Raw genomic sequence first — 565,894 nt, 5'->3', positions numbered from 1 at the left:
TTAAAACTCTCCACAGTGAAACATAAAGAAAAGATCCTAAAATGTGCAAGAGAGAAACGTCAGATTACTCTCAGAGGATCTCCAATCAGACTCACAGCTGACTTCTCATCAGAAACTCTACAAGCTAGGAGGGAATGGCGAGATATAGCCCAGGTACTAAGAGAGAACAACTGCCAGCCCAGAATATTATATCCTGCAAAGCTATCATTTGTGAATGAAGGTAACACAAAGACCTTTCATAGCAAACAGAAATTGAAAGAATTTGTTGCCACTCGTCCAGCCCTGCAAAAGATGCTTAAAGATGTGTTACACACAGAAACACAGAAACACGGTCATCAATATGAAAGAAGGTAAAGGAAGGAAACCAAGGAAGGAAAGCTCACAGCAAAAGATCACAGGGAATTCAAAGCATATATTAGAACTTATCTTTGGCAAATGGCAGGGCAAAGTTACCACTTATCATTAGTCACATTGAACGTGAATGGCCTGAACTGTCCAGTTAAAAGACACCGTTTGGCTGATTGGGTTAAAAAACAAAAGCCATCTATTTGCTGCTTACAAGAAACACATCTTTCCAACAAAGATCCATACAGACTGAAAGTGAAAGGCTGGAAAAAGATATACCATGCCAACAGAAATGAAAAAAGAGCAGGCGTAGCCATCTTAATATCAGACACCATAAACTTTACCACAAAAACCGTTAAGAGAGACAAAGAGGGACACTACATAATGATTAAGGGATCAATTCAACAGGAAGATATAACAATTATCAATGTATATGCACCTAACTACAGGGCACCGGTTTATCTAAAAGATTTGTTAACGGACTTAAAGGGAGACTTAGACCCCAATACAATAGTACTGGGGGACTTCAATACTCCACTCTCAGAAATAGACAGATCAATAGGACAGAAGATCAACAAGGATACAGTAGATTTAAACGACACTATAGCCCAAATGGATCTAACAGATATATACAGAACTTTCAATCCTACAGCTAAAGATTATACATTCTTCTCAGCAGTACATGGAACCTTCTCTAGGATTGACCACATACTAGGCCATAAAGCAAGTCTCAGCAAATTCAAAAGAATTAGAATCATACCATGCAGCTTCTCAGACCATAAAGGAATGAAGTTGGAAATGAACAACTCAGGAATCCCTAGAGCATACGCAAACACATGGAGATTGAACAACATGCTCCTGAATGAACAACGGGTCATAGAAGAAATCAAAAGAGAAATCAAAAACTTTCTGGAAGTAAATGAGGATAACAGCACAACATACCAAAACTTATGGGATGCAGCAAAAGCAGTGTTAAGAGGAAAGTTTATATCAATAGGTGCCTACATCAAGAAATTGGAAAGGCACCAAATAGATGAGCTTTCTATTCACCTCAAGGATCTAGAAAACCTACAGCAAACCAGACCCAAATCTAGTAGGAGAAGAGAAATAATTAAAATCAGAGAAGAAATCAACAGGATTGAATCAAGAAAAACATTACAAAAAATCAGCCAAACGAGGAGCTGGTTTTTTGAAAAAATAAACAAAATTGACACCCCATTGGCCCAACTAACTAAAAAAAGAAGAGAAAAGACCCAAATCAATAAAATCAGAGATGAAAAAGGAAATGTAACAACAGACACCACAGAAATAAAAAGAATCATCAGAAATTACTACAAGGACTTGTATGCCAGCAAACAGGGAAACCTATCAGAAATGGATAGATTCCTGGACACATGCAACCTACCTAAATTGAACCAGGAAGACATCGAAAACCTAAACAGACCCATAACTGAGACAGAAATTGAAACAGTAATAAAGGCCCTCCCAACAAAGAAAAGCCCAGGACCAGATGGATTCACTGCTGAATTCTACCAGACATTTAAAGAAGAACTAACTCCAATTCTTCTCAAACTATTCAGAACAATTGAAGAAGAGGGAATCCTCCCAAATTCTTTCTATGAAGCCAGCATCACCTTAATTCCTAAGCCGGAAAAAGATGCAGCACTGAAAGAGAATTACAGACCAATATCCCTGATGAACATAGATGCAAAAATCCTCAATAGAATTCTCGCCAATAGAATGCAACAACACATCAGAAAGATCATCCACCCAGACCAAGTGGGATTTATCCCTGGTATGCAGGGATGGTTTAATGTGCGCAAGACAATCAATGTGATACACCACATTAACAGACTGCAGAAGAAAAACCATATGATTCTCTCAATAGATGCCGAGAAAGCATTTGATAAAATACAACACCCGTTCATGATGAAAACTCTAAGCAAACTGGGTTTGGAAGGAACATTCCTCAATACAATCAAAGCAATCTATGAAAAACCCACAGCCAACATCCTATTGAATGGGGAAAAGTTGGAAGCATTTCCACTGAGATCTGGTACCAGACAGGGATGTCCACTCTCACCACTGCTATTCAATATAGTTCTGGATGTTCTAGCCAGAGCTATTAGGCAAGAAAAAGAAATTAAAGGGATACAAATTGGGAAGGAAGAACTCAAACTATCCCTCTTTGCAGATGATATGATTCTTTATTTAGGGGACCCAAAGAACTCTACCAAGAGACTATTGGAACTCATAGAAGAGTTTGGCAAAGTAGCAGGGTATAAAATCAATGCACAAAAATCAACAGCCTTTGTATACACAGACAATGCCATGGCTGAGGAAGAACTTCTAAGATCAATCCCATTCACAATAGCTACAAAAACAATCAAATACCTTGGAATAAACTTAACTAAGGACATTAAAGATCTCTACGATGAAAATTACAAAACCTTAAAAGAAAGAAATAGAAGAGGATACCAAGAAATGGAAAAATCTTCAATGCTCATGGATTGGAAGAATCAACATCATCAAAATGTCCATTCTCCCAAAAGCAATTTATAGATTCAATGCAATACCAATCAAGATACCGAAGACCTTCTTCTCAGATCTGGAAAAATTGGTGCTGAAATTTATATGGAGGCACAAGAGACCTCGAATAGCTAAAGCAATCTTGTACAACAAAAACAAAGCCGGAGGCATCACAATACCAGATTTCAGGACATACTACAGGGCAGTTGTAATCAAAACAGCATGGTACTGGTACAGAAACAGATGGATAGACCAATGGAACAGAATTGAAATACCAGAAATCAACCCAAACATCTACAGCCAACTTATATTTGATCAAGGATCTAAAACTAATTCCTGGAGCAAGGACAGTCTATTCAATAAATGGTGCTGGGAAATTTGGATTTCCACGTGCAGAATCATGAAGCAAGACCCCTACCTTACACCTTACACAAAAATCCACTCAACATGGATTAAAGACCTAAATCTACGACCTGACACCATCAAGTTACTAGAGAACATTGGAGAAACCCTTCAAGATATTGGCACAGGCAAAGAGTTTCTGGAAAAGACCCGGGAGGCACAGGCAGTCAAAGCCAAAATCAACTATTGGGATTGCATCAAATTGAGAAGTTTCTGTACTGCAAAAGAAACAGTCAGGAGAGTGAAGAGACAACCGTCAGAATGGGAAAAAATATTTGCAAACTATGCAACAGATAAAGGGTTAATAACCAGAATCTACAAAGAGATCAAGAAACTCCACAAAAACAAAACCAACAACCCACTTAAGAGATAGGCCAAGGACATCAATAGACATTTTTCAAAAGAGGAAATCCAAATGGCCAACAGGCACATGAAAAAATGTTCAAGGTCATTAGCAATCAGAGAAATGCAAATCAAAACCACAATGAGGTTTCACCTCACCCCGGTTAGAATGGCTCACATTCAGAAATCTACCAACAACAGATGCTGGCGAGGATGTGGGGAAAAAGGGACACTAACCCACTGTTGGTGGGAATGCAAACTGGTCAAGCCACTATGGAAGTCAGTCTGGAGATTCCTCAGAAACCTGAAGATAACCCTACTGTTCGACCCAGCCATCCCACTCCTTGGAATTTACCCAAAGGAATTTAAATTGGCAAACAAAAAAGCGGTCTGCAGCCTAATGTTTATTGCAGCTCAATTCACAATAGCTAAGACCTGGAACCAACCTAAATGCCCATCAACGGTAGACTGGGTAAAGAAATTATGGGATATGTACTCTTTAGAATACTATACCGCAGTAAGAAACAACGAAATCCAGTCATTTGCAACAAAATGGAGGAATCTGGAACACATCATGCTGAGTGAAATAAGCCAGTCCCAAAGGGACAAATACCATATGTTCTCCCTGATCGGTGACAACTGACTGAACACCAAAAAGGAAACCTTTTGAAGTGGAATGGACACTATGGGAAACGGTGACTTGATCAGCATAGCCCTGTTAATGAACAACTTAATACATTATCCCTCTTAGTAGTTTTTTTGTCTGTTCTACTTAATATGACTGGTTTAATTCTGTAATTAATACACAGTTATTCTTAAGTGTTGAAATTTAACTGAAATGTGATCCCTGTTAAACATAAGAGTAGGAATAAGAGAGGGAAGAGATATATAATTTGGGACATGCTCAAGCTGACTTGCCCCAAATGGTAGAGTTAGAAACATACCAGGGGACTCCAATTTAATCCCATCAAGGTGGCATGTACCAATGCCATCTCACTAGTCCAAGTGATCAATTTCAGTTCACAATTGATCATAATGAAAGGACTAAGAGTCAAAGGGAGCACATAAGCAAGTCTAGTACCTGCTAACACTAACCGATAGAATAAATAAAGGGGAGAGTGATCCAACATGGGAAGTGAGATACTCAGCAGACTCATAGAATGGCAGATGCCCTAAATAGCACTCTGGCCTCAGAATCAGCCCTAAAGGCATTCGGATCTGGCTGAAAAGCCCATGAGAGTATTTCAGGCATGGAAAGCCAAGACACTCTGGCAAAAGATCTCAGTGAGTGAGATCTCAGTGGAAAGAACAGGTCTTCAAAGAAGGAGGTACTTTTCTCTGAAGGGAGGAGAGAACCTCCACTTTGACTATGACCTTGTCTAAACAAGATAAGAGTCGGAGAACTCAAGGGGCTTCCATAGCCTTGGAAACTCATGACTGGAGCATAGGGAGATTACTGATGCCATAGACAGGAGTGTCAATTGGTAAAGTCAACAACAGGAGTCACTGTGCACTTACTCCTCATGTAGGATCTCTGTCCTTAATGTGCTGTGCATTGAGATTTAATGCTATAACGAGTACTCAAACAATATATTTCACTTCGTGTTTCTATGGGGGTGCAAACTGTTGAAATCTTTACTTAATGCATACTAAACTGATCCTCTGTAAAAAAAAAAAAAAAAAAGAAAAGAAACTATCAACTCCCAACTTGACTCTCACTGGGATTAAACATGACAATAGGTCTGATCTGATTTCATCATCATTAAAAAAAAATCATCTATTATTTTTCACTTTATGTTTCTGTGTGGGAGCAAACTGTTGAAATCCTTACTTAATGTATACTAAGCTGATCTTCTGTATATTAAGATAATCTAAAATGAAGCTTGATGTGAATGGAAGGGGAGAGGGAGTGGGAAAGGGGAGGGTTGTGGGTGGGAGGGACGGTATGGGGGGGGAAGCCATAGTAATCCATTATTCGTACTTTGGAAACGTATATTCATTAAATAAAAGTTAAAAAAAAAAAAGAAAAGAAAACAGAAGCTATTGGCAACACATATAACTGGTTTCAGTTACATGCTGTATATATACAAAAAAATCTAGTAAAAAATGCAAAAGTGCACTAACTGGGCACTTCAAAACAACAACAAAGAACATAAAATATCTAATTAGTATATGCAATGTGAATGTAACATTAGCAAAATAGGCAAAAGCATTATTAGGAAAAGGCAAAATAAAACTATAGTTATATTACATACACACAGTACTCTGGCAAAAAGCAAAGAAAAGTATGTGATAATGTCAAGTTTTCATGAGAATTAAGAGAAGAAAAGTATGCAATCAGACTAATACAATTTAACTTCCTTTTTTCTACAATTTTTTTTTAATTTATTTGACACGTAGAGTTATAGACAGAGAGAGAGACAGAGAGAAAGGTCTTCCTTCCTTTGGTTCACTCCCCAAATGGCTGCTACGGACAGCACTGTGCCAATCCGAAGCCCGAGCCAGGTGCTTCTTCCTGGTCTCTCATGCGGGTGCAGGGCCCAAGAACTTGGGCCATCCTCCACTGCCCTCCTGGGCCACAGCAGAGAGCTGGACTGGAAGAGGAGCAACCGGGACCAGAACTTGGTGCCCATATGGGATGCTGCCACAGGCGGAGGATTAACCAAGTGAGCCATAGCACCAGCCCCCTACAATTTGGTTTTATCTAGTAAGGATGAAATAGTGCATGTTCTATGACAAAATTTTATTTCTGAGTTATTCCAGGGAAACTCTTGTACTTCGTACTGGAAGACATACACAACATGGTTATGGTAGCAAATAGACTTGAAATGAAAGCAATCAAATATGTTTCAATTGCAACATAAATGAACTGAATGTGTTATATGTATAACTGGAATATGAGGAAGAAATCAAAACGAACTATAGTTCTATGCATCAACACAAATGAACTTCACAATCATGACATTTTATGTAAAAAGGAAGTCATAAAAGATTACACAAAATATAACCTTATCTTTTTATAAAGTTCAGAATCAGTTCAAACAAAGTATATTGTTCAATGTTGTGTACTTAGATAGTACAACTGTAAAGGAAACAAAGGAAGGATAACAAAATATTGTTAGTGTGCTATCTGGCATTAGGAGATGGCCTATGTTTTGTAAGGACACAAGGAAGGAGTCTTCAATTATTGGCAACATTCTATTTACTATTCTGAAACGGGTCTGATGGTTAACTTTACAGTTGTTGCTTAAGCTGTGCCTATGTTTTGGGTACATTTTTGTGAACATGACATATTTCATAAGAAAAATAACATTGTTGGCTTGCATGTGTGACTCTAAAATGCTCAGCTTTAGTGATTAGAATACATTATAATCTGTGTAGGAACACTGACAATATTATGGAGAAAAATGTGTTATTTTCACTTATGGCAAGAAAAGTTAAACTTACGCCTTCTTCTTTCCTCAACTTTCCTGACACTGTCACTGTAAACATTCGCTGTGTTTCCTCCTTGTTTGTTGTTTAAAAGCCTATATTCCAGCTCCCAACATCTCCTCCAGTATTTTAATATCTCTGAAGCAATTTTAAGAGCTTGGAATAATTTTGGTAGGAGATAATAATATCTCAAATTAATTTAAATAATTTTCTGTCTTCAAGTCAGAGCTTTTTAAACCAAGGAGTCTGGCTTCAAGAGAAAGAAAAATAGGGTTGAATATCCTCCAATGGCATCCATTGGAGGGGTGTCTATTTCTGGCTGAATATAGGATTTGGATCTAACTAGAAGACTTTTGCTAATTTGCCTCTCAGGACAACCACCTATTCACATTCAGAAATAAATTTCCTGCCAGCTAAAGAGGAACTAGGGCTCCCAGTGTTATAATATCTTTAAGAAAGGTGTCTACTGCATGATTTTGCTTAACATCTTTAAACTACATCTAGATGTATATACACACATATTTTATTGGTGTCAATTTATGAAACTAAAATTTTTAATTTTTAAAATTTTTTTTTAACTTTTATTTAATGAATATAAGTTTCCAAAGTACGAATAATGGATTACTATGGCTTCCCCCCCATACCGTCCCTCCCACCCACAACCCTCCCCTTTCCCACTCCCTCTCCCCTTCCATTCACATCAAGATTCATTTTCGATTATCTTAATATACAGAAGATCAGCTTAGTATACATTAAGTAAGGATTTCAACAGTTTGCTCCCACACAGAAACATAAAGTGAAAAATAATGGATGATTTTTTTTAATGATGATGAAATCAGATCAGACCTATTGTCATGTTTAATCCCAGTGAGAGTCAAGTTGGGAGTTGATAGTTTCTTTTTTTTTTTTTTTTTTACAGAGGATCAGTTTAGTATGCATTAAGTAAAGATTTCAACAGTTTGCACCCCCATAGAAACACGAAGTGAAATATATTGTTTGAGTACTCGTTATAGCATTAAATCTCAATGCACAGCACATTAAGGACAGAGATCCTACATGAGGAGTAAGTGCACAGTGACTCCTGTTGTTGACTTTACCAATTGACACTCCTGTCTATGGCATCAGTAATCCCCCTATGCTCCAGTCATGAGTTTCCAAGGCTATGGAAGCCCCTTGAGTTCTCCGACTCTTATCTTGTTTAGACAAGGTCATAGTCAAAGTGGAGGTTCTCTCCTCCCTTCAGAGAAAAGTACCTCCTTCTTTGAAGACCTGTTCTTTCCACTGAGATCTCACTCACTGAGATCTTTTGCCAGAGTGTCTTGGCTTTCCATGCCTGAAATACTCTCATGGGCTTTTCAGCCAGATCCGAATGCCTTTAGGGCTTACACAAAAATCCACTCCACATGGATTAAAGACCTAAATCTACGACCTGACACCATCAAGTTACTAGAGAACATTGGAGAAACCCTTCAAGATATTGGCACAGGCAAAGAGTTTCTGGAAAAGACCCGGGAGGCACAGGCAGTCAAAGCCAAAATCAACTATTGGGATTGCATCAAATTGAGAAGTTTCTGTACTGCAAAAGAAACAGTCAGGAGAGTGAAGAGACAACCGTCAGAATGGGAAAAAATATTTGCAAACTATGCAACAGATAAAGGGTTAATAACCAGAATCTACAAAGAGATCAAGAAACTCCACAAAAACAAAACCAACAACCCACTTAAGAGATGGGCCAAGGACCTCAATAGACATTTTTCAAAAGAGGAAATCCAAATGGCCAACAGGCACATGAAAAAATGTTCAAGGTCATTAGCAATCAGGGAAATGCAAATCAAAACCACAATGAGGTTCCACCTCACCCCGGTTAGAATGGCTCACATTCAGAAATCTACCAACAACAGATGCTGGCGAGGATGTGGGGAAAAAGGGACACTAACCCACTGTTGGTGGGAATGCAAACTGGTCAAGCCACTATGGAAGTCAGTCTGGAGATTCCTCAGAAACCTGAAGATAACCCTACTGTTCGACCCAGCCATCCCACTCCTTGGAATTTACCCAAAGGAATTTAAATTGGCAAACAAAAAAGCGGTCTGCAGCCTAATGTTTATTGCAGCTCAATTCACAATAGCTAAGACCTGGAACCAACCTAAATGCCCATCAACGGTAGACTGGGTAAAGAAATTATGGGATATGTACTCTTTAGAATACTATACCGCAGTAAGAAACAACGAAATCCAGTCATTTGCAACAAAATGGAGGAATCTGGAACACATCATGCTGAGTGAAATAAGCCAGTCCCAAAGGGACAAATACCATATGTTCTCCCTGATCGGTGACAACTGACTGAACACCAAAAAGGAAACCTGTTGAAGTGGAATGGACACTATGGGAAACGGTGACTTGATCAGCATAGCCCTGACTGTTAATGAACAACTTAATACATTATCCCTCTTAGTAGTTTTTTTGTCTGTTCTACTTAATATGACTGGTTTAATTCTGTAATTAATACACAGTTATTCTTAAGTGTTGAAATTTAACTGAAATGTGATCCCTGTTAAACATAAGAGTAGGAATAAGAGAGGGAAGAGATATATAATTTGGGACATGCTCAAGCTGACTTGCCCCAAATGGTAGAGTTAAAAACATACCAGGGGACTCCAATTTAATCCCATCAAGGTGGCATGTACCAATGCCATCTCACTAGTCCAAGTGATCAATTTCAGTTCACAATTGATCATAATGAAAGGACTAAGAGTCAAAGGGAGCACATAAGCAAGTCTAGTACCTGCTAACACTAACCGATAGAATAAATAAAGGGGAGAGTGATCCAACATGGGAAGTGAGATACTCAGCAGACTCATAGAATGGCAGATGCCCTAAATAGCACTCTGGCCTCAGAATTTTTAAAAATTTAACTTAACTTTTGTACCTGTTCATGGAGTACAGTATAATAACTCCATATATTTATACAATGTATATTTGTAATAATCAAACCAGGGTAATTAACATTTCCATTTCATCCAATGTTTGTCATTTTTGTGTTAGGAACTTTTGATTCTTCTTTTCAGACATTTTGAAACATATTAAAATTATATTAGACCTTCCAATTCAATCCCATCAAGGCGGCATGTACCAATGCCATCTCACTAGTCCAAGTGATCAATTTCAGTTCACAATTGATCATAATGATAGGACTAAGAGTCAAAAGGATCACATAAACAAGAATAGTGTCTGCAAATACTAACTGATAGAATAAAAAAGGGAGAGAACAATCCAACATGGGAAGCGGGGCACACAGCAGACTCAGAATGGCAGATGTCCTAAACAGCACTCTGGCCTCAGAATCAGCCCTTAAGGCATGCAGATCTAGCTAAAAAGCCCATGAGAGTATTACAGGCATGGAAAGCCAAGACTCTGGCAAAAAAAATGACCGAAATGAGAGATCTCTGTGAGTGAGATCCCAGCGGAAAGAATGGGCCATCAAAGAAGGAGTTACCTTTCTCTGAAGGGAAGAGGGAACTTCCACTTGGACTATGACCTTGTCTACATAAGATTGGAGTTGCCGAACTCAAGAGGCTTCCATTGCCTTGGCAACTCATGACAAGAGCCTTGAGTGATTACTGACGTGATAAATAAGAGTGTCAATTGTTAAATCAACAACAGGAATCACTGTGCACTTACTCCCCATGTAGAATCTCTGTTCTTAATGTGTTGTATTATGTGAATTAATGGTATAACTAGTACTCAAACAGTACTTTATACTTTGTGTTTCTATGTGGGTGCAAACTGTTGAAATCTTTATTTAGTATATACTAAATTGATCTACTGTATATAAAGATAATTGAAAATGAATCTTGATGTGAAAGGAATGGGAGCGGGAGATGGGATGGTTGCGGGTGAGAGGGAGGTAATGGGGGGAAAAAGCTGCTATAATCCAAAAGTTGTACTTTGGAAACTTATATTTATTAAGTAAAATTTAAAAAAATTTAAAAAATATATTAGACCTCAGTTACCCTACTGAGATATAGAATATTAGAACTGCTTCTTTCTATCAAACCGTATTATGATCCCATCTATCTCCCTCCTCACCGCTCCCTTTCTTAGTCTCTCATGATGACTGTTATTTAACTCTATTCTTTTGCTAGGTCACACTTTTTTTTGCTTGCACAAATGAGTGAGAACATGCAGCATTTGTCAATCTAAGCCTAGGATATTTCACTTAACAGTCCCATTCATGTGCAGCAAATGATAGGACTTCATTATATTTTGGTGGCTGAATAATATTCCCTTGTGTATTCATACCACCTTTTCTTCATCTATTATTTTTTAAATGAAGGCCTTGGTTATTTTCATTTATTGTCTATTGTGCTGAAACATACCCAGAAGTGTAGGTATTTCTTTGATAAGATGATTGCATTTTTTTGGACATATACTCAGTATTGGGATTATTGGATCATAAGGAAGCTCCATTTCTAGTTTTTTGAGAAAACTCTGCACTGGTTTCCATAATGGTTCTACTCATTTTATTTTCTTGGTGATAAAATTTTCTCTTTATTTGTAATTTTGGTTGATTGAATTTTTGCTATATGAGTTTGGATACAATACTCCAGCTGTCTGTGTGCTAGGGTTCAATCTCAGAGTCAAGACTATTAGAGGTATTATAGGAATTCTATAGGTACCTAAGCATTTTGTATTGGAGTCTATCAAAAACTCTATCAAAGACTTAAATGTTGTTTGTAGTGCTGGAAAGTTAGGCATAGGCCCTCATCTTCTAGTTGTAAAAGGGGTTAAGGTAGTGCTTATATAAAAACATGCCTTGGTAGTAAGTGTGAGAAGGGAGATTTAAAACAAGAAAAGCGCATTATATGAGAGATTGTGGTTTTAATTGTATAGCCAGAATTCTTTCATCCTGGATCTCATTTGATTCAGGATTAGTGACTCAGATACATAGAAAATTTCCAAAGAACTGAGTTTTATTTTATTTCCTATTATAATATTTGCATTTTTCGACAAAGCTTTTATTAACCTTAGACACCTTGAGATGGGGAATCCTACTATAGTTTATTTACGGTCAGTAGTTTGTAGCCCTTGATGTACTTCTGTGACTAGTACTTTTTTTTCCTTTTTAAATTTAATAAATGCATTTTTACATAGATACAACTTTAGGAATACAATGGTTCTTTCCCCCATGCCCTCCACCCCACTCCCTTCCCGCCTCCCATTCCCTTTCCCATCTCCTTCATTATGGATCATTTTTAATATGACTTTATATATACAGGACCATCTCTATGTTAATCATAGATTTCAATAATTTGCTCCAAGGCCCACAGACAACATATAGAGTACAGTTTGGGGAGAGAATTTGCAGTCGAGTGAATAGTACTTTTTAAAAAGTTTTATTTGAGATATGAAAATCTCATATATTTCATATGTACATATTTAGGAACATTGTGATACTTCCCACCCCACTCTTCCTCCCACCTACAATCCCACCCTTTGACCTCCTTTCTCTCCCACTCCCACTCTTAATTTTTACAAAGATCTATTTTCAGTTTACTTTATACTAATAAAATTAAACCAATATTAAGTAATGAGTTCAACAAAAAATGTGAAGAAAAAAGCACTTTTCAACAGTAGGATACAAGGGCTGCAATCAATTACTGAAACTCAAAATGTCAATATCACTCCTATACATTACATTTTTGGCTTTCTGTTAGTAACCATAGATCTGGAAGACATATGATACCTATATTTTGGAGACTGGCTTATTTTGCTAAATATAATGGTTTCCTGTTGCATCCATTTTGTTACAAAAGGCAGGATTTCTTTGTTTTTTTTTTTTAACCACCAAGTAATATTCCATAGTGTATATACACCATAATGTTTTACTCCAGTCCTCAATTGATGTACATCTAGGTTGATTCCATATCTTAGCTATTGGGAATTGAGCTGCAATAAGCAAGGGAGTACAAATCACTCTTTCATATGCTTATTTCATTTCCCTTGGGTAAATTTCCAGGAGTGGCATGGCTGGATCTTATTCAGATTTCCAGGATATCTCCATCTATCTTTTTTTAACTTTTATTTAATAAATATAAATTTCCAAAGTACAGCTTTTGGATTACAGTGGCTTTTCCCCCCCATAACGTCCCTCCTCCCCGCAACCCTTCCATCTCCCGTTCCCTCTCCCATCTCATTCACATCAAGATTAATTTTCAATTATCTTTATTTTTTAAATTTTATTTAATAAATATAAATTTCCAAAGTACAGCTTATGGATTACAATGGCTTTTTCTCTCCCATAACTTCCCTCTCACCCGCAACCCTCCCCTCTCCCACTCTCATTCCTTTCACATCAAGATTCATTTACAATTATCTTTATATACGTAGATCTTGTCTTGTTTGTGTGTTCCCTTTGGCTCTTAGTCCTATCATTATGATCAATTGTGAACAGAAATTGATCACTGGGACTAGTGAGATGGCATTGGTACATGCCACCTTGATGGGATTGAATTGGAATCCCCTGGTATGTTTCTAACTCTACCGTTTGAGGTAAGTCAGCTTGAGCATGTCCCGAATTGCACATCTCTTCCCTCTCTTATTACCACTCTTATATTTAACAGAGATCACTTTTCAGTTAAGTTTCAACACTTGAGAATAACTGTGTATTGATTACAGTATTCAACCAAAAGTATTAAGTAGAACAAAAAAAGTACTGAGACAGATAACATATTAAGTTGTTCATCAACAGTCAGAGCAACAGTCAGGGCTGATCAAGTCACCATTTCTCATAGTATTCATTTCACTTCACCAGGTTTCCCCTTTGGTGCTCAGTTAGTTGTCGCCGATCAGGGAGAACATATGATATTTGTCCCTTTGGGACTGGCTCAATTCACTCAGCATGATGTTTTCCAAATTCCTCCATCTTTTTGCAAATGACCGGGTATCACTGTTTTTGACTGCTGTATAGTATTCTATAGAGTACATGTCCCATAATTTCTATATCCAGTCTACTGTTGATGGGCATTTGGGTTGGTTCCAGGTCTTAGCTATTGTGAATTGAGCTGCAATAAACATTAATGTGCAGACTGCTTTTTTGTTTACCAATTTCATTTCCTTTGGGTAAATTCCAAGGCGTGGGATGGCTGGGTTGAATGGTAGGGTTATATTCAGGTTTCTGAGGAATCTCCAGACTGATTTCCATAGTGGCTTAACCAGTTTGCATTCCCACCAACAGTGGGTTAGTGTCCCTTTTTCCCCACATCCTCTCCAGCATCTATTGTTGGTAGATTTCTGAATGTGAGCCATTCTAACCGGGGTGAGGTGAAACCTCATTGTAGTTTTGATTTGCATTTCCCTGGTTGCTAGTGATCTTGAACATTTTTCCACGTGCATGTTGGCCATTTGGATTTCCTCTTTTGAAAAATGTCTCTTGAGGTCCTTGGCCCATCTCTTAAGTGGGTTGTTTGATTTGATGTTGTGGAGTTTTTTGACTTGTTTGTATATTCTGGTTATTAACCCTTTATCTGTTGCATAGTTTGCAAATATTTTTTCCCATTCTGTCAGTTGCCTCTACACTTTCCTGACTGTTTCTTTTGCAGTACAGAAACTTCTCAATTTGATGCAATCCCAAATGTTAATTTTGGCTTTGACTGCCTATGCTTCTGGGGTATTTTCCAAGAAGTCTTTGCTGGTATCTATATCTTGCAGGGTTTCTTCAATGTTCTCTAACAATATGATGGTGTTGGGTCGTATACTTAGATCTTTAATCCATGTTGAGTGGATTTTTTGTAAGGTGTAAGGTAGGGGTCTTGCTTCATGCTTCTGCATGTGGAAATCCAGTTTTCCTAGCACAATTTATTGAATAGACTGTCCTTGCTCCAGGAATTGGTTTTAGATCCTTGATCAAATGTAAGTTGGCTGTAGATGTTTGGATTGATGTCTGGTGTTTCTATTCTTTTCCATTGGTCTGTCCATCTGTTTCTGTACCAGTACCATGCTGTTTTGATTACAACCTCCCTGTAGTATGTCCTGAAATCTGGTATTGAGATGCCTCTGGCTTTGTTTTTGTTGTACAAGATTATTTTAGCTATTGGAGGTCTCCTGTGTCTCCATATGAATTTCAGCACCATTTTTTCCAGATCTGAGAAAAAGGTCTTTGGTATCCTGATTGGAATTGCATTGAATCTATAAATTGCTTTTGGGAGAATGGACATTGTGATGATGTTGATTCTTCCAATCCATGAGCATGGAAGATTTTTCCATTTTTTGGTATCCTCTTCTATCTCTTTCTTTAAGGTTTTGTAATTCTCATTGTAGAGATCTTTAACGTCCTTGGTTAAGTTTATTCCAAGGTATTTGATTGTTTTTGTAGCTATTGTGAATGGGATTGATCTTAGAAGGTCTTCCTCAGCCATGGCATTGTCTGTGTATACAAAGGCTGTTGATTTTTGTGCATTGGTTTTATATCCTGTTACTTTGCCAAACTCTTCTATGAGTTCCAATAGCCTCTTCATAGAGTTCTTTGGATCCCCTAAATAAAGAATCATATCATCTGCAAAGAGGGATAGTTTCACTTCTTCCTTCCCAATTCATATCCCTTTAATTTCTTTTTCTTGCCTAATAGCTCTGGCTAGAACATCCAGAACTATATTGAATAGCAGTGGTGAGAGTGGACATCCCTGTCTGGTACCAGATCTCAGTGGAAATGCTTCCAACTTTTCCCCATTCAATAGGATGCTGGCCGTGGGTTCTTCATAAATTGCTTTGATTTTATTGAGGAATGTTCCTTCCAAACCCAGTTTGCTGAGAGTTTTCATCATGAACTGGTGTTGTATTTTATCAAATGCTTTCTCAGCATCTATTGAGATAATCATATGGGTTTTCTTCTGCAGTCTGTTAATGTGGTGCTTCACATTGATTGATTTGTGAATGTTGAACCATCCCTGCATACTAGGGGTAAATCCCACTTGGTCTGGGTGGATGATCTTTCTGATGTGTTTTTGTATTCTATTGGCCAGAATTTTATTGAAGATTTTTGCATCCATGTTCATCATGGATATTGTTCTGTAATTCTCTTTCAATGCTGCATGTTTTTCCAGCTTAGGGAATTTTTTTTTGGCAGAATGCTAAGTTATTATTTTTATTAAATCTTAACCTTGAGTACATATCTTTTTTTTACTTTTATTTAATGAATATAAATTTCCAAAGTACAGAATATGGATTACAATGGCTTCCCCCCCATAACGTCCCTCCAACCCGCAACCCTCCCCTTATCCACTCCCTATCCCCTTCCATTCACATCAAGACTTGTTGAAGTGAAATGGACACTATGAGAAACAGAGACTTGATCAGCTCTTGTCCTGACGATTGATGTACAATGTCATACTTTATCCATTTTAGTATTTTCTTTTTTGTTCTAGTACCATTGGTTGAACTCTGTAATTAACACACAATTATTCTTAGGTGTTTAAATTTTAACTGAAAAGTGATCCCTCTTAGGAATTGGAAAACATTATGTTGAGTGAAATAAGCCAATCCCAAAGGGACAAATACCGGCTTAGGGATTAAGGTGATGCTGGCTTCATAGAAAGAATTTGGGAGGATTCCCTCTTCTTTGATTGTTCTGAATAGTTTGAGAAGAATTGGAGTTAGTTATTCTTTAAATGTCTGGTAGAATTCAGCAGTGAATCCATCTGGTCCTGGGCTTTTCTTTGTTGGGAGGGCCTACATTACTGTTTCAATTTCTGTCTCAGTTATGGGTCTGTTTAGGTTTTCGATGTCTTCCTGGTTCAATTTAGGTAGGTTGCATGTGTCCAGGAATCTATCCATTTCTGATAGGTTTCCCTGTTTGCTGGCATACAAGTCCTTGTAGTAATTTCTGATGATTCTTTTTATTTCTGTGGTGTCTGTTGTTACATTTCCTTTTTCATCTCTGATTTTATTGATTTGGGTCTTTTCTCTTTTTTTTTTTTTGAGTTAGTTGGGCCAATGGGGTGTCAATTTTGTTTATTTTTTCAAAAAACCAGCTCCTCGTTTGGCTGATTTTTTGTAATGTTTTTCTTGATTCAATCCTGTTGATTTCTTCTCTGATTCTAATTATTTCTCTTATACTGCATTTGGGTCTGGTGTGCTGCAGATTTTCTAGATCCTTGAGATGCATTGAAAGCTCATCTATTTGGTGCCTTTCCAATTTCTTGATGTAGGCACCTATTGATATAAACTTTCCTCTTAACACTGCTTTTGCTGTATCCCATAAGTTTTGGTATGTTGTGCTGTTATCCTCATTTACTTCCAGAAAATTTTTGATTTCTCTTTTGATTTCTTCTATGACCCATTGTTCATTCAGGAGCATGTTGTTCAATCTCCATGTGTTTGCATATGTTCTAGGGATTCCTGAGTTGCTAATTTCCAACTTCATTCCTTTATGGTCTGAGAAGCTGCATGGTATGATTCTAATTCTTTTGAATTTGCTGAGACTTGCTTTATGGCCTAGTATGTGGTCAATCCTAGAGAGGGTTCCATGTACTGCTGAGAAGAATGTAAACGCTTTCTGTGTAGGACGAAAAGTTCTGTATATATCTGTTAGGTCCATTTGGGCTATAGTGTCATTTAAATCTACTGTCTCCTAGTTGATCTTCTGTCCTGTTGATCTGTCTATTTCTGAGAGTGGAGTATTGAAGTCCCCCAGTACTATTGTATTGGGGTCTAAGTCTCCCTTTAAGTCCCTTCACAAATCTTTTAAATAAACCGGTGCCCTGTAATTAGGTGCATATACATTGATAATTGTTATATCTTCCTGTTGAATTGATCCCTTAATCATTATGTAGTGTCCCTCTTTGTCTCTCCTAACAGTTTTTGTGGTAAAGTGTATGTTGTCCGATATTAAGATGGCTACGCCCACTCTTTTTTCATTTCTGTTGGCATGGTATATCTTTTTCCAGCCTTTCACTTTCAGTCTGTATGGATCTTTGTTGGAAAGATGTGTTTCTTGTAAGCAGCAAGATGGGTCTTGTTCCTTAACCCAATCAGCCAATCGGTGTCTTTTAACTGGACAGTTCAGGCAATTAATGTTCAATGTGACTATTGATAAGTAGTAACTTTGCCCTGCCATTTCCCAAAGATATTTTCTAATATATGTTTTGAACTTCCTGTGATCTTTTGCTGTGAGTTTTCCTTCGTTTACCTTCTTTCATATTGATGACCGTGTTTCTGTGTTTCTGTGTGTAACACATCTTTAAGCATCTTTTGCAGGGCTGGACGAGTGGCAACAAATTCTTTCAATTTCTGTTTGCTATGAAAGGTCTTTGTGTTACCTTCATTCACAAATGAGAGCTTTGCAGGATATAATATTCTGGGCTGGCAGTTTTTCTCTCTTAGTACCTGGGCTGTATCTCACCATTCCCTCCTAGCTTGTAGGGTTTCTGATGAGAAGTCAGCTGTGAGTCTGATTGAGATCCTCTGAGAGTAATCTGACATTTCTCTCTTTCACATTTTAGGATCTTTTTTTTATCTTTCACTGTGGTGAGTTTAATTACAACGTGTCGTGGTGAGGATCTCTTTTGGTCATGTTTATTAGGGGTTCTATGAGCTTCCTGTATAGAATGTCTCTGTCCTTCTCCAAACCTGGGAAATTTTCTGCTAGTATCTCACTAAAAAGGCATTCTAATCCTTTCTCCCTCTCCATGCCTTCAGGAACTCCTAGAACCCAAATGTTGGTTTTTTTTTTTACCTTTTATTTAATGAATATAAATTTCCAAAGTACGACTTATGGATTACAATGGCTTCCCCCCCATACCGTCCCTCCCACCCACAACCCTCCCCTTTCCCACTCCCTCTCCCCTTCCATTCACATCAAGATTCATTTTTGATTATCTTAATATACAGAAGATCAGCTTAGTATACATTAAGTAAGGATTTCAACAGTTTGCTCCCACACAGAAACATAAAGTGAAAAATAATAGATGATTTTTTTTAAATGATGATGAAATCAGATCAGACCTATTGTCATGTTTAATCCCAGTGAGAGTCAAGTTGGGAATTGATAATTTCTTTTTCTTTTTTTTTTTTAACAGAAGATCAGTTTAGTATGCATTAAGTAAAGATTTCAACAGTTTGCACACCCATAGAAACACAAAGTGAAATATATTGTTTGAGTACTCGTTATAGCATTAAATCTCAATGCACAGCACATTAAGGACAGAGATCCTACATGAGGAGTAAGTGCACAGTGACTCCTGTTGTTGACTTTACCAATTGACACTCCTGTCTTCAAAGAAGGAGGTACCTTTCTCTGAAGGGAGGAGAGAACCTCCACTTTGACTATGACCTTGTCTAAACAAGATAAGAGTGGGAGAACTCAGAGGGCTTCCATAGCCTTGGAAACTCATGACTGGAGCATAGGTAAATGTTGGGTTTTTTAATAGTATCCTAAAGATTCCCGACAATATTTTTTAGATTTCTAATTTCCTCTTCTTTTCTTTGGTCTGACTGTATATTTTCCTGTTCTCTGTCTTCTTCTTTTCTTTTTTTTTTACATTTTTTTAACTTTTATTTAATGAATATAAATTTCCAAAGTACGATTTATGGATTACAATGGCTTCCCCCCCATACCGTCCCTCCCACCCACAACCCTCCCCTTTCCCACTCCCTCTCCCCTTCCATTCACATCAAGATTCATTTTCGATTATCTTAATATACAGAAGATCAGCTTAGTATACATTAAGTAAGGATTTCAACAGTTTGCTTCCACACAGAAACATAAAGTGAAAAATAATAGATGATTTTTTTTAAATGATGATGAAATCAGATCAGACCTATTGTCATGTTTAATCCCAGTGAGAGTAAAGTTGGGAGTTGATAATTTCTTTTCTTTTCTTTTTTTTTTTTTACAGAGGATCAGTTTAGTACGCATTAAGTAAAGATTTCAACAGTTTTCACCCCCATAGAAACACGAAGTGAAATATATTGTTTGAGTATTCGTTATAGCATTAAATCTCAATGCACAGCACATTAAGGACAGAGATCCTACATGAGGAGTAAGTGCACAGTGACTCCTGTTGTTGACTTTACCAATTGACACTCCTGTCTATGGCATTAGTAATCTCCCTATGCTCCAGTCATGAGTTTCCAAGGCTATGGAAGCCCTCTGAGTTCTCCGACTCTTATCTTGTTTAGACAAGGTCATAGTCAAAGTGGAGGTTCTCTCCTCCCTTCAGAGAAAGGCACCTCCTTCTTTGAAGACCTGTTCTTTCCACTGAGATCTCACTCACAGAGATCTTTTGACAGAGTGTCTTGGCTTTCCATGCCTGAAATACTCTCATGGGCTTTTCAGCCAGATCCGAGTGCCTTTAGGGCTGATTCTGAGGCCAGAGTGCTATTTAGGACATCTGCCATTCTATGAGTCTGCTGAGTATCTCACTTCCCATGTTGGATCACTCTCCCCTTTATTTATTCCATCGGTTAGTGTTAGCAGGTACTAGACTTGTTTATGTGCTCCCTTTTTTTTTTAACTTTTATTTAATGAATATACGTTTCCAAAGTACGAATAATGGATTACTATGGCTTCCCCCCCATACCGTCCCTCCCACCCACAACCCTCCCCTTTCCCACTCCCTCTCCCCTTCCATTCACATCAAGATTCATTTTCGATTATCTTAATATACAGAAGATCAGCTTAGTATACATTAAGTAAGGATTTCAACAGTTTGCTCCCACACAGAAACATAAAGTGAAAAATAATAGATGATTTTTTTTAATGATGATGAAATCAGATCAGACCTATTGTCATGTTTAATCCCAGTGAGAGTCAAGTTGGGAGTTGATAGTTTCTTTTCTTTTCTTTCTTTCTTTTTTTTTTTTTTTTTTTTTTTTTACAGAGGATCAGTTTAGTATGCATTAAGTAAAGATTTCAACAGTTTGCACCCCCATAGAAACACAAAGTGAAATATATTATTTGAGTACTCGTTATAGCATTAAATCTCAATGCACAGCACATTAAGGACAGAGATCCTACATGAGGAGTAAGTGCACAGTGACTCCTGTTGTTGACTTTACCAATTGACACTCCTGTCTATGGCATCAGTAATCTCCCTATGCTCCAGTCATGAGTTTCCAAGGCTATGGAAGCCCTCTGAGTTCTCCGACTCTTATCTTGTTTAGACAAGGTCATAGTCAAAGTGGAGGTTCTCTCCTCCCTTCAGAGAAAGGTACCTCCTTCTTTGAAGACCTGTTCTTTCCACTGAGATCTCACTCACAGAGATCTTTTGCCAGAGTGTCTTGGCTTTCCATGCCTGAAATACTCTCATGGGCTTTTCAGCCAGATCCGAGTGCCTTTAGGGCTGATTCTGAGGCCAGAGTGCTATTTAGGGCATCTGCCATTCTATGAGTCTGCTGAGTATCTCACTTCCCATGTTGGATCACTCTCCCCTTTATTTATTCTATTGGTTAGTGTTAGCAGGTACTAGACTTGCTTATGTGCTCCCTTTGACTCTTAGTCCTTTCATTATGATCAATTGCGAACTGAAATTGATCACTTGGACTAGTGAGATGGCATTGGTACATGCCACCTTGATGGGATTAAATTGGAGTCCCCTGGTATGTTTCTAACTCTACCATTTGGGGCAAGTCAGCTTGAGCATGTCCTAAATTATATATCTCTTCCCTCTCTTATTCCTACTCTTATGTTTAACAGGGATCACATTTCAGTTAAATTTCAACACTTAAGAATAACTGTGTATTAATTACAGAATTAAACCAGTCATATTAAGTAGAACAGACAAAAAAACTACTAAGAGGGATAATGTATTAAGTTGTTCATTAACAGTCAGGGCTATGCTGATCAAGTCACCGTTTCCCATAGTGTCCATTCCACTTCAACAGGTTTCCTTTTTGGTGTTCAGTCAGTTGTCACCGATCAGAGAGAACATATGGTATTTGTCCCTTTGGGACGGGCTTATTTCACTCAGCATGATGTGTTCCAGATTCCTCCATTATGTTGCAAATGACTGGATTTCATTGTTTCTTACTGCGGTATAGTATTCTAAAGAGTACATATCCCATAATTTCTTTACCCAGTCTACCGTTGATGGGCATTTAGGTTGGTTCCAGGTCTTAGCTATTGTGAATTGAGCTGCAATAAACATTAGGCTGCAGACCGCTTTTTTGTTTGCCAATTTAAATTCCTTTGGGTAAATTCCAAGGAGTGGGATGGCTGGGTTGTATGGTAGGGTTATCTTCAGGTTTCTGAGGAATCTCCAGACTGACTTCCATAGTGGCTTGACCAGTTTGCATTCCCACCAACAGTGGGTTAGTGTCCCTTTTTCCCCACATCCTCGCCAGCATCTGTTGTTGGTAGATTTCTGCATGTGAGCCATTCTAACCGGGGTGAGGTGAAACCTCATTGTGGTTTTGATTTGCATTTCCCTGATTACTAATGACCTTGAACATTTTTTCATGTGCCTGTTGGCCATTTGGATTTCCTCTTTTGAAAAATGTCTCTTGAGGTCCTTGGCCCATCTCTTAAGTGGGTTGTTGGTTTTGTTTTTGTGGAGTTTCTTGATCTCTTTGTAGATTCTGGTTATTAACCCTTTATCTGTTGCATAGTTTGCAAATATTTTTTCCCATTCTGTCGGTTGTCTCTTCACTCTCCTGACTGTTTCTTTTGCAGTACAGAAACTTCTCAATTTGATGCAATCCCAATAGTTAATTTTGGCTTTGACTGCCTGTGCTTCCCGGGTCTTTTCCAGAAACTCTTTGCCTGTGCCAATATCTTGAAGGGTTTCTCCAATGTTCTCTAGTAACTTGATGGTGTCAGGTCGTAGATTTAGGTCTTTAATCCATGTTGAGTGGATTTTTGTGTAAGGTGTAAGGTAGGGGTCTTGCTTCATGCTTCTGCATGTGGAATCCAATTTTCCCAGCACCATTTATTGAATAGACTGTCCTTGCTCCAGGAATTAGTTTTAGATCCTTGATCAAATATAAGTTGGCTGTAGATGTTTGGGTTGATTTCTGGTGTTTCACTTCTGTTCCATTGGTCTATCCATCTGTTTCTGTACCAGTACCATGCTGTTTTGATAACAACTGCCCTGTAGTATATCCTGAAATCTGGTATTGTGATGCCTCCGGCTTTGTTTTTGTTGTACAAGATTGCTTTAGCTATTCGAGGTCTCTTGTGCCTCCATATAAATTTCAGCACCAATTTTTCCAGATCTGAGAAGAAGGTCTTCGGTATCTTGATTGGTATTGCATTGAATCTATAAATTGCTTTTGGGAGAATGGACATTTTGATGATATCGATTCTTCCAATCCATGAGCATGGAAGATTTTTCCATTTTTTGGTATCCTCTTCTATTTCTTTCTTTAAGGTTTTGTAATTTTCATCGTAGAGATCTTTAACGTCCTTGGTTAAGTTTATTCCAAGGTATTTGATTGTTTTTGTAGCTATTGTGAATGGGATTGATCTTAGAAGTTCTTCCTCAGCCATGGCATTGTCTGTGTATACAAAGGCTGTTGATTTTTGTGCATTGATTTTATACCCTGCTACTTTGCCAAACTCTTCTATGAGTTCCAATAGTCTCTTGGTAGAGTTCTTTGGGTCCCCTAAATAAAGAATCATATCATCTGCAAAGAGGGATAGTTTGAGTTCTTCCTTTCCAATTTGTATCCCTTTAATTTCTTTTTCTTGCCTAATAGCTCTGGCTAGAACATCCAGAACTATATTGAATAGCAGTGGTGAGAGTGGACATCCCTGTCTGGTCCCAGATCTCAGTGGAAATGCTTCCAATTTTTCCCCATTCAATAGGATGTTGGCTGTGGGTTTTTCATAGATTGCTTTGATTGTATTGAGGAATGTTCCTTCCAAACCCAGTTTGCTGAGAGTTTTCATCATGAACTGGTGTTGTATTTTATCAAATGCTTTCTCGGCATCTATTGAGATAATCATATGGTGTATCACATTGATTGTCTTTGCACATTAAACCATCCCTGCATACCAGGGATAAATCCCACTTGGTCTGGGTGGATGATCTTTCTGATGTGTTGTTGCATTCTATTGGCGAGAATTCTATTGAGGATTTTTGCATCTATGTTCATCAGGGATATTGGTCTGTAATTCTCTTTCAGTGCTGCATCTTTTTCCGGCTTAGGAATTAAGGTGATGCTGGCTTCATAGAAAGAATTTGGGAGGATTCCCTCTTCTTCAATTGTTCTGAATAGTTTGAGAAGAATTGGAGTTAGTTCTTCTTTAAATGTCTGGTAGAATTCAGCAGTGAATCCATCTGGTCCTGGGCTTTTCTTTGTTGGGAGGGCCTTTATTACTGTTTCAATTTCTGTCTCAGTTATGGGTCTGTTTAGGTTTTCGATGTCTTCCTGGTTCAATTTAGGTAGGTTGCATATGTCCAGGAATCTATCCATTTCTGATAGGTTTCCCTGTTTGCTGGCATACAAGTCCTTGTAGTAATTTCTGATGATTCTTATTATTTCTGTGGTGTCTGTTGTTACGTTTCCTTTTTCATCTCTGATTTTATTGATTTGGGTCTTTTCTCTTCTTTTTTTAGTTAGTTGGGCCAATGGGGTGTCAATTTTGTTTATTTTTTCAAAAAACCAGCTCCTCGTTTGGCTGATTTTTTTGTAATGTTTTTCTTGATTCAATCCTGTTGATTTCTTCTCTGATTTTAATTATTTCTCTTCTCCTACTAGATTTGCGTCTGGTTTGCTGTAGGTTTTCTAGATCCTTGAGGTGAATAGAAAGCTCATCTATTTGGTGCCTTTCCAATTTCTTGATGTAGGCACCTATTGATATAAACTTCCCTCTTAACACTGCTTTTGCTGTATCCCATAAGTTTTGGTATGTTGTGCTGTTATCCTCATTTACTTCCAGAAAATTTTTGATTTCTCTTTTGATTTCTTCTATGACCCGTTGTTCATTCAGGAGCATGTTGTTCAATCTCCATGTGTTTGCATATGTTCTAGGGATTCCTGAGTTGCTAATTTCCAACTTCATTCCTTTATGGTCTGAGAAGCTGCATGGTATGATTCTAATTCTTTTGAATTTGCTGAGACTTGCTTTATGGCCTAGAATGTGGTCAATCCTAGAGAAGGTTCCATGTACTGCTGAGAAGAATGTAAAATCTTTAGCTGTAGGATTGAAAGTTCTGTATATATCTGTTAGGTCCATTTGGGCTATAGTGTCGTTTAAATCTACTGTATCCTTGTTGATCTTCTGTCCTATTGATCTGTCTATTTCTGAGAGTGGAGTATTGAAGTCCCCCAGTACTATTGTATTGGGGTCTAAGTCTCCCTTTAAGTCCGTTAACAAATCTTTTAGATAAACCGGTGCCCTGTAGTTAGGTGCATATACATTGATAATTGTTATATCTTCCTGTTGAATTGATCCCTTAATCATTATGTAGTGTCCCTCTTTGTCTCTCTTAACGGTTTTTGTGGTAAAGTTTATGGTGTCTGATATTAAGATGGCTATGCCCGCTCTTTTTTCATTTCTGTTGGCATGGTATATCTTTTTCCAGCCTTTCACTTTCAGTCTGTATGGATCTTTGTTGGAAAGATGTGTTTCTTGTAAGCAGCAAATAGATGGGTTTTGTTCCTTAACCCAATCAGCCAATCTGTGTCTTTTAACTGGACAGTTCAGGCCATTCACGTTCAATGTGACTAATGATAAGTGGTAACTTTGCCCTGCCATTTGCCAAAGATAAGTTCTAATATATGCTTTGAATTCCCTGTGATCTTTTGCTGTGAGCTTTCCTTCCTTGGTTTCCTTCTTTTACCTTCTTTCATATTGATGACCGTGTTTCTGTGTTTCTGTGTGTAACACATCTTTAAGCATCTTTTGCAGGGCTGGACGAGTGGCAACAAATTCTTTCAATTTCTGTTTGCTATGAAAGGTCTTTGTGTTACCTTCATTCACAAATGATAGCTTTGCAGGATATAATATTCTGGGCTGGCAGTTGTTCTCTCTTAATACCTGGGCTATATCTCGCCATTCCCTCCTAGCTTGTAGAGTTTCTGATGAGAAGTCATCTGTGAGTCTCATTGGAGATCCTCTGAGAGTAATCTGACGTTTCTCTCTTGCACATTTTAGGATCTTTTCTTTATGTTTCACTGTGGAGAGTTTAATTACAACGTGTCGTGGTGAGGATCTCTTTTGGTCGTGTTTATTAGGGGTTCTGTGAGCTTCCTGTACTAGTATTTCTCTGTCCTTCTCCAAACCTGGGAAAATTTCTGCTAATATCTCACTAAAAAGGCCTTCTAATCCTTTCTCCCTCTCCATGCCTTCAGGAACTCCTAGAACCCGAATGTTGGGTTTTTTAATAGTATCCTGAAGATTCCCGACAATATGTTTTAGATTCCTAATTTCCTCTTCTTTTCTTTGGTCTGACTGTATCCTTTCCTGTTCTCTGTCTTCTAAGTCCGATATTCTCTCTTCTGCTTCACCCATTCTGTTTGTAAGGCTCTCTATTGTGTTTTTCATTTGATCTATTGAATTCTTCATCTGATTATGATTTCTTGTCACTATAACAGTTTCATGTTCTACTAGTTGTTTCATTTCATTTTGATTTCTCCTTAATATTTCATTTTTGTGAGAGAGATTTTCTATCTTGTCCATTAAGGATTTCTGTAGTTCAAGAATTTGTTTTTGAGAACTTCTTAATGTTCTTATCAATTTTTTTAATCTTTTATTTAATGAATATAAATTTCCAAAGTACGACTCATGTGTTACAATGGCTTTCCCCCCATACCGTCCCTCCCACCCACAACCCTCCCCTTTCCCACTCCCTCTCCCCTTCCATTCACATCAAGATTCATTTTCGATTATCTTAATATACAGAATATCAGCTTAGTATACCTTAAGTAAGGATTTCAACAGTTTGCTCCCACACAGAAACATAAAGTGAAAAATAATAGATGATTTTTTTTTAATGATGATGAAATCAGATCAGACCTATTGTCATGTTTAATCCCAGTGAGAGTCAAGTTGGGAATTGATAATTTCTTTCTTTTTTTTTTTTTTTTTTACAGAAGATCAGTTTAGTGTACATTAAGTAAAGATTTCAGTCGTTTGCACCCCCATAGAAACACAAAGTGAAATATACTGTTTGAGTACTCGTTATAGCATTAAGCCTCAGTGTACAGCACGTTAAGGACAGAGATCCTACATGAGGAGTAAGTGCACAGTGACTCCTGTTGTTGACTTTACCAATTGACACTCCTGTTTATGGCATCAGTAATCTCCCTATGCACCAGTTATGAGTTTCCAAGGCTATGGAAGCCCCTTGAGTTCTCCGACTCTTATCTTGTTTAGACACGGTCATAGTCAAAGTGGAGGTTCTCTCCTCCCTTCAGAGAAAGGCACCTCCCTCTTTGAAGACCTGTTCTTTCCACTGGGATCTCACTCACAGAGATCTTTTTGCCAGAGTGTCTTGGCTTTCCATGCCTGAAATACTCTCATGGGCTTTTCAGCCAGATCCGAGTGCCTTTAGGGCTGATTCCGAGGCCAGAGTGCTATTTAGGACATCCGCCATTCTATGAGTCTGCTGAGTATCTCACTTCCCATGTTGGATCACTCTCCCCTTTATTTATTCTATCGGTTGGTGTTAGCAGATACTAGACTTGTTTATGTGCTCCCTTTGACTCTTAGTCCTTTCATTATGATCAATTGTGAACTGAAATTGATCACTTGCAGTAGTGAGATGGCATTGGCACATGCCACCTTGATGGGATTATCAATTTTTTGAGATTCGCTTCTTGCATTTTTTCTATCTCATCATCTTCATAATCTTGAATTGGGGTGTCTATTTCATTTGGGGGCGTCATAGTGTCTTCTTTGTTCTTGTTACCTCGGTTTCTGCGTTTATTGTTTGGCATATTGGAGATATTGTTTGGTTTCTTCGCTGTGGTGTTTTTTCTTGTTATACTGTGACTCTAGATTAAGTGGACTGTCAGCTTTTGATGCATCCTTAGAGGCTGTGATTGGTGTGGCTAGAGAGCTCTGTTTGGTTCTTCAGGGTTAAGGGTGTGCCAAAGGTGATTCACCCTGATTGTTCTCTTGCTCTCTCTCTCTCTCTCTCTTTTGACTCAGTTGGGAAGTAATTCCACACAGCAGAGTGGAATTGAGGGTAGTTGATGTATGAAATCTGGCCCCTGTGGGTATTCGTCTGCTTACCCCTGGGACCACCGAAATAGTTTATGCCGCCCTCAGTGTGCTCTCAAATTTCTCCCCAGCCTCTCACCAGGTTGCCCAGGTTGCCAAGTTTGTGTAATCACTGAGTTCTCTCGTCCCCTCCCTCAGATTTTCACAGTCTCAGTTCATTAGCTCCACACTTTCACTAGGTCTTATCCTCCTGTTATTTCTCCCCACCAGAGTCAGGTTTTTCTCCTTGGCTAATGGCAGATGCCACTTTACATACGTATAATGGTGCCTGCTCTTTGTCTTGCTTGGCTTTGTAAAGTGAGTGGAGAGAGAGGCTAATGTCCATACTGGTTCCCCTTATTTATTTGTTTTTTTTTCTCTCCTCCAGTCAGCCTGGTGAACTTTCCCCAGTGGGGCTTCAGGCCTCATTCCCTGTAGACTCTTTCTGTCTTTCCCTGCCAATGTCTCGAGTTACTGGGGTTTTTGTCTCACCTCCCCTTCCAGCGCTGGCATGCAGACTCTGCAGCTCAGCTTCTGTGGCGGCTCGGCTCCCACGGCTCAGCTTCCACGTGGTGAGCGACCTTGCTCTCCCCATAGGTCCTCCGTGTCCCATCCACTAGATCCGGAAGAGTTTCCTCTGCAATTTTTTCCTGAGCCTTTTCCTGAGGCTACAGTAACTCCACTTTTATTAAACTATCTTTTGCTGGACTGTTGGTGCGTGCCCTCATTATTCTACCATCTTGGCTCTGCCCCCGGTGTTTTTTTCTTGTTATACTATGACTATATTAAGTGGACTGTCTGCTTTTGGTGGAGGCTTAGAGGCTTGTGATGGGTGTGGCCTGAGAGCTCTGTTTGGTTTCTCAGGGTTAAGGGTGTGCCAAAGGTGACACTCCCAGGTTAGCCATGGTAAATCTCTTTCTTTCTTTCTTTCTTTCTTTCTTTCTTTCTTTCTTTCTTTCTTTCTTTCTTTCTTTCTTTCTTCAGAAGGGAAGTAATTCCACACAGCTGAGCGGAATTGAAGGTAGTTAGGTGAATGATATACCCACAGGAGCCAGAGGTCGGAAGCTCTTTCCCAAGGACCACACAGGGAATCTGTTCTGCCCTCAGTGTGGGCTCAAATTCTCCTGCAGTCTCCCACTGGGTTGCCAAGGTTACTGAATTGTAGCATCTCTGGAGAGTATTCTCCTCCACCGTCTCTTTTTTCACAGTCTCAGTTCATTAGCAACACACATCTACTAGGTCCTAATCTCCTGATTTCACCCCCGACACCAGAGTCAGGTTTTTCTGCTTGGCTGAGGGCGGGTGCAGTGCTGAGGTCACGCCACTTATTATGTATGTCCAAAATGGCGCCTGCTCTTTGTCTTGCTTGCCTTTGAGAGGTGAGCAGAGAGAGAGAAACTCGTGTCCATACGAGTCACTGTTTTTTTTTTTTTCCCTCTCTCTTCTAGTTAGCCTGGTGAACTTTTCCCCATGGGGTTTCAAGCCTTGTTCCCTCTAGTCTCCTCTTTCCGCTTTCCTGCTGGTGTCTCAGGCTATTGAGGTTCTGCTCACCTCGTGTTCCAGTGCTGGTGCGTTGATTCTGCCGCTGTGTCCCGAGCCGTGGGCTCCCACGCCTTCCACGCAGGTCCACTGTGAAACACTAGTTCCAGAAGAGTTTCCTCTGCTGTTTCTTCCCCTACTCTTCCGTGAACCTGCAGTACCTCCACTTTTATTAAACTGTCTCTTCCTGGACTATCAGTGTGCTCCCTTCCTATTTGCCATCTTGCTGCTCTCTAAGATTTATTTATTAAGTCAGAGTACACAGAGAGAGGAGAGGCAGAGAGAGAGAGAGAGAGAGAGAGAGAGAGGTCTTCCGTCAGATGGTTCACTCCCCAATTGGCCGCAACAACCAGACCTATACTCATCGGAAGCCAGGAGCCGGGGCTTCCTCCAGGTCTCCCATGTGTGTGCAGGGACTGAAGGACTTGGGCCATCTTCTACTGCTTTCCTAGGCCATAGCAGAGAGTTGGATCGGAAGTGGAGCAGCCAGGTCTTGAACTGGTGCCCATATGGGATGCCAGCGCTTCAGGCCAGGGCGTTAACCTGCTGTGCCACAGCGCCAGCCGCTATTGCGTCTTCTAATCCATTCTGTCTTTCTACACCTTCAGGAACTTCTAACATGATATGTTGGGTTGTTTGATAGTATCCCATAAATCTTGAACACTATTTTCAGTTTTTTCCCTTTTTTTGTCTATTTCTAAAGATTTATCTTTTAGCTCAGATATTCTTTCTTCTACTTTGCTGAATCTTTTGTTAAGTCTTTCCATTGTATTTTTTAATTGACATATTGAATTATTCATTTCTAATATTTCAGTGTCGCTCCCCCATTCGCGGAGGAATGACACAGGACCCTGCGCTGTTCTTTCGTCCACTTGGCCCTTCCCGGGTCTGCTGCTGGTCCCTCCCGGGTTGGCTGCCGACCCCTCCACCTCCATGGAGGGGCGGCACCCCCTGCCACTTTCCCCGCTTCCGCAGAGGAGCGGCACACCACGGGCCGGCTCTCTCGGGGGCTGCTCAGGTGTTCCTTCAGATGTTCCTGGTGAATGTTGTCTCTCTCCTCCTTTATAGTCCTCTTCCACCAACCCCAACTCTGCTACCCACACGCCAAGCACGCTGCTCTCCTACAATCAGGAGCAGGATCAGCTCCTGCAACTCATCAGTCAAATTGGTGAGAGGCAGCTGCGTAGAAGTTTACTCCTCCCCAGCGCCATATTGTGGGAGAGCAGATGCATAGAATAAGTCTTAATTCCAGTAACTTAGTCTAGTCTCAGTTGCTCCCCACATCTCAGTTTGATTTCTCTTCAATATATATTTCCCAGCATAATTTCTCACTCATATCATGTATAGATTTCTGTAAGTAATATCTTTGCTTCTGTATGTTTTGGGGGTAATCGTCTAGTTATTCTTTTTAATTCCCTTTTAGGCATTTCATCAATCTCTTTCTCTTCACATTCTAATATTAGAGTGTTGTTGTATTCCTTGCAGGAGTCATATTGTCTTCCTTGTTTGCGTTTCTTGTATTTCTATTTCTATTTTAAGGCATCTGTGGAAACACTTGTTGGGGTTCTCCTCTAAGGGCTTTTATCTTTGAAGTGCGTCTCTAATGTGCCTCTACTTCAGGGGATATCCAGGGGCATGTGCTGGATGGTGCAGGGAGATCTGCCCAGTGCCTGAGACTGGGGCAAGAGTCCACAGTGATATTCAAGCTGGGCATGGTAGATCTCCTCTACCATTAGTAGGGGTATGATAACATCAGCTGGCGTGTTTACAATCACAGTCCCTCTCTGCCACGGTGAATCAAATGCCCAGGGTGAACCCAAGGTGCCTTCATACCCCACTCACTCAGAAGCATGAACCATACAAAGAGTCCATATGCCCCTCAGTGTGAGTACAGAACCCTCTGGGATGATACATCCCAGCTCTCAGTTAACTCAGGGCTGGAGCCAGATCCAGTGTTTGCTCAAAGACCCAGCCACACCCCATGCCCTACAATGGGTGCAGTGCTACCATAGTTGCAGAGAGCAGGGGATCCACTCACAGCTCTGCACACCTTCCATCCATGGAGAGATCTGCTGTATTCCTGGAGCTTCTGCCTGCCTGACAGAGATTGTTTGGTGCTCCACCTTGACAAGTGAAGTCTGGGCCCCTCGATAGAGTGAGGGTAGGGGAATGCTTCACATGACTAAGAGGGCGCCCTGCCCTCTGTCAACCCTGTAGGTCAGACTTAAAGTCAATGGGGGCTGCAGATTTAAACCTCTGATAGAATCACCCAGTTGCCCATGGGCTGCCTCCACTCTGCTTATTCAGATGGCATATCCTCCCTGCTGGTTTCCAGACATATTAGTTAGGGAGGGGAAGAAAGCAATGCATTCTCCTTTCATAGGATTAGGTGGTCAGCTGTACCCCAATAACACTTCAGTCTGACTCAGAGTCCGTGGGGACCATGAGCTTCTCCATCAGGCAATATTCCCAGTGGCATGGGCTGCCACAGATTCCTCTCACCTTGCTCCAATAGTGTCTCCTCCAAAACTTTATCTTAAAGAGCACACTTTAGTATTTTTAAAAAGTAGAATATTAATGTGGTTTGGGGAGTAGTGTGAGAGATGGGTGGCAGGGGAATGAGGCAAGGTCCGGGAGCAATTTAAGAGGCTACTAAAGTAGACTGAGGGTAGAATAATGAAGCCTGTGCTAAAACAATCATAGAAAAATGATGACAAGAGGGTCTCTGTTAAGAAAGGACTCACAAGGTACCTGTGTGTCCCAAGATCTAGTCTCAGAATCCAATATGATGGACATTTCCATAATGTTCAGAGTTCCACAGTGAGTGGGTTGGTTGGTAGCACCATATTAAGGCTGTGACTTGTACTGTAGTGGTCCCTACCATTAAAATCTGTTGTCCTTATATCCTCATAATATTGCTTTACTATCTTATTTTCATATTTCTTTTAACTTATGGTTATTTTTACAGGAGTTTATTAATACATTAGATCATCAAGGTCACAACAAATGCACGATAATTACCACAACACAATTCTCATATTGATGTGATATTAATACAAACGGAACAGATGCAATGCAGTTCATAGATAAATTCTAAGAATATGACACCCCTCCTTCCCTCTCTACTTCTCTCTCTCTCTCTTTCTTTCTTTCTTTCTTTCTTTCTTTCTTTCTTTCTTTCTTTCTTTCTAAATTTGTGACAAAACATATTTTTAATTTACATGATAGTCAAAGGATTAATGCTCCAGGAAATAAGAGTTCAACAAGTAAAAATAAAAAGACCATAGTTTGTACATTGAGATTTAATGCTATAACTAGTACTCAAACAGTATTTTTCACTTTATGTTTCTGTGTGGGAGCAAACTGTTGAAATCTTTGCTTAATGTATGCAAACTGATCTTCTGTATATAAAGAGAATCGAAAATGAATCTTGATGTGAATGGAAGGGGAGAGGGAATGGGAAACGGGAGGGTTGCGGGTGGGAGGGACGTTATGGGGGGAAGCCATTGTAATCCATAAGCTGTACTTTGGAAATTTATATTCATTAAATAAAAGTTAAAAAAAAAAAGACCATAGTTCATCAGGAATGTATGAAGGGCTATAAACAATAACCAAATGAAATAATTCTATTTCATTTATATATGGTAAATTTTAAAATAATTTCAGGTCATTAAACTATAGTAGATAATCATTTTATTTTATTTTTAACTTTTATTTAATAAATATAAAATTACAAAGTACAACTTTTGGTTTATTGTGGCTTTTCCCCCCCTTAACCTCCCTTCCACCCACAACCATCCCATCTCCCACTCCCTCTCCCATCCCATTCACATCAAGATTCATTTTCAATTATCTTTATATACAGAAGATCAATTTACTATATACTAAGTAAAGATTTCAACAGTTTACAACCACACAAAACACAAAATATAAAGTACTGTTTGAGTACTAGTTATACTGTTAATTCACATAGTACAACACATTGAGGACAGAGATCCTACGTGGGGAGTAAGTGCACAGTGACTCCTGTTGTTACTTTAAAATTTGACACTCTTATTTATCACGTCAGTAATCACTCGAGGCTCTTGTCATGAGTTGCCAAGGTTATGGAAGCCTCTTGAGTTTGGCAACTCCGATCTTCTTTAGACAAGGTCATAGTCAAAGTGGAAGTTCTCTCCTTCCTTCAGAGAAAGGCACCTCCTTCTCTGATGGCCCTTTCTTTCCACTGGGATCTCACTCACAGAGATCTTTCATTTAGGTCATTCATTTTTTTTTTTTTTTTGGCCAGAGTGTCTTGGCTTTCCATGCCTGAAATAGTCTCATGGGCTTTTTAGCCAGATCCAAATGCCTTAAGGGCTGATTCTGAGGCCAAAATGCTGTTTGGGACATCTGTCATTCAATGAGTCTGCTGTGTATCCCACTTCCCATGTTGGATCGTTCTCTCCATTTTAATTCTATCAGTTGGTATTAGCAGACACTAGTAGACCATCATTTTAAACATTTGGTTTGAAAAGGACATATAATACAATTTGACAAAACTGTATTTGCAGCAATACTGATATATAAGGTACTTCTTTATTTTTTTAATTTTTTAATGTACTGCCATTTTCAATTTTATTTGTACTATCCCTGCTTTGAAAAACTAGACATTTTCACAGTATCATGTGAATCTACATTTTGCTTTAGAGATAGTTAAAATCACAAAGTGTCAAAGCAAATGCTATGACACAAAATATTTCATGGTATTTTTAAAAATTTTTATTTAAGTTATATAAATTTCATGTATTTCATTTATATAGAATTAGGAACATATTGACACTCTCCTTACCCATCCCTCCTACCCACATCCCAACCCTTCTCCCTCCTCTCTCTCACATTCCCACTCTTAATTTTTATAAAGATCTATTTTCTTTTTTTAGGATTTCTTATTTGCTTGAAAGTCAGTTACACTAAGAGAGAAGGAGAGGCAGAGGTGGGGGGGTCCTTCCATCTGCTGGTTCTCTCCCCAGTTGGCTGCAATGGCTGGAGCTGCGCTGATCTGGGTCTCCCACGTGGGTGCAGGGGCCCAATTACTTGGGCTAACAAAGATCTATTTTCAATTTACTTAAAGATGTATAGTTAACCCTACACTAAGAAAAAGAGTTCAACAAATAGGATGATGAGACAGAATATGTAGCTACCACCTATAAAAGAGAACATGTTTTTCTCTTTCTGTGTTTAGCTTGTTTCACTCAAGATGTCCTGTAGTTGCATTGATTTTGATATTAATAGTAGAATTTCATTCTTTTTTATAGCCAAGTAATATCCCATTGTATATATACACCACATTTTCATTATTCATTCATCTGATTATGGACACCTTGGTTGATTCCATATTGTGGTATTGTGAACGGTGCTACTATAAGCAGAGTGGTGCAGGTATCTCTTTGATACAATGTGTTCATTTCTTTTGGGCATATACCCAGTAGCGGGAATAATGGATCATATGGCAAGTCCATTTCTAGACTTTCAAGAAATTTCCATACTGTTTTCCAGAGTTCCTGCATTAATTTACAATAATTTACATTTCTGCTAACATCCTTGCCAGCATTTGTTACCCTAATTTGGTATTTGGATAATAGCCATCCTGATCAGAGTGAGGTTTTATCTCATTGTGGTTTTGATTTGCATTTACCTGATGGCTAATGTTGGGCTTTTTTCCTATATATTTATTGGCCATTTATATTTCTTCTTTTGAGGACTTTTGATTGGGGTTCTTTGCCCATTTCTTAAAGAGATTGGTTAGTTTGTTTTTCTTGTTGAGTTATCTTAATTGCCAATATTAATCTTTTGTTGAATAGGTAGTCTGAAGATATTTTTCACCATTTTGTCTGAAGCCATTCACTCTATTGATTGTTTCCTTTGCTATGCAGAAACTTCTGAGTTTGATATAATTCCATTTGCCTGGTTTTGCTTTTGTTGCCTGTGTTTTGGGAGTCTTAACCAAGAACTCAACACCTATAACATTATCTTGATGTGTTTTCCCTACATTTTCTTCCAGCAACTTCATAGTCTCAGGTCTTAAATTTAAGTCTTTTATCTATCCTGAATTCATTTTTTGTATATGACGAGAGATAGGCATCTAATTTCTTTTTTTTCTTTCTTTTCTTTTCTTTTCTTTTCTTTTCTTTTCTTTTCTTTTCTTTCTTTCTTTTTTTTTTACAGGAAGAGTGGACAGTGAGAGAGAGAGAGACAGAGAGAAAGGTCTTCCTTTGCCATTGGTTCACCCTCCAATGGCTGCCACAGCCAGTGCACTGCAGCCGGCACATTGTGCTGATCCAAAGGCAGGAGCCAGGTACTTCTCCTGGTCTCCCATGGGGTGCAGGGCCCAAGCACTTGGGCCATCCTCCACTGCACTCCCAGGCCACAGCAGAGAGCTGGCCTGGAAGAGGGGCAACCAGGAAAGAATCCGGCGCACTGACCGAGACTAGAACCCGATGTGCCAGCGCCGCTAGGCGGAGGATTAGCCTAGTGAGCCGTGGCACCGGCCAGACATCTAATTTCAACATATGGTGTGGGCATTTTTGTCAAAAATCGGCTGGCTATATGTATATGGATTAATTTCTGGGCTCTCTATATTTGTTCTAATGCTCTATGTGTTGGTTTTTATGGCAGTACCATGCTGTTTTAATTTTTTCATTTCTTCTTGGTTTTCCAATTTGTTAGCATATAATTTTCCATAGCAGTTTCTGTGATCCTTTGTATCTCAGTGGTGTCAACTGTAATGTCTCCTGTTTCATCTCTAATTTTATTTATTTGTTTCCTCTCAATTTTCCTTTGTTTTTCAATATAAAGATTTTTTTCTATTCTATTCGTCTTCTCAAAAGCCAGCTTTTTTGTTGATTTTTTGTGTTTTTTTTTTTTTGTTTCAATTTCATTTATTGCTGCTTGCACTCCTATTATTTCTTGTCTCTTGCTCTTTTGGGTTTGGTTTGTCCTTCTGTTTAAGTCTTCAAGATACTTCATTAGACCATTTGCTTATTTAGTGTAAGCACTTCATGCTATAAACGTCCCTCTGCATACCATTTTTGCCATATTCCACAGACTTTAATGTATTGCATCTTCATTTTCGCTTATTTCAAGAAAGGTGTAAATTTCCTTTTTAATTCCCCCAGTAGACAATTAGTCGTTCAATAGCACATCATTTAATTTTCCTGTGTTTGTGAGTGTTCTATTGTTCTTATTGTGGGTGATTTCTAGTTTTATTCCTTTGTGGTCTGAGATGATACATGGTATGATTTCAGTCTTTGAAAATTTACTGCAACTAGATTTGTGGCCTAATATATGGTCTATGCTAGGAAATGTTGCATGGTCTTATGAGAAGAATGTTTACTTTGTAGCTGAAGGGTGAAATGTCCTATTCGTGTCTGTTAAGTTTATTGGCTCAATAGTATGGTTCAATTCCAGTGAATCTTTGCTGATATTCTGTCTGGTGATCTGTCCTGTGATGTCAGTGGAGTGTTGAAATCACCCATTATTGTAATGAAGTCTATGTCTCCCTTTATGTCTAATAGTATTTGTTGTATATAACTAGGTGGTTTGGTGTCAGATGTGTATATATTTATGATTGTTAATGTATTGCTGAAATTATCCTTTCAGCAAAATACAATCACCTTCTTTTAATTTTTTATAGCTTTTAATTTTCAATTATGTTTGTTTTGTTGTTGAATTTCTTGAGCTTTATATAGATTCTGAGTGTTAATTCTTTATCAGTCGCAAAGTTTGCAAATATCTTCTATTCTGTCAATTGCCGCTTCACTTGCTGAGTGATTCTCTTGCAGTGCAGAAGATTTCGTTCTTTTTTTTATAAAACTTTTATTCAATAAATATAAATTTTGAAAGTACAACTTTGGGGCCGGCGCCACGCCTCAATAGGCTTATCCTCTGCCTGTGCAGCCGGCACACTGGGTTCTAGTCCCAGTCGGGGCGCTGGATTCTGTCCCGGTTGTCCCTCTTCCAGACTAGCACTCTGCTGTGGCCCAGGAAGGCAGTGGAGGATGGCCCAACTCCTTGGGCCCATGGGAGACCAGGAGAAGCACCTGGCTCCTGCCTTTGGATCAGCGCGGTGTGCCAGCCACAGTGCTATGGCCACAGTGCACTGGCCGCGGCGGCCATTGGAGGTTGAACCAATGGCAAAGGTAGACCTTTCTCTTTGTCTCGCTCTCTCACTGTCCGCTCTGCTTGTCAAAAAATAAAAAAACGAAAGTACAACTTTGAGATTATAACAGTTTTTCCCCCCATAATTACCCTCCCATCTGCAAAACATCCCATCTCCTTCTCCCTCTCCCATCCCATTCTTCATTAAGATTCAATTTTAATTATCCTTATATACAGAAGATCAACACTATAGCAAGTAAAGATTTCAACAGTTTGTACCCACACAGATACACAAAGTATAAAGAACTATTTGAAGACTAGTTTTACCATTAATACTCATAGCACAACACATTAAGGACAGAGATCCTACATGGGGAGTAAATGCACAGTGACTCCTGTTGCTGATTTAACAATTGACACTCTTATTATTCATGATATCAGTGATCACCCCAGGCTCTTGTCATGAACTACCAACGCTATGGAAACCTCTTGAGTTCACAAACTCTACCTTATTTAGACAAGGCCTTAATCAAAGTGGAAGTTCTCTCCTCCGTTCAGAGAAAGGCACCTCATTCTCTGATGGCCCATTCTTTCCACTGGGATCACACTCACCGAGATCTTTCATTTAGGTCATTTTTTGCCACAGTGTCTTAGCTTTCCATGCCTGAGAAACTCTCATGGGGTTTTTAGCCAGAACTGAATGCCTTAAGGGCTGATTCTGAGGCCAGAGTGCTGTTTAGGGCATTTGCCATTCTATGAGTCTACAGTGCAGAAGACTTCAATGTGATATAATCCCATTTTTCAATTTTGGCTTTGATTGCCTATGCTTCTGGGGTCCTTTCCAAAAAGTCTTTGCCTATGCCAATATCGTGCAGAGTTTCCCCAATGTTTTCTAGAAATTTGATGGTATTGGGTCATAGATTTAGGTTTTTGGTCCATTTTTGTGGATATTTGTTCAAAGTGTAACATAGGACTTTTGCTTCATACTTCTTCATGCTGAGATCCAGTTTTCCTAGCACCATTTGTTGAAGAGACTTTTCTTGCTTTAAGGATTGATTTTAGCTCCTTTATCAAGGATTAGTTGGTTGTAGATGCATGGGTTGTTTTCTCAAGTTTCTATTCCATTCTATTTGTCTACAAGCCTATTTTTGTGCCAGAACCAGGCTGTTTTGACTATAACTATAGCTTGTTTGAAATCAAGTATTGTGATGCCACCAGCTTTAACTCTTTGGGGACTCTTATGTTTCCTATGAACTTTATTAAACTTTTCTAGAACTGTGAAGAATGTCATTGGTATTTTGATTGAAATTGTATTGAATCTGTAAATTGCTTTTTGCATTATGGGCATTTTGGCGATGTTGATTATTCCAATCCATGAACATGGAAGAACTTCATTTTTAATGAAGTTCCATTTTTAATGTCTTCTTTTATTTCTTTCTTTTGTGCTTTGCAATTTTCATCCTAGAAATCTTTGATATCCTTAGTTAGATTTATTCACCTATATGTAGCAACATGTCATCTGCAAATAGGGATGGTTTGATTTCCTCCTATCCAATTTGTATTCCTTTGAATTTTTTCTTGCCTAATGGCACTAGCTAAAATTACAGGACTATATTGAATCGCAATGGTGAGAATTGGCATCGTTGCCTGGTTCCAGATCTTAGGAGGGATGATTTCAGCTTTTCCCCATTCAATAGGATGTTGGCCATGGGTTTCCCATAAATTGCCTTGGTTGTGTTGAGAAGTGTTCCCTCTATAACCAATTTGCTAAAGATTTTCATCATGAAAGGATGTTGTATTTTATCAAATTCTTTCTCTGCATCTATTGAGATAACCATATGGTTTTTGTTCTTCAATTTGTTAATGTGATGTATCACATTTATTGATTGGCAATTGTGGAACCACCCCTACATACCAGGGATAAATCCTACTTGGTCTGGGTGAATGATCTTTCTCATGTGTTGTTACATTCAATTAGCTAATATTTTGTTGAAGATTTTTGCATCTATGTTCATCAGGGATATTGGTGTCTAGTTCTCTTCTGTTGTATCTTTTTCAGGTTTAGGAATTAAGGTGATGCAGTCTTCATAGTGGAGGTTGGGAGGATTCCTTATCTTTCACTTATTTTGAATGGCTTCAGATGATTTGGAGTTAGTTCTTTAAATGTCTGGTAGAATTCAGCAGTGAACCTGTGTGGTCCTGAGCTTTTCTTTGTTGGGAGAGCCTTTATTACTGATTCAATTTCTGTCTCAGTTATTGGTCTGTAGGATTTATGTTTCTTCATGACTCAATTTTGATAGGTTACATGTGTCTATGATTCTGACCATTTCTTTTACGTTTCCCAAATTGTTGGTCTGTAGCTCTTTGTGGTAATGTCTTATGATTCTTTTGTTTTCTGTGATATTGTTACATTTCCTTTTTCATCTCTGATTTTTATTTGTTTTGGTCTTCTTCCTATTTTCTTTTTTGGTTAGTTGGGTCAATGCTATATCAATTTTACTTATTTTTTTCCAAATCCAGCTCTTCATTGCACTGAGTTTTATATTTTTTTGTTTCAATTTTTTGTTTATTTCTTCTGTTAATCATTTCTTTCCTCCCACTAATCTTGGGTTTGGCTTATTGTTTTTCTAGATCCTTGAGGTGCATTGATAGCTCATATACTTGGTACCTTTCCCATTTCTTGGTGTAGGCACTGATTGCAGTAAACTTCCCTGTTAACATCGCTTTTGCTGTATTCCATAGTTTTAATATGATTTATCATCCTCATTCATTTTAGAAATTTTTATTTCTCTTTTGATTTCATCTATATGGCTGATGTATAAATACAGACATTCCCTTCAAGTTACCCAAATATAAAATATTTAAATTCTGAACAAAAGGAGATATTTTCATAAAGTTATAGAATTATGTCATGACTGTACAGTCTCATTAAGACTTTTTTTAAAATTTATTTATTTATTTGAAAGTCAGAATTACACAGAGAGAGGAAAGAGAGAAATTACAAAGAGAGAGAGGTCTTCCATCCAATGGTTCACTCCCCAGTAGTCCTCAATTGCTGGAGCTGTGCCGATCCAAAACTAGGAGCCAGGAGCTTCTTCTGGGTCTCCCACATGGGTGCAGGGGCCCTAGGACCTGGGCCATCCTCTACTGCTTTCCCAGGTTGTAGCAGAGCGCTGGACTGGAGGTGGAGCAGCCAGGTCTTGAACTGGCACTAGCATGGGATGCTGGGATTTATACCAGAGTGTTAACCCATTATGTCAAAATGCTGGTCCCTCATTAAGACTATTAGTTGTAAAAATAGAAGGATGTTTCTAAGCAGAATACAAAACAGCAGTATGTAATCCAATTAAGAAAAATGATGTATTATGTTAAAAGATATGTAAAGGTAACATTTGTTAGGGTCATATGGAAGTGACAGAAATTTTAATGTCCTAATGATTTTTCAATAAAATTTTACAAATATGAAAAATAACAATGTGAAATTATTTTTATACAGTGTTACATAAACATTCACCAAAATTCAATTAGTCATTGAATTACTGAATAGTATAGAATTATTTATTTTTTCTTATTATCAGTTTGTGAATGATAGAGGAGCCACAGATGTAAGCCTCTGGCCTCCAGCCATGTGTTTCCCTCTGCCCATTGCATGGCCAACTGATTTTTTAGATGTATTTATGGGGTCAGTGTTGTGGTGAAACAAGCAGAGCTTCTGCCTGTGATGCTTCCATCCCCTGTGAGTGCCAGCTCAGAAGCATATTCACTGAAGTCTATTTGTGGTAGTAAAGACACTTGCAGAATACATACTGGAAACTTGAATGTCTATCAGTAAGGTATTTATTGAATAAACTATTATATCTATAAATTGCAGTATAATAGAGAGTATCGCACATGTCCATATGATATTATGGAGCCACATCCACTAAATAAGCAGAAAAAAATGGGGAAGGAAATATGTATAGAATGTGTTTTTCCTTGCCTAAGAAAAAGAGGGCTACTAATATTTGTGTGTTTCTATAAACAAACAATGGAGCATTAATTCATAGAGGAGAAATAAGGCAATTGTACAAATGAGACAGGGACACAAAAAAATTTCTTATGATTGTATTTTTGATTCATATGACTATTAAACAAAATTGAATTCTTAAACAATTTCAAAAATCAAAAGTAGAGTAACAAAATGAATTAACATACATGACTACTTAGTTGTATAACCATAGGGGAAGAGCTATTTTATTGGACTTCAAGCAAATGAGATTGTCTTTATATACTTAATAAAATATATCATGAGGACAAAATAAACTGAAAATGATCATCAACTGTGACAGTAGCATACTGTTTGTATTTGCATTACAATTTATGTTTTGTAACTGTTTTGTGTGTGTGTGCGTGTGTGTGTGTGAATAGATATAAGAAAATGGATCATTGTCTTAGTGTCTTAGGGAACTGGGATTTTTCATCATGGGAAAAATGAGTTACATATTTTTGAAATTAAATAAAATCTCTGTGTCCCAAATTAGAATTTCAAGTATCTGTATGACCACCTACACATTATAAACCACCTAGCCAGAAGATATTTTTAAAGCATATGAAATAATTTTGGGTTTAGAGAAAAAGGCTCTAAATGGATTCAGAGAAAGACATTCTTTGGGTTAGTTCTCTGTACCTGAGCCGTTCTTCACATCCAAAACAACAAATGCAAAATTGATAAACAAATAAATCAAAAAGCAAAATACTAACTTGTTAAAAAATTACACTAGGGAAAAACTGATTCAACTATATGTATGACTTATCTTGAAAATCGGCTAATTTGGCCGGCGCTGTAGCTCATTAGGCTAGTTCTCTACCTGCGGCGCCGGCACCCCAGGTTCCAGTCCCGGTTGGGGCACCGGATTCTGTCCCGGTTGCTCCTCTTCCAGTCCAGCTCTCTGCTGTGGCCTGGGAAGGCAGTGGAGGATGGCCCATGTGCTTAGGCCCTGCACCCGCATGGGAGACCAGGAGGAAGCGCCTGGCTCCTGGCTTCGGATTGCCGTGGCATGACAGCTGCAGCACACCGGCTATAGAGGCCATTTGGTGGGTGAACGAATGGAAAAGGAAGACCTTTCTCTCTCTCTCTCTCTCTCTCTCTAACTCTGCCTGTCAAAAAAAAAAAAAAAAAGAAAGAAAATCAGCTACTTTAAATTTTTATTTATTTCAAAGATAAACTATCTAATCTCAATCTTGAAAAAGGATGATTAGGAAAATATGGGAAAAATTTGAAATTAAGATTAGTTTGTCGCATCCAATGAATGATGCTTTTCATTCATTCAGAGGATGAATGTTCAGAGGTGTCTCTGACATATTCTTTCATGGGATTTTCCTCCCACTCTGGCAGGGAGGCCAGGCTATTAGTCACTTCCTCCTGGATTGGCCAGCCCCAGGCTTTAAAGAAAGGAACCAGATTCTTCTGCACTATTTCAGAGAACTTCTTCATCCATAGGTTCATCTTTCCAGCGTTGTCACTGGGATACTTGGTGATGACCTGGTAGTCAGCAAAGAGCTGGATGAATGGGTCCCACCCAAAGGCCTCCTGGAGCTGGAAAGAGAAGGACCAGGCAGAATGAAGGGTCACTAGACTTACAAAAGTCACCTCCCACCCACCACCCATGTTATATGACATGGTGATGCTTAATTATTAACCACCTATTAATATCTCTTTCATTTTAATCAGTGATTCTGTCTCTCCATCCCTTACAGCCCATTCCAGTGGCTGGCACCATGCACTAGTCTACCGCTCAGAGATGCAATTTGTGCTTGCACATTACCTGCTTTGTAGGAGGCTCCCAACAAATGCTAGTTATTTGGGGTTTTATTATTTTTCTCATTCCTAATATTAATGGTACATATAAAGATTTAAATCTGACTGAGGCTTGAATACTCTCTCATATTTTGTGGCCAAAAGATGGAAATGCATATCCAGGACTCTGGAGGTTTAGGGTTAGAAGGAGCAGATTTCTGGACCGTATTCTAAGAGAGTATGACACTGAGGAATAACAACCTTGAGAACAAAGTCAAGTGGAGTGTTCCAAATGGCACCACCACAGTTCTTTCATTCTTACTCAGTTTAGGCTATTAGAAGATGTGTAATACTAAGTATAAGCAATCGTTTATTTAAGGAGTACATTGCTAAACAGCAGGGTTACAGATATGAACAAAGAAAGTAATAACTGAAGCAAAACCACGTAAGGACATGAGGGTCCTTATCATGGGGAAGGAAATAAATGTGAGAGGTCTTTAAAAGTTCATGGTAAATGTATATTAGTGAAAGTAGGCTTAAGTTCCGAATTTTCTGTACCAAAATTCTCATACTGAAATCCAGGCCTTTCTGTTTGTTATTATTTGTAATGTCAGGGAAAAGCTCTTTTTGTTCTTTAACCTTAGTTTATAAATCTGTAACTGGGAGATCATGAAGATACTTGCTACATGCATTCCACCAGGTTAGTAAGAAATGCAGAGGAAGGTTTTCAAAAAATTATGAGGCACTGAGCATGTATTACTTATTTTGTAATGAAAACAAAACTCATCCAAATTTATAATTTGTATAGGAAGATGTCATTTGAGAAACTTACTTCCCGGTCTTCCACCTACAATACCCCTTCAACATATTGATAGAATAAGGTGATACTGTCTGCTCAGTTAAAACGATGACTCAGGAGAAACAGGCAAAGCTATGATTCTGTCACAAGCTTGCTTAACAGAGCTAAGATAGGATGATATCTCTTTCACAATGATTCAGGCTGCAAATTTATGAGGTGGAGGAGAGGAGAGGGACATGTTTCATTATCTGTGCAATATCATTTTTAGTAGTAAAACATGAGCCACAGAGCAGCGCCACCATGCAGTGCTAGAATCCTGGGTTCAGGGTATAGAGTGCAATGTGACAAGGGAGTGAGATGTGCAGCTCGTGGGATCATCAGATGTTACAGGACTTTGGGTCCCAGTGGTCCCCACCTCCCTGCATTTGTGCTCAGTACCTGAAGATATGTTTCCAGAGCTGTCCAGGTTTCCCAGTTACTCAGAGGGGCTCCCTTATCCATGTGCATTTTGATCCTCTGCTTCCGATTTTCTGGCCTCAGAGCTTGGTGAGCCCTGTCTCTGGAGATGCCTAGAATCTCCTCATGCACATAGATAGTCCAGAGATTACAGTCGGCATCCACAGTGTGGGGATAGAACACCCACGGGGATCGCTGGAAGTTGTGGCCCACCTCATGGAGGGGAGCCCAAACACCAGACCTCCTTATTCTCTCCTCATCAATGACCCCAGGCACTCCTTCCAGTAGGCCCATGATGGGGTACCCAGCATGCATTAAACCTGAAGAAAGCAATAGAGTAGAAGATATGAGGTCATGTATGATATTCTTTGTAGACACACACATATAAATATACCCCATTGTCCCTAGGAACTGCAATATGTTGAATAATTCCAGATTATTCAGAAGAGTATTTGACTACGCAAAACCCAAGCTTATGACAGGTTAGTGGTCTCCTCAGGTTATCACATGAAGTTGAGCATTCTCTTCTACACTTGACCCTGAAGGATTGGTGGATGTGAAATATGACTGTGAGGATAATCATTCATTTTTTAATTTAGCTGGGTGTTATATGTCAGTGCCTTGAGGTCTTGGGTCTTAGGAGAAAACAGTAAGATTCTCCATCCTTGAATGTAGTCTTAATCCATTTTATGGGGTCATTTTAAGATCCTGAAGATAGCAATGGGGCTCTCATTTTTTTTCAAAGCATCTAGATTTTCTCAAAAAATTTAAGATTTTTTGACTCTGCTTTAAATTACTGTGCACCCACCCACTACCACTTCTCATGGCAAACTCTGACCCCATTCAATTCTTGTATCTTCCTGAAGCCACAATTGTTTGTTCTGCACTTGGTTCATTTCACCCTACCTCTGACACCTCTCTTTTGGAAGATCTAGGTTATAATTCACTGTTTACATTGGAAAATGGTTCACAGGCTCCTAAGGATCTTCACACAGTGTTTCCTCCACTGGTCCCAGTGGTAATTCAACTCCATGTCTTCAGTTGGAAGAGAAAGTCTCAGCGCATTCCCCTAGAACACTCACCTGATGAGATCTGCACGTCAGCAACAATCCTCTCTGGCCTGCGGTAGGGGAAAGGCTCTGCCCCCAACTTGGCTGCAGCCTGCATCATCTCATCCCACAGCCGCAGCAGAGACTCTGGGTTCTTTACAGACTTGAGGTTTTCAGTCGGCACTGTCAGGATGATGTTGTCTGTGGCCAGCTCGCCCCAGGGTGCCGGATTTCCTTGCAGAGAGCGCTTCCACTCCTCCTGGGACGTCTTCCCTGGAAAAAAGTTTCCATAGCCTGCTCCACTCCACTTTCCTAGGCTTCATGATAGCCCTCTGCCTTGCTGAGGGACAGCCTGGTAACTCATTAACTGTTCCTTATTACATTCAGCTTTCTTAGTCCATTGTTTCTTATTACATTGCAGCTCTACAGCCTCAGCCCCTTCTTCCTCTCAGTCCCCACCCTGCTTCCCAACCAGCCCACTCTCCATCCCACACCTGCCTCTGCCCCGAGTCCCCACCTGAACTGGAACCCCCTACTCACCCAGCTTGAAGTATGGAGCCCGCACTGCCCCACTGATGGTGACCTGCACAGTGCCCAGGTCGTAGTTTGGGGGCACAAGGATGTAGAGGAGGCCTCCCCAGAGCCAGGAGATGCTTTCGTTTGTTTCGTTTAAGTAGTACTGGTATGTCATCAGAGGGGGGCGGTAGTAGGTGCTCGCTGCACCTATGTCATCCGTGTGGCAGCCAATCTGTACCTGTCAGTGAGAGCCCACCAAGGGTGGAGGAAAGGGGTCATGATGGTGAGGATTGGCAGTGTGTCTGTGTTTTAGTGTCACGTGTGTTGTCCTGCCTTGCCCGGAGCATGGAGGGCAGAGAGAAGCTCCACAGAATGAGCGATCTAATGCAGGATTCACTCAGCCACTTCCGCAGGGCATTCCCTAAAGACCATCATTTTTCCTTGTTCTCTATAGAATTCAGGATTCTTCTCTTTGATTTAAACAAAGTGAGTCCCCAGGTAAATGTTGACCCAATGCAGATACTGATTATGCCTCAGGTATTTCCTGTAGGTCTGCAACCTCTCTCTGTGTCCGATAAGTAATTTCTATATCTATAATAGGGTTGTGGCTTGTTCAACGTCTGGATCCTGTTTCAGATCCTACAGAAAGGACTAAAGGAAAAGGCTTGATATTGGATCAAAAGAAGAGAAAAGGAAGCACTCTTGAACCTTTGTTATGCATGAGGTTCTGCTTGGTATTACGGATTCTGCACCCCACCTGCTGCTCATAGCAAGTCTCTGCTTTGCTGAGACAAATTTCTTCATATGTAGAATGAAAGTGGCACCTGCTCTCTGTTTGGTGTTTTTGTTAGAGAATTGAAAAGAACTTATTTCAAGTAGAAGTCAACATGCTGAGGACATGGCAAAAATTAATGTCCTGGAGGGCGGAATGCCTTACCTTCAGTTTTGCAGCAACAGCATTCTCGGGCACTGTCACTTTTGCAGTTCGTCCCTCAGGTAAGTAGAGTCCGGTGCTTACCCAGGAATCTCTGTTGTCTGGTAAGAATCATGGGAAAGGTTGAGCTCTTCCCATCTCCCTTGTCTCCATCTTGACCCAGAATCCCACAGTCCCTCCCAGAGCTATTGCATCTATAGGGCACACTTTAAAAGTTCCTAGGAAATGACATAGGTGGTTTTCCTGTGGGGAGTAACTTCTGGAATGCTGCCGAACCAGCCAGCCACCATCCACATGCCCCCTTACCCAGCCCCAGCTCTGCTGTCCTCCATTCCATACCTGTGGTGATCTCAATGCTGACAGGAGATTCCGTGGAAGGGAGGGGGGAGTTATCACCAACCAAGAGAGAGATGGGCGTTCCAGATTTGAAGAGCTCTCGGGCCCAGGCTGTCAGGAGATCCTGAGGGCTGGCCCTGCTGATGGGGTTTCCTTTATCCACAGTGGGCAAGCCCTTTTGTTTGATCATTTTCAGGATGATTTGGTGCATGGACTCATAGATGGGAATCCCATTGTGTGGGATTCGAAACATATTGGAGATATCTTTTTTTAGCTTCTCCAGCCAGGTCTTCTCTAACACCTTTCCATTGTTGAACAGCATGGATTCAAATTGGGGTAGAACTTTTCGGATGTGGTAATTCAACATCTCTGGCTTAGGGACTGGGAAGCAGCCTTTATTGCCTGACTCAATTAAAATGCCAAGACCAACACGTTTAAGGAACCTGTTACTTGGATACTCAGTCATATAGTTGGAATCTGGGTTATCATAACTCCAGTACCAGGCCTGGCTGCCTATCAGTATCCCTCCACCTTCTGCAACAAAGTCCTCCACCTTCCTGGCATTCATGTCGTGGAGTGAGGCACAGCAGTAGACGCTCAAGTCATGGGTTGGAAGGGTGGTGCTGGTCCACTCCACGTTGTGTTTTGTTAACAAGTTGCCCAAAGCTTTCACTTGTGGACTCACCCCAACCTTCCCCTTCTGCTGCCCTTTCAGCCAGCGTACAGCGTTGATCAAAAACTTTTCCATGCTGCTTTCATATACCATGCTCTCATGGCCACACAGCACCACACGACCATGGCCATAGCTGGCAGCTGCTAGAAAGCAGTTTAGAGAGCTGTCCAGCCCCAGGGGAAAGGCCAGGGGCCCGTGCACCAGCAGGTATGAGGGGATTCCCCCTCTGTCGAGGTCCAGTTCCGTGATGCCTTCCAGGAGCTGCTTCTGATCCTGCCTGAAGTTCTCCCCGCACCTGCAAAAGAGACATTTCCCGTGTTAGTGGCCTTTGGAGAGGTGAGTGTAGAAAAGTGCAGAAGAGAGCACCGAAAACCTGAGCTCATATAGTAGAAAACATCAAAGAGGAAGCTCAGGAAATTGATATTTAAATTTTACTAGTTGTTGCTTATTCTCCAATAATTTCCATTTTACACATAACTCTGTCCCAGATCTCAATATGTTTAAAACAATCTAGATAAATAGACTCAATAGTTTAATCTTTAGATATTGGTGGCCCAAAATACACAAGAATGTTTTGAAAATGTTAAGTGATTTAACATGTCAATGTGGAGATGAGTTTGTTTTCTCAGTTATCAAAACTCATTCCAAAGCTGCAGTAACAAGAGCAGCTGGGTTGATGGAGAATTACACAAATAGACCAGTACTTCAGTGGAGAGAGTTGTAAAACAATTGCATACACATAAGGAAACTTATGTGGAAAAATACGCTTTAAAATTAGTGAGGAAAAATATTGATTTTTCAATAACTTGTGCTGTAATAATTGACCATACATTTGTTAAAATCTATGTGATTTATGGAAAATAGCTATTGCATTAAATATGTCAATATGTCATCCAACAATTAAAGTACTAGAAGAAACTTAGGAAAATTCTGTAAGAAATTTGTAATGAGAAAAGATTTTCTAAACAATAAAAAATATGGGGTAGGCACTGTGGCATGCCAGGTACAGCCGCCGCCTGCAGTGCCGGCATCCCATATGGGCACTGGTTTCAGTCCTGGCTGCTCCACTTCCGATCCAGCTCTCTGCTATGGCCTGGGGAAGCAGTGGTAGATGGCTCCAGTCCTTGGGCCCCCGCACCCATGTGGGAGACCTGGAGGAAGCTCCTATCTCATGGCTTTGGATTCGCACAGCTCCACCATTGTGGCCATCTTGGGGAGTGAACCATTGGATTGAAGACTTCCCTCTCTCTACTTCTGCCTCACTGTAGCTCTGCCTTTCAAATGGATAGATGAATCTTTGAACAAATGTTATGAAGGAAAAAGATGGACAAGTTGAATCAAAACAGATATAAAACATATGCAAAACCAAAAACAAAGTTAACAAGTGATGGAAGGAGACACATTTGCAACATGTGAAACAGGAAAAGAAGAGTAACTTACAGAGGTTCTTCAAAATTGTTCATGTAAAATCTGTAGTTTTAAAAAACTATGCATGAGGCCAGCCCTGCGGCTCAATAGGCTAAAATTCGCCTTGCGGTACTGGCACACTGGGTTCTAGTCCCTGTCGGGGTGCCATTTTCTATCCCGGTTTCCCCTCTTCCAGTCCAGCTCTCTGCTATGGCCCGGGAGTGCAGAGGAGGATGGCCCAAGTCCTTTGGCCCTGCACCCACATGGGAGACCAGGAAAAGCACCTGGCTCCTGGCTTCGGATCAGCACAGAGCGCAGGCCACAGCAGCCATTGGAAGGTGGGCCAACAGTAAAGGAAGACGTTTCTCTCTGTCTCTCTCTCTCACTGTACACTCGGCCTCTTAAAAAAAAATTAAATTAAATTAAAAAAACTATGCATGAGTACAAAAAATTTCGTACCAACATAAAGTCATATCTTAATTCTATTTTCCACAAACGTTTCAAACTATCTTTATATAAGATAGAAATAGAACTAATTAATCCATAAGAAAAAGAAAAAAAATAAATAGAAAAAAGATAAAGGACACAAACATTTTAAGATGAAACATAAATGACCAAAAATATGTAAAAATGCCCTGTGCCTTTAAATCAGAGAAATAGAAATCAAATAATATTTTCACATTCCATATTGAAAAAGTATTAAACATAAATTCATAATGTTGAGTATTAGCTGTGCCCTGGGGTATTGTTTTGGTAAGAGTGTCATTTTGTACAACCTTCTAACTAACAATTTGTCATTATCATTCACTTCAGGAGCAAATTTTTTGAACTAGCTACACATCTTTTTGGAACTGTATGTCAAAACACTCTAGAACTTGTATGGAATAACATGTAACTATGTTAATTTTGGAACTTTCAATACCAACAAATGACTATGTGTGCCAAAGATAAGACGAATTGCTGTGTAGAGGAGACTTAGGGAAATACCAAGAACTTTCATGTGCTAGCTTGTGATTCAAATCTGAGATGGTGCAGTTCATTTAAGCTAATTTTTTTGTCTAATTTTTCTCTAATCTTTACAGACAAAAGTAATCTATGAACCTTCCCTTGACCTTTTTACAATAAATCTTCTCCATTTCAATTTAAAGAAAACTCTCCTCCCAATAGTTACTGGGGAGAGAAGGTCCTGATGTGCACCTGTGTACTATGAAGTGTTGCATTTTTCCTGATGTTGCCAGAACACACACCCTCAATTTCATTCACTCATTAATTGAGTGTTTATTTAGCACCTACCACGTCAGGTATTGCACTGTGTGATAGTGATATTATATCAAGCAAAACAGAAATTTCTTTTCTTCCATGAACATTGTAGACTTGTTCCCTTTCTACCAGTGTCTTTCTGAGACTGAATCTAGGGGAATAACAGGATGTGAACCAAAAAGTATACCCTACATTCTAAGTACTTAATACTCAAGCCATAATAGAGAGCGAGCAAGCATACTGATCCTTGACAAACACAGGTCATTTTTATGCTTGTGTTTGTAGTTTATAGCGATCCTGTTTCATAGTGCCATTTTCTCCTCTGCAAGACTGAAAGCTCTTAAAAATGGGGGACAAGCCTGCTTTTCAACTTGGATCAGACTTCCCTTATAAGAATCATCACTCACGTGACATGGAATGAGATGGTGGGCACCGTCTCAGAGACAACCCACTGCCTTCTGTCCACACTGGAGTCTGTGAAGTACACGCCAGCCACGCTTGTCACCCGGTTTCCAGGGAACTCAGAGAGCACCTTATCACTGCCATGCTTCTCAACCCAACTCTGGGCATGACCCCCGATGAGCAGGCCCCCTCCTCGTTTTACAAACTGGATCAGCTTCTCAGTCATGCTGTCATCGTAGCCATTGGTGCAGTAAACCCCCATGGACTCTCCCGGCTCCGGTTCAACCTGTGCCTTAACCCCAGCATCCTGCAAGAGTTTTACTAGTGATTCCAGGGAGGGGTTCACTCCAATGGAGGCTTCAGGGGAGGAACAGAGCCAGGACACAACATTGACAAGAAATGGAGCCAAGGGAGCGTGAATCAGGTACTCCTCATGGGCCACCACCACGAGGCGGCCTTGGCCAAAGGAGGAGGCAGCAATGACCACACGGCCCTCCTCATTCACCATCACTGGGAAGGTGGCTTCTCCAATGAGAAGGAGTTCAGAAGGGAGGGGCTCTGGGGGGATATTCCAGCTTCTCACTCCATTCACAAGGACCTGAAAGGCAGCAGCAGGAGTGGTTGCCATGATCTTCCAGGTTCTGCAAGGAAAGCAAAGACTAAGGATGGTCAACACATCAAAAAGTGAATAAAACAAGAGTTCACGTCTTTTCGGTAGTGGCTTGCCCAGTAGTGCCTATAGAAATTCTCATGTAATATATAGTAACCTCTCCATTCATTTTTCAAGCTCTAGAATTATATTCCCTTCCATGGATGCTTCATATTCACCAACCCAAATCTTCTCCATTGCTCTGTCCTCCACTGGCTATGCCTTCTTCTCCATGGACCTCCCTGCTGCATATCAGAGAGTGCATTTGCACTTGTCCTGCATTTCTAACAGCTATAATTGATCCCAGTTGTTTATTGCTGGCCTAGACTTCCCTAATGGGCATAAATCCTTTATTTTGATCAGAATGTGGAATATTACAGTAGCAGCTGTCTCTCTCTGGAGGAAACTGAACTTTGCCTCCTCAGTGTTTACTCTTCGAGAAAATATTCAAGCTTCCATTTCCCATTTGTATAGGGAACATACTCTAAACCTCCAAGGGGTTTCATGTGAAGATGGACAGAATTAACACAGGCCAAAGTTTGCTCTGAGATTGGCACCTTATGATATCAGAATAGAATTATTGCACTTTATCATTCCTATTGATTTCTCAGAAGAATAGAGGACATTATAGGCTGAGAATCATGATTGTTTTTCTCCTCCCTCCTCTTGGAATACCCATTTTTCATAAAGTTTGTCCAGTATCTTTGGTTTCTGTTCATATTGTCATTAAGCAGGCTCAGGATCTAGGTGCTGCATGCTTAGGCTAAATCATTCTGGAATCCTCAATTCTCCCATTAACACTCTTGAAGAGAAAACCACAAAGCTTTGCCACAAGTGAAGATGAGCCCCTCTTTCAGCCTGGTGGTAGAGATTTGGGATCAGAGTCTTTTCCACTCTCTCTTTTATTAGCTCTCTACATAAAGGCTCTGTTCTATTGGAAATCAGAGCAGGACTTACAGTTTTCGTCTCTGTGAGGTTATCTTCTATAGAATTCCATGCTTTCCCTCCCTTACCTTTTGCTAACTCTCATTACTAAAACTGTAAATATCTAGAAGAAGGCACATGAAGCAGTTTCTGTGTTTATTTTGAAGACGTAGTCTCTTTTGGAGAAGGTTTGAGCATGAAGCACAGTCTGGTCCATTTTGAGGCCCACAAGTGGGGGAGTGTACCATTGAGAAGCAGCTCTGCTGACTCGGTGATCTGACCCAACAGCACCTTTCCAACTCCTGAGGTTGATGATGACAGGAGAGAATGCAAACTTGCTTTTGACAAGCAAGAGGACTAGGTAAGGTGTTCTAATTTCAGTGCTAACCTAGTCTCAGTGAGCTAGAGTGGGTGATTGGTTTTCCAGTTAAGGAATCTGGTTACTTCTCTGCAAATGTCCTCATTTTGGTGGGAAGGCATGAAGAATGGGTGTTCAGGGGGGGACACTAGAAAAGTCTGGGTACTCCAAATAGAAAAACTAGATCCAGACACCAGAGACCCCTTCCCAGCACGGTTGTCCTAGCTGAAGGAAGCAGCAGAGACACCAGACATCAATGGACCATGGTTTTTCAAAATGTGGACATCTCAGCTGCCAGGCAGTCTGGGCCAGGGACCAGAGGAGCCGTAGGAACTACAGCAAAACTCTGAGGTGGGATTGAAGGATCTCCACGGATTAGCAGACAGTGATTTTCCTGCTGGTTCAAGAGCAAGTAGCAGTAGAATTGCTTTGGTTGAAGCAGATATGCTATGTGACATTTCTTTCCCTCTGTAGGATGTAGAATAAAGTTCATGAGAACAAAGTTGTGCTCCTTGAACTCTGTGAGCCAACTGAATGATGTTGTAGCCACAAAGCCTGAACAGAGAGTCCTCTCCAGTATTCCATATGTAATTAAAATGCAAACTGTGGACTAAATAGAAAAGCAATAAAAAACACACTTATGATTTTTCCAGTTAGTGACTTATTTTTTAGGCAACATCAATGTGTAAATCCTTATGGGAAATTTTCTTACGTTGTTTTGGATGCCTCTTTGCTGCTGCATTGGATATAAAGCTTTCGTGCCGTAACAGCTAGTTCTTCCACTTCTTGGCTCATAATATTCTCACCACTGGACAACAGACATGGTCTCATGAGATCCCCTGCAGCCCTGAATCTCTAACTACTTCTGAGAGTAAAACACATGAATTTAACCTCTTTGTGTGGTATGACCTATGGAGGACCCACTGGGCATGAACAAAAGAGAGAACCAGATACAAAGAAAACCAAGAACCAATGAGACAAACAGCGAGGGATCGCTGCTTATGCAATCTCTTCCCCAGGGCTCAAGGCAAGGCCGTGCACTATGTCTTTCACAAGTGAAAGAACTCAATAGCTCACATACCTTCCATGGAATGCAATTTGAAAGTTTGAAGACTGATTGTCAACTCTGAGTCTCAGGTTGAATTGTGATTCCCAATACTACATTATTGAGAGCAGGAGGGGTCTTTGAGAGCCAATTATGTCCCAATAACAATTAATGCCTTTCTCAGAGTCCTGGCGAGTCTTGTTCTTCTGGGACTGGATTAATTATTGAGAGCAGATTTCCATCAAGCAGGTCCTCTCCTCCTGATCTCTCCTCTGTGCACACTAGTCAACATTCCATCTTTTCCACAGAAGGTCAAATAGCATGTGGCCCCTATTAGCTGGGCCACCCAACTTTGAACTTTGTAGCCTCAAAAACTGGGGGCTTACAGAAACCTCTTTTCTACATAAATAGCCTGGGAATCTTGTTATAGCTATAGAAAACAGACTAAGAAACCCTGTTGCTACAAGCCCTTGGCACCCAACTCCCAGCTCCTTACATAAGGAAAGGGGTCTACTAACATCTCCCACGGTCTGTCCATGCTATGTAGTGGGAAACTCACCTTCTGTTCACAGTCAGAGCAGCTCACCAGGACGTCTCCAGATATGGCTCAGGTCTTCTTGCAGGGAGCGAGATGTCTGCAGAATGCATGTATGGATTGTCTACAGGCCTTATTTAAAGGAAGACAGTGAGATTATCTTTCAGTATATCAGGCTTTTGCTTCCTTTGGGGAGGGTGGGGCTTGATTGCGAGACTTCCTTGAATACTGAAGGACACTCCAGTGGTACTTGTTAAAAACATTATGTAATTTCATTTCTCTGTATTTTTGAATAAGAGTGTCATATCTAAAAGGGTCACAATTTTTAAATTTTTAATAAATGTAAAATGGAAAATCAGATAAAAGATCATTTTTTGCCCTGTGTTGTAATTATTTTGCAAAATGGAAATATATATGCTTTAATTTCTGGGAGCAGCATGTGTGTGAGTTAATGGGATGTGTTTCACCTTATGATACCTTTGAGTTTCTAAGTGGTCTTCTTGTAATGAATTCTGGACAGCTCTTTCAGGGTCTGGTGTGTAACCCAGACTTCAGTGATTTAGACCCTAAGATCTTCCCAGGCCCTTCTAGTGCTCTCCAGGTGTCTGCTTTATGCTGTGCAGGAGGGTATTGCCCTGTGGTTAGCAAGGGGTCATCACAGTCATGACAAATCTTCTGTCACATTAAGTGGGAGCCATGGATAAATGTTAATAGCATAGGCATTAACAAAATGAGCAAAAGCAGTGAGGTCTGCAATCATTCTGGGCTGGTTCCTCAAGAGAGGGTCCTTGGAGGAGGCTCATTCGCTAGGCTCTCATCTTGGCTTTGATCCTGGGATGGGAAATTGGAATGTTGCTACTGGCTAGATAGAGCTGGACTGGACGTGATGAGTTGGACTCCCTGTTGTGGAGTAATGCAAGCTACCGTTGTGATCTTGCACAGGTGGCTGGTGTCAGTGCTGGTTATTTGAGAAAAGTTCTAATTCTAAAGGTCAATTCATCAAGACTTGCATTTTCAATTTCCATCCACTTTTCACTTTGATCCATTCATTAGTTCATAGACAGTGTGCCTAGTGGTTAACTTGATTAATGAATGTTTTCCTCTTAGCTATTTGTATGATATTAAGCACACAAGGTTTATGAAGATAGCTGTTAAGTTTTCATTAGTGTGCTTTTGAATTGATGACAACATCTGGAAGAATTTTTGATAGTTCTTTTCTCTAAAGACTGTCTACTGTAGGACAAGGTCATGGTAAGAATTAAACTCTCTTCTTGAGTAAATATAGAAGGAAGATTTACTGCTTGAAAGTGCACATCCGTGAAAGTTAGTATTAGAGAAAAAGAAAAAGGACTGATAGTAAGTGGAGCTGAACATTATCTTAGGAAAACAGTAGTAGCATAATACATCCGCCCTAAAGGTGAGGAATGAAAAGATGAAGCTAAGTTTAGATATTGTTTAAATTTAAAGAACATGGAAATGCACAAACTCAAAACTGGTTTTTTGAAAAGACAAACTTCTGATGAGTTTGGTCAAGGGAAAAAAAGGTGTGAGAGAAGAAACACATATCTAATACCAGGAATGCAGGAAGAAGAAAATGACACAATACAGTGATTAAATAATAATGCAAGGGTGCTATAAACACTAAGTTGCTACATTTAAAAATTCAGATGAAAATAGATTATAGAAAAGTATAACTTTCCAAACTGAATTGAGAAGAAAGTTAAATGTAAATTGTGTGACTACCAAGAATATAGTATAGGTAAAAGAATAAATCCCTCTCATAAAAAATCTGAGACACAATTTCTGATGAGATTTTTTTTCTGGTTCCTTCAATGTTGCCACAAATGACAAAATTCTTTCTTTTTAAGACCAACATCTATTCCATTATGTATGTATACCACAATCTATTTATCCAATCTAGCTTGATTCCATATATTGGCTATTGTGAACAGTTCTTCAGTAATCATTTTAGTGCAGATATCCCTTTGACATGCTACTTTTAAATCCTTTGACTATACACCCAGGAATGGAATTGTTGTATCCCTTCTTAATAGTATTTCTAGTTTTTGGATGAAACTCTACAATTTTCTGTAATGACTCTGTAATTGAAATCTTATCAACAGTGTATTAGATTTCTTTCTCCATATCCATATCAGCATTTGCTGTTTTTTGTCTTTCTGATTAAAACAATTCTAACTGCAGAGAGATACCACATGATCATATTGATGTACATTTCTGAGGATTAAAGATTTTGAGAAAATCTGCATGTACCTGTTGGACCTTTGCATATCTTCTTTAGAGATATGTCTAATACAGGTGACTTCTTCATTTTTTCATTGTATTTTTTCTATTGATTTAGTTTCTAGCATATTCTGGATATTAATCTCTTTTTTGGTTAAAACAGTTTGCCAATGTCTTCTTCAATTCTGTTGGTGGCCTCTTAATTCTGTTGACTGTGTATAAGTTTGTTAGTTTGATATAATTCCATTTGTCCGTTTTTGCTTTTGTTGCCTGTTGTTTGAGGGTTGTATCCAAACAATCTTTGCCCAGACCAGTGTCCTCAAGCACTTATCCTAGGTTTGCTTCAAGCAGTTGCACAGTTTCAGATCTTACATTTATGACTTTGTTCCTTCTTTGACTTGAGTGTTGCAGATGGTGAGAAATGTGTGTGTGTGTGTGTGTGTGTGGGTAGGGGGTGTCCTTGTTTCATAGTATTGTATGTGGATATCCAATTTGTCCAGAACAAATTACTGAAGAATTTTTTGTACAATGTGTGTTCTTGCTGCCTTCATTCACTGTTCTGTTTCATTGATCTATGTGTTGCTTTTTATGCCACAATTATGCTCTTTTGTTTACTATTACTTTGCCATATGTTTTGATGTCAGTTATTATAAAATCTCCTGCTTTGTTCTTTTTGCCCAGAATTGGTTTGACTACCTGTGGTCTTTTAGTAAGGTGTTTTCAATTTCTGTGAAGAATGTCATTATTATCTTCATGGATATTGCATTGAATCTTTAGATTAATTTGGGTGCAATCGGCATTTTGGCAATAATAATTCTTTGAATTCACAAACATGGAATGTCTCTCCAATGTCTTCCTTCAATGCTTTGTAATTTTCACTGTAGAGACCATTTACTTCCTTAAATTTATTTCTGATATTTAATTTTAGCTTTTGTATTTATTGTGAAAGTGTTTGCTTTGTTGATTTCTTTCTCAGCAATTTCTTTATCAGAGTATAAAAAAGCCACTGAATTTTGTACATAAATTTTGTTTCCTGCTACCTTATGAAATTTATTCATCAGATCTGTCTTTTGTTGGAGCCTTTTTTTTCTATGTGCAAATCATGTCATCTGCAGTGAATAATTTGTTCTTTATTCTGATTTGCTTGTGCTTAATTTCTCGTCTTCCTGCTCAAGGATATGCAATATGATATTGGCTAAAAGTGGTGAATGTGAACACCCTTGACTTCTTCATTATCTTAGAGGAAATAATTTCAGTCTTTCCTTCTTTAGTATGATGTTGGCTATGGGTTCCCATAGGTAGCCTTTATCGTTTTAAGGTGTGTTTTTTCTACACCTAATATTTTTAAGCTTTTTCCCCAAAAAGTATTCATCTTTTGAGTTCTCACGTATTTTTGGATGATTCATATTGTCTGTGTTAATATGATGTATTGCATTTAGTGATTTGCATATGGCAGATATCTGTTGTATCACTGAAACAAATCCCCCTCGATCGTAGTGTGTAAGTTGGAATTGACTTACTAGTATTTTGTTCAAAATTTTTGCATCTATATTCATCGGGAATATTGGTCTGTAGTGTGTGTGTGTGTGTGTGTGTGTGTGTGTTTGGTTTTGGTAACAGGGTATTTCTGACTTGGCAGGATGAATTTTTAAGGGTTCCTTCCCTTTCAATACTTCAGACTAGTTAGAGAAAAATTGGTGCAGGGCCAATTTTGTTGCACAGCATGCTAAGCCACTGCTTGTGATGCTGTCATCCAGCTGATTCAAGTTCTGGCTGTTCCACTTCTAATCCAGACCCCTGCTTCTGTGCCTAGAAAAAGCAGAGGATGGTCCAAGTATTTGGGACTCTGTCACACACATTGGAGACCTGGATGGAGTTCTGGACTCTGGGCTTTGGCCAAGTCCATTCCCAGCATTTGTGACCATTTAGGTAGTGAAACAAATGGACTATCTCTCTCTTTTTTTTTTTTTTTGACAGGCAGAGTGGACAGTGAGAGAGAGAGACAGAGAGAAAGGTCTTCCTTTGCCGTTGGTTCACCCTCCAATGGCCGCCGCGGCTGGCACGCTGTGGCCGGCGCACCGGGCTGATCCGATGGCAGGAGCCAGGTGCTTCTCCTGGTCTCCCGTGGGGTGCAGGGCCCAAGGACTTGGGCCATCCTCCACTGCACTCCCTGGCCACAGCAGAGAGCTGCCCTGGAAGAGGGGCAACCGGACAGAATCTGGCGCCCCGACCGGGACTAGAACGCGGCGTGCTGGCGCCGCAAGGCGGAGGATTAACCTAGTGAGCCGCGGCGCCAGCCAGGACTATCTCTTACTTTCTGTATTTCCCTCTGTCTATTGCTCTGTCTTTTAAACAAATATATCTTTTTAAAAATAGGATAATTAGTGTAAGTTATTTAAAATGTTAATAAAATGAGCAGTGAAGCCATCCAGTTCTGGGCTTTTCTTTGTTGGGAGTCTTTGTTATTGATTCAATCTTGTTACTTGTTACTGGCATTTTCAGGTTTTCTATGTCTTTGTGGCTTAACTTTGGTGAGTTAGATGTGACCACAAATCTATCCATTTTCTTTGGATTTCCCATATACAGCCTATATCTTGTAATTTAAGTAGCACATACTTAGCTGTCTTAGGGATATTAAGGCAGCTGGAAGACAGTGGTATTTTTGTTGTTAATTTTCCCCTTCCATCATATAAAAATTAGATTTCCTCAGGTTATTCTTCATTTAATACCAATAATTAAAGCAGCTTTTATAAATTTGTGGGAAGACTAGAAAAAAATAGAAGGCCAGCGCCAAGGTTCACTAGACTAATCCTCTGCCTGTGGCGCTGGCACACGGGGTTCTAGTCCTGGTTGGGGCGCCGGTTTCTGTCCCAGTTGCTCTTCTTCCAGTCTAGCTCTCTGCTGTGACCCGGGAAGGCAGTGGAGGATGGCCCAAGTGCTTGGGCCCTGCACCCGCATGGGAAGGAGGCAGTAGATATTTGATGTGGTGCCGAGAATCTGAATCCTCAGAACAAGTTCATGGATACTCCCTGAGGTAAGAACATTTTTGTTAAGATTTATTTATTTTTTAAAGGGAGAGAGAGAGATTTTTCTATTCTGCTTCTCTCCACAAATTCCCACAGCAGCCAGTGTTTGGCCAGACCAAGACTGGAGCCAGAAATACCATTCAGATATGCAGTGGAGGCTGTTGAATCAAGTACGTCACAGGACTTTAAAAGTCATACAGCTGTAGCCCCTCCTCTGGCACATAGGGGCCCCGAAGGCCCCAGCTCTGCACCCAGCCAGGGAGGCCAGGCTGCAGCCTCCACACCCACAGAGCTCTTGGGCTGTCACCATACCATCACGTTTCATGAGCTTTCTTTGTGCTTAATAGAAGACCTCACATTCACAGATGATAGCTCTTTGTTTTGACCAGATATGAAGCTTTTTCTAAGTAAATGTAGCATGTATCTAAAAATTATGACAATTTTGTAAAACTGTTATTTTGCATTTTTATTTCAAAATATAAATTAAAACTGAAGATTACTGACATATTACAAAAAAAAAAAGAATCAAGTACGTGAGTCAAAATCTGCTTCTTCTCAGGGTGACAACAGCAGAAAGTTGCACTCTGATATGGGATACTTCTCTTGGATTGAAAAAATACAACCTGGACTCCAGAAGGAGAACACTGAAACAATGAACTGCTATCACAGGGGAATCCACCAGTGAATAAAGGACAGGCTTGCAGCCCTTCTCCCTGTTCTGCCCTGAAGTCTCCATGGTCAGGCGTGTTGCTTATCTCCTCTGACAGATCTTCCTTCCTCTCATAACTGATCCTTATCCTTCTCTGCCTTAGCAACCAGCCCAGAGTCACGACAGCATCCACAGGTCCCTCTCTTATCTCAAATCTCAGCCCTCTCACTGGGTTTGTAGTATGGGGCAGGCATAGCCCTTGTGATGGTCACAGACATGGGGCTGAGTCAGCTGTCCTTGGGCACATTGACATAGAGGAGGTCACCACCGTGACTGCTGACTAACTGCTTGGTTCTGTCCATGCATCATTGGTGAGAATACCATCAGGGCTTATGACGGCTTGTTGTCTTGGTCAGGTTATTATTATGGCAGCCAGGAGCTTCTTCTGGGTCTTCTCACATGGGTGCAGGGGCACTAGGACTTGGGACATCTTTTACTGTTTTTCCAGACCATAGAAGAGAGCTGAATCGGAAGTGGAGCATCCAGGACTCAAATTGGCACCCATATGAGATGCTGGCACCACAGGCAGCAGCTTTACCAGATACAGCGCAGCGCCTGCCCCCAAAACTTTTACTATTAAGTCTCATAATACAACTCTTTGAGGACAGAGGTCCTGCATGGGAAGTTAGTGCCCAGTGACTCCTGTTGTTAATTTAACAATTAACACTCTGATGTGTGATGTCAATGATCACCTGAGGCTCTTGACATGAGCTGCCTAGGCTATGGAAGCCTTTTGAATCCACAAACTCCATCAGTATTTAGACAAGGCCATATGCAAAGTGGAGGTTCTCTCCTCCCTTCAGAGAAAAGTACATCCTTCTTTGGTGGCCACTTCTTTCCACTTGGGTCTTACCCACAGAGGTCCTTCATGTAGAACATTGTTTTTTGCCACAGTATCTTGGCTTTCCATGCCCGAAATGCTCCCTTGGGCTTTTTAGCCAGACCAAAATGCTTTCAGGGTTGATTCTGAGATTAGAGTGCTACTTAAAGGTGATTGTCATTCTGTGTGTGTGCTGTATGGACTGCTTCCCATGTTGGAGCATTTGCTCCTTTTTAATTCTATCTATTATAATTACCAGACACTTATATCATCACTTTAACACTTAGTCTTATCTATATGATCTCTATAACACTTAAAATGCTATTTTTACCACTGAGCTTAAGGAGATTTGGGGTTCCATGGCAAGTTTTTAAACTGAGCCCTTTGAAGTAAGACCATAGGAATGTACACAGAACTATACAGCTTCATAGTTATAAACTTCATACATTTCACAAATTTAGTATCATGGTGATTCTTCCCATTGTGCTTGCCCTACTAACCACACTCCCACCCCCTTCCTCTTCCCGCTCTTATTCTCTTATTTTTTACTAGGATAAATTTTCAATTAACTTTTTACACATATGTTTAACTCTTTGTTGAGTAAAGAGTTCAATGATTAGTATGAAAGAAAAAAAATACGTAAAGTAAAAGAGAAGAAAAACAAAAACAAAAAACCCTCTTCCTTAATAGCAGACAAGGGATGTTCAAAGCCATTGCTTCTCAAAGTGTCAATTTTCCTTCTACATATTGCCTTTTAGGAGCTCTGTTGGTTATCACAGGTCAGGGAGAAAATTTGGTATTTGTCCATTTGGGATTGCCTTATTTCACAGAGTATGATGTTTTCAGCTTCCTCCATTTTGTTGCAAATGACTGGATTTCATTCTTTTAAACTGCTGTGTAGTATTGAATACTTTCTTTTTTTAAAACTTTTATTTAATAAATATAAATTTCCAAAGTACAACTTTTGGATAACAATGGCTTCCCCCCCATAACTGTCCTCCCACCTGCAACCCTCCCCTTTCCAGCTCTTTCTCCCATTCCTTTCACATCAAGATTAATTTTAATTATCTTTATATATACAGAAGATCAATTTAGTATATTTTAAGTAAAGATTTCAACAGTTTGCACCCACACAGAAACACAAAATGTAACGTACTGTTTGAGTTCTTGTTATAGCATTAATTTGCGTTGTACAACACGTTAAGGACAGAGATCCTACATGGGGAGTAAGTGCACAGTGACTCCTGTTGTTGACGTAACAATTTGACACTCTTTTTTATGGCGTCAGTAATCACCCTAAGCTCTTGTCATGGCTTGCCAAGGCTATGGAAGCCTTTTATGTTTGCCAACACTGATCTTTAGACAAGTTCATAGTCAAAGTGGAAGTTCTCTCCTTCCATCAGAGAAAGGTACCTCCTTCTTTGATGGCCCGTTCCTTTCACTGGGATCTCAAAAACAGAGATCTTTCATTTAGTTTGTTCTTTTTTGTGCCAGAGTGTCTTGGCTTTCCATGTCTAAAATACTCTCATGGGATTTTTAGCTGGATCCGAATGCCTTAAGTGCTGATTCTGAGGCCAGAGTGCTGTTTAGCACATCCGCCATTCTATGAATCTGCTGTGTATCCCGATTCCCATTTTGGATCATTCTCTCCTTTTTTATTCATTCAGTTAGTATTAGCAGACATTAGTTTTGTTTATATGATCCCTTAGTCTCTTAGTCCTATCATTATGATCAATTGTGAACTGAAATTGATCACTTGGACTAGTGAGATGGCATTGGTACATGCCACCTTGATGGGATTGAATTGGAATCCCCTGGCATGTTTCTAACTCCACCATTTGGAGCAAGTCCGATTGAGCATGTCCCAAACTGTACATCTTCTCCCTCTCTTATTCCCACTCTTATATTAAACAGAGATCACTTTTCAGTTAAATTTAAACACCTAAGAATAATTGTGTGTTAACTAAAGAGTTCAACCAATAGTATTAAGTAGAACAAAAAAATACTAAAAAGGATAAAGTATTAAGTTGTTCATCGATAGTCAGGACAAAGGCTGATGAAGTCACTGTTTCTCATAGTGTTCATTTCACTTCAACAGGTTTCCTTCTTGGTGCTTACTTAGTTGTCACTGATCAGGGAGAACGTATGATATTTGTCCCTTTGGGACTGGCTTATTTCACTCAGCATGATGTTTTCCAGATTCCTCCATTTTGTTGCAAATGACCGGATTTCATTGTTTTTTTTGCTGCTGTATGGTACTCTATAGAGTACATGTCCCATAATTTCTTTATCCAGTCTACTGTTGATGGGCATTCAGGTTGATTCCAGGTCTTAGCTATTGTGAATTGAGCTGCAGTAAACTTTAAGTACAGACCACTTTTTTGTTTGCCAATTTAATTTCCTTTGGGTAAATTCCAAGGCTATCCAAGGGATAGCTGAGTTGTATGGTAGGGTTATATTCAGGTTTCTGAGGAATCTCCAGACTAACTTGCATAGTGGCTTTACCAGTTTGCATTCCTAGCATCGGTGGGTTAGTGTCCCTTTTTCCCTAAATCCACGCCAGCATCTATTATTGGTAGATTTCTGAATGTGAGCCATTCTCACTGGGGTGAGGTGAAACCTCATTGTGGTTTTGATTTGCATTTCCCTGATTGCTATGATCTTGAACATTTTTTCATGTGCCTGTTGGCTATTTGGATTTCCTCTTTTGAAAAACATCTGTTTAAGTCCTTTGCCCATCTCTTAAGTGGGTTGTTGGTTTTGTTTTTGTGGAGTTTCTTGATATCTTTGTAGATTCTAGTTATTAATCCTTTATCTGTTGCATAGTTTGCAAATATTTTTTCCCACTCTGTTGGTTGCCTCTTCACTTTCCTGACTGTTTCTTTTGCAGTACAGCAACTTCTCAATTTGATGCAATCCCAATTGTTAATTGTGGCTTTGACTGCCGGTGCCTCTGGGGTCTTTTCCAAGAAGTCTTTGCCTGTGCCTATATCTTGCAGGGTTTCTCCAATGTTGTCTAATAATTTGATAGTGTCGGCTCGTATACTTAGATCCTTAATCTATGTTGACTGGATTTTTGTGTAAGTTGTAAGGTAGGGGTCTTGCTTCATCCTTCTGCACGTGAAAATCCAGTTTTCCTAGCACCATTTATTGAATAGACTTTCCTTACTCCAGGGACTGGTTTTGGATCCTTGATCAAATATAAGTTGGCTGTAGATGTTTGGATTGATTTCTGGTGGTTTATTTTGGTTCCATTAGTCCATCCATCTGTTTCTGAACCAGTACCACGCTGTTTTGATTACAACTGCCCTGTAGTATGTCTTGAAATCTAGTATTGTGATGCCTCTGGCTTTGTTTTTGTTGTACAAGATTGCTTTAGCTATTCGAGGTTTCCTGTGTCTCCATATAAATTTCAGCTTCATTTTTCAAGGTCTGAGAAGAATGTCTTTGGTATTTTGATTGGTATCGCATTGATGATATTGATTCTCCCAATCCGTGAGTATGGAAGATTTTTTTCCATTTCTTGGTATCCTCTTCTATTTCTTTCTTTAAGATTTTGTAATTCTCATTGTAGAGATCTTTAACATCCTTGGTTAAGTTTGTTCCAAGTTATTTGATAGTTGCTGTGGCTATTGTGAATGAGATTGATCTTAGAAGTTCTTTCTCAGCCGTGGCATTGCTTGTGTATACAAAGGCTGTTGATCTTTGTCTATTGATTTTATATCCTGCTACTTTTCCAAACTCTTCTATGAGTTCCAATAGTCTCTTTCTAAAAAAATTATTTATTTATTTATTTATTTATTTATTTATTTATTTATTTTATTTTTTTGACAGGCAGAGTTAGAGAGAGAGAGAGAGAGACAGAGAGACAGAGAGAAAGATCTGCCTTCCGATGGTTCACAACCAAAATGGCCGCTACGGCTGGCACTGTGCGAATCCGGAGCCAGGAGCCAGTTGCTTCCTCCTGGTCTCCCATGTGGGTGCAGGGCCCAAGCACTTACATCATCCTCCACTGCCTTCCCAGGCCACAGCAGAGAGTCGGACTGGAAGAGGAGCAACTGGGACAGAATCTGGTGCCCCAACTGGGACTAGAACCCGGGTGCCAGTGCCTCATGTGGGGGATTAGGCTAGTGAGCCAAGGCACTGGCAAGTTTCAGTAGTCTCTTCGTAGAGTTCTTTGGATCCCCTAAATGAAGAATCACATCATCTGCAAAGAGGGATAGTTTGACTTCTTCCTTCCCAATTCGTATCCCTTTCTTTCTTTCTTTCTTTCTTTCTTTCTTTCTTTCTTTCTTTTCTTTCTTTCTTTCTTTCTTTCTTTCTTTCTTTCTTTCTTTCTTTCCTTCTTTCCTTCTTTCCTTCTTTCCTTCTTTCCTTCTTTCTTTCTTTCCTTCTTTCCTTCTTTCCTTCCTTCTTTCTTTCCTTCCTTCCTTCCTTCCTTCCTTCCTTCCTTCCTTCCTTCCTTCCTTCCTTTCTTCCTTTCTTCCTTTCTTCCTTTCTTCCTTCCTTTCTTCCTTTCTTTTCTTTCTTTTCTTTCTTTCTTTCTTTCTTTCTTTCTTTCTTTCTTTCTTTCTTTCTTTCTTTCTTTCTTTCTTTCTTTCTTTCTTTCTTTCTTTCTTTCTTTCTTTCTTTCTTTCTTTCTTTCTTTCTTTCTTTCTTTCTTTCTTTCTTTCTTTCTTTCTTTCTTTCTTTCTTTCTTTCTTTCTTTCTTTCTTTCTTTCTTTCTTTCTTTCTTTCTTTCTTTCTTTCTTTCTTTCGCCTAATAGCTCTGGCTAAAACTTCCAGAACTATATTGAATAGCAGTGGTGAGAGTGGGCATCCCTGTCTGGTACCAGATCTCAGTGGAAATGCTTCCAACATTTCCCCATTCAATAGGATGCTGGCCGTAGGTTTTTCATAAATTGCTTTGATTGTATTGAGGAATGTTCCTTCTATACCAAATTTGCATAGAGTTTTCATCATGAAAGGGTGTTGTATTTTATTGAATGCTTTCTCTGCATCTATTGAGATAATCATATGGTTTTTCTTCTGCAGTCTGTTAATGTGGTGTATCACAATGATTGATTTGTGAAAGTTGAACCATCCCTGCATACCAGGGATAAATCCCAGTTGGTCTGGGTGGGTGATCTTTCTGATGTGTTGTTGCATTCTATTGGCCAGAATTTTATTGAGGATTTTTGCGTCTATGCTCATCAGGGATATTGGTCTGTAATTTTCTTTCAATGCTGCATCTTTTTCCGGCTTAGGGATTGTCGCTCCCCGTCTTCATGGGGGAACGACACTAAGCCCTGCCTAGGCTTCATATCCGAGTCACGGCACCATTATGTCACTCCCCCTCTTCGTGGAGGAACGACACAGGACCCTGCGCTGTTCTTTCATCTGCTCGGCCCTCCCCGGGTTTGCTGCTGGTTCTTCCCGGGTTGGCTACTATCCCTTCCACCTCCGTGGAAGGGCAGTTCCCCCTGGCCACATTCCCCACTTCCGCAGGGGAGCGGCACACCGCTGGCCGGCTTTCTGGGGGGCTGCACAGGTTCCCTTAGATGTTCCCCTTAGATGTTCCCCATAGATGTTCCCTGTGCATGCCATCTCTCTCCTCCTTTATAGTCCTCCTCCGCCAATCCCAACTCGGCTGCCCACACGCCGAGTATGCTGCTCTCCAATCAGGAGCAAGTCCTACAGTTTATTGGTTGAACTGGAGGCAGCTGTGCGGAAGCTGTTTACTTCTCTCCCAGCGCCATATTGTGGGAGAGCAGATGCATAGAATAAGTCTTAATTCCAGTAACTCAGTCCAGTCCGGGCTGCTCCCCACAGATCCCCCTTTCTTTTTATTTTTTGGCGTTGATACGCGCCTGTCTTCGGTGTCCCACGGCACACACTCTGCTCTACTTGCTAGAGTTGCCACAGTTTCTTACAAGTCCTATCAATCAGGCAAACCGAATCCGGGTCCTCTCTTCGCCATGTTGTGAGGAGGTTTTTAGGCGCTGATGCGTGCCTGTGTTCGGTGCCCTGCAGCGCATGCTCTGCTCTGCCTGCAGGGGCTTACAAGCCCTATCAGGCAAACCGAATCCAAGCCTTCTCATTGCCTTTTTGTGGGGAGGCCTTACTGATGTTAATTCGTGCCTGTCTTCGGTGACCTGCGGCGCATAAGCTGCTAGCCGCCGCAGGTGCTCATCGTGCTCATCGCCTCACTTAATCAGGCAGACCGAATCCAAGCTCTCACAGTGCAGTGTTGTAGGGAGGCCTTTCTATTTCTCTATTTCTCTATCTCCGGGCATTCCTATTTCTCCCATTTTACTTCTATCTTCCAGCATTCCTATTTCTCTCATCTTACTTCTAAACTTCTGTTTCTCTTATCCCCGCAGCCTCCCGGTCTCATTCTTATCCCCGCGGCTTCCCGGCTGCACCCGCCCCGAGGCTGCTTCTCGGCAGCTTTCCGGCTCTGAGCCGCTTCAGCCCGCGCCTCTCTCATCTGCGAGGCTTCGCGGCTCTGCGCGGCTTGGCTTCGCGCGCTCCGCGGTCTCCACGCCCTTCGCGTCTGCACCACGGCCTCACGCCAGCCCCGTTCCCTATCTATTCACGCCCCGTGCTCTCTGCACGCGGCGGCTTCCGCGAGTAACACAGCGTAGCTTACGTGTCCGCCACTAGCATTCAATCTAAGTTCCCCGGGCTAGCCTGGCGAATTCAACCCAGCATACGTCTCCGCCCCACGGTTTGGCTTTCCGTCCTTTGCTCCCCGGGCTAATCAGACGGATCCCAATCTGGCTTACGTTTCAGCTTCTGGTTTCAACTTTTCGCCCCCTATTCCCGGGCTAACTTGAGAACCCCAAAGTGGCTTTCGTATCCGCCTCGGCCTGCCTCCCGCGGCTTCAATTTCCCTAACATTTTTTCTCTACCCGGTATGTTTCCCCAAGCTTTCCTCCAACGATATTCCTCCCTCATTTCTCCTGGCCTCTCCCCACAGTCCGCGTCCGAGTCTGTTTGTTCTAGCGTTCACTTTCGCTTTCGACCTTAGAGATTTCTCCCAGCTTCCCCCCGTAGTCCGTATCCGAGTCTATGCCTAGGCTTTCAATAGCTTCTTCCGGCACCTTTCTCGTCCGGCTTTTCCCTAGGCTGTTTGCTAGTCTCTCTCTCCGATATTTTCCCTAGGCTGTTTGCTAGTCTCTCTCTCCGATATTTTCCCTAGGCTGTTTGCTAGTCTCTCTCTCCGATATTTTCCCAGTTCTTCCCGTTTCTTCCCTCCTAAGTTTCATATCCGTCCTAAGTTTCCTATCCGAGCTAGGTTTCCTATCCGAGTCACGGCACCATTATGTCGCTCCCCCTCTTCGTGGAGGAACGACACAGGACCCTGCGCTGTTCTTTTCGTCTGCTCGGCCCTCCCCGGGTTTGCTGCTGGTTCTTCCCGGGTTGGCTACTATCCCTTCCACCTCCGTGGAAGGGCGGTTCCCCCTGGCCGCTTTCCCCACTTCCGCAGGGGAGCGGCACACCGCCGGCCGGTTCTCTGGGGGGCTGCACAGGTGTTCCTCTTAGATATTCCCCTTAGATGTTCCCCATAGATGTTCCTGGTGAATGCCGTCTCTCTCCTCCTTTATAGTCCTCCTCCGCCAATCCCAACTCCGCTGCCCACACGCCGAGCACGCCGCTCTCCTCCAATCAGGAGCGGCTCCTGCAGCTTGTCAAGTTGGTGAGAGGCAGCTGGGTAGAAGCTGTTTACTCCTCTCCCAGCGCCATATTGTGGGAGAGCAGATGCATAGAATAAGTCTTAATTCCAGTAACAGTCTAGTCCGAGTTGCTCCCCACAAGGGATTAAGGTGATGCTGGCTTCATAGAAAGAATTTGGGAGGATTCCATCTTTTTCGATTGTTCTGAATAGTTTGAGAAGAATTGGAGTTAGTTCTTCTTTAAGTGTCTGGTAGAATTCAGCAGTGAATCCATCTTGTCCTGGGCTTTTCTTTGTTGGGAGGACCTTTATTACTGTTTCAATTTCTGTCTCAGTTATGGGTCTGTTTAGGTTTTCTATGTCTTCCTGGTCCAATTTAGGTAGGTTGCATGTGTCTAAGAATCTATCCATTTCTGATAGATTTCCCTTTGCTGGCATACAACTCTGTGTAGTAATTTCTGATGATTCTTTTTATTTCTGTGGTGTCTGTTGTTACATTTCCTTTTTTTGTCTCTGATTTTATTGATTTGGGTCTTTTCTTTTTTAGTTAGTTGGGCCAATGGTGTGCCACTTTTGTTTATTTTTTGAAAAAAAAAACAGTTCTTTGTTTGGCTGATCTTTTGTAATATTTTTGTTTTGTTTTGTTTTGTTTTTTTTTGGATTCAATCCTGTTGATTTCTTCTCTTATTTTAATTATTTCTCTTCTCCTACTAGTTTTGGGTCTGGTTTGCTGCGGTTTTTCTAGATCCTTGAGATGCATTGAAAGCTCATTTATTTGGAACCTTTTCAGTTTCTTGATGTAGGCACCTATTGGTATAAACTTTCCACTTCATGCTGCTTTTGCTGGTATCCTATAAGTTTTGATATGTTGTGTTGTTATCCTCATTTACTTCCAGAAAGTTTTTGATTTTTCTTTTGATTTCTTCTATGACCCATTGTTCATTCAGGAGCATGTTGTTCCATCTCCATGTGTTTGCATATGCTCTAGGGATTCCTGAGTTGCTAATTTCCAGATTCATTCCACTGTGGTGTGAGAAGCTGCATCGTATAATTCTAATTCTTTTGAATTTGCTGAGACTTGCTTTATGGCCTAGTATGTGGTCAATCGTAGAGTAGGTTCCATCTCCACACTATCTTACAATGTCTATACTAGTTTACATTCCCATCAATAGTGGATTATGATACCTTTTTCCCCACATCCTCAGATTCCTTTACTGGAAAACCAATCACCCACTCTAGCTCACTGAGACTAGGTTAGCACTGAAATTAGAACACCTTACCTAGTCCTCTTGCTTGTCAAAAGCAAGTTTGCATTCTCTCCTGTCATCATCAACCTCAGGAGTTGGAAAGGTGCTGTTGGGTCAGATCACCGAGTCAGCAGAGCTGCTTCTCAATGGTACACTCCCCCACTTGTGGGCCTCAAAATGGACCAGACTGTGCTTCATGCTCAAACCTTCTCCAAAAGAGACTACGTCTTCAAAATAAACACAGAAACTGCTTCATGTGCCTTCTTCTAGATATTTACAGTTTTAGTAATGAGAGTTAGCAAAAGGTAAGGGAGGGAAAGCATGGAATTCTATAGAAGATAACCTCACAGAGACGAAAACTGTAAGTCCTGCTCTGATTTCCAATAGAACAGAGCCTTTATGTAGAGAGCTAATAAAAGAGAGAGTGGAAAAGACTCTGATCCCAAATCTCTACCACCAGGCTGAAAGAGGGGCTCATCTTCACTTGTGGCAAAGCTTTGTGGTTTTCTCTTCAAGAGTGTTAATGGGAGAATTGAGGATTCCAGAATGATTTAGCCTAAGCATGCAGCACCTAGATCCTGAGCCTGCTTAATGACAATATGAACAGAAACCAAAGATACTGGACAAACTTTATGAAAAATGGGTATTCCAAGAGGAGGGAGGAGAAAAACAATCATGATTCTCAGCCTATAATGTCCTCTATTCTTCTGAGAAATCAATAGGAATGATAAAGTGCAATAATTCTATTCTGATATCATAAGGTGCCAATCTCAGAGCAAACTTTGGCCTGTGTTAATTCTGTCCATCTTCACATGAAACCCCTTGGAGGTTTAGAGTATGTTCCCTATACAAATGGGAAATGGAAGCTTGAATATTTTCTCGAAGAGTAAACACTGAGGAGGCAAAGTTCAGTTTCCTCCAGAGAGAGACAGCTGCTACTGTAATATTCCACATTCTGATCAAAATAAAGGATTTATGCCCATTAGGGAAGTCTAGGCCAGCAATAAACAACTGGGATCAATTATAGCTGTTAGAAATGCAGGACAAGTGCAAATGCACTCTCTGATATGCAGCAGGGAGGTCCATGGAGAAGAAGGCATAGCCAGTGGAGGACAGAGCAATGGAGAAGATTTGGGTTGGTGAATATGAAGCATCCATGGAAGGGAATATAATTCTAGAGCTTGAAAAATGAATGGAGAGGTTACTATATATTACATGAGAATTTCTATAGGCACTACTGGGCAAGCCACTACCGAAAAGACGTGAACTCTTGTTTTATTCACTTTTTGATGTGTTGACCATCCTTAGTCTTTGCTTTCCTTGCAGAACCTGGAAGATCATGGCAACCACTCCTGCTGCTGCCTTTCAGGTCCTTGTGAATGGAGTGAGAAGCTGGAATATCCCCCCAGAGCCCCTCCCTTCTGAACTCCTTCTCATTGGAGAAGCCACCTTCCCAGTGATGGTGAATGAGGAGGGCCGTGTGGTCATTGCTGCCTCCTCCTTTGGCCAAGGCCGCCTCGTGGTGGTGGCCCATGAGGAGTACCTGATTCACGCTCCCTTGGCTCCATTTCTTGTCAATGTTGTGTCCTGGCTCTGTTCCTCCCCTGAAGCCTCCATTGGAGTGAACCCCTCCCTGGAATCACTAGTAAAACTCTTGCAGGATGCTGGGGTTAAGGCACGGGTTCAGTCGGAACCAGGAGAGTCCATGGGGGTTTACTGCACCAATGGCTACGATGACAGCATGACTGAGAAGCTGATCCAGTTTGTAAAACGAGGAGGGGGCCTGCTCATCGGGGGTCATGCCCAGAGTTGGGTTGAGAAGCATGGCAGTGATAAGGTGCTCTCTGAGTTCCCTGGAAACCGGGTGACAAGCGTGGCTGGCGTGTACTTCACAGACTCCAGTGTGGACAGAAGGCAGTGGGTTGTCTCTGAGACGGTGCCCACCATCTCATTCCATGTCACGTGAGTGATGATTCTTATAAGGGAAGTCTGATCCAAGTTGAAAAGCAGGCTTGTCCCCCATTTTTAAGAGCTTTCAGTCTTGCAGAGGAGAAAATGGCCACTATGAAACAGGATCGCTACAAACTACAAACACAAGCATAAAAATGACCTGTGTTTGTCAAGGATCAGTATGCTTGCTCGCTCTCTATTATGGCTTGAGTATTAAGTACTTAGAATGTAGGGTATACTTTTTGGTTCACATCCTGTTATTCCCCTAGATTCAGTCTCAGAAAGACACTGGTAGAAAGGGAACAAGTCTACAATGTTCATGGAAGAAAAGAAATTTCTGTTTTGCTTGATATAATATCACTATCACACAGTGCAATACCTGACGTGGTAGGTGCTAAATAAACACTCAATTAATGAGTGAATGAAATTGAGGGTGTGTGTTCTGGCAACATCAGGAAAAATGCAACACTTCATAGTACACAGGTGCACATCAGGACCTTCTCTCCCCAGTAACTATTGGGAGGAGAGTTTTCTTTAAATTGAAATGGAGAAGATTTATTGTAAAAAGGCCAAGGGAAGGTTCATAGATTACTTTTGTCTGTAAAGATTAGAGAAAAATTAGACAAAAAAATTGGCTTAAATGAACTGCACCATCTCAGATTTGAATCACAAGCTAGCACATGAAAGTTCTTGGTATTTCCCTAAGTCTCCTCTACACAGCAATTCGTCTTATCTTTGGCACACATAGTCATTTGTTGGTATTGAAAGTTCCAAAATTAACATAGTTACATGTTATTCCATACAAGTTCTAGAGTGTTTTGACATACAGTTCCAAAAAGATGTGTAGCTAGTTCAAAAAATTTGCTCCTGAAGTGAATGATAATGACAAATTGTTAGTTAGAAGGTTGTACAAAATGACACTCTTACCAAAACAATACCCCAGGGCACAGCTAATACTCAACATTATGAATTTATGTTTAATACTTTTTCAATATGGAATGTGAAAATATTATTTGATTTCTATTTCTCTGATTTAAAGGCACAGGGCATTTTTACATATTTTTGGTCATTTATGTTTCATCTTAAAATGTTTGTGTCCTTTATCTTTTTTTCTATTTATTTTTTTTCTTTTTCTTATGGATTAATTAGTTCTATTTCTATCTTATATAAAGATAGTTTGAAACGTTTGTGGAAAATAGAATTAAGATATGACTTTATGTTGGTACGAAATTTTTTGTACTCATGCATAGTTTTTTTAATTTAATTTAATTTTTTTTTAAGAGGCCGAGTGTACAGTGAGAGAGAGAGACAGAGAGAAACGTCTTCCTTTACTGTTGGCCCACCTTCCAATGGCTGCTGTGGCCTGCGCTCTGTGCTGATCCGAAGCCAGGAGCCAGGTGCTTTTCCTGGTCTCCCATGTGGGTGCAGGGCCAAAGGACTTGGGCCATCCTCCTCTGCACTCCCGGGCCATAGCAGAGAGCTGGACTGGAAGAGGGGAAACCGGGATAGAAAATGGCACCCCGACAGGGACTAGAACCCAGTGTGCCAGTACCGCAAGGCGAATTTTAGCCTATTGAGCCGCAGGGCTGGCCTCATGCATAGTTTTTTAAAACTACAGATTTTACATGAACAATTTTGAAGAACCTCTGTAAGTTACTCTTCTTTTCCTGTTTCACATGTTGCAAATGTGTCTCCTTCCATCACTTGTTAACTTTGTTTTTGGTTTTGCATATGTTTTATATCTGTTTTGATTCAACTTGTCCATCTTTTTCCTTCATAACATTTGTTCAAAGATTCATCTATCCATTTGAAAGGCAGAGCTACAGTGAGGCAGAAGTAGAGAGAGGGAAGTCTTCAATCCAACGGTTCACTCCCCAAGATGGCCACAATGGTGGAGCTGTGCGAATCCAAAGCCACGAGATAGGAGCTTCCTCCAGGTCTCCCACATGGGTGCGGGGGCCCAAGGACTGGAGCCATCTACCACTGCTTCCCCAGGCCATAGCAGAGAGCTGGATCGGAAGTGGAGCAGCCAGGACTGAAACCAGTGCCCATATGGGATGCCGGCACTGCAGGCGGCGGCTGTACCTGGCATGCCACAGTGCCTACCCCATATTTTTTATTGTTTAGAAAATCTTTTCTCATTACAAATTTCTTACAGAATTTTCCTAAGTTTCTTCTAGTACTTTAATTGTTGGATGACATATTGACATATTTAATGCAATAGCTATTTTCCATAAATCACATAGATTTTAACAAATGTATGGTCAATTATTACAGCACAAGTTATTGAAAAATCAATATTTTTCCTCACTAATTTTAAAGCGTATTTTTCCACATAAGTTTCCTTATGTGTATGCAATTGTTTTACAACTCTCTCCACTGAAGTACTGGTCTATTTGTGCAATTCTCCATCAACCCAGCTGCTCTTGTTACTGCAGCTTTGGAATGAGTTTTGATAACTGAGAAAACAAACTCATCTCCACATTGACATGTTAAATCACTTAACATTTTCAAAACATTCTTGTGTATTTTGGGCCACCAATATCTAAAGATTAAACTATTGAGTCTATTTATCTAGATTGTTTTAAACATATTGAGATCTGGGACAGAGTTATGTGTAAAATGGAAATTATTGGAGAATAAGCAACAACTAGTAAAATTTAAATATCAATCTCCTGAGCTTCTTCTTTGGTGTTTTCTACTATATGAGCTCAGGTTTTCGGTGCTCTCTTCTGCACTTTTCTACACTCACCTCTCCAAAGGCCACTAACACGGGAAATGTCTCTTTTGCAGGTGCAGGGAGAACTTCAGGCAGGATCAGAAGCAGCTCCTGGAAGGCATCACGGAACTGGACCTCGACAGAGGGGGAATCCCCTCATACCTGCTGGTGCACGGGCCCCTGGCCTTTCCCCTGGGGCTGGACAGCTCTCTAAACTGCTTTCTAGCAGCTGCCAGCTATGGCCATGGTCGTGTGGTGCTGTGTGGCCATGAGAGCATGGTATATGAAAGCAGCATGGAAAAGTTTTTGATCAACGCTGTACGCTGGCTGAAAGGGCAGCAGAAGGGGAAGGTTGGGGTGAGTCCACAAGTGAAAGCTTTGGGCAACTTGTTAACAAAACACAACGTGGAGTGGACCAGCACCACCCTTCCAACCCATGACTTGAGCGTCTACTGCTGTGCCTCACTCCACGACATGAATGCCAGGAAGGTGGAGGACTTTGTTGCAGAAGGTGGAGGGATACTGATAGGCAGCCAGGCCTGGTACTGGAGTTATGATAACCCAGATTCCAACTATATGACTGAGTATCCAAGTAACGGGTTCCTTAAACGTGTTGGTCTTGGCATTTTAATTGAGTCAGGCAATAAAGGGCGCTTCCCAGTCCCTAAGCCAGAGATGTTGAATTACCACATCCGAAAAGTTCTACCCCAATTTGAATCCATGCTGTTCAACAAGGGAAAGGTGTTAGAGAAGACCTGGCTGGAGAAGCTAAAAAAAGATATCTCCAATATGTTTCGAATCCCACACAATGGGATTCCCATCTATGAGTCCGTGCACCAAATCATCCTGAAAATGATCAAACAAAAGGGCTTGCCCACTGTGGATAAAGGAAACCCCATCAGCAGGGCCAGCCATCAGGATGGGGCCGAGAACTCTTCAAATCTGGAAAAACAATAGAAGTTCTGGAAAAAAATAGAAGTTCTTCTTACAGAATTCTAATATGCAAGGGCTCATCAACCTGCTCCACTGGGGCTGGCTTTGGTTTTATCCCCTGGGAAGGAGGCAGTAGACATTTGATGTGGTGGTCGAGAATCTGAATCCTCAGAATAAGTTCATGAATACTCCCTGAGGTGAAACATTTTTATTAAGATTTATTTATTTTTTAAAGGGAGGGAGGGGGGGAGAGAGAGAGAGAGAGAGAGAGAGAGAATTTTTCTATTCTGCTTCTCTTCCCAAATTCCCACAGCAGCCAGTGTGAAACCAGACCAAGCCTGGAGCCAGAAATACCATTCAGATCTGCAGTGGAGGTTGTTGGATCAAGTACGTGAGTCAAAATCTACTTCTTCCCAGAATGTGCAACAGCAGAAAGTTGCACTCTGATATGGGATACTGGTACCCCAGGAAACTGCTTACCCTGTTCACCACCATTTCTTCTCTCCTCAACTGTCTCTATATGGGAATTTCACTCAAATTCTTTGTATTCTAAATCTCTGCATCGAGAGCTCATTTTTAATCTCAATTCCATTTTTTAATCTTTCTCATATTTTTAACTATCCTGTTCTGCTGACTCATGGTGGGCCCAATCTGGAGGGTGGTGGAGGATTCAGGGAGCTCCAGGGAGTCAAGATGTTGCAATACTGTGTGTCTCCCAGCAGCTCACCCCGAATTTCTGCTCCTGCATGTAGATGTGTTTTCAGAGAGGTCCACATATTCCACTCACACAGGATGTGCTTTAATTCTCTTCTCATTCAGGAAGGCTCAGAGCAGGGTGGGCCCCTGCCCTGGGCATCCCCTGCACTGCCTCATGCATCAGACCAACCAGAGGCTGCTCGTGGTCTCTGAGGTCTGTGAGGAGAACTGCCAGCCATGCCACTGCTGGTTGTGGCCCAGCTGGTGGATGGTTCCCTACAGACTTCTGCTTCTCATTCCTGACTCATTAATGAGCTCCTGCACTGACTCCAGGTGGCAGATGATAGGGTATCCTGAGTGCATCCAGCCTAGAGGGCCAGAAAGAAGACACAGGACATGAAAAGTGGGTTCCACCCCAATGCCCTCCATCTGTCACTATTGTAGAACTTTTCCTCTCCATCTTGGATGTCCCCAGTAATTGCAGCATGTCCACACTGATTGGAAAATAGTCTGCTTCCTCGACTTGGGCAGAGCCTGAACAGTATTCACCCCTTCCCAGCCTTCTGCTTTGAGTGACACCCTGCTCCTCAGCCTGGCCCTGAGCATGTGAGTGCACTTCCCCTCTCATCCTTGCTGCAGCTCAGTGCTTCATTTTGCTGTCAGCCTCCTCTTCTGCATGCAGGTCTGTGACATGATGTCCTGTTCCTGGACTAAGATCCTGTGGCTAGGGCTGTGTCATTTTTATTCCTCCCTGTTAAACCACAGCTATGCAGATTTACCTCTATTATGGAGATGAATGTCTTTTTTAAAACGTAATTTGAACTCTGACTCTTGTTTGAATAAACTGATTTATGTGGTATACTCTCCTAGAAAGATCCTTCATTGCAATATAGGAACTCCTAGCAGCAATATGCCTGAGATTATCTATTATCCTATGAAATCCCTCCTAGTGAATATAAACAGTTTTCATGTGTAAACATCTTTTATATTTTCATGGTCCATGTCTAATATGTCTTTCCCCCTTACTCTACTAATAAAATTATTTTTCACATAACTTGCACATTTAAAGAAGGTAAAATTATACATAAAAGATGTACACCGACTGAAGCACCCACCAGCTGAGATCTGCATGTTGCTGGAAACCCCCTTGGATCTGTGGAAAGGGAAAGCCTTGGTGGCCAGGCTGGCTACAGCTTGCATCATCTCAACCCAGAGATCTAGCAGAGGCTCGGGGTCTTCCTGGTCTTGGAGCTCTGAAGTTGGTACAAGAAGGATGATGTTGTCTGTGACCAACTCTCCCCAGGAGACAGGTTCCACTGGACAGCACCTCCACTCCTTGGCTGTCTTAGCTGGTGATAAGTACCATGGAACCTGCCACCCACTTCACCAACTTCTCTTGGATTGAAAAAATACAACCTGGACTCCAGAAGGAGAACACTGAAACAATGAACTGCTATCACAGGGGAATCCACCACTGAATAAAGGACAGGCTTCCAGCCCTTCTCCCTGTTCTGCCCTGAAGTCTCCATGGTCAGGCGTGTTGCTTATCTCCTCTGACAGCTCGCTCTTCCTCTCATAACTGATCCTTATCCTTCTCTGCCTTAGCAACCAGCCCAGAGTCACGACGGCATCCACAGGTCCCTCTCTTATCTCAAATCTCAGCCCTCTCACTGGGTTTGTAGTATGGGGCAGGCATAGCCCTTGTGATGGTCACAGACATGGGGCTGAGTCAGCTGCCCTTGGGCACATTGACACAGAGGAGGTTACCACAGGGACAGCAGACTAACTGCTTGGTTCTGTCCATGCATCATTGGTGAGAATACCATCAGGGCTTATGACAGCTTGTTGGCTTGGTCAGGTTATTATTATGGCAGCCAGGAGCTTCTTCTGGGTCTTCTCACATGGGTTCAGGGGCGCTAGGACTTGGGACATCTTTTACTGCTTTTCCAGACCATAGAAGAGAGCTGAATCGGAAGTGGAGCATCCAGGACTCAAATTGGCACCCATATGAGATGCTGGCACTACAGGCAGCAGCTTTACCAGATACAGCGCAGCGCCTGCCCCCAAAACTTTTACTATTAAGTCTCATAATACAACTCTTTGAGGACAGAGGTCCTGCATGGGAAGTTAGTGCCCAGTGACTCCTGTTGTTAATTTAACAATTAACACTCTGATGTGTGATGTCAATGATCACCTGAGGCTCTTGACATGAGCTGCCTAGGCTATGGAAGCCTTTTGAATCCACAAACTCCATCAGTATTTAGACAAGGCCATATGCAAAGTGGAAGTTCTCTCCTCCCTTCAGAGAAAAGTACATCCTTCTTTGGTGGCCACTTCTTTCCACTTGGGTCTTACCCACAGAGGTCCTTCATGTAGAACATTGTTTTTTGCCACAGTATCTTGGCTTTCCATGCCCGAAATGCTCCCTTGGGCTTTTTAGCCAGACCAAAATGCTTTCAGGGTTGATTCTGAGATCAGAGTGCTACTTAAAGGTGATTGTCATTCTGTGTGTGTGCTGTATGGACTGCTTCCCATGTTGGAGCATTTGCTCCTTTTTAATTCTATCTATTATAATTACCAGACACTTATATCATCACTTTAACACTTAATCTTATCTATATGATCTCTATAACACGTAAAATGCTATTTTTACCACTGAGCTTAAGGAGATTTGGGGTTCCATGGCAATTTTTTAAACTGAGCCCTTTGAAGTAAGTCCATAGGAATGTATACAGAACTATACAGCTTCATAGTTATAAACTTCATACATTTCACAAATTTAGTATCATGGTGATTCTTCCCATTGTGCTTGCCCTACTAACCACACTCCCACCCCCTTCCTCTTCCCGCTCTTATTCTCTTATTTTTTACTAGGGTAAATTTTCAATTAACTTTTTACACATATGTTTAACTCTTTGTTAAGTAAAGAGTTCAATGATTAGTATGAAAGAACAAAAATAAGTAAAGTAAAAGAGAAGAAAAACAAAAACAAAAAACCCTCTTCCTTAATAGCAGACAAGGGATGTTCAATGCCATTGCTTCTCAAAGTGTCAATTTCCCTTCTACATATTGCCTTTTAGGTGCTCTGTTGGTTATCACAGGTTAGAGAGAAAATTTGGTATTTGTCAATTTGGGATTGTCTTATTTCACAGAGTATGATGTTTTCAGCTTCCTCCATTTTGTTGCAAATGACTGGATAAAACTTCCAGAACTATATTGAATAGCAGTGGTGAGAGGGGGCATCCCTGTCTGGTACCAGATCTCAGTGGAAATGCTTCCAACTTTTCCCCATTCAATAGGATGCTGGCCGTGGGTTTTTCATAAACTGATCTGATTGTACTGAGGAATGTTCCTTCTATACCAAATTTGCTTAGTTTTCATCATGAAAGGGTGTTGTATTTTATTGAATGCTTTCTCTGCATCAATTGAGATAATCATATGGTTTTTCTTCTGCAGTCTGTTAATGTGGTGTATCACATTGATTGATTTGTGAATGTTGAACCATCCCTGCATACCAGGGATAAATCCCAGTTGGTCTGGGTGGATGATCTTTCTGATGTGTGGTTACATTCTATTGGCGAGTATTTTATTGAGGATTTTTGCGTCTATGTTCATCAGGGATATTGGTCTGTAATTTTCTTTCAATGCTGCATGTATTTCCAGCTTAGGGATTAAGATGATGCTGACTTCATAGAAAGAATTTGGGAGGATTCCCTCTTTTTCGATTGTTCTGAATAGTTTGAGAAGTTGAGTTAATTCTACTTTAAATGTCTGGTAGAATTCAGCAGTGAATCCATCTTGTCCTGGGCTTTTCTTTGTTGGGAGGGACTTTATTGCTGTTTCAATTTCTGTCTCAGTTATGGGTCTGTTTAGGTTTCTTATGTTTTCATGGTTCAATTAAGGTAGGTTGCATGTGTCTAAGAATCTATCCATTTCTACTAAGAGTCAAAGGGAGCACATAAACAAGTCTAGTACCTGCTAATACTAACCGATAGAATAAATAAAGGGGAGAGTGATCCAACATGGGAAGCGAGATATTCAGCAGATTCATAGAATGGCGGATGTCCTAAACAGCACTCTGGCCTCAGAATCAACCCTAAAGTATGTGGTCAATCGTAGAGTAGGTTCCATCTCCACACTATGTTACAATGTCTATACTAGTTTACATTCCCATCAATAGTGGATTATGATACCTTTTTCCCCACATCCTCACTAGCATTTGTTAATTTCTGTGTGAGAGCCCTTCTAACTGGAGTGAGGTGAAACCTCGTTGTGGTTTTGATTTGAGTTTTTCTGATAGTTAGTGATTGTGAGCATTTTTTCATGTATCTGTTGACCATTTGAATTTCTTTTCTTGACAAATGCCTGTTAAAATCCTTTGCCCATTTGTTAACTGGATTGTTTTTTTGTTGCTGTCGAGTTTCTAAAGTTCTTTGTAGCTTCTAGATATTAATCAGTTTCATAGTTTGCAAATATTTTCTCACATTTTGTAAGTTGCCTCTTCTATTTGCTATATTTTTTCCTTTGCAGTTCAGAAGATTTTCAGCTTATTGTCTATTTTGGTTGTTTTTGCCTGTGCTTCTGGGTCTTTTCCAAGAAGTCTTTGCTATATCAGTGTCTTATTTTCTCTAATAATTTGATGGTTTTAGGTTGTGGATTTAGATGCTTGATTTATTTTGAGTTGATTTTTGTATAAGGTGGAAGTTAGGACTCTTGCTTCATACTTATGCATGTGCAGATTTAATTTTCCCAATAGCATTTGTTGAAGAGAGTGTCCTTGCTCCAGGGAGTGATTTTAGCTCCTTTGTCAAAGATTAATTGGTTGTAGATGGATGGATTGATTTCTGGACTGTCTATTCTGTTCCATTGGGATACATATCTATTTTTGTACCAGTATCAGGCCGTTTTGATTATAACTGCCATGTAGTATCTATTGAAATCTGGTATTGTGATGACACCAGCTTTGGTATGTTTTTAAGATTTATTTATTTATTTGAAAATCAGAGTTACACAGAGAGAGAAGGAGAGGCAGAGAGAGAGAAAGGTCTTCTATATGCTGGTTCATTCCCTAAATGGCTGCAACAGCCTGAGCTGTGCCAATCTGAAGCCAGGAGCCAGGAGCTTCTTCTGGGTCTCCCATGTGGGTGCAGGGGCCCAGGGACTTAGGCTTTCTTCTACTGCTTTCCTAGACCATAGCAAAGAGCTGGATCAGAAGTGGAGCAGTCATGACTCAAACCATCACCCATATGAGGTGCTGGCACTGCAGGTGGCAGCTTTACCTGTTGTGACACAGCACTGGCCCCTCTAGCTTTGTTTTTGTTGTATATGATTGCTTTAGCTATTCGAAGTCTCATATGTTTCTATGTGAATTTCAGCATCTTTTTTTTAGATCTGAGAAGAATGTCATTGGTATTTTGACTGAGTTCATGTTGAATCTGTAAATTGCTTTCAGTAAAATGGGCATTTTGATGAAGAACATGAAGGGCTTTTTAAATTTTGGGGTCTTCTTCTATTTGTTTCTTTAATGTTTTCTAATTTTTATCATAGAGATATTATACCTCTTGGTTAAATGCATTCCATGGTATCTACATTTTTTACAGCTATTGTGAGTTGATTTATTTATTAGCCATTGAGGAGCATGTTGGTCAGTCTCCAGTGTGTCTCCGTAAGTTATAGAGATTCTTGAGTTGTTGATTTCCAGTTTTATTGTGATCAGAGAAGATGCATGATGTTTTCAAGTTTTTTGAATTTGCTGAGACTTGCTTTATGGCCTATTTAATGGTCTATCCTAGAGAAAGTTCCATGCACTGCTGAGAAGAATGTGTATTATTCAACTGTGGGATGAAATGTTCTGTGGGTATCAGTTCAATCCTTTTTGTCCATAGAGTTAATTAGCCCTATTGTTTCTCTGTTGATTTTCCATCTAGCTTATCTGACCATTGATGAAAGTGAGGTATTGTAGTTCCCCATTACTATTGTATTGGAGTTTATGTCTCCCTTTAGATCCATTAACATTTGCATTAAATATCCAGGCATCCTGGAATTGATTGTATACACATTTATTCATTTATTTATTTGAAAGGCAGACTTACCAAGAGGCAGAGAGAGAGAGAGAATATGTCTTCCATCTGCTGGTTCACTTCCATAGCCAGGAGCCAGGAGGTTCTTCCTAGTCTTCCACATGGGTGCAGGGGCCCAAGGACTTGGGACATCTTCTACTGCTCTCCCAGGTTATAGCAGAGAGCTGGATCAGAAGTAGGGCAGCTGGGACTTGAACCAACACCCATATAGGAAACTGACTCTGCAGGTGGCAGCTTTACCCACTACGCCACAGCACTGGCCCCACATATACATTTATTATAGTCTCATATGCCTGCTGAATTGATCCCTTAATCATTACATGGTGCACTTCTTTGTCTTTTTTTCTTTTATTTTTTAAAAATTTTTTTATCTGATTTTGTGTTTAAGATTATTTTGTCTGATATTACTATGGCTAGACTTGCTCATTTTCACTTTCCATTAGAATGGAATGTCTTTTTATAAAATATTTATTTATTTTGACTTGAAAGTCACAGTTACACAGAGAGAGAAGGAGAGGCAGGGAGAGAGAGAGAGAGAGAGGTCTTCCATCCACTGGTTCACTCCTCAATAGGCCGCAACAGCTGGAGCTGCACCGATCCGAAGCCAGGAGCCAGGTGCTTCTTCCTGGTCTCCCATGCGGGTGCAGGGACCGAAACACTTGTGCCACCCTCCACTGCCTTCCCAGGCCACAGCAGAAAGCTGGACTGGAAGAGGAGCAACCGGAACTAGAACCTGGCACCGAAATGGGATGCCAGCACCACAGGTGGAGGATTAACCAAGTGAGCCACAGCGCTGGCCCCTTGTTTTTAATCCAATCAGTCTGTATCTTTTAATTGGAGAATTTAGCCCATTTACATTCAAGGTTACTATCAATAGTTGACGACTTGGCTCTGCTATTTTTCGAATATTTCTATTGCTTGCTTTGAATTTTCTCTGTACTTACTGGAAGATTTTCTGCCTTCACATTCTTTTATAATGATGACTATCTTTCTGTGTTTCTGTGTGTTGCACACCCTCAAGCATCTTTTGTAAGCCTGGACATGTAGTGACAAGTTGTTTCACTTACTGTTTAGTGTGGAAGGACTTTATTTCACCTTCGTCCATAAATGATGGCTTTGCAGGATACAAGATTCTGGCTTGACTTTTTTTTTCCTTTGAAGACTTGGACTACGTCTCTCCATTGACTCCTAGCTTGTAGGGTTTCTGATTAAAAGTAAGCTGTGAGTCTAGTTGGAGATCCTCTGAAAATAATCTAGTGTTTCTCTTTCCTGTACTTTTTCAATCTTTCTTTATGTTTTACTGTTGAAAGCTTGACTACAATGTGTTGAGTGAACATTTTTTTGGTCATGACTATTAGGAATTGTATGTGCTTTGTGTACTGGAATGTTCCTTTCTTTCTCCAAGTTAGGGAAGTTTTCTGTAATTATTTCACTGATTGGACCTTCTAACCCATTTCTCTCTTTCCACACCTTCAGGAACTCCCATATGTTGAGTTTCCAAAATTATTTTTAATTTTTCTGATTCCCTTCCCTTCCCTTCCCTTCCCTTCCCTTCCCTTCCCTTCCCTTCCCTTCCCTTCCCTTCCCTTCCCTCTCTTCTCTCCTGAGAAATTTCCAAAGATTTGTCCCTAGCTCAGATATTCTTTCTTCTGCCTCACCAAGACTGTTGTTAAGGCTTTCCATTGTATTTTTATTTCACATATTAAGCTCTTCATTTCTAGTATTTCAGCTTGATTTTTCTTCAAAATCTCAATTTCATGGGAGAATTTTTCTTACATATCATTTATTGATTTCTTTAACTCGTGAATTTGCTTCTCATTGCTTCCCATGATTAATCTTTTGATATTTTGTAATCCCGTGATTAATCTTTTGAATTCATTTTCAGGCATTTTGTCAATCTCTGTCTTCTATACATTCTATACTGAAGTGTTGGTTTGTTCGTTTAGGAGCAGTCATGTCATCTTCCTTATTCTTGTTTCTTGGTTTCTGCATTTATTTTTAAGCATTGGTTGAATTGCCTGTTGATTTTTTCCTGTTATGGATTTTGTCTTTGAACTATGCCTCTGTTGCTTAGTGAAGTGTCTGCTCTTTCAGTGAATATGAAGAGGGATGTACTTGATTTGCCATGATGCTCTGGTCAGTGCTTGAGGGTGTTGTGAGTATGCAGGGTGACAGCCAAGTTGGGTGCAGTATATCTCCTCTTGGCCATAGGAATGCAAGTATGATCACCTCTGTTGATGTAATCTCACCATCACCTGCTCTCTTCCAAGGTGATTAATGCCTGAAATTAGCTCACAGTGGGTACAACACTCACCTGTGCTGCCATGTGACCCACACAAATGATCTGTGCAGTCCTTGTGTGAACATGGATCCCGCTACGATGACACACCCTTGGCAATCAGGGAGCTCATTTGGTGCCACACACAGTGATTGGCCAGATACTCAGCTATACCCTGAATACAATCATGAAGTCACAGAGTCTCAGTCTCAGCACACAAGGATCCCTCAGCCACAGTGTGCAGAGAATCTACTCTGCCCTGTTAGCTTATCTCATCCATGGAGAAGCAGAGATGTTCCCAGAGCCAGCTTTCTGTGGGTGCTCCACCTTGGTGGTTTGAACTCTAGAACTTGTGATATGTTCAGAGGCTGGGGGCACCAAACAGTCCTATGTGGCTGCACAATCTCCTTTTAGTCCTCCCAGATAGACTCAAATTCAGTGGAGAACATGAATTTTTCCCTCTAGTAAAATCCCTAGGTCACACATGTGCATAAGAACTGCTGCAACCATTACTTATTTCAAAATAGTGTTTTCTCCTGGCCAGCTGCTGGGTATGCACGAGAGCTGGTGCAGCCTCTACTGATTTCAGAATGGTGGCTTTTCCCTGATGCTGGGAGGATGGAGAGAGAGAGAAACATGCCCTGTTATTCACTGGTTTGGAGAGGTATGCTGTCCCTCTTCGAGTTCCAGGGTGGACAATGACAGACTCTCACTCTGGCTATATCATCAGTGGCATAGTCTGCTGCTGTTTGTTCTCACCTCGATGTTACAAGCTGGCACTTTCTCTGGCTCTCGGCTGTGAGGGTCATGTGTTGTGTCCATGCTCATTGCTACATATCTGTACCTCCCATGCTTATCCACAGTAGAATTTTCATTGCAGATTTTTCTCCGACTCTCCCCTGGTAATGCCCTTCCTCCATTTTTTTTTCACGACTGTTTTCCCCTAGCCTAAAGCTGTGTGTCCATTCTCTAGTCTGTCAACTTGAGGTTTGGCTTGTTTTGTTTTTATGCAGGATCTGGAGGCGTGTCCAAGTGGCCATGTATATGACTGGTCTGAGCCAGATGAAAATGCCACTTGTCCTATGGCCAAAGAGCTTTCAGGCATCTTATAACTTCTTTCCTTCAGTTTTAGGTTACTAATTTATGCATGTTCAAGAGTATTAGGTTGTATAAGTCATTCAGATGTTGTGTGGGCTACCTCTTCTGGTCGCAAAAGTGTCCTGATCTTTGCATCTCTTTCTTAGAAGAGGAGATTTAAGTGACTAGAAGGGAATGTTCACTTGGGGAGGATATTTCTTTGCAGTCTTTTGATCTCTGAGGCAAAAATGGTTTCAGTTTTATACTTATGCTATTTTATGAAGCTAATAAATTTTTAAAGCTTTTTATTTAATTAATGCAAATTTCATAGGTACAACTTTAGAAATATAGTGGTTCTCCCCCCACACCCACCCTCCCACCTCTACTCCCATCCCATCTCCTACTCACTCTCCCATCCCATTCCTCATTAAGATTAATTTTTAATTAACTATATACAGAAGAACAACTCTATACTAAGTAAAGCTTTCAACAATTTGCACACCCCAACACACACAATGTATAAAGTACTGTTTGAGAACAAGTTCAGCAGTTAATTCTCATAGTACAACTCATTAGGACAGAGATCCTATATGGGGAGTAAGTACACCGTGACTTCTGTTGTTAATTTAACAATTAACACTCTTATTTATGATGTCAGTGATCACCCGAGCCTCTTTCCATGAGCTGCCAAGGCTATGGAAGCTTTCTGTGAACACAAACTATGTCGGTATTTAGACAAGGCCATAAGCAAAGTGGAAGTTTTTTCCTCCCTTCAGCGAAAAGTGCATTTTTCTTTGGTGGCCACTTCTTCCCACTGGGGTCTCACAGAGATCCTTCATGTAGGATATTTTTGCCACAGTATCTTAGCCTTCCATGCCTGAACTGCTCTCGTGGGCTTTTCAGCCACAACCGAAGGCCTTAAGGGCTGATTCTGAGGTCAGAATGTTACATAAAGTGCTTGTTATTCTATGAGACTGCTGTGTGGATTGCTTCCCATGTTGGACATTCCTTCCTTTTTAATTCTATTATTATTACCAGTTACTTGATGCTATTTATATGATCTCTTTAACACTTAATACTATCGATACGTTCACCTTAACACTTAATAAGATCACTTTAACAATTCAGATGGGATTTTTACCACCAGTTTTAATGGGATTTGGAGTCCCATGACACTTTTTAAACTGTATTCTTGGAAGTAAGTCCATAGGACTGTATGCAGAACTGTACAGCTTTAAAGTTACAAACTGCCTCCTCTGTCTCTTATTCCCCCTCTTACTTTTTACTGAGATCTATTTTCAATTGATTTTATATACATATGATTAACTCTATGTTAAGAAAAGAGTTAATATATAATGCAGAAGAGAAAAAAATTTAAAAATAATAAAAAGCTGTTCAGTCAGACAAGGATTGTTTAAGTCATTGCTTCTCCAAGTGTCAATTTCACTTCTACAGCTTTTGTTTTAGGTGCTCTATTAGTTCTCACAGATCAGGGAGAACATATAGTATTTTTCCCTTTGGGACTGGCTTATTTCACTAAGTATGAAGTTTTCCAGATTGATCCATTTTGTTGCAAGTGACTGGATTTCATTTTTTTTTACTGCTATGTAGTATTCCATATTGTATATGTCCCATAATTTCTTTATCTAGTCTTTGGTTGATGGGCATTTAGGTTGATTCCAGGTCTTAGCTATTGTGAATTGAGCTGCAATACACGTTAAGGTGCAGCTAGCTCTTTTGTTTACTGATTTTATTTCCCTTTGATAAATATCCAGGAGTCAGATGGCTGGGTCATATCGTAGGTCTATATTCAGATTTTTGAAGTATCTCCATACTGTCTTCCATAGTGGCTTTACCAGTTTGCATTCCCACCAACAGTGGGTTAGTGTCCCTTTTTCCCAAAACATCCTCTCCAGCATTTGTTGTTTGTTGATTTCTGAATAAGAGCCATTCTAACTAGGGTGAGGTGAAACCTCATTGTGGTTTTGATTTGCATTTGCCTGACAGCTAGTGATCTGGAATATTTTTTCATGTGTCTGTTGGCCATTTGGATTTCCTCTTTTGAAAACCGTCTGTTTAAGTCCTTCAGCCATCTCTTAAGTGGGTTCTTTGTTTTGTTGTTGTGGAGTTTCTTTTTTTTTTAACTTTTATTTAATGAATATAAATTTCCAAAGTACGACTTATGGATTACAATGGCTTCCCCCCCATACCGTCCCTCCCACCCACTACCCTCCCCTTTCCCACTCCCATTCCCCTTCCATTCACATCAAGATTCATTTTTGATTCTCTTAATATACAGAAGATCAGCTTAGTATACATTAAGTAAAGATTTCAACAGTTTGCTCCCACACAGAAACATAAAGTGAAAAATAATAGATGATTTTTTTATTTTTTTATTTTTTTATTAAATGTATATAAATTTCCAAAGTACGATTTATGGATTACAATGGCTTCCCCCACATACCGTCCCTCCCACCCACTACCCTCCCCTTTCCCACTCCCTCTCCCCTTCCATTCACATCAAGATTCATTTTTGATTATCTTAATATACAGAAGATCAGCTTAGTATACATTAAGTATGGATTTCAACAGTTTGCTCCCACACAGAAACATAAAGTGAAAAATAATAGATGATTTTTTTTTAAATGATGATGAAATCAGATGAGACCTATTTTCATGTTTAATCCCAGTGAGAGTCAAGTTGGGAGTTGATAATTGCTTTTTTTTTTTTTTTTTTTTTTTTTTTTTACAGAGGATCAGTTTAGTATACATTAAGTAAAGATTTTAACAGTTTGCACCCCCATAGAAACACAAAGTGAAATATATTGTTTGGGTACTCGTTATAGCATTAAATCTCAATGCACAGCACATTAAGGACAGAGATCCTACATGAGGAGTAAGTGCACAGTGACTCCTGTTGTTGACTTTACCAATTGACACTCCTGTCTATGGCATCAGTAGTCTCCCTATGCTCCAGTCATGAGTTTCCAAGGCTATGGAAGCCCTCTGAGTTCTCCGATTCTTATCTTGTTTAGACAAGGTCATAGTCAAAGTGGAGGTTCTCTCCTCCCTTCAGAGAAAGGTACCTCCTTCTTTGAAGACCTGTTCTTTCCACTGGGATCTCACTCACAGAGATCTTTTGCCAGAGTGTCTTGGCTTTCCATGCCTGAAATACTCTCATGGGCTTTTCAGCCAGATCCGAGTGCCTTTAGGACTGATTCTGAGGCCAGAGTGCTATTTAGGACATCTCCATTCTATGAGTCTGCTGAGTATCTCACTTCCCATGTTGGATCACTCTCCCCTTTATTTATTCCATCGGTTAGTGTTAGCAGGTACTAGACTTGTTTATGTGCTCCCTTTGACTCTTAGTCCTTTCATTACAATCAATTGTGAACTGAAATTGATCACTTGGAATAGTGAGATGGCATTGGTACATGCCACCTTGATGGGATTGAATTGGAATCCCCTGGTATGTTTCTAACTCTACCATTTGAGGCAAGTCAGCTTGAGCATGTCCCAAATTATACATCTCTTCCCTCTCTTATTCCCACTCTTATGTTTAACAGGGATCACATTTCAGTTAATTTTCAACACTTAAGAATAACTGTGTATTAATTACAGAATTAAAGCAGTCATATTAAGTAGAACAGACAAAAAAACTACTAAGAGGGATAATGTATTAAGTTGTTCATTAACAGTCAGGGCTATGCTGATCAAGTCACCGTTTCTCTTAGTGTCCATTTCACTTCAACAGGTTTCCTTTTTGGTGTTCAGTCAGTTGTCACCAAAAAGGGAGAACATATGGTATTTGTCCCTTTGGGACTTGCTTACTTCACTCAGCATGATGTGTTCCAGATTCCTCCATTTTGTTGCAAATGACTGGATTTCGTTGTTTCTTACTGCGGTATAGTACTCTAAAGAGTACATATCCCATAATTTCTTTATCCAGTCTACCCTTGATGGGCATTTAGGTTGGTTCCAGGTCTTGGCTATTGTGAATTGTGCTACAATAAACATTAATGTGCAGACAGCTTGTTTGTTTGCCAATTTAAATTCCTTTGGGTAAATTCCAAGGAGTGGGAGGGCTGGGTTGTATGGTAGGGTTATCTTCAGGTTTCTGAGGAATCTCCAGACTGACTTCCATAGTGGCTTGACCAGTTTGCATTCCCACCAACAGTGGGTAGTGTACCTTTTTCTCCACATCCTCGCCAGCATCTGTTGTTGGTAGATTTATGTATGTGAGCCATTCTAAACGGGGTGAGGTGAAACCTCATTGTGGTTTTGATTTGCATTTCCCTGATTGCTAGTGATCTTGAACATTTTTTCATGTGCCTGTTGGCCATTTGGATTTCTTCTTTTGAAAAATGTCTCTTGAGGTCCTTGGCCCATCTCTTAAGTGGGTTGTTGGTTTTGTTTTTGTGGAGTTTCTTGATCTCTTTGTAGATTCTGGTTATTAACCCTTTACCTGTTGCATAGTTTCCAAATATTTTTTCCCATTCTGACGGTTGTCTCTTCACTCTCCTGACTGTTTCTTTTGCAGTACAGAAACTTCTCAACTTGATGCAATCCCAATAGTTGATTTTGGCTTTGACTGCCTGTGCCTCCTGGGTCTTTTCCAGAAACTCTTTGCCTGTGCCAATATCTTGAAGGGTTTCTCCAATGTTCTCTAATAACTTGATGGTGTCAGGTCATAGATTTAGGTCTTTAATCCATGTTGAGTGGATTTTTGTGTAAGGTGTAAGGTAGGGGTCTTGCTTCATGCTTCTGCATGTGGAAATCCAGTTTTCCCAGCACCATTTATTGAATAGACTGTCCTTGCTCCAGGAATTGGTTTTAGATTCTTGATCAAATATAAGTTGGCTGTAGATGTTTGGGTTGATTTCTGGTGTTTTAATTCTGTTCCATTGGTCTATCCATCTGTTTCTTTACCAGTACCATGCTGATTTGATTACAACTGCCCTATAGTATGTCCTGAAATCTGGTATTGTGATGCCTCTGGCTTTGTTTTTGTTGTACAAGATTGCTTTAGCTATTCGAGGTCTCTTTTGCCTCCATATGAATTTCAGCATCATTTTTTCTAGATCTGAGAAGAATGTCTTTGGTATCCTGATTGGAATTGCATTGAATCTATAAATTGCTTTTGGGAGAATGGACATTTTGATGATGTTGATTCTTCCATTCCATGAGCATTGAAGATTTTTCCATTTCTTGGTATCCTCTTCTATTTCTTTCTTTTAAGATTTTGTAATTCTCATTGTAGAGATCTTTAACGTCCTTGGTTAAGTTTATTCCAAGGTATTTGATTGTTTTTGTAGCTATTGTGAATGGGATTGATCTTAGCAGTTCTTTCTCAGCCTTGGCATTGCTTGTATATACAAAGGCTGTTGATTTTTGTGCATTGATTTTATATCCTTCCACTTTGCCAAACTCCTCTATGAGTTCCAATAGTCTCTTAGTAGAGTTCTTTGGATCCCCTAAGTAAAGAATCATATCGTCCGCAAAGAGGGATAGTTTGACTTCTTCCTTCTCAATTTGTATTCCTTTAATTTCTTTTTCTTGTCTGATGGCTCTGGCTAAAACTTCCAGAACTATGTTGAATAGCAGTGGTGATAGTGGGCATCCCTGCCTGGTGCCAGATCTCAGTGGAAATGCTTCCAACTTTTCCCCATTCAATAGGATGCTGGCTGTGGGTTTTTCATAAATTGCTTTGATTGTATTGAGGAATGTTCCTTCTATACCCAATTTGCTTAGGGTTTTCATCATGAAAGGGTGTTGAATTTTATCGAATGCTTTCTCTGCATCTATTGAGATAATCATATGGTTTTTCTTTTGCAGTCTGTTAATGTGGTGAATCACATTGATTGATTTGCGAATGTTGAACCATCCCTGCATACCAGGGATGAATCCCACTTGGTCTGGGTGGATGATTTTCCTGATGTGTTGTTGTATTCTATTGGCCAGAATTTTATTGAGAATTTTTGCATCTATGTTCATCAGGGATATTGGTCTATAATTTTCTTTCATTGCTGCATCTTTCTCTGGCTTAGGGATTAAGGTGATGCTGGCTTCATAGAAAGAATTTGGGAGGACTCCCTCTTTTTCGATTGTTCTGAATAGTTTGAGAAGAAATGAGATTAGTTCTTCTTTAAATGTCTGGTAGAATTCAGCAGTGAATCCATCTGGTCCTGGGCTTTTCTTTGTTGGGAGGGCCTTTATTACTGTTTCAATTTCTGTCTCAGTTATGGGTCTATTTAGGTTTTTTATGTCTTCCTGGTTCAATTTTGGTAGATTGCATGTGTCCAGGAATCTATCCATTTCTGATAGATTTCCCTGTTTGCTGGCATACAGGTCCTTGTAGTAATTTCTGATGATTCTTTATATTTCTGTGGTGTCTGTTGTTACGTTTCCTTTTTCATCTCTGATTTTATTGATTTGGGTCTTTTCTTTTTTTAGTTAGTTGGGCCAATGGGGTGTCAATTTTGTTTATTTTTTCAAAAAACCAGCTTCTCGCTTGGCTGATTTTTTGTAATTTTTTTTTTGGATTCAATCCTGTTGATTTCTTCTCTGATTTTAATTATTTCTCTTCTCCTTCTAGATTTGTGTTTGGTTTGCTGCAGTTTTTCTAGGTCCTTGAGATGCGCTGAAAGCTCATTTATTTGGTACCTTTCCAATTTCTTGATATAGGCACCTATTGCTATAAATTTGCCTCTCAATACTGCTTTTGCTGTATCCCATAAGTTCTGATATGTTGTGTTGTTATCTTTATTTACTTCCAGAAAGTTTTTGATTTCTCTTTTGATTTCTTAATGACCCAGTGTTCATTCAGGAGCATGTTGTTCAGTCTCCATGTGTTTGCATACTTTCTGGGGTTTCCTGAGTTGCTAATTTCCAGCTTCATTCCGCTGTGGTCTGAAAAGCTGCATGGTATGATTCTAATTCTTTTAAATTTGCTGAGATTTGCTTTATGGCCTAGTATGTGATCAATCCTAGAGAAGGTTCCATGTACTGCTGAGAAGAATGTGAAGTCTGTAGATGTAGGGTTGAAAGTTCTGTAGATATCTGTTAGATCCATTTGGGCAATAGTGTCGATTAAATCTGCTGTTTCCTTGTTGATCTTCTGTCTGGATGATGTATCTATTTCTGAGAGTGGAGTATTGAAGTCCCCTAGTACTATTGTATTGGAATCTAAGTCTCCCTTTAAGTCCTTAACATATCTTCTAAATAGACCGGTGCCCTGTAATTAGGTACAGATACATTTATAATAGTTACATCTTCCTGTTGAATTGAACCCTTAATCATTATATAGTGTCCCTCTTTGTCTCTCTTAACAGTTTTTGTATTAAAGTTTATTTTGTCTGATATTAATATGGCTAGACCTGCTTTTTTTTGGTTTCTGTTGGCATGGAATATCTTTTTCCAACCTTTCACTTTCAGTGTGCATGCATCTTTGTTAGAGAGATGTGTTTCTTGTAGGCAACAAATAGTTGGGTTGTGTTCTTTGAGCCAGTCAGCCAATCGGTGTCTTTTAACTGAAGAATTCAGACCATTAATGTTTAATGTGACTATTGATACGTAGTGACTTTGCCCTGCCATTTTCCCGGAGATATTTTCTAGTATATGCTTTGAGCTTCCCATGCTCTTTTACTGGTAGGTGTTCTTCCTTTCCCTTCTTTCATATTGATGGCCGTGTTTCTGTGTTTCTGAGTGTAGCACATCTTTAAGTATTTTTTGCAGGGCCGGACGAGTGCCCACAAAGTCTTTCAATTTCTGTTTGCCATGAAAGGTCTTTATTTCACCTTCATTCACAAATGAGAGCTTAGCAGGATATAATATTCTGGGCTGGCAATTTTTCTCTCTTAGCACCTGTGCCATGTCTCGCCATTCCCTCCTAGCCTGTAGTGTTTCTGATGAGAAGTCAGCTGTGAGTCTAATTGGAGATCCTCTGAGAGTAATCTGACGTTTCTCTCTTGCACATTTTAGGATCTTTTCTTTATGTTTCACTGTGGAGAGTTTAATTACCACGTGTCGTGGTGAGGATCTCTTTTGGTCATGTTTATTGGGGGTTCTATGAGCTTCCTGTACTAGGATGTCTCTGTCCTTCTCCAAATCTGAAAAGTTCTCTGCTAGTATCTCACTAAAAAGACCTTCTAATCCTTTCTCTCTCTCCATGCCTTCAGGAACTCCTAGAACTCGAATGTTGGTTTTTTTTTAATAGTATCCTGTAGATTCCCAACAATATTTTTTAGATTTCTAATTTCCTCTTCTTTTCTTTGGTTTGACTGTATGTTTTCCTGTGCTCTATCTTCTAAGTCTGATATTCTCTCTTCTGCTTCACCCATTCTGTTTTTAAGGCTTTCTAATGTGTCTGTCATTTGATATATTGAGCCCTTCATTTCATTTTGATTTCTCTTCACTATCACACTTTCCTGTTCTACTAGTTTCTGCGTTTCATTTTGATTCTTCCTTAAAATTTCATTTTCACAAGAGAGATTTTCAATCCTGTCCAATAAGGATTTCTGTAGTTCAAGGATTTGCTTTTGAAAACTTCTTAATGATCTTATCATAAATTTTTTGAAATCCATATCTTGCATTTCTTCTATCTCATCATCTTCATAATCTTGGCTTGGGGTATTTTGTTTATTTGGAGGCATCATAGTGTCATTGTTGATCTTGTTCCCTCGATTTCTGTGTTTGTTGCTTGGCATAGTTAATTCTTCTTTCGTCACTGTGCGTTTTTTTTTTAATTTTTTTTTTTAATTTTATACTATGTCTGTGTTAAGTGGACTGCCTGCTGTAGGAGGAGCCTTGGAGGCTTGAGATGGGTGTGGCCTGAGAGCTCTGCTTGGTTCTTCCGGGTTACGGGTGTGCAAAGGTGACACCCTCAGGTTATGCGTGGTAAATCTCTCTCTCTCTTTTATTTATTTATTTATTTATTTATTTATTTTATTTATTCATGGGGTAAGTAATACCGCACGGCACAGCTGTGCAGAATTGATGGTATTTAGCTTCCAATCTCTGGCTTCTACCCAAAGAGTCTATGCAGGCTCTGTTTCTCCTCTGGACTCCCACTGGGTTGCCTAGGCTACTGAATTGTAGTGACTCAGTTCCTTAGCTCTCCCCTGTTGATATGTAAATCCAGAGAGGGGGCCTGCTCTTTGTCTCTTGCAAACTCTTGGAAACTCTTTCAAGCCTTGCAGCCTTGCAACCTTTGCAAGGTTGTTGGAGAGAGAAACCCCCCACCTTTTTTTTCCTTCTCTCCTGTAGTGAGTCTGGTGCACTTTCCGGCTCCCCTCTAGATTCTGACCCCCGTTTCCCCGCCAATGTCTCGGGTTATTGAGCTCACCTCCCCTTCCAGCGCCGATGTGTGGACTCGGAGCCCTGGGCGTCCCAACTCTCCCCGCTGGTGTCTGTGTGACATGCACTCCCCTTCCTGCACTGGTGCGCAGACCCTGCGGCTCCCACGGCTCGGCTTCCGCGCAGTGGGCGACCTTGTTCTCCCAGTAGGTCCTCCGATTCACAGCCACTAGATCCAGAAGCGTTTCCTCTGCAATATTTTCCTGGTCCTTTTTCTGAGGCTACTGTAACTCCCCTTTTATTAAAGTAAATTTTCCTGGACTATCAGTGCTCGCCCTCACTATTCCACCATCTTGGCTCCACCCCCCGAGTTTCTTGATCTCTTTATAAATTCTGGTTATTAGTCCTTTATCAGTTGCATAGATTTCTAATAATTTCTTCCATTCTGTCAGTTGCCTCTTCACTTTCCTGACTATTTCTTTTGCCATACAGAAACTTCTCCATTTGAAGTAATCTCATTTGTTAATTTTGATTTTATTGCCTGTGCCTCTGGGGTCTTTTCCAAGAAGTCTTTGCCTGTGCCAATATCTTGCAGGGTTTCACTAATGTTCTCTAATAATTTGATGGTGTCAGGTCATAGACTTGGATCTCTAATCCACGTTGAGTGGATTTTTGTGTAAGGCATAAGGTAGGGATCTTGCTTCATACTTCTGCACGTGGAAATCCAATTTCCCAGCACCGTTTGTTGAAGAGACTGTTATTGCTCCAGGGATTGGTTTTAGCTCCTTTTCAAATATAAGTTTGTTGTAGATGTTTGTATTGATTTCTGGTGTTTCTATTCTGTTCCATTGGTCCATCCATCTATTTTTGTACCAGTACCAGGTTGTTTTGATAATAACTTCCTTGTAGTATGTCTTGAAATCTGGTATTGTGCCGGGGTTGGCTCTATGGCATAGTGGGTAAAGTTGGCACCTGCTGTGCTGGCATTCCATAATGGGCATTGCTTCAAGTCTCAGCTGCTCCACTTCCAATCCAGCTCTCTGCCATGGCCTGGGGAAGCAGTAGAAGATGGCCTAAGTCCTTGGGCTCCTGCACCCACATGGGAGACCCAGAAGTTCCTGGCCCCTGACTTCAGATTGGTGCAGCTCTGGATGGTGCGGCCAACTGGGGAGTGAACCAGCAGATGGAAGACCTCTCTCTCTCTCTCTCTTTCTCCTTCTATCAGCCTCTCTGTGTAACTCTGACTTTCAAATAAATAAATAATCTTACAAAAAAATAAATCTGGTATTGTGATGCCTCTGGCTTTGTTTTTGTTGTATAAGATTGCTTTAGCTATTTGAGTTCTCCTGTGCCTCTATATGAATTTCAGCATCATTTTTTTCTATATCTAAGAAGAATGTCTTTGGTATTTTGATTCATATTGCATTGAATCTGTAAATTGCTTTTGGAAGAATGGACATCTGAATGTTAGATTCTTCCAATCCATGAACATGGAAGATAATTTTTTTCCATTTTTTGTATCTTCTTCTATTTCTTTCTTTAATATTTTGTAATTCTTATCATAGAGATCGTTGACATTCTTGGTTAAGTTTATTCCAAGGTATTTGATTTTTTTTTTTTTGGAGCTATTGTGAATGGGATTGAACTTAACAGTTCTTTCTCAGCCATTGCATTGCTGTGTATATGAAGGCTGTTGATTTTTGTGTTTTGACATTATATCCTGCTACTTAACTAAACTCTTTCATGAGTTCCAGTAGTCTTTTGGTCAAGTATTTTGGATCCCTATATATAGAATCATGTCATCTGCAAATAGGGATAGTTTGACTTCCTCCTTCCCAATTTGTATCCCTTTGATTATTTTTCTTGCTTAGTGGCTGTGGCTAAATCTCCAGGAGTATATTGAATAGAGGTGGTAAGAATGGGCATTCCTGTCTTGTACTGGATCTTGTGGGAATCCTTCCAATTTTCCCCATTCAATAGGATGGTGGCCATGGGTTTTTCATAAATTGCCTTGATTGTGTTGGGAAGTGTTCCTTCTAAACCCAATTTGCTTCGAGTTGTCATTATGAAAGGGTGTTGTATTTTATCAAATGCTTTCTGTGCATCTGTTGAGATAATCATATTTCTTCTGCAGTTTGTTAATGTGGTGTATCACATTGATTGATTTCTGAATGTTGAACCATCCCTACATACCAGGGATAAAACCCACTTGGTCCAGGCAAATGATCTTTCTGATATGTTTTTGGATTTGATTGACCAGAATTTTGTTGAGGGTTTTTGTGTCTATATTCATCAGGAAAATTAGTCTGTAATTCTCTTTCTCTGTTGCGTGTTTTCTGGGTTTAGGAATTAAGGTAATGCTGGTTTCATAGAAAAAATTTGGGAGGATTCCTTCCCTTTCAATTGTTTTGAATAACTTGAGAAGAATTGAAGTTAGTTCTTCTTTAAATGTCTGTTATAATTCAGCATGAAGTCATCCAGTCCTGGGCTTTTCTTTGTTGGGACGGTCTTTATTACCGATTAAATTTTTGCCTTGATTGTGGGTCTGTTTAGGTTTTCTATGTCTTCATGGCTCAATTTAGGTAGGCTGTATGTGTCCAGGAATCTATCCATTTCTTATAGGTTTCCCAGTTAGTTTTTATACAACTCTTTGTAGTGGCTTCTGATGATATTTATTCGGTGTCTATTGTTACAGTTACTTTTCATCTCTAATTTTATTGATTTGGGTCTTCCTTCTCCTTTTTTTGGTTAGTTGGACCAATGTTGCATCTTTTTTTTTTTTAATCCTCTTTGTTTTTCTGATCTTTTGTATCTTTTTGGTTTCAATTTTGTTGATTTCATCTCTAATTTTAGTTATTTCTTTTCTTCTACATTTTTTGGATTTGGTTTGCTGTTGTTTTTCTACATCCTCGAGGTGCATAGATAGTTCATTTATTTGGTGCCTTTCCAATTTCTTGATGTAGGCACCAATTGCTCTAAACTTTCCTCTTAATACTGCTTTTGCTGTATCCCACTAATTTTGGTTATATTGTTGTCTTCATTTGTTTCCAGAAATTTTTTGTTTTCTCTTGATTTCTTCTGTGACCCACTGTTCATTCAGAAACATGTTGTTCATTCTCTATGTGTTTGCATATAATGTAGAGATTCTTGAGTTGTTGATTTCCAGTTTCATTGCATTGTGGTCTGAGAAGTTGCATGGTATAATTTTGATTTTTTAAAATTTGCTGAGACTCACTTTATGGCCTAGCATATGGACAATCCTAGAGAAAGTTCCATGCACTAAAAAAAATTTGTACTCTGTGGCTGTGGGTGTAACGCTTGTAGATAGCTGCTAGGTCTATTTGTTCTATGGTGCTGATTAATTCTGTTGTTTCCTTGTTGATTTTCTTCCTGGTTGATCTGTCCATTGCTGAAAATGGGTATTGGAGTCCTCCATTACTATTATATTTGAGTCTATATCTGCCTTTAAATCCATTAACAATTCTTGGTGCCCTGTAATTAGGTGAATATACATTTATAATAGTCACATCTTTCTTTTGAATTGATTCTTTAAACATTATATAGTGTCCTTGTCTCTTTTAATAGTTTCTGTGTTGAAGTCTATTTTGTCTGATATTAGGATGGCCACTCCAGCTGTTTCTTGGTTTCTGTTAGCATGGATTATCTTTTTCTGTCCTTTCATTTTCTTTTTTTTTTTTTTTTTTAGTTGACAGAGTTATAGACAGTGAGAGAGAGACAGAAAGATCTTCCTTCTGTTGGTTCACTCCCCTAATGGCCACTACAGCTGGCGCTATGCCAATCCAAAGCCAGGAGCCAGATGCTTACTCCCAGTCTCCCATGCGGCTGCAGGGGCCCAAGCACTTGGGCCATCCTCCACTGCCTTGCTAGGCCACAGCAGAGAGCTGGACTGGAAGAGGAGCAACCGGGATTAGTACCCAGTGCCCCAACCAGGACTAGAATCCATGGTGCTGGTGCCGCAGGTGGAGGATTAGCCAAGTGAGCCATGGCACCAACCCTGTCCTTTCATTTTCAATCTGTGTGCATGTTTGTTGGTAAGATGTGTTTCTTGTAGGCAACAATAGGTGGGTTTTCTTTTTCAATGCATTCAGTTACTATGTGTCTTCTAACTGGGGATTTGAGACCATTTACATTCAGTGTGACTATTGTTAAATACTGTCTTTGCCCTGCCATGTTTCCTTAAATAGTCTTGTTTATGTATTTCGGATTTCATTTGTACTTTTGCTGGGTCATTTTCTGTGTTCATCTTCTTTTGTAGTGATGTTCCTGTTTCTGTGTTTCCGTGTGTAGCACATCCTTGAGCATCTTTTGTAGGGCTGGGCAAGTAGTTACAAATCTTTCAATTTCTGTTTGTTGTGGAAGATCCTTATTTCTCCTTCATTGATAAATGAGTTTTGCATGGTACAGTATTCTGGGTTGAATTTTTTTCTCTTAGAATTTGGAATATGTCTTGCTATTATTTCCTTGCCTGTAAGGTTTGGAATGAGAATTGGTTTTCCTCTAAATGTGATTCATCCTTTCTCTCATGCACATTTTAAGATCTGTTCTTTGTATTTCACTGAGGTGAGTCTTGCTACACAATGTGTTGTGAAGTTCTTTTCTGGTCCTGTCTTTTGGGAGTTTTGTGTATTTCTTGTACCTGGATGTCTCTTTCTTTCTCCAGATTGGGGGAAGTTCTCTGTTATTATTTCATTAAGAAGGCCTTCTAATCCTTTCTCTTTTTTCACACCTTCTGGAATTCCTAGGGTTTGTAAGTTGGGTCATTCGATAGAATCTTGTAAATCTCCAACTGTGATTTTTAATTTTCTAATTTCTTCTTGTATTTGGTCTGACTGTATTATTTCTAGAAATTTTTCTTCTTATTCTGATATTCTTTCTTCTGTCTCATCTATTCTATTGCTAAGACTTTCCACTGAATTTTCATTTGATCTATTGAATTCTTCATTTCCAGTATTTCATTCTGTCTTCTCTTTAAAATTTCAGTTTCTTAGGAGCACTTTTCATTTAGATCATGAATTTGTTTCTGATTGCTTCTAAATAATCTATTAATTTTCTGAATTATTTTTTCTGGCATATCCTTCATTTCTTCTTCTTCAGCCTCCATTATTGATGAGTTGTATTGTTTCTTTGAGGAGTTCATAGAGTCTTCCTTATTCTTTTTTTTTTTTTCACTAGGCAGAGTTAGACAGTGAGAGAGAGAGAGACAGAGAGACAGAGAGAAAGGTCTTCCTTCCATTGTTTCACCCCCAAAATGGCCGCCATGGCTGGCGCACTGTGCCGATCAGAAGCCAGGAGCCAGGGGCTTCCTCCTGGTCTCCCATGCGGGTGCAGGGGCCCAAGCACTTGGGCCATCCTCCACTGCCTTCCCGGGCCACAGCAGAGAGATGGATTGGAAGAGGAGCAGCCGGGACAGAATCCGGCACCCAACTGGGACTAGAACCCAGGATGCTGGCGCCGCAGGTGGAGGACTAGCCAAGTGAGCCATGGCGCCAACCCTTCCTTATTCTTATTCAGGATTTTTCCTTTGTTCTTCATCATTTCTTGTTGATTTTGTCTTTAATTTGTGACTTTGTGCCTGTGGTGCGATCTCCCTCTGCTATGAGCTGCTGTGTGTCTACATTGCAAGTGGAAGCACGCAGCTCTGCTTCCTGGAGCCCTGCCTACTTCTAGATCATGATGGAGGCACATGCCAGAGCTTTGGTGCACTAAGCCCCACTTACTGGGGCCGGGCTTGCTTTTCACTGGTGTGTGGAACGAGCTTGGGTTTTCAGTGTTTAGGACTACTTCTTGTTGTACAGTGTGAATGGTGGGGAGGCAATCATTCTTAAATGTTGTGATGCTCATTCTCATGTTAGGGGGTGTTTTGTGGTTGCTCCTGCTGTTGATGGTATGTGCATGGGAGGCAAAAGCAGCAGCCCCCTGCTTACACTCCAAAATGTAAACAATCAATATGGCTTCTCCCCACTGGCTGTAGGTCAGGTTAGAGGGTGAGGGGAGACATAGGTGGACCCTGGTGTGCCCAATAATGTCTTAGTGGAGTCTTTTGATTCACCCAAGTGTAGTATCTTATAATTTAAAAACTGGGATAATTTGACTTTCTCCTTTCCAATTGGTATTTGATTTCTTTTTCTTGTCTGATGGCTCTCTGGCTGAAACTTCTAGAAGTGTATCGAATAATAATAGTGACAGTGGGCATCCTTGTTCGGTGTCATACATTAGTGGAATTGCTTCCATCTTTTCTTCATTCAATATGATGCTGGCTGTGATTTTGTCATCTATGTTCTTGATTGTGTTGAGGTACGTTCCTTTTATACTCAATTTGATTTAAGGTTTTTTTTTAATTGTGAAAGCATGTTATATTTTTCAAATACTTCCTCTGCATCTATTAAGACAATCATATGATTTTTGTCTTCAAATTGTTAATGTAATAGGTCACATTTATTGAGTTGTATATGTTGAATCACACCTGCATACCAGGAATCAATATGGTATGGTCCAGGTAATGGTCTTTTTTTTTTTTTTTTTTTTAACAGGCAGAGTGGATAGTGAGAGAGAGAGACAGAGAGAAAGGTCTTCCTTTGCCATTGGTTCACCCTCCAATGGCCGCCATGACCAGCGCACTGCAGCCAGCGCACCGCGCTGATCCGAAGGCAGGAGCCAGGTGCTTCTCCTGGTCTCCCATGGGGTGCAGGGCCCAAGCACTTGGGCCATCCTCCACTGCACTCCCGGGCCACAGCAGAGAGCTGGCCTGGAAGAGGGGCAACCGGGACAGAATCCAGCGCACCGACCAGGACTAGAACTTGGTGTGCCGGTGCTGCTAGGTGGAGGATTAGCCTGTTGAGCCACAGCGCCGGCGAGTCTTTTTGATGTATTGTTGCATTCAGCTAGCTAGAATTTTTTTTAAGGGTTTTTGCATCTATGTTCATCAGAGTTATTGGACTATAGCTGTCTATTATCTTTTCTCTGAAGTGGAATTGAATTGATGCTAGTCTCATAAAAGGAGATTGGGAGGATTCCCTCCATTTTACTTGTTTTGATTTCTTCAGAAGAATTGGAATTAGCTCTTCTTTAAAAGTCTGGTAGAATTCAGCAGTGAAGCCAGCTTATCCTGGGCTTTTCTTTGTTGAGAGGGTCTTTATTACTGATTCAATCTCTATCTTGGTTATTTGTCTATTTAGATTTTCTATGGCTTCATGAATTAATATTGGATGATTGTATGTGTCCAGAAACTTACTCATTTCTTCTAGATTTTTCAGTTGGTTGGTAAATAGCTATTTGTAAGTAATTACTAGTGATTCTTTTAATTTCTTTGGTATCTGTTGCAATACTTCCTTTTCATCTCTGATTTTATTAATTTGGGTCCTCTCTCCTTTTTTTTTTTTTTTTTTTTGATTGGGCCAATGGTGCATCAATTTCATTTTTTTTTTTGCTTTCAAACTTTTATTTAATGAATATAAATTTCCAAAGTACAGCTTATGGATTACAATGGCTTCCCCCCCAATAACGTCCCTCCCACCCGCAACCCTCCCCTTTCCCACTCCCTCTCCCCTTCCATTCATATCAAGATTCATTTTCGTTTCTCTTTATATACAGAAGATCAGTTTAGCATACATTAAGTAAAGATTTCAACAGTTTGCTCCCACACAGAAACATAAAGTGAAATATACTGTTTGAGTACTAGTTATATTTTTTCTTTTTTTTCTTTATATATATACATATTTATGTATTTAAGCATTTTATTTATTTTTTTAATTTTTATTTAATGAATATAAATTTCCAAAGTATGGCTTATGGATTACAATGGCTTCCCCCCCATATCAAAAAACAGCCCTTATGTATCTTTTTTGTTTCAATTTGATTTATTTATTGTTAAGTTTTTATTATTTGCTTCCCCCTACTAGTTTTGGGTTTGATTTGTTCTTGTTTCCCCTTTCTTTGAGATGCATTGTTAGATCATGAATTTGATACCTTTCCAATTTTTTGATGTGGGCACTAATTGCTATAAACTTTCCTATTAACACTGGTTTTTGCTGTATCCCATAGGTTTTGATATACTTTGTTGTCATTTTCATGAGTTCCAGGAATTTTTTGATTTTCCTTTTGTTTTCTTCTCTGATCCACTGTTTATTCAGGAGCATGGTGTTCATTCTCCATGTGTTCACATATTTTCTAGAGTTTCTCAAATTATTAATTCCTAGCTTCATTCCATTGTAGTCAGAAAATATACATGGTACGATTTCAATTTTTTGAATTTGTTGATACTTGTTTTGTGGCCTAGCATATGGTCTATCATAGAGAATTTTTTGAACTGAAGAAAAGAATGTGTATTTTGCAGTTGTTGGATGAAATGTTCTGTAGATATCAATTAGGTCCTTTTGGCCCATAGTGTAGATTAACTCTATTGTTTCTTTCCTGATCTTTTGTCTAGTTGATCTATGGATGAAAGTGGGGTATTGAAGGCCATTATTATTATTGTATGTGGAGCCTATGTCTCCTTTCATCTATTAATATTTTTTAAAATAGTTAGGTCCCCTATCATTGAGTGCCTGTATGTTTACTCTAGTCACTTTTCCCTGTTGAATTGATCCCTAATTCCGTACATTTTTTTTCTGATATTATCATGGCTATTCCTGCTCATTTTTGGTTTCTGTTAGCATGGAATATCCTTTACCTTCTTTTCAGTTTCCATCTGTGTGTATCTTTGTTGGTGAGGTGTGTTTCTATAGATAACAAATAGGTTTTCAAATCAATTCAAAATCAAATCAAATCAAAAATCAATTCAAATCAATTCAAATCAAAAATTGTTTTCAAATCAATTCAGGCAGTATCTTTTAGTTGAAGAAATTAGGCCATTTAGATTCAAGTTTATTATTGGTAAGTGATGACTTGTTACTTATATTTTCTCATCAATATTCCTATTGTTTGTGTTGAGTTTCTTTTGCACTTTTACTAGGAGATTTTCTCCTTTCACATTCTTTCATGATGCTATGTTTCTAGTTTCTGTGTGTGACATATCATCTTCATTTGTAAGCCTGTACAAATGGTGACAAATTCCTTTAATTTCTGTCCTTTTGGAAAGTCTTTATTTCACCTCCACTTACAAATAAGGGCTTCTTTGGATCCAGTATTCTTGGTTGATGGTTCTTTCCTTTAGGATTGGTCTGTGTCTGCCCCATCACTCCTGGCTTACAGGGTTTTATATGAGAAATCTGTCAGTCTAACTGGAGATTCTTTGAAGTTTAACTGGAATTTTTCATGTGCACATTTTAGAGTTCTTTTTTTTTTACTAAAATATGTTGGGGTGTAGAACTTTTCTGAACAAGTCTATTATGAGTTTTATGGATTTCCTGTACTTGGCTGTTCATATCTTTCTACAAATTAGGGAAATTTTCTGCTATTGTTTTATTTATTACATCTTCCTTTTTTAAGATTTATTTATTAAGTCAGAGCACACAGAGAGAGGAGAGGCAGAGAGAGAGAGAGAGAGAGAGAGAGAGAGAGGTCTTCCGTCAGATGGTTCACTCCCCAATTGGCCGCAACAGCCAGACCTGTGCTGATCCGAAGCCAGGAGCCGGGAGCTTCCTCTGGGTCTCCCATATGTGTGCAGCGACTGAAGGACTTGGGCCATCTTCTACTGCTTTCCTAGGCCATAGCAGAGAGCTGGATCAGAAGTGGAGCAGCCAGCCAGGTCTTGAACCGGTGCCCATATGGGATGCCAGTGCTTCAGGCCAGGGCGTTAACCCGCTATGCCACAGCGCCAGCCGCTATTGCGTCTTCTAATCCATTCTGTCTTTCTACACCTTCAGGAACTTCTAACATGATATGTTGGGTTGTTTGATAGTATCCCATAAATCTTGAACACTATTTTCAGTTTTTTTCCCTTTTTTTTAATCTATTTCTAAAGATTTACCTTTTAGCTCAGATATTCTTTCTTCTACTTTGCTGAATCTTTTGTTAAGGTTCCACTGTATTTTTTAATTGACATATTGAATTATTCATTTCTAATATTTCAGTTTGATTTCTCTTCAATATATATTTCCCAGCATAATTTCTCACTCATATCATGTATAGATTTCTGTAAGTAATATCTTTACTTCTATATGTTTTGGGGGTAATCTTCTAGTCATTCTTTTGAATTCCCTTTTAGGCATTTCATCAATCTCTTTTTCTTCACATTCTAATATTAGAGTGTTGTTGTATTCCTTTGCAGGAGTCATATTGTCTTCCTTGTTTGCGTTTCTTGTATTTCTATTTCTATTTTAAGGCATCTGTGGAAACACTTGTTGGGGTTCTCCTCTAAGGGCTTTTATCTCTGAAGTGCGTCTCTAATGTGCCTCTACTTCAGGGGATATCCAGGGGCATGTGCTGGATGGTGCAGGGAGATCTGCCCAGTGCCTGAGACTGGGGCAAGAGTCCACAGTGATATTCAAGCTGGGCATGGTAGATCTCCTCTACCATTAGTAGGGGTATGATAACATCAGCTGGCATGTTTAAATCACAGTCCCTCTCTGCCACAGTGAATCAAATGCCCAGCGTGAACCCAAGGTGCCTTCATACCCCACTCACTCAGAAGCATGAACCATACAAAGAGTCCATATGCCCCTCAGTGTGAGTACAGAACCCTCTGGGATGATACATCCCAGCTCTCAGTTAACTCAGGGCTGGAGCCAGATCCAGTGTTTGCTCAAAGACCCAGCCACACCCCATGCCCTACAATGGGTGCAGGGCTGCCATAGTTGCAGAGAGCAGGGGATCCACTCACAGCTCTGCACACCTTCCATCCATGGAGAGATCTGCTATATTCCTGGAGCTGCTGCCTGCCTGACAGAGATTGTTTGGTGCTCCACCTTGACAAGGGAAGTCTGGGCCCCTCGATAGAGTGAGGGTAGGGGAATGCTTCACATGACTAAGAGGGCACCCTGCCCTCTGTCAACCCTGTAGGTCAGACTTAAAGTCAATGGGGGCTGCAGATTTAAACCTCTGATAGAATCACCCAGTTGCCCATGGGCTGCCTCCACTCTGCTTATTCAGATGGCATATCCTCCCTGCTGGTTTCCAGACATATTAGTTAGGGAGGGGAAGAAAGCAATGCATTCTCCTTTCATAGGATTAGGTGGTCAGCTGTACCCCAATAACACTTCAGTCTGACTCAGAGTCCGTGGGGACCATGAGCTTCTCCATCAGGCAATATTCCCAGTGGCATGGGCTGCCACAGATTCCTCTCACCTTGCTCCAATAGTGTCTCCTCCAAAACTTTATCTTAAAGAGCACACTTTAGTATTTTTAAAAAGTAGAATATTAATGTGGTTTGGGGAGTAGTGTGAGAGATGGGTGGCAGGGGAATGAGGCAAGGTCCGGGAGCAATTTAAGAGGCTACTAAAGTAGACTGAGGGTAGAATAATGAAGCCTGTGCTAAAACAATCATAGAAAAATGATGACAAGAGGGTCTCTGTTAAGAAAGGACTCACAAGGTACCTGTGTGTCCCAAGATCTAGTCTCAGAATCCAATATGATGGACATTTCCATAATGTTCAGAGTTCCACAGTGAGTGGGTTGGTTGGTAGCACCATATTAAGGCTGTGACTTATACTGTAGTGGTCCCTACCATTAAAATCTGTTGTCCTTATATCCTCATAATATTGCTTTACTATCTTATTTTCATATTTCTTTTAACTTATGGTTATTTTTACAGGAGTTTATTAATACATTAGATCACCAAGGTCACAACAAATGCATGATAATTACAACACAATTCTCATATTAATGTGATATTAATACAAACGGAACAGATGCAATGCAGTTCATAGATAAATTCTAAGAATATGACACCCCTCCTTCCCTCTCTACTTCCCTCCTTCCTTCCTTCCTTCCTTCCTTTCTTTCTTTCCCTCCCTCCCTCCCTCCCTCCCTCCCTCCCTCCCTCCCTCCCTCCCTCTCTCTCTCTCTCTCTCTCTCTTCTTTCTTTCTTTCTTTCTTTCTTTCTTTCTTTCTTTCTTTCTTTCTAAATTTGTGACAAAACATATTTTTAATTTACATGATAGTCAAAGGATTAATGCTCCAGGAAATAAGAGTTCAACAAGTAAAAATAAAAAGAATGGAGTTCATCAGGAATGTATGAAGGGCTATAAACAATAACCAAATGAAATAATTCTATTTCATTTATATATGGTAAATTTTAAAATAATTTCAGGTCATTAAACTATAGTAGATAATCATTTTATTTTATTTTTTAACTTTTATTTAATAAATATAAATTTACAAAGTACAACTTTTGGTTTATTGTGGCTTTTTCCCCCCTTAACCTCCCTTCCACCCACAACTATCCCATCTCCCACTCCCTCTCCCATCCCATTCACATCAAGATTCATTTTCAATTATCTTTATATACAGAAGATCAATTTACTATATACTAAGTAAAGATTTCAACAGTTTACAACCACACAAAACACAAAATATAAAGTACTGTTTGAGTACTAGTTATACTGTTAATTCACATAGTACAACACATTGAGGACAGAGATCCTACGTGGGGAGTAAGTGCACAGTGACTCCTGTTGTTAATTTAAAATTTGACACTCTTATTTATCACGTCAGTAATCACTCGAGGCTCTTGTCATGAGTTGCCAAGGCTATGGAAGCCTCTTGAGTTTGGCAACTCCGATCTTGTTTAACAAGGTCATAGTCAAAGTGGAAGTTCTCTCCTTCCTTCAGAGAAAGGCACCTCCTTCTCTGATGGCCCTTTCTTTCCACTGGGATCTCACTCACAGAGATCTTTCATTTAGGTCATTCATTTTTTTTTTTTTTTGGCCAGAGTGTCTTGGCTTTCCATGCCTGAAATAGTCTCATGGGCTTTTTAGCCAGATCCGAATGCCTTAAGGGCTGATTCCGAGGCCAGAATGCTGTTTGGAACATCTGTCATTCAATGAGTCTGCTGTGTATCCCACTTCCCATGTTGGATCGTTCTCTCCATTTTAATTCTATCAGTTGGTATTAGCAGACACTAGTAGACCATCATTTTAAACATTTGGTTTGAAAAGGACATATAATACAATTTGACAAAACTGTATTTGCAGCAATACTGAAATACAAGGTACTTCTTTATTTTTTTAAATTTTTTAATGTACTGCCATTTTCAATATTAATTGTACTATCCCTGCTTTCAAAACTTGACATTTTCACAGTATCATGTGAATCTACATTTTGCATTAGAGATAGTTAAAATTCACAAAATGTCATAGCAAATGCTATGACACAAAATATTTCATGGTATTTTAAAAAATTTTTATTTTAGTTATATAAATTCCATGTATTTCATTTATATAGAATTAGGAACATATTGAAACTCTCCTTACCCCTCCCTCCTACCCACATCCCAACCCTTCTCCCTCTCTCTCACATTCCCACTCTTTTATTTTTTAAACTTTTATTTAATGAATATAAATTTCCAAAGTACAGCTTATGGATTACAATGGCTTCCCCCCATAACTTCCCTCCCACCCGCAACTCTCCCCTTATCCACTCCCTCTCCCCTTCCATTCACATCAAGATTCATTTTCATTTCTCTTTATATACAAAAGATCAGTTTAGCATACATTAAGTAAAGATTTCAACAGTTTGCTCCCACACAGAGACATAAAGTGAAAAATACTATTTGAGTACTAGTTATAGCATTAAATCTCAATGTGCAGCACACTAAGGACAAAGATCCTACATGCGGAGTAAGTGCACAGTGACTCCTGTTGTTGACTTAACAAATTGACACTCTTGTTTATGGCATCAGTAATCACCCTAGGCTCTTGTCATGAGCTGCCAAGGCTATGGAAGTCCCCTGAGTTCCCTGACTCTGAGAATTTTTAGACAAGGCCATGGTCAAAGTGGAAGTTCTTTCTTCCCTTCAGAGAAAGGTACCTCCTTCTTTGATGACCCATTCTTTCCACTGGGATCTCACCCGTGGAGATCTTTCTTTTAGATTTTTTTTCCCAGAGTGTCTTGGCTTTCCATGCCTGAAATACTCTCATGGGCTTTTCAGCCGGATTCACATGTCTTAAGGGCTGATTCTGAGGCCAGAGTGCTGTTTAGGACATCTGCCATTCTATGGGTCTGCTGTGTATCTCACTTCCCATGTTGGATCATTCTCTCCCTTTTTTATTCTATCAGCTAGTATTTGCAGACACTATTCTTGTTTCTGTGATCCCTTTGGTTCTTAGTCCTATCATTGTGGTCAATTGTGAACAGAAATTGATCACTGGGACTAGTGAGATGGCATTGGTACATGCCACCTTGATGGGATTGAATTGGAATCCCCTGGTATGTTTCTAACTGTACCGTTTGAGGTAAGTCAGCTTGAGCATGTCCCGAATAGCACATCTCTTCCCTCTCTTATTCCCACTCTTACATTTAACAGCGATCATTTTTCAGTTAAGTTTCAGCACTTAAGAAGAATTGTGTATTGATTACAGTATTCAACCAAAAGTATTAAGTAGAACAGACAAAAAAACTACTAAGAGGGATAACATATTAAGCTGTTCATCAACAGTCAGGGTGAGGGCTGATCAAGTCACCGTTTCTCATAGTGTTCATTTCACTTTAACAAGTTTCCTTTTTGGTACTCAGTTACTTGTCACCTATCAAGGAGAACAAGTGTATTTGTCCCTTTGGGATTGGCTTATTTCACTCAGCATAATGTTTTCCAAATTCCTAAGAGGGATCACTTTTCAGTTAAAATATAAACACCTAAGAATAATTGTGTATTAATTACAGAGTTCAACCAACGGTACTAGAACAAAAAAAATACTAAAATGGATAAAGTATTACATTGTACATCAACCATCAGGACAAGAGCTGATCAAGTCACTGTTTCTCATAGTGTCCATTTCACTTCAACAAGTTTCCCCTTTGGTGCTCAGTTAGTTGTTGCTGATCAGGGAGAACATATGATATTTGTCCCTTTGGTACTGGCTCAATTCACTCAGCATGATGTTTTCCAAATTCCTCGATCTTGTTGCAAATGACTGGGTTTCATTGTTTTTGACTGCTGTATAGTATTCTATAGAGTACATATCCCATAATTTCTTTATCCAGTCTACCCTTGATGGGCATTTGGGTTGGTTCCAGGTCTTAGCTATTGTGAATTGAGCTGCAATAAACATTAATGTGCAGACAGCTTGTTTGTTTGCCAATTTCATTTACTTTGGGTAAATTCCAAGGAGTGGGATGGCTGGGTTGAATGGTAGGATTATATTCAGGTTTCTGAGGAATCTCCAGACTAACTTCCATAGTGGCTTAACCAATTTGCATTCCCACCAACAGTGGGTTAGTGTCCCTTTTTCTCCACATCCTCTCCAGCAACTATTTTTGGTAGATTTCTGAATGTGAGCCATTCTAACTGGAGTGAGGTGAAACCTCATTGTGGTTTTGATTTGCATTTCCCTGATTGCTAGTGACCTTGAACATTTTTTCATGTGCCTGTTGGCCATTTGGATTTCCTCTTTTGAAAAATGTCTATTGAGGTCCTTGGCCCATCTCTTAAGTGGGTTGTTTGATTTGATGTTGTGGAGTTTTTTGACTTCTTTGTATATTCTGGTTATGAACCCTTTATCAGTTGCATAATTTGCAAATATTTTTTCCCATTCTGTTGGTTGTCTCTTCACTTCCCTGACTGTTTCTTTTGCAGTACAGAAACTTCTCAATTTGATGCAATCCCAAATGTTAATTTTGGCTTTGACTGCCTGTGCTTCTGGGGTGTTTTCCAAGAAGACATTGCCGGTACCTATATCTTGCAGGGTTTCTCCAATGCTCTCTAATAATTTGATGGTGTCAGGTCGTAGATTTAAGTCTTTAATCCATGTTGAGTGAATTTTTGTGTAAGGTGAAAGGTTGGGGTCTTGCTTCATGATTCTACATGTGGAAATCCAATTTTCCCAGCACCATTTATTGAATAGACTGTCCTTACTCCAGGGATTGGTTTTGGATCCTTGATCAAATATGAGTTGGCTGTAGATGTTTGGATTGATTTCTGGTGTTTCAATTCTGTTCCATTGGTCTATCCATCTGTTTCTTTACCAGTACCATGCTGTTTTGATTACAACTGCCCTATAGTATGTCCTGAAATCTGGTATTGTGATGCCTCTGGCTTTGTTTTTGTTGTCCAAGATTGCTTTAGCTATTCGAGGTCTCTTTTGCCTCCATATGAATTTCAGCATCATTTTTTCTAGATCTGAGAAGAATGTCTTTGGTATCCTGATTGGAATTGCATTGAATCTATAAATTGCTTTTGGGAGAATGGACATTTTGATGATGTTGATTCTTCCAATCCATGAGCATTGAAGATTTTTCCATTTCTTGGTATCCTCTTCTATTTCTTTCTTTTAAGGTTTTGTAATTTTCATCGTAGAGATCTTTAATGTCCTTAGTTAAGTTTATTCCAAGGTATTTGATTCTTTTTGTAGCTATTGTGAATGGGATTGATCTTAGAAGTTCTTTCTCAGCTGTGGCATTGCCTGTGGATACAAAGGCTGTTGATTTTTGTGCATTGATTTTATACCCTGCTACTTTGCCAAAATCTTCTATGAGTTCCAATAGTCTCTTAGCAGAGTTCTTTGGATCCCCTAAATAAAGAATCATATCATCTGCAAAGAGGGATAGTTTGAGTTCTTCCTTCCCAATTTGTATCCCTTTAATTTCTTTTTCTTGCCTAATAGCTCTGGCTAGAACTTCCAGAACTATATTGAATAGCAGTGGTGAGAGTGGGCATCCCTGCCTGGTGCCAGATCTCAGTGGAAATGCTTCCAACTTTTCCCCATTCAATAGGATGTTGGCTGTGGTTTTTTCATAGATTGCTTTGATTGTATTGAGGAATGTTCCTTCCATAACCAGTTTGCTTAGACTTTTCATCATGAAAGGGTGCTGAATTTTATTGAATGCTTTCTCTGCATCTATTGAGATAATCATATGGTTTTTCTTCTGCAGTCTGTTAATGTGGTGTATCACATTGATTTTCTTGCACACATTAAACCATCCCTGCATACCAGGGATAAATCCCACTTGGTCTGGGTGGATGATCTTTCTGATGTGTTGTTGCATTCTATTGGCGATAACTTTATTGAGGATTTTTGCATCTATGTTCATCAGGGTTATTGCTCTGTAATTCTCTTTCAATGCAGCATCTTTTTCCGGCTTAGGGATTAAGGTTATGCTGGCTTCTAAGAAAGAATTTGGGAGGACTCCCTCTTTTTCGATTGTTCTGAATAGTGAGAAGAAATGGGATTAGTTCTTCTTTAAATGTCTGGTAGAATTCAGCAGTGAATCCATCTGGTCCTGGGCTTTTCTTTGTTGGGAGAGCCTTCATTACTGATTCAATTTCTGTCTCAGTTATGGGTCTGTTTAGGTTTTCTATATCTTACTGGTTTAATATAGGTAGGTTGCATGTGTCCAGGAATCTATCCATTTCTGATAGGTTTCCCTGTTTGCTGGCATACAAGTCCTTGTAGTAATTTCTGATGATTCTTTTGATTTCTGTGGTGTCTGTTGTTACGTTTCCTTTTTCATCTCTGATTTTATTGATTTGGGTCTTTTCTTTTTTTAGTTAGTTGGGCCAATGGGGTGTCAATTTTGTTTATTTTTTCAAAAAATCTGCTCTTCGCTTGGCTGATTTTTTGTAATGTTTTTTTGGATTCAATCCTGTTGATTTCTTCTCTGATTTTAATTATTTCTCTTCCTCCACTAGATTTGTATCTGGTTTGCTGTAGGTTTTCTAAATCCTTGAGGTGAATTGAAAGCTCATCAATTTGTGCCTTTCCAATTTCTTGATGTAGGCACCTATTGATATAAACTTTCCTCTTAACACTGCTTTTGCTGCGTCCCATAAATTTTGGTATGTTGTGCTGTTATCCTCATTTACTTCCAGAAAATTTTTGATTTCTCATTTAATTTCTTCTATGACCCATTGTTCATTCAGGAGCATGTTGTTCAGTCTCCATGTGTTTGCGTATGCTCTTGGGATTCCTGAGTTTCTAATTTCCAACTTCATTCCTTTATGGTCTGAGAAGCTGCATGGTATGATTCTAATTCTTTTGAATTTGCTGAGACTTGCTTTATGGCCTAGAATGTGGTCAATCCTAGAGAAGGTTCCATGTACTGCTGAGAAGAATGTAAAATCTTTAGCTGTAGGATTGAAAGTTCTGTATATATCTGTTAGTTCCATTTGGGCTATAGTGTTGTTTAAATCTACTGTATCCTTGTTGATATTCTGTCCTGTTTATCTGTCTATTTCTGAGAGTGGAGTATTGAAGTCCCCTAGTACTATTGTATTGGAGTCTAAGTCTCCCTTTAAGTCCGTTAACAAATCTTTTAGATAAACCGGTGCCCTGTGGTTAGGTGCATATACATTGATAATTGTTATATCTTCCTGTTGAATTGATCCCTTAATCATTATATAATGTCCCACTTTGTCTCTCTTAATAGTTTTTGTGGTAAAGTTTATGTTGTTCAATATTAAGATAGCTATGCCCGCTCTTTTTTCATTTCTGTTGGCATGGTATATCTTTTTCCAGCCTTTCACTTTCAGTCTCTATGGATCTTTGTTGGAAGGATGTGTTTCTTGTAAGCAGCAAATAAATGGGGTTTGTTCCTTAACCCAATCAGCCAATCTGTGTCTTTTAACTGGACAGTTCAGGCCATTAACGTTCAATGTGACTATTGATAAGTGGTAACTTTGCCCTGCCATTTGCCAAAGGTAAGTTCTAATATATGCTTTGAATTCCCTGTGATCTTTTGCTGTGAGCTTTCCTTCCTTTACTTTCTTTCATATTGATGACCGTGTTTCTGTGTTTCTGTGTGTAACACATCTTTAAGCATCTTTTGCAGGGCTGGACGAGTGGCAACAAATTCTTTCAATTTCTGTTTGCTATGAAAGGTCTTTGTGTTACCTTCATTCACAAATGATAGCTTTGCAGGATATAATAATCTGGGCTGGTAGTTTTTCTCTCTTAGTACCTGGGCAATATCTCTCCATTCCCTCATAGCTTGCAGGGTTTCTGATGAGAAGTCAGCTGTGAGTCTGATTGGAGATCCTCTGAGAGTAATCTGACATTTCTCTCTTGCACATTGTAGGATCTTTTCTTTATGTTTCACTGTGGAGAGTTTAATTACAACGTGTCGTGGTGAGGATCTCTTTTGGTGGTGTTTATTAGGGGTTCTGTGAGCTTCCTGTACTAGGATTTCTCTGTCCTTCTCCAAACCTGGAAATTTTCTGCTAATATCTCACTAAAAAGGCCTTCTAATCCTTTCTCCCTCTCCATGCCTTCAAGAACTCCTAGAACCTGAATGTTGGGTTTTTTAATAGTATCCTGAAGATTCCCGAAAATATGTTTTAGATTTCTTTTTTTTAACATTTATTTAATGAATATAAATTTCCAAAGTACAGAATATGGATTACAATGGCTTCCCCCCCATAACGTCCCTCCAACCCACAACCCTCCCCTTATCCACTCCCTCTCCCCTTCCATGCACATCAAGATTCATTTTCGATTCTCTTTATATACAGAAGATCAGTTTAGCATACATTAAGTAAAGATTTCAACAGTTTGCTCCCACACAGAGACATAAAGTGAAAAATACTATTTGAGTACTAGTTATAGCATTAAATCTCAATGTACAGCACACTAAGGACAAAGATCCTACATGAGGAGTAAGTGCACAGTGACTCCTGTTGTTGACTTAACAAATTGACACTCTTGTTTATGGCATCAGTAATCACCCTAGGCTCTTGTCATGAGCTGCCAAGGCTTTGGAAGCCCCCTGAGTTCACTGACTTTGATATTTAGACAAGGCCATGGTCAAAGTGGAAGTTCTTTCTTCCCTTCAGAGAAAGGTACCTCCTTCTTTGATGACCCATTCTTTCCACTGGGATCTCACTCGTGGAGATCTTTCTTTTAGGTTTTTTCCCCCATTCTGATTGTATCCTTTCCTGTTCTCTTTCTTCTAAGTCCGATATTCTCTCTTCTGCTTCACCCATTCTGTTTTTAAGGCTCTCTAATGTGTTTGTCATTTGTTCTATTGAATTCTTCACTTCATTATGATTTCTCGTCACTATCACAGTTTCCTGTTGTACTAGTTGTTTCATTTCATTTTGATTCCTCCTTAATATTTCATTTTCACTAGAGAGATTTTCTATCTTGTCCATTAAGGATTTCTGTAGTTCAAGAATTTGTTTTTGAGAACTCCTTAATGTTCTTATCAATTTTTTGAGATCTGCTTCTTGCATTTCTTCTATCTCATCATATTCATAATCTTGAATTGGGGTGTCTTTTTCATTTGGGGGCGTCATAGTGACTTCCTTGTTTTTATTACCTCAGTTTTTGCATTTGTTATTTGGCATATTGGAGATATTTGGTTTCTTCACTGTGGTTCTTTTTCTTGTTATACTATGACTCTAGATTAAGTGGACTGTCTGTTTTTAATGGAGCCTTAGAGGCTTGAGGTGGGTGTGGCCTGAGAGCCAAAGTGACACTCCCAGGTTAGGCGTGGTAGATCTCTCTCTCTCTCTTTCTTTCTTTTTTTGATTCAAAAGGGATGCATTTCCACACACCTGAACGAAGTTGGAGGTAGTTAGCAGGCAAATGATATACCCACAGGAGCCAGAGATCGGAAGCTCTTTCCCAAGGACCCCACAGGGAATCTGTTCTGCCCTCAGAGTGGGCTCAAATTCTCCTTCAGTCTCCCACTGGGTTGCCAAAGTTACGGAATTTTAGTGTCTCTGGAGAGTACTCACATGAATTCCGTGAGTTCTCTCCTCCACCGTCTCTTTTTTCACAGTCTCAGTTCAGTAGCGCCACAAATTTACTAGGTCCTAATCACCTGTTAATTCGCCCCACCCAGAGTCAGGTTTTTCTGCTAGGCTCAGGGCCGGTGCAGACCTGAGGTCGCTCTGCTTATGACGTATGTCCAAGATGGCGCCTGCTCTTTGTCTTGCTCGCCCTTGAGAGGTGAGCGGAGAGAGAGAAACCCGTGTCTGTATCAGTCAATTTTTTTTCTCTCTCTCTCTCTCTTCCAGTTAGCTTCGTGAACTTTTCCCCCCAGGGTCATTCCCTCTAGTCTCGTCTTTCCGCTTTCCTGCCGGTGTCTCGGGCTATCGAGGTTCGGCTCACCTCGCGTTCCAGCGCTGGTGTGTTGAGTCTGCTGCTGGTGTCCCGAAATATGGGCTCCCACACTCTCCACGCAGGTCCATTGTGAATCACGCGTTCCGGAAGAGTTTCTTCTGCTGTTTCCTCCCCTACCCTTCCTTGAACCTGCAGTATCTCCACTTTTATTAAACTGTCCCTCCCCGGACTATCAGTGTGCTCCCTTCCTATTCCGCCATCTTGCCACCTCCCTCACATTCCCACTCTTAATTTTTACAAAGATCTATTTTCTTTTTTTAAGATTTCTTTATTTGCTTGAAAGTCAGAGTTACACTGAGAGAGAAGAGGCAGAGAGGGGGGGGGTCTTCCATCTGCTGGTTCACTCCCCAGTTGGCTGCAATGGCTGGAGCTGCACTGATCTGGGTCTCCCACATGGGTGCAGGGGCCCAAGGACTTGGGCTAACAAAGATCTATTTTCAATTTACTTAAAGATGTATAGTTAACCCTACACTAAGAAAAAGAGTTCAACAAATAGGATGATGAGACAGAATATGTAGCTACCACCTATAAAAGAGAACATGTTTTTCTCTTTCTGTGTTTAGCTTGTTTCACTCAAGGTGTCCTCTAGTTGCATCCATTTTGATATTAATAGTAGAATTTCATTCTTTTTTATAGCCAAATAAAAACCCATTTTATATATACACCACATTTTCATTATTCATTCATCTGATTATGGACACCTTGGTTGATTCCATATTGTGGTATTGTGAACAGTGCTACTATAAGCAGAGTGGTGCAGGTATCTCTTTGATACAATGTGTTCATTTCTTTTGGGCATATACCCAGTAGTGGGAATAATGGATCATATGGCAAGTCCATTTCTAGACTTTCAAGAAATTTCCATACTGTTTTCCAGAGTTCCTGCATTAATTTACAATAATTTACATTTCTACTAACATCCTTGCCAGCATTTGTTACCCTAATTTGGTATTTGGATAATAGCCATCCTGATCAGAGTGAGGTTTTATCTCATTGTGGTTTTGATTTGCATTTACCTGATGGCTAATGTTGGGCTTTTTTTCTATATATTTATTGGCCATTTATATTTCTTCTTTTGAGGACTTTTGATTGGGGTTCTTTGCCCATTTCTTAAAGAGATTGGTTGGTTTGTTTTTCTTGAGTTATTTGAGTTGCCAATGTATTCTCAATATTAATCTTTTGTTGAATAGGTAGTCTGAAGATATTTTTAACCATTTTGTCTGAAGCCATTCACTCTATTGATTGTTTCCTTTGCTATGCAGAAACTTCTGAGTTTGATATAATTCCTTTTGCCTGGTTTTGCTTTTGTTGCCTGTGTTTTGGGAGTCTTAACCAAGAACTCAACACTTATAACATTATCTTGATGTGTTTTCCCTACATTTTCTTCCAGCAACTTCATAGTCTCAGGTCTTAAGTCTTTTATCTATCCTGAATTCATTTTTTGTATATGATGAGAGATAGGCATCTAATTTCTTTTTTTCTTTCTTTTCTTTTCTTTTCTTTTCTTCCTTTCTTTCTTTCTTTTTTTTTTTTTACAGGAAGAGTGGACAGTGAGAGAGAGAGAGAGACAGAGAGAAAGGTCTTCCCTTGCCGTTGGTTCACCCTCCAATGGCTGCCGCAGCTGGTGCACTGCAGCCGGCACATTGTGCTGATCCAAAGGCAGGAGCCAGGTACTTCTCCTGGTCTCCCATGGGGTTCAGGGCCCAAGCACTTGGGCCATCCTCCACTGCACTCCCAGGCCACAGCAGAGAGCTGGCCTGGAAGAGGGGCAACCAGGAAAGAATCCGGCACACCGACCGGGACTAGAACCTTGTGTGCCAGTGCCGCTAGGCAGAGGATTAGCCTAGTGAGCCGCGGCACCGGCCAGACATCTAATTTCAACATATGGTGTGGGCATTTTTGTCAAAAATCGGCTGGCTATATGTATATGGATTAATTTCTGGGCTCTCTATATTTGTTCTAATGCTCTATATGTTGGTTTTTATGGCAGTACCATGCTGTTTTAATTTTTTCATTTCTTCTTGGTTTTCCAATTTGTTAGCATATAATTTTCCATAGTAGTTTCTGTGATCCTTTGTATCTCAGTGGTGTCAACTGTAATGTCTCCTGTTTCATCTCTAATTTTATTTATTTGTTTCCTCTCAATTTTCCTTTGTTTTTCAATATAAAGCTTTTTTTCTATTCTATTTGTCTTCTCAAAAGCCAGCTTTTTTGTTGATTTTTTGTGGGTTTTTTAGTTTCAATTTCATTTATTGCTGCTTTCACTCCTATTATTTCTTGTCTCTTGCTCTTTTGGGTTTGGTTTGTCCTTCTGTATACGTCTTCAAGATACTTCATTAGACCATTTGCTTATTTAGTGTAAGCACTTCATGCTATAAACGTCCCTCTGCATACCATTTTTGCCATATTCCACAGACTTTGATATATTGCATCTTCATTTTCACTTATTTCAAGTAAGGTGTAGATTTCTTTTTAATACCCCCAGTAGACCATTAGTCGTTCAATAGCACATCATTTAATTTTCCTGTGTTTATGAGTGTTCTATTGTTCTTATTGTGGGTGATTTCTAGTTTTATTCCTTTGTGGTCTGAGATGATACATGGTATGATTTCAGTCTTTGAAAATTTACTGCAACTAGATTTGTGGCCTAATATATGGTCTATGCTAGGAAATGTTGCATGGTCTTATGAGAAGAATGTTTACATTGTAGCTGAAGGGTGAAATGTCCTATTCGTGTCTGTTAAGTTTATTGGCTCAATAGTATGGTTCAATGCCAGTGGATCTTTGTTGATATTCTGTCTGGTGATCTGTCCTCTGATGTCAGTGGAGTGTTGAAATATCCCACCATTATTGTAATGAAGTCTATGTCTCCCTTTATGTCTAATAGTATTTGTTGTATATAACTAGGTGGTTTGGTGTCAGATGTGTATATATTTATGATTGTTAATGTCTTGCTGAAATCATCCTTTCAGCAAAATACAATCACCTTCTTTTAATTTTTTATAGCATTTAATTTTCAATTATGTTTGTTTTGTTATTGAATTTCTTGAGCTTTATGTAGATTCTGGGTGTTAATTCTTTATCTTTCCCACAGTTTGCAAATATCTTCTATTTGTCGATTGCCTCTTCACTTGCTGAGTGTTTCTCTTGCAGTGAAGATTTCTTTCTTTCTTTTTTTTTTTTTGAAAGCTTTTATTTGATAAATATAAATTTCGTAGGTACAACTTTGGGATTATAGCAGTTTTTCCCCCATAATCACCCTCCCATCTACAAAACATCCCATCTTCTACTCCCTCTCCCATCCCATTCTTCATTAAGATTCATTTTTAATTATCTTTATGTACAGAACATCAACTCTATACTAAGTAAAGATTTCAACAGTTTGTACACACAGACACACAAAGTATAAAGAACTATTTGAAGACTGGTTTTACCATTAATCCTCATAGCACAACACATTAAGGACAGAGATCCTACATGGGGAGTAAATGCACAGTGACTCCTGTTGCTGATTTAACAATTGACACTCTTATTATTCATGATATCAGTGATCACCCCAGGCTCTTGTCATGAACTACCAACGCTATGGAAACCTCTTGAGTTCACAAACTCTACCTTATTTAGACAAGGCCTTAATCAAAGTGGAAGTTCTGTTAATTTTATTGGCTCAATAGTATGGTTCAATTCCAGTGAATCTTTGCTGATATTCTGTCTGGTGATCTGTCCTCTGATGTCAGTGGAGTGTCGAAATCACCCACCATTATTGTAATGAAGTCTATGTCTCCCTTTATGTCTAATAGTATTTGTTGTATATAACTAGGTGGTTTGGTGTCAGATGTGTATATATTTATGATTGTTAATGTATTGCTGAAATTATCCTTTCAGCAAAATACAATCACCTTCTTTTAATTTTTTATAGCTTTTAATTTTCAATTATGTTTGTTTTGTTGTTGAATTTCTTGAGCTTTATATAGATTCTGAGTGTTAATTCATTATCAGTCGCAAAGTTTGCAAATATCTTCTATTCTGTCAATTGCCTCTTCACTTGCCGAGTGATTCTCTTGCAGTGCAGAAGATTTCGTTCTTTTTTTTATATAAAACTTTTATTTAATAAATATAAATTTTGAAAGTACAACTTTGGGGCCGGCGCCAAGCCTCAATAGGCTTATCCTCTGCCTGTGCAGCCGGCACACTGGGTTCTAGTCCCGGTCGGGGCGCTGGATTCTGTCCCGGTTGTCCCTCTTCCAGACTAGCACTCTGCTGTGGCCCAGGAAGGCAGTGGAGGATGGCCCAACTCCTTGGGCCCATGGGAGACCAGGAGAAGCACCTGGCTCCTGCCTTTGGATCAGCGCGGTGTGCCAGCCACAGTGCTACGGCCACGGTGCACTGGCCGCGGCGGCCATTGGAGGTTGAACCAACGGCAAAGGTAGACCTTTCTCTTTGTCTCGCTCTCCCACTGTCCGCTCTGCCTGTCAAAAAATAAAAAAACGAAAGTACAACTTTGAGATTATAACAGTTTTTCCCCCCATAATTACCCTCCTATCTGCAAAACATCCCATCTCCTACTCCCTCTCCCATCCCATTCTTCATTAAGATTCAATTTTAATTATCCTTATATACAGAAGATCAACACTATAGCAAGTAAAGATTTCAACAGTTTGTACACACAGACACACAAAGTATAAAGAACTATTTGAAGACTAGTTTTACCATTAATCCTCATAGCACAACACATTAAGGACAGAGATCCTACATGGGGAGTAAATGCACAGTGACTCCTGTTGCTGATTTAACAATTGACACTCTTATTATTCATGATATCAGTGATCACCCCAGGCTCTTGTCATGAACTACCAACGCTATGGAAACCTCTTGAGTTCACAAACTCTACCTTATTTAGACAAGGCCTTAATCAAAGTGGAAGTTCTCTCCTCCGTTCAGAGAAAGGCACCTCCTTCTCTGATGGCCCATTCTTTCCACTGGGATTACACTCACCGAGATCTTTCATTTAGGTCATTTTTTGCCACAGTGTCTTAGCTTTCCATGCCTGAGAAACTCTCATGGGCTTTTTAGCCAGAACTGAATGCCTTAAGGGCTGATTCTGAGGCCAGAGTGCTGTTTAGGGCATTTGCCATTCTATGAGTCTACAGTGCAGAAGACTTCGATGTAATATAATCCCATTTTTCAATTTTGGCTTTGATTGCCTATGCTTCTGGGGTCCTTTCCAAAAAGTCTTTGCCTATGCCAATATCTTGCAGAGTTTCCCCAATGTTTTCTAGAAATTTGATGGTATTGGGTCATAGATTTAGGTTTTTGGTCCATTTTTGTGGATATTTGTTCAAAGTGTAACATAGGGCTTTTGCTTCATACTTCTTCATGCTGAGATCCAGTTTTCCTAGCACCATTTGTTGAAGAGACTTTTCTTGCTTTAAGGATTGATTTTAGCTCCTTTATCAAGGATTAGTTGGTTGTAGATGCATGGGTTGTTTTCTCAAGTTTCTATTCCATTCTATTGGTCTACAAGCCTATTTTTGTGCCAGAACCAGGCTGTTTTGACTATAATTATAGCTTGTTTGAAATCAAGTATTGTGATGCCACCGCTTTAACTCTTTGGGGACTCTTATGTTTCCTATGAACTTTATTAAACTTTTCTAGAACTGTGAAGAATGTCATTGGTATTTTGATTGAAATTGCATTGAATCTGTAAATTGCTTTTTGCATTATGGGCATTTTGGCGGTGTTGATTATTCCAATCCATGAACATGGAAGAACTTCATTTTTAATGAAGTTCCATTTTTAATGTCTTCTTTTATTTCTTTCTTTTGTGCTTTGCAATTTTCATCCTAGAAATCTTTGATATCCTTAGTTAGATTTATTCACCTATATGTAGCAACATGTCATCTGCAAATAGGGATGGTTTGATTTCCTCCTATCCAATTTGTATTCCTTTGAATTTTTTCTTGCCTAATGGCACTAGCTAAAATTACAGGACTATATTGAATCGCAATGGTGAGAATTGGCATCGTTGCCTGGTTCCAGATCTTAGGAGGGATGATTTCAGCTTTTCCCCATTCAATAGGATGTTGGCCATGGGTTTCCCATAAATTGCCTTGGTTGTGTTGAGAAGTGTTCCCTCTATAACCAATTTGCTAAAGATTTTCATCATGAAAGGATGTTGTATTTTATCAAATTCTTTCTCTGCATCTATTGAGATAACCATATGGTTTTTGTTCTTCAATTTGTTAATGTGATGTATCACATTTATTGATTGGCAATTGTGGAACCACCCCTACATACCAGGGATAAATCCTACTTGGTCTGGGTGAATGATCTTTCTCATGTGTTGTTACATTCAATTAGCTAATATTTTGTTGAAGATTTTTGCATCTATGTTCATCAGGGATATTGGTGTCTAGTTCTCTTCTGTTGTATCTTTTTCAGGTTTAGGAATTAAGGTGATGCAGTCTTCATAGTGGAGGTTGGGAGGATTCCTTATCTTTCACTTATTTTGAATGGCTTCAGATGATTTGGAGTTAGTTCTTTAAATGTCTGGTAGAATTCAGCAGTGAACCTGTGTGGTCCTGAGCTTTTCTTTGTTGGGAGAGCCTTTATTACTGATTCAATTTCTGTCTCAGTTATTGGTCTGTAGGATTTATGTTTCTTCATGACTCAATTTTGATAGGTTACATGTGTCTATGATTCTGACCATTTCTTTTACGTTTCCCAAATTGTTGGTCTACAGCTCTTTGTGGTAATGTCTTATGATTCTTTTATTTTCTGTGATATTGTTATATTTCCTTTTTCATCTCTGATTTTTATTTGTTTTGGTCTTCTTCCTATTTTATTTTTGGTTAGTTGGGCCAATGCTATATCAATTTTACTTATTTTTTTCCAAATCCAGCTCTTCATTTCACTGATGTTTTGTATTTTTTTGTTTCAATTTTTTGTTTATTTCTTCTGTGAATTATTTCTTTCCTCCCACTAATCTTGGGTTTGGCTTATTGTTTTTCTAGATCCTTGAGATGCATTGATAGCTCATATACTTGGTACCTTTCCCATTTCTTGGTGTAGGCACTGATTGCTGTAAACTTCCCTGTTAATATTGCTTTTGCTGTATTCCATAGTTTTAATATGATTTATCATCCTCATTCATTTAGAAATTTTTATTTCTCTTTTGATTTCATCTATATGGCTGATGTATAAATACAGACTTTCCCTTCAAGTTACCCAGATATAAAATATTTAAATTCTGAACAAAAGGAGATATTTTCATAAAGTTATAGAATTATGTCATGACTGCACAGTCTCATTAAGACTATTTTTTTTTAAAGGTTTCCTTATTTATTTGAAAGTCAGAATTACACAGAGAGAGGAAAGAGAAATTACAAAGAGAGAGAGAGTGGTCTTCCATCTAATGGTTCACTCCCCAGTAGGCCTCAATGGCTGGAGCTGTGCCGATCCAAAACTAGGAGACAAGAGCTTCTTCTGGGTCTCCCACATGGGTGTGGGGGCCCTAGGACCTGGGCCATCCTCTACTGCTTTCCCAGGTCGTAGCAGAGAGCTGGACTGGAGGTGGAGCAGCCAGGTCTTGATCCGGCACTCACAGGGGATGCTGGGATTTTAGGCCAGAGTATCAACCCATTATGCCAAAGCGCTGGGCCCACATTAAGACTATTAGTTGTAAAAATAGAAGGATGTTTCTAAGCAGAATACAAAACAGCAGTATGTAATCTAATTAAGAAAAATGATGTATTATGTTAAAAGATATGTAAAGGTAACATTTGTTAGGGTCATATGGAAGTGATAGAAATTTTAATGTCCTAATGATTTTTCAATAAAATGTTACAAATATGAAAAATAACAATGTGAAATTATTTTTATACAGTGTTGCATAAACATTCACCAAAATTCAATTAGTCATTGAATTACTTAATAGTATAGAATTATTTATCATTTATTTTTTTTTCTTATTATCAGTTTGTGAATGATAGAGGAGCCACAGATGTAAGCCTCTGGCCTCCAGCCATGTGTTTCCCTCTGCCCATTGCCTGGCCAACTGATTTTTTAGATGTATTTATGGGGTCAGTGTTGTGGTGAAACAAGCAGAGCTTCTGCCTGTGATGCTGCCATCCCCTATGAGTGCTGGCTCGAGATCTGGCTGCTCCACTTCTGATCCAGTTCCCTGCTGATGCTCCTTGGAGCGCAGCAGAGGATGGCCCACATGCTTGGGGCCCTGCACCTATGTGTGAGACACAGATGGAGCTCGTTACTCCCGGCTTTGGTGTGGTCCAGCCCCGGACATTGCAGCCATTTGGAGAGTGAACCAGTGGAAGGAGAAGCTCTCCCTATCTCTGTAACTCTTTTATATGAATAAATAAATCTTTTTTTAAGATATGTATTTTTATTTAGTTATTTGAAAGGCAGAGTTACAGAGGGAGGGAGAGACAAAAAGGGAGAAAATATACACAGAAGCATATTCACTGAAGTCTATTTGTGGTAGTAAAGACACTTGCAGAATACATACTGGAAACTTGAATGTCTGTCAGCAAAGTATTTATTGAATAAACTATTATATCTATAAATTGCAGTATAATAGAGAGTATCGCACATGATATTATAGAGCCACATACAGTAAATAAGCAGAAAAACATGGGGAAGGAAATATGTATAGAATGTGTTTTTCCTTGCCTAAGAAAAAGAGGGCTACTAATATCTGTGTGTTTCTATAAACAAACAATGGAGCATTAATTCACAGACAGAGGAGAAATAAGGCAATTGTACAAATGAGACAGGGACACAAACAAAATTTTTAATGATTGTATTTTTGATTCATATGAATATTAAAATTGAATTCTAAAACAATTTCAAAAATCAAAAGTAGAATAACAAAATGAATTAACATATATGACTACTTAGTTGTATAACCATAGGGGAAGAGCTATTTTATTGGACTTCAAGGAAATGAGATTGTCTTTATATACTTAATAAAATATATCATGAGGACAAAATAAACTGAAAATGATCATCAACTGTGACAGTAGCATACTGTTTGTATTTGCATTACGATTTAAGTTTTGCAACTGTTTGTGTGTGTGTGTGTGTGTGTGTGTGAATAGATATAAGAAAATGGATCACTGTGTTAGTGTCTTATGGAACTGGGATTTTTCATCATGGGAAAAATGAGTTACATATTTTTGAAATTAAATAAAATCTCTGTGTCCCAAATTTGAGTTTCAAGTATCTGTATGACCACCTACACATTATAAACCACCTAGCCAGAAGATATTTTTAAAGCATATGAAATAATTTTGGGTTTAGAGAAAAAGGCTCTAAATGGATTCAGAGAAAGACATTCTTTGGGTTAGTTCTCTGTACCTAAGCCGCTCTTGACATCCAACACAGCAAATGCAAAATTGATAAACAAATAAATCAAAAAGCAAAATACTAACTTGTTAAAAAATTACACTAGGGAAAAACTGATTCAACTATATGTATGACTTATCTTGAAAATCAGCTAATTTGGCCGGTGCCGCAGCTCACTAGGCTAGTTCTCCACCTGCGGCGCCGGCACCCCAGGTTCCAGTCCCGGTTGGGGCACCGGATTCTGTCCCGGTTGCTCCTCTTCCAGTCCAGCTCTCTGCTGTGGCCTGGGAAGGCAGTGGAGGATGGCCCAAGTGCTTGGGCCCTGCACCCGCATGGGAGACCAGGAGGAAGCACCTGGCTCCTGGCTTCGGATTGGTATGGCGCGCCGGCTGCAGCACACCGGCTATAGAGGCCATTTGGTGGGTGAACGAATGGAAAAGGAAGACCTTTCTCTCTCTCTCTCTCTCTTTCTCTCTCTCTCTAACTCTGCCTGTCAAAAAAAAAAAAAAAGAAAATCAGCTACTTTAAATTTTTATTTATTTCAAAGATAAACTATCTAATCTCAATCTTGAAAAAGCATGATTAGGAAAGTATTGGGAAAAATTTGAAATTAAGATTAGTTTGTCGCATCCAATGAATGATGCTTTTCATTCATTTAGAGGATGAATGTTCAGAGGTGTCTCTGACATATTCTTTCATGGGATTTTCCTCCCACTCTGGCAGGGAGGCCAGGCTATTAGCCACTTCCTTCTGGATTGGCCAGCCCCAGGCTTTAAAGAAAGGAACCAGATTCTTCTGCACTATTTCAGAAAACTTCTTCATCCATAGGTTCATCTTTCCAGCGTTGTCATTGGGATACTTGGTGATGACCTGGTAGTCAGCAAAGAGCTGGATGAATGGGTCCCACCCAAAGGCCTCCTGGAGCTGGAAAGAGAAGGACCAGGCAGAATGAAGGGTCACTAGACTTACAAAAGTCACCTCCCACCCACCACCCACGTAATATGACATGGTGATGCTTAATTATTAGCCACCTATTAATATCTCTTTCATTTTAATCAGTGATTCTGTCTCTCCATCCCTTACAGCCCATTCCAGTGGCTGGCACCATGCACTAGTCTACCGCTCAGAGATGCAATTTGTGCTTGCACATTACCTGCTTTGTAGGAGGCTCCCAACAAATGCTAGTTATTTGGGGTTTTATTATTTTTCTCATTCCTAATATTAATGGTACATATAAAGATTTAAATCTGACTGAGGCTTGAATACTCTCTCATATTTTGTGGCCAAAAGATGGAAATGCATATCCAGGACTCTGGAGGTTTAGGGTTAGAAGGAGCAGATTTCTGGACCGTATTCTAAGAGAGTATGACACTGAGGAATAACAACCTTGAGAGCAAAGTCAAGTGGAGTGTTCCAAATGGCACCACCACAGTTCTTTCATTCTTTCTCAGTTTAGGCTATTAGAAGATGTGTAATACTAAGTATAAGCAATCGTTTATTTAAGGAGTACATTGCTAAACAGCAGGGTTACAGATATGAACAAAGAAAGTAATAACTGAAGCAAAACCACGTAAGGACATGAGGGTCCTTATCATGGGGAAGGAAATAAATGTGAGAGGTCTTTAAAAGTTCATGGTAGGCTGGCGCCGCGGCTTAATATGCTAACCCTCCACCTAGCGGCGCTGGCACCCCAGGTTCCAGTCCCGGTTGGGGCACCGGATTCTGTCCCGGTTGCCCCTCTTCCAGGCCAGCTCTCTGCTGTGGCCCGGGAAGGCAGTGGAGGATGACCCAAGTGCTTGGGCCCTGCACTCCATGGGAGACCAGGAGAAGCACCTGGCTCCTTGCTTCGGATCAGCGCAGTGCGCTGCCACAGTGCGCCAGCCGTGGCAGCCATTGGAGGGTGAACCAACGGCAAAAGGAAGACCTTTCTCTCTGTCTCTCTCTCTCACTATCTACTCTGACTGTCAAACAAAAAAAAGTTCATGGTAAATGTGTATTAGGAAAAGTAGGCTTAAGTTCCGAATTTTCTGTACCAAAATTCTCATACTGAAATCCAGGCCTTTATTATTATTTGTAATGTCAGGGGAAAGCTCTTTTTGTTCTTTAACGTTAGTTTATAAATCTGTAACTGGGAGATCATGAAGATACTTGCTAAATGCATTCCACCAGGTTAGTAAGAAACGCAGAGGAAGGTTTTCAAAAAATTATGAGGCACTGTGTACGTATTACTTATTTTATAATGAAAACAAAACTCATCCAAATTTAGAATTTGTATAGGAAGATGTCATTTGAGAATCTTACTTCCCGGTCTTCCACCTACAATACCCTTTCAACATATTGAAAGAATAAGGTGATACTGTCTGCTCAGTTAAAACGATGACTCAGGAGAAACAGGCAAAGCTATGATTCTGTCACAAGCTTGCTTAACAGAGCTAAGATAGGATGATATCTCTTTCACAATGATTCAGGCTGCAAATTTATGAGGTGGAGGAGAGGAGAGGGACATGTTTCATTATCTGTGCAATATCATTTTTAGTAGTAAAACATGAGCCACAGAGCAGCGCCACCATGTAGTGCTAGAATCCTGGGTTCAGGGTATAGAGTGCAATGTGACAAGGGAGTGAGATGTGCAGCTCGTGGGATCATCAGATGTTACAGGACTTTGGGTCCCGGTGGTCCCCACCTCCCTGCATTTGTGCTCAGTACCTGAAGATATGTTTCCAGAGCTGTCCAGGTTTCCCAGTTACTCAGAGGGGCTCCCTTATCCATGTGGGTTTTGATCCTCTGCTTCCGATTTGCAGGCCTCAGAGCTTGGTGAGCCCTGTCTCTGGAGATGCCTAGAATCCCCTCATGCACATAGATAGTCCAGAGATTACAGTCGGCTTCCAGAGTGTGGGGATAGAACACCCACGGGGATCGCTGGAAGTTGTGGCCCACCTCATGGAGGGGACCCCAAACACCAGACCTTCTTATTCTCTTCTCATCAATGACCTCAGGCACTACTGCCAGTAGGCCCATTATGGGGTACCCAGCATGCATTAAACCTGAAGAAAGCAATAGAGTAGAAATATGAGGTCAGGTATGATGTTCTTTGTAGACACACACATATAAATATACCCCATTGTCCCTAGGAACTGCAATATGTTGAATAATTCTAGATTATTCAGAAGAGTATTTGACTACACAAAACCCAAGCTTATGGCAGGTTAGTGGTCTCCTCAGGTTATCACATGAAGTTGAGCAGTCTCTTCTACACTTGACCCTGAAGGACTGGTGTATGTGAAATATGACTGTGAGGATAACCATTCATTTTTTAATTTAGCTGGGTGTTATGTGTCAGTGCCTTGAGGTCTTGGGTCTTAGGAGAAAACAGTAAGATTCTCCATCCTTGAATGTAGTCTTAATCCATTTTATGGGGTCATTTTAAGATCCTGAAGATAGCAATGGGGCTCTCATTTTTTTTTTCAAAGCATCTAGGTTTTCTCAAAAAATTTAAGATTTTTTGACTCTGCTTTAAATTACTGTGCACCCACCCACTACCACTTCTCATGGCAAACTCTGACCCCATTCAATTCTTGTATCTTCCTGAAGCCACAATTGTTTGTTCTGCACTTGGTTCATTTCACCCTACCTCTGACACCTCTCTTTTGGAAGATCTAGGTTATAATTCACTGTTTACATTGGAAAATGGTTCACAGGCTCCTAAGGATCTTCACGCAGTGTTTCCTCCACTGGTCCCAGTGGTAATTCAACTCCATGTCTTCAGTTGGAAGAGAAAGTCTCAGCGCATTCCCCTAGAACACTCACCTATTGAGATCTGCACGTCAGTAACAATCCTCTCTGGCCTGCGGTAGGGGAAAGGCTCAGAGGCCAACTTGGCTGCAGCCTGCATCATCTCATCCCAGAGCCGCAGCAGAGACTCTGGATTATTTACAGACTTGAGGTTTTCAGTCGGCACCGTCAGGATGATGTTGTCTGTGGCCAGCTCGCCCCAGGGAGCCGGATTTCCTTGCAGAGAGCGCTTCCACTCCTCCTGGGACGTCTTCCCTGGAAAAAAGTTTCCATAGCCTGCTCCACTCCACTTTCCTAGGCTTCATGATAGTCTCTGCCTTGCTGAGGGACAGCCTGGTAACTCATTAACTTTCTTGTTGCATCCTCCTCTCAAGTCCTTGACTTGCCCACTCCGCCTGGGAAATCTCCCAAAGTAGTGTGTCCACATTGCCCAGCCCGCTTGCAGCCCTCCAGCCTCAGCCCCTTCTTCCTCTCAGTCCCCACCCTCCTTCCCAACCAGCCCACTCTCCATCCCACACCTGCCTCTGCCCCGAGTCCCCACCTGAACTGGAACCCCCTACTCACCCAGCTTGAAGTATGGAGCCCGCACTGCCCCACTGATGGTGACCCGCACAGTGCCCAGGTTGTACTTCCGTGGCACAAGGATGTAGAGGAGGCCTCCCCAGAGCCAGGAGATGCTTTTGTTTGTTTCGTTTAAGTAGTACTGGTATGTCATCAGAGGGGGGCGGTAGTAGGTGCTCGCTGCACCTATGTCATCCATGTGGCAGCCAATCTGTACCTGTCAGTGAGAGCCCACCAAGGGTGGAGGAAAGGGGTCATGATGGTGAGGATTGGCAGTGTGTCTGTGTTTTAGTGTCACGTGTGTTGTCCTCCCTTGCCCAGAGCATGGAGGGCAGAGAGAAGCTCCACAGAATGAGTAATGTGAGTAATGCAGGATTCACTCAGCCACTTCTGCAGGGCATTCCCTAAAGACCATCATTTTTCCTTGTTCTCTATAGAATTCAGGAGTCTTCTCTTTGATTTAAACAAAGTGAGTCCCCAGGTAAATGTTGACCCAACGCAGATACTGATTATGCCTCAGGTATTTCCTGTAGGTCTGCAACCTCTCTCTGTGATTTCTATATCTATAATAGGGTTGTGGCTTGTTCAACATCTAGATCCTGTTTCAGATCCTAAAGAAAGGACTAAAGGAAAAGGCTTGATATTGGATCAAAAGAAGAGAAAAGCAAGCACTTCTTGAACCTTTGTTATGCGTGAGGTTCTGCTTGGTATTAAGGATTCTGCACCCCACCTGCTGCTCATAGCAAGTCTCTGCTTTGCTGAGACAAATTTCTTCATATGTAGAATGAAAGTGGCACCTGCTCTCTGTTTGGTGTTTTTGTTAGAGAATTGAAAAGAACTTACTTCAAGTAGAAGTCAACATGCTGAGGACCTGGCAAAAATTAATGTCCTGGAGGGCGGAATGCCTTACCTTCAGTTTTGCAGCAACAGCGTTCTCAGGCACTGTCACTTTTGCAGTTCGTCCCTCAGGTAAGTAGAGTCCGGTGCTTACCCAGGAATCTCTGTTGTCTGGTAAGAATCATGGGAAAGGTTGAGCTCTTCCCATCTCCCTTGTCTCCATCTTGACCCAGAATCCCACAGTCCCTCCCAGAGCTATTGCATCTATAGGGCACACTTTAAAAGTTCCTAGGAAATGACATAGGTGGTTATCCTGAGGGGAGTAACTTCTGGAATGCTGCCGAACCAGCCAGCCACCATCCACATGCCCCCTTACCCAGCCCCAGCTCTGCTGTCCTCCATTCCATACCTGTGGTGATCTCAATGCTGACAGGAGATTCCGTGGAAGGGAGGGGGGAGTTATCACCAACCAAGAGAGAGATGGGCGTTCCAGATTTGAAGAGCTCTCGGGCCCAGGCTGTCAGGAGATCCTGAGGGCTGGCCCTGCTGATGGGGTTTCCTTTATTCACAGTGGGCAAGCCCTTTTGTTTGATCATTTTCAGGATGATTTGGTGCACGGACTCATAGATGGGAATCCCATTGTGTGGGATTCGAAACATATTGGAGATATCTTTTTTTAGCTTCTCCAGCCAGGTCTTCTCTAACACCTTTCCCTTGTTGAACAGCATGGATTCAAATTGGGGTAGAACTTTTCGGATGTGGTAATTCAACATCTCTGGCTTAGGGACTGGGAAGCGGCCTTTATTGCCTGACTCAATTAAAATACCAAGACCAACACGCTTAAGGAACCTGTTACTTGGATACTGAATCATATAGTTGGAATCTGGGTTCTGATAACTCCAGTACCAGGCCTGGCTGCCTATCAGTATCCCTCCACCTTCTGCAACAAAGTCCTCCACCTTCCTGGCATTCACGTTGTGGAGTGAGGCACAGCAGTAGACGCTCAGGTCGTGGGTTGGAAGGGTGGTGCTGGTCCACGCCACGTCGTGTTTTGTTAACAAGTTGCCCAAAGCTTTCACTTGTGGACTCACCCCAACCTTCCCCTTCTGCTGCCCTTTCAGCCAGCGTACAGCATTGATCAAAAACTTTGCCATGTTGCTTTCAAATACCATGCTCTCATGGCCACACAGCACCACACGACCATGGCCATAGCGGGCAGCTGCTAGAAAGCAGTTTAGAGAGCTGTCCAGCCCCAGGGGAAAGGCCAGGGGCCCGTGCACCAGCAGGTATGAGGGGATTCCCCCTCTGTTGAGGTCCAGTTCTGTGATGCCTTCCAGGAGCTGCTTCTGATCCTGCCTGAAGTTCTCCCCGCACCTGCAAAAGAGACATTTCCCGTGTTAGTGGCCTTTGGAGAGGTGAGTGTAGAAAAGTGCAGAAGAGAGCACCGAAAACCTGAGCTCATATAGTAGAAAACATCAAAGAGGAAGCTCAGGAAATTGATATTTAAATTTTACTAGTTGTTGCTTATTCTCCAATAATTTCCATTTTACACATAACTCTGTCCCAGATCTCAATATGTTTAAAACAATCTAGATAAATAGACTCAATAGTTTAATCTTTAGATATTGGTGGCCCAAAATACACAAGAATGTTTTGAAAATGTTAAGTGATTTAACATGTCAATGTGGAGATGAGTTTGTTTTCTCAGTTATCAAAACTCATTCCAAAGCTGCAGTAACAAGAGCAGCTGGGTTGATGGAGAATTACACAAATAGACCAGTACTTCAGTGGAGAGAGTTGTAAAACAATTGCATACACATAAGGAAACTTATGTGGAAAAATACGCTTTAAAATTAGTGAGGAAAAATATTGATTTTTCAATAACTTGTGCTGTAATAATTGACCATACATTTGTTAAAATCTATGTGATTTATGGAAAATAGCTATTGCATTAAATATGTCAATATGTCATCCAACAATTAAAGTACTAGAAGAAACTTAGGAAAATTCTGTAAGAAATTTGTAATGAGAAAAGATTTTCTAAACAATAAAAAATATGGGGTAGGCACTGTGGCATGCCAGGTACAGCCGCCGCCTGCAGTGCCGGCATCCCATATGGGCACTGGTTTCAGTCCTGGCTGCTCCACTTCCGATCCAGCTCTCTGCTAGGGGCTGGGGAAGCAGTGGTAGATGGCTCCAGTCCTTGGGCCCCCGCACCCATGTGGGAGACCTGGAGGAAGCTCCTATCTCGTGGCTTTGGATTTGCACAGCTCCAGCCGTTGTGGCCATCTTGGGGAGTGAACCGTTGGACTGAAGACTTCCCTCTCTCTCTACCTCTGCCTCATTGTAGCTCTGCCTTTCAAATGGATAGAAGAATCTTTAAAAAATGTTATGAAGGAAAAAGATGGACAAGTTGAATCAAAACAGATATAAAACATATGCAAAACCAAAACAAAGTTAACAAGTGATGGAAGGAGACACATTTGCAACATGTTCTTCAAAATTGTTCATGTAAAATCTGTATTTTTAAAAATTATGCGTGAGTACAAAAAAATTTTGTACCATGATAAAGTCATACCTTAATTCTATTTTCCAGAAATGTTTTGAACTATCTTTATATAAGATAGTAATAGAACTTAATAATCCATAAGAAAAAGGTGAAAGCTAAATAGAAAAAAAGATAAAGGACACAGACATTTTAAGACGAAACATAAATGACCAAAAACATGTAAAAATGCCCTGTGCCTTTAAATCAGAGAAATAGAAATCAAATGATATTTTCATATTCCATATTGAAAAAGTATTAAACATAAATTCATAATGTTTAGTATTAGCCATGGCCTGGAGGTATTGTTTTGGTAAGAGTGCCATTTTGTACAACATTCTAACTAACAATTTGTCATTATCATTCACTTCAGGAGCAAATTTTTTGAACTAGCTACACATCTTTTTGGAACTGTATGTTCAAACACTCTAGAACTTGTATGGAATAACATGTAACTATGTAAATTTTGAACTTTCAATAACAACAAATGTCTATGTGTGCCAAAGAATAAGGCAAATTCCTGTGTACAGGACACTTAGGGAAATACCAAGAACTTTCATGTGCTACCTTGTGATTCAAATCTGAGAGGTTGCAGTTCATTTAAGCCAATGTTTTTGTCTTATTTTTCTCTAATCTTTACAGAGAAAAGGTATCCTTCTCTACTTTGGATGGAGAATTATGAGTCTTACCTTGACCTTTTTACCATAAAATTTTTCCATTTCAATTTAAGAAAACCCTACTCCCGATGGTTCCTGGGGAGAGAAGGTCCTGATGTGCACCTGTATACTATGAGTGTTGCATTTTTCCTGATGTTGCCAGAACACACACCCTCAATTTCATTCACTCATTAATTGAGTGTTTATTTAGCACCTACCACGTCAGGTATTGCACTGTGTGTTAGTAATAAGATATCAAGCAAAACAGAAATTTCTTTTCTTCCATGAACATTGTAGACTTGTTCCCTTTCTACCAGTGTCTTTCTGAGACTGAATCTAGGGGAATAACAGGATGTGAACCAAAAAGTATACCCTACATTCTAAGTACTTAATACTTAAGCCATAATAGAGAGTGAGCAAGCATACTGATCCTTGACAAACACAGGTCATTTTTATGCTTGTGTTTGTAGTTTGTAGCGATCCTGTTTCATAGTGGCCATTTTCTCCTCTGCAAGACTGAAAGCTCTTAAAAATGGGGGACAAGCCTGCTTTTTAACTTGGATCAGACTTCCCTTATAAGAATCATCACTCACGTGACATGGAATGAGATGGTGGGCACCGTCTCAGAGACAACCCACTGCCTTCTGTCCACACTGGAGTCTGTGAAGTACACGCCAGCCACGCTTGTCACCCTGTTTCCAGGGAACTCAGAGAGCACCTTATCACTGCCATGCTTCTCAACCCAACTCTGGGCATGACCCCCGATGAGCAGGCCCCCTCCTCGTTTTACAAACTGGATCAGCTTCTCAGTCATGCTGTCATCGTAGCCATTGGTGCAGTAAACCCCCATGGACTCTCCTGGTTCCGACTGAACCCGTGCCTTAACCCCAGCATCCTGCAAGAGTTTTACTAGTGATTCCAGGGAGGGGTTCACTCCAGTGGAGGCTTCAGGGGAGGGACAGAGCCAGGACACAACATTGACAAGAAATGGAGCCAAGGGAGCGTGAATCAGGTACTCCTCATGGGCCACCACCACGAGGCGGCCTTGGCCAAAGGAGGAGGCAGCAATGACCACACGGCCCTCCTCATTCACCATCACCGGGAAGGTGGCTTCTCCAATGAGAAGGAGTTCAGAAGGGAGGGGCTCTGGGGGGATATTCCAGTTTCTCACTCCATTCACAAGGACCTGAAAGGCAGCAGCAGGAGTGGTTGCCATGATCTTCCAGGTTCTGCAAGGAAAGCAAAGACTAAGGATGGTCAACACATCAAAAAGTGAATAAAACAAGAGTTCACGTCTTTTCGGTAGTGGCTTGCCCAGTAGTGCCTATAGAAATTCTCATGTAATATATAGTAACCTCTCCATTCATTTTTCAAGCTCTAGAATTATATTCCCTTCCATGGATGCTTCATATTCACCAACCCAAATCTTCTCCATTGCTCTGTCCTCCACTGGCTATGCCTTCTTCTCCATGGACCTCCCTGCTGCATATCAGAGAGTGCATTTGCACTTGTCCTGCATTTCTAACAGCTATAATTGATCCCAGTTGTTTATTGCTGGCCTAGACTTCCCTAATGGGCATAAATCCTTTATTTTGATCAGAATGTGGAATATTACAGTAGCAGCTGTCTCTCTCTGGAGGAAACTGAACTTTGCCTCCTCAGTGTTTACTCTTCGAGAAAATATTCAAGCTTCCATTTCCCATTTGTATAGGGAACATACTCTAAACCTCCAAGGGGTTTCATGTGAAGATGGACAGAATTAACACAGGCCAAAGTTTGCTCTGAGATTGGCACTTTATGATATCAGAATAGAATTATTGCACTTTATCATTCCTATTGATTTCTCAGAAGAATAGAGGACATTATAGGCTGAGAATCATGATTGTTTTTCTCCTCCCTCCTCTTGGAATACCCATTTTTCATAAAGTTTGTCCAGTATCTTTGGTTTCTGTTCATATTGTCATTAAGCAGGCTCAGGATCTAGGTGCTGCATGCTTAGGCTAAATCATTCTGGAATCCTCAATTCTCCCATTAACACTCTTGAAGAGAAAACCACAAAGCTTTGCCACAAGTGAAGATGAGCCCCTCTTTCAGCCTGGTGGTAGAGATTCAGGATCAGAGTCTTTTCCACTCTCTCTTTTATTAGCTCTCTAAATAAAGGCTCTGTTCTATTGGAAATCAGAGCAGGACTTACAGTTTTCGTCTCTGTGAGGTTATCTTCTATATATTTCTATGCTTTCCCTCCCTTACCTTTTGCTAACTCTCATTACTAAAACTGTAAATATCTAGAAGAAGGCACATTAAGCAGTTTCTGTGTTTATTTTGAAGACGTAGTCTCTTTTGGAGAAGGTTTGAGCATGAAGCACAGTCTGGTCCATTTTGAGGCCCAGAAGTGGGGGAGTGTACCATTGAGAAGCAACTCTGCTGACTCGGTGATCTGACCCAACAGCACCTTTCCAACTCCTGAGGTTGATGATGACAGGAGAGAATGCAAACTTGCTTTTGACAAGCAAGAGGACTAGGCAAGTTGTTCTAATTTCAGTGCTAACCTAGTCTCAGTGAGCTAGAGTGGGTGATTGTTTTTCCAGTTAAGGAATCTGGTTACTTCTCTGCAAATGTCCTCATTAAGGTGGGAAGGCATGTTCTGGGGGTGACACTAGAAAAGTCTGTGTACTCCAAATAGAAAACCTAGATCCAGACACCAGAGACCCCTTCCCAGCACGGTTGTCCTAGCTTAAGGTAGCAGCAGAGACACCAGACATCAATGAACCATGGTTTTTCAAAATGTGGACATCTCAGCTGCCAGGCAGTCTGGGCCAGGGACCAGAGGAGCCGTAGGAACTACAGCAAAACTCTTAGGTGGGATTGAAGGATCTCCAGGGATTAGCAGACAGTGATTTTCCTGCTGGTTCAAGAGCAAGTAGCAGTAGAATTGCTTTGGTTGAAGCAGATATGCTATGTGACATTTCTTTCCCTCTGGAGGATGTAGAATAAAGTTCATGAGAACAAAGTTGTGCTCCTTGACACTCTGTGAGCCAACTGAATGATGTTGTAGCCACAAAGCCTGAACAGAGAGTCCTCTCCAGTATTCCATATGTAATTAAAAGGCAAACTGTGGACTAAATAGAAAAGCAATACAAACATACTGCATCCCTGAATCTCTAGCTACTTCTGAGAGTAAATCACATGAAATTAAACTCTTTGTGTGATATGACCTAAGGAGCACACACTGGGCATGAACAAAAGAGAGAACCAGATACAAAGAAAACCAAGAACCAAAGAGACAAACAGCGAGGGATCACTGCTTATGCAGTCTCTTCCCCAGGGCTCAAGGCAAGGCCATTCACTATGTCTTTCACAAGTGAAAGAACTCAATAGCTCACATACCTTCCATGGAATGCAATTTGAAAGTTTGAAGACTGATTGTCAACTCTGAGTCTCAGGTTGAATTGTGATTCCCAATACTACATTATTGAGAGCAGGAGGGGTCTTTGAGAGGCAATTATGTCCCAATAACAATTAATGCCTTTCTCAGAGTCCTGGCGAGTCTTGTTCTACTGGGACTGGATTAATTATTGAGAGCAGATTTCCATCAAGCAGGTCCTCTCCTCCTGATCTCTCTGTGCACACTAGTCAACATTCCATCTTTTCCACAGAAGGTCAAATAGCATGTGGCCCCTATTAGCTGGGCCACCCAACTTTGAACTTTGTAGCCTCAAAAACTGGGGGCTTACAGAAACCTCTTTTCTACATAAATAGCCTGGGAATCTTGTTATAGCTATAGAAAACAGACTAAGAAACCCTGTTGCTACAAGCCCTTGGCACCCAACTCCCAGCTCCTTACATAAGGAGAGGGGTCTACTAACATCTCCCACACTCTGTCCATGCTACGTAGTGGGAAACTCACCTTCTGTTCACAGTCAGAGCAGCTCACCAGGACGTCTCCAGATATGGCTCAGGTCTTCTTGCAGGGAGCGAGATGTCTGCAGAATGCATGTGTGGATTGTCTACAGGCCTTATTTTAGGGAAGACAGTGAGATTATCTTTCAGTATATCCTTCTTCCTGCTTCCTTTTGGGAGGGTGGGGCTTGGTTGGGAGACTTCCTTGAATACTGAAGGACACTCCAGTGGTGCTTGTTAAAAAACATTATGTAATTTCATTTCTCTGTATTTTGAATAAGAGTGTCATATCTAAAAGGGTCACAATTTTTAAATTTTTAATGATTTAAAATGGAATATCAAATAAAAGATCATTTTTTGCCCTGTGTTGTAATTATTTTGCAAAATTGAAGTATATATGCTTTAATTTCTGGGAGCAGCATGTGTGTGAGTTAATGGGATGTGTTTCACCTTATGATACCTTTGAGTTTCTAAGTAGTCTTCTTGTAATGAATTCTGGGCAGCTCTTTCAGGGTCTGGTGTGTAACCCAGACTTCAGTGATTTAGACCCTAAGATCTTCCCAGGCCCTTCCAGTGCTCTCCAGGTGTCTGCTTTATGCTGTGCAGGAGGGTATTGCCCTGTGGTTAGCAAGGGGTCATCACAGTCATGACAAATCTTCTGTCACATTAAGTGGGAGCCATGGATAAATGTTAATAGCATAGGCATTAACAAAATGAGCAAAAGCAGTGAGGTCTGCAATCATTCTGGGCTGGTTCCTCAAGAGAGGGTCCTTGGAGGAGGCTCATTCGCTAGGCTCTCATCTTGGCTTTGATCCTGGGATGGGAAATTGGAATGTTGCTACTGGCTAGATAGAGCTGGACTGGATGTGATGAGTTGGACGACTTTCTCTCTGGTGAGAGTCACAAAGTCATGGACCCTGTTGTGGAGTAATGCAAGCTACCGTTGTGATCTTGCTCAGGTGGCTGGTGTCAGTGCTGGTTATTTGAGTAAAGTTCTAATTCTAAAGGTCAATTCATCAAGACTTGCATTTTCAATTTCCATCCACTTTTCGCTTTGATCCATTCATTAGTTCATAGACAGTGTGCCTAGTGGTTAACTTGATTAATGAATGTTTTCCTCTTAGCTATTTGTATGATATTAAGCACACAAGGTTTATGAAGATATCTGTTAAGTTTTCATTAGTGTGCTTTTGAATTGATGACAACATCTGGAAAAGTTTTTGATAGTTCTTTTCTCTAAAGACTGTCTACTGTAGGACGAGGTCATAGTAAGAATTAAACCCTCTTCTTGAGTAAATATGGAAGGAAGATTTACTGCTGGAAAGTGCACATCCGTGAAAGTTAGTATTAGAGAAAAAGAAAAAGGACTGATAGTAAGTGGAGCTGAACATCATCTTAGGAAAATAGTAGTAGCATAATACATCCGCCCAAAAGGTGAGGAATGAAAAGATGAAGCTAAGTTTAGATATTGTTTAAATTTAAAGAAAGTGGAAATGCACAAACTCAAAACAGGTTTTTTGAAAAGACAAACTTCTGATGAGTTTGGTCAAGGGGAAAAAAAGGTTTGAGAGAAGAAACACATATCTAATACCAGGAATGCAGGAAGAAGAAAATGACACAATACAGTGATTAAATAATAATGCAAGGGTGCTATAAACACTAAGCTGCTACATTTAAAAATTCAGATGAAAATAGAGTATGGAAAAGTATAACTTTCCAAACTGAACTGGGAAGAAAGTTAAATGAAAATTCTGTGACTACCAATAATATATTATCAGTAAATACAATAAATCTCTCTCATAAAAAATCTGAGACACAATGTCTGATGAGATTTTTTTCCTAATATTCAAGGAACAAATAATTTCATTCTTCTGAGATGCTTCCAAAGCAAGTAAAAAGATGGAAGGCTAAATAACATCTTATGAAAAAGGATGTGACTTTCGTTTCCATACAAGACAAGGATACTAAAAAGGAAAACTACAGGACAGTCTAATCCATAAACGTAGCTGTGAAAAGCCCAAGAACAAAACAATGCTGCATTCATAAACCATATCATTTTTTGTATCGTAAAGTGCATGACTAGTTGGGTTACTACCCTGACTCAATATTTGTTTAACATTAGAATGACTTCATAATGTTAATAGATTAAAGAAGAAAAATCATGATCATTTCAGTAGCTGAACCAATGCTTTTTATTAAACCCAATGTTTATTGAAAAAAGTTAGAAAATAAAAAATGAAACAAACTTTCCTGGGTGATAATGAATATCCGATGTTATGTATCATAATTCAATAATGAAATGTGTGCAGTGTTACCACGTTTTAAAAATCTATTTTAATTTTTGAATATTTAAGCACATAATTTATTTTTCATGTCTTTGTAAGAGTGAGGGATAGAGACAGAGATATTCCATCCTCTAATTAACACCCCATGTGCCTGCAATGACTGGGACTGGGACAGGTGAAAGCCATGAAATGAAAAAATCAACCTGGTTCTCCCATGTGCTTAGCAGGGGCCCAAGTTCTTGAGCTATAACTTGCTGCCAATTAGGGTGTTCATTAGCAGAAAGCTAGAATCAGAGGCAGAGCTTGGACATGAACCCAGGCACTCTGAGATTGGATACCACTGTTCTAATTGGTGTCTCAGTGGCTGCTCCAAATGCTTGCCCCTAGTTTTATTAATTCACACATAGTAACTGCACTTACTTATGAGGCTCATGGTGATACTGCAATGTATGCATACAATGTGCAATAATCATATAGGGTAAGTGGCATATCTATCATCTCAAACATTTGGAAGCATTCAAAATTCTTTCTACAATTTTTACTATTTTGAAATGTTGAATTAATTGTTGTCAACCATAGTTATCCCATTGTGATATAGAACATTATAAGTTCTTTATTCTGTCCAACTGGCACTTTATACTATTTTTTTGAAGGTTTGTTTTATTTATTTAAAAGGCAGAGTTACGGAGAAGCAGAGGCAGAGAGGGAGAGAGAGAGAGAGAGGGAGAGGGAGAGGGAGAGAGAAAGACTGACTTCCATCCACTGGTTCACTCCTCAGATGGCCGCAGCAGCCAAATCTGCACAGATCTGAAGCCAGGAGCCATGAGCTTCTTCCAGGTCTCCCAAGTGGGTGCAGGAGCTCAAGTGTCTGGACCATCTTCTACTGCTTTCCCAGGCCATAGCAAAGAGCTGGATCAGAAGTGTAGCAGTGAGACTCAAACCGGTGCCCATTTGGGATGCCAGCACTGCAGGTGATTGCCTTACCTGCTATGCTGCAACACTGGCCCCACCTTATACTCTTTAGCCATTGTCTCTCCTCCCCTCCCATCCCCTGTACCCATACTGTACTTGTATGACATACATTTTTATGTTCCACATACTAGTGAAAGCATGTGGTATTTGTCCTTCTGCACCTGACTTGTTTCTTTTTTTAAAGATTTATTTATTTTACTTGAAAGTTAGAGTTACACAGAGAGAGAAGGAGAGGCAGAGAGAGAGAGAGAGGTCTTCCATCCACTTGTTCACTCCCCAATGGACCACAACGGCTAGAGCTGCACTGATCAGAAGCCAGGAGCTTCTTCCAGGTCTCCTACGTGGGTGCAGGGGCCCAAGGACTTTGGCCATCTGCTGCTGCTTTCCCAGGCCACAGCAGAGAGCTGGATAGGAAGTGGAGCAGCTGGAACTCGAACCAGCACCGATATGGGATGCCAGAACTGCAGGTGGCGGCTTTACCCACTATGCCACAGCACCTGCCCCAACACCTGACTTGTTTCAGTTAACATTGTGACCTCTGGTTCCTTAAATGTTGCCACAAATGACAAAATTCTTTCTTTTTAAGACCAACTGCTATTCCATTATGTATGTATACCACAATCTATTTATCCAATCTAGCTTGATTCCATACATTGGCTATTGTGAACAGTTCTTCAGTAATCATTTTAGTCAGATATCCCTTTGACATGCTACTTTTAGATCCTTTGGCTATACACCCAGGAATGGAATTGTTGTATCCCTTCTTAATAGTATTTCTAGTTTTTGGATGAAACTCTACAATTTTCTGTAATGACTCTGTAATTGAAATCTTATCAACAGTGTATTAGATTTCTTTCTCCATATCCATATCAGCATTTGCTGTTTTTTGTCTTTCTGATTAAAACCATTCTAACTGGAGAGAGATACCACATGATCATACTGATGTACATTTCTGAGGATTAAAGATTTTGAGAAAATCTGCATGTACCTGTTGGACCTTTGCATATCTTCTTTAGAGATATGTCTAATACAGGTGACTTCTTCAGTTTTTCATTGTATTTTTTCTATTGATTTAGTTTCTAGCATATTCTGGATATTAATCTCTTTTTTGGTTAAACAGTTTGCCAATGTCTTCTTCAATTCTGTTGGTGGCCTCTTAATTCTGTTGACTGTGTATAAGTTTGTTAGTTTGATATAATTCCATTTGTCCGTTTTTGCTTTTGTTGCCTGTTGTTTGAGGGTTGTATCCAAACAATCTTTGCCCAGACCAGTGTCCTCAAGCACTTATCCTAGGTTTTCTTCAAGCAGTTGCACAGTTTCAGATCTTACATTTATGACTTTGTTCCTTCTTTGACTTGAGTGTTGCAGATGGTGAGAAATGTGTGTGTGTGTGTGTGTGTGTGTGTGTGTGTGTGGGTAGGGGGTGTCCTTGTTTCATAGTATTGTATGTGGATATCCAATTTGTCCAGAACAAATTACTGAAGAATTTTTTGTACAATGCATGTTCTTGCTGCCTTCATTCACTGTTCTGTTTCATTGATCTATGTGTTGCTTTTTATGCCACAATTATGCTCTTTTGTTTACTTTTACTTTGCCATATGTTTTGATGTCAGTTATTATAAAATCTCCTGCTTTGTTCTTTTTGCCCAGAATTGGTTTGACTACTTGTGGTCTTTTAGTAAGGTGTTTTCAATTTCTGTGAAGAATGTCATTATTATCTTCATGGATATTGCATTGAATCTTTAGATTAATTTGGGTATAATGGGAATGGGCATTTTGGCAATAATAATTCTTTGAATTCACAAACATGGAATGTCTCTCCAATGTCTTCCTTCAGTGCTTTGTAATTTTCACTGTAGAGACCATTTACTTCCTTAAATTTATTTCTGATATTTAATTTTAGCTTATGTAGTTATTGTGAAAGTGTTTGCTTTGTTGATTTCTTTCTCAGCAATTTCTTTATCAGAGTATAAAAAAGCCACTGAATTTTGTACATGAATTTTGTTTCCTGCTACCTTATGAAATTTATTCATCAATCTGTCTTTTGTTGGAGCCTTTTTTTTCTATGTGCAAATCATGTCATCTGCAGTGAATAATTTGTTCTTTATTCTGATTTGCTTGTGCTTAATTTCTCTTGTCTTCCTGCTCAAGGATATGCAATATGATATTGGCTAAAAGTGGTGAATGTGAACACCCTTGACTTCTTCATTATCTTAGAGGAAATAATTTCAGTCTTTCCTTCTTTAGTATGATGTTGGCTATGGGTTCCCATAGGTAGCCTTTATCGTTTTAAGGTGTGTTTTTTCTACACCTAATATTTTTAAGCTTTTTCCCCAAAAAGTATTCATCTTTTGAGTTCTCACGTATTTTTGGATGATTCATATTGTCTGTGTTAATATGATGTATTGCATTTAGTGATTTGCATATGGCAGATAGCTGTTGTATCACTGAAACAAATCCCCCTCGATCGTAGTGTGTAAGTTGGAATTGACTTACTAGTATTTTGTTCAAAATTTTTGCATCTATATTCATCGGGAATATTGGTCTGTAGTGTGTGTGTGTGTGTGTGTGTGTGTGTTTGGTTTTGGTAACAGGGTATTTCTGACTTGGCAGGATGAATTTTTAAGGGTTCCTTCCTTTTCAATACTTCAGACTAGTTAGAGAAAAATTGGTGCAGGGCCAATTTTGTTGCACAGCATGCTAAGCCACTGCTTGTGATGCTGTCATCCAGCTGATTCAAGTTCTGGCTGTTCCATTTCTAATCCAGACCCCTGCTTCTGTGCCTAGAAAAAGCAGAGGATGGTCCAAGTATTTGGGACTCTGTCACACACATTGGAGACCTGGATGGAGTTCTGGACTCTGGGTTTTGGCCAAGTCCAGTACCAGCATTTGTGACCATTTAGGTAGTGAAACAAATGGACTATCTCTTTTTTTTTTTTTTTTGACAGGCAGAGTGGACAGTGAGAGAGAGAGACAGAGAGAAAGGTCTTCCTTTGCCGTTGGTTCACCCTCCAATGGCCGCCGCGGCCGGCGCACTGCGGCCGGCGCACCGGGCTGATCCGATGGCAGGAGCCAGGTGCTTCTCCTGGTCTCTCGTGGGGTGCAGGGCCCAAGTACTTGGACCATCCTCCACTGCACTCCCTGGCCACAGCAGAGAGCTGCCCTGGAAGAGGGGCAACCGGACAGAATCCGGCGCCCCGACCGGGACTATAACCCGCTGTGCCGGCTCCGCAAGGTGGAGGATTAGCCTAGTGAGCCGCGGCGCCAGCCAGGACTATCTCTTTCTTTCTATATTTTCCTCTGTCTATTGCTCTGTCTTTTAAACAAATATATCTTTTTAAAAATAGGATAATTAGTGTAAGTTATTTAAAATGTTAATAAAACGAGCAGTGAAGCCATCCAGTTCTGGGCTTTTCTTTGTTGGGAGTCTTTGTTATTGATTCAATCTTGTTACTTGTTACTGGCATTTTCAGGTTTTCTATGTCTTTGTGGCTTAACTTTGGTGAGTTAGATGTGACCACAAATCTATCCATTTTCTTTGGATTTCCCATATACAGCCTATATCTTGTAATTTAAGTAGCACATACTTAGCTGTCTTAGGGATATTAAGGCAGCTGGAAGACAGTGGTATTTTTGTTGTTAATTTTCCCCTTCCACCATATAAAAAATTAGATTTCTTCAGATTATTCTTCATTTAATACCAATATTGGCCGGCGCCGCGGCTCACTAGGCTAATCCTCCACCTTGCGGCTCCAGCACAGCGGGTTCTAGTCCCGGTCGGGTAGCCGGATTCTGTCCCGGTTGCCCCTCTTCCAGGCCAGCTCTCTGCTATGGCCCGGGAGTGCAGTGGAGGATGGCCCAAGTCCTTGGGCCCTGCACCCCATGGGAGACCAGGAGAAACACCTGGCTCCTGCCATCGGATCAGCGTGGTGCGCCGGCCACAGCACGCCAGCCGCGGCGGCCCTTGGAGGGTGAACCAACGACAAAAGGAAGACCTTTCTCTCTGTCTCTCTCTCTCACTCTCCACTCTGCCTGTCAAAAAAAAAAACAATAATTAAAGCAGTTTTATAAATTTGTGGGAAGACTAGAAAAAAATAGAAGGCCAGCGCTGGGGCTCACTAGGCTAATCCTCTGCCTGCGCCTGCACACCGGGTTCTAGTCCTGGTTGGGGTGCTGGTTTCTGTCCCGGTTGCTCCTCTTCCAGTCCAGCTCTCTGCTGTGGCCTGGGAAGGCACTGGAGGATGGCCCAAGTGCTTGGGCCCTGCACCCGCATGGGAGACCAGGAGGAAGCACCTTGCTCCTAGCTTCGGATCAGCACAGCGGGCTGGCCACAACACGCCAGCTGTAGCGGCCACTTGGGGTTGAACCAATGGAAAAAAAAGGAAGACCTTCCTCTCTGTCTCTCTCTCTCTCTGAATCCTCAGAATAAGTTCATGAATACTCCCTGACGTGAAACATTTTTATTAAGATTTATTTATATTTAGAGAGAGAGAGAGAGAGATTTTTTTTTTGCTTTCAAACTTTTATTTAATGAATATAAATTTCCAAAGTACAGCTTATGGATTACAATGGCTTCCCCCCATAACGTCCCTCCCACCCGCAACCTCCCCTTTCCCACTCCCTCTCCCCTTCCATTCACATCAAGATTCATTTTCATTTCTCTTTATATACAGAAGATCAGTTTAGCATACATTAAGCAAAGATTTCAACAGTTTGCTCCCACACAGAAACATAAAGTGAAAAATACTGTTTGAGTACTAGTTATAGCATTAAATCTCAATGTGCAGCACACTAAGGACAAAGATCCTACATGAGGAGTAAGTGCACTGTGACTCCTGTTGTTGACTTAACAAATTGACACTCTTGTTTATGGCATCAGTAATCACCCTAGGCTCTTGTCATGAGCTGCCAAGGCTATGGAAGCCCCCTGAGTTCACTGACTCTGATCATATTTAGACAAGGCCATGGTCAAAGTGGAAATTCTCTCCTCCTTTCAGAGAAAGGTACCTCCTTCTTTGATGATCCATTCTTTCCACTGGGATCTCACTCACAGAGATCTTTCATTTAGGTTTTTTTTTTTTCCCAGAGTGTCTTGGCTTTCCATGCCTGAAATACTCTCATGGGCTTTTCAGCCGGATATGCATGCCTTAAGGGCTGATTCTGAGGCCAGAGTGTTGTTTAGGACATCTGCCATTCTATGGGTGAGAGAGATATTTTTCTATTCTGCTTCTCTTCCCAAATTCCCACAGCAGCCAGTATTTGGCCAGACCAAGCCTGGAGCCAGAAATACCATTCAGATCTGCAGTGGAGGTTGTTGGATCAAGTACGTGAGTCAAAATCTACTTCTTCCCAGGATGTGCAACAGCAGAAAGTTGCACTCTGATATGGGATACTGGTACCCCAGGCAACTGCTTAGCCTGTTCACTACCATTTCTTCTCTCCTCAACTGTCTCTATATGGGAATTTCACTCAAATTCTTTGTATTCTAAATCTCTGCGTCGAGAGCTCATTTTTAATTTCAATTCCATTTTTTAATCTTTCTCATATTTTTAACTATCCTGTTCTGCTGACTCATGGTGGGCCCAATCTGGAGGGTGGTGGAGGATTCGGGGAGCTCCAGGGAGTCAAGATGTTGCAAGACTGTGTGTCTCCCAGCAGCTCACCCCGAATTTCTGCTCCTGCATGTAGATGTGTTTTCAGAGAGGTCCACATATTCCACTCACACAGGATGTACTTTAATTCTCTTCTCATTCAGGAAGGCTCAGAGCAGGGTGGGCCCGAGCCCTGGGCATCCCCTGCACTGCCTCATGCATCAGACCAACCAGAGGCTGCTTGTGGTCTCTGAGGTCTGTGAGGAGAACTGCCAGCCATGCCGCTGCTGGTTGTGGCCCAGCTCGTGGATGGCTCCCCACAGACCTTTGCTTCTCATTCCTGACTCATTAATGAGCTCCTGCACTGACTCCAGGTGGCACATGATAGGGTATCCTGAGTGCATCCAGCCTAGAGGGCCAGAAGGAAGACACAGGACATGAAAAGTGGGTTCCACCCCAATGCCCTCCATCTGTCACTATTGTAGAACTTTTCCTCTCCATCTTGGATGCCCCCAGTAATTGCAGCATGTCCACACTGATTGGAAAATAGTCTGCTTCCTCGACTTGGGCAGAGCCTGAACAGTACTCACCCCTTCCCAGCCTTCTGCTTTGAGTGACACCCTGCTCCTCAGCCTGGCCCTGAGCATGTGAGTGCACTTCCCCTCTCATCCTTGCTGCAGCTCAGTGCTTCATTTTGCTGTCAGCCTCCTCTTCTGCATGCAGGTCTGTGACATGATGTCCTGTTCCTGGACTAAGATCCTGTGGCTAGGGCTGTGCCATTTTTATTCCTCCCAGTTAAACCACAGCTATGCAGGTTTACCTCTACTATGGAGATGCATGTCTTTTTTAAAAGATAATTTGAACTCTGATTCTTGCTTGAATAAACTGATTTATGTGGTATACTCTCCTAGAAAGATCCTTCATTGCAATATAGGAACTCCTAGCAGCAATATGCCTGAGATTATCTATTATCCTATGAAATCCCTCCTAGTGAATATAAACAGTGTAAACATCTTTCATGTTTTCATGGTCCATGTCTAATATGTCTTTCCCCCTTACTCTACTAATAAAATTATTTTTCACATAACTTGCACATTTAAAGAAGGTAAAATTATACATAAAAGATGTACACCGACTGAAGCACCCACCAGCTGAGATCTGCATGTTGCTGACAACCCCCTTGGATCTGTGGAAAGGGAAAGCCTTGGCCTGGGTGGCTACAGCTTGCATCATCTCGAGAATCTGAGAGATCTAGCAGAGGCTCGGGGTCTTCCCGGTCTTGGAGCTCTGCAGTTGGTACAAGAAGGATGATGTTGTCTGTGACCAACTCTCCCCAGGAGGCAGGTTCCACTGGACAGCACCTCCACTCCTTGGCTGTCTTAGCTGATGATAAGTACCATGGAACCTGCCACCCACTTCCCCAACTTCTCTTGGATTGAAAAAAATACAACCTGGACTCCAGAAGGAGAACACTGAAACAATGAACTGCTATCACAGGGGAATCCACCAGTGAATAAAGGACAGGCTTGCAGCCCTTCTCCCTGTTCTGCCCTGAAGTCTCCGTGGTCAGGCGTGTTGCTTATCTCCTCTGACAGATCTTTCTTCCTCTCATAACTGATCCTTATCCTTCTCTGCCTTAGCAACCAGCCCAGAGTCACGACGGCATCCACAGGTCCCTCTCTTATCTGAAATCTCTGTCCTCTCACTGGGTTTGTAGTATGGGGCAGGGATAGCCCTTGTGATGGTCACAGACATGGGGCTGAGTCAGCTGCCCTTGGGCACAATGACATAGAGGAGGTCACCACCGTGACTGCTGACTAACTGCTTGGTTCTGTCCATGCATCATTGGTGAGAATACCATCAGGGCTTATGACAGCTTGTTGGCTTGGTCAGGTTATTATTATGGCAGCCAGGAGCTTCTTCTGGGTCTTCCCACATGGGTGTAGGAGCGCTAGGACTTGGGACATCTTTTACTGCTTTTCCAGACCATAGAAGAGAGCTGAATCGGAAGTGGAGCATCCAGGACTCAAATTGGCACCCATATGAGATGCTGGCACTACAGGCAGCAGCTTTACCAGATACAGCACAGCGCCTGTCCCCAAAACTTTTACTATTAAGTCTCATAATACAACTCTTTGAGGACAGAGGTCCTGCATGGGAAGTTAGTGCCCAGTGACTCCTGCTGTTAATTTAACAATTAACACTCTTACGTATGATGTCAATGATCACCTGAGGCTCTTGACATGAGCTGCCTAGGCTATGGAAGCCTTTTGAATCCACAAACTCCATCAGTATTTAGACAAGTCCATATGCAAAGTGGAAGTTCTCTCCTCCCTTCAGAGAAAAGTATATCCTTCTTTGGTGGCCACTTCTTTCCACTTGGGTCTTACCCACAGAGGTCCTTCATGTAGAACATTGTTTTTTGCCACAGTATCTTGGCTTTCCATGCCCGAAATGCTCCCTTGGGCTTTTTAGCCAGACCAAAATGCTTTCAGGGTTGATTCTGAGATCAGAGTGCTACTTAAAGGTGATTGTCATTCTGTGTGTGTGCTGTATGGACTGCTTCCCATGTTGGAGCATTTGCTCCTTTTTAAATCTATCTATTATAATTACCAGACACTTATATCATCACTTTAACACTTAATCCCATCCATATGATCTCTATAACACTTAAAATGCTATTTTTACCACTGAGCTTAAGGAGATTTGGGGTTCCATGGCAAGTTTTTAAACTGAGCCCTTTGAAGTAAGTCCACAGGAATGTATACAGAACTATACAGCTTCATAGTTATAAACTTCATACATTTCCCAAATTTAGTATCATTGTGATTCTTCCCATTGTGCTTGCCCTACTAACTACACTCCTACCCCCTTCCTCTTCCCTCTCTTATTCTCTTATTTTTTGCTAGGATAAATTTTCAATTAACTTTATCACATATGGTGAACTCTTTGTTAAGTAGAGTTCAATGATTAGTATGAAAGAAAAAAACTTAAGTAAAGTAAAAGAAAAGAAAAAGAAAAAAACCCTCTTCCTTAATAGTAAAGAAAGGGATGTTCAAAGCCATTGCTTCTCAAATTGTCAATATCCCTTCTACATATTGCCTTTTAGGTGCTCTGTTGGTTATCACAGGTCAGGGAGAAAATTTGGTATTTGTCCATTTGGGATTGTCTTATTTCACAGATTATGATGTTTTCCAACTTCATCCATTTTGTGGCAAATGACTGGATTTCATTTTTAACTGCTATGTAGTATTCCATACTATCTTTTTTTTTTTTTATCTTTTATTTAATGAATATAAATTTCCAAAGTACATCTCATGGGTTACAATGGCTTTCCTCCCCATACCGTCCCTCCCACCCACCACTCCCTCTTTCCCACTCCCTCTCCCCTTCCATTCACATCAAGATTCATTTTCGATTATCTTAGTATACAGAAGATCAGCTTAGTATACCTTAAGTAAGGATTTCAACAGTTTGTTCCCACACAGAAACATAAAGTGAAAAATAATAGATGATTTTTTTTAAATGATGATGAAATCAGATCAGACCTATTGTCATGTTTAATCCCAGTGAGAGTCAAGTTGGGAATTGATAGTTTCTTTTCTTTTTTTTTTTTTTTAACAGAAGATCAGTTTAGTGTACATTAAGTAAAGATTTCAACAGTTTGCACCCCCATAAAAACACAAAGTGAAATATACTGTTTGAGTACTCTTTTTTTAAAAAAATCTTTTATTTAAAAAATATAAATTTCCAAAGTACAGCTTTTGGATTACAGTGGATTTTTCTCCCCCATAGATTTCCTCCCACCCACAACCCTCCCATCTCCTGCTCCCTCTCCCATTCCAGTCACATCAAGATTCATTTTCAATTCTCTTTTTATACAAAAGATCAATTTATTATATATTAAGTAAAGATTTCAATGGTTTGCACCCACACCAAAACACAAAGTGTAAAGTACTGTTTGAGTACTAGTTATAGCATTAATTTACATTGTACAACACATTAAGGATAGAGATCCTACATGGGGAGTAAGTACAAGTGATTCCTGTTGTTGTCTTAACAAGTGACACTCTTATTTATGCTGTCAGTAATCTCCCTAGGATCTTGTCATGGCTTGCCAAGGCTATGGAAGCCTTTTAGGTTTGCCAACACCAATGTTTAGACAAGTTCATAGTAAAAGTGGAAGCTCCCTCCATCCTTCAGAGAAAGGTACCTACTTCTTTGGTGGCCCATTCCTTTCACTGGGATCTCACAGAGATCTTTCACTTAGTTGTTTTGTTTTGTTTTTTTGTTTGTTTGTTTTGTTTTGTTTTTGCCAGAGGATCTTGGCTTTCCATGCCTGAAATACTCTCATGGACTTTTCAGCTGGATCCGCGTGCCTTAAGGGCTGATTCTGAGGCCAGAGTGCTGTTTAGGGCATCTGCCATTCTATGAGTCTGCTGTGTATCCCCCTTCCCATCGTGGATCCTTTTTAATTCTTTCAGTTAGTATTAGCAGACACTAGTCTTGTTTAGGTGATCCCTTTGACTCTTAATCCTATCATTATGATCAATTGTAAACTGAAACTGATCACTTGGACTAGTGAGATGGCATTGGTACATGCCACCTTGATGGGATTGAATTGGAATTCCCTGGCACTTTTCTAACTCCACCATTTGGGGCAAGTCTGATTGAGGATGTCCCAAACTGTACATCTCCTCCTTCTCTTATTCCCACTCTTATATTAAACAGAGATCACTTTTCAGTTAAATTTAAACACCTAAGAATAATTGTGTGTTAACTAAAGAGTTCAACCAATAGTATTAAGTAGAACAAAAAATATTAAAGGGATAAAGCATTAAATTGTTCATCAACAGTCAGGACAAGTGCTGATCAAGTCACTGTTTCTCATAGTGTCCACTTCATTCAACAGGTTTCCTTTTTGGTGCTCAGTTAGTTGTCACCGATCAGGGAGCACATATGATATTTGTCCCTTTGGGACTGGCTTATTTCACTCAGTATTGTCGCTCCCCGTCTTCGTGGGGGAACGACACAAGACCCTGCGCTGTTCTTTCGTCTGCTCGGCCCTCCCCGGGTTTGCTGCTGGTTCTTCCCGGGTTGGCTACTATCCCTTCCACCTCCGTGGAAGGGCAGTTCCCCCTGGCCGCATTCCCCACTTCCGCAGGGGAGCGGCACACCACCGGCCGGCTTTCTCGGGGGCTGCACGGGTTCCCTTAGATGTTCCCCATAGATGTTTCCGGTGCATGCCATCTCTCTCCTCCTTTATAGTCCTCCTCCGCCAATCCCAACTCGGCTGCCCACACGCCGAGCACGCTGCTCTCCAATCAGGAGCAAGTCCTACAGTTAATTGGTTGAACTGGAGGCAGCTGTGCGGAAGCTGTTTACTTCTCTCCCAGCGCCATATTGTGGGAGAGCAGATGCATAGAATAAGTCCTAATTCGAGTAACTTAGTCTAGTCCGGATTGCTCCCCACAAGTATGATGTTTTCCAGATTCCTCCATTTTGTTGCAAATGACCGGATTTCATTTTTTTTTTGCTGCTGTATGGTACTAAATAGAGTACATGTCCCATAATTTCTTTATCCAGTCTACTGTTGATGGGCATTTAGGTTGATTCCAGGTCTAAGCTATTGTGAATTGAGCTGCAATAAACATGGAGTTGCAGACAGCTTTTGTTTTTGCCAATTTAATTTACTTTGGGTAAATTCCAAGGAGTGGGAGGGCTGGGTTGTATGGTAGGGTTATATTCAGGTTTCTGAGGAATCTCCAAACTGACTTCCATAGTGGCTTTACCCGTTTGCATTCCCACCAACAGTGGGTTAGTGTCCATTTTTCCCCACATCCTCTCCAGCATCTATTGTTGGTAGATTTCTGTATGTTAGCCAATCTCACCTGGTTGAGGTGAAACCTCATTGTGGTTTTGATTTGCATTTCCCTGATTGCTAATGATCCTGAACATTTTTTCATGTGTCTTTGGCCATTTGGATTTTCTCTTCTGAAAAATGTCTATTGAGGTCCTTTGCTCATCTCTTAAGTGGGGTTTTTTGTTGTTGTTGTTGTGAGTTTCTTGATCTCTTTGTAGATTCTGGTTAATCCCTTATCTGTTGCATAGTTTGCAAATATTTTTTCCCATTCTGTCAGTTGCCTCTACACTTTCCTATTTCTTTTGCCATATAGAAACTTCTCAGTTTGATGCAATCCCAAATGCTAATTTTGGCTTTGACTGCCTCTGCCTCCAGGGTCTTTTCCAGGAAATCTTGGCCTGTGCCTATATCTTGCAGGGTTTCTTCAATGTTATCTAATAATTTGATGGTGTCAGGTCATAGATTTAAGTCTTTATCCATGTTGAGTGGATTTTTGTGTAAGGTGTAAGGTAGGGGTCTTGCTTCATGCTTCTGCACATGAAAATCCAGTTTTCCCAGCACCATTTGTTGAATAGACTGTCCTTATGCCAGGAATTGGTTTTAGATCCTTGATCAAATATAAGTTGGCTGTAGATGTTTGGGTTGATTTCTGGTGTTTCTATTCCTTTCCATTGGTCTATCCATCTGTTTCTGTACCAGTACCATGCTGTTTTGATTACAACTGCCCTGTTGTATGTCCTGAAATCTGGTATTGAGATGCCTCTGGTTTTGTTTTTGTTGTACAAGATTGCTTTAGCTATTCGAGGTCTCTTTTGCCTCCATATGAATTTCAGCATCATTTTTTCAAGATCTGAGAAGAATGTCTTTGGTATTTTGATTGGTATCGCATTGAGTCTATAAATTGCTTTTGGGAGAATGGACATTTTGATGATATTGATTCTCCCAATCCATGAACATGGAATATTTTTCCATTTTTTGGTATTCTCTTGTATTTCTTTCTTTAAGATTTTGTAATTTTCATCATAGAGATCTTTAACGTCCTTGGTTAAGTTTATTCCAAGTTATTTTATTGTTTTGTAGCTATTGTGAATTGGATTTATCTTAGCAGTTCTTTCTCAGCTGTGACATTGCTTGTGTATACAAAGGCTGTTGATTTTTGTGCATTGATTTTATATCCTGTTACTTTGCCAAACTCTTCTATGAATTCCAGCAGTCTCTTAGTAGAGTTCTTTTGATCCCCTAAATAAAGAATCATATCATCTGCAAAGAGGGATAGTTTGACTTCTTCCTTCCCAATTTGTATCCGTTAATTTCTTTTCCTTGCCTAATGGCTCTTGCTAAAACTTCCAGGACTATATTGAATAGCAGTGGTGAGAGTGGGCATCCATGTCTTGTGCCAGATCTCAGTGGAAATGCTTCCATCTTTTCCCCATTCAATAGGATGCTGGCCGTGGGTTTTTCATAAAGTGCTTTGATTGTATTGAGGAATGTTCCTTCTATACCAAATTTGTTTAGAGTTTTCATCATGAAAGGGTGTTGAATGTTATCAAATGCTTTCTCGGCATCTATTGAGATAATCATATGGTTTTTCTTCTGCAGTCTGTTAATGTGGTTTATCACATTGATTGTTTTGTGCACATTAAACCATCCCTGCATACCAGGGATAAATCCCACTTGGTCTGGGTGGATGATCTTTCTGATGTGTTGTTGCATTCTATTGGCCAGAATTTTATTGAGGATTTTTGCATCTATGTTCATCAGGGATATTGGTCTGTAATTTTCTTTCAGTGCTATGTGTTTTCCAGCTTAGGGATTAAGGTGATGCTGCCTTCATAGAAAGAATTTTGCAGGATTCCCTCTTTTTCAATTGTTTCAATAGTTACATCTTCCTGTTGAATTGATCCCTTAATCATTATATAGTGCTCCTCTTTGTCTCAACAGTTTTGTGTTAAAGTTTATTTTGTCTGTTATTAAGATGTCTATGCCAGCTCTTTTTTGTTTTTCGTTGGCATGGAATATCTTTTTCCAACCTTTCACTTTCAGTTTGCATGCATCTTTGTTGGAAAAATGTGTTTCTTGTAGGCAGCAAATAGATGGGTTTTGTTCCTTAATCTATTCAGCCAGTCTGTGTCTTTTAACTGGAGAGTTGAGGCCATTAATGTTCAATGTGACTATTTATAAGTAGTAACTTTGCCCTGCCATTTCCCCAAAGATGTTTCTAATATGTGCTTTGAACTTTCTGTGATCTTTTACCTTCATATTGATAGCCGTGTTTTTGTGTTTCTGTGTGTAACACATCTTTAAGCATCTTCTGCAGGGCTGGACGAGTGGTGACAAATCTGTTTGCTATGAAAGGTCTTTGTGTTACCTTCATTCACAAATGAGAGCTTGGCAGGATATAATATTCTGGGCTGGCAGTTTTTTTTCTCTTAGTACCTGGGCTATATCTCACCATTCCCTCCTAGCCTATAGGGTTTCTGATAAGTCTGCTGTGGGTCTAATTGGAGATCCTCTGAGAGTAATCTGACATTTCTCTCTTGCACATTTTAGGATCTTTTCTTTATGTTTCACTGTGGTGAGTTTGATTACAACGTGTCGTGGTGAGGATCTCTTTTGGTCATGTTTACAAGGGGTTCTGTGAGCTTCCTGTACTAGGATGTCTCTGTCCTTCTCCAAACCCAGGTAGTTCTCTGCTAGTATCTCACTAAAAAGGCCTTCTAATCCTTTCTCCCTCTCCATGCCTTCAGGAACTCCTTGAACCTTAATGTTGGGTTTTTCAATGGTATCCTGTAGATTCACAACAATATTTTTTAGATTCCTCATTTCTTCTTCTTTTCTTTGGTTTGACTGTATACTTTCCTGTGCTCTGTCTTCTAAGTTCAATATTCTCTCTTCTGTTTCACTGACTCTGTTTTTAAGGCTCTCAAATGTGTTTGTCATTTCATCTATTGAGTTCTTCATTTCATTTTGATTTCTCTTCACTATCACACTTTACTGTTCTACTAGTTTCTGTGTCATTTTCATTCCTCCTTAGGATTTCATTTTCACGAGAGAGATTTTCAATCCTGTCCAGTAAGGATTTCTGTAGTTCAAGGATTTGCTTTTGAAAACTTCTAAATGTTCTTATCATAAATTTTTTGAAATCCGTATCTTGCATTTCTTCTATCTCATCATCTTCATAATCTTGAATTGGAGTGTCATGTTCATTTGGGGGAGTTATAATGTCTTCCTTGTTCTTGTTTCCTCGGTTTCTGCATTTGTTGCTTGGCATTGTGGAGATATTCTTTGGTTTCTTTTTCTTTTTTTTCCTCACTGTGGTGGCTTTTCTCATTATACTGTGACTCTAGATTAAGTGGACTGTCTGCTTTTGGTGGATCTTTAGAGGCTTGTGATGGTTTTGGCCAGAGAGATCTGTTCAGTTCTTCAGGGTTAAGGGTGTGCCAAAGGTGACACACCCAGGTTAGGTATGGTAAATCTCTCTCTCTCTCTCTCTCTCCCTTTCTCTTTTTTATTCCGAAGGGAAGTAAGTCTGCACAGCTGAGCTATTGTCCTTGAAGGCACTCAGTGTCTGTGCACTGGCTCCACCCTTTCCAGCGCTGGTGCGTAGACTCGGCAGCTGGGGTCCTGAGCCGTTTGCGTCCATGCCCTCCACGTAGGTCTACCATGTCCCACTAATTCTGGAGAGTTTTCTCTGAAGTTTTTTCCCTAACTCTTCCCTGAAACAACAGTATCTCCACTTTTATTAAACTATCTTTTCCCCGACTATCAGTGCACTCACTCCCTGTTCCACCATCTTGGAGGACTCCCCATACTTTTTTTTTTTTTTTAAAGATTTATTCATTTATTTGAAAGGCAGAGTTACAGAGAGGCAGAGAGAGAGAGAGAGAGAAGTCTTCCATCAACTGTTACTCCCAAGATGGTCACAACGGCTGGAGCTGGACTGATCTAAAGGAGCCAGAAGCTTTCTCTGGGTCTCACATGTGGGTGTAGGGGCCCACACACTTGGGCCATCTTCTACTGCTTTCCCAGGGCACAGCAGAGAGCAGGATCGGAAGTGGATCAGCCAGGACTCGAAACGGTGCCCATATGGCATGCTGACACTGTAGGTGGCAATTTACTCACTATGCCACAGTGCCAGCCGCCCATAATTTCTTTATCCAGTTTTCAGTTGATCAACATTTGGGTTGATTCCATATCTTATCTGAGCTGCAATAAACATGGGGGTGCAGATAACTTTTTCACATGATTTCATTTCCCTTGGGTAAATTCCCAGGAATGGGATGGCTGGGTTATATGGTAGTTCTAGATTCAGATTTCTGAGGTATCTCCATACTGTCTTCCATAATGGCTTTTCCAGTTTGCATTACCATCAACAGTGGATTAGGGTACCTTTTTCCCCACATCCTTGTCAGCATTTGTTGTTTATTGTTTTCTGTATGAAAGCCATTCTAACTGGGCTGAGGTGACACCTCATTGTGGTTTTGATTTGCATTTCTCTGACAGCTAGTGATCCTGAGCATTTTTTCATGTGTCTGTTGGCCATTTGGATGTCCTCTTTTGAAAAATGTTTTGTTTAAGTCGTTTTCCCATTTCTTAACTGAATTGTTTATTTTTTGTTGTTGTGTTTCTTGATTTCGTTATATATTTTGGTTTTTAATCATTTATCAATTGTATTGTTTGCAAATAGTTTCTCCCATTATGTTGGTTGCCTCTTCACTTTGCTGATTTTTTTTTTGTAGTGAAGAAGCGTCTCAATTTGATGTAATCCTATTTGTCAATTTTGGCTTGGATTGCCTGTGCCTCTGATTTTTTTTTCCAAGAACTCTTTGTCTATACCAATGTCTTGTAGGGTTTCCCCATTGTTCTCAAATAATTTGATGGTATTGAGTTGTAGATTTAGGTCTTTAGCCCCTTTTGAGTGGATTTTAATGAAAGGTGTAAGGTAGGGGTCTTGCTTCATGCTTCTGCATGTGACGAACTAGTTTCCCCAGACCATTTGTTGAAGAGATTGTCCTTGCTCCAGAGATTAATTTTAGCTCCTTTGTTAAAAACAAGGCAGTTATAGATGCTTGGATTGTTTTCTGGCATTTCTATTCTGTTCCATTGGTTTATCCATCATCTGCTTTTGTACCGGTACCAGGCTGTTTTGATTATGATTGCCCTGTACTATGACTTGAAATCTGATATTGTGATGCCTGTATCTTTGTTTTGTTGTATAAGATTACTTTAGCTATTAGGGGTCTCTTGTGTTTACATATGAATTTCAGCATAATTTTTTCTATATCTCAGAAGGATTTCTTTAGTATTTTAATTGGTATCACATTGAATCTGTAAATTGCTTTTGGTAGTATGGACATTTTGATGTTATTGATTCTTCCAATCCATGAACATGGAAGACTTTTCCATTTTTTGGATCTTCTTTTATTTCATTCTTTAATGTTTTGCAATTCTCATGTTAGAGATCTTTGACTTCCTTGGTTAAATTTATTCCAAGCTATTTTATTTTTGGGTAGCTATTGTGAATGGGATTGATTTATTAGCTCTTTCTCAGCTGTGGCATTGTCTGTGTGAACAGAATTTTCTGTTTTACTGTATGCTATTGGACACAGTGCAAAATTTCAGTAGATGCCTATTTTTTCACTTCTCTTTTAAATATATCTTTTATTAACATGCAATGATTATATGCATTTATGGAGTAGAGTATGACATTACATAGGTAATTTGCATTTCAGTTTCTTTTATTACTCAAAGCACAAGTTATTTAACACATTTAATTCATCAGATTTTAGAAAATAGAATACTTTCCTTTGTAATTAGTTGCAGGCCCATAAACCACTAATTTTTAAATCTGTCCAAAAACAGATTTAAGCCATTTGTGGGCACAGATATATTTATTTTTCTAGGTCAAAACTAAATTGTACCTGAAAATATAAACATTTTAAATAAATGTCACAGTGTTCACTGGTTATCTTAGCTTTGTGGATGGTACTTCCAATCCCTGAGAAGGTTATCATTAGGTTAAAGGAGACAGCCTATGTGAAGGCATACCGACCACATGACTGGTACAGTGCAGATACTTTAAAATTAGCTTCTTTATATTTGTGTAATTATTTTAGTTCTTACAGTGGCTAAATATGAAATTTTCAGAGAAAAGAGGAGTATGATAGGTTGTTATAGATGTTAAAAAATATCAGAAAAAGATAATTAGAAAAGAAAAATTTAAATTAAGCTAGTTTAAAAATAAAAATGAATAGAGGATGGCTAGGATTTTTTCCATCTTTCATTTGTGTATTACTGTGTCTCTGGGGTAACTGAATGGAAAAAAATAATGTCTGCATAAAAATTATACATGAATTATTAATTATTGATATAATACAAATAGATACACAAAAGTATAAAACATATATAGACATGGATGGACAGACAGCAGGGTGGTTTTATGGATGGATAAATAAAGAAGAAGAATTATATATTTTGCATTGATGTCTGCTTTGTATTCAAATGGAGTATTAAATATAACTAAGTTGTAGATGCTTACAAGTTCCAATAATAATCCAGACATCCTTGTTGGTTTCAGATGGACAAAACCAGTGTTAGAATAATAGCAAGCACAAAAACTGTCTGGCATATAGCACAGAGGTGTTTTGACCTTAACCTGTAGAGAATCTGGTCATGGAAGAGAAGTGCCCTAATGGCTTTGATGGGAGAAGAAGCAAGTGTTAGACTCCAGTTCCCACCATCATACTTTCCAAGGAAAGTACTTGTCTTTTGCCCCAAAAGGGCTACATTTGGGGGAAAAAGACTGTAGGTTGCTCCATTTTTTCAGCCCTTTGCTCCCTGGCTGAATCATCCCACAAGATGTCAAGCATCCACTGGGCTATTAAGTTTCACAGAACATAGCCTAACCATGGATGAGCAGATGGATCAGTGTTCAGATAAATACTCTTGATCTGATAATCTGCTAGGAAGAACTTTGTTATAGCTTAGTTTCTGATAAAAATCATAAAGACAGAGAACATGTTTCAGCATGTGGCTTTATACTCTTATCAGATCATTTCTATAATATCCAACTTCCTGGATTTTTCTAGATCTGTACCAGACACCTAAACCTGTGTTATGATTTATATATGACAAGGTCATAAATATGCCAAAAGTGTATATAGTCCATTCTAGTCAGAAATGTTTAAACTCAGTCTGCTAGAATTTACTTGTGAGAATTTGTTACTTCCAAGGTATGACAGGTCCATGCTTGGTGGTATTAAATTAAATGATTTCATTTAAAATGCTTCAGTGGCACTTTCGTAAATGATTTTAGAGCATTAAGAACCTAGCCAAAAACTGATCTGCTTAGATTTGTAGTTTAATCATATTCTAGATTTGTGAATTAAGTGACAAAGCACTTTGAGAATTTCTTTATATGTCTTAGCGATAAAAATGAGAAAGTTTCAGTTGGTTTTAAAGTCTGGTGACTTCATGATGAAGAGTAATTTATTTTATAAGTGTTAAGACTCTAACAATCTATTCATTTGATAGAAAATAATGGAACCGTGAAGCATTTGACAATTCAGTTTTAAAGTTTGTGACTAATTTTACTTGAATCTCAAGTAGACAAGAAAATCAACTAAAACTGAAGGAGCCCAAGCTCTGCTTCCCAATTTTAGCTTCCCACTAGTGTAGACCTTGCGAGAAATCAGTTGCTAGTTTAGGTAACTGGGTCCCGCCACCAGTTCCTGGGTTTGACCTCGCCTGCCTGCCTGCCTATCCCCAGGCATTTGGGGAACAAACCAGGGGGTGGGAGACTCTCTGTCTCTTTCTGTGTGTGTATGTCTTTCAAATGAATAAAAAGAAAGCAGCAAAATTATTTCAGGTAGGGAAAACATCTGTAAAGGAACAGAATATGAAAACTATAAGAGAATTAATAAGCAGAAGGAATGTGAGGCAGAGTAATATGTTTAAGAGCTTGGCACTCTACTGAAGGCTGCATGGGTTTGCTGAAGGGTTTTAAGCTTAAATGTGTGGTTTATTCAGCAGCATTCTGGAAGACAGTTTAGTAGCATTTGTGGCTAGAGGTAGGGAGATTAGTGAGAAAGCTAAAGCTATTGTAGCAGTTGTGTGGAGTTCTTGGGAGCAGAATCTTGGTCACAGTGAGGAATCTGGGGGTGTCTGTCTGGTCTGGACTTGAATTTTAGACCCCAGAGTAAAGGAAACCTACGCAGACAGTGGGGAAGAAAGTTTGTCTCTAGCGGCTTTGAATTGAACTTGAATGTCAAGCTTTTGGCTGATATTATGACTGCCAAAAGTAGAAGAACACATAGATTATTTATTAATAAGGAAATTGGTATAATCCAAAAGTTAGCTTAGTAAGTAGGCAGAATGCTTTACTTTCAATTGAGCACCAACAGCTTCATCAGGCAGTGTCACTTTAAAAAAATATTTATTTGAGAGGCTGAAGCACAGAGGGAGAGACAGAGAGAGTGGTCTTCCATCCGCTGGTTCACTCCCCAGATAGCCACAAGGGCTGGAGCTGGCCTGATCTGAAGCCAGGAGCCAGGAGTCTCCTCTGGGTCTCCCACGCTGCTGCAGGGGCCCATAGCCTTCTGTCCATACTGGAGTCTGTGAAGTATACTCCAACCATATCACTAGAAAGCTGGCCTCCCCAATAAGAAGTTGGAGAAGGTACTTTTGGGGATATTTCAGCTTGTTACTCCATTCATGAGGACCTGAAAGTGAGCAACAGCAGTGGTCACCATGTTCTACCAGCTACTCCAAGTAAAGACAAGACTGAGGATGGTAAATTGATGAACAAAATGGATAAAAGCAGCACCTACCATCTCTTCCATAGTGTCCTGCCCAATAGAGCCTATAGCCAGACTCATGAAGTGTATGTAGTTACCTTTCATTGTTTTTTCAGGCTCTAGAATACTTCACATATCCCACTCCCTGACGTATTTTCATTACTCAAACATCACCTTCCACCCCTCCCTACACCAACCCAGATGTTCTCCGTTGCACTATCTTCCACTGACTCCACTCTTCACCCTGAGCCCCACGCTGTCCATCCGAGAGCACATTTACACTTGTCCTACATTTATAACAGCTGCAATTGATCCTCATTGTTTATTCCTAGCCTGGACTTCCCTAATGGACATGAGTCCTTTCTTTTGACCAGCATGTGGAGCATTATAATATGAGTTCAGACTCTGTAAGAAAATGAACACTATCACCTCAGAAGTTACTCTTAGAGCTAATACTCTTACATTTCCCACGAGTATAGGGCACACACTATTAACTTCAAAGAGGATTCATGTGAAAATTGACAGAATTTACCTATACCTAAAGTTTGCCCATGGATTGGCAACAATTGTTTCAAAACCAAATTCCTGCACTTCTATTTTCATACTGGTTTCTCAGAAGAATAGGGGAGACTAGAGCCTAAAAATCATGATTTCTGTATCCTCTCTCCTCTTTGAATGCCCCTTTATTCACCAAATTTGTCCTGTATCTTTGGTTTCTATTCCTATTGCCACTAAGCTGGTTCAGGATCTAGGTGCTGCATGCTTAGGCTAAATCGCTCTGGAAACTTCAATTCTCACATTAACACTATTGAGGAGAAAACCACAAAACTTCACCACATGTTCATTTTCTGTGAGCATTTCTGTCAGCCTGATGGTATAAATTCAGTATCTGCCTCCTCAGAGTCTTTTCCACTTTATCTTGTATTACCTTTCTCAATAAAGACTCTGTTCTTTTGGAACGTGGAGCAGAACCTACAGTTTCTAGTTTCTGTCAGGTTATTTTCTGTAGAATTCCATGGTTCCCCTCCCTCACCTTTTGCCAACTCTCATTACTAAAATTGTAAATATCCAGAAGAAAACAGATGAAATAGCTTCTGTATTTAATCTGAGGATAGAGCCCTTTTTTTTAAAAAAAAAAGATTTGTTTATTTATTTGAAAGTCAGAGTTACACAGAGAGAGAAGAGACAAACAGAGAGAGAGGTCTTCCATCCGATAGTTCACGCCCCAGATGCCTGCAATGGCCAGTACTGCGCCGATCCGAAGCCAGGAGCAAGAAGCTTCTTCCAGGTCTCCCATGTGGGTGCAGGAGCTCAAGGGCTTGGGGCATCTTCTACTTCTATCCCAGGCTATAGCAGAGAGCTGGTTTAGAAGTGGAGCATCCGGGACTTGAACTGGCACCCATATGGGATGCCAGTGCTTCAGGCCAGGGCATTAACCCGCTGCACCACAACACTGGCCCCAAGATAGAGTCTTTGTAGAAGGAACTGACTGGAGATCTTTTGAGTATAAAACGGAATTCTGGTCTATTTCGACAGGTCTTCAGCTGTCTGCATCATGCTGTACATGAGTGTATTGCACTGTGGTTAGTAAGGGGGTCATCACAAACCTGTCACATTAAGTGGGAACCAAGTATAATATTAATGTCATTTTAACAAAATGGACAAAAGCAGTGAGGTCCGCAATGATTTTGGGTGTGTGCCTTAAGATAGTGCCTTGGAAGAGCCTCATTCTTTGAACTTTTGTCTTGGCTTTGATTTTATGTTAGAAAGTTGGAATATTGCTACTGGTCAGATAGGGGTAGATTGGACACCGCAAGTTGGGTGGCTTCCTTTAGTGAGTGGCATAAAGCAATGCACCCTCTAATGAGGCAATGATCTATCACAAAATTCCTGGGGTCAGTGCTGGTCATTAGAGAAGTGCCCTAATTCTAAAAATCAATTCATCAAGACTTGCATTTTAAATTTCCTTCCAGTCTGACCTATTCTTGAGTCTTTAAAGTGTGTCTAGGGATTAACTTGATAAATCCATTTGTTCCTTTTAGTAATTTGTAAGATGTCTAGCACGTAGGAATTATGAAGATATATGTCTAGTTTAAGTTTTGATTAGTTAGGTTTTGAACTGATGACAGCATTTGAATTTTTGATTGATCTTTTCTCCAAAGACATGCTTCTCTAACAGGAGGCCATAGAAAGAATAAAGTTTCTGCTTAGGTAAAGATGTAAGGAACAGTTACTGCTGAACCTTAGAGGTTAATACTGTTGCATAATAGGCTAAGCTTCAGCCTGTGGTGCTGGTATCCCATGTGGGTGCTGGTTCTAGTTCTGGCTACTCCTCTTCCAATACAGCTCTCTGCTATAGACTAGGAAAGCAGTAGAATATGGCCTAAGCGCTTGAGCTGCTGCACCTACATAGGAGTTCCAGAAGAAGCTCCTGGCTCCTGGCTTTGGATCAGCCCAGCTCTGGCCAATATGGCCATTTGTGGAGTGAATCAGTGGATAGAAGACCTCTCTCTCTTCCTCTGCTTCTCTGTAACTCTACCTCTCAGATAAATAAAATATTTTTTAAAATAAAATAGCAATTAATATTAGAGAAGAAAAAGGACTTGAAATAAATTGAGATAAACATCATCTTTAGAAAACGATTGTAAAATAATACCTTCCCCCCAAGAAAAAAGCTGAAGAAGGGAAGTCAACGCTAAGAGCAACTATTATTTAAGTATAAAGAAGATGGAAACGAAAAAACTCAAAGCTGGTTATTTCATATGACAAATTTTTCATGCATTTCATCAAGGAAAAAAAATGAGTGAGAGAGGAACAGATACCTAACATCAGGAATCAAAGGAGAACAAAATTATAGACAATGAAGGGATTAAATAATGATGCAAGGATGATATAAACATTAAGGTAGCACATTTGAAAATTCAGATATTAATAGGTCTTTGAAATGTACAACTTTCGAAACGGAACTGAGAAGGAAGTTAAGTAATGATTCAGTATCTATCAAGGAAATAATATGAGTAGATACAAACAATCTTATAAAAATTCAAGACACAATGTCTGATGAATTTTTCTGATATTCAAGGAACAAATAATTTCTGTCATGTGAAACTCTTCCAAAGAAAGCAAAGATGGAACATTCAATAACTATTTTATGAAGATGGATGGAACTTTGATTTCCAGACAGAGCGAGTACACTATAAAAGAAAAACTATAAGCCAATCAAATCCATAAATACAGCTATAAAAAGCCAAAGAACAATATCATGCTTATAAATAGTATCTTATATGTACCATAATGTTAGAGAGTTCCCCAATACAGTATTGGTTTAACATTAGAAAAGCAATGAATGAATCCTTGATGATAATAGATTTAAGTAAAATCATGATTATTTCAGTAGTTGAACAAATACTTTTTACAAAATTCAATGTTTGGTCAATAACATAATTTAGAAGATAAAAGTTGAGGCCGGCGCCATGGCTCACTTGGCTAATCCTCCGCCTGCGGCACCAGCACACCGGGTTCTAGTCCCTGTCGGGGCGCCGGATTCTGTCCCGGTTGCCCCTCTTCCAATCCAGCTCTCTGCTGTGGCCTGGGAGTGCAGTGGAGGATGGCCCAAGTGCTTGGGCCCTGCACCCACATGAGAGACCAGGAGAAGCACCTGGCTCTTGGCTTTGGATCGGCACAGTGCACCAGCTACAGTGCGTTGGTCATGGCGGCCATTTGGGGAGGGTGAACCAATGGAAAAAGGAAGACCTTTCTCTCTGTCTCTTTCTGTCTAATTCTGCATGTAAAAAAAAAAAAAAGATAAAAGTTGAAAGCAAATTTTCCCAACCTAGTGACTGATATGTACAAAAATCTATGTTAAACATCATAATTAAAGAATGAAATGTGCAAATGTTTCCCTTTATCTGCAAAAAGTGAAGATGTGCACAGTTACCATTTTAAAAACATATTCTAATCTTTAAAATGAAATAATTTAATTTATTTTTATTTATTTGAAAGGCAGATGGAACAAGAGTTAGAGAGAGAGATAGACAGAAATCTTCCATCTCCTGGTTCATTACCCAAAGGCCTGCAACATCCAGGACTGGTCCAGGATAAGCCAGGAGCCTGGAACTCAATACAGGTCTCCCATGTGGGTGACAGGACTGGAGCACTTGAGCCATAACCTGTTGCCTTAGCAGGAAGGGTGTGCCTTAGCAGGAAGCTGAAATCAGAAGCAGAGCTGGGGATGGCACTGTGGTGCAGTGCATTAAGCAGCTGCCTGCAAGCACCACCATCACACAGTGCTGGTTCAACTTCCTGTCTAGCTTCCTGCTAATGCACTTGGGAAAGTAACTCAAGTCCTTGGGTTCCTGTACCCACGTAGGAGACCTGGATGAATCTCCTGACTCCTGGCTTCAACCTGGTCCACCCCTGGCCATTGTGGCCATTTTGGGGTGTGAACCAGCAGATGCAAGAAATCTCTCTCTCTCTTGTTCTTTCCCTCTCCCTTCCCCCTCCCTCTCTGTAACTGTGCCTTTCAATTAAATACATACATCTTAAAAATGAAATAAAAAGAACCAAAGCTGTAACTTGATCCCAGGTGCTCTGAAAAGGGATGTCTGTGTTCCATGGGCATCTCAATCTCAGCTTCAAATGCTGACCCCAGTTTTATTCATTGACACATAAAAGTTATACAAATGTCTCTTTTAACATACTACTTTCAAATACCTTGGATGTACTCCCAAGAGTGAGGTTGTTGTTTCACATCTTAATATTTTTACTATTTTTTGAGGAACTTCTGTACTGTTTTACTTATTGGCTATACTAGTTAAAATCTCACCAGCAGTGTGTAAGGGTTATGCTTTTTCATATCCTTACCAGAATTCCACATTTTTGTCTTTTTTATTACAACCATTCTAACCAAATGGATAGGATACCTCATTATGCTTTTGATGTATAGTTTACATTATGATTGAAGATGCTTAGCAATTTTTTATATACTTATTGGGCCTTTGTATATCTTGTTTTGAGAATTGACTATATAGGTTATTCTTCCATTTTAAGTTGAATTTGATTTTTCCAGAGTTAGAGTTTCTTTATCTTTTTTTTTTTTATTTTTTTGACAGAGTTATAGACAGTGAGATAGAGAGAGAGAGAAAGGTCTTCCTTTCCAGACACCAGGAACTCAAATCAGGTCTAATGTGCCATCACCTGGTATGCACATTAGAAGGAGGCCGGAATCAGAAACGGAGCTGGGACTTGAACCCTGGACTTTGACATGAGATATGAGAATCCCATGTGGTGTCTTAACTGCTGTGCCAAACCCCTGGCCTTTTTCAGAACTTTGTTAATTTGTTTCCTTCTACTACATTTTTATTTGTTCTTGTTTTGTTCTTATCTTTTCTAGGTCCTTGAGCTGCATTGTATGGCTGTTCATTTGAAATTCATTTGTGTTTTAGATGTAGGCATTTACTGTTTTTGCTATATTTGATGGGATTTGGTTTGTCGTGCTTTTATTTTTTTAATTTTGTGGCATTTTGCTCTTTTTATTTATTTTTTAACTTTTGTTTAATAAATATAAATTTCCAAACTACAGCTTATGGATTACAATGGCTCCCCCCCCCATAACTTCCCTCCCACCCACAACCTTCCCATCTTCCGCTCCCTCTCCCATTCCATTCGCATCAAGATTCATTTTCAATTCTCTTTATATACAGATTAATTTAGTATAAATTAAGCAAAGATTTCAACAGTTTGCACCCATACCAAAACACAAAGTGTAAAGTACTGTTTGAGTACTAGTTATAGCATTAATTCACATTGTACAACACCTTAAGGACAGAGATCCTACATGAGGAGAAAGTGCAGTGACTCCTGTTGTTGACTTAACAATTGACACTCTTGTTTATGGCGTCAGTAATCATCCTAAGCTCCTGTCATGAGTTTCCAGGGCTATGGAAGCATTTTGAGTTTGCTGACTTCGATCTTATTTAGACAAGGTCATAGTCAAAGTGGAAGTTCCCTCCTCCCTTCAGAGAAAGGTACCTCCTTCTTTGAAGGCCTGTTCTTTCCACTGGGATCTCACTCACAGAGATCTTTCATTTAGGTGTTGTTGTTGTGTTTTTTGGTTTTTTTTTTTTTTTTTTTTTTTTTTTGCCAGAGTGTCTTGGCTTTCCATGCCTGAAATACTCTCATGGACTCTTCAGCCAGATCTGAATGCCTTAAGGGCTGATTCTGAGGCCAGAGTGCTGTTTAGGGCATCTGCCATTCTATGAGTCTGCTGTGTATCCCGCTTCCCATGTTGGATTGTTCTCTCCTCTTTAATTCTATCAGTTGGTATTAGCAGACACTAGTCTTGTTTATGTGATCTCTTTGACTCTTAGTCCTATCATTATGATCAATTGTGAACTGAAATTGATCACTTGGACTAGTAGGATGGCATTGGTACATGCCACCTTGATGGGATTGAATTGGAATTCCCTGGCAAGTTTCCAACTCTACTGTTTGGGGCAAGTCCGATTGAGCATATCCCAAATTGTACATCTCCTCCTTCTCTTATTCCCACTCTTATATTAAACAGGGATCACTTTTCAGTTAAATTTCAACACCTAAGAATAATTGTGTGTTAATTACAGAGTTCAACCAATAATCCTCCGCAGGCAGAGGATTAGCCAAGTGAGCCACGGCGCCGGCCATGTGCTTTCATTTTTATTTCAAGAATTTCCTTCTAAATTTCTCTTTTGAGTTCTTCACTGACTTATCCATTATTCAATAAAATAATGTTTAATTTCCATGTATAGTGGAATTTCACAAACTACATGTAAAAAGAATGACATCATAAACACAATTTTGTTGCAAAATAATTGAAAGCTATTTATAGTTCTTTATAATATGCATTTTCCCATGAGTCTTTGAAGACACACATAGTATATAATTTCTAAAATTCCCTTTTTTTTCACTTAGTTTTATTCCAGTCTGGTCAGAGAAGACACACGATTACATTTTAATTGTTTTAAAGATTTATTTATTCAAAAGGCAGAGTTACACAGAGAGAAAGAAGGAGAAGGAGAGAGATGGGGGGCGGTGTCTTCCATCTTCTGGTTCACTCCCCAATTGGCTGCAATGGCTGGAGTTGTGCTGATCCAAAGACAGAAGCCAGGAGCTTCTTCCACGTCTCCCACGCAGGTGCAGGGGCCCAAGGACTTGGGCCATCTTCTACTGCTTTCCCAGACCATAGCAGGGAATTGGATAGGAAGTGGAGCAGCTGAGACTTAAACCGGCACCCATATGGGATGCTGGCACTGTAGGCAGCGGCTTTACCTGCTACACCACAGCACGGTCCCCACCGTTTCAATTTTTTGATTCATTGACAGTTTTTGTGTGTGTGTGTGTGGTCTAACAAATGATCTAACCTGGAGATGGACTGTATTCTTTTGTATCTTGCTGAGTTTCCTCAACAATTCTTTTGAATTCTTTTTCATGCAATTCATCAATTTCCTTCTCTTGGTGTTTGGTGCTGGAAAGTTACTATGTTCCTTTCAGCTTGCAACACCACTTTGTGTCTTCATTCTTCTTGTATCTATATATTGATATTTGTGCATTGATAGATTAATTGCTTTTACCAACCCTGTAGAGTGGATTCTGAAGTAAAAGAATTTCTCCTAGTGATATGGTTTGAAAGAAATTGGCTTGGGTTCCATGTGGGTGCTTTAGGACAATGTCCTTGTCACTTTTTCAGCAGCAAATAATGTTGACAGTGTCTGCAGCTGTATCGGTGACCTAGGTTGCAGAGATTGTAGGGTTGCACCGCCAGCTGGGAAGTAGCTTCTTTAGGCAGGATGTTCTCCAATGGCATTGGGTGTGCTGTATCCAGCTGAAGCTGTGAACTGCTTTCAGTTTCCTGGGGTTACTTGGGTTTGGGGCCATGCCAGTGAATTCAAGTGAGTGTGAAGCAGCATGCCTTGTTGCAGTGTTGTATGTCGGTCAGTGTCTGAGGGCTGCATCGTGGCCCCGCCTCACCAATGGAACTAAATGAAGTGCTTCGAAGTTTTTAAGGACTATATGAGTGACTTTGTGGCGCCACTGGGTGACCTGCTCAAGGTATGCTGCTCGGTTGCATCCTGGGATCAACAGTGGGTGAGCAGGGCCACTCATCTGCTGCTCAGCACTTTGAAAGTCAAATCATTAGGAAAGGCTGCTCAGCTGCCTCTTGAAGTCATGATCTGGGATGTTAATCTGATTCCTACACCCTCTGCAAGCCAAGAAACCCAGATCTGGCTTCATAGCTGCTTCCTGGGGCACAGGAGTATGGTTGGGTTGCTTGGCTGCTTCTTAGGGCCAAGAATGATTGAACAAAGCTACCTAGTTTCTTCTTGGTGGCCTCAGCAGAGCCACCAAACTGGGGTGAGCTCTTCAGCTGCTTCTTCAGGTCTTCAGGTTGTGTGAAGATGGCAGGGCTAATGTCTTTTGTACAGGTCTGGGTTAGCTGACCTGCTGCAGGCAACAACCCAGTTGCTTCATAGGACACTGGGTGGGATAGTTCGCAAGGTGGCATCCTGTAGCAGTAACCTGGATGGGAGGAGAATGGAATAGCATAGCACTGTGGTGGCTTGGCATCTCCCCAAACTTGGATTATGGCATGCAAGAGCCACACACTTTGTCTATGTTTATTATTTATTATATGTTTGTGTTTATTGTCTATGCTTTTGAGACTTATTCAAAATTTCTGCCTATGCTGATGTCTTTCCATATTTTTTCTTCTAATAGTTTTATAGTTTCAGATTGTACATTTAGGTCTCTGATCTACTTTGAGTTGATTTTTCTCATACATGGTGAAAGGTGGAGGGGATCTAATTGTATTTGCATATAAATATCTAGTTTCCCCAGCATCACTTGTTGAAGATACTTTCTTTTCTCCGACATATATGCTTGGTACCTTTCTCAAAAATCAGTTGACTGGGGCTGGCATTGTGGCACAGCAGGTAAAGCCACCACTGCAATGGCAGATTCCATATCCAAGCATCAATTTCAGTCCCAGATGTTCTGCTTTTGATCCAGCTGTCTGCTAAAGCACTAGTGAAGGCAGCAGAGCCTGGCCCAACTGGCATTGTGGAACAGCAGGTTAAACTACCGCTTGTGACTCTGGGCTTCCCATATGGATGCTCTTTCCAGTCCCGGCTACTCCACTTCCCATCCAATTCCAAGCTAATGCACCTGGGAAAGCAGGAGATAATGGTCCAAATACTTGGGCCCTGCCACACATGTGGGAGATCTAGATGAAGCTCCAGGCTTCTAATTTCAACCTTAACTGGATTTGGCTGTTGTGTCCATTTGGAGAGTGATACAATGGGTAGAAGATCTCTCTCTCTCTCTCTCTCTCTCTCTCTCTCTCTCTCTCTCTGTGTGTGTGTGTGTGTGTGTGTCTGTCTCACTCCCTCTGTAACTCTGCCTTTCAAAAACTCTGCCTTTCAAATGAGAGGGAGAGCTACAGACAGAGCAAGGGAGAGACAGAGATAGAGGGCCTCCATCTGCTCATTCTCTCCCCAAATGGCCTCAATGGCTGGAGCTGAGCCAATTTGATCCGAAGCCAGGAGCCAGGAGCTTCTTCTGGATCTCCCAATGGGTGCCAGGGACCAAGGATTTCGGCCATCTTCCACTACTTTCCCAGGCCATAGCAGACAACTGCATCAGAAATGGAGTGGCTGGGTCTTGAACCGGCACCTATATGGGATGCTGGCACTGCAGCCAGTGGCTTTACCTGCTATTCCATAGCACAGGCCTCTGTAGTAATTTCTGATGACTTTTTATTTCTGTGGTGCCTGTTGTAACATTTTCTTTTTAATTTCTAATTTTATTAATTTCGGTCTTCTTCCTCTTTTTTTTCTTTTTTTTTTCTTTTTTTGGGGGGGGGCAATGGTGTGTCAATTTTGTTCATTTTTTCAAAAACACCAGTTTTTCATTTCACTGATGTTTTGTATTTTTTGTTTCAATTTCATTTATTCTCTAATTATTTCCTTTCTCCTACTAATTTTGGGTTGTTTTGCTTTGTTTTTCTAGATCCTTGAAAATAAGCTATCCTTGATAGCTCATTTATTTGGTGCCTTTCCAATTTCTTGATGTAGGTACCAGTTACGATTGACTTTTTTCCTTAACACTGCTTTTGCTGTATCCCATAAATTATGATATGCTATATTGTTGTCTTCATTCATTTCCAGAAATTTATTGATTTCTTCATTGACCCACTGTTCATTCAGGAGCATGTTGTTCAGTCTCCATGTGTTTGCATAAATTCTAGAGATTCTTGAGTTGCTGATTTCCAGCTTCTTCCACTGTGGTCAGATAAATGCTTGGTATTATTTTGATTTTTTTAACTTGCTGAGACTAGTTTTATGGCCTAGCATGTGGTCTATCCTAGAGAAAGTTCCATGTACTTGTGAGAAGAATGTGTATTCTGCAACTATAGGATAAAAAGTTCCGTAGATATCTGTTAGATCCATTTGTTCTATAGTGTTGATTAGCCATCTTGCTTTGTTGTTGATTTTCTGTCTGGTTGGTCTGTCCATTGCTGAAAGAGGGGTAGTGAAGTCCCCCATTAGTATTGTATTAGAGTGTATGTCTTCCTTTAGATCCACTAACATTTGTTTTAAATAGTCAGGTGCCCTGTAATTAGGTGCATCTGTGTTTATTATAGTCACATATTCCTGTTGAATTGATCCCTTAATGATTACATAGTGACCTTTTTTGTCTCTTTGAATAGTTTTGTGTTAAAGTGTATTTTGTCTGATAGTATGATGGCCACATGAGCTCTTTTTTCGTTTCCGTTAGCATGGAAAATCTTTTTCCATCCTTTTAATTTCAGTCTGCATGTATCTTTGTTGGTGAGATGTGTTTCTTGTAGGCAGCAAATAGATGGGTTTTGTTTTTAAATCCATTCAGCCAGTCTGTATCTTTTAACTAGAGAATTGAGGCCACTTACATTCAAGGTGACCATTGATAGGTAACGATTTTGCCCTGCTATTTTCCCATAAATATTCCTATTGTTTACTTTCAATTACCTTTGCATGTTTACTGCGAGATTTTCTGCCTTCACCTTCCTTCATAGTGATGACCATCTTTCTGTGTTTCTGTGTGTTGTACATCCTGAAGCATCTTTTGTAAGGCTGGACAAGTGGTGACAAATCCTTTCTATTTCTGTTTGTTATAGAAGGTCTTTATTTCACCTTCATTCATAAATGAGAGCCTTGCAGGCTACAGTATTCTGGGTTAACTATTTTTTTCTCTTAAGACTTAGAATATATCCTACCTTTCTCTCTTAGCCTGTGGAATTTCTGAGAGAAGTCAGCTGTGATTCTAATTACTCTGAAAGTAATCTGGCATTTCTCTATGTTTTACTGTGGGGAGTTTGACTACAATGTGTCGTGATGAAGATCTTTTCTGGTCATGTCTATTAGGAGTTCTGTGTGCTTCTCTACTTGGACGTCCCTTTTTCCAAATCAGGGAAGTTTTTTGTAATTATTTCACTAAAAAGGTCATCTAATCCATTGTCTCTTTCCATGTCTTCAGGAACTCCTAAGACACATGTATTGGGTCATTTGATAGTATCCCATAAATCTCCAACACTATTCTTTTATGTTTTCTAGTTTCTTCTTCTTCTTTTTGTTCTGATTCTAAAATTCCCAGAGATTTGTCTTCTAACTCAGATATTCTTTCTTCTGCATTATCAAGTCTATTGTTAAGGCTTTCCACAACATTTTTTTTTTGACAGGCAGAGTGGACAGTGAGAGAGAGAGAGACAGAGAGAAAGGTCTTCCTTTGCCGTTGGTTCACCCTCCAATGGCCGCCGTGGCCAGCGCGCTGCGGCCGGCATACCACGCCGATCTGATGGCAGGAGCCAGGTGCTTCTCCTGGTCTCCCATGAGGGTGCAGGGCCCAAGCACTTGGGCCATCCTCCACTGCACTCCCTGGCCACAGCAGAGAGCTGGCCTGGAAGAGGGGTAACTGGGACAGAATCCGGCGCCCCGACCGGGACTAGAACCTGGTGTGCTGGCGCCGCAAGGCGGAGGATTAGCCTACTGAGCCACGGCGCCTTCCCACAACATTTTTATTTGATCTATTGAATACTTTGTTTCCAATATTTCACTTTGATTTCTCTTTAAAATCTCTATTTCATGAGAAAAAGTTTCATTCATGTCATGTATGGATTTCTTTAGTTCATGGATTTGCTTCTGATTACTTCTGGTTTTTTTTTTTCAGAAAGCTTTTATTTAATAAATATAAATTTCATAGGTACAGTTTTTGGATTATAGTTGTTCCTCCCCCCATACCTGCCCTCCCACCCCAAACTGTCCCACCTCCTACTCCCTCTCCCATCCCATTCTTCATTAAGATTTATTTTTAATTATATTTATATACAGAAGAGCAACTCTATATTAAGTAAAGATTTCAACAGTTTGCACCCATACAGACACACAAAGTATAAAGTACTCTTTGAAGACTAGTTTTTCCTTTAATTCTCAGTACAACTCATTAAGGACAGAGGTCCTACATGGGGAGCAAGTGCACAATGACTCCTGTTGTTGACTTAACAATTGACACTCTTATTTATGATGTCAGTGATCACCCGAGGCTCTTGTCATGAGCCTCCAAGGCTATGGAAGCCTTAGACAGGGCCATAATCAAAGTGGAAGTTCTCTCCTCCCTTCAGAGAAAGGTACCTCCTACTTTGATGGCCCATTGTTTCCACCAGGGTCTCACTCACAGAAATCTTTCATTTAGGTCAATTTTTTTTTGCTACAGTGTCTTGGTTTTCCATACCTGAAATGCTCTCATAGGCTTTTTAGCTGGATCTGAATGCCTTAAGGACTGATTCTGAGGCCAGAGTGCTGTTTAGGGCATCTGCCATTCTATGAGTATGTTATGTGTCCTGCTTCCCATGTTGGATCATTCTCTCCTTTTTAATTCTATCTCTTAATATTAGCAGACACTTGGTCTTATTTATGTGATCCCTTTGACACTTATTCCTATCTTTATGATCAGTTATGAACTTAAACTGATCACTTTAACTAGTAAGATAGCATTGATACCTGCCAACCTAATGGGATTTGGAGTCCCATGGCAAATTTTTAGCTTCACCCTTAGGGGTAAGTCTGAGGGAATGTGTGCTGAACTGTACATATCCTCCCTCTCTTTTTCTGAGTAATCCTGCAATCAATTTTTTGAATTCCATTTCTGGCAGGTCTTCAATTTCTTCATCTTCAGATTTCAATCTGAAGTGTTATCATGTTCTTTGTGGGGCATAATGTTGTTTTCCCTATTCTTGTTTCTTGAATTGCTGCACTTGTTTTTAGGCATTTTGTGGAGATACTTTCTTACCCCTGTGATGGCTTTTATCTTTGGACTATGCCTCTCTGTCTTAGTGGAGTGTCCACTCTTTCAGTGAAATTCAGAGGCTTGCTCTGGGTGTGATCAAGGAGCTCTGTTCAGTGCTCCAGTGTGAGGGGAGTGTTCAAGGTGACACCCTGGTTGGGCGTGGTAAATCTCCTTTTTTTTGTATCAAAGGGGAAGTTTATTCAGCTCTGTTAGTATAGTCTCATGTTCAACTCTTCTCCCCCAAGGAGACCAATGCCTGAGTGCTAGCCCCAGTGGGTGCAATATTCATCCATGTTGCCACAAGAACCACACAAAGGATCTGAGCAGTCCTCAGTGTGAGCACAGATCCCACAGCAATGGCCCTCACCAAGGCATCAGGGAGCCCCTAGCATGTGGAGCTGCCCACAGTGACTGCCCAAAGACCCAGCCACACCCTGTGCTCTGCCATGCAACCACAGTGTTTTCACAGTCCCAGCACACAAGCCTCCCACAGTCATGAGCACCCAGCCCCCGTCAAGTCTCCCAGAAAGACTTAGGCATCTCCTCTTGTCTGGTTGCTAGGCACACGGACGTAAGCTGGCACCATTGTTACTAATGTCTAAAATGGTACCTGTCCTTTTCAGCTAGTTACAGAATGCCAGTGCTAGTGGTTGGGGAGAGAGAAATGTGCTCCCCTTTTCCCCCTCTAGGTTGACAGGTATAGTGACCCCCGCCCAAGGCCATAAGCCAGGTTCACACCAGGCTCTTCCCAGAGCTTTATCTTCATTGGCTTGGGCTGCAGCCATCTTTTCTCATCTCACTCCTAGGCTGTTGCTGGGGTTCTTGGCTTCTGCAGTCCTGAGTTGTGCACATCCATACCCTCTACATAGGTCCACAGTGTCCCTCTAATTTGCATAGAGTTTCCTCTGCAGTTTTTCCCTTAAAAAGTGGTTGCACTCTCCACTTTTTGTAACTATCTTCCCCTAGACTAGAGCAGTAAGCCCCTTCCTGATTCCACCATGCAAAGAGCAGGATTTAAAAAATTTATCAGTAGATGTGGAATAGGGTCTCAGTATTAAAAATCAGTTATATACCCTAGGAATGAATAGGTAAGATGAATGATCTTAGAGCTAAGTAATTGGTTTTTTGATATGATTTGTATGATCTTTTAGCACTTTGGATTTGGCCATTTTGTGATTCAAAAACCATACACATAGTTCAGCACAAGTGGAATTGTAGGCTATGGCAGATCCAACAACTGTATAGGACAGTACATTGGCTACAACTTTCAGGGTTGGAATGTGGCTTTGGCGCTTTCCAGCTCTGCATCTCTGTTTTCATTTTTGCAGTGCATGTATGATACTAGAGTCTCTTTTTTTGTCTCCCTCTTTCTCTGTCTCTCTGATTTTCAAATAATAGATAAATTTAAAGAGAGGGAGGGAGGAATGAAGAGAGGGACGAGAGAGAGAGAGAGAGAGAGAGAGAGAGAGAGGAGAGATTTTGTCTTCATTTCTCAGGCAACCTACTAAATCCAGGATTATCTGCTGAGGTAGCCCTCACTAATATTTTAGCAAGAACATAATCTCTGGAGGTTTTGCTGCTAGGGTTCAAATGCATTCTTTCCTGAATACTGGATTACTAAAAGGTGGACTAATCACTAGGTTAGGCAACCAGACAATCAAATGCCAATTCCCTTTTTGGAAGCTAGCACTTAGTAAAATTAAATAGTGAACCTGGGAAAAACAAAAGATTTATTGACATTCCTCTCATCTCCTTTTGGTCAATTTTTTTTAAAGGCAGAGTGGACAGTGAGAGAGAGAGAGACAGAGAGAAAGGTCTTCCTTTGCCTTTGGTCCACCCTCCAATGGCCACCGCGGCCGACACCTTTTGGCCAATTTTTTAAAATTCTGAAGCCTTCATGGAGATCATTGGCAACCAATTCCACAGTTTTTTCATTTCAATGTTTCCAGGCCTGTACTGGACAGGCCTGAAAGGGTCTGGTAGTCAGTCAGGCCCTGACTCTTCCTTTTATTTCCATTGGGACTTCAGAAAAGTTCTTTAATATCCAGAAATGTCAATTTTCTCATCTTTGAAATAGGGATAGCATAGTACCTACCGTAGAGGTTTGCTGGGTATTTTACATACAATAACTCTTTCTAGGAAATACCACACAATGCCTGGTGGAAGAGGACTGCTCATATAGGTTAGGTGGCACTATGCTCTTTCATTTCGGAAGGAGTTCCATACACAAAGCACCTATAGATGATTCTAATGAAATACAAGGAAATTAACCTCAAGACAACCAGGATGTGTTGATGGGATTCACCAAAAGACATTCCCTAGGCTCATGTCCTCCATTAGGAGCCACTGTACTCAACAAAGCCTGTGAAATGATTAAAAAAATAAAACTCTGGCTTGAAAGTAAATCAGAGAAAAATAGCCATGCAGATATTCCATTAATACTGGAGATGGTACTCCAACCAGGAGTCCAGCTAAACAAAGAGTGAGCGTGGGTCAAAATATGATTCTATTAGAAAGCTCAGAGGTACCGGCTTTGAGTTATTGAGGATTTGGCCTTGGAAGCCAGTAATTCCATTCCACAATAAAGCTCACTATGAGTGAAACTGTCCTTGTATACAGTGCCTTGGTTCCATGGTGACTACAGCAGCCAAATGCCTGATTTTTACTAAGACCAAAAGGTGTGTAGAATTGGTAGGGTTGAATTTAATTTGGTATTGAAAAATGGAACTAAACAGAAAGACCAAACTGCAATAGCTGTGGAACACTCGGTTTTCAATTAACCATTTCTCCTTAGTTAGGTTATCACAGAATTATTTCAAAGCTGAGAGTAAAATATAGGACGGGTTAGGATATCACCATCAACTATCCTTGTTGACACCATGTCTGGAGCAACACTTACATTCTCTAGAGACCTTCACACTGACCTCCAGGTGAGAGTCAGTGTGCAGGATGTCCACATTAAACTGAACACTCTGACAAGCCACTTTGGGACCAGGTGAAAGGTAACAGATTCCTGTATATGTGTATGCATGTGGTGCTGCACAAACATGTTGACCATTGTCAAACAAATTTTACCCACATGTTTTGGGTAAAAAAATACAAAACACAGAGAGTTTAAGTGATTTTCCATAGAACCAAGGCTGATTAAGGGCTGACTCCACTTCACGGGTACTTCAGAAAGTTTGCAGAAAATGAAGCTAAAAGATTATAAAGTTTGCAGCAAAAGGAGCTAAAAGATTACATTTATTTTTGCACAAAATTTTGAAACCTATGTGTAGATTTTTCATAGTACATGTTTTCCATGCAGTTTTTGAAGACCCCTCCATATAAAGAGAAACCCATAAGCAGAAGCACAAAGACACATTCCTGAGAAAGTTGGTTCTGTCTTGTTTTAGGACCTTGACTGCTGTCCTGAAGTCTGGCTAGCAATCAGGATTGAGGTTCAAGGTGCTCAACATCCCAGTCAAATCAGAATGGTGGTGCTGATGGCATGATCAGTTCCCTTCTCCGTCCCTCTTTACTCCTCAGAACCTAATGGGGTACCCTTGTGGGGTTTCCCTGCCATGGAGGCAGGTGGGCCAGGCCATCAGCCACTTCCTTCTGGATCGGCCAGCCCCAGGTCTCAAAGAAAGGAACGAGATTCTTCTGCACTTTTTCGGAGAACTTTTTCATCCATAGGTTCATCTTGCCAGCTTTGTCTTTGGGGAGGCCTGAGAGGGTCTGGTAGTCAGCAAACAGTTGGGTGAATGGCTCCCACCCAAAGGCTTCCTGGAGCTGCAGAGAAACAAGGGGCAGAATGAGGAGTCTGGTTTCCCATTGCAGCTGGAACAGCAGTGGTCACAAGCACATTGCCTCTACAGGGATCACTTCTTCATTGTTAATTTCTTCCCTGTCCCCCACCCAGCCCTGCCGGCTCCACCACTTGGCCATGAAACTCTAGGCCAGGGGCTCACAGGAAATGTTTGAAAAGAGGTCAGTATTCCACATTTGGCAGTTATTATTACCTTGAATACAAATTATATCCTCAGATCTTAAGTGTTTCCCTCTGTATCGGGACAGGTTTGAGCCTGACTGAGATGAGAAACCCAAACAATCAACCTATTAGGGGTCCTGAAAGCTGGAGACTTCCAGCACTTCCAGACACAATGATAATAATCATTACTTGTTTTACTGCCTGCTCAGACTTATGACTGTGCAAGGCTACCATACTGCCCTGTGGGACACTGCCTCTGGGGAAGAAAAGGAAAGAGCCAGGCATGTCAAAGATAGAATGACTCATATTTTATAGAACTGTAAGTGCTTGCGACTAAGGCTATAGAAATTTGGAATTGGGAATCTGGGGGTTTCGTAGTCCCATTCCCTTTATGGATAAGGATCCTCTGCATCTGGGATACTGAAGCTCAAGGTCAGATGACATCGATCACAATGTGCATCCCCTGGAGTCAGTCTCACTATTATATTCTCATCATTGCTCATCTCTCTTCACTGCCTTGGCCTTTGGCCAACTTCTGACATAATTTATCAATCAGTACATTAATAAATAGTTATTAAAGTATAACATTTATTAGATGCATACAACATGGCAGGTACTGTATTAGCAATGCTGAAGGGTCTCACCCTCATAGAAGGGACAGGTCAGTGGGAGAGGCAGATGCACAAATAGACTAAGGATTAAACATGCTGGCTAATGAAGGAGGTGATGTCGGTGAAGGGGACGTTAGAGATGAGTGAAGGCTGACTAGGTAGGTAATGGACAAGGTGTCCAAGCACACTGCAACAGCAGAGACGAAGCCTGTGGAGGCACAGGAGCTGGAAATAGCAAGGTGTGTTCATGACTGTGAGCAGCATGGTGCCCTGGAGGGTAAATTCAGAGGTCAGGAAACCAGGAGATGTAGCTGGAGGTGTTGGCAAAATCTGATAAAGAAGGACCCTGTATACCCTGCTCAGCAGCTTCATCTCTAAAGAGCACACATTAAGATTTTAAAGGTAGAATATTAATGTTACTTTGGGAGTAGTATGAAAGATGGGTGGTAGAAGACTGAGGCAACTGGGACAGACTGAGAGCAGAAAAAATGGGGCCTTCGTTAAAGCACCCATAGGAGGAATGACCAGGAGGAGACCTCTGGAAGGGGAGGAATCCTGAGGCACCTGTACATCCCACAACCCAGCATCAGACTCCAGGTTGATGGAGGTGCCTGTGCTACTGAGAGCACCACAGTGAGTGTGCAGGTGGGAGCAAGAATGAGGGCTTTAACTTACACTATAGTGACCCCACCACTAAAGTCTGTACACCCTCCAAGTAACTGCACAGCCTGCAAAACATTTGTGTAAAGTGAATTAAGAGCTTATGTTGGTGAAAACAAAACACGTGGTAGCCAGGTAAATGAGAGGATCTTCAAAAAGTTCCTGAAAAGGCACAGTATGAAAAAGCTATGCATAGATCTCATTTATTTCTGCATCCAAATTAACTTATTTTCATATTCTATTTTCCATGAAATGTTTGAAGTCCCATTGTAAAAAAATATGAAAAGTGAGGCAGAGGAAAATAATCTCACTGACTGGGACTATCTCACATTCACTCACTAGAACATTAGTGACAGAAAAAAATCAGAGAGGGTAAAGGGTAAAATTTGGGGCTGGTCATTAACTCCTGATTTTAAATTCTAGATCCATTTAATAAGCGGGTGCTCTTGGGCAGGCTGCTTAAATTCTCTTAGTAGTTGTCTCCATGAAAATTGGGTCAGCCAAATCCTACCTACAGGGCTGTGTGAGACAAGAGATCGGCACAGGAAACAACTCTGACACCCTGAAAACATCTAAACTCAAAGACTGGAGAAAGGGGCCAGGGATTGCTGTGCTTCACATGAAGTAGATGTTCTTTCAACATTTCATGTTCTCCTGTTGGATCAGCCATTTACTGACTCATTATAAAAAAAGCATTTTCAGTTCAAGTGGGGTGATGGAAATGAGAGCCTTTCTCACAGACTCGTCCCTAAGATGCCATCTTGGAGTGCAGTTGTTCTGTAAACATGTTCCTGTGATTTTAAAGGGATGTAACACTAACTAGCTAACCTAAGGGAGGAAAAACAACATGTGACACAGCAAAACAAGGACCAAATAGAAAATACTTAGTAGGGGGTCAAAGGCAGAATCAGTGAGTGCAAGAGCTGTGATTCAACTTTCGGAATAGCTACCATATTGTCTGCTGGGTATCAGAATGCTATATTTCTGCTTTTCACATAATCCTTCTGGAGGTGAGTGGGAGAGGTGTCATTGTCTCCATCTTAGACAAGTATAAGCTGGGAGGCACCACACTGGCCCAGTCTCCTGTGTCTGCTGAGGGGTGGATCCAGGCTGGAGCATGGTGATGGGTTTGGAGGGCTCCTACAGGTCAGGACATAACCCACATAACTGAGGGGTTCATGTCCCTAAGCCCGTCTCCCTGCATTTCTGCTCATACCTGTAGATATGTTTCCAGAGCGGTCCACACACTCCAGTCACTCAGAGGGGCTCCCTTTCCCAGGTGTGCTTTAATTCTCTTCTCTCGTTCAGGGGGGCTCAGAGCAGGGTGGGCCCGAGCCCTGGGGATGCCCAGCACCGTCTCATGCACGTAGACTGACCAGAGGTTGCACGTGGCCTCTGTGGTGTGTGGGGGGAATTCCCAGCCATGCCGCTGCTGGTTGTGGCCCAGCTCGTGGATGGCTCCCCACAGACCTTTGCTTCTCATGCCTGACTCATTAATGAGCTCCTGCACTGACTCCAGGTGGCACATGATAGGGTATCCTGAGTGCATCCAGCCTAGACGGGCAGAAGGAAGACACGGGACATGAAAAGTGGATTCCAGCCAAATGCTTCACTATCGTAGAACTTTCCCTCTCCATCCTGTTGTCCCCACTAATTCCATCATGTCCACAGTGATTGGCTTCCCTTCTTCAACTTGAGCAGAGACTGAATAGTACCCATCCCCTTCCCAGCCTCTCCACCCTGTGTTATACTCTGCTGTTCACCCTGGCCGTGATGCACTTCCCCTAGGTATCCTGATGCAACTCAGTGCTTCATTGTCTTGTGAGCTTCTCGTGAGTGCAAGCCTGACATTACACCATGTGTCTGGACTGAGATCCTGGTGGCTGGGATATTGTCATTTTTTTTACTCCCCCCACACCATGTTAACCACTGCTGTCCAGATTTGTACTCTGTGACATAGATCATTGTGTGTTTTTGAAAGATAATTGAGCCCTAAAGGAATTTTCCTTATGTAAGGATCAGAATTCCTTACTTTTTTCCCATGTTCCTCTTTCCTCTAAATCACACAGTACTCAACCTCTCATGAATCTTTTCTGTTTTTCATTTTCAACTCTGACTCTTTTTAAAGAAAGTCGTTCATTTTGTGTGCTGTCCTCACAAGGTCACTTGTTGCCTTCGAAGAGGTCCTTGCGCCACTTTTCCTGAGATTGTTCTATTATCCTATGAAACCTTACTTGGTAAATGTAAGTGGTTTTCATCTGCACACATCTTTCACATCCATCATGGTCCGTGTCTTTTATGTCTTTTCCCCTTTACTAATAGAATTTTGTTTCACACATCTTGCACAAAAATGATACGTAACAATATACACCTACAGAAATACTCACCAGCTGAGATCTGCACGTCGGCCACAATCCTCTCAGGTCTGCAGAAAGGGAAAGGCTGGGCTGCCAGCCTGGCTACAGCCTGCATCATCTCATCCCAGAGGCGGAGAAGAGGCTCAGGGTCCTCCAGGGCCTGGAGCTTCGCAGTTGGCACCGTCAGGATGATATTGTCCGTGGCCAGCTCTCCCCAGGGAGCTGGGTTCCCCTGGAGACAGCGCCTCCACTCCTCCTTGGATGTTTTACCTGGGAATAAATATGGAACCTACCACCCACTTCCCCATCTTCCTGTGAACTCAGAACAATATGGCTTAAACCCCAGAAGCAGAACACTGAAACAATGAACTGCTCTCATGAGGGTCTCTGGCTGTGAAGTAGACAGGCTTCCAGGCCTTCTCCCTACTCTGCCCTGTTCCCTGGCTCCTGCCTCAGACAGCTCTTTCTCCTCTCCACTGAGCCTTATCACCCTCCCCCTTAGCAACCACCTCACTGTCACAGCGACATCCACAGCTCGCTCTCCTCCTTCAACTTCCAGCTCACTTACCCAGCTTGTAGTATGGGGCCGGCACTGCTCTCCTGATGGTCACAGACACAGGGCCAAGTTGGCTGCCCTTGGGCACAATGACATAGAGGAGGCCACCCCAGAGGCAGGAGAGTGACTTCTCGGTCCTGTCCATACAGCACTGGTGAGTCACCACAGGAGCTCGGGATAGCTTTTTGGCGTTGGTCAGGTTATCAGTATGGCAGCCGATCTGTACCTGGACAGGTAATTCCAACAGGTGTCAGGGACGGGAGTCCCTGTGATGTGGGTGTAGAGTTGTGTATTAGACAAACATGTCCCTGGAACAGCAGGCTCCCTTTCCTATGAGCTTTGCATGGATACCCATGAAATTCTAGCACTCCGAAGACATAAGGATTAAAGAATACAAATGATTGTTCTCTCAGGGATTTAAGTAGCTTCTCTTTAAACTCCCTGAGACTTGAGCTGGAAAGAAACCAGGCATAAGCTCAAGACTGGGTCTGAGATCTTGAGCCTTTTATAGGTGGAGCCATGGGCTCTTACACCAGTACCTATGTCTGTGTGCTGATTCTGATTCGGGGAATAAGTTGGGGGTTTTGTTCTGCCCTTTCTGTATAGACAGGAGGTCCATTGAGAAGCAGCAGGATCTGGCCTGGGGAGCACAGTAATACTCTCTCTCCCCCAGTACTTGGGGGAATCGATGAAGGCCACTTGTGGGGATTCCTGGAGTTTCTTTTATTAGATTTGATGAAATCAAGCTCTAAAACATATGCTGACATAAAAACATCCTAACTGGGGTAGGAAATGACTTTCAGTGGAAGCTGATCAAATTTAAATTCTGCACGAAGGTCATATTTTTGTAAGTAAAGAGATTAGACATACCCTCCAGGTGTCAAAGAAATTGGTAAAATTCAGAGAAACCTTGTGCTATTGGGAGAATGGATGAGGTGCTGGTAGGTAATAAGAACTCCTTCTCACATTTGGTAACGCTCCACTCCTCTGTCGGTAGGTGCAAATCACCATATGTGGAAATCATGCAGTTAGGTTTCAGTACAGGATCTGATACTACTAACTTGATTTGGTAACTCTCCACTTCTCTGTTGGTAGGTGCAAATCACCTTATGTGGAGGTCGGGGTTTCAATACAGGATCTGATACTAGTAACTCGATTTGGTATCTCTCCACTTCTCTGTCGGTAGGTACAAATCACCATATGTGGAGGTCGGGGTTTCAATACAGGATCTGATACTAGTAACTCGATTTGGTAACTCTCCACTCCTCTGTCGGTAGGTACAAATCACCATATGTGGAAATCAGGCAGTTAGGTTTCAGTACAGGATCTGATCTGAGCAACTCAGGCTCCCTGAAATGTAGCTGCTTCATTTGTAAGATCTGTAAGACGTGGGGAAGCATTCCTCCCTGTACTCTTGTTTTAGCATCGCCATGAGCTGGAACAAGACAGTGGGTAAGAATGCAGTGGCTTCATGGCGTGGAGAGATGTTGGCTGCAGGTGTTCTGGTTTTACCTTCAAGCCAGCAGAGGCAGCAGCTTCAGACAGTGAGACTTCTGCGTTTTGTCCTTCCAGGAGATACAGCCCAGTACTCAGCCAGGAATCACCATTGCCTGACAAAGAAAAGACCAAGTTCTTTTTTTTCCTACTTGACTCCATCTCCATCTGAAGTTTTCCAGCCCCTTCTAGAGGTACAGCTTCTCTCCTGTGTACCCCCAACTTGTCCATGCTTCGTGGACTTTCCTTAAGTAGAACCCTATCCTCCATCTTCTTGAAAGCACCCCAAAAAGCGCATAACCAGACTTTCTAAGGGTCAGTGCCTGCCAGATTCTGTTTAGGCCATCAACCCCATCTTCCCCCGAGGGTGATATGTGCATGTCTCTGCTAACACCATACCTGGGTTGGTTCCATTGATCTCCACAGTGATGGAGTGTTCCAAAGGTTGCAGACTGGAGGCGCAGGTGCCAAGCCTCTGGACCAGCTGGGAGCAGTCAGTTCCAGAGTGTGCCAGCTCTGTGGCCAGGCACAGCATCGTGGCCTCACAAGAGTCCCTGGCAACTGGATTTTCCTTGCTCACAGCTGGAAGGCCCGAGCGAAGCAGCATCTTTCTCAGAAGCCGGTGAAAGGATGCGTAAGCAGGGACTCCCTCGGCAGGAATCTGTAGGAAAGCTGCACCGTCTTCTCGCAACTTGGCCAGGCAGCTCTTTTCTAAGTCCTTGCCCCCATGGCTCAGTGCAGCCTGAAATTCAGAGAGAGCCTTTCGGAAGTGATAACTCCTCATTTCAGGAGTTGGGGTGGGGAAACAGCCTGGGTTGAGAGTCCGAGCCAGGATGCTGAGGCCAAAGCAGTTGAGGATGATGTTACCAGGGAAATTGGCCAAAGCAGACTGACCTGGGTTCTGGGAAGCCCACCACCAGGCCTGGCCCCCGATCAGCAAACCCCCACCCTCGGCCACAAACTCCTGCAGCTCCTTAGCCTCCTTGTCGGTGTAAGCCACACAGCAGTAGACGCTCACGTCCCTGGTCAGATGGGGCTCCAGGGCACATTCCAAGCCATGTCCTGACAGTAGTGGACAAAGATTTTTTAGCCTTGTGTTTACCCCAACTTTGCCTGTTTGGCCTCTGGCCAGCCAGCTCACAGCATTGAGAAGAAAGGGCCCCATCTTGGGAGCACAGAGCAAACCCTCATGGGCAGCCAGGACCACCCGGCCACGGCCATAGTGGGCAGCAGCAAGGAAGCAACCAAGGGAATCATTGAGTCCCAGAGGGAAGGCCAGGGCCCCGTGCACCAGCAGCTGGGAAGGGACTCCCCCAGTCCTGATGTCCAGTTCTGAGATCCCTTCTAGGAGTTGCTCCTGGTCTTTTCTGAGATCCTCCCCACACCTGCAAAAGACACAAGGGACAGGAAGGCTGGAGTCACTTAACGACTGTGTTTGAGCTTTCTCAGCGATACAAAAACTAATGGCAATAGTTGTCAAACACTGAGTGAAATACTGTGTAGGAGCTGGTGGCCTTATTTGCATATTTAAGAATCTACATTCTCTGAATGAAAACTTCCAAGTAAATCTGAAGTATTCTAGCTTGAATTTTATATCTTTTAAAATAATGAAGTATGTAAGGGAATTAAGTTAGAAAGACTCATTTATTATGCCTGGAGAAAGTAGTTCTGGATGTCAATCTCTCAGAGCTAATTCTCTGTGAAGGCAGGCAATGAAAAACTTCAACTTGCACTTTCCATGGGCTACAAATGGAAACACATCACAAGTATCATTTAATACTATACTACATGCCACCATTTGTTAGTATTTAATTTTTTTTTCATTTATTTCAAAGACAGAAAGAGATAGAGAGAGCAGCCATTGAAACACACAGGCTTTTAAAACTTTTTAAAGATCACTTTATATGATGAAAATATTTACTATTTTTATAGAGAAATGGTCAAATAATGAATTCAGAGAAAGCTTCTAATTTCAAGATTTTTTTCTCATTGATTTGTAGTAACTGTAAATGCCAAATAATAAGACATTGGCTAAATAAATTATGGTTAACTATAAATAATAAAACTTATAGTTCTTAAATTAATTACTTGAATTTTGGAAAACACTAAATGGGAAAAATTTGAAAATTAGATTATAAGATAGTGTGTCCTATATTGGCCAGCTTTTGCACAAACACAAAAAACACCAAAAAGTCATCAAACCAGACCTAACAATGGGATCTAAAATATTGCCATTAAAATGTCTTCAGTGGTCATCTTGCCTAGTAAAATTACAGGTAATTCAAATTAACCTTATAAAATTTATTGTCTCAATTTTTAAAATTAACATCTGTCTATTTCATAACAATCAAATAATGTTTTTGAAAAACAAAAATGGTTTACTTATTGTAGTACAAGACGAGAGTGAAGAAAGTGCTGCCAGTACAGGTGGTTTGTCCCTCATTTCTCCTCAGCAGGAACACGGGGAGCTATCACATCCTAGTTTGTCATCCCATTTTCAAATTAGCCAGAAAATGTCATGAGTGTTATCAGTTTTGCCTGTGGCTTTATTTCACCTCTTGTGACTTAAGACTTGATTTGGGACATAGAAAATTGAATTACAGGACTTCACAAAATATTTGAGAGGGAAGAAAGGAAAGTGAGTAAGCCCAGCAGTTGGGAAGCCAAGAAAACCTCAACAGAAGACCTGACTATTATAAGGCAAGGTCTTGCATACTATCTATTTGCAATGTTTAAGTGTGGAGACAAACAATGAAAGTGGCCATTAATTAAGGACATTTAATATGAGGGGGCCTCAAAATTTCATTGAAAAAAATCAAGTTAAAAAGTATGAATTTTCTGGAGCAAAAATGAATTTCAAATGTATGTAAATTTGTATTATGGAAAAGTATACATAGATTTAAAAATGTTTTTGCACCAAAATAAACTCATGCTTTTAATTCTGATTTCCATGGACTTTTTGCATAAGCCATACATTAAACATATGGATTCTCTTAATCAATGTAATGAACCTAAAACTTAACAATACTGCTTTATGGATAATGTTTGGAAAGGCTAAGCAATTTTGCCCTGCCTGTTGACTAATAATTGACATGGACAAGAAGCAAACCAAGCTGGCCTGGAAGCCATCATTGTTTTCTATGTACCAGAAATCTCTTACTCAATTACTACGGCTCTGGACATACAATGAGAGTTGTATGATATTGAGCAAGGAGGTTTTAATTAGATGTGAGGGTGTGAATATTGCTGCATTTATAAAAAGGAAAAGCACACATTACTTCAGAGATGAGAGTGCAGGGGAAACTATTGAAAAGAAAGGAAAGGGGGCCGGTGCCGCGGCTCAATAGGCTAATCCTCCGCCTGTGGCACTGGCACACCGGGTTCTAGTCCCGGTCAGGGCACTGGATTCTGTCCTGGTTGCCCCTCTTCAGGCCAGCTCTCTGCTGTGGCCCAGGAGAGCAGTGGAGGATGGCCCAAGTACTTGGGCCTTGCACCCGCATGGGAGACCAGGAGAAGCACCTGGCTCCTGGCTTCAGATTAGTGTGGTGCGCCGGCTGCAGCATGCCAGCCACAGCGGCCATTGGGGGGTGAACCAACGGCAAAGGAAGACCTTTCTGTCTCTCTGTCTCACTGTCCACTCTGCCTGTCAAAAAAAAAAAAAGAAAGAAAGAAAGAAAGAAAGGAAGGAAAGGGAAGGGAAGGGAAGGGAAGGGAAGGGAAGGGAAGGGAAGGGAAGGGAAGGGAAGGGAAGGGAAGGGAAGGGAAGGGAAGGGAAGGGAAGGGAAGGGAAGGGAAGGGAAGGGAAGGGAAGGGAAGGGAAGGGAAGGGAGGGATGATGTTTAAGGAATGATCAAAGCCCATCTAAGCAGACAGGTAATAGGAGTGATTGGACTCTTAGTGACAGAGGTAAGATAAATAAAAAAGAAATCCTTTTATTTGCAACAAAATGATTGCAACTGGAAGCCATTATACTTAGTGAAATAAGCAAGTCCCAAAAAGACAAATACTGTATGATCTACCTAGTAGATTATCTAAAAGGTCATCTATAGGAGTGAAATTGACACTTTGAGATGCAATGATTTTGAATAGCTCTTGTCTCTACTATTGAGGAACAGTGTTTTCTTTTTTTCCCTTCATACTGTTTGTTGAACTCTTTCTTTAGTGTAGGGTTAATCTTATGAGTATAAAGATAGCTGAAAATAGATCTTTGTAAAAAAAATAAGATGGGAATAGGAGAGGGAGGAGGAAGAAGGGTGAGCAAGTGCCTGAGAGAGCGTAGGATGGAAAGTATCACTAAGTTCCTGAATCTGTATATATGAAATACATGAAGTTTGTATACCTTAAATAATGTTTTTCAAAAAAGGAAAAAAAACCTGCCATGGTTGGAAGCACAGTGGTGATTAGAAAGTTCAGTGTGGAGTGAGCTGTTGTCATTTTCCATATACAAAACGTAAGCCTCAAACTTTGTGTACTTCTTATGGAACATGACTGTAAGGAGGCCTCTTGGTAGGAACAGGTACAGGTTAACTGTTTCTCTGCTCAGACAGAATGGGATACAAGCATCCTCCTCTGGATTTAAGTCACTCTGTGGTAAACCTGAGGATACAACACTGGCACCAGCAGGAATGTTTCTTGGGATCTACCACGTCAAGTAAAGGACTAGAGGAACCAAGTTGACAGGATGTTTCCACCCTCACTGCGAGCTTTTGTACTTTTCTGTGTTTTTTCCCTTCTAAGTACAGGTAAACAGTAAATCAACAAACAGTCTGGATCATTATTGAGCAAGACGGATATTTTCTCTGGGCCATCTTGAAGTTGTGGACATAGTTTTCTATCTTATTGTAAGCCTGTAGGCACAGGGGAAAAATTGCTGAGGTCCCAATCATGCCTAGTTTTAAAGTTCTCTTTTAAAAAAGTTTGACTAGCATGCAATAACTGTATACTTTTATAGTGTACAGTTTTACATAGTGTGTACTGAGAACATCAGGGTAATTAGCATTCAATTTCCTTTTAAAAACACAATTTCAGTTAACCCACTTAATTCATTAGATTTAAGGAAATAAATTGGAACACTGACTTTTGTAAAAAAAATGCAGTTATATTAATTACTCATTTTGAATAGTTAAAAAACAGATGTCATTCACTTATGGGCACAGATATATTTATTTTTCTAGGTCACACCTAAATTCTACTAAAAATATAAACATTTCAACCATGTCACAGTGTTGAATGTTCATCTAAGCGTTATTATTGTGCTCCCAATCCCAGTGAAGAGCTTTGCTAGGATCAAAGGAGATAGGCTATGCGAAGGCATACATAGCACATAACCTGTACGCAGTCGACACTTCAATCTGTTTGTGTGTCTACTTTAACTCTGAAGGTGACTAAATCTGAAAACTTCAGAGAAAATAGGGGCATAATTTATGATTACAGATTTTAAAAGGAAAATTTTTAGAAAAGGGTAATCAGAAAAAAAGAGGATTAAAATAGTTTAAGCATAAGAATGAAAGAGGAAGGCTAGAATGTTCTGTTTTTCATGTGTGTATTACTGAGACACTAGAGCAAATGAATAGAAAATAATAATAATGTCTTCATAAAGTTTTAAATGTGAATTAATTATTCAGGTAATTCAAGCAAGTACAAGAAGGAGGAACAAACTCTCAGTAATAAATAGCACATCTAGACATAGGTAAATCAACAGCAAGCTGGGTTTATGGGTGGATAGAGAAAGAGGAATTATCTAGGAATGGAACCATTTTTCCAATTAAAAATCTTGGCATTTGATTTTACTTGAATTAATAGGTGAACAAGAAAACCAAATAAAAGTGAAGGAACCTGCAGCAAGATACTTCTTTAGCACTTGAGAGGATCATTGCTTAAGCTTACCGTCCTGCCTAAGAAGAAAGAGTATGAATTTCAACATCAGGCTGGAGCCACTGAAACAATGCCTTAGCTGAGAAAGTACTCTGACTCCACACTGGGGAAGGGCTCCACAGGGCCACTTCAGGCAAAGTCTGAGGGGTAACAACTCCTCGCAATGCCACTGGGAGGCATGCATGCCTGCAGATAAACAGGGCCCCCTGCTGCTGTGTACTGGGCACTGCTCCGAGGATGTCCCCAGCAGTCGGTCCCTGGTTGTTACTGTGCACCTGTGTTCCATTAGGGACGGGGAGCCAGGTGTTTCAGAATGTTGTCTTTACAGCTCCTGCCCCCTGGGTCTGGTTATGTCAGCTCCTCTCCTTACCCCCATCTAGGAATGACAGAACACGGTTCTAGCCTCTTTTTGTTACTCTCACATCCCCTGACTGGTCCTTCTGTTCCTTGATAATCTGTGTAGTCATCTCTGTGTGTGCTTCGTAATTCCTGCATTCCAATACAGAGCTGGTTTGTTTTCTGGTTACATCCCGACAGAGAGAAGACTTGTCTCTCCTATTCTGTGTTGTGGCTAATTTACTAATCTTACCTGAAGTGTTTGCCTCTTAATTCATTTTCTTCATTCTGAAACCATCTTTTACATCTTGCTATGTTTCTCATTTTATTTAATACACAGTTTTCAACAGTTCTTTTAGAGCTTGGAGCATTCTCAGGGTATGTGCTTTGTTTATTGGGTCATATTTTCCTTCTAGGCATGTCTGTTTCTGTTAATATCTGGAATAAATTTGCATTGTCATTTGTAATTTATACTGTTACCACATGTTTACAGTTATTACATGGATTTTTTCTAGGTTAGTGTGGAGAGCTCTGTTGTGGGTTCTGATAAAGTGTGGGTGAATTCTCCTGCATACCCTTTCCAGTCTCCTAAGGGCAATTTGTTTCTTCATGCACCACATCCATCCACCTTTTAAAATCATACTGCCTACTTATTAGTTTTCCCCATTTATTACTTAAGGTTGTTAATGACTCACTGAAGGGCAAAGAACAAGTAGGGGCCACAAGTGTCCTTGTTGTGGTCCTGGTAGGCTTCATCCACTTAACCACAGATGAAACTGGCTTAGCAGGCTCAGCTCACAACCATGCTTGGAAGATGGAAGCCTCTAGCGTCCATTTCTGCTTCCACCAGGTCCTGAAGTATCTCTGTTGCTTTTACACTTGAGGGATCATTGTTGCAGTTAAGAATCTACTCATCCTGATTTGTTCATTTTCCCACAAATGAGGGCATTAATGATGAGAGCTGAACAGTCCTAATCTAAAATTCTCCAAAATAAAAAACTTTTAATACCAACATCATGCCATAAATGGAAAATTCCATATCTGATTTCATGTTATGGGTCATAATCAAAACACAGGCACACCAAAAACACTGCACACTTTACCTTCAGGCTATGTGTACAGGTGCAAATGAATTTTACATTTAACTTAGGTCTCATTCCCATGACATCTAATTATATATATATGCCAAAAATCTGGAAAAAATCAAAATCTGAAATACAGTCATCCTAATATCCTAAGAATTTTGGATATAAGATAATCTATATACAATTATTTTAATGGGAATTTAGACAACAGCTATAAACTATAATTGAATGGAAAAATGACCATTTCAACCATAAAAAAACTTTTTGCTAGTCACTCATTTCGTTCAATGAAATACAACCAGTAACAATGTAACATCTAAATATTTCCTGTGTTGTTACAAGAAAATAATTAAGTTCATTTTGACTAAAAGCCAATTCCTCTCAACAGTTTATGCACAGTAATAATTTTAATGCAGATTACAATGAGAATATTTACATATTACATTTATTGTACTCTATTAGTTATCACAGATCAGGGAGAACATATGGTATTTGTCTTTTTGTGACTGGTTTATTTCATTAAGTATAGTCATGTCCAGTTGTATGCATGCTGTTGTAAAAGACAGGATTTCATTCTTTTTTATGGCTGTGTAATATGCCATAGCACACATATAACACATTTTCTTTATCCAGTCATTTTATGTTGGACATCTGGATGATTCCATATCTTAGCTTTTGTGAACTGAGCTGCAGTAAACATGGGGGTACAGATAACTCTTTCAAATGCTGATTTCATTTCATTTTGGTGAATTCCTAGGAGTGAGATGGCTGTATCATAAAGAAGATCTATATTCAGATTTCTGAGGTCTCTCCATACTGTATTCCACAATGGCTGCACTGGTTTACTGTCCCACTAACAGTGGTTTAGGGTACCTTTTTACTCACATCCTCGCCAGCATTTGTTGTTTGTTGATTTCAGTATGAGAACCATTCTAACTGGAGGTAGGTGAAACCTCATTGTGTATTTAGTTGCATTCCCCTGATGGCTTGTGATCCTGAGCATTTTTTCATATGTCTGCTAGCCATTTGAATTTCCTCTTTTGAAAAATGCCTGTTCAAGTATTTTGCCCATTTCTTAACTAGATTGTTTGTTTTGTTGCTAATGAATTTCTTGAGCTCATTATAGATTCTGTATATTAAGCCTTTATCAGTTGCATATTATGCAAATAATTTCTACTGTTGGTTACTTCTTCACTCTGTTAAGTGTTTATTTTGTAGTGTAGAAGCTTCCTTTTAAAAAGATTTTATTTATTTATCTGAGAGGTAGAGTTACAGACAGTAAGAGGGAGAGACAGAGAGAAAGGTCTCCTTCTGTTGATTCACTCCCCAAATGGCCACAATGGCTGGAGCTGAGCTGATCTGAAGCCAAGAGCCAGGCACTTCTTCTGGGTCTCCCATGTGGTTACAGGGGCCCAAGTACTTGGGCCATCTTGCACTGCTTTCCCAGGCCATAGCAGAGAGCTGGATTGGAAGTGGAGCATCTAGGAATAGAACAAGCACCCATATGGGATGCCTGCATTGCAGGCAGAAGATTAACTTATTGCATCATGGCACTGGTCCTAGTGCAGAAGCTTGTTAGCTTGCTTGATGTAATTCCATTTGTCGTTTTTTGCTTGATTGCCTAGGCTTCTGGGGTCTTTTCAAGAAGTCTTTGCCTATGCCAATGTATTTCAGTTTCCCCAATGATCTCCACAAGTAGCTTGATGGAGTCAGGTCATAGATTTAGATCTTTGATCCATTTTGAGTCGATTTTTGTATAGGGTATAAGGTAGGGGTCTTGTTTCATACTCCTTCATGTGGACAGCAGAGATCCAATTTTCCCAGCACCACTTGTTGAAGATAGTATGCTTTTTCCAGGGATAGATTTTAGCTCCTTTATCAAAGATGAGTTGTTATAGACACATGAATTCATTTCTGGGGTTTCTACTCTATTTCATTGATGCCATATCTATTTTTGTTCCAGTGTCAGGCTATTTGGATTTATTTTTCAAAAAGATTTATTTTATTTATTTGAAATACAGTTACAGAGAGAGGTAGAGACAGAGAGAGAGGTCTTCCATCTGCTGGTTCATTCCCTAGAAGGCCACAATGGCCAGAGCTGTGCCAATCAGAAGCCAGGAGCCATGAGCTTCTTCCAAGTCTCCCACGTGGGTGCAGGGGCCCAAGGACTTGGGCCATCTTCTACTGCTTTCCCTGGCGATAGCAGAGAGCTGGATTAAAAAAGGAACAGCTGGCACTAGAACCGGTGCCCATATGGGATGCCAGCGCTTCAGGCCAGAGTTTTAACCCACTGTGCCACAGCACCAGCCCCAGGCTATTTGGATTTATCTCACAGGTTTGCATTCTCACTGCTTATGATTGCTATTTTTAATTACTTTTCAGGTGTTTCATCAACCTCTTAATCTTCACATTCTAATACTGAAGTGTTGTTTTGTTCCTTTGGGGAAGTCATGTTGCCTTCCTGGTTCTTTTGTCTTGTATTTCCGTGTTTATTTTTAGGCATTTGTGGAAACACTTGTTGGTTTTCTCCACTGATGAGTTTTACCTTTGAACTACACTTCTGTGGCTTAGTGGAGTGTCTGTCCCCTTAATGAATACCCAGAGGTGTGTGCTGGGTGGGGTCAGGGAATCTCTGGTTAGTGCTCAAGAATGGGGCAAGAATCCAGGGTGACACCAAGTTGGGCATTGTAGATCTCTATTGTTAGTAAGGTAGAGGGTGTGATCATGCCTGTTGGTGGAATCACAACCTTACCTCCTCTCTTCCAAGGTTATAAATGCCTAGGGTTAGCATACAATGGGTACAATCCTCACCCATGCTGGTGCATGAACCACTCAAAGGTTCTGTTCAGTCCTCAGTGTGAGCATGGGTCACTCAGCAATGACCCAACACATGCACTCAGGAAGCTCTGACCCTCTTACACAGTGACACAGTGATTGCCCAGAGACCCAGATACATTCCACACCCTATTGTGCAGTCAGAGGATTCACACAGTCACAGAGCACAAGGCTCCCTGATGTCACAGGGTGCTGAGGATCCTTTCTCTCCCCTGCAAACTTGCCCCATCCACAGAGAGAGCGGAGTCGTTTCCAGAGCAAGCTGCCTGTGCATGCTCTGTCTTGGCTGTTGGAATCCCCAAGCTTGTGACTGGCTGAGAGGATAGAGGCTCTCACAATCCTAAGTGGGTATGAATCCCTCGTCAACATTTCCAGGAGACTCAGTCAGTGGGAAACACAAATTTTTTCCTCTGATAAAGAACCCTGGTCCGCACACGCGAGCTGCCACAGCCTCTATTTTTGTCAAAATGGCACCTTCTCCCCGTGGGTTGCCAGCTGCCCTTGTGGGACAATGGGGAGAAATAAATGTACTTGTCCTTCACTGGATTAGAGGGGTACTCTGCATCCACCTCCAACTAGTGTTTCAGGCTGTACTCCAAGTCATTGTGGTCCACAACGTTCTCCCTCATGCAATATCCCCGGTGGCACGGGCTGCTGCACGCTCTCACCTCCCACTCAGAACCTGGCATCTCCTCCAGCCTCCAGCCATGGAATTCGCGTTTGGTGTCCCCACCCTCTGCCGCACATCTGCATTTTCCACTCTGCTCCTCAGCATTTCTTTCCTTTCTGTAGAGTTTCCACTGCAAACTTCCCTCCAACTCCCCATTGGGAGCACACTTCCTTTGCTTTTCTTCTACTGTCTTTCCCTAGTCAGAATCCTATATGCAATTCTTGACTTTGTGGTCTCAACTATTTTCTTTCCATTATATATCTGTGGTTGGGTGGTACTGGGAGATATTCCACATTTCATTCACCTATTCCTGTCTCTGGTCAGTGCCTAGCCACATATACCACTATTATCAAAAAAACTCATATTCAGCTGTTTTTGTGCTATTTTCCATTTAAAAATTGTTTCTTAAGTTGTTTTATTTGAAAGTTAGAAAGACAGAAAAAGAGATTTACCATTCTCTGCTTCCCTCTCCATTTAGCTATAATGCTTGGGGCTGGGCCAGGCGATTGCCAGGAACCAGGAATCAATCCAGATCTCCCTCCTGTGGGGCAGGACCCAACTACTAGAACCACCATCTGGTAACGCCCCCTTCCCCAAGTGGGCATTGGCAGAAAGCTAGAACCGGGAACAATGTCAGACCTTGAACCTGGATACTCCATGTGGGGTGTGGGTGTCTGCAGCAGTATCTTAACTGCTATGACATTCATGCTCCTACCCAATTTTTTTGTTTTATTAGATTCCTCCACTCATTTTATCAGATTTTGTTGGCAGGCCAATTCCAGGAGCTAACCTTATTTCACAGAATGTTTACTTGTAACTCTTTACATTTTGGATTTGAATATCCTAACAGAAGTATGCCCCTTAAAACCTGGAAGCCCTTGGTCAGTGACCTTCCAACTCTACAGGATTGTGGTGAGGGTAGATTGAGGTAACATATAATCCTCGAGGTGCACACACCCAAGCTACCAATGTGTAGTCACTTTCGTATGAGTAGCGCCTGAGAGGCTCTGAACCTTGTAGCACACACAATACACAGGTGCAATGAACTGTGGATGATCTGAGGTGGATGTCTTCCTCTATTCTTTGGTGCTGATGTAAAGGGAACAAGTACCTTTGTTTCTGCTTTGAATATTAAAGTAAAGTAACTGCAGTGTCCTCCTGGTTATACAACATAGATGTGCAACCGTAGCCCTCAGGAATAGGGCTCCAAAGGATCCTGTGTTGGTTTGTGGTTTCAGCCTATCCACCAGGCAGACAGAGTCAGGGTGGGGCAGAGCTCAACTCCCTTAAGGAGCTCAGAGCCTTACAGCAGGGATTTCAAGGTAAAGAGCCTGCTGGGTCAGTCCAGGCCTTTGGCCAAAATGTGTTGCCAGGAAAGTTCACTGCAAACCTCAAAGGGGAGTATCTCTAGGAGGGAGGCACGCCAGGTATCCTGTTGGTACTGAGCTTATACAGGGAGAAATGGCAAAGTGAAGCTGGGATAGTCCTCGTTTCTACAGAGCTGATTGGGAAGACGTCTCTGAGGAGGGTGTCTAATTGAACCTGAATAAATAACACATCGGTTTTTCAATAGCTGAGAGAAGATCTAGAATAGGAAGAGAAATTTGAAAACGAAGTTTTTCAGTGCTGAACTACCAGTGTTATTATCTTTCTACCAATTAGATTTTCATATGTTTTGATATTTATAAAACAAGAGCTGCAAAGTTACACATTGTGATCTCCTCACGGTAGGAAGAGTTCTGAAGTATTTAAAAGACATGTATGTCTAGTGTATAATTATGGCTCTCCCACAAAATAGTGAAATCAGGAAATATTTAAATATCTAACAAAAAGAAGTACTTTCACAATGATCTGGAACTTATGATCATGCATTCTCATTAAGGATTTGGTTTATAATAGAATGTTGTTTTTAAGCAGAACACAAGATATTAGTGTAGTCATGAACAGCAAAAATGTTGTATTATGATAGAATATATGTAAAGGTAAACATTTTTAGGGCCATAATAGAAACTACAAAAAACACAAATACTTTAACATCCTTTTTTTTTTTCAATAAAAGTCTTACAAGTATGAAGACTAGCAATGTGAAATACTCAAACATGCAAAGGGTTACCTGGTAATGCTTAGCAAAATTACATTTGTATTTCCCTGTGATTCAGCAACTCACTTCTATCAATATGGAAACAAAAAGAAGATATATACATAGGGTATTCACTGAAGCCTAGTTGTAATAGTAAATCTAGTATTTACTAAATATAGTAAATTTACTATACACTAAATACAGTACCTACTAGAAACTCAAATGACTGTTAGCAAGGCAATTACTGAATAGACTATATTACTATATCTATACACTGTCGTATAACAGAGTGTGTATGCATCTCCATTCACTATTATGGAGCAACATCCATAAAATAAGTAGAAAAATAAAGGGGAAGAAACAATGAATACAGTGTGCTTCGCCTTCTCCAAGAAAAAGATGGCTATTAATGCATGTGTGTATATTCATATCTAAACCAATAATGGGGCATTAAATAATAGAAATAGAGGAAAGAATTGCATTGTACAGAGGACAGGGACAGAAAATAGGTTCTTAAGATTTGACTTTGAATCAGCATGACTACTTTTCCTAATTATAAAATAAAATTAAATTATAAAAACAATTCCCAAAATCAAAAGTAGAATAACCAAATTAGTCAACATATATTCTTACTTAGATGTATAACTGCACAGGAAGGAACTATTCTAAGGGACTTTAAAAGATGGTAGTTGGACTTTATTTACCTAATAAAATACATCACAAGGACAAAAGGAAGTAAAAATCACCTTCAACTGTGACAGTAATCATACTGCTGGAAGTCGCGTTATTCATATTTCTTAACTGTTGAGTGTGTATCATGTTATAAATGAACCATTATGCTGGTGTCTTACAGAACTGGAATTTTTTTAAGATTATTTATTTATTTATTTGAAAGTCAGAGTTACACACAGAGAGAAGGAAAGGCAAAGAGGGAGAGAGAGAGAGGTCTTCCATCTGCTGGTTCACTCCCCAATGGGCCACAATGGCAGGAGCTGTGCCGTTCCAAATCCAGGAGCCAGGAGTTTCCTCTAGGTCTCCCATGTGGGTGCAGGAGCTCAAGGACTTGGGCCATCTTCTACTGCTTTCCAAGGCCATAGCAGAGAGCTGGATCGGAAGTGGAGCAGCCAGGTTTCAAACCAGCGCCCATATGGGATGCCAGCACTGCAGGCCACAGCCTAACCCACTATGCCACAGGAGTGGCCCCTGGAATTTTTTATCATGGGAAAAAATAAGCTATCAATGTAAGGCTGTTGAAATTAAAGAAAAAACACATAATCTCAAAGGTGAATTTAACTATCAGTATGAACCTTTGTGTTTATCTTAGGAAAAAACCCTATCTCTGAGTTTTGCCTATTCAGAATTCCTAGAAACAATGAATACTTCTAACATCCATATTGTGGTTTCTAAATACCACTTCCCACTAAAATACACAGAGCTCCTTGGAGAAATGGCTACTCCTGGGCATGGGCAGGAAATAAATATTGCAAAACAGAAATTTCTTGTTATTCCAAACTGGAAGGAAGCCTCACCACGAATCAGGAGTCAACCTGAGTTGGCTCACAATGGTCAAAGAACAATTTTAGTATAAAGATAATAAATGAAACACCATGTGTTCAAATCCATGATTTCATCATTATTCCAAACAAACTTAAAACATATTGGTGACCTTTGGGAGATACTAGGAAATGAGTGTTTTGAAAACTGATTTCTAAATGAGAGAAGAAAATTAAGTACTTATCTCTCTTACATAAGCTGTATCACTACTCAGATAAAATAGAAAAGAAATGTTAGAATTTTGAAGCTACCTTTTTATAATCTCTAATAGATTCAAGGCTGTAGTGATGATGATTCATGACAGATAACATCATAGCAGACAGAAATTCAGATGGTATGTTCTACTTGACGGAAGTACACACCACCACCTACAAAACTGTCAGGCCAAAAATTCAAACAGGAATCTGATACAGCCTCCAGATCAGGAGCTGGGAAACTTCGTCATTCAGGGCCAAACATTTTAGGTTTGTGATCTCTGCTGAAACTATGTAACTATTCAATTCTGTAATTCTTGTGTGATGGGAACCACAGAGCAATCTGTAAATAAAGGGGCATAGTTGTGCTGTAATAAAACTTTATTTACAAAAAACAGGGGGCTGCCTCATGAGGTTTAGTTTATTAATTCTGCTGTAGAATCTGGATCTAACTTCAAATTCACAGTCAATATGGGAAATGGGGGATACATTAAATGATATCATAGGTACACAAACAGCAGAACTCAGACCAAAGAAAACTACTAACAACAAAACTACAACAACAAAACCTGCAAGAAGGGGCTGGTGCTGTGGCATAGTGGATAAAGCTGCCCCCGGCAGTGCCGGCATCCCATATGGTCACTGCTTCAAGTCCTGGCTGCTCCACTTCCGATCCAGCTCTCTGCTATGGTCTGGGAAAGCAGCAGAAGATGGCCCAAGTCCTTGGGCCCCTATACCCACATGGGAGATTGGGAAGAAGCTCCTGGCTCCTGGATTTGGATCGGCCCAGCTCCAGCTGTTGCGGCCAATTGGAGAGTGAACCAGCAGATGGAAGACCTCTCTTTCTCTCTCTGCCTCTTTTCTCTCTGTGTAACTTTGACTTTCAAATAAATAAATAAATATTTATTAAAAAAGAAATCCAAATATTTGGAATTTGTTTAAATACCAATGTCTACAAATTTTGAGTAAATAATATGAAACAATGATGGAAATGAGTAATGATATTAAGAAGTTATTCTTTCCCGGTGTGATAATGGTACCTTGTGATTGTTTTCAAAAGAGTGCATATCTTTAGTGATTTTTAGAGAAATACAGGTTGAATGATATCTCCTATGTGTTTCAAAAAACTCTGGGGGTCTTATAAATGAAATACTATTGACTATGCATAGACTGTTGCTGAGGGGTTAGGCTGCAGCTGGATGGGAATTCATTATATTATTCTCTACTTTTATACAATTTTAAAGATTTCATGATCAGAATTTTAAAGATAACCACAAAATGTATCTCTGAGTCCAGTAGCAGAGATGAAAAATGTAGGTACAGATGAAGAAAAACAGGTTTAGTTTACTGAAGAAGAGTCTTTCGGTACAATTAAGAGGATTTGTGATGATTGAATTTTACGCATTTATCCCTTAGAGTATTAGAATCAAAAACAAGTTGTGGCAAGTCAGATCCACCCTCACATTTCTGAGTAACCCTATCGCCTCTCCAGATCTCTCAGAAGAGAAGGGATTGCAGCTGTTCCAGGGCACGGGGCTGAGGGTTGAGGGCACTGATAGTTCATTCAGTATCGGTAGGTCCCAGGCCCCTTCTTCCTTGTAGCAGAATACTCATATTTTCAGAGATGCCAGTGTCCTCTTAAAAATATTCATCCCTTCAGATTCCCTGACAACTAGAATTGGCCATATGATCTAGTAATGGCCAAATATAAACAGGAGTGTGATGAAACAGCTCCAGGGTGTGGCCCAGGCCCATCAGGACCACCTGGAAAGCTCCGTATACCTGACCTTCAAGCTGACTGGAGAAGCATAGTGGCGCCAATATTGGCTTTATGCTATGGAATTAGCATTGCCCTGAACTAGCTATGCCCCCCCGCCTGCCCTTTAAAGCTTGTGCTTGATCGTTAATAAACGGACTGTTCACCAAAACTTGTCCCTGGTGCTTCTTGTTGAAGAAAGCTGCTGCCCCACCCTCCCGACAGGAAGAGTCCACAACAATGAATCAGAACGTGTCAGTCCTCTGTATATAATCCAAAATATCTTCCCGTCTCATTACAAATAAGATCTACGGTTCTACCCATGGACCTCACTTCTTACTGCTGTAGCCCTCGTTCACTCAGCTCCAGTCACTCTAACTTTCCTGATGCTCCTGAAGCAGACCACACAGGGTTGTTTCAGGTTTTCCTGTTCTACTGTTCTCATAGAGGTCCACTCAGCTTGTTCCTTCACTTCCTTCAAATCTCTTTTCAACTGTCACTTACCTGAGAAGCCTTCCAAGCTGGCCATTTGCTTGTTTGCACTCAAGACCATTCCCCACTCTTCTTAGTCATCCTCCGTGTTGCACTGCCTGGGCTCCCTTTTCCCCTGGATCCTGGTGGGTTCAGCCCATAGGAGGTAGAGAGAGAAGATGGAAGGAAGGAGGGAAGGAGGGAAGGAGAGAGGGAGGGAGGGAGGGAGGGAGGGAGGGAGGAAGGGAGGGGGTAGGAAGAGCTGAGCTACATGTTTCTTTGAGGACATGTCTCTGATAACCACAATGTCTTCTCCAAGACTCCAGCTCCCACCAGCTCCCATCTATAGTTGCAACTCCTGCTGGCATGGTTTCAACTTCTGCCAGGTGGCCACAGCACCTGGGTTCCAGCAATAACACCACCTCTCTCTGTGGATCCTATAAATACTTAAGTTACCTGTGTGAGTTTTTTGCACTTCTATCACCTGCATATTCAATTTCCTATACCAGCACCCACATATCCTAACTCAGCCCAAAGACCCTAAATAAAATGGCCTGAACTCCCTTCCTCACCTCAGTATCCATAAAGTGCTTTATTCATATTTCCCCTTACCAATAGTTCATGAAATCTATTTGCTTCCTCAGTTCCTAAGTTGTCTCAGTTGCTTCTCCACCGGAATACAGGCTCATGACAGCATTGTCGGCTTTGATCTCTGCTGGACCCCCAGTGTCCAGAAGAGGGCCCCTGTCCTTTCATTTATTTGAGATATTGATAAACATTCTTTTTATTCTAGCATTAGACAGAGACAGAGTGGTGAAAAATAGAATGAGTGTGATTCTTGTTCTGGCCATAGGAGGGAGTGACAGGGACAGCTCTGCATTTGTCTTCGTGAGTTTTAATTATTTTGTATTTGACTTGTGGTTGTCGCAACAAGGAATCACTTGTACTGAAACTGGACTTCATTGAACAAGGGACTCTGTTGCTTAACATTAGATGGACTTTCCATGGGGTGAGAGGCTGGGCAGGCACTCACCTGACATGCAGAGGGATCTTGGGCACTTGCTTAGAGACCTTGAAGTGGCTTCTGTCTCCATAGGTGTCAGTGAAGTACACTCCAGCCACACTTGTCACTCGGTTCCCAGGGAACTTGGACAGCACATTATCATGGCCATGCTGGCTGGCCCAGTACCAGGCCTGGCCCCCGATGAGCAGGCCCCCTCCTCGTTTTACAAACTGGATCAGCTTCTCAGTCATGCTGTCATTGTAGGCATTGATGCAGTAAACCCCCAGGGACTCTCCCGGCTCCGACTCAACCTGTGCCTTAACCCCAGTGTCCTGCAGGAGTTTCACTAGTGATTCCAGGGAGGGGTTCACTCCAATGCAGGCCCCCAGGAAGGGGCAGAGCCAGTGCACGGCATTGGCAAGAAATGGAGCCAAGGGAGCATGCATCAGGTACGCCTCGTGGGCCACAACCACAAGGCGGCCGTGGCCATAGGAGGAGGCAGCGATGATCACCTGGCCCTTGTCATTCACCATCACTGGGAAGGCAGCTTCTCCAATAAGAAGGAGTTCACTGGGGACTGGACCTGTGGGGGTATCCCAGGTTGTCACCCCATTCATGAGGGCTTGGAAAGCAGCAGCTGGAGTGGTGGCCATGATCTACTGGCTGCTGCAGAGGAAAGCAAAGCAAAAAGTTAGTGACCAGAACCAAAAAAAAAAAAAAAAAAAAAAAAAAAAAAAAAAAAAAGAAAGAAAGAAAAGAAAAGCAAACAACTAAATGCATGCAGTCCCAATATATTACTGAGTTCCCCATACTGTGCTCCTCATACCGTCTTCTAGCGCTGGGGCTGCAAGCCAGAAACAAAAGAGACACTTCCACAGATACATTTTGTAAGAGGAAAAACAATAAATACTGCAGGCGCGCAGATAAATGAAATGCAACAATCAGCGACTGCTGTGGTCAAAACAGAACGAGGTGATGCGACAGGAATTGACTGGAAAGCCACTTTGGAATGGGTGACAGAAAGGCCCCTTCGAGAAAGTGGTCTTGAAGCTGATACCAGAAATGCCTTGGGAGACCAGGGTTCCGGCACAGAGAAGCCCCAGCTGGCTGGCGGGCCGGGCCTGAGCATTTCCGTATCTCAGGATGTGGACTCTGTCTTCTCGCTCTCATTTCGCTCCTTCGTAATGTCAGTGGTAAGAAACTGTATTCACGTAACAGTTCAGGAATGGAAAAAAGGCGGAGAAAGACCAGGAACCCGAATTCAAGATCCTCGCAACTACTCTGGGGAGACAACCAAAGTCTTTCACTTCTAGGGACTCCCTCGTTTATCGGAAAAACAACAAAACATGTAAAAATCCCCTGATGAACAATCCGTCTCAGAACGCCCATCCCGCCCTCCAGAGTCAACGCGCACGCGCAGGTCCCCCCAACCCCGCCCCGCGACGCAGCCTTGTCAAACTGCTCAAGTTCAAAGAGCGGAGAGAAATGCGATTTGTGATTTGAGTATCTGAGACAAACAGCCATAGCCCTAGACTAGGGAGGCGAATCGGGACGAAAGCCCTGGGTCCACGCCGAGACGCCACACCTCGCGGGCCGGGAACGGCCCGGGAAGGGCGCCTGGTCACCCCGGGGCACCCCGCGCCCCCGCGTCCTCGGCCGCCCGCCCCCGCGCGCCCCAGGACGCGCTCGCACTGAAGCTCACCCTCGGCGGTCGGGAACCCTGGAGGCCGCTCTGCCGAGGCTCCGCGAGGCCGTGCGGGAGGCTGGGTCGTCCCGGGAGGCGGGGCGCGCCGCGGGGAGCCACCGCCCCGCGGTCCCGCCCGCCTCCCCAGACCTGCGCCGCCCGGGGCGGCGCGGCGAGGTCGCGGGCGTGGGGATGTGTCCGGCTGCGGGGGTGCAGGACGCCAAGCCCCCTCCCGCCCACCCTCCGGGGTCCTCGGATGGGAGAGCGAGCTCGGCAAAGCGTCTGGCGCCTGTGGCAGGAAAAGCAAACAGCAAAAACCACAGTGGGGCGGACAGCTTCCCAACCACAGCGTCCCCCCGTGCAAAGACCCGTCGGCTCTCCGACTGGGGGGCGCCGCTCTGGGGAGGACCCCTGTTCCGCGCCGCCGGGCTCTGCCGGTCCCTGCGTCCTCACGCTGCCCTCTGGTGCTCAAGCCGGAACCGTCCCGCGGTTGGCGGCCACGCGGGTCACGGGGCTACGCGGGCAGAGGACTGGCTGGCACACGCGGAAATCTTGCCCCGTGAAGCTCTTGCTGGGAAGGAAACGCGCCGGTTGCAGCGCCAAAGCGTGCGCGGCTGCAGAAGTGAAGCTAATGCTTTGGCGTGGCTGGTGCTTGAACCGCTGCCTAAACGGAGGAGGCCGGAAGGTGGAAATCAAGGGGGAAGCATGCGCGGGGGTGGCCGTAAAGCTGGTTTTGCACAACTTTCCGCTGCAGATACGCTGCTTCCACTTTGAGGGAGCTTTGCTTTGTGTTTGAGCCAGAGTGCAGACACGGGAGAGGAGAGACACTAGTCCCAGTGTACCGGGACCTGAGAAAGATTATGGAGAGGGGACTTCAGATGTCTTTTTCCTAAGCTCTCTTTTGGGGCTGCCACTGGCTGGACTCCTACGTGTCAGTCATCGCACGTGCCAATCACCCCGTGGTTTATAAAGTTGTCAGATGTGTGTGATTTTTATTAGCGCACAAGATGGTCTCTTTATTTAAAAGCAGGCATTCATTCCCTTGAATTTTCTCTTATTGTTTGTCTTCTGTCCCAAGAAACAGTGTGACCCTCCAGCCTGCCAAGGCCAAACCCACGCTTTATAAAACAGGTTGCATCTCCTCTAGAACCTCGCTGTCCCGTCACCCTCCTTTTCGTCTTCAGATTTCTTTCCTAGACTGAAAATATAATTGGTTAAGAGGCCATTTCTTTCCTGCCCTGCCTAGGACGAACCAACATGGACTTCTGCCACCCCCTTGGACTTCTTCCCGGGTCCGGTTCCATCCTTCCCTCCTCCCCTTCAGCTCACATCTGAGGATGCTGACTGACCCTTTTGTTTCCCTCTTTCACATGAACATAATGATACATTATTGCTGTGTCTCTTCTTTGACCTTTCCTAAAATATATGTTCAGCTCCGGAGGGAGCTGCGCCGGGACTTACTAGGAAACAAACTGCAGCTATGTTTCTACGGCTGTTAACAAGCAGCTGAGTCTCAGCCAAGCTTCAGCCAATCACAGGATGCCAGCTGCTCAGACTCTGTCTAACACAAATAGGAGCTGTAGAAAACCGAGCTGTTTCTGAATGCGGCTGCCTTTCCCCACTAACAGCACCGCCTGCCCTTGTTGCTGGGGAGGTTTCCTGAACTCCTGCTGCTGAGTGCTGTCCAATCCATGGATTGTTCTTTGCTCAAGCAAACCTTTTAAGTTTAATTTGTCTAGCATTTTTCAGTTAGCACAGCACGTTAAAGCACTTTTTAGTTTTCTGTAAGAGTGGGTGAAACAAGTGAAATTCTCATATGCTGTGAAGTGTTTCTCATTATGGGTAGAATTGTGTCAGCTACCTTCCTAATTCATGTTTCTCAGTCCCAATCTTCAGTACTAAAGAATGTAACTGTATTGGGAGAGAAAGTCTTTGAAAAAGGTTATGTTAAAATGAAGATGTTAAGGAGCCGGTGCTGTGGCACACCAGGTTAAAACCCTGGACTTAAGCACCGACATCCCATATGGGCACTGATTCTAGTACTGGCTGCTCCTCTTCCAATCCAGCTCTCTGCTATGGCCTGGGAAAGCCAGTAGAAGTAGTAGATGGCCCAAGTCCTTGGGCCCCTGCACCCGCATGGGAGACCTGGAAGAAGCACCTGGCTCCTGGCTTCGTATCAGTGCAGCTCCGGCCATTTCGGCCATCTGGGGAGTGAACCAGCGGATGGAAGACCTCTCTCTCTGTCTGTACCTTTCTCTGTAACTCTGTCTTTAAAAAAAAAAAATGAAGATGTTAAAATAGGCCCCAATCCAATATGACTGTTGTAATTATAGGAAGAGAAAAAGTAACCAGGGCTCTGTGCACAGAGGAAAGAGCATGGTGATATATAAAAAAATTAGTTCACTGAAAAATACTTTAAGTAGAAAGACAACCTAAAATTACCTAATCAAAGTTCAAACTACCAAAAAATTAATGGTTAAATTAAAATATACTCTAAAGTGGAACTCTTTCCAACTATTAAAAGGAATGAAGTAGATCCATAAGTACTAATATACAACTGTTTAAAAATTGGTTACTGTGTGTGATATGATTTTGTTAACATGGAAGAATATTATTAGAACACAATTATGTGGTTTTGTTATAAAAGTTATAAGCCAAAAGTAATCACAGTTGCTGTAAGCTCACTGAGTGACGGCTACCCCAAAGTCACGTTGTTAACATCTGGAACATTTTCTACATGACATGATAGTTCTTTGTAAGCACATCTGTATAGTGGAGTCTTTTCCTAAATTGCCAGCTGCAAGAAAATGTGGCTTTCACTACCATTGATAAATCCAGATCCTCCAATGATGGAAGCATAAAACAAATCTCCAGGAATCTCCACATGGCACCGGGCAGCTGAGTCTTTAAACTCTTGTTTCCAGGAATGTCTTCCTTTCAGATCTGTCACTGCCACCTGCATGCTGATGGCCAGGGGACGTTACTTCCCACTCAAAGCGCTCTTGGCCTCTGGTTTTAATATCCCAACTTAGCCCAGCTGGGTCATCTGGAGCATGAAATCAAGGTTTGCAACACCAGGGGTTAGCAGAAGGGAATTTAACACGGAGACCTATTGGAAATGTCACCAACTGGATCTGGAAGTCAGTCCTGGAATCAGCTCTCAGGCAGTCTCCCTGAGAGTGACTCCCGGTAGCACCTCCTTGTTCCTTATCATTATTTTTTATTTTAACTCCCATAAGGAGAGAACATGCCATGTTTGTCTTTCTGTGTATGGCTTATTTCAGTTAACATGATGTCCTCTAGATACAACCATTTTGCTGCAAATGAATATTTTATAAATGTGTGTGTGTGTGTAATGCATGGGAATGTCTTGCTGTTTTAAAGGATTCCAGAAGAACTTAGTAACCATGGTTACCTTTAATAAATGACTTAATGGTATTTAAGAATGGTATTTAGGAATGTAGAGGAACATTTTTCCTTCTTACTTACTGTAGCCTTTTATCAAATTGTTTGAATCATAAAAAGACAACATTAAAAACAAAGAATACATATATATATATGTATTTGAGAGAAGAAATGGCAGTGTATAATTTTGGTAACTTGAGAGTCACAAAGACTTCTGAGGATTTTTCATGGTTAGCTTGTCGAATTTAACAATATCAGTAGTTAAAATCACTAAAATTGTACCCTAGCTTATTAGGTTGGAGAACTGTATGAGTAAATAGCACACTGAGGGCTGCAGCACAGAGCTGATCCATGGAATGGCGTTGAGAACACCCGCCTGAGAACACCCACCGGACACACAGTCTGTATGTGGCTCCTGCCTAGTTCTGCAGCCCTAGGGGATGCATATTGGCTTTGCTTTCACTTGTATTTTAGCCCTGCGGATTTTATTCTTTTTTAATATTTAAAAAACCTGACATATAGTCTTGTACATATTTATGGAGTATAGTATGCTATGTCAATACATTTATAGAATGTGTAATGATTACAGCAGCATAATTAGCACATCTGTGCATCAGATATTTATCATTTGTTTGTGTTGGACACATCCCAAATCTTCTATATTAGCTATTTTGAAATATTCCATTAAGTTTTGTCAACCATAGTCAGCCTATTTTTCTATAGAATATTAGAAGTCATTACACTTATCCAATGCACCCCTACACATAGTATCCATCCTCTCTCCATCGTTCCCTTCCCCACACTCTTCTCAGGATCTAACATGTCTTTTGAGTTCAACTTTAAACCTTCTGCCTACAAGTAAGAAGCCCTGGCCTGAGGCGCCGGCATCCCATATGGGCACTGGTTCTAGTACCAGCTGCTCCACTTCTAATCCTGCTCTCTGCTATGGCTTGGGAAAGCAGTAGAAGATGGCCCACATCCTTGGGCCCCTGCATGGGAGACCCGGAAGAAGCTCCTGGCTCCTGGCTTCGTATCGGTGCAGCTCCAGCCATTGCGGCCATCTGGGGAGTGAACCAGCAGATGGAAGACCTCTCTCTCTGTGTCTCTACCTCTCTCTGTAACTCTGTCTTTCAAATAAATAAAATAAATCTTTTTTTAAAAAAAGAACATATTATTTGTCTTTCTCTGCCAGACTTATTCCATTTTAACATGAAACTAGACCCCTACCTTATACCGTATACAAAAATCCACTCAAAATGCATCAAAGACCTGAATCTATGACCCAATACCATCAAGCTATTAGAGAACATTGGGGGAACCATGCAAGACATTGGCATAGCCAAAGAGCTCTTGGAAAAGACCCCAGAGGCACAGGCAATCAAAGACAAAGTTGACAAATGGGATTATATCAAACTGAGAAGCTTCTGAACTGCAAAAGAAAAATTCAACAACGTGAAGAGGAAACTGACAGAATGAGAGAAATTATTTGCAAACTATGTAACTAATAAAGGATTAATATCCAGAATCTATAAAGAGCTCAAGAAACTCAACAACAGTAAAACAAACAATCCAGTTAAGAAACAGGAAACAAACTTTAACAGGCAGTTTTTGAAAGAGGAAATCCAATAGCCAACAGTTATGAAAAAGTGCTCAGGATCACTGGCCATGAGGGAAATGCAAATCAAAACAACGAGGTTTCACCTCACCCCCATTAGAATGGCTTTCATACAGAAATCAACAAACAACAAATGCTGGTGAGGATGTGTGGAAAAAGGTACCCTGATCCACTGTTGGTGGGAATGTAAACTGATACAGCTTTTCATTTTGTGGAATACAGTATGGAGATACCTCAGAAACCTGAATATAGATCTACCATATGATCCAGCCATCCCACTCCTGAGACTCTACCCAAGGACAATGAAAACAACATATGAAAGAGTTAGCTGAACCTCCATGTTTATTGCAGCTCAATTCACAATAGCTAAGATATGGCATCAACCCAAGTGTCCGCCAACTGAAGACTGATAAAGAAATCATGGGATACTACCCAGCAGTAAAAAATGAAATCCTATCATTTGCAACAAAATGGATGCAACTGGAAAACATTTTACTCATGAAATAAGGCAGTCCCAGAAGGACAAATACCATATGTTCCCCCTGATCTGGTATCTATAAGAGCACCTATAAGGTAATCTATAGAAGTAAAATTGACACTTTGAGATGCAGTGACTTTGAACAGCTTCTGTTTTCATTATATTTGTTGAACTCTTCACTTAGTACAGGGTTAATTTTAAGTGTATAAAGCTAATTGAAACTAGAGCTTAGTAAAAAATAAGAGTGGGAATGGGAGAGGGAGGAGGAAGAAGGATAAGAGTGAGAGTGAGAGGGCAGTTAGGGTGGGAAGAATCACTATGTTCTTAAAGCGATAATTATGAAATGCATGAAGTTTGTATACCTTACATAAAAGGTTTTGGGAGAAAAAAGAGATGGAAGAGTAGATGAACTGTTCCTAGTCCCTCTTTTTAAGGCCAGCTTGTATCTTCATGCTCCATGTGTGGATGTATTTCCATGTTCCTCTGTGTCAAACACTCCAGTTAAACAACTTTTGTTCTTTGCTTTGGTCCTTTGTTTTGAAGGGATGTATGCCAGTACTTCTAGCAGGTCATTTATAGCTTCCACCTGTCCTGATCCTCAAGCCTCCCATGGGTTTTCTTTAAGCTCATATAATGTGCAGCGCTCCATCCTATCAAAGTCAAGTTTCCATTTCCTAGAAAATTACTCTTTTTTCTTAGTTCAGTCATCACTTTTTTTTTTTTTAACAGGCAGAGTGGACAGTGAGAGAGAGAGACAGAAAGAAAGGTCTTCCTTTGCCGATAGTTCACCCTCCAATGGCCACCGCGGCCGGCGCGCTGCAGCCAGCACACCGCGCTGATCCGATGGCAGGAGCCAGGAGCCAGGTGCTTTTCCTGGTCTCCCATGGGGTGCAGGGCCCAAGCACCTGGGCCATCCTCCACTGCACTCCCTGGCCACAGCAGAGAGCTGGCCTGGAAGAGGGGCAACCGGGACAGAATCCGGTGCCCCGACCGGGACTAGAACCCGGTGTGCCGGCGCCGCTAGGCGGAGGATTAGCCTAGTGAGCCGCGGCGCCGGCCTTCTGTCATCACTTTCTAAGACCCTCCCCCAGACTAAAGGATGTTCTCCTCCTGACTACATCAAGTGCCCTGATACTTCGTTCTTATCTCAGTTGCAAATTTGCATTTCTTTGTATGACTATTTGATTGACACTGGTTTCTTTCATTAGGGCATAGTGCAAGGATTGCAGTCTACATGTGTTGTCTACCACTGGATCCTCGTTGCCTGGCTCCATTACTGATATGTAGTAGGCCTTAGAGTCTTCATAAATAAGTGAATTTACATTTAATAAATAGATGTTTAAATTCTTAATAAATACATATATAGCTGATGTCAAAAAAAAAGGTTCTGCTTCATTCATAAGTAAATAAGAGACTGGAAGATGAGTGGAAATCTGGGAGAGAAGCAAATACATTTAGGTTTCAGGAAGAAAGAATAGGAAAAACTTACGAAAGGAAGACAATTTAGATAAGACCTGCTGGAATTTCAGCATTATTTGGGATGGAAACTTAATGTGGGGTGAAGTACATTGAGCTCTTTGACTTCATACCTGGAAACAACTGAACTTTGGCAACTGAAGTGGGAGATGACTAGCTGAAGAGGAGGGCCAGTAATGTTCTATGTCAAAGGCCTCACTACCTCTTTTATGTGCTTGTGCTCTAAGGTTTAAACCAGTATTTACTTACATCAACCTCATTCTGTATGGCCAGGTACTGCTATTGTTCTGAAAAAGAATCTTGAAAATGTCTTGGTGGTTCTCTAGCGGAAGAAAAACACTGAACATTGTTGATTTTTTTCTAGAGTCAAAGAGCAGAAGCTAGCCTCATATTGTTAAGGTGCGTGCTACTTGGGAGTAGGAGCTGCTCAAGGAATGGAATTAAAACAATCCACTGAATAAGTAAGAGGCAATAGATGCTTACCATCATGGCTTCTAATTAAAGAGGTGCTGTTCATGTGAAGGGATGGACCTCCAGAACATCCTATCCACATATGATAAAACAGAGTCTATTCCATAAAGTTGACAGGTTTTCACTGACACACACTCTGTGAGACAGAGATGATGCTACAGTTAAGTATCCTGTGGATAAAAGCATCCACAGGAGAGAAGACATGAAAACAGCTATAATATTGCATTGATTTATCTAAGTGCCAAAACTGGCTGCAAATTAAGTGCAAGGGAACAGAAAAGGAGAAGCAATGTTTTTCAAGGGATCATAGAAGAACTTGCAGAGAAGGCTATGCAAAACCTTAGCTAAATGTATGCACATACATTTGTAGGGAAGAGACATGGCAGGCATTGCAATATGAGGCTGTATCATTCAGAGCATGGAAGTATGGATGTGAAAAATTTTATTTGAGAAAGACAGAAACGTTCATCATGCCTGAAACTTGTTAACAGGACCTGCAAAGTGCTGGTTCTATACATCCATTTAACTCATATCATGAGGAAATATGTTGTTAAACTAAGGAGTTTGGTTTGAGTTCTATGGTCCAGAGGAAAGTTTGTTTGAAAGATTTATTTGTCTTATTTGAAAGGCAGAGTTATAGAGAGAGAGGGAGAGACGGAGACTGAGAGATCTCCCATACGCTGGTTCACTCCCCAAATGACCACCATGGCTGGAGCTGGGCTTATCTGAAGCCAGGAAGCAGGAGCTTCCTTTGGGTCTCCCATATGGATGTAGAGGGCCAAGCGTTTGGGCCATAATACACTGCCTTCCCAGGCTATTAGCAGGGAGATGGATTGGAAGTGGAGCAGCTGGGATTTGAACTGGTGCCCAAATGGGATGCCAGTGACACAGATGGAGGCTTAACCTACTATGGCACAGTGCCAGCTCACAGAGGAGCTTTAACCGAATTTCATGTTGTAAATGCTGTGGCTTCCTTTTCACCATATATTCCCCACCCCACCCCTATTGTCCTTTATAACCAAATAGCAATTGTGTTCAGATACTCCTCTCCTTTTTGAGAATCAGGGGGAAATGAAGCCACTTCTGGTTTCAAAGGTAAATAAGTATCAGCTTCAAGCAAGCAGAATAATCTATACCCTTTGCACTGCCACAAATGGTTCTTTCTGAGTTATGTATGGGAAATATATCTAAACAATGATATATTCAATTGTCCAACAGGTGCAGATGCTTACACAAATCAGAACTGTGATCCTTATCAGTGGTACATCAGTCCATCTGTTCATTATAGTCAAATAAAGGGAATTTGCTGCATAATTCCTTTTCATCAGTAAGCCAAATGCAAGGGTTACTTAATCCATGTGCTTTCTAATTGTGAGATAGCATTAGTAGTCACTGGCCTCCTTCAGTTATTTTTAGTCATGAGTGTAATTTTATGAGGTCTTGCATATTCTCTTCCTTATGGGCCTTAAGAATCTGGCACGGATTATCCACATTCTAATTTAGGAATAGAAATGGGTGAATCCATCTAGGTCCACTTATTTGTATGACTCACTGGGGAGGTTTATTAAGTCACTATTTAAGATGATCCAGAACAGGTGTCTACAGCTATTTCAGAAATAAGTAGCGTGGTGTCCATGAAAGTGCTCTCGGATTTCCAACCACAGAGGGTGGATAGGTGATTGCCAGACAGTCCCAGCTGGTGTGCCCTGATACCTTTGGCGCCAAGGCTATGCTGCCTAAGAGCTTTTCCTGGCCAGTGATTAAGTGTGGTGCCAAGGCACAGGCAGGCCCATTTCTGGGAAACATAGGAATATTCTGATAGGTGACTTTGGCTCAAGGACTCTCCATTTGACTTTAAGAAACTTTCAGAGACCTGGAAGACAGTGTAAGCCCTTCCATCCTTTGATCTCTGCTTCCTGAGTGCTCAGTCTACAGTACAATCTCTTGGCTCTTCCAGCTTTCTCCGGCTCCCTCTCCATTTTGTCCACAGACATTTCTCTTAGTAAATTGCTTGTATATCTGATCCTATCTTGGCTTTTGTCTCCTGGAGGTCTCAGCATAACACAAGTACTGTTATAATTATATCCCCTCACATGTAATGCTCAAACATATTTATTTAAATTATGTTGTAGTGGGTAGAAAGCACAAAATTACTAACAAGTGTATTTATCAGGGACTCACCCATTACATTTTTCATTCTTTTGTACATTTATGATAATTAATTCAAATTATAGCATTGTCTATATCCAAAGGCAAGTTTCTCCCTGCTTCTTCCTGAAAGAAATAAAGCTGGAGTTTGTTGCTTCTCTTGACAGGTTGTCAGTACTCACCCAGAGTTATAAAATCTTTCATGTTATCTTTTAGTGTATTTGTGAAAACAACATAGGCCTACCTTTTTTCTCTATTTTCATCCTGAGTGAATGGAATACGCATGGTAAGGGGCAGTAACATTCAGGACATACAGGACATCTTGGAACATGTCACTGCCACTCCACAGTTTCTTTCCCCAGTTAGGGACAAGGAGGGAGGCGTTTTCGTACATTCTCAGACTCTTTCCCCCAACTCCAGGCATAAAGTTTGGTTTTGTATGAATGATTTCAACTGTCTGGGAGCCTGAGGAACTGAGTTATCCTAAGGCAGAGTGGTTTTGAAATACCATATTCATTGTGTAGGTACATAACAGATATTTTGTTTTATTCCAGCAATACCAGTGTGATGTATGTGTCTTTATGCATAATCCCACAAGAATTACAGGTATCATGATGCTAGAGGATAGCGTGTGGGTCATACATGATCCATAACATACAAGAAAATGCCTAACAAGAAAGAGTGAAGCAAAGTTCCTGGTCCTGCAAAGCTAGCACCTATTATTTGTTTGCTCAAATGTAAATAACTATTGAGTTATTCAAAGCTCCTATGAAAACGAGGTCATTGCTTTTTTTTTTTTTTTTTTACAGATTTACTTATCTATTTGAAAGTCAGAGTTACACACACACACACACACACACACAGAGAGAGAGAGAGAGAGAGAGAGAGAGGTCTTCCATCTGCTGGTTTCCTCCCCAGTTGGCTGCAATGGCTGGAGCTGTGCCGATTTGAAGCCAGGAGCCAGGAATTTCCTCCAGGTCTTCCCATGCGGGTGCAGGGGCCCACAGACTTGGGCCATCCTCCTCTGTCCTGCCAGGCCACAGCAGAGATCTGGCTGAGAAGTGGAGCGGCCAGGTCTCGAACCTGGTGCCTATATGGGATGTCGGCACGCAGGCGATGGCTTTACCCGCTACTCCACAGTGCTGGCCCTGAGGTCATTGCTTCTTAAAGCATTCCATTATATATTGTGACCTGTGACCCAAAGTGTCTTTAATTTTAACTGGGACCACATAAGTAGCATCCAAATGAATGAGAGGAAAATGTAGATATGAAAAAATCAAGAATAAGAGTCTGATTTCCAGTACTCTACATATTTGTCCTAATGGACGTCAGTATGAAGAGCTGAGAGAGAGAGAGAGAGAGAGAGAAAGAATCTTCCATCCACTGGTTCACTCTGTAAATGACAACAGCCAACTAGGTGTGGCCAGGCTAAAGCCAGGACCTAGGAACTCCATCCTGATATCCTACATGGGTGGCAGGGACCCAGATACCTGGGCCATCTTCCACTGCTTTTCCAGGTGCACTAGCATGAAACAGGAATATGGATTGGAAGTGGAGCAGCCAGGAGTCAATCCCACACTCGGAAATGGTATGTCAGCACTGCAAGCAGCAGCTCAGGCAGCGGAGCCACAATAGGGGCACCTGAACTCATAATTATTGACTTACAACCCGTTTTATTTTGGTTTACCCCAAGATGTGCAGCCAATCTGAGCGCTCTATAGGGAATCATCCTTTTCCTCTTGCATATACTATATTTTTACTCCAATTTTCTGTTCATGTGCAGTCAAAAGAGATACAGACTTGAATTTCCATAAATGGAGCAAAGGCTCTTGCCTTTTGCATCAAGGACAAGCAGCTGCTGACATCCAGGAACTTCTCTGGCACTCAAGGCTAGACCATGTGCTCCTGTTGTGCATGGCTAATTTCACAGAATGTCAACATCAGACAAGGCTAACTCTGAGACCATAAAGTAATTCAAAGACTGTGCAAAGCCCAAAATACTGAACACCCTCCCTCTTGTCTAAAACGAGTAGTTGCTACTTAAAAAAAGAGAGATTTAGGCTCACTTTAATCATCCCTCCTAATAAGACATTTCTGGGTATTCAACCATAGACTTGTCCCTGCTTCTCAACAGTACTCAATCCCATACGGCTTCCTTTAGACCCTCCCTAAAATTATCCAACCAAATCCCAAATCAGGTTCTTTCTAATACCCTTTGCCTGAGATGCTCACCATTCTCTTCCAGGTGCATTTCCCCAGCTGCAATGAGTGACAGCTCCAGCTTTGGTCTTTGGCTGGAGGGCATTAACATCATCACCTGCAACACCTGAGGGCATTTCCTCCTCTTTACCCCACTACTAGTCCTTCTTTTTCCATACTAGAAATCCAGTCGGCTTTATACTAAAGGTCACCCTAACGTTAGTGACATTTGTCAGGTATTTGGTTTTTTTGGTTGATCTCAAAGCTTCCAGTGAGGATCAGAGATTTAGGTATGCTTTCTGTACTGGGAGCAACAAATAAACAAGCTCACAGTGCTGGTTGTCTTATGATTGAATGCCAACAACCTTATTAAGGTTGATTATTGGGGTTGATTCCAAGGCCACACAGACAGGAAGAGCAAAGAGAGAAACTTAAAAAAAAATAAAATAAAACACAAAGCTGGAATGGCCTCCCTCTTTGCTACTTACCTGGGTGAAAAGGGAAGACTTTATGGTTTCTTTTTCAGGTTCTTGGCTTCGGCTTAAAGCAGACATCTCATGGAAAGCAAGGATGGGCACAGATATGACCTGCTGTTTCTATGTGGTCCCTGGGCTACAAGATCTGTTCAAGAAGAGGTGGGGTCTTAGTTCTATGTCTCTGGGTACTCCCTGGTGACATATGTTTTTATATTGTATATTCTTTTTTTTTTTTTTTTTTTGACAGGCAGAGTGGACAGTGAGAGAGAGAGACAGAGAGAAAGGTCTTCCTTTTGCCGTTGGTTCACCCTCCAATGGCCACCGCGGCTGGCGCGCTGCGGCCGGCGCACTGCGCTGATCCAAAGCCAGGAGCCAGGTGCTTCTCCTGGTCTCCCATGCAGGTGCAGGGCCCAAGCACCTGGGCCATCCTCCACTGCACTCCCGGGCCACAGCAGAGAGCTGGCCTGGAAGAGGGACAACCGGGACAGAATCCGGTGCCCCGACTGGGACTAGAACCCGGTGTGCCAGCGCCGCAAGGCGGAGGATTAGCCTACTGAGCCATGATGCCGGCCCTATATTGTGTATTCTAGCATTTTGCCCACATCCCCCACACTTTGAGCACTATCTCAGACTTCACACTATACTGAATACTTTTGGCAGTCTATGTAAATGAATTTTATGTCAGAATTTAGGCAGTTCATGGAAACACACTTGTACTGCTTACATGCACATATTTCTTTTCTTTTTTAAAAAAGATTTATTTATTTGAAAGGCAGAGATACATAGGAGAGAGAGAGAGAGAAAGAAAGAATATTTTCCATCCACTGGTTCACTCCCTAAATGGTTGTAATGGCCGGAGCTGGGTTGATCTGAAGCCAGGAGCCAGGAGCTTCTTTTTGTCTGCCATTTGGGAGCAGGGGCCCAAGGACTTGGGCCATCTTCCACTGCTTTCTCAGGTGCATTAGCAGGGAGCTGGATCAGAAATGGAGCAGTTGGGATTTGAACCAGTGTCCATATGGGATGCCTGTGCTGCAGGTGGAGGTTTAACCTTCTACACCACAGTGCCAGCCCCAACATGTGCGTATTTCATAAGCAATTATTTGTGTTTGAGTTCCAAAAAAGTTCATATGAACAGTAGTAACATATTTGTATTAACATAAATCTTGGTTCCCAACATAGTCACCACAGACATCACTGTCAACACACAGCTCTTTTTATATATAAAGCTGGAGTTACATCACCTACCTTTATTCCCCCATTCATTTATTCCATTAATTTCTAAGATAATGAGTGCCTACAAAACACCCAATTTGAGGTTGGAATATTGACAATAACTGAAGATACAAATTTACTGCCTGGGTTTGGGTATTGGCTCCTCTCTTGATTCCAGGTTCCTGCAGATGTGTATCCTATAGGATAGCGGTGGTGATTGAGGTGGTTGGTTTCCGGCCAACCATGTGGAGGACCTGGATTGAGTATGCAGCTCCCAGCTTTGGCCTGGTCCAGATCCGGCCATTGTGAACATTTGGGGAGTGAACCAGTGGATGGCAGTTCTGGCTGTCTGCCTCTCAAATACCTTGTTAATTAAAACTTATTAAAGTTACCAAATGATTAAGAGTATAGGAAACTTATAGTCCCATATGGTCTTGGAAATATTTCCCAGAATATGGGCAAATATCTTAGGCTTTTTGGAAAAAAATATAGTTGTCAATCATCATCTGATGCTCTGTTGGGTGTTCCTTCATTTAACAAACATTGAAAACCTCCTAGACAGTAAACATATCATAAGACATTATTAATGGCTGGTGCCGTGGCTCAATAGGCTAATCCTCCGCCTTGTGGTGCCGGCACACTGGGTTCTAGTCCTGGTCGGGGCACCGGATTCTGTCCTGGTTGCCCCTCTTCCAGGCTGGTTCTCTGCTGTGGCCCGGGAGTGCAGTGGAGGATGGCCCAAGTGCTTGGGCCCTGCACCTGCATGGGAGACCAGGATAAGTACCTGGCTCCTGGCTTTGGATCAGCGCGGTGCGCCGGCCACAGCACACCGGCTGCAGCACACAGGCCGCGGTGGCCATTGGAGGGTGACCCAATGGCAAAAAGGAGGACCTTTCTCTCTCTCTCTCTCACTGTCCACTCTGTCAAAAAAAAAAAAAAAAGGCATTATTAAGAGACCAACGGTAGTGGGTTTTGCCTGTTTCTTTTTTTTAATGTAACAGCTATAAAAACAAGAGAAGGTGAAGTGTGCTTGGAAGATGTGTTGTGTGGGTAGAACTAGAGAGTAATGGGGATGTAACAATGAGCCAAGACACATCAGCTGGATCCTAATACATGAGGACCCTGCAAGCAATGTCAAGGTGTTGTTTTTATTGCATCTTAGTCAATGTGAAGTCACTGAAGGATTTTTATTTGATTTTATTAAAAATTTTTCAAAGTAATACATGCACAAGGTAAAAAAATTAAATAGTACAGAAGAACTTAAAATGAAAACACAGTTTCCCACCCCAAACTTCTTTTACCTAGTCCCATTCTCTAGAGGCAATTCTTTTAACAATATCTATTTTTAGAACTTCTGGTAAATAACTTCCTAAATTTAAATAACATGTTTGAACAACAATTTCTTCCATTAACTTTAGACACTCTTTAATAATTTCCCAATACAAAAGATAAGGATTTAACTTACAGTATCCCCACCTTTCATTTGCTATTGTTCTTGAAATGTTTTATAGATGTGTCATTTTTAATACTTACATTGGCTTAATTTTTAGCTTTGAGTATCACACTAATTAATAGTTGTTTTATTAATTGAAGACCTTATCTGTCATCCCCATTTTGGATGCATAAGTAGTACAATTCTTCTTTCCATCGCTGTTCCCACAACTGATTCTCAACTTCTTGATTTCATTGTTCCTTAACTTGTCAGCATTACTTACTTACAACTTCATATATGAATAAAAAACTAAGCCTTTCATGTTTGTTGATAGGCTGGTCAGAACACAGAATAAATGTCATGTACATCATTTTGGCAATGTAAATACTTTTTAATGACCGTCAGGTAGCAGTTAGGATATTTTCTTCTCTACACACACAGTATTGTGATGCCTATACCATGGGAGGGGAATTTTACCCACTGCCAGTGACCAGCTGAGTTTCTTCTTACATTCCATAGCAAATCAAAATCACAGCTCATTTTATTTTGCTTCATAATTGGACCTGAATTTCTTGACATAGCTTTGATTTGTCTTTCTTATTGACAAAGAATGGGGGTCCTCCTTATTCTCTAATATTGCGACTTCTCAGTGATAGTATTCATGGCAGAGAATGCCGTTGCCTGGAGAGCCCGAGACTGTATGCTTTCATCCCAAAAGGATCTGCTGGATAACTGTCTGCAGTGAGATCTCTTTATGGAAAACTCACTCTACAGTGAGACATTCAGGGGGATGCCCATTGTTTTCTGAATGCCATTTCTTCCTCATTTTGGGTTTTAATCCCCATTTTGCTGAACTTCTTCAAGGTACTTCCTCAGAAAGGGTGCACAAAGGGGTAGACTTTGCAAAAACATTTTGCATCAGAAAATGTCTTTATTTTAATGGTGCTCTTGACTGTTGGTCTTGCTGTGGAATTCTGGGTACAAAAAATTTCCATAAACTATGTTGGAGACATTGCTCCACTAACTACTAGCATTCAGTGTTGTTGATGAAAAAACTGCTGCCAGTATTTTTCTCATTTCTTTTTAGTTGACACAATTATGACGATCTGATGTACTTTCCCCTCCCCACCAGTTGTCACTTATATACCTCCCCTCTATCTTTAATATTTCCAAATTTTCCAAGATTGTATTAAGATATAGATTAAATTGGGCCCTCTCAGTCTGAAACCTTCATTTGTTCTGTTCTCCAATTTTTTCTTTATATTTCCTTATATGTTTTCTAAATTCTGTCTTCTAGAAACTCCTAAAAAAGGACACTGATTTGATTGTCTATAACTTTTTTTCTTTTCTTCATAGTTTTTTTTTCTTTAGAGGGGGTGCTTTATATTTTGGGAGATTTCCTTAACTTTATTTTCTAGCTTGTCTACTGAATACACTTGGAAATATTATTTCATTTTCAGAGAGTTATTCTCAGAATTCTTTTCTTTGTAGTATCTTGCTTTCATCTTAGAAACACAACTCTAACTTCTCTGAAGGTACAGCTAAATTTTCAAATTGTTTTTCCCACAGTAACTTTATTTCCTCCAGAATTTGCAATATTTTTCAAATCTCCCAATTCTACCTATTTATTTATCATATGCTTCTACCCTGTTCTTCACTCCCCACTCCCAGGTCTGGAATTTCCCACACTTAAGAATGCACTTAACCGCTTATAGGAGCTTATAGGAGTTGGTATGCATTTCCTCTGCTCTTGTATGAAGAAGGCTGTTTCCCTAGGTCTTCTGTGTACTGGAGTAGGGCGTCTGAATTGTCAGTAAAGAATTGGCTGACAGGTTAGGGGGACCCACCTATTTCAACAAAAGAGGAATTTACTCTTGAGTATTAACTCTCACTTTCCCTTAGGTGGTTTATTCAATTTCTTTATACAAACAACAACAACAAAAACAACAAAATTTTTACTGGTATCAACAAGTTACCTGTGTTTTGTGCACAAGGGTGGGAGCAGAGTAAGATGGGGTTCAATTATACAACTGGAATAATTCTTTAGTAGATAGATTTTTCAGGTGCCCAAGTCTCTTTGGGATTGTGTTGTTCAGATCAGCTAACATTCTGTCTGAAAGGTATCTTCACTCTTTTATTCATAATCCTGCTTTATCCACTTTCTCTCTTCCAGAAATGTGTTGAGATCTCCACTTACAACCAAATCCCTTCAGTTTTCATTGCTGTGATGTGTCAATTCCATTTCTCACTTCTTGACTTCAATTTCAGTGGGGCCTGGAGGAAGAGGAGAGGTTAACTTGTATGTTTAGTCTCTCACTTTAAATTGGAAGTCTCACTGGAGAATTTTACGTAAGGAACATGTATAACTTCCTATTTTTTAAAAATTCCCAGGTTGTACTGATAAAAGGTGGATCAACAAGGACAAGACTGGATACAAGTATTATAAAAGACTGAAAACCTAATTTCTTCTCTAGAATATGGAGTGTTTGGTATTTTGGGAATCAGATACTTTACCAAAACACCCCATCTTTCAGAATCCACTAAGCTAGAGAATGCTTTCATTGTGCCCTAGAAAGACAGAACCCTGAGGAACTCAGAGCCTAACGGATGACTGATGCAACAGTCCCCACCCCAGCATCACCTACTGGGAAGCACTTCAGAAACCTTCCTTACGTTCTACTTTGATCTGACATTGAAAATAAACAGAGGAACTTTTTGGTCCTGATAAAACAGATTAGGGGTAAGAATAAGCAGCCAATGGCAAGTAGGAACATAAAGGCCTTCTATTTGCTTGTTGTTATTTTTATTTACACATTCATTTGGACATCCAAAACACTGTGGTTAAGAACTCCAATTCTATCATAAGAATACCTGGGTTCAAATTGCAGTTCTACCACCTATTAGCAATAAAGCTTTAGATAATCTACTTAATTTCCATAAAATTCAATTCTCTCATACACAAAATGGGAGTGACTACTGTTTCCATCTCAGAAGATTAATGTGAAGATTAAATGAAGACTAAATATATATATAGAAACCAGTAGAATACCTGGTACATACTCAACATCCTGTAGTTGATACTGATTTTTTAAATAATGAGCAAATTTTTAGTACCCATGTCCAAAGAACCTAGACAATATAAATTCATTAAATAAGAGAAAATAATTCTAGGATTGAGAAATTACAGAGTAAATAAATCCAAAGAAAAACATTATATGGCACAAATCTTTCTGTGTACCATGCACGCAATTAGCAAGTAAGCAAGTAAAATGGTGTACTGAAGTACATGAAAAGCAGTGAATTAAAGGAAAATTGCCTTGATAACCACAACATCCATCCTACAGACCCAACTCTAGTTAAAAGTACAAAGAAATGGAATAACACCAGAAGAAAACTTAAGAGACTATTTGAATGTATGGCAATTTAATGAAGTTTGGGTCAGCTCTATACAGTTGTCTTGCTTCAATATAGTTATTTGTATGTGTGTGGACTTTGTCTGCCAGCCTTGTAAACAACTCTTGATGGTGATTATGTCACAAATCTGCTACCACAAAAATATAAACCTCATCACAAAGTTGGGTGCTTGCTGTTTGTTAAAGACAATCACCATCATGAAATTGTTCCGGTCAAGATGTCCACTCTTAATCTAATCAGAGAAGGAATTTGACCTAAAATATAGACCTGGTAAAAAGGCCAAGGCCCAAATTGCTTTACAGTTTGAATTCTGAGTCCTATTTTCAGATCAGAAATCACCGCATCAGAATTCTTTCAGGGATGAGTGCCTCAAGTGTAGCTTGGAACAGATTTAACAACAACTGCATTTGTAAATGCCATCTAAAATAAAGTCTAGCTCAAAAATCATATTGAGTTAATCAGATAACAGTAGTGGCAGACGACATTTTCTTGACACCTAGTAACTCCCAGGTACTGTTCTAATCACTATTAGAGGTAATATAAAATTTAATCCTCACATTTAATCCTACAAAGTAGATAAGGAAACTGAGTCACAGGGCAGTTAAGAAAAATGTCAGGCTCTGACAAGTAATAGGTGAAAGAATCAGGATTTGGATGTAGGGAGACTATTAGCAGATCTAACGCACAAGGAAAGGGAAAAGAATGGAAAGAAGTTAGCTCAGTTTTCTGTGGGCCAGTATCAACAAAAATATTCCCTGGGTGGAATGCACTGCATAGTTCACCAACTTCTCTAGAATTATCAACTGAATCTTGAAGACAACTCTGTGAGGTAGGTATTTTTGTCTGCATTTCACAAACAAGAAAATGGGAGTAGAGAAACAAAATGATTCAGGAGCTATAACCCTAGTTCTGGGCTCTTCCCAACATGCAAGACTGCTTTTTAAGTGCTTTTGAAAAGTACCAAAGAAACAAAACTATGAGTTATCAGGGAGCTTTCTGGTCAACATGGTAAATTTCTATTGAGTTCTTGGCTTAGGTTTTTGGAAAAACCAATCAAAACTAAAAGCTCAGAGAGAGCTCTTAGGTCATCAAAATTAGAACTATGCTCCATAGGCTATGGCCAATAATGATGAACCCAGGGACTGCTATAGAAACAGGTGCCCAGGATCTTAGACCTGGGCCGATACAGGAATCTGATAGCTGAAAGAAAGGGGAACAAGATTCATAAACAGAAGGGCTTTGTTCCTGGGAAATTCTGACTCCACTTTTTGTGGTATTCTTAACCCACTTCTGGAGATGGACGTCGATAACACAATGCAGGGGCATGAACTAACAGGACAAGGTCAGAACCCTAGAGGACAGAGGCAGAGGAGTGAATCCCCACCTCTGCCTACCTCCCCAAACCTCTCTACCTGCCACCTCGATGGGCACTCCTTACATCTGTGTGAGGAGGTACAATTTCATAATATTTTCCTTCCATTCAGGCAGATAGGCCAGGCTGGTAGCCACTTCTTTCTGGATGGGCCAGGCCCAGGCCTCAAAGAATGGAGCCAGGTTCTTCTGCACTTGGTGGGAGAACATCTTGACCCACAGATTCATTTTGTCAACATTGTCTGTGGGCAAGTTGGTCTGGTTCCTATACTCAGTGAACAGACGGATGAATGGCTCCCAGCCAAAGGCTTCCTGTAGCTGGAAAGAGAAAGAAGGGGCAGAATGAGACTTTTAACATATAAAACAAGGGTTCATCAAACACCCGAAGTGGACTGAAAGTAAATCCCTTAAAAGTTAGCTTCACATCACTGATCTTTCCTCTGTTTTTGCCTGCAAATCTTATGCCATAGCCCTCCATTTTCTAGTCAAAGGAAGGAATTCAGGGTTAGTCCAGGGCTTGCCACAAAGCAGAGTCAATTAGTGATGGCTGGGGTAATCACTGACTTGATTAATATCAATCTTTACTACTGATGTTATTATTCATATAGTTCATGGGAAACTATACAAGGACTCAAAGTTGCCTGCTGTGGTACAATCCTTGAACAGTTGCGAAGTGAAACCCCAATAACTGGGAAACTCCCACTCCTATCCTGACAACAAAACCTCTTTAATCACAAGTCTGTCAATTTACAAGGATGCTATAAATGGGCTTTGGGGAAAAAACTGAGTCAGGTAGAAGTGGACTTTAGATAGTCCAGGTAACTAACAGTAAAGGTTGTGATTTTAAAAAGAAGCAGCCATCCTGGAGATAGATGCTGGTGGCCACTGTTGCAAGAACTTCTGAGTTGTGAGACACCTGAGGAGGTTCTTAGACTACTCCCAAGTTTATTTCATTGACGAAGAACATCTTTTCCTTGGGGCAAAGCAGCTCCAATGACAAGGTTAAAACAGAGCTTTCCTTGCTACGTCCCACCATTCTCATGGCAGTGGGAATGAGCAGAGGCACTCAGCAGGTAGAAGAACCTGCATATAGCATTTGTGGCCTGAGACTGAGTTCCGGAGCTCGAGGTGCTGACTCTCCACAGCAAGCTGGGAAATGACCCAGTCACTGCAGAGAGGGAACTACGGCATCAAACAGTACTGCAAAGGCAAAGGTAACCTTCATGCCAGGGCACTGAGGGGTCTTGGATTCCCTGCAAAGGTAGAATTTGAGGCACAGCTAAGTCATACTGAAGAGACAGGCTGCTCAGTTAAGGAAAAAATGGGTCATATCCCATGTTTTATGTGTGTATGATTGCTTGATTTTTAGATAGCTATTAAGTAGGAGAGTCTGACTTTACAGCCAGACTTCTTAAGTATATTTATAGCACTAGGTTTGCCTCTGCCAAGTTTAAATTTTCTCAGTGTTTTCTATCTACTCTCTTGTATCTCTAAGCTGTGGAAGGTGAGGCTAAGGCTATTTATTGTATATGCTTTAGAGTCATGCAAAACAATGCACTGAGAGGCATCATCAAATAGGACTGTCACGACTGGCCTCAGCCAGGACTGGGCCAGGATGGCCCAGTGCAGGAGACAGACGCAGTGGGGGCCCCTTTTGGATGACCAGAATATCATCTAACAGTGTGGCCTTAGGGGTCCCTGCAGGGGTCTCCAATCACCCTTTGCCCAGTACCTGCAGATATGTTTCCAGGGCAGTCCATGCATTCCAGTTTTTCACATTAGGTCCCTTGCTCAGGTAGATTCGGACTCTCTTTTCCCGAACTGGGGGCCACAGGGCAATGTTGGCACGGCCTCGAGGAATGCCCAAGACTGTTTCATGCACGTAAACACACCACAGGTTGCAGGTGGCTTCGGTGGTGTGTGGTGGGAATTCCCATTCCTGTCGCTGCTGGTTGCGGCCCAGCTCATGGACAGGGCCCCACAGCCCCTTGGTTCTGATGAGCTTCTCATTGATGAGCTCCTGCACGGACTCCAGATGGCACATGATGGGGTATCCTGCATGCATCCAGCCTGGAAAATGCAGGGGGTAGAAGAGAGGGCTGAGATCCTCCCCACTTTTCTCACAAAGTTCATCTCTGTATTATTTCTCTTCCAAAATACCCAGGTACCTTTTTAATCCCCATTTCACACACAAGAAAACGGGAGTACAGAGAAAAAATGACTTTCTCAAGAGTTAACCGTATGGTCACAGGGGCCTATAATTATCACAAGGACAATACAAAGCAGGATCATTCTAGGGCTTGCTACTTACTCTCCCCTTTCGTAACAATGCCTTTATCTTCACTCTGACCTGAAGAAACATGGCTGTAGGAGGAGAAGCAGGTTACAGCCATCCATACCACTATTTTATCTTGTTTCTGTGATGGTACCTATCCACACCAACCTATGTCATATCCTTTCTCAATATCTAGAGCTTTTTGAGTGTGGCTCCGTCTCATTATCTAGACATGGAATTGCTTATACTGACACAATCATCTTTGAAAGCCAAGACAATGAGGGTCTAGTGAATTCTCTGTGGTTCTTGAATGTCTATATTCCCAATTTTTAGGCTGCTTGAGTTAGGCAATGACCTCTACTCAGTGGCTTCTCAAGGTAGTAAAATTGTCTCTCCCAGTAACTCTGACCTAAGTTGAAGTCCTCTACCATCTTTACCAACACTCCTTCAAGTCCCCAGAGTGACATCCGAAATCTCAGCTGACATCTCTTGATGTCTTTGATGACACTCCTTGACATGCTGATTTAAATTGTTCTTTTTTTTTTATTTTAAAGGCAGAGAGAGAGAGGGAGAGAGAGAGAGAGAAAGGGAGAGAAAGAAACATAGAGAAATAGAGACAGAGAGAGACAGACAAAGAGAGATCTTCCATCTTCTGGTTCACTCTTCAAATGGCCACAATGGCCAGATCTGGGCCAATCTGAAGCCAGGAGCTTCTGGGTCTCCCACATGGGTGCTGGGGTCCAAGCACATGGTCCCTCTTCCGTTGATTTCCCAGGTGCACTATCAGGGAGTTGGATTGGAAAGCAGAGCAGCTGGTACTCAAACCAGCACCCATGTGGGATGGGTGCTTAACCAGTGACACCACAACACAGGCCCCCTTTATTTCTTATTTACATTGTTTCCTTTCCATTTGGATAGAAAAGATTCCATCTATGCTTGGCTAGTACAACATTTTTACCCTGCTGGCTGTCCACATGTAGTTGTTGAGCATTAAACAGAAGGCAGGTAGAGGCAAAAGGCACAGATGGCTCGCTCAGAGCACCCACCGACAGATATCTGCACATCAGCTACAATCCTCTGAGGCAGACGCAGAGGGAAGGGCTCAGCTCCCAGTCGTGCCACAGCCTGCATCACCTCGTCCCAGAGGCGGAGCAGTGGCTCAGGGTTCTCCAGAGTGCGAAGATTCGCAGTTGGCACCGTCAGGATGATATTGTCTGTGGCCAGCTCTCCCCAGGGGCCTGGGTTCTCCTGGATACGCCTCTTCCACTCCTCCTGGGATGTCTCCCCTAGGAAGAGAGACCAAGTGGGCTTGAAACACATCTTCCTGAATCCCTAAAGCTAAAACATACAGCTTGGACTCTCCCAGGAGAAAAGTGGCAAGATCATGACCATGAACAACCAGTCCTTCTATGGATGTGATTTGCTCTGATGCTGTAGTCAAGGAAGCCCACCTGCCTTCCCTCTGCTAGTCCATGTCTCTCTCCCCCTATAGCAGTCACCTCCTATCCCTGCTCCACTCTTTCCCTCAGGGTGCATCCATGGTTTCCACTCACCCAGCTTGTAGTATGGAGCATGCACAGCCCCCTTAACGGTGATGGGCACAGAACCCAGTTTGCTGCTCTGAGGCACGATGATATAGAGGAGGCCACCCCAAAGGCAGGTGATGGATTTCGTGGGTTTGTCCAAGCAGCACCGGTTAATCACAAGTGGGCCTCGGAACAGCTTGCTGGCCCTTGTGAGGTCATCGGTGTGACAGCCGATCTGTATCTGGAGCAGAGAGATCCCCACAGAGTCAGCACGGACCATGAGTGGGTGGAAGAAAACAGCCCAGGATGTGAGCACTCAGGAAGGGGCCATTAGGCAATGGCCCCATGCATGCCCAGCCTTCCCATCATTGATCAAATGCAGGTGTTAAACCCATTAACTTGCAGCATTTCTCCTGGTCACATGGCACAAACTATGTGTGAATATTCTCCCAAGGATTCAAAAACCTTCACAGTGGGTCATGTTGAGACACTAACATGATGAGCACCAGGTGTAACCCATCAGGCTAATTCTATGTGGGCTCAGCTCCCACAAATGGTCCCTTGGTGTCTGTCTATCTGTCTGTCTCTCTCTCCCCCTCCCTCCCTCTCCCATTCTCTCCCTCTCTCTCCTTCCCCTTCTTGCTGTCTCTTTCTCAGAGAGGTGAAGTTAGAGAGAGGGAAAGAGCCAGATAGGCAGAGATCTCCCTTCCACTGGCTTACTCCCCAGATGGCTGCATGGCTGGAGCTGGGCAAGCACTGGGGCGAGGCTCTGGGAACAATCTAGATCTCCCATGTGCTGGCAGGAACTCAGCTACTAGAGTCATCACTGCTGCCTCCTAAGGTCTGCACTGACATGAGGCTGAATCAGGAGGCAAAGGTGGGAACTGAACACAGACACTCCAGGGTGAGGCACAGGCCTCTCAACCGCTAGGCCAAAACCCCACTTCCCCCAAGTATCTCTTAGCACCCAGATTTATCGGTTACTTTTTCTGTAATGGTGATGCTGCATTTTGCTAGTTAGGGAGGGGGCCCAGCGTGAGGCAGTGTGATCTGGCTGATACAGTGGAGGGCTGATTCAGCTCCTTCCCTTTCTCAAGCTCCCCTTCCTGGGCAAGCTGAATGAATCATCTACCTGGTAGTTCTGGGACTGCCTGCCTTGGCTTTTTTCCAAACAAGTTCCAGGACAGATAAAGGCACAGAACAGATCCTCACCATCTCAAGGGCCCTCAAGAAGGTTAGAGCAGGAAGACTAATTTTTTACATGAGGATTGTATATGTGGGATGACAGAGTAGAGATGGACTGAGAATTAAGGACAGTATTTGGTGTCACAGGGAAGAAACTAGAGTCAGAAACACTTTGTGGGACCGTGGGAAAGGTGGATGGGGAGGGACATGAACTAAGATTTACTGGATACCAACTGTGTACCAGGGGACCTTCTATTTGGTATCTTTTTTGGTTCTTACTCTATGACTTAGGTCAAAAGCACAAAACTTAAGAGCCAGAAGCTGGATTAGGTTTGAGTTCTAGACTCTAACTTGTCTTGGTCCCATACAAGTAAATAAATCATTAGCTTTTTAGTACATTGCCTCATCCTTAAAATAGAAGCAAAGCACCTGCCTCCTATTGACAGTATATTTTGTGAGAACCAAATGAGCTACCAACTGTGAAGGCAATAGAATCTGGGTTCTATGTTAGGGGGAGACTGGGGCATGGCCTCACCTTCAGGTCAGCAGAGGCAGCAGCTTCAGGTAGTGAGACTTCTATGATTTGCCTTGCGGGTATGTACAGCCCAGTACTCATCCAGCAGTATCTGGTTCCTGCCAAAAGCACAGACGCGTGGGCTGCATCACTGCTTCTTGACTGCATCCCACCCAGTGTTTCCACATACCCATCGTGAGCTCTGCCCCTCTGTTCTCCTCCAGGCTGCCCTCACTACGGTCTTCCAAACAGCACTTACAATCCCACCCTCTGTCTTCTCTGTAGCAGGAGACAAAGGATGGAGGTGGCCCTCTGGAGGTGGTCAGATGCCACCAATTAACTGCTGTGGTCACCATGCCCTGCTCCACCAGTCCCCATAACACTGGGCTCTCACCCCTCATTCCTCACCTGGGTTGGTACAGTTGACCTCAACGGTGATAGGAGATTCCGAAGGGCGCAGATAGGGGCTGCTGTACATATCCTCAATTTCCGGGACTAACAGAGAGAGGTCACTTCCAGAGTGGGCCAGACCCGTGGCCAGGGAAAGCATCGCACCCCTGCAGCAGTCATTGATAACGGGGTTCTCTCGGGTCGCCACAGGGAGCCGATAGCGACTTAGCAGTTTCCTCAGGAGTCGATGCACGGACATATATGCAGGGGTCTCTTCTGCGGGAATCTGGAGGAAAGCTGCACCGTCTGGTCCCAGCTTTGCCAGCCAACCCTTTTCCACATTCCCTCGCTTCCTGCCCATGATAACCTGGAACTCAGCCAGAGTCGAGCGGAAATGGTAGGTCCTGATGCCAGCTTTAGGAGTACGGAAGGGCCCTGGGTTGAGGCTTTGGCTTGTGATGCTGATGCCAAAGGGGTTGAGGAGGAGGTTTCCTGGGAACCGGGCCAGAGGAGACACTCCCGGGTTCTTGAAGGCCCACCACCAGGCTTGCGCTCCAACGAACAGCCCGCCACCCTCTGCTACAAACTCCTGCAGCTCTTTGACCCCCACTTCACTCGTGGGTTCAAAGCAATAGACACTGGCATCACTGGTCAGATGGGGCTCAATGCTGGTGTCTATGCCGCCCACTGCGAGTAAGCCGCTCAGTGTTCTCAGCTCTGTCTGCACCACAATCTTGCCTCTGCGTCCCCCATCCAGCCACCGGACAGCGTTGAGCAGAAAGGGGCCCAGTTTGCCAACGGTGAATAATACCTTATGGCCAGTGACTACCACCCGGCCCCGGCCATAGCGGGCAGCCGCTATAACACAGCCATGGTAGGAATCTAACCCCAGAGGAAAGGCTAAAGCCCCATGCACTAGCAGCTGGGATGGGAAACAATCCGAGTTGCTGATGTCCAGCTCCGAAATCCCGTGCAGGAGCTCCTCTCTGTCCTCGGAGAGGTCATCTTCACAGCTGCAAAAGACACACACATTCTCTGTTAGAAGAACGGCTCTTAGAGCAGTGCCCCGCAAGCAAGTGCGATCAATCGAAGTGTCAGCTTTGCTAATACTGTTACTTTAGCTCTTACAGAAGAGTTGGGCGACTGGCTGGGGCAGGTCTGACCTTATTGCATCTGGAAGCAGGGAGGGAAGACAGAAAAGCTCAGTATCAATTCTGTTCTCATTCTCAGAGCACCAATTCTCTGAAGGACACTGCAAAGGAAGTCCTGCTGTTTTACTCACTACTCTATCTTTGATGTTCTAGATTTAAGTTCACGTTTATTTCAGCCATTTAAACACTGTATAAATAACTGAATGAGGAATCCTGTGTTTATTCTGATCAGGAATTTTGTTCATAAGCTTTATTAAGATAATTCCTACAAATAAAGTCTATGGAGAGCCAAGTTTAGCTGGAGCTTAGTGGAAAATTATTCTCATCTCAAAAGTAGAGCAAAGGAGCTGACAGGCCTTAGCTCTAGTGAGACCCTCTGGCTAACTGAACTTGAGAAAACTTCACTGTCTGCATGTAGAACTCCCCTCATTCATGCCTACCCACGCCCTCAGGTTTTGCTGAGATCATGTTACTTACTGTCTATGAATAAGCCAGTTCTAGAAGACCTAAGACACACAGAAGACAAAAACAGGATATGAAGTCCTAGATATCTAGTGGGGTTGTTGAGGGTTAGGGGTAGAGGCCTCTTTCAGCTTGAGATTCCAAAGCAGATTCTGACACTTTTGTTAGACAAAGCTCTAGCAGCTCTAGGATCAGAAGGCACTGTAAGGAGATACTGAAAAACGGGGGTCAGGAAGACTTCTGGAACTTGTCCTGTACTCTCTGCTGCTGGCAGAATAACTAACTGTTGGGAAACTGTGGTCCTCTTAGCAAGTATAACCCTTACTTAAAGTGTCACCCTACTGCTTAGAGATGACTCCCCAACTCTTTGAAGTATTAACTTTTTTTTTTTTTTTTTTTTGGACAGGCAGAGTTAGACAGTGAGAGAGAAGAGACAGAGAACGGTCTTCCTTCCGTTGGTTCACCCCACAGATGGCTGCTACAGCCAGCGCGCCGTGCCAATCTGAAGCCAGCAGCCAGGTGCTTCCTCCTGGTCTTCCATGAGGGTGCAGGGCCCAAGCACCTGGGCCATCCTCCACTGCCTTCCCGGGCCACAGCAGAGAGCTGGACTGGAAGAGGAGCAACCGGGGCAGAATCCGGCACCCCAACGGGGACTAGAACCCTGAGTGCCGGCGCCGCAGGCTGAGGATTAGCCTAGTGAGCCATGGTGCAGGCCTTAAGTATTAACTTTTTTTTTTTTTTTTTTTTTTTGACAGGCAGAGTGGATAGTGAGAGAGAGAGACAGAGAGAAAGGTCTTCCTTTTGCCGTTGGTTCACCCTCCAATGGCCGCCACGGCTAGTGCGCTGCGGCCAGCGCACCGTGCTGATCCGAAGGCAGGAGCCAGGTACTTCTCCTGGTCTCCCATGGGTGCAGGGCCCAAGCACTTGGGCCATCCTCCACTGCACTCCCTGGCCACAGCAGAGAGCTGGCCTGGAAGAGGGGCAACCAGGAAAGAATCCGGCACCCCGACCGGGACTAGAACCCGGTGTGCCGGCGCCGCTAGGTGGAGGATTAGCCTATTGAGCCGCAGTGCCGGCCAAGTATTAACTTTTAAAACTGTGCATCTAGTATTTCCTGCTCTGATTCTAGGGTTACCTGATAACCTTATGCTTATAATCCTCCTTCCCATTGCTCTTTGCCTAGACAAAGAAGTTATTGATCAGGCCAACCAGTTTGTTCTGGTATTGCAACATTTAGTTTTCTCAAGCACCATGTTGGAAAGAAGACAATCTTTAATTTGGCATTCTAATATAATTTTTTTTTTACTTTAGTACTTGAAGCATATATAAAATTAAATGAAAAAGGTTTTAATTATTTTAGTAAGGATTTGTATTATGAATTTCATAGATTTTTTTTACAAAGTTCATGGATAAGTGGGTTACTGCATTAGGATTTAATGTATCAATATCAATATTTCTCCTCTTGAGATGGGCATTTGATATAGAGTTTAGGGCACCCGTATCCCATATCGCAGTGCCTAGGTTAAAGTCCTGGCTCTGCTTCCAGGTCCAGCTTCCTGCTGATATGGTTCCTGAGAGGCAGCAGGTGATGGCCCAAATAATTGGGTCCCTGCCACCCATGTGAGAGATACACACTGAGTTCCAGAGTCCTAGCTTTGGCCTGACTCAGCCCTGGCCCCTGTAGGCATCTGGAGAGTGAACCAATGGATGGGAGCCCTCTCTCTCTCTCTCTGCCTCTGAAACAGATAAAATGAAATGATTTTTTTGAAAAAAGATTTATCTTCTAGCCTACTGTGACAAGATGCAAAAATACCAAACCATCAAAGCTGAGGCTCTTCAGAGACTGAGTTCCTAGAACTTCACCTAGACAATGCCACTATACAAGGCCCAAGTCATTGCTGAGCCAGGGGCATTCTGAGAGAGATCATGAGATCTCTCACCATGACTTACATGAAATCACATCAAAAAGTGTGGGAAAAACAGTTTTTGTTTAATTAGTCACCAGCTCATGGACACTTGGCTAGCTGCCATGAACATGCATGCACAAGTATTTATGTGGACACAGTTTCATTTCTCTTGGACAAACATTTATGGATCAAAAGGTTGATTTGTATGGCAAACATATATTAACTTTATAAGAAACTGCTGAAGTGTTTTCCAAAGTTGTTAAGTCATGTATGTTCTCATTGGTAATGTATGAAAGTTCTGGTTGCTCACATTCTTGCCAACACTTGGTATAGTAGGTCTTTAATTTCAGCCATTCTAGTGAGCATGAAGGATATTTGGTTTTGATTTTAATTTGTGTCTTTCTGATGACTAATGATGTGAAGATCATTTCATAGGCATTTTGTTCCTTCATACGGAAGGAACCTTCAAGAAAAGGTATGGAAAATAGGAATTAAAAGGTAATTAAGTTGTATAATAATATAACATTATGATATAACTAAATAATATACAAATAACTGAAAAATCCATGAACCTTTGAAGATTTCTATTTCATTTTTTGTGAAGCACATTAAAATGATTTTTAAAAAATCTGTCTTATTATTGGGATGTAAGAGTTCTCTGTGTGCTCTAAATGCGAGTTTACTATCAGATATAAGTCTTGTATTTTCTTTTTTTACGACCTGTGGCTTGCCTTTTTGTTTCATAATACTGTCTATTGACCTGCAGAAGGTACTCGTTATAAAAATAAAGCTTAATTTATCTATATTTTCTCTTACAGTTCATGCACTTTTTGTGTCCTATGGTTGCAGACACTTCTTACCATGCTTTCACTGAGACATTTTTTGAATTGCAGGTTTTGCATTTAGATCAGGATCTATTTTTAAGCATCTGTTTTGTATGCACTGGGGTAGGGGTTATGATTCATTCTTTTTCCATGGGGGCATTCAGTTGCTTAAAAGCAATTTGTTGAAAAGATTGCATTTTCCTCACTGAATTACCTTGGCAACTTTGTTAAAAACACACACACACGCACGCACAACTAATCATAAACCCATGTCTATTTTTCAATGATATGGCCTATTTCATTTAATATTTATTTATTTAAAGGCTATCACAGAAAACGAGAGAGAGAGAAAGAGAGAGAGAGAGAGAGAGAGAGAGAAATCTTCCATCCACTAGTTCGCTCCCCAGACAGCCTCAACAGCCAGGGCTAAGCCAGGCTGACTCAGGAACTAGGAGCTTCACCCAGGTCTCCCACATGACAGAAAAGGGGCCCAAGCACCTGGGCCACATTCTACTTCTTTTCAGTCCATTAGCAGAGAGCTGGATTGGAAGCGGAGTAGTCAGAACATGAACTGGGCCGGTGCCGTGGCTCAGTAGGCTAATCCTCTGCCTGTGGCGCCAGCACACTGGTTCTAGTCCCGGTTGGGGCGCCAGTTCTGTCCCGGTTGCCCCTCTTCCAGGCCAGCTCTCTGCTGTGGCCAGGGAGTACAGTGGAGGATGGCCCAAGTGCTTGGGCCCTGCACCCCATGGGAGACCAGGAGAAGCACCTGGCTCCTGCCTTTGGATAAGCGCAGTGTGCCAGCCGTGGCAGCCATTGGAGGGTGAACCAATGGCAAAAAGGAAGACCTTTCTCTTTGTCTCTCTCTCACTGTCCACTAAAAAAAAAAAAAAAAAAAAAAAAAATAGAACATGATCCAGACCCCATATGGGATGCCAGTGTTGCAGGGGGCAGCTTTACCTATTATGTTACAATGCTGGCCCCTGGTCTATTTTATTGATCTGTATGTTTATCCTTATACAAGTGTCATGGGGCTCTACTTCAGCTTTCTACAGTCTTGAAATTAGGTTAATATAGGTCCTCTATCTTCACTCTTTTTCAAAATAGTTTTGACCATATGTCAGTTCCTTTTTATTTTTATATTAATTTTGTATAATATATAACTTGAACGTTGATTGGGATTGCATTGAGTCTACAAGTTGTTTTGGGGAAAACTGACACCTTAAATATTTTGAACGTTCTAATTCACAGTATAGCTCTCAATTGTATTCAGTTCCAGCACAATGTTTTTCAGTTTCTTTAAGCTTTATTTAATTTCTCTCAGTGATATTTTGTAAGTTTCAACATACAGGTCTTGTGGCTTATTTTATTCAATTTAACCTTAGTATTTTGTAATTTGAGGTCCTATTTTAACTTATGTTATTTTTATTTCAATTACTTTTTTTTTTTTTTGGCCAGGCAGAGTTAGACAGCGAGAGAGAGACAGAGAGAAAGGTCTTCCTTCTGTTGGTTCATTCTCCTAATGGCCACTATAGCCGGCGCTGCACTGATCTGAAGCCAGGAGCCAGGTACTTCCTCCCGGTCTCCCACACAGGTACAGGGACCTAAGTACTTGGGCCATACTCTGCTGCCTTCCTGGGCCATAGCAGAGAGCTGGACTGGAAGAGGAGTAGCCAGGACTAGTACCTGGTGCCCCAGCTGGGACTAGAACCCAGGGTGCCGGTGCTGCAGGTGGAGGATTAGCCATTATTTTTTAAAAATATTTTTATTTATTTGTAAGTAGAATTACAGAGAGGGAAAGACAGAGAGGGGGATCTTTTGTCCACTGGTTCACTCTTCTAAATGGCCACAATGTTGGAGCTGGGCCAGGCCAAAGCCAGGAGCCAGTAATATCATATGGGTCTCCCACGTGGGTAGTAAGGGCCCAAGCACTTGGGCCATGTTCCTCTACTTTCTCATGTGCAATAGCAGGGAGCAGGACTGGAAGTAGAGGAGCCAGGACTTGAACTAGCACTCATATGAGATGCCAGAGTTGCAGGCAGAGGCTTAACCTACTGTGCAACAGTACTGGCTCCTCGATTACCAATTGTTCATTGCAGGTACCAAAAAATGTAATTGATTTTTGTATCCTGCAACCTTGCTAAAGTCAATTTTATAGTAGTTTTAGAGCTTTTTACATATATGACATTATTTTCTGTAAATACTTCTTGGGATAAAATAATTCTATTCTAGGAAATGCTCTGCTGACTTTATGATCAATTGTTTTGTCATTAAATGTCGCTCCCCGTCTTCGTGGAGGAACGACACAGGACCCTGCGCTGTTCTTTCATCTGCTCGGCCCTCCCCGGGTTTGCTGCTGGTTCTTCCCTGGTTGGCTACCGTCCCTTCCACCTCCGTGGAAGGGCGGTTCCCCCTGCCGCTTTCCCCACTTCCACGGGGGAGCGGCACACCGCCGGCCGGCTCTCTCGGGGGCTGCACAGGTGTTCCTTCAGATAGATGTTCCCGGTGCATGTTGTCTCTCTCCTCCTTTATAGTCCTCTTCCACCAATCCCAACTCTGCTACCCACACGCCGAGTACGCTGCTCTCCTCCACAGGAGTAGGTCCTACAGTTTATTGGTTGAACTGGAGGCAGCTGGGTAGAAGCTGTTTGCTCCTCTCCCAGCGCCATATTGTGGGAGAGCAGATGCATAGAATAAGTCTTAATTCGAGTAACAGTCTAGTCTGAGTTGCTCCCCACAATTAAAAAATCTTCTAAATGTTGAAAATGCTATTTTTATTGCCTTTGTATCTATTTTCACACAATCAAGATGCAAACCTTTCCTCTCTCTTTTGCTCAGTGTTCTAGAAAATATACACAATAGTCCCTTTTATGTGCAGTTTTGCTTCCTGTGGTTTCACTTTTTCACAGTTAGCTGTGGTCCAAAAATATTAAACAAAAAGCTTCAGAAACAGATGATTCACAAGTTTTAAACTGTGCACTTTCTGAGTAGCAAGATGAACTCTCCCTCCATCCCACTCTATGTGGAAGGCTGGTGGTCCAGTGCATCCACTCTGTATACTATCAGCCAGTTAGTCACTCAGTAGCTGTCTTGGTTATCTGGCCAGCTGTCTTACTGCAGTGCTTGTGTTCAATTAACCCTTACACAGCAGCTCAGCACCACGTAAAAATGCAATGGTCACTTACCTTATTTCATCTCGTATGAGCATCTTATCATCACAGGAAGGATGGGTAGAGTACAATATTTTACGAGACCATATTCACATAACCTTCAGTGTAGCATATTGTTTATTTGTTCTATTTTAGTATTACTGTTCATCTCTAACTGTGCCAAATTTATAAACTAAACTTTACCATATGTATTTATGTGAGGAGAAAACATAGCTTTGAGTTCCACGCTATCCCTGGTTTCAGGCATCCACTGAGGGGCCTGGAAGGTATTTCCCCTGGATAATGGGTAACAACTGGAGTATGAAATAAAACAAGAACATACGTGCAAGTTTACTTCTTAACGCCAAATCTCTATGTCCTCTGTTCTTGTCATACTGCACTGGCCAGGACCTTCAGTACAACGCTGAACAGAAGGAATGACAGCAGCTACTCTTCCTTGCTTTATTTTTAATCTCAGGGGAAAAACTTTCAGAGTTTCATTTTTAAGACTGATTTTAGGTATAGGTTTCTCATGGATGCTTCTTCTCAGTTTGAAGAAGTTCCTTTTTATTTCTAGCTTGCTGAAATTTTATCATAATTTTGTCAAAAATGCTTTTGGTCCATCTTCTGAGCTATATGGCTTTTCCCACTCATTGTTAATATGGTGAATTAATTTGATTTCTGAATTTTAAATCAGTCATGCATACCTAGGATAACCATACCTTGTTATGATATATCATTCTTTTAACACAACGCTGCAGTCTGTTTGCTAGTGTTTTATTAAGAAGTTTTTCACTTATGGTCATGAAGGACATCATGCTGTTGCTTTTTTACAATGTCTTTCTTTGTTTTTTGTAATGGAGAAATGCTGGTTTAATAAATGAAGTTGGAAAAATTTATTTCCTCTTCTTATTTTCTGGAGAACTTCATGTAGGGTTAGTGTTATCTGTTTCTTGACCATTGGATAAAATTAATCAGTGAAGCTATCAGGACCTGAAATTGTCTTTGTGTTGATGATTTTAAATGATTTTTTCCTTTGAAATTCAAAAAACCTTGAAAAGTTGCAAACATAGTACAGAGACTTTCTATATGTATGCACCTTTGACCTAGTTTCCCCTAGTTTAATACAGTATACAACCATGGCACATTCATCAACATTAACAAGTTAATTTTGATTAAATAATCTTAAAACATCTTATAAATTTATCAGTTCTGCTGAAGTCTTCTAAGATCCAACTGCATTTAGTGTTTGGATGTTTTAATTACAATTCAACTTATTTAGCACATTTTATAATTTTTTCTTGTGAAATTTTTGTAATTTGTGCCTGAAAAAATCTGTTCCTTTCATCTGAGTTATCAATTTCTGGCATAAATTTTTTGTAATATTTCATTATTACCTTTTAATATCTGTAGAATCTGTATTAATATCCCTTTTCCTATTCCTGAAGTTTATAATTTATATTATCTCTATCATTGTGATCAGTCTGTCTAGTGGTTTACTACAACCTGTTGATTTTTTTTTTCAAATAACCAACTGTTTGATTTACTCAATTCAATATATAGTTAACATACGAAGAATCTTCAAAAAGATCATGGAAAAAAAGCACCATGAGAAAGCTTTGCATGAATTTCAACAAATTTTTGCAACAAAATAAGCATCTTTTGACTTCACTCTCCATGTAAAAGTAGCAATGATCTCCAAAGATGTGTGAATCCTTGATATAAATAAACTTATTAATAGCTACTCAGATATTATTTTCATTTTCCAAACTACTTGAACAATCATATTCATTTATCTTCGGTAATTTGGCAGTTTATTATTTCATTTGAAACAATTTCAAGTAAATACTCAGTTTTCAAAATACTTCAATCTCTTTAGAAATCAGGAAATCAAATATTGTTTGCAGTTTATGTCCCTTTACTGGTTTTCAAACTGAAGGGGACACATATTAACTTCAATTTATAATGTCTGTAGATTCATATTTCACAGAGGGTGTTTTCAAGCCAAGATTCTTGAAACACTGAGCATTCAAAGTATGACCATCTGTAAAATGGATTCTTGTTTCTGCATTCTGATGACTTTATGAACCTACAGAGATCACTACAGACTGAAAATCCATAGCTTCAAGGGAGTAAACGTCAAAGGGAGCTTCTATGTGGTAGCTTTGGGATCCACAAGGAGGAAAGGCCTACACTTCCGGGAATGCAGAGTCCCTACCTGTACTTCCGGGGAAGAAAGTCCTTGTCAAGGTCCCTGTGGGTGCCTGAAGGTCAACCAATGAGGATCAGACCCGCCTCAACCTTTAACCCCCATGCCCTGAATCTATAAAAGGAGCTCTCCCAATCTCTGACGTGCGACTTCCCCGGCCCCCGCTCTGTTGCTCTGTTGGGACTGGGGAACCTCGCCCGGGAGCGGAACCCCAATAAAAGCCTATGAATTAATTGATTCGTCTGCCTGGGAAGATCTGTTACGCACTGGACACCTTACACTATGCCAACCCTTCCTTACCAGAGGGGAATAAAGGAACTGAAAGGACATATGAAGGTCCCACTGTGCACCTTCTGCACACACAGGTTTCTAGGTTGCACTGAACCAAGTCAGCAGAGCTCTCTTCCTACAACATTTGCCTTTTGACATTTCCTCCAGGTCTGGTTATTGGAGATGCTTGTGTCCCTAATACTCAGCTCTTTGTAAATTACATTCTTGAAATAAGACATCATGTCTGGGAAATAGAGTCTATTCAATTAACTATAGGTGAATGAATGAGTATTTCATATACTCAATAACACAAATTTGAGCTCCATCGTACAATCTTGAGATCTTAGATAAAATGAGACAAAGGAACTTATTAAGCAAAAGACCGAGAAAACAAACTATATAAAAAAAACTAGTTGATGTTCCTGAAACTTGCTTAAGACTTTTATGCCAAGCAGAAGTCACAACTGATTCCCCACATCTCTAAGTACCCTTGGTGTGCCTTCCTCATGAAATCCTACTTACCTGGCTCTACCAGAAACTCCAGTGCTCTTTGTTCCAAGGACACTCCGAGTTTTATATACGAGATAGCAAGTGGCCTAGTGTTCTCTTTCTGCTCATGGTACTACTCCAGTTTCTAATCCCTCTCACTCTTCCATCCAATCCAATTCAGACTGAGCACATACTAATGTGGGATAGTGTCTGGTACTGCATGCAGTGAGCAGAACAGACGGAGCAATGCTCTCAAACAACTTTCAGTGCAGCCTGTCTTGGTTCTTAACATCTGCCTCCTTCATTCCTGATCATGTGGTATCTGCTCTGCCCTCAGAGATAAAACTACTCCCCTCAATTCTAGATGGAGTACTCATAATTCACATCATCTTTTGTGTTATCTTGGATTCTGGACTTCTCATTTCCATCCTAACCCCCTCTGGCTGGACATTTAAAACCTTTTCTGCACTCTCTAGATTTGGCTTATGAGATTCTTCTTGTCTGTTTTCCTTTTTTTTTTTTTTTTTCCCCCACAGTCAGGTTGAAAGCCACCTTCTACTATGAGTCTTCCTGGATTCATCATGCCAACTCTTGGGTGAGGAGTATATTTCATTTTGCTAGACACAAGAGGATATAAAGGTCATTACATTCCTCCCCTAAAAGAGCTAAATCTTCTGGAAAGACAGCAACAATAAGACCTTGCTCCTCCTGTACCTCATGGCATTTTAAAAATCTAGCTGATGGACAGTGCGAAATTCCCTTCTGTTAGTCTGCTAACATCCTAAATGTAAGAACCATGTCTGATTTTTAACCTGGGGCCAATGCCACATAGGGTAAGGTACTCACGAAACTAAGACCGGGATCTTGGGCATCTTCTTAGAGACTTTAAAGAAACTTGTGTCCCCTTTGTTGTCAGTGAAGTACACGCCTGCCACACTGGTCACAAGGTTGCCAGGGAACGTGAACAGAACCCTCTCATCTTCGCCCTGGTTGGCCCAATCCCAGGCTTGGCCTCCTATGAGCAAGCCCCCTCCGCGTTTCATAAATTGGACCAGTTTCTCGATCATGGTTTCATTGTAGGCATCAATACAGTAAACCCCCAGGGAGTCTTTCACTTCTGGCTCAATCTTTGCCTCCACTCCAGAGCCTTCGAGGATTTTGACCAAAGGTGCCACAGAAGGGTGCACACCAATGGGAGCCCCGGGGGAAGAATTTAGCCATCCCATGGCATTAAGGAGAAAGGTACTGAGATGGGCTTCCACCATGTAGTCTTCATGGGATAAGACGACCAGGCGGCCTCGGCCGTAGGAGGAGGCAGCAATGAGGACCTGACCCATGTCATTCACCATCACAGGAAATGAGGCCTCTCCAATAAGAAGCAGTTCACTTGGCGTGGGTTCATCAGGGAGATCCCAGCTTATCACTCCATTCATAAGGGCCTCAAAGGCAGCAGAGGGAGTCGCCATGGCTCTAGTGGTTTCTGCAGAGAAAATAATTATGGTTTAGTTTGGTGAAGAATGTATAAACCAAGAGAGAAACAAGCGGAATACCTCACTGTTCTGACAGTTGGGGTAAGTCCTCCTACAATTGCACCTTACAGACAATATGACAACATGAAGCGACTCAAGCTCCCCAAAGCAGCATCTGCAGTCCAGGTGACCCCATCGTGCTGTCCTTGGAAACTCTTGAGGTCAAACTTGCAGAGCTTGACACTTCTGTGTCACAAAAGGAGGCTAAGGGTGTCCCCAAAGAGATATTTTGAAGTACAAAGCCTTAGTACCTATGAATATGATTTTATTTAGAAATGGGTTCTTTGTAATCAAGTTAAGATGAGATCATACTGGATTTGGATGACATCTCTCATAAGAAACTTAGAGACAAAAAGACACAGATATTTGGGGGAGCAGAAGATGGTGGAAGTGATTGGAATGATGCATCTACAAGCCAAAAGACACCAAAGGTTGCTAGCGCACACCAGAAGCTAGAAGAGAGGAGAGGCACAAGACAGATTCTGCCTCCGAATGGCAGAAATGAACAGTACTGCTGTCACCTAGATTCCCAAGCCTCTGGATCTAGGAAAGAATAATTTCCCATTGCTGTCACCCACTGTAGTAATCAGTAATCAGCATGCTAGCCCCCTGTTGCCTGTTCCAGCCCTTTTGGCTCCCACAACGATTAATTCCAGTTTGGTAAGTACACAACTTTAGTCTGAATGTTCTGGGCTCTTGGAGAATGTTCTTTGGTTAAAGTGATAGAATAGGTAAGGGGAAATGGAAGTTCTCTGTCCCAGACAGCCAGGAGCAGAAGGTTAACAAGTTGTGAAATGACGGCACACTCTTATTGGCACCTAAGAGATAGCTGAGAAAGCTGTGCCTGTCTGCAGATCTGAACTCACAGATACCCTCTGCTCCTTCACTCACGAGCTCTCTCATTAAGCATGCCTTACATTCTAACCTCTGCTACATGCACTTAACTGAAACAGGTCCTCCCAAGCCAGAGAGTTTTCATAATGAGGACAACCAGGGCTTCTTGTCCTCACTGACCAGCCCTGGGCATGAATGCTCTTCCAGTCCAGGAGGCTCACCTCTAACAGTGTGGCCACAGAAGTCTCTTTGATCCTCAGTCTCTGGAACCACTTATTTTCAGTTCTTGCCTTAGTTCTTGCAAAATGCAAACAATTCCTAAGTTTTTAATCTTTGGTCCTTATCTCTTCTCTAGTTCTCTCATCAGAGAATATGTTCCCTGTCTTCTTCCATTTGGTGCTGCTGTAACAGAATACCTGAGAATGGGTAATTTATCCAGAACAAAAATTTTTTACAGTTCTGGAAGCTGGGAAATCTAAGACTGAGTGGGGCCCTAGGGTGGTGAGGGCCTTCATGTGGCATCATTCCATGACAGAAGGTGTAAGAGTGAGAAAACATACATGAGAGAGAGTGAGGAAGGGGGTTAAACTCACCCTTTTATCAGAAACCCACTCCCATGATAACTAATCCACCACTGCAGTGATCACATTAATCCACTCAAATCATTTCTTGAAGATCCCATCTCTCAACGCTATTGCGCACGTTGCCATCACATGAATTTTGGAGCACACGTTCAAACCACAGCACTCACTCTCAAGGTAATGTGCAAAATGATCATAAGCTTGGACCCTGCAGTTCATGCTGTCTGGTTCTGAATCTAGGCTCTTCTGTTTCCTAACTGTGAGACTTCGACAACACATCTCAGACTTAGCTTCCTTATTCATTATATATTTAGCCATGTACCTCAAGTCACTGTTAAGGAGGTATAATCAATTAATACTTGATCAACAAAAGTCTTGTCCCTACCCTACCCTCCTTGTGTCCACAAATAACCAGGACAGTAAATCACACAGACTCACACATCCCTTCTCCCTCTTGTTCTCACATTCAGCTGCTCATAGCCTTGTCAACTCCTTGTTCATGGTCCCCAATAACTCATCCACTCACCTTGACTAGATCCTTAATGGGTTGTGCCTGGATTAAACTGATTTGATTCCTAAGCATCAGAATCTGTTCCTATCTATATTCTTTCTAAAACCACTTCAATTCCATTAATTCCCTGAAGAGAAAGCGACATAGCTTCCCTTTCATCCACAGGAAAAAAATCTGATGACTTCTTCCCAGGACCTAAGACCTCCAGGGCTGGCCACTCCTTAGATTCTCCAGTCTCCTGCTCCCTCCCCCTGCAGCTTCTAGTCCCCAGAGGCATGCTTTCATTTCACATTCCCTTTCCTTCCCCCACATATTTCTATCTAAGGAATTTCTATCTTTCTAAGATAAGATATGCACAGAAGAAGAAACTCAAATGGCCACTTCCCTGAAAAGCTCAGTCTCACAAGTCATCAGGAAATGTAAAATTCATATATGTTGTATAAAAGAGTGTCAAAAAGAAAAACTAGGAGGATGAGGAGGAAGAGGAGAAAGAGAGGAAGATGAGGAAGATAAAGAAAATGAGTGCAGCTAATAATGCCCCTTGCTGGAAAGTCCACTATCAATCTCCTGGAGGGACTGAGAATGTAGTCTGGTTTGGAAGGACTCTGACAGTGGCAATTAGGTTTCAAAGTCCCTCTTCCAACAGCCTATCCTAAGAATGAAAGCAGCAGTATTAAAGATACATTTGTAAGGATGTTGACGGTGACACAAAACCACAAATGGAGATAAATAAATAAAAATACAGAAATGGAGACAGAAAGACCAAGACAATGAGTGCTCTGCAGTATCCAGTTTTGCCTCTTGGGGTGCAGAATCTCTACCCTAAAACCACTCTGTGTAACTTCCACATATCCTCCAGATACCCTACTATACACATCACAGCTCCCAGCCGCCCACCTGATTTTCCCTAAGGAGTTGCCCAGCAGACCAAAGGGTCCAGAGCTGATGCACCAAGCCCACCAGGGCAGGGAACTCACAATTCTTTCTCATTCATTGTTCTCTAAGTAACTCAATGATAAATTAAATCTACATTGCATCTACCTCGAAGAATGTTCCAGATATATCTGTATTTCAAGTGAAAATTTCAAGTCGTCACATGTAGACATGAACAATTTTCATATGAATAAAGATAGAGATAACAGTAGTAGTGATAACAATACCAGCTTACCAGGTTCCTGACATTATCATAGTGATTCATGTCACTTACTTAGTCCTGACAAAATTATGAGGGGCATACTACCACTATTCTCATTTTATAGATGAGCAAAATCCAAACCACCACCAAACCCTGATGTCCAGAGAATGTTCTAACTTGCTCAAAGTCACATAGGTGACGGTAGATCAAGTATTCAAACCCAGGAAATGTAAAGATGGAGCCTACGTTCTGAATCACCAGAAACATGAAAGTACCTGTTACAAACTAAGATTCTGCATGCATACAAAAATCTGTGGAGGCCACGTTTCAACCTGCTAGCATTGGCTACACTGAGAAGGGAAGAAGTGAAGTCTTTATACAAGTCTGCATCCTTTGAACTGTTGCCTGTCACACTATTACCATTAAAAACAACACTGAGGCTGTATTAATTCAGCCAAGCAAATGCTCACTACAAGGCTGAAATAATACATGATTGGATTTACCAGCTGCTATTATCTCACTGGCCCTGAGAAGTCTCTCTTCACCTCCCAGCAGGTTGTGCATCCGCTCACCTATAGATTTCATTCTCTCCTCTGTGAGGGCTCCTTGAACTCTGTGGCTGTTTCTCTTTCCACTTTAACCTAGCTCTCGCTGATTCAAACGCTTGACTTCTGAACCCACTGCTACCTCTCTATACTGAAACACCTGTTTGTTCTCTTAGCTTGGTGAGTTAAGAGCGACATGACCTGGGGGAAACGCCCTTTCATTTCTCTCAATCTTCTCCATGGTTCGTTCTATCAGCTGGGCCCGTTCTGGCTCCTTTAACTTTCTCGAACCAAAGTCGCCTGCAAAGCAGAGGGTACCTCAGGTGCAACCTGTGACTCAGGAAGGGAGCAGCTCATGGGACCTGGAAGGGAAGGTGGGTTGACGGCCGTTTCGGTACTGCACTACCCACATGTGTTTCTCGGGGGGGAGATACATTCTAAGCCCTGGTATAAGCCTGAAATTGAAGCTGGCACTCAACTTTATATATACTATGTTTTGTTGCTACACATACATAGCTAAGATAAAGCTTAATTTATAAATTAAACACTGAGAAATTTAAAAAATTAATCATGAAAATATAATTATTATAACACTGTCTTACAATAAAATTAAGTGAATGTGGCCCATCCCTGTCTCTCCCTCAAAACATCTTAATGTACTCCATGTAGATCTTAGCAAATATCGCATACGATTTTTCCCTATCTTTGTTGAGAACTTCTTTTTCATATGAAGGAAGAACCTTACAATTTCTCTTCAGCCTACTGGAACTGCCAGCATCCATATTCTTCACTTTGGAGTTTAAATCAAGCAAAATAAGGGATACTTGCACAAGCACAGGGATGCTCAGACAGCTGACCCATAACCCTGGGGCCACTAAGTGATGATGTGGGTAACATGAGGACTGATTCATGATCAGGGCGGGGCAGTGCTGGCCATCAAAAAACTTCCGTTATGCTGTGCTGAAGACCAGAGTTGACTGCGGGTAACCGAAAACTGTGGCAAGTGAAACTGTGGATAAGCCTGGGTTACTCTGTAGTTTGACTTCAAATCCTGAAACTGCAGTGTCTGAGGTCAGAGAATGTTGTTTTCTTTGGATACCCCAGGAAAGTGCATGGGCATTCCAAAGACGGGAGACTGATGGACGGATGGGCAAACCTTCAGCCAACAGCTAGCCTGACCCTGGAAACTCCCTAGTAACACCGACATCCAATTGCACAGGTCTTCTCTGCACGCTGTACTCTTCCTTGAGCCCCCTTTGCTTTCTGTTCTCTTACACATCCAATATTTGTTCCATTGTCCATCAACTTCTAAGCCAGAGCTGGGGCTGGGCCAAACCCTGCTTTTGCATTCTGTCACATTCCTAGATTAGGCTTTTTTAGTTTTCACTTAAAATGGTTTAATTTTCAAACATACAAAAGAATATGTAAAGCATAAGGAATGATATGGATAGTAAAATATAAAATAATTCTTAAAATCCCATGGATTCCCATACACCTACCAGTCACCTTAAAGTAACAGATCTTTCCCAGCCTGAAGCCCCTCTCCTGGTCCCTGCTGGTCAACCCTCCCCATCCCATGGGAGTAAGCAGGTTTGAAAGCCAGTTTCTGTTTCCCTCTTGCATTTCACCACACTGAGTCTTCCTGGGACTAGTCTCTCTCACTCATACTTGTCTTAGGTCTGGAGTGAGAAGAGCTGTATGTTTTAAGTCCAGTTGCTGCCTCCTCCTAGCTGTCCGTCTGCTTGCCCCAGAGGGGGTTCCATCAAATGGTCAGGGTATGAGACATGTCGTGGTACACTCCCAGGGGCTGCGAAATTTCCTTCGCTCCCCAGGCCCAATGCCAGCCCTCAGAGAGCACGACGGTGACGTCATGAGCGGAGTGGGACGGGAGGGTGGGATCCGAACCCAGCAACGCCGAGAAGCGCGACGCGGGTTGGCAGGGAAGATCGCTGGCCCTGGGGTCTGTGCGTGAGGTGGGGCAGCACCACCGGTCTCCTGGGGACAGTTCAAGTGGGCGGGCGGGGACCTCAGACCCCGGAGCCTGTGTTTGCAAAGATCAAAGGGCAATAGTGCAGGAGTGATGCTCTGTCGCCAGCCACCTGTGCGACCCTGAGCCAGCCCGCCCCGTGCCCTGAGCTGCGACATCCCCTCGGGAAGGCAGCGGAGGGGACAGGCCGGCTGGCACCCGACCGCACGAAGGGGGAGCACGCACGCCTCGATGTCTGAACCCTGGCGGCACCGGGATGCCGAGCCCGCAGCAGAGAAAGCACCCTCTGGAGCGCCGATAAAAAGCGCGGGGGTCTCTGCCCCAGGCTCGGGCACACCCAGGCCGGCCGCGCGCCGCGCCCCCGCAGACCGGCCGGCGCCCCCGGCGCGCCCCTCGCCCTCCAGCCCCGCCTGCGGCGGCCCCCGGGCCGCCCCGCCGTCACCCGCCCCTCCCGCGGCCACTCATCAGCTCACCCTGCAGTTTTCACCCCGGTGGCTGGGCCTGACTGGGCAGGGCCCGGCGCTCGGCGCGGCGCAAGGTCCGGCCGGGAAGGGCTTCTCCGCAGAGCAGCGACCCGGAGACCCAGCCCGGAGCTGGGAGCGGGCAGGCGGGAGGGACCCAGCCGGGGAGGGGAGGGGCTCCCGAGGAGTCTCCTCCTCCCCACTTCCTCTCCGGCTGGAGCAGGGGCCCGAGGGGGCGGCGCTTGGCGGGGGACAGCGCTTCTTTGTGTCCAGGGCCCCTGGGCACTGAGAGGCGTAGGGACGCCGGGTGGTCCCAGCCTGGCAGTTTGGACGGCTGGTTCATACACAAACCCACGTATCAGCAAGGAACAATCTGCACAAGTTATGGGAAGCACTTCGCAGGAAGAGCGTGTAAATCCTTATTTAGGTAGGAAAGGTGCCTTGATATATTTCCAACCGAAAAGTACAAAAATTGCAGATACTGCTGGATATGCTTTCGTCTTTATAAGAAACAACAATTCCGTTTGTGTACTTGTAACGGTGGGAGAAGGGAAGGGCACATCTCTACCTGGTAATCCTGCAGACCCGAACCAGACACAACTCTATAAACCGTCCCTGTTTGCATTGTTACTGTGTTACATTGGAGATCATGTTTCAGACAATAGGTAGTTACATGTGTTCTTAAGTTTGCAGTTCAAATCCCATCTCTTTCCCTTCTGATATTCAGTTGAGAGTCTCCTTCCACTATGAATTCCCTGTCCCGACTGCGTGTTGACTTTCCCATGACTGTGACACATAGGGGCACAGCTGGGCTGTAGCCAGGTGGCTGCAACTCAAATCTCTGTGCCACACTTCACCTGCTCTGTGACTCTGTGCCAGTTACCTTGTTCCACTGTGCCTCAGTGTTACTACCCGTAATAAGGGGATGATAAAAAGAATACCTTTATTCCAGACTTACTGTAATACTTAAGTTAGATGAGCTCACACTCATAAAGTTCTCAGATCAACTGCTTGGCATACAGTTAAAGGTGTGAGTGTTTGTTAATTAAAATAACTATTCAAGTCATCCTAGGATTCATATTTCATGTTTCAGGAAAAGGCATATCTTTCGATACTGACTGGGGCTTTGGTCCAAATCCAGGCCCATCTCCCTTAGACACCCTTTTTCCAAATTGAGTCACATTGATGACAACCAGCAGGACAATGTGGGTTGGTAAGGTCAGAGGCAGGGTTTGAGTAGAGGGAATGGCAGAACAGCAGTGGAGAGACCAGAATTCAGGATCCGGGCCTGGTGAAGGATGCCTGGCAGCCAGTGAGCGCATCTTTATCTTCTCTTGGTTTCAAGTTCATCAGCTCAAGGATGCGGGTTGCTGACCTGCCCACTAAGCCCGTGTCAGGGCTAACAGTAGTGCAAATTAAAACCCTGTAACGCTGCATTTCATGAAAAAATTTAAATTCGGAACAAAAAGGCATGCGTTGCTTATATGAAAACCAACAATAAAGGATGAAATAGAGGTGGGAAGGATGCAACCAGCTCTAAGGATGAGGACAGGAGACTTGGTGTGGAACGGGGTTTGAACTGTTTTATTTCTGAGAAAGGAGAGGGAAAGAAGGAGAGGGAAGGGGAGGAAGCGGGGGTGGGCGCTGAAGCAACAGCCATGAGTAAATGTTAGCATTTGATTGATCTGTGTTCCGTAGGTAGCTCTGAAACCTTTCGCAATGGAGAAAGCTGGAAGGGGCAGACGCATTACACACTTGATGGTGGGATTTGCGGAGGAGAAAGCAGCAGAAAGAAGATCCAGGGTGGCCGGAGGAGGCGGCAGCAGAGACCGAGGGGCCGCAGGGAGCCCTCTGCCTCCTTGCGCCCGAGCGGCCTCGGGCCCCAGATCCGAGCCCTCGCGTAGCTCCCCAGGGACCTCGAACAGGGCGTCCTCTCCCACCCGGGCCGCTGGGGACCCGCGCCCGGAGCCACCCCTCGCTCGGTCAGTGCGCTAGGGCCTGTCCGGGTACCGGAAACCATCTCTGGTCGAGACTCACCGCTGCTCCAGCAGTCTCCACCCCAGCTCCTCCGGAGGGGGAAGGGTGTCCTCCGCAGAGGCGCGACCAGCAGATCAGCAGCGGCCTGGGTTTGAAAACCGGTGGTGGGAGAGAGCGAGGGAGGTGGGGTGCACTGCAGAAGTGGCGAGCTGGGGGCCGCCCCCGGACGCTGATTGGCCGCCGTGGCGAGAGGGCGGAGCCTGGCCGGCCACCCCGGACCGCCGAGGCTCTGCTTTGTGTCAGGTTCTCCCCCAAATGCGGCCTCAAACCCTGGCTGGCGGCGCAGGAGCCCTCCCTGGGAGTGCATAGGGCTGTCTGTTCAAAAGTTAAGTCGGTCAGACTATTTATTAATGAGAGAGTGGTGGTTTTTTGGTTGTTTTTTTGGTTTTAATGTTGGAATAAAAAAGAATTTTTTTGGAAAAAAAATTTAAAATGTTTTATATATTTATATAAACACAGAAATGGAAGCTGTACACCAAACTGTTAGAATCAGCTCCTGCAGACAAGAAATGGGTTACTTACAAGTATTCATATGAATATTATTTGTAAGTGCATTACATCTAAGTATGTTTCCTTCATATACTTTACTGATGTTTCAATAGTTACACCTGGTATTTCTTAATACAAATAAATGAGCTAAAAAAAACTAGATAAAGTATCCTTGCTAAGTTAGCTGGTAGGGACTTCGCTATAAATATGATTTCTGAGAACATTGCATGGAGGTTTCTAGAACTTTGCTCCCAGTCCTGCATCATTTTAATTAAGAGTAGGATACAACACTTTTATTTTGAAGCTAGGGCCTGGCTTTGTGCCTGGCCAGATCCTACCTTGAATCTTGTCTAGGTTGATGAGCTCAACTGTAAAATCTCAGAAGCAGCGGCTAACCCCTTACTGCCCTAGCCCCTGTTTATTTATCTGTCTGTTCATTATCATTTTATTTGGAAGGCAGAGAGACAGAGATTCTCCACCCACTGGTTCACTCCCCAAACTGCTTGGGCCATCACCTGCTGCTCTCCCAAGATGCCCATCAGCAGGAAGCTTGACCAGAATAGGAGCCAGGACTCAACCAGGTGGTCCCTCATGGGATGCAGGTGCCCCAAGGGGCATCTTAAGCACATGGGCCATGGGCCCAATCCAAGGAAGGAGGATTCAATGGGAAAGGGGCAGAGTATGACATCCTGTATTATTTAAGGGTTTCAGAAAACTAGAGGTCAAGAGCTGTGTTTTATTCATATTCAGTTACCCTCTTCAGTCATAAACAGGTGCTCTCTAATGTTCACAGATGGACATAGGTAAGAAACGAAGTCCCTAGGATCATTCCCCAGATAGCAGCAGCCTGATGTAAAATACAGATCAAATTATCAATTTCCTGTGCTATGAGTTTTCTCTTCTCCCTCTTCTTTTAGTTTGTCCCCTAAGTCTTTGGTTTTCATTCTGTGTCTCCCAACACCTTTCTCAATGTCTGAGCTGGTTCTACATTCTCTTTCTCTCTCTCAAACTATTTTACTAGTTCAGTTTTAAGTCATATATCCTTTCTTATTTCTACTTTCCCTTGAGTTTCTTTTTTTCTAATGTCCTGAATATTCCTGAGAAATGTAGTCTACCATGAAATCCTAAGAACACTGAAAAAAATTTTGAGATATTAAGTTCTGACAGTGAGTGAACAGTTTATTAAAAAAACTCCATTACAAAATAGGATATAGTTCTTGAAAAGGGTGAGCTCAACCCACGCTTCAAAGAATGCTCTTAATATGCATGTTCAGGCAGGCGCCTCGGCTCACTAGGCTAATCCTCCACCTGCGGTGCCGGCACACCGGGTTCTAGTCCCAGTCGGGGCACCGGATTCTGTCCCGGTTGCTCCTCTTTCAGTCCAGCTCTCTGCTGTGGCCTGGGAAGGCAGTGGAGGATGGCCCAGGTGCTTGGGCCCTGCACCTGCATGGGAGACCAGGAGAAGCACCTGGCTCCTGGCTTCAGATCAGCGTGATGCGCCAGCCGCAGCAGGCCGGCCGCGGCGGCCATTGGAGGGTGAACCAACGGCAAAAGGAAGACCTTTCTCTCTCTCTCTCTCTCTCTCTCTCTCTCACTGTCCACTCTGCTTGTCAAAAAAAAAAAAAAAATATATATATATATATATATTGATATATATGCATGTTCAGTGAAAATCTATGATCCTATTTTTTTCAGAGCAAAACTACGACCATGCAGTTTTATGTTTATCCAAGCACAGAAAAAAAAAGTACATAGTCGGCTACCTCATGAAGTGGGGAGGTTGACTAGTAATAATTTTCTTTGGAACCTTGTGTTTTAAAAATGTTTCTAGTATCATTCTAAAATTAAGACTATCAATGTCATACCACTCTTAAGTATATACCCAATAGAAATGCACAGACGTTCAACAAAAACCGTGTACTAGAAACTTCACAGCAGCACCATCCACTATAATCTAAGACTGGAAGCCACCCAAGTCTATCCTTCCTGCCTTGTCAACCCTAGTTCCACCCTGGTCTCTATTAGGGCACCATGACAGTAGAATGTTTAAATAAATTCACAGTGAAATACTGTACAATAATCAGAATGATTTATATTATATCCAATATGGCTGAATCTCATCAACAGACTGAGGATGAAAGAAGCCAGAAAAAGCTTAGGTGTTGGACGATTATGTTCACATAAATACAAAACAATTAAACCAACTTTCATATTAAAACTCAGAATAATATTTGCCTCTGGGCAAAGCAGTGACTGGAAACAAGCTTGGGGAGAATTTTTGGTAATGGTTTTATTGGTAATGTTCTCTTAATGGATTTAAGCACAGGTCCAATGATTTGTTCTGTTTGTGAAAGTTGATTGAACTGTACATTTATGATTTATAAGCATACCTACAAACATTATACTTTAAGAAAGTATTTGATTATATTTAAGAAAGTATTTGATTTCTAGAAATGTAGTTGAAAAGATACTCTGAATCAAACTATTGATATTCTACATATTATTGATACTACATATAGGGGTCAGCCTTGTGGTACAGCAGTTAAGCTTCTGCCCATGACACCAGCATCCCATAGGGGTACCAGTTCATGTCCCAGCTGCTCAATTTTGATCCAGCTCCCTGCTAAATGCATCTGGGAAAGCAGGGGAGGATGACTGACATGCTTGGGTCCCTGCCACCCCCATGGGAGACCTGGAAGAAGCTCCTGGCTCTTGGCTTCAGCCTGGCCCCACACTGGCCATTGTGGGTACTCAGCAAGTGAACCAATGGATGGAAGATATCTCTTTCTCTCCCTCTTTCTCTGTAGCTCTGCCTTTCAAATAAATAAATAAATCTCTTAAACGTACTATATATATCACATATATATTAATGTAATATGCATTGATATGTTGATGTGAAAGTAACGACTCTGCAAAGCCAAAACCAAACAAAAGTGAGGGAATATTGAAGGAGCCAACCACAAACCTGCCTTTCACATGATGTTTTTGCAAAATCCTAGGGAATTTATGACTCTGAAATTTCAAGTCTAGGATATTAAAACCAGGCTCACACAAAGTATATAATGTAAAGGACATCCCTATACAAATCTGACACCAAAGGGGTGCTTCTACATGGAAAATGTACATAAGAAATAAATTGCATGACACAGTAGAAATCAATGCAACTGTCTTAACCTTGATGAAAGGCTAATGGGGGTAAATCTCTAAGAATAAGTAACCACAAAGCAGTTCCTCACGGAGATTTGTAATCTGAATTCATTCACTTCTGTGGATTGAAAAACCCTAAGCAAATAATTTAACAGGAAGTGGTCCTGGTTAGGTAGTGTTTTGAATAACTGAAGCAAAGACAGAAACATTTACATTCAATACATCTACAAAGAATGTCTACAAAAAATAAAAATTCCAACACAAAAGAATTAGCTCATAAATATAATTTTAAAAATTATACAACACTCAGGGAAACAGAGCATGATGAAAGAGAACCTACATAGGCAAAAGATACCAGAGGGAGGCAGAATTTAGATACTAGAATCACTAGGCACAGAACACTAAATAATACACTTAATACACTGAAAAATAAAAAGGAAACATGGAAACCTGAACAGAAATTAAGTATAATTTTAAAAGAATCAAATGGAATTTAAAATGAAAAATTACAATAGTCAAAAGAGAAGGATGCAAATAAAAATTTATTGAAGAAATTAACTGGAACACTAAACAAAATTGAAGAAAGAATCTCTAGAGTAGAAGAAATTATTCATATTCAGTCTCAAAATGGAAAATGTGAAAGGGATAGAAGTCATGAAAGATACAGAAAGAAGATGCAACGTATATGTGATCTGGCCTCCAAATTGATATAATGGAAACATTGTAGAAGAGTTTATTATTGAGAAAAAGTATTACTATGAATTTCCCAGAGTTCTTTCCTTAGATCCAGGAAACTAACAAATCCAAGTAAGATAGATATAAAGAAATACTTGGAGTGCCACTGCTTGTGATGTCGGCATCCCATATGAGTGCTGGTTAGAGTGCTGGCTGCTCTGCTTCCGATCCAGCTCCATACTAAGGTTCCTGGGAAAGCAATGAAAGATAGCCCAAGTACTTAGGCTCCTGCCACCAGTGTGGGAGACCCAGATGGAATTCTAGGTTCCTGGCTTTGGCCTGGCTCTGTGCCAGCCATTTTGGGGAGTGAACCAGTAGTTGAAAGGATTCTCTCACCATTTTGGGGAGTGAACCAGTAGTTGAAAGGTCTCCCTCTCTCTCTCTCTCTCTAACTCTGCCTTTCAAGTAAATAAATGTTAAAAATAAAATAAAAAGAAATACTTGAGAAGATGTTTGGAATAGAGATTAAGATACTGCTTGGGATGCCCACATTCCATATTGGAGTGCATGGGCTGAAGGTCTGACTCTGCTTCTGATTCCAGTTTCCTGCTAAAATGCATCCAGGAGGCAGCAGGTGGCAGGTCAAGTACGTGGGCCCCTGCCACCCACATGGGAGAGCTGGACTAAGTCAGAGCTCTGGACTTTGTCTTAGCCCAGTTCTGGTTGTAGCATTCAATTGGGGAGTGAAACACTTCACGGGAGATAGCTGTCAGTCTGTATGTCTATCGTTCTCTCTTGTTTCTCCAACTTTCAAATTAAGAGAATAAGAAATACTCACGTGGATATATCATAGCGAATTCAGGATCAGAGGACATTTAAGGGAAGAAAGGAAATTAAAAGTAGTCTGAAGGGGAGAGAAAGAACAGATCATTTATAAATGACTGATGATTAAGCTCTCCATTGTCTCAGGAAAAAAAAACCATAATAAAATAATATTTTCAAAAATAGTGATAAAATAATCAACCTATAATTCTATATCTACCAATCTATATTCTATAAAAGTACTTTAAAATACACATTTTGAAATAACAAATACTGACAATTTATTATCAAAAGCCTTGCATTAAGGGAAATACTAAAGCATGTATCTCAAGAAGAAAGTAAGTGATCTTATCAACTGAAACTCAAAGAGCAGTTTCAGAAAAGAAGAAGCTTCACGGAAGGGAATCTAAAAAATCTATGTATAGGGCTGGGCCTTGTGGTGCAACAGGTTATGTTGCTGCTTGGTGTGCCCACATCCCATTTCAGAGCACTGGTTCAAGTCCCTGCTGCTCCACTTCTGATCCAGCTCCCTGTCAATGCATCTGGGAAGCACTGAATGTTGTCTCACATACTCGAGTGCCTGCCACCCATGTGGGAGACCTGAATGAAGTTTCTGGCTCCTGGTTTCAGTCTGACCCAGTCCTGGCTATTGCAGCCATTCAGGGCCTGAATCAGCAGATGAAAGATCTCTTTGTTTCTCTACCACTCTACCTGCGATAGATAGATAGATAGATAGATAGATAGATAGGCAAATCTTTTAAATCTTTTAAAAATGAATAGAAATCTACTACAGATTCCACTTAAGTGACTAAATGATGTTTAATCTATGCATACACAAGGGAGACTCCATGATACTTGCAGAAAATAGTGGCTACAAGAGTAAACAGCTTAATAGTCATTTCAGTGCCTCTACTGATCTGGGAATAAAGTCATGTGGTTAAAGTCTCAACAAATATTCACACTATGATTTAAATTGACACATTAAAAAAACTCATGGCATATATATAATAACTACGCCTGAAAAGTAAAGACTAAATTTTTGGAGAAAATGGACCAGTCCTAACAAAGCCTTCCATAGTGGGAAAGTAATTTCCTGGAACTTTATTTGCCCACTCCACCAACAACTCCTCTTAATAAATATTAACATCAATCAGAACATTTATAATTTTAAACCATAATATCTTGTATCCAAGCAAAATTAAAAAGGAGGCTAAAAAGAAGGATAAATTGCTTGGAACTCAAGAGAAACAAAAAAATAACAGAAACAAGCTCATCAGTGGTTCATACGTTTGAGATCTTAGACAAAGAACTTAAATCACCTCTGATTAAATATGTTAAAAATTTTACATAAAAGGCTGGAGAATTTCAGCATGGAGCTAAAAGTCATAATAGATAAAAATTTAAATTTCAGAAAAAATGAAATTAGTAATTTAATAGGTAGATTTAATAGCATATTAGAAACCAAAGACCAGAAAATCGATGAACCATAGCAAAAGTCAGTAGAAAGCATCCAAAATAACATGAGGGAAGAAAGAATGATATATAAAAAGATGAAAAGGCATGGAAAGAGTATAATTGAATCATGAGACCTGGAGAAAAGTTAAAACATATTTGAAATCAGAGTTCCAGAAGAAGAGAGCAAATGGAATGGAAGCAATATTTTAATTATTCATGTCTGAAAATTACCTAAGGAAGACAAAGAAATCACCTACAAATTGAAGAAAATCTACTTTCTTCAAGCAAGATAAATACAAAGAAAATTACAAATATTTTTATATTATAAATATAAATACATATTATTATAAATATTATGAATATAAATACAAAATATATTACAAATACAAATAATACACATAATACAAAAAATACAAACAATATTACAAATAAATACAAAGAAAATTGGGAACATCATAATCAAACTGCTGAAAAACAAATTCATAGAGGAAATTTGAAAAGCACACAAGAAAAAAGGCACTTTCTACTCAAAGGAATATGGTACAGCAGATATTTCAGAAGTAATTATGAAAACAAGAACACAATGGAATTGTTAAAAAAATAAAATTTGCCAACCCAAAATTTTATGCATGGCAAAATATTACTGAAAAATAAGGGCAAAATAAAGAGTATTATAATCATAAAGCTGAGTACAGATTAAAAATTCTAAGGGATAAGGAATTCTTCAGGTTTAAGAAAAACTGTTCCAGACAGGAGCACAATACCATGGGCAGGAACAAAGTATCCTGGAAACAGCAAATACATGGGCAAACACAAATACATATCCATTATTTAAATCAGACAATATAATGTCTTGTGGTATATAACAGTGAAAATATAAAATATACTATGGTAGCACTATTGCATGAATGGGGTTAATGGAGATAAACTGTTAAAGTCTTGCATGCTTGAACACAGGTGAAAGTACTAATTTAAGGTAGATTGCAATGACTGATAGGCAAATTATACTACCTATAGTAACGTTAAAATTATAATTTTATAACAACAGAATAAAAGAAAAATAATATAAAATGTGTGTGTCAAGAGCAAAATAAATAAAAGAACAAAAACAGATGTAAATTTGTAGACTTAAACCTAACTATTAGAGACTGCATACTTATGTCCTCCAACACATGGGATGGTATGAGGGGGTGCTTCCTGGAGGTAATTGGGTTCAGTCAGGGTCATGCATGTGGAGCACCAATTATGGGATTTGTGTCCTTGCAAGAAGAGTAAGGGAATGAAGATTCCTCTCTCAGCCACATGAACATACAGTGAGAAAGTGGCTGTCTACATGCCAGAAATCTGGCCCACACCAGGCACTGCATATGCCAGTATCTTTACTTTGGACTTCCCAGCATACAGAACTATAGGAAATAATTGTTCATAGTTTAAGCTATCAAGTTGAATGGCATTTTTGTGATAGTAGCCTGAACTAAGGCACCAATTATACCAATAGTTTATTATGTAAAAATAGATTTTAAAACCAATTAGAAGAAAACATTTGTTTAAAAGAGAAATACTTTAAATATAAGTACCCAGACATTGAAGGTAAAAGGATGGAAAAGATACCGCACAAGCACTAACAGAAAGAAAACTGGTGTGATTGTGTTTCTAACAAGGAAAGTAAATATCACTGAAATAGTGTTACTTTACAGAGATAAAAGAGACTTTTCATGAGGCTAAAAGGACCAATTTGGGGCTAGCACTGTGGAGTAACAGGTAAAACTGCCACCTGCAGAGTCAGCATTTTATACGGGCCCTGGTTCAAGTCCCAGCTGCTCCACTTCTGATCCAGCTCCCTGCAAATGTGCCTAGGAAAGCAGTGGAAGATGCTTTGGGTCCTTTTACCCCTGTGGGAGACCTGGAAGATGCTGTTGGCTCCTGGCTTCAGATTAGCCCAACTCTGGCCATTGCGGCCATTTGGGGAATGAACCAGTAGATGGAAGATCTCTCTCTCTCTCTCTCTTTCTTTCTCTCTCTCTCTTTCTCTCCCCCTCTGACACTGCCTCTCTGTAACTCTACCTTTCAAATAAACAAATATGTATTAAAAATAAAATAAAAATAAAAGGACCAATCCAATAAAACAATATGGTAGTCCTAAATATGTATACTTAATAACATAACTTCAAAATTCATCAAGCTAAATAGTAATAAAGGAAGTAAGACAATCCACATAGTTGAAGGTTTAAATATGTCTTCAATAATCATATAAAAAGTACATTCAAAATCAGTAATTAAATATTGCGGTTTCTCATCTGGTTTCTGTAGGCATTTTCTGTGAAGGTGACTTGATGTGTAAATAACTTAAATTGGTTTCTTTGTGGGGATGTAGTCTCTGGAGTGTCTTAGTCGGTTACTATCTTGCTTCCTCTCCAACAACTTTTCTTATTCCACCTAGAAATTGATGTTACGTTGTTAATCTCACATGGATAATCTATTGTCCCATCACCAGAGATCTGTATGAGTCAAGTTTTCAAAATATACAGGAATTAGTTTTATACTCACTATTCTCCTTATCTTTTTGCATAACTCTTACCAATACCACATAATGTTTAACTACTACAGTTGTGACATAAATATTGAAATGCGATAGGAAAAAATTTCCCACCTATTTATACTTCTTCAGATTGTTTTAACTATTCTTAGGGCCAGCTTGGTAAAACTCAACACTGAGAGATTCTAACAGTTCCTGTCTCCAGGCCAGTGCCTGCAAACACAGCCTCTCCATCAGCTGAGTGCCAGGTGGAGTCTGATGGCTCCGGCTTATCATTCTTATAGTCCAGCCAGGATCAACAGTTGCTGACAGGGGCAACATCAGGTATTTGGTCCACTTCAGCAGCAAGCAGACCACAGCAGGGTGGGTTTCAGTTCCACTCCAAGCTACATTGGTCTCAAATGGGCTTTGGGCTCCATATGTGATCTAGCACCATGACATTGATGGGCACAAGAGTAGGAATCTGAGACTACCCCAGCCAAGAAATAGGCTTGTGGGATAGACTACGGTTTTTTAGGCATTTCCCCCATTCATAATGAACAACATAACAACTGTAGACTTTGAACAAATCTGAGCTTGAGGAGTGTTATACACCTGAAACAGTGAAAAAACACCATCAGCAGACTGGGGTAACCTCGACTTCAGGTGCTATCCATTACTGAAATAGCAGAAGTGTTCAAAGGCTCAGAGAAAATAAACAGACTGCTTAGAGTTTCTAGAAGGACAGACACAAACAAAGCCTTCAAAATGCAGATGATGTCATACACCAATAAACATCAAGAACATTGAGTGAACCTGACTTCAACTAAAGAAGAAAATAGAGGGCCAGAAACCAACAATCTCAGAACTGAAATTTTCTTTTCCTTATTTCTTTTAGTTATTTTGAAAGGCAGAGTTGAGAGAGAGATAGAGATAGAGAGAGAGAGAGAGAGAGAGAGAGAGAGGGAGATTTTCTATCAACTGGTTCACCCTCCAAATGGCCACAAGAGCCAGGCCAAAGTCAGGAGCCTGGAACTCCACTCAGGTATCCAACATGGGTGGCAAGAGCCCAAGTACTTGGGCCATTTCTGTTGTTTTCCCTGCACATTAGCAGGGAGCTGGATTGGAAGTGGAGCAGCCGGGACGCAAACCAATGCTCTGATAAGGGATGAGGGCGTTGCAGGCAGCAGCTTAACCTGCTGAGTCACAACACCAGCCCCAGAACTGAAATTTTCAAATGCTTGGATAAAGATTTTAAAGTAACTGTTTTAGGGCCAGGGCTAGTAGGCTAAGCCTCTGCCTGAGGCACCAGCATCCCATATAGGCACCAGTTGGTGTCCCGGGTGCTCCTCTTCTGATCCAGCTCTCTGCTCATGGCCTTGGAAATCAGTGGAAGATGGCCCAAGTGTTTGGACCCCTGTACCTGCATAGGAGACCCTGAAGATGCTCCTGGTTCCTGGTTTATGATTGGCCCAGCTCTGGCCATTAGGGCCATTTGGGGAGTGAAACAGTAGATGGAAGACCTTTCTCTCTCTCTCTCTCTGTAAGTCTGTCTCTCAAATAAATGAATAAAATCTTTTAAAAAATGTGATAGCATTTTAAAAAATAATTGTTTTAAGGCAATTGAACCAATTTCAAGGGAACACAGATAACTTATTTCATATTCTAATGATTTGATAGATGGAAATAAAGGAGCAAAACCAAGCAGAAACCCTTCTAGTGAAAAGTGCACTAAGCAATATTAAAAGTGCCACAGAAGGCATTAATAGAAGAACAGATCAAGCAAAAGAGGGAATCAATAAGCTAATAGAAAGGCTATTTTAAAATGCACAGTTAGAAGAGAGAAAAGAAAAAAGTGTCAAGAGGGATGAAGATAGGTTCCAAGAACTTTGGGGCAGAATGAAAAGAGTATACATCTATGGCATTGGGATTCAAGAAGGACGTGAGAATGCCTATGGAGTAGATAAAATATTAAAAGAGATAATAACAGAAAACTTTCAAAACCTAGAAAAAGATAAAAGTATCCAGGAACCAGAAGGTCAGTGGTTAATAGTCAGATTGAACCCAATGAAGTCTACCCCCCAAATATATGTGTGTGTATGTATCTGTGTGTGTGTGTGTGTGTGTGTGTATGTACAAGTTTTCCAAGGTTAAAGGTGAGAGGATTCTCAAAAGCAAAAGAAAATAACCACATAATATATAACAGGGGTCCCAATCCATCTGGCTGCAGATTTCTCAATAGAAACCTGACAGACCAGGAGGGAGTGCGATGAGAAATTCATAGCACTGACAGGGGAAACTGCCAGCCCAGAACACCTTCCTTGACAAAGGTATTCATCAGACTTGAGGGAGAGGTAAAGATGCTCCAAAAGAAAACCTGAGAGGAGTAATCACCACCAGACCTGTCTTACAAGAAATGTGATACAAAGTTCTTTAAAGTGAAAGAATGAAATGGTAATGGGTAAGAAAAAACATTAGGAGATAAAAACTCATGGTAAAAGTTACTTTACAAAATCAAAATACAGTACTATTTATTTTTTATTTTTTATTTTATTTTTTGACAGGCAGAGTGGACAGTGAGAGAGAGAGACAGAGAGAAAGGTCTTCCTTTGCCGTTGGTTCACCCTCCAATGGCCGCCGCGGTTGGTGCGCTGCAGCCGGCGCACCGTGCTGATCCGATGGCAGGAGCCAGGTACTTATCCTGGTCTCCCATGGGGTGCAGGGCCTCCACTGAACTCCCTGGCCACAGCAGAGAGCTAGCCTGGAAGAGGGGCAACCGGGACAGAATCCGGCGCCCCGACTGGGGCTAGAACCCTGTGTGCTGGCGCTGCAAGGTGGAGGATTAGCCTAGTGAGCAGCGGTGCCGGCCCAAAATACAGTACTATTTTGAATATGGTATATGAACCATTCATATCTTTAATGTGAAGAATAAAAAAACTATAATAAAACGACTATCAACAGATAGCCATATAGAAAGAGGTAAAATGGAACATCAAAAAGTGAAAATGTGGGAAGGAATGAAGTTCAACTGTATAGTTCTTTATTAATATTTCTTATCTCTGTGTTTGGTTTGTTTCTTTCCCTATTTTATAATCAATATGAAGTTTCTATTATTTCAAAGTAGCTTACTATAATCAAAAGTTTTTTAGGGGGCTGGCACTGTGGCACACTGGGTTAACACCCTGGCCTGAAGTGCCGGCATCCCATATGGGTGCCGGTTCTAGTCCCAGCTGCTCCTCTTCTGATCCAGCTCTCTACTGTAGCCTGGGAAAGCAGTGTAAGATGGCCCAAGTTCTTGAGGCCCTGCACCCACATGAGAAACCTGGAAGAAGCTGCTGGCTCCTGGCTTCGGATCAGTGCAGCTCTGGTCAGTTGGGGCCAGTTGGGGAGTGAACCATCGGATGGAGGACCTCTCTCTCTCTCTCTCTCTCTCTGCCTCTCTTTTCTCTGTGTAACTCTGATTTTCTAATAAATGACTTTCTAATAAATAAATAAATAAATCTTTTAAAAAAAGTGTTTTAGTAAGCTTCATGGTAACCACAAAGAAAACAAATCTATAATACCTTTACCAAAAATAATAAGCCAAGAATTAAAAGTATACTACTATGGAAAATCATTTTATCACAAATAAAGATTGTAAGCAGGGAGAAAGAATAAAACAACAATAATAAAACTAGAAAATGAGTATCAAAATGGCAGTAGTAAGACTTTAATCTATGACCAATTAGCTGAAATGTGAATGGATTAAATTTTCCAATTGACTGATTAAATTTAAAAAAAATAGGACTCAACCATAAGGTGCTTAGAAGAAACTCAACTTCGCCTCTAAGGACACACATAGACTGTAAGTGAAGGAATGGAAGAAGATATTCCATGTAAATGAAATACAAAAGAAAGTAGGAGTAAAAATATTTCTCTCAGAAAATAAATCTTAAATCAAAAGTGGTTAAAGAGGCAAGAAAAGTCATATAATGATAAAGAATTCATCCTAGCAAGAGGAAATAACAATTGTAAATATATATGCACCTAATATCAGAGTACACCCAAATACACAAAGCCAATATTAATAGACCCACATGAAAGACAGATTTCTTTTTTAAAAAAAGATTTATTTATTTATTTGAAAGGCAGAGTTAGAGGGGCAGAGGCAGAGAGGGAGAGAGAGAAAGAGAGGGAGAGAAGGAAAAAGGGAGAGAGAGAGAAAGTCTTCCATCCATTGGTTCACTCCCCCAAATGGCTGCAATGTTCAAGGCTGGGCAAGACCGAAGCCAGGAGCCAGGATCTTCTTCTGGATCTCCCATGTGGGTGAAGGGGCCTGAGAACTTGGGCCATCTTTTGCTGCTTTCCCAGGTGCATTAGCAGAAAGCTGGATCAGAAGTGGAACAGCCAGGAATTGAACTGGTGTCCATATGGGATGAGGTGCTGCAGGAGGTGACTTTTACCTGCTATGCCACAGCACCAGCCCCAAAAGATAAAATTTAAATATAATAGTAGTAGTGGAGTTCAACACCTCAGTTTCAGAAGTGAGAAGATCATCCAGACAGAAAATCAACACTGAACAGCAGAGGTAAATTATACTCTAGATGATGTGGACCTAACAGACATCTATAGAACATTCCACCTAACAGCTGCAGAATACACATTCTTAATAGCACATGGAACACCCTTAGGATTCATGGTAGCTCACAAAATAAGTCTCAATGATTTTAAATAAATTATATATATTCAATAAAATCCCTATAACAATTTCATGACTTTTTTTTTAAATAGAACTAGAAAAAAATTACTAATATTTGTAATGGAATGACAAAAGACCCTAAACAACAAAAGTAATGTTGAGAAAAAGAATAAAGCAGGATACACTATCTAAATTTTAAATATATTACAAAGCTACAGAAATTAAAACAGCTTAGTATTGGTATAAAAACAAATCCATGGAACAATGGAACAAAATAAAGACCCTAGAAATAAACCCATAAATCTACAATAAGCTGATCTTTTTCAGAAGTGCTAAGAAAGTGCACTAGAAAAAGTATTGTCTTTTCACTAGATGGTACTGAGAAAATGAGACACCCACAAACAGAAGAATGAAACTAGATCCTTGTCTCTCACTGTATACAAAAATCAACTCAAAATGGATTAAAGAATTAATGTGAGACTTGAAACTTTGAAGTTCCTAGAATCAAAAATAGGGGAAACACTTCAATGATTTAGAACAGGCAAGGGTTTTTCAATCAGTCCCCCAAAGCACAAGAAACAAAGGAAAAATTGACAAATCAGATTTTATTCAATTAAAGAGCTTCTGCAAGGAAACTATCAACAGAGTGGAGACACAACCAACCAAATGTGAGAAAATATCTTTCTAAGCTCTACATCTGACAAGTCATTAATATCCAGAATACACAAAGAATAAAACAGCTCAATAATGAAATAAGCAATCTAATTTAAGAATAGGCAATAGGACTAAATAGACATTTCTCAAAGGAAGACCTGCAAATGGCCATCAGGTACATGAAAAAACAATCCTCAATGTGATTAATAATCAGAGAAAACAAATCAAAACTGTAATGAGATACCATCTCACTCCAATTACATTGATTATTATCAAAAAGACAAAGATAACAAATATACATGAGGATGTGGAGAAAAATGAACTATTGCCCACTACTGGTAAGAAAGTAAATCAGTACAGTCATTGTGGAAAATACTACAGAAGTTCCTCAAACAACTAAAAATAGAACTAGCATATGATCCAGAAACCCCACTACTGGGTAATGCATAAATCCCAGGGAAATGAAATCAGTCTGTCAAAGTGATATGTGTACTCCCATGTTTACTGCAGCACTATTCACAACAGCTAAGAAATGGAAGCAACCTAAGTGGCTATCCACTCATGAATGGATAAAGGAAATGAGGTACACATTGGAATATTACTTGGCCATAAAAATGAAGCCTTGTCATTCATAACATGGATGTTAAAAGTATAATGGTGATTTCCTGAGGCTGCAGATGGAAGGATTTGGAAAAGTTGATTGATAGGTATCAGGTCACAGCTAGATAGGAACAGGAAGTTCTGGAGTTCTGTTCCACAGTAGTTGACTATACACAACCTTAATGCACTTTACATTTCTCTAGATAAAAGAAAAAAAATTGGAAGATATGATTCAAGATATTTTCATCATAAAGAAATGATAAATGAGGAGATAGATTTTAGTTTGATTGGACTTTATACCATGTATAAATATATAGAAACATCATATGGTACTCCATAAATATCTACAATTTTTATACAGTTGCTAATAATTATTTCTACTTGTTAAAATTATAAAAAACAATTCACAAATACTAAACTATTAGAAATCATTAGAACACAATATAGTAATATTAATTATCATCTTGATGAGCAAACAAAACAGACTACAAAACAAGTACAGGTAACTTGAAATTAAAATTCAAAACTGCATTCATTGAGAGAGACAAAAGAAATAGATACACAGAAAGGAAACTTCAGACACAAGCTGGATGTAGATATTTGCGGCATATAATCCTAACAAAGGATTGATCAGTACCCAGATTATATAAAGGTAACATTCCAATAAGTCAATAAAAAAAAGACAAACAACCCATTATGAAATCAAGTAGAAGACCCAAAAATTAACAGAGAAAAAGCACAATAACCAATCAACAGATAAAAAGTTAGCCTCATTTGTTATGGGGAAATGGTAATTAAAATCACAGTGGAATGTTATCTCATACCTGCCTGAATGACTGAATGTGAAATCTGACAAGGCCAAGTTATGACAAGTATGTGGAGCAACAAGTACTCTTACCCTTGCTGGATAGAGTGCAGCTGGTTCAACACTTTGGAAGCAGCTTGGGAACAACCTAATAAAGCCAAATATACACAAGTCTTACAACTCTATGTGTATATTTCTATGTGTATACTCTACTTCTATGTGTATACTCTAGGGAAACTCATGCACCTGAGAACGTGAATGTTAGAGGACATATTATTCCTTCATATGACCAGAGAAGGCAGCCCTTACAATGTCCCCTAACAACTTTGCTTCTGAGTATTCACACCCCTGTGAAATCCCCTTCCCCACTCTTCACAGACACAAGATGACAAAAATGATGGCATATCATTTTTAAGGTTAGGTACTAGGTTGCAAAAAGAATCTGGCTTCTGCCTTCCTGCCTCTTCCCAGGAGCTTAGGGGACACAAGCCGCCATGTTGTTGGGATTTGCTACACAGAGGCCCAGTGACAAAGAACTGACAAGTCCAGCCAAAGTCAGTGCGGCCAGAAAGTGAGTCAGCTTGGAAGGGGTCTCTGATGATTCCCAGCCTGGAGATGGCTGCAGCCCAGTTAATAACTTGACTCCCCAACAACAATCTGAGAAACTCAGTCAGAGACCCCTAGCTAGACATGTCCTGGATTCCTGACCCAGAAATTGTGCGATAATAGGCCTTGTTTAGTATGTTTGCTTTTAAGGTGGTAGGTGTTGGGATAATTTATTACACAACTATAGATAATTAATACAATTAATATATCTCCCAAACTAGAAACAACCAAAATGTGCACCGAAGTTGAATGCATAAATTATAGTACATTCATACCATACACACAAAAATTCCAGGAAACAACAACAGGACTGCATCTCAAAAATTTAAGAATACGTACAGGATAATGTTGTTAATATGAGAGCTAAAACAGGGAAAATCAACAAATACGTTTTTGGAATACATAACACAATACGGGAAAACTGAAGAAAACCAAGAGAATGATTGAAACAAAACTCTTGACAAATGTCACGTCTCAGGGAAGGGAGGCAAGTTAGCATGAGGCACCGCCCTCATCCCCAACACACACACACACACACACACACACACACACACAGGGCTTCTAAGACAGGACAGTGCCCTCTCGTTGACCTGGCAGACTGTCAGGCATTCATTTCATTGTTTTTTATCTCACTCTTTGATGTTTTCTGCACTTCTTATTCATAACTGTTTTTTTAAATCAAAACAATCCAAAAAAGAAAGCAAGCAGGCCAAGTATTGAAATGCAATCAATCCACCATCAGTTTGGAGGATGAAGGGATGGATGGATGTTAGCTGGCAGCTGGGCAGATACATTCTGTTCCTTATGTCTAGTTGGAGCTGTACTTCTTCCAAGTTTCCATGATTCTCCAATTGGCAAAGATCATCTTTCCTCCTATACTGCCTGAGTTACGGCCTTCTCGCTCCCTTTGCAGGATGAGCCAGCTCAGCTGTGGATCTGGGAAGAGCACAGCTCAGCCGCTGCAGGGCCAGAGGCATTCCAGGCTGACGGAGGAGACTCCCGCAGCCACCCTCCCCGCGGCAAAGGCGCGCAGAACCTCAGCCCTGGGGCCCAGCTGAGGCAAGCTTCCCCGAAACCAGTGCCTAGCCTACAGGTGAGAGAACGTGCCTCCGCGGCTCCTTTCAGCTCCAATCTCAATGGCTCCTGCTGGAGCGCAAAACAAATCCCCAGAAAACAGGTCACGCGCCCCCTGACAAGCAGAGGGAGGTAACTACGCGGCGAGAACGTCAGCGGGGCCCCAGCTGCAGGGGACGCAGAGGAACGAGGCCACCCAGCACCAGCCGCCACCTGGGGACCAAGCCCCACCCTGCCCGGACCCTCGCGCCCAGGACACCCCGCCCTTCGGGACGTGGCCTTTGTCTCCGCGGGCCTCTCCTGGCCCAGGGCGCAGGGATGACCCCTACTCACCGTCCGCCCCGCTGTGCCCTGCAGCGCGGGTTGGGGCAGGAAGGACCGGCTAGCCGCGGGGAAGAGGCTGTTCCCGAGCGGAAGGACCGTCTCAGGCGGGAAGGGACCGCGCGACGGTTGCCAGGCCCGGGGACGTGGAAAGTCGCAGGCGGAGAGTGGGTGGCGAGCGGCGCGCCTTCCCCGGGAGCTGATTGGCCGCCGCGGCGGGGAGGCGGAGGTTGGCCTGCCGCCCCCAACCCAAGAAGCCCCGCTTTGTGTCAGCTTCTGGCCAGTATGTGGCCTCACGTTTGAGACAGTGACCCTGGCACCCACCTCAGCAGTGCGAAGGGCAATTTGTTTAAACCAAACCCAAAGCCACCTAGGACTGTGCACAAATAAGGGGTCGATCAATAGTTACATCTTTGTATAAAATAATGCACAACTGACTTGGAGAACCTGGACGCATTTAGAATTTTTTAAAGGTCGTTTTCAAATGGACAGTATGATTACATTCTTGGTTTAATTTTCATTTTATTTGAGAGAGAGAGAGATCGATCTTCCATCCACTGGTTCAGTCCCCAGATGCCTGTTAACAGCCAGGGGAAGCCAGGAGCCTGTCACTCCATTCAAGTCTCCTGCATGGGTGGCAACAGTCCAAATACTTGGACCATCATCTGCACACCAGCAGGAAGCTGGATCAGAAGTACAGGAGCCAGGACTGCAGTCAGGAGCCGGGATGCAACTGAAGAGCTTGGGTAAAATTGCATACTCATAGGTTCTGGGCATTAGGACATGGACATCTTTAGGGGACCATTTTTCTGCCTATCACAGAGGGTTCGTTAACTTCTGTCTCAGTATCCTCATCTATAACATCGGGGATAGTGATTCTGTCTACCTCCCGGGCAGTTGGGATTAAATTAGTTAGTACAGACAAAACACTTACATATGACCTGGCATATTTGAACATGACCAGACAGACAGATCTTCCTGCGTGAGTCTGAATCACAGCATTGCCAGCGACCCCAGTCTACTATAAATGAGACCTATCCCTGCATTGTGGGTCCTTTTACAGCCACTGCTAGTTCTCTGCCCAGCCCTTCTATGCCCTTTCTCAAAAGCAAACCCCAGTGCCTTCAGAGGGAGTTTGATCAGTTCCCTTTCTCTTCCAAAAGGCCTCCCTCCATCCTAAATCTTGATTCCCTTTTAATGTTCATCTCCCTTAAGTCATTCTCTTCATTTTTCTCTCTCCAGTATAGTTCATCTTTGTCCTCAGATAATGCAGTTTCTTACATGTAAAAAGAGAAGTGGGTAAAAGATCTAATCAGCAAGACACTTGCCTTACCTTCTTACTGTCACTTACTGGCCATAAGTCTGCTGCTTTTCACAACTGTTGTCACATATGCCCATAACCTGTGAGAAAGGTGGCCCTAACCCCCAGCGAGTGTTAACAGGTAGCTTGGAGGACAGTGTGGACTCCTTGCTCTCTTCTTTCCTTCCCAGGCCCAGAGTCAGTTGGAAATGAGCACACCAGTGACTTCAGAGTGCAGTGGGTCTGGGGAATGGGGGGAGCTGAAAAAGCATGACCTAGCTTGGAGGGGTCCTCATTGGCCAAAGGTCACTGAAGTTGGCCAGTGCTTGTTGCTGTGTGGAAGAGGCTGCCCCACTGCACTGTCTCATCCCAGCCCCCAGTACACACAGACATACACACACACACATGAGGAGCCTGGAGGACTGCCCAGTGATCTCAGGGATTTTGTACTGAAAGCATGAGCATCTGAATTTTCAAGTCATTCTCCATCTCTGCAGAATCTTCTCTGCTGCCTGCATTTTCCAGGTCCTTTTTTGTTTTTCAGAAATATATGGAAATATTTTATTTATTAATTTTTTACCTAGAAACATTTTATTTAAGGTATACAAACTTCATGCATTTCATGAATACAAATTTAGGAACACAGTGATTCTTCCCACCCTTCCCTCCCTCCCACTTGCACTCTGACCCTTCTTTCTCCTCCCTCTCCTAGTCTCATTCTTATTTTTTCAAAGATCTATTTTCACTTTGAGATGCAATGATTTTGAATAGCCCTTGTCTAGACTGTTGAAGAACAAGTTTGTTTTTTTTTTCCTTGATAATATTTGTTGAACTCTTTACTTAGTGTAGGGCTAATCTCATGTGTATCAAGTTAATTAGAAATAGATTTTTCCAGTTCCTTTTGCGATACTGGAAGCAACTGGACAAGATGTTTTAGCCCTGAAACTGTGATCAATTGCACAGCAAAAACAACAGTAACTAAATAGGTGGGCTTTGTATATGTGTGTCTGGGGAGAGAGGGAGACTGGGGTGGACAGGGGTGTGTCCTGCTGATTGTCAGCTTCTGAGAAGGGGAGGATATGGGAAGCGAGAAATGCAGACGTCTTGGAAGAGAAGAGTAACAGCTCAACTGCAAGGAACTCTGGATTTAGAAACACCCATTTTTCAATCCTCACACACCCAGCTGGCTTCATAGGTCCCCCCTGACACCAGACATCAATCAGCTTTCCCTTCCTCCGGAGTAGTCAGAAACCAGCCCTATGTGCTGGTAGCTGGACTTGTTCACCCCTAGAAGCCTCTGAGAAGCCGCCACCCCTGTCTACCCTCCTACCTCAGGGTAGATGTGGCCGGGTGTCACTCCCCGTCTTCGTGGAGGAACGACACAGGACCCTGCGTTGTTCTTTCGTCTGCTCGGCCCTCCCCGGGTTTGCTGCTGGTTCTTCCCGGGTTGGCTACCGTCCCTTCCACCTCCCGTGGAAGGGCGGTTCCCCCTGCCACTTTTCCCCACTTCTGCGGGGGAGCGGCACACCGCCGGCCGGCTCTCTCGGGGGCTGCACAGGTGTTCCTTCAGATAGATGTTCCTGGTGCATATTGTCTCTCTCCTCCTTTATAGTCCTCTTCCACCAATCCCAACTCTACTACCCACACGCCGAGTATGCTGCTCTCCTCCAATCAGGAGCAGGTCCTGCTGCTTATTGGTTGAACTGCAGGCAGCTGCGTAGAAGCTGTTTCCTCCTCTCCCAGCGCCATATTGTGGTAGAGCAGATGCATAGAATAAGTCTTAATTCCAGTAACTTAGTCTAGTCCGAGTTGCTCCCAGTTGCTCCCCACAGCCGGGGAGCTCTGAGGGAGACCAGAGGTGCAGAGGAGTCGGGGGGTACCTGCACCTTGGGGGTTTAGAGAGCAAAGGAGGCAGGGAGAAGGGAGTCTAGAGATCCCTTTGATTCCCTCAAACCATACCAGACCGGGATACGGAGGAACTCTGTGCTCGCTGAGATAAGATGCACTTCCTAGAATGCTCTTAGTGAAGAGACAGTGGGGGGATGGGAGGGAGAAGATTAGAAGACCTATATGATTCCCCTTCTCCTGGACTGGAAGCAAGAAAGGATGAGTAAGAGTGATGTGGGTGCTGAATTCTGGAACCTGCCCTTGGTGACTTGCCCATCTTGGCCTGAAAAGTGCTCTCCATCCTAAGAAATGTGTAGGCTTATGTATAGTTTAGCAAGTCTAAGCCTGAACCCACTCTTGAAAATATGGCAAGGTTATTTTTCCAGATACATACTAAATTTCACAGTGCTTTTTCATTTTCTATTCTTTTTATAAAAAGTTGTATTTATTTATTTGAGAGGCCTCTCTTCCCCCCTCTGTTAGGTAAATCCTCCCCTCAGACACTTCACTAATGCAGAAAGCAAGAAATGTGGGTCACTTCATGGGTATGCAGCCACTACAGTCACACAAGGCCTCACACTAGGGAAAACCCCTTGCCCAGGAGGGCCCTGCATTTGCTTTTATGCTCCACTGTTGCCACCTTGAAATGCTTAGTACATTTTGAGTAAGAAATCTTACCTTTTCATCTTATGCTGGGCCCCCAATTATGTGGCAGGTCATGCAAAGCATGCAGAAAATGCTAGTCATTAGTAAAGCCCTGAGCCACTGAACAGGTTGTTCAAGGTGCTTATGAAGTAGGTAACAGAGTGGATATGTTGCAAACCAGCAAAGTAGAAAGAAAGGAATTTAGAAACAGGGCATGAAGTCTGTGGTCCCAGGAGACTGATGATGGGCATGGCATATGCAGGCTGTATCATGGTACCCCAAGGAAGGGCCCAATCTCAGAGATAATAGCTAGGATCCTGGCAATGCCTACAATGGAATTTTGTGGTAATTTGGTAGAGAATGCTAATGTCACAATTAAGTTTATTAACAAACAAAAAATTCTTTTTTCTTTTATATACTTGAAGTTTTTAACTCAGAATGACACACATCAAATAAGCAAGCAAAAAGACCCCAGAAGAGGTCAAAAACAAGCTTTCCAGGATTATGCCTAGTCCCTAAAAGTGTGTGTAGGAGGTCTCATTCTTCCTAAAAATTTTCAACACTTAAGAAATTAGGAAGTTCTGCTTAAGGATCCAGACTTCTGGGTTCTTTAATAATCTGAAATTGATCATCAGAGATCCTACATGCTCCTGACACAACAAGCTAAGGATTCTTTTTTTGAAGATTTATTTATTTATTTGAAAGTCAGAGTCACAGAGAGAAAGGGAGAGACAGAGAGACAGGTCTTCCATCTACTGGTTCACCCCCTGGGTGGCCACAACAGCCAGGGCTGAGCCAGGCCAAAGCCAGGAGTTTCTTCTGGGTTTCCCATGTGTGTGTAGGGTCATCTGAGGCTGCTATTCCCAGGGAGCTAAGGCTCCTTTAAATGAGTTTTCTGTTTGGCACATCCCCCATCACTTCCGAACATCCACACCAGGCCCACTTTGCTCATGTTCAATGCTGCCTGACCTTTGTGGGCATTTGGATTGGTAACCATATTCTAAAAGTTTCCCAACCTTTCCCTTTCACTGCTTGAGAGTCCCTAGGGTGGGTAAAAGTTAATTGCTGTAGCAGTGCAACTTGAGTTGAAAAGTGAATGCAGAGCAGAGTCTTAATAAGATCTGATAGGCCTTTGGAAATACCCTAAGAGAAAAGTTTAAAGGATGGGTGCCATGTGGCTTCTCTAGGTCTTTAATATTAGAGGAGTCCTCCTTAGTGGGAGCTTCATTCTCCAGTCTTCGATTGTAAGAGGGGGCATAGGGGAGCCCGTTACTTAGTTCTGACATTGTGAATTTAGTGACTGTCCCCTGATATTAAAAAAGAGGGTTGGCTGGCGCCCCGGCTCAATAGGCTAATCCTCTGCCCAGCGGTGACGGCACACCAGGTTCTAGTCCCGGTTGGGGCGCCGGATTCTGTCCCAGTTGCCCCTCTTCCAGGCCAGCTCTCTGCTGTGGCCAGGGAGTGCAGTGGAGGATGGCCCAAGTCCTTGGGCCCTGCACCCCATGGGAGACCAGGAGAAGCACCTGGCTCCTGGCTTCGAGTCAGCGCAGTGTGCCAGCCACAGCGCATGGCCACGGCGGCCATTGGAGGGTGAACCAACAGCAAAGGAAGACCTTTCTCTCTGTCTCTCTCTCTCTCACTGTCCACTCTGCCTGTCAAAAAAAAAAAAATAAATAAATAAAATTAAATAAAAAAAAAGAAAGGGTCGCAGGCTATGAATGAGCACTGTCTCAGTAAGCACCAGTGTACTGGTATTCTGCGTTCAGAGCTACCTGTGTCAGTGATGCAAGTGAGGATGCTAGTACACTTCCTAAGGGTTGGCTCTATCTGCTACATAACCGTGGTGGTTAATTTTATGTACCTACATATCTGGGTCATATGGTGCTCAGATACGTGATCAAGCATTGTTCCGGGTGTTTCTCTGGGGGTGGTTTTGGATGAAAGCAAACTGCCCTCCTAAATGAAGGCCTGAATGGAACAGAAATGCTGACCATCCTGTAGTAAGAGAGAGTCCTTGTTCAACTGCCTTCAAGCCAGGAATTGGCTTTTTTGTTGCCTTTGAACAGAAACCTTGTCTCTTTCTGGGTCTCAAGCCTGCAGGCCTGCAGACTGGAGCTATCCGGATCATCTCTCTTGTTACTTAGGCCTTTGGACTCTTACAGGAACTAAGCCATTGTCTCTCTTGGATCTTCCTGTTGCTCACTCATCCTGCAGGTCTTCAGACTTGGCCAGCTTCTATAATTACATAAGCCAATTCCTTACATAAAAAACCTCTTTATCTGGAATTTGTATTTGCTCTAGATGGAATATTCATCTCCCTAAATTCATGCAGAAGTACAGCCCCCAAAGTTTTACTTTAAAGGTACTAAGTGGGGGAGGAGAGGGGGTACTGTGGCACAGTGGGTAAAGCTGTCACTTGCAGTGCTAGCATCCCATATGGGTGCCAGTTGGAGTCTCAGCTGCTCCACTTCCTATCCAGCTCTCTGCTATAACCTGGGAAAACAGTAGAAGATGGCCCAAGTCCTTGGACCCCTATGCGGGAGACCTGGAAATGAAGAAGCTCATGGCTCCTGTCTTCGGATCTTCCCAGCTCCTGCTGTTGCAGTCATCTGGGAAGTGAACCAGCAGATGGAAGACCTGTTTCTCTCGGCCCCTGCCTCTGTGTAACTCTGCCTTTCAAATAAATAAATAAATCTTTAAAATAAATAAATAAATATAGGTACTAAGAGGGTGGAAATTCAGTCCAATTGTGGTGTCTAGAGGGGGGTGCTTTAGAAAGATCATGTCATTGGGGAGGAGTCTCCATGATCTAATCTGGGTGGCTTCAAAGGGAGAGAGAAGGGGGGGAGAGATAACAGACTGATAGATATGGACAGATATGCATACTCTCTGCCTAATCTTGGACTGCAAATCCCCAGAGCTGTGAGCCAAATAAACCTCTCTCCCTTTCAAATTTTGCCTGTCTCAAGTATATTGTATATGGAGAAAGAGCTGACAAATACATATTAATTTGGAAATTCAATACAAATTTAAATTAATATACTTATTCAAAATTGACTCTAACAGCAATATGTATAAAGGCAATTTAGTGATAATTAGACTTCCGAATTAAATTTAAAATTCAACTGGTTATGTTAGAGTTTTTGTGGGCAACTCAATCAAGATGACAAGATGATTAAAGATCACCTTTCTGTGTAAATTCAAACATGCTCAGGAAACAAAGAGTCTGTAACAGTTTACTCATCTGCCTAAAACTCAGCATGCTATTTGGATGTTTATTATATGGAACATTCTAGTTTTGAATACTTTATTTTTTTTAAAGATTTACTTCTTTATTTGAAAGGCAGAGTGAGAGGGAGAAAGAGAGAGATGGAGGGAGTGGGGGGAAATGGGGGGGGGAGAGAGAGAGAGAGAGAGAGAGAAATCCTCTATCTGCTGATTCACTCCCCAAATGGCAGCGACAGCTAGGGCTGCACCAGGCAGAAACCAGGAGCCAGGAGCTTCATCAGGGTCTCCCACGTGGGTACAGGGGCCCGAGTATTGGGCATCTTCTACTGTTTTCCCAGGCACTTTAGCAAGGAGCTGGATCAGAAGTGGAGCAGCTGAGATTTGAACCAGTGCCCATATGATGCCAGCATGCAGGCAATGGCTTAACCAGTTATATCACTACACTGGCCCTGAGTTTTGAATACTTAAAAAGTGGAGAAAATCAACTACCATAATTAAGAGTATAGAGGACAAAGAATTATTTAAAATGGCACAATGGAGATGAAATTAACATTCAAATTGTTGAACCTCTAGAGGAGTTCAAAGTACAGACAGTATTCTTTTCCTAACTAAGAGTAATTTGCTAAAATCATTCCTCAATCACCTGAAAATACTAAGCAGATTGTTCTATAAAAGCACCATACAACCATCACAGAAAACCTGCCATTGATTTATCATTACAATGTAATCTTCAGTCACCATTTGAATTTTCCAGTTTCCCCAGTAATGGCATTTATAGCAAATATGGACATGTCTAGAGTCACATCACACATTTGGTTGTCACATCTCCTTAGTCTTCAGCTTGGAATAATTGCTCAGTCTTTCTTCCTTCCTTCCTTCCTTTCCTTTTTTTTTTTTTTTTTTGGACAGGCAGAGTTAGTCAGAGAGAAAGGTCTTCCTTCCGTTGGTTCACCCCCCAAATGGCCTCCACAGCAGGCGCGCCGTGTCAATCCAAAGCCAGGAGCCAGGTGCCTCCCCCTGGTCTCCCATGTGGGTGCAGAGCCCAAGGACTTGGGCCATCTTCCACCGCCTTCCTGGGCCACAGCAGAGAGCAGGACTGGAAGAGGAGCAGCTGGGACAGAATCCGGCACCCCAACCGGGACAAGAACCCAGGGTGCCGGCACCACAGGTGGAGGATTAGCCAAGTGAGCCGAGGCGCCGGCCTGCTCAGTCTTTCTTAAACTTGTAATATCAGCACTTTTGAACAAGACCACAGGCCTGTTGTTTTATATATATTCAATTTTGGTTTTCCTGATGCACCCCTTGATTAGTTTCAGTTTATGTCTTTTGGTCAGAATACCACAGAAATGACACTGGATGTCACATGATCTCTACTTATCTGAGTACTAATGATGTTCATGCTCTGGTTGTTTAAGTTGTGCCTGGCAGGTGGCTGAGGTGTCGTTTCTGTAGCAAAGTTTCTCATTTCTCTCTCTGATAATATAGTCAGTCCTCTAGCCTATCTGAATTTATCATAACTAATCATGCAGCCCCACAAACTCACTTTTTCCAAATGTGTTGGCAATGGCATCACTAAGCCATACATGTGGGCTTATTTGTATTTATACAATGTTTGTATCATATTAGCCTTTAATTTAATCTTTGGAATATTTCTCTACCTTTTATTTTGATAGGGACTATCACTTACCTCTAATTTATATTAGGAACATGACATCATTGGTTTCCAACATCTCACTTTTATTGTACACATTAATGTGCAGGAAGTTTATTTCTTCAAGCTAATATGATCCTTTCTGTGGCAGACTAGCCAGAAAGCCTTCTACTCTGTGTGAAAACAAAAATATGCACAGACACCCCATATCTATCTGCATATATATATATATATATAATTATTTGTCTAGATATTAGGTTGTTGGGAAATGAAATGTAAAATATAATTTTGATTTTCAAAAGGAGGTGGGAGAGGAGTTGAAGCTGAAGGAAGGGTTGGGAGAAGGTAATGGGAAATGCAGGCCTGAGAGGAAGAGTTGTGTCCTTCTCAGACTGCCTCAGGGATGGAGCCTGCACTCAGGTCTGTGTGCCAACAGTGAGTGCTGGGTGGAGGATCATTGCCACTTCCTGTATCCCCAATGCAGGGAATCCGTGGGTGAGCACACTCAGCCCCAAAGGTAGGCAGGGAGAGCAAGCTGAAGGGAGTGAGCTTGGATAATTCATTAAATGAACAATCCTTTATTTTCTTGGTAATTCCACATTCATGGGGCAGAAATAAGGAGGGAGCACAAGATAAAAGGAATAGACGAGGAACATGGGATTGAGACAGAAAAAAAAACACACAAGGACCAGAAAATAGCTCCCACTTTGGGTTCCCAGCCTCTAACCTATAGAAGCACCTTCCTGTGGCACACAGGTCTACACAGCTCCAGCCATACACCCATTGTGAAAGCTTCCATCTATTATCTCAGCATTATATCCTGTTAAACTTCCCAGATTCCAGAGACTCTTAGAAGAAAAAAATTCCTCTTTTGTGCTACTCTTGCAACTCAGAATGTACTTAGATTGAGATTCATCTTCTGAGAAGTGATGAGCAGACTGGCAGCCTAGAGGTTTAAAAAGCAGAGAGGGGGATCATGTGACACAGCACTTACGACGTCTCTTGGGATGCCCATGTCCGATACTGAAGTGCCTGGGTCCCCTACCAATCTCCTGACTCCAGCTTCTTGTCAGTATAAACCTCAGGAAGCAGCAGGTGATGGTGCAAGTAGTTAGCTCCCTTCCATTCACGTGGGAGATCTGAATTGAATTTACAGCTCCCAGCTCAGGCTCCAGCCTGCGTATTTGTCTCTCTGCCTTTTGAAAAAATAAAAATAGAGAAAGGGCCTGAGAGGAGAATTATAGTTCATAAAGTCGTCTGGACTTGACTGGAAGCCAGAGGGATGGGGGCTACTGTGGAAGTTCTCCTTCTACAGTAAGGTTACAGATACAGATTTTGGGTTTCTACTCTTTGGGAAATCATAGATGTGTAAAAAGAAATAACAAACAATTTAGAATTTTTGGGTCTTACTGACGTGTGTGTAAGGCCACCACAAAACATACTGAACACTGGAGTAAGGGTAAAGGGTTTATTGGTGGGGAAACCTGACAGACTGGAGGGAAGGGGTGAAGAAGGAAAAGAGGGAGAAGGAGGGCATAAAAGAGAGCGAGAGAGAGGAGAAAGGAGAGAGAGACAGAGAGAGAGAGATCGAGAGAGAGGAGAAAGGAGAGACAGAGAGAGAGAGAGATAGAGAGAGCCCTGTGTTCAGGAACAGGTCCTGCTAAATCTTTGGGTGGGGGCAGGGAAGTAGGAGCAGCAAATTCCATTAGGGTGGGGGTGGAGCCTAGGATGGTGTGGGGCATAGATGGCGCCATAGATAAGACCGGGCCATTTTACTAGCAGTGTGCTCTCTTCTTTTCCTTCATCCCTCCCTCCCTCCCTCCCTCCCTTTCTTTCTTCCTCTCTTTTTTAGATCAAGTTCTGTCTTGAGCATTGATTCAGACACAGCCATTCCCCTGAAATACTATCGGAGACATTCTGCACAGTTCGAAGTTGCTAGTTGCAACAGGCTTTTGCAAAATTTCATCAAGGGGCTTCCAGGTGAAAAAGTACAAAGAAGAGAGGAGGTTGTTTTGCACTAAAATAAGTACTTGAACAAATACAATTTTAACTGAGCTGCCTTCTAGGAATGGAAAGAAACAGTCATGGGCCTGGGATTTGGGATGGGATTAGGAATTCATGCCCTCTCTTGCTCACACAGCATCTTCTCTGTTTCAGTAGGTGGGGCTAAGAGAAAATATTCCCTCTGGGCAAAATAGCTAACAGCAGCAACAACCCAAATCTGTTCTTTCAAGGAGCTTTCAGATGTTATGCAAGAAGATTGCAGGAGCAGAAGGCAGCAAGCAGTTCAGAGACGCTTTCAAGAGACTGTAGGTGTCAGAAAGCCACAAAACAGCTTCCCGAGTCATCCTCGTGGTTCTCTCTGCTCCATGGACATTCTCTCACCTTAGTGCAAGTGGAGGGCTCAGCTCGGGGTGCTGGGTTTGAGGGCGAATTGACGCCTTTATATTTCAAAGACTAATGGTGACTACAGGGAAAACAAAGGAACAAACAAAAGTAAGACCCAATGTTACATTTTCTCATTAAGAATTTAAACAGAATGCTAAATCTCCCCTCATTATAAGATCCAAAGTAAGCTACTCTTAACATGATTAAACATTGGTTTCTTTCTTTTAAATTTTTATTTTAAAAGCATAGCCAAACATCATAGACGGATACCATATGAAGTGAAAGAAGTCAGGCATGGAAAGACAAATACTGCAAGTATGTGGAAGCTAAAAAGTCTATTTCGAATAAGTAGAGAATAGAATAGTGGTTATGAGAGCCTGGCAAGGGTATGAGAGAGGGAGAATGGAGAGGATGATTAATGGGTTTAGGGATGCAGGTGCAGTTGGGTAGGAGGAATAATTTTTAACATTCGATGGCATAGTGGGATCACTATGTTGACAATGATTAATTAAAGATTTAAAAATAACTAATAGAGAATACTCTGAATGTTTTCAACATTTCAACATATAGAAATGATAAATATGTGAAGTGATATGCCAGTTACCCTGAATTGATCGTATATATTATATATATGTGAATGTATATATATGTATATATATACACAAAGTCACGCCATGCCTTGTTAATATGTATAATTATGTTGGGTAATTAAAATAAAATATATATGTATGAAGCTAGCTGCAGCTTGTGCTTAATTTGTTCATTCAACAATATTTAAACTTCTTTTCTTATTTGAAAGGCAGAGCAACAGAAATAGAGAGAGAGAGAGACAGAGAGCGAGAATCTTCTATCTGCTGGTTCATTCCCCATATGCCATGATAACCAGGTTTGGGCAGAAACCTGATAAACAGAACCTCAGGGCTCATACAGAGATGAAAATTCACATATTTCAAAGCCCATTTAATAATTGAATTTTATCTTAAAAGCACTCCTGTCCTAAATTTTGCAAGAAAGGCTAGCAGATTAATTTTTGTTGGTGTTAATTCAAGCAGTATCAATGGAGTGTCTACTGCATGTCAATGATAATAAGTGTTCTGGAAACTCGATAGTTAATGTGATACAATCCTGACAATTAAGGACATAGTTGTGTAGCAAGTATATAATGGATGACAAATCAACTATAAAGCAATGCCGTAAATATTTCAGATAGAAAAAGTGCATATAGAGTTATTGCAGAAGTCTTGTATGAAGGGAGCAGAAAATGTCCATTTGAGGACAAGAAAAGTGAGAACAAATTACCCAGATGACAAACAATCTGAGCAGAGTTAAAACCAGTGCCACAATACAGAGGTGGCAGAGAATACTGGAATCCAAAAATATACAGAAGCCATGCTTGCATGGCAGAGGAATAAGAAAAAAATGAGAAGGGAGCCAATGTATATATAGGGATCATATGAGGAAAGAAATTGAATACCACTTTATTTTTTAGCTATTGTGATAACAGGGAGCTAGTAGTGAGTTTTTAATAAAAGTGCAGCTTGAAAATTTTGAAATAAAACTGACAAACAGGAGAGAAGTAGAAAATAGTAGAATAAAAGAGTAAAGCTAGTGAATTGTTCCAGTAATTCTATTGAGACATTACCGGAATCTGAATTAAAATATTTGTAATGGAAGGGCTAAATATAAAGTCACGCCAAATCACCTAAAAATAGATTTCAGGAGAACACAATTACCTAGATTGAAATTCCCATATGAATTCTATTCAACCTCTAACATGTCTTAATCTTGTCTGAATATTCTATGAATTGTCAAATAATGGAGAAATTGACAAACATGAACACATTCCCCATAAAATGGTAAGAAAAATGATCAAAGAACAAAATTAGTCAAAATATGGTCTACAGATGACTCATCAGGAATAAAAGTGAAGGTTCTTTGTGAAGGGACTGTGGAAGGTTCATAGAAAAAATGGGCTTAAAGAAAATTTTTTTAAGATTATTTATTTATTTATTTGACAGGTAGAGTTACAGACAGTGAGAGAGAGAGAGACAGAGAGAAAGGTCTTCCTTCCATTGGTTTACCCCCCAAATGGCCGCTGTGGCCGGCGCTGCGCCCATCCGAAGCCAGGAGCCAGGTACTTCCTCCTGGTCTTCCATGCGGGTACAGAGGTCCAAGCACTTGGGCCATCCGCCACTGCTCTCCTGGGCCACAGCAGAGAGCTGGACTGGAAGAGGAGCAGCCGGGACTAGAACCTGGTGCCCATATGGGATGACAGTGCCGCAGGCAGAGTATTAGCCAAGTGAGCCAAGGCGCAGGGCCCCAAAGAAAAAATATAAAACAATTTCTCAACATAAACTCCATCAAATTAAAACACTATTTAGTTTATTTTTAAAGAACTGAGGGTCTTTGGAATTTAACCATGTAATTGTAGTCTTTCTCACATTATTAGCTGAAGAATAGTGGATGTCCTTTAGCTACTCTTCTTTTTAACATTAAAAAACAAAATCAAGAGCGTAAGATGGAGGTCTAATGCTTTCCCATCAAAACTCTGGCAAAATCACCCTTGTTTTATAAGAATGAGCAGGACCATTACCACAGTGGGGGAAATACTCTAGTGAAGCTTACCTGGGGATTTTTCTACTAACCCTCTGGCTAATTCTCATAATAAGCAGATGTTATCATTCTTTGTACCTTCAGAAAGTTAACAAGGAAACTGCCTTGAGCATCCTAGAAAGTTGTTTGATTTTGACTGGGTCCACTTTTACTGTACCACTTCTACTTCTTGGTAGCATTGCTTTGATTGTACTTTGTCTTTCAGAATCAAATGGACTCCTGGCAAAGCCAGTTTTCATCTTCTGTTCCAATTCTTTGAGGAGTTGCTTCAGGATCTTGATCTCATTTGTTTAAAGTTCCATCAAAAGCTCTGCTATTGTCTGTAGCTGGTCTGGGTTAAAATCTTTTGGTACTCCTTGAGCAGAAAATTTGTTTAATAATTTTTTGATCATAATTGTGCAAGATGAGCAAATTGATATGTGTATTATATTGGCTATTATTTCTGCTGTTAATTATTGGTCCTCTTCAATTCATTTTTCTTCCAAATTGATGTGGGTGGTCTGCCACTGCAGGATTCAACTTTAATATTGTCTCAACTCTTCTTTCAATGACTTAACTATCCCAAAATGATGAATTCTTTGAGGGCATTGCTCTCATAAACTTTTCATAAAGCATTGATGATGTCACCATTCTTCTGTCCAAGCTTCACCATCAATTTGATTATTGTTTCTATTTTATCAAAATTCATATTGCTCTGATAGAAATTTTTTCAAACTAATATATTATCATTCCTAATGCCTTAGAATAAATTCTATTTAATATTATACAAGTTAGTACAAATTTCTTTTGGCGTAAAAATATTTTGAAATTCATGCATAGTTATTTTCATATATGCATTTTCCATGAACTTTTTTGAAGAAGCTTGTAAATGCAGAAATATGTGCTAATTTTCAACTAAGTAAGCTGTAACAACAGAAAATAATGCTTTACAGGGCCACATGGCACAGTGGGTTAATACCCTGGCCTAAAGTGCTGGCATCCCATATGGGTGCCAGTTCAAGACTCGGCTGCTCCACTTCCAATCCAGCTCTCTGCTATGACCTGCGAAGAAGGTAGAAGATGGCCCAAGTCCTTGGGTCCCTGCACCCACGTGGGAGACCCAGAAGAAGCTCCTGGCTCCTGGCTCCTGGCTTCAGATGGGCATAGCTCCAGCCACTGCGGCTAATTGGGGAGTGAACTAGCAGATGGAAGACCTCTCTCTCTCTCTGCCTCTCCTCTCTGTGTAACTCTGACTTTCAATTAAATAAATAAATATTTAAAAAAGAGAAAATAATTCTTTACTTATCCAGAAGTTGCTAACTCAAATTATATGTATAATTCTTAGCAGGAGTAATTTTTTATATTTAACTCATATTTGTAAGACCAAGGATATGAATTGCTGGTAAATATTAGCTTGTCTTCCACATATTTTCCTTGAAGGAGCTATCTCAATTTCTAGGTAGATGACTATGAAGTGACCTACCTGTGTAGAAGACAGAATTTCTTGTTTGGAAAACAGCAAGGATTATGGGATGTGGATTCTCATTTGGGAGAGAAATGGGGAAAATCTTAGATTGTGGTTGATTCTGAAGATCTTTAGTTAAGATTTGGTATTAAAGTCATTGAAGACTTTTGCTATAATATTTGTAAGTTGGATAATGTTGCAAAAAAGTACACTGAAAGGTGAATGTGACTGTGTTCCAGGAGTTCTCAAATTTTATTTCATAAAGATCACTTGAACATTTCTTTAAAACAAAGTTTTCTGGGGCCAGCGCGTTGGTGCACTAGGTTATTCCTCTGCTTGCGGTGCTGGCATCCCATATGGGCGCCGATTCTAGTCCTGGTAGCTCCTCTTCCAGTCCAGCTCTCTGCTGTGGCCTGGGAAAGTAGCAGAAGATTGCCCAATTGCTTAGGCCCCTGAACCCGCATGGGAGACCAGGAAGAAGCACCTGGCTCCTGCTTCAAATCAGTGTAGCTCCAACTGTTGCGTTTATTTGGGGGGTGAACCAATGGAAGGAATACCTTTCTCTCTGTCCTCTCACTGTCTTTAACTCTACCTGTCAAATAAATAAATAAATAAAATCTTTAAAAAAAGTTTTCTGGATTCTGGATACATATGTTCAAATTTGGTAAATCTGGATTGAAGGAAACATGTCATATTTGAAAAGTACTGAGTTACTTGTCTCTTGGGCAAAAACATGCTAAAATTAAAGACCTGAACTATTAAAAATGGAAAGGAAGGATCTATGCAGTTAAGTTTCCAAAATAGTTGATACAAATATGCTGAATGACAGCATTTGAATGAGAAGAAATTTTTCCAATCTGAATGACTGGCATATAGTATTATTTAAAAAAAATAACCAATAAATAATAATTATACATTTATGGGGTATAATGTAAAGTTTTGATAGATGTATACAATGTAGAAATATTAAATCAAACCAATTAACATTCATCATTTGATTTACTCATTCTTTTTGAGGGGAGAATGTTTAATGCCTAGCATTTTACTAAGTTTGAAATATATATTATTAGTAACTGTGGTCAACATACTGTGCAATACATCACTAAAACCTATGTTACTGGTCTAACTGAAACTTTGTACCCCTTAACTATCATCTCCCTTGCCCAATCCTCCATTAATTGCCCAGCTTTTTGTAACCATCATTCTGCTTTATGTTTCTATGATTTCAACTTTTTTGGATTGAAATCTTGGAATTTTGGAGTTTACATTTGATGTCTATACACAGATGGAGAAAAACAGCAACAATGTGAACTTCTGGATGCTGTGCCCCTGTGCCCTCACAGCCAAGAAATTATTCCAACATGCCTTGGAGAAAATATCCAATCAATTCTTCAAATTCTATGGAAGTTTAGAAGTTGGAGGAAAGAATGGGAAGGATCTCTGATCTCTATTTTCTCTTTGCATTGTCTGGAATATCACAAAACCTTTCTCAAAATAATCCAGTGCTCTAAAATCAGAAACCATGGCAACATAGTGGGATGCATTAAAGGATAGGCAGATGTATGATACATTGGGTGTGCATAAAAAGTTAGCGAAATAAATGAGTTGGCATGTGAATAATACAATACATTAGTGGGAGGATAAGCAAATGAGCAAACCAATTAGTGATTACTGAGTTAATAATAGTTGGATAAAAGAACATACAGGTAGATGCCAGTGCTGAGGAATTACTGAGTAGTTGATTTTGTTTATGAATAATTAATAGATACATGCACTTAAAAATACATGAGACATAAAGAATAAATCATAGAACGGTAACATGATTGTATTCTTTTGAGATGATATTGAATTTCCTCACAAATATTAAAAATTCAAAGAAGTACAGAAAAGTTAAACATTCTGTTTTAAGAATTTTGGGTGACCATTTCATTTTCCCCTTCTTTCCACTGTAAATTTTATGGCTTTTTAAATATACACATTGTTTTAAGTCTTAAGTCAACTAAAATTTTAAAATAACATGTGATTATTTTTGGAATTTAAATAACACCAAGAAAATATACTTGGATGTCCATCAACACAGGTAATGCTCAGAGATACTCTTTGAACATATAATTTTTAGGTTTGAAGCATAACTCTCCTCTGTAGAGAGGAAGAGGTCAGAGCATCCTAGCACCAAAGATGAGAATTGATTTGGTTCACCAGGTGTGAATGCAAGTCCATCCACTGGCAATAGGGGCATGAAGGAAAAAGTCAGATTTGCACTATAGAACATCTTGCATTCCCAGAAAGCTGGCTTCTACAAAGTTTCAGAATGACCCAAGACTTCCGTGATGCTGTTAGGTGGGAGAAAGATTTAGAAGAATGCCTTCCACAGGGAAAGGAAGGACAGAATGGAGACCCTGCCCTGGAGATGTGGGGGAGATGACAGCAATTAACACTCCAATGCATGAATCTCCAGAGGGGAATCAGTCATCCCTTCCTTGCTAATTTAGCCCCTGCCATACTTGTTAGGTCTGAAGATGAGCCAACATAGGGGAACAATGAATTTCCTCCCAGTAGTTCCTCTCATAAACTAAGCTAGTCCCATGAGATTTATTTCTGAGCCACAAAGCCTAGAAGTCTGGGATTATTAAATTCTGTTTCACAGCACTTTTTTGTGGGGGAAGGCTACATTTTAGAAGCCAACTTAATCCTGGGCTGAAGTAATCCACTTTGTCATATTCTGATTAATATTTGAGAAATCTTAATAGAGATGCTTGCAGGGGATGGATATAAACCGAGATTTATAGAGTGCTAGAAAGAGTACTGATCTAATTTGTTAGGGACTTTGAAAGAACTATGAATGGTAAAATCTTCTTACCTAAGTATTATAACTGATATGGGAAAATAATTTTGATTTTAGAAGCTGGGAAGGTAGACCCATTTCATGCTGGTGGAGAGACAGAGAGCACTATGGATGAGGAAAGAGAGAGAAAGAGGGAAAGAGAGGGAGAGAAAGGGAGAGAGGGAGAGAGAGGGAGGGAGGGAAAAAAAGGAGGGGGGAGGAAGGGAGGGAGATTAATAAAAGAGAAAGATTTTAAATAAAATTGGAGAAATTATGGAAGAATTATTCATCATTTTCAGGAAAGACATTTAGAGAGGAATACCAGATGTATGAAACTTTTATTTAGGTATTACTTAATATTCATGAATTTGTAGTTTATTCCATTTTCAGAAAAAATTGAATTTTCAATGCTTTGAAGTCTCTTAATTGTTTTTCTAAGAACACATATATAAAGTATTTTGATTATTGCCTTAATGTTAGAAATCTGAAATATAAAATGTTTAAATAGATTGATCCAAGTCCTGTGACTCAGAGATTATGGCCTGGGCTAGAATTGAGGCCTCCTGAGTCTCATTCCAGGGCTGGTTCACACTAGAATAAGCTATAGGTAGTACACTCTAGATATTTTCCAGAATAAGGGAATGATACTTTAAAGGAATCCTTATGAGATACAGTTGACAAAAGAGATACAAAGGTGAGCACTGGCAGAATGAAATCATATAAAATATATCACTCAAAGTGAATTTTAGGTTTTCGTTTGTTTGAGAAATTGATTCTCAGAATTATACTCAGATTATGTGAAAAGTAAAGACAACTAAAGTAGATAACAGGACTCCAAAGAAGAAAAACTAATTGTCTTCTCAGAGTCTAAAACCATCAGGGAGGTGCCACCCACCCACTGACAATGGTGCTATCTGTGTTCAAATGCCAGGATGTCGAAAACATTCCTGATCAGAAGATGGATGCAGTCAACGTGCCACAACCCAGCCTACAACTGCAGCGCAAATGAACCATTTTTAAAATGGAAATGTCGTTTCTGTTTACTCATCATCTCTGTAAAAGTATGGTTCTTAATTATTTTTCACCAGCAAGAAAAATGTCTGAAGATGGTGGGATTTACCTTCGTGGGCTCTGCTTCTGTATTTAGCACTCTTTGCCTCAGCTGAGATTGTGGAGGACTCTAGCAGGACAAATATGATTAAGACTCAATGCAGTGTTTTAAAAAGATGATTCACAAAACAATTTCTGTGCTTTAGTTGTAAGAAATCATTAATGTAATGAATGAAAGATAATGTTGGTAATGTGCTCACCACTAAGCCCACCTATATTTTAGATTAGATTTTCAATGTTGTTCCAAAGTTTTATCCAACCATGGTCTTTTTAAAATTGAATGCATAGTTGCAGACATTATTCTTCTGAAGATATGCCTAACGATGAAACTCTGAGGCATTGTTTTATAGTATGCATTCTTTCTCAGTGTTTCCAAATCAGTATGTTCTTGTCCTAATGTGGAGGTAAAGGAGAAGATCCCCTTTCTAAAGCAGCTAGTGAATAGAAATACACTATGTTGTCAGGAAGTTTTAACTTTATAATACACTCACGGGGATAATATTACAGAATGTGGCACTGAATGTTGCGAATGGAAAAATGACCTCAGTGTTAAGCCCTGGACACTTGCTTTCTTGCAAAGGTAATGTGAGTATTTTAGAATGTTGTTCAAAGAGTAGCAAGGGAAACTAAATGAAATTAAAACTGAGAAAAAAAAATGTGAACATCATAATGTACATATTTTTAAATAACTGCCAGTAGTGATCCTGTCTGCATGGAACCAACACAGTGAAAGGGCCTGTTGAGTTTTGTTGATTTACCTAAGGATCGTATGTCGTGCCTCTTTCTTGATGAACAGTTGCTCAGAGTTCCTTCAAGGTCACAGAACTTTTCTATTAGAGGAAGAACAGGCGGAGAGTGTGGTGACAGGCAGAAGGGTAGCTCATGTTGGAAGTCATATTGTTAATACCCTTTCCTCTCAGGATTTCTGCAGAGATGTAGGGAGCTTGGCTTAGATGGAACTTCTATATGGAGGATACATGTTTGGAGTTTAAATAAATTATAAAAACCAAGTTGGGGGATGCTTGATTTCCATGATTAAAAAATACTGTATATTTACAACAAATATAACCAAAAATCTCTCCCTGAGAATTTACCAAGAGATGTGTTTAATTTGACTTAAGATCTTGACTTCCCTTGTTCTCCTTTTAAAATAGAGAGAGGAAAAGGCAAGGGCAGGCCCTGATATGGAAATGTCAGATTTCTTATCTTTTCTTGATAAACAGCTGCTATGGTTCCTTCAAGGTCTCATCATTTTTATTAGAACAGAGAACGGCATGAGCTATTAGGCTCACAGATGAATGGTTGGAAATCTGACTCAGGAGAACAGAATCAAGGATATTTCAAGCCACATTTTATTTACTCCTTCCAGATAAAGGGTAGTCTGAGTCATATATCAATTGAGATAATTTAAGAAATTTTTACTTCATATATTTTAAGCTGAAGATGTTACTGTGTAGTAGGATAGTGAAATGATAAGGAAAAGAATAGGAGTGAATTTATCAAGGAAGAACAGACTAGAAATAGCATTTCATTTGTTAAAATCTAGACTCAAATTTTACAATAAAGGAAATATAATAGTTTCCATGGATTCAATGAAAAGATTTGATCTATTTAAATGCAAAAGTCATGGTTGATTGAAATTTAACTTTTAAATTAGATTGTTTTTGCCATGTGTAATGAATTTCATGAAGAATCTGAACACTTATTTTTTTTGTCTTTATTTCTTTGTCATGCAGAGAAGAACATTTTAGTCTTGATGAATGCTGTAACTAATCATTATATTGGATAAGCAAGAGAAGACACAGAGCGGTAGTTTTAACTGGGGAATAACAAAGGTAATACACATTTTTTCTTTTTTATCTTATTGACAAATAAAATCGTATATGTATTTTGTATATTTTAAGTGTTCACACCAGAAAAGAAAGATAAGTATGTGTGGTAATGCATATGTTAATTAACTAAATCTGTCCCTTAAAATAAAGACAATATTTTAAACTTCACAGAAAGGACAATGCTCACAGAAACATAGTGAATTCAGTCATTAATGATAGGACTTTAAGGACGTAATGTTTCATGACATATTTGAATGACACCTGTCTTATTATATATAATTTGTATTTCAGTTGTTAAGGTCATAGTAATTACCCTACATTTATTACAACTCATAAAACAGGAGGGAGGAAGTCCTCCCATTTTAGTTTTTTTTTTTTTTTTTTTTTTTTTTTTTTCCTAAAGAGGCAAACCACAGAGCTATGGCATTCTCTGATACTGTGCTCTGAGCAGGCAGCGTAAATTGTGTACTTTTGAATAGACTAAGATATTTCAAAATGTATACAGAGAGGTATGGTTTGAGGTTTGTTGAGCAGGAGGATTATAGGACCCAAAGAATGCAAAATAGAGTTTTATTGTTGATTAAAAGAGCATGAGGTGACTGGCAAAGAGGTAAAGTAGCTAGAGTGGACAAATACTGAGAAATAATATCACCAGATATCAGGGAAATACAAGTTAAAACCACAATGAGATACCATCCCACCCATGTCAGGATAGCTATTATCCAAAAGGCAGAACCTAACAGACACTAGTAAAAAAGTGAAAAAAGTGAAAACTTGTCGAGATTTAAATGGAACTGATTCTGAACTGTACTCATTATTCAATACTGGCTTTGAACATCAACTGCACATTTAATACTGTACTAAAAGATTTTTGTTGTCTCTTTCACACAGAAAAATAGAGCAATTATTCTCAGCACTTTCCTTTAGTTATTTGACCTTGATGCAAACCAAAAGTTTGTGGAGAGCTTTAACATCTCCAAATTAGTCAGAACTAAATGTAGCAAGCTCTGGCTTCCTCAAAGAGTGGTTAGATACAATATCTGGCACCTAGGTCATCTACTCTGAAATAAGAGTAGGTATCCCATTTAATTTAGCTGAAAAGTAAGCCCAAGCTAAAAAGAAGATGGAATTAATTGATAATGTGTTATTTTCATCCAGCCAATATATGTCTCCCTAAGTGCAAATGATATATATAGTTTGTCTACCATGAGTCAAAAGGGTGAGGACAAAATATATATTTGGATTTACATATTTTGAACCCAAGGCAATTGCCTTTGTAAATAAACTATTACATCAGTAAAAGTTATTTGAACATTAGAGTGATAGTTTACATCACAGTGCTGGCCCAAATAGTATAACATTCTTAACCATTGGTTTGACAAATAAATAAAACATAGTTTGACAAAGCTTTATTTGCAGCTATAATGATACACACAGGCATTTCTTTTTTTTATGACTTTTTTTTCTTTTCTAATATAAGGGAGAATACATGGTGTTTTTCTTTCTGTGTCTGGCTTATCTCATTCAACATGATGTCCTTCAATTGAGTCCATTTTGATGAAAATGGTAGAATTTCATTCCTTTTATAGCAGAATATTCCATTGTATATATATATATATACATATATTAATATATATTATGCATATATATTAATATATATATTATACATATATATACACATATATATTATATATATATATTAGGATAGTTATCCTTCCCTGTGCTCAAAGAAATGACATAAAAAGTGGACAAAAAGACACAGGAGAGATTGTTTTCACACCAACTGCTGCTCTGTGCTGGTTGTCTGGAGAAAATACAATTCGGTGTATATATATATATATATATATATATGTATAAATATATAATATGTTATATATTAATATATACACATATATATATGTACACACCATATTTTCTTTATCTTTCAAGTGACTATGGATACCTTGGTTGATTCCATATTGTGGCTATTGTGAACAGTGGTGCTATAAACATGGTGGCCTAGGTATCTCTTTGATATAACATGTCCCAGTCTTTGGAGTATATATCCAGTAATGAGATTGCTGGACCAGATGGCAAGTTTATTTCTAGTTTTTAAAAAAATTTCCATAACAGCTGCTCTAATTTACATTCCTACCAGCAGTGTATAGGCGTTCCCCGTTTTTCACTTCTTCACCAGTGTTTGTTAGGTTCTGTCTTTGGATAATAGCTTTCCAACATGGGTGGGATGGTATCTCATTGTGGTTTTAACTTGTATTTCCCTGATAGCTGGTGATATTGAGTATTTCTCATATATCTGTTGACAATGTGTATTTCTTTTTTGATAACTGTCTGTTGAGATCCTTTGCCCATTTCTCAATTGGACTGGGTGTGTTGTTGTTGTTGTTGTTGTTGAGTTTTTTGAATAGCTGATATATTCTAATATGAATGCTTTGTTGGATAAGTAGCTTGCAAATATTTTTTTTCATTCTATGGAGTGTCTCTTAACTCTATTGATTGTTTTCCTTTTATGTGCAGAAGCTTCTGAGTTTGAAATAATTTCCATTTGTCAGTTTTGATTTTGTTGCCTGTGGTTTGGGGGTTTATCCAAGAAGGCATCACCTATACTGATATCTTGAAAGTGACAAACTTTAATTTTCAACTCTTAATTTACCAATGAATCTTTCAGTTGACAAATATTATGCACATTTTTCAGCTCAAAAACCTGAGACTAAACAGCTTGTGCCATGCTCCAGGAAACAGAAAACATATAGATTCAAAGTCGAGGAGTACTGATTCTGAAGTTGATTCTTTCTGCAGGATGTGACACTGTCACTCATTTTTAATGAGACAAGAGTGGTGATATAGAGATGTGCAGGGTGGAGAAGCGGAGTGCAGTGGGTCACCGAATTGTATTTTCTCCAGATAACCAGCACAGAGCAGCAGTTGGTGTGAAAACAATCTCTCCTGTGTCTTTTTGTCCACTTTTTATGTCATTTCTTTGAGCACAGGGAAGGATAACTATCCTAAAATATTAGCTTCTGGTACAGATGACATTTCATGTATGTTTCAAATTAACAGAAAGTGGAATGTTTACTTTGGATGCAGATGTGCTAATAAGTATTCAATAATGGTTCATACTTTCTAAAAATGAAATATTTTATTTAAATCTGAATGTCTTTTGAGGCACATGGATTTTATTCTTTCATTTTTTTAGATCAATCCTAATAGTAGAAAAGCAATATGTGCATGTGTTGGGGGTGAGGTGGGGTGGGCATATCAGGGTAGAGCAATAAAAGAGGAACTGTTAAAAGGCAAGATCGGATTTTCAGGAGACTTTGGGGAAGTTTATGAAAATTGTATGTGACTAAGTCTTGATTAGGTGACCATTTCTGGAATTACTTACTTGTTTTGTTTTGCCTTCAATCTGGTAAGAGAACTGAAGCATTACCACTTTTCTCCCTTTCATCTCAGAGATCCTCATCTGATTAAGAGCCTCTGTCTCATATTTAAATCTCTCCTGCCTCTTTCTCTCCTAATTTCCTTGTTTAATACAGTGGAATAAAATGAAAATTAGTAGATATGAACAATGAGTTCCCAAATTATTTAAATGTAATGTCTTCTGTTTGATTTCCAAAATTGGTTTTATGACACATTAATTTTACTTAAAAAAGTACTTACTGAACAAAAATAAGCAAAAGAGAATCTCCATTTGAATACAAAACTGTATGGATGCATGTATCTTATTCTCTCTCTTGGAAAGTGAAGATGAGTTCTAAACGTTCTCTTCCTCCCTTTTATGTGGACAAGCTAAGCATCTGTCTTCTTATTTTTTTTCTTTGGAGGCCAGACCCATAGAATAGATTCTTAGGAGAAGCAAGTTGTAGAGAGAAAAATCAAAAAGAGCAACATTTACAATCATCTACTCCATCCCCTAGTGGCTAAAAGGACCAAATGTTATCAAAAAGACCGATGACCCCTAGTATCCTCAAAGTGACCAAGGCATTCTTAAGCCTTCATATATATTAAAAGAGTCATCCAGTTTTACTTATGTCTGAATTTATGGAGGGAGACAGAGAAAATCATGTTTGTTATTTGTCTATCCCAAAACAGAGGTCATGTTACCAACAACACCTCTATTACTATAGTAGCGTTACCAATAACAATTCAAAAGTACTTTTCCCATATGTTATCTAAGTGTAAGTTTATTTGTATGTGTGAGTTATTTAATCTCAAAATATTTATATAAAATATTTTATCACTAAACCAACATCATGCAGATGCTTAATAAAATCAGATTTGAAATTAGGTTCTGTGATTTCAGATCTTTCCACAAGGTGTTCCTCCTCCAAATATTTCCATTAACTGTATATTCATGCATTTTATCATGACGGATCTAATTCTAGTTAATATAGTGAAGGCACTTATTCACTTGTCCAACACATTGCCTTCAATACTCATCGTTTTACTTGCCATTGTTTCATACAATTTGCTGATTATCCTGGAATCTGAGATATCTTGGTAAACATGCAGAGCTCTTGAAATCACAGTGCATATCTACATGTTTTCACCTTATTGACACCACACTGTGTTTTCCTGAATGCACTAGATTGTATCTCTAATGCAAAAGTTATACTGCATATTGAGATCAGTTGTATTATCTTGACAAATATGTATAGGATCTGAAGTACCTGGATGAAGGTGCCTAAAGTTTACAGTAAAAAATGTCTAAAGCACAGATTAAAAATGATTCTTAGAATTTTTATTTTTCTTATTATTTCTGCAGAGTAATAATTTTCACACTTTTTGATGGGAACATATAACCAGACGTGGGTGAGTGAATTTATTCTCCTCGGCCTATCCAGTGACTGGGACATTCAAGTCTCCCTCTATGCCCTGTTCTTGGTCATGTACCTGGTCACGGTGCTGGGGAACTTTCTCATTGTTCTTCTGATCAGACTGGACAGCCAACTCCACACTCCCATGTATTTCTTTCTCACCAATCTCTCCCTTGTTGATGTCTCTTATGCTACAAGCATAGTCCCTCAGATGCTGGTGCATTTTCTTGCAGAACATAAAGCAATCCCATTTCTGAGTTGTGCAGCTCAACTATTTTTCTCCCTGGCCTTGGGTGGCATTGAATTTGTTCTACTGGCAGTGATGGCTTATGACCGCTATGTGGCTGTGTGTGACCCTCTGCGATATTCAGCCATCATGCATGGAAGACTGTGTAGCAGTTTGGCCATCACATCCTGGGTCAGTGGATCCATCAACTCCCTCATGCAGACTGCCATCACGTTTCAGCTGCCCATGTGCAATAACAAGTTTATTGATCACATATCATGTGAACTTCTAGCAGTGGTCAGACTGGCCTGTGTGGACACCTCTGCCAATGAAGTTGCCATCATGGTCTCCAGCATTGTCCTGCTTATGACTCCTTTTTTCCTGGTTCTTTTGTCCTACATCCAGATCATCTCCACCATCCTAAAGATCCAGTCCACAGAAGGAAGGAAGAAAGCCTTCCACACCTGTGCTTCCCACCTCACAGTGGTTGCCCTGTGCTACGGCATGGCCATTTTCACCTACATCCAGCCCCATTCTGAGCCTTCCGTTCTTCAAGAGAAGCTGATCTCTCTTTTCTATGCCATTCTGACACCCATGCTGAACCCCATGATTTACAGTCTGAGGAATAAGGAGGTGAAGGGGGCCTGGCAGAAACTTTTGGGGCAATTCTCTGGATTAACATCAAAACTGGCAACCTGATGACTCATGAGCATCACTTAGAGACATGAGCTTTGCTTCAGTGTTCTCCACCCAACTCAGATGTGATAAGAATCAGATGAATTGCCTTGGCAACCAGGGAGAGGATGATATACTGGTGAACTTAGGTAGGAGGCTGAGTGACTGTATTGGGAGGTGGATGTGGATGTATTTTTATGTCATAGCAGCCTCTTTCATGGAGTGAAGCACTGCTGTAATAAAACTTCCCACATTTATGCACTCTCCATTTCTATGACCTGACATTATTAGAAAAAATATTACTGCTTTGATTTGTCATGTTGTACGTGATCATGGAAATCTTCATGTATATTACTTTGGAATATACATGGCTTATTCCTTGTACATTGGAATATATCTGCTACTAATACATCCACGTTTTGGAAAAGCTTCTGGAGTCTCCACTGGCATTCGAATGCATTTCCACATAATTTGTGGAGTATGTAACCACCTCCAGTAACTGTGTGTAGTCAATATTTGTACGAGAGTGTTTGTTGTCAATGCTGATTAAAATGTTTTTGAGGTGGATCTTCAAAATGTGGACATCATGACTTTCTTTGAGTGCTTGCATTAATTCAGCAGAGAAATTCAATTAAAGAATTTTCTTACCCTGACTGTGTTATAATCAGTGATTTATTTTTGTACTTAAGGCTATTATTATTATTTGCCAAGGAAAAGTGAACTTTCTGGCACTGTTCGTTACCAATCAGAGATTGAACGGAATTTTACTGTATACAGAAAGGCTATCATTTAAATTGTTAAAGCCGTAAAATCTCGAAAAAAATAAACTCTGCAATTTCAGACAAAAAATGAACATGCAAATATGAGATAATGTGTAAAGTATCCACCAAAGAAGTTAATCTAAGAAAGGAGAGATATTTGAATCATAGCCAGTGAAAGTTAAGAAAATTTAAATATGGATTTGTGAGTACCAGGATAAGTGACTCAGCTGTGCAAATGTTACTCTCAAGTTTCCGTATCAAGTACTTTGCCCAACTTCCTCACATATACACAACAGGACCCTAGTGAACTTAAAGGTCTAGGCTTGCCTGGGATTGAAACTTACCTCTTTGGTAATGCCTGCATAATGCATAATATAAAGAGGAAATAACTGAAAAAGTGATAAGGAAGAGGAAAGAGGAGAAAGAAAGTAATAGGTAGTCTTCTCACTCCTTTGAAGGGGTCTGAGTTTCCCTTTCTCTCTTTACTCCCCAAAGAGCCACAATGGCTAGAGCTGGGCCAGGCCAAATCCAGGAGCCAGGAGCTTCACCTGGGTCTCCCACATAGTTGTAGGGGTCTAAATATTTGGGTCATCCTCTATGCTTTCCCTAGGGGCCCTCTTAGAGAGTTGGATGGCAAGTGGAGCAGCTGGGATCTATATGGTGCCCATATAGGATGACTCCTTTTGCAAGTCACAATGACCAACCCAAGACTGACTTTCCAATAAATGGTAACGAACAATTAGATGTCCATAAGCAAAAAGGAATTTTGAATCCAGACCTTGAACCATATTCAAAAATTAAAATGGGTCTTAGAATCAAATGACATGCTCAATTGGACTTGCCCCAAATGGGAGAGTTAGAAATGAGCTAGGGGATTCCAATTCAATCTCATCAAGGTGGCATGTACCAATGACATCTCACTAACCAAAGTCATCAGTTTCAGTTCACAATTGATCATAATGATAGGATTAAGAGTCAAAGGGATCACAAAAACAAGACTAGTGTCTGCTAATACTAACTGATAGAATTAAAAAAGAGAGAACGATCCAACATGGGAAGCAGGATACACAGCAGACTCATAGAATGCCAGATGTCCTAAACAGCACTCTGGCCTCAGAATCAGCCTTTAAGGCATTCAGATCTGGCTGAATTTTCCATGAGAGTATTTCAGGCATGGAAAGCCAAGACACTCTGACAAAAAAAAAAAAAAAAAAAAAAAAAAAAAAAAAAAAACACAACAACAACTAAATGAAAGATCTCTGCGAGTGAGATCCCAGTGGAAAGAACAGGCCATCAAAGAAGGAGGTAACTTTCTCTGAAGGGAGGAGAGAACTTCCACTTTGACTATGGCTTTGTCTAAATAAGATCAGAGTTGGCAAATTCAAGAGGCTTCCAAAGCCTTGGAAATTCATGACAAGAGCCTTGGGTGATTACCGATGCCATAAACAAGAGTGTCAATTGTTAAGTCAACAACAGGAATCATTGTGCAGTTACTCCCCATGTAGGATCTCTGTCCTTAAGGTGTTGTACAATGTGAATTAATGGTATAACTAGTACTCAAACAGTACTTTACACTTTGTGTTTCTGTGTGGGTGCAAACTGTTGAAATCTTTATTTAATATATACTAAATTGATCTTCTGTATATAGAGATAATTTAAAATTAATCTTGATGTGAATGGGATGGGAGAGGGAGCGGGAGATGGGAGGGCTGCAGGTGGGAGGGAAATTATGGGGTGAAGAGGCCACTGTAATCCAAAAGCTGTGCTTTGGAAATTTATATTTATTAAATAAAAGTTTAAAAAATCAAATGTAATAAGTTATAGACTTAAATATAATGGATCAGAGATTTATATACAATGAATGAAAGACTTAAGCTAATGGAGCAGAGACTTAAAATCTGATGAAAAATCATTGCGATCTTGGGTTTGGCAAAGATTTTCCAGATAAGGGGCCAATGCTGTGGTGTAACAGGTTAAGCCGCTACCTGCAATAGCCCAATCCCATATGTGCTCCAGTTCAAGTCATAGCTGCTCCACTTCTGATCCAGGTCCCTGCTAATGTGCCTCGGAAAGGAGTGGAAGATGGCCCAAGTCCTTTGGATCCTGCACCCACATGGGAGACCCAGAAGGGCTCCTGGCTTCAGCTTGGCCCATTCCTGGCCATTGTAACCATTTGGGGAGTTAATCAGCTGATGGAAGATTGATTTCTCCCCCGCCTTTGCTGCAACTCTTCCTTTCAAATAAAAATATAATAATTCAAGAATAGACACTAAAATATGTTCTATAAATGGAAAAAAATTGATAAATTTAGTTTCCTCAAAATTAAAAAATCTGCTTCTTGAAATACAATATTTAAGAAAATGAAAACACAAGCCACTTATTGGGGGGAGATGTTTGCATAAGACAAATATAAAATTTTCTACCTAGAATATTTAACAAAGCCTCAGAACTCAGAGGTAAGAAAATAAAAAACCCCGATGTAAACTGGTTAACATATTTGAATAGATACCCCATTTATTTATTTGAGATGCAATGTTACAGAAATGGAGTGAAGGTGGGAGAGAGATACTGATCTCCCATCCACTGGTTCAATCCCCAAATGGTTGCAATGGCAGGAATTGGGCTTATCCGAAACCAGGAGCCAGGAGCCGGGAGCTTCTTCTGGATCTCCCATGTGGGTGCAGAAGCCCAAGGACTTGGGCCATCTCCCACTGCTTTCCGAGGCACATTAGCAGGGACCTGGATCAGAAGTGGAACAGCCAGGATACCAGCCAGCATCCACGTGAGATGCCGGTGCCACAGGAGGCAGCTTTGCTGGCTATGAGACAATGCCAGACCCAAATGATGCATTTTTAAGCTGAAATTTCTGTCATTGCTGTATCACATGGCCAACCCACTTGTATCAATACACATTACCAGCAGATCATTCCCCTCTGGGCCACTCAGGCTCACACAAAAATATCCTCTGGAAACACCCACACAATCACAGCCAACACAGTGCTTTACCAAGTTTCTAGGTGTTTGTTCCACTTAACACAATACGACATCCTCCATACAACCAACTCTGTCCTAGCCCTTTCCCCAAAATTTGACTTTCTAGGCCTCTAATGTAACCTTTTCTATATGTGGAAATGGAAGTTTTAAGAATTTTGACTTTCAGAATTCAATATTCAGGATTTTAAACTTTTGGAGTTGTGGTTTCTAGGATTATAAACTTTAGAGATCTAGATTTTTTGGGATTTCTGAATAGGAATTGTGTCATTTGGGACTATGATCACTCCAGAAATATACATTTTTAATGAATTCTAATCTAAATAATTATTACTCCATGTTGTGGCACAGAAACCTTCAGGAGCACATTACTGTTTGCAACTCTGTATTTTGTAGTATTATTGTTGAAGTTTTTTAACATTCATAAACTAAATATACAAATAATTGCAACTATTTTTGTATTAATCAGATATCTTGTAGTTTGTTAAACATTTAAAAATGTGTTTATGTTAAGGTTATATTTTGCCACTTTCAGATTGATCCCTTCTTCCTTTCCTTCCTTTCCGCCTCCCTTCCTTCCTCCCCTCCATCTTTTCATAGTGTGTGTGGAGCCATTTTTCTGTCTAGCATTATTTTCCTTTGCCTGAAGAATTTGCTCAAGTTCTGCTGAAAATCTATTCAATAAGTTCTTGTTTGTTTGAAGAGAATTCACTTCTTCTTTGTTCTCAAAGTGCATTTTCTCTGTATACATTACTTCTACTTGTTAGTTACACCCCTGTCTCGGTGCTTAAATGATGTAATTCCATGTTTCTTGGTGGCTAGCTTAGTTTCTGACAAGAACTCCGCTTTGGTTTGGATCTTTTTTTTTTGTATATGATGTATCTTTTCTTTTTTCCCTTCAAGCTGCCTTCAAGATTTTCACTTTATTTTTGGCTTTTTGACAGCTTGAATACCAAGCACCCAAATTTTGTTGGCTTATTTTCAGTTATCATATCCAGCTGAGGATTTGTGCACAGATTTCTTTCACTAATTTTCTCAGTGACTAGCTCCTCACATAGTCCTTTTGTCCTGCTTTCTCCATTTCTCTATCTGGAATTTTAGAATTTTACATATGTTATATTATTCAAAATTATTCTACAACCCTAGACATGAGAGTTATTTTAAATTCCTGAATGATAGCTTCTACATGCAAGTCACATTTGCTCCTGGATTTGTTCATTTCTTTACTCCTCACATTGTTCTTGTTTTTGTTGTGTTTTGGCTCTTCCCTTTGATTGCTACTGTTGGTGGGTTCCACACATTCTGTATGTAGGATAACAGATGTTCAAGAAAAGAACAATATGCCTTGAAGTGAGCTTGTCTCTTTTGTCTGCCCTTAGTCTGGTGCTGTGTGTGGGAAGGGGATGAGGAGGCAGGTAGGATGTGAGAATCAGTGCAATCAAGGGTTGAGCTGACTTAAATGCATTGTTCCTGTGAATATTAGCGTACCAACAAATCCAAGTTCCTCTAGTATTACCTGTGTTTAGGGTTTTGTTCAGTTCAGTTTTTTGCAGGATTTTTTCCAGTGTTGCCATTCCCCCTCCATTTAAAGTTGTCCCTGTGAAGTTACACATCAGAGAGTTCAGCTTTCCGCCTCTGGCCTCTTTCCTGTGAAACTGTGATTACCTGCTCTTCCATTCATGACCACTGGAAGCAGAAGAGGAGGGTTCATTCTTTGTTGTTCTGCTTCCATCTAAATCTTAGATTCATCTTCTGTCTCTGCATTTCAGGTTTGGGGATTTCTTAGTGACCCTGTAACTGCTTCCAGCCTTAGGAAATTGCTCATGGTTTGGGCCCAGAGTGATTTCCTGGCCACAGAAATTCCATGTTTACAACGTTTTACTTATCTTTTCCTGTCCCCTTCCCTTAGCAGTTAAGTATTCATCTTTGTAGGATAAAGGTCTGCTGCCTCTCCTCTGCTACTCAGGTTTTGTCTCAGGAGGGAGGCAGTCTTGTAGAAGGGAGGTACCTTCTCCCCGACTGCAGCCACTCTGGCTGCCTTCACCCCTGCCTGCATCAGGAAGAAGGCTCCTTCTTTTCCACTCCCCCAGACATCCTCCTGCCCAGTGTCTGTAGTCTCAGGGGGAAATGTTGAGTCATTTATCTAGGACTCCTCAGTACCTCAGACGCAGCCTTTAGCAATTTGGGCAGGCAATCCTTACAAGCTCATAGAGAGGGCCAATTTTCCGCCCATGCTCTGGTCCAGGAGAGGCAGTGCACAGGTGCCATGTCTCACTAGAGACACCATCTTTCCTCAGAGTTCATGCTACTTAGTTTTCCTGAAACCTCAGCTCTCTGATCGATTCAAGAATAATTAGCATTTTGTTATCATCAAACTTCTTCTCATTTTAGGATGGAAGCAATACTCTTTCCAACTTTCCACAACCTAAGTGGAAGCTAGGACATGCTCAGTTGTTTTTATTTCCTTTTAAGTGCGTGTTATTTTTAAAGCAGTTATGCATTCACAGCAGAATTGATCAGAAAGTACAGACAGTTCACATGTATTCCGAATCTCTACATCCCCCCCAAAACCTAGGTACAATCTCCGCTTCTACTGATATTCATTACTAGAATGCTGCATTTTTCAGTTATCTTTCAAAGTTAATTTGAACACACAAAATATAAATGGGGGTTAAGGAGGGTGTGCACTAATTTTCAGCTAAGTAAAGCTGTAATGGTGGCAAATAATGTCTTTTGGCCAAATAATTGTAAAGAAAAGGAGCTTCTCTGGAAGTAGCTTATGCAAATAACATGCACAATTCCTAACAGGACATAATTGGCTATATTCATGCTCTTTAAAAAAAAAAAAAACTATACCAAGGCTATGAATTGAGAGTAAATGTAAGTGTGTGTGCCATGAAGTCTTCTTGATGGAACTAATTCAATTTCTAGGTGGACATCTATAAGGTGATTTACCTGTGCAAAAGAGAAAACTTTTATTGTTTGGGGGACAGAAAGTGTTACAAGATGGCTGGGGCTTATATAAGAGAGAAACTAGGAAAAACATGGATTGTGGTTGATTTTGAAGATCTATACTTTACTATCAGGACACTGAATATTTTAGATCAAATAGTTGTGAGCTGGATAATGTTAGAATAAAATGTTTTTCTGAAAAATGAATGTGACAGTAGTCTACAGAATGAGTTGTTCCAGGAGTTCTCCAATTTTATTCTATGAGAAATACCTAAAAGGCTCATTTAAACAGCATTTGCTGGGGCCTATCTGAATAACTTCTGTTTGAGTAAGCCTGGATTAAAGGATTGAAGGGCACTGTGTTACTTGGCTCTTACGGAAAAAATGCTGAAATAAAAGAGGACAGAAGTAGCAATAATGGAAAGGAAGTTCTGAGAGTTGTTTAAAAGTAAGACCTGACTTAGAGGTTGAATGAGAAGGAAAATTTTCCCAGGTTTTTGAGTAATAGTGACAGAGAATGCTGTGGAAGAGAATTCGTGAGTTTATCTTTGTGGTCTGCAGAAGAATGGAGATAAACTGTGGTAATATGAACTTCCAGGTTCTGCGAATACATCCCTCAGAGCCATGAAATTTTACCAATATAACTGTACAGAAAATCTCAACCATTTCTTTCAATTCTACTGGAGTTCAGAATTTTGGATGCAGAATGAAAACAATCTCTCCTTTTTCCTATTTCCTAGACTATTCCAGAAACTTTGTCAAAGACATTGTATGCCGCAACATCAGAAATGGTTAGGGGCCAGCATTGTGGAGTAGCATGTAAAAGTTTCCACCTCTGATGGCAGCATTCCACATGGGTGCCAATTCATGTTCCAGCTGCTCCACTTCTGATCCGGCATTCTGCCAATGGCCAAGGAAAGCAGTAAATAAGAGCCCAAGTACCTAATCCCTGCCACTCATGTGGGAGACCTGGATGAATCTCTTGGCTCCTGTCTTTGGCCTGGCCCTGCCCTAGATGGCTGTGGCCAGTGGATGGAGGATTTTCTCTCTCTCTCTGTCTCTGTGTATAGTGTGTGTGTCTGTGTCTGTGTGTGTGTGTGTGTAACTTTGGCTTTCAAACTAAATCTTTAAAAAGAAAAAAAAGAAGGAATGGCTACACAGGTGAATAAATTAGTGAATAGATAATGGGTGCTATATAGGATGAGTAGAAATAATTTGGTCGGTAATTTATGGACATTAGGTAAATAATGAGTTGGGAGTGGATGAAAGACTGCATCAAGGGGAGGATGAGCAGAAAAGCAAATGAATGAAGACAGTTGATACTGTGATAGGTACATAAGTAGTTACATACAGCGGTGCAGAGGGATAGGCAGGCATTCCACTTTGTAGATGAATAAATAAATGGATAACTGATTCAGTTGAGTGCATGATGCATAAAGAATATATCAGAGAATGCAGCGATACTTGTGTTCTCTCAATTTTATTGAATATCTTCATACAAATATGAATTTGAAGAAGTAAACAAAATTTACTGTTTTGTGTTAATTAAAGGATCTTCTTCCTTTGTGAGTTTCTTCCTATAAATAATAAGACTCTGTTTTTGCAAATTTTATGTGGAGTCTTACATCTTCTTAGGCAATGTTATTATTTTGGGGTTGAAGAATACCACAACACTTCAACTGGGTGCTGTAAATACCTGTAGTGATCATAGCAGCCCCTTATATTATGTGCATGTATCTCAGCAGAATTAAGCACAGCATTCTTATCTCCAAAGGAGAAATAAGAACATCCTGGAACTAACGTGGAAGGGACTTTTTTTTCAAGTAGCTACAGATACAGGCCCAGTGACTGACTGCTAATTAGTAGGGGTATGTGTGGGTATGTGTGGGGTGGAGATTGAGGGCTGAAAATGTGGTTTAGGCTATAGGAGAATATCCTATAACCTCACCAACCTACCTCCTAAGATTTTTTTTGAATGATATAAGGTTTCAGTAGCATTTTGTAAGGGAGCAGGACGGAGAACAGTCTTCTACAGGGAGAGGCAGGGCAATGTGCAGGCCCTGCCTTTGAGGTTTCAGAGTAGTGACAGTAATTAACACTCTAAAGCATGAAGCTCCTGTGGGAATCTGTGAGCCCCACATTGCCAGTGCAGCCACTATTTCACCTCATTAGTTCAGTGTTGGATGAGCCAACTTGGGAGCACCTGTGAACTTCCTTCCTTTCAAGTCAAAACCAGTCCCACATGATTTTGGGGCAACAGAGGGCAAGGAATCAGGGACATTTAAACTCTACAGTCCACCGTTTTGTTGTTAGGGAGCACCCTTTAGAAATCAGTTTAATCCTAAAGTCATCATGCCCATTTTGTCAGATTTGAATTAATAGAACAGAGCTCTTCACTGAGCTGTCCATAGAGGTTGGTTATAAACAGAAATTAATACAGGGGTAGAAAGAGCACTGATCTGATTTGCTAAGGACTTTGGATCAGGGATATGAACTATGAATGGTGAAATCTTCTCACCTAAATATTGTAACTGATATAGGAAAATAATTAAGTTTTCAGAATCTGAGAGCTTAGGCCAATATCATGGAATAAGTTTTTCAATTCCAAACTACATAACTGGCAGAAAGAAAGAAACAGAGTGTGTAAAGCAGAGGCTGAGGAAAGAGAATGGCTATTAAATAAAACTTGGAGATATCATGGAAGAATTCTGCATCATATGGGGAAAATATACGTAGAGAGTAAACCAAGATGAATGAAACCTTCATTTAGGTATTGATTTATATCCGTGAACTTGTAAGGGTTTATTCCATTTACAGAAAATATATACTGTCAATTGCTTCAATGTCTCTTATCCAAATTATGACCCTAACCATGTGTATATAAAATGATTTGATGATCATTTTAATGATAGAAATTTGAAGTGTAAGATTAATTAAAGTCATGTGGCTCTTAGATCATGAACTGAAACATGGATTAAGGTCTCCTGACTCTCATTTCAGGAATGGTTCCTCTTGCATGAGCTGTGGGAATTTCACCACAGAAACTTGCTAGAGTGAGAGGACTGTACTGCAAAATAATACTCTAGCCTTTACTACAGGGAATGAGAGATATAGAGATGGTGATCGTTTACAGAATGAGAACATAATAAAGCATATCACTAAAAGTAAGCTTTGGTATTACACGGTTTGAGAAACTGAGTCTTAATAATTGGAATCATATTATATAAAAAGTCAGGCAATAAAATCAAGACAGGAAAGAAAACAAAGCCATAAAGATGAAAAGCTAATTGCCTTCTCAGGACCTTTAAACATCTTTGATATATCACCCACACAATTGGCCATATAGTTATCTGTTTCCAAAAGTTAGGATGATGAAAATCTCTCTGTCAATGATGGATCCATTCAGTCTGCACATTAAACAGGTATTCAGCTCTACGGCAGATGAATCATCTTCTAAATGAAAATGTCATTTCCACTGACAGCTCAACCATGTAAAGGTATGATTCTGATTTATCTTTGACCAGCATGATTGAAAAATATATGAAGATGGCTGGACTTATTTTCATGTACTCTGCTTCTGTGTTTAGCACTCTATTTGTCTCAGATGAGATCGTACAGGTCTCCAATGAGAAGGCAAAATATGATTGAATTAATGACAGGTTACCAAAGGTGATGCATGAACATATTAAAAAAAAACAAAACAAAAAGCCTTTGGAATTTCATTCCTTTGCTGTAGGTCATCATCTATGTTATGATAAAGGGCATCCTCTCTGTAATATAGAGTGTTTCAAAAATTTCAGGGAAAAATGGAATCAAAATATGTTTGTTTTATACAAAAAAATGAAATCCATGCAAGGCTTTTTCATAATATGTATTTTTTATAAATCTTTAAAAATTCCCTCCTATGCATAATGGATTCATGATTTCTGAGTTTGGATTCTTGAGGTAAATCTGAAATTGTATCCAATCAAGCACTCTTGAATTGACATGAATACTATAAATAAATACCATTATGAAATGTATTTCTGAAGGTTTAGACATGGAGGAAAATTTCTATAGTGTACATACCTCCGCAGTCTTTCCAAATCATTAATTCTGTCTTTCCAATAAGAGAAAAATGGACAATATAATTTATTGAATAACTCAGCTAATACAAGTAGAAAATAATTTTACATTATTTTAAATTCATAATATACTTTCTGGGTGAAGATAAGAAAATATAGCCCTGAAAACTTGTTTTCTCGAAATTGTAAATGGAACATTTTAAAATGTTTGTCCATGGAATATCAATGAAATCTACATGCAATTAAAAAATAATAAGAGAAATGTGAACAGCATCATATGAAGATACTTCCAAAGAAATACAAGTAATGTATTGAAAATTTCTATCAATGTTTGTTGATTTGTCTATGGATCAGATTTGCCATCTTTTCTTGATGAACAGAGTTCATTCAGAGTATCACAATTTTTATTAGAGCTAAAATATGGGAAGGTATGGTGTAAAGCTGAAAGGATAGTTTATGTTCTACAGTCATATTGTTAATTGTGGTTATATCCTTTCCTCTTGGGATTTCTGCAGAGATGTAGGGAGTTCATCATAGATGGGACTCCCATCTGGGAAAATCAACTGTTTAGAATTTAAATAAATTTTAACAGATGAGTTGGGAAATGCCCAATTTCCATGTTTCAAGGATACCTAATTTTTACAACAAATGTTGCTAAAAATTATTGTCAGAAAATTTGCCATTAGAAATATGTTTAAATTGGGATGAGGGTTTGTGTCTAGCTTAGAAGTTAAGACACTGCGTACCACAAAAGAGTGCTGGAGTTCAATACCTGGCTCTACTCTTGACTACAGTTTCCTACTTGTACACTCAAGAAGGCAGTGATGCTGGCTCAAGTGACTGGTTCCTGTCACTCACATGGGAGACTTAGACCGAGTTCCCAGTTCCCGGCTTTGGTTCCATCCTAAAAGTGGGCTATTGCAAGTATTTTGGGACAGGGGTGTGCCAGTGAATGGGAGTTCTTTGTTTATCTACCTCTCTATGAGGTGTTAACGTCAGCTAGGATGGTTATCTGAATGTTATAATGTAATAAGATATTGAAATAGTCAGAAAAATAATACTGGGTGAATTTATCAAAGTAGACTAGGTTGAAAAATAACATTTAATTTGCTATACTTAGACTGTCTTTCAAATAATATACAAATACAAACAAAAAAAAGAAATATGCTTACATAAGATTTTTACTTCTCTGATGTTGCTTCAAAAGGGGGAGAGAGAAAATACAGTTTTAGAGCAGTCTATGATGTATGGAAGGAGCTATTTGGCTCACAGATGAATGACCAGAAACCCAACTCAGGAAAATCCAAATTTTTACTTACCCCAACCAGATATGGGCTAGTCTTGGAGTTAACATCAGCCTGGATGGTTCTCAGAGTTTTACAATTCTCATCTTGTCAAGTGACATATGTTTTAAGTTGAAGATGGTGTAATATAAAAGGATGCTGAAATAGTAAGAAGAATAATAGTGGGTTAATTCATCAAGGTAGAATACAATGGAAACAACATTTAATATGGTTTAATTTAAACTCATTTTCACAGTAAAGAAAACACAATTATTTCCATGGAGTTAATGAATAGATCTGATTTATTTAAAAAAGATTATTGACTATAATTTAACTTTTAAATTAGATACATTATGTCATATGAAAAGAACTGCATGAGGAATCCAAACACCTATTTTTTGTCTTATTTCTTTGTCATACAGAAAAGAACATTTCAGTCATGATGAATGCTGTGACTAACCATTGCTGGACAACAGGAAAAGGCAAAGAGAGGTAGTTTTAACTAGGGTAGATTTTAGCTAGTGTAGATTTTAACTGTCCTCAGCAGAAAAAAATGTTAAGTATGTGAAGTAATACGTGTGTTAGTCAACTTGACTTTGCCAGTCCAATAGAAATTTTTTAACTGTGAAAACTTTATCTTTTCTGCCCATACTTCTTCTGTGACTTTTCCTACAATTTCCACATCATTTTCATCTGAAACTTGTTTCCTACTTGTATGTGAACTAGTTTAAAGTTTTAATGTAAGTTGATGTACTAGTTCATAATAAGATTATAATTTATATTATGATCTTCCATTTAGCATTGTTTCATATTTAAACATTTCACAAAGGCAATGCTTAACATAACTATAATAAATTCTAAGCATTAACTATAGGGCATTAAGGAATATTTCCATGAAATCGTGTTTTTTTGTATGTTATGGCCACAGCAATTGCCTCACGTTCACACAGTTCACAAAGCAAAAGCAGGAGGTCAGCACTCTTTCATGGTGTTCATGTTGAAGGAGATGAATCACAGGGCTATGTCATCCCTCAATGCTATGTTCTGAGAAAGCATTCTCAGATTCTCTGGATTATTATTTTTAAGGAGACCAAGAAATCTTAAAACAAATTAGAGAGATGTTGTTTGAGATCTGTTAAGTGTGAGGATGACAGGATCCAAAGAATGTAAAATAGAAATAGACTTGTACTGTTGATTAAAGGAGCATTAAGTACTTGAAAGCAGAGCCTAGTGGCTGCAGTTGGACAAATACAAGATGAGAATGTGAGTCACACTAGAACAAGAGGAAGAGCTAAATAGAATCGATTCTTAGCTATATTCATTGCTCATCATTAGTTTTGCACAGCTAGTGCAGACCTAACTCTATATCAACAGGTTTTTGTTGTCTTTTGCACCGAAAAAATGAAACACATATTCTCACCATTTTCCTTTAGTTATTTGACTTTGATGAAAAACAGAAGTTTAAGGACAGTTATAGAACCTACAAATCAGAGTTAAGATTAATTTCTGGTTTCCTAGTAGATAGGTAGATATGAAATGTGTTATCTGGCACCTGGGCCTTTCTTTAATCTTAAATGAGAACAGAAATCGAGTTCTATTTAGATGGAAATCCAATCAATATGGAGAAAATATTAACTCTAGGTACATTAAAGTCATTTGCATTGCACAACTTTCCTCTTCCATTTGGCTTCTGCACACCACACTTCTATTTTCTTTATCCGTTAAGAGTACACAGAGGGACTATGTAAGTGTATACAAAAGGTATGCTTGAATACTAATTACTCAGAATAAAACAGCAGTCTTGGAAATAAATAGCAACCTCAATAGGTTAAAAGTAACTGACTTGCTGGCGCGCGGCTCACTAGGCTAATCCTCCGCCTGCAGTGCCGGTACTCCAGTTTCTAGTCCCGGTTGGGGCGCCGGTTCTGTCCTGGTTGCTCCTCTTCCAGTCCAGCTCTCTGCTGTGGCCCAGGAAGTCAGTGGAGGATGGCCCAAGTGTTTGGGCCCTGCACCCGCATAGGGAGACCAGGAGGAAGGACCTGGCTCCTGGCTTTGGATCGGCACTGCACGCCGGCCATAGTGGCTATTTGGGGGGTGAACCAATGGCAAAGGAAGACCTTTCTCTCTGTCTCTCTCTCTCACTAACTCTGCCTTGTCAAAAAAAAAAAAAAAAAGTAACTGACTAATATATCAGTGAAAGGTATTTACTTATTAGCAAATGGTTTTAATAAAATTCTTTGCTTTAAAACACTCAGCATGGTGATGAATACTGCATTTCATAAAATATAAATTAGAAATAGGACAAGACTAGAATTTAGGTTGTGTGGAATCGCTCTGCTTATGATAAGCTTAATTTTATAAACTCAGAGACATTATAGATGTCTGTGCATGGAAACTAAATCTATTTGCTGAGCAAAACTAAGAATAAAGCAATCTTCATTTCAATGGTCATCTGCATGAATTTATGCCTTATTCCGAGGAAGATGAGTCCTGAAATATCTACATTGCCTTCATCCCTGGCATCCAAAAAAATTGAAGAATCTGTATTCTTATTTGCTTCCCTTTAAACTCATATCTAAAGGACAGACTCTTAAGCAGCAACTTGAAAAGAGAAAAATACAAGGAAATGCATACCAATAAAATGTCTTCACCCCATCCCACCAGTGGATGAAGACAGCAAAGTCTATCAGAAAGACCAGTGGATATGCAAAGAGGTCAAGCCCTCTGATATAGGGAAGGTTACCACCAGTTGTTTATGTCTACTTTTGTGAAAGTGGTGTGAAAATAAATTACATTAGCTACTTTATCATAAGACAGAACTCATCTTACTAAACACCCATAGTACTATAATAATACTGCCTATAACAGTACACATGATATTCTACAATAAATTATGTACATTTAAGCTTAAATGTATTTGTGAGTTATTTAATGTTAGCCTGTTTTATATGAAATCTACCATTAAACAAAAATCATATACCTTCTAGATAAAATATGATTTCAAACTTAGGTTTTCTGATTCTAGATCTTTCCACAAGATCCCCTCACCTTTGTGAACAATTCTTTTTGTAATTGAATAATGTGGTCCATATAGATGGATCTAGTTGATATATTTAAGGTAGTTTTTAAACTTTCCAACTCTGTCATCTTCATTGGTTACCATTCTACCTACTGTTGTCAACAACCACACTTGTCTTGCCTGGGAACAGAGGTAATTGGTAAGGAGGCAGAACTCCTATTATTTCAGTATCTTTCCTACACACATTCCTGACATCACCGAGACACATCAAACTCTTCTGAAGTCACTAGCTTTCTCTCAAGAAGACAGCAGATATAAAGCATATTGAGATCAAGGCTGTCAACTTGGCCTCATGTATGATCTAGTGATAGACGAGAGGGCTGTCTAGTGTGTACAGTATGTCTTCTTCTGAAGTTATTCTTATGATTCTTTAATAGCTCTTGGTTTTTTTCTGATTCCTTCTTCAGATAATAATCCTCACATTTTTAATGGGAACATATAACCAGACGTGGGTGAGTGAATTTATTCTCCTCGGCCTATCCAGTGACTGGGACATTCAAGTCTCCCTCTATGCCCTGTTCTTGGTCATGTACCTGGTCACAGTGCTGGGGAACTTTCTCATTGTTCTTCTGATCAGACTGGACAGCCAACTCCACACTCCCATGTATTTCTTTCTCACCAATCTCTCCCTTGTTGATGTCTCTTATGCTACAAGCATAGTCCCTCAGATGCTGGTGCATTTTCTTGCAGAACATAAAGCAATCCCATTTCTGAGTTGTGCAGCTCAACTATTTTTCTCCCTGGCCTTGGGTGGCATTGAATTTGTTCTACTGGCAGTGATGGCTTATGACCGCTATGTGGCTGTGTGTGACCCTCTGCGATATTCAGCCATCATGCATGGAAGACTGTGTAGCAGTTTGGCCATCACATCCTGGGTCAGTGGCTCCATCAACTCTCTTGTGCATACGATCATTACCTTTCAGCTGCCCATGTGCAATAACAAGTTTATTGATCACATATCATGTGAAATCTTAGCAGTGGTCAGACTGGCCTGTGTGGACACCTCCGCCAATGAACTCATAATCATGGTTTCTAGCATTGTCCTGCTTATGACTCCTTTTTTCCTGGTTCTTTTGTCCTACATCCAGATCATCTCCACCATCCTAAAGATCCGGTCCACAGAAGGAAGGAAGAAAGCCTTCCACACCTGTGCTTCCCACCTCACAGTGGTTGCCCTGTGCTACGGCATGGCCATTTTCACCTACATCCAGCCCCATTCTGAGCCTTCCGTTCTTCAAGAGAAGCTGATCTCTCTTTTCTATGCCATTCTGACACCCATGCTGAACCCCATGATTTACAGTCTGAGGAATAAGGAGGTGAAGGGGGCCTGGCAGAAACTTTTGGGGCAATTCTCTGGATTAACATCAAAACTGGCAACCTGATGACTCATGAGCATCACTTAGAGACATGAGCTTTACCTCCATGGTGTCCACCCAACCCAGATATGACAGGCATTATCTGTATTGCCTGGCAACCAGGAAGGAGATGATGTAACATGTACTAGAGAAGTTAGGTAGGAGGCTGAGTCGTTTTTGCGGTGTGGGTGTATTTTTATGTCATAGCAACCTCTTTGTGGAGTTAAGCACTGCTGTAATAGAACTTCCCATACTTAATTCATATTTCTATGACTTTTGTGTTGTTTTGGAAGTTGGGTATATTAAATATGTTTTGGAGTCATGATATTTTCAATTTGTGATGGGTTTATTAGGATGTTAGTTGAAAAGCATCTGTTATTGAGACAAATGAAACATTATTTCACTGTTTTTGTTTTTGTAACTTTTTGTATGCATTGGCTCATTCCTACACTGAAAACTGATTTTTGTTTATATGCATTTTGAAAAGGGTTTTGATGTTCCCTGAAACACATTTGAAAATTTCACAGCAAAGTGTATTAACTGAATTCAATAATTTTGTGATTCAATGTACATATATAAAATGAAGAGAATGTTGTTATCAAGACTCATTAAATGTTAATGTGCATGATTTACTACTTGGCTATACAAATTTTGAGTGATGAAGTTCATTGTAGAAACATCAACTAATGATCTTGGTTTACTCTAGTAAGTATATAAACATAGTTATTTATCTACAATGACATTATGGCTAATAAAACTTGAGATTCAATCATTGCTGAATACTGAATAGAGAATTTTACAAGAAAATTATTGTGTATGCATGGGGTCTTATATAAATGTCTAAAAGCTGTTTAATTTCTAGAAATTTCAGGAAATTTCTAGAAAGTAAACAAATAAATGCAACAAAGTTATCTCCAAAAATCAGAATCCTTGGATTAAACCAATGAAAGATAATATACTTTAATATAAATTTTAGAAAAATAAGCTCTGTTTTCTATGTAGATGTTACCCTCATGTCCATTTTAAGGACCTTCTATTATCCCATCTCAGAAACATGCAACAGGTCTTATTCAACCTCTGTAAATCTAGTGATCTAGGTTTTTCTGAAAGGATATAGTGCACCTTTGGTGGAAAACCTAAATATGGTTAAATATGGTAAAGAAGCAATTGAGTAGAGGTTAGGGAAAGAACAAAGGAATATGACATCAGTGGATTTTCTCACCCACTTCCAAAAGTCTCAGAGGAGGACCACTCACCCCCTCTTGCCTGTTTGTCCTCAATAGCTCAGCTGATTTGCAAATTTTTTCATTTATAAAAATGTTATCACAGAATTGTATGGGTCAACAAATTTGGAGGCTCCTATATTCCAAAGCACACATATGACATCTCGATTTTATCTCAAAATTTATATAATACTAAATTTTGTGTGATGGGCAGATGTCCCCAAAAGTGTCAGTGCTGAATTTTTGTTAATTAATATTAAAACAGAGTATTTTTTATGTGCCAGTGACAATGAAAAGTTGGTGAGACATTGCTGTCAATAAGATACGGTCCTGGCAATCAAGACTATGACTGACTAGTAGAGAAAGACAGATAATAAAATAATTATACTGCAGTGAGATAGACACTACAGTGGAAACAGGACCAGGGATCTATCGGCGTGATTGCAGATAATTTGCTATATGATTAGATGCTTAGATTGGGACCCAAAGGTTGAAAACGTTACTCAGAGGACAAAAAAGCTGACCAAAGAACAACTTGTAGAAATATAGCTGGGAAAGAACATGAAAGCACAGGAAAGTCTGGAACTTGTCATTGAGGGGTAGAGGAGAGAGGGAGCAGTGAGACTGAAGTGCAGGTAGGTGACAAATCACTTAGGCTTTGAAAGTCAACTTAATGTTTCAACTTTTCTTGGTAACCAAAAGGAGATATTAAAGGACTTTAAATAGGTGAATGGCTTGATATAATTTAATTTTTTGAAAAAAAAACACTAATAAATTGATGAGAGGAAGAAAAGATTAGAGGCAGGGAGATCAGTAGATGGTGGCAATGAAAAGATAAATAATAATTTAAAAGAATATTCAAGAAGACATGTAGAAAGAACTTAGTCTTGAACACGAAGCATAAGAGACAAAAGGAATAAAACTTAGTTCTCTTCTTAATTAAGTGTATTGTCAGACGGTGCATCCACTTCTGAGATAAAAATCTTAGTCAAAGCTGGCGCTGCAGCTCAATAGGCTAATCCTCCACCTGCAGCACTGGCACACTGGGTTCTAGTCCCAGTCGGGGCACTGGATTCTGGCCCGGTTGCCCCTTTTCCAGGCCAGCTCTCTGCTATGGCCCGGGAGTGCAGTGGAGGATAGCCCAAGTACTTGGGCCCTGCACCCCATGGGAGACCAGGAGAAGCACCTGGCTCCTGTCTTTGGATCAGCACGGTGCGCGGGCCGCAGCGCGCCGGCCGTGGCGGCCATTGGAGGGTGAACCAACGGCAAAGGAAGACCTTCCTCTCTGTCTCTCTATCTCACTGTCCACTCTGCCTGAAAAAAAAATCTTAGTCAAAAGTCCTAATGTGGATGGAAAGTTGAGTACAGCTTCGAGGTGACCAATAGGTAAATCTACAACTCTGGCTATGTATATAGAGGAACTCAAGTTCTGAGATCATTTAGGTGGGTTTTGGATACAAAAGATTTAGAGGCCTGTGCAGTATGGCACCTAGGGGGAAAGTGAGAGGGAGACAGACATTGAGAGAACCAGGAGAAAGGGGAGTAAATGGCGTCCACAGATTATAGTACCTGCAGCCAAGCTGCAGCCCAGCAGGGCTACAGTGCTTACACTGCCCAGTCCACTCAAGAATATGCACAGACCAGCCAGGCACATGGGCAACAAAGCTATGAAATCTATGGACAGCCCACTGATGTCAGCTATAGCCAGGCTCAGACCACTGAGACCTATGGGCAGATGGCCTATGCAACTTCTTACAGACAGCCTCCCACTGGTTATACTACTCCAACTGCCCCCCAAGCATACAGCCAGTCTGTCCTGTGCTTACGATACTACCACTGCTACAGTCACCACCATCCAGGCCTGCTATGCAGCCCAGTCTGCATATGGCACTCAGCCCGCTTACCCAGCCTATGAGCAGCAACCCACATACACTGCACCTGCAAGACCACAGGATTGTAACAAGCCAGCAGAGACTAGTCAATCCCAAACTACTAGCACTGGGGGTTACAACCAGCCCAGCCTAGGATATGGACAGAGTAACTACAACTATCCCCAGGTACCTGGGAGCTACCCCATGCAGCCAGTCACCGTACCACCATCCTATCCTTCTACCAGCTACTCCTCTTCCCAGCCAACTAGTTACAATCAGAGCAGTTACTCTCAGCAGAACACCTACAGGCAGCCGAACAGCTATAGACAGCAGAGTAGCTATGGTCAACAAAGCAGCTATGGGCAGCAGCCTCCCACTAGTTACCCCCCCCCCCCAAACTGGATCCTACAGCCAGGCTCCAAATCAATATAGCCAACAAAGCAGCAGCTATGGGCAGCAGGGTTCATTCTGACAGGACCACCCCAGTAGCATGGGTGTTTATGGGCAGGAGTCTGGAGGATTTTCTGGACCAGGAGAGAACCGGAGCATGAGTGGCCCTGATAACTGGGGCATGTGAAGAGGGGGATTTGATCGTGGAGGCATGAGCAAAGGTGGGTGGGGAGGAGGACGCGGTGGAATGGGCAGTGCTGGAGAGCAAGGTGGCTTCAATAAGCCTGGTGGACCCATGGATGAAGAACCAGATCTTGATCTAGGCCCACCTGTAGATCTGGTTGAAGACTCTGACAACAGTGTGATTTATGTGCAAGGATTAAATGATAATGTGACTGTGGATGATCTAGCAGACTTCTTAAGGCAGTGTGGGGCTGTTAAGATGAACAAGATAACTGGGCAACCCATGATCCACGTATACCTGGACAAGGAGACAGAAAAGCCCAAACGTGATGCCACAGTGTCCTATGAAGACCCCCCAACCACCAAGGCTGCTGTGGAATGGTTTGATGGGAAGATTTTCAAGGGAGCAAACTGAAAGTGTCTCTGGCACAGAAGAAGCCTCCAATGAGCAGCATGTGGGGTGGTGTGCTGCCCCAGGAGGGCCGAGGGATGCCACCGCTCTCTGTGGAGGTCCAAGTGGCCCTGGAGGTCCTGGTGGACCCATGGGTCGCATGGGAGGTCATGGAGGAGAATGAGGCGGCTTCCCCCCGGGAGGGCCAGGGGTTCCCAAGGGAACCTTTCTAGAGGAGGGAACGTCCAGCACCGAGCTGGAGACTGGCAGTGGCCCAACCTGGGCTATGAAACCAGAACTTTGCCTGGAGAACAAAACACAACCAGTGTAAGGCGCCAAAGCCCGAGGGATTCCTGCTACCACCCTTCCTACCCCCGGATGGAGATCATGGCAGAGGCAGCCGTGGTGGCATGAGGGGTAGAAAAGGTGGCCTCGTGGACCATGGTGCGCCTGGTGGAATGTTCAGAGTGGGCTGTGGTGGAGACAGAGGTGGCTTCCATGGTGGCTGGGGCATGGACCGAGGTGGCTTTGGTGGAGGAAGATGAGTTGGCCCAGGGGGTCCACCCAGACCTTTGATGGTACAGATGCGAGGAAGAAGAGGTGGCCATGGAGGACCTGGAAAAATGGATAAAGGTGAGCACCGCCAGGAGCATAGAGACTGGCCCTACTAGACACCGATGCCCACAGAGCTGCACTGACTACCAGATTTATTCTTTAAACCAGAAATGTTTTAAATTTATAATTCCATATTTATGAGTCCTCCAAGATGGCTGAATAGGAAGGGAACACACTGATAGTCCAGGAAAAGACAGTGTAATAAAAGTGGAGATACTGCAGTTTCAGGGAAGAGTTAGGGAAAAAACTGCAGAGGAAACGCTTTTGGAACAAGTAGGACATGGTGGACCTACGTGGAGGTCCACGTAGGTGCCCATGGCTCAGGACCCCAGCAGCTGAGTCTATGTACCGGTGCTGGAAAGAGAGGTGAGGCAAAACCTCAGTAGCCCAAGACACTGGCGGGGAAGTGGCAGGTAGAGCCTAGAGGGAACGAGGCTTGAAGCCCGGTGGGGGAAAATTCACCAGGCTAATTAGAGGAGAGAAAAATAAATAAATAAAAGAGACTGGTATGGACACAATTCTCTCTCTCCACTCACCTTACAAAGGTGAGCAAGACAAAGAGCAGGCACCATTTTGACATACGTAAAAGCTACACAACCTCAGGGCTGTGCCTGCCCTCAGCCAAGCAGAAAAACCTGACTCTGGTGAGCAGATATAACAGGAAGTTAAGACCTAGTGAATGTGTGGAGCTTATTTACTCAGACTGTGAAAAAAAAAAAAAAACTGAGGGTGTGTGAGAGAACTCACGGAGTGCCTGAGACGTGAGTACTCTCAGGAGATGCCACAAACTCGGAAACTTTGGCAACCCGGTGGGAGACTAAAGGGGAATCTGAGCTTACACTGAGGACTGCACAAATCCTTTGTGTGGTCCTTGGGACAGAGCAGACGAATATTATACCCACAGGGGCCAGAGCTCAGACACTGACTGACTTAAATTTTGCTCAGCTGTGTTGAATTACTTCCCTTCTGAATAAAAAAAAAAAAAAAAAAAAAAAAAAACAGAGAGAGAGAGGAGATTTACTATGCCTAACCTGGTTGTGTCATCTTTGGCACACCCTTACCCCTGAAGAACTGGACAGAGCTCTCTGGCCACACCCATCACAAGCCTCTAAGGATTCATCAAAAGCAGACAGTCTACTTAATCTAGAGTCATAGTATAACGAGAAAAGCCACCAAAGAAGAAATCAAAGAATATCTCCACAATGCCAAGCAACAAACGCAGAAATCGAGGAAACAAGAACAAGGAAGACATTATAACGCCCCCAAATGAACAAGACACTCCAATTCAAGATTATGAAGATGATGAGATAGAGGAAATGCAAGATATGGATTTCAAAAAATTTATAAGAACATTTAGAAGTTCTCAAAAACAAATTCTTGAACTACAGAAATCCTTATTGGACAGGGTAGGAAATCTCTCTGGCGAAAATTAAATCTTAAGGAGGAATCAAAATGAAATGAAGAAATTAGTAGAACAGGAAAGTGTGATAGTGAAGAGAAATCAAAATGAAATGAAGAATTCAATAGATCAAATGACCAATGCATTTGAGAGCCTTAAAACAGAGTCAGTGAAGCAGAAGAGAGAATGTTGGACTTAGAAGACAGAGCACAGGAAAGTATACCGTCAACCAAAGAAAAGAAGAGGAAATTAGAAATCTAAAAATTATTGTTGGGAATCTACAGGATACTATTAAAAAAACCCAACATTCAGGTTCTAGGAGTTCCTGAAGGCATGGAGAGAAAGGATTAGAAGGCCCTTTTAGTGAGATACTAGCAGAAAATTTCCCAGGTTTGGAGAAGGACAGAGAAATCCTAGTACAGGAAGCTCTTAGAACCCCTAATAAACATGACCAAAAGAGATCCTCACCACAACACGTTGTAATCAAACTCACCACAATGAAACATAAAGAAAAGATTCTAAAACGTGCAAGAGAGAAACATCAGATTACTCTCAGAGGATCTCCAATCAGACTCACAGCTGACTTCTCATCAGAAACCCCACAGGCTATGAGGGAATGGCTAGACATAGCCCAGGTACTAAGATAGAAAAACTGCCAGCCCATAATATTATATATATCCTGCAAAGCTCTCATTTGTGAATGAAGGTGAAATAAAGACCTTTCATAGCAAACAGAAATTGAAAGAATTTGTTGCCACTTGCCAAGCCCTTCAAAAGATGCTTAAAGATGTGTTATACACAGAAACACAGAAACATGGCCATCAATATGAAAGAAGGTAAAGGAAAAAAACCTCCCAGTAAAAGATCACATGAAGTTCAAAGCATATATTAGAAATGGCTTTGGGAAAATGGCAGGGCAGTTACTGCTTATTAATAGTCACGTTGAATGTTAATGGCCCCAATTCTCCAGTTAAAAGACACAGACTGGCTGAATGGATTAAGCAACAAAACCCATCTATTTGCTGCTTTCAAGTAACACATCTTTCCAACAAAGATGCCTGCCAACTGAAAGTGAAAGGCTGGAAAAAGATAAACCATGCCAACAGAAATGAAAAAAGAGCGGGCGCAGCCATCTTAATATCAGACAAAATAAACTTCAACACAAAAATTGTTAGGAGAGACAAAGAGGGGCACTATATGATGATTAAGGGATCAATTCAACAGGAAGATGTAACTATTATAAATGTATATGCACCTAATTACAGGGTACCAGGTTATTTAAAAGATATGTTAAGAGACTTAAAGGGAGACTTAGAATCCAGTACAAAAGTACTGGAGGACTTCAATACTCCACTCTCAGAAATAGACAGATCAACTGGCAGAAGATCAACAAGGAAACAGCAGATTTAATCGACACTATAGTCCAAATGGATGTAACAGATATATACAGAACTTTTCATCCTACACATAAAGCATTTACATTCTTCTCAGCAGTGCATGAAACATACTCTAGGATTGACCACATACTAGGCCATAAAGCAAGTCTCAGCAAATTCAAAAGAATTAGAATCATACCATGCAGCTTCTCAGACCATAAAGGAATGAAGTTGGAAATTAGCAACTCAGGAATCCCTAGAACATATGCAAACACATGTAGATTGAACAACATGCTCCTGAATGAACACTGGGTCACAGAAGAAATCAAAAGAGGAATCAAAAAATTTCTGTAAGTAAATGAAGATAACAGCACAACATATCTAAACTTATGGGATACAGCCAAAGCAGTGTTAAGAGGCAAGTTTATAGCAATAGGTGCCTACATCAAGAAATTGGAAAGGCACCAAATAGATGAGCCTTCAATGCATCTCAAGGATCTAGAAACACTGCAGCAAACCAGACCCAAATCTAGTAGGAGAAGAGAAATAATTAAAATCAGGGAAGAAATCAACAGGATTGAATAAAAAAAAAAATTACAAAAAATCAGCCAAACGAGGAGCTGGTTTTTTGAAAAAATAAACAAAATTGACACACCATTGGCCCAACTAACTAAAAAAGGAAGAGAAAAGACCCAAATCAATAAAATCAGAGATGAAAAAGGGAATGTAACAACAGACACCACAGAAATCAAAAGAATCATCAGAAATTACTACAAGGACTTGTATGCCAGCAAACAGGGAAATCCATCAGAAATGGATAGATTCTTGGACACATGCAACCTACCTAAATTGAAGCATGTAGCCATAGAAAACCTAAATAGACCCATAACTGAAACAGAAATTGAAACCGTAATAAAGGTCCTCCCAACAAAGAAAAGCCCAGGACCAATGGATTCACTGCTGAATTCTACCAGACATTTAAAGAAGAACTAACTCCAATTCTTCCCAAACTATTCAGAACAATCGAAAAAGAGGTAATCCTACCAAATTCTTTCTATGAAACCAGCAACACCTTAATCCCTAAGCCAGAGAAAGATGCAGCACTGAAAGAAAATTACAGACCAATATCCCTGATGAACATAGATGCAAAAATCCTCAATAAAATTCTCGCCTATAGAATAAAACTACACATCAGAAAAATCATCCACCCAGACCAAGTGGGATTTATCCCTGGTATGCAGGGATGGTTCAGTGTTTGCAAATCAATCAATGTGATACACCACATTAACAAACTGCAGAAGAAAAACCATATGATTATCTCAGTAGATGCAGAGAAAGCATCTGATAAAAAACAATAACCTTTCATGATGAAAACTCTGAGCAAATTGGGTATAGAAGGAATATTCCTCAATACAATCAAAGCAATTTATGAAAAACCCATGGCCAGCATCCTATTGAATGGGGAAAAGTTGGAAGCATTTCCACTGAGATCTGGTACCAGACATGGATGACCACTCTCACCAATGCTATTCAATATAGTTCTGGAAGTTTTAGCCAGAGCCATTAGACAAAAAAGAGAAATTAAAGGGATACAAATTGGGAAGGAAGAAGTCAAACTATCCCTCTTTGAAGATATATAATTCTTTATTTAGGGGATTCAAAGATCTCTACTAAGAGACTACTGGAACGCATTGAAGAGATTGGCAAAGTAGCAGGATATAAAATCAATGCACAAAAATCAACAGCCTTTGTATACACAAGCAATGCCACAGCTGAGAAAGAACTGCCAAGATCAATCCCATTCACAGTAGCCACAAAAACAATCAAATACCTTGGAATAAACTTAACCTAGTACGTTAAAGATCTCTATAAGAGAACTACAAAATCTTAAAGAAAGAAACAGAAGAGGATACCAAAAAATGCAAAAATCTTCCATGCTCATGGATTGGAAGAATCAATATCATCAAAATGCCCATTCTCCCAAAAGCAATTTATAGATTCAATACAATACCAATCAAAATACCAAAGACATTCTTCTCAGATCTGGAAAAAATGATGCTGAAATTCATATGGAGACACAGGAGACCTTGAATAGCTAAAGCAATCTTGGACAATAAAAACAAAGCTGGAGGCATCACAATACAAGATTTCAGGACACCTACAGCGCAGTGGTAATCAAAACAGCATGTTACTGGTACAGAAACAAATGGATAGGCCAATGGAACAGAATAGAAACACCAGACATCAATCCAAACATCTACAGCCAACTTATATTTGATCAAGGATCTAAAACCAATTCCTGGCATAAGGACAGTCTATTCAACAAATGGTGCTGGGAAAACTGGATTTCCACATGCAGAAGCATGAACAAAGGCCCCTACCTTTCACCTTACACAAAAATCCATTCAGCATCGATTAAAGATTTAAATCTAAGACCTGACACCATCAAATTATTAGAGAATATGGGAGAAACCCTGCAAGATATAGGCACAGGCAAAGACTTCTTGGAAAAGGCCCCAGAGGCACAGGCAGTCAAAGCCAAAATTAACATTTGGGATTGCACCAAATTGAGAAGTTTCTGTACTGCAAAAGAAACAGTCAAGAAAGTGAAGAGACAACCGACAGAATGGGAAAAAATATTTGCAAACTATGCAACAGATAAAGGATTAATAACCAGAATCTACAAATGGATCAGGAAACTGAAACAACAAAACAAACAACCCACTTAATGATTGGCCAATGACCTCAATAGACGTTTTTCAAAAGAGGAAATCCAAATGGCCAACAGGCACATGAAAAAATATTCAAGGTCACTAGCAATCAGGGAAATGCAGATCAAAACCACAATGAGGTTTCACCTCACCCCGGTGAGAATGGCTCACATTCAGAAATCTACCAACAACAGATGCTGGCGAGGATGTGGGGAAAAAGGGACACTAACCCATTGTTGGTGGGAATGCAAACTGGTTAAGCCACTATGGAAGTCAGTGTGGAGATTTCTCAGAAACCTGAAGATAACCCTACCGTTCGACCCAGCCATCCCACTCCTTGGAATTTACCCAAAGTAAATTAAATTGGCAAATAAAAGAGCTGTCTGCAACTCAATGTTTATCGCAGCTCAATTCACAATAGCTAAGACCTGGAACCAACCCAAATGCCCCTCAACAGTAGACTGGATAAAGAAATTATGGGACATGTACTCTATAGAATACTATACAGCAGTAAAAAACCAATGAATTCCGGTCATTTGCAACAAAATGGAGGAATCTAGAAAACATCATACTGAGTGAAATAAGCCAGTCCCAAAGGGACAAATATCATATGTTCTCCCTGATGGGTGACAACTAACTAAGCACCAAAAAGGAAGCCTGTTGAAGTGAAGTAACACTATGAGAAACAGTGACTTGATCAGCCCTTGTCCTACTGTCAAGGAACAACTTACTACTTTATTCCTTTTAGTACTTTTTTGTTCTCTTAATACCATTGGTTGAACTCTTTAATTAACACACAATTGTTCTTAGGTGTTTAAATTTAACTGAAAAGTGATCCCTGTTAAATGTAAGAGTGGGAATAAGAGAAGGAGGAGATTACAGTTTGGGACATGCTCAATCGGAGTTGCCCCAAATGGGAGAGTTAGAAATGTGCCAGGGTATTCTAATTCAATCCCATCATGGTGGCATGCACCAATGCCATCCCACTAGTCAAAAGTGATCAGTTTCAGTTCATAATTGACCATAATAATAGTATTAAGAGTCAAAGGGATCATATAAACAAGACTAGTGTCTGCTAATACTAACTGATAGAATTAAAAAGAAGAGAGCAATGCAACATGGGAAGGGGGATACACAGCAGACTCATAGAATGCCAGATGTGCTAAACAGCACTCTGGCCTCAGAATCAGCCTTTAAGGCATTCAGATCTGGCTGAATTTTCCATGAGAGTATTTCAGGCATGGAAAGCCAAGACACTCTGGAAAAAAAAAAGAAGACCTAAATGAAAGATCTCTGCAAGTGAGATCCCAGTGGAAAGAACGGGCCATCAAAAAGGAGGTATGTTTCTCTGAAGGGAGGAGAGAACTTCCACTTTGACTATGACCTTGTCTAAATAAGATTGGAGGTGGCGAACTCAAGAGGCTTCCATAGCCTTGGAAATTCATGACAAGAGCCTAGGGTGATTACTGACTCCATAAACAAGAGTGCCAATTGTTAAATCAACAACAGGAGTCACTGTGAACTTACTCCTTATGTAGGATCTCTGCTCTTAATGTGTTGTACAATGTAAATTAATGGTATTACTAGTACTGAAACAGTATTTTACACTTTGTGTTTCTGTGTGGGTGCAAACTGTTGAAATCTTTTTTTTTAATATATACTAAATTGATCTTCTGTATATAAAGATAATTGAAAATGAATCTTGATGCGAATGGGATGGGGAGGGAGCGGGAGATGGGAGGGTTGCAGGTGGGAGGAAAGTTATGGGGGGAATAAGGCACTGTAATCCAAAAGCTGTACTTTGGAGATTTATATTTATTAAATAAATGTTTAAAAATAATTCTATATTTATAATGTTGGCCACAACATTTTGATTATTCCTTGTCTGTACTTTAGTATTTTTCAGCATTTGTGAAGAAACATTAAACAAGTTAAACGGTAGTGTGCTGAGTTTTCTTTTTCCTTCTTTTAATGATGGTTGTTTAAGACTTAACAATCGGAACGCCTTGTGAACATGCTCAGTATCATTGTGGAGAACCAAAGAGTTTGAGTTGTAACAGTGTTCATGGTTGTGATTTTTTTAAAATAAAATTCTGAATGTTTATAAACAGTAACAAAAATATTTAGAACAGACTGCATTTTAGAAAAAATAAAATGTCATTGTCCCTGTTCCATCCACAGAAATTCCAGTTCGACAGGTTTGTGACACAACTAATATTTTCCTCTAAGAACTCACCTGTAATCTTGCATTCTCTAGGTCAGTGATTTCAAAACTTCAGTATGAATCAGTGTTCATGTATAAAAACACATTTTTTTTGTATATTTATCTTGTATTTAATTTTACTTCTATCAATATTATATGGACACTAAAATAAAATAACATGTACTGGGTATCTTGAACAATTAGAATTTATTTTATCAAAATGTTGAAGGCTGGATACCCAGGAACAAGATGTTTATGGAGTGGGTTTCTCCTGAGGCCTCTGTTGTTAGCTTGCTGATGACTGCCATCCCATTGTTAACATATGTGGTGTTTTCTCTGTAAATGTGCATCTTAAGGTCTCACTGTGTGTCCTAATCTCCTCTTAATTTATAAGAGGCTACTTTATAAGGACACCATTCATACTGGATTGGAGTATACCTAAACAACCACATTTTAACTCAATTACCTCTTTAAAAGTTGTATCTACTGTTACGGTCACATCATGGGTAATGGATGTTAACACTTCAACATAGGAACTTTGAGGGAACACAATTCAATCTATAACATCACTGAAGTTGTTAATTAGTTCCAATGGCATTTTATTAATTCCTTAATATTTTGTGTATACAAGATCTTATAATCTGTGAATGAAAATAGCTTAATTCTTCTTTTCTTGTATGGATGTCTTATGTATTAATTAAGTTATTTATTTTTATTGTCCTGGTTAGAATTTCCAGAATAATGTTGAACAGAAGTGCTATGAATGGAAGCATCCAGTGTTTTACTCTCAAGGATAATGTTAGCTGTGGACTTTCCATGAAAGTTAAACCACATAGCTTTCACATCTTTTTCAAGTTTGGGAATTTTTCTTGTTCAATTTGTGACTTTGACATGAAAGGGCATTGCTTTTTGTCAAATGTTTTTTTCTGTCTCTTTTAGAATCATTGAGTTGGTTTTTTGGCCCTTTATTGATTTAATGTAGTACATTGATTGATTTCCATATGTTAAAATAAACTCACGTTCTTGGGATAAGACTCACTTGGCCATGGTGTATAATCCTTTCTGTATATATTGTATTTGGCATGCTAATGTTTTATTAAAGGTTCCTCAGTCTATGTTCATAAAAAATATTTATCATCAATGTTTTTCTTTCTTCAAGATAATTTTTTCAGCTGACACCACAGCTCACTAGGCTAATCCTCTGCCTGTGGCGCCAGTACCCCAGGTTCTAGTCCCGGTTGGGGCGCTGGGTTCTGTCCTGGTTGCTCCTCTTCTAGTCCAGCTCTCTGCTGTGGCCCGGGAAGACAGTGGAGGATGGCCCAAGTGCTTGGGCCCTGCACCTGCATGGGAGACCAGGAGGAAACACCTGGCTCCTGGCTTCGAATTGGTGGTGCAGCATGCCGGCCGAAGTGGCCATTTGGGGGGTGAACAATCGGAAGGAAGACCTTTCTCTCTGTCTCTCTCTCTCTCACTGTCTAACTCTGCCTGTCAAAAAAAATTTTTTTTCATTTGAAATTCTGAACAACAGAGAGAGACAGAGAGATCATCCATCCACTGCTTCACTCCTCAGTGGATGCAACAGCTAGAGCTGGGATTGGCTGAAATCAGGAACCAGGAAATCCACTAGGGCCTTCCATGTGTGTGGCAGGGGCTCAGCTAATTGAACCATCTTCTACAGCCTTCCCAGGCATATTAGTAAGGAACTGAATTGGAAGCAGTGCCTATGGGACTCAAATCAGCACTCTGATATGGGAGGCTAGCAGTGCAAGTGTCAGCTTAACCCACACGACACAACACTGGCTCCAAGGTCTTTGTTTTGTTTTGTGATGTTTACATGTGGTATTGTGAACAGAGCAAGACCAATTTCATAATATGGATTGTATAGTGTTTCCTCTTTGTCTATTTAAAACAAGTCTCAGTACCTCATAACCCAAACTAGGACCAAAATCTTCTCACTTCTTTTGGTAGGAACTAGGCTGTCCTCCTGTAGGACACTTTGGAATCCTTGTCTCACACTGCTTTTAAAAAGATTAACTTCTATGGGACCAGCACTGTGGCATAGTAGGCAAAGCCCCAACCTGTGGTGCTGGTATCCCCTATAGGCACCAATTCGTGTCTCAGGTGCTCCTCTTCTGATCCAGCTCTCTGCTTATGGCCTGGGAAGGCAGTAGAAGATGGCCCAAGTGCTTGGGCCCCTACACCCATGTGGCAGACTTGGAATAAGTTCCTAGCTCCTGGCTTTGGATCAGCTCAGCTCTGGCTGTTGTAGCCCTTTGGGGAGTGAACCAGTGGATAGAAGACCTTTCTGTGTCAATCTCTCTCTCTCTCTCTCTGTAACTCTGCCTTTGAAATAAATTAATAAAATCTTACAGTAGATTCATTTCTAGCAACGAGAACACTGAGACTTAGAATTTTTACTTCTACAGCTTCCTATACAAACCACACTCGAGATTTTTCACCTTCCTTGAAGGTGAGGTACAGCTAGTTGAGAAGCACTTCCATGCAGCTCTGTCGCTGCAGGACTTAGCAATTCCTATCTTCTGAGGAAGACAAACAACAGAGGAGGTTATTCGAGAATGTTTACCATTATTTTCCTTTTTTTAATCCTTTATCATTGATAAATTAGTTAATTTACTTATTTGAGACAGAGAGAGCTCCTATCTGCTGGTTCACCCCAAATGTCTACAATGGCTTGATCTAGGCCAGGCCAAAACCAGGAGCTGGAAACTCAATCCACTTCTCCTCTGTGAATGTCAGCTACCCAACCACTTAGAGCCATCACCTACTACCTCCCAGGGTGTGCAACAGCAGGAAGCAGGGCCAGGACTTGAATCCAGGCACTCTGATTTGGGATGTAGCATCTCTACTGGTGGCTTAACTGCTAGACAACATACCCACTCGAAAATACATTATTTTATTATGATTTTTTTATAAATCAAAACTTTTTTTTTTTTTTGACAGGCAGAGTGGACAGTGAGAGAGAGAGACAGATAGAAAGGTCTTCCTTTGCTGTTGGTTCACCCTCCAATGGCCGCTGCGGCCGGTGCACTTTGCTGATCCGAAGCCAGGAGCCAGGTGCTTCTCCTGGTCTCCCATGGGGTGCAGGGCCCAAGCACTTGGGCCATCCTCCACTGCACTCCCTGGCCACAGCAGAGAGCTGGCCTGGAAGAGGGGCAACCAGGACAGGATCCGGCGCCCCAACCGGGACTAGAACCCGGTGTGCCGGCACTGCTAGGCGGATGATTAGCCTATTGAGCCGCAGCGCCGGCCTAAATCAAAACTTTTAACTGTAAAAATAAAGAACTTAAGAGAATAATGCTTTTAGATATGTATATCAGTATTATTTTTATACACTTTGGACTATTTATATTTGAATGGCTTTAATTTTTCAAATGTTTTTACATCTATAACCTCATTTCTATTATTTTATTATTAATTCACTATAAGGACTGTCTTAACAGTATTATTGCATGGGGGCCTAAACAATAGAAATTTATTTTTTCAGAATTCTGAAGTCTAGAAATTTGAGTAAAAAATGTTGGCAGGGCTGGCAACTTCTGATGTCTCTGTTGATTTGCAGGTGGCCTTCTTTCTCTTCTGTCTTCATATGATCTTCATGTGTCCTAATCTCTTCTTGTATGAGTAAATGCACTAGTCATATTAAATTGGCCTACCCACCCAAATGACCTATCTTTAGCTTAATTATCACTTTAAAGCCCATATCCTCAATACTATCACAGTTTGATGTACTGTGGGTAAAAACTTCAACATGTGAGTTAGAGGGAGACACAATTATCCAATAAACATTATCTCTGTGATTATTATATCTCTATTTCATAAGCCTTATGTGGTGAGGAAACCAATGTCAGAAGAGAATTTGAAAGGCTTATTGTAACATTACAAAAAGTCTTTAAATTTTCCTTGAAGTTAACTAACTTCACAGAGATGCAATTTTGCTAAGAGCTGTCACAAAGACTAACTGCTGTTAATTGTCATTTAAATACTGCATGAGTAGGATATAATAACTCTCTAGTTGCATTCACTAAATGCTAAGTGCTATCTAAGTACTGTTGCTCCAGATGAAGTCAAAGTCAAGTTTGTGTTAATCTATGAGTGTTTAGACAAAGGGAAGAAAAGTGTGAATTTCAACAATCTCTTGCACTTTCTTGAGTTATTCTATTTTTTTAATGAAAAGACATGATCTTACCACATATTCAATTTAGGAAATCCTAAAAAGGGGGGCTGGTGCTGTGACGCAGTGTGTTAAAGCCCTGGCCTGAAGCACTGGCATCCCATGTGGGCGCCAGATCTAGTCCTGGAAGCTCCCCTTCTGATCCAGCTCTCTGCTGTGGCCTGGGAAAGCAATAGAAGATGGCCCAAATCCTTGGGCCCCTGCACCTGTATGGGAGACCTGGAAGAAGCTCCTGGCTCCTGGCTTTGGATCAGCACAGCTCTGGCTGTTGCAGCCAATTGGGGAGTGAACCAGCAGATGGAAGACACCTCTCTCTCTCTCTCTCTCTCTCTCTCTGCCTCTCCCCTCTCTGTGTAACTCTGTCTTTCAAATAAATAAATAAATCTTTACAAAAAGGAAGCCAGCTTGTAAAACATTGATAATTTTGCTTTAGGATAAATTTTCACTAACTTACGTAATGTAGACATGGAATAAATATAAAGATTATCTGACAGAAGTTCCTAATGTCAGTAGAAGACTAACAACTGGGCTTACAAGATAGCCTGGTCTTTGTCCTAGCCAGAAAAAGGTGCCCCTGCCTTTTCAAAAAAAAGTATAATGTCAGAGCATTTCTGTTGCCAAATGAAACATGGGCTTGGCTATATTGCCTCACCTCACTTCTCAACAGTTCCATAATGCACAATCACACACTTCAGCTCCAAAAAGTGTAAACTTGAAATAATTCCATTTCATAAATCACTGGTCTCATTTCTGTGCATGTTCTACCCTTTCCAGTATGTTAAATAAATGTAATTATACTGAATGCAGCCTTTGACTCTACCTTCTTTTGTGTGTAATGGTATCATTGAGATTAATATGGATTGTTGTATATAACAGTAGTTCGTTTCTTTTTGAGGCTGAGTGGTTTTCTGTATCATGTATTGCAAATTGTTAACACATTCACCAATTGATAGATGGTTGTTTCTGGACTTTGGCAATTATAAATTAAGCTAATATAATCATCAGAGTGTGAGGATGTGTGTGTGTGTATGTGTGTGTGAACATATGCTTTTATTTTTCTTGGGTAAATACTTAGGATAGGAATTTCTGGAAGATAAAAAAGATTTAAAAACTTAATTCTTTCTTAAGTGGCTATACAATTTTATTTTGCCACCAGCAGTGCATGAAAGTTTCAGTTTTCTCACATTGTCATCAGAGACTGGTATTGGTAGTTCTTTTCATTCTAGTCTCTCAATGGATGTGTGATAGACTCTCATTATCATTTGACTTTGCTTTCCTAATATTAGTGATATCAAACATTTCTTAATTTGCATATTCACCATATATTATCTTTTTAATAGGTGAAAATGTGACTCATGTCTATTTTAAATGAGTTTTCTTTCTTAAGTTTCAATGTTTATACATGTTAGATAAAGGTTCTCTATCAAATGAGTATTTTGTAAATATTTTCTCCAAGTATATGCTGTTTTTTGAATGTATGGTCTTATTTTTAAACATTTCTTATGTTTTTTATTTATTTGAAAGGTAGAAACAGAGAGACATATATATAGAGAAAGAGAGATCTTCCATCTGCTGGTTCAGTCTCCAACTGCCTGCAACAGGCAGAGCTGGTCCAGATCTGAGTCAAGAGCCAAGAATTCAATATAGGTCTCCCACATAGGTGGTAGAGACTCAAGTACTTGGACCATCATCTTACACATTAGCAGGAAGCTGGAACTGGAAGCAGAGTGGACTTATTGAAACAAAACACTTCATTTGGGATATGAGCAACCCATGTGGCACCTTAAACACTCACCAAAACCCACCACCATATACTGTTGTTTAAATGAGAAAGTAAACATTTGTATATGCTGTGAATAACCATAATATTTTTATATATGTACACATTATAGAATGGCTAAATCAAGCTGATTAATATATGTGTTGTATTACATACCATTTTTGTTGTGAAAACACAAAATCTATTTTATCAAATTTCAAATATAAAAGACATCTATTATTATCCATAGTCACCATGCCATACAACAGATCTCTGTAATTTACTCCTCTGAAATTTTGTCTTTTGGCAAAACTTCACCACAATGTCTCCACCCCAGCCTTTGCCAACCAACATTCCACTCCTGTTCCTGTGAGTTCTACGTCATTAGATTTCACATAAAGATGACATCCTGCAGGATTTCTTATTCTGTACCTGTCTTACTATACTATCAATGCAGCATCCTTGGATTCACCCATGTTCTTGCAAACGACAGGATTTTCTTCCCCTTTAAGGCTGAGGGTATCCCATTGTTCTTATAACACCCATTTTAAAGAGTTTTTTTTTTTTAAAGAAATTCAATCACTTGTTGATGGACACAGAGGTTGATTCATTATCTTGGTAACTGTAGATAACACTGCAGTGAACATGTGAATGCAGGGATCTCTTTGGCATACTGGTTTCAATTCCTTTGGATATGTGAAAAAACTTGAAACAGTGCATGGAAAAGTGGAGTTAATAATACATTATCCCTCTTAGTAGTTTTTTTTATCTGTTCTACTTAATATGACTGGTTTAATTCTGCAATTAATACACAGTTATTCTTAAGTGTTGAAAATTAACTGAAATGTGATCCCTGTTAAACATAAGAGTGGGAATAAGAGAGGCAAGAGACGTGCAATTTGGGACATGCTCAAGCTGACTTGCCCCAAATGGTAGAGTTAGAAACATACCAGGGGATTCCAATTCAATCCCATCAAGGTGGCATGTACCAATGCCATCTCACTATTCCAAGTGATCAATTTCAGTTCACAATTGATCATAATGAAAGGACTAAGAGTCAAAGGGAGCACATAAACAAGTCTAGTACCTGCTAACACTAACCGATAGAATAAATAAAGGGGAGAGTGATCCAACATGGGAAGTGAGATACTCAGCAGACTCATAGAATGGCAGATGTCCTAAATAGCACTCTGGCCTCAGAATCAGCCCTAAAGGCATTCGGATCTGGCTGAAAAGCCCATGAGAGTATTTCAGGCATGGAAAGCCAAGACACTCTGGCAAAAGATCTCTGTGAGTGAGATCCCAGTGGAAAGAACAGGTCATCAAAGAAGGAGGTACCTTTCTCTGAAGGGAGGAGAGAACCTCCACTTTGACTATGACCTTGTCTAAACAAGATAAGAGTCGGAGAACTCAGAGGGCTTCCATAGCCTTGGAAACTCATGACTGGAGCATAGGGAGATTACTGATGCCATAGACAGGAGTGTCAATTTGTAAAGTCAACAACAGGAGTCACTGTGCACTTACTCCTCATGTAGGATCTCTGTCCTTAATGTGCTGTGCATTGAGATTTAATGCTATAACGAGTACTCAAACAATGTATTTCACTTTGTGTTTCTATGGGGGTGCAAACTGTTGAAATCTTTACTTAATGCATACTAAACTGATCTTCTGTAAAAAAGAAAAAAAAAAGAAAGAAATTATCAATTCCCAACTTGACTCTCACTGGGATTAAACATGACAATAGGTCTGCTCTGATTTCATCATCATTTAAAAAAAATCATCTATTATTTTTCACTTTATGTTTCTGTGTGGGAGCAAACTGTTGAAATCCTTACTTAATGTATACTAAGCTGATCTTCTGTATATAAAGAGAATTGAAAATTAATCCTGATGTGAATGGAAGGGGAGAGGGAGTGGGAAAGGGGAGGGTTGTGGGTGGGAGGGACGGTATGGGGGGGAAGCCATTGTAATCCATAAGTCGTACTTTGGAAATTTATATTCATTAAATAAAAGTTAAAAATAAAAGAAAATTAAATTTAAAAAAAGAAAAGTGGAGTTAAACCTAGTACATGCTTTCCACACACTTTTTAAAAACCTCTCCTATACCAAGAAGTAGAATCTTTGGATTATTTGGTTAATATGGTGGTTCTATTTTAAATTTTTTTTGAGGAAACTCTATACTGTTGTCCATAATGGCTATAACAAGTTGCATTACCACCGTAGCTTACCAGCTCACCGTAGCTTCCACATTCCCACCGACACTTGGTATCTTTGTCTTTTTCATAATAGCTATTCTAACAGGTGCTAGGGGCTATTGCGGTTTTGATTTGTAGTCCTCTGATGATTGATGATGTTTAGTGTCTCTTCATACATCTGTTGATTGTTTTTTTTTTTTACTTCTTTGGGGAAAAAACACCTATTCAACTTATTTGCCATTTTTTAAATTGAATTTTAAAGTTTTTTTTTTCTTTTTTGCCATTGAGTTGTTTGAGTCCATTCCTTACATATTTTGAATATTAACTACTTATCACAAACATGAATTGCAGATATTTCTCCCTTTGCACAAGTTGCCTTTTCATTTTCAGTTTGTTGTACACAAACCTCTTTGCTGATGTAGCCCCACTTATTTATTTATTTATTTTTTGCCTGTGTTTTAGTGTAATATCCTCTTGGGAATCTTTTTCTCCTTGCATAAAATGATATTAAAAGATGTTCTAGGAAAATCTTATTCCTCTTAAGTTTTGTGTTTTTTGGTCAAACTTTGGCCTATAATTTACTGTCGAGATGAAAGAAAGAACATACATTAAAATATTTTTGTGTTTTTGGCCTATAATCTATTTTCCTGGTGAAAGAAAGAGAGTGAGGTGCAGGGACAGAAGGAAGAGAGAAAGAATGGAAGAGAGAAAAGGAGGAAATAAGAAACGTCAGGAAAGGAAAAAGACATTATTAAAGATTCTATGCATAAGAAAAATATAAAGTTAGTTTAGAGAAAATTTTAGTATAACTTTTGCTATCTATGTAAAATGAAGTCTGTAAGTAATGCTATTGATCTGTTTAAGAGAAATAAGGGTATAATTTTCCAGTTCAATGATCTTCAAAAAGTCATGAAGGGGATTGCTGGGTCTCCTAGAGTGATAAACATTTAAGAAGTGCAGGGTGGGAAGTGGAGTTGGGGCCATGGTATGGCCTCTGTGTTACAAAATGAAGCCCTGAATATCCTCAAATAAAAAACATTCTATGCATAAAAACATACAGGGATATATTATCAAATTTAGTTTCATTGATTTAGCTGAAATCTAGCTGAAATGAACAAATTCTTCTAAAAAATGACCTTGACAAAATGGACATGTGAACAATTAGCACAGTATTATAGACCAAGAAGTTTATTTTTAAGAATTTTCCACCAGGGTTGGCGCCGTGGCTCACTAGGCTAATCTTCCACCCGCGGCGCAGGCACCCTGGGCCGCAGTCCCAGTTGGAGTGCTGGGTACTAGTCCCGGTTACTCCTCTTCCAGTCCAGCTCTCTGCTGTGGCCTGGGAAGGCAGTGGAGGATGGCCCAAGCGCATGGGTCCCTGCACCCACATGAGAGACAGGAGGAAGTACCCGGCTCCTGGCTTCGGATTGGCACAGTGCCGGCCGTAGCGGCCATTAGAGGAGTGAACCAATGGAAGGAAGACCTTTCCCTCTGTCTCTCTATCACTGTCTATAACTCTCTCTCTGTCTCTCTCACTGTCTAACTCTGCCTGGCAAAAAAAAAAAAAAAAAAGAATTTTCCACCAAAGAACACTGCAGGCCAGATGACTTCACCAGAGAATTCTAATTAAACACATAAGGAAAAAATGACACCCTTCACCAACAAAAGTTACATATGTATATTCAATATATAAAGCCAATCATATTTTTACATAATTGAAGAGATACTATTTAAAGTAACATTCCAAAATTTTAAACCTGGGAACAAATCTAGTGACACATCTATAACACCTACATAGAAATCTAAAAATATATTGATACTAAATAAATGGAATATGTCTTTCACATGGACTGAAAGACTCAGTAGACAGAAATGTCACTTCTCCCAGAGCAATTTTTAAAAAAAACTTATGGTAACATGAACAGTAGTGAGGAAAGAATGGACTCACAAAAAAGTGTGCTCAATCAATTGTATATCCACATCAAAATATTAAATCTGGGCTGCTATTTCGTATCATGCACATAAATAAATTCATTTATAAAGCTGATTTGTGAAAATTCACTTAATTTTAAAATTGATTTAATTATGAAAACTCCCAGAACATAACATTGAAGAATAATTTCATGATTTGTGGTAGACAAGATTTCTCAATTAGGATATAGAAAGTGGTAACTATACAAGAAACAATATATAATTTCATCAAAGCTACACTTCAGAGAGTAAAGAGGGTAGCCACACTTTGAAGAAAATATCTATGATGGAGATAAATGACAACTAATTCATATTAAAATAAAGAACTAAAATCAATAAGAAAAACTGAGATAACCTAATATAAAATTGGAAAAATATTGAATATGAATTTCAGAAAATGGAATATCCAAATGACCAGAAAATATTTGCAAATTGAAGAACTGTGTTATTCATCAGAAACATATAAAACAAGATCTTAGTGAAATACTACTATGTATCCATCAGAATGGTCAAAATAAAAAAACACTAAAATATCAAGGGTAGGGAAAGATGCAGACATCTTCATTTACAGTTGGTGGAAACTGGTACCACTGTTTTGATAAACTGACAATATACCAAAGCTGGTCATGCATTTCAACCTGTAATGTAGTTACTAGCATGGAAAAGGGTATGTAGCAAAAGGGTGAGTGTGTGTATGAATGTGCAGTACTGAAAAATCAGTCCATTAAGACCAACAGTCATAAGCTAGAAACAACCCAAATTCTATCAATAACATTAGGTTTTACATTTTGTTGTTTTTCTATGGAAGTTTTTATATATATTTTTTCATGTTTCATAGATGTAATTCTAAGATAACCATTCTTCCCTACCTCCCTCCTATAAGTATTGAGATCCTTAAAATGGGTAATAAATTTCTGTAGTATTTGTAGAAATACTCTTTATCCATAATATCATTGTCAGTCATAACATTGAGACTTGAGTTTTGAAAATATGTTTTAAACATTTATTTATCTATGATTTTTTTTAAAGATTTATTTTATTTATTTAAAAGACAGAGTTACAGAGAGGTAGAGACAGAGAGAGAGGTCTTCCATCTGCTGGATGGCTGCAACGGCTGGAGCTGTGCCAATCCAAAGTCAGGAGCCAGGAACTTCTTCTGGGTCTCCCATGTGGGTTCAGGGGCCCAAGGACTTGGGCCATCTTCTACTGTTTCCCAGGCCATAGCAGAGAGCTGGATCGGAAGAGGAGCTGCCAAGACTAGAACTGGCGACGCCCATATGGGATGCTGATGCTTCAGGCCAGGGCTTTAACTCGCTGTGCCACAGCGCCGGCCCCTATTTATGACATTTTTCATAAGTGTTTCAAACAGTTTCACATTACTCTACTTTTACCTTTTTTCCTTAAATATCATTTTTCTACTATTATTGTTAGTTATATCTTCTATTGGTATTATATGTGCTTACCTCTAGTTACAAAAATTTTCAAGTAATTTGATAGTCCTTAGCTGAGTCTTTCACTAGTGAGGCAGAATTGGGAAAATCTCACAAAACAGTTGCACCTGTTCTGAGAATATTTGGTCATAAATTATAAATACCTTAAGTGTTGTCTTAGAAGAGTTAATATTCAAGGGTCTCATCAATGACCCATGAATAACAGAACACTTCAGGTCAAATATTTTAGATCAGAAGTGCGTGGAGAGAAAGTCAAGGGTAGGTTATAACTTTCTAAAAGTGAAATTTCCACTAAGACTTGGGAGATTGTCTCCTAGAAAACTGGAATTTTGGGGGCCAGTGTTGTGGTGGTCCAGTGATTTAAGCAACTTGCTATAATGGTGGCATCCCATATGAACACCAGTTCAAGTCCCAGCTACTCCACTTCCAATTCAGTTCCCTGCTAATGCACCTGAGAGAGCAGTGGAAGATGGCCCAAGTACTTCGGCCCTTGCCACTCACGTGGGAGAAATGGATGAAGCTCTTGGCTCCTCGACTTCAGTCTGGCCCAGCCCCAACCACTGTAGCCATTTGGGGAGTGATCCAGCAGATGGAAACTTGTGTCCTCTCTCTCTCTCTTTTTGCCTTTCAAATAAAATAAATAAATCTTTTTTAAAAATTGAAAACTGGGATTTTGAATTCTACTCATGATTTTTGTCAGGAAAAATTCATATTTGTGAAGTCTATAAATTTAGGTCAGAGTTTAAGGTGAGGAATGGCCAACAACAAATTCTTGAACAATGAGGGATGAATGGAGAAAAAAATTAAAATGATGGCAAAAAAGTAACAGAAACCTAACAAGCACAGCATAATTGGTCTGTGGAGATTTTCTCTCTGAGGGAAAGAAAGTTACTTCTTCCAAATCCCACATCTTTCCCAGTCCTCCTACCTTCCCGGGGCCATGCTGGCCTGAGGTCCTGTGGGCAACTCAGTCACATGCAGAGGCTGTCTGGTGCGTATGTAGGACCATGAGCCATGAATCTAGGGTCTCTGTAACACACAGTCTCTTTCTAAATTTTTAAGCCTCATGAGAGTTGGACTGAATGTGGTTTCTGAATATTAAAGGCCCCCTTTTAGCATTGGGTACTAAGAAAAAAATATGTTGGGTGACCAAACTGAGGAGGGAGTTCTGAGAGGAGAAGCACTCAACTTTTGGCTTGGACTGCTTTCTCAGGAATCACCAGCTCTAAATGTCACAGGTTGTTTCTTGTGCTACCAAAGAAAGTGTACTTTCTCATGTGTATTCTATTTTTTTTTCTGGAGTGGGAGGCAAAGAAGGGATTACATTTTTCTTTGTCAATTTCTGAAAAAAAAAAAAAAACAGGAGGATGCAACAAGATATATCAGTACTTGCTAACTCTAGGAAATACAGTCCAGAGCATAGATTTGTGCTGAAAAACTCATTCTTAAATGATGATGGTCAGAAGCTAACATCTTCTGAAAGACTGAATTTAAACATTCTGTGGCTGGAAGCAAGTTAGGTATGTACCAGGAGATTTCAAAAAGTTCATGGAAGTGGAATTACAAGATGATTTATTTTGGTGCAAAAATTTTTTAAATCCAAGCCTAGTCTTTTTTTCATAATATCCAACTTTCATGAATTTTTTGAAGAGTCCCAATATAAGTATGAATAGGGAATGAAAAAACAACTTAGGGCCGGCACCGTGGCTCAATAGGCTAATCCTACGCCTAGCGGCGCCGGCATACCGGGTTCTAGTCCCGGTCGGGGCACCAGATTATGTCCCGGTTCCCCTCTTATAGGCCAGCTGTCTGCTATGGCCCGGGAGTGCAGTGGAGGATGGCCCAAGTCCTTGGACCCTGCACCTGCATGGGAAACCAGGAAAAGCACCTGGCTCCTGGCTTCAGATCAGCGTGGTGTGCCGGCCACAGTGCGCTGGCCACAGCACCATTGGAGGGTGAACCAATGGCAAAAGGAAGACCTTTCTCTCTGTCTCTCTCTCTCACTGTCCACTCTGGCTGTCAAAAAAAAAAAAAAAAGGCAACTTAGCCAATTAACACTCTTGAGAAAACTCAAGCTTTCCATGGGCTTTGTTTTTTGAGATGAACACTGATGCATAACTCTTGGAAACTTGAATCATACTTTCAGGGAGAAAAGATAGTACAGGAACATTCTACTATTATTGTAAGTTAATATTGTCAACTTACTTATGAAAATCTGTTTTTAGCTTTTATTTACATATCAAATTTTAAAAAAAGTCTTCAACTCTTAATGGTATTTCATTTGAACCTTTGTTCTTAAAGACAATTATTTCTGCTATATTATAATATATGTATCATTTTATCCCCCTTCCCTTCCTCCAATTAATTATAACATACTTGGATAGATGCTCTTTTTACAGATCAAAAAATGATGTAATTAAACCAGGAAATGGAAGTTTACTGGCATAGTAGATTATTCACTCCTGCAGAGAAACATTTAGAAAAGAAAACATGAAGAGGATGTAGAAATATGATATGCTAGCCAGGTGTGTCTCTGGTTTATATCTGATTAATACCTTCATAGGCCTTGAAGAGAAATTACTGTCAAAGATCGAGGATTATGTTTTGTCAAATCCTCAACTAATGCTAAATTTTTTAAAAAGTGAAAGACTCAAAACACTAAGAGATTAATTTTTTTCCAACAAAGTCTTCATATTTGGAACCTGAGATACATTATGCAATCATCACATATCCCCCACCTGTCATCTTCAGTCCTCTGCTGGTCACATGCCCTTACGTGATTTGGTTCACATGCAACAGAACTATGGGCCACCCGACTCATATCCCAGTAGTGGCAGTTTTTGGCCAAGTTCTGAGGATGAGTTGCAGACATCGATTTTCCTCTTTGAGGTGACTCATCTTTCTTTTATATTTGCAGTGTTTGACAGTGATGCCTTCACATATCAACCTTTCCTTTTTTCATCAGGGATAAAAAATGTAGGCTTCCTCTTTCCCTGACAGAAATGACACAAAATGACTTGCTAAACTCCTGAGGCTCTAGAATAAATTATTAGGAATTATAGAACATTAATTCCTTTTATTGCCTCCCCCTTGTAACTTACATTAATTATTTGGTAGGAGTTGTTTTTAAAACTTAATTTACTCATAGATGAATCAAAGATTCATATGCAAATGTCCATAGACTTTTTATCTGCTGGTGAATCCCAATTTCAGCAACACTCAATTTGCGGTCAGCTGCCCTGTAGTGAATACATTAAATACAAAGCACGATTTTTAGCGCATATTTAATGGCACTACCTGAACACAGACAGCAAGCTGATATCTAGTTGGGACAGGTGCCATTAGTTTTATTGTCTCTCCTTAAAAGGCAGAATTAGAGAAACAGAGTGTGTGAGATATTGAGAGTACTCTTTACTAAGTCTAGAACCCAGAGAGGTACACCTGCTACCTGATGCACTCAAAAAGCCATCAGTGCCACGAGTCGTTCATGGGAAAGATGGGGAGTGGGACTTTACTTGCAGACCAGCGGAGGATACTGGAGGCTAGGACACTCTGGTCTGGACAGAGTGGTAGGCCGAAAGGCTGGAGAGGCAAGCTCTGATTGGAACGGGTTGGACACGGACCTGCGCAGTGAAATGAGCTTTAATTCAAGGTATCTTTTTTCCCAGACCTTTCTCCTGACAGCGCTCCAGCGCTGTTAAATTCCGGTTTCACTCGGTCTCGTAGGGTCCGCAGATTAGATTTTCCTTCTGCGCGTGCCCAGGTTGCATGAATTACTGCGTGGGGCGCTGTTTCCTTGGCGCATGCATGGCCGCGCCCAAAACCGGGCTCCTATGAAAGAACTTTAGAAGTGTGTGATGAGATTGTTAAAGCATGCAATGGGTAATTTTCTGGAAAGGGATGGGGAAATATAATATGAGAGTCTGAATTTTGGGGGCATCAGAGGGTAACTTGATAAAGGGGCAATCTGATACTAAATCCGTAAGTTTTTTGGAAATCACTTGTGATTTGAATTAAGTGCAAACAAGATTACTAACAGTTTCAAAGAGCACTCTTGAGTCCTTGACATTTCCAAAGTAATAGTCTATACGCAGAAGATGCGGTATTGATCAGACTACAGTGCTGCCTTCTGGTTATGGGACTTGAGGTAGAAAGAAATCAACACCAAGAGAGAAGACAAGAGTTTCCTAAGGGGACTAAGCAGACAGATTTGAGATGCGGGAAGAGTAAAGGGAGTTAAGAGATAATCAACAACTATTTCAATAAGTTAGTTCCAATTAATTATTTCTCATCACATTCCAGTCTGCAGACGATAATAATCTCTGTTCAGAACACATACAAATAGAATCAGTGGGAATGTGCAGCTACATAACCATTCACTATTTCTTAGTTAACAGACTAAATTCTATGGTGAGTATTTGAATTCTTATTCGTTAAAGAAAATAGTTAATGCATCAATGATTTTGATTTGCTTTTTGATAGTCATATTCGGCGGTTGACACATCCTCTGCCACTTTTCTAAAGAAGAAAGAAAATAATATTGGGATTCTTTCCTGTCTCTCCCCTGAAGAAGAGACAAATGTGGAGATTTTTCAGAACTGTGCCTAATAACTCAGGTCTTCATTTTTTACCTTACTGACTCTGAAATATAATTTTGTTGACTTCTTTTGCCTCTTAAAATCTGTTTTATGTTTGCTACTTTCTAAGTTGAAACCTAAAATTTCTAATTATAAAAGGTTGAAAATTGAACATCGCATTTTCATAGTTTGAGAATCACAGAAGTTAAAAAAGTAAATTTTAAAAAGGTGCTCATAATTGTTAGCTTATTTGCTATAGATTCCTTTTCATCCTCATCAGACTGGACAGCAGGCATCCTGTGCCCATAGTCAAGAGGGAAAAACTGGTGGTACCCAACAAAGAACTGAAGCAACTCCATGGTTAGGAATCTGGACCCAAAAGAGAGAGTTCAAGTTTTACCATTAAGCTTTCTAACTCAAGTGCCTAAGCTTTTTAATAAATATTTCCCATGTAGGGAAGGAGAAGCGTTTTTGGTTTGGTTACATTCTGGTATTTATTGATTTGTAATTTGGGATTGGTCCTCCAAGGCTCATGGGCAGGGAAAACCAGACCTGGATGAGTGAGTTTATTCTCCTGGGGCTGTCCAGTGACTGGGGTACCCAGGTATCCCTCTTTGTCCTATTCCTGGCCATGTATGTGATGACTGTGGTAGGAAATTTCCTCATCATCCTCCTCATCACACTGGACAGCAGGCTTCATATGCCCATGTACTTTTTCCTCAGTGTCTTGTCATTTGTGGACATCTGTTACACCAACAGCACTGTACCCCAGATGCTTGTTCACTTCCTGTCAGCATGGAAGTCCATCCCATTTCACAGCTGTGTCTTCCAGCTGTATATTTCTCTAGCAATGGGCGGCACCGAGTTCTTCCTGCTGGGAGCCATGGCCTATGACCGATACGTGGCGGTGTGCCACCCACTGCACTACACAGTCATCATGCATGGAGGACTGTGCCTGGGGCTGGCTGTTGGCTGTGTGATGGCAGGATTCACAAATTCAGTGATGCAGGCAGTCATCATCTTCCAGTTACCCTTGTGTCGCAATGTCATTAATCACTTTGCCTGTGAGATGTTGGCTGTGCTGAGGTTGGCCTGTGTGGACATCTCCTTCAACAAGGTCATGGTGGCCATCTCAGGATTTCTTGTGATCATGCTTCCCTGCTGTATGGTTTTATTCTCCTATAGTCATATAGTTGCTGCCATTCTGCGCATTCGCTCTGTGCAGGGACGTAGCAAAGCCTTTGGGACCTGTGCCTCACACCTCACTGTGGTGTCCCTGTGCTTTGGAACAGCTATCTTCACATATATGAGACCTGTGGGTGCCTCCTCAGCAGAACAGGAGAAGATGGTTGCCCTCTTCTATGCCGTAGTGACACCAATGCTTAATCCCTTAATCTACAGCTTGAGGAACAAGGATGTGATGAGTGCTTTTCAGAGAGTATTGGAAAAGTTTGTTGAAACAAAAAGAAAGATTTGAAGAATTCATTCTTCCCTCCAACATTCCAAAGACAGCACCATAGACAATGAGGAAACTATGGATCTACAAGAGTTTCTGACATGGTGAATCACACTTTCATAAATTGGATCTCTACACTGTAGTTTTAACATAGTGTTACCACCATATTATAAATGTGGTAAAACAAAACAAAAAAATTCCTTCAGTTGTTAAACTGGGGATCTGCTTGGGAATATGTCCTCCTTGACTCTGCACCCCTCTAGGTTTCAAGAAATGCAGTGTGGACAAAATGAGGAGCTTCAGAGTGAGAACAGCCACACTTTGCTGAGCCCACCTCTCACCAGCAAGATGGCTTTGAAAAATGTACTTAATACCTCTGAACTCTAGTTTCCTCAATTATAAAAAAGCAATAAAATTTAGTATGTGTGATTATTTTTAAAGTTATAATTTTGTAAAATGTCTATCAGAAGGTTAGGCATACAGTATTTATTCAACTATTCTTTAACATTTGTGTTTATTGGAGGTAGCATTGTGGCATAGTGGGTAAAACCCCTGCCTGCAACACAGGCATCAAATATAAGAACTTGTTCAAGTCCTGGCTACTCCACTTCCCATCCATCTCCATGTTAATGGCCTGAGGAAAGCAGAGGAAGATGGCCCAAGTTCTTGGGCCCCTGAAACCCATGTGGGAGACATAGATGAACCTCTTGGCTCCTGGTTTTGGCCTGGCCCACCTCCAGCTTTGCAGCCATCTGAGGAGTGAAACAGTTGACTTAGGATTTCCTTCTCCACACTCAACCCCGTAACTCGAACTTTCAATTAAATAAATAAATCTTTAAAATTGTATTTGTTAATGTTTTTGTGTATTTGAAAGGCAGGGACACACACACACACACAGAGAAAGGTGGGGGGGACATATATTGGTGGTTGGGATAGAGATCTCCCATTCATGGGTTTACTACACAAATGCCCATAACAGCCTGACTAGGCCAAGCCAGGAACCGAAACCCAATCTGGGTATTCCACATTGGTTGCAGGTACTCAGGTACTTTAGCTATCACTTTCTGCCTCCCAGGGTATACAATACCAGGAGGCTGGAATCTGGGGAGCAGAGCTGGGACTCAAACTCAGACCCTCTGATATGTGATGTGGGTGTCTCAAGCAACATCTTAATCATCGGGTCAAAATTCTGCCCCGAGTAGGTTAATCCTCCACCTGCAGTGCTGGCATCCCAATATGGGTACCAGTTTGAGTCTGGGCTGCTCCTCTTCAGATCCAGCTCTCTGCTATGGCCTGGGAAATCAGTTCCTGGCTTGGCCTAGTCAGGAAAATGGCCCAAGTGCTTGGGCCCCTGCAGCCACATGGGAGACCCAGAAGAAGCTCCTGGCTTGGGATCAGCTCAGCTCTGGCCATTGTGGCCATTTGGGGAGTGAACCAGTGGATGGAAGACCTCTCTTTGTGACTCTCTCTCTTACTGTCTGTAACTCTACCTCTCAAAAAAAAAAAATCTTAAGAAGTCTGCCCCATCAAGTATTAAAAAATTGTTTTACGAAAAAATTGTTGGACTAAGCATTATGCAACCTTCTCTTTCCCATATAATTATTTGAGTTTTTCTTCTGTTTCTGTGGCCATTGTGGATCAATGTTCTTTGTCTACTATAGGTGATCTAACCTAAAACATGGCATCTGTATCTATTTTTCTGTATGTCTATCCATCATTCTATTTTTAAGTAAATTTTTCTACCCAAGACAGACAAGAGCTTTCTCACAAACTCCAAACAAATGTTCCCAATTGGTTGCTTAATAGCACTTATATAATATGAATCTCCTTTTTAACATAGCTAAAATAGAACTGGTGTGCTTGTTTCCTCTATCTCAAACTACTCATAGTACACTATCATTATATTTTTTAAAGGAATCCTCATTAATTAGATGAGGAAATTGGTTTCACAGATAAGTTTATGCCTATTCCCTCCTTTACCTGTATAAATAGTGGTCTAAGGGAAGGAATGGAATCCCCAAAGTACAGGGGAGAGAAAATAAGAGAAAAATATTTATGAGAAATGTCAGCAACATCTTGGAAGCTACAAATCAACATATCCTTCCTCTTCCTTTCCGCCCCATGCCTCTTCTTCCCTTCCCTCTCCTTTTTCTCCCCTTTCCTACTCTCCTCTCTTGTAAGATGCAGAGCTAATTTGCGATTTATTGAATTTCTCTTTCCAGCTCTAGCACTCATAAAGATAGTCCTTTCTATGTAAATGGTATATTGTAGTCAGCTCTAGAATGAGCCAGGAATTGGCCTGTTTTTATAGAATAATGCCATATAGCTGAGCAGAGGATGGGCTTTCATATGATCAATGAACACAGCTGAAAACCTCTCACTTTTTATGAAGGGGAGAGAGAAATGTATTGTAGCTCTACAGCTTTCACAGCACAAAGCCTAGCATCTTATCTGGAGATTGTCTGATTTAAACTGAACACTATCATATTTAAGCACAAAACAGAGTAAGATCTGTGTTTGGTAAAGAAAAGAAAGGGCACAAGTTCTAAGAGAGTTACAGGTTGCAGAGGTAGATTTCCAAACACAGCATCCCAGTAAAAAGCAACGTCTCACCAAAGACTGGAATCTCCCTGCACATATACAGATAGAATTGTGTGCACAGGCTCCAGAGCTGTCTGGACCAGGAGTTACTGCTCAGTGGGATGTGGGGATTAGTGAATTGGATTGAGGATGTAGATTTAATCACATCATCATGCTCACAATGGAAGATAAACGTCCCTACCATTCCAAAGTATTACCAAAGACTCAGATGTACTTCCCTTGAGAAATTAAAGTTTGCCAAGTTCTATCCCCTACTCCAGGGACAAGGAAATGAAACTTCGATTTGCAAAGTTGAAGCAGAGGTTTAGGTGTTGGGTGTAGAAGTGGCCATACAGAGGGGGAGGGGATCTAAATGAAATTTGATAAACAAAACATAATTAGCCCCTTGAGATTTCTTCCCTAAAGTTTGAGAAAGTCACTTGTTCCAAATGCATTTTCAAATTCCACAACTTTCACAGCCCTACCACCCTTCCAAGATATTTTCCATAATAAGCACCCTTAGTTTTTCTTACAAGGGAACAAAGGTCTTTCAATCATGTGTCCACCATATGCTGTTGTGTTCATTTCTTTATCAGACACATAAGTGTAAGCATGATGACCTTTTCAAGTTTACAAAAGAGGCTGATGATATGATGCAGAACATAGACCCCAACTAGGAATGATAAGAAATACTTCTCCCCTTCCATCTGTTGTCTGGGTGGCTTGAAGGCCGTATTTCACCTTTATAGGTAAGTGGGCAAGAACCTACTCTATTCCAAAATGACCACTGTGTCAGTCTCTGAAGTGAATCAGTTCTGAAGTAGGAATTCTGTTAGTCCTCTTGATATATTTCCTGATTTTTCCGTGCAGTTAATTCTAGCCTTTCAACAGTAATACAGCATTACACAGCACTACACTTATGGGCAGCATAATGGATAATTCCCAGGTTATCAGATAATCCTTGTTTACCTACTGACTCTTCCCCCATGTAGTCACATCACCTCTTTTTTCCATATGCAAAATATAGATCATAAGCCAAAGTTCTGAATGCTATTATTATATTTATTATATTAATAGATGTATAAGATATTTAGTATAATGTCTGTGTAATGTGTGCTCAGAAAATAAAAAGTAAAAGCTTATACCAATGTGACCTAGAGATAAGTACAATCACAATTTAATTCTTCTTGTAACATTCATTCTGCTTCCAAGAGTTTTTGCATTTGGTTGGCCTATGATGCTTCAAGACTTTGCTTGTTTTTCTTCCCAACTTCTGCCACTAAAATAATAGAGGAGACAGTTTTTCTAAACCCAAAATTGACCATTCAGTGATTCACTGTGCAATTGATTTTGCATAAGTTTTGTTTAACAAATTCCATTAAAGAACAGATCACAGAGGAAACACTTCTTGGAAATTATCTCACTTTGGTATATTTTCATTTTTATTTGTGACTTACATAGTTATTAAGTTCACTTGTTTAAATCCTATAACAAAACAGGAAGTCTAAAATAACTGTTAATTCCTTTAATATCTTTACTGCAGAAATTCTTGAAGTGTGTGTGTGTGTGTGTGTGTATGGAGAGTCAGAGAGAGGCAATTCTCTGTCTTCTAAAACAGCAGATATTCCAGCCTTCATGACATTATGTGGGAAGGAGAAAATAAAGAAAAGGAAAAAGGAAACAGTCTCACATAGAGGAAATATAATTTATTCTTTAGATTTCAAATAATATCCCTAGAAAAGGTGGCTGTAATGAACTTTCTAGAAAACTCCCTTGCCCATGAAACTAGACCTAATGATTCTCTTAATCCAAATATTCTGAAAAGCATAAGTGCAGGAAAGCTTATTGGGAGCAAAGCAGTGGAATGAGAAGGAATGGATAGGTCTTACATTATCTATATTCTGTAGAATTGTCCCTTTTGCTGTTGGTGAATCTCTGAAAAGCACTGTAGTATCAGAAGTACATTTATGTGGGGCTGTGGTAGGAAACCTATCCAGCTCATATTTGTATTTGTATTTGCTTTTTTTTTTCCCCACAGGCAGAGTGGATAGTGAGAGAGAGAGAGAGACAGAGAGGTCTTCCTTTGCCATTGGTTCACCCTCCAACGGCCGCTGCTGCTGGTGTGCTGCGGCCGGCGCATCGCGCTGATCTGAAACCAAGTGCTTCTCCTGGTCTCCCATGGGGTGCAGGGCCCAAGCACTTGGGCCATCCTCCACTGCACTCCCGGGCCATAGCAGAGAGCTGGCCTGGAAGAGGGGCAACTGGGACAGAATCTGGCGCCCCGACTGGGACTAGAACCTGGTGTGCCGGCACCGCAAGGCGGAGGATTAGCCTATTGAGCCACAGCGCCGGCTGTATTTGCTTTTATGACTTGGAAAATTTTCCAACAAGTATAATGATTCTAGTACAAACATCTTTTAAGCCAATGCAAGATGTGGCAGAATAAAAAGAAACTGAGGTAATACAGAATAATAGAAAAGCGCAAGGAAGAGAGCATAAAGAAAACAATGCTATTGCGTTTTAGTTATGAAAGCTTAAAAATTGTTATTTTTGAACATTGTATCAAAATATAGCTCTTGATTATAAATTACCTAGTTTTTAACTTTGAGAGGCAGACACCTCCACACCCACACTCACACACCTACACACACATGGCAGGGAGGAGAGCACTCCCAAAATGCCTGCAATGACTGAGGCTAGACTCAAGCCTGGAGCCAGCAATGCAACCCAGGTCTGGCCTGTGAGTGAAAGGAACCCAACCGCTTGAACATCACTGCTGCCTTCCAGACTCTTAGCAAGAAGATAGAGACAAGAGACAGAGCTGAGAATTGCACTCAGGCTCTTTGATGTGACTCATAGGTACTTTAACTGCTAGGTTCAATGCCCACTTCAATTGCCTATTTCTGATGCAGATTTTGAATCTTTTTTCTTTTCATGTGGTGAAGAATCTTACCATATGTAAGCACTGTACATTTGTTTGCTGTTCTTACAGCTGAGTATGTTGTCCAGTTGATTTTGGCATGGGGGATTAAAATTTTCTATATAAGGTGTTGAATTAGTGTCTGACATGATCCTTTCCACTAAATTCTGTTTAGTTATCAGTTTATGAAAACTCTGTTTTTAATAAGCTCCTTGGCATCTAGGAGCTTATTCAAAACAATACTAAATCCTAAGTACTGTGTAATTAACCATCTGAATATGGTCATCTTCATGATGATGACCTTTAATCCTAAGTACCCCAACCACCTGTGTTAATTACTCATGTAATGATATGATCTCTACTAACAATTCCTCAAGTTTTCAGGCTGAGACTAGAAGCTTTCAATAAATGAAATAGTAGTCTAATTTCTCTCTGTAGTTGGATACCAATATTTTGTATAGACCATTCATAAACTGTCAGTATTCTCTGCAAGACTACATACCCCCAAAATGTAATATTTTATGAATAGCTTCCTTCTTTCTATAAGTAATTAAAGATAAAATAAATCTTATTTTGGGGTTAAAAATTACTTTGTGTGAGATAATATATCATTGTAGTCTTGATATTCATTTCCTTGATGTATAGTTGTTTTTGAGAATCTTTTAATACAGCTATTGGCTATATATGTGTGTTCTTTTTTGAAATATTTCTTCAAGAACTCAACCATTTTAAAATCTATGCTTATTTTTTTTTTCCTACTGATTTGCTGGAGTCCCCTATATGGATATTAACACCTTATACAGAATGTACTTTGCAATTTTTTATTTCATAAAATTTTCATTTTAATTATTTCCATGCTGTATAAAGCTTAATTAAATATGTTTTTAAAAAGAAAAACATATCAGTACTACTACATTATATAACCAAGTCTTTATCCTCTATCCTTCAATTTTCACTGATAAAAACTAACGCATTTTCCACAGAAAGTGGATGAACTACACCTTCCCCAAGAAAACATTGTTGGCAAGTAATAAAGTAACATCATTAAGCAGTTTGTTAAATTAACCTTGAGGGCCTGAGAGATTAATTGTGGTAGTTATGTATACCTTCACATCATTCAACACCTGATCTTTGAGGTTGATGTCACCCAACTGGGCAAACAGTATGAGGTAGGTAGGGAGTAAGCCTTCCTCTTGAAACTCTAAAAGTAAGAGGGAAAACTACAGAAAAAAATTCAAAAAGTATTTAGTGATAAATGTATATAAACATTGTATGTAGAACATGTAATGTCTCATGGGTGCATTCTACTGAAGATGGGTGAGTAGGGATGTGATTTAAGACTTTTAGAGGAGAAATATAGGAAGCAAAAAGTACTGAATATCATTCACAATTCAAAAATATCTTTCCTCTGGACTAAAATATGCTCACCAGAAAGACAAGAATTATCTCCTATAATAACTAATAAATTTATATTTTAAGTATAAATTCTTTACCAATATTCTTTCTCCAAATAAGAGACTATTTTTAGGAAAAGAAATCATGTTCCAATAAACTGAATTCCCAAAATGTAACTTCTTTTCTGCTTACTCTCCAGCTGCAGAGGTGTTCCACTGTGTTCTTCATCCATGGATGTGTTCAGGCAGAGTTTCAATGATGATTTGGCTGAGATATCCTGGGTAATTTTTAAGTTCAGATTGGTATCCTCTTAATATCATCTAAAAACTGCCCTTCCAATCCTAGGTTTCTCTGATTTGTTCTGTCTACACTTTAGTTTTGTCCTCAGAAGTTCATGGGCCAGGAAAGCAAAAACCAGACATGGGTGAGCGAGTTCATTCTGCTGGGGCTATCCAGTGACCGGGGCACACGGGTATTCCTTTTTGTCCTGATCCTGATCATGTACATGGTGACTATTGGGGGAAATTCCCTCATTCTCCTTCTGATCAGACTGGACAGCAGGCTTCATAACCCCATGTACTTTTTCCTTAGTGTCCTGTCCTTTGTCGACCTTTGTTATGCAAACAGTTTGGCTCCACAAATGCTATATCACTTGCTCTCACCCCAAATGCCCATCCCTTTCCACAGCTGCGTGCTCCAGCTCTATACTTCCCTGGCACTGGGTGGGTCTGAGTTCTTCCTGCTGGGAGCCATGGCCTATGACCGCTACGTGGCAGTGTGCCATCCATTGCACTACACAGTCATCATGCATGGAAGGCTGTGCCTGGGACTTGCTGCTGGCTGCTGGTTTCACAAACTCACTAATGGAAACAATCATAACCTTCCGCCTTCCTCTGTGTCACACTATTATTAATCACTTTGCCTGTGAGACCCTAGCGGTGCTACGGCTGGCTTGTGTGGACATCTCCTTCAACCAGGTCATGGTGTCCATCTCAGGATTTCTGGTGATTGTGCTTCCCTGCTCCCTGGTTTTATTCTCTTATGCTCGAATAGTTGCTGCCATTCTACAAATTAGTTCTGCCCAAGGACGTAGCAAAGCCTTTGGCACCTGTGCCTCTCACCTCACTGTGGTTTGCATGTGCTTTGGCGCCACCATCTTTACCTACCTAGGCCCACAGTCTGCATCCTCAGAAGAAAAAGAGAAGATGATTGCTCTGTTCTATGCTGTGATAGCGCCCATGTTGAACCCTTTGATCTACAGCTTAAGGAACAGAGAAGTTATGGCTGCATTACAGAGAGTTCTAGAAAAAGTCAGATAAAGGATCAAGAATCTTAAGAACTTCTTGTTATCTGTCATCAAAAAAAGATAGTGTTGAGAGGACTCACATAGTTACACTAAAAATTATTATGGCCTGATCCATGCAAAAAATAATGTAGTCCTCTGCATGCTTAATGAATTTCCTTTTATAGATCAATATTTGATAAGTTACATGTTAGTGATTCATGAGAGCCCTCTTTTTTAGAGCATATTTTCTCAGAGGTCCAGGGTTCTTTGCACTTTGTCTGCCCATGCTTTGGATTTTGTCACTGTATCATTGTATAAAGAATGATGCCTAGCTCCATCAAAGATAACTGGTTTGAAATCCTTGTTCTGACTTTCACCAGCGATACCATCTGGCCAGTTAGTTAACATTTTATGGCTTAACTTGTCTTCTTTGTTAAAAAAATAGCACTTACCTTCTAGAATGGTTGTAAATACTAGAGATAATTTGTGTAAAATGCCTACATTACAGTTGACAGTTTCAAGTAATCTGTTATCTTTAGCCAGGTCAGTGTTCCAAATTGTCAACAAATATGCAAACATTACTAGAATATATAGCGAATGAATGCTGTCATTCTTGGAAATAACTTCCAGAAATTAAAGGTACAATCACTTTAGACATTTTGGGATATCTCTTGAACTCTGACCCTTTCTGACAAAGAAGACAATTTTATACTAACCGTAAATAAACCAGGTAAACTGTAATATTTGTTTTATTTTCATAACTATGATGCTTTATGGATGTTTTAAATGACCTAGGTTCTCAAAATTTGAAATTAAGATATTCTTTATATAGCTTTGCAACTGTGATGTAACTAAGGACATTTCTGATAAATTTCATTACCCGAAATAAACTTACCTATAATTCCATATTTACAAGAAATTTTTGAATTTCTGTCATAAATGGTAACCCCACATTCTGAGCTATTAATTCAAACCTAACCAAAACTATCTATATGTGTTGTTGCCTCCTCTTCTCTCAAATTCTTTTTAGTAAATATACCAACCTGTCAATATAGAAAGCAAATTCCATACATCATTAACGAACTCTAGTTTCTAGAGTTCCTAGTGAATATTAAGTCACTAAATTCTCTCAACTGATAATTAATAATCTATCACAGAATTTTTCCCAAATGCTAAAATCTGTGTTTTCAGATCCTTTTTCCTTATTTTGCAAATTTAAGGGGTAAAAAGCCCACATTTGTTTGTCCTCATATTTATGATATAGATTACAAAAGCTACCTTGTGTGCGTGTATATTATAAAAAGAAATACTTTCCTGTGTGGCTTTTTCTTAATTTCATCACGCGAAGATAATTTCATTTGATGAAAAGATTCATTTAATCTTTTTTCCATACGTTAACATAAAATCAAATTTTATAAAGGTAGTTAGTCCTTTTCTATCCCTTTACTTCAAATATTACTATTATTCAAATTTTTCACTTTTTCTTCAACACTTTAGGTTATATCAGAATATTTACTAATTGGATATTTAATGCTTTTGTTATTTTTGCAGATTCATGTCTATCCCTTGTATCCACCTAATGCAGCATAGCTATCACTATAAAAACATTTTCTCACAATATATAATATTGGTTGAAAATAGATAAGCAATAGGCCAGCGCCGCGGCTCACTAGGCTAATCCTCCGCCTAGCGGCGCCGGCACACCGGGTTCTAGTCCCGGTCGGGGCGCCGGATTCTGTCCCGGTTGCCCCTCTTCCAGGCCAGCTCTCTGCTGCGGCTAGGGAGTGCAGTGGAGGATGGCCCAGGTGCTTGGGCCCTGCACCCCATGGGAGACCAGGAAAAGCACCTGGCTCCTGGCTCCTGCCATCGGATCAGCGCAGTGCGCCGGCCGCAGCGCGCCGGCCTCAGCGGCCATTGGAGGGTGAACCAACGGCAAAGGAAGACCTTTCTCTCTGTCTCTCTCTCTCACTGTTCACTCTGCCTGTCAAAAAAAAAAAAAAAAAAAAAGAAAAAGAAAAAAAAGAAAAAAGAAAAAAAGAAAAGAAAATAGATAAGTAATTAATTTAGTTTCCTTATTTTCTCCTTTTACTTCACATTAGAATTTTTCTTGATGATACACAATCAGAATACTTTCAACTACTCAGTTCTTGCAAAATAATTTAAAAAGAGACACCTTCACTTCAGGAAAAGATAGTGTAAGAATAAGCACCTAGCCACTCTCCCACCCCCCCCATCTCAAGAAACCACTAGCATGTTCATAAAAAAATGAAAAATACACTGATACTGAAAGGAAGGGTATTTTCAACCAAAAAATTTTAAGAATCCCCACCAGAATCACCAATAATGTGAAATTAAAGGAAACATCATGAAGAAACAAAAAAATGAGTAGAAAGAATTCCCCAAAATGCACTGATTTTTCCTAATCTAGAGATAAAAGAACTGTATGTGTTGGCAGATGATGGGTAAAATGGAGTCAAAGCACTGAGAATCATCTATCTTCCCCACAGTACAGTATTCTAAGTTCATAAAGAAAAGGACCACAAGAGAAAGATCTTTTATGGTGTTAAATTGACCCCCTAATTGCAGCATGAGCTCACTCAGATGTAGACAAAAGCCATTTTAGCTTGGTGGAGACAAAATTAAAAATAACTATGCACCATAGAAAAAGCAGGGATCTCTAGTAGAAATGAAGTCTATCACATTTCACTTTTAATACTTTGAGTCAAGAACAGTAGGGGCTAGTAAACTACAAACTGAAACTCTTCGGATGACAGGGTTTTTTTCCGACTCTAATCAGTTTCATATCACTTAATAGCAGCAGGAAATTACTTTCTGGAAAAAGAAAATTAGAATCAAATATTGGGGGAAAAAGACTCACAATATCCTAACTCTGTGATCATAAATCCAGGTAATGTTCTCTATTTCATCTTTGCACTGCTGAAACAACCAAGCTAAGCAAGAACAGCTGTGAAATGACTTATTTTGGTGGAACAGATTATACAGCACTGAGGAAAATCATACAGAGATCTTTGCTTCCTCTAAGACTTCGATGCTTCTTTCTTCACTTGGCAGCCTACTGAATGCCAAACCAATGATTTAAGTCTAAATCCTTAGATATCCACTTTCAATTTTAAGCATACAAGTCTAATGACCAAATAAATATACTGCACTTGTGGAAAGGTGATCAGAGGCTGGGAAGCCACATTTGCTATGATACTGATTTGAATAACATTCCTCATGAAATAAATAATAGGGTCTGGTGCTGTGGCACAGTAGGTTAACCTTCTGCCAACCAGACTGGCATCCCATATGGGTGCCGGTTCTGTCCCAGCTGCTCCTCTTCCAATCCAGTTCTCTACTATGGCCTTGGAAAGCAGAAGATGGCCCAAGTGCTTGGGCCCCTGCGCCTGTGAGGGAGACCAGGAAGAAGCTCCTGGCTCCTGGCTTCAGATCAGATCGGATTGGCTCAGCTCCAGCTGTTGCAGCCATTTAGGGAGTGAACCAGAGGAAGAAAGATCTCTCTCGTCTCTCCTTCTCACTGTCTGTAACTCTATGTTTCAAATAAATAAATAAAATTTTTTCTTAAAAAAGAAACAAATAATAAGTGTAGACAACAAATATTAGTGCATTTTTTATCAGTGGAATTACGTTAAATAGTGTTAGTAGAAAACCTAAAGAAATACTAGCTTAAATACAATGGAAATTAGTCTTAAGCAAAGCAAGACTGCCTGACTTTCAAAGGTACAGGAACTGAACCTCCTTTTGTGTTTCTGATGCATCATTCTAGGCACATAACTTCTATCTTGTGTTCTAAAATATGACTTGAGATCCAGTCAACACACTCCCATTTGCGCCATCAAAAATAAAAGAGAAAAGAGCATCCTATTGCCATTGGGGACACTTTTAAAAGTCATACATAAAACTGCTGCTTACTTTCTACTGACTAGATCATAGTCACTTGACCATATGTACTTGTATATTCACAGGTGACAAAGGTAATTATTAGTGATTATGTACTTACCTTAAAGTGAGAAAATTTTCTGATATTAAGAAACAAGACCAGAATGAATATCAAAGGATCTAGTAATCTCTGGTGGTATTACTCAAAAGAAATTTAAACATATCAACTTGTTGAAAGTAAGGTGATAGGCAATAAAATGAAATACGAAAGAAGCTAAGAGGATTACAGTAATGTACAGATATAAAGAAAGCTAGATCATACTTTATGAATGACATTAAAAGCAAACTTAACAGTGTAGAAAAATGTATCTTTGATATGAAATCAAAACGAAGATGACAGATATAATACAGACTAAAAAGATACAACATATGGATAACTGGTATTTCTGATGGAAAAGACATTGAATAAAAATGATTTTCTGTTTTCAATTATAATTAATTAAAACTTCACTTCAATAAAAGGTTTTATCCTTCAGAATAAAGCTCACCATTTTCCTTCATATTAAAGTGACATAATAAACCTGCATATACGTTGGTGAAATTACTGAATTTCGGGTATAATTATAGGATCCTAAAGATCTAGAAAGCAATCAAAAAAGTTACTTAGAAACATATTAAATTAATGTATTAGTTTTTCATTGATTTGTGATACTTGCATATTTATAGATTAAAAGAACAGAAATTTATCATCATAAATATTATTGATATATCAGAAGTCCAGGCATTATATATACCCAAGTTCTGAACTGAGGGTCTAACAAGGCTGAAATTAAGGTGTCAGCTGGAGCAACCATCTTATCTGAGGCTCAAGGTCCTCTCCCAAACTCACTAGTTATTGAAAGAGCTCATTTCCTTGCATTCTCATGACAGGTAACCATAATACCATTTTGTTGTTGCTGCTAGCTCCTGGGGACCAATCTCAAATCTCTATACATGGCCTACTCCTCTCACAGCAGCAGCTTTCATCTTCAAGACTCTACTGTTCCAAATCTCTGACATCTGGGAAAGCCTGAAACTTTTTATGGGTTTCACATGATTGGGTCAGTATCAGTCAGGATAGTCTATTTCAAGGAAATAAAATCAAGTGATCAATTACATCTTTAAAAATCTCAATTTTCTAGGTAGTGTAACATTATTACTGGAGTGAAGTCTCATTATGTATTGCCCTGCTCATAGTGAAAGGGAAAGGCCTGCACAGGTTATGTACACAAAAAACTGAAGATCATGGGTCAAATTATCATTCTGTCTATGGCATCTAGAATCAGCCTTTGCAATATTAGATTAAAGAAGACAATGTAATTATAGCTATCTACAGAATATCGGGTTTACATACTGCAAAATAAAAATACTATGCCAATTTAAATTATTGTTTGCTTTTATTAATGACAAATACATATTTATATGTGCAAAAAAATTCAATACAATTATTACCCATTCATTCTTCATGAAGACTATAACAATTACAACAAAAATGTGACAACTTCATCAATGAAAGATAACCTATAATAAAGTACTAAGAGATGTAAAACTTAAGCTGTTACAAGACAGGCAATATGTTAACATCTCTAAAGTATAAAATTAAGTTTTTTTTTTTTTTTTTTTTTTTTGACAGGCAGAGTGGACAGTGAGAGAGAGAGACAGAGAGAGAAAGGTCTTCCTTTGCCGCTGGTTCACCCTCCAATGGCCGCCGCTGCAGCCGGCGCACCGCGCTGATCCTGGCAGGAGCCAGGAGCCAGGTGCTTTTCCTGGTCTCCCATGGGGTGCAGGGCCCAAGCACCTGGGCCATCCTCCACTGCACTCCCTGGCCATAGCAGAGAGCTGGCCTGGAAGAGGGGCAACCGGGACAGAATCCGGCGCCCCGACCGGGACTAGAACCCGGTGTGCCGGCGCCGCAAGGTGGAGGATTAGCCTATTGAGCCACGGCGCCGGCTAAAATTAAGTTTTAAATGCTGTAAACTTCTATGTGTTAAAAGTGAAGAAGAAAGTATGAGAGTAGAAAGTAAAAAATGAAGCTGCTATAATCCACAGGCAAGGAGGAATTGAATGGATCCTAATGTCAAAAAAGAGGTTTTCATTAGATCTCATTAATGAGTTTTCCTAACAGACAAAACCAAGCATTTCCTCCCCGCTTCACATGCTTATTTATTTGAAGCTTAGTCAGGAGTCCACACTTTGCAGTTGGTCTTTCTTCATCTTGGCCTTTATCTCCATTTGGCCTACATATCTGACCAAATTAGTAACCTCCTTTGATTCCAAGATTCTGAAATGGTTATTATGAAAATACAATCAAATGATATATAGTCAAAGCAGTAGACATGTATTAGACACCAGAACACATATCTGTTGTTAACTAGCAGATAAAATAACTATTTATAAGTTTTTAATATATAAGGTATTTTCAACCTCTCAAAATTTTCAGTTACTCTTGATTTTGAATTCTAGATAAATGTTCATCTTAATGCAAATTTATTTTCATTACTTCATATTCTTTTTTTTAAAAAATGTCTGATAAATTATCTGTTTCAGACCCCACAAAATCTGAATAGATCCTTGACTGAATTTCTGTCGCTCCCCGTCTTCGTGGAGGAACGACACTAAACCCTGCGCTGTTCTTTCATCTGCTCGGCCCTCCCCGGGTTTGCTGCTGGTTCTTCCCGGGTTGGCTACTATCCCTTCCACCTCCGTGGAAGGGCAGTTCCCCCTGGCCACATTCCCCACTTCCGCAGGGGAGCGGCACACCGCCGGCCGGCTCTCTCGGGGGCTGCACAGGTGTTATTCGGATAGATGTTCCCCTTAGATGTTCCCTGGTGCATGCCGTCTCTCTCCTCCTTTATAGTCCTCCTCCGCCAATCCTAACTCGGCTGCCCACGTGCCGAGTACGCTGCTCTCCAATCAGGAGCAAGTCCTACAGTTTATTGGTTGAACTGGAGGCAGCTGTGCGGAAGCTGTTTACTTCTCTCCCAGCGCCATATTGTGGGAGAGCAGATGCATAGAATAAGTCTTAATTCCAGCAACTCAGTCTAGTCCGGTTTGCTCCCCACAGATCCCCCTTTCTTTTTATTTTTTGGCATTGATACGTGCCTGTCTTCGGTGTCCCGCGGCACACACTCTGCTCTACTTGCTAGAGTTGCCACAGGCTCTTACAAGTCCTATCAATCAGGCAAACCGAATCCGGGTCCTCTCTTCGCCATGTTGTGAGGAGGTTTTTAGGCGCTGATGCATGCCTGTGTTCGGTGCCCTGCAGCGCATGCTCTGCTCTGCCTGCAGGGGCTTACAAGCTCTATCAGGCAAACCGAATCCAAGCCTTCTCATTGCCTTTTTGTGGGGAGGCCTTACTGATGTTAATTCGTGCCTGTCTTCGGTGACCTGCGGCGCATAAGCTGCTAGCCGCTGCAGGTGCTCATCGTGCTCATCGCCTCACTTAATCAGGCAGACCGAATCCAAGCTCTCACATTGCAGTGTTGTAGGGAGGCCTTTCTATTTCTCTATTTCTCTATCTCCGGGCATTCCCATTTCTCCCATTTTACTTCTATCTTCCAGCATTCCTATTTCTCTTTTACTTCTAAACTTCTGTTTCTCTTATCCCCGCAGCTTCCCGCTGCCCGCCCCGAGGCTACTTCTCGGCGGCTTCCCGGCTGAGCCGCTTCAGCCCGCGCCTCTCTCATCTGCGCAGCTTCCCGGCTTTGCGCGGCTTGGCTTCGCGCGCTCCGCGGTCTCCACGCCCTTCGCATCTGCACCACGGCCCCGCGCCAGCCCTGTTCCCTATCTATTCACGCCCCGTGCTCTCTCTGCATGCGGCGGCTTCCGCGAGTCACACAGCGTAGCTTGCGTCTCCACCACTAGCATTCAATCTAAGTTCCCCGGGCTAGCCTGGCGAATTCAACCCAGCTTACGTCTCCGCCCCACGGTTTGGCTTCCCGTCCTTTGCTCCCCGGGCTAATCAGACGGACCCCAATCTGGCTTACGTTTCAGCTTCTGGTTTCAACTTTTCGCCCCCTATTCCCGGGCTAACTTGAGAATCCCAAAGTGGCTTTCGTGTCCGCCTTGGCCTGCCCCCCACGGCTTCAATTTCCCTAACACTTTTCTCTACCCGGTATGTTTCCCTAAGTTTTCCTCCAACAATACTCCTCCCTCATTTCTCCTGGTCTCTCCCCACAGTCCGCATCCGAGTCTGTTTGTTCTAGCTTTCACTTTCGCTTTCGACCTTAGAGATTTCTCCCAGCTTCCCCCCGTAGTCCGTATCTGAGTCTATGCCTAGGCTTTCAATAGCTTCTTCCGGCACCTTTTTCGTCCGGCTTTTCCTAGGCTGTTTGCTAGTCTCTCTCTCTCCGGTATTTTCCCATTTCTTCCCGTTTCTTCCCTCCTAAGTTTCCTATCCGAGTCACGGCACCATTATGTCGCTCCCCGTCTTCGTGGAGGAACGACACTAAACCCTGCGCTGTTCTTTCATCTGCTCGGCCCTCCCCGGGTTTGCTGCTGGTTCTTCCCGGGTTGGCTACTATCCCTTCCACCTCCGTGGAAGGGCAGTTCCCCCTGGCCACATTCCCCACTTCCGCAGGGGAGCGGCACACTGCCGGCCGGCTCTCTCGGGGGCTGCACAGGTGTTATTCGGATAGATGTTCCCCTTAGATGTTCCCTGGTGCATGCCGTCTCTCTCCTCCTTTATAGTCCTCCTCCGCCAATCCTAACTCAGCTGCCCACATGCCGAGTACGCTGCTCTCCAATCAGGAGCAAGTCCTACAGTTTATTGGTTGAACTGGAGGCAGCTGTGCGGAAGCTGTTTACTTCTCTCCCAGCGCCATATTGTGGGAGAGCAGATGCATAGAATAAGTCTTAATTCCAGCAACTCAGTCTAGTCCGGTTTGCTCCCCACAAATTTCTTTGTTCATAAACTTCTCATTTTGTACTAGGTCATTCCCTTTATCAAAATTTGATGTAACATTGCCAATTTTAAGAAATAAAGAGAAGCCTCCTTGAGACCACATTACATATCACCTTCCAGATAATGGGCCTTTTACATATGGATTCCTTGAAGGACTTGGAGGCACTTTGCATATCAATTTCCTCTTCCTTCTATCACTCTTTGATCCAAACTAAAATTTTGCTCCTACCATTCTTAAGAAACCACTGGTGTAAACGTCACTAAAATCTTTCATGTTGCTAAAATCAAACAACTTCCTTATGTCACTCAGCTACTCTTGCAGCATTATCATAGAGTGGATTCAACCTTCCTTGAAATTCACTTAGCTCACTGCAAGCATCTCAGACTCCTTTGCAAAATTCATATCCTCCTTCAAATGACTACATGTAAGAGGATGCAAGATTCAAATTTATTCTTATCTCCAAGTACACTAATACCAAACTGATCTTACTTAACTTCATAACAGCTAAACACTGACGGCTCCCAAATTTACACATTCAGTTCTACTCCAGTATTTGACAATTCTACTGGTTTTCACATGTCCAAGTGCAATCTATACTTGGACTATCTTCATCAAAATATTCCTTTCACATAGCTCCTTATCTCAATATTTGTCATAACTATACATTTAGAGCCTTCCTGGTTTCTTCTGTTTCCTCATAATAAATATTCAGCCCATCAGCAGCCAATTCTTTTGGCTCTAGAGTAAAAACATACATCCATTTTAGGACTTCCACATCTCGTTATAGTGTCATTTTATGTCAGATTATCTCTCCTACTGAAGATGATCAGAAAACCTGAAGAGGATTATAAGAAGAATACTGACCCTGGAGAATTAGAAAACTCCCTGGACAAAGCACTTGAGGGCCAAGATCACAAAGACAAGGAAGGGGAAAAAGGAAGGCCAAACACTCAATAACACTTTGTTCTCCAGGCATTTTTAAAACTTTTAACCAGGGGCAAAGATACTCAGAAAAATGAGCAAAACTTACGTAGATTCAAAGAGCTTAGAAAGCGATATTTGCGCCCAGCACTGTGGCACAGCAGGTTAAGCCGTTGTCTGTGGCACCGGCATCCCATATAAGTGGCAGTTCGAGTCCTGACTGCTCACAGTTCCAATCTACGTCCCTGCTAATATGCCTGGGAAAGCAGCAGAAAATGACCCAAGTACTTGAGCACTTGCCACCCATGTTGGATGGAACTCCAGGCTTCTGATTTCGGCATGGCCCAGTCCTGGTTGTTGCAGCCATTTGGGGAGTGAACCAGTGGATAAAAAATCAATCTCTCCCTGCCCCTCTCTGTAACTCTTTCAAATAAATAAGTCTTCTTTTTACAAAAGCAATATTTACATTTCAGGGTCCATCAAAAGCCAGTATCTTTCACCAACATACACATGTTAAGAATTATATGTTATTATATGTAAAATATATTCTTCAGGAATAAGGACGAATTGTAAAATTAAAACTTCCCATATTCTGGTCATTCAACAAAGGTAATATGTGCCTAAGATAACTGCCTGTCAGAAGCCAAATAAATATACCTTTGATGAGGGTAGCATTATATAGATGTTATCAAATTACATTTACAAGTCTCCATTCATATTTTTCAACATTCAGTCAAAAAATGACCTATCATAGAAGACTAAAACATTAAAAATGAGGGGAAAATAGTAGCAAAAATATTATCAGATAAATGAAAATGTTAGTGCTATCAGATGAAATTTTAACATGACATGTTAATAACATGTTTGAGAACAGAGGCCTGTGTTGTGGTATAGTGAATTAGGCCATTGCCTGTGATACCAGTATCCAATATGAGTTCTGGCTGGAGTCCTGGCTGCTCCACTTCAGATAGGCTCCCTGCTTATAAATATACCTGGGAAAACAGCAGAAGATTTCCAGAGTTTTTGGATCCTTGCACTCATGTGGGAGAACCAGATGAAGCACCTGCCTTCAGGCTTTGTCCTGACCCAAACCTGTCTCTTCTGGCATTTGGGGAGTTAATCAATGGATGGAATCTCTCTCTTTTTTTGTCTGTCTCTATCTTCACTCTCTCTCTCTGTAACTCTGCCTTTCAAATAAATAAATGAATCTTGCTTTAAAAAATGATGTTTAAGGAAAGAGAAGGTATGTTAGATAACAGTATCAAAACCTTGGAGTCAAATATGTTTCTACAACTAAGAAATGCAATTATTAAAAGTAAAAAAGGTTAATATGTTCAATATCAGGTTAGAAAGAATAGATGGGAACCTGAGCAGTACAAAGTAAGGCAAGAGAAAACAACAAGAGTCCATGGAGAAATAAAATGAATGACAATTTAAAAGGATATTAGTGATACAAAGGATATGATGGAAAATGTCCACTATTTCAAACACTGAGAAGATCTAAAATGCATATAATTGAAGTCTCATAATGCGAGAAGAAAGAGAAAGGGAAAAATGAAGAAATAAATGATAACAGAGGCCATTTTTTAAAAAACTGAATATTAAGATATCAAGGCAATTTATGAAAAACCAACGGCCAGCATCCTACTGAATGGGGAAAACTCAGAAACATTTCCACTGAGATCTGGTACCAGACAGGGATGCCCACTCTCACCAATGCTATTCAATATAGTTCTGGAAGTTTTAGCCAGAGCCATTAGGCGAGAAAAAGAAATTAAAGGGATACAAATTGGGAAGGAAGAAGTCAAACTATCCCTCTTTACAGATGATATGATTCTTTATATAGGGGGTCCAAAGAACTCTACTAAGACACTATTGGAACTCATAGAAGATTTTGGCAAAGTAGCAAGATATAAAATCAATGCACAAAAATCAACAGCTTTGTATACACAGGCAATGCCATGGCTGAGAAAGAACTTCTAAGATCAACCCCATTCACAATAGCTACAAAAACAATCAAATACCTTGGAATAAACTTAACCAAGGACGTTAAAGATCTCTATGATGAGAACTACAAAATATTAAAAAAAGAAATACCATTCAGGCATGGAAAGCCAAGACACTCTGGAAAAAAAAATGACCTAAATGAAAGACCTCCGCAAGTGAATTCCCAGTGGAAAGAACAGGTCATCAAAGAAGGAGGTACCTTTCTCTGAAGGGAGGAGAGAACTTCCACTTTGACTACGACCTTGTCTAAATATGATTTGAGTTGGCGAACTCAAGAGGCTTCCATAGCCTTGGCAGCTCATGACAAGAGCCTCAGGTGATTACTGACGCCATACATAAGAGTGCCAATTTGTTAAGTCAACAACAGGAGTCACTGTGCACTTACTCCTCATGTAGCATCTCTGTCTTTAATGTGCTGTACATTGTGATTTAATGCTATAACTAGTATTCAAACAGTATTTTTACTTTGTGTTTCTATGTGGGTGTAAACTGTTGAAATCTTTACTTAATATATGCTAAACTGATCTTCTGTATATAAAGAGAATTGAAAATGAATCCTGATGTGAATGGAAGGGGAGAGGGAGCGGGAAAGGGGAGGGTTGAGGTTGGGAGGGAAGTTATGGGGGGGGGAAGCCATTATAATTCATAAGCTGTACTTTGGAAATTTATATTCATTAAATAAAAGTTAAAAAAAAACCACAAATAAAAAGAAATACCAAAAAAAATGGAAAAATCTTCCATGCTCATGGATTGGAAGAATCAATATCATCAAAATGTCCATTCTCCCAAAAGCAATTTATAGGTTCAATGCAATACCAATCAAAATACCGAAGACCTTCTTATCAGATCTGGAAAAAATGATGGTAAAATTCATATGGAGACACAGGAGACCTTGAATAGCCAAAGCAATCTTGGACAACAAAAACAAAGCTGGAGGCATCACAATACCAGATTTCAGGACATACTACAGGGCAGTTGTAATCAACAGAGCATGGTACTGGTACAGAAACAAATGGATAGGCCAATGGAACAGAATAGAAACACCAGAAATCAACCCAAACATCTACAGCCAACTTATATTTGATCAAGGATCTAAAACCAATTCCTGGAGCAAGGATAGTCTATTCAATAAATGGTGCTGGGAAAACTGGATTTCCACATGCAGAAGCATGAACAAAGGCCCCTACCTTACACCTTACACAAAAATCCACTCAACATGGATTAAAGATTTAAATCTAAGACCTGACACCATCAAATTATTAGAGAACATTGGAGAAACCCTGCAAGATATAGGCACAGGCAAAGACTTCTTGGAAAAGACCCTGGAGGCACAGGCTGTCAAAGCCAAAATTAACAATTGGGATTGCATCAAATTGAGAAGTTTCTGTACTGCAAAAGAAACAGTCAGGAGAGTGAAGAGACAACCGACAGAATGGGAAAAATATTTGCAAACTATGCAACAGATAAAGGATTAATAACCAGAATCTACAAAGGGATCAGGAAACTCAAAACAACAAAACAAACATCCCACTTAAGAGATGGGCCAAGGACCTCAATAGACACTTTTCAAAAGAGGAAATCCAAATGGCCAACAGGCACATGAAAAAATGTTCAAGATCACTAGCAATCAGGGAAACACAAATCAAAACCACAATGAGGTTTCACCTCACCCCTGTTAGAATGGCTCACATTCAGAAATCTACCAACAACTGTTGCTAGAGAGGATGTGGGGAAAAAGGGAAACTAACCCAGTGTTGGTGGGAATGCAAACTGGTTAAGCCACTATGGAAGTCAGTGTGGAGATTCCTCAGAAACCTGAATATAACTGTACCATACAACCCAGCCATCCTACTCCTTGAAATTTACCCAAAGGAAATTAAATTGGCAAATAAAAGAGCTGTCTGCAACTCAAAATTTATCGCAGCTCAATTCACAATAGCTAGGAGCTAGAATCAACCTAAATGCCTTTCAGCATTAGACTGGATAAAGAAATTATGGGACATGTACTCTATAGAATACTATACAGCAGTAAAAAACAAACAAACAAACAAACACCGAAATCTTGTCATTTGCAACACAATGGAGAACTCTGGAAAACATCATGCTGAGTGAAATAAGCCAGTCCCAAAGGACAAATATCATATGTTCTCCCTAATCAGTGACAACTAACTGAGCACAAAAAAGGAAACCTGTTGAAGTGAAATGGACACTATGAGAAACAGTGACTTGATCAGCCCTTGTCCTACTGTCAAGGAACAACTTACTACTTTATTCCTTTTAGTATTTTTTTGTTCTCTTAATACCATTGGTTGAACTCTTTAATTAATACACAATAGTTCTTAGGTGTTTAAATTTAATTGAAAAGTGATCCCCATTAAATTGAGTGGGAATAAGAGTGGGAGAGAAGTACAGTATGGGACATGCTCAATTCGACTTACCCCTATTGGGAGAATTAGAAATGTGCCAGGGGATTCCAATTCAATCCCATCAAGGTGGCATGTACCAATGCCATCTCACTAGTCAAAGTCATAAGTTTCAGTTCATAATTGACCATAATGATAGGGTTAAGAGTCAAAGGGATCATATAAACAAGACTAGTGTCTGCTAATACTAATTGATAGAATTAAAAAGGAGAGAACAATCCAACATGGGAAGTGGGATACACAGCCGACTCAGAATGACAGATGTCCTAAACAGCACTCTGGCCTCAGAATCAGCCCTAAAGGCATTCGGATCTGGCTGAATTTTCCATGAGAGTATTTCAGGCATGCAAAGCCAAGACACTCTGGAAAAAAAAATGACCTAAATTAAAGATCTCTGTTAGTGAGATCCCAGCGGAAAGAACAGGCCATCAAAGAAGGAGGTACCTTTCTCTGAAGGGAGGAGAGAACTTCCACTTTGACTATGACCGTGTCTAAATAAGATTTGAGTTGGCGAACTCAAGAGGCTTCCATAGCCTTGGCAGCTCATGACAACAGCCTCAGGTGATTACTGACGCCATACATAAGAGTGCCAATTGTTAAATCAACAACAGGAGTCACTGTGAACTTACTCCACATGTAGGATCTCTGTCCTTAAGGTGTTGTACTATGTGAATTAATGGTATAACTAGTACTCAAACAGTACTTTCACTTTGTGTTTCTTTGTGGGTGCAAACTGTTGAAATCTTTACTTAGTATATACTAAATTGATCTCCCGTATATAGTGATAATTGAAAATAAATCTTGATGTGAATGGAATGGGAGAGGGAGTGGGAGATAGGATGGTTGCGGGTGGGAGGGAGGTTATGGGAGGAAAAAAACCACTATAATCCAAAAGTTGTACTTTGGAAATTTATATTTGTTAAATAAAAGTTTAAAAAAAGAAAAAAAGATATCAAGCCAAAGATGCAAACATATTACATAGCTCAAAAGGAAGAAATACAATTGAACCATATCTATATTAGGGTGAAACTTCTACAAACTAAGGAAAATATTTTTAAAACTATCCAATAAAAATATAAAATTATACTTAAGGAATCCAGACTGAAATATAGAAACTTTTTTTAAATCAGAAATCATTTGCCCCCAAGCACGATCTTGCAAGCATAATCAATATTAAGTCACTGTAAGGAAAGGCTAGAAAACTTCTCTGCCACCTGTTAAGATAAAATGCATTACTACTGAGGGAAAAGAAATAAAAGTAATCTGCACTTAGAGAAGTGGTAGAAATCCATTCAGGCCAGGATCCTGAACTGACAGAAATGGGGGTCCACTAGAAAAGAAGAAGAAATCCCAACCCATGACCAGCCTCAGATATGAAGCAGAGATTTGCTGCCATGTTGGGTGAGGTAAAAAGGAGCAATGAAGTTTACATGGCTTAAGATTGAGGCTGGTCAGGGAAATAGAGTATTCCTGCCTTTACCACAAGCCTCACATAAAGTGAAAATCAGCAGCATCCATTTTTGAGGGAGGGGCAAAATCACAGTTGAAATACTCTGTACTACAAAGGCAAGATTATGGATACAGAAAAGAGCACTGAAGGAAAGTGTCTATTCTTTAGGCCCAACAAAGTAACAACGGTCTACTGCTTAAGGTACTTGAAATTCCTTAACCATGTGGTTAAGATGCTGGTTAAGACATCCATGTCCAATTTCAAAGTATCTGGGTTCAATGCTTAGCTCTAGCTTTAGACTCTACTTCCTGCTAGTGTGTATCTTGAGAGGCAGAGGTGATGGCTCAAGAAATTGCATCCCTGCTACTCTGTGGTATGCCTGGGTTGAGTTCCCAGCTCCTATCTTTGGCATTGCCCAGCCCAGGTCATTGTAAACATTTAAATAGTGACAGGAGTACTCCATCTCTCTCTTTCAAATGAATTTTAAAAATGGAATGATTTTTAAAAATTATGAACAATTCACTAAATAAAGAAAAGATAGAAACATGCATTGTGAAATTTGTAACATTTAGAAATAGGTGCATAACAACAAAATGACAAAAATGAGGGAGGGTAACACTGACGTCAACTCTTGTGGCATTCTTGCATTCTTTTTACAAGGGCATAACTTTATTTGACAATAGACTATATTTCTAGCTTTTTAACTGCTTTTCCACAGCAGCTACACTAATTTATATTCCTACCAACAGTATATAAGAGTTCCCTTTTCTCCATACGCTAATCTGCATTTGTTACTCTCTGTCTTTTGGACAATGGCCATTCTGACAGGAGTGAGGTGATATCTCATTGTGGCTTTGCATTTCTCTGATGGCTAGTGATGTTGGGAGTTTTTTCTTTACAGTTTTCTTCTCCTTTTCAAAGGATTAGTTATTTACCTGAGAGGCAGAACTACAGACAGAGAGAGGGAGAGACAGAGAGTCCTTCCATCCACTAGCTCACTCCCAACATTGCTGCAACGGTCAGAGCTGGGCTAATCTGAAGCCAAGAGCCAGGATCAAGGAACTTCCTCCAGGTCCTCAGTGTGGATGCAGGGGCCCAACCACTTGGGCAATCCTCTGCTGCTCTCCTAGGCCACCAATAGGGAGTTGGATCAGAAGTGGAGCTAGTAGGGGCCTGGAATCAGCATGCATATGCAATGCTGGTGGCACCACAGGTGGAGTCTTAACCTACTATGCCACAGCACCGGCACTGGGCACTTTTCCATATATTTATTGATCATTTGTATTTTTTCATCTGAGAACTGTCTGTTGAGATTCTTTTTTTCCCCATTAGGTTGATTACTTTCTATTGTTGAATTTTTTGAATTGCTGTAATCTTTATATTAATCCTTTGTCAGATAAGTAATTCCCATAATTGTTTTCACATTATATGGGATGTCTCTTTACCCTTATGACTATATTTTTTGATGTACACAAGCTTCTGAGTTTGTTATAATTCCATTTGTCTAGATTTACATTTTTCTGTCTATGCTTTGGTGATATTATCCAAAGAGTCATGACCTAAACCAATATCTTGAAGTGTTTCCACTACATTTTCTTTCAGCAACTTCAGGTCTTCAATTTAGATCTTTGATCCATCTTGAAATGATCTGTGTATATGAAGAGAAGTACAGATTTAATTTCATTCATATATATATTTCAATTTATATATAAATATAAATTATATATATATATATATATCTTCAGTTTTTCCAGCACCCTTTATTGAAGAGGTTATCCTTTCTGCAATGTATAGTCTGGGAACTTTTGTCAAAAATCAGTTGGCTGTATGTATGTGGATAAATTTCTAGGCTCTCTATTCTGCTTCACTGGTCTATTTGTCAGTTTTTATGCCAGGACCATACTTTTTAAACTATTATAGCTTTGTAGTATGCTTTGAAGTCAGGTATTGTGATGCCTCCATCTTTATTTATTTATTTATATTTTGCTCATGATTGCTTTGGCTAATCTGGGTCATTTGTGATTTGATAGGAACTTTAGGTTTGTTTTTGTAATTGTGTAAAGAATGCCATTGGTATTTTACAGGGCTTGCACTGAATCTGTAGATTGCTTTAGATGGTATAGACATTTTATTATGTTAATCATTCCAATCCATGAATAAGATATATCATCCCTTTTTGTGTCCTTGATGATTTCTTTCTTTTTTTTTAACTTTTATTTATGAATATAAATTTCCAAAGTACGGCTTATGGATTACAATGGCTTCCCCCCATAACGTCCCTCCCACCCGCAACCCTCCCCTTTCCCATTCCCTCTCCCCTTCCATTCACATCAGGATTAATTTTCAATTATCTTTATATACAGAAGATCAGTTTAGTATACATTAAGTAAAGATTTCAACAGTTTGCTCCCACACAGAAACATAAAGTGAAAAATAATAGACGCTTTTTTAAATGATGATGAAATCAGATCATACCTATTGTCATGTTTAATCCCAATGAGAGTCAAGTTGGGAATTGCTAATTTCTTTTTTTTTTTTAACAGAAGATCAGTTTAGTATACATTAAGTAAAGATTTCAGTCGTTTGCACCCCCATAGAAACACAAAGTGAAATATACTGTTTGAGTACTCATTATAGCATTAAGCCTCAATGTACAGCACATTAAGGACAGAGATCCTACATGAGGAGTAAGTGCACAGTGACTCCTGTTGTTGACTTTACAAATTGACACTCCTGTTTATGGCATCAGTAATCTCCCTATGCACCAGTCATGAGTTTCCAAGGCTATGGAAGCCCTCTGAGTTCTCCGACTCTTATCTTGTTTAGACAAGGTCATAGTCAAAGTGGAGGTTCTCTCCTCCCTTCAGAGAAAGGTACCTCCTTCTTTGAAGACCTGTTCTTTCCACTGGGATCTCACACACAGAGATCTTTCATTTAGGTTTTGTTGTTGTTGTTTTTATTTTTTTATTTTTTTTTTTTTGCCAGAGTGTCTTGGCTTTCCATGCCTGAAATACTCTCATGGGTTTTTCAGCCAGATCCGAATGCCTTTAGGGCTGATTCTGAGGCCAGAGTGCTGTTTAGGACATCCGCCATTCTATGAGTCTGCTGAGTATCTCGCTTGCCATGTTGGATCACTCTCCCCTTTATTTATTCTATCGGTTAGTATTAGCAGGTACTAGACTTGTTTATGTGCTCCCTTTGACTCTTAGTCCTTTCATTATGATCAATTATGAACTGAAATTGATCACTTGGACTAGTGAGATGGCATTGGTACATGCCACCTTGATGGGATTGAATTGGAGTCCCCTGGTATGTTTCTAACTCTACCATTTGGGGCAAGTCAGCCTGAGCATGTCCCAAATTGTACATCTCTTCCCTCTCTTATCCTCACTCTTATGTTTAACAGGGATCACATTTCAGTTAATTTTCAACACTTAAGAATAACTGTGTATTAATTACAGAACTAAACCAGTCATATTAAGTAGAACAGACAAAAAAACTACTAAGAAGGATAATGTATTAAGTTGTTCATTAACAGTCAGGGCTATGCTGATCAAGTCACTGTTTCTCATGGTGTCGATTTCACTTCAACAGGTTTCCTTTTTGGTGTTCAGTCAGTTGTCACCGATCAGGGAGAACATATGGTATTTGTCCCTTTGGGACTGGCTTACTTCACTCAGCATGATGTGTTCCAGATTCCTCCATTTTGTTGCAAATGACTGGATTTCGTTGTTTCTTACTGCGGTATAGTATTCTAAAGAGTACATATCCCATAATTTCTTTATCCAGTCTACCGTTGTTGGGCATTTAGGTTGGTTCCAGGTCTTGGCTATTGTGAATTGTGCTGCAATAAACATTAGGGTGCAGACCGCTTTTTTGTTTGCCAATTTAATTTCCTTTGGGAAAATTCCAAGGAGTGGGATGGCTGGGTCGAACAGTAGGGTTATATTCAGGTTTCTGAGAAATCTCCAGACTGACTTCCATAGTGGCTTGACCAGTTTGCATTCCCACCAACAGTGGGTTAGTGTCCCTTTTTCCCCGCATCCTCGCCAGCATCTGTTGTTGGTAGATTTCTGCATGTGAGCCATTCTAACCGGGGTGAGGTGAAACCTCATCGTGGTTTTGATTTGCATTTCCCTGATTCCTAGTGATCTTGAACATTTTTTCATGTGCCTGTTGGCCATTTGGATTTCCTCTTTTGAAAAATGTCTCTTGAGGTCCTTGGCCCATCTCTTAAGTGGGTTGTTGGTTTTGTGTTTGTGGAGTTTCTTGATCTCTTTGTAGATTCTGGTTATTAATCCTTTATCTGTTGCATAGTTTGCAAATATTTTTTCCCATTCTGTCGGTTGTCTCTTCACTCTCCTGACTGTTTCTTTTGCAGTACAGAAACTTCTCAATTTGATGCAATCCCAATAGTTGATTTTGGCTTTGACAGCCTGTGCCTCCAGGGTCTTTTCCAGAAACTCTTTTCCTGTGCCAATATCTTGAAGGGTTTCTCCAATGTTCTCTAATAATTTGATGGTGTCAGGTCGTAGATTTAGGTTTTTAATCCATGTTGAGTGGATTTTTGTGTAAGGTGTAAGGTAGGGGTCTTGCTTCATGCTTCTGCACGTGGAAATCCAGTTTTCCCAGCACCATTTATTGAATAGACTGTCCTTGCTCCAGGAATTGGTTTTAGATCCTTGATCAAATATAAGTTGGCTGTAGATGTTTGGGTTGATTTCTGGTGTTTCTATTCTGTTCCATTGGCCTATCCATCTTTTTCTGTACCAGTACCATGCTGTTTTGATTATAACTGCCCTGTAGCATGTCCTGAAATCTGGTATTGTGATGCCTCCGGCTTTGTTTTTGTTGTACAAGATTGCTTTAGCTATTCGAGGTCTCTTGTGCCGCCATATAAATTTCAGCACCATTTTTTCCAGATCTGATAAGAAGGTCTTCGGTATCTTGATTGGTATTGCATTGAATCTATAAATTGCTTTTGTGAGAATGGACATTTTGGTGATATTGATTCTTCCAATCCATGAGCATGGAAGATTTTTCCATTTCTTGGTATCCTCTTCTATTTCTTTAAGGTTTTGTAATTTTCATCGTAGAGATCTTTAACGTCCTTGGTTAAGTTTATTCCAAGGTATTTGATTGTTTTTGTAGCTATTGTGAATGGGATTGATCTTAGAAGTTCTTCCTCAGCCATGGCATTGTCTGTGTATACAAAGGCTGTTGATTTTTGTGCATTGATTTTATACCCTGCTACTTTGCCAAAATCTTCTATGAGTTCCAATAGTCTCTTAGTAGAGTTCTTTGGGTCCCCTAAATAAAGAATCATATCATCTGTAAAGAGGGATAGTTTGAGTTCTTCCTTCCCAATTTGTATCCCTTTAATTTCTTTTTCTTGCCTAATAGCTCTGGCTAGAACTTCCAGAACTATATTGAATAGCAGTGGTGAGAGTGGGCATCCCTGTCTGGTACCAGATCTCAGTGGAAATGCTTCCAACTTTTACCATTTAATAGGATGTTGGCTGTGGGTTTTTCATAGATTGCTTTGATTGTATTGAGGAATGTTCCTTCCAAACCCAGCTTGCTAAGAGTTTTCATCATGAACGGGTGTTGTATTTTATCAAATGCTTTCTCTGCATCTATTGAGATAATCATATGGTTTTTCTTCTGCAGTCTGTTAATGTGGTGTATCACACGGATTGATTTGCGAATGTTGAACCATCCCTGCATACCAGGGATAAATCCCACTTGGTCTGGGTGGATGATCTTTCTGATGTGTTGTTGCATTCTATTGGCCAGAATTTTATTGAGGATTTTTGCATCTATGTTCATCAGGGATATTGGTCTGTACTTCTCTTTCAATGCTGCATCTTTTTCCGGCTTAGGAATTAACGTGATGCTGGCTTCATAAAAAGAATTTGGGAGGACTCCCTCTTTTTCGATTGTTCTGAATAGTTTGAGAAGAATTGGAGTCAGTTCTTCTTTAAATGTCTGGTAGAATTCAGCAGTGAATCCATCTGGTCCTGGGCTTTTCTTTGTTGGGAGGGACTTTATTACTGTTTCAATTTCTGTCTCAGTTATGGGTCTGTTTAGGTTTTCGATGTCTTCCTGGTTCAATTTCGGTAGGCTGCATGTGTCCAGGAATCTATCCATTTCTGATAGGTTTCCCTGTTTGCTGGCATACAATTCCTTGTAGTAATTTCTGATGATTCTTTTTATTTCTGTGGTGTCTGTTGTTACGTTTCCTTTTTCATCTCTGATTTTATTGATTTGGGTCTTTTCTTTTCTTAGTTAGGTGGGCCAATGGGGTGTCAATTTTGTTTATTTTTTCAAAAAACCAGCTCTTCGCTTGGCTGATTTTTTGTAATGTTTTTTTTTTTTTTTTTTTGGATTCAATCCTGTTGATTTCTTCTCTGATTTTAATTATTTCTCTTCTCCTACTAGATTTGGGTCTGGTTTGCTGTAGGTTTTCTAGATCCTTGAGGTGAATTGAAAGCTCATCTATTTGGTGCCTTTCCAATTTCTTGATGTAGGCACCTATTGATATAAACTTTCCTCTTAACACTGCTTTTGCTGCGTCGCATAAGTTTTGGTATGTTGTGCTGTTATCCTCATTTACTTCCAGAAAGTTTTTGATTTCTCTTTTGATTTCTTCTATGACCCATTGTTCATTCAGGAGCATGTTGTTCAATCTCCATGTGTTTGCGTATGCTCTAGGGATTCCTGAGTTGCTAATTTCCAACTTCATTCCTTTATGGTCTGAGAAGCTGCATGGTATGATTCTAATTCTTTTGAATTTGCTGAGACTTGCTTTATGGCCTAGTATGTGGTCAATCCTATAGAAGATTCCATGTACTGCTGAGAAGAATGTAAAATCTTTAGCTGTAGGATTGAAAGTTCTTTATATATCTTTTAGATCCATTTGGGCTATAGTGTCGTTTAAATCTACTGTATCCTTGTTGATCTTCTGTCCTGTTGATCCGTCTATTTCTGAGAGTGGAGTATTGAAGTCCCCCAGTACTATTGTATTGGGGTCTAAGTCTCCCTTTAAGTCTGTTAACAAATTTTTTAGATAAACCGGTGCCCTGTAGTTAGGTGCATATACATTGATAATTGTTATATCTTCTTGTTGTATTGATCCCTTAATCATTATATAGTGTCCCTCTTTGTCACTCTTAACAGTTTTTGTGGTAAAGTTTATGTTGTCCGATATTAAGATGGCTACGCCCGGTCTTTTTTCATTTCTGTTGGCATGGTATATCTTTTTCCAGCCTTTCACTTTCAGTCTGTATGGATCTTTGTTGGAAAGATACGTTTCTTGTAAGCAGCAAATAAATGGGTTTTGTTTCTTAACCCAATCAGCCAATCGGTGTTTTTTTAACTGGACAGTTCAGACCATTAACGTTCAATGTGACTAATGATAAGTGGTAACTTTGCCCTGCCATTTGCCAAAGATAAGTTCTAATATATGCTTTGAATTCCCTGTGATCTTTTGCTGTGAGGTTTCCTTCCTTTACCTTCTTTCATATTGATGACCGTGTTTCTGTGTGTAACACATCTTTAAGCATCTTTTGCAGGGCTGGAGGAGTGGCAACAAATTCTTTCAATTTCTGTTTGCTATGAAAAGTCTTTATTTCACCTTCATTCACAAATGAGAGCTTTGCAGGATATAATATTCTGGGCTGGCAGTTTTTCTCTCTTAGTACCTGGGCTATATCTCGCCATTCCCTCCTAGCTTGTAGGGTTTCTGATGAGAAGTCAGCTGTGAGTCTGATTGGAGATCCTCTGAGAGTAATCTGACGTTTCTCTCTTGCACATTTTAGGATCTTTTCTTTATGTTTCACTGTGGAGAGTTTAATTACAACGTGTTGTGGTGAGGATCTCTTTTGGTCGTGTTTATTAGGGGTTCTGTGAGCTTCCTGTACTAGGATTTCTCTGTCCTTCTCCAAACCTGGGAAATTTTCTGCTAATATCTCACTAAAAAGGCCTTCTAATTCTTTCTCCCTCTCCATGCCTTCAGGAACTCCTAGAACCCGAATGTTGGGTTTTTTAATAGTATCCTGAAGATTCCCGACAATATGTTTTAGATTTCTAATTTCCTCTTCTTTTCTTTGGTCTGACTGTATTCTTTCCTGTTCTCTGTCTTCTAAGTCCTATATTCTCTCTTCTGCTTCACCCATTCTGTTTTTAAGGCTCTCTATTGTGTTTTTCATTTGATCTACTGAATTCTTCACTTCATTATGATTTCTCGTCACTATCACAGTTTCCTGTTGTACTAGTTGTTTCGTTTCATTTTGATTCCTCCTTAATATTTCATTTTCACGAGAGAGATGTTCTACCTTGTCCATTAAGGATTTCTGTAGTTAAAGAATTTGTTTTTGAGACCTTCTTGAAGTTCTTATCAATTTTTTGAGATCTGCTTCTTGCATTTCTTCTATCTCATCATCTTCATAATCTTGAATTGGGGTGTCTTTTTCATTTGGGGGCGTCATGGTGACTTCCTTGTTTCTATTATCTTGGTTTTTGCGTTTGTTATTTGGCATATTGGAGATATTTGGTTTCTTCACTGTGGTGCTTTTTCTTGTTATACTATGACTCTAGATTAAGTGGACTGTCTGTTTTTGATGGAGCCTTAGAGGCTTGAGATGGGTGTGGCCTGAGCTGTCTGTTTGGTGTGCCAAAGGTGACACTCCCAGGTTAGGCGTGATAGATCTCTCTCTCTCTCTTTTTTTTTTTTTTTTTTTTGGTTCAAAAGGGAAGTAATTCCGCACAGCTGAATGAAGTTGGAGGTAGTTAGCAGGCAAATGATATACCCACAGGAGCCAGAGATCGGAAGCTCTTTCCCAAGGACCACACAGGGAATCTGTTCGGCCCTCAGAGTGGGCTCAAATTCTCCTTCAGTCTCCCACTGGGTTGCCAAAGTTACGGAATTGTAGCGTCTCTGGAGAGTACTCACGTGAATTCTGCGAGTTCTCTCCCCCACCGTCTCTTTTTTCACAGTCTCAGTTTAGTAGCACCACAAATTTACTAGGTCCTAATCTCCTGTTAGTTCGCCCCGCCCAGAGTCAGGTTTTTCTGCTAGGCTCAGGGCCGGTGCAGACCTGAGGTCGCTCTGCTTATGACGTATGTCCAAGATGGCGCCTGCTCTTTGTCTTGCTCGCCCTTGAGAGGTGAGCGGAGAGAGAGAAACCCGTGTCTGTACCAGTTACCTTTTTTTCTCTCTCTCTCTCTCTTCCAGTTAGCCTGTTGAACTCCCCCCCCCCCCGGGGGTCGTTCCCTCTAGTCTCCTCTCTCCGCTTGCCTGCCAGTGTCTCGGGCTATTGAGGTTCGGCTCACCTCGCTTTCCAGCGCTGGTGTGTTGAGTCTCACGCTGGTATCCCGAGCTGTGGGCTCCCACGCTCTCCACGCAGGTCCACTGTGAATCACGCGTTCCAGAAGAGTTTCTTCTGCTGTTTTCTCCCCTACTTTTCCTTGAACCTGCAGTATCTCCACTGTTATTAAACTGTCTCTCCCCGGACTATCAGTGTGCTCCCTTCCTATTCCGCCATCTTGCCTCCTCCTGATGATTTCTTTCATCATCAATGTTTAAACTGTAGAGATCTTTAATTTCTTTTGTTAAATATATTCCTAAATATTTGATTTCTGCAGCTGCTGTGAATGGGGATTTCTTTTTTTAATTTCTCTTTTGGCAAGTTCATCATCAATGTATAAAAAAGCTACTGTTGGAGCCTGCATTGTTGTATAGTGGATAAAGTAGCCACCTGTGATGCCAGTGATCCAACTCCCTCTAATGGCCTAGGATAAACAGAGGAGGATGACACAAGTGCTTGGATCCCTGCCACCTATGTGGGAGTCCCAGAAGTCCCTGGCTCCTGGCTTTGGCATGACTCAGCTGCAGTGTTGCAGTCATCTGGGGAGGGAATTGACAGATTGAAGTGCTCTCTCTCTTCTTCCCTCTTCCATAACTCTTTCAGGCACATAAATAAAGAAATTTTTTTTTTAGACAGGCTTAGTGGATAGTAAGAGAGACAGAGAGAAAGGTCTTCCTTTTGCCGTTGGTTCACCCTCCAATGGCCGCCACGGCCGGCACGCTGCGGCCAGTGCACCACGCTGATCTGAAGGCAGGAGCCAGGTGCTTCTCCTGGTCTCCCATGGGGTGCAGGGCCCAAGCACTTGGGCCATCCTCCACTGCCTTCCCAGGCCATAGCAGAGAGCTGGCCTGGAAGAGGGGCAACTGGGAAAGAATCCGGCGCCCCGACCGGGACTAGAACCCGGTGTGCCGGCGAAGAAATCTTTTTTAAATTAAAAAGTTACTGTTTTTCTATGTTTATTTTGTGCCCTGCAACTTTGCCAAATTGGCTTATCAATTCTAATAGCTTTCTGGAGCAGTATTTAGGTTTTTTCATGTACAACATCATGTAATCTGTGAACATGGATATTCTGATTCACTCCTTTCCAATTTTGATGCCTTTCTCCTCCTTAATTGCTCTTGCTAATAATTCTAATACTGTACTGAATCAGTCATGAAGGTAGACATCCTTGTCTTGTTCTAGACTTGAGCGGAAGTGCTTTTAGCTTTTTACCATACAGCAAGATATTGGCTATTAGTTTATCACATATAGCCTTTATAATTTTGAGGCATGTCTTTATAAACCCAAACCCAATTTGTGGAGGTTTTTTTTTTTTTTTTTTAGGAAAGGATGTTGAATATTATTAAGTGCTTTTTCCACATCTATTAAGATGATCATATGGTTTTGGTTTTGGATTCTGCTGATGTGAATTTTGACATTTATTGATTTGTGAATGTTGAAGCACCTTGGAGTTTCTAGGATAAATCCTACTTGTTTGTGATGTAAGATCTTTTTGATGTGGTTTTGGATTCAGTTTTCTAGTATTTTCTTGAGAATTTTTGCTCCTATGGTCATCAAGGACATGGATCTGTAGTTTTCTTTCCATGTTGTGTATTTGCTTGATTTTGGTATCAAAATGATGCTGGTCTCATAAAGAGTTTGGTAGAGTACCATCCTGTTCAATATTTTGGAATACTTAAAAAGTATTGGGGGTAAAGCATCTTCAAATGTTTTGTAGAATTCAGTGGTATATCTAAATCTTAGAGATGCATCATTAGATCATTTATTTGAGACCTTTCTATTTTTTCAATATAAGCTCTTTTTTATATATTTATTTATTTGAAAGTCAGAGTTACACAGAGAGAGGAGAGGCAGAGAAAGAGAGAAAGAGATTGATTGATTCAATATAATCTCTTAATAGAAGTTGTGGACTTTTCCTTTATGGGAGACTTTTACTTTCTGCTTCAATATCATTGCTTGTGTTGGGTCCGTTTAGATGTTCTGTATCTTCTTGATTTAATATTGGTAGGTTATTCATTTACAGAAATTTATTCATTTCTTCCAGATATCTTGTTAGCAAATAGTTGTTCATAGTGGTTTCTCTTGTCCATTGTATTTCCATGTTGTCAACTGTAATATCTTATTTTTAATTTCTAATTTTATTTGAGTTTTTTCTCTTTGATAATCTGGATAAAGATTTATCTCTTTTTTATCTTCTCAAAAACACAGCTTTTTTGTTTTGTTGATCTCTTGTATTGTTCTCTAAGTTTCTATTTCATCTATCTCTGCTCTGAAGCTTACTATTTCTTGCCTCCTGGTACTTTGGAGTTTATTTGTTCTTGCTTTTCTAAATATTGGAGATGCATCATTAGATCATTTATTTGAAACTTTTCTCTTTTTTCAATATAAGCTCTTAATAAACTTCCCTGTCAATATTGATTTTATGTATCATACAAGCTTTGATATATTGTTTTCATTTTCACTAATTTTAAGAAAGTTTATTTCCTTTTAAATTTATTCAATGACCTTCGATCATTCACTAGCATGTTGTTTAATTTCCATGTATTTGTAAACATTCTGTTGTTCTTGTTGATTTCTAGTTCTACTCCTTTGGGGTTTCATAGGATACATGGTATGGTTTCAGTCTTAAAATTCACGAAGACTTGATTTGTGGCATAACATGTGGTCTATCCTAAAGAATATTCCATGTGGTAATTATAAGAATGTGTATTCTGTAGCTGTTGGGTGAAATGTTCTGTAATCCTCTGTAAGGTCCATTTGCCCAATAGTATAGGTCAATTCCAGTGTATCTTTGTTGATTTTCTGCCAGGATAATCTGTCTATTACTCACAGTGGGATGTTGAAGGACCCAACTATTACTGTAACAGAGTCTACCCTCTCCCTTTAAGTCTAATAGTACTTGCTATATGTATCTGGGTGGTCTTATGTTCAGTGATTTTATATATATATATATATATATATATATATGATTGTTACATCTTCTTGCAGAATCTATCATTTAATCAATATAGAATTTTCTTCGTTTACAGTATATATATTTGATATATATATATATATATATATCTACTCATGTTTATTTGGTTTCCATTTGTCTGGTATATCTTTTTCCAGCTCTTTACTTTAAATTTAAGTATATCTTTATTTGTGAAATGAGTTTCTTGTCAGCAGCATACAGTGGGGTCTTGGTCTTTTTTTACTCATTTAGCCAAATTAAATCTTTTGGCTGGGGAATTTGATCCACCTACATTGTAGGTTAGTAGTGATAGATAAGAACTAACACCTGTCATTCTGTTGATAGGATACAGATTATACATACTCTGTTAGAGAATTTGGTAATAGCATGTGTTTTCATGACGTTTACTTCTAATAGAGGACTCCCTTCGGAATTTTTTGTAAGGCTGGTCTGATGCTGGTGAATTCTCTCAGTTTACCCTCATCTAAGAGATTCTTTCTTTCTCCTTAACTTCCTTTCTATAAAGATTTATTTATTTGAAAGTCAGAGTTACCAAAAGGGAGAGGTAGAGAGAGAGAGATATCTTCCATCTGCTGGTTCACTCCCCAATTGGCTGCAATGACCAGAGCTGCACCAATTTGAAGCCAGGAGACAAGAGCTTCCTCTGGGTCTCCCATGCGGGTGCAGGGGCCCAAGTACTTTGGCCATCCTCCACTGCTTTTCTAGGCCACAGAAGAGAGCCGGATTGGAAGTGGAGCAGCCGGGACTTGAACTGGCACCTATATAGGATGCCGGTGCTGCAAGCAGTGTCCTCACCCGCTACGCCACAGCACTGGTACCTCTCCTTAACTTCTAAAGAACAAAATCACTGGCTATAATACTCTTGGTTGGAAATTTTTCCTTTTAAGACCTTGAATATATCATACCACTGTCTGCAGGATTTCTGCTTAGAAGTCTTCTGTTAGTTTAATTGGTTTTCCTTTACATGTAACTTGATGTTTCATCTTAATGTCTTTTTTTTAAAGTCAAAATGTACTTTACTGCAAAATATAAAAGTTTTAAAATTGCATATGACATTGTATACCATTTCACCAACAGGCCAAGGCCAGCACATAACTTACCAAGCCAGAAGAGCTTTAAAACAAGAATGATTACAATACTACTATACAGAATGAGTTATAAAAAGGAACCTGACACCATGCCTCACAGCATGATTCCTGCCAAGGTCCCTCTCACATGGGCACAGTCTTATATGACATCATGAAGAAGTCAAACACATATCATCCACGGTAACATATTTTAATTATCTTCTTAAACACACATACTTTTAATGTATTACAATCATTTGAATAAATCTCTCAGTCAAGTAATTTTGTGGAGTAGAAAGTCATTTTACCAATATGTTGGGGTTTTTTTTTTTTATGAACTACTCTTTAGAAAGTGATGTTAAAGCCTACTGACTATTAGGTCACTACGGTGTACTGATACCTCGTAAATGTTAAAAAAAAAAAAAAAGGAAAAAACCTGAAACCACAGAAAATGCTTGGCATCTAGACAAACACATCCTCAGTGCACTAACCAATACTGTGTCACTTTGTCATTATAGGTCTTCTTGTTCCATACTTCCGCTTCATGCAGTAGGTTCAACAATATCCATGTTTGTTCCAAGCAGCGCCACTAACTGCTCTTCATACGTGGCTATGTTCCTTTTCATGATCTCCATGCAAGGTCCCAAGAGCCTCTCAAACACTTTCACATCCATGGCCAGGCATTTGACGGTCCCAATGGCGTGCGCCAAGGCTGCTCAAGGCTTGTTCGTCACCAGGGAGAGCTCTCCAAAGTACTGTCCCCGGGAGCAGCCAGCGATTTCCACCACGCCCTTCTCTTCCACTTCGGACTTGCCCTTTCTCTTCATGGTAATTTTCACCTCTCCAGATTCTACAATGAAAAAAGAATCCGCAAGATCTCCCTGAGCAATGATCTGTTCTCCATCATTGTATACTTTGGTGCCAATCACATCTACCACTTTTGGGCATTCAGGAACCTCCAGGAATTTGAAGAACGGCAGTGACTCGATAAAGCTTTCATACATTTTCCTCTTTTTGGCATTATTTTTCACAATTATCCTCCTGAAGGTTACCCTGTCCGGGCCCCATAGAGTACCAGGAGAGGTAGCAGTGATTGTAGCTGCTCTGGGTGTGTTGTACATTAAGGCCAGCTCGCCGAAACTCCCACAGTTATCGTGGTTGCCAACACATCTTCCCACACCGTCACACTACGTAAATGTCAGATGTTCCTCTGTCGATGACGTAAAGGTTGTCCCCATCGTCACCTTGGTCGATGACATGCTCCCCTTCCTTGACCAGTTTTTCAAACATGGCGGGCGTCTAACACTTGAGACATCTGCTCCGGATCCAGGTTCTTAAAGAGCAGGATGTCTTTGCAAGCCTCTTGCAATCTATTTCTTTGGTAATCAGTTTTGGGATGTATGATCCTGGACTCAACATCATCCTTTTCCTCATCAGGATTGTAAGCTTCCGCACATACTGAGGCACGCCTTGTGAATCGGTTTATTACTGGAGCACTGAACGCCCCTGTATCCGCGGCCTCCTCTTCCTCCTCCTCCTCCTCCCCGTTCTCGGAGTCGGAGTGCGCCCTTATTGTCTTTAGATTCTCTCCTTGTCCTTAACTTTTGCCAGTGTAATTACAATGTGCCTTGCAGAAGAACTTTTTTTTGTTGAGTTGTCTCGGGTTCTTTTACACTTCTTGTATCTTGATATCCATGTCTTCTTCAAGACTTGGGACATTTTTAACTATTATTTCATTTAGCAGGTTCTCAATGCCTTTTTCCTTCTCCTTCAGGAATTGCTATAATATGAGTATTTGGCTGCTTAATGATATTCTATATTTTGCATAGACTTTCTTCATTCTTTTTATCTTTGTCATATAGAGTTATTTCAAAATCTGACCCTCAGATCAGAAACTCTTTCTTCATTTGTTCTATTCTACTGTTGAAGCTCTCAGTCATATTTTTATATCATCAATTGAAATTTCAATCTTCAAAATTTCTGTTTGGTACTTCTTAATGATTTTTATCTCCTTTAGTGAAATTTTCATTCATGTCACCTATGGATTTCCTTATTTATTCAAGCTATCTGTATTTTATTGCACTGCATTGAGTTTCCTTACAATTATATTTTAAATTCTATTTCAGATATTTCAAATATCTTCAGATTAGGATCTAGTTCTAGAGAATTACTGTGCTCTGTAGCACAGTAATGCTATGCTGCTTTTTCATATTTCCTATGTCTCTACATTGACATCTACATATCTGGTGTGACAGTCCTATCTTCTTTACTGAGGAGGTTTTATGGGCAGAGTTTATCATTTATATAGAATGATGGTTATCACTTGATTTGTTGCTTTGGCTTTGGTTCTAGGTATAAACTCTGAGTAACCTTCAGTGTAACTTCTGAGAGATTCTTTGTTTTAATCAGTGTCAGCTGTGTGTATAAGTGGTGCTGGGGTATAGTCTACAGCAGTTTGTAAAGGTAGAAGTCAGTTTGTGATAAATGTGTGCTTCTAAGGCTATGTAACTTCAGTCCCAGTTACACCAGGGATTGTGATAGCTGTGGCCTTGTTCTTTGTGCTAAGGATATAAAGGAGGTGTTCCCTTGCCTTACTTGCAAGTCTGAGTGATGCTGGGGTTTGTGACACCAATAACTCTTTGTGACACTAATAACTGTACCTTTGTGGCTACATGACTTGGATGGGCCCTTTTCCAGGTTCTGAGGAGATAAAACAACTGGTGCTGGGGCTCATCACACCTAAAACTCTAGTCCCAGCACTGAAACATGTGAACTGAACCCTATTCCAGTCCTACAGGAGAAAGGGTAGGGCGGGAAGTATCATTATGTTCTTAAAACTGTATATATGAAATACATGAAATTTGTTCCCTCTTTATAAATAAAAAATGCTTAAAAAATTAAATTTCATGAAAGTCAAAAGCTACCAAAACCCACATAAGAAGAAATAGGTAACCTAAAATTTCCCTATGTAGGAATTTATACTCAATATAGTTAGCTGTATAGTTAATATAGTTAAATTCCGTATCTTGACTTTATAGTTAAAAATCTTCCCATTAAAAGCTACAGGCTCAGATGACTGCACTAATGAATTCTATTAATTATATAAGGGTTATATAGTATTAGTTGTAAACAAACTCTTCCAAAAATAGAAAAGACCACTTAGTCCATCATTCTACAAGGCCAGAATTACCCTTATGCACAGACTAAAGATACAAGCACAGACCAATAATGTTCATGAACACACATAAATAATCTTAATTAAATATTAGCAAAATATTTTACAAAAATATAATAGATCACAGTCATGAGGGATGGTTATTCAGGACATGCAAGCTTAGTTCAACATCCAGAAAGAAATCAAATCAATCTATTTTTCATGCCAATAGACTGAAAGAAAAAAAACAATTATCACAATAGCTGAATAAAAAGATAGTATATATAATTCAAATTCAGTTATGATGAAGGCTTGAAAGCATTATCATAGAAGGTAACGTAACCAATAAAGGGTATCTACAATAATTTTCAGGTAAAGTCATCTTTAGTGGTAACATACTAAATGATTCCCCTCTAAGACTAAAAACATTACCTGCATGTTCATGCTCATCTTTTCTTTTTAATTGGAAGTCCTAGCCAAAGTGATAAGGTCAGAAAATAAACTCTTAATATCTCCATTTATCATTCATGAAACCATAGTGAATATGACAGCTGATACATCAGGCACACATGTAGTCTTTCTTCATGTGAGGGTTACTTAGTTCTACACAATATAGAGAAGTGATAGCCAACTAGAGCTTTGTCCCAGAATGTGAAATATTGGTCAAGTGGTACAAGGAAGCTCACAAAATGTGACAATGACCCCATCATGATAAATTATTTATTAAATATTTAAGGCATAACCATTAAAATATTTTTATTTAAACTTTTACCAAAATGTAGCAATATTAATTGATTTCTGGTATCAATATCTGCCTTGGAGCATGGAAATGATCATTCTGTTTCAGACAAGCCAAAGACTTAATAATAACTGAAAATAGAGATTTAAATGCAGAAGAGTTTATTGCATTGATCCATCTTTCAGATTGAAAGGAAACTAACATATGGTGCTTTTCAATGTATGTGGTCATCAGTGGATTTTTTTCCCCATGGAACTAATATCATGTGAAACAAATAAGATCACCACACTTAGACAAATGAAAAATTTCTCTGGAATCCCACAAGAGACCTGAACTGCTATCGTCAAGGTTGTTTTCTCTTGGGTACTGACAGAGAGTAGAAGTCTTGTAGCATATAATGCCCTCAGAATCTAAAGATCATTACAATTCGGCTTGCCTGAGAACACTGCAGTGTTCCCTAAGAAAGTGATGGGTGTTCTGGTACCAGGGTGCTGGAAGAGCCAGCTTGATGCCACATCAGGCACACACATAGTCTTAGCACGCAGGACTCTCCTCTCAACTTGTTCTGCCTATCAGCTTGGAAACAGAGGGGTAATTTGTGCCCATTCACTCCTCCTAGGTTTAGGGAGCGGGTTCCTCATATCTACTCAACACCTGAATCTTTTTTTTCTGCTTCTTCTTATTGTAGAATCAGTGAAGAGTTTCTTTTCACACCTCAACCCATCAGAAGCCACTGCACCAAGGTGAGTGCCCCTTTTCAGAACATGACTTTCTAACCATGCAAGCAGCACTCTTCAAGGCCTCTAAATCTGAATGCTTAATGCCCTTTCATTCTGCCCACTCTCTATTCCCAGTAATCAGTATGGCTGACAGTATCTGAAATCAAAATGCAGCTGGTTATGCAATGAGCTAAGGAAACAGTCTCCTCCTGTTGTTTTTAACAGACTTTTCCTGGTGTTGGAGCAGAAACAAATGCCCCGAAGTGTGATCCCGGCCATTAGGTCCATTCCATGTCCCCTGACAGGCCCATACTGCACACTGCACATCTCCTGCTTGTGGTTGCAGCACAAAAGTGGCTCCTTCTTGGTGGGGAAGGAGGTTGCATTTTCATTAAATTTAAATTACTTGGAACCTAATTTGTACAGAATCCAAAACAAACTAGAGGAAAGTGCACACATAGCAGGTGCCAGAATGGAGAGAAGATGAGATGTTTGATTCTAGATCAATGGTAACATCTGTCATGATGTAGCATATTTTTTGAGTACTCTGAAATTGAATAAAAGCTATTATGGGTAAAAATAGGTCTACAGATTTTATAGTAAAATAATAAGGTAGCAACACCATATTGTCTTCCATTAGCATGCAGTAGAACTTTCAGTTAGTTAATGAGAAATAGGGAAGTCTTTTTTTTTTTTTTTTTGACGGAGAAGTTGTATACATTCCCCTAGAAGTACAAAGTTGCTTGTGTGAGCAGGTACAGCTAAAAATTTTCATCTTTGTGTCTTTAACAAATCTTATTAGCTGCAGTGATTTTTCTCTTTTTGTGTGTGTTTTTAAGAGTCTGCTAAGAAGGGATCTTCCAACTGGTCTACCAATTTCTGACTTGGCAACCCTATACATTCCAAAACAATTCTTCCACATCAAAAGCTAGGGTACAATAGTACAATATGAGTATGTTATTATCTGGTCTTGATAATTTATATTCTCTCTCTCCCTTCTCCTTTCTCTCCTAATCCATCACTTTTCTACTCATTCACTCACTCATAATTTGCTAACTTGCATGGCAGCTGGGCCATAGTGTGTTGCTTCCCTGAAACAGCCAAGCAGTTTCAGATCTCCTTGCCTTGGTCCATCTTCCTAAATCATCTCTTCTTCTCTATTTATATTTCAAAACTTAGTCACTGGCTATCTCTTCTCTGATATACATACTAAGATATCAAGCATTTCTATGTATTCATTTCTGTTTTGTGCACTAGACTGAATCGTACTTTCATTATACTGTATTGTTTTTAAATTTGATTTAATCTCTAATAGCTTGTGACTGGAAAAAAATTTTCAGTAGGATTAGATAACACTTCCTAAAGGTTTCAAGAATTTTAAATGTATAAAAGTGGTGGCAAATCCAAGCACTGGCCAACTACCTCATCTGGGAGTGATTCAGTCTTCTGTTTAAAGGCCTGCCTCTGCAGGCAGAAAGCCCTAGGTCTTAGAATAATCCTGACTTCATCATTCTCTGATTTGGAAATCTTAATCTATCTAAACCACAGGGTCGTCTGTGAAATGAGATTCATAATGTCTCACTAGTTTTATTTTGTGAATTAAATGCCATATTTTATGTAAGGTACTTAGCAAGCTTCCTAGCACCAAGTAAGTACTCATATTACAAGGAAATATTTTGGACTGCTAAAATCTAATCAAATCATAACCTACCAAATTCTTAACAATTTCTCTCTTCAACTGTGAGGAAAATGCCTGCAAGCATCCCAAGTTTTCCTCTCTAAGTAAATGGCAGCACTCGTGTGTAATAAGTATTCATTCAAAATTTCTCCTTCATTCTTTCTCCCTTTGCCTTCAACTACTGTTAAAAGATTCTGCTTCTTAAGTGTATCTTAAACCCAGCCACTTCTCTAAACCACAGTGTTCACAGTCACTGTCACCTTCCCTGCAAAGCCTCCAGTTAGTCTCCCGTTATTCTTGCCTGCCTAGAGTCCATTTTGAAATGATAAAGTTATTTTTCCATATCATCAAGTCATAACAGGCCCCACTAACATTTAATCCTCTAATTGCTTCCCCTGTGTTCACACCAGTTCACTATCTAATCTATATGTCATTAATAAATAACACCTGTTACTGTTATTGATCGCCAGAGAAGGTAAAGACAAAATATTTTCACTGGACCAGAGTCTGATCAAGTGATTTTGTTTTTTCCCCCCTAGGAGATCCAAGCCCTGTGTCTCCAACATGGAAGTGGAGAATCAGACACGGGTCACCAAGTTCATTCTAGTGGGGTTCCCTGGGAACTTGAGCATGCGTGCAGCAGTGTTCCTGATGTTCCTTATGGCTTATATCCTGACAATGACTGAAAATGTGATCATCATCCTGTTGGTGCAGCAGAACAGGCCACTGCACAAGCCCATGTACTTCTTCCTGGCCAACCTATCCTTTCTGGAGACCTGGTACATCTCTGTGACTGTGCCTAAGCTGTTGTTTAGTTTTTGGTCCATGAGCAACAGCATCTCATTCACTCACTGTATGATCCAACTCTATTTCTTCATAGCACTCATGTGCACAGAATGTGTGCTCCTGGCTGCCATGGCCTATGACCGTTATGTGGCTATCTGCCGCCCACTCCACTACCCCACTATCATGAGTCATGGGCTCTGCTTCCGCCTGGCTCTGGGTTCCTGGACCATTGGCTTCGGCATCTCCTTGGCAAAAATCTACTTCATTTCCCGCCTCAGTTTCTGTGGCCCTAATGTCATCAATCATTTCTTCTGTGACATCTCTCCAGTACTTAACCTCTCCTGCACAGATATGTCCATGGCTGAGTTGGTAGACTTTGTCTTGGCACTGATCATCTTTCTCTTCCCACTCTCTATCACTGTCCTGTCCTATGGGTGTATTCTGGCCACTGTTTTACGTATGCCCACAGGAAAACAGAAAGCCTTTTCTACTTGTGCCTCCCACCTTGTGGTGGTCACTATCTTCTATTCAGCCACAATTTTCATGTATGCCCGACCCCGAGCCATCCATGCTTTCAACATGAACAAAATTATTTCCATCTTTTATGCCATTGTCACCCCTGCTCTCAACCCTTTCATTTATTGCCTAAGGAATCGAGAGGTCAAGGAAGCTCTGAAGAAACTGGCCCATTGCCAGACCATCAGATCTGACTAGTCTATTACAATTGACCAGAAGGAAAGGACTATTGACTGCTTGGTCTACCTTCCTAAATCCTTCTTATTCAATGCTTCAGCTGCACATTACTCATGTTCACAGCACATTCCTATGTTCACATAGATCACGAGCTCTTGGAGGTGGGCATCTCTGCAGGTGGTCAGTGCTCCAAAGGCACACTCCTTATGCAGAGAACTAGAGGAAATAAATTCTCTTCATGACACAAAATGGACTTTCTAAAACTGTGAGCAAATTCATATGTGAACTGAGTGAGAAGAGAGATGGTGGTATATGAATTAGCTGTTGTTGGATCTAGCAAACATTAACAACCCTGGGACCAGCCGATTTTGTGATGGTTTCCTTATTTCCAATCTCACTGACTGTAACAGAGGCAGCAGTTCTTTCGGCAATTCCATTCTCATTGTTGTGCAGGGCATTGGTCTTGGTGAGAGCAACCAGAGATTGCTCCTTTGGTCTCTCCAAGACTTTTGCATACACCTACTTACTTGTATTAAATTTCTTTCTGCTTCAAATAGAGTGTTTTCTTTCACATGTGAGTGAATTGTACTTTATACGGTTATGTTTTGTCTTCTGATGTAACTAGAAAATTTTTTACTTTATTGAATTTGGTATTTCCCTTCTAGATGTCACAATTTGTTACTATGCTCTAGTAGGTAAAGCATAAAATTGATGATAAATAACTATCACCATTTGCTAAATGAAACTTGCCCTCATCTTTCCTCTTTTCTTTTAATATTAACTTTCTCTCATTGCTCTTCAATTTTTCTTTAACTGATCCTGTCACTCATTCTCTACACACTCATCTTGATGCAAGAAACCAGCCCAATCTTAGCATTTGACAGATTTTCATCCCATGCTATGGCGATTCTGCACTCTTTACCTGAGATCCTACTAATGTACATTAGACCATTCCAATCAGATATGACCATTCTCTCACATATGCCTGCCACTTTGGTTCATAGTTTTACCAATGGCATAGGGAGCTACACGTTGATCTGTATTCAATACTACATGCCAATATCAGTAGGAATTTAATTATTTCATTAGAGTAGTTGTAAAACAGAACTTCTTGCACTTACAGAGTCTTTCATCCAAGAACAAACTATAAATTCAAGAATATTTCATCTTTTCTTTCAGCAAGAAGTATTAGGTGGGATAATTTTCTCCATTTTACAAATTTCAAGAGCAGATGTTCAAAGAAGTAACTGATATGCAACAACAGTGAGGAGCAGAGGTCAAAAGCCCAGGTTTCCTGACTGAGATCTGGCTCCTTTTTCTAATGGATGACATCTCCCTAGAGAGAAACATACTTCTTCAGGAGCCAAGTGTGGAAGCTAATTGTAAAGGGATGTGGTTTAAATTATGAATTACTATAATAGGAACACAGTTAATAAAACAAAAATAGACAAATTTAAAGTATATAGTTCATGAGAAAAGAAATTTAAAAATAAGCATAGCTCACTTGAGAGGATAACTGTACAAAAGAACTGAAATGATGCTTACAATGGGAACAATTTAATGTTTGCTTATACATCATATTTTGGTCTCTTAATGCAATAAAGAAGTGACTACCAATATATTTCCATTTAAAACCAGATGTAACTAAAATGAATTCTTTTCTGAAAAAATCAGATAAATCAAAATCTGATGGCATGGTCAAGCAGGACTATTAAATATGCACATTAAAAACAGGTAAAGATACATTCTTTAGGGATGAGGAAATATAAGATAAAGAACTACAGCCACAATCTGAATTTTAGCTATAGATATATTTTTACCATGTGACCTTGGGCAAACCATCCATACTTTCTGAAATATAGATTCTTCATATGTAAAATAGGAATAATAATTCTTACTCTGTCAGCCTTACATAATGGTTATGAGGATCAACTACTATGATGCAAAATACCTTGACTATTAAAAATGTGGGGCAGTAAACAATCTAAGAAAGCTGCCACTCTGTTAGATTATACTGAAAACCAGTGGGGAAGATGGTGTTCTGTAGACTACCTAAAACTATTCCACACTGACTGGACTCCATGTGTATAATCTATAAATTATATAAATACTATAAGGGGTTTTTGTGTCATTATTTCTCACAAATGTCTGGATAATGGAGGGTGTTGAAACAGGGTCTCTTGATCAATGCTATCAAATTATGTTTGAAATAACAGAAGAGAATCAGCAATGCAGCACTGACTTCTTTGAGAAAGGAATATAAGTACATAGGCTAAACAAACAGAACAAACAGATCACAGCAAAATGAGAATCATTCTCAATAGACAGAAGATACTTTATCAGGTTAATGGTTATGTTCATATACAAACAAGTTATTTGTAAGGTGAGATGCATAAAACAAGCAAGAATATTAGAACAAACTAGTGGACATTAAGTGAATTATGATACAAGCCTAGTGGTTAGTTTTAGTATGTTACCCAGACTCTAAGCCCTAAGGATTTGGCTATCAATCAAACTCATAAGAAAGTTCATAAAATAAAATAAATTAATATTGTTATTAATTATACAGACAGTATATATTTGTCACTATATTAATTCAATTAATATTTATTAACCACCTACTGTATATCTACATATAATAACAAAACCCCAAAACTTGGTACCCTCAGGGATAGAAAAAGGTAGCAGATAACATGTTTATAGTCATATAATATACACATACATATTGCATTGTGTAGAAATGAGGCTCCTAAAAGGATTTGCTCACATCCTCAACCTGAAACTCGTGTTTGTGAACTTATTTGGAAAGAGGATATTTGAAGTGTAATAAACTCATACATCTCAAAATTAGATTATCTCTATGGGATGTAAGTACATGTCCTTTCAATGAGAAAGTTGAGAAGAAGACAAAGGAAAAAGCCATTTCAATTCTAATTCCATTCTGAAGATGGAATTAGAAATCCAGGCTAAGGAACAAGTAGCTGGTATATTTGTGTTTTGCTAAGCCAACAAAATTATAATTTATTAGGGAAGCCCTGGAAAACTAATAGAGTAATTCTAGTAGCAATAAGCATTATGGAAAAAAACACCATGGAAAGTGATAGGGAAAGTGATGGGAATGATTTCAAATTTCCTATAAGATGGTCACAGAGCTCTCACAGAGAAAGTGGCAGTGGAGTAAACACAGGAGAAGCTGAGGGAGCAGGACATGCCGCTACTTGGGGAAAGAATTCTCAAGAAAGTAGAAACAGCATGTGCAAATCTGAGACCCTATCTTTCATGCCTGAGGAACATGGAAGAAGCCAGTGTGGCTGGAGTCATGAGTTAAGGGGAAGCAGAGTTGGATACATGAGGCTAGACTATGCTGGATCCCATAGCCCATTGTAAGAGTCTTAGGTTTTTCTCTGAGTGAGATGGGAAAACACGGGAAGGTTTTGAGAAGAGGAATAACATGATCTCACTGAGTTAAAACTCAATTGGGGGACCAGCACTGTAACATAGCAGGTAAAGCTGCTGCCTGCAATGCAAGGATACAATATGGGCAGCAGTTTGTGTCCTGCTTGATCCACTTTTGATCTAGCTCCCTGTTAGGGGCCTGGGGAAAGCAACGGAAGATGGCCCAAATGTTTGGGCACCTGCCATCCAAGTGGGAGACTTGGGTGAAGCTCCTAGGTCCTATCTTCAGCTTGGCCCAGCCTGGTTCTTGTGGCTATCTACAGAGTAAGCCAGTAGATGGAAGACTTTCTCTCTCTCTCTCTCTCTCTCTCATTCACCCACTCTGACTTTCAAATAAATAAATAAATCTTTTTTAAAAAAATAATTATTCTTTGGATGGACATTGGGTGCAGTGCTTAAGATGGTGCGTTGGACAACAACATTCCAAATTCACATGTTTGGGTTTGAGTTCTGCTTCCCATTATGATCCCTGCTTCCTGCTAATCAAACCCTGGGAAAGAGCAGGTGATAGATCAAGTTTCTGGGTCCCTGCTACCCACAGTGGAGACCTGGATTGAGTTTTTGGCTTCTGGATTCAGCCTGGCCTGGCTCCACTGTTGCAGGAATTTGGGAGGTAAACCAGTGGATGGAAAATCTTTCAGTGTCTTTCCATCTCTGTCTCTCTGTCTTCAAATAAATTAAAAAATTAAAAATTGAAAATAAAGCAATGGGATCACCCTTTTTGTAGAAGGACAGCAGACTCTCATAAGGCAAGTGCAAGAGGATACTGAGGAGTCTATTAAAATAGTCCAGATGATACAGTGGTGAATCAGACCAGAACAGTGGTGAAATGAGGAGGTGGGGTTGGTTGTTTCTAGATTTATTTTGAAGATAGAGACAGTACAATGTATATATTCATGTGTGTGTAGACCAGTTTGATGGAATATTTGTAGGCATGTTTTGGGAAGAGCTCTCATCAGTTAGCTTTTGTTCCATAACAAGCCACACCAAAAGTTAGTGGCTTAAAACATCAATGGTTTGTTTAGTTTCAAGACTGCAGACGGGGCCAGCACCATGGCACAATAGGTTAATCATTCGCCTGCGGCGCTGGCATCCCAGATGGGATGCTCCTCTTCCAATCCAGCTCTTTGCTGTGGCCTGTGAAAGCAGTGAAGGATGGCCTGAGTTCTTGGGCCCCTGCATCCGCATGGGACACCAGGAAGCAGCTCCTGGCTCCTGGATTCAGATCAGCACAGCTCTGGCCGTTGCAGCTATTTGGGGAGTGAACCAACGGAAGGAAGACCTTTCTCTCTGTCTCTGCCTCTCACTGTAACTCTACCTCTCAAATAAATAAATTAAAAAATCTTAAAAAATACTGCAGACTGGATAAATTTTCTGCTTATTTTGTCTGAGTTTACTCATGCAACTATAGTTGACTAGCAGATGGCAAGGAACTTTCTCTCCATAAGACCTCTTTCCCTCCATCATGCAAGTCTGACTTTGTCATTTGGAAGCTGTCTTCCAAGGAAGACAGGACGTATTTTCAAAACTTCTTAAGGCCTAGATTTAGAGTTCATATACTATTGGTCAAATAAAACTGATATTCAAGATGTAGACTTCATATCTTTAAATGCAAGAGACACAAAGAATTGGGACCTCTCTGTTGGTGTAACCATATGCTTTCCTCCAAAAACGAAATTTTAAAATGAATCTTTCTAAATCATTTTCCCCACTGTTTTCTGGATACTGGTAACTGACACAACTCATTCATATATGTCACTATGAATATTTATTAAAGATAACTGCAGCTCTGAAAATCAAAATATCCATAACACTTATGTAAGAAGAATATAAGACAAGAGGAGGAAAACAGAAAGGGTATTTTTAGCTTTTAAAATTATTTCATTGGAGAGGAGCTCAAGATGGTAGTATAGCAACAGAACAATCTGAGTCACATGGGGCAAAATAGATAGTTGAAAAGGAGCGATGACACAAGCAGAATACAGAGCCCTTTTCATACAGGGGGGCTCAGGAGTACAACAGAGACTGGGCAAGTCCACGCTGAAGGAGCAAATAAGAAAGGGAAGTGGCAGAGGTGCAGCAGAGTCGCAGCGGGGATGCAGAACGGGGAGGCTGGTGCCACACCCCCACTTCCCCTCCCAGCAGACCAGGTTACCTGGGAAATCGCAAGCCTCACAGCAGGAGGGAGGGCTTGGGGAACTGTGCTTGAAGTTCCAAGCAGGAAGAGAGAGAAGGTATAGCAGAACAAACAGAGAGGTCAGGCACGCCTTGTCCAACTATGTCTCCCCTCTCCCTGCAACTGGACCTGTAGCCAGCTGGGAGAAGCCATATTGATTGTTTACATTTTTGAATGTAAGCAGGGGCTACTGCATTTGCCTCAAAGGCACACACCCATCAATAGCAGGGGCCACCTCACCACACCCCCAACTTGGGAAAAAGAACCACAACATTTCAGTGTAATTTCCTACCCACCATCCACGCTGTACAACAAGGAGAAGACCTGAGTATCAAAAACTCGAGCTCATTTCACACACCAGTGGGAAGCAAGCTGGGCCCCAGTAGTGCACCAGAGCTCATACGCAACCCCATTGTGATTGAGAAGTGAACTGGACTCCAGGAGGCAGGGCTGTGTGCTTTCACTTGCAATGTACAGACACATAGCAGCTCATAGCAGAGGGAAATCTCACCACAAGCACAAAGACACAAGTTAAAGAGAAAAACAAACAGACCAAAAAATACACAAATGCCAAAAAACAAAGGAAAGACCCTAAATAAGAATAAGGAAGACACTATGAGCCCTTCAAAGGAACACTAGACCTCTTCAATACTAGAAAGTGAAGAAGAAAACATCGAGGATATGCCAAAAATGGAATTCAGAAAATTAATCATCAGATTACTTAGAAGCAATCAGAAGCAAATTCACATTCTAAATGAAAAGTACTCCCAAGAAATTGAGATATTAAAGAGAAGTTAGAATGAAATATTAGAAATGAAGAATTCAATAGATCAAACAAAAAATGCAGTGAAAAGCCTTAACAACACAATAGGTGAGAAAGGAGAAAGAGTATCAGAACTAGAATACAAATTTCTGGAAATATTACAGTCAGACCAAATAAAAGAAGAAGAAATCAGAAAATTAAAAAACACAGTGTAGATCTACAAGATTCTGTCAAATGACCCAACATACAAATCCTAGGAAGGTGTGGAGAGAACGGATTAGAAGGCCTTCCTAATGAAATAATAACAGAAAACTTCCCCAATCTGGAGAAAGAGACATCCAAGTACAGGAAGTACACAGAACTCCCAAGAGACACGATCAGAAAAGATCTTCACCACGACACACTGTAGTAAAACTCTCCACAGTAAAACATAAGGAAAATATCTTAAAATGTGCATGAGAGAATCCCAAACCACATTCAGAGGAAATCCAATTAGACTCACTGCAGAATTCTCATCAGACACTCTATAGGCAAGAAGAGAACGGTGAGATATATTCCAAGTCCTAAGAGAAAAAAACTATCAACCCAGAATACTGTACCCTGCAAAGCTCTCATTTATGATGAATAAATAAGGATTTTCGATAACAAACAGAAATTGAAAGAATTTGTGACTACTTGCCCAGCCCTATAAAATATGCGCAAGGATGTGCTACAAACAGAAATACAGAAACAGATACATCACTACAAAAGAAGATGAATGCAGAAAATGATGCAGCAAAAGTACAAAGGAAATCCAAAACACAAAAAGAGGACTATTTATACAGAAACATGGCAGGGCAAAGCCAGTACTTAACAATAGTCACCCTAAATGTAAAAGGTCTCAACTCCCCAGTAAAAAGACACAGACTGGCTGAGTGGATTAAAAAAAACATCTATTTGCTGCCTACAAGAAATCCATCCTACCGACAAAGATGCAAACAGGCTGAAAGTCAAAGAATGGAAAAATATATTCCATGCTAACAGAAATCAAAAAAGAGCTGGTGTGCCCATCCTAATATCAGATAAAATAGACTTTAACACAAAAACTATTAAAAGAGACAAAGAAGGACATTATATAATGATTAAAGGATGAATTCAACAGGAAGATGTGACTAATAAATGTATATTCACATAATTACAGGGCAACTGGCTATTTAAAAGATATTTTAAGGGATTTAAAGTGAGAATTACAAAACATTAAAGAAAACAATAGAACAAGATACAAAAAATGGAAAAAAAATTCCATGTTCATTGATTGGAAGAATCAATATCATCAAAATGTCCATTCTTCTGAAAGCAATTTACAGATTCAATGAAATAGCAAATATCAAAGACATTCTTCTCAGATCTAGAAAAAATGATGCTGAAATTCATTTTGAAACAAAGGAAACCCCAAATAGCTAAAGCAATCTTATACAACAAAAACAAAGCCAGAGGCATCATAGTACCAAATTTCAAGATGTACTACAAGACAGTTATAATCAAAACATCCTGATACTGGGTACAAAAACAGATGCATAGAGCAATGGAACAGAATAGAAATGCCAGAAATCAATCTAAGCATCTACAATGAACTTACATTTGACCAATGAGCTAAAACCAATCCCTGGAGCAATGGCAATCTCTTCAACAAATGGTGCTGTGTAAACTGGATTTCCACATGCAGAAGTATGAAGCAGGAACCTTGCCTTACACCTTACACAAAAATCCATTCAAAATGGATTAAAGATCTAAACCTGATACCGTCATATTATTAGAGAGCATTCGGGAAACCCTGCAAGACACTGGCTTAGGCAAACAGTTCCTAGAAAGGACCTCAGAGGCACAGGCAATCAAATCTAAAATTAACAAATCGGATTACATCAAATTGAGAAGCTTCTGTACTGCAAAAGAAAAAGTGGAAAAGTTATGAAAATGAAGTGGCAACTGACAGAATTGGATAAATTTTTTTTAAACCATGCCACTGATAAGGGATTAATAACCAGAATATATAAAGAGATCAATAACAACAAGACAAACAATCCAGTTAAGAAATGGGCAAAGGACTTAAACGGACATTTTCCACATGAGGAAGTCCAAATGGCCAACAGACACATGAAAAAATGCTCAGGATCACTAGCCATCAGGGAAATGCAGATCAAAACCATAATGAGGTTTCACCTCACCCTAGTAAGAATGGCTTTCATACAGAAATCAACGAACAACAAATTCTGGTGAGGATGTGGGGAGAAAGGTACCAAATCCATTGTTGGTGGGAATGATATTATACGGCATTGGGGTTATTGTTGGTATGCTATTAGTGTGCTGAGCATTATTGTTGATGAAGATATCTATGGAAGTTACCCTGTGTTCAGAAAAGTAGTTTGAGATCCAGCATCACAGGTTGCTTTCTACTCAAGATGTCTAAATCAGGAACCAAGAAGAGCTAAACCATAGTTAAAAGAGTCACTGTATCAGATAGCCACTTCTTTAATCATCTCTACCAGGAAGGCACTAGTAGACTATATCCTACCTAGAAAACACTGTAGGAACCTGAGATATTGTTGGTCCCATTTCTTGTTTTTTGAAACCAAGAGTGTAGGATTAGGCACCAGGGGGATACAGGAATAGGGACAGGAAATCTGAAATAGTTTACTTACTGAAGTTGGTTTTACAGGTGCTGTTCTAGGGAAGCTTTTCTTCCAACATTGTACTCAGAGAGAGCTCAGATGGGAGAGAGGATAGGGTAGGAATTATCACTATGTTTCTGAGTCTATATATATGAAATACATGGAATTTGTATACCTTGACTAAATTTTTTTTTGGAAAAAAAGCAAAACTACAAGAGATCAGTCTGAATCAGATTTTTAACGTATAATATATGAAGATGTATATTGTAAGCAGGAAAGGACCTTTGATCTTCCTTTTCAACATTCTGAAAACTCACCTAACAGTTTCTTTAAAAAAAAAAAAGCCCTCTGGTAAACTGCTTCTTGTGCAGACATTTTGTTCAGGGAGCTGTACCTTCCAATTGTCTCCTTTATTTGTCACACAGTAAATAAAGCTTCCTCTAAAAAGCTTCCTGTTCAGGCTGGTTATTTGGTGACACCCCAAGTGAACAGACCTCTGTCTCCACTGATATTTTGTCCACTATAACCTAACTGATATTTTTTCATAATAAACTCTTTTTGTTAACAATCCACTACCTTATATAAGAGATTGTCTCTAACCACATTCTTTTAATTTGGAAATGATCAACAGGACTGAAACAAGACTGACAGTTATCCTAATGCTGCAATCTTGAAAGAATGAAAATACTTAAAAGGGAGACAACTGAGTCGGTTAAAATCCATTTTGGTTTTGTTTCATGAAAGAAAATATCTGACAAAAGGAAGACTCTTTGAACCCTTGTTTGAATATAAGGTTTTATCTTATTTAAAGATGAGTTTAAAAAAATGACAACAGCATATACCTACGGACACAGAAAGTTAGAGCCTTCTAGACTCAGAGAAAGAATGTATTTCTGAAAACGACATAAAGCCAAATCTATTGGAAAACCAAAGAAATCCTTTTGCATTCTCTTCAGAGTCCAAGGGCTTATGGTTTTCATTACTCACGGTAGGTAGTCAGAGAAAAAAGAGACTATGAAATGAAAAGCCAACTGTGTATGAATAAGAGAAAAGAGTTTATTAAGAAAAGTTTTGAGTGCAGTTATTAGAGATTTGACCCAGCTGGGTTAAACTGCTATGAGTTTATTGCCTAGAGTAACATAACAAAGATGGCTGTGTTCTAGGTTAGGCTTAATCCCACTGCTCTTGTTGCCTTCCACATGGCTGGCCTTCTATTGGGATTGACTCTCTTTGTGGTCATGATAATCTGTAGGCAGCTTCTGGGACCCCATGCTTTCTGCAGCAGAAATACAGTGCCTCCCCCAGTACTTACTTCAGAAACAGGAGACATGCCTTTCTCAAGAAGACTTAGAAAATTTCTCCTCAGGTCTTACTGCCTAGAATTTCATCCCAATGATCAATCATTGAGACCAACAGCATGGTGCATATTAAAGCACTTACACCATTCAGAATCCAAACCTGGGGCTAAATGGGATCACCCTCCCTGAAAGCACATGGGTTGCAAAAGGGAGAGTACAAACCTGAATTAAAATTGGAATTTTACCATCAGGTGATAGTTGATGCTGAGTTGTTCAAAATAACAGATGTCCACTATGTTACTTCACGTTGGTTGTCTAACATATGTTGCTCCCAAGATAAATTTTCAAAATGTTCATGTTCTTATGGTGTAAAATATCTTCTGTCTTCCTGATGGTTTTCTCAATGACAGATGGGTAATACCGGTGCATGTTCATTATTTATTTTTATGAAGAATTGAAGAATTTGATTTTAATATCCCTCTTTGTCGCTAAATGATGTTATCCACACTTAAAGCCATGTATACACTTAAATACCTTTCTCTGAAGGGAGGAGAGAACTTCCACTTTGACCATGGCCTTGTCTAAATATGATCAGAGTTGGTGAACTCAGGGGGCTTCCATAGCCTTGGCAGCTCATGACAAGAGCCTAGGGTGATTACTGAGGCCATAAACAAGAGTGTCAATTTGTTAAGTCAACAACAGGAGTCACTGTGCACTTACTCCTCATGTAGCATCTCTGTCCTTAGTGTGCTGTACATTGAGATTTAATGCTATAACTAGTGCTCAAACAGTATTTTTCACTTTATGTTTCTGTGTGGGAGCAAACTGTTGAAATCTTTACTTAATGTATGCTAAACTGATCTTCTGTATATAAAGAGAATCGAAAATGAATCTTGATGTGAATGGAAGGGGAGAGGGAGTGGGAAAGGGGAGGGTTGCGGGTTGGAGGGATGTTATGGGGGGGGAGCCATTGTAATCCATAAGCTGTACTTTGGAAATTTATATTCATAAATAAAAGTTAAAAAAATAAAAAAAAATTAAAAAAAGAAAGTAGAAAATTGGAAGCAAAGACAGTGGACAGGCTACCATAGTGCATATCATTTCTTGTTGGGCAAGAAGTTTAAATTCTGTCTATGCTAGTATTGGAGGGTGTTCTTTGATCAACTGGACTATATGCCTGCTTTTGTTTTTTGAAGATTCTGTTGTTCATTGTCTAATGGCCACCAATTGAGTTAGATTATGTGAAAGTTTCTCCTTCTAAGGCTGCTATGTTCACCAAGAGCCACTTAGTTTGTTCATTTAAATATTCAGACTCAAAGGCCTCTAACAGGTCACTTAGACACTGGTGACTCAGAAGAATCAGACAACAACTGCTGTTCAGTTGGATAATGTCAGGCATCTGTGCCCCAGTCACTGTTTTATCTGCAATTCATGTGGCAGTCCACATACCTGCTGCCCACATGCTACTTCTTGAAGACTGACAGCTCAGATCAAGTGGCTGAAATTTGTATCTGGTTGCTATACCAACTCTCCCAACTTGATAGCCCCATGCTCTAATAATTGCAAGGAAGCCAGCACATTCTCCATAATGAGAATACGCCATTTATAAAAATCACCATACATGCCAGAGAATGACATGCCTGTTAGAATAACTATAGTTATTTTATTGCTTATTCAAGTCCAGGTATATTTTACCAGTCAAGAATCAATGTTTTTCCAAAACTCTGTGGAAATACAGCTCACAAATACAATCTTGTCTGGTTTCCAGGTTAGCAGGGCCAAATTCATATAACTAAACAGACCATTTTAATTAAATGAGGTTATGTCCCCACTGACCTATCCAGGATAATGCATGTTAGAAACCTACTTCTTGATTCACTTTCACAACTCTAGAGATGATTTATGAGTTAATCAGAGACTGCTAGTCCTATGGCTTGAGTTTTTCTGTCAAAATAACTCCTATGAAAATTTAGCAGACTTTTGTTTTCTTTGATCCTGTAAGTTTTGGCTAGTTATAAAAGCAAAATACTTAAGTTTAAAAATAGGTCTTGAAATTTCTACATGTCTTAAAAAGAGTCCTTCAGTACTTGTATCCCCACTTCTTTTCACTTACATGCACTTTGGTTTCTACTCCTAAATAAATTGAAATGACTGCATGGAGAATAACTGACAATCTGTGCTTGCCACCTAGACTATGTTTTTGTTTGTAAATGACTTTTTACAACAGGAGGAATAATTTCTTATGAGTAATAACAGGTGTTTCAGAAGTTCCTTGAATAAAGCTAATCCTGGATAGCCAAAGAGGGGTCAGCTCTTTGTTCTTTCCAAACTCAATACTATAGGGGACTCCAAAAATTTGAATTGCTAGCAAAAGGCAAAACAAAGCGTGTTTTAGCCAAGAAAGACCTATAGGCTTCTCCCTCTGTCTTCAGACTCTTACTATCTAAGCCCATTTCTTTCTAGGTAAACTTCAGAAAATAGCCAATATACTTTGATAGTCTGAAATTTCCCCATCAATCTTGTTTCTACCATGAATACATGGTCTGAATCACAAGAACACATAGGAAGTGTTTCAACCACCTGTGTGGCTATCACATCACAAAACCTTCCACTTCACAGCATGGAAAAGAGATGTCTTCATTGCCCTCCATCCCACCCCATCTTGTCAATTATACCTCAGGGTCTACTTGCCTAACCCATCTCTGCTACTAGATAATGTATTAGGGGGATTTCCAACACAAACATTAGAAAACCCAGCTCAAACTGGCTAAATTAATGAAGAGAATATATTGGCTCACATAACTGAGCTGTTCAGATTCTGTAGGTGAGGGTTTTACTCAGTGAAACTCAGAGAACAAGGTCAGCAGTGAACATTCTAGCTGTCTTTTACTGTTATATACATGATGGAACACTGATAGGCTTAGACCTTCACAAGGAGAAGGCTCCATGGTTTTCCCTCACTTCCTCCCTGAATCTTCTCTGCCCATGTTCATTTCTCCTCATTAGAGCTCTAAGGCAAACCCCAGTTCCCCTAACCCATCCTCCAATTTCCCCTTGTAAAAAATGCAGCAGCTTCTGTAGGAGGAGGCCTCAGTGCTCCTCAGATCTTTTCTTGCCACTTCAATAGTGCCCAGTAGTTCAGCCAGATAAGAATTAGTATTCATCCCCCTTCAACCCATGCAATTGGACATGTGTTCTCTAACTAGATGCAATTTTCTTATCAGTGCAAACTGACAGTCTGCTTTTTCCTTTAGTAGATCACTTGCTAAGGAAGACTAATTTTCAAAGGATGACATTAATCTTAATCAGAGAAAATACAGGACCCATGTTGATGGATTGAAAGCTCCTTGACTGCTGGGCTCCAGCCACGTCCTTTAAAACAGTGGCTGGGGCTGGGGCTGTGGTGTAGCAGGTAAAGCCACCACTTGCAATGCTGGCATCCCATATGGGCACCAGTTCGAGTCCTGGCTGCTCCACTTCTGAACCAGCTCTCTGTTATGGCCTGGGAAAGCAGTAGAAGATGGCCCAAGTCCTTGGGCCCCTGAACCCATATGGAAGGCCCGGAAGAAGCTCCGGGCTTTGGATCAGCACAACTCCAGCTATTGCGGCCAATGAACCAGCAGATGGAAGATCGATCTCTCTCTCTTTCTCTCCCTCTCTCCCTCTCCCTCTCCCTCTCATTCTTCTTCTCCCACTCCCTCTCCCTCTGCTCTCTTTGTGTAACTCTGACTTTTGAATAAATAAATACATATTTTTTTAAAAAAATAAAATAAAACAGTGGCTGCCACAGATTGCATTCAACGGCACTGCTCTCTTTTGCTCCAAAAACTCAGTAGTCTGTGATAAAGGATTTTCATTGTTGAGGCCTCCACAATGAAAATAGAGGATATGTTGATTCAATCATGCATTTACCACTAGGAAGGCATTCACCCAAAACTGTTTAAAGATATTTATAAGATTCTACTGCAAAATTATGGGTTGTGTGGCAGAAGCTAAAAAAAGGATACTGAGGCACCCAGAGACCAGCAGCATTAGGATGCCATTACCATCCCTAGAGCTGGGAGCACAAACAAAGGAAGTAGTGTCACTAGGGTCAGTGGAGAGGAGCCCTGGTAGGTTGGCCACTTGGTGGGAGCTGGAGACCTGGAGGGATTCAGCTATGCTAGAGACCTAAAATAAAGCATGGGGAGAATTAGAAGGAAATCTTCCAATCTCTCTTTCCATTTGTCTTTCATTTCCTATCTGCAACTGCATTAGATGAGTCTATTCAGAAACCAGGCAACAAATAAACTGAGAGATGCAGTTGATAGGGCCCAGCCTCTTAGCCAGAGAACAATTCAGAGATATGGTGGTAAGGTGAGGCACGGCAAGTGAAGGAAAAGTCTGATGATAGCAATATCTTAGGAAATGTGTTCTAAGATGGAACAGGAAGAGGTAGCACTTTACACAAGGCCTGAGAGATGAGACAGAGTCCAAAATGAAAAGTGTAGTGCCGTGGTTGAAAAGTACAGGCCCTGGGGCTAGACTATTTGTCTGAAGCTAGCTCCTGCTGTACAAACTTGGACAAGTACAATCTTTCTGTGCACCAGTTTTCTGATAAAACAAGACCAATAATCATACTGGTCATGCTGTATTGTTTTCAATACTAAGTAAATGGCTATATGTGGGGAGCAGCCTGGACTGGACTGAGTTACTGGAATTAAGACTTATTCTATGCATCTGCTCTCCCACAATATGGCGCTGGGAGAGAAGTAAACAGCTTCTGCACAGCTGCCTCCAGTTCAACCAATAAACTGTAGGACTTGCTCCTGATTGGAGAGCAGCGTACTCGGCGTGTGGGCAGCCGAGTTAGGATTGGCGGAGGAGGACTATAAAGGAGGAGAGAGACGGCATGCACCAGGGAACATCTAAGGGGAACATCTAGCTGAAGGAACACCTGTGCAGCCCCCGAGAAAGCTGGCCGGCGGTGTGCCGCTCCCCTGCGGAAGTGGGGAATGTGGCCAGGGGGAACTGCCCTTCCACGGAGGTGGAAGGGATAGTAGCCAACCCGGGAGGAACCAGCAGCAAACCCGGGGAGGGCCGAGCAGACAAAAGAACAGCGCAGGGTCTTGTGTTGCTCCTCCACGAAGAGGGGGAGCGACAGCTATAAAGTTTTTAGACTAGTGTTTGCTTTATAGTTAAGTGTGCCAGAAAGTATTATTTATTTTCATTTGAGGCAAATATGTCATGGGCAGAGCAAATACTGATTATAAAGGCTTTTAGTGGTAACTAGAGAAACATGTTCCACAAAAAAGAAAATGTTCAATAATGCTGAGAGTGAACTTAAATACATATGGTAATAAACCCAATAGATACTTGTACTAAGAAAAGTTACATATGTAAATAAGCTAATGCTATGATAATTGTCATGTTATTTATAACAGAAATGTTATAGTAGAAATGTTGAAAATAGGTGAGGGAGTAGACAGTTAAAATAGAGTTTAATGGAGTAACATGTAATATAGCCTTATAATGGAAAATGCTGTAAATAAAAACAGCCATGGAAAGTGATTCATGATTTATTACTGAGTGAAAGTACAGTCTACAAATAATTCCCAAAATGATGTACAATGTGATTCCATAAAATATAAAATACATATGGTGTGCATGCACAATTAGAAAAGAGAGCATAAAGAAGCCTTACTAAGGTAAGGGTCCTCAAGGGATATGGATCAAACATTAATTAAATGAATGTTTAAATAGTCCAAGAATGTGAGAAAACTAAGGCAGCTATCTCTTGAAATTGCTCCTTCCCACACCTTTGCTTGGGCCAGTTTTGACTTCGCAGGTAAATGTATACACAATGGAAACAAGTTATATCAAAAAAATAAAATCTGGGTAATTCAAGATTTTTGATGCATACTCTGGTGTGCACAGCAGGATGGCCATGATTTCCTTGAAGTATAAAATGATACAGATTATAGCAGCTTCATCAACCTTTCCTTCTGTTAGGAAGGTTATCATGGTAATGGGAGGGCTCAGCACTAAGAGTCAGCTAAGGCAGATACTATAACTCTGTGGAGAGTATTTAACACTGGGCACACTTCCTTTTCCATTTATGTTTGATTGAGAGATTGAAAACTTTCCATGGTGTGCAGAGACTATTGGATCCATACATTTCTATTAATAAGGGGCTGGCATAGAAAATAAAGCCACCTGCAGTTGCCAGCATCCCATATGGGCACCAGTTCGAGTCCTGGCTGCTCCACTTCCAGTCCAGCTCTCTGCTATGGCCTGGGAAAGCAGGGAAAGATGGCCCAAGTCCTTGGGCCCCTACACTCGTGTGGGAGACCTGGAAGACAAGTTCCTGGCACCTGGCTCCTGGCTTTGGATCAGCTCAGCTCTGGCCATTGCAGCCATCTGGGGAGTGAACCAGCGGACGGAAGATCTCTCTCTCTCTCTCACTCTCTGCCCCTCTGTAACTCTGCCTTTCAAATAAAATAAATAAGTCTTTTAAAAAAATCTCCTGATAATAAAAAAAATCAAGGTATAGACACTAAAATTTAATAAGGGTTTGTCTGGACTGGAAGAACTACAGGGATTTGTGTCCCTTCCTCTTTCCTTCTTCACTATCTCATAGTTTCCATTTTTTATTACTGTTTAAAAATGCTGCATTGCTTGTTTCTAAGATACTAGAATCACTGCCCAAATTGAAATGCTAATCTATTCCTATCACCTCCTCTTTAAGACACATCAGTGTTTTTCTCTACCATCTGCAAACAGGAAGCCATTAATCTTGTTCAGGACCCTCCATAGAGTGTTCCTGCCTGTGAGTCTCACCTCAGCACCTTCCTCTCCAGCATCATTGCCAAATACTTGCAACAGGCACTTTATGTTCTCAAATTTATTATGGCCTCTAAAGCACAACATATTTTCCAAGCCTCCTTGTTTTTATTCAGGCTATTTCCTGGACCTAAAACATCCTTGTGTAGCTAATTATTCATACTTCCCATTTTTATTGTTCAACTTGGTTACCACATCCTCCAGGATCTTACCAACTAGTGCCTACATCACGTATCATAAGCAGCCATCCTACCATCTCTTCTCTGAGCTCAAAGGGGCAGGACACAGACTCATCTCTGTGTCCCCAGGGCCTAGCGCAGGCTCTTGGCCTATGGTTGTTGCTTAGTTAACAGAGTTAAGCTAAACTAAATGAAGTTAGGGGGAATTCATGATTCCAAGAAGAGGGAAAAGGAGAATGAAGTCTCCCGAACCATGCATGGCTATTTCTCTAGTCCCCTTGTAAATGTTTTTAAAATTTCCTTAATATAAGGTTCCAAAAGATCTGTGTAATTCTGTAGTTGTTACTAAGAGTCAACGGAGACCCAGCTCTGCTATTTGCTTTAAAGGCTGCTACAATCATAACGCTGAATCAATAGATCTGGTATTACTTTGAATCTTCAGCAAACACGTAGGAAGTTGAAAAAACAAAAATGGGAATTGCTGCTGTTGCTGAGCAGGACAAACTGGATTCACTCAGGGAGACAAGACTGAGAATGTGTGTTTAGGACTTAAGATGTTCAAAACTAATCATTTTTATTCATTTACCACTCTCAAAAAAAAAAAAAAAACTGACTCCAATTTTCTCTAAGTAATCCATTTGTTATCTTTGTTCTCATTTTCCTTGCTTTCCAGTTCCCTATATTCCTTGATGCATTGCATCCTTCATCAGTGTTTCCATCATACATCATCAGGGCAGCCATCTTTCCCCATATAAATGTGCTATGAAGCCCTTCAGCCAGTGCCCTTCATTCCTCTCATTCTCTGTAACAGCCTCACAACCAGCAGACATATCTTTTAACAGCACAGCGCATCAGACTGTTTGACAAAGTCTTCAATATTGTCTCATTGTCTACTGAAGGAAATCCAAGACATGCAGTATCCTCCACTATGTGCTTAAACTTTCTATTCATTTTTATGTGACCCAACAAAGTGAGCCCATAACACAAAGCTAATCTAAAATATCCCACTTCCCACAAATACTGATGCTGATTTCTGCAGCTGAAAGTAACATCTCCACCCTCTGCCTCTCTAATTTTTGTTGTATTATGGTTTTTAGTTTAGTGTGCATTTCTTTTTTCTTATAAAAGCATGCATGCATGATTAATATTTGTGTAGTCTTAAACAACCATCATGCTGTTATATACTGACTGGGCAATCAGTAAATAATTGTCAAATAATGTGTTTTGGGTCAATTTTACTGATATTATTTCAAATAGTAATCTTTATGAAGACACACATTATTTATTAGCAAATAAGTGTCCAATTAAATCAAAGTAAAGGAGTCCTTGTAATTTAGTTCTTTTAAAAGTTTTATTGACATATAACCAATATGCAAAAAATGCATATTTATTGGGGACACTTTGATGAACATGGACATATGCATACAACAGTTATACTATTTTATGTGAGGTATGTAAAATAGTTCAACTGCTAGAAGCAGAGAACAGAACAATAGTTGCCAGGAGTAAGGTACAGAATCTGGGGAGTCATTCCTTAATGAATGTGAAGCTTCAGTTATGGAAGTCCTAGAGGAGATCTGTACAACATAGTGCTTAAAGATAGTAACACCTTATGGTACATTTTGGAATATGTTAAAAAAAAAACATATTTCACACTAAATTTTCGTACAAAATGTAAAACAAACACCATAGGACACAAGGAAATTTTGGGAGGTGATGGATAGGTTTGGTATCTTGAGTGTATTGATGGTATCCTGGGTGCATACATTTTTCAAATTATAACTGCTATGCATAACAGGTGCCTGTCCTGATATTCATGTCTACCACTTACTTAAAAAACCCTGATTTTTCTCAAATAGTGTTTATTTGATGCTGGTTCCATCTAGTGGGAGATATGAGTAATGCACAAATAAATTGTGGAGAGTACTGAGGCAAGTGTGGGATATCATCTGGTCCAGCACTCTGTTACACAAATAAACTGGGATTTAGAAACTTTAAGAAACTTCTCAAGGTTCACATAAGGCTAAACACCTACTATGGGAAATAAGCTGTTAGATGGGATGCAAAGTATTGTAAGGCACAGTTCCCAATCTTACTCACATGATTTATCACTAAACACAAGGAAATAACATGAAAGGTAACAAAATATTAAATTATTCAATTTGAGTAAATATGCTTAGTAAAATCTAGAGACACCAGACCAGCACTGTGGCACAGCAGGTAAAGCTGCTGTCGGCAGTTCCAGCATCTGATATGGGCTCTAGTTCATGTACTGGCTGCTCCACTTTGGGTCCAGATCTCTGCTTGGGCCTGGGAAAGCAATAGAAGATGGCCCAAGTCCTTGGGCTCCTGCACCCCTGTGGGAGACTGAGAAGAAGCTATGGGTAAAGCCTGCAGTGCCGGTTTGAGTCCTGGCTGCTCCACTTCCAGCTCTCTGCTATGGCCTGGGAAACCAGTAGAAGAAGGCCAAAGTCCTGTGTCCTGCACCCTCCTGGGAGACCCAGAGGAAGCTCTTGGCTCCTGGCTTCAGATTGGCACAGCTTTGGCCATTGCAGCAAATTGGGGAGTGAACCAGCGGATGGAAGACCTCCCCCTCCCCCTGCCTCTCCTCTCTCTGTGTAACTCTGACTTTTGAATAAATAAACCTTTACAAAAAATATGGGTCCATCAATTGTAATAAATGCATCACTTTGGTGTGTGATTTTGATCATGGTGGAGGTTACACATCAAGGCAGTGGATATCAGGCACTCTCTGTACCTTTTGCTCAATTAGTTGTGGATCTAAAACTAGTCTAAAAACGTAAAATGTATCTTTAAAAATCTTAATGGAGAAAGAAAGCAAATAGCATAGCTATCTCTTCCATTCTTTTTATGTTTCCATTTCATTTTATTTAATTACACTTTTTGAATAGCATACACTACTCAATGACGTTGAATGATTTCACCTATTTTTTGTTGCCTTGGTATATTGCCATTAGAACCACTTTGTGAATCATCTTACACAATTTTCCAAAGTACAGTATTTCATTTTCCTTTAACTTACGTGAAGTATGATGCATTTTAAAGCAAGGATGCTCATTCAATAGAAATGTTATTACAAGATAAAGTACTCTTTGGTATAATATTGAGATTTTTGTCTTTTGAAATTATTCTTGATATATATTCATAACTTTAAAATCTAACCGTTATTGTTTAAAATACTTAAATTGCCAACTCTAAGCTTTTGACTTGGAGTCCAATCACAGTACTGACTCAATTGGTGAGTCAAGTAACTTGTTTTCCTTCTCAAGCCAAATGGATTAAAAGCACTTTATATATTAGTTTCAGCCCCCATTCCACTTTTGTCATTGCATTCTCATACTTTCTGCTTATCCCTATGCTAATAATCTCCCTAAATATCTTCGTTTCCTCCTTTCCACTGCATTAAATGTCCTTTCCTTGATTCTCCAGTGATCCAAATCCTAGAGTTCTCAAGATTCCACACAAATGCCACTTCTTCTAAAAACTTTATTGTATTTATTCACTATATTCCGAACACATGTTTAGTCTTATAATGAATTCCTCTACTAATTTTGTCTTTCTACATTTTTTAAAGATTTATTTATTTATTTATTTGAAAGGCAGAGTTAGAGAGGCAGAGGCAGAGAGAGAGAGAGACAGAAACAGAGACAGAGACAGAGAGATCGATCTTCTATCTGCTGATTCACTCCCCAGATGGCTGCAATGGCCAGCATTATAGTGTAGCAGGTAAAGCCACCGCATGCAGTGCTGGCATCTCTTATGGGCACTGATTCAAGACCTGGCTGTTCCACTTCCAATCCAGCTCCCTGCTATGGCCTGGGAAAGCAGTATAGGATGGCTCATGTCCTTGGGTCCCTGCACCCATGTGGGAAACTGGGAAGAAGCTCCTGGCTCCTGACTTCGGATTGGTACAACTTCGGCCGTTGCCTGTAAGGGATGCCAGAACTGCAGGCAGTGGCTTTACCCGCTATGCTACAGCGCTGGCATGTGGCCATCTGGAGAGTCAGTCAGCGATGGAAGTCTCTCTCTCTCTCTCTTTCTCTGCCTCTGTATCTCTGTGACTCTTTCAAATAAATAAGTAAATCTTTAAAAAAATTATATTGTTTACAACTTATGCTTTATTCTTTATCTTTGCCCAGTGTGACATTATCCATATTTTTCTGAAAAAAAATTCTGAATCTCTTTGCTTTAAATATTTGTGAACAGAGGAATAAAATTGGGCTTTATTTTTTAATCCAGCCCCTAAATCCTTTCAATAAGTGAGTTTAAAAGTGATTTACACTTGTTGTATCTGAAATACTTTAGATAGATTCTCTCCTCTAATTCTGTGTTAAACTTAGAAACTTTGTAATTTTTAAAAAACTGTTAGGTTTACAAATTTTTGCAGATCTCTTCTAATATTAGAAGGATTGAGATTTCATTCTCAAGTTTCTGTTTTAGATCTAAAATTTTAGATCTATAAGATCAATAAGATCTAACATTCTTAATATTTTATTTCTTTATATAGAATTAATAACTTGTTAAAGGTAGGTAATTTCCTACTATTGGCAATAATGGAATTTGTCTATATATTCCTCATCCTGCCTTTCTTCTCACTCCTCCCCACCTGATTGTAACTAATCATATTATCATTATTGGTACACTATGAATTAAGTGTACTTATATCTGTTTTGCTTGATTTGTTATGTAAATGAAATACTTTTATCCCTCGACATTAAAGATAAGGAAGTCAATATTACACAATCTTCAATCTTTTTTCTCCCAAATTTTTTTATTTATATTTATTTCTGCTTTCTGCTCTACCACCTTCAGCTTCATTTTTATATTTATCATAGTCTTGCAAATAAAAAGATTTAAAGCTCACAACCAATGCTGTGTCATGGATTTTCTAGGACTGATATTCTTAGAATTTCTTTGTGTTCTACACTGTGCAGACTGATTCCATAAGTAGGTTTTCCTTATTTTTTTTCTTTTTGTCAGTTAACCACATTTTTTTCTCTTTACACTTTTAATTTAGTAACATTACTGGGATTTGTCATTATGTTACTGGTTTGTGTTAATTTCTCTGGGACACAGTTTGCCTCTTCAACCTCCAGATTTATGTCTTTTCTTTCTTCATGACAATTTTCTTGAATTATATTTTAAATACTCTTATTTCATGATTTAAATTTTCTAGAAAATGTATATTTCTTATGCCTATCTTCCACAATTTTAATTTTCTTGCTAATTTATTTTAATTTTTATTTCAAATCCATTATGTTTGATTTTATTAGTTATATGTTCAGTATTCCTCAGTGTGCTCCCAACAGTGTTCAATTCTCATACTCATTTCAAGTTCATTTCATGACTATTTTTGCATAACTTTTCACTTCTACTTTAAGTTTTATATTTTTGCACTTCATTTTCTTCTGCAACATTAAGGTATTTTTTTCTACATTCTTAAGTCTCTGAAATGTCTTCTTGTTTTCTAAAGAAAAGAGCTACATTTTTAAAATTCCTGAATAAATTAATTTGCTTCATGGGAAATTTTCTCTTATGCCAGATTTTTATCAGCTGTTAAATTTTCCAGTACATTTTTAATCTTTTGAGGATATTTCCATGGATATGGTCTGTCCTCATTATGGAAGACTCTATTTTTTCATTTGCTTATTTGCTGAAATTAGTTTGTAACCCTAAATTAATATTCTGTGTGCTTTTATGGTCACTCATGGACATGTCCAGAGAGGTGAAAATTTTGAGTACCCAAGGTGCATGCTCCAGGTTCAACACAAACAAGCTGATGTTTAGCCACCTTGCTTCAGTTCCTGCTATAAACAGCTGTCCTTTTGTGGCCTAACTGATGCCTGATTTTCTACATTTCCTGGGTCTTCTGTTTTTAATTTCAGGGTTTAAAAAGTTCTCAAGTGCAGTGCTAAAGTATGTTTTTACTGTTCCTAAGCACAGGAAAGCTGGGTTAATCTTCAATACATCATGAATTCAATATTGATAAGTCAACAATACTGTACATATAGAAAAAGGAAGGGGAAATTGAACAATATATCTGTGAGACTGGCCTGGAAAATGCAACAATAACAGCTATAGTGTGGATAAAGCTAAGGAAGAGATTGGCTAAATTTGGGCCTGCATGAGATTAGATGACAACTGATAAAATGAAAACCAACAACAACAAAGAAAAGAAAATAATGTGGGTCTGTTGTGAAGCTGGAAGCTTAAAGCATTTAGGTTCATGTTATCCAGGATCAAGAAAATGTTCACAAAATTCTTAGCCAGTGCTGGCTAGTTCACATGTTCCAAAATACACAGCATGAAAATGTTAAACTTATAGGCAAGACAGGTTCTGCAGATAAAGAAGTTATAGAAATGTTAAAAATACTGACTTCTTTTACAGGATGTTGGCAAAGGAACATCTACCATGGAAATGGATTTCAGCTGGTGAAATGTTGTAACCAAAGGTTTGTAGGAACCTAACCCTGTTTTCTCCTTAGCAACAATAATAGCTCTGCGATGTTAATTCAGTGTCCATGGTGACTTTATAGACTATAATTACTGTAAATAATAAGAATCAACTACATTACCATGCTTCCTTTTGACTATCTTTGAAGTAGATGATTTTTCCCTACATAAGCATAATTTGAGTGATTAAATTAGGGAAGAGCCAAACCAACAGGAAATTTTCTTTTGATCCAAGGTTTTGGCTATGTTTGAGCTTTACTTTCTCAAAACCAATGGGAATATGCATCTGTGGAGTTTATTACAGTATGAAATTTGCTCCTCTGGCCCTATTTACAAAGACAGTCCCCTTCAAGCAAAGAGACTTGTTTGTACAATCTCATATTTAGTCCATCTCTTCCACTCTGACCAAGGACAGGTCCCTGAGTGACAATTAGGACAATAAGGAGATATATTCCAGGTTGAGTTCAATGATTGCTTTGGTTTAGTGCACAGAAAAAGTAAAGGAAACTCACACAAAAGTCAGTGGTCTCCCTAAATTGAGGAGAGAGAATTCAGATTTCTGGAATGCCAAGGTAGTTAGTATTAACAGGGCAAGGTACCAGAGAAGAGAAATATCACAGAGATAATGAAAAGAGAGGGTGGGAGGTAGAGCTGAAGAGTTCCACAGCTGAGTACTGAGCAGCATGTCTCTGCAAGATAACTAAGGGTGCCAGGAGAAAAGAATGGGAAACAATTTTCAAAGGTCACATTGGATGAGAAATAATTTGCATTCCCATCAGCTAGAATACAAATGCCTCTTAAAATGTAAGCCATTGAATAAAATCCTTAGAAAGTGGGAATTAATGGTGGGAACAACAGTTAGAAACCAAAAAGCCATAGATTAAAGGCTGTTCAGGACCTGAATAACAAAGGTTATACAACTTTACAAATTTTCCACAACTTCTTTACCTGCAGAACCTGTCTTGCCTGTAAGTTTAACATTTCATGCTGTATAGTAGCTAGCCCCAAAAGGAAAAGATTGTTTCCTCATCCTTAATTACATTCCAGAATAAAACTAAAAAATTTTTAAAGGCAATATAAGAAATTATCAAGGCCATAAGAAAGGCTATGCATAAAATTATAATGTTTATAATAAAATATTTTCAAGCATGCAAAAATTTCAGAAAAATGTGATCCAGAAATGAATCAAGTGGTGGAATTAATAGACAAAGGCACTAATCAAGGTGCCAAAAATTTACACATATGTTCAAAAAGGAAGAAGAGGCAAAATATCATTAGAAGAATATGAAAAATTAAATAAATGCAGATCAAAATCCTAAAGATGAAAACTACAATATCTGAGACATAAAATGCATTCAGATCTTCAACATATCTTTAATTGGCATTTATTCTGGGAATGGAAGATTAGTTTAATGTTTGATAATTAGCTAGTATAATGTACCATTTTAACAATTAAAAATAAAAATGCTATTACAATCTTGAGAAATACAGAAAAAATCATTTTCAAAATCAACTAATGTTACAAATTCTCATCAAATTATGGATAGACAGAAACTCCCTCAAGGTGAAAGACTGAATGGTTTGCATTTAAAAACAGGAGAAGGTAACACGTGTGCTCTCATCACTTTTATTGATTATTATACTGAGCACACACAATCCTGTTATCTAGGATAAGGACCTTTTTTCCCTCCTTTCCAATATGCATACATTTCATTTCTTTTTCTTGCTTCTTTTTTAAAATTTATTTAGACACATAGAGTTAGACAGTGAGAAAGAGAGAAAGGTCTTCCTTCCATTGGTTTACTCCCCAAATGGCCGCCACAACCTGAGCTACATCAATCTGAAGCCAGCAGCCAGGTGCTTCCTCCTGGTCTCCCACGCCTGTGCAGGGCCCAAGCACTTGGGCCATCCTCCACTGTCCTCCTGGGCCACAGCAGAGAGCTGGACTGGAAGAGGAGCAACCAAGACAGAATCTGGCGCCCCATCCGGGACTAGGTGTGCTGGTGCCACAGGCGGAGGATTAGCCAAGTGAGCCGCAGCACCGGCCCTGTGTTTTAATTTCTTAACTGTTAAGTCTCATTTCATCTTGAATGGTTCTCTCAACTTTGTTTTTCACATCATTGTCATTGTTTGAAGAATTTACAAGAGTTATTTTGTAGAATGTTCTCAAATTTGAATCCTTCATAGTTAGATTCAAATGGAACTTTTGGGGGAAAAATTCCACATGGGTGATATTGTGATTTTCTCAGTGCATCACTTCAGGAGGTACATGATACAAGTGTGCCTCAGTATTAATGATGCTAAGTCTGATGATGTGCTTTAGTGGTTTCCACCAGATTTTCCCATCATAGCGTGACCTTCCTCCCCACCCCTTTGTTAGGAGTAAGTACATCAGAAATTAAATCTTGGAGGCTATGTGAAGATGCTGTTTCCTAAGATATTTTCAGCCACTTACTTTAGCATCCATTGACTATATGAAAAAATTATTAAGTAGGCTATCAAATCATGATTTTGTAATTTTATCATTCCTTTTTACATCAATTGGTGGACAATCTTTTATCCGTATGCACACTGCTCTGTAACCCCTAAGACTGATCTGTAACAACTATATCATAGGACTCTGTTGCTCTTTGATTTCCTTTTGGGTCTGGCTCATGGGAAGCAAAAGAAAGCAACAAGAGAGGATACTGAGAGTATCCAGTGTGGTTTGGTCCTACTAACCCGAAAGTCTGTTTCCTATCGGCTCATTCCTTTCAAATAATCTTCCTTATTTCCACATGGCAATAGCAATACTCTCTTTTCCTTTGGGTCTAGAAGTTGGATTCCCAGCCCAGGATCTTACAATGGGATGTTGCACATTTACTTGAGGTTTCTCCCCTACTCTGTTCATAAGTTTGTAAATCCTCTCTTTATTAACTTTCTTCAAAATATCATAACTGTGACCTTTTTTCTTGCTGGGGCATTCAGTGGTTCATATGACTAGCTTGCTGTCTTCTATCTCTTCTTCACAAGAAGCAGAGCTGTGTTCAATGGTTGTTCTAGTCTTATCTACTTCTCTCACCCATTTTCCCCTTGGCATTTCCAAAATAAATTCTATGAACCTCTATCTTGTCTTGGCAAGACTTAGTGGAGTTAGACCTCAAATTAAAAAGGACTGGGACTGGTATATGCTAGCAGCATTAAATGCTAAATTCAGATAATTCGAAGTTCTAACTCACATCCTATATTGTAACATCTTCATTTAATGTTGCCCTGTTTTGTCTTCCATGCTGTTTCTAAAATATGCAGAGAGAGGTTGATCAGGTGGTGATCTAGGGACTGTTAATGGATATTAAGAAAGCATACTTGCCTTTACACTGCATTCTATATCAGCAAAAAAAAAGAGTTGAAAAAATTGAATCAATTTTAAATTCTTTATCTGTTATTTATACCAGGATATTTCAAAAAGTTCAAGAAAAATTAAAAATCAGCTTATTTTGTTAGAAAAGTTTTGGAGCCCCTGCTTAATTTTTTCGTCATATACAGTTTTCATCAGTGTTTTGAATACCCTCTCATACCCATTAAATTCAATATTTTTTGTATTTTCCACAAACTTAGATGTGTATGACTCTGGGTGAGTTAATTAACTTGGTTGAACTTGCCTCTTTTAAGAACAGGGTGGTAATAGATATTTACTTTTAAATATTTTTTGATGATAACTAAAAATGCATGTAACAGTCTTACCACTGTGTCTGGAATATACTGAAGTTTATTTGCACTATTATTCTTCTATCTCAATGTGTGAATGAGGAAAGAGTGTAATCCATTGATAAGATCCTTGTAACTCTAGTCTCATAGGAGGATGTCTCCCCCACTCTACTGAAACATCTACCCTAATGCCCACAGCTAAGTAAGAGGTCCTTTTCCCAAAAGGCCAAGCACCCCACGGTCTCCTGAGCAGTTGCCTACTGAGCATGCTACTGCTGTAATTAATAGTGACAAAGTTTTAATGAATTCCACATGGAGATTCTTTCAGACACTTACATCCTGAAGCAGATCCTATCGTTTCTACTCCTTTGAGATCAATTAAAAAGGTTTTTCTTTTTTTCCATCTTTGCCAAGACGCCTAGGGCAACTTCCCAGCTGTGTCTTTTAATGAGTTCTCTAAATTGACCCTGAGCCAGAAGGTTCTTTAGTGCATAACTGAAGTTGCAGGAGCTCTTGGGGAGCACAGGCTTGGAAACCTCTGAGAAACCCTGAAGGCATTTCCCTGGGCAAGCTCAGAGGTCCTTTCAATTAAAATCTCTCTAGGTTCATTCACAGTCAAGGAGGGAGGGAGGAAGCTAGGAAGAGTTCTGGTGAGGGTGTTAATGGGTCACCTACAGGTGAGGCTCTCCTGGTAGTTTCACATTTGAGTGCAGACTTCGGGTCTCAGCTGTGTCCTGTCAGTTTACTGGTGGGGGAGCTGAGACACTGATCAGCTCTTCGATGAGGAGCACATGTTCAATTTTTCTGACCCATCCTCAGGCAGACTCCCTCTGGTCTCTAATTAACCTGATGATGTACCAGGTGATCCTATGCCCCCAGGAAATCAGCACACAAAGAGCATGTATACTGATTATCCATGCACAAATCATTTTGGACATTTAATTAAACCAATGAATCAATTCATGATGAAAACATGTAACTCAAACTGCTTTTGAGGAACAAGCTTGTGTGCATGATATTTTTCACATTGCATATACATTGTTTTTTTGTTGCTGTTGTTCACCTGAGAGGCAATAACTGCTGCCTCTCAGGATTGTATTACTAGGAAGCTGAAATCAAGAGTGGATCCAGGACTTGAACCCAGGCACTCTGATATGGGATGTAGGCTTTCTAATAAGATTCTTAGCCATTATGCCAAGTGCTTGTCCTTCAGTTCATTTGAGAGAAAGAATTCTTAGAGTGAAAAGTTAGCAGATACATGTCATTTTAAGTGATCATATGTGGTCTCTTAAAGCAAGGGTGATTTTTCATTTATGTTTATCTCTTCTCCCTCCCCAGACCACATTGAAATGGCAAAGGTATAGGGCCGGCGCCGCGGCTCACTAGGCTAATCCTCCGCCTAGCGGCGCCGGCACACTGGGTTCTAGTCCCGGTTGGGGCACCGGATTCTGTCCCAGTTGCCCCTCTTCCAGGCCAGCTCTCTGCTGTGGCCCGGGAGTGAAGTGGAGGATGGCCCAGGTGCTTGGGCCCTGCACCCCATGGGAGACCAGGAAAAGCACCTGGCTCCTGGCTCCTGCCATCGGATCAGCGCGGTGCGCCAGCCGCAGCGCGCCAGCCGTGGCGGCCATTGGAGGGTGAACCAATGGCAAAGGAAGACCTTTCTCTCTCTCTCTCTCTCACTGTCCACTCTGCCTGTCAAAAAAATAAAAAATAAATAAATAAATAAGAAATGGCAAAGGTATAACCCACAGGAAGAAATAAAATGGGAGAGGGGCCTATGTAGACTAAAGAAATAAAGTAATCACAGTATCTTTTTAGAATATAGAAAGTGCAGGAAGAATGCTAACTGACCCATCAGAGAAGGAGCAACCAGCTAATGAGCATGCAGAAGGGGAAAACAATGAGAAATCAAAGGCACTACTCCTAGGAACACCTGCAGACTTGAGGACATTAATACCCTAGGAGGGTGAGGCACAGAAAGAGGGGAGAAGATGAAAGCTTATTAGTGAAGCAAATGGATCATAAGACTTCTGCAACACCCTCTCCTCGACTTAGGCAACAACTCACTCTAGGCGGGATCCTGGAGGCTTAATCTGTGAAGAAGTCAAAGATAAGGCCCTGGATATTGAAATCCCAAAGTAGATACCAGTAAGTCTTTGATCTGAAATCACAGTAACTGAGTAGTAGCCTGGCCACTGAACAATGAGAGCATTAGCCCCATTACTCTCTATGACCCTCAGTCTCACATTCAGGTATATTCTATCCCTACTGCCACCTTAGACAAGAAGGTGGAAAGCTCATTGGATCAACCAAACAGCCTCAGAGATACTCATGTCTGAGGGAATCTCAACAAAGTGGTTAACTGGATGGTCCTATCACCCTACATGAAATCCCACATATGAAATTTCAAAAAACAGACAAATGTAAGAAAGTCAAACAAATCAGTGGAAACAAAGATAATGTAGACAAAGGAATTAAACTTTAAACTACAATAATTAGAGATTCCTATCTTTTCCCTGACCAGTTCCTTAGGTGTAGATGAGAAACCATATCCAAGAAATCTATGGATTGATACTGGAAGCATCCCAAGATGCAGAGAATGCAGTAGCATAGTTTGGAGATTGGATAACAGAACAGATCAGAATTGAATGAGCAGACAAACAAATCCATTGAGGACTTTCTTACTAGAAAAGATACAATTACAGAATGGTGGTAGGTTAGAAAGCACCCAGGGGTTTAGGATTGAAAATGAAGTAACCTTTTTCTTTGACAATGGGCCAAAAATCAATCCCTGCAACCTAGACATTCTCTTCAACAAATGGTGCTGGGAAAACAAGATCTCCACATGCAAAAGTATAAAACAAGACCCTACCTTACACCTTATACAAAAATCCACTCAAAATGGATTAGAAACCTAAATCAAATTACTAGAGAACATTGGAGAAACTCTGCAAGAGATTGGCATAGGGGAAGATTTCTTGGAAAAGACCCCAGAAACACAGGTAATCAAAGCCAAAATTAACAAATTAGATTACATCAAAATGAGAAGCTTCTGCACTGCAAAAGAAACACTCAGCAAAGTGAAGAGGCAGCCAACAAAATGGGAGAAAATATTTGCAAACTATGCAACTGATAAAGGATTAAATTCCATAAACTGTAAAGAGTTCAAGAAACTCAACAACTACAAAACAAACAACCTAGTTAAGAAAGGACAAAGGACCTGAGCAGACATTTTTCAAGCGAGGAAATTTAAATGGAAAACAGACCCTGTGCTGAGAATCCATAGCATAGGATACAAAATGAAAAGGAAGTGCAGGCCAGGGCTCCTCATAGACTGAGGAGATCTGTCTGCTGAGTCAGAATCAAGCTACCCTATGTCATTTTTTATGAAATGTCTGCAGATATCAAACCTTTTAAAAGGAGTAGGGAAGACATGACAAAAATACAAGGATTAGTGCTTGACATATAATCCTAGGTCTGTACATCCAATACATCCTATGTGTGCATTTTGTTTGGTGGCTTGCATATACATCGTGCAATCTGCATATTTTGCTTTGAGTTTTTTTTTAATCCATAAAGGCTTGGATTGGCATAACAGGATCCTGGAGTTCGTTCTTGTATAACTCAGAGACTTAGTTGTTCCAGTACAGCTACCTAAACTAGAAACAACTCAAATGTGTATCACTGCCCGCGCCGCGGCTCACTAGGCTAATCCTCCGCCTTGTGGTGCTGGCACACTGGGTTCTAGTCCCCGTCGGGGCGCCAGATTCTGTCCCGGTTGCCCCTCTTCCAGGCCAGCTCTCTGCTGTGGCCTGGGAGTGCAGTGGAGGATGGCCCAAGTCCTTGGGCCCTGCACCCCATGGGAGACCAGGAAAAGCACCTGGCTCCTGCCATCAGATCAGCGGGTGCGCCGGCTGCAGCGCGCTGGCCGTGGCGGCCATTGGAGGGTGAACCAACGGCAAAAGGAAGACCTTTCTCTCTGTCTCTCTCTCTCACTGTCCACTCTGCCTGTCAAAAAAAATTTTTTTAAAAATGTGTATCACTGACAGACTGGGAAGTCAAATTGCAGTTTGTTTCATTGGCACTGAGGATAAGTGACTGTTGACTACCAAATCACTAAGTCTTAGTGAAGAAAGCCACCAAGTATATGAGTACAAATACTGAGTGATTAAAACTCAGACCTGTTAGAAGCACATAAGAAGCAGAAAATTATAACCTGGAAGAAAAACAGAACATTGTGAAGATGACATTATGGTAAGTGTTCTGAACAGTGAGACAAGATAGTAGGATGGAAAGGGTATCTTGCAAGCTTCTGGAAGGAATCTGTATTCCAGGTATTAAGGTGAGTAGAGGATATGTTAACTTGTAGCAATTTGTTAAAGGTGATATTTACGTTTTATGTACCTTTCTGCATACCCTTTTACACAGCTAAAGAAAAAATTTATACCAGTCCATATAATACCATTATAAAGTGTGCAGTTCTAAACTATACAATGGGGTGTGAGGATCACTATGTCCACATGATATATGGGGAAAGTACAGGAAAGAGAAAGTAGCAAAGACTATTTCTGGTGCCAACCACATCAGTGACAGTAGTGACTGGAGGAAGCTCCCATTGCAGACTACTCTGGCAACCACAGACCTGACCTGACATCCCTGCACTGACAGCAGTGCCTCTATGGATGCAGGAACCCTTGGCACTCTAGACACATGAACTATGAATACTTTCCAGGGGGTGATAGAAGTGGCCTAATTAATGAAGAATTTGCAAGAAGGAAGTGTAGTGAGCCTAGCAGAGAAGCACATTTCCCATCATTCCAGGTGTTCTGAATTGAGGACAGTTCCTGGAAGGCGGGGCTACTAGAGAGCATTCCAGGTGTCTCAGAGACATTTGGAAATTAGGCTCAAAAGCAGATAACATTGGTTGGTGGCTTCTGACAGAGTCCAGCAAATTTAGAGAAGATACATACAGAAATGGGTCAGAACCTACAGCCTAAGATTCTCACACTCTAATTCTAATGTGTCTCCCAAAATCATAAAAAAAATCATGGTACAGTGCACACAAGTGCGCATACACAGAGTATATGCTAATACAATATCTGGGGGACAGTGCTGTGGTATCCTGGGTAAAGCCACCACCTGCAGTACCAGCATCCCATATGGGCACCAGTTGGAGTCCTTGCTACTCTACTTCCAATCCAGCTCTCTGCTATGGCCTGGGAAAGCAGTGCAAGATGGCCCAAATCCTTGGGCACTGCAGTTGCATTGGAGACCAGGAAGAAGCTCGTGAACCTTGCTTCAGATGAGCCCAGCTCCAGCCATTGTAGCCATGTGGGGAGTGAACCAACAGATGGAAGACTTCCTCTCTCTGCCTTACAAATAAAGAAATAAATCTTTTAAAAAATATAGTATCAGTCTGCACCAATAATTAAGCACCAATGAGCAGCAGGCATAAAGGACCCTGCACACAGCCAAGGTTGCTTCTCCCCTCAAGTCTGCGGCAGCCTCAGGGGCTGTGCCAGAGAGAACCTGGAGTGTGCAGTCAATGTGGAAGGCAGGATCAGGATAACATGAAGGAAGAAATGGATGGTGGAAGCCCAGAGTAGCATAGCATCCCAAAGAGGGGAAATAAACTCTACACGCTATCTTTTTTGTTTCTTTAAGTGCAGAACAGAATGTATTTTGCTGATGTTACCTATCGCTCTCAGACTGGCACAGGTGAGCACCAAGAAGGATCCATTTGACCATGGCCTCCATCCATGGGGGAAAGGAGATGAGCTTTCACCACTGAGGACTTCTGCAGTCTCCACTAATGCTTACCCCAGCAGTAGGAGCCCCAGAGCTCATGGTGGAGCCATCACAGACCCACCTCCATCCAAGCACCACCACACGCCTGCCCCAGACACTGGTGCTACTGCCGTCGTGACGATGCCCATGCTACAGACTCCCCCCTGCAAGGCCAACACCGCTCATGTCTGTGGCCCAGAAACCAGTAGCACCCCTGCCGTGAGTGGGCTTCCGTCCCAGCTCTAGACACCACCACGGCTTCATGTGCTCCTGGACCCAAACCACACAGAGAGCGCCCATCCCCTCTGCCCACAGGTCCCATCCCTTTCCCCTGCACCCCTCTCCCCGCCCCCACCCCGGTTTCATCCCTGGCCCCGCATATGACGTCACCTCTCAACTCTGACCTCACATTAGGACTCCCCTGCACCACACCTCGCACCGCGTCTCCTCTCCACCCCCACGTCCTGTCTCCACCCCTCATGTGGTGTCTCCTCTCCACCCCCACGTCCTGTCTTCACCCCTCATGTGGTGTCTCCTCTCCACCCCCACGTCCTGTCTTCACCCCTCACAATCGCGTCTCCACTCCACCTCAATGTCAGGTCACGTTTCCTCTGCCCCCACATTACATCATGTCTCTTTTGTCCCCCACATCCTGTCTCCTCCGCCCCACACGCCAGGTCAGCGCCGCATGTCTCGTCGCATCTCAGGTCGTCACGTCACATCACTCATCTCCACTGACTCCACGTCACATCCCTTCGGGTCTCCTCAGCCGCCTCGTCCCGTCCGTCTCCATATGCAGTGTCTCAACGCATCCCTGACTCGGCACCATGTACGCGGTCGGAAGCTGCAGACACAGGACGTGCGACACCCACATGGCCTCACCTGGAGGAGCAGCCTCACGTCAGGACGTCCGTCCTTGTGCGCGAGAACACGCGTCACGTGCCGCAGGCTCAGCCTCACTTCCTGCACAGCACCGCAAGGTCTCCAGGACCCCGCACGCCTGCGTCCCGGGCCCCGTGCTAAGGACGCACCGGCCCCAGTGGACGGCGGTGCTGGACTTGGTTCCAGGGCCCCGGGAGTCCCAGGGCCCACTCCGGCCGGGGCCTCCACAGCAGCCCTCAAACGGCGGGAAGGCCACGTGGGCAGAGGCCACGCCCCTCGTTTGTCATCCACGCAGGCCCCGCCCAGCCGCGCCTCAGCGCCGCGGTCCCTCAGGCGGCCGAGGCCGCGCGCACCCACCACACAGGGACGCCCTCAGCCCTGCCTTCACCCTGGAGGACGTCGGCGGCCTGGAGCCCTTGAGGCCATTGCTGGGGACACCAGCTCGAGGGAGAAGCCGCCGAGAGCGAACACCAAGGCTGGGCCCAGGAGCGGAGGCGGCTTGGCGGGATGGCGCTGAGGAACAGCGTTTCCGGAGGGCAGAGCACCGTCCCGGCCTCAGAACTGACGCTCAGAGGGAGGAAGACGAGGGAGCGGCGCGCACAGCTTCCTGGGAAGAGCGAGGTAGGGGAGGGCGGTGGCCGCGTGCAGGGGCTGGAAGACGCGCCAAGGCCCGGCGCATGCGCCCAGGCCCGGCGCATGCGCCCAGGCCCGGCGCATGCGCCCAGGCCCGGCGCATGCGCCCAGGCCCGGCGCATGCGCCCAGGCCCGGCGCATGCGCCCAGGCCCGGCGCATGCGCCCAGGCCCGGCGCATGCGCCCAGGCCGGCGGTGCAAGCCCAGGTAGGCAAGCCTTGGCCGCCCCGCCGGGAGAGGAGTCTCAGGACACCCTGCGTGGATCGGACGGTAGGAAATGCTGCCTTCGTCTGTCCAGCCTCTCACAGGAATGATGGTTTCCTTCTGCGCGTGGGCGTGAGCGTCCTTCAACCCGCGAGCTTCGAGATCTGTCAGGGTTTGGTTGCACCTGGCAGGAGCTGGAGACGTGTCCCTAGGAGCCCTGTCCTCCGTGTCTCCCGGAGCTGCGGGGTTGGAGGAGGCGCAGGGCCCCGGGGTGCTGCAGCCTGGGGGCAGGAGAAGGTGCACGGAGGCGCAAAGTCTGTGCCGGCTGGGAAATCATTCGTTCCCTCATTTGCTCACTGAAAGCTGGTAGTTCAAGGCCCGCTAAGGACTCTGGGTTTGAGTCCTACCAGGCTTTTCAAATGAGTCTTGAAACATGAGTCTGTGGTTCACATTTCTCTTCACCAGTCTTGTTACTTCTGCTCAAAATCGCCTTTGGAAAAAATCCTGCCTGAACTGCTGGGATTCAGATTAATGAAATAACTAGAGGGGGTTTTCAAAGTGAATCTGCCCTCCCACAAAAGTCCACGCAAGCTTCGTGTCTTTCTGGCTTCCATGTGAATTTTAGGATTGTATTTTCTAGTTTTTTGAAGAATGTTCCTGGTATTTTGATGGAAATTGCCTTGGGTGGTATTGGTATTTTCATATTAATGCTTCAGTCCAGGAACATAGACTGCTTATGTGTGTGTGTGTGTGTGTGTGTGTGTTTTGTGTGTGTGTCTTCAATTTTTTTCATTAGTTCCTTGTAGTTTTCTTGTGGAAGTCTTTCACATCCTTGGTTGAATTGATTACACAGTAGGTTTTTGTAACTTTTGTGAATGGGATTGCTTATATGCTCTCTATCTCATCTAATTCATCATTGGTGAATAAAAATGCAAATTTTTACGTGTTTGTTGTGTGATGCACCATTATTGAAGTTGGTTAATATTGGTTATTAATCTCTTTTTATATATTTATTTGTTTGTTTTTTAATTTTTTTTATTTTTAAAATTTATTTGACAGCTTTAGTGAGAGAGAGACAGAGGGAAAGGTCTTCCTTCCATTGGTTCACTCTCCAAATGGCCGCTACGGGCAGCACTGCCCTGTTCCAAAGCCAGGAGCCAGGTGCTTCTTCCTGGTCTCCCATGAGGGTGCAGGGGCCCAAGCACTTGGGCCATCCTCCACTGCCCTCCCGGGCCACAGCAGAGAGCTGCACTGGAAGAGGGGCAACCAGGACTAGAACTCGGTGCCCATATGGTATGCTGGCACTGCAGGTGGAGGATTAACCAAGTGATCCACAGTGCCGGCCCCAGTTATTAGTCTCTTGATAGAGTCTGTAGGTCTCTGTATAGAATCATGCCATTTACATACACAGACTACTTGACTTCTTTGTTCCTGTGTGCCTTTAATTTATTTCTCTCTCCTTATTGCTCTAAAACTTCTGGTACTATATTAAGAACCATGAGAGTGAACATCCTTTCCTTGTTCTAGATCATGGAAGAAATGCTGTCAGCGTTTTCACATTCAATATGTTGTTGGCTATGAGAATTTCCTAAATAGGCTTATTGTGTTGATTGTGTGCAACTTCCATCCATAATTTGTTCAAAGTTTTATCATAAATGGATGTTGGGTTTATTGAGTGCTTTTTCTGCATTAACTGAGATGATCATATGATGATGTCATATGTTCATTGATTTGTGGTTGTTGAACCATCCCTGCATTCCTGGAATAAATCACAGTTGATCATGATATATGCTTTTTGGTGTTTTTTTTTTTTTTTAAGGATGTTGGATTTGATTCCCTAGTCTTTTGTCATTAATTTTTTCATCTATGTTTATCAGGGATATTGGTTTGTAGTTTTATTTTTTGTTATGTTCTTGTCTAGTTTGGGAATAAAGTTATTATTGGCCTCAATATATTCATTTGAATGCCCCCATCCCCATTACATTTTTGGAACAGTTTGACTAGGGCTTTTCCAGAGAAAAACATTTCCAGAGAAAAACAAATTCCATTTAAACGCAAAGGAGGTTCTCAGAGACCTGGGCACATGCCCGGAGATTATGGCTTCCTGTCTTCATGATGGTATCTGAAGGCTCAGCATGGTGTGTTCATGGCCTTCACCCTGGTGTGCTGTCCATTCCTGCCTTGGAAGTACATCCTGTACAGTCACTGTCCTCTTGCAGTCTACCAAAAGCCTCCTTGCCTGTTTGGAGAAGGATGTGGGGAGCTGACTAATCCAGAAAAAAGCAAAAACCATAGAGCAGCTTTGCAGTTAGCAGGTTAAGACCGAGGGTCCTCTCACTGTTAAAATACAAATTTGAACCAAGGACCACAGGTCCTGCTTATCCACCGTGACCACAGTGTGCCATCAGTGAAATGCAGAGTGGTCAGGGTAATCTATTTGACTTAAGTTGTTGATAGTAACTCTTTCTAGATCTTCTCCTTCATGTCTGCCTCTCTCTCTCTTGCCTGTCCTCATTCCAATCCTCCCTCCCTTTCATTTTTTCATGTTTGTCCTTGCTGCCACATTTCTGTCATTTTAACCTCCTTACACATTATACCCTCTTTGTACCACCTGCATCTGTTCAGGCTAAGTCAGTTGTGCTGTACTGGAAAGGCCTTCTGCATGGATTTAGGTGACAACTTTAATGTTTCCATGAATATTTGCTTGAGCTGCCAGCATGAAGGTTGGAAAGAACATTCATTTTTGAAAATTTTTCATAGCCTCCCATCCTGAGGTACTTAGTGATGGACATCTTGGTTACTTCCCATTCAGGTATATTATGAATAAAGCTGCTCTAAATACTCATGTGCAGGTTCTAACGTGAACGTAAAGTTTCCTATTATTCACATAAACCTAGGACAGTTGATGGATTGGTTATATGACATGTTTAGCTTTGTCTAGAATTACCAAAGTATCTTTCAAAGTAGCTATACTATTTCCCATTTCCACCAACAATGAAAGAAAGCTGCTATTTTTCTGTGTCTTTGACAGCATCTGTTCTTGTCATTGTTGTGTGTCTAAGTCTGAGATTTAAAAACCCAGTAACTGCCTAGTCTTATATGGAGAGTGGAGCTGACCCTTTTTCTTTGTTTTAACTCCAGCAGAGAAGCAGTTAGTGAAATATGAGAAAAATGCTCTCATACTTCTGGGAAGGAGAATGGGAGGTAGCCACTTTAAAATCTGCCCAACATACTCAACAAAGAACACTTCAATCTATAGCGTGTTTCTTAATCATTATTCCCATGAACTTATCCATGTTACTGCATGAAATAGTGGTTTGTTCCTTTTATTGATACAGTTTTCATTTGCGTTGTTTCCAGTTTGATGCTACTAAATCAAGCATCACTTTTTAAAAATTGCTTTTGTAGGCAGTAAATGCCACACATTGATGAGTGCTTTGTATTCAGAATATGATCATTGCAACACAGGGTGTGAACCTTGAAGAATCCAAACTACAACAGTATTCCAAACCAGGGCCTGGGCCCTACAATCCCATCTCTCTATAGTGGCTGGTCAGGGGTCAGCATTGTACTTGGACCCTCTATGTACTTGTTCTGCTCACAATTCCTTCTCTCTGGCTTTCCTACGCCCTGACTTTATTTTACTTTGTTTTGTTTTTGACAGGCAGAGTGGACAGTGAGAGAGAGAGAGAGAGACAGAGAAAAAGGTCTTCCTTTGCCATTGGTTCACCCTCCAGTGGCCACCGCGGCCGGCGCACTGCGGCTGGCGCACCGCACTGATCCAAAGCCAGGAGCCAGGTGCTTCTCCTGGTCTTCCATGGAATACAGGGCCCAAGCCCTTGGGCCATCCTCCACTGCACTCCCGGGCCACAGCAGAGAGCTGGACAGGAAAAGGAGCAACCGGGACAGGATCCAGCACCCATATGGCATGTTCTTGTCTTCACAAAGCAGCAGGAGGTGCAAAATAATCCAGCAGCTCAGTATCTGCAGCTTTCACAATGAACTCAGAGATGTATCCACTTAGGGTTTTGTTGGTCCCATTGGCCCCATTGAGAGGCTGCTTGTAAGTACATGACTGTTGAACCAGGGCCAGGAGTTTCCTGGTGAAGTGGGTACCTGCAAGGGGGTAGGACTTTAGATTAAATTCGGCTTCTGGGGCTGGCACCATGGTGCAGTAGGTTAATCCTCTGCCTGCAGTGCCAGCATCCCATATGGGCGCCGGTTCTAGTCCAAGCTGTTCCTCTTCCAATCCAGCTCTCTGCTGTGTCCTTGGGAAGCAATAGAAGATGGCCCAGGTCCTTGGGCCTCTGTATCCATGTGGGAGACCAGGAGGAAGAACCTGGCTCCTGGCTTTAGATAGGCGCAGCTCCGGCCATTGCGGCCATTGGGGAGTAAACCAATGGACAGAACTCTCTCTGTCTCTCCTTCTCACTGTCTGTAATTCTCCCTCTCAAATAAATAAATTCGACCTCAGTCATGGCTTTGGTTCCACAGGCTCCTCCTACTGTTCAAGAACAGTTGCCAGCTTTCTTTTTCCTTTCTCCTGTTGATTGATATTGTGTTGTTTCCAGGTAGGAACTCACTAATAAATCAGTTATGAACATTAGTCTGCAAGTCTTTGCGTGGATGCATGTTTTCATGAGCAAGTGGTCCACAGAGAAAAGCTATAAATAATAAATTTCAAATACAAACCAAATTGGAAACATTGGCTTCCCGTTGCCACATTCCAGAAGCCACTCCCTTTCCCGCCACTTTCAAGTCTAAGGAAGTTAATTCTGTGGCTTCCTTGCACATGTAATTTCTTGGGAAGTTCTCTATGACCAGTTAATAAAGGAAGAAAAAACAGAGGCTTGATTTGTAAGTAAATGGGTATGTACAGCGGTCAGATCAGACAGAAGTAGCTGTCTTCTGCACTATGGCCTTACAAAGAGTTTGAAGATGTACTTGAAAAATAATTCTCCCATTAGGTAGAATATTGGTGGTAGATGTAATAGTCACTTTGTGTAAAAAAAAATACTGAAGACAAGGTCAACACTAATTCATGGGCAGTGTGTAGCAAGTTGTGCAATCGACTTGAGGATTGACTTAGTAGGAAGGACACAGAGTGTGGAGAATAGACAAGTTCTACATATATTTCTCTAATACGGCATCCACAGTGAATTGGCGATCATTGACATAGATCAGTGTGCAAGTGTCAGTCGGTGTCTTTCCCTAGCCACAAAGGAGCCTGTTCAATGGGCTGAATGACAGAAGAAATTTGGTCTTTCCTCTTTAAAGCTGATCTGATGCTGTTTACTACCAAAAAGACAAAGGTAGATATGGCCCTATGCCCTGCTAGACTGTAGTAACTTCATGGGTGAAAACTGATTACACACGTTTCCTACTTAATTATTTCAAAGGTGAAGACTGATTATACTATGGGTTGCAGAGATCCTCCACACCTTACTAGTCTGTCCTGTCAACAGAGAGACAGAGAAGTTCCCAGAGCCACCTGCTTATGAGTGATCTACCAAGGTGGTTTGAGCCCCAGAGCCTGTAATACATGAGATGCTGGGGGCACCTCAGAGTCCTCTGTGGAAGTCCAGTCCCATCCGATCCTGTTAGAATGGCTCTCATAGAGAAATCAATAAACAACAAATGCTTGCACGGATGTGGGGAGAAGGGTACCCTAATCCACTGTTGGTGGAAATGTAAACTGGTACAGCCACTGTGGAGGGCAGTGTGGAGATATCTGAGAAAGCTGAATATAGGCTACCATATGACCCAGCCATTCCACTCCTGGGAATTTATGCAAAGGAAATGAAATCAGCATATGAAAGTGTGATCTGTACCCCCATGTTCATTTCAACTCAATTTACAATTGCTAAGATGTGGAATCAACCCAGATATCCATCAACTGAAGGCTGGATAAAGAAATCATGGTGTGTATATATATATATATATATATATACACATACATACTATGGAATACTGCACAGTAGAAAAAAAATATGAAGTCCTGCCATTTGGAACAAAATGGATGCAACTGGACCATTACTTAGTGAAATAAGCCAGTAACACACACACACACACACACACAAAACCCACAAATACCATGTGATCTCTCTTATCTGTGGTAACTATTAGAGTACCTGAAAGGTAATCTATAAGAGCAAAACTAACACCTTGAGATGCGATGATTTTGAACAGCTCTTGACTTGTCAAGGATCAATGATTCTCTAGTTTGTTTGTTTCTGTTCTTTTTTTCTTTTTTCTTCATACTATTCAGTGATCTCACTACTTGGTGTAGGGTTAATCCTATGAGTATAAAATTAACTGAAATCTGACCTTTGTAGAAAATAAGAATGGGAAAGAGAGAGAGAGGAGGAAAAAGGGTGGGAGTATGGGTGGGAGGGAGGTGGGGAGGAAGAATCACCATGTTCCCAAATTTGTATATATTAAATACATGAAGTTTTTATTCCTTAGTTAAAATTTTTGAAAATCTAAAAAAAGAAATTGGAGTATCCTATATGAAATCTCAACTGTACTTAATTGTAATTTGAGCACAATGAAATGAATTTATTTTCAGAATACAATCCAACAAGTTATGACATCACCATAATCAAAATATAGGTCATTTTCATCATGTAAATACATTCTACAAGTATCTGTTTACACTGCGTTTAGCCCTCTTGCTGCCTGTACTCTACAGAACTTGGTCAATATAATTTTATCTGTCCCACAATTTCCTATGAATGCAATCATGCAGAAAGTATTTGTCCTCTTAGCTTCTTTTACTTAACACGTTTTTTGCAATTCAACTATGTTTATGCATAGATCAAAAAGTGAGTTTGAGTGTATCCCATTGTATGAATTGCCATTTATTTGCATGTATATGAATGTATATCTGTGTGTGTGTGTGTGTGTGTGTTGTCTGTTGTGTATATGTGCTCTTTGAACCTGCTGGTTGACATTTTGGTTGTTTTTAGTTTTTTGCTAATTTTTAAAGCAGCTATGCACATTTGTGTACATGTGTTTGTATATTCAAATGTTTTCATTCTTTTTGGCAAATGCCTATAATATTTACTTACCATTGATATAGTTTAGTAGGTAGGAGGGGCCAGGTTATTAGTGCTCTAAAGTGTTGGGTGGGAACTTGGATTTTTACTGTTTAAAGAGAAGGCATTGAAGAATTTTCTAGCAGGAGAAATATGTATCATGCTTTGTCTTTTAAAAGGGATAATAATACTTCTAGTGGTTTAAGGAAATGTGCCAGTGTTTCCCAGAATAAAACCTCACAGAGGTTAAGTATAGCCCTGATCAAGTGTTTTCATTTGACTAATACCTTTAATATAAAAATATAACATAATGTAGTTTCTTAATGAGAATTATAAGAATAATGAAACATTCTTTATAGGATACTACAGGGTGTGTGGCCCAGTAATGGGATACAAGTTTAAAACATAAAATTTTCTTTTTTTAAAGATTTATTTATTTATTTGAAAGGCAGAGTTACACAGAGGCAGAGGTAGAGGCAGAGAGAAAGAAGTCTTACTTCTGCTGGTTTGCTCTCCATATGGCAGCTATGGCGGAAGCTCGGCTGATCTGAAGCTGGGAGCAAGGAGCTTCTCCATGGTCTCTCACAGGGCACAGGGCCCAAGGCATTGGTACATCTTCTACTCCTTTCCCAGGCCATAGCAGAGAGCTGGATCAGAAGTAGTGTAGCTGGGACTTGAACCAATGTCCATAGGAGATGCTGACACTGCAGGCAGTTGCTTTGCCCAATGTGGCACAGCAGCAGCCCCATAACATTTTCAATACAATAAAATTTTGAGTTGTATGTGACTAAAACTGCTCACATCATTGAGTTTGTCAAAATTATAAATGTATAATTTGAAGCCCATAATTAATACAAGACTCATACTCTCTCACTCTTCCTTTCTCTCTCTCCCTCTCTCCCCTTTTTTCTCTTTCACTCTTCCCTCCCACCCTGTCTCTCTCTCTCTCTCTCTTTTTTTTTTTTTTTGACAGGCAGAGTGGACAGTGAGATAGAGAGACAGAAAGAAAAGTCTTACTTTTCTGTTGGTTCACCCCCCAATGGCCACTGCACACTGCACTGTTCCGAAACCAGGAGCCAGGAGATTCCCCCTGTCTGCGATGCAGGTGCAGGGCCCAAGGACTTAGGCCATCCTCCACTGTACTCCCGGGCCACAGCAGAGAGCTGGACTGGAAGAGGAGCACCCGGAACAGAATCCGGTGCCCCAACCGGGACCAGAACCCGGGATGCCGGTGCCGCAGGTGGAGGATTAGCCTATTGAGCCGCAGCACTGGCCCCACCCTGTCTCTTTATCTGTCTTTGTCTCTGTCTCTGTCTCTGTCTCTCTCAACAAGGAAAACCCACCAGCTATTGCTACAGAGATGGCACTGAAGATGGAGAGAAGTTAACAGGCTTCAGAACAATTTTGGAGAGGAAGGAAAATCAAGAATGGCTCAATTTCTTGCTTGAGTCACTTGTGAAGATAGTAATCTAACATATTGTGATAGGGAAGACAGGGAGAATAAAAATTAAATGATCCATTTTTTTTTTATTTGACAGGTAGTTATAGACAGAGACAGACAGAGAGAAAGGTCTTCCTTCTGTTGATTCACTCTGCAAATGGCCACCACAGCCGGTGCTGCGCTGATCCAAAGCCAGGAGCCAGGTGCCTCTGCCTGGTCTCCCATGCAAGTACAGGGGCCCAAGCACTTGAACCATCCTCCACTGCCCTCCTGGACCACAGCAGAGAGGCAGACTAGAAGAGGAGCAACCGGGATTAGAACCTGGTGCCCATATGGGATGCCGGCACCACAGACGAAGGATTAACCAAGTGAGCCATGGCGCCAGCCCAAATGTTTCATTTTGAGTACCCTAGATTTGAGATGCTTGGGCTCTTACCTTACATCTGCTTATAATCCCGAAGAAGTCATATCTTTGGTAGCTTTAGTATTCTCATCTATAAAGTAAAATTTTTGATAAAATGGACTCTAAGTATAAATTTTTAGAAAACAGTACCTTAGATTTACTTTGACCTTGAGTGTTTACATGGTGCTTTTTGCTCCCTTGTCAAGGGTGAGGTACTCTTCTGTTGTTGGTTGTCCATGGACCGTGCTTTGAGAATGGCTTCCTATTGTCTATGGACTCAACCAGATGCTCAATGAGGAATATAATGTTTATTAAAAGCTGAAAATTAACAGACATACAATTTGTCTTTTGGAATCCTTTTTTTTAAAAAAAATTAATTAATTAATTAATTAATTTGAAAGTCAGAGATACACACACAGAGAGAAGGAGAGGCAGAGAGAGAGAGATCTTCCATCCTCTGCTTCACTCCCCAGTTGGCTGCAGCAGCTGGAACTGCACTATCTGAAGCCAAAATCCAGGAGCTTCTTCTCAGTCTCCCACAAGGGTGCAGAAGCCCGAGGATTTCTACTGCTTTCCCAGGCCATAGCAGAGAGCTGGATTGGAAGTGGAGCAGCCAAGACTCAAACCAGCACCCATATGGAATGCTGGCACTGCAGGTGGCAGCTTTACCTGGTATGCTACAGCGCTGGCCCAAGGAATCCTTTGTTAAGGAATACCTAATACTGATAATTCTGTGTTTGAATATGCCATGCTCCTTATTCTTCTCTTTGAGTCTACACTGTGGTCCTAAAGTGGCAATATCGGACAGAGATGCCAGACACCAAGGCCCTCAATAGGAAAATAGCATTTATTCTAGGATGCAGGTCCAAAGGAGAGTCTTTTTTTTTACCTTTTATTTAATGACTATAAATTTCCAAAGTACAGCTTATGGATTACAAAGGCTTCCCCCCTGCCATAACTTCCCTCCCACCCGCACCCGTCCCCTCTCCCGCTCCCTCTCCCTCTCCCTTTCCATTCACATCAAGATTCATTTTCAATCTCTTTATATACTGAAGATCAATTTAGTATATATTAAGTAAAGATTTCAAGAGTTTGCACCCACACAGAAGCACAAAGTGAAAAATACTGTTTGAGTACTAGTTATACCATTAATTCACAATGTACAGCACATTAAGGACAGAGATCCTACATAAGGAGTAAGTGCACAGTGACTCCTGTTGTTGACTAAGCAAATTCACACTCTTGTTTATGGAGTCAGTAATCACCCTAGGCTCTTTCATGAGGTGCCAAGGCTATGGAAGCCTTTTGAGTTCGCCAGCTCTGATCTTATTTAGCCAAGGTCATAGTCAAAGTGGAAGTTCTCTCCTCCCTTCAGAGAGAGGTACCTCCTTCTTTGATGACCTGTTCTTTCCACTGGGATCTAACTCACGGGGATCTTTCATTTGTTCATTTTTTTTTTGGCAGAGTGTCTTTGCTTTCCATGCCTGAAATACTCTCATGGGCTTTTCAGCCAGATCCGAATGCCTTAGGGGCTGATTCTGAGGCCAGAGTGCTGTTTAGGACATCTGCCATTCTATGAGTCTGCTGTGTGTACCGCTTCCCATGTTGGATCATTCTCTCCCTTATTTATTCTATCAGTTAGTATTTGCAGACATTAGTCTTGTTTATGTGCTCCCTTTGGCTCTTAGTCCTATCATCATGATCAGTTGTGAACAGAAATTGATCACTTGGACTAGTGAGATGGCATTGGTACATGCCACCTTGATGGGATTGAATTGGAATCCCCTGGTATGTTTCTAACTACCATTTGGGGCAAGTCCGATTGAGCCAAAGGAGAGTCTTGTATCAAATTCTGGGACCTGAACAAAGCAGGGTGTTTTCTTATCTACCCCAGCACAAACAACTGTAAGTTTCCTAACACATATTCAGTTATGTATCTTCTGATTGGATATCTTAGAGCTACAGCATTACTTACACAACCATCACACAAAGTTGCTTCTGTTATTCTTTTTGTTTTATTATTCTACCCATGGCAATGTTCCTCTTTTTTTTTTAGACAGGCAGAGTTAGACAGTGAGAGAGAGAAAGGTGTTCCTTCCATTGGTTTACTCCCAAAATGGCCACTACGTCTGGCGCACTGTGCCAATCCGAAGCCAGGAGCCAGGTGCTTCCTCCTGGTCTGCCATGCAGGTGCAGGGCCCAAGTACTTGGGCCATCCCCCACTACCTTCCTGGGCCACAGCAGAGAGCTGGACTGGAAGAGGAGCTACCGGGACAGAAATCCTTGATAGTCTGTGAGCTAAAAACATAGACATAGCTCCTTCCCTCTGTTAAGCATGAACCACATGCCTCATATGTTAACAACTTGCATCTTTGTCTCATAAGGAACCAAATGTGCACTGATAAATTTGTTCTGGATGTTCCTCTCCAAAATTTTGCCCAACTCCTCCCAACATCCCTACCTATACTCTACACACACACACACACACACACACACACACACAAGTAAGCCTGGCAGTCACATAAAAGAGACAGTCACAAAATTTTTCCATGGAAGGCACTGAAAACCTAAACTTAATAATAATCAAGACAGAGATTGCATCATTAATAAAGACCCTCTTAACAAAGAAAAGCACAGAACTAGATGGCTTCACTGAAGAATTCTACCAGTCTTTTAAAGCACTAATTCCAAATTTTCCCAAACTATTGAAAACAATTGAAAGAGAGGGAATCCTCCCAAACTCTTTCTTGAGATCAGCATCACCTTAATTTCAAAACCAGAAGAAAATACAACAAAGAAATACAGCTATGGATCAATATCCCTGAATAAGATAGATGCAGAAATCCTCAACAATACTAGATAATTGAATCCAACAGCACATCAGAAAGATCATTCACCCAGACCAAGTGGGATTTTTCCCTGGTTTTCCAGAATGGTTCAGCATATGCAAAGCAACAAATGTAATACACCACGGTAACAAATTGATGAATAAAAACCATATGATTATCTCACTAGATGCAGAGGAAGCATTTGATAAAATACAAGAACATCTTTTCATGATAAAAAAAAAAACCTTAAGCAAACTGGGTGTAGAAGAAATATTCCTCAGCACAATAAAGGAAATGTACAACAAACACACAGCCAGCATATAATTGAATGGGGGAGATTTGGAAGCATTTCCACTAAGATACGGAACCAGACAAGGATGTCCATTCTCACTACTGCTCTTTAATATACTCCTGGAAGATTCAGCCAGAGCCATGAGGCAAGAAAAAGAAATCAAAGGGATACAAATTGGAAAGGAGGAAATCAAGCTGTCCCTATTTGCAGATGACATGATTCTATATATAGGGGATCCAAAAGACTCCACTAAGTGACTATTGGAACTCCTACAAGAGTTTGGTAAAGTGGTAGGATATAAAATCTACACACAAAAATCAGTAGCCTTTGTATACACAGACAGTGCCATAGCTGAGATAGAACTTCTAAGATAAACCCCATTCAAAATAACTACAATTGAAGATCAAATACCTTGGAACAAATTTAACCAAGGATATGAAAGATGTCTATGATGAAAATTACAAAACTTTGAAGAAAGAAATAGAAGACACAAAAATAGAAAAAAATCTCCCATGTTTGTGTATTAGAAGAATTACTATCATCAAAATGTCCAACAACAAAGAGCAGTTTACAGATTCAGTACAATCCCAATCAAAATAACAAGGACATTCTTCTCATATCTAGAAAAAAACAAGGCTAAAATTCATATGGAAACGAAAGAGACCCTGGATAACTAAAGCAATCTTATACAACAAAAACAAAGCCAGAGGCATCACAATACCAGATTATAAGACATACTACAGGGCAGTTATAGTCAAAATATCCCTGTACTGGCACAGAAATAGACATGTAAACCAATGTAACAGAATAGACTCACCAATCAATCTATGCATCTACATCCAACTAATCTTTGACAACAAAGCCAAACTTAATCCCTGGATGAAAGACAGCCTCTTTGACAAATGGTGTTGGGAAAATTGGATCTCCACCTCCAGAATTTTGAGACCTCTACTTTATACCAACTCACAGTAGATCAAGGATCTAAATCTATGACATGATCTCATTAAACTGCTAGTGGAGAACATTGAGGAAACTCTGCAAACCATTGGCATAGGCAAGGCTTCTTGGAATAGACCCCAGATGCACAGGCAATCAAAGCAAAAAGAGAAAAATGGGATTATACCAAGCTAAGAAGCTTTTGCACTGCAAAGGAATCACCTAACAAAGTGAGGGGATAGCTGACAGAATAGGAGAAAATATTTGCAAATTATGAAACTGATGAAGGATTAATACCCAGAATCTATAAAGATCTCGGAAACTCAACAACAACAACAAAAATAATCCAATGGGCAAAGCACAGCCATTTTTCAAAAGGGGAAATTCAGATGGCCAACAGACATATGAAATGATGCTTAGGAACCCTATCCATCAGAGAAATGCACATCAAAACCACATGAGGTTTTAGCTCACCTCGGTTAAAATGGTTCTCATACAGAAATCAAAAACAGTCAATTCTGGTGAGGATGTGCAAGTAAAGGTTCCCTAATCCACTGTTGGTGAGAATACAAACTAGTGTAGCTAGGGTGGGAGACCATATGGAGGTTCTTCTGAAAGCTGAAAATAAATCCACCATTTGACCCAGACATCTCACTCTTGGAAATTTACCCAAAGGAAATAAAATCAGCATACAAAAGAGTTATCTGTACCCCAATATTTATAGCAGCTCAATTCACAATAGCTAAGATATGGAATCAACTCAGATGTCCATCAAATGATGACTGGATAATGAAAATATGGTATGTATACACTATGGAATACAACTCAGCCATAAAAAAATCAAATCCTTTCTTTCACATCAGTATGTATGCAAACTGAAAAAGCATTATACTTAGTGAAATTAACTAGTCCCAGAAAGACAAATACCATATTTTTACCCAATCTGTGGTAACTAATTGTTGCAGTTGATTTCTTAATAATGTTGCAGTGGATTCGTTTCTGAGAGGAGGAGCGTGGTGGGGGCAAGAGACATGGAGTCACCACACAGACCCTGGGAGTCAGGTGAAAGTGGGCCAGAGGCGAGCAGCCCGCAGATTTGTTTATTTCAGTTAGTACAACAGCTTATATAGCTAAGACCAGCCAATCGGTCAAGGGGCAATCTATGCCCCAACCAATCACAGCCTGTTACCCAGCAGTTTCCTAAACCGTCCAATCACAGCCTGTTGCCAGGCAGGCTCTGTTGGCCATGTGGGTTTCAAAGCCATCCATTCACAGCCTGTTGCCAGGCAGGCTCCGTTGCCAGGTGGGTTTCAAAGCCATTCCTGAGTAACTGATGCTCCTTGCCAGCAGCCATCTTGGCATGGCCTTTTCATTCCACCACAACTAATTGAGTACAAAATAATGTAATGTATAAATATTTGCATTGTAGTCTGCATAAAATTATTCCTGTGCATAAACTGTTGAGAGGAAATGGCTGAAAGTCTAAATGAACATAAATATTAACTTGTAACCACATAACAAATATTGAGATGTTAAATTATCATTGGTTCTACTCCATTGAAAGCAAATATGAATGACTAATTGACAAAAAAAACTGTATATGTATTCATGTATTATTTAAAGCCATTATCTATATTCCCACTAAACTAGGGTATTTTTGTTCCTTCTTTGTTGAACTTCCTATTTGGTGAAGTTAAACCTTTTTGCTGCAATTTAATTAAAATTAAAATTAAAATTAAATAAATGCTCCCAGAACTCCTCTGTTTGTGCTTTATTTATAGAATATATGCCTTATTCTATGCTTTATTCATAGTGAAGGTTTGAATTAGATAATACTGCCCTCTAATCACTAGGACTTCTACAATACCTCTTCAAGACCAATTTCACTCTGGTTTCTGTTGTTCCTTACTTACTATCAAATCTCAGTACTATGTGGGAAGGTCTCAGAATCTTGCCACCTACATCATAGAATGTTTGGCTGAACAGTTCTTTTTCTTAACCAACCAACACCAAGTTAGAATTATCTAGAAGATGTTGGTGCCATTATTTCGTAAGGAAGGTGTTCTGCCTCCTAGAAGCTCCACTTAGCTAATCTTGGGTATGACCAAGATTCGTAAACCCAAATCATCCAAATATCTGGGGAGTGTAATTTGCAAGATGGTCCCCAAGGGTGTCTATGCTGTTATTACTGCAAGAGTTTCATGTGTGTGGATCCAGCTGGGTATTAAGTCATCATCTGCCAACTCCTTTTCTTCCTAATGTTCCTCCCCAGGGCCAGAGGAATGGAGACAAAGAAAAACAACTTTGGGTTCTCTTGCTAGATATGGAGTGTGAAAGTTGTGTATTCTTGTCCCCACAGGGACCTTCAGGGACAATCTGTGAGGACTTGGGTAGAAATGACCTCGACATGAAACCATAGTACTGGTATTCCCAGTGGGCAGGCCCCATTCCTGTTGTTAGCCTGTGTTAAGAGAGTGACAGCTCCTGCACCTGGAAAGTCTCTCTTCCAGCGGCTGCTGGGTGAAGCAAGATCATCAGCTCTGACAGGCAAAAGCTCCATTGACTCACTGCAGTTCCCTCTACATCTAATCAGATTTTTGAGGCAAGAGCATTCGTGATAACACAGTGAGTAACTGGTTTTTGGAAATTTTTGTGGCAGTTTAGAGAAGCTGGGGTCTGGAGGAAGAAAGAGTTCTTGAGATCAGTAAACAGGGTCAACTTATGGAAAGACAGTTCTCAGGGCTTAGGATAGGGTTGGCATTTGCAGGAATGGATTTATAGGCCTCATGTGGTAAATGATAAATTGACTTTAATATGTATCTGCATCAGTGAACATCTAGGTTTTCCCTTTCTCTAGTCCCTGTGGTCATATGGTTAGTGAAATGGAAGCAAAGAAAATTAAGGAGTCAAAAGACTTTATTGAAATCTGTGGCATGCCTTTGGATATCATTTCTAATTTATCTATTCATCCACCCATCCATTCAGCACTTAACTGGACACCATCCAAATGCTGTGAGTCACTTTACCAAGCAGCTCTGCAAGGAGTTGGAATGGGAGGGCAGTGAGAATGTTACACTGTTAAATATTTACAAGGCAAGCCACTTGCCCTGATCATCTATCAGAAATTACCTGTATGAATGCAGGCCAGATCAGTGACATCACCCTTCGCTCATGTCTAGATGTATAAAATAGTCATATTTTCTGGGTAGCCTCAGGAAGTAAAATCTTAAATCTTCACTTGCTGAGTCCCTAACAATAGTAAACAGAGAAGGAAACAAACCTTTATAAAATTGCATTTAAAAACTCATTCCTTCCATTCTTCCTTCATATATCTCCTCTAGGATCATTTGTTGAGTTCCTGCTATATGCAGTGTACTCTGCAGATGTGGTGAAAAGAGAGAAAATAAAATGATAAAGAGAAAGTGGTAATAAAATGTGAAAACTAAATAAATGAGAGAAAAGGATGACAGGATGACTATGGTCTTCTCTCAAAAGTAAAATGGCTAGTCACTCAAGAAAATAATTGATTCTGTGGCTGCAATCATGATAGTAAAAATGTGGATCCTCAAATTAAAAAATAAACCATAATTCCATAGTGATGGAAATATTCTGTGACACCCTGTTCACTTACACTAGGTACCTGAACTGAATTTTCTTTCCACATTAAATGGCTGAAAAAGGTGGCTGATGAGTCAACACAGTGCACCTCATACCCTCATACACCCTCTCCTTTCATTTAATGACTAATCCAGCCCCTTCTTTGCTCCTCAGCACACATCTCACTGCCGCCGTGGAGAGGGCATGACAGAAAATCAAACATCAGTCACAGAATTCACTCTCTTGGGATTTTCACTCAGCCCAAAGATTCAGATATTCCTCTGCAGCCTCTTCTCCCTTTTCTATGCCTTCACTCTGCTGGGGAATGGAGTCATCCTGGAGCTCATCTGTCTAGACTCCAAACTACATACCCCCATGTATTTTTTCCTGTCACACCTGGCCGTGGTGGATATTTCATATGCTTCCAACAATGTCCCCAAGATGCTGGCAAACTTTCTAAGCAAGGGTAAAACAATCTCCTTTGCCTCGTGCATTATGCAGACCTTCTTGTACATGGCCTTTGCTCACACCGAGTGTCTCCTTCTGGTGGTGATGTCCTATGATCGCTATGTGGCCATCTGCCACCCCTTGCAATATTTTGCCATGATGAGCTGGAGAATCTGCATCACCCTGACTGTGACTTCCTGGGCCTGTGGCTGCATCTTGGCCCTGGTCCATGTGGTTCTCCTCCTGAGGCTGCCCTTCTGCGGGCCTCATGAAATCAACCACTTCTTCTGTGAAATCCTGTCTGTCCTCAAGCTGGCCTGTGCTGACACAACGCTCAACCAAGTGGTCATCTTTGCTGCTTCTGTGTTCATCTTGGTGGGGCCCCTGTGCCTGGTGCTGGTCTCCTACACGCGCATCCTGGTTGCTATCCTGAGGATCCAGTCTAGGGAGGGCCGCACAAAGGCCTTCTCCACGTGCTCCTCCCACCTCTGTGTGGTGGGACTCTTCTTTGGCAGTGCCATTGTCATGTACATGGCCCCCAAATCCAGCCACCCTGAGGAGCAGCAGAAGATCCTTTCCCTGTTTTATAGCCTTTTCAACCCTATGCTGAACCCCCTGATCTACAGCCTGAGGAATGCAGAGGTCAAGGGTGCCCTGAGGAGGACGCTGTGGAAACAGACATCAAGGTGAGAGAAGACAGGGAGTCTGAAAGGTGGGAAATTTGCTCTCTCTGGGATTTGTGGGATTGGTAATATAAATGCCTAAAGTCACATCACTTAAATTTCTAAACTTAAGGCTATATATTGATCAAATTCTGTGAAAGGGAAGGGAAAAAGAAAAAATATAGGCTAGTTTCACACACATATGAACTTGACAGGAAAAACTGACCAAAAAGTTCAAGCTTCTGCAAAAGGTAACTGGAATAGATGATTTATAAAGAAATGTATTCTCCATTTCGGTGTCCACGGGAAGTACATGGCTGACCAGACTTGCATGGATCGTTGAGGCCTTGGTGCATAACCACCAGCGTCAAACTTGGGGTGCAGACTCCCACCTGGCCGTGGCACAGGGGAGGAGGAGGGCAGAGCTACTGGCCCTGTGGTTCCTCTGAAGAACAAAATGGGAGATGCTGAAGCAGGCAAGATCTTTATTGAGAAATGTGCTCAGTGCCACACAGTAGAAAAAGGTGGAAAACACAAGACTGGTCCAAATCTTTGGAGGTCTCTGGCCAAAAAACAGAACAAGCAGGAGGATTCTCTTATTCTGATGCAAACAAACAAACAAAAAAAGGTACTACCTGGGGAGAAGATACTCTGATAGAATATTTGGAGAACCCAAAGAAATATATCCCTGGAACTAAAATTGTCTTTGCTGATCTTAAAAAGACGGCTGAGAGAAAATCTTATTCAGTATTTGAACCAGGCCACATCTTCATGAAATGCTATTGTGGCTTCAAAAATAGAAGTTCTAAGCCAGAATTTTCCAATTTCAAATATTGAGTCTTTTAAAAAGTCATATTGGATCTTTTTTGATCAACCTATAGTAAATATAAAGCTTTAAAATAAAGGTTGTAGTTGATGTGTTTAGTACTGATCACATGCATTCCAGTGTGAACATGTGTTTGCTCACTAAGGATGCAGAGAGATCAAGATGGAAGAGAAGAGGGAGGGAAACAGAAATCTATTGTGCTTCCATGGTTATAGCAGACACACAAAATATTTTATAAGCCTAGCAACTGATATTGATGATGGAGAGAGTTTCCACTTACTTATTTCCCTGTAATTTAAATACAAATCTAAAAGACAATAGCTTCAAATTCCATTCAGCTTTGTTTAGTTAGCCATTTGGCTTTTACTACAAACAATATTTAAGGTAACTTTAGGGGAAAAAAGTACAGAAAGTGAAGTTAAGTAGTTGACTTTATCATGAGACTATTTTTAGGAAAAAGAGAGTGAATTGTTGATTTTTAGTGACACATAATAAAACCAATGGGGGGAGAAAAGCAGGTCCTATGTTAATAAACATTTATATCATTAAAAGAAATGTGTTCTAATACATCTGAAGAATGGTGATTATAGCAAGTGTATATATATATATATTGAAATATATATCAGATATGTATTTTAGTAAATTACAGAAAGAGCAGAGTATGAGAGATGTCTATTAACTGATACAATATGTGAGTTCTAGAATTAAAATAAGCAGATTATATTTTGGTATTATAAACTCTTTATAAGGGGCAAACATGCAAAGGGTCTTCAAATGTTCATGGAAAATGTATATTATGAAACATTATACATGCATTTGAAAATTTGTGCACCAAAACTACATTTCTACTAACTGATTCTAACATATTTAAACTGGATCTGGTTTGAGGCATTACGAAGAGTAAGAATTTGGTTTGAAAAGAGCCCCTGTAGGAGCAACATGAAATCTAAAAACTGAAGCAAGAACAAACATTCAATTTATGGGGAAGAATCGTTAACAGGATATGAAACATGGCTTTGTTAGTATGCTCCTCAACACAAAGCATGATCAAAGCAATAGTTACCAAGAGATGAAAGTGCTCCAGTCAAACCAAAAGTGGACTAGTCATGAGCAAAGATTTTCAATAATTTGTGGGATGACCAAGGCATTTAGCTTCCTGACATTCTGGAAGACCAAAGAACAAAAATACTTACTTTTTAGGTCAATGTCTTGAGAAGATTAGCAAAAGCCTTAGCAGAAAGTTGCCCAGTAAATCTTCACCAGGTAGTCTATCTCCACCACAATCTCCTGCCCATTTCTCTAATCAAACAAGGACAATTTTCCAAGAATTTTGATTGAACATCTTTAGACATCCACTTTAGAGAACTGGTTGGCGTCTTTCAGTTATTATTTGTTTTCTAATCTTAAAAAAAATTAAAGCGTACCCATTCTTGTTTAGTTAATAATTTTAAAAAAGGTTGCATTGATATGGTTAAATTCCTAGGATAGTCACTTTTTTAGGTATTGTAAATGGCTAATGTCAAAGTTTCTTAAATTTGTTGCAGTTCATGCTGAGAAATAAATATTTTCATTTTTGTATTTTAGTTCCATGTCTTTGTGTGTTCATGTTCTACTTTATGTATGTGTGTGTGTGTGTGTGTGTGTGTGTGTATATATATATATAATTTCAATGTTATATTTCAATGGTTGTGGGAAAGTGAAGGAAAATTGTATTACTTTATGCTAGAAATTCTCCTGAGTGTTTCACAAATGTTACCCTGTTCATCTTTCACTAGCATAATAGAGTAGATATTATTTTCCCTGTTTAATAGGCATGGAAACATAGTTTTAGAGCTTTGGAATGCTTTAGTAACTTTATCTACACTATGCAGCCAGTAAAAGGACAACATTGAAAGTTAAACATGAATAGTACTCATTGCAAACCCACACTGCTGCTTTTCTGCTTTCTTCCAAAAACATCACAGACTTCAGCTCAATATGAGTTAGGCTCAACACCAACATAATGGAGCAGAGTCCAGAACTATATATATATATATATATATATATATATATATATATATATATATATATAATCATGGCCAGAAAATACATGCCTTAGCCAGCCCTTTCATAGGGATTCGTTATCACTCTCGATAAGGATAGAAGGCCTCATCTTAATGGCTAAATGATTCCCAATAGTAACTTCCTCTCTTTGTCTTTCTGCAAAATCACCTGGCTCTATAGGGCATTGCCCAAAGAGAATAATCTGAATGAGAGACACCATACTGTTCTTCTGTTGTACTACCTGTAATTCTCTTCCTCCTGTTATCCTATATGCCCATCTGTTTTTCTTTTCCTTTATACAAAATGCTTTCCCAGGAAGCTTCTGTGTCTTTCCTGTATACAGATCCCTGACAGACCTACCTCCTCAGTGCTGTGGGATGATGGACTGAAGAACGGGGAGAACCCAACATAGGTTTACACTAAGATACTTGTCATCTTGGATTCACATCTCAGATGGGTCACAACATATTGAATAGATCTGCCTCTAAAATAATTTAGCTTTCTGAATCCTGAGTTGTATCCTGGGTCAAATATGGATAACCATGTTTTAATTAGGGACTGCATATAACTTTTATGGATTCTCAATGATAAAATGTATTTGAATCCAATTTAATGTTATATATGTAGTTTTTATGAGAGAGGTAAAAGTATAATGAGAGTAAAACGACCACAAAGCAATATGGCTGAATACTGATAAAATTCATAAGAAAGCAACAAATATTTGATTTTATTTAAAAGTTTCATAAATTATCAGAATATTTACTAAATAGTGACAATTTCTCAAAAAAAATCTGTAGCTGTTGAGTTGGAAGGGTTTTGTTCTTTTTTCCTATTTGGATGGTAGTACTGGAGAAAGTCACCATCAGTGGAGGCAGAAGGGCAAAGCACTAAAGGTTGGGCAGTAAAATGGTTTCCATTGTTCCTGCCAGGAGATGAATCTGTAAACAGACTCCTACTTGAAGCCCTTTGCTTTGTACATATTTACAGTCCCAAAAATATTCTTTTGTTTGTTTGTTTTGGGTTTTTTAAACTTTTATTTAATAAATATAAATTTCCAAAGTACAACTTTTGGATTACAGCGGCTTTTTCCCCCCAAACCTCCCTCCCACCCACAACCATCCCATCTCCCACTCCCTCTCCCATCCCATTCACATCAAGATTCTTTTTCAATTATCTTTATATACAGAAGATCGATTTAGTATATACTAAGTAAAGATTTCAACAGTTTGCACCCACACAGAAGCACAAAGTATAAAGTACTGTTTGAGTACTACTTATACCATTAATTCACATAGTACAACACATTAAGGCCAGAGATCCTACATGGGGAGTAAGTGCACAGTGACTCTTGTTAATTTAACAATTGACACTCTTGTTTATGGCATCAGTAATCACCCGAGGCTCTTGTCATGAGTTGCCAAGGCTTTGGAAGCCTCTTGAGTTCGCCAACTCCAATCTTATTTAGACCAGGTAATAGTCAAAGTGGAAGTTCTCTCCTCCCTTCAGAGAAAGGTACGTCCTTCTTTGATGGCCTGTTCTTTCCGCTGGGATCTCACTCACAGAGATCTTTCATTTATGTCTTTTTTGTTTGTTTGTTTGTTTGTTTGTTTTTTGTTAGAGTGTCTTGGCTTTCCATGCCTGAAATACTCTCGTGGATTCTTAAAATATCATCTGTAATAGGAAACTCAGTCATACAGAAATTATTGATCCACAGTTTGACTACATTCATTCCCCCACCCATACACTTAGAAATCTCATTAGCTGTCAATCTAGAGTAGTTAGTGTAACTAAGAAACTTGTGGATTTATAAACTCACCATCATAACTTTGTGAATGACTAAAACTTAAGCTCTCATTGTGGACTCCTTGGGTTAGTCTTCCTGTCCTCACTATTAATCAGCATTTAGTGAGGTTAGCTCAGGATCATGTAGACAAAGAATGGATAGACAGAAATAATTTTTAAGTAGCTAAAAATGTATATCTGGAAAGGAGGAGATAAAAAAAAAAAAACAGAATAGTTGTTTGCATATGTCCCACAGAACAATATGCCAGAGGAAAAAGTCCTTTTTATTGTTTTCAGAGAGACAGACTATAATCAATAGTTAGGTTTTTAGGGAAGTGGTATTGAAGTCGATATGAGCAAATATTTTCTATCATTATAAAATATCTGAAAATGAGGTCTTGTGAATTGGTGTGCATCCTTACTATAAATACACAAGTAGAGGTTGAGTGAAACATGCCTGTAGTGAACAGGAATTTGGAAGTTTCTTTAAAATGTCTTCAATTAAAAAATTTTTGATTTCAGGCTGGCGCCATGGTTCAATAGGCTAATCCTCAGCCTTGCGGCACTGGCACACCGAGTTCTAGTCCCGGTCGGGACAGCAGATTCTGTCCCGGTTGCCCCTCTTCCAGGCCAGCTCTCTGCTGTGGCCAGGGAGTGCAGTGGGAGGACGGCCCAAGTGCATGGGCCCTGCACCCCATGGGAGACCAGGATAAGTACCTGGCTCCTGCCATCGGATAAGCGCGGTGTGCCGGCTGCAGCGCGCCTGCCGTAGTGGCCATTGGAGGGTGAACCAATGGCAAAAGGAAGACCTTTCTCTCTGTCTCTCTCTCTCACTATCCACTCTGCCTGTCAAAAAAGAATTTTTTTTTTCATTTCAGCTTTTTTATTTTACTTTCTACTGTGGAGGATTTTAAGTAGACTTTTAGTTGTTTAATACATTTTTAATGATAATCTAGGAAGATAATGCTTCCCTTATCAAAATTTTGTCTTCTTTTTTAAAGAGTTGTACAGAATCATCAAGAGAAAATATTCAAGTAGGAAAGAGTATCTTTTTGTTTATTTTTTTAAGATTTTGTAATTTTTTATTTATTTGAAAGGCAAAGTTACAGAGAGAGAGAGGGATCTTCCATCCACTGGTTTGCTCCCTAAGTGGCCTCAATGGCTGGGGCTGTGTCAGACTGAAGCCAGGAGCCTGAAGTTCCTCCAGGTCTCCCATGTGGGTGCAAGGGCCCAAGCACTTGGACCATCCCATGCTGCTTCCCAGGTGTATTAGCAGGGAGCTGGATAGGAAAAAGTACTTTTTATTGTGGAGCAGCCGGGGCTCAGTTGGCACCCACATTAGATCTGGCATCTCAGGCAGTGGCTTCACCATCTAAATCCCCAAACAACAGTTTTAAAAGCTCCATATTTGTGGTTTCTCTCATTTTAATTCCCCACTCCCATCACAACTTTGTTCCTGGATGTGTGGTTCCACACTTTAAATATTTGTTTGATGTCCACTGATAGTAGCTATATGACTTTTGATTTAAACACAGAGCAGTGACATATAAGCTATGAAAGAGGAAATGGAAAGGACAAAACCAGCTTTCAAGGTAAGGTAAACATCTCTGTGGACAGAAAGAAAACATCAGTGCAGACCTGTGAGTCATGCAGAAGCCATGGGTTTGCTGGCTGAACCTGGAAGCCTGCCTGAGTGGGAATAGCTTTGCTCTTGAGAACTAAACATGTTAAAGTGCTTTACATGATAATGTGGAACAAAGGCCAGGCACTGTTCTCTTTTAATTTTCTTTCCCTCTCTCTCTCTTTTTTTTTTTTTTTTTTTGCGGCTATACTTTCATTTATTTATACATTTTAGTGTAGGTTTTAACAGTCCTTCCTTGTTATCATAAATGAACCATCAGAGATTATTTTGCTTATTACATAGAAAGCTGGCTTCACTTGATCTATTTACATAATTCAGCAAGAAATGTTGACACACATATTTATCTTTTTAGAATGGTCTTAAAATTCAGATTTATAGAACCCTTTTCACCAAGATGGTGCTGAAGGTGAAGAAGGAAGCTCCTGCCCCTCCTAAAGTCGAAGCCAAAGCGAAGGCCTTCAGGGCCAAGAAGGCAGTGCTGAAAGGCGTCCACAGCCACAAGAAAAAGAAGATCCGTACATCCCCCACGTTCTGGTGGCCCAAGACACTACAGCTCCGATGGCAGCCCAAATACCCTCAGAAGAGCATCCCCAGGAGAAACAAGCTTGACCACTATGCCATCATCAAGTTCCCCCGACCACTGAGTCGGCCATGAAGAAGATAGAAGACAACAACACACTAATGCTCGTTGTGGATGTCAAGGCCAACAAGCACCAGACCAAACAAGCTGTGAAGAAACTCTATGACATTGATGTGGCCAAAGTCAACCCCCTGATCAGACCTGACAGAGAGAAGAAGGCGTATGTTCAACTGGCTCCTGACTACGATGCTCTGGACGTTGCCAACAAAATTGGGATCATCCGAACTGAATCCAGCTGGCTAACTCTAAATATGTTTTTCACCATTAAAAAAATCAGATTTATATTGAGTTGAAAACTACTAGGGCCACAGAATTAAATACTTTGTGGAAATTTACATAAATAATGCAGGATTATCATTTTAAAGGCTTCTGTTATTTGCTTTATTATTAGGAACCAAACAAAAGATGCGTCTCTTCCAAGTTTTGCTCATAGTACACGAAATATTAATGAACTCTTCCCCTTGAAGAGGATGAAAAGATTATTAAATAACATATATATTTTATTATATATAATTTATATATAATATAAATTTATACATAATTATAAAATATATAATGTATAAATATATAATATATAAGTGATATATAAAATAGATATAATTTATAAATATAAATTATGTAATTTATATATAATAAAATAACAGATAAATCACCAAAAGAACTAATTACAAATCTTAAAAATAAAACAAGTAGTCCTAGAAATAGGAACTGAACTTCCTGACATGGAAAAAACAACAAACAAGATAAATTCTTGTCTGAACATGTAGGAAAACAGTTGTGAATTAGAAAATTTAGCTTTACGGACTGAATAAATGATGGTGACATTGACTGGGTGGTAGGTTAGTTCGGTGGGAGAGAATGGTGAAGCTCACTGGGACACTAGAGAGAAGTTGCTGATGTAAAGATTGGAATAGTTCAGTTCAGTACAGTTGAAAGACAATCGTGTTCATATCCCATTTTGTCAATAGAACTTCAAAATTGTGTATATTCAATGAGTATATTTGATCATGCAGTGATAAATGAAGTTGACATGGTTCCTATCTTCATGAGAGTTTACAGTCTTGAAGGTGTCAGACAGTAAACATAAGGTGTACAAATACTAACTGTGATAACATACTGTGGAATGAAAGGGCCGTGTGCCATGAGAGAGTCATATGAGGTCCTAATCTGGGGAGGTGATCAGAGAACAAAGGGAGTCCTGAGCTGTGATCTTCCTGAAACAAGACAGGAATTAACCCAGGTGAAAGTGGTGAAAGGGCATTCCAGGAAGAAAAAAATAATCTCACAGGATAATGGACAGGCTTAAAAAAATCATACTCAGGAGAATTCCTAGCTTGGTCCTGGCACAAGCAATTAAAGTTTTAAAAATTGTCTTTATTTTCATTTCATTTGAAAGCAGAGACAGAAAAAGAAAGAGATCTTTTATCCTTTAGTTCATTTCCCAAATGCAACAGTCAAGGTGGGGCCAGGAGCCTAGAATGCAATCTGGTTTTCCTGTATATGTGGCAAGGACCCAAGTGCTTGAGCCATTACCTGCTGCCCCAAGAGTGAATATCAGTGAGAAGCTTGATTGGAAGCAGAAACCCAGTTCTCAAACCGCCAGTGTGATATGAGATGCAGACTCCTAAATAGTGACTTAATCACTGCACCAATGCTTGCTTCTAAAAATCAAGTTTAAAAAAAGTAGTTACAGTGAATATGAATAATTTTATAATTAGAAAACCAAATGAACATGTTCTTTGTTTGAAAGTAGTTGAAGCTATGGGAGACACTAAGATAAGAGGGGACCTAGGATGACTGCTTAGAGAAGGACTGTTGTGGCAAGTGAAAGAGCTTGAGGAGCGGTCGGACAGGAAACAGAAGAACCCAGGGGAGAGTGTTCCCAGCAGCTGAGAGGGAGAAGACTTTTGAGGAGAATGGGTGGATCATCACATAGATACCTCTAAGGCTGTCAAGCAGGTAAAGTGGCTTTTAGGAGGACATTGAGTGATCTTCCAGATCAGTTTCAGTAAAGAAAAAGGGGGGAGGGCAGAAAGGGCAGAATGAGAAGCTAAACCTAAAAGGAGAAATTGGAAAACAGGATATATGAATAAGTTTGATAAGAAAGGACAGGAGAGAAGGGATGATTGCCGAAAAAATGTGTGGTGTTCAAGGATCTGAGCTGAGAGGAAGTGGCTAGTGAAAACTGAACCATTAAATATACTGGAGATAAGGAATAACTGATGGGATAGGTGGAAAGAGGAACTGGTCAAAGAATCAGATGAAGATGTGCTTAGGAGCGAAGCTGAAGAGGTATGTCTTGAAAGGGGAAAGTGACAGGAAAAGGGAATAGTAAAAAGACCAGAACGTTGTTGGATGGCTTCTCCTGGCTGCAAGGAAGAACTGGAAATGGAGTTTTTATTGCAGACTGCTGTCATTCATTTTAACAATCAAGGTGATTTTACTAAGGAAGAAGAAGAAAATAAATTCTTGAATAGGGCAACTCATAGTCTCTGCCACAGATAACCTAACCCATCCAGGGTGGTTGGTGAGCCTTTAATAGGGAATTAAAATTATTTACTACTCACCAATAGCCTTGTTTTTCTGACAGGTAAACTGGCACTTAGGAAGGTTAAGTGGATTGCGACTGGTCTCAATGAGTGGAGAGCATAGCAGAAACTAAAATCTCTGTACTCCCCAGTCTGGCATTCTTTCTGTTGCACCAGTACCTTTCTCTTTTTTTAAACTTTTATTTAGTAAATATAAATTTCCAAAGTACAGTTTATGGATTACAATGGCTCCCCCCCCATAACTCCCCTCCCACTCGCACCCCTCCCATTTCCTACTCCCTCTCCCATTCCATTCACATCAAGATTCATTTTCAATTATCTTTATGTAGAGAAGATCGATTTAGTATATATTAATTAAAGATTTCATCAGTTTGCACCCACACAGAAACACAAAGTGTAAAATACTGTTTGAGTCACTACTTATAGCATTACTTCACATTGGACAACACATTAAGGACAGATCCCACATGAGGAGTAAGTACACAGTGACTCCTGTTGTTGACTTAACAATTTGACACTCTTGTTTATGGCATCAGTAATCTCCCTAGGCTCTAGTCATGAGTTGCCAAGGCTATGGAAGCCTTTTGAATTTGCCAACTTTGATCTTATTCAGACAGGGTCATAGTCAAAGTGGAAGTTTTCTCCTCTCTTCAGAGAAAGGTGCCTCCTTCTTTGATGGCCTCAGTCTTTCCCCTAGGATCTCACTCACAGAGATCTTTCATTTAGGTTTTTTTTTTTGGTGTTTTTTTTTGGGGGGAGGTGGTTTGGGGCTTTTTTTTTTTTTTTCAGAGTGTCTTTACTTTCCATGCCTAAAATACTCTCATGGGCTCTTCAGCCAAATCCGAATGCCTTAAGGGCTGATTCTGAGGCCAGAGTGCTGTTTAGGACATCTGCCATTCTATGAGTCTGCTGTGTATCCCGCTTCCCATGTTGGATCATTCTCTCCCTTTTTTATTCTGTCAGTTAGTATTAGCAGACACTAGTCATGTTTGCACCAGTACCTTTCATGGGATTATATGTGTGTAGTATTTGTAGCTCCCCTAATAGACAATTTTAAGGTTTAGAGGTTTACTTCCAGATATTTCAAATATTCTAAATCTAGATAGTATTAGGTACCTTGCATTGAAGTCCAGAAAGATTAAGAAGTCAGTGGAATTTAGATGTGGTCCATTGAAAAACTTTTGATAAGGGATTCAATATAGTTTTTGTTCAGAAACTCATTTGGTTTTGGAGGCACAGTCATTTCACTGTTTTTTGTTTCAAAGTGCTGGCAAATTGTTCCTGCTGTAGGACTCGCTATTATATCATAAGGAACACTGGTGAAGGCTATTACTGAACACTATTTATTTTAAAAACAAGTCTCTTCCTAATAACAACAATTTTTTTTTCAAAACAAATAGAATAATTTACTCAAAATACTAGACTGTTTTTAAATTAAAGGCAATAAAAACACATAGATGCTAGATTGAGATATAATATTCAGTTATCCTACAAGCATGCAGAAGAAATAAGAAAATGGGTTGGGACATCACTGCTGAGAATTTTTTTCCTGATTGATGAACACATGAATTCTCACAGAAAAAGAGAATATAAATCTATATTCAGAGATATTTAAAATAGATGAATGGAACACTAAGGAAGAGGAGAAATATAATTAAAGCCTCAGGAGAAAATGAATAGCTACAAAAGAATTAGTAAAGTAACAGCAGACTTCCCCCTCAGTGAGAAAGAAGACATAAGGCAGTACAGAAAATTATGAGAAAATGATTCTAGAAATCCACACTCGGCCAAAGTACCATTAAAGAGAGGGGAAAATGAAAATATTTTGTTACAAGATCTTAATAAAAATATTTTCCTTGGGTACTTAAGAGTAGAATTATTGCATGGATATACATGGATAGAAAAATCAAAACAGAGGGACGGTATATGATGTGACACATAAAGTATGCAAGTTGCAAAATAGGACAGTAAATACAGTTGTTGAAAGCAAATAAAATATTTTTCATATGAAGAAAAGGAAAGGTGAAAAACTCCTTAGCAGCCATAACAGAGTGATAGCATACCAATGAGTCATTTCATGGTAAATACCTTGACATGATTAGAAAGCTTTTGCTTTCTATTTGAGGATATTAACTTTGATAACCATGAAAGCAATGATGATAAATCCAGCCTTTGGCTCAGGTGAATGAACACCCAGTTAATGTCACCAAAAGCCTTCAAAGAAAATGAAGCAGAGGAAAATCAATGACCCTAAAAGAGAATATACTGAACTTGATCAAGCTGTGTAATAAGCAAGAAAATTATCAATGAAGCCCTACAGAGCCTACAGCAGATAAAGTCAGCTGGTTCTAGTCCTGGTTGCTCCTCTTCTAGTCCAGCTCTCTGCTATGGCCTGGGAAAGCAGTGGATGATGGCCCAAGTCCTTGGGCCCCTGCACCAGCATGGGACACCGGGAAGAAGCACCTGGCTCCTGGCTTCAGATTGGCACAGCTCCAGCCAGTGCAGCCATTTGGGGAGTGAAGCAACGGAATCTCTGACGCTCCCTCTCACCGTAACTCTACCTGTCAAATAAATAAAATCTTTAAAAAAAAAAAAAGTGATTCTTGCCTTCAGCTGACCATTGGAATCACCTGGGAATTTGCAGGCTCTTGATGCTGTAGGTGTTCATGTTGTTAAGGGCTCCCTGGGTGCAGTAAGTATCAGGAGCTAGTACTTCAATGCCTTGTTGTCCATTGACAGTTTTATGGTTTATAAATAGGATAAACTTATCCTGAAATCCTAAAAGATCCCCTAGTTTAAAAAAAAGAAAAGAAAACTCAGATTCTAATGACCCTTAATGTCTCCCACCAGGATTTCTTTGTGAAGCCAATGCAGATAATGAGGTCTAACAGAGGTTTCTCATCCTTTCCTCTCTAACAGGCCAAAAAATTGAGGCTACATGTTTGTTTCAGATAGATTGAATGAAAAGAAAGAAAATCACTCTAAAGCCATTAAATATAGCCAACATGAAAGGGATGGTAACTGCTCAAAGAATACAAAGACTTCCAATGATTCTTGTTTCCAAAATGTCTTTTTGAAGCCCCTGAGAGTGGTGACTGGTCAGGTGTTATTAAAGTTGGGATACTGTTTCTGTGAGAATAAATCCTGAGGCTAATACTATATGAACAAGAGAAGCTACTGAAAAGAATCATGATGATGGTAATGAAAAAACAAACTATATTCAGAGACTGTATACAGACAATAAACATTTTAAAAATGAGGAGGAGAAACCAAAGGAAGAGGGAAGAGGAGAAAGAAGAGGAAAAAACAGCAGAAAAGGATTGAAGAGGGGGCAAAAGGGCACAAAGGGGAACTCACTCAACAGCCTTTGAGCTACCATGTGTTAAATTTGTAGAGATACTTAAGGGAATGTTTTGTTTGTTTAAAAGATGATTTTCAAAAATTTTGCTCTAGTTTGAAATTTTAATAGACTGTGTGCCACATATATATACATATATATCTTCAGTCAATTTTATAATGTTTCATCTTTTGATTTTTTATCATTTAAATTTAAGACTACAGTTGTGAAATTTACCAGAAGCATTTGTTCTGCTAAATATTTCCAGAAGAACCTACTGAAAATGATGTTAAACCATGTTGTACTAACAGCATGCTAATCACTTTGTCTTAGAAATATAATCTTGTGGCCAACCTTGTGGCATAGCAGGGTAAGCCTCCACCTGAGGTGCCAGCATCCCATATGGGTACAGGTTCAAGTCCCAGCAGCTCCACTTCTGATCCAGCTCTCTGCTAATGGCCTGAGAAACAGTGGAAGATGGTGGCACAAGTGGTTGGGTTGCTGAACCCAAGTGGGAGACCCGGAAGAAGCTCCTGGCTCTTGGCTTTGGATTGGCCCATCACTGGCTGTTGCAGCTGTTTGGGAAGTGAACCAGCAGATGGAAGACCTCTTTCTCTGTCTCTCCCTCTTTTTGTTTTTAATTCTGCCTCTCAAATAAATAAATAAATAAATCTTTTAAAAAATAAAAAATAAATACAATCTTTATGGTAACTTTACATTCTGCAAAATCTTTAACTACTTAAGATCAAGTAAAAGGCTAAGGATTAGTGCCACATGTAATAGTCATAAAGTCTGGCTTGTTTGCAGATCTAGAAGAGAATTAAAAGAAAGCTAGTCACATTAAGATTATATTTTAAGAATCACTGTACTGTTGACATAATTTTACCTTATTTAAAAATTATTATCTAGAGTAAAATCTATTTAAAATATTGATATTGTGGAAGTGAAATGGCATGTATTTTATAAATTAGTCATGTAACATTTTATTCAAGAACAGATCATTTATAAGACTGTAAGTACCACTGGTTCTTATTTGAATTGCAAAAGAATCCATGTGACAATGAGCATTATTACAGAACAAGGAGACAATCACACTGACAAAATATACACTAGAGTGCACTGGCCTTCAGTTGAAGCTTATTCTGAAATTGGTAGTAAAATATTTATAACCTTTAAAAGTATTTCAGGTCTCTGAGACAGACAGAAAAGAGAGCTGCCATCTGGTGGTTCACACCTCAAATGGCTGCAACAGATAGGACTGGGTTGGGCCAAAGCCAGGAGCCAGAAACTCAATCCAAGTCTTTCACAGGACAGCAGGAACTCAATTACTTGATTCATCACTGCTACCTTCTAGAGTCTCCTTTAGCAAGTAGCTAGAGTCAGGAGCCAATATCAAACCCACGTGGTCCAATATGGAACACTGACATTTTATCCAACATCTCAACCACTAAGCTAAACACCTGCCTCTTCATGCAAATGTTTAAAAGTTGATGTAGCAATATAATGTAAAGCAAGTATTCACATATATGTTTATATAAGGAAAAAAAAGACACATTAATTGGTATGAAGAGAGGTACAACTTGATAATAAAGGAGATAGTCCATCAAGAAGACACAACAATTATAAATATGCACACACAGGTCACCAAGATGGCGGAATAGTGAGGGCGCGAACCGATAGTCCGGGAAAAGATAGTTTAATAAAAGTGGAGTTACTTTACCCTCAGGCAAAGGCTCAGGAAAAAATTGCAGAGCAAACTCTTCCAGATCTAGTGGATGTGACACGGAGGACCTACAGGGAGAGCAAGGTCGCCTACAGCGTGGAAGCCAAGCTGTGGGAGCCGAGCTGCGGGAGCCGAGCTGCAGAAGCCAAGCCGCAGAGTCTGTGCGCCAGCGCTGGAAGGGTAGGTGAGACAAAAACCTCGGTAACCCGAGACATTGGCAGGGAAAGGCAGAAAGAGCCAACAGGGAACAAGGCCTGAAGCCCCACTGGGGAAAGTTCACCAGGCTGACTGGAGGAGAGAAAAAAACGAATAAATAAGGGGAACCAGCACGGACATTAGCCTCTCTCTCCACTCACCTTACAAAGCCGAGCAAGACAAAGAGCAGGCGCCATTTTACCTATGTAAAGCAGCACCTGCCATTAGCCAAGCAGAAAAATTTGACTCTGGTGGGGAGAAATAACAGGAGGTTAAGACCTAGTGAAAGTTGTAGCTAATGAACTGGGACTGTGAAACTCTGAGGGGGGGCGAGAGAACTCACCCAGTACACACACTCAGTAACCTGGGCAACATGGTGAGAGACTGCAGAGAAATTTGAGACCACACTGAGGGATGCATAAACTCTTTGTGTGGTCCCAGGGGTAGAGCAGACCAATACCCACAAGATCCAGATTTCAAACATCAACTACCCTCAATTCCACTCAGCTGTGTGGAATTACTTCCCAACTGAGTCAAAAAAAAAAAAGAGAGAGAGAGAGAGAGCGGGAGAGAGAGAGCAAGCGAGCAAGAGAACAATCTGGGTGAGTCACCTTTGGCACACCCTTAACCCTGAAGAATGAAACAGAGCTCTCTGGCCACACCCATCACAGCCTCTAAGGATCCATCAAAAGCAGACAGTCCACTTAATCTAGAGTCATAGTATAACGAGAAAAAACACCACAGCGAAGAAACCAAAAAATATCTCCATATGCCAAAAAATAAATGCAGAAACCAAGGTAACAAGAACAAGGAAGACACTATGACGCCCCCAAATGAAATTGACACCCCAATTCAAGATTATGAAGATGATGAGATAGAAGAAATGCAAGAAGCATATCTCAAAAAACTGATAATAACATTAAGAAGTTCTCAGAAACAAATTCTTGAACTACAGAAATCCTTAATTGACAAGATAGAAAATCTCTCTCGAGAAAATGAAACACTAAGGAGGAACCAAAATGAAATGAAACAACTAGTAGAACATGAAAATGTGATAGTGACGAGAAATCATAATGAAATGAAGAATTCAATAGATCGAATGACAAACACATTAGAAAGCCTTAAAAACAGAATGGGTGAAGCAGAAGAGAGAATATCGGACTTAGAAGATAGAGCACAGGAAAACATACAGTCAAACCAAAGAAAAGAAGAGGAAATTAGAAATCTAAAAAATATTGTCGGGAATCTTCAGGATACTATTAAAAAACCCAACATTCGGGTTCTAGGAGTTCCTGAAGGCATGGAGAGAGAGAAAGGATTAGAAGGCCTTTTTAGTGAGATACTAGCAGATAACTTTCTAGGTTTGGAGAAGGACAGAGACATCCTAGTACAGGAAGCTCATAGAACCCCTATTAAACATGACCAAAAGAGATCCTCACCACGACACGTTGTAATTAAACTTACCACAGTGAAACATAAAGAAAAGATCCTAAAATGTGCAAGAGAGAAACGTCAGATTACTCTCAGAGGATCTCCAATTAGACTCACAGCTGACTTCTCATCAGAAACCCAACAAGCTAAGAGGGACTGGCGAGATATAGCCCAGGTACTAAGAGAGAACAACTGCCAGCCCAGAATATTATATCCTGCAAAGCTCTCATTTGTGAATGAAGGTGAAATAAAGACTTTTCATAGCAAACAGAAATTGAAGGAATTTGTCACCACTCATCCAGCCCTGCAAAAGATGCTTAAAGATGTGTTACACAAAGAAACACAGAACACAGTCATCAATATGAAAGAAGGTAAAGGAAGGAAAGCTCACACCAGAAGATCACAGGAAGTTCAAAGCATATATTAGAAAATATCTTTGGAAAATGGCAGGGCAAAGTTACTACTTATCAATAATCACACTGAATATTAATGGCCTGAACTGTCGAGTTAAAAGACTCAGATTGGATGACTAGGTTAAGGAACAAAACCCATCTCTTTGCTGCTTACAAGAAACACATCTTTCCAACAAAGATCCATACAGACTGAAAGTGAAAGGCTGGAAAAAGATATACCATACCAACAGAAATGAAAAAAGAGCGGGCATAGCCATCTTAATATCGGACAACATAAACTTCACCACAAAAACTGTTAGGAGAGACAAAGAGGGGCACTATATGATTAAGGGATCAATTCAACAGGAAGATATAACGATGATCAATGTATATGCACCTAATTTCAGGGCACCGGTTTATTTAAAAGATTTGTTAAGGGACTTAAAGGGAGACTTAGACCTCAATACAATAGTACTGGGGGACTTCAGTACTCCACTCTCAGAAATAGACAGATCAACAGGACAGAAGATCAACAAGGAGACAGTAGTTTTAAATGACACTATAGCCCAAATGGATCTAACAGATATCTACAGAACTTTTCACCTACACATAAAGCATTTACATTCTTCTCAGCAGTACATGGAACCTTCTCTAGGATTGACCACATACTAGGCCATAAAGCAAGTCTCAGCAAATTTAAAAGAATGAGAATCATACCGTGCAGCTTCTCAGACCATAAAGGAATGAAGTTGGAAATCAGCAACTCAAGAATCCTTAGAGCATATGCAAACACATAGAGACTGAACAACATGCTCCTGAATGAACAGTGGTTCATAGAAGAAATTAAAGAGAAATCAAAAATTTTCTGGAAGTAAATGAGGATACCAGCACAACATACCAAAACTAATGGGATACAGCAAAAGCAGTGTAAAGAGGCAAGTTTATAGCAATAGGTACCTACATCAAGAAATTGGAAAGGCACCAAATAGATGAGCTTTCAATTCACCTCAAGGATCTAGAAAACCTACAGCAAACCAGACCCAAATCTAGTAGGAGAAGAGAAATAATTAAAATCAGAGAAGAAATCAACAGGATTGAATCCAAAAAAAAAAAAAAAAAAAACCATTACAAAAAATCAGCCAAGCGAAGAGCTGGTTTTTTGAAAAAATAAACAAAATTGACACCCCATTGGCCCACCTAACTAAGAAAAGAAAAGACCCAAATCAATAAAATCAGAGATGAAAAAGGAAACGTAACAACAGACACCACAGAAATAAAAAGAATCATCAGAAATTACTACAAGGAATTGTATGCCAGCAAACAGGGAAACCTATCAGAAATGGATAGATTCCTGGACACATGCAGCCTACCGAAATTGAACCAGGAAGACATCGAAAACCTAAACAGACCCATAACTGAGACAGAAATTGAAACAGTAATAAAGTCCCTCCCAACAAAGAAAAGGGCAGGACCAGATGGATTCACTGCTGAATTCTACCAGACATTTAAAGAAGAACTAACTCCAATTCTTCTCAAACTATTCAGAACAATCAAAAAGAGGGAATCCTCCCAAATTCTTTCTATGAAGCCAGCATCACCTTAATTCCTAAGCCGGAAAAAGATGCAGCATTGAAAGAGAATTACAGACCAATATCCCTGATGAACATAGATGCAAAAATCCTCAATAAAATTCTGGCCATTAGAATGTAACAACACATCAGAAAGATCATCCACCCAGACCAAGTGGGATTCATCCCTGGTACGCAGGGATGGTTCAATGTGCGCAAAACAATCAATGTGACACACCACATTAAGAGACTGCAGAAGAAAAACCATATGATTATGTCAGTAGATGCAGAGAAAGCATTCAATAAAATTCAACACCCTTTCATTTCCACTGAGATCTGGTACCAGACAGGGATGCCCACTCTTACCAGTGCCATTCAATATAGTTCTGGAAGTTTTAGCCAGAGCCATTAGGCAAGAAAAAGAAATTAAAGGGATACAAATTGGGAAGGAAGAAGTCAAACTATCCCTCTTTGCAGATATAATTCTTTACTTAGGGGACCCAAAGAACTCTACTAAGAGACTATTGTAACTCATAGAAGATTTTGGCAAAGTAGCAGGGTATAAAATCAATGCACAAAAATCAACAGCCTTTGTATACTCAGGCAATGCCATGGCTGAGAAAGAATTTCTAAGATCAATCCCATTCACAATAGCTACAAAAACAGGCAAATAATTTGGAAAAAACTTTACCAAGGACTTTAAGGATCTCTACGATGAAAATTACAAAACCTTAAAGAAAGAAATAGAAGAGGATACCAAGAAATGGAAAAATCTTCCATGCTCATGTATTGGAAGAATCAATATCATCAAAATGTCCATTCTCCCAAAAGCAATGTATACATTCAATGCAATACCAATCAAGATACCGAAGACTTTCTTCTCGGACCTGGAAAAAATGATGCTGAAATTCATATGGAGACACAGGAGAACTTGAATAGCTAAAGCAATCTTGTACAACAAAAACAAAGCTGGAGGCATCACAATACCAGATTTCAGGACATACTACAGGGCAGTTGTAATCAAAACAGCATGGTACTAGTACAGAAACAGATGGATAGACCAATGGAAGAGAATAGAAACACCAGAAATCAACCCAAACATCTACAGCCAACTCATATTTGATCAAGGATCCAAAACCAATTCCAGGCATAAGGACAGTCTATTCAATAAATGGTGCTGGAAAAACTGGATTTCCACATGCAGAAGCATGAAGCAAGACCCCTACCTTTCACCTTACACAAAAATTCACTCAACATGGATTAAAGACTTAAATCTATGACCAGACACCATCAAATTATTAGAGAGCATTGGACATACCCTGCAAGATATAGGTACCAGCAAAGACTTCTTGGAAAAGACCCCAGAAGCACAGGCAGTCAAACCCAAAATTAACAATTGGGAAGTTAACAATTGAAAAGTTTCTGTACTTCAAAAGATACAGTCAGGAAAGTGAAGAGGCAACCGACAGAATGGGAAAAAATATTTACAAACTATGCAACAGATAAAGGGTTGATAACCAGAATCTACAAAGAAATCAAGAAACTCCAAAACATCAAAACAAACAACCCACTTAAGAAATGGGCCAAGGACTTAAACAGACGTTTTTCAAAGGAGGAAATCCAAATGGCCAACAGACACATTAAAAAGTGTTCAAGGTCACTAGCCATTTAGGAAATGCAAATCAAAACCACAATGAGGTTTCACCTCACCCCGGTTAGAATGGCTCACATACAGAAATCTACCAACAATAGATGCTAGAGAGGATGTGGGGAAAAAGAGACACTAACCCACTGTTGGTGGGAATGCAAACTGATTAAGCCACTATGGAAGTCAGTCTGGAGATTCCTCAGAAACCTGAATATAACCCTACCATACAACCCAGCCATCCCACTCCTTGGAATTTATCCAAAGGAAATTCAACTGGCAAAGCTGTCTGCACATTAATGTTTATTGCAGCTCAATTCACAATAGCTAAGACCTGGAACTAACCCAAATGCCCATCAATAGTAGACTGGATAAAGAAATTATGGGACATGTACTCTATCGAATACTATACAGCAGTCAAAAACAATGAAACCCGGTCATTTGCAACAAGGTGGAGGAATCTGGAAAACATTTTGCTGAGTGAATTAAGCCAGTCCCAAAGAAACAAATATCATATGTTCTCCCTGATTGGTGACAACTAACCGAACACCAAAAAGAAAGCCTGTTGAACTGAAATGGACACTATGAGAAAGAGTGACTTGATCAGCCCTTGTCCTGACTGTTGATGTACAATGTAATACTTTATCCATTTTAGTATTTTTTTATTCTAGTGGTATTAGTTGAACTCTGTAATTAACACACAATTATTCTTAGGTGTTTAAATTTTAACTGAAAAGTGATCCCTGTTAGGAATTTGGAAAACATTTTGCTGAGTGAATTAAGCCAGTCCCAAAGGGACAAATATCATATATTCTCTCTGATCGGACACAACTAACCGAGCACCAAAAAGGAAACCTGTTAAAGTGAAATGAACACTATGAGAAACAGTGATTTGATCAGCCCTTACCCTGACTGTTGATGAACAACTTAATACGTTATCCCTCTTAGTATTCTTTTTGTTTGTTCTACTTAATACTTTTGGTTGAATACTGCAATCAATACACAGTTATTCTCAAGTGTTGAAACTTAACTGAAAAGTGATCGCTGTTAAATATAAGAGTGGGAATAAGAGAGGCAAGAGACGTGCAATTTGGGACATGCTCAAGCTGACTTGCCCCAAATGGTAGAGTTAGAAACATACCAGGGGATTCCAATTCAATCCCATCAAGGTGGCATGTACCAATGCCATCTCACTATTCCAAGTGATCAATTTCAGTTCACAATTGATCATAATGAAAGGACTAAGAGTCAAAGGGATCACATAAACAAGAATAGTGTCTGCAAATACTAGCTGATAGAATAAAAAAGGGAGAGAACGATCCAACATGGGAAGGGAGATACTCAGCAGACTCACAGAATGGCAGATGTCCTAAACAGTACTCTGGCCTCAGAATCAGCCCTTAAGGCACGCGGATCTGGCTGAAAAGCCCATGAGAGTATTTCAGGCATGGAAAGCCAAGATACTCTGCCAAAAAAAATGACCTAAATGAAAGATCTCCACGAGTGAGATCCCAGTGGAAAGAACAGGTCATCAAAGAAGGAGGTTCTCTGAAGGGAGGAGAGAACTTCCACTTTGACTACGACCTTGTCTAAATATGATCAGAGTGGGTGAACTCAAAAGGCTTCCATAGACTTGGCAACTCATGACAAGAGCCTAGGGTGATTACTAATGCCATAAACAAGACAGCCAATTGTTAAGTCAACAACAGGAGTCACTGTGCGCTTACTCTTCATGTAGGATCTCTGTCTTTAATGTCCTCTACATTGTGATTTAAAGCTATAACTAGGGGCGGAACGAAGATGGCGGAATAGTGAGTGCGCGCACCGATAGTGCGGGAAAATTTAGTTTAATAAAAGGGGACTTACAGTAGCCTCAGTAAAAGAACCAGGAAAATATTGCAGAGGAAACTCTCCTGGATCGAGTGGCTGTGAATCAGAGGACCTACTGGGAGAACAAGGTCGCCCACCGCGCGGAAGCCGAGCCGTGGGAGCCGCGGGTGCCGCGGAAGCCGCAGGGTCTGCGCGCCAGTGCAGGAAGGGGAGTGCATGTCACACAGACGCCAGCAGGGAGAGTTGGGATGTCCAGGGCTCCGAGTCCACACATCGGCGCTGGAAGGGGAGGTGAGCTCAATAACCCGAGACATTGGCGGGGAAACGGGGTCAGAATCTACAGGGGAGCCAGAAAGTGCAGCAGACTCACTACCGGAAAGAAGGAAAAAAAGGTTTGTGTTTCTCTCTCCGCCAACATTGCAAAGGTTGCAAGGCTGCAAGGCTTTAAGAATTCGCAAGAGACAAAGAGCAGGCCCCCTCTCTGGATTTACATATCAACAGGGGAGAGCTAAGGAACTGAGTCACTACAATTCAGTAGCCTAGGCAACCCAGTGGGAGTCCAGAGGAGCCTACACAGACTCTTTGGGTATAAGCCAGTGACTGGAAGCTAAATACCATCAGTTCTGCACAGCCTTGCCATGCGGTATTACTTACCCCCTGAATAAATAAAATAAATAAATAAATAAATAAATAAATAAATAAAGAGAGAGATTTACCACGCATAACCTGAGGGTGTCACCTTTGCACACCCTTAACCAGGAAGAACCAAGCAGAGCTCTCAGACCGCACCCATCTCAAGCCTCCAAGGCTCCTCCAACAGCAGGCAGTCCACTTAACACGGACATAGTATAAAATAAAATAAAAAAATTTAAAAAAAAAGCGCAGTGACGAAAGAAGAATTAACTATGCCAAGCAACAAACACAGAAATCGAGGGAACAAGATCAACGATGACACTATGATGCCTCCAAATACACAAAACACCCCAAACAAAGATTATGATGATGATGAGATAGAAGAAATGCAAGATACGGATTTCAAAAAATTTATGATAAGAACATTTAGAAGTTTTCAAAAGCAAATCCTTGAGCTACAGAAATCCTTATTGGACAAGATTGAAAATCTCTCTCGTGAAAATGAAATTTTAAGGAAGAATCAAAATGAAATGCAGAAACTAGTAGAACAGGAAAGTGTGATAGTGAAGAGAAATCAAAATGAAATGAAGAGCTCAATAGATCAAATGACAAACACTTTAGAAAGCCTTAAAAACAGAATGGGTGAAGCAGAAGAGAGAATATCGGACTTAGAAGATAGAGCACAGGAAAACATACAGTCAAACCAAAGAAAAGAAGAGGAAATTAGAAATCTAAAAAATATTGTCGGGAATCTTCAGGATACTATTAAAAAAAAACCAACATTCGAGTTCTAGGAGTTCCTGAAGGCATGGAGAGAGAGAAAGGATTAGAAGGCCTTTTTAGTGAGATACTAGCAGATAACTTTCTAGGTTTGGAGAAGGACAGAGACATCCTAGTACAGGAAGCTCATAGAACCCCTATTAAACATGACCAAAAGAGATCCTCACCACGACACGTGGTAATTAAACTTACCACAGTGAAACATAAAGAAAAGATCCTAAAATGTGCAAGAGAGAAACGTCAGATTACTCTCAGAGGATCTCCAATCAGACTCACAGCAGACTTCTCATCAGAAACACTACAGGCTAGGAGGGAATGGCGACACATAGCACAGGTGCTAAGTGAGAAAAATTGTCAGCCCAGAATATTCTATCCTGCCAAGCTCTCATTTGTGAATGAAGGTGAAATAAAGACCTTTCACAGCAAACAGAAATTGAAAGACTTTGTGGCCACTCGTCCGGCCCTGCCAAAGATACTTAAAGATGTGTTACACACAGAAACACACAAACACGGCCATCAATATGAAAGAAGGGAAAGGAAGAACACCTACCAGTAAAAGAGCATGGGAAGCTCAAAGCATATACTACAAAATATCTCCGGGAAAATGGCAGGGCAAAATCACTACGTATCAATAGTCACATTAAACATTAATGGTCTGAATTCTTCAGTTAAAAGACACCGATTGGCCGATTGGCTCAAAGAACACAACGCAACTATTTGTTGCCTACAAGAAACACATCTCTAACAAAGAGGCATGCAGACTTAAAGTGAAAGGTTGGAAAAAGATATTCCATGCCAACAGAAACCAAAAAAAAAAGCAGGTGTAGCCATATTAATATCAGACAAAATAAACTTTAATACAAAAACTGTTAAGAGAGACAAAGAGGGACACTATATAATGATTAAGGGTTCAATTCAACAGGAAGATGTAACTATTATAAATGTATATGCACCTAATTACAGGGCACCGGTCTATTTAAAAGATATGTTAAGGGACTTAAAGGGAGATTTAGATTCCAATACAATAGTACTGGGGGACTTCAATACTCCATTCTCAGAAATAGACAGATCATCCGGACAGAAGATCAACAAGGAAACAGCAAATTTAATTGACACTATTGCCCAAATGGATCTAACAGATATCTACAGAACTTTCAATCCTACATCTAAAGACTTCACATTCTTCTCAGCAGTGCATGGAACCTTCTCTAGGATTGATCACATACTAGGTCATAAAGCAAGTCTCAGCAAATTTAAAAGAATTAGAATCATACCATGCAGCTTCTCAGACCACAGCGGAATGAAGCTGGAAATTGGAAACTCAGGAAACCCCAGAAAGTATGCGAACACATGGAGACTGAACAACATGCTCCTGAATGAACACTGGGTCATTCAAGAAATCAAAAGAGAAATCAAAAATTTTCTGGAAGTAAATGAAGATAACAACACAACATATCAAAACTTATGGGATACGGCAAAAGCAGTATTGAGAGGCAAGTTTATAGCAATAGGGCCTATATCAAGAAATTGGAAAGGTACCAAATAAATGAGCTTTCAGCGCATCTCAAGGACCTAGAAAAACTGCAGCAAACCAAACCCAAATCTAGTAGGAGAAGAGAAATAATTAAAATCAGAGAAGAAATTAACAGGATTGAATCCAAAAAAAACACTACAAAAAATCAGCCAAGTGAGAAGCTGGTTTTTTGAAAAAATAGACAAAATTGACACTCCATTGGCCCAACTAACTAAAAAACGAAGAGAAAAGACCTAAATCAATAAAATCAGAGATGAAAAAGGAAACGTAACAACAGACACCACAGAAATAAAAAGAATCATCAGAAATTACTACAAGGACCTGTATGCCAGCAAACAGGTAAATCTATCAGAAATGGATAGATTCCTGGACACATGCAATCTACCAAAATTGAACCCTGAAGACATAGAAAACCTAAATAGACCCATAACTGAAACAGAAATTGAAACAGTAATAAAGGCCCTCCCAACAAAGAAAAGCCCAGGACCAGATGGATTCACTGCTGAATTCTACCAGACATTGAAAGAAGAACTAACTCCAATTCTTCTCAAACTATTCAGAACAAACGAAAAAGAGGGAATCCTCCCAAATTCTTTCTATGAAGCCAGCATCACCTTAATCCCTAAGCCAGAGAAAGATGCAGCACTGAAAGAAAATTATAGACCAATATCCCTGATGAACATAGACACAAAAATCCTCAATAAAATTCTGGCTAATAGAATACAACAACACATCAGGAAAATCATTCACCCAGACCAAGTGGGATTCATCCCTGGTATGCAGGGATGGTTCAACATTCGCAAATCAATGTGATTCACCACATTAACAAACTGCAAAAGAAAAACCATATGATTATCTAAATTGATGCAGAGAAAGCATTTGATAAAATTCAACACCCTTTCATGATGAAAACTCTAAGTAAATGGGGTATAGAAGGAACATTCCTCAATATAATCAAAGCAATTTATAAAAAACCCATGGCCAGCATCCTATTGAATGGGGAAAAGTTGGAAGCATTTCCACTGAGATCTGGCACCAGGCAGGGATGCCCACTCTCACCACTGCTATTTAACATAGTTCTGGAAGTTTTAGCCAGAGCCATCCGACAAGAAAAAGAAATCCAAGGAATACAAATTGAGAAGGAAGAAGTCAAACTATCCCTCTTTGCACATGATATGATTCTTTACTTAGAGGATCCAAAGAACTCTACTAAGAGACTATTGGAACTCATAGAGGAGTTTGGCAAAGTGTCAGGATATAAAAAAAAGCACAAAAATCAACAGCCTTTGTATATACAAGCAATGCCATGGCTGAGAAAGAACTGCTAAGATCAATCCCATTCACAATAGCTACAAAAACAATCAAATACCTTGGAATAAACTTAACCAAGGACGTAAAAAACTTCTACGATGAGAATTACAAAATCTTAAAGAAAGAAATAGAAGAGGATACCAAGAAATGGAAAAATCTTCCATGCTCATGGATTGGAAGAATCAACATCATCAAAATGCCCATTCTCCCAAAAGCAATTTATAGATTCAATGCAATTCCAATCAGGATACCAAAGACATTCTTCTTAGATCTAGAAAAAATGATGCTGAAATTCATATGGAGGCACAAGAGACCTCGAATAGCTAAAGCAATCTTGTACAACAAAAACAAAGCCGGAGGCATCACAATACCAGATTTCAGGACATACTACAGGGCAGTTGTAATCAAAACAGCATGGTACTAGTACAGAAACAGATGGATAGACCAATGGAACAGAATTGAAACACCAGAAATCAACCCAAACATCTACAGCCAACTTATATTTGACCAAGGATCTAAGCCAATTCCTGGAGCAAGGACAGTCTATTCAATAAATGGTGCTGGGAAAACTGGATTTCCACATGCAGAAGCATGAAGCAAGACCCCTACCTTACACCTTACACAAAAATCCACTCAACATGGATTAAAGACCTAAATCTACGACCTGACACCATCAAGGTATTAGAGAATATTGGAGAAACCCTTCAAGATATTGGCACAGGCAAAGAGTTTCTGGAAAAGACCCGGGAGGCACAGGCAGTTAAAGCCAAAATCAACTAATGGGATTGCATCAAATTGAGAAGTTTCTGTACTGAAAAAGAAACAGTCAGGAGAGTGAGGAGACAACTGACAGAATGGGAAAAAATATTTGCAAACTATGCAACAGATAAAGGGTTAATAACCAGAATCTACAAAGAGATCAAGAAACTCCTCAAAAACAAAACAAACAACCCACTTAAGAGATGGACCAAGGACTTAAACAGACGTTTTTCAAAGGAGGAAATCCAAATGGCCAACAGGCACGTGAAAAAATGTTCAAGGTCACTAGCCATTTAGGAAATGCAAATCAAAACCACAATGAGGTTTCACCTCACCCCGGTTAGAATGGCTCACATACAGAAATCTACCAACAACAGATGCTGGCGAGGATGCGGGGAAAAAGGGACACTAACCCACTGTTGGTGGGAATGCAAATTGGTGAAGCCACTATGGAAGTCAGTCTGGAGATTCCTCAGAAACCTGAATATAACCCTAACATTCGACCCAGCCATCCCACTCCTTGGAATTTATCCAAAGGAATTTAAATTGGCAAACAAAAAAGTGGTCTGTACCCTAATGTTTATCGCAGCACAATTCACAATATCCAAGACCTGGAACCAACCTAAATGCCCATCAACGGTAGACTGGATAAAGAAATTATGGGATATGTATTCTTTAGAATACTATACCGCAGTAAGAAACAACGAAATCCAGTCATTTGCAACAAAATGGAGGAATCTGGAACACATAATGCTGAGTGAAGTAAGCCAGTCCCAAAGGGACAAATACCATATGTTCTCCCTGATCGGTGACAACTGGCTGAACACCAAAAAGGAAACCTGTTGAAGTGAAATGGACACTATGAGAAATGGTGACTTGATTAGCATAGCCCTGACTGTTAATGAACAACTTAATACGTTATCCCTCTTAGTATTTTTTTTGTCTGTTCTACTTAATATGACTGGTTTAATTCTGTAATTATCACACAGTTATTCTTAAGTGTTGAAAATTAACTGAAATGTGATCCCTGTTAAACATAAGAGTGGGAATAAGAGAGGGAAGAGATGTATAATTTGGGACATGCTGAAGCTGACTTGCCCCAAATGGTAGAGTTAGAAACATACCAGGGGATTCCAATTCAATCCCATCAAGGTGGCATGTACCAATGCCATCTCACTATTCCAAGTGATCCATTTCAGTTCACAATTGATCATAATGAAAGGACTAAGAGTCAAAGGGAGCACATAAACAAGTCTAGTACCTGTTAACACTAACCGATAGAATAAATAGAGGGGAGAGTGACCCAACATGGGAAGGGAGATACTCAGCAGACTCATAGAATGGCAGATGTCCTAAACAGCACTCTGGCCTCAGAATCTGCCCTAAAGGCATTCGGATCTGGCTGAAAAGCCCATGAGAGTATTTCAGGCATGGAAAGCCAAGACACTCTGGCAAAAAGATCTCTGTGTGTGAGATCCCAGTGGAAAGAACAGGTCTTCAAAGAAGGAGGTACCTTTCTCTGAAGGGAGGAGAGAACCTCCACTTTGACTATGACCTTGTCTAAACAAGATAAGAGTCGGAGAACTCAGAGGGCTTCCATAGCCTTGGAAACTCATGACTGGAGCATAGGGAGATTACTGATGCCATAGACAGGAGTGTCAATTTGTAAAGTCAACAACAGGAGTCACTGTGCACTTACTCCTCATGTAGGATCTCTGTCCTTAGTGTGCTGTACATTGATATTTAATACTATAACGAGTACTCAAACAGTATATTTCACTTTGTGTTTCTATGGGGGTGCAAACTGTTGAAATCTTTACTTAATGCATACTAAACTGATCTTCTGTAAAAAAAAAAAAAGAAATTAGCAATTCCCAACTTGACTCTCACTGGGATTAAACATGACAATAGGTCTGATCTGATTTCATCATCATTTAAAAAATCATCTATCATTTTTCACTTTATGTTTCTGTGTGGGAGCAAACTGTTGAAATCCTTATTTAATGTATACTAAGCTGATCTTCTGTATATTAAGATAATCGAAAATGAATCTTGATGTGAATGGAAGGGGAGAGGGATTGGGAAAGGGGAGGGTTGTGGGTGGGAGGGACGTTATGGGGGGAAGCCATTGTAATCCATAAGCCATACTTTGGAAATTTATACTCATTAAATAAAAGTTAAAAAGAAAAAAGAAAAAAAAGCTATAACTAGTACTCAAACAGTATTTTACACTTTGTGTTTCTATTTGGTTGCAAACTGTTGCAATCTTTACTTAATATATGCTAAACTGATCTATGTATATAAAGAGAATTGAAAATGAATCTTGATGTGAATGGAAGAGGAGAGGGAGCTGGAAAGGGGAGGGTTGCGGGTGGGAGAGAAATTATGGGCGGGAAGCCATTGTAATCCATAAGCTGTACTTTGGAAATTTATATTCATTAAATAAAAGTTAAAAAAAAATATGTACACACAGCACTGTAGTCTTCTTTTTTTTTCTTCACAGGCAGGGTGGACAGTGAGAGACAGAGACAGAGAGAAAGGTCTTCCTTTGCCGTTGGTTCACCCTCCAATGGCCGCCACGGCTGGCGCGCTGCGGCCAGTGCACCGCTCTGATCCGATGGCAGGAGCCAGGTACTTATCCTGGTCTCCCATGGGGTGCAGGGCTCAAGCACTTGGGCCATCCTCCACTGCATTCCCTGGCCACAGCAGAGAGCTGGCCTGGAAGAGGGGCAACCGGGACAGAATCCGGCACCCCGACCGGGACTGGAATCCTGTGTGCCGGCGCTGCAAGGCGGAGGATTAGCCTAGTGAGCCGCGGCGCCGGCCCAAGCACTGTAGTCTTAATGCTGAATTTAAAAAAAAGCATTTAAATAAAAAGATTAGCAAGCCCAACTTTCACAGTGGGACATAGAAAAATGCTCTCTGCTTCCTATCATGTTTCTTGCCAATATATTTTATGAGGCAGCAGATAATGGCCCAAGTGCTTGGGCTCCTGGCACCGATGTGGGAGACCCAAATGAAGCTGTGGCTGCTGGTTTTTGCCTGGCCTAAGTTTGTCTGCTCAGGTATTTGTGGAGTGAACCAGTGGATGAAAGATGATATGTATGCGTGTGCGTCTGTTTCTCCCTCTATTCCCTCCTAGCTCTCTTTCCGATAAATGAACATTTTTTGAAAAGTGATGGCAATAAAATAGATGACTCACCAGACTAAAAGAGGAGAAAGGTCTGTAAATACAGTGCTAGTAACAAAAAGCTATATAACCGAAACATAGGGCTTTAAAAATAATAATAGAGGGGCCAGCGCCGTGGCTCACTTGGCTAATCCTCTGCCTGCGGCACGGAATCCCATATGGGCCCCAGGTTCTAGTCCTGGTTGCTCCTCTTCCAGTCCAGCTCTCTGCTGTGGCCCGGGAAGGCAGTGGATGATGGCCCAAGTGCTTGGGCACCTGCACCCACGTGGGAAACCAGGAAGAAGCACCTGGTTCCTGGCTTCAGATCGGTGTAGCTCCGGCCGTAGCCGCCATTTGGAGGGTGAACCAACGGAAGGAAGACCTTTCTCTCTGTCTCTCCTTCTCACTGTCTGTAACTCTACCTGTCAAATAAATAAATAAAAAATGTTTTAAAAATAATAATAGAATACTATGAATAAAATTTATCTCAAGATATTACTTACTGTTTATGATTTAATTTATTGTAAAGGCAGAGAGAGAGAGCAAGTGAGCTACCATCTGCTGGTTCATTCCCCAAATATTTGCAACAACGAGGGCTGGCTGAAACTGAAGCAAGCAGCTGGGACCTCCGTGTGGTTCTCCCACATAGGTAGCAGAGGCCTAACTACCCAGGCCATAATCTGCTGCCTTGCAGGGTGTACATTATTAGGAAATGGGAACTGAGAGTGGATCCAGCACTTGACCCAGGCAGTCTGATATGGGATGTAGGGGTCCCAAGTGGTATCTTAACCTCTAGGTTAAATGCCCACACCAGCACATATTAAACTTCCTTCTGAAAAATATAAAATCCAAATAATAATAAACATTCAAAAATATCAAATTGATGACCATAGTTCTCCTATAACCAGAGAACACCGAGCCATATATTTTTAGAGGAAATCTTATTGGTGTTCAAATGACTGCTAATTTTCATATTATGTAAAACCTTTTGAGAACAAAAGGGACAGCTATCTGGTTGGTTGTATAATACTGATACTAAGAGCATAAATGGAAAGAAGAAATATAATTCATTGTATAAGTCTGGAAGTAGACATAAATACAAACATTTCAATAAAAAACTAATAAACCAAATGTAGCATTTTAAATAGCAAATAAAACAGAAATTCAGGTAAAATATTATGAGATAAATGGGAACCTTATATACTTTAAAATGAGACATGGAAGAAAGTTTAGCCAATGGGTTTGTATGTTTAATAAGTTGGGACATCAGGTAATAGTAATGGTTCCTGTGAGGTCACCGTGCCCTTGGACATCAGTATGAAGGAGTAGCATCACTCCAGTACTTAAGAGTACAGTTTGAACTCTAACAATCATCCTACCCAATAGGTGGGAGAAGGAAAAGTTCATTTCAGATTGTCTGTGAGTGAACTCTCTCAGGGCAAAAAATAATTGATTTATTAATTCTCAACTGGTTGTTACATAAATTAAGATAGATAACTTTAGGAAATTACACTCTGCTTCCTTTATATTTGTATATGAAAATGGATTTAGATAAAAGAATTAAAAATCAATGCATAAAATGACCATCAAGTGATCTCAGTTGTAGTCCCTGAAATTAAAATACAGTGTCAGTTCTTTTCAGAAGGAAGAAAAAATAGTTGTAGTCATAGGCCTTAGGGGATCTTGAGCTCTCTTTGCCCCCTTGGGCTCAAAATCACTGGAAATTAAAGAACAGAGATTGTTTTCTGATGAGAATATTCCTTCTTTGTTTTGACTCTAGTTACATCCTACAAAATAGGACTTAACAAGCCCCTTTGGGACGACTGATCCACTTTTCTGACTTCTTAATCTGTTCCTACAACTTCTTGCTACCTGGTCTTATTTTGTGAATTGTATTTCTTAAGGAGACTTGATTTTCAAAAAAAAAATGTATCAGATACATGTTCAGGTAAGGTATAACAAAACTCAAACAAACCTGAGGAGGGTGGGAATAATGATTGGGCTACACCTACACTAAATACCAATTAATCTATCAAAGGGTTAGTAAGTGGGGAAATGTTGGAGTTCTTACAACTATAGTTAATCTGAGTTTGTGGCCACTATAATGCATGAAGAGGTTAATAGAAGTCATTCTACTGCTTCTTAAATTTGCAGACACGGCTCCTATGGTGAGTGAAGAAGTCATCAGCTTGGGTCTCTTTCTTTGAGTCTCCCTCCCAGGAAAATCAGAGGGAAGAATAGGGAGAGCCCCTTCTCCAGGGCAGGGGCAGGTAGCAGCGTGTATGTGGTGGAATTTCCTCCACCTCAGCCAGACTTTCAGGGCATTCTGAGAGGCATCTGAGCCAAGCAGAGGATAAAATCAACGTTCAGCCTCCGTTGGCCAATTTTCTTCCAAGGATTTTCTTGGAGAAGGGTTTCAACACTAACTTACAGGTGTTCTTTACATCTTCATGAAGTGTCACCCAACTCACATCATTTCTCATTTTTAGTTGTAAGCCACGAGTAAGTTTCCTGTCATATCCAATCTTTGTTCATCATGCATCTTCAGCTAGACTAAAACTACCATGCAAATTGCAGTTGTTCTTGTTTTTTAATGTCAAGTTTCTGTGATTTATAGACTGATGCTTTCATGATAATTTAAAATTACAATTTCCCTTAGATACACCTATTATGGATAATTTAATTCGATGCCTCTTGTGTTGAATTTCTTGTCTGGATTTTAGGATTAAGAACTGTTTGAGAGATTTGCTTAATAGTTTCTATTGCCTCATGATATTCAGATGTGATTTCATAAAGTAATTGGCCTAATCAGCTACAAAATGGATGTTTGTTTATGGAAGAATAATTTCCTGATGGCTTTACTTTTGAACATGAAATTCCTTTTTCTAAAATGAATATGAAAATTAACATATTTGTGAGCCCTTGAACAGTATTATCAATCCCAGCAAGTTAAATGTATCAGCAAGCATGAAGTGTTCTATACACACATATTTAGCAGGATAAAACATGTGTTCAGTAATACCTGTCTGTTTTGTCTTTTGTGTTTTAGCTTCCTGGAGATAGGAAGAAGGTGAGTGGATACTCATTGCCATTACTCTGTGCCTTTATCATATGAAATTCTAGAAATAGCATTACTATCTTCATTGGCCCCAGATACTGAAAGAATGCTGAATGGACATCAGAGCCCATTGAATCCTACACTGGGAAAGGACCTTAGAATTTTTCTAGATCAATTCTTCACCCAAGCAGGAATCACATGCTGAATAGATGGCTAATCAATTTATGATTTACAACATTTGCTGACATAAATTTCATTCCTATGAAAAGGATCAATTTTCAAGGAAGTGATTCCAGTTGTTAGAGTTGTTTCTTGGACAAAGATAATATAATTTATCAATAATTCCTGCTATCAATTCTGAAACCTCCTGTGGAGACTTACCTTCTGAAACCTTCCAAATATTCATTCATCAGAAAATTTGAATGAGGAATTCACTGATAGCAACACAAGTATAAATTTTTCTGACATTTTATTTTGATGAAATTCAAATGGATTCTGGAGTGAAGAAAGATATAGAGTGAAAGAGACAAGAAAACAAAATCAATAGTTTAAAAATTACAATGATTTGAGTCCCCAACATGCTTTGTTGGGGAAGCACTTTATAACATTGATAAGCCACAAAAAATCTAAAGATTCATCATAATTAATAACTATTTTACATTATGGCTAAGAAGCTATAAAACCTGTTAAACATTATATGAGTCTATACTTAGACATTGAGTTCTAACCTTGAATATAATATTGTTTAGATTACAGGCTATGACCCATCATGAAAACATTCCAGCATTTGTATTAATGAATTAGATTAAAATGGACCAGAGTAAAATAGAAAGTAACAGGGCATTATGCAGAGTAAACCTTTACATATTTAAAATATGTGTATATGTACTGGGTAGACATTTCTTCCTGTAGGATATGACCAAAAAAAATGGAAATTGCCAAGTATTGGGAAATTTTAAAAGTTTGTGGGAAAAAAATGGATTTAAAAGCCAGGCACTTCATGTTCTCTCTCATATGTGGAAGTTAAAAATAATAATAATTGTTGAACTGAAATTAAGATAGTTATTACCAGAGGCTAGGAATGAAATAAGCTGGATACTGGGCACTAAAACACACTCAAATAGAAGTAACATGTTCTGCTGTTCCCTAGCACAGTGGGGTAGTTGTGGTTCACAGCAGTGTATTTTATATTGTATAAAGAACTGGTGGAGAGAAGTTGATGGGCTCCAAACACAAATAAAAAATAAGGACTATGATTGGCTTATGATAGGTATATATGTATAAGCATTATATGTTTTTAAAAAGAAAGAAAATGAGAGAGACAATATTTTTTAAAAATCCACATTCCATGAATGTTTGTGGACCATTTGTGTAGATAAATAAATGGATATATGTAAAAATAAAAATGTACATACAAAGAATAAGTAGGTGGCCAAAAAGTACATTCAGGTCATGAGATAACACTAGTAAAGTAGAACAACTGTGGCACAAAAACTAAAAAAAAAAAAAAAAAACTCTTTAAGTCCAACCAAAGTTATGGCTAACTGTCATTGCTGTCATTGTATTATTCAAGATCAGTAAAGATCATAAGTCACACTCCTCTTCCCTCTTTTCATTCTTATATCTAGCTATAAAAAACCCCAGCACACATTCAAACCATGGACCCAGGATTGCAAGGCAGGAATACACACAGCAGAGGTCTGATACAACTATCACCAACTGAGAAAATTGTCCACTGCTATGAATGGCAATTTAACATTAACAAAGTTTGAACTGTGGTAAAAGTTGCTTTGAAAAAAGAAGTGAAATTTACTAAGCACTGTAATATATTAACATTTAATTTGTCATAGGTCACACAACTTCCTTCTATTTCATGTGTAAATCATTACTTTCACATAGTAAGTCATTAAGAGATCAAAATGTCTATATTTAATAATTTTAAATACTTTTAATATTTTAATGATTTTATAATAATCATTTGTAATATCAACATGAAAAGTGTTTTCTTAGGAAATATTCAAATAGTGTGACACATGGTTGTAGCATGTTTCAGCACTTGGTCCAGACGTTCTGACTTGGTGAGCTCCCTTGTGTCTTCCACAGGATAATGGCAGGAAATCAGACCATGATCACAGAGTTCATCCTACTGGGTTTTCCCCTTGGCCCAAGGACTCAGGTATGCCTCTTTGGGCTCTTCTTGCTGTTCTACACCCTCACGCTGCTAGGGAATGGGATCATTCTGGGACTCATCTGGCTGGACTCCAGACTGCACACCACCATGTACTTCTTCCTCTCACACTTGGCTGTTGTTGACATTGCCTACGCCTGCAACACGGTGCCCCAGATGCTGGCGAACCTCCTGAATCCAGCCAGGCCCATCTCCTTTGCTGGCTGCCTAACACAAACCTTTCTTGTTTTGACTTTCGCTCACACTGAATGTCTTCTCCTGGTACTGATGTCCTATGATCGGTATGTGGCCATCTGCCAGCCTCTCCGATATTCTGCCATCATGAGCTGGAGAGTGTGTGTCACCCTGGCTGTGACTTCCTGGATGTTAGGAGTCTTTTTGGCCCTGGTACATCTGGTGTTACTTCTACCATTGCCCTTCTGTGGACCGCAGAAAGTTCATCACTTTTTCTGTGAAATTAGAGCTGTTCTCAAACTTGCCTGTAAAGACACCCACATCAATGAGGTCATGGTTTTGGGCAGGGGCAGTCTCTGTGCTAGTGGGACCCTTTTCTGCAATTGTGGCATCCTACATTCATATTCTGTGGGCCATCCTATAGATACAGTCAGGGGAGGGGCGCCAGAAAGCCTTTTCCACCTGCTCCTCCCACCTCAGTGTGGTTGGGCTTTTTTATGGCACAGCCATTATTATGTATGTTGGGCCCCAACATGGGAATGCAAAGGAGAAAAGAAGTACCTGCTGCTATTCCACAGCCTCTTCAATCCCATGCTCAACCCCATGATCTATAGTCTACGGAATAAAGAAGTCAAAGTCGCACTGAAGAGAATGCTTGGAAATGAGAGAACTTCCTAAAAGCTTGATACAACAAAAAGATAACTTGGTTTACAGGGCTCTTACAAGCTTCTCATTCCATACTTACAAAGGATACAGACATGCTTTAGGGCATCCTTTCCCTCTTCTTGATATTTCCTGTTGAGCAGCTCCCAAGAAAGTCTGCTCGGTTCTCCTCACTCTAGCACTGAATGTCAATCCTGCACAAGTAACAAAAATATCTCCATACTAGATGTATTGTGGGCACAGTTTTAATGTGGTTATGTGAAATGTTATGAGTAAGAGGAAATACATTTGTATAGTTTTATATCTGTACATAAGATGTGTTATCAAAATTATATGGACTAAAGCAAGTCATTGGTATAGTATTTATGATATAGGAATTGAGAGAGAAAGGGTTTTCAGATCACACCCATGGGGGCCAACTTTGTGGCCCGCAGGTTAAACTGCCATCCCTGTGCATGCATCACCCAGGAGCATGGGTTCAGATTCTGCTTGCTCCACTTCAAATCCAGCTCCCTGCTAATGGACCTGGGAACTCTGTCAATGATGACCCAAGTGTTTGGCCTCTTCAAGCCACATGGGAAACCTGGAGTAAGTTCCAGGCTCCTGGCATCAGGCTTGCCCAGCCCCACCTTTGCAGCAACATAGGAAATGAACGAGTGGATGGAAGATTCTCTCTCCATCTGTTGGTCTCTTCATCTTTTGGTATAACACTGCCTTTCAAATAAAATAAATAGACTTTTAAAATAAATAAAATATTAATTATACATATAATTAGGAGCCTAGATCCAGGTGTTGAATGAACACAGACAACTGACTCACAAGGGAAGAAATCAATTGTTTAAGTGTAGTGACTGATAAGGTGGGTGACAGGAGCAGCACTGAAGTTAGCATGTGGGGTTCCTGCATCCCATATCAGGATGCTTAGTGTTGTGTCCTAGTTTTGTTCCAGTTTCAGATTCCTGCCTAAGCACACTCTGGGAGGCCTTAGGTGAAATTCCAAGTACTCCTATGTGGGAGACCTGGACAGAATTCCAAGCACCTTGCTGTCAGCTACCAGCTGAAGCTTTTGTAGCCACCCAGGAGGTGACACAGGAGTTGGAAGATCACTGTCGGTCTCAGTCTCTTAGAATGAGTATTATCAGACATACCAGAGCTGACAAGACTTATGGAGATAGAGAGAGATTATAACCCTGGTATAAGGATGGGGTCAGGTAAATTAGTAAAACCATTACAGAAAATAACAAAAACAAATAGAATTACTACAGGATCATCAAACACCATTGCCTGGTAAAAGGAATATGAAATCCCAGGGAGGTGTGCATGGGATCCACAGTCACCGTTGCAAACACATCTGCAGTTCCACTTTCAACTTAAGCAGTGTCATTCAAAGAGTTCACACATATAATCCAGTTAAATTTTCATGGAAGAAGGAATCAGTAATGGAAGAAATGGACCAGGAACAAAGGAGACGTTGGATCAAGGTCAGAGTTTCAGTCTGACAGGATCCACATGTTGAAGGATCTACTGTACAGCACAGTGACAGCAGTTAAGAGAATGTTGTGTCTACAGAATTCCAAAACAGGAGACAAATGACATTCTACCATGGAAACGTGGATTTTGTGATGATAATGACAATAAGTCTGACTTCATCATTTAACTCAATATACATTTTTGTCAACACATATCATTGTACCTCATATGTCTATATACAATTATTATTTATCAAATATTTATGAAAATGAAATGGCAACAATGGAAATCATGAAGATTCAGTTCTCTGAATACTGGTGTTGTGTTTGCCAATGTTTTATGGAGATGATAAATAAAGGCCAGTGTACTTAAGGCTAGGCAGCTGAAACCCAGGAGCATGGAACTGCATCAGTGTTCCCACCTTGGTGACGGGGCCTCCTAACGGATCCATCATCTACTGTCCTCCAGGGTACATTGTCAGTTACAAGTAGGGGAAACTGTATAAAGCTGGCTCTATCCAGCAATCTGATATGCAGCCTGGTGTCTCCCTATCTAATACCGATGAAAGACTACAAATGGATTGATGACGCCAGTCAGCATAGACATGGAGTGAAGAGCAGGGACTCTGGACAAATGGTCTTTGGGACAGGCTCTTCATGCAGCTGTGATTCAGCCTTAGGACACTGGTCATCATGCTGGAGCCACAGATACATCTCCCCGTGAAGTGGACTCCAGTCCCAGGATGCACAGCCACTGAGTGTCCCACTTTCTGCTCTGCTGAACCACAGCAGGTGCAGAGGCTCCCACAAAACTCAAGCAAAACTAAATCACCTGGACGTGCACACCCAATACTTTCCATTCAATTATTACCTGACTGCTAATGTCCAGCGCATTTCCCTTCTGAGTTCAAGCAGGGAGCCCCACAGGAGGGCCCCAGGAGCTAGAGAATAAGGAAGTCCCTGTAGGCTTCCCAGGTGCCTGCTCAAGCTGAGACACAGCTGAGCTGCAAGTACATTCCTGAGTGCTGTGACATTCACCAGAGGAACCACAAACTGTTTCAGGATTAAAGGGAAAATGGAGATCTGGTACAATGTCTGTAGAAAGTGAGTCTGGATCATTCACAGTTTAAAATAAGACAGTTGGTTCAGTTTGGCACACAGGCTACTTTGACAAGAGGAGAGGGATGACTAAATAATTGAGGTTAACAAATCAAGACTCTGGCTCGGCTGTCTCTGGGTTTGAAGGGAAAACTAAAATTGTTCTAAAGTCAGCGGTGCCCTGAGAATGCTATCCTGGGTCAGGCTGGATATTATTTCTTTACATATAGTTGAACATAAGCATAGTATTTCAACTTACTGGCCCATGCAAGAATCTTAAATTGTGGGAGTATGAAACCACAGTCCTAGTTGTTGGAAAGTAAATAAAAAGATTTTAATTAGTGTTGGTACAAGATGGTTGGTGGGAGAGAAGATCAGCAGGAAGGCGTCTGGTGTTAGGTGACTGGCGCCCTTCACCCAAAAAGAATGAACAGCACAGGCCAAAGCCAGGTTGTACTGGATGTTGAAGGCCAGACTAAGAATCCAGAGACCATGATGTCACCAACACAGGGCCCTCTGGTGGCCTACAAAAATGGAATGGAGCACAGACCATCCACTATCTCATTTCTCCAGGGGAGACAAACTGAACCTAATAGTCTTCCCTGGTGGGGACAGATAAGCAGGAGGCCACAGCCTCCCCATGAACACTACAGACACCTGAAGTCCCAGCTGATAGAGAAGCTCACAATCCTCACAGACCCTCGGCTCAGTGGGACAATCTCTCAGGGGATCCTTGCCAAATATTTCACAGAAGCAGCAAAACCGTGAAATAGCTTGAAGGAAATTTAGCAATGGGGTGAGTGATGTCTACATGAAAATTCCAAATTGAGTTTCAAGATCCTGTCTCTGACCTGGCTTACTTGGGCATTGTGACCATTTGGGGGAGTGAACCAGCAGATGGAAGGTCACTCTCTGTCTCTCTGACTCATCCCCATGTCTTATTGCTTATGTACAATAAGGATGTTGAACCCATACAAGTGGGAAGTACAGTGGTGATCATCAGAGGCTGATCATGAAAAGGAAAAGGGGCGATGTTAGGGAAAGGTCCCCAGGTTTCAGGCTGAGAGCAGAAACTTGGTTAGTGACCTATTGCACAGTATAGTGACAATAGTTAAGACACACCATTGGCCCAACTACCAAAAAATTAAAGATGGTCATGGAAATGTAACAACAGACACAACAGAAATAAAAGGAATCACAAGAAACCACTACAAAGAGCTGTATGCCAACAAATTGGGAAACCTGGAAGAAATAGATTCCTGGACACATACAACCTTCTGAAACTGATCCATGAAAACATAGAAAACCTAAACAGAGCCATAACCAAGAAATAAATTGAATCAATAATAAACGCGCTACTGAAAAAGAAGAGCCTAGGACCGGATGGCTTCACCGCTGAATTCTACCAGATTCTACCAAATATTTAAAGAACAGCTAACCCCAGTTCCTCTCAAATTATTCAAAACAATTCAAAGAGAAGGAATCCTCCCAAATTCTTTATATGAAGCCAATATCTCCTTAATTCCTAAGCCTGGAAAAGATGCAGCAGAGAAAGAAAATTATAGACCTATCTCTCTGATGAATATAGATGCAAAAATACTCAACAAAATCCTGGCCAACTGAATCCAACTACACATCAGAAAGATCATTCACCAAGACCAAGGGGGATTTATCCCTGGTATGCAGAGATGGTTCAACATTCGAAAATCAATCAATGTGATACATCACATGAACAAATTGAGAAACAAAAATCATATGATTATCTCAATAGATGCAGAGAAAGCATTTGACAAAATACAACACTCTTTCATGATGAAAACTCTAAGCAAACTGGGTTTAGAAAGAACATTCCTCAACACAATTAAGGCAATTTTTGACAGGCCCATGGCCAGCATCATATTGAATGGGGGAAAGTTGGAGGCATTTCCATTGCAAACTGGCACCAGACAGGGATGCCCACTCTCACCATTGCTATTCAATATAGTCCTAGAAGTTTCAGCCAGAGCCATCAGGCAAGAAAAATTAAAGGGATACAAATATGGGAAAGGAGGAACTCAAACTGTCCCTATTTGCAGATGACATGATTCTATATTTAGAGGATCCAAAAGATTTCTCTAAGAAACTCTTGGAGCTCATAGAAGAGTTTGGTAAAGTAGAAGCATACAAAGTCAATGCACAGAAATCAACAGCCTTTGTATACACAGAAAATGCTATGGCCGAAGAAGAACTTCTAAGATCAATCCCATTCACAATAGCCACAAAAACAATCAAGTACCTTGGAATAAATTTAACCAAGGATGTCAAAGATCTCTATGATGAGAATTACAAAATATTAAAGAAAGAAATAAAAGAAGACACAAAAAAATTGAAAAATCTGCCACGTTCATGGATTGGAAGAATTAATATCATGAAAATGTCCATTCTTCTAAAAGCAATTTACAGGTTCAACGCCATAGCAATCAAAATACCAAACACATTCTTCACAGACCTGGAAAAAATGATGCTAAAATTTATATGGAGGATCAGGAGACCACGAATAGCTAAAGCAATCCTATACAATAAAAACAAACCAGAGGCATCACAATTCCAGACTTCAAGACATACTATAGGTCAGTTATAATCAAAACAGCGTGTACTGGTACAAAAACAGATGGATAGAGACATGGAACACAATAGAAACACCAGAAATCAATCCAAACATTTATAACCAACTCATATTTGACAAAGGAGCTAAAACCAACCGCTGGAACATGGACAGCCTCTTCAACAAATGGTGCTCGGAAAACTGGATGTGCACATGTCGAAGTATGAAACAACACCCCTATCTTACACCATATACAAAAATCCACTCAATATGGATTAAAGATCTAAATCCATGCCATGACACCATAAAATTAATCGAGAGTGTGGGGAGCAACTGAGACTAGACTAAGTTACTGGAATTAAGACTTATTCTGTGCATCTGCTCTCCCACTATATGGCGCTGAGAGAGACCAAACAACCTCTACGCAGTTGCCTCTCGCCAATTTGACTGATGAGCTGCAGGAGCTGATCCTGCTCCTGATTGGAGGAGAGCAGCGTACTCAGCGTGTGGGTAGCAGAGTTGGGATTGGTGGAAGAGGACTATAAAGGAGGAGAGAGACAACATGCACCAGGAACATCTGAAGGAACATCTGAGGAACCCCTGAGGAACCCCTGAGAGCCGGCCGGCGGTGTGCACTCCTCCGCGGAAGCGGGGAAAGTGGCAGGGGTACCGCCCCTCCATGGAGGTGGAGGGGTTGGCAGCCAACCCGGGAAGGACCAGCAGCAAACCCGGGAAGGGCAGAGCAGACAAAAGAACAGCGCAGGGTCCTGTGTCGTTCCTCCGCGAATGGGGGAGCGACAGAGAGCATAGGAGAAACCCTTCAAGACATTGGAACAGGCAAAGAATTCCTGGAAAAGACCCCAGAGACACGGGTAATCAAAGCCAAAATGAAGAATTGGGATTACCTCAAATTGAGAAGTTTCTTTATAGCAAAAGAAACAGTCAGGAAAGTGAAGAGGCAACCAACAGAATGGGAGAAATTATTTGCCAACTACACAACTGATAAAGGATTAACAACTAGAATACATAAAATGATCAAGAAACTCCACAGCAACAAAACAAACAACCCAATAAAAAGATGGGTCAAGGACCTTAACAGACATTTTTCAAAAGAGGAAATCCAAATGGCCAACATGCACATGAAAAAATGCTCAGGATCTCTAGCCATCAGGGAAATGCAAATCAAAACCACAATGAGGTTTCACCTTTTCCCAGTTAGAGTGACCCTCATACAGAAATCAACAAACAACAAATGCTGGAGAGGATGTGGGGAAAAGGGCACCCTAACCCACTGTTGGTGGGAATGTAAACTGGTAAAGCCACTGTGGAACACAGTATGGAGATACCTCAAAAACCTGAATATAAACCTACCATATGACCCAGCCATTTCACTACTGGGAGTTTACCCAAGGGAAAAGAAATCAGTAAACAAAAGAACTATCTGTACCTCCATGTTTATCGCAGCTCAATTCACAATAGCTAAGACATGGAAGCAATCTAAATGTCCATCAACCAAAGACTGCATAAAGAAATTGTGGGATATGTACACGATGGAATACTACAGTAAAAAAAAAAATGAAATCTGCTCCTTTGCAACAAAATGGAGCAAGCTGGAAAACCTCATACTTGGTGAAATAACCCAGTCCCAAAGAGAAAAACACCATATGTTCTCCCTGATTCAGGAGAATTAACAGCGTAGCTAAAATTAAAACTATAGAAGCGAAATAGTCACCTTCAGAACTAATGTCCTCAAGAACCCTTGACCTGATTGTTGAGAGACAGTTAACTATTGTTACTTTTGACTGTGTATATCCTTTTGGTTTGATTTTGTCAGTTTTTTTTTCTTTTTCTCTGTTTTCTTTCTCTCTCTCTCATCTCTCTACCTCACACTATAGGCTGAACTCTCTATGTAACACAGAATTAATTATATGTATTTTAAAGCACCAAACCCATAAGAATCAGTGGTATAAACACCATCTTCACTGTTACAATGAACAACTTAAATGTTAAAGGCAACAGATAAACCAGTTTCAATTTAAAAGGGATGACATAAATAACATCAAATACCCAGTTAAAATAATAGAATTAAAAAAAGGAAGGAAAGGACCAACAACATGGGAAGCAGTCCACAAAACAGACTCCTAGAATGACTTTCGCAGTAATAACAGGCCTAAGCACTTGTGCCATCTTTTGCTGATCTCGCAGGCACATTAACAGGGAGCTGGATCAGAAGCAGAGCATCCGGAAGTCAAACCAGTGCTCTGACATGGGATGCTGGCCTTGGTATAAACCATTGCCCCACAAGGCTGGCTCTACCATATGATTTTAATGTAACATTGAAATTCTTGGAATAAAAACTTAACAATATAGTCTGAAAGTAAATATATATTTGGGGAAGGAGGTGGCAAAGATATGCTTTTACTGTTTTTTTTTTTTTTTTGACAGGCAGAGTGGACAGTGAGACAGAGAGAGACAGAGAGAAAGGTCTTCCTTTTCCGTTGGTTCACACCCCAATGGCCAGTGTGGCCAGTGCACCGCGCTGATCCTAAGCCAGGAGCAGGTGCTTCTCCTGGTCTCCCATGCGGTTGCAGGGCCCAAGGACTTGAGCCATCCTCCACTGCACTCCCGGGCCACAGCAGAGAGCTGGACAGGAAGAGAAGTAACCAGGACAGAATCTGGCACCCCGACCGGGACTAGAACCTGGTGTGCTGGTGCCACAGGCAGAGGATTATCCTATTGAGCTGCAGCTCCAGCCAAAGATATGCTTTACAGTGGGAGAAGTATAGAGTGGCTTGCAATTGAAGAAGCCAGGATAGCGCTGAGTAAATAGTATTCAATTCCATGAGCTTCCAAATTAAACATTACATTTACAATGGAAATATTTGGTAACTCATTTCAGGAAAACAGTCTGTAATAGATCAACATTGTTTTCTCCCTAGGGAGGATAGAGCCTTGGAGGTTCTGCCTGAATAAATTCCATGGGGGTCAAATTGTCACATCATGAACGTTCAGCCATTCCAAGGGGGAGGGTGGAGACAGGCACAATTCCCAGATCAAGTACACAGTTGGTGCAAATCCTTGGATGCTGCACTCTGTGACATAATCCTTAATGTTGGGACATAGGACTGGAAGTTTCCCTGACCCCTGCTGTGGGGAGCAACTCGGACTATACTGTTACTGGAATTAAGACTTATTCTGTGCATCTGCTCTCCCACAATATGGCGCTGGGAGAGAAGAAAGAGGCTTCTACACAGCTGCCTCCAGTTCAGCCAATAAACTGTAGGACTTGCTCCTGATTGGAGAGCAGCGTACTCGGCGTGTGGGTAGCAGAGTTGGGATTGGTGGAAGAGGACTATAAAGGAGGAGAGAGACGGCATGCACCAGGAACATCTAAGGGGAACATCTAAGGGGAACACCTGTGCAGCCCCCGAGAGAACCGGCCGGCGGTGTGCTGCTCCCCTGCGGAAGTGGGGAATGTGGCCAGGGGGAACTGCCCTTCCACGGAGGTGGAAGGGACAGTAGCCAACCCGGGAAGAACCAGCAGCAAACCCGGGAAGGGCCGAGCAGACAGAAAGAACAGCGCAGGGTCCTGTGTTGCTCCTCCACGAAGAGGGGGAGCGACATAATGGTGCCGTGACTCGGATATGAAGCCTAGGCAGGGTTTAGTGTCGTTCCTCCACGAAGAGGGGGAGCGACACCCTGCCAGTCTTGCTGAGCTCTCACTGCTCTGCATTAATACATGTTTGTGCACGTGCACACACACACATACACACACAGAGAGAGAAAGAGAGAGAGAGAGAGGATGACAGAGCTGGAGAGCCAGAGGTAGAGGGGAAGCAGTCACACCGCTCTACAGGGAAGACAGATTGGTGGATAGAAACTTCAGATTTTGTTCCCTGCACTCCACAGGTGTGTCTCCAGGAAGTGTGCTGTGTTCAAGTGATCAGAGGGTAAAGCTCTCCCATCTAGAAGACTCCTGAGTAGTGCTGTGTCCTGTCCCAAACCTCAGGGCAGAAAGAATAACGGACTCATCGTCCACAAACCTGCTTCAGGGGCAGGTGATTCAGCATCAACCTTTCCCCATCTCTGAGTTTTTCTGTACACTGCATTTGAGGGAACGACCAGGAATTCCACCTTACTCTGTAAGAATCATTATCTATACACTGATTGACAGTTTACATGAAACCAGGAAAGATGGCTGGTAGAAATTATCTGGTTTAGAGAGGGAGAAATAGAGACCCCCAGTTCCAAAACCAGACAAGAAAAGAAAAACTATGAACCAATAACCCAACGAAAAAAAGAAAACTATAAACCAATAACCCAATGAAAAGCATGCAAAAGTCCTCAATAAAACATTAGCAAATAGAATCCGAAAACATCATTCAACATGATCACATGTGATTTATCCCTTGATGTATGAATGTTTCAACATAAGCCAATCAATAAATTTAATATATCAACATATTGAAGGATAAGCATGATATAATTATTCCTATCAATGCAAAATATCATTCTATGAAATTCAACACCCATTCCTCTTTCATAAAAGAAGAAACATTCCTCAATATAATAATGTTATATATGTGACAACTCTCAGTGTCAGATTGAATGGGGGAAAATCGAATGCATTTCCTCTAAGATCTGGAACCACACAAGGATATTTATTGTTACTGCTCTTATTCAATATAGTACTGGAATTTTTAGGAGAGAGAAAGAAATAAAAGGAATACAGATAAAAAGGAGAAAGTCAAACTATCCATTCTCAGATGATATGCTTCTATATACAGAGAAACATAAAGACTCCTCCAAAACACATTACAACTGACAAATTCAGTAAAGTCACAGGATACAAAATCAGTAGCATTTTTATACACCAGTAATTAACTCCCTGAGGAAAGAATGATAAAAGCAATCCCATTCACAAGAACTAACAAAAAAATGCCTTGGAGCAAATGAAACCAAGGAAGTGAATGATCTCTACAATGCACATTACAAAACACTAAAGAAAGAAATAGAAAAGACACAGAAAATACAAAGACTACTCATATTTATGGATTACAAGAAGTAATATGAAAATGTCCATATTACCCAAAGCAATTTACAGATTCAATGCAATCCTCATGAAAATATTTATGACATTTTTCACAAGTGTATTTAAAAAATACTAAAATTCATGTATAAGCACAGAAGATTCAAAAAAGCCAGAACAATCTTGAACAAAAAGAACAAAGCTGGAGGAATCACAATACAAGATTTCAAGGTACACTCCAGGGCTATTGTAAACAAAACAGCACAGTCCTCGCATGAAAACAGACACAAAGATGAATAGAATAGGTCAGAACAGGAGATTCCAGAAATTAATCCATGCATCTACAAATAATTGATCTCTGACAAAAGTGCTCAAAGCAAGTATACTGTTTCTTCAATAAATGGTGCTGGGGAAACTGGATCTCCATATACAGAAGATTAATATTGACCCCTACTTTTCATCCTATACAAAAATGAACTTAAATGGATTATAGATCTAAATGTACGGCCTTAAGTTTTTCAACTACAAGAAATAACAGTGGACATAGGTCAAGCTTTGGCAAAGGCAATAACTTTATATAAGGCACCAAAAGCCATCATTTAAAGCGAAGTAGACAAATGGCATTACAAACTAAGAAATTTTTTCTGGTAAATTAAACAATCGACAGAGTGAAGAGAGAGCCAACAGAATGAGAACAATTGCTTGCAAATAATACATCTGACAAAGTATTAATATCCACAACATATAAGAAACTCAAAAAACTCAACAGTAAAGAAATCGTTAAAATCCAGTTAGAATTAGGAAAAGTATCTGAATAGATTTTTCTCAGAAGAGGAAATACAAATGGCTATAAAATAGATGAACAAAAATCCTCAGTATCACTAGTCATCAGGGAAATTTAAATCAAAACCATGATGTGAGATTACCTCCGTAGTGTAAGAAAGACTATTGACTAAATAAATAAAGTAACAAATTCTGGTGAGGATGTAGAGAAAAGAGAAGAAATGCAAGTTAGTGTAGCCATAGGAAAAACAGTATGGAGGTTCCTCAAACAAATTAAAAAGAGATCTACCATATAGCCCTGCTGTCTCAGTTTTGGGCATATATTTGAAGGAAATGAAAGCAGCATATGAAAGCGCCCCAGTGTTCATGGCAACACTCTTCACAATAGACAAGATATGGAATCCATTTCGATTTCCATTAATGGATATGAGCATAAAGAAAATATGGTATATATACACAATCATATAATATTCAAGCATAAAGCAGAAAAAAATTCTGACATTTGCAGGAAAATGGAAGGAACTGACATCATCATGAAAAGTGAAATAAGTCACACAGAGAAAGACGAATGCTATATGCTCTATTTCATATGTGGAAGCTAAAAAAATAAACTATTGATCTGAACTTAGAATGGTGATTACTAGATATTGGAAAGAGTAAGGATAGGGGACATAGAGGAAGTTATATAATAGGTACCAAAACCCAGTTGGGTAGCAGCAGCAAGTTCTTGCATTCTGTAGTACCATGTGGCAACTATAGTTCACAATAATGTGTTATATCCTGTGTAAGGAACTAGCAAAGAAGATATGATGAGAAGGAAGTGAAAACCTTAGTTGCTTAGTTTGATTGGTTTACATTGCATCTATGTGTTGAAATCCCATACTGTACCCCAATTAAAATGTATAAGTATTGCATGTTAAACATTTAAAATATAAAACAATTTTTGCAAGTTATTTAAGCAAAACATAGAAGCAAGCTAAGAGGAATTGTTTTGATCTATCATAGAAGGAAACCAATTTGGGTCAGCATGTTGAAGATGGCTCTTTGGGTGTTTTTGTAGGATGGATATCATGTTTGAAGTCAAATAGGTAAAACAATTAAAATTTACTTTAAAAACAGGAGTAAGAATTTCAAGAGAATGAGCTCATAAGGAGTAGTACCTGCAGGAAGTATACCATGTGCTGCAGAATGAAGAGGTAAGTGAAGTGAAGCTCTCCTTCTTATGCATCATTGTAGAAGAGAAATAGCCCAAATTCACCTCCTAATGAATATATATTTTATTTATATGCGCAATGAATTAAATACAGTACTATTATTCAGAAGAGTTCCTTCTACTACAGTTTAAGAATTAAGACTATACAACAATATATAAAATTAATATAAAAATACAATATATATATAAAATACATCTGTAATGACATCACTCACAGATTATTACTGTTTACTATTTTGGCAATACCCTTCTATTTTTCCTCATATATTTGTTATTATTATAGTTCAAATGATATTGCATTTACAGTATTTAAAAATGGATTTTACGTTTCCCATGGAAATAAATGTTTGACATATTTCTAGATAAAAGAATGCCAATCTATGTGATTGTACTGCTACATAATGTTTTATTTTTCTATATCTTTAGACATGTTTGATTGTACTGACATTTATTGTTTCCAAAGGCATTAACCATTTAGCTGTTTCTAATTATTTCCTGATATTTAAATAAAATGAATACACTTTTTTTTCTTAAAAAAAAGAATTAAGACTATAGTTTAAGAATCGATCTCATAGATGTTTTGATTAGACACTTAGGAAGAAAAAAATGGAAGGATTTTATACTCATTAAGCATTATCCATTAATGGAGGAGAAAGAGGTGAATGGGTGGGGGAAGGAGGGGGAGGAGGGAGAGGGAGAAAGAGAGAGAGAAATTTGTTCTAAGCATAGGCACTAACAAAGCTAGGAAAGAAAAATGTGGCTAAGAAACCTGGAGATGTTTGGAAAGGAGGGCATACTCAAGACAAGAGAGAATATGAAGTCTCTCCCTATTTGCCAAGTGAAAAGTATTTATGAGAAACTTGGAGTGAATATTTTGAACAGCCTCTTCTTCACTGGGACCTATAGCTACAAGAGATCAAGAAATTTCAGCATTTCTTCTACAGTCAAAGAAGAAGAATTGGAGAGTGGAGCAATTTTAAGAGTAATTAAATAAATAAGTATAGAAAAATATCAATTGGTGGGGCCGACACTGTGGTGCAGTGGGTTAACGCCCTGGCCTGAAGCGTCGGCATCCCATATGGGTGCCAGTTCGAGACCTGGCTGCTCCACTTCCGTTCCAGCTCTCTGCTATGGCCTGGGAAAGCAGTAGCAGATGGCCCAAGTCCTTGGGCACCTGCCCCACATGGGAGGCCCAGAGGAGGCTCCTGGCTCCTGGCTTTGGATCGGTGCAGCTCCGGCCGTTGTGGCCAATTAGGGAGTGAACCAGCAGATGGAAGACCTCTCTGTCTCTGCTTCTCCTCTCTCTGTGTAACTCTCACTTTCAAATAAATAAATAAATCTTAAAAATAAATATTTATTGGTGGCAAAACATTGAATTTCTTTTTTCTGTGCCATGGTTTTCCTTTTAACAGAAATCTTGTTGCCTTACAATGCCAAGCAAATACACGTAACACCTGTCTTGGGAATATTGAAAGAACAAAATGAATAAACATGGGAGATGCACTCAATAGTTCATCTGCTGATAGGTAAGTAACAAAATCTTCAGCTGTCTCTAGAGAGATTGTGATTAGATATATTACCACAAGGTTATTTCCCTTGAATCATTATTTTTGTCTTCAGGGAAGGAGTTGCATTCCAAGAATGATAGAAAAAGCCTTGTTTTGTTTTGCAGAAACAACTCCTTCATCAAGTCCAGGGGAGCCCTGACTGAGTTTGACCTCCCAGTGAGGCCCCTTAGAGAGGCGTGTCAGTCCCAGCCTGTACCTTCTCACCTCTCTGTGAGGCTTCTTCTAAGACTAAGTTTGATGAAAAGGCCACAGATTGCACTTGTGTAAGTAAAAGTGGTTCCTGTGCATTTGCAGACAACAAAAGGTAATGAGCAATGAATGGCATAGCTGTCTCTGGGTCTTTGTGAGAGGATGGCCCCACTGTGTGTTTTCATCTAGGGTTCTGAGAAGAGCTCTGGGGATCATCACCTCTTTCATGGTCTGAACTTCTTGGCCCCTCCATCCACATCCTCCAACTGACCTTGTGCCAGCTCTTGGCTTTGTCATGACTGTGCTGAGAAGAGAAAAGAATAACCATCCTTGTAGACTACAGTAGAATCTGGCTAAAGGGCTACAAAGAATGTCATGGGCTGTGCAGCCCCGTTGCTGCTTCTTTCTCATGAAAACCTTAAATCAGAGGTGACAAGTGGTTTGACTGCCCTGAGACTGATTTTCCTCTCTGCTACCTGCCTACCCTGCCCATTCTCAGAAGCAGTCTCAGCAAATAGGACCTATTCCCCAAATGTTCAGGAGCCAGATGTCACTCTCTCACAGGGATGCCCAGCGCTGGCTGGGGCCAAGATTTTGGATGTGTTGCTTATTTTAGCAGAAGCATTTTTGGACACATTACAGCCTCCTTATGAGTATTGGATCCAGAAATTACCCCTGAATGGTAGAAGTCAAGAGTCTAAATTAATCTATCTTGAAGCACTTGTTGTATGTCTTACTCATTCAATCCTCATGATTATATTAGGAGGCAGAGTGAACTACCTCATTTTTCAGTTGGTGCAGCTGAGGCAGAGAGACATAGCAAAGTCACAAAGCTAATGTGTAGCAACACAAATGGTTGAACCAGAGAGAAGGACTCTAGAATCTGTGTTTATTTTTAAAAACACGTATTCATTAGGATCAGCTTAGTTTCAAGTTAACTTACCAGAGATAGTAAATCATTTCTAAGCCAAGTACAAAGACTGAACAAACCCTGCTGCCCCAGAATCCCATCTTGGATGACCCCAGGGCTCTCGTTTTGGTTAGTTCTAAATCTCCTATGTTCCCCTTTTCCTTCACTACAACCCATTCTCTCTCCTGTGGGGATATTTGGCTTGGACGAACTGCCTTTTGAGATTTTAGTATTTTCTTTTCTTTTTTTTTTATTTTTTTGACAGGCAGAGTGGACAGTGAGAGAGAGAGACAGAGAGAAAGGTCTTCCTTTGCCGTTGGTTCACCCTCCAATGGCCGCTGCAGCCGGCGCACTGCGCTGATCCGATGGCAGGAGCCAGGAGCCAGGTGCTTTTCCTGGTCTCCCATGGGGTGCAGGGCCCAAGCACCTGGGCCATCCTCCACTGCACTCCCTGGCCACAGCAGAGAGCTGGCCTGGAAGAGGGGCAACCGGGACAGAATCCGGCGCCCCATCCGGGACTAGAACCCGGTGTGCCGGCGCCGCTAGGTGGAGGATTAGCCTAGTGAGCCATGGCGCCAGCCAGTATTTTATTTTCTTCCTCAATAAATGAGTGAAGTTAATTTAAATGTTTCTTCTATTTAATTTCATTTTAAAACTTAATTTGAAAAATCAAAACAAAAAGCAGTAATAGGATGAAAACAAAATGTGTGTTTTTTATTTAAACTCCAAAACAACCAAAAGTTTCAGATAAATGTGGAGGTGTTTCTAGTACCAAGACGACTGTGTTGGATTTCAAATCCCAATGACTCAGATCCTTCCTTCCATTTGGTGATGTCTGTAGTTGTATTAATAACAAATAGTATTACTAAACTGGTCAGTAGGTGCCAGTCTGATGGCACTTATTGTTTAGAGCAGCCCTTAACTACATGTTGTGATCACTTTATTGGGTGTAAATAGTGATGCTCAGCATAAGTTGTTCAAGTTCACATACTGGGTTGAGAATCAAAGATTAGAATGAGTTCATTGCATTCAGCAAATCATCCATGTTTATTTCATTCTTCTTCAGGGACTTTGTTTTCTGCAGTCACTGCTTGCTTTGCCATTTGACCAATGAACAGAGAAATGTATCCATGAAGTTTTATACCTCCTTCTGGCTACTGAAGGTCTCTAATGTGCAGCAAGAGTGGCACTCACAGAAGTTCTTGTCTCAGGTATCTGCATCATTATTATGTTTGCTTCGGGCTTTTTCAAAGAGAAATAAAAATTCCTAAAAGGCAATATATAGGAGTGAAAACAACACTTTGAGATCCGATATTTTTAACACCCCTTGTCTCAACTGTTGAGGAACAGTGCTTTTTTTTTTTTCTCTTCATACTATTTTTGAACTCTTTACTAGTGTAGGGTTAACTTTATAAAGTTAACTTAAAATACGAATGGGTATTGAGGAGGGAGGAGGAAGAAGGGTGAGAGTATGGGTAGGTTGCAGGGTAGGGTGGAAAATATCACTATGTTCCTGAATCTGTATATATGAAATTTGTATACCTTAAATGAAATTTTTAAAAATCCAACTTTTAAGTTGTAGAATCCAAAATGTAAAACCATACCAATCAAAGAACAACAAGTGTTTTCACCTTATCCAATACTGTTCTTTTGACCTTCCTTGGTTTCACAATAGCTGATAAAAACATGAATATGTAAATAGTCACCTCTTTAGAGTTGTTTTATTATAACCTTGAATGGGAAACATTATACGTATAGTCAATATCTAGGGTTACATACAGTCAGGGTGTAGATTATATTTGATGAAAAGTTGTTTCACTAAGAATTCTACTTGTGTCCATATTTGTTCCTTTCTGTCATAAATAGTTTATTCTAGCCTATTCCTTTCTACCATAAATTTCATTCAAAAACATATAAAACTATAATTTCAGATTGTTTTGTTATAAACAATTCAAATCATTTTTGAAAAGGAAGCTAATGATTTACATTTGTGATTGCTGAAGCATCCAAGTGCCTCCTGTCCTATATCCCTGGCTGGGTGCAACACAGAGTGTGCATCACAGGTGACAGCCATGGAGGCTTGTCCCTTGTGCTTTTGCAGGATTTGATCGCAGGCTAAGATGGGCTTCCCTGGCCACCAGCCTGGCACTCACCTTGCGGCCTTTCTCCTTATGCCCTGATCTCCACGACACCCCCAGCAGATATCCTGTCTCATCAAAATACTATCTTGCAAAGAAATTTAGTATTTCTGACTTTCTACACCTATTTTAACTTGAATTAAACAGAAGATATGTTACAGATATGAAAATGTAAAGACATTAAAATGTTTGTGTGATAAAGTTCAGTTTCTTAGATTTGTCCAATATTGAACTTTGTTGTACTTATTCACAATTTGGTGGATGTCACAATAGTTTTCAACCTTGTTTAACGCATTATGCCCCATCATCCTATGTATAGCACACCAGTAAAACAAATTGAGCAATAAATGTACCACTTATGATATCTTTGAGCTAAATATATATCATTGAAATATTTTCAGAATTGAAAGCTCGAGACTCAGGTTAAAATCCACTTCTACTTTTAGCTAATTGATTTTATTTTTTTATCTTTTATTTAATAAATATAAATTTCCAAAGTACAGCTTTTAGATTACAGTGGCTTCCCACCCAACCTCCCTCCCACCCACAACCTTCTCATCTCCCATTCCCTCTCCCATTTCATTCACATTGAGATTCATTTTCAATTATCATTATATACAGAAGATCAATTTAGATATACTAAGTAAAGATTTCAACAGTTTGCACCCACACAGAAACACAAAGTGTAAAGTACTGTTTGAGTACTAGTTATAGCATTAATTCACATAATACAACACATTAAGGACAGAGATTCTACATGTGGAGTAAGTGCAGAGTGAGTCCTGATGTTGACTTAACAATCTCTTGTTTATGGCATCAGTCATCACCTGAGGCTCTTGTCATGAGTTGCCAAGGCTATGGAAGCCTTTTGATTTCGCCAACTCCGATCTTCTTTAGACAAGAGCATAGTAAAAGTGGAAATTCTCTCCTCCCTTCAGAGAAAGGTACCTCCTTCTTTGATGGCCTGTTCTTTCCACTGGGATCTCACTCACAGAGATCTTTCATTCAGGTCATTGTTTTTTCTGCCACAGTGTCTTTGGCCTTCCATGCCTAAAATACTCTCATGAGCTCTTCAGCCAAATCAGAATGCCTTAAGGGCTGATTCTGAGGCCAGAGTGCTGTTTAGAACATGCTAATAGATTTTCTTGATCTTTGTTTTTGTTTAAGACAAACAAGAAAAGTGTGTCTTTAAACAAAAAATGAAATTGAGCTTTTTTTATTTCAACTTTCTTTTTTAATGCTCTCCTTTTCATACTTCAGTGACTTTTTTCCAATTTATTTCTAAGAAAATCTACTCAATCTGTTGCAACTTCAGAAGAAAATCAGTATAAATAATGTACAACTTCAATTCTGTAATACATTGTTGCTTTTTCCAAATTATAATTTCTTTTTTCCATGATACTGCATAAGGCTTGCTAAAACATGAACAAAAGTGCAGCCAGTTTATGAAAAAGGAAAGTCCCTGCATATTCTTACTTTGGAGACATGATCATTAGTATAGTTTTATTTCTACCTGAATTACCCTGCATGTGTATAAATAGGTACAAAAAATATGTCTGTAAATATTTATATTATAAAATATAAAACATCATTCAATATATACCTACACTGATGTCTAGTCACAAACTAAAGTTCCATAAAATCTGCTATAACAGTAGCCAAATACATTTAATCTCTCACCAAGTGATAAATCTTCATGTAACTTCCAAATTTAAAAAAATACATAAAGTTTACCAAAAAATGTGAAGACTTCAAAAATTTTTTGGAAAACAGAATGAAAACCTAAGTTCAAAAACATTTGAAATCCATGCATAATTTCTTGTAATATGCATTTCCACTAAATTTTTGAAGACTCCTCATGTGCACAACCTCTTGCCCCTATGGTCAGGAGCACTGGTTGCTTTCTTTTCCCAGAACTCCCCAGGTGCTTCTGGCTCAGTGACTGGACTTACTCTTCCTCTACCATTCCTCACACAAGGACCCTTCCTCCTGGGGCTCTGGTCAGGGCGACTTCCTTCATTGTCAAGCTCTACACATGCCTTGTCTTGTGAGAGACCTTTCCCTAGAGCCCATCTAAAGGAGCCCCTTTAAACCACCTAACTTCCTATCATTGCAGACACTTCTGCAAATTCTTCTCACAATCTACAGCTGCCTTGTTTACTCATGCACCCCTGGTGTTTTACAGGTGGTAATGAGCCATGCCCTCTCTCTGCTCCAGGTCTAGAAAAATTAAATTGAGAAACACAATCAATAATCAGCTAGAAATAATAGCTATATTTTTGTTACTGAGGTTTTCTAGAAAACATGGTTTATACCTTCAGCAACATTTATCTCCAAATTAAAATCACACAGCCCAGTGAAACAGAACTGGATCCTGTGTGCTCTGTGCCCAAAGGGGTAAAAATGCACATGAACTAAAAAAAGAGCATGGACAAGGGACAACCTCAGGTTCTTTTTCCTGTTTCATAGTTATACACATCGGGGGAAGGAGGGGGAGGTATGTGCTAAAGCGTTTCTCTGTGGGAGTAGAGAGCTTTTCTCCTCTGAACGGCAAGGTGAAGAGTGGAAAAGAAGCATTTCAGCCAGCAGTCACTTCTTCACTATGTGTTTCTTGTTCAAAACATGACTACCTTACACCCTGCTACACCTCCAGAGCGTGAGACAAAGGTTGGGACAGATATGCATTAAAGAACATTTCAAAAGAGTTTGTTGAAATACAAATTGAAACTATATAGAATTGTTTATGTAGCGAATTAGAAAAAAATACTGGCAATACTTTGTACTGATGACTCTTTGGGAAGGCAGCACAATGCATAGTGTCAGTGATATTTATATTGTTACAGTTACATAAAATTTTTATTGGTTTGAATTTATTAAATTTATATTGTGTAAATTTTCTGGAGGGCAGCTGGCAACAGGTAGCAAAATTTTGAAATGTCTCTATATTCAGCATCAGCCATTTTATTTTTACACTTTATCCTAAAGAAATATTGTTGAACATGTGCAAAATTTAAGTATATAAGAATATTGCTCTCAATGATATTAAATGGGAACTAATTAATAGGAACTAAGAATATCTGACAATATATATTAAATTATAAGAGTATTTGCTGCTTTTATGTTATATATTGCTTTATACTTTTATGTATATGTATTTGTCATATGCAATATTATACAAGATATACTTCAAAAGTTCATGGAAATGTAACGAAAAGATAAGTTGAGGGTGAGCATTTGGCCTAGCCGAGAACATACCAATTACAATACCCTCACCCCATTTCAGAGAACCTGGGTTCAATACCCACCTCCAGCTGTGACTCTGGCATCCTGCTAACGCAGATACAGGGATTAGTGTCGATCCTTCAAGTAATCAGGTTCCAGCCACCTACATGAGACACCTGGATTGAGCTCCTGGCTTCTGGCTTTAGCCCAGCTCAGTCTCTGCTGTTGTGGATATTTGGGAAATGAACCAGCAAATGGGCACGCTCTCTATCTCTGCTGAAGGGCTTGAGGCATCACCTGCTGCCTCTCAGGGTGTGCATTAGCAGGAAACAGGAATGAAAAGTGGAAACAAATACAGAATGTGGGGTCCAAATGGCACCATAACAGCTTTGCCAAATGTCTGTCCCTGCAATAATTATTTTTAAGATTTTGTTGGATTTGAACATTTGAGGAAGGAAGAGAATTGACGGAGGGAGAGACAGAGAGAGGAAAATACGGTTCTCTTCTTAAAGTTGTACCTATGAAATTCATGAAATCTGTTCTCTTTATATTAATAAAAATTTTTAAAAATACAGGTAGGTCTCATGGTGCTAATGAAAAAATGTGAATAAAGCACCAGGTCACAAGGTTTCTAGAAATGTTTCCATCTGTCCCTGTCTTGATTTTCTGTCTTCTTGCTGGCTAGACAGATCCACAGACATTCCAGGAAGAGCCCCCTAGAAATCAACCAGTGCTCAAACCTTCCACCCATGAAGCCTGCCCAGATACATATGAACGGCAACAGACTCTGAGCATGACAACAGGTGGTGAGGAAAATAAGGTAACTTCTGAGATGTCACTATATTGTGAAAGGCAAAAGAATAAAGAACCAAACATACTCAAACACAATATAAATATTTATCCAATTATTCTTTTGGTGAATTTTCTCACATTTTAATAAGCAGATGTATTAAGTTTATCAAACATATCTGAAAATAAATTTTGGATCCCTCATGCAAAGTGATACATTTCTAGACGCCTGCTCTTTAACACTAAATAATTTGTGTCTTTGTTCTGCAGCCTTGACCTTTGTGTCATAGATGAGGATTTGTCTTTCTCAGTCACAGGAGCATGGGAGGCAACCAGACATGGATTGTAGAAGTCACGTTGCTCGGGTTCCTGGTGGATCCAGCACTGGAGTTTCTCCTCTTCTGCCTTTTCTCTCTCTTGTATATGATTACCCTGCTGGGGAACGGTGTCATCCTTGGGACAATCTGCCTGGACCCTAGACTCCACACTCCCATGTGCTTCTTCCTCTCTCATCTGGCCGTCCTTGACATGTCCTATGCTTCCAACAACGTCCCCAAGATGCTGGCAAACCTAGTGAGCCAGAAAAGAACCATCTCCTTCGTTCCATGCATAATACAGACATTCTTGTATTTGGTCTTTGCTGCCACAGAGTGTCTGATTTTGGTAGTGATGTCCTATGATAGGTATGTGGCCATTTGCCACCCTCTCCATTACACTGTCATCATGAGCTGGAGAGTGTGCACTGTCCTGGCTGTCATGTGCTGGGCATTTAGCTTCCTCTTGGATGTGGTCCATTTAGTTCTCCTCCTGAGGCTGCCCTTCTGCGGGCCTCATGAAATCAACCACTTCTTCTGTGAAATCCTGTCTGTCCTCAAGCTGGCCTGTGCTGACACAACGCTCAACCAAGTGGTCATCTTTGCAGCCTGTGTGTTCATCTTGGTGGGGCCCCTGTGCCTGGTGCTGGTCTCCTACACCTGCATCCTGGTTGCTATCCTGAGGATCCAGTCCAGGGAGGGCCGCACAAAGGCCTTCTCCACGTGCTCCTCCCACCTCTGTGTGGTGGGGCTCTTCTTTGGCAGTGCCATTGTCATGTACATGGCCCCCAGATCCAGCCACCCTGAGGAGCAGCAGAAGATCCTTTCCCTGTTTTATAGCCTTTTCAACCCTATGCTGAACCCCCTGATCTACAGCCTGAGGAATTCGGAGGTCAAGGGTGCCCTGAGGAGGGCGCTGTGGAGGAGAGGCTGATGTGAGAGAGATCAAAGGGCAACAAGGGGAAGAGGTTCTGCTCCCTGTAAAAGATGGAAATTTTCTGTCCTGTGCTAGAGTATCTTCTACTGAAAGATGGAATATTATAGACCTATACATATAAACTGCAATCTTAACCATTTGAGATGAAAATAGGCTAATGCCTTCCTGACCATGGGGAGGATTAGGTTTGTTAAGAATACATTGAAAGCAGTAGTCATAAAATGTGGCAGTTTGAGAGTATTAGATCTCTCCAAAATAATTCCCTCTGTTCATCACAGTCACCACTAAGAAGCAGGAAATGTAGCCATAGACTAAGTGATAAAATTCACACTGCTTGTATCCAGCAGATAAACTGAACAGTTCATATAAAGAACGTGACAAGGGTCTGGCTCTGTGGCGCAGCAGGTTAAAGCCCTGTTTGGATATGAATGTCTCCAATAAAACTTTATTTAAAAAAATAAGTGGCTGATCAAATGGTGTCTGGGGGTACTGGCACTGTGGCATAGCGGGTTCAGCTGTAGCTTACAGCGCCAGTATCCCATATGAGTGCTGGTTCATTCCCCGGCTGCTCCTCTTCGGATCTAGCTCTCTGCTTATGGCCAGGGAAAGCAGTGGAAAGATGGCCCAAGTGCTTGGGCCCCTGCACCCATGTAGGGGACCCAGCAGAGCTCCTGGTTCCTGGCTTCAGCCTGGCCCAGCCCCAGCCATTGTGGCCATTGGTGAGTGAATAGCAGATGGAAGATTCTCTCTCTCTCCCTCTTTCTCTGTAACTCTGACTTTCAAATAAATAAAATAAATCTTTAAAATAAAAAATGATGTCCTTGGACCATAGTTTTCCAACCCTTCTTCTAGATCTAGAAGATAATCCATTTCCAAGTAATAAACAGAGATCTTCACTGGGAGTGGGGGATAGGGCTCACGCATCACATACTCAGATGTGTTTGATTTACAAGTATTACTGGACACTTTGGAGCCATTCTATAGTAAGATTTTTTCTTCTGATAACTTTTTTTTTTTTTGACAGGCAGAGTGGACAGTGAGAGAGAGAGAGACAGACAGAAAGGTCTTCCTTTTGCCATTCGTTCACCCTCCAATGGCCGCCACAGCTGGCGCATTGCGCTAATCCGATGGCAGGAGCCAGGTGCTTATCCTGGTCTCCCATGGGGTGCAGGGCCCAAGCACTTGGGCCATCCTCCACTGCAGTCCCGGGCCACAGCAGAGAGCTGGCCTGGAAGATGGGCAACCGGTACAGAATCCGGCACCCCGACCGGGACTAGAACCCGGTGTGCCGGCGCCGCAAGGCGGAGGATTAGCCTATTGAGCCGCGGCGCCGGCCTCTTCTGATAACTTCTAAAACATACCACGACATAATTGCCTTTGGACTGTAGATAAACGTGACTGCTCCTTCACATTTAGATAACAATATTAGCAATCCAATGAAAACAAGCATAGAAGCATCCTGTAAAATTAGTTTTTTTTAAATAGTAGATTTTTTACAACCTTGAAATTTTAGTTGTTTTATTTTTAATTCTATACCAATTTTATTAGAAACTCTTTATACAATGATGGTTCAAATGGTTCTTGTTATAATTATATATTCAGAAGTTGCAGGTTTTTTTCCTATGATTCATAGGATTATAGTAAATTTTCTACTTTGTGAAGGTTCTTTTTTCATTGATGGAATGCAGAGGTTATTATTGGAAATGGCCAACTTTTATTAAAATGTTTCTGGAAATAAAGCTAATGTGTAGTGAGCATTTACTAGGTGAAAGGCACAATATCAGTATTTTACCTGCACATCTCATTTAAACTGTGTGACAATCTATGTAGGATGCAATCCTATTTGACCTATTGTGTAATAAGGAAGGGAGCCACAGAAAATTTCAGAAACCTCAGTACCATCATCTCATGGCCAGTTAGGTTTTCTACTCAGAGCCTTCTGAGTCACCTGCATCTGCTGAAATCAATGTTCTCCCTTCTTTGACTCCATTTTAAATACTTCCAAGGAGAAAGAAAAATGCCTTGAATGGATCTGATACTCGCAGCCACATGCTTTTAATCCTGTGCTAGAAATAAACCATCTGAGACACAGTGCACTAACCTCAGATGAGATTGATAGAGACAGGAGATTTTAATTTTTTTTACCAGGGGAGGGGTCACGAGAGTGGGAATAACTAGCCAGCAACAAAGTGTCTAAGTTCAGACACAGGTCTTGCAAAAGCCCTGGTAACCTTGTCCAGAGGCTCTGAAGGCTCGGCAGGCTGTCCACTCTCCTGCCATGGTGCAGGGCCCTACCCTCTCTTACCCTTTCCTGGAAACAGAGCCTACTCCCATCATATTTTCCCTGAGGAAGGTGATTTCTGAGCAGTCATAAAGCCCAATTTTTAAATTTTTCTGGAAAGCCTGTTCATATCTGGACTTACCTTCTGGCTGATCTTCCTTTTGGGCCTGGCAATTGGCACAGGGTTAGATTGCTGCTTGGGATGCCTGCATCCCATATGGGAGTACCCTGGCTCCACATCCACTTGATGCTTGCAGATTCAGGGAGGCAGAAGGTGATGCCACAAGTTCTTGGTGACCATCTATCCATATTCCTGCACTGAATTCTAGACTCCTTGGCCTGGCTCTGCCCTGTCTATCGTGGGCATTTGGGAAGTGACCCAGTAATTGGAAGCTCTCTCTCTGTCTCTGTCTCTCTGCCTTTCAAATAAATAATAGAGAAAAACTAAGGAAATGAAAATATATTGTCCCCTTTTGTTCCCTTGCAAATGTTCTGATTTCTAGACTGCATCTCTAACATGACCCTGAAGCCCTTTTTCTCTCTTTTTTAATCCCTGCTCTTGTGTTTTTCACTCTTTAGGGTTCTTTTTTAAAGCTGATGTCTGTATAAAAGAGTAGCAAGCGGGACTAGGCCACCAATGCCTCTTGTCACATAAATGGGAGGGCATGAATAATGTCACTTCTCATCAGTCTGCTGGCCTGCAGTTTAATCAGTGGGTTCAATGGCACAACATGAGTTTCACAGAAGGAAACAGCTAGTGGCATTACCCAAGGGTTCTGGTTTCGACAGAAGAGGCCCTGCCAAGGGCTGATATTTAGGCACCTACTGCTTACATGTTATAGAAATTCCTGGTTGTGGGAATGAGTTCAGAATGGTCACGTGAATGTGAGTGCAAGTTCTGTGTAGAGGGACGTGGTGCCTTGTGGCTGAGGGAGTCCTGGAGCCAAGTGCATGGCAGGTGAGGAATGAGGAGACTATAGGGGAGGTAGGAAACGCATGTGCTCACATGTTCAGATGGCTGTGCTCAAAGGCAGAGTGACATGCCCGGGTGAGGCTGCTCTCCTGTCTTCCATCTGTTCTTGCTCCCATCAGGTTCCTCACTATGCAGAGCTTGACCACATGGTTTGTGAGTGAGGCAGTGAGTCTGTCCTGTATGCTCTGGTGTGTGACCTAATGCAGCTGGGCTGATCTTGCTCATGGAGCTCCTTCTGCCCTTGAGTCTTCACCTTCTTCCCTCCTGCACACTCACTCCTTCCACTCCTGCTTCTCTCTGCTCAGATCCTGAGGCTGCCCCACACTCCAGAGAAGCAGCAGTTTTTCCAGGTGGTCTCTCCTTACTGCCTGTTGCTCACTATTGCTTCACTGCTGTTACTCTCAACTCATTTCTGTCTGTAGTTGGGGTGCGTGTGTGTCAATGTCTCCTCATGAGTCTGCAGGTGAACTTGGGAGGACACATTAGAAAGTGGAGGAAGGAACCTCAGGCATCTTCTGTGGGTTCTCCCCCACGTCTGGCTTTCTGTCCTCTGCAAGACTGCTGGACCCTGTTGGAGGCCACCAACCTCTTGCCTCTGCATTTGGGTATCCTTTCATGCATCTTGGAGATATTTGGAGCTCTGTGACTACCCTACATCCAAGAACTCTACTTTCTGGACCCACAAAATTCTCAGGATAATGCCAAGTACTGCCCCGGCCATGGTCACAACAGTTTCTGTCTTGAAGGGTCTCAGCCGTAAGGAAGATTCTCTCAGTTCCAGGGAGGTGCTTGATACTGCAGTCTGTCTACAGCTATAAAACACAGAGTCCAGGCTACTCAGGGGGGTTGGTGTCAGCTCAGAGGTATTAGGTGAGGTCTGCAATGCCAGCACCATCTCCGAATGGAGCCCCCCTCAGTCCTGGCACCATCGTTTGTCTGTTTGGGACCTGGGCTGCCTCCTATTCTTTCCCCAGGTGTTAGGTGGAAAATGTCCCATTAGTCATTGTGCTGTGTAGAAGGAAATGATCCGGCAGCAAGGTTAACAGTGTAATTCCTGTGATGATACGCTGTGAGGAAGTAATCGCTTTTGCTGGTTTGTAAAAAGCCATCTAGACAAAGGGCCATGAAATATGAATAGACACATCCATGAACTGCCTCAGATTAACAATCCACCACCTAGACCAACATCTAGAGCCCATCTGGCTTCCAGAAGTTTCCCAAATACACTTCCTAATGACACTTGTCTCCCTGCCTTGAGCAGTTCCCACACACTCATCTGCACTAGGTTCTTATCCTTGTTAACCCTGTAACTGTTCGCTGTGCACACCTAGAGGGTTGAAATAAACCTGTAAATGTACTGTGTACACTCAATGGCTTTTTCACTCATAGTGTTGAATGTAATAATTATCAAGTATTCAACCATTTTCATTGCTAATTACATATGCCACAGCATCATTTTGATTCTACTAATTGTGGGTATTTAGGTTGTTTCCAGGTTTTGACCCCTGGACACAATATGCCACTGGTCTTCATTGTTTGGGCATAGGAGCAATCATGTCCATAGATTATACCAGGACTGGAATTCTAGGTTCCTGGGTTAGAACAGTGCAAGCATTGTTGTTAGGGTTAAAAAAATACGTAAAGCCACATATGCATTCTATGCAGTGATGATGAGAAAAATGAAACAAATTGGAATAAGGTGACGTATTGTATTAATAGATTCAAGGTTCAGTGTCAAGGACATAATCAGTGTGGTTTCTAAACACATCCTGCACACCTCACGCGATCTTGATATCTTCACACCTCTCATCAGGAAAGAACTGGCACAGCTGGCTTCCAGCTAGGCACTCCATCTGTATGTGCATTTCACAGGGAAATTCTTGTGCTTTGAGCCCTCTAAAACCACAAGACAAAGGTTTAGAAATAAAGGTGTGGAGAGTTGGGGTGGGAGGGTAGAGTTCTCAGGAGCTAGGCACTGGGCCTCCATTTTGGGAGAATCAGTAAAAACGCAGAGCCTGCAGCACCAGGGGAAGACAGCAGGCTGCATGGCTATTTTGTGCAAAGGAAGGCTGAGGGATGGAGACCAGAGTGAGGGGTGGTCACAGAATTGGATGAGATGGAGGTCAGAAAGAGGGACGGCCACTTTTGGCCAAGGAAGAAAATATTTGATATTTAGCTCACCATCCTTATCCCCAATTCCATATCCTGTCTCTCCACCCTCCTTCTGCTTTCCCCTCCAGCTCCTCATATCATAGAGGGGTGGCACGATCCAAGCATGTGTGTGGATTCTTGTATGAATAGGTGCAAATATTAACCTCCAAAGTTTTAGTATAAGGAAGTGGCATCTTTTGAGAGTTCATCAAATCATCAGGGCAGAGCCCTCATTGGTTCCCTTAAAAAAGTAGGCCTCCGGGAAGCTACCTTGACCTTCTATCATGTGAGGATATACACCGAAGAGACCATGTATAGACCAGGAAAGGAGCCCTTCTCAGATACCACAGACCTCCCAGCATGCACAACTACAAGAAACAAGTTTCTGTGTCTTATAAGCTAAGTAGAGTGTGGCGTTTTGTTCTAGCAGCTGGAATGTGCTGAGATGTGACGCAGGCATCTAAACAGTAGCTCACACATATGTGTTAGCTCATTTTGATGTCATAGGAAAAATATTTCTCTATTGAAGGAAAAGATAGGATAATAAGAAACTCCTAATATTTTAAATAGAGCACACTATTGGGAAGAGTTTATAATATCACCTAAATATTGAAATAATATTTAGTTCAGTTCAGTTTATATCCATATTCACCAAAAGCAATCATGTTAGTAATAGACTGATCATAATACTTAATTTAAAAAATTACCAGGACCACAATGATAGCAAATAAAACAAACATTTAATGGTATGGAATAATAAAAGGTATGTTCATTTACACTGTAGAAAGTCAATAGATATTAGGATATAAAAATAATTAATATAGAAAATTTCCAATGGGCACAAATGAATATAAGAAGTAATCCAGGCAGAGATGAGCAATTGGTGGTAAAATTTCTGCAGAAAGATCAATACAGAACAGGGAATCTATACATTCTTCAATCGCCACTCTCCACATTTTTGATAATAAAAAAGTAAAGTATCTTTTGGATACAGATGAAGGTGACTATTTAACTTAATATCCAATCCCAGTGTGACTATAATGTTGATGGACAAACTGTCCATGCTTTGCCTCCTGATGTGATGTAACAGGAAGTTATAGCACAGCATTAACTATCTGGTGAAATGTTTAGGGTAAAGTAAATCATGATGAAACTGTCAAATTCCTGAGACCAGAAACTGATGTGTCCTCCAAAACACATTGCATCTATCTGGAGGCAAAACTTGCCTGGCTTAGTGTGTTACTTACTTCTGTTTTTTTGCCAGATCTTATTCTTTATGTGATAAGAATTGAGACGTGCCCAAGTTAAGGTCTCAGGCCTAGGTGTCCTTAGGTAGTAACCATAATATGAGACTGAAACAATGTCTTCCATCCTGTTGGAGAACAAATCTTGAGTGGATAGGGTAGGACATGACTGGATTTTCTATCAAGGTGTTGCTCATCAAAGAGGAAAGCTACTTTTCCTGGCACACTTTCATTGTATCCAGCACAGGTCCCCATATCTCCATCAGTTCCTGGTATCTGATAGAGAGAGAGAGAAATTCAATAAGAGGTCAGGCCTTGCTGATAGCTGAGTCTGTTGGGATTGCCCAGTAGTGACAGAGGCCAGAGACAAAGAGACAAACATGTGAAGATGAGCTTCAGGTTGACTGAAGTGGGAAAGTGATACCTACAAGGTAGAATGCCTCCCTAAACCTACAGTTCAGCCTGTGTGAAGAATATGGAAGTCCTGTACTCTTCTAACCAGAAGCTGGTCATATCACCCATTTTCCTCCTAAGCCTCTTCCATGGTCTTGAGCAAAAAAATGTCTTTTCCCATCTCCTAAGGATAGGTATTCCTAGCACCAATCATGCACATTCAGAAAGACAGATGAAAGAGAAAGGACCTCTTTCAGTGAAATAAACTATTACAATTCTGTGTCCCGGAGGGAAGAATAGGTGACTATGGGAATAGCCGTAGACATGTGACCCAATGGTAATCTCAGAAATATCCAAGTCCAGTCTGTCCTTTAACAAAAGAGATGTAAATAAAGGCATAAGACTTGTTTTTGACAACTATGGCACTAGAATCCATGTCTCCAGCTCTTTTTTTAAAATTTGAAGGATGGAGAGCAAAAAAATCCAATCTGGAAGCTTCCACAGTCATAAGAGGCCGCTGAGTCACCTTGAGTAGATAGGAATATGGCCTTCCAGAGAAATCTGGTAAGTGATTTTACCCAGGAGAAAAAGGAGTAAAATCAAACTCAAAAGGGAGTTAACCAAGAGGATAGGAAATTGAACCTTGGCCTTGCCCTGTCCATTAAAGGCAGAATCTCCGGTATTGGGTCAAAGCATCCAAGCTAGTTCAAAGGTCACCCAGAGTTTCCTAAAAAGCGTGATTTAAAACTGCTCTGTAGTCCTCATCTGTTTTTTACCATTCCTTTCCTTTCCTTCCACCTATTCAAACATGAACTTCATTCCCCCTGGCCTTCAATAGTCTCATCTTCCCTCTGACAGTCTGAGGGAGGTCACTCTCCCTTCTCACTTTAACTTGCCCAGGGCAAGGAGTCTCCTTCTCAGTTTGAATCACCTGGACCTTATCTATCTTCTTGGATCTTCAGGGTTTGCCTGAGTTAACTCACTACAAAAGCTGCTCAGTTTGGTGCTCTTATGTTCAATAACTAACTCATTCCCTTTTTTATTCTATTTTATTCAAAGTATACATGTTTCATGTATACAAATTTAGGAACATGGTGAGACTTCCCAATCTACCCTCCCTCCAACCCACACTCCTATACTTTCTCCTCCTTCTTCTCTTAATCCCTCTCTTACGTTTTATAATTATCTACTTTCAGTTTACTTTATACTCATAAGATTAATCCTACACCAAGGAAGAATTCAACAAACAGTAAGAAGAAAAAAACACTGTTTCTCAACAATAGACACAAGGGCTATAAACAATCATCAAACCACAAAATGCCAAAAAAATTCATTTTCTAGATTTTTACCTGAATATTTGAAATTGGCATTGGGAGACCAAAAAGACAAGTCAGAATGTCTACGCATGTCATGCTCTACACAGTTTTGACCTGTCCTTTATGTCTATTTTTGAAAATAATATTTTGTGTGAATATTAGAGGGTTGTCTTTTTTAAAACATTCATTTATTTATTTGAAAGACAAAGTGACAGAGAGAGGGAAAGACAGAGAGAGGGAGAGACAGAGACAGAAACAGAAACAGAGGGAGAGAGAACAAATCTACTGATTCACTACTCAGGAGTGCAGAACTGGGTGGCAGGGACCCAAATATTTGGGTTATCATCCATGTCTATCCCAGAGCCATTACTATGAAGCTGATTGCAAGCACAGTAGCCAGGATTTGAAGCAGCACACCAATAAGGATGCAGGCATCCCAAGCAGTGGCTTGACTTGATGCACCACAATGCCCTCCCTATGTTTACTTTATGACCAGTGTCTCCTTATTGGTCCCTCTAATGAACTCTGCCTAACTGCAGCTTGAGTGTGTCCCTGAAGTGTGGCCACTGGGTCATGGTAATCCCTTGAACATTGGATCTGAAGACAAACTTGACTCTAGGTCTATAAGAGGGATAATGAGGACAGCAGCTATGGGAAAAGAGCAGAGCTCAGAGTGCAGCCAAGGAGATGGAGATGACAGTGACTGGTTGGCAACCCATGTGTAGTGACAGGAGGATTTAGGCAGGGCAGGCATGCTCTGGGAAGCTGGTGAATTTCCCTTCTTCTCTCCCATTTACGACACTTCCCATTTTGCTTGTTCACCAAGACCCTACCAATCGTGCACCTTCAACACTCAAAAAGTGCCCAGAATGGCTGGACCCCTCCTGCTGCAGTCCCTTCCCAGGTAGATCACAGCCCAATCGATGACTCCCACACCCCATGTCCTGGCGGCCACACCAGGTGACGCAGAAGAAACTGAAGTTAGGATACCTATTAGAGACCCAGGACCCACTCCCCTACTGGACATCTAGCTCTGCAGCTTTCTCCACCTCCCTTTGTTCTCTCATTGGCCTAATAGAAAACTGTGACTTTGCATCTTGGACTCTTCCCCTATTTCTATATTGAAAGAAGTCAAGAACCAGGACACATTACCCTGCCACTGCAAGTGGAAAATAGAGGGAAGACCAGACAGAGGTTACAGCAGATGATGGAAAGACCAAGTTGGGGAGAGAAAAAACGGGGGGAAATGAGGTAAAGCACTCACATATACAGCAATACAGAACAAATGCACACTCACATATACAGCAGTACAGAATAAATGCATCTAAGAGTGACAGCTGTGATTACCTCTGCACCTCAAGTTGAAAACCAGGGATACGGTATGATAGTCTCCATTTGGTAAAATGACGTTTTCTTTGGATCATCTTTTTCAGGACATCGGAGCCCTCAGGGTGGCCACTGACTTGACTTGCATGGCTGCTGGTAGTTGACCCCTCAATAGTATTAGCCCTCTGCTTGGGACTGCTCCCAAGACAGCCATCAGTAACGGGCTCTGAAAGTGAAACCATAGACAACAATATCCACTATTACATATGACCTTACTGTGACACACTCTTCTACCAAGGTGGGCACCGAATAAGCAAAGTGACCCTGTACAAGAAAGTCCAAGGGGTAAGAGAAGCCAATAGAGATGCTTTTGCGTTTCCTTATCATTGGTCTTCCTTACAAATGCATTCAGGATAAGACTGCCAGTAGGCAAACCTACTGCTGTCTGACAAAAAACATTGAAGCAAATTGGAGCAAATGAAAACAAAGAGTTCTCAGATTCGTAGGACAAAAGCGAGGGCTAATCATACTATACAGAGGCATGCCACTAGGAGTAGAGATGTCACCTTAAAATCAAGTCATATCAAAGTCATAAGGAAAACCCATCAGAGCAAAAATATAAGGAAAATTGGAGATTAAAAACGTGTATCATTATATACTTCATATGAGCATACTATATATAAAATTACTGAAAAGAACATGGTATATATCATGGAATACAGGAACATACATGTATAATTTGGAGTGTTCTTTAAAAAGGTTATGAAAATACATATTGTGACCAAACAGTGCATGGATTTCAAAATGTTTCTGTGACATACAGAACTCATTTTTAATTCCATTTTCCATGAACACCTTTTTAAACATTTTCATTTCATGGAAAAGCCAAGAGAGACAGATAGACAAGAATGTCAGAGGGAGAAGGAGGAATCACCCATGTGCTTTTTCACTCCACAAATACCTGCAACAACTGAGAATGGGCTAGGCCAAACCCAGGAGCCAGGAATATTATCCTAGCCTCTCACATCAAGGGCAGGCAGCCAACCGAGTCATCACATGCTGCCTCCCAGGGTACACAGGAGCAAGGAGCTGGATCAGAGGCAGAAGACAGATTTGTACCAGGTACACTGACAAAGGATATGGACATCCCCAGGGGGTAGGTACCCACTATGTCACAACACCCATGACATTCCATGAACTCCCTGAAGTACTCTCGTGTCACATGTGTGCGCATGTCTGTGTGCACACATACTATATGGAAATATGACCTTAACTGGGGATTTTGGAAATTTGGACTCCAATATTCTGACAGCTTTGACAATTGGTTGGAAATAAAAGAAAAACAAGAAATTTAGTAAGAGTGAGAGAAATGTATGTTGTCAGTAACACAACCTGCTACATGCCATGTGGAAAGCACAGTGTGGTTGGTGTGAAAATCTGCAAAGCCCTTTCAAAGTTCCCTAGACTACAGAGTGTTGCCTGGAGCCTGCAGGTGCTTAGTCAAGCACTCCTGGAACTGAGCAGGAAGAGAGTGACTGAGCCAGTGCATGAGCTATGGCTGGTACTGTGGGAGTCCAAGGAGAAAGAAAAGATCAGGGGAAGAGAAGAGGACCTGGGAGGGACAAGGTATCATGGCACGGGGCAGGTAGTACGCATGCCTGCCTCCACTGAGGCACTGAGCATGCCCAGGAGCCCTCCACAAGGTGTCAACTGGTCATCATTGTCTCATGAGACATATTCCTCCTCCTGAGCACACCGGTCCCTTCCTTTCTAGAAGGTGGGTTTCAGCAGACATCAGCCACAGGCAACCACAAGGGCTCCAGGAGGAGAAATTAAGAGAGGCAGGGAAAAGGATGGACAGGATCCAGGTAGAATGGGCAGGAGGGGCTCAATTTTAAGGAAATCAGAGCAGAAGTGGATCCTTGTGGTAAACCGAGGACGTGGCCATGGAGATGAGTGGAGCTGATAAATTCCATGGAGTCACAAAGGAGCCTGATGTGGCCACTTCATGTATGAAGGCTCCTGTTCATTTCAAAAAGAAAGGGAACCAGAAAAATAAGTTGAATCAATCAGAAGACCAAGGTGAGGGCCAAGGATGTACACTGAAAAAAATAGCCTCACACCCTATGGCTGCAAGTGTCTGACAGAGGAAAAGTGGCTTAGAGGGGAATGTTGAGGAAGCAAGAATGACAGGAGAAGGCCGGCGCCGTAGCTCAATAGGCTAATCCTCCACCTTGCGGCGCCGGCACACCGGGTTCTAGTCCCGGTTGGGGTGCCGGATTCTGTCCCGGTTGCCCCTCTTCCAGGCCAGCTCTCTGCTATGGCCAGGGAGTGCAGTGGAGGATGGCCCAGGTGCTTGGGCCCTGCACCCCATGGGAGACCAGGAAAAGCACCTGGATCCTGGCTCCTGCCATCGGATCAGCACGGTGCGCCGGCTGCAGCGGCGGCCATTGGAGGGTGAACCAACGGCAAAAGGAAGACCTTTCTCTCTCTGTCTCTCTCTCTCACTGTCCACTCTGCCTGTCAAAAAAAAAAAAAAAAAAAAAAGAATGACAGGAGAAAGAGAAAGAAGGAAAGAAAAAGTGGAAGGGAGGGAGGGAGTGGGGAGGGAAGAAAGGAAGGAAGGGAGGAAGGGAAGGAGGAAAGGGAGGGAGGAGGGAGGCAAGGAGGAAAGAAAACAAAGAAAGAGAAAAAGAAAGAGTAAGTCACCCTCTTAGTCCCTAGAAAGTGACACCAAAAACATGGCTGATCTACAGGTGGAACGTATGTACAAGCTCACTTTGTTACTGTTCAACTATATGCAAACTGAAACAATGGGTCACTAAACACCTAAAGAGGATGCTGAGCTATTCTAAGCCAGTCACTCTGGAAATTATGTTGATTAAGAACAACACAATCTGAAATGGGGTATGAGATACAGATGCCTATGATAAGTACCGTGGACAAGTTCAACATAAAGTATTTGGGAAGCCAGAGACCTGGAGGCAGAGCTGGTGCACAGAATCAGGCATTGACTCACCTCACTATGTCACAGCACTGCAGATTTCAACTTGACCCTGAGAGAACACAGCGAGGGCTGAGATGCCTCCTTTATCCATGACACAGTGAAAATCCATGCAACAATGGAAGCTTCCTGTGCCCTTTTCTTTCTTACCTTTGTGGAGCAGCCACTGGTTTCTTGAATCCATGTTTTCAGCAAAGCTGCAGGTGCTGGAGGAATCACTAAGCCTGGCCTCGTTGCTACCAGAGGCTAACTGCAGATCCACTGGCACTTGAGGACAGGCGTATCCCTGTAGTCTCGCCCACAATTCTGCATGTGAGATCGGCACCTTTGACAGGTGACAACCTAGTACTCCATGTAAGTGTTTCTGAGGACAAGCCTTCAATGTGCCACCTGAAAGGGGAGGAGGGTCTTAAGTACAGACATGAGAGTCAACGCTGGGTGATGTGCACATGAATTTGGACAAACAGGAAGCAATGGCTGCAGACTAAATGATGATGGTGTCTCAACTCTATTGTACAACTCCCTGATCACATGTGCTTTAGGCTTGATGTACAAAACTATACTGAATGACAGGGGAGCACTGTGTACAGTACATGTCCTGTTTTCACACAGGGAGATCATTAAGAACTTGACCAAATTACCATGGGAATACTCACTGGCAGAAACAAACAGGCGGAAGTGTGGCACCTGCACATGACCCCAGTCACTGCCCACAGTGGGGCAGGTGCAATCCACAAGTGATGGCATGGTTAAAGGTGGATATGGACATGCCACTGGGCTGAGCAGGAACTCCGGCTGTTCTGGTTTGGGCAGCCTCAGACAGACCCTGGAGGTGCAGAAAGGAATGAGAAGTAATAAAAGGAGAAATCTTTCCAAGACTTTGCTGGCTTAAGTAGTAGGGTAAAGGTTGTCCAAAGACAAGGGAGCCCATCCAGTGGCCCACTGTTCACCAAGGCGAAGCCTCACAGAGGGAGTGCAGACGGAGCCCGAGACTGAGGGTCAGGGGCAGTAAGAGTGAAAAGGTACTCAGGAAAAAGCTGTGCCACCCACCACTAGCACTCTCACCACTGATATAATGAGCCCAACAGAAGCTACTACTGGTCCTGTGAGAAACCAGCGATGGCGTGGAGTGTGCAGGCTTCAGTCACAAAGATGCACCTGCTGAGGAGGTGCTTTAGCACCCCAGGCTTCTCACCCCAGCCTGTTGCTCACCATCTGATGCTATGCTCAAGGGTTGGTTCTCATCCCGTTTTGTGTTATCAGCGGAAGGCAAAAACACACATGCACAACAAGCTGAGGACAGAAAGGGCCGATCTACAGGCCCTTGAGTGTGGCAGGGTAGTGGCCAGGACCAACCAAATTCCCTGAGTAGGCTGGTTGACTTGCGCTGGCCCTGAGGTTAATCCAAGGGAGAGAGTGGGGAAAATAATGGAAACTTGCAGGTTGCTCTTGTGTTAAGAAATAGCTTTGTTCCTATAAACATAGGGTATGGGCTTGAGGGTTATGGGTACTGTGGCTGACGCACCGCCCATGTCACAACTGCCAGCAGCTCCAGCGGCCTCCGGGAGACAAGGCTGAAATCCAGTCCTCTCCCATCCAGTGTTCAGGTATAGGTGGCACACCATTGTGTGTGTGTGTGTGTGTGTGTGCTGCCACTGAACACAGACATGAAATCTACAGCGCATCTAGTCCACTGGGACTTCTGGAGCCGCCCAGAAGCCTTCTATATCAGCAGGCCCTCTCAGCATGGGGCTTAAACCCAGAACCTGGTGGTGGAACACTGAAGATGGAGTAAGCTTTCTAGAGGACTCATGTCCCCAACACATGCTGTTTTCTCCCTGGATTTAGATTCCCCCAAGTGTTGAAAGAAAGTAGCCACACATGTTGGTGACTTACTTGGGTATTGGAGGACCAAGATAACCTGCTACCTTCTCTTCATACATTGGATACCCTAAAAATAAAAATCAGACAGTAAAAGGCACCTTGAGATCCCAGCACAAACAACTGTGTCACATAGTGTCTGATTGGAATGCTATAGCCAAGTTTATATGCATTGGGAGAGTGAGTATCTGACTCAGGAATATCACGGGAGGCAAAAGGGTAAGTCTTTTTGTTTTTTAAAGATTTATTTATTTATTTGAAATGCAGAGTAAGAGGGGGGGGGATTTCCATCCATGGGTTTACCTCCCAAATAGTCACAATAGACAGGGTTGGACCAGGCTGAAGCCAGGAGCCAGGAGCTTCATCTAGTTCTCCCGCATGGGTGGCAGGCTCCCAAATACATGGGCAATCTTCTGTTGCTTTCCCAGGCCATGAGTAGGTAGCAGAATTGGAAGCTGGAGCAGCTGGGACACAAACTGATACCCATGTGGGATGCAGGTGTTGCAGGTGATGGCTTAACCTGTTATACCACAATGAGGACTACAAAAGGATAAACCATACGGACACGGACCAGTCTACCTTCCCCGGGAGCCAGGAGACCCCACTCTCTCTCTTTCTCTGTGTTTTGGCAGGACATCATCCACACTCACTGTGTCCTGGGTCTGTGACTACCTTAATCACCCCCTACCCGAGCATGTCACAACCACCAGTAGCTCCAGTGGCGTCCGGGAGACAAGGCTGAAATCCAGTCCTCTCCCATCCAGTGTTCAGGTGTAGGTGGCACACCATTGTGTGTGTGTGTGTGTGTGTGTGTGCTGCCACTGAACACAGACATGAAATCTACAGAGCCTCTAGTCCACTGACTAGAAGCTTAGAAGCCTTCTACATCAGCAGGTGCTCTCAGGCTGGAGGCTTAAACCCAGAACCCGGTGATGGCACACTGAAGATGGAGTAGCTTTCTAGAGGACTCGTGAGCTTAGTCATCCACGTGGCTTGCTTCAGGGATGTCTAGGAGCCAGAGGTGGATGAGGACACCTGGGACCATGGCCAGAAGGGAGTGCCAACCAGGACATGAATCTCATAGGGGAGACAGCAATTGGCACATGTGTCCTTTGCTCCCACACCGGAGTCCAGACAGGAACCTCACCAGTGGGAGGCACAGAGGCCAGCATGATGTCGCTCCACCTGCCTTGGGAAATATGACCTGAGAACAGATCAAGTGGACCCAGGCAAGACCCAAGAATCAAGAGATCAACAAAGTGAGAGTCACCAGCGCGTGAATGTCACACAGGAGATGGCCACGGGCCTCACAACTCCTTAACTCTCAATGGAGGAGGTACTTATTATGATATGAACTCAGGAGATGAACTCATGATGAAAGATCTCAGGGGACACAGGTATAACTCAAAGCCCAGGGGCAGAACCAACCAGTAGACCCATGCTGACCAGAGATACTCCAGACTGGGGACTCACACCACTGAGCCCAGTGCCTGGCTTCAGCCAATCACATTCTCCCATGCTGATTCAGGACAAGTGGCAGCAGGGTGGACACACGGCTATGAGCTAGACAGACCCTGAGGCTCAAAGGAGCACCTTTGCATGGGAGTACTCACCACCATGGCCAACGGCACGGCACAGCTGGTCCTCATGCTTGAAGTCCCAGATACCAGAACAAACCTGGTGGCTGACCAGGAGACTGACCATAGGACACAACCAACAGGGTCCTGCGTTGGCTGCACATGGGACATTGAAGTGCTCCATCTGGGGCACCACGAGTTCTGGCCTGCTGGGGTGGAAAGGCATACCAGGCTCACAAATTCAGAAAGCTGACTATGGCTGACCCGTGCCCGCCCTCCATGGGAGGCTAGGTGCATCCACGGCTAACGTAAAAATGAGGGCCCTCTAGAGGAGTCCTTCCGTCTGATCACAGAGCAGCTCCATGAGGGCTGGCAGAGAGAAGCTGGAAAATGAATCATAGGGAGCGAGAGGATCAGGGCGGCCAGAAATTTGGAAACCAGAGCTTTGATGCCCAAACTCCCAAATGAAACACAGGACCTCCTTCACAGCAGCTGTGGGTCACAAGAGGGGAAAAGGATCAAGTCCAAGGCTACAAAATGACAAATCCAGCCACTGAGGAGTAAGTGCGCCCTGGGCTAACCGCCTTCCGTTCCCACACACATCATGGACTGCTTTCCCAGCTTTTGTACTGGAACAAGAATCTCCCAGTGTGCAAAGCAGCATCCTTGGAAGGAATGCAGTGATGGCAACTGGAAGTGACTGAAGGCCAGAAGAAGCTCAGTCTCCACGTTCAAACTACGACAGTCACCCACATGGAGGAATTCCCCAGCCGACACTGAGTCTGAGACCCAGGACCACCTCCACGAGAGGCAAGGAAACAAAGGAACCTCAGTGGAGAGAGCCAACAAGGAAGAAATGCTGCCAACCGACACAAAAACATGTGGCAAAGCAGGGTTTGATCAAAATGCAGAACAAATCTATGTGCCTCACAGGAAATACAGGAAGTCTGCTGGGATCCCAGACACATCTGGGTACAAACAATGGTAACCTACCTGGGCAGGGCAGGACATAGGAAAGGCTGAACCGGGTCCAGAACTGTTGGGCAGACTGCAATAAAATCAAACAAGGAAGCTAACATTGAGGAATCCCAACTCTGCCTTGGCAAGTGAAAACCTGAAATCGAGAACTGACCCACACAACTCAAATTGGCAAGCGAAGGTGGGACACCGACCTCTCCCTGCCCTGCCAGCCCTGCCAGTCACTGGGAGGGTGACATCCACAGGCCCCCTGGGTCTCTAGAGAGCCAGGGCTTCCCAGAATGCTGTGGTGGGAGGGAGAGGTGTGAAGGCCAGGAATTCAGGCCTGACTCCGCCCTCGGAACACCAAGAGCACACAGAGCGCCCTAGAGTGCTCTGGCGCTCGTTCAGTTAGCAGACCAGAGAGGCAGAGACCAGGCGTCTGCATAGTGGGAACTCTGAAGCAGCGCGCAAAGCCACAGGAACAGGAGAGTGCTGGGAGCTGTGGCTTTCAGGGGATGGCAGCACATTGCAAATGAAGCCGGGAGTTGGGGGGGAGGGAGGCCACTGGCCTGCCCCTTTCCTCCTAGCCAGCCTGAGGCTTGCTCTCAAGGCACCTGCCCCAGAATCCCCACTGGGGCCGGCACGATGTGCCTGGACCTGGGAGGGTGTGTCAGGCCCCACAGTGTCACCCGCACTCTGGAGGCAGGACCAACCTGGACACCTCAGTGACCATGGATGTGCCTCACACCCTCTGCCCGGGGGGTCTCAACACCTGGGCCCTGTGGGCCGCCGCCCTCCCCCGCCCCACTGCGAAAGAAGGCCTTGCCTTGACCCAGGAACAGCCCCGCTGGTCAAGGGCGGCACCTGGCCCTGGGAGGACTCACCGCACATGGCTTTGGCCCAGAAGATGGGGCATTCCTCACGCTGGAGGCACCTGCTGCCTGCGGCACAGTCCTGGAGGTAAGTCACAGCCGAGGGCCCGGCCGGAGGACACGGCCAACAGGGTCCCGCGTTGGCTTCATGTGAGATAGGGAACTGCCCCAGCTGGGGCAGCTTGAGTTCGGGCCCGCTGGGGGTGGGAAGGAAACCACAGCAGGTTCACAATGGCGGCAGGGGCACTAACACCCACCCCTCCCTGCCTGCCGTCCCAGGGAAGCCAGGGCACGCGCAGCTATGGGCACGACGGGCCCCAGCGGCCGTCCTCACACCGGCCACAGGCCAGCGCCCTCCATGGGGGCTGCTCCAGACAAGTCGGGGATTGAGCCAGTGGGACACATACACCAGGTCCAGGGAGATCCCGGATGCGGGACTGACCCAGAGTTCGCACCCCGCCCACCAACATCCAGGACCCACGCAAGAGCTGGGGGCCACGCCGCACAGGCACTAAGGCACCAACTCCCCAGGCCTCACAACTGCAAAGCACCTGCCCTGCCCGAGGGGTGAGAGCCCACCTGCCCAGCACCACCCCACCCGAAGTCCGCTAAATCTGCCATCCATACCCCAGATATTTTGATGAGTTAAATACACCTGCCTAGGAGTAACTGTACCCCTGCACTGTTGCTCGCTCACCCCCACAGCTCAGGTTTCATCCTATGACTTCTCATGGCTGGCTCTGGGATATCAATGTGTCACTTTTCGGGCCATCCCGAAATAGAATATCCTAACATGGGTGGGAAGTGAATGCAGTCCGGAGGGTGACCCCCTCCTGTTGTAAGCCAGCAAAACTGCAATGACTTCAGGAACTCTGCATAAGACTGCTTGGTGAGTTGACCCTAGCACTCCCTCTAGGGCACCGAGTGGAGGAGTTGATGGGAACCCCTTTGGCAGCTCCACGACAAGATGTAGTGTTATCTTTGAGACATGAGGGCATGGACCTGTGGGAGTGCGATGGCCCCCTCAGCCTGTTTTTTCTCTCACAAGATCCAATGTGACATTTCAGGTATCCCTGCAAAGTCAAAGTCCACAGGGCTGGCAGACCTACCTGGTATGGGGAGAGTCCACGTAAGGTTCCTCCTGGTTCCCAGATTTCTGGTCAACTGCAAATCAAGTCAGAAATGGAAGGGCACCTTCAGGAAGTTGTCCAATGCCACAGCTACCACCACCAGGACTGCTACATTCTCCATGGGAGCCATCTGGTACTTTGGCAACAGCCTCAGAGGCTAGACTGTGAGTCTCCAGGCCACCAGCCCGGCCTGACCACATGTCCTTAGCATGGGGGATCCCATTTTCTCCATTGAAACAGGACGTTACCCACACCTCCTGTGGCCTCATTTTCTGGAAACCCTAAGATCATTTTGCCCCCAACAACATCATCTCCATCAATAAGCCATCTGGCTGCTGGGTTGAGAACAGCCAAATGCAGAATTCACTCTTCAAAGTCTTGGAGATTGGAAGGGCACGGAACTCTGTGCACTGCTACTAGGTGGAGGTGTGAAGTCTACCAAGCCTCTGATCCAGCAGGATCGCTGGGGCCACCCAGGAAGTCTTGTACATTAGTGGCTCCTGTCAGACCTAATGCCCCAAGTTGGAAACTGAGGACTATGGCAGAGTATTATAGAGACCTCGGGGGCTCAGTCAACTCATCAGGGAAGAGAAAGGCCACATGGTTTGCTAGGCTGAAATCCAGAGGTAGTTGCAAAATGCTGGGGGCTCTGGCTGTCAGGGAGTGTCACTGGGGTGTGACTATCCCACAAGAGATGGCCATAGTGCTACATCCACCATGAAACAGATTATCTGACACACTCCACAGACAAGGAGATTGAAATCCAGAACACATCAGTCACATGTGTGTGAAAACATGCTGAGGACACAGCGGAGACTTTCCACTCTTACACTGTGGCTTTTGTCCCTCTAACAAGCTGCCTCCAGTCACATCCTCTCTCCTGTGTTTTGAAACTAGAGGGAATATATTGGTTCTTTCCCCCATACCCGCCCTCCCACCCCACCTCTTCTCTCTCCCATTCCCAGTCCCAAAAGAGTTTCTTTAGGAAAAAAAAAGAAAAGAAAATCTCAGATCTGGGTTTGGAAAAATCTGTATATACTATCAATTCAACAGTAAATTTCTCTTTCTCTCTCTCTCTCTATTCCATCTGTAAATCCGCCTATTAAATAAAAAATAAAACTTTTTAAAAATTTAAGTGTTCCAGTTGCCCCTCTTCCAGTCCAGCTCTCTGCTGTGGCCCGGGAGTGCAGTGCAGGATGGCCCAAGTGCTTGGGCCCTGCACCCCATGGGAGACCAGGAGAAGCACCTGGCTCCTGGCTTCGGATCAGCGCGGTGCGCCAGCCACAGCGGCCATTGGGGGGTGAACCAACGGAAAAGGAAGACTCTCTCTCTCTCTCTCACTGTCCACTCTGCCGGTCAAAAAAAAAAAAAAGTTCACTGTATTTAATGCAAATAAAATCGAGCCTCCTGCTCCAAAGCCAATTTCATCAGGGAGGGGGGAGATCTTCGCAGCACTGGGACCTTCAAAGCTCTGCATTTCCCACTCTTTCTTCCTACACAAGCACCTCTGACCACAACATGGCCACAAATGTTTAGAGACATGTTTACAGAATTGCTTACACAAACGTAGACTGTTGGTGATTGCTCTTTGAAGAAGTGTGGAGCTGATGCCAGCCCGAGACTACCTTGAGTCTCTGAGCCTTGGCCACCTTACCTGTGCTGAGTGTGCCAGCAAGGTGCTCTGTCAGCCTGAGTAGCTCAGCGAGTAGTTGCTGCCTCCGGCAGCTGTCAGGGTCCTGCTGGGTGAGGAGGGCCTGGAGATTTTGATGGGTGAGCTGAGAAAGAGCTCTCCCTTCCCGTGACTTCCGCGGTAACTGGGTCAGCTCCTGGGCCTGCTCTTGAATTTGAACGCCACGTTTCCTAAGGTGAGACAGGAAAAAATACGTGAAGGTGGAAAGGGACCCATGATGTGTTCTCTGTGTCTCTGCAGAGATTTGGTGAGAACGTGCTCACATGGCCCTCCAAGCAGCGTCACTGCCCGTGTGGGAAAATGCCCACAGCAGGGAAGAGGAAAGGGGGAGCAAGAGATTCCTCGCTGTGAGAGACAGACCTTGCGAGGTTACTGGACATTGGGTTAAACTTTGGTTCCGTGAACAACACCAAGGTTCTTCCTCAGCTCCCTCATCAACACGTTCCTTCAGTCCCTCACTTCAGACCTTTCCTTACAAAGATGCAGTGTGCAGTGCGTGGACACAAAGGTACACACAGAACTACGCCAGGCACAGCGGCTTTCATCAGAAATAACGACTGACCGGGAGAACCGAAGACAGCGTCCACGGTCAGGAGGTGATGGAGATACAGTAAATGAGAAGGGGACCCTACAGCATTGTGTGGATACAGAATGTCTCTGTGTGGTTCACCTTGTTCAGTTTTGTATGTGAATTTCAAGTCAATAAGTGCCTTGTCTTTAAAGTCGAAAAGAGGTTCTCAGTAACCATTGCAGCCCACAGTTTGGTGTTTTTTGTGGTCTGCCTGCTTTATCAATCTGTTTGAGGTGTCAGCCCACCAAGTACATCCCTGCCCTTCTCCAGGCCACATCAGCTCTGCTTCCCCCAGCTGAGCTGCCCCACCTCAGAGATGCATTCACCTTTCCACCTGCCTAGCCCGAGAGCCTCCTTACTTGTGATGCCTCACAGGTCTCAGCTCCGCTGCCAGCTGCCCCTCCAGGAACTGCGGCTTCTTCCTCAGCACTGGTTCAATTAGATGTTTATGCTCTTCACAGTCTGAGAAAAGACACACGTGCACACACGTCTGCCTCAGTGGAAAGGTGGGCGGGCTGCTAAGGTCGGTGTCTTTGAGGAGGAGGAGCTACACCACCCTGCTCTTGGTGTGGATTTCCTCATCTTTGTTTCTCTGTTTCCCGGGGACAGGACACTTGATAATTTCCATTTTATTTATTTTTGTACAGGAAATTTTTTCTAATCCCTTCTTTTTATAAAAAAATAATGTTTTATTTCTTATTTTTTCAGATAATATTTTTGAAGATTTAGTATTTATTTGAAATGCAGAGTTATAGAGAGGCAGAGGCAGAGAGAGAGAGAGATAATCCATCCACTGGCTCACTCCCCAAATGGCCACAATGGCTGGCGCTGTGCCAATCTGAAGCCAGGAGCCAGGCTCTTCCTGCAGGTCTTCCACACAGGTGCAGAAGCCCAAGAACTTGGGCCATCTTCCACAGCTTTCCCAGGCCACTGCAGAGACCTGGATTGGAAGTGGAGCAGCCGGGTTCAAACCAGTGCCCATGTGGGATGCTGGCACTGAAGGTGGTAGTTTTACCCACTACACCACAGTGCCAGCTCCAGATAACACATTTTTCATTTACACTACTGTCAAAGGCTTAGGGGCTCTACTTAATAAAGAGTTCAAGAAATAAAGCATAAGTGGGCCATAATCAGCCAGAGAACAGACAAGGGCTATATACAATAATCAAATGAAAAGATGTTCAACTTTACTTATGTTAAGAAAACTCTAAAGTAGTCACAAAAACATTAAAACTATAGTAGTATATAATTCCCACCAATTTATTGGTAAAAATTTAAAACAAAGTTTGAGAAAACACTATATTTGCAGCAAATAAGCGAAGAAGAATTCCCACCCTACAGCTCAGTGAAAACGTGGAAGATTTTCTGAACTTGTGTCTCAGTTATTCCATGCTCAACCAACTGATGTTAAAAATACTAATTTTAATCCTTCTCAGAGCATGGTAGCAATGTAACTTATTTGGTGGAAAGAAGAGAAGAATCAGGGTTAGAAAACAGGTCATTTCTCCAAGAGTTGAAATCAAATACTCAACATTTTGGTGACACTGAACCTATAGAACTTATTGTAGGATGGAAACATGAATGCTGGTGTGCTTCCCATTCAATCCATATTAACAAATTTCTGTATTTTATTCATATTTCTTTCTTAGAAATAAAACATTAAAAATAGGGAAAAAAGAAAAAAAAAAGAACTTACTGTGTTCCCGAAGGTGGTTTGCCAGGAGGTAGGACATAGCCTCAGATCTAAGAAGTTTCTCCTTCAGTTCTTTTGATTTTTGTTGGCTCCTGGCCAGTTGAGAACGCAATTGCTCCCTGGTTTCTACCCTCATGTCACGTGAGGGACCGGGAGTCAGTGCCATACTGAGGCTTGTAGCAAAATAAGTATATCCAGGAACTAGGAAGAAGACACCCAAGAAAAGGATGAGTTAAACAAAGAAAACGAAACCATGTTCAGTAGGATTGACAGATGACGGTAACTGTGGTGGGACTTAGTGTTAGGAAACACCCCACAACACTTCAATGCCTTTAATCTCGATTCGGTCAGGTGCTCAGAGCAGAAGCTCCTGCTAATTGCTCAACATCTGACAGAGTGAGAGAAGTAGGGCTTCGCTTCCAGGTAACTTGGCAGTTACTGTCACAGAATCAGAACACGGGGGGTGTCATGGAATCCAGGGAGCCACTGCCTTCCAGTTGCCTAGGCCACCTGGCTGATACACAAGGCTGACTGGTCCTCTTAAAGTCTCCTCTTAAGGGGACCTCTCACTAACCACAGTCTCCAGAGTTGTGTACCCCTGCGCTGAAACCATAGTGCCATTTTTCCCCAAAAACTTCTAAGCATGTTTCTCATGGTCCATTCCTCTGTGTCTAAGGAAAGATTAAGGCAGAACTAATTTCCTAACAATTTTTACTTTAAGGTTGTCATAAAGTCACCCCACCTTTTCTCTATGTCACAACGGATCAGAAGGCTTTTCCACCACTGAGAGATGTTGAATTATGAAGTGCCGTATGTTGTTCTCAGACCCTTCAGCAGTTTCTTTCTAGATCCAGTGATATGTTAGGACCAAAAGCACAATGCAACACTAAGTGAAGGATTCATTTGTAAATGTTTTGTATTCCATCTCAATAGACTTCTTGTTGCACTCCAGGGTTGTGCTGGCTTCTTTGCCCTGACACAGGCAACACATGGGCATTTCATTCAACTGAAAGCCAGTCAGATGCCCTTACGTCTTCAGTCTTCCTCTAAGTAAGGTTTCCCTGTTTTGTTATCACTTGACATGCCATTTTACACTTGTCACTTACGGGTTTCATTCTAGCCCCACAAGAGCCTTTTCAAGATATCAAGTGACACAAATTGTTGATGTGAACCCCTCACATATACACAGTGACCATCCATTTGGGAAGACTTGAAAACCTGATGGTACCTTTTTCATATTTGCATTCAGCTTATCTACAAATTGAACAGGGTCTATCTGCAGTTTTTATGCAACATTGCCTGACAAATTTTCTTATTGGCTAAGCCCTACTGAATGGTAGCTGAGTTCCACTAAATGAAGCTGGTCCTGCATCCCACAGCATCTTCCCACTACACTGTGTAACATATCAGTTTCTGAGATGAATCAAAGGTATTAAGAAATTTATTTTCAGCTGTCTGTGAACTTCATATTCTGTGGCAGAAATAGTTTTACATCAAATTCTTAATCTTAAAAATCATAAACTAAAACTTCACAAGGTTACATGTCCTACTTGACATTACACAAGGATGAACTTGGGGCAGTGTTAATAAAAGCAATCAAAGTAACAGTGACAGCTCCTTGGTGAATTTATTCCCAGCATTTGGCAAAGCACTGTACAAATGACAGCATTTCACTTTCATCACAATCCTTGAGATAATCATGAAAGTACAATATCCCAAAGAAGAGGGACAGGAAATAACTCATCTGGTCATATTTAAATGAACATGTTCTCAGGATGGTGCTACGGCTCACTAGGCTAATCATCCGCCTGCGAAACCCGCACCTGGGATTTAGCCCCGGTTGGGGCAACGGTTCTGTTCCGGTTGCTCCTCTTCAGTCCAGCTCTCTGCTGTGGCCCAGGAAGGCAGTGGAGGATGGCCCAAGTGCTTGGGCCCTGCACCTGCATGGGAGACCAGGAGGAAGCATCTGGCTCCTGGCTTCGGATCAGCACAGCATGCCGGCCGACGCAACCATTTGGGGGGTGAACCAATGGAAGGAAGACTTTTCTCTCAGTCTCTCTCTCTCTCTCACTAACTCTGCCTGTCAAAAAAATTAAAAAATTAAAAATAAATTAAAAAATAAAAAATGAACATGTTCTCTGGTTCTGGCAGAGTGGTCAGTGAATAAAGGGAGCAGCACTCTTATAGCATCATTTTCCAGGGCAGATATGTGCCTCATGGCTTACTAGGACCAAAGTTCGGAGGCATCTGCAAAGGCTTTCTTTCCTGATAAGCAACACAACACCCATCATCAAGGATTTCACTGGTCACATGGAAGAATAGAAGACAGACACCTTAGAGCACAGATCCTAAGTGAAATGTTCACCTTCTACATGTTTTGCACCTCTGCTCACCATTTATGGAAGTGTAAAGCTTCATGGCCACAATGTTATATCTGAAAATCTGAAAGTCAAATGTATTTCAAAGGACAGATCTTCTTGGTCTTTAGCAAGGCAATAGGATATAAATACCACATAAGCCATGCAGTACTTGTACCTCATTACATCAGAGCCAGAAAACTTACCCAAACACAACGTCAGCAAGGAGCTATATGAACATTATCACAATGCAGATAAATGAAGACAATGAATAGTCTCTCGCCATTTCTGTAAGTTTTTGTCACTGAATGAGAATATGAAATATCTTCAATTCAGCTATCTTTTTAGAGCTTAGAACTAAAAATGAAATTATGGAGGTTTAGGGGTCATAGTTTGAAATGAATACAGGCAGGGAGAATGATATGGAAGGGAATATGGTTTAGGATGCAGTTGTTTCAGAGAACAACCCCAGTGTACCAAGATACTATACCCTTTTTTCTTCCCTAAACCCAAATTCTCATTGTCCCTTGTTTTTAGAAACATTATTGATTCCATTCACTCCCCTTTATTCTACCAATAGCATATTATCGTTCACTTTTCTCTCCTAAGGCCCAGAATAACACTAGACTCATTCAATAGGCTTCTGGATTCTAATGTCTTCCAACCTAGTGTAATCAGCTGAGTTTCAGGTTTACCTGCCAGAGATGGGAAATCATTCCTAAGGAAGTACAAAGATTGAACAAAACTCTGCTGCTCAGAATCCCATCTTCAATGACCCCAGGGCTCTCGTCTGGGTTAGTGTCAAATCTCCTAACTATGTTCCCCTTTTCCTTCACTATGACCCATTCTCTCTCCCTTGGGCATATCTGGCTTAGAAGTTTTGAGTTTTTATTATCTATATTTTCTTCCTCTATACATGAATGAGGTGACTTAAATTTTTCTTCTATCTATTTAAATTCCTTTGAAAACTTAATTTGAAACATCAAAAGAGAAAGCAGTAACAGAATGAAAATAAAATGTGTGCTTTTCATTTAAAATCCAAAACAACTAAAAAGAAGTTTGAAATAAATGTGGAGGTGTTTCAGTACCATGACAACTGTGCTGGATTTCTAATCCCAATGACTTAGATTTTTCATTCTATTTTGTGATGTCTGTAACTGTATTAGTAACAACTAATGTTACTGACCTGGTTAATAGGTATTACCAGGTATTACCAGGCCTTCAGATACAGTGTTTCTTAGCTTTTCAACAGCCCTGCAAGTTAGGTGCAGTTGCCTACTTTTTATTGATGGTGAAACCTACACTCAGGGCAAGGGAAGCTGGCTTGTTCTAGATCACTCAGACTAGCAAAGACAGATCCAGAATTCAAATCCTCCAATGTCCTGTGTCTTTTCCACACAGGTCCATGTCTCTTAAGTAAGAGAGTGACATGGGCCTTCTATACCAAGGAAGGCCATAGGAGCAGTGGGACAAGATGTTCTTTCATTCTGAAAGCTCAATGCTCTTCAAACATTACTATGATTTAAAAGTGCATTGGGGGAGGGCAGATGCCATGGTCCAGCAGGTTAAATCACAACTTGGGAAGCCCACATCCCATATCAGAGTCCCTATGCCAGTCATGGCCACTCTGCTTTTGATCTACATCCCTGCTAAAGTTTCTTAGGAAGCAGTGGATGATAGCTCAAGTACTTAGGCCCCTTCTACCCATATCTGGACCAGGCCAAAGCCAGGAACCAAGAACTCCATAGCTCACTCTCTCTCTCTCTCTGCTCTTTTCCTTTCTTTGTTTTCAACTTTTATTTAATAAATATAAATTTCCAAAGTACAACTTTTGGATTACAGCGGCTTTTCCCCCCATAACATCTCCCTCCCACCCACAAACCACCCCATCTCCCACTCCTTATCCCATCCCATTCTTCATCAAGATTCATTTTCAATTATCTTTATATACAGAAGATCAACATAGTATATACTAAATAAAGATTTCAACAGACTACACCCACACAGACACACAAAGTATAGAGTGCTGTTTGAGTACTAGTTATAGCATTAATTCACATAGAACAACACATTAAGGACAGAGATCCTACATGGGGAGTAAGTGCACAGTGACTCCTGTGGTTGATTTAACAATTGACACTCTTGTTTATGATGTCAGTAATCACCCGAGGCTCTTGTCATGAGCTGTCAAGGCTATGGAAGCCTCTTGTGTTCACCAACTCTGAACTTATTTAGACAGGGCCATACTCAAAGTGGAAGTTCTCTCCTCCCTTCAGAGAAAGGTACCTCCTTCTTTGATGGCCCATTCTTTCTGCTGGGATGTCACTTACAGAGATCTTTCATTTAGTTCCATTTTTTTTTTGGACACAGTGCCTTGGCTTTCCATGCCTGCGAAACTCTCATGAGCTTTTTAGCCAGATCCGAATGCCTTAAGGGCTGATTCTGAGGCCAGAGTGCTGTTTAGGACTTTTGCCATTCGATGAGTCTGCTGTGTATCCTGCTTCCCATGTAGGATCATTCTCTCCTTTTTAATTCTATCAATTACTATTTGCAGACACTGGTCTTATTTATGTAATATCTTTAATACTTAATCCCATCAGTATGATCAATTGTGAACTGAAATTGATCACTTGGTCTAGTGAGATAGCACTGGTACATGCCACCTTGATGGGATTGAATTGGAATCCCCTGGCACGTTTCTAATTCTACCATTAGGGTTAAGTCCGAGCGTCTGCTCTTTTTCTTTCTCTCTCTCCCCCTCCATCTCTATATCTCCAACACTCTGTCATATAAAAACATAAATTTTTAAACAGTATTGAATCTACATATTGGGAACAGCAGAAATAGTAGACTAGGACTTCAAAGAACTGCATCAGTGTCCACACACAGAGGTGGACACCCCTCCCGCACCGTGGACTCAAGTCACATGTCTGTCACCACACTTTTCATACCTTTTGGCAGTTTCTTGTTTTCCAGGTAGAGCTCCTGGAGAGCTGGGGTAACATTTCATTTAACTCTACATCAACAGCACCCAACACAGCACCAGTTGCATCTAGGGAGAAGCACTCGGTAACCATGTGCTCAGAGGCTGAAAAGAGAAAACTTCATCTCATGGGCATTCCTGTCCTAGTAGCCTCTCAAATCCTCTGCCTTCTCCATTTTGAAAAATCCTCAGTAAAGTTCCTTCCTGTAGGGGGATCCTGACAACTCCCTCAGAGTGCTGAGCTATGATGACGTGGCAGGGATAAGGAAGCAATGTCACCGCATGCTGCCTCCAAACCAGTGCATCCCCACACGGCAGTTGTCACACCCACTGGAACTGTCTGGTTTGGGGCCATCTTTCCTCACCAACGAGGACACTTCCAGACATAGATCAGGTTTTATTGCCTGTTGCCAATGCCTAGGGCATTACTTGCAAAACTAAGTACACCTAGGAGAAAATGTTGTGGAAACCTTTCTAAAGGCTGAAGATGTGCAGAACATTATTATCACCACTGCTTTGGAGCAAGGGGAACCTTTCTTTTCTATCTCCTGACCTAAAAGGCTGAACTGTGAAGGTAATGATTGGCGTCCCCAGCCCACCTCCAAGGGTTTATATACCATCCATGCCCACATTTACCTGATGGGCATTGTGGGGAGGGCAATCCAGGGTCCAGGCTCTGGGGTCTGGAGCAAGGCCTCCTGTGCACATCCCCTCCTCTTGGAATAGGTCTTCCTTGGGAGACAAGGCAGGTCTGTGTTCCTTCTGTCAGTCTCCTTGTTCAGACATCCAAGGAGTTCTGGAAAAGGGCACTGTTCATTCCTTGCTGCTCAGGACTAGTTGTTCTTTAGGAAGGCTGATGATGCTGTGCACATTCTTTGCTTTTCTCTTGAGCTTCCCGAACTCAGCCTGAAGGTTACGCTCATTCAGACCCACTTTTGTGACCCCAGGATCCACTATCACCTCACTCTTCTCCCGTCTTCCTTGATCTCCCACCCACCACACACTGCATCTCGCATTATGCTCTCTTAGTTCTGCATTCTCTGGCCAAAGGCTCAGCAAGATGTTCATGAAGGAAACAGATACTCAGGGTTGGGTATGCCTTGACCACAGTTATTAATGGTCTCTTTTACAGCATCTATTCCATAAATGACTCGGAGACACCCCAGAGCACGACATGACCTCACAGACCTACAACAGCTTCCTTATTTTTCAATAAGATAGTCAAGGCTCAGGAAGGATTAGACTTGCCTATATCTCCACAGCTACTGGGATACAGCACCATCATTAAAAATCTTGGTCTCAAGACATCCTGAGTCTCAGAGTTTCCTGTGTTCTGATTTTCAGAGGCCTTTGAAAGAAAAGTAAAGTGTCAAGTGTCCTTATACCATTATGAAAATAAAATGAAGCACCATGCCAATAGGAAATGTGTTGTTATGGATTCTACAGCTATGTGAATTATCATCAGGCAGTTTTAAGTCACTAGATGATAAACTGGGACCTGGGAACACAGGAGAAAACAACCACATTCATTAGAATTATCAATTATAATCATAATACACGTATGTTGTTATTTGTGCATGTTTGGCTCACGTGATAGGAGATGGCCTTCAGGAGAGCAAGAACTGCTGTCTCTCCAGGTCATATAGTATCCCCAGTGCCTTCACAAGTGCCTGCCATGAAACATTCACAGCTGTTGAAATAAGATGGACTAAAACAATTACTTTTATGAACTCACAACTCACTCTGAACTCACAACTCCAGAGAATGAATGGGCAAAAGTGGGGAGAGTGGGCAGGAAGCAGATGGAACTAATAGAAGTAGTAAAACAATGTGCAGATCTGCAGGAAAGTGAAATAAGGATACGGGCTAGAGAGGCAGCTGCAACGCTCAGGGAGGTCAGAAAGCCGACTGAGATGTGGCTTATTTAAAAACATGTCGGGCCGGCGCCGCGGCTCACTAGGCTAATCCTCCGCCTAGCGGCGCCGGCACACCGGGTTCTAGTCCCGGTTGGGGCACCGGATTCTGTCCCGGTTGCCCCTCTTCCAGGCCAGCCCTCTGCTGTGGCCCGGGAGTGCAGTGGAGGATGGCCCAGGTGCTTGGGCCCTGCACCCCATGGGAGACCAGGAAAAGCACCTGGCTCCTGGCTCCTGCCATCGGATCAGCGCGGTGCGCCGGCCGCAGCGCGCCGGCCGCGGCGGCCATTGGAGGGTGAACCAACGGCAAAGGAAGACCTTTCTCTCTGTCTCTCTCTCACTGTCCACTCTGCCTGTCAAAAAAAAAAAAAAAAAAAAAAAAAAAAAAAAACATGTCTTGTCATTCTAGGTCCCCATCAGCTGCCAGACCCATCAGACCTCAGAAGGGAACCCCAGAACCTGGCACTGATGTCACTGCAGGTGCTCTTCCACGTGCAGCCTCCTCCTCAACACTGTCAGGGAACTTGCTGCTCTCATCTTCAGTGTCATCCCCACGGCTGCACCTGGAAGTCAGTTCAGAAGACAAAGGTGATTCCCTTCACAGATGGCTTCCAGACAGCAGGTAGAATTACACTCTTTCCCAGCTGCCTCCCCACAGGCATGGCCCCCTGAAAACGGGGCTGGCAAGGAGGGCAAAACTCAACCTTCTCCTTTGACAGGCATTCTGTGTAAACAGAAGCCTACACTTCAAGGTACAAGATGGCTTTGACTGCACAGATCTGTAATTAAGTTGCCAACCTCCAGATAAAGTGGCTACCTTCTTCCTCATTTCAAGACAGCCTGACTTCTACCCATTCCTGCCACTGACTGTTATACAGCGACCTTCCCTTCTTTAACATGGCGCAAGTGACTAACATTTTCCCCAGCACTGAGTTCCGAGAAGGCCCTTCCTTTCTTGGGGCTTAAGACAGCCCTGTTCCCCTCACACTTTTCCACTGTTGGAATCAGTTGTGCGTAGGGTAACAATCTTTATAAGGAACTCCGCTTTTGTGGTCTTGGGTGATCCAGAGCTCCAGGACTGTCAAGATTCAAGGCTCAGAATGGTTCACATGTTTCTTCATCCCTTCCCCAACACCCCATGCTTTCCATATTTCTCAAACTCTTGTCCGGTATAACTACCCTTTGCCTGAAGTGTTTCTTGCACTCCTTTGTCCACAAGGGACTTTCCATCCATTCTTTCATTCCCCAAAGTTGGGCCCGGTCCCCTTAGGGCCAAAACACCTGTACTCTTTTCCAAGGATAGGGAGCCTGTGGTCCAGGCAAAGCTCCAGGGCAGTGCTGAGTGGCAGAAGGAAGCTTGTAAAACAGACACCAGGTATAAGCGGCTCCTAATCACCTGAAATGTGGCCACGTGACTGAGGAACCGCATTTCTTGTTTTATTTTATTTAAATTATTTTGTATTTAAATACTCACATGTGGCTGGTGGCTACCATATTGGACAGCACAAATCTGGGGTCTTTCTTCCTTTTTACATCAGTTAAAATTTGTCCAATCTGAGATCAAGAACTGTTGTTCATATGACTGATTCTTTCTGAAAGTAGAGGTATTAATTATGTTAATTCACGGAACACCAATAAAAATATCTTATGACTGTCTCTGTGTCTTACAGAATCTGTGCAACTTCCAGAATCTCCAGATCTGATTGTGATCCTGGCCTCAACAACTAACTCATTAAACTCCTCTCCTTAGCACTGCATAAGTAGGACTCAAAGAGATTAGGTGACTTGTCCAACATCACCCAGGTATTCCTGACAAGGGTAATGCCAAGAAGTCAAGTCTCTGGGCTCTAAGCAGATGTGACTGTTTCTTCTTGTGACAGATGCAATCTTTATCTTTGTTTCTTCCAAGGTCAAAGCACCTGCCCTTGAGCAGACATCTGTGAATGGAAGGACTCTCACGACAATGAACAGCCACCTTAGTACATGAGGTGACCAGGAGCAGTTCATGTCTCCACTCCAGGTTTTGGTACCTGCAGGTTCACACCAGAATATTTTCAATGGCCCTGGTTGATCCCACCAAGAACTAAGAGGGAGTCAGCATGCTGTTCTAACAACTTGTGTTAAAACTCACCCTGAGAGAGCTGAAGACTGGGTTTTGGCTGGAGGTGACGCAGATTTTAGTGCATGGATGGCGGCGGGGCTAAGGCCTGCCTGCCAAGGTGAGGGAGGGTGGGTGCCGAGCTGGGCCCTCTTGTGACGGTAGGAGACTGTGGGCTTGGGGATGGGACATGTGTACGTATGTTGGGCGGCATTTGTAAAACGTGCGTCCTTTCACTTCCAGACTTTTGGCCTGGAGGGGTGGGTAGCGGCCTCGCCGAACGGTTGCGGGTTTAGCTGAACGAGATGACTCTGCCCCTCCTGGTACACGTCCTGGACTGAGCTGTCTAAGTGCCCACTCGGCCGTCCACTTCCCTGCTCGAGTCGGGGTCGGGGGTGGGAGGGAGAGGCGCCGTAGACTTGTTTTTAGAGGCCGGGCGGGGAGGGGCCTCCCGACTCTCAATGCTGGACTCCGGAGGGGATAGAGTTGGGCGTCACCTTAGATGTCACCAGTTTTACTTGTGATAGAAACGGAGTCGGTGTCGTTTCCCAGGATGCTAGAGTGTCTCGCACACTTACCTACTAACAGGGACTTAGGCCTACTAAGAGGGCCTTAGGAGGTGAAGGCGCCTTGGATTCCTGCTGCCCCTTTAAGCACAGTTAAGCCCGGGGCACTTGATCTACCCTGAATATCTAGAGTTAAAGCATTGCCTTGCAAAATGGTGGAGGACAAGCTGGCACTGTTTGATAAAAACATAAATGAATTTGGGAGCAAATACAGAAGAGCTCTGAGTGACGCTCCTTGTCAGATGGTGGGGCTAAGAGACGCCCACAAAGACTCGGTCAAGTCACTTACAGAAAAACTGTCTGTGAAACTGAAGGAAGAAGAACGAATGATTGAGATGTATCTGGAATATAAAAATCAGGTCAACAGACAGAATGAGTTGATTCCAGAGAAAAAAGATAACTTGTTAAAACTGATTGCTGAAGTAAAAGACAAAAAGCAGAAATTGGAAGACCTTAGAAGAAATATCCAGGATCTTAAGGAAGAGTATTCTAGGAAGAAGGAAACTATCTCCACTGCCAACAAAGCTAATGAAGAGAGGTTGAAAAGGCTGCAGAAATCTGCGGACTTGTATAAAGGTCGCCTTGGACTGGAAATTCGAAAAATATATGGTGACAAATTGCAGTTTATTTTCACTAATATTGACCCTAAGCATCCTGAGAGCCCATTTTTGTTTTCTTGGCGTCTAAATGAAGCAAGGGACTATGAAGTGTCAGATAGTGCTCCTCATCTCAAGTGCCTTGAGGAATTTCAGGAGAATGTGAGAAAGACCAACAATTTTTCGGCTTTTCTTGCCAATGTTTGGAAAGCTTTTACTGCGATGGTTTATACTTAATATGTAAATAGTATATTAAAACAAGTTTGTTTTTTCTGTCATGTATATCTTTAAAAAAAAAATTCACCCTGAGGCCAGTGCTGCAGCTCACTAGGCTAATCCTCCGCCTGCAGCACCAGCACACCGGGTTCTAGTCCCGGTCAGGTGCCGGATTCTGTCCTGGTTGCTCCTCTTCCAGGCCAGCTCTCTGCTGTGGCCTGGCAGTGCAGTGCAGGATGGCCCAAGTTCTTGGACCTTGCACCTGCATGGGAGACCAGGAGAGGTACCTGTCTCCTGGCTTGGGATCAGCAGGGTATGCCACCCACAGCTCGCTGGCCGCAGTGGCAATTGGGGGGCTGAACCAATGGTAAAGGAAGACTTTTCTCTCTGTCTCTCTCTCTCTCTAACTCTACCTGTCAAAAAAAAAAAAAAAACAAACAACAACAACAACAACAAAAAAAAACAACAACAACAACAAAAAACCTCACCCTGGCCAGCACTGTGGTGCAGTGGGTTAACACCATGGCCTGAAGTGCCCGCATCTCATATGGGCGACAGTTTGAGTCCAAGCTGCTCCACTTCTGACCTGGCTCTCTGCTATGGCCTGGGAAACAGTGGAAGATGGCCCAAGTCCTTGGGCTCTTGCACCCGCGTGGGAGACCTGGAAGAAGCTCACTGCTCCTGGCTTCTTCGGATTGGCGCAGCTCAGCCGTTGAGGCCAATTGGGGAGTGAACCATCAGATGGAAGACATCTCTCTCTCTCTTTCTCTCTCTCTGCCTCTCCTCTCTGTTTGCAACTCTGACTTTCAAATAAAAATAAATAAATCTTTAAAGAAAAAAAAAACTCACCCTTGGAGTCTGTGTTGTGGTGTATCATGTAAAGCAGCTGTATGGGTGCCAGTTCCTGTCCTGGCTCCTCTACTTCTTATTTTTAAGATTTATTTATTTATTTGGAAGAGTTACAGAGAGAGGAGAATAGACAGAAAGAGAGAGAAAGAGAGAGAGAAAGAGAGAGAGAGATTCTTCCATCCTCTGGTTTACTCCCCAAATAGTGAAAATGGCCAGGTCTGGGCCAGGCCCATAGCCAGGAACCAGGAGCTTCATCCACGATTCCCACATGGGTGGAGGGGCCCAAGCACTTGAACCATGTTCCACTGCTTTCCCAAGTACATTAGCAGGGAGCTGGATTGGAAGTGGAACAGCTTGGACTTGAACCAGCACTCCTATGGGATGCCAGATGCTTTACCCTCTATGCCTCAATGCTGGCTCTGCTCAACTTCTGATCCACTTCCCTGTTAATGGCCTGGGAAAAGCAACAGAAGATGATCCAAGCATTTGGGCCCCTGCTACCCACATGGAAGAGCTGGATGAAGCTGCTGGCTCTTGACTTCAGCCTGGCCCAGCCCTAGCCTTTGTGGTCATCTGGGGAGTAGGCAAGTAGATGGAAGATCTCTCTGTCTCCCCATATCTCACTCTGTAACCCTGACTTTCAAATCAATAGATAAATCTTAAAAAAAAAAAAAAAAAAACCTCACCCTGGGTGAGAGTGGGGGTGACAGAGAAAATAATCCAATCCACCGACTTCAGAAAATTATTTTAGAAACTGGCACTTTGGAGGAAAGCCTAACGTGTGCGTGTGTGTGTGTGTGTGTGTGTATGATAGGGTTCTTTAAAATGTGGAAAATGTTACTAAAAGATTGTTTGTAAGGAAAAAATTAAAAACTATGAAGAGATTTTTCATAATATATATTTTCCTACTAAACACACCTCCTATTCATGCACATAAAAATTTTTGTTCCAAAATGAACTTTTAAAAAACTTCATTTATTTGAGAAGCAGAGAGATAAACAGGTAGCTCCTGTCCACTGGTTTACAGCTCAAATGCTCACAACATTTACACAACATTGAGCTTGGAACTCAGCCCAGGCCTTGCTACTTGAGTAGCCGAAACCCAATTATCTGAACCATCACCAATGCTTTCTGTCTGTATTAACAGCTATCAGGAGTCGGGAGTTAGAGATGGGTATAAAAAAATAAGTACTCCAATATGGGATGCAGGATTCTCAACTGGCCTCCTAACCTCTAGGCCAAATGCCCTCCTGTATACTGCTTATATCTGAATTCTATTTTCCATCAACTTTTTGGAAGTACCCATGTATAACCCATATTCTTATAATACATCTTCCTGGAAACTGTCCCCAACTACATGGAAAGATGTTACATGATCAGGGCAACCACTCAATTACCTGCAACTCTGAGATTGCTCTGTACTGAAAACATACACTGAGACACCTCAATGAAATGGCACCAAGATCCTCATAGAAGCTGTCTCTTAATGGGCTCTGAAGGGAAGAATAGAACAAACTTGAAAGATACCTATGATAGTGCCAGCACTGTGCCACAGTGGATAAGGCCACCACCTGTAGCTCTGGCATCCCATATGGGCACCAGTTCGAGTCCCGGCTGCTCCACTTCCCATCCAGCTCTCTGTTGTGGCCTGGAAAAGCAGTGGAAGATGGCCCAGGTCCTTGGGCCCCTGCACCTGCGTGGGAAACCCAGAGGAAGCTCCTGGCTCTGGATCAGTACAGATCAAGCCATTGTGGCCATCTGGGAAGTGAAGCAGCAGATGGAGGACTTCTCTCTCTCTCTCTCTCTCTCTCTCTCTCTCTGCCTCTGGCTCTCTGAAATCTTTTTTTTTAAGATATCTATGATAAAGTAAATTGTTACGGGGTTTCCCATTTCTTCATTGTGTCAATTCTCCTATCATCTACAGCAAGACAGACTTAATTCAATGCATTCATTTGTTTATTCCTTCAGTAAACATTATAACCTACCAATGTGTTTATCAAACCCTTATGGACACAGCACTGAGTGGAATAAACAGTACAGTCCCTGCCTTCATGGAGTTCAGTTTGGAGAGAGGAGATAATAAAGGCAAAAGCAGGACAGAGGGACTAAATGGGGAACGGCAGAGGACCAAAGCTTTTCAAAGCTTTTCACTTTGGTCTCAGGTGAACTAAATATAAACAACACAGAATTAGACACAGACCATCCAGATATTAGAACAACAGCAACACCAAAGACAATTTCCACTTATTTTTATCCCTAATTCCTGACACAGGCTGGCTATTGGGCAGCAGCAGCTGGTAAGATTTCCATCTCTGTCCTTTCCTTGCTGACAAAACCAGCAAACCTGCCATTTGCCCTATGAGAATCCCACCTGAAAACAGTGTCAGCGGGCAGCCTGCCCAGCTGAAGTGAAGGGTGAGGAACACAGCAGAAATCCAGGGCCTGAGCAGGTCGGTTCCTGCATCCCTTATTTGCTCTTTCCCCACTGCCTGCAGCTCCACCATTTATGCAAAATCAGATTCAGCCACATGCCCACTTTTCCAGAGATGATGGGTAGAAAGCAAGGAAATCCCCCTTCCTAGTATCCCAATTTCCTGGAAGAAATGGTTTCTCTGAGAGAAGTAGCTGAAATCTTAGTTAGAAAGGCAAATTCTACAACTAGAGTATGTGGTTAGAATCTCACACTTAATAGCAGTGTGGCTAGTAGACATTATTTCATCTCCCTATGACTTAATTTGCTCATCTGTAAAATAAGGATAATAGTAGTTATTTACTGTTCTTAGTGGGTTCAGTGAATTAACGTATGTAAAGTACTCTGAACAGTGCCTCACACATAACTGCTCTATGTGAGCATAAACCATTGCTAGTCATCCCCACACTATGCTGTAAGCTCTCAGGAACTTCATCTTGCCCTCTGATCATCTTATGGGATACCCCCTAGGCTAAGCCAGCTCCTACAGAGCCCATCTGAACCAACCTCAGTCCTTCTGTGGAAGGCATTGTGTCCCTCAGTACTCACAGTGAAGCTTCAATCCCATTACCTTAGCATTTGCAGAAGGGATCTTTGGGAAGACATATGATTCAGCTATGAAGGTAGGTTCTTCATAATGAGCTTAGTTGCCTTCTAAGAAGAGACACCATAAAGTGCTCTTCTCTCTCTCTCTCTCTCTCTCTCTCTCTCTCTCTCCCAGATGAGGACACAGCAAGAAAGTGGTTTTCTGCAAGGCAGAAAAAGAGCCCTCACCACACTTTCAAGCCATATTGGTGCCCTGATCTCAGACTCCCAGAATTGTGAGGGAAATAATCTCTGGTCTTTCTGTCATACAGTCTATGATGTTTTGTTATGGTATCCAGAGCTAACCACAACATCCCAGTGCTAGAGGCTGTCATGAGTTACTCTGGTGCTATAAATTCTCCCATTTCTGAGTGCAGAAATTTTGCATAAAGTCTGTGAATAAAAAGGATTTAGGAGTGAACCCCCACTCAATCAAATATCAACTGAAATCTTGATCTCTATTTAATCTTTGAGTTCATCTGTTTTCCGACTGGATGATCACACCTGTTTGCAGTACAAGACAGTTAAATGACAACCCCAAAATGCAGAAGTTGTGACGCGACAGCTCAATGCCTGGAGCAGAGAAGGAGAATCTACTCCATGACCTTGATCCCAAAAGGAAGTTGCGTAATGTGCACTTACAAATGAATTGTCAGCAGATTCACTGTCACCTTCCTCAGGAATTACAAGCTCATGGGGAAGCAGCACTCACTACCTTCAGGGTCCCTCTAGATTTCAGGGCACCCAGGAATCTGCAGAGTGTGCCTATGGCTGATTTTTAGCTTTGCTGACTACCCCCCCCTCCAAGCTACTTTTCTAAATGACACTGAGATGACATCCGTTCAGTCTCAGCACTTTGCTGCTGGGAATTACACACAATGTTGTTATTTGCTAAGCTGTTCCGAGACTGGAATGTCGATCCTTTTATGGCATCCAGTTCTAGAAAAATATCCCAGTCCCCTTACCTGGGAGGGTCCTACTTGACCACAGAGGTTGCCTCAGGGGTACTGAGGGGGAACTGAGCAGCAGCTGGGCCTTCATTATAGCAGCCCTTCCCAGAGCATCCTTCAACCATTCAGGACCCCTGCTCTGCTGTCAGAGCTGATGACTCATGAACGTCACAGACTCCTGCTTACTCAACAGGAGTGACAGCTGGCAGGTGATAGTGTGGCACATCTTTGGAGAACCTGACATTTATGTCTCTCTGACATAAATGACTCTAGCAACATTCACATCTGGGCGGTCATGTAAAAGTTCTATGACAAAACCTAACCTCTCTGAGCTTCACTTTTGTTCTTTGTAGAATGGAAATGACCTGCATCTTGTAGAATTGTCAGAGGTGATGTGTGCAAAACTCATTCATTCAACAAAGTTACTGAGTTTTGAGTGCTGAGTTGAGTGAAGCATGGTTCCGAGCATTGGTCCACTCTCATGAGGCCCATATTGTAGGAGTGGGAGAAAACAGCAGAGAAAGAAGAGAATACATGTTCCAGAGGTTGGTGGTAACTGCTGAGGGGAGAGAACCAGACAGGAACAGGAAAGAAGTACTGAGGTAAAAAACTGCTGTGTCATAAAGGTAGGTTGAAGAAGGACTCCCTGAAAAGTGAACAGAGCTCTGAAGGAAGTGAAAAGGTGGGCATGAGGATTCTGGGAAAAGCTGTGCAGAGACCTCAAGGTATGAGAGTGCCTATAAAGACTGAGGAAGAGACAGGGGTCCAGGGTGGCTGGAGCTGAGAAAGGAAGAGGAGAACAGTATGAAAGTAGGTCAAAGTGTCAGGAGGTCATACAATGCCGACCCTAATGTCATTAAGAGTGCGTTTGCTCTTACTCTGAAGGAGACAGGAAGCTATGGGAAGATTTTTGCAGAAGAATGTCATGATCGAACTTAAAACTTCCATCTGGGGAGATTCCAAGATGGTGAAATAGGGAAGAGCATACTGCTCTAGGATAGGAGTAAATAATAAGAAAAAAATGTAGGAAATACATTCTCAGGAGAGAATTAGAGAGCAAACTGCAGTGGAAATTCTGTGGAAGGAAGAGGAATGGCATGGATCAGTGTGGAAGATTCGGATGTGCAGCATGAACACAGACACAACACATGACCCCAAGAGCCAGAGAACGCTCCAACTTTGGAGACTGAGGTAAGATCAGATTATAGCAACCCATGCCAACAGTGATACAGAGGGAGAACATGGCATGAGTCTGGCCTGGAGCCCTAAGGGGGAGAGGGTTCCCACTGACTCAGTAAGAAAAAAATGGGAGCACATTTCTCTCACCCCATCTGCAACACAACAGCACCCAGCAACTGGCTGAGAGAAGGCAGGCACCATTTTGGGCATAAGTGGCAGCTAGGGAAGCTCTTGTGCACGCACCCAGCTGCTGGCTGAGAGGAGATGCCATCTTCTCAGCAGTACCAGGAGTGGCAGCTTGGGTGCACGTACCTGCAACCCAGTGGGGAGAAGGCAACATTCAGTGGGTGGCTGTTGTGCATGCATGTGATCTAGAGATTCCAGCAGAGGGAAAAAATCTATGTTCCTCACTGACTTTGAGTCAGCTGGGAGAATTGAGCACCCATGTCGAAAGGTGAGGTGCCCTAGCCTCTCAACATACCACAGGCTCTGTGGCTCAAACTGCCAAGGCACAGCACCCACAGGCAGCTGGCTCTGGGAACATCTCTGCCTCTCGCTGACGGGACAGGCTAGCAGAGCAGAGTGGATCCTCTGAACCCTGTTGACTGTGGGAGCCTAGTGTGCTGAGACTGTGGGAACTCTGTGACTGCATGAGAGGACACAAAGTGTAGCTGGGTCTCTGGGCCATCAAAGTGAGCTGCTCCAAATGCTGCTCAGAGCTCCACGATCACCTGGGATGGGTCACTGCAATGGGATCCATGCCTATGCTGAGGACTACACAGATCCTTCGTGCTGTTTATAACTCAGCACAGAAGAGTATTACACCCATTGTGGGCTAACACCCGAGCACTGATCACCTTGGAAGAGAGGAAGTGAGGGTGTGATTACGCCAACAAATCCCCTTTGCTAAAAGGAAGATATCTACCATGCCCACCTTGGGTATTACCCTGGAGACATGCCTCACCCTGGAGCACTGATTAGAGCTCCCAAGATACCCCAGCACAAACCTCAGATATTCACAGAAACAGCAGACACCCCACTAAGCCACAGAGACAAGTTCCAAGATAAAAGACATGAGGAAAAAAACAATAAATATTTTCACAAATGCTTAAAAATAAACACAGAAATTCTAGAAACAAGAAAAAGGAAGACAACTTGCCTCCCTCCCCCCACCACCAAGGAACATAGCACTTCAATATTAGACTGTGAAGATGAAGAGATTGAGGAAATCACTGAAATGTAATTTAAAAGATTAATCATAGGATTACTCAGAAGCAAATCCACAAATTAAAGAAATCCATACATAGCATGAATGAGAAATTATCCCATGAAACTGAGATTTTGAAGAGAAATCAAAATGAAATATTAGAAATGAAGAATTCAACATGTCAAAAAATACATTGGAAAGCCTTAACAACATATGTGGTGAAGAAAAGAAAGACCATCAAAGCTAGAAGACAAATTTTTGTAAAGTTTTTAATTAGAACAAAAAAATGGAGAAGAAATTAGAAAAATTATAAAAGTTTTACATTTATGGTATACTGTCAAGTGACCCAACATATGGGCCTTAGCAGATCCTGAAGGTGTGGAAAGATAGAATAGATTAGAAGGCCTATTTACTGAAATAATTACAGAAAATTTCACCAATTTGGAGAAAGAAAGGGACATATAAGTACATGAGGCACATAAAACTCCTTATAGGCATGACCAGAAAGGATCTTCATCACAACACATTGTAGTCAAACTTTCAGCACCAAAACATAATGATAACGTTCTAAAATCTGCAAGAGAGAAACACCAGATTACTTTCAGAGGCTTATCAATTAGGCTCACTGCTGATTTCTTATAAGAAACTCACATATCTTTCATTTAGGTCTTTTTTTTTTTTTTTTTTTTTTTTTGGCCACAGTGTCTTGGCTTTCCATGCCTAGAATACTCTCATGGGCTTTTTAGCCAGATCTGAATGCCTTAAGGGCTGATTCTGAGGCCAGAGAAGCGTGATATTTATGTTTTATGGACCTTTCTGCATACTCTTTTACACTGCTAAAGAAAAAATTTTATGCCAGTACATATTATACCATTACAAAATGTGTAGTGGGTTATATCGATCTACACTGCAAATGGGGTGTGAGGATCACTATGTCCACATAAAACATGGGGAAGTATAGGACAGAGGAAGTAGCAAAGATGATTTCTGGTCCCAACCAATCAGTGACAGCACTGGGACTGGATGAAGCTCCCCATGCAGACTGTCCTGGCAACCACAGACCTGACCTGATGTCCCTCCACTGACAGCAGTGCCTCTATGGATGCAGGAACCCTTGGCACTCTAGAGCTTGAACTGCAATATGAATACTTTCCAGGGATCAACAGAAGCACCCTAATTGTTGAAGCGTTGGAAGAAGGTGTAGTGAGCCTAGCAGAGAAGCACATTTCCCAGCATTCCACGTATAATGAATTGAGGGCAGTTCCTGGAAGGCGGGGCTACTAGAGCATTCCAGGTGTCTCAGAGACATTTGGAAATTAGGCTCAAAAGCAGATAACAGTGGTTGGTGGCTTCTGACAGAGTCCAGCAAATTTAGAGAAAATACATACAGAAATGGGTCAGAACCTACAGCCTACGATTTTCACATTCTAATTTTAAGGTGTTCCCAAAAGTCATCTCAAACACAAATTCATGGTATGGCGCATACACATACTCCAAGTGTGTGTTCACCCAAACACAAATACACACACATACACAGTATCTGCTAAGAATACAACATTATCTGACAGCAACAGCAAATAAACACCAACAAGCAGCAGTCATAAAGGACCCTGCACACAGCCAAGGTTGCTTCTCCCCTCGAGTCTGCGGCAGCCTCAGGGGCTGTGCCAGAGAGAACCTGGAGTGTGCAGTCAATGTGGAAGGCAGGATCAGGATAACAAGAAGGAAGAAATGGATGGTGGAAGCCCAGGGTAGCATAGCATCCCAAAGAGGGGAAATAAACTCTACGCGCTATCTTTTTGTTTCTTTAAGTGCAGAACAGAATATATTTTGCTGATGTTACCTATCGCTCAGACTGGCACAGGTGAGCACCAAGAAGGATCCATTTGACTATGGCCTCCATCCATGGGGGAAAGGAGATGAGCTTTCACCACTGAGGACTTCTGCAGTCTCCACTAATGCTTACCCCAGCAGTAGGAGCCCCAGAACTCATGGTGGAGCCATCACAGTCCCACCTCCATCCTAGCACCACCATATGCCTGCCCCAGACACAGGTGCTACTGCCATCATGACGATGCCCACGCCACAGACTCCCCCCCGCATGGCCAAAACCGCTCATGTCTGTGGCCCAGAAACCAGTAGCACACCTGCCGTGAGTGGGCTTCTGTCCCAGCTCTAGACACCACCATGGCTTCATGTGCTCCTGGACCCAAACCACACAGAGAGCGCCCATCCCCTCTGCCCACAGGTCCCATCCCTTTCCCCTGCACCCCTCTCCCCGCCCCCAAACCCGGTTTCATCCCTGGCCCCGCATATGACGTCACCTCTCAACTCTGACCTCACATTAGGACTCCCCTGCACCACACCTCGCACCGCGTCTCCTCTCCACCCCCTCGTCCTGTCTCCACCCCTCATGGGGTGTCTCCTCTCCACCCCCACGTCCTGTCTTCACCCCTCACACCGCGTCTCCACTCCACCTCAATGTCAGGTCACGTTTCCTCTGCCCCCACATTACGTCATGTCTCTTTTGTCCCCCACATCTTGTCTCCTCCATGTCGTTCCCCCTCTTCATGGAGGAACGACACTAAACCCTGCCTAGGCTTCATATCCGAGTCACGGCACCATTATGTCGCTCCCCCTCTTCATGGAGGAACGACACAGGACCCTGCGCTGTTCCCTTGTCTGCTCGGCCCTCCCCGGGTTTGCTGCTGGTTCTTCCCGGGTTGGCTACCTACCCTTCCACCTCCATGGAAGGGCGGTTCCCCTGCCACTTTCCCCACTTCCGAGGGGGAGCGGCACACCACCAGCCGGCTCTCTCGGGGGCTGCTCAGATGTTCCTCAGGTGTTCCTTCAGATAGATGTTCCTGGTGCATGTTGGCTCTCTCCGGGGCTGCACAGGTGTTCCTTCAGATAGATGTTCCTGGTGCATGTTGTCTCTCTCCTCCTTTATAGTCCTCTTCCACCAATCCCAACTCTGCTACCCACACGCCGAGTATGCTGCTCTCCTCCAATCAGGAGCAGGTCCTGCTGCTTATTGGTTGAACTGGAGGCAGCTGTGTAGAAGCTGTTTCCTCCTCTCCCAGCGCCATATTGTGGGAGAGCAGATGCATAGAATAAGTCTTAATTCCAGTAACAGTCTAGTCCGAGTTGCTCCCCACACCTCCGCCCCACACGCCAGGTCAGCGCCGCATGTCTCGACGCATCTCGGTTCGTCACGTCACGTCACGTCATGTCACGTCACATCACTCGTCTCCACTGACTCCACGTCACATCCCTTCGGGTCTCCTCAGCCCGCCTCGTCCAGTCCGCCTGCATATGCAGTATCTCAACGCATCCCGGACTCGGCACCATGTACGCAGTCGGAAGCTGCAGACACAGGACGTGCGACACCCACATGGCCTCACCTGGAGGAGCAGCCTCACGTCAGGACGTCCGTCCTTGTGCGCGAGAACATGCGTCACGCGCCGCAGGCTCAGCCTCACTTCCCGCACAGCACCGCAAGGTCTCCAGGACCCCGCACGCCTGCGTCCCGGGCCCCGTGCGAGGCTGAACCCGGCCCCAGTCCGGCGGCGGTGCTGGACTTGTTTCCAGGGCCCCGGGAGCCCCAGGGCCCACTCCGGCCGGGGCCTCCACAGCAGCCCTCAAACGGCGGGAAAGGCCACGTGGGCAGAGGCCACGCCCCTCGTGCGTCATCGGCGCAGGCCCCGCCCAGCCGCGCCTCAGCGCCGCGGTCCCTCAGGCGGCCGAGGCCGCGCGCACCAACCGCACAGGGACGCCCTCAGCCCTGCCTTCACCCTGGAGGACGTCGGCGGCCTGGAGCCCTTGAGGCCATTGCTGGGGACACCAGCTCAAGGGAGAAGCCGCCGAGAGCCAACACCACGGCCGGGCCCAGGAGCGGAGGCGGCCTGGCGGGATGGCGCTGAGGAACAGCGTTTCCGGAGGGCAGAGCGCTGTCCGGCCTCAGAACTGACGCTCAGAGGGAGGAAGACGAGGGAGCGGCGCGCACAGCTTCCTGGGAAGAGCGAGGTAGGGGAGGGCGGTGGCCGCGTGCAGGGGCTGGAAGACGCGCCAAGGCCCGGCGCATGCGCCCAGGCCGGCGGTGCGAGCCCAGGTAGCCAAGCCTTGGCCGCCCCGCCGGGAGAGGAGTCTCAGGACACCCTGCGTGGATCGGGCGGTAGGAAATGCTGCCTTCGTCTGTCCAGCCTCTCACAGGAATGATGGTTTCCTTCTGCGCGTGGGCATGAGCGTCCTTCAACTCGCGAGCTTCGAGATCTGTCAGGGTTTGGTTGCACCGGACAGGAGCTGGAGACGTGTCCCTAGGAGCCCTGTCCTCCGTGTCTCCCGGAGCTGCGGGGTTGGAGGAGGCGCAGGGCCCCGGGGTGCTGCAGCCTGGGGGCAGGAGAAGGTGCACGGAGGCACAATAAATTCGACCTCAGTCATGGCTTTGGTTCCACAGGCTCCTCCTACTGTTGAAGAACAGTTGCCAGCTTTCTTTATCCTTTCTCCTGTTGATTGATATTGTGTTGTTTCCAGGTAGGAACTCACTAATAAATCAGTTATGAACATTAGTCTGCAAGTCTTTTGGTGGATGCATGTTTTCATGAGCAAGTGGTCCACAGAGAAAAGCTATAAATAATAAATTTCAAATACAAACCAAATTGGAAACATTGGCTTCCCGTTGCCACATTCCAGAAGCCACTCCCTTTCCTGCCCCTTTCAAGTCTAAGGAAGTTAATTCTGTGGCTTCCTTGCACATGTAATTTCTTGGGAAGTTCTCTATGACCAGTTAATAAAGGAAGAAAAAACAGAGGCTTGATTTATAAGTAAATGGGTATGTACAGAGGTCAGATCAGACAGAAGTAGCTGTCTTCTGCACTATGGCCTTACAAAGAGTTTGAAGATGTACTTGAAGAATAATTCTCCAATTTGGTAGAATATTACTGGTAGATGTAATAGTCACTTTGTGTAAAAAAAAAAAAAAACCTGAAGTCAAGGTCAACACTAATTCATGGGCAATTTCTAGCAAGTTGTGCAATCGACTTGAGGATGGACTTAGTAGGAAGGACACAGAGTGTGGAGAATAGACAAGTTCTACATATATGTCTCTAATATGGCATCCACAGTGAATTGGCGATCATTGACATAGATCAGTGTGCAAATGTCAGTTGGCGTCTTTCCCTAGCCACAAAGGAGCCTGTTCAATGGGCTGAATGACAGAAGAAATTTGGTCTTTCCTCTTTAAAGCTGATCTGATGCTGTTTGCTACCAAACAGACAAAGATAGATATGGCCCAATGCCCTACTACACTGTAGTAACTTCATGGGTGAAAACTGATTACACACCTTTCCTACTTAGTTATTTCAAAGGTGAAGACCGATTATACCATGGGTTGCAGAGATCCTCCACACCTTACTAGTCTGTCCTGTCAACAGAGAGACAGAGAAGTTCCCAGAGCCACCTGCTTATGAGTGATCTACCAAGGAGGTTTGAGCCCCAGAGCCTGTAATATATGAGATGCTGGGGGCACCTCAGAGTCCCATGTGGAAGTCCAGTCCCATTCGATCCTGTTAGAATGGCTCTCATAGAGAAATCAATAAACAACAAATGCTTGCACGGATGTGGGGAGAAGGGTACCCTAATCACCATTGGTGGAAATGTAAACTGGTACAGCCACTGTGGAGGGCAGTGTGGAGATATCTGAGAAAGCTGAATATAGGCTACCATATGACCCAGCCATTCCACTCCTGGGAATTTATGCAAAAGATATGAAATCAGCATATGAAAGTGTGATCTGTACCCCTAAGTTCATTTCAACTAAATTTACAATTGCTAAGATGTGGAATCAACCCAGATATCCATCAACTGAAGACTGGATAAAGAAATCATGGTATATATATATATATATATATATACACACTATGGAATACTGCACAGTAGAAAAAATATGAAGTCCTGCCATTTGGAACAAAATGGATGCAACTGGAAACCATTACTTAGTGAAATAAGCCAGTCACAAACAAAACAAAACAAAAAAACAAATACCATGTGATCTCTCTTATCTGTGGTAACTATTAGAGTACCTGAAAGGTAATCTATAAGAGCAAAACTAACACCTTGAGATGCGATGATTTTGAACAGCTCTTGATTTGTCCAGGATCAATGATTCTCTAGTTTGTTTGTTTCTGTTCTTTTTTTCTTTTTTCTTCATACTACTCAGTGATCTCACTACTTGGTGTAGGGTTAATCCTATGAGTATAAAATTAACTGAAATCCGACCTTTGTAGAAAATAAGAATGGGAAAGAGAGAGAGAGGAGGAAAAAGGGTGGGAGTATGGGTGGGAGGGAGGTGGGGAGGAAGAATCACCATGTTCCCAAATTTGTATATATTAAATACATGAAGTTTTTATTCCTTAGTTAAAATTTTTAAAAATCTAAAAAAAAGAAATTGGAGTATCCCATATGAAATCTCAACTGTACTTAATTGTATTTTGAGCACAATGAAATGAATATATTTTCAGAATACAATCCAACAAGTTATGACATCACCATAATCAAAATATAGGTCATTTTCATCATGTAAATATATTCTACAAGGATCTGTTTACACTGAATTTAGCCCTCTTACTCCCTATACTCTACAGAACTTGGTCAATATAATTTTATCTGTCCCATAATTTCCTATTAATGCAATCATGCAGAATTTATTTGTCCTCTTAGCTTCTTTTACTTAACACATTTTTTGCAGTTGAACTATGTTTATGCATAGATCAAGAAGTGAGTTTGAGTGTATCCCATTGTATGAATTGCCATTTATTTGCATGTATATGAGTGTATATCTGTGTGTGTGTGTGTGTGTGTGTGTTGTCTGTTGTGTATATGTGGTCTTTGAACCTGCTGGTTGACATTTTGGTTGTTTTTAGTTTTTTGCTAATTTTTAAAGCAGCTATGCACATTTGTGTACATGTGTTTGTATATTCAAATGTTTTCATTCTTTTTGGCAAATACCTATACTATTTACTTACCATACATATCATAGTTTAGTAGGTAGGAGGGGCCAGGTCATTAGTGTTCCAAAGTGTTGGGTGAGAACTTGGATTTTTACTGTTTAAAGAGAAGGCATTGAAGATTTTTCTAGCAGGAGAAATAGGTATCATGCTTTGCCTTTTAAAAGGGATAATAATACTTCTAGTGGTTTAAGGAAATGTGCCAGTGTTTCCCAGAATAAAACCTCACAGAGGTTAAGTATAGCCCTGATCAAGTGTTTTCATTTGACTAATACCTTTAATATAAAATATAACATAATGTAGTTTCTTAATGAGAATTATAAGAATAATGAAACATTCTTTATAGGATACTACAGGGTGTGTGGCCCAGTAATGGGATACAAGTTAAAACATAAAATTTTCTTTTTTAAAGATTTGTTTATTTATTTGAAAGGCATAGTTACAGAGAGGCACAGGTAGAGGCAGAGAGAAAGAGAGAAGTCTTACTTCTGCTGGTTTGTTCTCCATATGGCAGCCATGGCTGAAGCTAGGCTGATCTGAAGCTGGGAGCAAGGAGCTTCTCCATGGTCTCTCACAGGGCACAGGGCCCAAGGTCTTGGGACATCTTCTACTCCTTTCCCAGGCCATAGCAGAGAGCTGGATCAGAAGTAGAGTAGCTGGGACTTGAACCGATGTCCATAGGAGATGCTGGCACTGCAGGCAGTTGCTTTGCCCACTATGGCACAGCAGCAGCCCCATAACATTTTCAATACAATAAAATTTAAGTTGTATGTGACTAAAACTGCTCACATCATTGAGTTTGTCAAAATTATAAATGTATAATTTGAAGCCCATAATTAATACAAGACTCATACTCTCTCACTCTTCCTTTCTCTTTCTCCCTCTCTCTCCTTTTTTCTCTTTCACTCTTCGCTCCCACCCTGTCTCTCTCTCTCTCTCTTTTTTTTTTTTTTTTTGACAAGCAGAGTGGACAGTGAGATAGAGAGACAGAAAAGTCTTCCTTTTCTGTTGGTTCACCCCCCAATGGCTGCTGCACACTGCACTGATCCGAAGCCAGGAGCCAGGAGATTCCCCCAGTCTGTGATGCGGGTGCAGGGCCCAAGGACTTAGACCATCCTCCACTGCACTCCCGGGCCACAGCAGAGAGCTGGACTGAAAGAGGAGCACCCGGTACAGAATCCGGTGCCCCAACCAGGACCAGAACCCGGGATGCCAGTGCCGCAGGTTAGCCTATTGAGCCGCAGCACTGGCCCCACCCTGTCTCTTTATCTGTCTCTGTCTCTCTCAACAAGGAACACCCACCGGCTATTGCTACAGAGATGGCACTGAAGATGGAGAGAAGTTAACAACAGGCTTCAGAACAATTTTGGAGAGGAAGGAAAATCAAGAATGGCTCAATTTCTTGCTTGAGTCACTTGTGAAGATAGTAATCTAATGTATTGTGATAGGGAAGACAGGGAGAATAAAAATTAAATGATCCATTTTTTTTTATTTGACAGGTAGTTATAGACAGAGACAGACAGAGAGAAAGGTCTTCCTTCCGTTGGTTCACTCTCAAATGGCCACCACAGCTGGTGCTGCGCTGATCCAAAGCCAGGAGCCAGGTTCTTCTTCCTGGTCTCCCATGCAGGTACAGGGGCCCAAGCACTTGGACCATCCTCCACTGCCCTCCTGGACCACAGCAGAGAGCCAGACTGGAAGAGGAGCAACCAGGATTAGAACCCGGTGCCCATATAGGATGCCGGCACCGCAGGCGAAGGATTAACCAAGTGAGCCATGGCGCCAGCCCGAATGTTTCATTTTGAGTACCCTAGATTTGAGATGCTTGGGCTCTTACCTTACATCTGCTTATAATCCCGAAGAAGTCATATCTTTGGTAGCTTTAGTATTCTCATCTATAAAGTAAAGTTTTTGATAAAATGGACTCTAAGTATAAATTTTAAGAAAACAGTACCTTAGATTTACTTTGACCTTGAGTGTTTACATGGTGCTTTTTTCTCCCTTGTCAAGGGTGAGGTACTCTTCTGTTCTTGGTTGTCCATGGACTGTGCTTTGAGAATGGCTTCTCTATTGTCTGTGGACTCAACCAGAGGCTCAATGAGGAATATAATGTTTTATTAAAAGCTGAAAATTAACAGACATACAATTTGTCTTTTGGAATCCTTTTTTTTAAAAAAAAGATTTATTTATTTATTTGAAAGTCAGAGATACACACACAGAGAGAAGGAGAGGCAGAGAGAGAGAGATCTTCCATCCTCTGCTTCACTCCCCAGTTGGCTGCAGCAGCTGGAACTGCACCTATCTGAAGCCAAGATCCAGGAGCTTCTTCTCAGTCTCCCACATGGGTGTAGAACCCCAAGGATTTCTACTGCTTTCCCAGGCCATAGCAGAGAGCTGGATTGGAAGTGGAGCAGCCAAGACTCAAACCAGCACCCATATGGAATGCTGGCACTGCAGGTGGCGGCTTTACCTGGCATGCTACAGCACTGGCCTCAGGGAATCCTTTGTTAAGGAATATCTAATACCGATAATTCTGTGTTTGAATATGCCATGCTCCTTATTCTTCTCTTTGAGTCTACACTGTGGTCCTAAAGTGGCAATATCAGACAGAGATTCAAGACACCAAGGCCCTCAATAGGCAAATAGCATTTATTCTAGGATGCAGATCCAAAGGAGAGTCTTTTTTTTAACTTTTATTTAATGACTATAAATTTCCAAAGTACATCTTATGGATTACAAAGGCTCCCCCCCATAACTTCCCTCCCACCCGCACCCCTCCCCTCTCCTGCTCCCTTTTCCATTCCATTCACATCAAGATTCATTTTCAATTCTATTTATATACAGAAGATCAATTTAGTATATATTAAGTAATGATTTCAACAGTTTGTACACACACAGAAGCACAAAGTGAAAAATACTGTTTGAGTACTAGTTATACCATTAATTCACAATGTACAGCACATTAAGGACAGAGATCTTACATAAGGAGTAAGTGCACAGTGACACCTGTTGTTGACTTAACAGATTCACACTCTTGTTTATGGAGTCAGTAATCACCCTAGGCTCTTGTCATGAGGTGCCAAGGCTATGGAAGCCTTTTGAGTTTGCCAACTCTGATCTTATTTAGACAAGGTCATAGTCAAAGTGGAAGTTCTCTCCTCCCTTCGGAGAAAGGTACCTCCTTTTTGATGACCTGTTCTTTCCACTGGGATCTCACTCGCGGAGATCTTTCATTTAGGTCATTTTTTTTTTTTTTTTGGCAGAGTGTCTTTGCTTTCCATGCCTGAAATATTCTCAGGGGCTTTTCAGCCGGATCCGAATGCCTTAGGGGCTGATTCTGAGGTCAGAGTGCTGTTTAGGACATCTGCCATTCTATGAGTCTGCTGTGTATCCCGCTTCCCATGTTGGATCGTTCTCTCCCTTTTTTTTTATTCTATTGGTTAGTATTTTTAGACACTAGTCTTGTTTATGTGATCCGTTTGACTCTTAGTCCTATCATTATGATCAATTGTGAACAGAAATTGATCACTTGGACTAGTGAGATGGCATTGGTACATGCCACCTTGATGGGATTGAATTGGAATCCCCTGGTATGTTTCTAACTACCATTTGGGGCAAGTCCGATTGAGCCAAAGGAGAGTCTTGTATCATATTCTGGGTCCTGAACAAAGCAGGGTGTTTTCTTATCTACCCCAGCACAAACAACTGTAAGTTTCCTAACACATATTCAGTTATGTATCTTCTGATTGGATATCTTAGAGCTACAGCATTACTTACACAACCATCACACAATGTTGCTTCTGTTATTCCTTTTGTTTTATTATTCTACCCATAGCAATGTTCCTCTTTTTTTTTAGACAGGCACAGTTAGATAGTGAGAGAGAGAGAAAGGTCTTCCTTCCATTGGTTTACCCCCCAAATGGCCACTACGTCCGGCGCACTGTGCCAATCCAAAGCCAGGAGTCAGGTGCTTCCACCTGGTCTGCCATGCAGGTGCAGGGCCCAAGTACTTGGGCCATCCTCCACTACCTTCCTGGGCCACAGCAGAGAGCTGGCCTGGAAGAGGAGCTACCGGGACATAAATCCTTGATAGTCTGTGAGCTAAAAACATACACATAGCTCCTTCCCTCCATTAAGCATGAACCATGTGCCTCAAATGTTAACAACTTGCATCTTTGTCTCATAAGGAACCAAATGTGCACTGATAAATTTGTTCTGGATGTTCCTCTCCAAAATTTTGCCCAATTCCTACTAACATCCCTACCTATACTCCACACACACACACACAAGCCTGGCAGTCACATAAAAGAGACAATCACAAAATTTTTCCATGGAAGGCACTGAAAACCTAAACTTAATAATAATCAAGACAGAGATTGCATCATTAATAAAGACCCTCTTAACAAAGAAAAGCCCAGAACTAGATGGCTTCACTGAAGAATTCTACCAGTCTTTTAAAGCACTAATTCCAAATTTTCCCAAACTATTGAAAACAATTGAAAGAGAGGGAATCCTCCCAAACTCTTTCTTGAGATCAGCATCACCTTAATTTCAAAACCAGAAGAAAAATACAACAAAGAAATACAACTATGGATCAATATCCCTGAATAAGATAGATGCAGAAATCCTCAAAAAATACTAGCTAATTGAATCCAACAGCACATCAGAAAGATTATTCACCCAGACCAAGTGGGATTTTTCCCTGGTTTGCCGAATGGTTCAGCATATGCAAATCAACAAATGTAATACACCACAGTTACATATTGATGACTAAAAACCATATGATTATCTCACTAGATGCAGAGGAAGCATTTGATAAAATACAAGAACATCTTTTCATGATAAAAAAAAAAAACCTTAAGCCAACTGGGTATAGAAGAAATATTCCTCAGCACAATAAAGGAAATATACAACAAACACACAGCCAGCATATAATTGAATGGGGGAGATTTGGAAGCATTTCCACTAAGATACGGAACCAGACAAGGATGTCCATTCTCACCACTGCTCTTTAATATACTCCTGGAAGATTCAGCCAGAGCCATGAGGCAAGAAAAAGAAATCAAAGGGATACAAATTGGAAAGGAGGAAATCAAGCTGTCCCTATTTGCAGATGATATGATTCTATATATAGGGGATCCAAAAGACTCCACTAAGTGACTATTGGAACTCATAGAAGAGTTTGGTAAAGTGGTAGAATATAAAATCTACACACAAAAATCAGTAGCTTTTGTATACAGACACACTGCCATAGCTGAGATAGAACTTCTAAGATAAAGCCCATTCAAAATAACTACAATTGAAGATCAAATACCTTGGAACAAATTTAACCAAGGATATGAAAGATGTCTATGATGAAAATTACAAAACCTTGAAGAAAGAAATAGAAGACACAAAAATAGAAAAAATCTCCCATGTTTGTGTATTAGAAGAATTACTATCATCAAAATGTCCAACAACAAAGAGTAATTTACAGATTCAGTACAATCCCAATCAAAATAACAAGGACATTCTTCTCATATCTAGAAAAAAAAAAAACAAGGCAAAAATTCATATGGAAACGAAACTGGATAACTAAAGCAATCTTATACAACAAAAACAAAGCCAGAGGCATCACAATACCAGATTATAAGACATACTGCAGGGCAGTTATAGTCAAAATATCCCTGTACTGGCACAGAAATAGACATGTAAACCAATGTAACAGAATAGATTCACCAATAAATCTATGCATCTACATCCAACTAATCTTTGATAACAAAGCCAAAATTAATCCCTGGATGAAAGACAGCCTCTTTGACAAATGGTGTTGGGAAAATTGGATCTCCACCTCCAGAATTATGAGACCTCTACTTTATACCAACTCACAGTAGATCAAGGATCTAAATCTATGACATGATCTCATTAAACTACTAGTGGAGAACATTGAGGAAACTCTGCAAACCATTGGCATAGGCAAGGCTTCTTGGAATAGACCCCAGATGCACAGGCAATCAAAGCAAAAAGAGAAAAATGGGATTATACCAAGCTAAGAAGCTTTTGCACTGCAAAGGAATCACCTAACAAAGTGATGGGATAGCTGACAGAATAGGAGAAAATATTTGCAAATTATGAAACTGATAAAGGATTAATACCCAGAATCTATAAAGATCTCGGAAACTCAACAACAACAACAAAAATAATCCAAAAATAATCTCCCTGCACCCCATGGGAGACCAGGATAAGCACCTGGCTCCTGCCGTCGGATCAGTGTGGTGCACCGGCTGCCGTGTGCTGGCCGTGGCGGCCATTGGAGGGTGGACCAACAGCAAAGGAAGACCTTCCTCTCTGTCTCTCTCACTGTCCACTCTGCCTGTCAAAAAAAAAATTTAAAAAAAGGAAAGAAAAATAAAAGGGGCCGGTGCCATGGCTCTCTAGGCTAATCCTCCACCTGCGGCACCGGCACCCCAGGTTCTACTCCCAGTCAGGCACCGGATTCTGTCCTGGTTGCTCCTCTTCCAGTCCAGCTCTCTGCTGTGGCCCGGGAAGGCAGTGGAGGATGGCCCAAGTGCTTGGACCCTGCACCTGCATGGGAGACCAGGAGGAAGCACCTGACTCCTAGCTTTGGATCGGCGCAGTGCCAGCTGTTGTGGCCATTTGAGGCGTGAACCAACGGAAGGAAGACCTTTCTCTCTGTCTCTCTCTTTCACTGTCTAACTCTGCCTGTCAAAAAGGAAGGAAGGAAGGAAGGAAGGAAGGAAAGAAAGAAAGAAAGAAAGAAAGGGGGGGGGCACTAAGGAGGAAGGGAACATCGTTATGTTCTTATACCTATATCTACAAATCATATTGAATGTTAAAAATTAATTAAAATTAAAATTAAATAAATGCTCCCAGTACTCTGTTTGTGCTTTATTATAGAATATATGCCTATTCTATGCTTTATTCATAGTGAAGTTTTGAATTAGATAATACTGCCCTCTAATCACTAGGACTTCTACAATACCTCTTCAAGACCAATTTCCCTCTGGTTTCTGTTGTTTCTTACTTACTATCAAATCTCAATACTATGTGGGAAGGTCTCAGAATCTTGCCCCCTACATCATAGAAAGTTTGGCTGAACAGTTCTTTTTCTTAACCAACCAACACCAAGTTAGAATTATCTAGAAGATATTGGTGCCATTATTTCGTAAGGAAGATGTTCTGCCTCCTAGAAGCTCCACTTAGCTAATCTTGGGTATGACCAAGATTCGTAAACCCAAATCATCCAAATATCTGGGGAGTGTAATTTGCAAGATGGTCCCCAGGGGTGTCTATGCTGTTATTACTGCAAGAGTTTCATGTGTGTGGATCCAGCTGGGTATTAAGTCATCATCTGCCAACTTCTTTTCTTCCTAATGTTCCTCCCCAGGGCCAGAGGAATGGAGACAAAGAAAAACAACTTTGGGTTCTCTTGCTAGATATGGAGTGTGAAAGTTGTGTGTTCTTGTCCCCACAGGGACCTTCAGGGACAATCTGTGAGGACTTGGGTAGAAATGACCTCGACATGAAACCATAGTACTGGTATTCCCAGTGGGCAGGCCCCATTCCTGTTGTTAGCCTGTGTTAAGAGAGTGACAGCTCCTGCACCTGGAAAGTCTCTCTTCCAGCGGCTGCTGGGTGAAGCAAGATCATCAGCTCTGACATGCAAAAGCTCCGTTGACTCACTGCAGTTCCCTCTACATCTAATCAGATTTTTGAGGCAAGAGCATTCATGATAACACAGTGAGTAACTGGTTTTTGGAAATTTTTGTGGCAGTTTAGAGAAGCTGGGGTCTGGAGGAAGAAAGAGTTCCTGAGATCAGTAAACAGGGTCAACTTATAGTAAGACAGTTCTCAGGGCTTAGGGTAGGGTTCGCATTTGCAGGAATGGATTTATAGGCCTCATGTGGTAAATGATAAATTGACTTTAATATGTATCTACATCAGTGAACATCTAGGTTTTCCCTTTCTCTAGTCCCTGTGGTCATATGGTTAGTGAAATGGAAGCAAAGAAAATTAAGGAGTCAAAAGACTTTATTGAAATCTGTGGCATGCCTTTGGATATCATTTCTAATTTATTCATCCACCCATCCATTCAGCACTTAACTGGACACCATCCAAATGCTGTGAGTCACTTTAATAAGCAGCTCTGCAAGGAGTTGGAATGGCAGGGCAGTGAGAATGTTACACTGTTAAACATTTACAAGGCAAGCAACTTGCCCTGATCATCTATCAGAAATTACCTGTATGAATGCAGGCCAGATCAGTGACATCACCCTTCGCTCATGCCTAGATGTATAAAATAGTCATATTTTCTGGGTAGCCTCAGGAAGTAAAATCTTAAATCTTCACTTGCTAAGTCCCTAGCAATAGTAAACAGAGAAGGAACCAAACCTTTATAAAATTGCATTTAAAAACTCATTCCTTCCATTCTTCCTTCATATATCTCCTCTAGGATCATTTGTTGAGTTCCTGCTATGTGCAGTGTACTCTGCAGATGTGGTGAAAAGAGAGAAAATAAAATGATAAAGAGAAAGTGGTAATAAAATGTGAAAACTAAATAAATGAGAGAAAAGGATGACAGGATGACTATGGCCTTCTCTCAAAAGTAAAATGGCTAGTCACTCAAGAAAATAATTGATTCTGTGGCTGCAATCATGATAGTAAAAATGTGGATCCACAAATTAAAAAATAAACCATAATTCCATAGAAATGGAAATATTCTATGGCACCCTGTTCACTTACACTAGGGACCTGAACTGAATTTTCTTTCCACATTAAGTGGCTGAAAAAGGTGGCTGATGAGTCAACACAGTGCACCTCATACCCTCATACACCCTCTCCTTCCATTTAATGACTAATCCAGCCCCTTCTTTGCTCCTCAGCACACATCTCACTGCCGCCGTGGTGAAGGCATGACAGAAAATCAGACATCAGTCACAGAATTCACTCTCTTGGGATTTTCACTCAGCCCAAAGATTCAGATATTCCTCTGCAGCCTCTTCTCCCTTTTCTATGCTTTCACTCTGCTGGGGAATGGAGTCATCCTGGAGCTCATCTGTCTAGACTCCAAACTACATACCCCCATGTATTTTTTCCTGTCACACCTGGCCGTGGTGGATATTTCATATGCTTCCAACAATGTCCCCAAGATGCTGGCAAACTTTCTAAGCAAGGGAAAAACAATCTTCTTTGCCTCGTGCATTATGCAGACCTTCTTGTACATGGCCTTTGCTCACACCGAGTGTCTCCTTCTCGTGGTGATGTCCTATGATCGCTATGTAGCCATCTGCCACCCCTTGCAATATTTTGCCATGATGAGCTGGAGAATCTGCATCACCCTGACTGTGACTTCCTGGGCCTGTGGCTGCATCTTGGCCCTGGTCCATGTGGTTCTCCTCCTGAGGCTGCCCTTCTGCGGGCCTCATGAAATCAACCACTTCTTCTGTGAAATCCTCTCTGTCCTCAAGCTGGCCTGTGCTGACACAACGCTCAACCAAGTGGTCATCTTTGCAGCCTGTGTGTTCATCTTGGTGGGGCCCCTGTGCCTGGTGCTGGTCTCCTACACCTGCATCCTGGTTGCTATCCTGAGGATCCAGTCCAGAGAGGGCCGCACAAAGGCCTTCTCCACGTGCTCCTCCCACCTCTGTGTGGTGGGGCTCTTCTTTGGCAGTGCCATTGTCATGTACATGGCCCCCAGATCCAGCCACCCTGAGGAGCAGCAGAAGATCCTTTCCCTGTTTTATAGCCTTTTCAACCCTATGCTGAATCCCCTGATCTACAGCCTGAGGAATTCAGAGGTCAAGGGTGCCCTGAGGAGGACGCTGTGGAAACAGACATCAAGGTGAGAGAAGACAGGGAGTCTGAAAGGTGGGAAATTTGCTCTCTCTGGGATTTGTGGGATTGGTAATATAAATGCCTAAAGTCACATCACTTAAATTTCTAAACTTAAGGCTATATATTGATCAAATTCTGTGAAAGGGAAGGGAGAAAGAAAAAATACAGGCTAGTTTCACACACATATGAACTTGACAGGAAAAACTGACCAAAAAGTTCAAGCTTCTGCAAAAGGTAACTGGAATAGATGATTTGTAAGAAATGTATTATCCATTTCGGTGTCCACGGGAAGTACATGGCTGACCAGACTTGCATGGATCATTGAGGCCTTGCTGCATAACCACCAGCATCGAACTTGGGGTGCAGACTCCCACCTGGCCGTGGCACAGGGGAGGAGGAGGGCAGAGCTACTGGCCCTGTGGTTCCTCTGAAGAACAAAATGGGAGATGCTGAAGCAGGCAAGATCTTTATTCAGAAATGTGCTCAGTGCCATACAGTAGAAAAAGGTGGAAAACACAAGACTGGTCCAAATCTTTGGAGGTCTCTGGCCAAAAAGCAGGACAAGCAGGAGGATTCTCTTATTCTGATGCAAAAAAAAAAAAAGGTACTATTTGGGGAGAAGATACTCTGATAGAATATTTGGAGAACCCAAAGAAATATGTCCCTGGAACTAAAATTGTCTTTGCTGATCTTAAAAAGACTGCTGAGAGAGAAAATCTTATTCAGTATTTGAACCAGGCCACATCTTCATGAAATGCTATTGTGGCTTCAAAAATAGAAGTTCTAAGCCAGAATTTTCCAATATCAAATATTGAATCTTTTAAAAAGTCATATTGGATCTTTTTTGATCAACCTATAGTAAATATAAAGCTTTAAAATAAAGGTTGTAGTTGATGTGTTTGGTACTGATCACATGCATTCCAGTGTGAACATGTGTTTGCTCACTAAGGATGCAGAGAGATCAAGATGGAAGAGAAGAGGGAGGGAAACAGAAATCTATTGTGCTTCCATGGTTATAGCACACACAAAATATTTTATAAGCCTAGCAACTGATATTGATGATGGAGAGAGTTTCCACTTACTTATTTCCCAGTAATTTAAATACAAATCTAAAAGACATTAGCTTTAATTTCTATTCAGCTTTGTTTAGTTAGCTGTTTGGCTTTTACTACAAACAATATTTAAAGTAACTTTAGGGGAAAATAGTACAGAAAGTGAAGTTAAGTAGTTGACTTTATCTTGAGAATATTTTTAGGAATAAAAGAGTGAATTGTTGATTTTTAGTGACACATAATAAAACCAACGGGGGGAGAAAAGCATGTCCTATGTAAATAAACATTTATATCATTAAAAGAAATGTGTTCTAATACATCTGAAGAATGGTTTTTATAGCAAGTATATATATATAGAAATATATATCAGATATGTATTTTAGCAAATTACAGAAAGAGCAGAGTATGAGAGATGTCTATTAACTGCTACACTATTTGAGTTCTAGAATTATAATAAGCAGATTATATTTTGGTATTATAAACTCTTTCTAAGGGGCAAACATGCAGAGGGTCTTCAAATGTTCATGGAAAATGTATATTATGAAACATTATACATGCATTTAAAAATTTGTGCACCAAAACTACATTTCTGCTAACTGATTCTAACATATTTAAACTGGATCTGGTTTGAGGCATTACGAAGAGTAAGAATTTGGTTTGAAAAGAGCTCCTGTAGGAGCAACATGAAATCTTCTAAAAACTGAAGCAAGAACAAACATTCAATTTATGGGGAAGAATTGTTAACAGGATATGAAACATGGCTTTATTAGTATGCTCCTCAACACAAAGCATGATCAAAGCAATAGTTACCAAGAGATGAAAGTGCTCCAGTCAAACCAAAAGTGGACTAGTCATGAGCAAAGATTTTCAATAATTTGTGGGATGACCAAGGCATTTAGCTTCCTGACATTCTGGAAGACCAAAGAACAAAAATACTTACTTTTTAGGTCAATGTCTTGTGAAAGTTAGCAAAAGCCTTAGCAGAAAGTTGCCCAGGAAATCTTCACCAGATAGTCTCTCCACCACAATCTCCTGCCCATTTCTCTAATCAAACAAGGACAATTTTCCAAGAATTTTGATTGAACATCTTTAGACATCCACCTTAGAGAACTGGTTGGCGTCTTTCAGCTATTATTTGTTTTCTAATCTTAAAAAAATTAAAGCGTACCCATTCTTGTTCAGTTAATAATTTTAAAAAAGATTGCATTGATATAGTTAAATTCCTAGGATAGTCACTTTTTTAGGTATTGTAAATGGCTAATGTCAAAGTTTCTTAAATTTGTTGCAGTTCATGCTGAGAAATAAATATTTTCATTTTTGTATTTTAGTTCCATGTCTTTGTGTGTTCATGTTCTACTTTATGTATGTGTGTGTGTGTGTGTGTGTGTGTGTATATATATATATAATTTCAATGTTATATTTCAATGGTTGTGGGAAAGTGAAGGAAAATTGTATTACTTTATGCTAGAAATTCTCCTGAGTGTTTCACAAATGTTACCCTGTTCATCTTTCACTAGCATAATAGAGTAGATATTATTTTCCCTGTTTAATAGGCATGGAAACATAGTTTTAGAGCTTTGGAATGACTTAGTAACTTTCTCTACACTATGCAGCCAGTAAAAGGACAACATTGAGAGTTAAACATGAATTGTACTCATTGCAAATCCACACTGCTGCTTTTCTGCTTTCTTCCAAAAACATCACAGACTTCAGCTCAATATGAGTTAGGCTCAATACCAACATAATGGAGCAGAGTCCAGAACAATATATATATATATATATAATCATGGCCAGAAAATACATGCCTTAGCCAGCCCTTTCATAGGGATTCATTATCACTCTCGATAAGGATCGAAGGCCTCATCTTAATGGCTAAATGATTCCCAATAGTAACTTCCTCTCTATGTCTTTCTGCAAAATCACATGGCTCTATAGGGCATTGCCCAAAGAGAATAATCTGAATGAGAGACACCATACTGTTCTTCTGTTGTACTGCCTGTAATTCTCTTCCTCCTGTTATCCTATATGCCCATCTGTTTTTCTTTTCCTTTATACAAAATGCTGTCCCAGGAAGCTTCTGTGCCTTTTCTGTATACAGATCCCTGACAGACCTACCTCCTCAGTGCTGTGGGATGATGGACTGAAGAACGGGGAGAACCCAACATAGGTTTACACTAAGATACTTGTCATCTTGCATTCACATCTCAGATGTGAATAATTTAGTTTTCTGAATCCTGAGTTGTATCCTGGGTCAAATATGGTTAACCATGTTTTAATTAGGGACTGCATATAACTTTTATGGATTCTCAATGATAAAATGTATTTGAATCCAATTTAATGTTATATATGTAGTTTTTATGAGAGAGGTAAAAGTATAATGAGAGTAAAACGACCACAAAGCAATATGGCTGAATACTGATAAAATTCATAAGAAAGCAACAAATATTTGATTTTATTTAAAAGTTTCATAAATTATCAGAATATTTACTAAACAGTGACAATTTCTCAAAAAAAATCTGCAGCTGTTGAGTTGGAAGGGTTTTGTTCTTTTTTCCTATTTGGATGGTAGTACTGGAGAAAGTCACCATCAGTGGAGGCAGAAGGGCAAAGCACTAAAGGTTGGGCAGTAAAATGGTTTCCATTGTTCCTGCCAGGAGATGAATCTGTAAACAGACCCCTACTTGAAGCCCTTTGCTTTGTACATATTTGCAGTCCCAAAAGGATTCTTTTGTTTGTTTGTTTTGGGTTTTTTAAAACTTTTATTTAATAAATATAAATTTCCAAATACAACTTTTGGATTGCAGCGGCTTTTTCCCCCCAAACCTCCCTCCCACCCGCAACCATCCCATCTCCCACTCCCTCTCCCATCCCATTCACATCAAGATTCTTTTGCAGTTATCTTTATATACAGAAGATCGATTTAGTATATACTAAGTAAGGATTTCAACAGTTTGCACCCACACAGAAACACAAAGTATAAAGTACTGTTTGAGTACTACTTATACCATTAATTCACATAGTACAACACATTAAGGCCAGAGATCCTACATGGGGAGTAAGTGCACAGTGACTCTTGTTGTTAATTTAACAGTTGACACTCTTGTTTATGGCATCAGTAATCACCCGAGGCTCTTGTCATGAGTTGCCAAGGCTTTGGAAGCCTCTTGAATTCGCCAACTCCAATCTTATTTAGACCAGGTAATAGTCAAAGTGGAAGTTCTCTCCTCCCTTCAGAGAAAGGTACCTCCTTTTTGATGGCCTGTTCTTTCCGCTGGGATCTCACTCACAGAGATCTTTCATTTACGTCTTTTTTTTTTTTTTTTTTTTGAGTGTCTTGGCTTTCCATGCCTGAAATACTCTCATGGATTCTTAAAATATCATCTGTAATAGGAAACTCAGTCATACAGAAATTATTGATCCACAGTTTGACTACATTCATTCCCCCACCCATACACTTAGAAATCTCATTAGCTGTCAATCTAGAGTAGTTAGTGTAACTAAGAAACTTGTGGATTTATAAACTCACCATCGTAACTTTGTGAATGACTAAAACTTGAGCACTCATTGTGGACTCCTTGGGTTAGTCTTCCTGTCCTCACTGTTTATCAGCATTTAGTGAGGTTAGCTCAGGATCATGTAGACAAAGAATGGATAGACAAATAATTTTTAAGTAGCTAAAAATGTATATCTGGAAAGGAGGAGATAAAAAAAACAGAATAGTTGTTTGCATAAGTCCCACAGAACAATATGCCAGAGGAAAAAGTCCTTTTTATTGTTTTCAGAGAGACAGACTATAATCAATAGGTAGGTTTTTAGGGAAGTGGTATTGAAGTCGATATGAGCAAATATTTTCTATCATTATAAAATATCTGAAAATGAGGTCTTGTGAATTGGTGTGCATCCTTACTATAAATACACAAGTAGAGGTTGAGTGAAACATGCCTGTAGTGAACAGGAATTTGGAAGTTTCTCTCCAATGTCTTCAATTAAAAAATTTTTGATTTCAGGCTGGCACTGTGGCTCAATAGGCTAATCCTCCGCCTTGCGGCGCTGGCACACTGAGTTCTAGTCCTGGTCGGGGCACCAGATTCTGTCCCGGTTGCCCCTCTTCCAGGCCAGCTCTCTGCTGTGGCCAGGGAGTGCAGTGGGAGGACGGCCCAAGTGCATGGGCCCTGCACCCCATGGGAGACCAGGATAAGTACCTGGCTCCTGCCATCAGATCACCACAGTGTGCCGGCCGCAGCACGCCAGCCGTAGCAGCCATTGGAGGGTGAACCAACGGCAAAAGGAAGACCTTTCTCTCTGTCTCTCTCTCTCTCTCACTATCCACTCTGCCTGTCAAAAAAAAATTTTTTTTTGATTTCAGCTTTTTTATTTTACTTTCTACTGTGGAGGATTTTAAGTAGACTTTTAATTGTTTAATGCTTTTTTAATGATAATCTAGGAAGATAATGCTTCCCTTGTCAAAATTTTGTCTTCTTTTTTAAAGAGTTGTACAGAATCATCAAGAGAAAATATTCAAGTAGGAAAGAGTATCTTTTTGTTTATTTTTTTAAGATTTTGTAATTTTTTATTTATTTGAAAGGCAAAGTTACAGAGAGAGAGGGGGATCTTCCATCCACTGGTTTGCTCCCTAAGTGGCCTCAATGGCTGGGGCTGTGTCAGACTGAAGCCAGGAGCCTGAAGTTCCTCCAGGTCTCCCATGTGGGTGCAAGGGCCCAAGCACCTGGACCATCCCCTGCTGCTTCCCAGGTGTATTAGCAGGGAGCTGGATAGGAAAAAGTACTTTTTATTGTGGAGCACCCGGGACTCAGTTGGCACCCACATTAGATCTGGCATCTCAGGCAGTGGCTTCACCATCTAAATCCCCAAACAACAGTTTTATAAGTTCCATATTTGTGGTTTCTCTCATTTTAATTCCCCACTCCCATCACAACTTTGTTCCTGGATGTGTGGTTCCACACTTTAAATATTTGTTTGATGTCCACTGATAGTAGCTATATGACTTTTGATTTAAACACAGAGCAGTGACATATAAGCTATGAAAGAGGAAATGGAAAGGACAAAACCAGCTTTCAAGGTAAGGTAAACATCTCTGTGGACAGAAAGAAAACATCAGTGCAGACCTGTAAGTCATGAAGAAGCCATGGGTTTGCTGGCTGAACCTGGAAGCCTGCCTGAGTGGGAATAGCTTTGCTCTTGAGAACTAAACATGTTAAAGTGCTTTACATGATAATGTGGAACAAAGGCCAGGCACTGTTCTCTTTTAATTTTCTTTCTCTCTCTCTCTGTTTTTTTTTTTTTTTTTTTGCAGCTATACTTTCATTTATTTATACATTTTAGTGTAGGTTTTAACAGTCCTTCCTTGTTATCATAAATGAACCATCAGAGATTATTCTGCTTATTACAGAGAAAGCTGGCTTCACTTGATCTATTTACATAATTCAGCAAGAAATGTTGACACACATATTTATCTTTTTAGAATGGTCATAAAATTCAGATTTATAGAACCCTTTTCACCAACATGGTGCCAAAGGTTAAGAAGGAAACTCTTGCCCCTCCTAAAGTCGAAGCCAAAGCGAAGGCCTTGAGGGCCCAGAAGGCAGTGCTGAAAGGCGTCCACAGCCACAAGAAAAAGAAGATCCATACATCCCCCACGTTCTGGTGGCCCAAGACACTACAGCTCCGATGGCAGCCCAAATACCCTCAGAAGAGCATCCCCAGGAGAAACAAGCTTGACCACTATGCCATCATCAAGTTCCCCCGACCACTGAGTCGGCCATGAAGAAGATAGAAGACAACAACACACTGATGTTCGTTGTGGATGTCAAGGCCAACAAGCAACAGACCAAACAAGCTGTGAAGAAACTCTATGACATTGATGTGGCCAAAGTCAACACCCTGATCAGACCTGATGGAGAGAAGAAGGCGTATGTTCAACTGGCTCCTGACTACGATGCTCTGGACGTTGCCAACAAAATTGGGATCATCCGAACTGAATCCAGCTGGCTAACTCTAAATATATGTTTTTCACCATTAAAAAAATCAGATTTATATTGAGTTGAAAACTACTAGGGCCACAGAATTAAATACTTTGTGGAAATTTCCATAAATAATGTTGGATTATCATTTTAAAGGCTTCTGTTATTTGCTTTATTATTAGGAACCAAACAAAAGATGCATCTCTTCCAAGTTTTGCTCATAGTACACGAAATATTAATGAACTCTTCCCCTTGAAGTCTTCAAAATTTGCTGAAGTTACTGAACTCAAAAAACAATGCTACTGAACTATCAAAAAATGATGATTCTGAAAATCTGTAAGCCAGGAACATTAATACTAGAGTAGAATGCTGGAAGGCACCTATCTTGAAAATGAGATATCTAAGAGTGTGGAAAAGTTTCCCAAAGCGTACAAATAGAGGCCAAAAAATGCACTGTCATATTTTACTTCACCAAACAGCCTCAAATCAGAAGGATGAAGATGTGAGAGTGTGCAGAAAGCACCACATTCGTTACTGAGATCTCCAATACTGCACCGCTACAGAGAAATAATCCTAAGTCATTAACTTAAGATCCCATATCTTGAGGGAGAGGAAGTGCAAGTGAACCAGGTTTGTTCATTTAAGGACAGTTTCAGAAGCTGTCATAAGCCAAACTAGAAAAACAACTATAATAAAAATTCATTTATGATGATGTTCATTTTGTGTATTTGGGAATGAATAAGCTGAAAAATACTTCATGATTGCATGGTTCAAATGCATAAACAGATATTTAAGGTCATGGCAATTATTTTAAACAGCAAAGGAATTAAGAGGATGAAAAGATTATAAAATAACAGATATATATTTTATTATATATAATTCATACATATAAATTTATACATAATTATATAATATATAATGTATAAATACATAAGTGATATATAAAATAGATATAATTTATAAATATAAATTATGTAATTTATATATAATAAAATAACAGATAAATCACCAAAAGAACTAATTACAAATCTTAAAAATAAAACAAGTAGTCCTAGAAATAGGAACTGAACTTCCTGACATGGAAAAAACAACAAACAAGATAAATTCTAGTCTAAACATGTAGGAAAACAGTTGTGAATTAGAAAATTTAGCTTTACGGACTGAATAAATGATGGTGACCTTGACTGGGTGGTAGGTTAGTTCGGTGGGAGAGAATGGTGAAGCGCACTGGGACACTAGAGAGAAGTTGGTGATGTAAAGATTGGAATAGTTCAGTTCAGTACAGTTGAAAGACAATCTTGTTCATATCCCATTTTGTCAATAGAACTTCAAAAATGTGTATATTCAATGAGTATATTTGATCATGTAATGATAAATGAAGTTGACATGGTTCCTATCTTCATGAGAGTTTACAGTCTTGAAGGTGTCAGACAGTAAACATAAGGTGTATAAATACTAACTGTGATAACATACTGTGGAATGAAAGGGCCGTGTGCCATGAGAGAGTCATATGAGGTCCTAATCTGGGGAGGAGATCAGAGAACAAAGGGAGTCCTGAGCTGTGATCTTCCTGAAACAAGACAGGAATTAACCCAGGTGAAAGTGGTGACAGGGCATTCCAGGAAGAAAAAAATAATCTCACAGGATAATGGACAGGCTTAAAAAAATTATACTCAGGAGAATTCCTAGCTTGGTCCTGGCACAAGCAATTAAAGTTTTAAAAATTGTCTTTATTTTCATTTCATTTGAAAGCAGAGACAGAAAAAGAAAGAGATCTTTTATCCTTTAGTTCATTTCCCAAATGCAACAGTCAAGGTGGGGCCAGGAGCCTAGAATGCAATCTGGTTTTCCTGTATATGTGGCAAGGACCCAAGTGCTTGAGCCATTACCTGCTGCCCCAAGAGTGAACATCAGCAAAGAGCTTGATTGGAAGCAGAAACCCAGTTCTCAAACCACCAGTGTGATATGAGATGCAGACTCCTAAATAGTGACTTAATCACTGCACCAATGCTTGCTTCTAAAAATCAAGTTTAAAAAAAGTAGTAACAGTGAATATGAATAATTTTATAATTAGAAAACCAAATGAACCTGTTTTTTGTTTGAAAGTAGTTGAAGCTGTGGGAGAGACTAAGATAAGAGGGGACCTAAGATGACTGCTTAGAAAAGGACTGTTGTGGCAAGTGAAAGAGCTTGAGGAGCGGTCGGACAGGAAGCGGAAGAACCCAGGGGAGAGTGTTCCCAGCAGCTGAGAGGGAGAAGACTTTTGAGGAGAATGGGTGGATCATCACATTAGATACCTTTAAGGCTGTCAAGTGGGGTAAAGTGGCTTTTAGGAGGACATTGGGTGATATTCCAGATCAGTTTCAGTAAAGAAAACGGTGGGGGGGGGGGGGCAGAAAGGGCAGAATGAGAAGCTAAACCTAATAGGAGAAAGTGGAAAACAGGATATATGAATAAGTTGTATAAGAAAGGACAGGATGATTGCTGAAAAAATGTGTGGTGTTCAAGGATCTGAGCTGAGAGGAAGTGGCTAGTGAAAACTGAACCTTTAGGCCGGCGCCGCGGCTCACTAGGCTAATCCTCCGCCTAGCGGCGCCGGCACACCGGGTTCTAGTCCCGGTCGGGGCGCCGGATTCTGTCCCGGTTGCCCCTCTTCCAGGCCAGCCCTCTGCTGTGGCTAGGGAGTGCAGTGGAGGATGGCCCAGGTGCTTGGGCCCTGCACCCCATGGGAGACCAGGAAAAGCACCTGGCTCCTGCCATCGGATCAGCGCAGCGCGCCGGCCGCGGCGGCCATTGGAGGGTGAACCAACGGCAAAGGAAGACCTTTCTCTCTGTCTCTCTCTCTCACTGTCCACTCTGCCTGTCAAAAAAAAAAAAAAAAAAAAAAAAAAAAAAAAAAAAAAAGAAAACTGAACCTTTAAATATACTAGAGATAAGGAATAACTGATGGGATAGGTGGAAAGAGGAACTGGTCAAAGAATCAGATGAAGATGTGGTTAGGATAGTGTGCTGTACATTGAGATTTAATGCTATAACTAGTACTCAAACAGTATTTTTCACTTTATGTTTCTCTATGGGAGCAAACTGTTGAAATCTTTACTTAATGTATGCTAAACTGATCTTCTGTATATAAACAGAATCAAAAATGAATCTTGATGTGAATGGAAGGGGAGAGGGAGTGAGAAAGGGGAGGGTTGTGGGTGGGAGGGACGTTATGGGGAGGGAGCCATTGTAATCCATAAGCTGTACTTTGGAAATTTATATTCATTAAATAAAAGTTAAAAAAAGGAGTGAAGCTGAAGAGGTATACCTTGAAAGGGAAAAGTGACAGGAAAAGGGAATAGTAAAAAGACCAGAACATTGTTGGATGGCTTCTCCTGGCTGCCAGGAAGAATTGGAAATGGAGTTTTTATTACAGACTGCTGTCATTCATTTTAACAATCAAGGTGATTTTACTAAGGAAGGAGAAGAAAATAAATTCTTAAATAAGGCAACTCATAGTCTCCGCCACAGATAACCTAACCCATCAGGGTGGTTGGTGAGCCTTTAATAGGGAATTAAAATTATTTACTACTCACCAATAGCCTTGTTTTTCTGACAGGTAAACTGGCACTTAGAAAGGTTTAGTGGATAGTGACCGGTCTCACAATGAGTGGAGAGCATAGCAGAAACTAAAATTTCCGTACTCCCCAGTCTGGCAGTCTTTCTGTTGCACCAGTACCTTTCTCTTTTTTTTTAACTTTTATTTAGTAAATATAAATTTCCAAAGAACAGTTTATGGATTACAATGGCTTTCACCCCCCCCAACTCCCCTCCCACTCACACCCCTCCCATCTCCCCCTCCCTCTCCCATTCCATTCACATCAAGATTCATTTTCAATTCTCTTTATATACAGAAGATCAATTTAGTATATATTAAGTAAAGATTTCATCAGTTTGCACCCACACAGAAACACAAAGTGTAAAATACTGTTTGAGTCACTACTTATAGCATTACTTCACATTGGACAACACATTAAGGACAGATCCCACATG

General features: G+C 40.9%; 14 protein-coding genes and 5 pseudogenes across 34 annotated transcripts; 13 read left to right on the top strand and 6 right to left on the bottom strand.

Moving 5' to 3' along the window:
- Positions 1–43,037: 43,037 nt before the first annotated feature.
- On the bottom strand, positions 43,038–55,144 carry LOC100358868 (TRPM8 channel-associated factor 3-like). The gene is made up of 8 exons (XM_002711977.3): positions 55,014–55,144; positions 51,484–52,119; positions 47,740–48,704; positions 47,404–47,501; positions 46,491–46,704; positions 45,984–46,223; positions 44,884–45,221; positions 43,038–43,445 (listed from the first exon to the last, which is right to left on the bottom strand). Exons 2-8 carry the CDS (start codon positions 52,104–52,106, stop codon positions 43,173–43,175), a joined length of 2,751 nt encoding a protein of 916 aa, XP_002712023.2. The 5' UTR covers positions 52,107–52,119; positions 55,014–55,144; the 3' UTR covers positions 43,038–43,172.
- A 15,469-nt stretch (positions 55,145–70,613) lies between these two features.
- On the top strand, positions 70,614–76,315 carry LOC103347356 (TRPM8 channel-associated factor 3-like). Its single transcript, XM_051848080.2, has 2 exons — positions 70,614–72,651; positions 75,433–76,315. The coding sequence occupies exons 1-2, from the start codon at positions 72,029–72,031 to the stop codon at positions 76,313–76,315; spliced, it is 1,506 nt and encodes a 501-aa protein (XP_051704040.2). The 5' UTR covers positions 70,614–72,028.
- Positions 76,316–126,869: 50,554 nt separating this feature from the next.
- Positions 126,870–138,626, bottom strand: LOC100358606 (TRPM8 channel-associated factor 3-like). Its single transcript, XM_070071452.1, is given in 8 exon segments — positions 126,870–127,179; positions 128,962–129,299; positions 130,063–130,302; positions 130,612–130,825; positions 131,519–131,643; positions 131,855–132,819; positions 135,240–135,875; positions 138,554–138,626. Coding segments are annotated over 7 exon segments (2,778 nt in total). The 5' UTR covers positions 135,863–135,875; positions 138,554–138,626; the 3' UTR covers positions 126,870–126,906.
- Positions 138,627–178,618: 39,992 nt separating this feature from the next.
- On the bottom strand, positions 178,619–204,756 carry LOC100358347 (TRPM8 channel-associated factor 2). 6 transcript variants are annotated; one of them, XM_070071380.1, is made up of 9 exons: positions 204,617–204,756; positions 202,945–203,580; positions 201,945–202,054; positions 185,456–186,441; positions 185,075–185,172; positions 183,575–183,788; positions 183,037–183,276; positions 181,866–182,203; positions 178,619–179,179 (listed from the first exon to the last, which is right to left on the bottom strand). In XM_070071380.1, the coding sequence occupies exons 4-9, from the start codon at positions 186,219–186,221 to the stop codon at positions 178,937–178,939; spliced, it is 1,899 nt and encodes a 632-aa protein (XP_069927481.1). In that variant the 5' UTR covers positions 186,222–186,441; positions 201,945–202,054; positions 202,945–203,580; positions 204,617–204,756; the 3' UTR covers positions 178,619–178,936. The 6 variants fall into 6 exon arrangements, with proteins under 6 accessions (XP_069927481.1, XP_069927483.1, XP_069927482.1 ...); XM_070071382.1 differs by having other exon boundaries at positions 202,945–203,577; positions 204,617–204,699; XM_070071381.1 differs by lacking the exon at positions 204,617–204,756 and adding an exon at positions 203,972–204,115.
- A 14,504-nt stretch (positions 204,757–219,260) lies between these two features.
- LOC100348562 (TRPM8 channel-associated factor 1) lies at positions 219,261–420,613 on the bottom strand. Of its 10 annotated transcripts, XM_051849792.2 has the most exons (12): positions 420,364–420,613; positions 306,829–306,951; positions 279,201–279,282; positions 277,810–278,011; positions 241,490–242,123; positions 230,204–231,198; positions 229,817–229,914; positions 228,124–228,337; positions 227,617–227,856; positions 226,028–226,365; positions 224,363–224,613; positions 219,261–221,784 (listed from the first exon to the last, which is right to left on the bottom strand). In XM_051849792.2, exons 5-12 carry the CDS (start codon positions 242,107–242,109, stop codon positions 221,775–221,777), a joined length of 2,766 nt encoding a protein of 921 aa, XP_051705752.1. In that variant the 5' UTR covers positions 242,110–242,123; positions 277,810–278,011; positions 279,201–279,282; positions 306,829–306,951; positions 420,364–420,613; the 3' UTR covers positions 219,261–221,774. The 10 variants fall into 10 exon arrangements, with proteins under 10 accessions (XP_051705752.1, XP_051705753.1, XP_069927463.1 ...); XM_051849793.2 differs by lacking the exons at positions 277,810–278,011; positions 279,201–279,282; XM_070071362.1 differs by lacking the exons at positions 277,810–278,011; positions 279,201–279,282; positions 306,829–306,951; positions 420,364–420,613 and adding exons at positions 266,197–266,251; positions 268,117–268,277 and having other exon boundaries at positions 224,337–224,613.
- Positions 267,581–295,590, top strand: LOC100348312 (olfactory receptor-like protein OLF3). Its single transcript, XM_002711949.5, has 3 exons — positions 267,581–267,802; positions 288,931–289,029; positions 293,789–295,590. Exon 3 carries the CDS (start codon positions 293,812–293,814, stop codon positions 294,763–294,765), a length of 954 nt encoding a protein of 317 aa, XP_002711995.1. The 5' UTR covers positions 267,581–267,802; positions 288,931–289,029; positions 293,789–293,811; the 3' UTR covers positions 294,766–295,590.
- Positions 310,275–311,444, top strand: LOC100348061 (olfactory receptor-like protein OLF3). The gene has a single exon (XM_070071582.1). It carries the CDS (start codon positions 310,300–310,302, stop codon positions 311,251–311,253), a length of 954 nt encoding a protein of 317 aa, XP_069927683.1. The 5' UTR covers positions 310,275–310,299; the 3' UTR covers positions 311,254–311,444.
- LOC100358089 (RNA-binding protein EWS pseudogene) lies at positions 313,735–316,044 on the top strand (annotated as a pseudogene).
- On the top strand, positions 340,266–341,210 carry LOC100357829 (olfactory receptor 2F1). Its single transcript, XM_002711975.3, has one exon. The coding sequence runs from the start codon at positions 340,266–340,268 to the stop codon at positions 341,208–341,210; it is 945 nt and encodes a 314-aa protein (XP_002712021.3).
- Positions 348,479–349,403, top strand: LOC100347813 (olfactory receptor-like protein OLF3; annotated as a pseudogene).
- On the bottom strand, positions 378,525–386,272 carry LOC138849082 (cAMP-dependent protein kinase type II-beta regulatory subunit pseudogene; annotated as a pseudogene).
- Positions 385,253–386,212, top strand: OR6B1 (olfactory receptor family 6 subfamily B member 1). Its single transcript, XM_070071373.1, has one exon. It carries the CDS (start codon positions 385,277–385,279, stop codon positions 386,210–386,212), a length of 936 nt encoding a protein of 311 aa, XP_069927474.1. The 5' UTR covers positions 385,253–385,276.
- Positions 420,614–420,845: 232 nt separating the features above from the next.
- On the top strand, positions 420,846–441,650 carry LOC100347310 (olfactory receptor 2A5). The gene is made up of 3 exons (XM_017342674.3): positions 420,846–420,984; positions 436,496–436,761; positions 437,908–441,650. The coding sequence occupies exon 3, from the start codon at positions 437,938–437,940 to the stop codon at positions 438,868–438,870; it is 933 nt and encodes a 310-aa protein (XP_017198163.1). The 5' UTR covers positions 420,846–420,984; positions 436,496–436,761; positions 437,908–437,937; the 3' UTR covers positions 438,871–441,650.
- LOC100346789 (olfactory receptor 2A25) lies at positions 420,849–486,790 on the top strand. The gene is given in 5 exon segments (XM_017342673.3): positions 420,849–420,984; positions 471,681–471,701; positions 473,793–474,393; positions 474,395–474,599; positions 474,602–486,790. Coding segments are annotated over 3 exon segments (930 nt in total). The 5' UTR covers positions 420,849–420,984; positions 471,681–471,701; positions 473,793–473,796; the 3' UTR covers positions 474,730–486,790.
- LOC100346530 (olfactory receptor 2A12) lies at positions 420,898–497,385 on the top strand. Of its 2 annotated transcripts, none has more exons than XM_051849807.2 (7): positions 420,898–420,984; positions 486,797–486,873; positions 488,303–488,416; positions 488,563–488,721; positions 490,624–490,768; positions 495,607–495,737; positions 495,977–497,385. In XM_051849807.2, exon 7 carries the CDS (start codon positions 496,028–496,030, stop codon positions 496,952–496,954), a length of 927 nt encoding a protein of 308 aa, XP_051705767.1. In that variant the 5' UTR covers positions 420,898–420,984; positions 486,797–486,873; positions 488,303–488,416; positions 488,563–488,721; positions 490,624–490,768; positions 495,607–495,737; positions 495,977–496,027; the 3' UTR covers positions 496,955–497,385. The 2 variants fall into 2 exon arrangements, with proteins under 2 accessions (XP_051705767.1, XP_069927476.1); XM_070071375.1 differs by having other exon boundaries at positions 495,603–495,737.
- Positions 497,386–503,098: 5,713 nt separating this feature from the next.
- LOC103348625 (neuroblastoma breakpoint family member 6) lies at positions 503,099–541,987 on the bottom strand. Of its 6 annotated transcripts, none has more exons than XM_070071365.1 (18): positions 541,393–541,987; positions 528,747–528,864; positions 527,732–527,835; positions 525,996–526,707; positions 525,328–525,464; positions 521,843–522,099; positions 520,023–520,220; positions 518,686–518,788; positions 517,720–517,925; positions 516,045–516,099; positions 514,948–515,132; positions 514,097–514,151; positions 513,140–513,312; positions 511,542–511,596; positions 510,302–510,471; positions 509,796–510,035; positions 506,663–506,867; positions 503,099–503,882 (listed from the first exon to the last, which is right to left on the bottom strand). In XM_070071365.1, exons 7-18 carry the CDS (start codon positions 520,183–520,185, stop codon positions 503,816–503,818), a joined length of 1,677 nt encoding a protein of 558 aa, XP_069927466.1. In that variant the 5' UTR covers positions 520,186–520,220; positions 521,843–522,099; positions 525,328–525,464; positions 525,996–526,707; positions 527,732–527,835; positions 528,747–528,864; positions 541,393–541,987; the 3' UTR covers positions 503,099–503,815. The 6 variants fall into 6 exon arrangements, with proteins under 6 accessions (XP_069927466.1, XP_069927465.1, XP_069927470.1 ...); XM_070071364.1 differs by having other exon boundaries at positions 525,328–525,428; XM_070071369.1 differs by having other exon boundaries at positions 513,140–513,309; positions 525,328–525,428.
- Positions 529,966–530,820, top strand: LOC138849083 (kinetochore protein Spc25 pseudogene; annotated as a pseudogene).
- A 9,886-nt stretch (positions 541,988–551,873) lies between the features above and the next one.
- Positions 551,874–555,503, top strand: LOC138849080 (olfactory receptor 2A5-like). Its single transcript, XM_070071374.1, has one exon. It carries the CDS (start codon positions 553,905–553,907, stop codon positions 554,835–554,837), a length of 933 nt encoding a protein of 310 aa, XP_069927475.1. The 5' UTR covers positions 551,874–553,904; the 3' UTR covers positions 554,838–555,503.
- Positions 555,504–561,175: 5,672 nt separating this feature from the next.
- Positions 561,176–562,648, top strand: LOC138849084 (large ribosomal subunit protein uL23-like; annotated as a pseudogene).
- Positions 562,649–565,894: the final 3,246 nt, after the last annotated feature.

The sequence above is a fragment of the Oryctolagus cuniculus genome, chromosome 3 (assembly GCF_964237555.1).
Source record: "Oryctolagus cuniculus chromosome 3, mOryCun1.1, whole genome shotgun sequence".
Taxonomy (NCBI): domain Eukaryota; kingdom Metazoa; phylum Chordata; class Mammalia; order Lagomorpha; family Leporidae; genus Oryctolagus; species Oryctolagus cuniculus.
Note: the sequence above shows the minus strand (reverse complement) of the source record. Positions and strands in the feature narration are given on the sequence as shown.

Coding starts and splice junctions, on each gene's coding strand:
- LOC100357829 (XM_002711975.3), top strand. CDS start 340,266: ATGGGCAGGGAAAACCAGACCTGGATGAGTGAGTTTATTCTCCTGGGG.
- LOC100358868 (XM_002711977.3), bottom strand. CDS start 52,106: ATGGCAACCACTCCTGCTGCTGCCTTTCAGGTCCTTGTGAATGGAGTG. Junction 47,502..47,739: donor CAGCATTGAGATCACCACAG/GTATGGAATGGA, acceptor GATTCTTACCAG/ACAACAGAGATTCCTGGGTA. Junction 46,224..46,490: donor GGCTCCATACTTCAAGCTGG/GTGAGTAGGGGG, acceptor ACTTTTTTCCAG/GGAAGACGTCCCAGGAGGAG.
- OR6B1 (XM_070071373.1), top strand. CDS start 385,277: ATGGAAGTGGAGAATCAGACACGGGTCACCAAGTTCATTCTAGTGGGG.
- LOC103347356 (XM_051848080.2), top strand. CDS start 72,029: ATGGCAACCACTCCTGCTGCTGCCTTTCAGGTCCTTGTGAATGGAGTG. Junction 72,652..75,432: donor ACCATCTCATTCCATGTCAC/GTGAGTGATGAT, acceptor TCTCTTTTGCAG/GTGCAGGGAGAACTTCAGGC.
- LOC100347310 (XM_017342674.3), top strand. CDS start 437,938: ATGACAGAAAATCAAACATCAGTCACAGAATTCACTCTCTTGGGATTT.
- LOC100348061 (XM_070071582.1), top strand. CDS start 310,300: ATGGGAACATATAACCAGACGTGGGTGAGTGAATTTATTCTCCTCGGC.
- LOC138849080 (XM_070071374.1), top strand. CDS start 553,905: ATGACAGAAAATCAGACATCAGTCACAGAATTCACTCTCTTGGGATTT.
- LOC103348625 (XM_070071365.1), bottom strand. CDS start 520,185: ATGGCACTGACTCCCGGTCCCTCACGTGACATGAGGGTAGAAACCAGG. Junction 510,036..510,301: donor CCGCCTGTTTGTTTCTGCCA/GTGAGTATTCCC, acceptor CTCCCCTTTCAG/GTGGCACATTGAAGGCTTGT. Junction 506,868..509,795: donor CCAGTGGCTGCTCCACAAAG/GTAAGAAAGAAA, acceptor TTTCACTTTCAG/AGCCCGTTACTGATGGCTGT.
- LOC100358347 (XM_008258089.4), bottom strand. CDS start 203,567: ATGGCCACCACTCCAGCTGCTGCTTTCCAAGCCCTCATGAATGGGGTG. Junction 186,442..202,944: donor AAGATCCCTCTGCATGTCAG/GTGAGTGCCTGC, acceptor TGTCTTTTGCAG/GTGTGGGGAGGATCTCAGAA. Junction 185,173..185,455: donor GATCAATGGAACCAACCCAG/GTATGGTGTTAG, acceptor TTTCTTTGTCAG/GCAATGGTGATTCCTGGCTG.
- LOC100346530 (XM_051849807.2), top strand. CDS start 496,028: ATGGGAGGCAACCAGACATGGATTGTAGAAGTCACGTTGCTCGGGTTC.
- LOC100348562 (XM_051849792.2), bottom strand. CDS start 242,109: ATGGCGACTCCCTCTGCTGCCTTTGAGGCCCTTATGAATGGAGTGATA. Junction 229,915..230,203: donor GGTCAACTGTACCAACCCAG/GTGAGGAATGAG, acceptor TGCTTTTGGCAG/GAACCAGATACTGCTGGATG. Junction 224,614..226,027: donor CCCTGGAAACATATCTGCAG/GTACTGGGCAAA, acceptor TTCTCTTTCCAG/CTACAGGAAGCCTTTGGCTG.
- LOC100348312 (XM_002711949.5), top strand. CDS start 293,812: ATGGGAACATATAACCAGACGTGGGTGAGTGAATTTATTCTCCTCGGC.